Source organism: Pristis pectinata, chromosome 17, assembly GCF_009764475.1.
Source record: "Pristis pectinata isolate sPriPec2 chromosome 17, sPriPec2.1.pri, whole genome shotgun sequence".
NCBI classification, from domain to species: Eukaryota; Metazoa; Chordata; class Chondrichthyes; order Rhinopristiformes; family Pristidae; genus Pristis; species Pristis pectinata.
The window spans coordinates 6337901-6876792 of NC_067421.1; the positions used below are offsets into that span (position 1 = coordinate 6337901).

The 538892-nt window shown below is 46.2% G+C and overlaps 5 protein-coding genes across 8 annotated transcripts; 2 read left to right on the plus strand and 3 right to left on the minus strand.

Moving 5' to 3' along the window:
• The first annotated feature begins 1958 nt into the window (after positions 1-1958).
• On the plus strand, positions 1959-11052 carry gstt1a (glutathione S-transferase theta 1a). The gene is made up of 5 exons (XM_052032076.1): positions 1959-2361; positions 3342-3429; positions 5621-5771; positions 9234-9410; positions 10747-11052. Exons 1-5 carry the CDS (start codon positions 2250-2252, stop codon positions 10948-10950), a joined length of 732 nt encoding a protein of 243 aa, XP_051888036.1. The 5' UTR covers positions 1959-2249; the 3' UTR covers positions 10951-11052.
• A 2309-nt stretch (positions 11053-13361) lies between these two features.
• On the minus strand, positions 13362-44669 carry LOC127579286 (glutathione S-transferase theta-1-like). Its single transcript, XM_052031977.1, has 5 exons — positions 44501-44669; positions 40203-40290; positions 27648-27798; positions 25886-26062; positions 13362-14356 (listed from the first exon to the last, which is right to left on the minus strand). The coding sequence occupies exons 1-5, from the start codon at positions 44610-44612 to the stop codon at positions 14150-14152; spliced, it is 735 nt and encodes a 244-aa protein (XP_051887937.1). The 5' UTR covers positions 44613-44669; the 3' UTR covers positions 13362-14149.
• A 61098-nt stretch (positions 44670-105767) lies between these two features.
• On the minus strand, positions 105768-471073 carry cabin1 (calcineurin binding protein 1). Its single transcript, XM_052032487.1, is given in 44 exon segments — positions 105768-106010; positions 110386-110603; positions 113584-113760; positions 124076-124364; positions 130928-131032; positions 171567-171641; positions 227655-228296; positions 229807-229903; positions 257630-257793; positions 314088-314201; positions 333946-334709; positions 344066-344191; positions 345356-345413; positions 347039-347118; positions 375268-375437; positions 383802-383953; positions 385227-385316; positions 387821-387991; positions 393889-394150; positions 400105-400250; positions 402781-402987; positions 403665-403826; positions 406881-406993; positions 413111-413261; positions 417061-417297; positions 418047-418241; positions 419913-420062; positions 422349-422536; positions 427671-427749; positions 429996-430213; positions 435308-435444; positions 439377-439542; positions 442923-443203; positions 445245-445394; positions 448142-448271; positions 457341-457430; positions 457433-457490; positions 457493-457522; positions 457908-457948; positions 457951-458010; positions 458013-458040; positions 462587-462700; positions 463693-463782; positions 470939-471073. Coding segments are annotated over 44 exon segments (7125 nt in total). The 5' UTR covers positions 470942-471073; the 3' UTR covers positions 105768-105863.
• Positions 471074-478968: 7895 nt separating this feature from the next.
• Positions 478969-495793, minus strand: LOC127579370 (protein PML-like). The gene is made up of 6 exons (XM_052032122.1): positions 495675-495793; positions 491228-491724; positions 488930-489507; positions 487247-487317; positions 482173-482407; positions 478969-480676 (listed from the first exon to the last, which is right to left on the minus strand). The coding sequence occupies exons 2-6, from the start codon at positions 491719-491721 to the stop codon at positions 480639-480641; spliced, it is 1416 nt and encodes a 471-aa protein (XP_051888082.1). The 5' UTR covers positions 491722-491724; positions 495675-495793; the 3' UTR covers positions 478969-480638.
• Positions 495794-507761: 11968 nt separating this feature from the next.
• Positions 507762-512661, plus strand: LOC127579483 (maternal protein exuperantia-like). Of its 4 annotated transcripts, none has more exons than XM_052032323.1 (4): positions 507762-507946; positions 509925-509973; positions 510110-510242; positions 511711-512661. In XM_052032323.1, exons 2-4 carry the CDS (start codon positions 509959-509961, stop codon positions 512448-512450), a joined length of 888 nt encoding a protein of 295 aa, XP_051888283.1. In that variant the 5' UTR covers positions 507762-507946; positions 509925-509958; the 3' UTR covers positions 512451-512661. The 4 variants fall into 4 exon arrangements, with proteins under 4 accessions (XP_051888283.1, XP_051888281.1, XP_051888279.1 ...); XM_052032321.1 differs by lacking the exon at positions 507762-507946 and adding an exon at positions 508428-508636; XM_052032319.1 differs by lacking the exon at positions 507762-507946 and adding an exon at positions 508429-508619.
• The last annotated feature ends 26231 nt before the right edge of the window (positions 512662-538892 follow it).

Sequence of the window (538892 nt, forward strand, 5' to 3'; positions counted from 1 at the left end):
GGTTTGGGAAGCAGTTCACAAGATCACAAGATCACAAGACAAGGGAGCAGAAGCAGGCCATTCGGCCCATCGAGTCTGCTCCAAGGAAAGGGAAATAGAAATGGGGTGGGAAAAAAAACTAGTCTAATCCCATTTTCCAGCCTTATCCCCATATCCCTTGATACCCTGACTATTTAGATATCTGTCTATCTCCTCCTTGAACGCCCCCACTGATCTGGCTTCCACTGCTGTGCGTGGCAAGGAGTTCCACAATTTCACCACCCTCTGGCTAAAGAAATTTCTCCTCATCTCTGTCTTGAAACTGTACCCTCTAATTCTAAGATTGTGCCCTCTGGTCCTGGACTCGCCCACCAAGGGAAACAGCCTAGCCACATCTACTCTATCCTTTCCTATCAATATTTTAAATGTCGCTATGAGGTCCCCTCTCATTCTTCTGTACTCCAGTGAGTACAGTCCAAGAGCCGACAAACGCTCATCATACGTAAACCCTTTCATTCCCGGAATCATTCTCGTAAATCTCCTCTGAACCCTCTCCAACGTCAGCACATCCTTCCTAAGATGTGGGGCCCAAAACTGCGCACAGTATTCCAAATGAGGCCTCACTAGTTCAACTACAGTGTGGACTCCACCTGTTCAGTGGGGATACAGACTGCAGGGAGACCCCTCTGTAGGATGCATCTCCAGCCCATTTGCCCAGAACTAAAGAGAGTGTTGTTTTATCCTGCTCCCAAAGTGATAGTCATAACAGGCAGATTGTGGAACACTCTGACCCTGAACCATGAAACGTCCATGCTAAATAGATATCAGTACTGGAGCTGGAGTCTAGGATACAGCTAAGTACACAAGATCCCAGACGTGGCCAGTTGTGACCTGGTGGGCACCCTCTTATTCTCTGGGCAAGTGGGCTGCCCCATCCAAGCAGTCCCTCGGGAGCAGTAAGTATTGCCTTTCATTCACTCACTGAGGAGAAGCAGTACAATAAGCTAACAACACAGACAATTTTCACAGCATGTGCTGACACCATCACAGGCTTTGACCTCTCTGCAGTGAATCCACGTCCTTCCTATGATGTAGAGACCAGAACTGCGCACAGCCCTCCAGCTAACCAATGTCTACAAACAGCACACAATCTGCTGGAGGAACTCAGCGGGTCGAGCAGCATCTGTGGGTGGGGGGGGGGGGGGCGGTGGAAGGGATTGTCGACGTTTCCGGTCCTGAGGCAGGGTCTTGACCTGAAACGTTGACAATTCCTCTCCCCTCCCCACAGATGCTGCTCGACCCGCTGAGTTCCTCCGGCAGATTGTGTGTGGCTTCAGATTCCAGCCTCTAGCGTCAGCTGTGTCTCCAATGTTCTATAAAGTTGGACCAAGACCTCCCCGCATCTATTGCGTGCCCTGGCTAATGAAGGCAAGTATCCCACATGTCCTCGACACCACCTCACCTCCCTGCGCTGCCACCGTTGGGGACCTATGGACGTGAATCGAGGTCCCTCTGTCCCCCAATACCCCTCCACTTCTACCATTCATGGTGTATATCCCAACCTTGTTGGACCTTGCAGAACCCTCGCACCTAATGGAGTCTGCCGTTGCTCGCCCCATTAATGAGCGGATCCAGTATCATTCTCCAACCTAACATTTACCTTCCCCACTGTCACAAACACCGTCAGCTTCAAACTGCGGTCGGTGCGGCCAGTTACAAGCGCAAGGTGTTTCAGGTTGCAGGAGGCGGTGGGGGTGGAGGGGAGAACTTTACACATGCTCCATTTGTAACTGTCCCGGGCCGTAAGGGCAAGTTACCTCCCAGAGCTCGGGTGTACCTCTGCCCCGCCCAGCGTGGTTTCGGACACTCGCACTCACCGGGTGCCCAGTCTGTGTCTGACGGCTGCCGCCCCCGAGGAGGGCGGCCCCGACTCGGACCCCCCTCCCCGAAGGCGGAGTCCGGGCTGGGGATCAACCCACGGCGATGGGCTGCTCCCACTGGTTCAGGACTCCCTTCCTCCCCCTTCTCCGCATCGCTGAGGTCTTTGGACTCGGAGCGGAGTCAGTTCGGCAGCCCGGACCGACCCGCACCGCCCCGGACCAACCGGACCTTCCCCAGCCGACCCGCACCGCCCCGGACCATCCCCAGCAGACCGCCCCGGACCAACCGGACCATCCCCAGCCGATCCGCACCGCCCCGACCGACCGGACCGTCCCCAACCGCCCCGCACCGTCTCGGACCGACCGGACCGCCCCGCACCGTCTCGGACCATGAGTCTGCAGCTTTACCTCGACCTGTTCTCGCCGCCCTGTCGCTCCGTCTACATCTTCGCCAGGAACAACAACATCGGCTTCGAGTTCAAATTCGTCAGCCTGGCGGCAGGTAGGGGGCGCGACCCCCCTCCGCACCCCTCCGCGACCCCCCTCCGCGACCCCCCTCCACAACCCCCCTCCGCAACCCTCCTCCACACCCCTCCACAACCCCCCTGCGCAACCCCCTCCTCCACCCTCCTCCACAACCCCCCTCCACACTCTCCACACCCCCTACAACACCCCCACCAACCCCTACCCACCCCCCACCTCTTCACCCCACGTCCCCGACACCCTTCAAAGCCCCAACTACCTCTCGCTGCACACACCCTCCACCACCTCTGTCCACTGCACCCCCACCCCAACCCCACCCCTCCACCCCTCCACCCTCCATCCCTCCACCCCACCTCTCCACCCCCCCACCTCCACCTCTCCATCCCTCCACCCCTCCACCTCTCCACACCTCCACCCCCCCCACCCCCACCCCTCCACCCTCCATCCCTCCACCCCCCACCTCCACCTCTCCATCCCTCCACCCCTCCACCTCTCCACACCTCCACCCCCCCCAACCCCACCCCTCCACCCTCCATCCCTCCACCCCACCTCTCCACCCCCCCCCACCTCCACCTCTCCATCCCTCCACCCCTCCACCCTCCATCCCTCCACCCCACCTCTCCACCCCCCCCCACCTCCACCCCCTCCACCTCCTCCAGCCTCCACCTCCTCCAGCCTCCACGCCCTCCACTCCCCCTTTGCCCACCATCCCTTCTCCACCACCGTCTCCTGCCCCCTCCACCCCCCCTCCTTCCCCGCCCTGCCCTGTTTCCCTCCAGAGCCCATTCCCAGTTGTGACCCATCGAGGCATCCTGACACCTTCACCTCCCCTTCGCCTGTTCCCCTCTTTGTCCGCCTACCCGCCCACCTCATTCTCTACCCTGGTCTCTGTGCCCTTCCGTCTCCTCGCCCCTCTTCCCTCCCCTCGCCGCCGGCTCCGGGGGTGTGCCGGGCCCCTGCCACGACCGCGCTGTGCTCTCCAGCGTCTCCCGTCCACAGGCCAGCAGTACGGTGAGGAGTTTGAGAAGGTGAACATGCTGAGGCTGGTGCCTGCTCTGAAGGATGGGGACTTCGCGCTGGCCGAGAGGTGGGTGCAACCTTCCAGTCCGTGCGGGCGGAGGGACGGGGGTGCGCTGGTGATGTGGGGAGGGAAGGTTCACCTCGGAGTCCACAGGTCCCCCTCCCCAACCCCCGCCCCACCCCGGAGCACAGGGTTCACATCAGGGAGAAAGACACGTTGTGTCCTTCACATCCACAGGGCAGTCTACGGAGACGGCTCACTTACAGAGCGTCACCCCCCCCCCCCCCACCAGTGCTGCACAGCAAGATCCCACTCCGCGAGTGCTGCACAGTAGGATCCCACCCTACAAGTGCTGCACGGTAAGATCCCACTCACTGCCCTGGGAGCATTGACAGCAGAGCCCGTGTGCTCTCAGAGATGTTGGCCAGAAGATCTCTCACCTCCAGCTGAGGAAGGGCCCCCGCCCCTCCAAACCTTCACCGCGACGGCACAGTAGCTCCGGTAGCAGGGCCGCTGCCTCACAGCTCCAGAGAGCCGGGTTCGATCCTGAGCCCCGGCGCTGTCTGTGTGGAGTTTGCACGTTCTCCCAGTGGGATGGGTTTCCCCCGGGTGCTCCCATTTCCTCCCACGCCCCAGGTCGGTTGGCTGCTGTAAATTACCCCTGTGTGTGGGAGGGTGGCAGAACCGGGATTGTGAGGGGAGTAAAATGTAGGATTGGTGCAAATGAGCTGTTAATGGTCGGCACAGTCTCGGTGGGCCGAATGGCCTGTGTCCGTGCTGTACCGCTTCGTGACTCTAAGATTCTCTGAGACGTGTCACTCTGTCATGAGGGGCAAGTTCTGTGGCTAGACAGGGGTGGGGGGGGTGGAATTCTCCTTTCAGGACATTCTCGGACGTGCTCTGTGGAGACCCCGCACTTGGGCAAAGTGCAAAGTTTCTTTTTCCCAAACCAACTCCAACCCTGCCAGAGATTAGATTTTACTTAAAGCAACACAGAAGGTAGAGGGTGGAAAAAAAAATTCCCCGATGGTTCTAAAACCAGAAGCCACAGGTTTAGGGTCGGGGGTAAGTCGTTGAGAGGGGATCTGAGAAAGAATATTTTTACCCGGAGGCTGTTTGGAGGCAGAGCCTCAATCCGCTCTCAACCTTTAAGAAGTGGAGAAGTGGCAGGGGGGATGGGAACCCGAGTGATAGGTCGGAGGTTGGTGCACCTAGTGTACGAGCAGAGTGCAGAAAAACTGTGAGGAAGGATAGGCAGTTGAAAGGGCAAAATTGCAGTCAATAGATCAGTGAGTCTTACTTCAGTGGTGGGCAAATTACTGGAGAAGATTCTTATAGACAGGATATATGGGCATTTGGAGAAGCATAGGCTGATTAGGGACAGTCAGCATGGCTTTGTGAGGGGCAGGTCGTGCCTCACCAGCCTGATTGAATTCTTTGAGGATGTGACAAAGCACATTGATGAAGGTAGGGCAGTGGATGTGGTGTACCTGGATTTTATTAAGGTGTTCGATAAGGTTCCTCATGGAAGGCTCATTCAGAAAGTCAGGAGGCATAGGATCCAGGGAAACTTGGCTGCGTGGATTCAGAATTAGCTCGCTTATAGAAGACAGAGGGTGGTGGTAGATGGAGTGTATTCTGTCTGGAGGTCGGTGACCAGTGGTGTTCCACAGGGATCTGTTCTGTGACCCCTGCTCTTTGTGATTTTTATAAATGACTTTGGATGAGGATGTGGAAGGGTGGGTTAGTAAGTTTGCTGATGATATCAAGGTTGGTGGTGTTGTGGATAATGTAGAAGGTTGCTGTAGGTTACAACAGGACATTGATAGGATGCAGACCTGGGCTGAGAAGTGGCAGATGGAGTTCAACCCGGATAAGTGTGAAGTGATGCACTTTGGGAGATCTAGTTTGAAGGCAGAATACAGGGTTAATGGCAGGACTGCAGTGTTCTATGTATCTGAATGAGCACCCAGGGGAAGTTTGTGCAGTTACCAGGAGAACGTGCAAACTCCACACGGACAGCACCTGAGGTCAGGGTTGAACCCGGGTCTCTGGAGGTGTGAGACAGCGGCTGTACAAGATCCGCCACTGTTAGCACAGCTGCCTGGGAGCCGGGTCCAGCTCACTAGCCATGCCAAGCTTGGGGAGTGGTAGCCGGCTGGGCTGGGATCAGTGGTGGGCAGGGTGTTGGTGGGTAAGAGATATGTTGGCTGCGAGGTAACCTGATGTAGAGTGATGTTCCCCACCTGCCCCACAGTGTGGCCATCCTGAAGTACCTGGCTGGTAAATACCAGACCCCCGACCACTGGTACCCCTCTGACCTGCAGCAACGGGCCCGTGTGGACGAGTACCTTGCCTGGCAACACTCCAACATCAGGTTCCATGGACCCAGGGTCTTCATGTTCAAGGTAACTGTGTCCATTCTCCCCAACGCTCCCCTCGTCCCCCCAACGCTCCCCTCGTCCCCAACGCTCCCCTCCTCGCCAACACCCCCCTCGTCCCCAACGCCCCCCTCGTCCCCCCAACACTCCCCTCCTCGCCAACACTCCCCTCCTCGCCAACACTCCCCTCCTCGCCAACACCCCCCTCGTCCCCCCAACACTCCCCTCGTCCCCAACACTCCCCTCGTCCCCCCAACACCCCCCTCATCCCCAACACTCCCCTCGTCCCCCCAACACCCCCCTCGTCCCCCCAACACTCCCCTCGTCCCCCCAACGCTCCCCTCCTCGCCAACGCTCCCCTCGTCCCCAACGGTCCCCTCGTCCCCAACGCTCCCCTCCTCGCCAACACACCCCTCCTCCCAAACAGTCCCCCCTTCAACACTCGCTCCTCCGCTCTGCCTTCCCATCCTCCAACACTCCCCCCACCTCCCACCGTCCCTCTGTCCTCCAGTGTTCCCGTCACTCTCTCTCTCTCTCTCTCCACCTGCCTCCGCCCTCTCTGGCAGCCAGCCGCTCCTCTGAAACCTCCACAGTGACGGAGCGGGCTCTGCTGGCTCCGCTCTTGGTTAATGTGTTGGTTCACCGTGCTGACCTGCTGATCGGCAGTCGGTTTACACCGGTGATGAGTGCTTTATCACTGGACACCGTGGCTCTGCTGAGATGGTGTTTACTCTCCGTCTGACAGCAAGTCTTCACTTTGATTCACATTTCAATAACATTCCCCCTCCCGGTGCTGCCCTGTGTCACACACTGAGGTCATTCTCTGTCCAGTCACCACAGAGGACGCCTGTCCCGTCCCAGGCACTTCTGTTATTGCCTTTTCACTAGCTCTGTTGTATCCTTACTGTGGCACCAGGGCACAGCTGAGGGGAGGGGGATTTTGGGGAGGAGCTGTGGGGGATGGGTGAGAGAGGGCCCGAGGGGAGGGGGTGTTGGGGTCTGTAGGGAAAGGGGAGATTGGGAAGGGGCTGTGGGGGGACGGGATCTGGGGAGGGGCTGTGGGGGTGAGGGGGAGATTGGGGAGGGGCTGTGAGGGGGATTGAAGCCGACGGGAGGGGGATTGGGGAGTGTCTGTTGGGGGAGAGGGGCAGAGGGGAGGGGCTGTAGGAGGGGAGATTGAGAAGGGGCTGTGGGGGGAAGGGATCTGGGGAGGGGCTGTGGGGGTGAGGGGGAGACTGGGGAGGGGCTGTGAGGGGGAAGAGGGGCCGAGGGGAGGGGCTGTAGGGGGAGGGGAGATTGAGAAGGGGCTGTGGGGGGAGGGGAAGATTGGGGAGGGGCTGTGAGGGGGAGAGGGGCCGAGGGGAGGGGGTGTTGGGGAGGGGCTGTTGAGGGGGGAGACGGGGGGGGGAGGTTGGAGGGGACAGGGCGGGGGCGAGGTGCCCATGTGTAGGGGTCCGGGCTCAGTGGGGTTACGGGCAGGGTCGGAAGCAGGATCAAGATGACCGAGTCCGTCGGAGGCCGGGACCTGGGAAGGGGTTTGCAGAGTCGGGAGAACAGCCGGGTCCTGGGGGGGAGAGTGGAAGGGGAGGGGCGGCAGAACTCAGTGGGCCATTGAAAGGGTCGGGTGGTGGGGTGGGGGGAGGTCGGAAGATCCACAGGCCTTCTGGAGGAGACTGGAGTGATCAGGGTAGAAGGTCACATGGGGGTGAGTCCGGAGCCCTGCTGGAGTGGGCAGTGTGAGTGGTCACCGGGTGTGCTGTGTCCCAGTCGCCTTTAACCTGCCAGGTTTCCTAACACTTGGGAAACGACTTGATCCGCCAGGATTTTCAAGCAGTGGCTGCACTTCAGATGACAACACTTGCACGGCCAGACCTCTTCCTCTGGCCGGGCTGCGCGCTTGCTCCGGATTGGAGACTCCCCGGGTAGACCTGGTCCCAGATCCACCCCCCATCTCCGGCATTCCCTCCCTCCCTCCCTCCAGCCATCCTCTGTCCAACAACAGCCCCGCCCCTGGAGGACCCTCGGACCGCCAGCAAACCAGCCCTCCGTTCATGAACAACGACACCCCTCTCTCTGGCTGGCCGTCGGGGGAAGGGTGGCTCTGATCGTCAGATACATTTTCATAAAAAATACACTTATAAAGATCATAAAACGTGCACCATGCAGCGTCTGCTGCAATCCACAGTACAGACCATCTGCCTGCGTGGTCTACAGGACCAGGCAGCAGTGCCCCTCCTCGTCTATTCCATGAGGGATGCCCGACAGGTTTCTCCGCGGGTACCGACCCCTCATGCAGCCCTAAACCCCTTCCCCGCCCGGCAGCGGCAGCTCCAGCACCTCCCCCGGGCCTGGGAGGGAGCGTCCCACAGCATTCCCCTTGGGAATCCGCATTGGAATTTCCTGCCACACGGACAGAGTCCACCAGCCAGCTGACAATTTGCTGTCAGTGTTTTTCTCGGTGCTTGTCTCTGGGATGAGCCTGTGGGAAGGTAGCTGTTCTGGCCAGTCCTTGGGATATGCTCCCAGGGATTGTGGCTCCACACAGGATTTGGGAATGGGACTCCCTCCATCTGTGCAGCATCTGTGGGCTCCTGTGTAAATGTATCCTTGGCCTGGCTGCTGGCTGCTTCCTTAAGGCTAGGCTTAAGGCAAACGATAACAGGATGCTGGAGGACTGATCTCATGCAGGGCAAACGTCCAGCAGTGTTCCACCGGGAGACGGGAATGGTCCAAGAATGTGTTGGTTGAGAGGAATACCAGTTTGCTAGAAGTAATATGTAATATAGCGGGAACTCTGCCCCCCAGGGTCACTGCCCCCAGGTCACTGACCTCTGCACCCCAGGTCACTGACCACTGTCCCCCGAGTCGCTGACCTCTACTCCCCCCAGGTCACTGACCTCTGCCCCCCCCGAGTCACTACCCCCGGCTCACTGACCTTTGCCCAGGTCACTGACCTCTGCCCCCCCCGAGTCACTAACCTCTGCCCTCCCAGGTCACTGACCTCTGCACCCCGAGTCACTGACCTCTGCCCCCAGGTCACTGACTTCTGCTCCCCGGGTCACTGATTGTCCCCCCCCCCCGAATCACTGACCTCTGCCCTCCCAGGTCACTGACCTCTGCACCCCAAGTCACTGACCTCTGCCCTCAGGTCACTGACTTCTGCCCCCCGGGTCACTGGTTGCCCCCACCCCGAGTGACTGACCTCTGCCCCCAGGTCACTGACTTCTGCTCCCCGGGTCACTGATTGTCCCCCCCCCCCCACCGAGTCACTGACCTCTGCCCTCCCAGGTCACTGACCTCTGCACCCCAAGTCACTGACCTCTGCCCTCAGGTCACTGACTTCTGCCCCCCGGGTCACTGGTTGCCCCCCCCCCCCCCCCCCCCCCCCCCCACCCCCCCCCCCCCCCCCCCCCCGAGTCACTGACCTCTGCCCTCAGGTCACTGACTTCTGCTCCCTGGGTCACTGACCTCTGCACCATTTGCCCTCAGGGCCTGCTGCCTGCGTTGACAGGGCAGCCAATTCCCAAGGAGCGGATGGACGAGGCAGTGGAGGATCTGCAGGCTTCGATCCAACTGCTGGAGGACAAGTTCCTGCAGGACAGGCCATACATCGCCGGGCAGGAGGTGTCTCTGGCGGACCTTGTTGCAGTCGTCGAGCTGATGCAGGTGAGGGGAGTGAAAAGCAGCCGATCCCAGGTCTGGCCCCTGCGGACCCTCGGAGCGGTTCGTTCCCTCCACGCTGGCCAGGCCCGCAGGGAGAAGGTTGTTGCCTTCACTAAGCCTGATGTCCACACTTCCCCGCCTGGGTGCTGGGAGCGCGGGGAAGCATTCACCTGCCCGTTACCTGCTCTCGCTGCACCATCAGCAATGCTCAGCCCCTTTCCTTCCTCAGTCCCAGAGCAACACTAATGCCTCACTGTCCCTGGCGCACAGTCCCCCAGTTCCACCACAGCCTCCCTGAGGGGGGGATCCACCAGGCGTCATCGCTCTGCTGTCCTGGTATCACATTCCTCAGCTCCGGATGGTGGGCACACACACTCCTCATCTGTGGAACTGCACACCTCCTGCACACCTCAGTCACTGTCTCTCCCCGCCTGCCTCTCACCCCCTCTCCTGTGCTCACTCTCTCGCATTCTCTTTCCCCTACTACCATTTTTTCACTTTCTCTCACATTCCCATTTGCTCAATCCCTCCTGCTTCCCCCTCTCCCCCCCTCCCCATCTCCCCCCTCTACCCCCCTCTCCCCCCATCCCCCCTCTCTCCCCCCTCTCTCCCTCTCCCCCCTCCCCCCCTTTCCCCCCCTCTCCCCCCCATCTCTCTCCCCCCTCTCTCCCTCTCCCCCCTCCCCCTCTCTCCCCCTCTCTGCCCCTCTCTCCCCCTCCCCATCTCTGTCCCCCCTCTCCCCCTACCCTTCCCCCTCCCCTTCCCCCCTCCCCTTCCCCCTCCCCTCTCCCCCCCCTCTCTCTCCCCTCTCTCTCCCCTCTCTCTCCCCCCCTCTCCCCCCTCCCCCATCTCCCCCCTCCCCCCACCTCCCCCTCTCTCTTTCCCCCCTCTCTCCCCCTCTCTCCCCTCCCCCTCCCCCTCTCTCCCCCTCCCCTCCCCATCTGTCCCCCCCTCTCCGCCAGTCTCTCCCCCCTCCCCCTCCCCCTCTCTCCCCTCTCCCCCTCCCCTCCCCATGTCCCCCCTCTCTCCGCCAGTCTCTCCCCCCTCCCCTTCCCTTCCCCTCTCTCCCCCTCCCCTCTCTCTCCTCTCTCCCTCTCTCCCCCCCTCTCCCCCCTCCCCCCTCTCTCCCCCACATCTCTCCCCCCCTCCCCCCTCCCTCAGACCCCCAGTTCCATTCCGAGCCCTTCAGCCTCAGCTTCACACCCCCACCCTCACACCCTGCGCCCCTCCCCACATTTCCCCTTTCACACACCCTGGCCCTTCACTCCCTGAGTTCCCGGCGCTTGCTGCGTGGCTCGGTGCACATTCTCACTTCTTTCCCCTAATTCCTTCCCCACAGCCTCTGGGCGTGGGCTTCGATTCATTCAGCGGCCGGCCCAAGCTCACGGCCTGGCGGGAGCGGGTCAAGGTAGCCCTGGGCAAGGAGCTGTTTGATGAGGCCCATGAGCCGCTGATGAAGATTGAAGAAACTTGGAGTAATTTGGACCGTCAGTCTCCGATAATGCAACGTGTGGCGATGAGACTGCAGAAAGTGTACAAGTGACAGAGCCAGGGAGACTGTGCCCTGGGGCTCCTGCTGACGGTAACTTCACCTGATAGCTCCAAATACTTCCTGCAATCAAATAAAGTGCTTAAAGAGAGAAAAGTTTGGTTCCTGTGTCTCTGTGGCAGAGTGCCCCATTTTCCTGGTTCCTCCCTCCACCCAAGGTGGCTGCTCTTGTGGTAGCGACTGACCCCGACGGCTCAAAGACACAGCAGAGGTTGGCAATCTGAGACAGAAGCAGGAAATATTAGAAACACTCAGCAGGTTAGGCAGCGTCTGTGAAGAGGGAACCAATGAACATTTCAGGTCTGGAACGCTTCTGGGAAAGAGAGAAACTGTTAGCTTTTAGTTGCAGAGATGGTTGGGGAAGAGATAGTTCGGGCACAAGGAATATTTGTTGGGGGAGACAATTGATGACCCTGTTGGAAGCAAGCGATGTGCCTTTGTGTGAGTTGTTAATGGGGAGTCCGTGGGACACCACCACCAGACCAGGCTGCACAAGGACGTTGGTACCTTGTCCACAGCCCAATGTCAGTGTGCACCCCGAGAACCCATTGAATTGTATTGAAACACAGCTCGGACTTGGTTGGGTTAATGGTGGGCGAGCAGTTTGAGGCGTGCGGGGAGGAGGGGAGAGGGGAATGCCGGAGGGGGAACGGGTGAGATTAGGTTCTGGAGGTCCCTCTGCATCTGCCCTGGTCTGTGCACTGATGGACAGCTGGCTGCTTCTCCCCGCTCCCCCACCCCACCCCCTTTCATGGCTTCACCCCTTCTTTGCACATTGCTGTTATGCTGTGTGGCTGTGTGCTCTCTCTCTCTCTCTCTCTCTCGGTCTCTCTCTCTGGTTTCCTCTCTTTCAGCCACCTTCTCTGCCGCTCTCTCTGCCTTCAGAGGGAGCTCTGCATCTGAACCCCAGTTCTCGATGCCTCCCTGCACCATCTTGCCGCCTCACCTTAAGGCATCCTCACTGGAGCAGGGCTGGGATTCTGCCGCAGGCTCTGAGCGATCTGTGGGAACGGCACTGGGAACCATGTGCCCCGAGGGAATGTGCTCAAGTCCCAGGGAACTGAGGTCAAGTTCATTGGAACTGCAGCCAAAAGGTGGATTGATTGATTGATCCCTCACTGAGGACTTGCCGCTGAACATAACGTTGTAAATCTGCTGTCCGGCAGCCCAGGTGCTGGTACAGATGGCATTCGTGTGTTTGATGGTCAGCATGGACATAGTGAGCCGAAGGGCCTGTTCCTGTGAGAAAGGTGAACAACACCCAGGGGGACTCTCGGGTTGAGCCAGACCTGCTTTCACTCCCGTTCCAGCGACTGGTGTGGCCGATGTCGGCGGTGAATCACGGTTGCTCAACAGACAAGGGAAACCAGTGGAGATGTTTTGCAGGAGGTATTTGCAGCCTTACAGCGCATTAAGGTGGATAAATCCCCAGGGCCTGACCCAGTGCATCCTCGGACTTTGCGGGAGGCCAGAGAAGAAATTACTGAGGCCCTTGTGGAGATATTTGCTTCATGGTTAGTCACCGGTGAAGTTCCTGAATACTGGGAGGTGGCTGATGTTGTTCTGTTGTTTGAGAAAGGCAGCAAGGTCAAGCCAGGGAACTACAGGCCGGTCAGCCTGACACAGACACATATACACACACACACACACAGACCCACTGATACACATGCACAGACACACACACACTGCCTGTAGGTGTGTCTGTAACTCCCTCCATCATCCACACTGCCTGTAGGTGTGTCTGTAACTCCCTCCGTCACACACACTGCCTGTAGGTATGTCTGTAACTCCCTCTGTCACACACACACATCCTGTAGGTGTGCCTGTAACCCTCTGTCACCCACACTGCCTGTAAGTGTGTCTGTAACTCTCTCCATCACCCACACTGTCTGACATTATTGACCGCAGACAATTGTGAGCCTTTAGCTCTCCATCACTTCCCCAGGTCTGCCCTCCGACCCTCGGTTATGTCTCAGCTCCCTAACTGGGCTCTGAATTGTAACTGGATTACATGAAGCAGAATTTTATTTAACGTCTCTTCAGTCTCCATAAACACTCTGTGGCTGTCCTGCTGACACCGGCTGCATCCCTCGCTAATCCCCCAGTGAAATCTCTCCCTGTAACCCACCCCTGCAGCACAACCGTTGCCCAAATGCCCTGCCTGCACCACGTGTGGTTTGTTGGCTGACATTGTTGGCAAGTGCTGGTGTGGATCTTTGGTTCAGAGTACTTGGTGATGGGGGCTATATAAATGCAGGCAGTTGTTGCTGCCTTGGTGTAGCAACCACTTTACCTTGCAGCCCTCGGTGGTCACCAACGCACAGCCGCTGCTGCCCAGAGTAAATGACAGGCAACAAGGAAGGTGCCACCGACAACACACAAAACACGGCTGGTTCATCCATCAATGCAGATCAGTGTGAACATTTATTCAGTGTTCCCGAGAGAAGTGACCCAGAGAACCCACTGTGGCGGGCAACACAGCAGAACGTACAAGAATGTAGTCCGTACATGGTAGATCAGACTGGCGTGTGTGGGACTGTGTGTACGGACAGTGTGTGGGACTGTGTGTAGGGACGGTGTGTGTGGGACTGTGTACAGACGGTGTGTGTGGGACTGTGTGTACAGACGGTGTGTGTGGGACTGCATGTGCAGATGGTGTGTGTGGGACTGTGTACGGACGGTGTGTGTGGGACTGTGTACGGACGGTGTGTGTGGGACTGTGTGTATGGATGGTGTGTGTGGGACTGTGTGTACAGACGGTGTGTGTGGGACTGCACGTACAGACAGTGTGTGTGGGACTGTGTGTACGGACAGTGTGTGTGGGACTGTGTACAGACGGGTGTGTGTGGGACTGCACGTGCAGATGGTGTGTGTGGGACTATGTATGGACGGTGTGTGTGGGACTGCACGTGCAGACGGTGTGTGTGGGACTGTGTACGGATGGTGTGTGTGGGACTGCACGTACAGACGGTGTGTGTGGGACTGTGTACGGACGGTGTGTGTGGGACTGTGTGTACGGACGGTGTGTGTGGGACTGTGTACAGACGGTGTGTGTGGGACTGTGTACAGATGGTGTGTGGGACTGTGTACAGACGGGTGTGTGTGGGACTGTGTACAGACGGTGTGTGGGACTGTGCGCTGTCCTCTCCGGCTGCTGGCCCTGGGTGACCTGTGAGTTTGTTGGGCCCACACTTTACTTTCCCTTTTTGAGGATGATCTTTTTCAAGCCTTCGAACAGCGCCGGCTGGTTCTGTGTGATCCACTGCAGGCTCTGCTGTGTGTTTAGGACTGGTGCGTGGACCTCATCGAACAGACCTTGTCCAACGGCAGCCTTGACCCTCTCTCGCCAGGCCATGAGGGGGGTCCTTCCATCCAGTGGGTCATAGCCGGCACCCAGGGGCTGCAGGAGGGAGGGCAGAGGCCGTTCTCAGTGACCGACTGTGTTTTCAGTAGATCCCGCAGTACCACCCCCTGCCAGGACCTCCCTGTGGACCCAGTGTCCTGGTCTCCAACCCGTCTGCACCCTGTGGCTGTGAAGCTGACCCAGCACTTGCCTCAGGACCCATGACACCCTGTTATTCACCAGGGCAGGAGTATCACGGTGCTGAGTGTGTTCCTTCCCTCCTAGTGCAGACCTGAGGTCGGTCTGGGCTATTCAACTGTGGCAGCAACACAGGAAGCCAACCCTTCACAGAACATCAAACAGTACAGCACAGGAACAGGCCCTTCGGCCCACCATGTTGTGCCGAACGAATTAAACTAGTAATTGAACGCCCAACTAAATTAATCCCTTCTGCCTACACAATGTCCATATCCTTTGAATGTCCATTCTCTGCACATTCATGTGCCCATCTAAGAGCCTCTTAAATGCCTCTATCATATCTGCCTCCACCACATCCCCTGGCAGCGCATTTCAGGCACCCACCACGCTCTGTGTAAAAAAAACCTGCCCCACACATCTCCTTTGAACTACCCCCTCTCACCTTAAGTGCATGCCCTCCGGTATTAGACATTTCAACCCAGGGAGAAAGATACTGGCTGTCCACTCTATCTCTGCCTCTCATAATGTTATAAGCTGCTGTCAGGTCTCCCCTCAGCCTCTGCCACTCCAGAGAAAACAACCCAAGTTTGTCCAACCTTTCCTTATAGCTCATACCCTCTAAATCCAGGCAGCATCCTGGTGAACCTCTTCTGTTCCCTCTCCAAAGCCTCCACACCCTTCCTATAATGGGGCGACCAGAACTGAATGCAATACTCCAGATGCGGCCTGACCAGAGTTTCATAAAGCTGCAACTTAACTTCCTGACTCCTGAACTCAATTCCTTGACCAATAAAGGCAAACACGCCGTACGCCTTCTTTACCACCCTATCAACCTGTGCAACCACTTTCAGGGAGCTATGGACTTGGACCCCAGGATCCCTCTGTAGATCAACACTATCTATATGGATTTTAGTAAGGCGTTTGATAAGGTTCCCTATGGGAGGCTGATCCAGAAGGTTAAGATGCATAAGATCCACAATAACTTGGCCGTTTGGATTCAGAATTGGCTTGCCCACAGTATCTTGCCATCAACTGTGTACTGTCCCTTTACATCTGATCTTCCAAAGTACAATATTTCACATTTGGCTGGGTTAAACTCCATCTGCCATTTCTCCGCCCAAATCTGCAACTGATCTATATCCCGCTGTATCCTTTGGCAAACTTCTACACTGTCCACAACACCACCAATCTTTGTATCGTCTGCAAACTTACTAACCCAGCCATCCACGTTTTTATCCAGGTCATTTATATACATCACAAACAGCAGAGTACCCTGCAGAACACCACTGGTCATGGACCTCCAGCCAGAATAAGTCCCATTGACCACTACCCTCTGTCTTCTACGGGCAAGGCAATTCTGAATCCAAACGGCCAAGTTATAGTGGATCTCGTGCATCTTAATCTTCTGGATGAGCCTCCCATGAGGGACCTTGTCAAACACCTTACTAAAATCCATGTAGACAATGTCCACAGCTCGACCTTCATCAATCACCCTGGTCACCTCCTCAAAAAACTCAATCAAGTTAGTAAGTCATGACTTGCCCCACATATGCCATATGCTGACTGTCCCCAATTAGGCCATAGATTTCCAAATGCTCATAAATCCTATCCCTAAGAATCCTCTCCAGTAACCACTATCACTTGATGTGAGACTCCCCAGTCTATAGTTTCCCTTCTTGAATAATGGAACAACATTAACTACTCACCAGTCCTCCGGGACCTCTAGAGAGGACATGAAGATCTTGGTCAACACCCCAGCAATCTCACCTCTTGCCTCTCTCAATAACCCGGGGACTTATCCACCTTAATTCTCTTCAAGAGACCCAACACCACCTCCTTCTCCATCTCGAAATGCCCCAGCATATTAACACGCTCCACACCGATCTCACCATCCACCACATCCATCTCCTTGGTGAATACCGATGCAAAGTACTCATTTAGGGCCTCACCCATATCCTCCACCTCCAAGCTCATGTTCCCTTTACCCTTGAGTGGTCCTATCCATCCCCTAGTTATCAAATATATGTATAGAATGCCTCGGGATTCTCTTTAGTCCTACTTGCCAAGGACTTCTCATGACCCATCCTGGCTTTCCTAATTCCTTTCTGGCTTCTTTATATTCCTCAAGGCCCCTGTTTGATTTTAGCTTCCTAAACCTTACATACGCTTTCTTTTTCTTTTTGACTAAATTCACCACCTCTCTCGACATCCTTGTCCTTCCTCCTTACTGGAACGTCCCTGTCCTGTTCTCTGTGCAGTTGGTCATTAAACACCCTCCATGTGTCAGATGTGGACTTGCCCAAAAACGGCTGTTCCCAATTAACTCTCCCTCGTGCCTGCCTCATGCTCTCGTAGTTTACCCCGCTCTCCCGCAAGGTCCATACTTATCTATAGATATCTTAAAACTTAAGGAGCTGTGGTCACTGTTCCCTAACTGTTCTCCCACTGCAAGGTCAGTCACCTGGCCAGGCTGGTTACCCAACACCAGGTCCAGTACGGCCCCTCCTCTCGTTGGACTATCGACATATTGATTTAAGAAACCCTCCTGGATGCACCTAACAAATTCTGCCCCATCTAAACCTCTTGCACTAAGGAGGTCCCAGTCTATATTGGGGAAGTTGAAGTCCTCCATGACAACAACCCTGTTGTTTTTGCACCTTTGCCGAATCTGCCTGCATATCTGTTCCTCAGTGTCCCAGTGGCTATTGGGGGGCCTGTAGTATAATCCCATCAGAGTGATTGCATCTTTCTTATTTTTGAGTAGTACCCATAGACTCAATGTATGAGCCCTCCATTATGTCCCTGAGTGGTCCTACCCACTCCCTAGTTATCCTATGGAATGCCTTGGGACTCTCTTTAATCCTACTTGCCAAGGACTTTTCATGGCCCCTGCCGGCTCCCCTAGTTCTTTCCTGGCTTCTTTATATTCCTCAAGGGCCCTGATCAACTTTAGCTTCCTAAACCTTACATGTGCTTCCTTTTGACTAAATTCACCCCCTCCCCCGACGTCCCTTTCCCTGACTGAACATTCATGCTGCACCTTCTCCAAAGGTCTGTGGGAACAAGTCACCAGTGGGGAGGGGACGGGCATGATTGTCCATCCCCCACTCCCAATGGCCACCTCCCCTTCCACTCCCTTCCTATCTCCGCCTTCCCTCAATCCTCCAGTCCCTGCCCACTAACTGCCCTTCACCTCTCCTTCCCTCCCTTCCTCCCTCCCTTTCCCTCCCTCTGCCTCACTTCCCTCCCTCTCGCTCACTCCCTTTCTTCCTCCCTTCCTCTCTCTCCCTCCCTTACTCCCTCCCTCCCTTCCTCCCTCCCTCCCTCCCTCCCTTCCTCCCTCCCTCCCTCCCTCCCTTCCTCCCTCCTCCCTCTCACACTCCCTTCCTCCCTCCCTCCCTCTCTCTCGTTCCCTCTCTCTGTATTGTGGAGGGTCATGGCTGTCATGTGACAACACTGCCCCTACCTGGTCAGATGACAGCACTGCCCATGACCTGGTCAAAAGACACACCATTGTCAATCAAGGTTTGGCTTCACCCCACCCATCGGTGCACACCTGACCATTGGCCCCCTTAAGCACCTTTGTACTTGGCCTCGGGCCATTGGCCTGTTTGAACTACCTGGGCTGGACCCCCCAGCCCTTCAGCACTATAAAGAGTGCCATGTGTGCTTGGCTCAATCTCTTTTGTCTCCGAGGGATGCCTAGGAGCAAGGTGTGCCCTGTTTAATAGGGTTAGGAGCATCTGCTTCATTCCGCCGAGGAACCATAGAACGGCGCTGGAGAAATTAGTTAGTATCCCTGGTAGCAGAGAGCTGTGCCTGCACTGAGTCAAGGGGTGGCGGGCATCGTATTGTTTTTCCTTGATTGTATGTACCCAGTTCGTTGTGTGTGTGTATTTTATGCCTCTTACAATTCTCCCACACTTGCTATCAACTGTGCGTGTGTGTGTGTGTGTGTGCGTGTGTGTGCGTGTGCGTGTGTGTGCGCGTGTGTGTGCGTGTGCGCGTGCGTGCGTGTGCGTGTGTGTGTGCGCGTGTGTGTTGCCCCCGTTACCTTTTTCCTGCGTTTGTCTTTGTTAATAAATCATTTATCTCTAAGACTGTGTTCAAAGTCCTTGCCTTTCGAGACCTTGAATCTGTTTCACAACATTTGGCGCTGCGAACAGGGTCTCAAAGGTCTTGGCTGAACACAGACGTGGGGAGGGATGTTCTGGAACAGGGGCAAGAAAGCCAGTGTGGACACCGAGGATAGGATTCCCAGGTGGAAAGTAGAGAGCGAGGGATTTGGGAGCTTGGCTAGCATGCTGGCGGATCACAGTAAACCAGTGGACTGGGCTGTGCAGTTAGACAGCCGTGGTGAGAGAATGGGGCACCATGTGGTCGCCCTCCTCCCAGAGGTCGGGGTTCTCCAAGGCCAAAGGGAGTCAAAGGGGTGCCTTCTGGCTGTTTGCGTCCCCCCTGAGATGCCAGGTCAGAATTACTGGCCAGATACAGGGTATGTCTCCAGAAAGACAAGGAGATAGAGGTGCTCCAGCAGCGCTGCTGTACACTGCAGGAGGCAGTCCAGGCTGCCCAGACCCGAGCCAACGACCTCAAGGCCAGAGGTACCGAGGTCGCCTGCAGGCTGATCCAAATGCAGCAGGCGCAGACCGCCCACCGGTCTGGCTGAGAGCCAGACCCACTCAAAATTCGAGCCCCGGTCTGGCACGGCAACAAACTGGACACATGGCTGGGGGATGGGGATATATGGATGGATACTGATGAGAAGGGGTTGCCTGAGGAGCCTAGGCCCCATCACACCCGCCCTCCCCTCATGCACCCGAACCCCTGCATGCTCGACCTGTCACCACGCGATCCCAGGTCCGCCACAGAGGGGAGGGGAATGGGGATGAGGCCACCGCAGGGGGAAGTGCTGTGGTACCTCTGAAACTATGGAGACCCGGGATTTCTCGGCCAAGGAGCTGACCCAGCTGGCGGACCGGTACGGCCAGCGGCCGGGCGAGCACCTGGCCGCATGGCTGCTCCGACTGTAGGATGAGGGTGCCCCCAACGTGAGCCTCTCTCACCAGGAAGCGAGCGCCCTGGGGAGCTTGTCTGACCAACAGAGCATTAACAATGCCCTGCCGACACCACTGCGAGGGACCGGGGACAACGCTACCCTGTGGGATTGGGTAGTGACGCCTTACCCTCCTCGAATGGGATTTATACGGGTGACCGCAGTGGAGCACGGTCAGTGAGGGCACTGGGGTCATTAGGGAGTGGGCACTGGTGACCGGCATTTACGAGGGAGCCCGCAATCGCAAGTCTTTAGAAAATACCAGGGTGACCAGTGCGCTAGTGGGATACCTGGTCACCACCGCGCGCCCCGATTTGAGGCCAGTGGTCCTGCCCCTCATGAGACTGCCTAATGGGAAGATTGTGCAGTATGCCATCACCCTCCTGGAAGGGCGAGAGTTCTTGCAGCGGGGGAAGCCCACCCAGGTCCGTAGGGCGAAGACGAGGGCTGGAGACACAACCCCTCGTTTTACGCACAAACAGCTATACTTGGACCTGCTGCACACAGGGGTGGACTGCGCCAGCATAGATGGGATCCCGACCTCCGCCATTTACGCGCTCTGGAAAGAGCTTTGCGGGGGGACATCTGGCCAGGGGAAAACCCACAACCACCCTGGGATCAAGCCCGACACAGGGGGTGCCCCCAACCTCTGGACCACACGGGCTGCCCCCACCGACACTGCCTCTGCCCCTCCCCCACTCGAAACAGTCTCTCCTTCCCTCGAGGCTGAGCTCCGGGACCTGCTGAGACAGGAAATGTCCCGTCTCCGCCAGCAGGAACCTTCACCCACGGGGTGGCAGATCCCCACCCCCCTCCCACAGGATGAAGACCGGGGGTCCCGGCACATTTGTTCCACTGCCCTCTCTGGCCTGGGAGACCTGAGGCCACATATACCCATCACTGTACATTGGGGAAGGGGGAACATACAGAGGTGGGTGGCACTCATCGACACGGGTGCCCAACACACCATCATCCCGGGCGATGCTGCCGGGTGGAAAGAGACGCGGATGCAAATAGAGGGGTTGGGGGGTTCCCTTTTACCCGCGATGGAAGGTCATCGGGAACCAACCTCCTCGACCCGCAACAGTGTTGATAGCGGCTTCACCTGAGTGCATCCTAGGGATCAATGTCTTAAAGGGACAGTCCCTTCATACTAACCGGGGCAAGTCTGCGTTCGGGGTCGCGCGGGCTACAGTCGTGGTCGGGGCGGCCAAATGGGAACCAGTTGTTGTTCCCCCTCCCTCCAAGGTAGTCTGTAGCCGACAGTACAGAGTGCCAGGGGGACACCGAGATATCACTGAGGCCGTCCAAACCCTACTGCAGGAGGGCGTCACTAGACCCGCAGCCTCTCCCTTCAACAGTCCCGTCTGGCCCATCTGCAAAAAGAAAGGGACGTGGCGCATGACGGTGGACTACAGACACCTCCACAAGTCTGCCCCCCCCCTCACTGCCGCCGTGCCCGACATTGTCACCCCAGTGGAGGACATTGCAGGGCGCCCAGACAAGCCTTGGCATGCAGTGGTGGATTTAGATATTCATAGCCCCACTATCTGCCACGGCTTAGTCACCCATGAGGAAGCCACATCCTTATGGGGATCCGAACAACAGGCTGCTTTTGAAACAGCAAAGCAAACTGTGGAACAAGCACTGCCGCTTGCTCCCCGCCAGGCAGGTGTCCCTTTCGAACTGCAGGTCTCGGCCAGTGAGACGGTCACCGAATGGAGCCTCTGGCAGAAGATCACAGGGCGCAGAGTCGCTTATGAATTTGCCAGAACCACTCATAGATCTGTGCTGGATTTGTGTCCGAACACCAGCACATGCCAGTGAAGCTCTGCGACGTACGCCGATCCCCCTGGATGACTTTCAAATGAACTGTTTACATAGACTTTTCGCTCCTGTGGGTTCCCCTCACCACTACATAACATCTCTTCCAGCGATCCCCGATGGGGTGCGTGTTTCAGGAACTGGTATTTCCCTCCCTACAATTTGACCTCCACCCGAGTCCCGACTCTCCGGGTCGTTCCACAGCCGCTGAGCAAGCCTAAGGAATGCTGGTGCAGGCTCCAGAATGAGCACGGTTCCACCCTTTCAGTCGGCCACAGTGACTGTGAGCGAAACTGGTATCCAGGTGCCTCAGCGACCACTGCCGATGGTGCTGCTCAGCTGGGGGCTCCCTGGGCTTTGAATGGGACCCACTGGATTTGTGATCACCGTGCCTACCCATGGCTCCCCACGAGCTGGTACGGTTGCTGCTTCCCTATATTCACGCCCTAGATGATGTTGGGGAGCACCCGGCAGACAGCGGCCACCGGGACAAGTGGGCCATCACGGAGGTGGAGAGGTTTCGGATGATAGCCTTTGCCACGTATGGCATGGCCCAATTGTCCCGTGAGGTCATCCAGAGGGCTAGCGTGCTCAAGACGCTGGCTAACGAAACAGCCATGGCACTGCAACGCACCGAATATGCCCTGATGCAGACAGCAGCAGAGCTGACGGCTGTCCAGATGATTGCTCTGCAGAATCGAACGGCCCTGGATTACCTACTCGTTGCTGATGGTGGTACCTGTGCAGTGATTGGTAAGGAGTGCTGCATGTTTATCTCGGATGAGTCAAGGAACATCACCCACTTGGCTGCTCACATTCGGGACTCAGTGGCTAAAATTCAAAAAGCAAGGGACCAGCTCCTCCAGCACGACACCTCGTGGGGAAACTGGTGGCCATTTGGGTCTCTGGGGGGATGGTGGGCAACTGTCACCCACTGGGTGACTACTCTCGTTCTCGTTATTATTGCCGTCTGTATATCATGCTGTGCTTGCCAGGTTATTCAGAGCACGTCTGCCTTTCACTAGTACTGTATACTGACATATAGCTTTAGGCTTAGAAATAGTTATCTCCATGTAACGATTGAGAGGTGGTGTAACTTCTGAGAGGTGGATTGTACTGTGGAGGGTCATGGCTGTCATGTGACAACACTGCCTCTACCTGGTCATATGACAGCACTGCCCATTACCTGGTCAAAAGACACACCACTGTCAAGCATGGTTTGTCTCCACCCTATCCATCAGTGCACACCTAACCATTGGCCCCTTTAAGCACCTTTGTACTTGGCCTCGGACCATTGGCCTGGTTGAACTACCTGGGCTGCGCCCCCAGCCCTCCAGCACTATAAAGAGTGCCATGACTCAGCTTCTCCTTTATGGAAAATGAAGGGACTAACATGTTTCCGTGATTTATTCATTGATAACTGATTTTTTATCTTTTGAACAGTTGTCTAACAAATACAATTTGCCTAGATCACACTTTTTTCAATACTTAGAGATTAGAAATTTTTAAAAAGTTACTATGCCTTCTTTTCTGACTCCACATAAATTTGAAATTACAGAAAAAACTTTAGGTTTTAATCCTTATCAGAAGGGCTTGATAGCAATAATTTATGATCTAATTATGAAAATACGTCCAGAGACACCTGATAAAATTAAGAAGGAATGGGAAGGAGAACTCCAGATACTTTTACCCACAGAGACATGGAAGAAAATTCTTCAATTAGTTAATACATCTTCGATGTGTGCCAGACACTCTTTGATACAATTTAAGGTGGTTCACAGGACTCATATGTCTAAGAATAAACTAGCCTGCTTTTATCACCATATAAACCCTATATGTGACAGATGTAAGTCGAAGGTGGCTTCGGTCCTGTCCTCTTTTGGAAAAATATTGGAAAGACATTTTTAATATTATTTCAACTGTATTGAATATTGATTTACAACCTCAACCGATCACTGCAATTTTTGGGCTACCAAGGATGGAATCCGGCCACTAATCTGCTGCTGCTTGCTGTATGATCGCCTTTGTCACATTAATGGCCAAGCGATCCATTTTGTTTAAATGGAAGGATCCAATACCTCCCACAACTTTTCAATGGTTCTCTCAAACTAGATCATGTTTAAACTTAGAAAAAATTAGGAGTGGCTCTGCGGATTCTTCGCTTAAATTCGAGGGAGACCATTCATTCAATATTTTCATATGATGTAGATCTTAGAGGAGCAGAGTTGACGACAAAATAAATGCTCTTTGTTCATCGAGAAATATCAGCCCAGTTTTTTTTTCTTTTGAAATTTGTTTTTAGTTTGTTTCGATTTATCACTTAAAATTTCTTTCGATTTGGGGGTTCTTTTTTTTATACAATAAATCTTTTTCTTTCCCTTTTTGATTTTTTTTGTATTATATTCGCTTACTAAGAGACCGTGGGGCCTGAAATATATTTTTTATTCTTTATGATTATATATGTCATGATTCTCCTCCCGATCTCTTTGTATCACGTGTATAGCCACTGATGTTAGACGTATTAATCTGTATTAATTTGAAAATTAATAAAAAGATTGAAAAAGAAAGAAAGAGTGCCACGTGTGCTTGGCTCGGTCTCTTTTGTCTCCGAGGGATGCCTTGTTGGTGAGGTGTGCACTGTTTAATAGGTTTAGGAGCATCTGCTTCATTCCAGGCCGAGGAACTGTAGAACGGCGCTGGAGAAATTAGTTAGTATCCCTGGTAGCAGAGAGCTGTGCCTGCACTGAGTCAAGGGGTGGCAGGTAGCGTATTGTTTCCCTTGATTGCCTGTACCTAGTTAGTTGTGTGTGTATATTTTACACCTGTTGCAATTATCCCACACTCACTATCAACTCTGTGTGCGTGTGTGCGCGTGCGTGTGTGCGTGCGTGCGTGCGTGCGTGCGTGTGTGTGAGTGTGTGTGTGTGTGTTGCGCCCGTTACCTTTTCCGCTCGTTTGTCTTTGTAAATAAATCACTTATCTCTAAGACTGTGTTCAGAGTCCTTGTCCTTCGAGACCTCGAGTCTGTTTCACAACACTCTCCAGTTCCTTCCCTCACTCCTTCCCTCTCCCTCTTCCCCCCACTCCCTTCTCTCACCCCTGGACACCCAAAGGACGGACGGAGGGTGGGTGGGAGGGAGGGGGGGAGGAGGCCACCTTCAGGAGCACCGATTCCCAGTGTCCTGTTGGTCCACCTGCTCTGGACAGATGTTCCCGTGAGGATTCGCTGCAGCTCCATCGGATAAGGATTAAATGGAACCCTGACTCCGGAACAGTCTGTCCCCTTCCTCCCTCCCTCTGGAGGTTCCAGTGAGTGGTGTGGGGGTGCTGGACGTATCCACAGACCTTGTCAACCCCTCTTCTACCCCCCCTCTCCTGCCCCACTTTCCTCCTGCCCACTCCCCCTCCCCGTGTCCTGCCCCCCTCCCCTGCCCTCTCCTCTCTCTTCCCCCTCCCTCCCCCCACATCCTCCCTTCTCCTCCACATTCCCCCTCCTGCCCCGTCCCCTGCCCCCTCCTCCTCCCCTGCCTCCTCCTCCTCCCCTGCCCCCTCCTGCCCCGTCCCCTGCCCCCTCCTCCTCCCCTGCCCCCTCCTCCTCCCCTGCCTCCTCCTCCTCCCCTGCCCCCTCCTCCTCCCCTGCCTCCTCCTCCTCCCCTGCCCCCTCCTCCTCCCCTGCCTCCTCCTCCTCCCCTGCCCCCTCCTCCTCCCCTGCCTCCTCCTCCTCCCCTGCCCCCTCCTCCTCCCCTGCCTCCTCCTCCCCTGCCCCCTCCTGCCCCGTCCCCTGCCTCCTCCTCCTCCACTGCCCCCTCCTCCTCCCCTGCCTCCTCCTCCTTCCCTGCCCCCTCCTCCTCCCCTGCCCCCTCCTCCTCCCCTGCCTCCTCCTCCTCCCCTGCCCCCTCCTCCTCCCCTGCCTCCTCCTCCTCCCCTGCCCCCTCCTCCTCCCCTGCCTCCTCCTCCTCCCCTGCCCCCTCCTCCTCCCCTGCCTCCTCCTCCTCCCCTGCCTCCTCCTCCTCCCCTGCCCCCTCCTCACCCTGCGCCCCCCAGTTTGCCCGTGTCTGTGTGGGGGAGGGGGGAAGAGGATCCCGGTGCCGGAGCCTGGATACGGATACCCCTGTGCCGACTTCCTGCGGTGTTGCCCCTCCCCGGAGCCTTGTGGGCCCAGGGGTGAGGGGCCGGTGTCAGAGACCACGGTCAGTCGCCGGACACTGTCGTAACACAGAGGGTCCTGGAGGGGAGGGGGGGTGACACAGAGCGAACCCCACTTGTGGTGGGACTGGAAATCCCCCCTTATCTGGAGGTAAGGCCTTCACAGGAGCTGCTCAACCATGGAAGGCTTCGCCGCAGAGAGCAGTGTGGGGAGAGTTGTTGAGTCAAGGACAGTCAGATGGTAAGAATGTAGGAGGATGTAAAAGGAAAGGAAATGGGATTAGAACAGTTGAAGAGCTAGTACATGTGAAGGGCCGAACAGTCTCCTTCGGTGCTGTGCCCTCTGGGTTCCTGCTACCCACCTGCATCAGCTCCACGATGGCGACCAGGTCTGCCAGCGAGATCTCAGCTCCAACAACAAAGGGCTTGTCCTGCAGGAACTTCTGCTGAAACTTCTCCAGGCTCTGGTTCAGCTCGTCCACGGCTTCCTTCACGCTGGCCTCAGGCTCCGGTCTCCCAGCGACGACTGGCACCAGACCCTGCGGACACCGGACAGCGCAGTGTGAGGGGTGGGGGCAGGGGGCCAGGTTCCCAACGGCCGGGGATGTACGGCGGGGGGAGTGAAGGCTCCTCGCGTTACAGGGCCCACAATTTTATAAACCTCTATCAGGTCTCCTCTGGCGTGGCGGAGGCTGAGGGGAGACCTGATAGAGGTTTATACGATTATGAGGGGCATAGATAGAGTAGACAGCTGATATCTTTTCCCCAGGGTTGAAATGTCTAATACCGGAGGGCGTGCATTTAAGGTAAGAAGGGGGTAAGTTCAAAGGAGATGTTCCCGGGCAGGTTTTTTTACGCAGAGAGTGGTGGGTGCCTGGAATGTGCTGCCGGGGGGGTGGTGGAGGCAGATATGATAGGGCGTTTCAGAGGCTCTTAGATAGACACATGGATGTGCAGAGAATGGAGGGAGATGGACTGCGTGCAGGCAGAAGGGATTAGTTTGATTAGGTGTCGTTAGCTTAATTGGTTCGGCACAATATTGTGGGCCGAAGGGCCTGTTCCTGTGCTGTACTGCAGGATGTTCTGTGTAGCAGGGACCTAGAACCTTCTGCTATTAAAGGGATAACGGGGCTGTCGACAGAGCAGAGATGGAAGCTGAAGACAAGGAACACCACAACACGGGCTGGAGAGACTCTGGAGGGATGGGTCCAATACAGGAGGTCCTCACCATAAAGCTCACTAATCACCGCCTCCACAGGACAACCCACAGCACCGGGGGTGGGGGAGGAGTGAGGCTGGGATCCACACCTTGGCAGCCAAAGGCACCGGCAAACTGGCTTGTTTTCACACTAGTTACTGGTGAGGTGCTGTGTCAGCTGGGGAGGAGGTCTGAGAGAGGGAGGGAGGGAGGGAGGGAGAGTTTGATTGTATCTGGTTCATGGTCTCGCAGTTCCAGGCTGTGTAGTGTCTGCACACAGCGGGTGACTCTGGTCCTGTCCACAGTCACACCACACACCGGGGGCAGTGGCAGGGATGGTTGGAGGGTTCATGTTCCTCCTCACCACCACCAGGGAGTTCCTTGGGCCACGGGACAGAAGTGTGGCTACTGACAGATCACATCGCCACTTCCTGCCTGAAAACCCTGGGAAGGAAGCAGGATTCCGAGCTGAGAGAATCTCCCTGGGAGACACAACACTGGAGCAAACAAGCCAAGTGTTTGGGCTGCACCGTGGTTTCTCAGCTGTGGGCAGAGGGCAGGGGCACGATCAGCAACAGACGTGGCAGTGGGCCGGGTGATGTGGGAGGAGGGGGTTAGCGGTGGGGGCAGGGGCTCTATGAGTGGCCCAGAAGAGGGGGCGTTACAAGACAGGAACTCCTGCCCCGGTTTCAGACCCCGGGTCGTTCACAGAGAGGGGCTGAGACAAGAGTGGGTCACTCACCACCACCCCCCACAACGAGGCAGGTTCTCTCCATGGGTGGGGCGGTGACCCAAGGGATGGGAGGGTGGGAGTGTCACCGACAAACACAGCACGGGGGGGGGGGGGGGGGGGGGGGGCGCGGCGCGGGGGTCTCAGTGTGTCCCGGGTGTGGAGGTCCCTCCGGACGGTGCTCGGCGTTTCTCACCTTGATCATGAAGACTTTAGCAGCCTGTGGCCGCAGGCTGAAGTGTTGCCAGGCAAGGTACTCGTCCACACGGGCCCGCTGCTGCAGCTCGGTGGGGTACCAGTGCTCGGGGGTCCGGTATTTACCAGCCAGGTACTTCAGGATGGCCACACTGTGGGGCAGGTGGGGACAGTTACCCTGCAGCAGCCAGACAGTGCGAGCCACCTCCCCCGGCCCCTCACCCCTCCACTCCATCCCCACCCCCTACCCCACCTCCCCTCTCCCTCCCCATCACCCCTCCCCACTCACCCCTCCTCCCCCCCACCCTCCCCCCACTCCATCCCCACCCCTGTCCCTCCCCCACCCCCTCACCCTTCCTCCCCACCAACCCCTCACCCCTCCACTCCCCACCCCTCCTCCCCCTCCCCCTCACCACCTCAGCCCCTCACCCCTCCCACTCCTTCCCTCATCCCCAACCTCGCCCCCTCCCCTCTTCACCCCCACCCCTCACTCACGCCCACCATCCTCCCCTCCCCCTCCCCTACCCCCTCACCCCCTCCCCACCCCACACCCTCACCCCTTCATTCCCTCACACCCCTCCCCCTCCTCCCCTCACCCCCTCCCTCCCTCCCCACCCCACACCCTCACCCCTTCAATTCCCTCACACCCCTCCCCCTCCTCCCCTCACCCCCTCCCTCTCCCCCCTCACTCCTCCCCTCAAACAAAAGAGCTGGTCATTGACTTCAGGAAGGGGGCGGTGTACATGCACCTGTCTACATCAATGGTGCTGAGGTCGAGAGGGTTGACAGCTTCAAGTTCCTGGGAGTGAACATCACCAACAGCCTGTCCTGGTCAAATCACGTAGATGCCACGGCCAAGAAAGCTCACCAGTGCCTCTACTTCCTCAGGAGGCTAAAGAAATTTGGTTTGTCCCTTTTGGCACTGACCAACTTTTATCGATGCACCATAGAAAGCATCCTATCTGGATGTATCACGGCTTGGTACAGCAACTGGTCTGCCCAGGACCACAAGAAACTGCAGAGAGTTGTGGACACAAACCAGCGCATCACGGACACCAGCCTCCCCTCCTTGGATTCTGTCTTTACCTCCCGCTGCCTTGGCGATGCAGCCAGAACAATCAAAGACCCCACCCACCCGGGTCATTCTCTCTTCTCTCCTCTTCCATCGGGTAGAAGATACAGGAGCCTGAGGGCACGTACCACCAGACTTAAGGACAGCTTCTACCCCACTGTGATAAGACTATTGAACTGTTCCCTTATACAATGAGATGGACTCTGACCTCACGATCTACCTTGTTGTGACCTTGCACCTTATTGCACTGCACTTTCTCTGTAGCTGTGACACTTTACTCTGTACTGTTATTATTTTTACCTGTACTACATCAATGCACTCTGTACTGACTCAATGTAACTGCACTGTGTAATGAATTGACCTGTACGATCGGTTTGCAAGACAAGTTTTTCACTGTACCTCAGTACAAGTGACAATAATAAACCAATACCAATACCAATACCCCTCCCTCCCCCCACCCCTCCCCAGCCCACCCCCGACCCTTCCCACCCCCTCACCCCTCCCCTCCACACTCTCACCCCCAACCCCTCCTCCCACACCCCATCCCCCATCAGCTCCTCCTCACCCCCTCCCAAAATCCCCCCTCCGCCTCCCCCACAACCCCTCCCCTCCCCTGCTCCACACACCTTAGTGACTGGCATCTGTGACCTGCATCTCCCCGTTGCCGGACACTTCAACTGCCCCTCCCACACTATCACTGATACGTCAGTCCTCGGCGTCCCCCACTGCCGGGAGAATTCCAAGCGCAAACTGGAGGAACAAACCTCATTTTCCGTCTCGGAACCTTGCAGCCTAACGGCACGAACATCGAATTCTCCCACTTTACCCACCCTCCTTCCCCACCCCCCCACCCCCCCCCCAACCGTGCTTCTTTCTTCTACCCCCCCCCTTTCTCCCCTCTCCTTCCCTTTGACCCATCCCCCGGTGGATCTGCTCTCCCCTCCTCCCCCACACCTGCCCATCACCATCTCTTACCTGCATCTACCTATCACCACCCTGCGCCCACCCCACCTCCCCTCTTCTGTCCACCTATCACTGCTCTGCTTTTCCCTCCTATATATCGGGCTTCCCCTTTTCCTATCTTCAGTCCTGAAGAAGGGTCCTGACCCAAAACGTTGACCGCCTGCTTTTCTCCACGGATGCTGCCTGGCCTGCTGAGTTCCTCCAGCATCATCATGCTTTTTTTTGCCATGAAATATCAGTGGCTGATAGGTTAAAGACAATCCCAAGGTATTTTATATTAAGAGCATATGGGGAGCCAGGGGGAAAATGAAATCCGTTAGGGACAAAATGGGTGTGACGAATGGAGCCACAAGATACCGGATTTGATCTGCCCAGTCCTGGATCCACTTCACTTTGTCTCCCACCACAGCAGGTCAACAGCAGATGCAATTTATCTGGCTCTTCACTCTGCTCTGGACCATCTGGACAACAGGAGTTCATACGTCAGGCTGCTGTTCATCGACTGCAGCTCGGCGTCCAACACAATCATACCATCCAGACTCATCATCAAGCTACAAGACCTGAACCTCTGTACCTCCCTCTGCAACTGGATCCTTGACTTCCTCATCAGCAGACCTCAGTCAGTGAGGATCAGTAACACCATCTCTTCCTCACTGATCATCAACACAGGTGCACCTCAAGGCTCTGTGCTTAGCCCCCTGCTCTGCTCTCTGTACACACATGACTGTGTGCCTAAGCACAGCTCCAATGCCGTTTACAAATTCGCCGACGACACCACTGTTGTTGGACGAATCACAGACAATGATGAGTCAGCGTACAGGAGCGAGATAGGACACCTGGCTGAATGGTGCCACAACAACCTCTCGCTCCACATCAGTAAACCTGAAGAACTGCTTGTTGACTTCAGGAGGGTGAACATGCTTCAGACTACATTGGGGGATTGGCAGTGGAGAGAGTCAACAGCTTTAAATTCCTGGGTGTTAACACATCAGACGACCTGTCCTGGGCCCAGCACATAGGTGTAATCAGAAGGAAGGTGTGCCAGTGTCTTTATTTTCTCAGAAGGTTAAGGAGGTTCGGCTTGTCACCGAACACGCTAACAAACTTCGTCAGATGTTCTGTTGAAAGTATCCTGACTGGCTTCATCACGGTCTGGTACAGCAGCTCGAATGCGCAGGAATATAAGAAGCTGCAGAGAGTAGTGGACTCTGCCCAATACATCACGGGCACATCCCTCCCCACCATCGGGAGTGTCTACAGGAGATGCTGCCTCAAGAAGGCAACATCCGTCATCAAAGATCCCCACCATCCGGGCCGTGCCATCTTCTCGCAGCTCCCATCGGGCAGGAGGTACAGAAGCCTGAAGTCCCCACACCACCAGGTTCAGGAACAGCTACTTCCCTTCAACCATTCGGTTCCTGAACCAACCTGCACAACCCTAATCACTACCTCAGTGCAGCAACACTGGGACCACTGTGCATTGAAATAGACTTTTATTTTGTTCTAAACTGTTTTGCTTGCAAAAATTGTGTTTAAATTGTGTTTAAATTATGTTTAATTTATGTCTTTCTGTGAATGCTGCTTATCAGATGCTCTGCGCCTGTGATGCTGCTGCAAGTAAGTTTTTCATTGCTCCTGTGCACACGTGGACTTGTGCAGATGACAATAAACTCGACTTTGACTTTGAAATGGGTACTTCTCTTCCACATTCACGAAGGAGGAGGACCTTGGAGCTGGAGATTTTGAGAAGGGGGATGTTGATGATATTTTAGAGAATTATCATTAAAAAAAGGACCGTCTTAGTGGGCATGAAGATGGATAAATCCCCAGGCCTGATGATGCATCTCCCAGGCTGCTGTGGGAGGCAAGGGAGGAGATCACTGGGGCCCTGACAGAGATTGAAATCTTCACTGGCCACTGCTGAGATGCCAGATGATTGGAAGACCGCAAATGCGATTCAAGAACAGCAGCAGGGAATATCCAGGAATTTATAAAGGCTAGTGGTAGGGAATTTATCGGAGGAAATCCTGAGGGACACGATTAATATGCACTTGGAAAGGCAGGGATTGATCAGCGATAGTCAGCATGGGTTTGTGGCTGGTGGGAGATCCTGTCTGACTAAATAAATGGAGTTTTTTGATGAAATAACTAAATATATTGATGAGGGCTGTGTGGTTGATGGTGTCCACGTGAGTTCAGTAAGGCATTTGACAAGGTCCCACAGGGAAGGTTGGTCCACAAGGTTAGAACCCATGCGACCCAAGGCAAGTTGGCAAATTGGATCCAACATTTTCTAGGTAATAGGAGAGAGAGGGTGATGGTAGAGGGTTGGTTTGTGATTGGAAGCCTGTGACCAGTGGTGTACCACAGAGATCGGTGCTGAGACCCTCACTGTCTGTTACGTGACTTAGATGTGAATGTAGGAGGTGTGTTTAGTAAGTTTGAAGATGACATGATAATTGGTGGTGACAGGGTTATAGAACAATATCGTGAGGAGGGTATTCTTAGGTTATACAACGATATCGATTAGCTTCAAAAAACAAACAGCTGGAGGAACTCAGCGGGTCAGGCAGCATCTGTGGAGGGAAGTGGACAGTCAATGTTTCGGGTCAAGATCCTTCGTCTGGACTCGTGTTGGTCAGCTGGTAAATAGGGTGGAGCAATGGCGGATGGAATTTAGTCCCAATCAGTGTGGAGTGATACATTTTGGGGGTGTAATAAGGGTAGGACATACACCGTGAACGGCAGGGCCCTGGGGAGTACTGAGGAAGAGAGGGACCTTGGAGCCCGAGGATCCCTGAAGGTGGCAGCACAGGCCCATAGTGGAGTGGAGATCGATGCGGCACACTTGTCTTTATAGGGCACGTCCGAATATAAACGCTGCAACTTTACAAGACACTGGTTTGACTGCACTTGGAACACCACGTGCAGTTCTGGTCGCCGCGCCGTAGGAAGGAGCTGGCTGCAGAGGAGGTTCATTGCCTAGAATGTTTCAGATACAAAGGGAGAGTGGGTTTGTTTTCCTTGGAGCAGAGGGGGACCTGACACAATTACAAGAGGCATAGATTGGGTAGAGAGCAGGAAACTTCCCCATAGCAGAGGTGCTTAAAAGCAAAGGGCGTGGGTTTAAGTTGAAGAGTATTGGTATTCGTTTATTATTGTCACTTGTACTGAGGTTCAGTGAAAAACTTGTCTAGCAAACCGATTGTACAGGTCAATTCACTACACAGTGCATTGAGGTAGTACAGGAGTAAATACAGAGTAAAGTGTCACAGCTACAGGGAAGTGCATTGCAGGAAGACAATAAGGTGCAAGGTCATAACAAGGTAGACTGTGAGGTCAGGAATCCATCTCGTTGTACTAGGGAATTGTTCAATAGTCTTATCACTATGGGATAGAAGCTGTCTTTGAGCCTGGTGGTACGTGCCCTCAGGCTCCTGTATCTTCTGCTTGATGGGAGAGGGGAGAAGACAGAACGACCTGGGTGGGTGGGGTCTTTGATTATGCTGGCTGCTTCACCAAGGCAGCAAAAGGTATAGACAGAGTCCATGGAGGGGAGGCTGGTTTCCGTGATGTGCTGGGCTGTGTCCACAACTCTCTGCAGTTTCTTGCAGTCCTGGGCAGACCAGTTGCCATACCAAGCCGTGATGCATCCAGATAGGATGCTTTCTATGGTGCATTGATAAATGTTGGTGAGTGCCAAAGGGGACATGCCAAATTTCTTTAGCCTCCTGAGGAAATAGAGGCGCTGGTGAGCTTTCTTGGCCATGGCGTCTACATGGTTGGACTAGGACAGGCTATTGGTGGTGTTCACTCCTAGGAACTTGAAGCTCTCAACCCTCTCGACCTCAGCACCATTGATGTAGACAGGTGCATGTACACCGCCCCCTTTCCTGAAGTCAATGACCAGCTCTTTCGTTTTGCTGACATTGAGGAAAAGGTTGTTGTCATGACACCATCCCACTAAGCTCTCTATCTCTTTCATGTACTCCAACTCATCGCTGTTTGAGATACGGCCTACAACAGTAGTATCATCTGCAACCTTGTAGATGGAGTTAGGGCAGAATCTGGCTACACAGTCACGAGTGTATAGGGAGTAGAGCAGAGGGCTGAGGACGCAGCCTTGTGGGGCACCAGTGTTGAGAATAATCGTGCTGGAGATATTGCTGCCTATCCTCACTGATTGCGGTCTGTTGGTCAGGAAGTCAAAGATCCAGTTACAGAGGGAGGTGTTGAGTCCCAGGTCTCAGAGTTTGGTGATGAGTTTGCTTTGAATTATAGTATTGAAGGCAGAGCTGTGGTCAATAAACAATGGTCTAACATCAGTGTCTTTACTGTCCAGGTGGTCCAGAGGTGAGTGTAGGGCCAGGGAGATGGCATCCACCCTAAATCTCTTTCAATGGTAGGCGAATTGCAGTGGGTCAAGGTTTTCCGGGAGGCTGGAGTTAATGCATGCTGTGACCAGCCTATCAAAGCACTTCATGACGGTGGATGTCAGAGCCACTTGGTCGGTAGTCATTAAGGCAAGTTACCTTGAGTAAGAGACTTTGAGGGGATCTGAGGGGGGTTGGAGTCTGGAACACACTGCCTGAGGGGTGGTGGAGGCAGGGGGTATCTGGGTGAGCACTTGAATCACCAAGGCATGGAAGGTTATAGGCCAAGTGCTGGTCACTGGGATCAGTGTGTGTAGGTAATTGATGGTCAGCATGGACTTGATGGGCTGAAGGGCCTGATTCTGCGCTGTATAGATCTACACACACACACACACACACACACACACACACACACAAACACACACACACACACACGTACACACACACATACACACATACTCTCATGTACACACACTCTCACGTACACACACTCTCACGTACACACACACACTCACACATACACACACACGTACACACATACTCTCACGTACACACACTCTCACGTACACACACACACTCACATACACACACACGTACACACATACTCTCACGTACACACACTCTCACGTACACACACACACTCACATACACACACACGTACACACATACTCTCACGTACACACACTCTCACGCACACACACACACACACACACACACACACACATTCTCTCTTAGACATACCCCTTCTCACACACACACACTTATACAGAGACCCACACACTCTCATTCACACATACAGACTCTCACACTCACACACTGTCTCACATACACCCTCACACACAATTACAATTTCTTGCACAAAATGTCTATAATTTATGTTTAATTTATGTTTTCCTTGTGGCTGCTGCTCATCTGATGCTCTGTGCCTGTGATGCTGCTGCAGGTAAGTTTTCGTTGGACCTGTGCACACATGGACTTGTGCATGTGACAATAAACTCGACTTTGACTTCATCTCTCTCTCTCTCTCTCTCTCTCTCTCTCACACACACACACACACACACACACACACACACACACACACACACACACACACACACACACACACACACTTGCCCCCCCCATACTCCCGCACCTCCTTCCGTCCCCTCCCTTAACCGTCTCCCTCAGTGCCCTTCACACACCCTCCTCCCTCTGGAGGAAGGAGAGAGAGCTGAGCCTTCACACTCACACTGCAGCCACACTGACGGTGGAGCCACTTCACACCAGCAGTCCCTGTGGCTTCACATCCCACTCATATGAGCTGTGGGGTGCCAGGACTCTTGCCCTGTCGATGCAGCAGTGCAGCAGCTGCAGTAATGCAGCGGCCACCAGGAGGCAGTGTCTGTAAGCGGCGAGCTCTGCAGGAAAGACTGCAGCGCATTCACCTGGTTCTACACAGCCTGATCCACATCCGCCCCAGATCCAGGAGAGTTTACAGCCCAGAAGAACACCAGTGCGCACCCCCGCAATAAACAAACCTCAGACCCTCACCCCCCTCCAGCACCTCCTCCTTCAGGAACCGAGCCGGGGGCTGTGTGAATGCAGGAAGGGTTACTGCCCACCCCTCTCAGGGGGTAGTTCCACACCCTGTCTCTCGATGAGAGTAATTTACCAATGAACAAGTCCACGCCTGCTGGGAACTGAGTCCTGCCTCAGGACACAGCTCCCTCCTGATCCCTGCCGGGTCTCGCATAATACCACCCACCTCAGTGAAACCTCCCGCAGTCTCCTTGCTCCAGAAGGACCCCAATCCAGGCCCAACAAACCCCCCCCCCCACATCCAAGGAGACAGACAGCGAGTGATTCCCGTTGTGACCCCCTGGACTTGTGCCAGGCTGTCTAACCTGGCTCGGGGTGGATGGGCAGGTACCTGAGGAAGTCTCCACTGCCCCACCAGCCTGCCCAGGGCTCCCGGAGCGGTGCTGTGTGTTACCCTGCTGCAGGGAGCCTGGAGACGCCCCTGACGTTAGTTCTCTCTCCTCACACACTGCCTGACCCGCTGAGTGCCTCTGGTTTGATCTCACGTTCGAGTAGCCTTTTGACCTGCAGTTAGGTCCTGGATTTCTGTCAGATCTCAACCTCTGGGCTATTCAGAATTATGTCTTATCCCAACCAAGCAACAATATCCGGTTCTGCAAGTTTTTCCTCATTCCACTGGTCTCTCCCGACTTCTGGCACCCTGCCACACAGTCCCTCCCTGAATTGCATTGATAAAGCCAGTCAGACAATTAACATGTTGGAAACCATTGGGGCGTCCACTGTAAATATCCCTGACAGGCTGGAATTACAGCCAAACAACTTCCTGCTGCTGCAAATCAACATGTGGCATTTTAATTCCCTCAGATTTCAGTTACCACTGGGAGACTTACTGATTTACAACATTTGGAGCCCAGTCTCTCGTGTCTCCAGCAGTTTGTTTCTCCTTCCAGAACACTGTTTGGCTGCCCTAAACCACGTCCATTTCCTCACTTTTCCAGTTCTGATAAAGGGTCCTCGACCCAAAATGGCGACTTCTTTCTCTCCCCACAGATGCTGCCTGACCTGCTGAGCATTTCCAGCATTTTCTCTCTGGTCTCCAGCATCTGCAGTATTTTGCCCCAATGCTATCCAGTCCGATGCCACTTCTCTCCCTGACATGCGTGAAGTTCTCCTCCTCTCTGAAGAGGTTTCCATTCACCTCCTGGGTTGTGTTCACCCTCGATGGCCTCTGTTTCCCACTGTGTCTTTGATAAGGTGTTGACCAGATCTCACTTCTACAGCCACAGCTCCTTCCTTAACAGACGTCTCCGGCTTCAATTTATTCCTTGTGAATTCCACTGAAATTCTACCCTCACAGTTCTGGTGTGTGTGTGAGCACAGTATGTTTAGACTCTCCTGTCACATCTTGAGGCCCACAGGTAAGGCCACGTGTGGGCATGTGCAGATCCATCTCATGACCTCATGGTGTTGTTGCCTTTACTCTGTGTTAGTGTCTTTGGCCAAGAGTCCTCACCCCCCTCCCCCTCACCAACTATGGACCCTTCCCCATCTCCAGAACTCGTCCACATGGACCACTCCTTCCATCTTCACACCTCTCCAGATCTATTCACCACTAACTATTGTACCTATGTACCTACCGGATACTGAAAGGCCTGGATAGAGTGGACGTGGAGAGGACGTTTCCATCAGTGGGAGAGTCCAGGATCTGAGGGTACAGCCTCAGAATGAAGGGACGTCCCTCTAAAACTGAGATGAGGAGGAATTTCTTCAGCCAGAAGGTGGCGAATGTGTGGAATTCATTCTAGGAGGGCTGTGGAGGCCAAGTCATTGGATGTATTTAAGGCAGAGATCGATAGGTTCTCGATTGGTAAGGGGGTTAAGGGTTATGGGGAGAAGGCAGGAGAAAGGGGTTGAAAAAAAGGAATCAGCCTTGATTGAATGGTGGAGCAGACTCGATGGGCCGAATGGCCTAATTCTGCTCCTGTATCTCATGGTCTAACCGATGAAACACCAGCCACCTCAAAACTCCCACTGCCCTTCCTCACTCTAAGCTGCCTCCCTCGGAACCTGCAACACTCCGCTCACTAACGACCAGCGGGACATTGTCATCAAACTCACTGACAAGGGTGATGGAGTCGTCTTGGAGGCCGTCGTCAGTTCTCCAACACCTCCCCAATTCCTCCCCACCCCCCCCCCACCCCCAATTGGACACCGGGCCAATGGTCTCCCAGACAGTCTGGAACCCCATTTCCTCAGGAGATCTACCCGCTCCCCCCAACCTCCACCACTCCCAGCCTCACGGTCCTCCCGCACCACACAGCTCACTTCTACCTCCTCTGAAGGTCCATGGTCTGGGAAGATCCTTTGGTTTCATCCTGCTCTTGCCCCCCCAGAACTTACTTCTTCCAAGCTTGACTCTATTCTTTATCCCCTTGTCTGGTCCCTTCCCACTTACGTTGTTCTACCTCAGATACCTTCCCGGTTCCAGCCAGCTTGTCCCCACAGTGGGTGTCCAATCCTTGCATCGGGAAAGTATGGGAACCCTTCACCTCCTCCTTGAACAGGAGCCCAACCAGTCCCCCTCTGACACCACACTCCTTCACCCAGAGAACAACTTCTCCTCCAACTCCGCTCAACTCCTCCAAGTGTCGCCACCGGAACTGACACGGTGGAGTTCTGTGGGATAGATGGAACAGTCTTTGCTTTAGTTCCGCTCAGGATCACACTCCCAGCGATGAGTGTATTGCTGCTGCCTCTGACACCCTTATAGAACGCAAACGTCTCATCGCAAAGCTGGAATACTTCAGTAGGTCTGCTGCCAGTGTCCACCCTGCTCCCACCTTCACCTGGCCCACAGGTGGATAGGGTTGACAGTCAGAGTCCAAGGGTGCAAATGTCAAATACTAGAGGGCATGGGTTCAAGGTGAGAGGGGGAAAGTTCAAAGGAGATGTGCAGGGCAGGTTTTTTACACAGAGAGTGGTGGGTGCCTGGAACGTGCTGCCAGGGGTGGTGGTGGAGGCAGACACGATAGCAATGTTTATGAGGCATTTAGACAGACAGGTGAACGGGCAGGGAATGGAGTGATATGGATCACGTGCGGGCAGATGGGTTGAGTTTAATTTAGTATCGTGTTCAGCACAGACATGGTGGGCCGAAGGGCCTGTTCCTGTGCTGTACTGTTCTATGTCCCATGTTCTTGACATCTCTAGCTTCATCTCAGAGGACAGGTTAGCCACCGATATCCATCAGAAGCTCCCTGACTCCCACAGTTATCCCAACGACACCTCCTCCCACCTGTGTCCTGTAAGGAACCGAACCACTCTCCCAGTTTCCCGTTCTCTGCAGTAACTGTCCTGATGCCAATACTTTCCACAGCAGTGCCTATAAACTACCTTCCTTTTTCCTGAACCATGGCTTCTCCTCTACCACAGTTGACAGGAATCTCGACCCAGGCTGCTGTAGTCCCCTCACATCTCCACCTTGCTCCAGCCAGAGTGAGGATGATGGTCCCCTTGTCTCACACCCCACCAGACTCTACCTTCAATGGATCATCCTGCATAATCTCTGCCACTTCCAATGAGATGACACCACCACACACATCTTCCCCACCCCTCCCCTCCCTTCCCTTCCCCTCCCCTCCCAGTATTCCATAGAAGTAATCACAAGGAAGGTGTGCCAGCGTCTTTACTTTCTTAGAAGGTTAAGGAGGTTCGGCTTGTCACCGAACACGCTAACAAACTTCTACAGATGTTCTGTTGAAAGTATCCTGACTGGTTGCATCACGGTCTGGGACGGCAATTCGAATGCGCAGGAATGCAAGAAGCTGCAGAGAGTAGTGGACTCAGCCCAATACATCACGGGCACATCCCTCCCCACCATCGGGAGTGTCTACAGGAGACGCTGCCTCAAGAAGGCAACATCTATCATCAAAGATCCCCCCACCATCCAGGCCATGCCATCTTCTCACAGCTCCCATCAGGCAGGAGGTACAGAAGCCTGAAGTCCCCACACCACCAGGTTCAGGAACAGCTACTTCCCTTCAACCATTCAGTTCCTGAACCAACCTGCACAACCCTAATTACTACCTCAGTACAGCAACACCATGACCATGTTGGTCACTTTGCACTACAATTGAACTTTGTTTAATTTTTGGTTCTAATTATGTTCTTTCAAAGTCTAAAGTTGAGTTTATTGTCACGTGCACACGTACATGTGGGCAAAGGTGCAAGGAAAAACTTACTTGCGGCAGCATCACAGGCAATGAGCATCAGAGACACAACATTCACAAGAAAAACATAAATTAAACATAAATTACTCACAATTTTTACAAGAAAGCACAATTAGAACAAAAAAACAAAGTCCATTTTAGTACCTTCTTGTACAATTCTTGTATAATTTATGTTTATGTCTATGTGCCTGTGGTGCTGCTGCAAGTAAGTTTTTCACTGCACCTGTGCATAGATGGACTTGTGCACATGACAATAAACTTGACTTTGACAACTCGAGGGTTGTTCCTACTGCAGCTCCCTCACCTGCCCATCCCCCTCTGCCCCAGCCCCTCCCCTCTCCTCCCCGCAGCCCAGCCTGCTCCCAGCAGCGGGAGAAGGTTCCAGGCCGTAGTTTACCCACCTCTCGGCCAGCACAAAGTCCCCGTCCTTTATAACCGGCACCTTTCCCAGGGGGTTAATTTTCTGGTATTCCTCGGAGTACTGTTCTCCTGCATGGAAACAAATAGCATCAGGACAGCCTGTGGAGGGCCCCCTCTCTCCCCCGGCCTTTCCCTGTTCCCATATTCACTCTCCCTGGCTCCTGTGGGTGACTGCCCTGGGCCCAGAGCTCTGACTCTGACTCTGACCTGTGTGTGTGTGTGTGTGTGTGTGTGTGTGTGTGTGTGTGTGTGTGTGTGTGTGTGTGTGTGTGTGTGTGTGTGTGTGTGTGTGTGTGTGTGTGTGTGTCTCTCTCTGAACATGGTGAGGGGTTGGAGGAGTCAGGGTCTGTGGGGAGATGTCACCCATGGATTGAAGAGGTGACCCATCAACCATCTCCGGGGCTTGGGATTTCTGCAGCTCACTTCACTGCTTTTGTGTCACCCCAGGGCTCACTGACCGAGGGCATTGCATTACAGTTTAGGGTTCTTCTGCCACAGGAGAGGGAGGGGTGGGGTCAGGCGAGAAAGCCCCTTAAATATTGTAAATACAGGATTGGGGTAGCCCCCCAGGGAGCCACACGAGTGGCATCGGTGCTGTGGTTTTTATATAAGAAGGTAACACTAATGATTGATCCATACACGAATGTAAAGGTTTGCACTGTTTTATAGTTGCATTTAGTTTGTTTTTTATGATGAATAAAGTTTATTTTGGAACAAAAAAAAGACCGAGTGCATTGCACAGACACTGGTCACCCATGTGCGCAGCCTTGGTCTGGGCGTGCTCTCCCTACAGCTGCAAGAACACACGTGTACATTCCCCGCCGGTTAACGGTGGGGCTCATCCAGGGAAGAAAGCGAAGGAAATGTCCCCATGACGGGCCATCTGATTATCCAGTTTCCAGCTTTCCATCTCCTCCACCCACGAAAGCCAAGCCCATTCCCTGCTGATCAGAAGGCGGTGAGTGGTTGGCACCCAGGGAACTGACAGAGCGACTGAAGCAATGTTAACTGCACCAGTGGAGGGCTTTTCTGAAAGCTACCGCCCTGGGCTGCCCTTCCTCATGATGAAGTAGGCCTTTTACCCGTTGTAAAGCCGGCCTTTGACGTCTGGTAGGGGAGGAGGTTCGCAAGGACTGGACGGCTTGAGTTATGAGGAGGGACTGGACAAGCTGGGGCTTGTCGCCTGGAGTGAAGGAGGCTGATAGAGGTTTATAAAATCATGAACGTCATAGATAGGCTGAATAGACACAGTTTGTTTCCGAGGGTAGGGGAGTCTAAAACTAGAGGGTGTAGGTTTAAGGTGAGAGGGGAGAGATTTAAAGGGGATCTGAGGGGTCTTTCACATAGTGTGGATAAGGAACAAGGTGCAAGACGAAGTGGTAGAGGTGGGTACAATCACATTTAAAAGGTACCTGGACAGGTACATGGATAGGAAAGGTTTGGAGGGACATGGGCCAAACACAGGCAAATGGGACTAGCTCAAGATAGGCAACTTGGTTGGCATGGATGAGTTGGGCTGAAGGGCCTGCTTCCATGCTCTGTGTCTCTATGATGATGATGTAATGCAGCCTGGTATAAAGCACAGAAGCAGCCACTTGCCATACGAAGGTGACGTCTGTGTGAGAGTGGCACCGTGTGACTGCGACGGAACTCCCTGGTCTGCCACAGGACCAGAGCGGCAGTGGACAAATACCGAGTGGGGTGATTGATTGGTGCACCACGGGCCCAACATTAAACAGCAGGGTCACACCATATCATGTCTTTTCCAGAATCATCTACGTCAGTACAGAACATGGCCTGGAACCTGTGCTCTGATGGTTTTCACCAACTGGTGTTTTTGACAACATTCTCTCTTTCAGTTCCAATTAAAGAAAGTGCAAAAAGCCCATCCTCAGTGGACCCTGCAGCAGCCCAAGTGAAGCTTGTCTTCAGAAACTATTCTTGCAGTGGAGAATGACTTAACCAACAGTGTTAACACAGAAGAGGCTGCAGATACCTTTATTCAGACGGTTCAATGGTACGTGGATTTTAATTGAAGTGGTGTGTGTACCGCGGCTGTAAAGAGTAGCCGAATTTCCTGGCCTGGTTTGATGCTGCGTGTGTGTTTAATGTTCCTCTTAAAGTGGTTGGTGAGCACAGGACGGAGGGCACAGTGATGGGGTGCAGGGCTGTCCAGGAGCACGGGCACCGTCTCAGTTTGAGGGAACGTCACCGACACCACGGGCAATTTCTAGACTCTTTGGACTTCTCCCCCCAGATCTGTGGGTGGCCAGTCAGTGAGTTGTAGCCAAGCCTGGAACCAGTGGATCTCTGGGAAGTGAGGTCTGTGGGATCAGGCAGCTGGATGGAGGCACTGGAAGTGCAGCTCAGGAACAGAACGGCACCTACTGCTCCCAATGTTCGGATGTCCTCATGTTCCCTCTGTCTACATTCCTCTGTGTCTCTCCCTCTCTCTCTCCTCTCTCTCCTTCTCTCTCTCTCCCTCTCTCTCTGGTAGCGTAGCGGTTAGCGTAATGCTATTACAGCGCCAATGACCCGGGTTCAATTCCGGCCGCTGTCTGTAAGGAGTTTGTACGTTCTCCCGTGTCTGCGTGGGTTTCCTCCGGGTGCTTCGGTTTCCTCCCACATTCCAAAGACGTACGGGTTAGGAGCTGTGGGCATGCTATGTTGGCGCTGGAAGCGTGGCGACACTTGCGGGCTGCCCCCAGAACACTGTACGCAAAAGATGCATTTCACTGTGTTTCGATGTACATGTGACTAATAAATAGGAATATAAATATCTATCTCTCTCCCTCTCTCCCTCTCTCTCTCTCTGCCTCTCTCTCTCTGCCTCTCTCTTTCTCTCTCCCTCTGCATGTCTCTCTCCCTCCCTCTCCCTCTGGGCTCACTCCCTCCACCTGTTTGCCCTTCTGGAATCACTGAAAGTTCAGGTGGAGGGTAAGCTGGCCTGAACCGCAGGAGGATTTGACACTTTGCTCCAATAGTACAGGGTGCTGGAGGTTGCCCCACCTTCTGTCAGAGTGGGGGGAGTGAGGGTTCACTGGGCTGATATCCGGGAGGGTGGGGTTGTTGTGTGAGGAGAAGTTAAACAGACTGGGCCTGTGCTCCAGAGAGTCTCGAAGACTGAGAGGTGATCTCCCTGAAACACGGTGTCCTCCGTCCTCACAGCCCCACACTCCCCCCACACCCCCTTGTTCTCTCCACATTCCCTTGCTCCCTCTCTGTGCACTCCCTTGCTCTCACTGGATCTCCCCCTCTCTCTGGACTCCTCTGTATTCTGTGTCTCTTTGGTTGTCTGAGTCTGTCACTCTGCCATTCTCTCTGTCTCCCCTCCCTCACACTCTCTCTCTCTCTCTCTCAGTCTCTCTCTCTGTCCCCCTCACTCTCTCAGACTCACTCACAACTCTCTTTCAGTCTCTCTCTCACACTCTCAGTCTCTCTGTTTCTCTCTCCTTCTCTCACACACTCTCTCTGTCTCTCACTCTCTCTGTCTCTCTCACAGTCTCTCTCTCAGTTGCTCTCTCACAGTCTCTCTCTCTCTCTCATACTCTCTCACACACACACTTACTCTCACTCTCAGATTCTCCCACACTCTCTCACGTACTCTGTCTCCCTCTCTCTTACACACACACACACACACTCAGTCTCTCTCTCTCACGCACTCTCTCTCTCATTCTCACACACTCTCTCACACACACTCTCACGCACTCTCTCTCACGCACTCTCTCTCACACACTCTCTCTCACACACTCACTCTCTCACACACTCTCTCACACTCTCTTACACACACTCTCTCACACACTCTCTCACGCACTCTCTCACGCACACTCTCTCTCACACACACTCTCTCACTCTCTCACACTCTTACACTCTCACACACAATCTCTCTCACACTCTCTCTCACACTCACACACACTCTCAAACACACACTCTTACTCTCTCACATACACAATCTCTCTCACACTCTCTCTCACACTCTCACACACTCAATCTCTCTCACACTCTCACACTCACACACTCTCTCACACTCTCTCACGTACACTCTCACACACACTCTCTCACGCACTCTCTCTCACACACTCTCTCTCACACACTCACTCCCTCACACACTCTCTCTCTCTCACGCACTCTCTCTCACACACACACTCTCTCACACACACAGTCTCTCTGTCTCTGTCTCTGTCTCTCCCTCTCCCTCTCTCTCTCTCCCCCCCAACTCCACCCCTCTCTGGCTCACTGTGTTTCCTCACACACTTCCCCAGGAATGACTGATCCTTACCCATGAACAGCCGCACCTCTTTGTACTCGAAAGGAATGTTGTTCTTCTTGAGGAAGATGTAGACGGAGCGGGAGGGCTGGGAGTTCAAGTCTCCGTACAGCTGCAGAGCCATGGTATCGTCCTGAAGTGTTACCTGGTTACACTGATCCCAGACCCTCACCACACCTAACCTCAGGCCCCTCCCACACCCAACAGGCCCCTCCCACACCTGGCACTCAGCCCCTCCCACACTGGGCCTCAGGCCCCTTCCACACCCGTCTGGCCCCTCCCACACCGAGCTGGCCCCTCCCACACCTGGCCTTGTTGATTTGCCACTGAATGTTTCCAGAGAGTTACCAAAGTGTGAGGGTGCTGTGGCTGATGTGGTTCACATGGGCTTCGCTGAGGCTTAGAAGGACCCAAATGGGAAACTAGTCTTAAAAGGCTGGAACCCAGGGGATCCAGGGTAAGTTGGCAAATTGGATAAACAACTGGTTTGGTGACAGGAGGCAGAGGGTGACGGTGAAGGGTTATTTTTGTGATTAGAATCCAGTGACCAGCAGTATAGAGGGATCCTGACTGGTCTATGCCGACTAAGGTCGACGTGAGCCTGCATTTGGTCCATATCCCGCTAAAGCTTTCCCATCAGTGTACGTCCAAATGTTTTTAAACTTAGTAATTGTACCCATCTCTACCACTTCTTCTGGCAGCCCGTTCCACACACCCACCGCCCTCTGTGTGCAAAACTTGCCCCTCAGATCCCCTTTAAATCCTTCCCCTCTCACCTCAAACCTATGAAGGGAGTGAAGAAGGCACACGGGAGGCTTGCCTTCATTAGTCAGGGCATAGAGCTTAAGAGGCGGGAGGTCTTGGTACAGTTTTATAAAGTGTTGGTTGGGCTGCAGCTGGAGGACTGCGTGCAGTTCACCGCACTATAGAAAGGACATAAGTGCACTGGAGAGGGTGCAGAGGGGGTTCACCAGGGTGTTACCTGGGGTGGAGTTGTTTTAGTTAAGGTGGGAGACTGAAGAGGCTGCGTCTGTTTTCCTTGAGGTGGAGGAGGCTGAAGGGAGACCTGACAGAGGGCCACAAGACCATGAGGGGCACAAATAGGTTTTCCCCGTAGCAGTGGTATCTAATTTAAGGCAGATATCTAAGGTAATGGGTCAGAACTTCGGACGGGAACTGAGGAAGAATTTTTTCGGCCAAGGAGGGGGGTTGAAGTCTGGAACTGGCTGACTGAGGGGGTGGTGGAGGCAGAGACTCCCTCAACGTTTGAGAAGTATCTGGGTGAGCCCTTCAGTCACCAAGGCGTGGAAGGCTGCAGGCCATTTGTTGATGGTTGTCATGGAGACGGCAGGCCTGTTTCCATGTGGCTATGACTCTTTGAGGCCATCTCACTCAGAAATAGGCCCCACCCACCCCTGGTCTCAGTCCCGCCCCTCCCGGACTGACCCCGCCCACACCTGGCCACGGGCCCCACCCACCCCTGGTCTCAGTCCCGCCCCTCCCGGACTGACCCCGCCCACACCTGGCCACGTTTCCTGCCCACTCCTGGTCTCAGCCCCGCCCCTCCTGGACTGACCCCGCCCGCACCTGGCCACAGGCCCCGCCCACTCTCGGACAGGCCCTTGAGATGGTGGGGGTGAGCCGCCCCCCTTGAACCTTTGCAGTCTGCCTGGTGAAGGTTCTCCCATGGGGCTGTTCCAGGATTTCGACCCAGTGACCATGAAGGACTTGGTGACTGAAGCGATTTGGTGGGGAAGCTGCAGGCAGTGGTGTCCCCTAGTGCCCACTGCCCTTGTCCTTCTGGGAGGGAGAGGCGGTGGGTTTGGGAGGTGCTGTCAGGGTATCCTGCCCGAGTAACTGCAGTGTATTGTGTAGATGGTGCACACTGCAGTCCCTGTGTGTCAGGGCTGGAGGGAGACGTGTTTGGGGTGCTGATCGAGCGGGCTTCGTCATCCTGGAGGGTGTGGAGCTTGTCGTGAACTCTTGAGCCGCACTTAGCCAGGGAAGTGGAGAGTGTTCCGTCACATCCCCGCTGTGGAATGGCCTGGGGGTGAGTCACTCACTGCAGGATCCCCACCCTCTGACCTGCTCCTGTGGCCATGTGTTTGCTGGGCTGGTCCAGTTGTGTGTCTGTACCATGATGACCTGCAAGACATTGATAATGGGGGTTGTGGTGTTGGTAATGGCAGGGGTCCCTAGCCCTACACTCATCTCTGGAGCACCTGGACAGTAAAGACACCTACATTAGACCATTGTTTATTGACTACAGCTCTGCCTTCAATACTATAATTCCAAGCAAACTCATCACCAAACACCAAGACCTGGGACTTAACACCTCCCTCTGCAACTGGGTCTTTGACTTTCTGACCAACAGACTGCAATCAGTGAGAATGGGCAGAAACACCTCCAGCACAATTATCCTCAACATCGGTGCCACACAAGGCTGCGTCCTCAGCCCTCTACTCCCTATACACTCATGACTGCATGGCCAGAGTCTGCTCTAACTCCAAGTTTGCAGATGATACCACCGTAGTGGGCCGTATCTCAAATAACGATGAGTCGGAGTACAGGAAGGAGATAGAGAGCTTAGTGACATGGTGTCATGACAACAACCTTTCCCTCAATGTCAGCAACACAAAAGAGCTGGTCATTTCAGGAAAGGGGGTGGTGTACATGCACCCAGGAGTGAACAGCCTGTCTTGGTCCAACCACGTAGATGCCACGGCCAAGAAAGCTCACCAGTGCCTCTACTTCCTCAGGAGGCTAAAGAAATTTGGCACGTCCCCTTTGACACTCACCAACTTTTATCGATGCACCATAGAAAGTATCCTATCTGGATGTATCACAGCTCAGTACGGCAACTGCTCTGCCCAGGACCACAAGAAACCACAGAGAGTTGTGGTCACAGCCCAGCGCATCACGGAAACCAGCTATGGACTCTTTGTCTATACCTCTCGCTTGCAACGTGGAGGCAGTTCCAAACCTTTGAGGATCCCCGGGGGTCACGGGAGATGGGGGGAGATGGAGGGGAGACAGTGAGGTTGGGAGATGGGGTGGGAGATGGAGGGGTAGATGGGGAGAGATGGGTTGGGAAATGCGGTGGGAGATGGAGGGGTAGATGGAGGGGAGACAGTGGGAGATGGGTTGGGAGATGCGGTGGGAGATGGAGGGGTAGATGGGGAGAGATGGGTTGGGAAATGCGGTGGGAGATGGAGGGGTAGATGGAGGGGAGACAGTGGGAGATGGGTTGGGAGATGCGGTGGGAGATGGAGGGGTAGATGGGGAGAGATGGGTTGGGAAATGGAGGGAGATGGGTTGGGAGATGGGGGAGATGGGGGGAGATGGGGGGAGATGGGGGGAGATGGGGGAGATGGGGGGAGATGGGGGAGATGGAGGAGATGGGGGGAGATGGGGGAGATGGGGGAGATGGGGGGAGATGGGGGGAGATGGGGAGATGGGGGAGATGGGTTGGGAGATGGGGGGAGATGGGGAGATGGGGGAGATGGGGGGAGATGGAGGGGTAGATGGGGGGAGATGGGGAGATGGGGAGATGGGTTGGGAGATGGGGGGAGATAGGGGGAGATGGAGGGGTAGATGGGGGGAGATGGGGGAGATGGAGGGGTAGATGGGGGTAGATGGGGAGATGGGGGGAGATGGGGTGGGAGATGGGGGGAGATGGGGAGATGGGAGGAGATGGAGGGGGAGATGGGGGAGATGGGGAGATGGGGGAGATGGGGTGGATGGGGGAGATGGGGGGAGATGGGGGAGATGGAGGGGGAGATGGGAGAGATGGGGGAGATGGGGGGAGATGGAGGGGTAGATGGGGGGAGATGGGGGAGATGGGGGAGATGGGGTGGGAGATGGGGGGAGATGGGGAGATGGGGAGATGGGGTGGGAGATGGGGAGATGGGGGGAGATGGGTTGGGAGATGCGGTGGGAGATGGAGGGGTAGATGGGGAGAGATGGGTTGGGAAATGGAGGGAGATGGGTTGGGAGATGGGTTGGGAGATGGGGGGAGATGGGTTGGGAGATGGGGGAGATGGGGGAGATGGGGTGGGAGATGGGGGAGATGGGGTGGGAGATAGGGGGAGATGGGGGAGATGGGGTGGGAGATGGGGGAGATGGGGGAGATGGGGAGATGGGGGAGATGGGTTAGGAGATGGGGGGAGATGGGGAGATGGGGGGAGATGGAGGGGTAGATGGGGGGAGATGGGGTGGGAGATGGGGGAGATGGGGAGATGGGGGGAGATGGAGGGGGAGATGGGGGAGATGCGGAGATGGGGGAGATGGGGTAGATGGGGGGAGATGGGGGAGATGGGGGTAGATGGAGGGGTAGATGGGGGGAGATGGGGAGATGGGGTGGGAGATGGGGGAGATGGACGAGATGGGGGAGATGGGGGGAGATGGGGGGAGATGGGGGGAGATGGAGGGGTAGATGGGGGGAGGGGGAGATGGGGCAGATGGGGGAGATGGGGGGAGATGGGGGGAGATGGAGGGGGAGATGGGGGGAGATGGGGGGAGATGGAGGGGTAGATGGGGGGAGATGGGGGGAGATGGAGGGGTAGATGGGGGGAGATTGGGGAGATGGGGGAGATGGGGTGGGAGATGGGGGGAGATGGGTGGAGATGGGGGAGATGGAGGGGTAGATGGGGGTAGATGGGGAGATGGGGTGGGAGATGGGGGGAGATGGGGAGATGGGAGAGATGGGGGAGATGGGGGAGATGGGTTGGGAGATGGGGGGAGATGGAGGGGTAGATGGGGGGAGATGGGGGAGATGGAGGGGGAGATGGGGGAGATGGGGGTAGATGGGGGAGATGGGGAAATGGGGGGAGATGGGGGAGATGGGGGGAGATGGGGGGAGATGGAGGGGTAGATGGGGGGAGATGGGGGAGATGGTGGAGCTGGAGGGGTAGATGGGGGGAGATGGGGGAGATGGAGGGGGAGATGGGGTGGGAGATAGGGGAGATGGGGGGAGATTGGGGAGATGGAGGGGGAGATGGGGTGGGAGATAGGGGGAGATGGGGGGAGATGGAGGGGTAGATGGGGGAGATGGGGGGAGTTGGGGAGATGGGGGAGATGGGTTGGGTGATGGGGGGAGATGGGGGAGATGGAGGGGTAGATGGGGGGAGGGGGGAGATGGGGAGATGGGGGAGATGGGGGGAGATGGGTTGGGAGATGGGGGGAGATGGGGGGAGATGGAGGGGTAGATGGGGGATGGGGGAGATGGGGGAGATGGGGGGAGATGGGGGAGATGGGGGAGATGGGGTGGGAGATGGGGGAGATGGGGAGATGGGGGGAGATGGGTTGGGAGATGGGGGGAGATGGAGGTGTAGATGGGGGATGGGGGAGATGGGGGGAGATGGGGGAGATGGGGGAGATGGGGGGAGATGGAGGGGTAGATGGGGGGAGATGGGGGAGATGGAGGGGTAGATGTGGGGAGATGGGGGAGATGGGGGAGATGGGGTGGGAGATGGGGGGAGATGGGGGGAGATGGAGGGGGAGATGGGGTGGGAGATAGGGGGAGATGGGGGAGATGGGTGGAGATGGGCGAGATGGAGGGGTAGATGGGGGTAGATGGGGAGATGGGGGAGATGGGGTGGGAGATGGGGGGAGATGGGGAGATGGGGTGGGAGATGGGGGAGATGGGGGGAGATGGGGGAGATGGAGGGGAGATGGGGAGATGGGGGAGATGGGTTGGGAGATGGGGGGAGATGGGGGAGATGGAGGGGTAGATGGGGGGAGATGGGGGAGATGGGAGGAGATGGGTTGGGAGATGGGGGGAGATGGGGGGAGATGGAGGGGTAGATGGGGGAGATGGGGGAGATGGGGGAGATGGAGGGGTAGATGGGGGTAGATGGGGAGATGGGGGGAGATGGGGTGGGAGATGGTGGGAGATGGGGAGATGGGGGGAGATGGGGAGATGGGGGAGATGGGGTGGGAGATGGGGGGGATGGGGGGAGATGGGGGAGATGGGGGAGATGGGTTGGGAGATGGGGGTAGATGGGGGAGATGGGGCAGATGGGGGAGATGGAGGGGTAGATGGGGGGAGATGGGGGAGATGGGGGGAGATGGGTTGGGAGATGGGGGGAGATGGAGGGGTAGATTGGGGGAGATGGGGGAGATGGGGTAGATGGAGGGGTAGATGGGGGGAGATGGGGAGATGGGGTGGGAGATGGGGGGAGATGGGGGGAGATGGGGGAGATGGAGGGGGAGATGGGTTGGGAGATGCGGTGGGAGATGGAGGGGTAGATGGGGAGAGATGGGTTGGGAAATGCGGTGGGAGATGGGTTGGGAGATGGGTTGGGAGATGGGGGAGATGGATTGGGAGATGGGGGAGATGGGGGAGATGGGGTGGGAGATGGGGGAGGGGGTGGGAGATGGGGGAGATGGGGTGGGAGATAGGGGGAGATGGGGGAGATGGGGGAGATGGGCGGAGATGGGGGAGATGGGGTGGGAGATGGGGGAGATGGGGGGAGATGGGGGAGATGGGGGGAGATGGGGGAGATGGGGGAGATGGGGGAGATGGGGAGATGGGGGAGATGGGGGAGATGGGGGGAGATGGAGGGGTAGATGGGGGAGATGGGGGGAGGGGTTGGGAGATGGGGGAGATGGGGGGAGATGGAGGGGTATATAGGGGGAGATGGGGTGGGAGATTGGGGAGATGGGGGAGATGGAGGGGGAGATGGGGAGATGCGGAGATGGGGGGAGATGGAGGGGTAGATGGGGGGAGATGGGGTGGGAGATGGGGGAGATGGGGAGATGGGGGGAGATGGAGGGGGAGATGGGGGAGATGCGGAGATGGGGGAGATGGGGTGGGAGATGGAGGAGATGGGGAGATGGGGGAGATGGAGGGGGAGATGGGGGAGATGCGGAGATGGGGGAGATGGGGGGAGATGGGGGAGATGGGTTGGGAGATGGGGGTAGATGGGGGAGATGGGGGGAGATGGAGGGGTAGGGGGGGAGATGGGGGAGATGGTGGAGCTGGAGGGGTAGATGGGGGGAGATGGGGAGATGGGGTGGGAGATGGGGGAGATGGGGGAGATGTGGAGATGGGGGGGAGATGGGGGAGATGGGGGGAGATGGTGGAGCTGGAGGGGTAGATGGGGGAGATGGGGGAGATGGGGTGGGAGATGGGGTGTGAGATAGGGGGAGATGGGGGAGATGGGGGAGATGGGGAGATGGGGGAGATGGGTTGGGTGATGGGGGAGATGGGGGGAGATGGAGGGGTAGATGGGGGGAGGGGGAGATGGGGGAGATGGGGGAGATGGGGGGAGATGGGTTGGGAGATGGGGGGTTGATGGGGGGAGATGGGGAGATGGGGGGAGATGGAGGGGTAGATGGGGGGAGATGGGGGAGATGGGGGGAGATGGGGGAGATGGGGTGGGAGATGGGGGAGATGGGGGGAGATGGAGGGGTAGATGGGGAGAGATGAGGGAGATGGGGGAGATGGGTTGGGAGATGGGGGAGATGGGTTGGGAGATGGGGGGAGATGGAGGGGTAGATGGGGGGAGATGGAGGGGTAGATGGGGGGAGATGGGGAGATGGGGGAGATGGGGGAGATGGGTTGGGAGATGGGGGGAGATGGGGGAGATGGGGTGGGAGATGGGGGAGATGGGGGGAGATGGGGGAGATGGGGTGGGAGATGGGGGGAGATGGAGGGGTAGATGGGGGGAGATGGGGGAGATGGGGGAGATGGAGTGGTAGATGGGGGGAGATGGGGGAGATGGGCGGAGATCGATTGAAAGCAGAGGCACAAAGTAGCAGAATTAGAATCGGGTTTATTGTCTCTGACATATGTCATGAAATGTGTTGTTTTGTGGCTGCAGCACAGTGCAAGACAAGAATCTATAAGTTACAAAAATAACCAAATAGTGCAATAAAAAAGGAATAATGAGGTAGTGTTCATGGGTTCATGGACAGTTCAGAAATCTGATGGTGGTGGGGAAGAACCTGTTCCTGAATTGTTGAGTGTGGGTCTTCAGGCTCCTGTACCTCCTCCCCGATGGTAGTAACGAGAAGAGGGCATGTCCCGGGTGGTGAAGGTCCTTAATGATGGATGCCGCCTTCTTGAGGAACCCCATCGATGGTGGGGAGGGTTGTGCCCGTGATGGAGCTGGCTCAGTCTACAACCCTCTGTAGCCTCTTGCGATCCTGTGCATTCGAGCCTCCATACCAGGCAGTGATGCAACTAGTCATAATGCTCTCCACCGTACATCTGTAGAAATTTGGAAGAATCTTCGGCAACATACCGAATCTCCTCAAACTCCTCACAAAGATGGAGAATCGTTCAATGTATACTTGAGTTCATTGTGTCTTGTGCCAAATACAGAGCATAGTTGTAACGACTTTTTTTTATTTCAACATAAAAAAATCTGAAATATATAACTGCAGAATGTTGAAGTTAAATTAAATAATGGCATAACATTAAGTAATGTTATACTGTTACTTAACATTAACGCATCATCAGTTATCATCTATTTACAAAAGTAAATATTCATGGGCTGCTGACACAATGTATAACTAAGTGTGTGCACTGTCAGGAGGACCCTGAACCCTGGCCGCTCCCTCGGGCGCCCAGTGGCATTTTATGAAACAGTAACTGAAGGAGCTGACAATATTTGCTCTGTGGACACCGAGGCTGCAGATTTGCTGTGTTCAGTTTTCTGCCTACAGCTGCCACCAGGTGGCCAGACCTCTGCAGTGCAGCGGACTCAGGCAAGAAGCAGCCCCTCCCGCGGCCCACTACTGAATTAACACAACGAACCCTGGTTTAATGTGTGACGGCGAAAGGGAGAAGATGTGAAGTGAGGCGCTTCCCACACTGGGTGTGGGCGCGACGCTGAACCTGCTCCTTGTGAGGGTGCTGCACACAGCACCAGGCAGGGAGCCGGATGAACAGGGATGATGGACAGAGGGCGGGGGGGGGGGGGGGGGGGTGGTTGCAACAGGTGGGATTCTGCACCAGAACGGGCTTGGTGCAAATGACTTCCATCTGTGCTGCAAGAATCTGAGGATCTTGTGGTTCTGTATTTATCCTCATCCTGCAAAAGTTAAATTCAGCATCCTGGGAATCTGCCACTGTTCAAAATCTTCCGGGGTGTTGGCATCGCTGGCCATCCAGTATCTATTGCCCCAAACTAATTGCCCTTGAGAAGGTGGGATGAGCAGCCTTTGGAACCGTTGCAGTCCTGCTGGTGAGGGAGATCCGCAGTGCTCCAGGGTTTAGATCCAGTGACGGTGAAGGACCCCTGATATATTTCTCAGGCAGGGAGGAGTGTGGAGGACCACCTGCAGGGGTGGTGTTCCCCTGCTCCTGCTGGGTGCCAGGTGTGGGAGGTGCTGGCGGAGTAGCCTGGGTGAGTCCGGGGGGCGGGGGGGGGGGGGTGTCTCAGAAGGTTCTTTGAACAAGGCCATGTGTATATAATGAAGGAATTAAAAAAGGGGCGATCACTTTGTTGGGCGTGTGCAACTGGCCTTCCGACTGTCAGGAGCCGATTTTTCTTAATTTCAAAAATAGACTTTATTCATAATAAAAAATATAAACAAAGGAAGAAAGAGTGAAAGAACCTGTTACATTCATGGCCGTTACATTCAGTAGTGTAAACTTTTTAAAAGAAAATAAAACCACGGCACCAGCAGGCCCGGTAGTGTAGCGGTTAGCGTAACGCTTTACAGCGCCAGTGACCCGGGTTCAATTCCGGCCGCTGTCTGTACGTTCTCCCCGTGTCTGCGTGGGTTTCCTCCGGGTGCTCCGGTTTCCTCCCACATTCCAAAGACGTACGGGTTAGGAAGTTGTGGGCATGCTATGTTGGCGCCGGAAGCGTGGCGACACTTGTGGGCTGCCCCCAGCACATTCTACGCAAAAGGTGCATTTCACTGTGTGTTTTGATGTACCTGTGGCTAATAAAGAGATCTGATCTCATCTCATAACCATTCATGTGGCTCCCTGAGGTGATGCGCCTTTCATTGTTCGAGGGGCTTCCCCACCCAACTCAGCCCCTCCGTGTGCGGTAGCAGAAGGAGCCCAGACTGTGGTCCTTCCCCGCAGAGCCTTTGCGTCGGCCGCACCGTGCTTCAGTGCGTCCCTCAGCACGGACTCCTGCAGCCGGGACTTTGCCAGTCAGCAGCATTCCCTGACGGACATCTCGTTGTGCTGCGAGACCAACAGGTTTCGGGCAGACAAAAGGGCGTCTTTCACCGAGTTGGTGACCTTCCAGCAGCACCTGATGTCTGTCTAGGTGTGTGTGCCCGGGAACAGCCCTGGGATACAGGAGCAGATGTGCAGACAGATCACAGAGAGGTGTGAGAGTGATTACGTTACAGCTGTTGGGGATTCAACTTCCCCAGTAGTTACAGTGATCGCTTTAGAACCACAGAGAGATACAGCACAGAAACAGGCCCTTCGGCCCACCGTGCTGACCATTTATACTATGCTAACCGATTTCATTCCCATCAATTCCTCCCCAGATTCCTTCACTCATCTCCACACTAGGGGCAACTTACAGTAACCAATCAAAACATCTTTGGAATGTGGGAGGAAACCGGAGACCCCGGGGAAACCCATGTGGTCACAAGGAGAACGTGCAAACTCCACACAGACAGCGCCCAAGGTCAGGATCGAACCCAGGTCTCTGGAGCTGTGAGGCAGTGGCTCTACTGACTGAGGCACTGTGCCGCCCTTATGTAAGGACTAGATGGGGTGAACTTTTGAGGAGAGCTTCTTGTGTGAGTGTAGCACAATAGGGAAGTGCTAAAACCTAATCCCAGGGAACAAAACTGGGCAGGTGGATGATGTGTCAGTGGGAGAGTGCTTTGGAGATTGTGACCATAACTCAGTAAGCTTCTAAGTAGTTATGGAAAGGGAGAGGGACGTTCCGGGAATTGTGGAAGGCCAATTTCAATGTCATTAGACAGGACCTGACAAATATAGACAGGAAGCAGTTACGTGCTGTTAAATCTACATCGGGGAGTGGGAGACGATTAAAAGTGAAATAGTGAGAGGTCAGAGCCAATGCATTCCTGTGAAGGTGAAAGGTAAGGAAGGCCAAATGAAAAACCCGATGATGCTGGAGGGACTCATCAGGCCAGGCAGCATCCGTGGAGAAAAGCAGGCGGTCAACGTTTCGGGTCAGGACCCTTCTTCAGGACACTGCCATCTTCTGGGATCTCTGGACCTGTACTCAGGGTCCCTCAGTTCCTCGATAATCCCTAGATCCCTATCATTTGTGGTGTGTGTCTGGGCCTTTTTTGACCTTTCCGATGTATAAAATTTCGAGAGGCAGAGATAGGGAAGGCAGCCAGCGTCTGTATCTCACGGCAGGGACGTCTCAAGCTGCAGGGCATAGGTCTAAGGTGAGAGGGAGGAAGTGTAAAGGGGAATCTGAAGGGTAAATTGTTCACCGTTGGTATCCGGAATGAGCTGCCAGAGGAGGCAGTGGAGGCAGGGACAGGAACGGTGTCTGAGAGGGAAAGGAAATTAATGCAGGCAGGTGGGATTAGTTTTCTCCGTGGATGCTGCCTGGCCTTCTGAGTTCCTCCAGCATCATCGTGTTTCTCATCTAGATTCCAGCATCTGCAGCCCTTTTGTTTCTCCGGGTAAGGAAGGCAAGTCCATGGAACTCGGGATATTGAGGGTTTGAGAACGAAACAAAAGTAAATGTACGGTAGGTACAGGTCACCGAAAACGCAGGAGGCCATCAGGAGCACAGAGAGTTCAGGGGCTGCTTAAAAAAGAAATCGGGGTTGGGGGGAGGGGGACAAAAAGGGACTATGAAATATCATTGCTAGTTGAGATTAAAGGATCATCTCAAGGCATTTTCAACGTGTATTGAGACCAAGGAGGGTAACTGGGGTAAGAGTGGGCCTGTTAGGGAGCAGAGGGGCAATCTGTGCATGAAGCCACAAGGCAAGGTCGAGATCTTAAATAAATACTCCTCTTCTGCATTCACTACAGAGGTTATTGTAGCTGGAGAGTTCAGTTGGGAACGGTGAAATTCTGGAGCACATTAAGACTGAAAGGGACGTCTTAGTGGGCATAAAAGTGGATAAATCCCCAGGACCTGATGAGATGTATCCCAGGCTGGGGCCTGGTGGAGATATTTCTTTAACTGGGGCCCTGGTGGAGATATTCAAATCTGCTGAGGTGCCAGGAGACTGGAGGGCAGCAAATGTTTATTCAAGAAGGGCAGCAGGGATAAAACGTCAGTGGTAGGGAAGTTACTGCAAAAAGTCCTGAAATTCGGGATTAACCTACACTTGGAAAGGCAGGGACTGAACAGGGATGGTCAGCACGGATTTGTTGGCGGGAGATCCTGTATGAGTAGTTCAACTGAGTTTTTTGAAGAGGTAACTAAATATATTGATGAGGGCAGGTTGATGTAGTCCTAAGATCCCACATGGGAGACTGGTCCAAAAGGTCAGAGCCCATGGGATCCAAGGCACTTGGCGAATTGGATCCAAGATCTTCTTGTTAATAGGACACAGAGGATGATGGTGGGGATCAGCCTTTGTGATTGGAAGCCTGTGACCAGTGGTCTACCATAGCGATCGGTACTGGGACCCTCACTGTCTGCTATGTAATTAGCCACTTCGATGTTAATGTAGGAGATAAGAATGAGCAAGTTTGCAGATGACACAGAAGTCTCAGGCTATAGATATCGATCAGCTGGTAAACTGGGCAGACAGAGTTTAATCCCGCTAAGTGTGGAGTGATGCACTTTGGGAGGTCAAAGAGTCATGTTGTACAGCATAGAAACAGGCCCTTCGACCCACAGTGTCCACGCCAACCGTCATGCCTATCGATGCTCATCCCACCTGCCCACATTTGGTCCCCATCCCTCTCAGATATTTTTCCTGTCCCTACCTCCACTGCCTCCTCCAGCAGCTCATTCCAGATACCAGCGGTGAACAATTTACCCTTCAGATTCCCCTTTACACTTCCTCCCTCTCACCTTAGACCTATGCCCTGCAGCTTGAGACGTCCCTACCGTGAGATACAGACGCTGGCTGCCTTCCCTATCTCTGCCTCTCGAAATTTTATACATCGGAAAGGTCAAAAAAGGCCCAGACACACACCACAAATGATAGGGATCTAGGGAGTATTGAGGAACTGAGTACAGGTCCAAAGGTCCCTGAAGGTGGCATCACAAGTTGATAAGCTGGTGAAGAAGGTAGACGAGATGCCTGCCTTCATTAGCCAGGCCTTGGTACAACTTTATAACATGTTGGTTAGGCCACAGCTGGAATAATGTGCATAGTTCTGGTCACCACACTACGGGGGGAGACGTGGTTGCACTGGAGAGGCTGCAGAGAAGGTTCACCAGGATGTTAGTGGGGATGGATATGAGGAGACGGGAGATAGGCCGGGTCTGTTCTCCCTGGAATGCATGAGGCGAGGGGGACCTGACTGGGGTGTACAGAATTATGAGAAACTTGTCCCCATTGTACGGGTGTCGGGGACCAGAGGGCACAGGGCGAGGGGAAGGGGTAAGAGGTCTGGAGGGATCTGAGGAAGAATTTTCTTTCACTCAGAGGGTGGTTGCAGTCTGGACCACGCTGTCTCTGTGGAGACCCCCGATTCAGGAAGTGACAGGATGAGTTTGTTGCTGTAGTTGGTCTGCAGGCAGTGCCTGCTGCAGTGATGGTGCATTGGCCATGGAGGAGGGGTGGTGGAGGCAGACACCCTCACAGCCTTTCGTATCTGTGTGAGCACGTGAGTCACCAGGGTATGGACGGTTACAGACCAGGTGCTGGGAATGGGGTCCGTGTTGAGAGGTTCCAGCATGGACCCTGTGGGCTGAAAGGCCTGTTGCTGTGCTGTACGACCTGTGACTCCCCTGCAGTGCACTGCGCCGATGGTACCCTGCAGTCACAGACAGCTGGTGCTGGAAGCAGGGGGTGCTTCGGGTAGTGCATCGAGTGTGCTGCTCTGCCATCACCACCCACTGGAGGTGAGACCCCCACAGACTCCTACAGACCCCCAGCGACACCCACAGACACCCACCTATACCCACCAACACCCGCCGACTCCCACAGACCCCCACAGATCCCCACCGACTCCCACCAACACCCACAGTCTCCCACAGACACCCAGCGACACCCAAGGACACCCACTGACTCCCACCAACACCCACCGACACCCACAGACACCCACTGACACTCACCGACACCACAGACCCCCACCGACACCCACAGACTGCACCCACCAACACCCACCAACACCCACAGTCTCCCACAGACACCCAGCGACACCCACTGACTCCCACCAACACCCACCGACACCCACAGACCCCCACAGACTCCTACCGACACCCATCAACTCCCACCGACCCCAACAGACCCACACCGACACCCACAGACCCCCACAAACTCCCACTGGATCCCAGCCAAGGTTGTTGGGCTCGAGGCCCCCAGCAGTGGGTAAGGCGACCCGGGAACTCAGTGGAAGGCCTGTATAGGGGGACCCAGGGGCAGGGGCAGGTAACCAGGATCACCTCTCGGCTGGTGATGGGAGGGAGCGAGGGGGAGGTGAGGGAGTGAGGGGAGGGTTAGTGAGGGAGCGAAGGGACGTGAGGTGAGGGAGTTAATGAGGGGAGGGGAGGTGAGGGAGGGGAGTGAGGGCGAGGGTTGGTGGAGCCTATTGAAGGGCAGTGGTGCGGGGTTTGTTTTGTGGGATCGTCCTGTGCCTCTGGGTTGGGCGCTGGGAAGGTGTGGATCTGGCTCCTCACGTAGGTTTATGGGATCATCCTCTCCCTCACTCTCTCCTCCTGAGGCCCAGGGCTGGGTCCCCTCCCCGACCTCACCCCCACCCCTCACCCCCAACCCTCACCCCAGCCCTCACACCCACCCCTCAGACCCAGGTCACTGCCCCAGACCCACTGCCCCAAACCGCACCCCCCACGCTCCAACACCCCCACACACCAGAGCCCCCACATCCCCTCTTCCCTGACCCCTCACCCCTCGCCTTGCCCCTCATCCCTTAACCCTCACCCCAGCTCCCCCTCCCTCACCTCATCCCTCACCCCTTAACTCTCACCTCCCCTCCCTCTCCCTCAACCCACCGGGAGATCCCACCCACCAGAGTACAGAGCCGAGAGAGGTGGGTGCTGAGGATTGGGACTGGGGCATGCAGGGTGGGTCTCGGGGGAGTGGGAGTGGGGTGGTGACAGATCTGAGGAGGAGAGCTGAGCTGAGCCATCTGTGCTGTGAGCGCACCAGGCCCACTGCTGAGGGTTAGCATCCTGTCCATACATAACTTAGTAAGGAGCTGAGAAAGGTCACACACCTCTGCCAAAGAGCCCCCTCCCGAGCTGGGCCCATACGTCCCCACCAGCTGGTGGGGGTGGAGCTGCCATGTCTGCTCCTGCACCCAGCCCTGTCCCGTCCAGCCCGCCAGCTGTGTCCGTGCCCCAGAGTTTGGCCATCCCGCGTCTGCCCTTCAAGGCAAAGGTCCATATAGTTTGGTGACATCATTCATGTCTAGACCTTCTGTCGGTACCAGCCGGACTCCCCAGCCTCACCTCCCCTTCACACCAAGCTGTCAAGTGTCCCACAGCTCTGTACCTACCCACCCCCCCTTCCGAAATACCCATCAGGGAAATCCGGCTGCTCTCCAACCAGGGAATGTGGCAGCCCTGACTGGGTAACAGGCCTGGGACAGCTGATGGCCCTGGTCACTCACACCCCATCCGTGCAGACATTGTCCTCAGTGACCACTGTCCGCACTAGGGGCCGGCTGATCGTGGAGCAGAGACAGGAGGGAAGGAATTCTGAGTGAGGATATGGCCAGCAAACGACATTCGAGTTGGTTGAGGACAGAGAATTGGGAGAGTAGGGACAGGAATTAAAGTCAGAACCAGTGCCTGGCTGTGATCTGTGGGTCAGTCCCTGGGCCCAGTTTATGAGATCAGTCCCTGGGCTCAGGTTGTGGGATCCGTCCCTGGACTCAGCCTGTGGGTCGGTCCCTGGGCTCAGGTTGTGGGATCCGTCCCTGGACTCAGCCTGTGGGTCGGTCCCTGGGCTCAGTGTGTGTGGATTAGTCCCTGACCCTGGTCTGTGGGATTGGAACAGCAGCTCAGACCTGTCTCTCATCACTAAACTGCAGAAACAAATCATATGAATTACACTGGTGCAGTCTGCAGTTAAATGAGAGGCCTGTCACTTACACCAAACTACCAACTGCCGTTTTATAGGCTTCATTTGATTAGAAGCTTTTCTCTTGCCATTATCCAGGCACTTAGGGATCAATAGCCTCTTTGTAGTGTTAAAGATCCCGGCAGAAGGTGGAAATGTGTGTGAGATTGGGGCCTAATGAGTGCCTGGGGCCTATTTACTCTGAAATGTTTGAAAGTACTGCCCTTACAAGTGCTTGAGACAGTTTAGTGTCCCAATGGGGCGGGTCAGCCAGCCTAAATAGTCAGCAGCTGCTTCATCTAATCCTTAATGGACTCTGCAAACTGCAGCTTCCTCGGCCGGCCCGTGAATTCCTCGGGATTTGTTTGTCTGTGGGAAAAGGCCTGAGCTCAGCTTCCCTGCTGTTGAGTGGGAGCTGGGCCTGATGTGATCGCACACTGTGGGCCCAGCCAAGGTCTCATTCCCAGGTCTCGGAACTCAACCGCGCTGGATTCACAAGAGGGTTGTCTTCCCGGAAAACATTTAGTTATCGAAAATTCCTAAGGTGAAGAGCGCATTTTGCGAATTCTGCTGGTGTACATCCCAGGCACAGAGAGTGGCTGTTTGTTGCAGTGTAAAATGGCTTCATTATATGGGGACACACACCTCAAGGAGTGAATAACGTTATAGTGAATGTTCGTAAAGTGAACATTCATAAATCAAGGAATCCCTGCAACCAACAAAGTTAAAACTAATCCAACAGCAGTGGTGTATTTACACAGCATCTTTAACCAAATTTCACAGCAAGCCACTTAAGGGCAGATGTTATTATCGTTTGTTGCTGGGGAATTGAATACAAAAGTTATGCTCAGTTAGAGGGTATTGATCTCCTTATTTAAGGGAGGATTTTAATGCATTCGGAACAGATGAGAGACGGTTTATTAGGCCTGGAATGAGCAGGTTGTAGTGTAGAAGGGTGAGGGGGAACTTGATAGAGGGGTCCTAACAGGGTGGGTGCGGAGAGGATGTCTGGTCTAGGTGGGAATCTAGAACTAGGGGGTCACTGTTTAAGAATAACGGGTGGTCATGTAAGATCGAATCAGAATCAGGTTTATTATCACTGACATATTTCATGAGATGTGTTGTTTTGTGGCAGCAGTATAGTGCAAGACATAAAAATTACTTATGAAAATAAATAAATAGTGAAAAAGAGAATAACGAGGTAGCGTTCATGGGTTCATGGACCGTTCAGAAATCTGACGGCGGAGGGGAAGAAGCTGTTCCTGAATCGTTGAGTGTGGGTCTGCAGGCTCCTGTACCTCCTCCCAGATGGTAGTAACGAGAAGAGGGCATGTCCCGGATGGTGAGGGTCCTTAGTGATGGATGCCACCTTCATGAGGCACCGCCTCTTAAAGATGTCCTCGATGGTGGGGAGGGTTGTGCCCGTGATGGAGCTGGCTGAGTCTACAACCCTCTGCAGCCTCTTGCGATCCTGTGCACTGGAGGCTCCATACCAGGCGGTGATGCAACCAGTTTTTCCCTCGAAGGAGTGTGAGTGGAACTCTCTTCCTCACAGAGCGGTGGAAGCAGAGTCTTTGAATATCTTTAAGGCGGGGGGAGAGATTCTTGATCAGCGAGGGGGTGAAAGGTCACCGGGAAGGAACGTCAGAGGGAGATCCAGCAGGAGAACAGGCCCTTCGACCCACCGAGTCCGTGCCGACCATCAACCAACCTTTGTACACTGATCCTTATTCTCCTCACATTCCTCACAACCTCCCCCGTTTCTACCCCTCACCTTTATACTTCTTACAGTGGCCAATTAACCTGCCAACCCACAGGGTGTGGGAGGAAACCGGAGCTCCCAAAGGAAACCCACACAGTCACAGGGAGAAGGTGCAAACTCCACACGGTCACACTGGAAGTGGGGATTGAACCCGAGTCTCTGGAGCTGCGAGGCAGCGGCTTTGCCCGCTGTGCCACTGAGCCGCCTTGTTTAGGTTACAGTCAGGATCAGCCCAGATCTTATTGAATGGTGGAGCAGTCTGAAGTGAGTGGGTGAACTGCTCCTGTGATTGAAACCTAGGTCAAAGAGAAAGGACCTACAGAGGTGGGGGCAGGGAAGGGGTTCAGGGAAGGAGTTCCCATCTGGCTTCCCTGGGAACTGAAAGCTCCGTCCAGGAATGAGCTGGAGGAATTGAAGGAGGTCCAATCCTCGGAGGGTTTGGGAGCTGGAGGAGGTGGGAGAGTTGATGGGGTGGGGGGGGGGAGAGTGGGTGGGGAAGAGGAAACCATAGAGAGGTTTGGGGTGTGGGTGAGAGAGAGTGAGGCCAGGATAAGGGGAGGGACAGGGTACAGGAGCTCAGGAGGACAAAGGGCTTGGAAGGGACTCAGTCGTGGGTGTGAAATGGCTCAGCATGGGGGAGAAGAGGCCAGACACTGCCTGATAAATGAAACCTGGACTCTGGACATCAGCAAGGCCTTCGACAAGGTCCTGCATGGTGGGCTGGTCTGGAAGGTTTAGTCCCATGGAATCCAGGGAGAGCCAGTTAGGAGGATTCATAATTGGCTTGGAGGTAGGAAGCAGAGGCTGGTGGTTGAAGGTTGTTTCTCGGAATGGAGGCCAGTGACTGGTGGTCGGTGTTGGGACCCTTGTTATTTTTTATTTTTAGAAGTGATTTGTTTGCGAATGCGCAAGGCTTGATCAGTAAGTTTGCAGATGACACAAAATTAGGTGGCGTTGTTGATAGTGAAGGAGGTTATTGTAGATCACAGGGGGATTTTGATCAGTTAGGGAAGTGGGCCGAGGAGTGGCAAATGGATTTCAATACAGATAAGTGTGAGGTGATGCATTTTGGAAAGTGAAACCAATGTAGGACTTGTACTATGAATGGTAGTGCACTGGGGAGTGGAATGAAACAGAGGGACCTAGGAGTACAAGTACATAGTTTGTTGCAAGCAGCACCACAGGTAGACAGGATGGTGAAAAAGGCGCTTAGCACGCTGACCTTCATCAGTCAGTACACGAGTTGGGACATGATGTTGCAGTTGTATAAGTCATTGGTGAGGCTGCACTTGGAGCACTGTGTACAGCTTTGGTCGCCCTGTTATAGGAAAGACGTGTTTACACTGGAAAGAGTGCGGAAAAGATATACGAGGATGTTGCCAGGACCAGAGGGCCTGAGTTACAGGGAGAGGTCAGCCAGGCTGTGTCATTGTTCCTTGGAGCGCGGGAGAAGTGGGGGGGGGGGGGGGGGGGGTGGCGGGGCGACCTTATAGAAATGTTTAAAATTATGAGAGGCGTAGATAATGTGGACGGTAACAGTCTTTTCCCCAGGGTAGGGGAGTCCAAAACTAGGGGGCATAGGTTTAGGGTGAGAGGGGAAAGATTTAAAAGGAATCTGAGGGGCAACTTTTTCACGCAGAGGGTGGTGAGTACATGGAACGAGCTGCCAGAGGAGGTGGGTGAGGCAGGTACAATAGTATCATTTAAGAAGCACTTGGATAGGTACATGGAGGGGTGGGGCTTGGAGGGATATGGGCCGAATGCAGGAAATTGGGACTAGCTGGGTGGGCACCGTGGTCGGCATGGACTGGTTGGGCCAAAGGGCCTGTATCTGTGCTGGATTGCTCTGTGACTCTATGATGAGGATGAGGAGGGACACATAGTTGTAACACAGGGACGACATGTTGGGAAAAGTAGACCAAGCCTTCACACATCTCCAAGCAATTAGATCAAACACAAGGAAGCTTAGGCCAAGGCTGGGCTAGGCCTGACTAGGCTGAAACTAGGCCTGACTAGGTTTTTCAAATCTCCTCATGTCTTCCTCTCCCCCCCACCACCCCCCCCATCAACTCTCCCAATTTTCCCCTCAGCACTCAAACCCTCTGAGGATCAGCCCTCCTCCAAGTCCTCCTGCTCATTCCTGGATCGAGCCTTCAGGTCCCTGGAGCAAAAGATGGGAGCTCCTTCCCTGAGCCTCTACCCCACCCCACCTCTCCCACAACCCCTGGAGAAGGGGTAAAAATATTTACAAGAGCAACAACAAACGTGCATAAATATTCCTACCAGGAATTCCTGGACATACTGGGCTGTATACTCTGGGAAAGATGCTAATGATGGGGCCTGATAAAGCAGTGAAAGTTGTTGATGCAAGAGAGAGAAAGAGAACGGTTCTGGGTGGGGAGGGGTGGTCTGGGAGAGTCTGTGGAGGGTGGGGTGGGGTGGGCTGGGGTGGGGTGGATTGAGGGAGCCCTCACCTGAGACCCAGTGGTGCTGGAGAGTCCGTGATCATGAACCACAGTGAGTGCAGTGGGTCCATCTACAGCACATGGTGGGGAGGAGAGGGTGCAGAGAGAGGTCAGGAGGGGTGGTGCTGTGAGGCAGGGGAGGTTCTGGATGGGGGGGGTCTCCAAGTGTGAGGGTCCCCTGTGTGGGGGTCTCCCAGTGTGAGGGTCCCCAGTGTGAGGGGCCTCCCAATATGGGGGTCTCCCAGTGTGAGGGTCTCCAGTGTGGGGGTTCTCCCAATGTGGGGTTCTCCCAGTGTGAGGGATTCCCCATGTGGGGGCTCCCCAGTGTGGGGTTTCTGCCGGTGTGAGGGGCCTCCAGTGTAAGGGGTCCCCAGTGTGAGGGGTCCCCGCTGTGGGGGGGTGTCCCCAGTGTGAACAGTCCTTCTGGCCAGCTGCTGGCCGTGTGTGGGAGACGGGTGTGGGGATGAAGCTCTGTAACCCAGCCCTGGTGCTCCACCGATGGGAGGTAACACAGTGGGCAGTGAGACCCCGCAGATCACTGCAGTCACTGGGTGGAGAGGCTGTGGGGGAGACCACACTGTGCGGGTGTGGAGCCAAGGCTCAGGGCTGCAGCCTGCACCCAGGTAACCAGGTCTGGGCGAGGGTTGGTACCTGACGCCCGGTGCCCAGTGGGGCTAAATGTTGCCTGGTTCTGACCCCGCTCTGAGGGAGAAGATGTGTGTACAGGGTCCAGAGCGGACAGATGCAGACGTAGCTCAGGGTGATGGGTGAGGGTTCTCTCACCGTAATGCCATGCTGGCAGTGTGTAAAACCGAACCCCCATCACTGTGGAAGGGTTCTCGTTCCTCAGAATAAGTCTGCAGTTTGCTGACGGGGGTGCTGGAGCCCTCACACGATGTGCTGCCCCCCCCACCCCCACTGCCCAATGCTTTTACAACAGTTTCACAGGCAGTGTGTAAATCCTGTAAATGCGACCAACTCCCACCCGTTAACTGCAGCTTAAGAGCTGACAGAGAGCCCCATTAAACACTCTCGGGTTGAGTGCTCCTCCATCAATTTCAGGAACCAAAGTCCCATGTCGATAATACCCACACGGAGACTGACTGCAGAATCAGCGCCAGGGGACTGCGGAGATTAACCCCTCAGTAGCTGAGGGATTCTGTCTGAAGTGAAAATGGAAGGTCCTGCAATCTGCTGACAGACCCGAGCAGGTCTCAGCTCAGAGCTGCAAACTTTTAGAGCAGGAGGGATACTGTCAGGGCAGAGACGTAGAGGATGGAACCCCGATGTAGGGGCACTGAAGGGCAGGTGTGGGAACACGGAGGGGCAGAGTGGGGCTGGGGTAAGGAGGGTCCAAGTCTGTTTTTGCAGGACGTGTCCTATGTGGATTGACAAGGTAAATTGGTTCATTATTGTCACATGTACCAAGGTACAGTGAAAAACTTTGTTTTACATGCCATCCGTACAGATCATTTCATCATATCACTGTATTGAGGTAGTACAAGGGAAAACAATAACAGAATGCAGAATAAAGTGTTACAGTTACAGAGAAAGTGCAGTGCAGGCAGACAATAAGGTGCAAGGCCATAAGGAGGTGGATTGTTAGGTTAAGAGTCCATCTTATCGTACTTGGGGACCGTTCAATAGTCTTATAACAGCAGGATAGAAGCTGTCCTTGAGCCTGGTGGTTCGTGCTTTCAGGTCTTTGTATCTTTTGCCCGATGGGAGAGGGGAGAAGAGAGAATCACCCGGGTGGGGGGGGGGGCTTTGATTACGCTGGCTGCTTCACCAAGGCAGCGAGAGGTGTAGACAGAGTCCATGGAGGGGAGGCTGGTTTCTGTGATGTGCTGAGCTGTGTCAACAACTCTCTGTGGTTTCTTGCAATCCCGGGAAGAGCAGTTGCCGTACCAAGCCGTGATGCATCTGGATAGGATGCTTTCTGCGGTGCATCGATAAAAACTGGTGAAGGTCGACGGGGATATGCCAAAGTTTTTTAGCTTTATGAAGAAGACAAGTTAGGCACAGCTTTTGTAGCTCCACAGGACAGATGCAGGGATGATGTCTCCCTGGAGAGTCTAAACCAGGGGTCAAGAGCCCTAAAACATGGAGTTGGCCATTCAGAAACGTCTTCTCCCCAAGGGTGGAGAATCTCCAGAATTCTCTCCCCCAGGAGCTGTGGGGACTCAGTCGCTGAGTATACTTGACAGGATTTTGGATATTAGGGGGTTCCAAGGGTACGGAGTTAGTGCAGGGAAGTAATGCTGAGCCCCATCAGCTGTGATCCCATCGAAGGGCAGAGCAGGGCCTAGGGGTGTGGCTGCCACGAGGGGCTGGTTCCTGACGATGGGCGTCGTTCCCCTCTCCAGTATAATGTCCACACCGAGGGCGAATCCTCCCTCCAACAGTGAAGGGGGCCATGAACGTTCCGAGGGATCTGGGACTCATCGGGTGCCATTCCTCCTGCTGACGTACAGAGCAGATCCCAGTGCTCCGGTCCTCAACATTCCCACTGCCATGTGGCCAGGTTATCAGCCATGGACACAGGGGACGTGGTGGAGCCTAACCTGGGAGGACAGGTTAAGGGAGGGAGTGTGTGGGTGGTGATGAGCCGGCCACATTGAGAGGGTCCCACCAGCCCTGGAGGGGGGGTCACGGAGACTGTGGAAGTGTTGGGAGGTACCTGCTGAGGGCAGGCGTTCAGCTGGCACTTCTGGTGCCCACTGTGGAGGGTCCTGGAGTGGGCACATCATGGGTGGAGGATACCCGTGTAGCTGGGCCGGCAGAGGGCGAGGGACCCTGGAGATGCAGTGAACGCTGTGCTGACTGTATCCGTGGGTACGTGTGCGGTCCTTACAGCGGTGCGCTCTCAATGTGATCACACAGATACAGAAGCTGCAATTGGTCCGAGTTTGTTTACTTTGTGGGAAAGTGAGTTCAGCCAATGGGAAGTCAGCTCCCTGCACACTGTCTGCTCTTGAGTTTGATTCACTGTTATCACTCTACCTGCACCGTTCTCATTAAAGGACATACTGAGTCTGTGGAACAACACAAGCACATCTGTGTATGTAAACTCCCAGACCGGACACAGACTGACTTGATCAGCATGGATGAGTTGGGCTGAAGGGTCAGTTTCTGAGCTGTATAACACTCCCAGACCGGACACACACTCCCAGACCAGACACACACACTCCCAGTCCGGAGACAGACTCCCTGACTGGACACACACTCCCAGACGGGGCACACATTCCCAGATCGGACACACTCTCCCAGACCGGACACAGACTCCCTGACCGGACACACATTCCCAGACCGGACACACACTCCCAGATAGGACACACACTCCCAGATGGGACACATACGCCCAGACGGGACACACACTCCCAGACCAGGTTGGCGCTGACATAGGGAGACCATGTTTGGGTGGAGACTCCATACATTAGGAAAAAGGTTTTATTCTGTTGTAACACTTGCGTTATGGTAATCACATTCTCTGGAGAGAACTATTTAAAAAAAATCACCTATTGCCCATAAAATGTACAAATAAAGATTAAATAATTTCCAGTATTTACAGCCCCCGACCTGTTCCCCAGTGCTGGTCCCACTGCCCCCACCTGCCCCGTCCCTGGGCACACAACAGGCCGGCAGTGGGCGATAACCCCCAGCCCTGGTGCTGGGTTGGGATGACTGAGGGCAGGGGATGGTGATGGGCAAGGGAGGGGGGTGGGCAAGGCTGAGATGAGGACACTGTGCTCATAGCCCCTCTAGACTTCTGTGCCGAGTCCAGTCTGCAGGGTGTGTGTGGTGGGGGGGGCAGGTGTTTGGGGGGGGGGGGTGTGAGGTGGCTGCTGCCAGGGACACTCCCAGTCACTACGGATCTGTGGCACCTCCTCTCCCACACCACGCACCCTGGGGTGCCCATCCACAGCCGGCTGGACATTTGGACATGAGGGGCTTCAGCAGCCGTCACTCCTGTCAGGGTGAGCCCCTTCCCTGGGGTAACCAGGACCCGGGGGCACCAAGGCCGTCTGTAGACCCTCTGGGCTGGGTCCAAGCTGTAGAGCAGGGCAGGGTGGGAGTACCCACGGGGGCTTCACAGACCCCCCCCAGTACAATCTGCTACTCCCCCCACCCCCCACCCTGGCCTTGGACAGTGGAGGGAGGGGGGGAGGGGGTGGAGGTCAGTCAGGGAGAGGACAAGCCACATAGCCATCTGTGGTAGGTTGACCTCCAGCAGGTTGAGGAGGGGTCTGCTGTCCCTTGTGCCCTCTGGGGTGGGAGGTGGAGGGGCCGGGGGGTGGGGTGCAGGGTCAGACCGGGACCCCGCCGCCTCACCCCGTCACCCTGGTTGGTGGCAGGTGGTCGCCCCTGGGTGCTGGGTGAGGGGGCTCTGTGCTGATGGGGTAGGGCAGGGGCAGAGAATGTAACGAGGTCGCCGACAAGCCCCCCCCCCCACACCACCCCCACTTCACCAGCAGGGGTACGGGAACAGGGGGTAGGGGCTCCACTCCACCACCCCAGCCCCTGCGGGGTAAGTGGGCACCCCGTGACTGCCAACATCACTGGCCAGGTGGGAGGGGTGCCCGGCGGGGCCAAACTCATTGAACTGTTGCCGAGGAACATTCCAGGAAGCGGGATTGCTGCCGGAATGGCTGTAGATACATCCGACGGCGCCCACCTTGGGCGCACTGCTGACTGCCACGTTGAAGACCCCCGCATAGTCCTGGGCCAGCCGGCAGGTGGGCAGCGAGGTGCCAGGAGCCTCCATTGCCGGCGCCATCTTGGGGTCCAGGCTGGGTCCACGGGGAGACGCCCCCAGCAGCGGCCGGGGCTCGGAGATGGGCCGGCCTCTGAACTCCGTCCCCGACGGGGGCCAAGGGTCATTGCTGTGGAGCGAAGGGAGGCGGGAGAGGCATCAGTCCAAAGTCCGGGGACCACCGGCAGAGGAGACACTCCCCACACTACCAGAGCAGCACCCCCACCCCACTCGTCTGCTACGTGCCCTTGGGAATGGACCTCGAGAGGCCCCCCGTTGTCAGCAGCTCACCACCACCTTCCCAACGGCAAATCGGGAAGGGTACGTGCCAGCAATTCCCAGATCCCAAAATAAATACATCGAGATTTAGTGAGTTAACTTTTAAAGTTTAGTCCCTGTTGAAATGTTGGAACCTGCAAGATCCCATGAGGTAGGAGGTCAGCTGCTCTGCACAGACAGTAACGTTATGCCTGGCACAGAACAACACATTTCACATCATAGAGTCGGGATGAAAAACCTGATCCTGATGTTGAGCGTCTTCCAGCGTCTGCAGAATTTTTTGTGTCTCTGGTTCTGAGAGAGTTGGTTCAGGGACATCGTTGCAGACACCTGCCGTCCCACCCTTGGGTGCCAATCGGAGAGGAGCCTGTTGAACGGTTCCCTGGGCCGGGGTTCACAGGGCCACAGGAAATTCCCGTGGCTGTGGTCTCTGGGAATTGACCCTGCCTCCCCCGTCTCCACAGCCCTCTGCAGTGTTGGGACAGGGGCTGTCCAGACTCATCCTCAGCGGATAATTCACACCACAGCTCTCCAGGAAACACCACCGTCTCCATGGGTAGGACCTCACTCACCGGAGCCTGAGACCAGAGGGACACCCTGTGGGAAGGTGGATGATTGACTCACTGACAACCCCTGCAGGGGTCCCTGTCAATGTCCGTGCCCAGGAGTTGGGAGAATGCGTATTTAGGCTCCAGCCAACATTCAGGAGAGGACGACAGGCAGTCAAATTCAGCAGGTGTGAAGCCACAGATCCAGTCACCAACCAGCAAGCCCATAATACAGGTTCACTGAATTTGTATTACTTTGGTAACTCACAGAGTGAGAATTGGCGTGCGGCGGGTTTTATTATGGCTGCCGTTCAGTACACCCGCTCGCTGCCACTCCTGTAGATCCCGGACACAGTCCCTGTGGAGGTGTGGGGGACCTCTACCTGGGATCATCGACATGGAGCACACGGGGTTCCCACTGCTCCGACCCCTGACCCAGCAGAGCCAGTTGGGTGGGGGAGGTGGTGGGCTGGGGTGGGGGGAGCCGGGGCTGGGGTCCGTCCCTCACCTGTACAGGAGAAACGGGAGTGTGGTGGTGGGATGTTGCTGTCCAGCCGCACTGGTCCCGTCTTCCCTGGGATGAGGCGTGTTGTTGGGCACTGGGCAGTCCTGCTTCTCCTCTTCCCGCTGGAAGTACCATCGGCCAGGCTGCTCCGGGAGGGAAGGGCTCTCCTGTCCGCACATCCCCTCTTTGCTGACTTCTCCGAAGGACTTGGCAGCATCTAGTTGAGGCGTAGCGTTAGGACATTGAAAGGAAGGTAAGGTGAGAAGGAACGCACAGTGGGCTGGAGATCCCACGGGGCAAGTGACTCGCAGGGCACCAATTAGCCCCCACGGGGCAGATTCCATCCCCCACCCAACCCAACTCCCCTCCTACAACACCCCAGCTCTGACCCACCTCTGACTCCATCCATGTCCGGCCCAGTGTCGGGGACACTGGGGAGAGGTGGGATAGAGTGACCTGTGGCTGTGTATGGGGGGGGGGGGGGGGGTCCCTACACCCCAGGGCTGGTTGGCAGCAGGCACACCCCCACCCTGGGCCGAGGAACCCACTCCCACCTCCCCACCCAACACCACAACACCGCAGGTGGGTAGGACATACCCTCCTCATTACCACCCCTTCCCACAGTGACCCTCCCTGTATTACCCCTCCCTGAATGACCCTCCCTTCCTCCACCACCTCTCCCCGTGACCCCCTCTGGGACGATCTCGCCCTGCATTACCCCCTCCTTTGAGTTTCCCCACACTCTCCACTGCCCCCAGTGTTTTATCCCCCCTCTGGTATCATCCCTTCCCTCAGCACCTCCCCGTTATAACGTACCCCAGTCCTGGTTAGCCCTGCCTGAATCTACAGAACACGACCCCACAACAGTCCCTCTCTGGGATTACCCCACCACACTAACTCTCCCCACATTATCCCCCTCCCAGTATTACCCCTCCACCCTCCCAGCATCCCCACATGGTCCCAGGTTACCCACATCTCCACGTTGCCCCCTCCCTGGAATATTACACTGTCCTTATATTTCAACCTCATGACACAGGAGGCCATTCCTTCCATCGAGTCTCTGTCAACTCCCAGAACATTCCCATCATTTGGTCCCTGCACCCATCCTCACATCCCCATCAACCCCGCCTGGATTCTACCCCTCACCCACACACTCACCTCTACCCCTAACCCACCGACCCCGCACGTCGTTGGGATGTGGGAGGAACCCGGGGCGGCGGGGGGGGGGGGGAGCCCACGCGGTCTCACAGGGAGAACGTGCAAACTCCACACAGACAGCGCCCGAGGTCAGGATTGAACCGGGGTCTCTGGTGCTGTGAGGCAGTGGTTCTATTGCTCTTCACCATTACCCCTCTCTTCCCCCTCCTTACTAGCCCACCTGTGTGTCAGACCCTCCCTGTACCACCTCCTTTCCTCTACATGACCTCTATGTTGCCCCTTCACTGATCTTTCACCCCAGCGATGCTCCTGTGGACCCCAACAACCCCCGGTGTTCCCGACGCCTGTCCCAACAACCCCCAGTGTTCCCGATGCCTGTCCCAACAACCCCCGGTGTTCCCGACGCCTGTCCCAACAACCCCCAGTGTTCCCGACGCCTGTCCCAACAACCCCCGGTTTTCCTGACACCCCCATCGCAATGTCCCCGGATTGGGCAGAATCCCTTGTGATCCCCATCTTGGTCCCACACTCCCCGTGACCCACACCCTCCTGTGACCCCGCACTGCCTCTGTGACTCTGTGCCCCCGTGACCCACTCCCCTGTTGAACCCACACCCCCCGTGACCCCACACCCCCGTGACCCCCCCCACCCCCCCCCCCCCCACCCTCACCAGTGCCCTGCTCCAGCCCCACCAGTCCCGGGTCAGGACTACCCGGCTCTGTCCTCGTCCGTTTGCCAGCTGAACTCTGACACGACTGGTTCCTGGCCACGCGCTGCCTGTGGAGGGAGCAGATGTGGTGAGTGGTAGGACCTGCCTGGTACCCTTCACCCTCTCCGCGAGTCATGTCTCCCACTGACTGACCGACCCCACCCCGCCACCCCCAACATAAAACCCAGTGTCCCGGGGCCCAGGTAACACCCTTCACCCCTGGTGCCTGACACACCAACCCTCCACATCTCCTGGAACCATGTCCCCACCCAGAGGAACTTGCACTCAATCAAGAAGGCGGCATCCATCACTAAGGACCCTCACCACCCGGGACAATCCCTCTTCTCGTTACTACCATCAGGGAGGAGGTACAGGAGCCTGAAGACCCACACTCAACGATTCGGGAACAGCTTCTTCCCCTCCGCCATCAGATTTCTGAACGGTCCATGAACCCATGAACACTACCTCATTATTCCTTTGGTTTTGCACTATTTATTTATTTTGTAATTTATAGTGATTTTTATGTCTTTGCACCGTACTGCTGCCGCAAAACAACACATTTCACATCATGTAGGTCAGCGATAATAGACCTGATTCTGACGACGTCCTCCCCAGACACGCTGGCTCTCTGTGCACCTCCCTCTCCCCTCCCACACCAGCTCCTAATTATCTGACTGATAACCACATGACACATACAGTACACGTAACATGCAAAACGTCACACACGAAACACGTGGGACACGCAATTCTTAATATACACAGGCACAGAAGACAGGCAAGGCGTCGACTGTAAGGGCAGAGGGTGATGCTGGAACTGTAGGCAGCACTAGTCAGGCCACAGCTGGAGCTCAGTGTCCAGGACTGGTCACCATGTTACAGGGAGGGGCTGACCGCACTGCAGAGGGTTGCAGGGGAGGTTTATGAGGAGGTTGCAGAGTCCGGAAAACTGTGGCTCTGTGGAAAGGCTGGATTAGGCAGAATTATTTTCTTCAATTTAATTGAGGCGAATAAAATGAGTCAAGAAACAGGGGGCTTGGACTAAAGTAACAATAAACCAATACCAATAACAACGGTGGGGATTACTTGGGAGCAGGGGAAAGGTGGAGGCTCTCCCCACATTGAGACAGTGCGGGAGTGTGGACCAGAAGGTCCGTGACCCATGGGGACCCAGACCCAGTGTGGAAGGGTGTCTATCACCAGCTGAGTGACCTCCTGTGTTGTAAGTTCTCTATCATTTCTAGGATTTTTAAAATCTCATTAGAACATAGGAGGAGACCGTTCGGCCCATTGAATCTGTACAGGCTCAATCCCATTGGTCCCACTTTTGTCTCACATTCCCATCAGATTCCACACTAGGGGCAACTTGCAGCGGCCAGTTAACCCACCAACGCACAAGCCTTCGGGGCGGGGAAGGAACCCGGGGGAAACCCACACAGTCACAGGGAGAGCGTGCAAACCCCACACTGACGGCGCCCGAGCTCGGGATTGAACCGGGGTCTCTGGAGCTGCAAGGCAGCGGCACCACCCGCTGCACTGCCGTGTCACCCAAATGATTCACACGTTTTAGAGCCTCAAATTACACAACACATTGCATGCATGCGTGAAGCTTCACACAGGATTCACACAGTGCACGGCAGATACAGTATGTGGTGTGTACGGTACGGGGCATGAGTAGAATTTACCTTTTATTGTTAAATCCAACCTCCCTAAACCCTTTGGCAAATGGATTGTGGTCGATCTTCAGTTTGGTAATCTGGAACGAGAGCCAGTTTATCAGTGTCCACTCCAGACCACAGCCCCTGGACCCCCACATCTGTTCTCTCCCCAGCCCTCATTGTCATACACCCTCACTGCACAAAAGAGGCCATTCAGCCCGTCCAGTAATCAGGGCAATCCCATCAATCTTATTCCTCTACTTATCTCTTTCTATCCATCTCTCTCGCACACACCCGAGATTCTCCCAATCACCCACACACTGGGGGGGCAATTAACTCACCGACCCCGCATGTTGTTGGGATGTGGGAGGAAACCGGAGCCCCCGGGGGAGACCCACGCGGTCACAGGGAGAGCGTGCAAACTCCACACAGACAGTGCCCGAGGTCAGGATTGAACCAGGTTCTCGGGAGCTGTGAGGCCACTGTGTCACCCAACCGGGTCCAGTGCATTATGGAGTGACAAACACCCACGACAACACACAGGATTGTCCGGTCCCTGCTGGAACACAACACCCCCGGAGCAGCATGGAGCCCTACACCCTCCGGACCTCTGCTGGGGTTGGCACCTGTCCCCCCTGACAGAGAAAATTGATCCCGTCCCATGGGACCCTGCACACCGCCGCTATCTCTGCAATAAGGGGCAGAGCCCCAGTCACCGCAAGAGTGCAGTGTCCTGGGTGAACGACTAGATCAATAACCCCTGGACTGGGAACTCAGGGCCCACCAGAGGTTCAATGTTACACATCCGGTGTGTGGTGGCAACCCACTGGTTCTAGGACAGCCCCTCCCTGCCTAGACCTGTCTATCCGTGACTCTCGGACCACCCAGCGAGTCCACACTGCCTTGTTGTGGCCGTTGGGGGCGACGCAGTTACTGTGGGGTGAGGGGGGTCAGGCTGGGCACCCTCACCTTCTCATTCTGGTAGGCGGTGACTGCCATGAAGACGGTCTCCGGGAAGGTGAAGGTTTGGGACACGCTCCATCGAACCCCGAAAGGATTCTCCTCCTGTACGATGTGGAAGCGAGGCTGGTAACGGTGCATGGAGTGCAGCATAATCTGAAACACAGCACAGACACACGGTCAGGGTCTGCGTATCGGGTGCAGCCTAATCTGAAACACAGCACAGACACATGGTCAGGGTCTGCATATCGGGTGCAGCATAATCTGAAACACAGCACAGACACACGGTCAGGGTCTGCATATCGGGTGCAGTGTAATCTGAAGCACAGACCAGACATGGGATTAGGGTCTGCGTATCGGGTGCAGTGTAACGGGAGACACAGAAGACACAGGGTCAGGGTCTGCACATGTTGAGTGCAGGACAGTGGGAACACACATCAGCCAGTCGGGACCACACGGGGAGCTTAGTCCTCGCTCTGTACCGACGTCCCCACAACAACCGGCACCACTACCTGCTGCTGGGGTTCACACACGCGTGTGTGACTATCCCACACACCTGTTGGTGGGGTTCACACACGTGTGTGACTATCCCTCAGTGCTGCCTGCAGGCATGGGGCTGTGTGAGACAGCAGGGAGTGAGAGAGGGGGGCTGGGGAACCAGGGGCAGTGGGAGAGGGGGGATGGGGAACTGGAGGGTCCTGGCTATGGAGGAATCGGCTGGATTACTGGAGTGGTCTAATTTAGGGATTGGACATGGGAGGGAGGGATTGGGGACGGGAGGGAGGGTCTGGACATGGGAGGGACTGTCCCTCAGATCCCAGACAACATGAGGCCGGAGTGGGCCACAGGAGCAATGGACTGGGGGCAAGACCACACGCTGGGCTTCCCACCCCTGCCCTGGGAATGCTGGAGTGCTGGAGGGAGAGGCTCGGGAATGGAGAACACCACATACGTGTCCAGACTGATCGAGCGTGTTGTTGGTGAGTTTCAGCTTGCGGAAGTGGACGGGCTGCTTCATCCAGTGGCTGCCCAGAGCCGGGGAGTCGGGGTGGATGTAGGTGACGCAGGGGGGCTGGGGCTCTGACTTACCAGCCACCCCCCACTGATCCTTGTACCACTGCAGAGAGAGAGAGAGAGAGAGAGAGAGAGAGAGAGCGAGGTTACACCGGGCCAGGGACAGGCTCATGGCCCTTTGCCTCAGTGCCCTGGAACCCCCTCTGGGACCAGGGGCAGGGCCGCAGAGGGTGGGGTCACGGGGCCTCGTCGAAGGCAAACCATCCCCCTCCTGCTTCCAGTGACGGGACGGGCAGCAGACCCGTTAACCTGTGGGAAACAGGGCCGGGCAGCCTCGGGTGGGGGATGTGGGGTGGGGGGGGGGGGGTAGGGGGGTGTGGTGATTGGGGGTAGTGGGGGTGGGCTGGGTTGGGATGGGGTAGGTTGGGGGGTGGGGTTGGGGGTGGGGTGGGGCTCAGTGTGGGGTGGGGAAGATGGGGAGTGTGGTGGGGTGGGGTTGGTGGGGGGGTTTGGGGTTGGTTGGGGTGGGGTGGGGAGGGATGGTGGAGTTGGTGGTGGGGGTGGGGTGTGGGGTGGTGTGGGGTTTGGGGAGTAGGATGAGGTGTGGAGGGGGTTGAGGGGTGTGTGGGGGTTGGGGTGGGGAGGGGTGGTGGAGTTGGTGGTGGGGGGTGGGGTGTGGGGTGGGGAGGGGTGTGAGGGTTGTTGGGGGAGCAATATCCAAAACGCCAGCGAACTCAGCGGGTCGGGCAGCGTCTGTGGGGGGATCGAACGGTCGACGCTTCGGGTCGAAAGCCCTTCACCCAGACTGGAGGCACCTGCGGCATCAGTGCAGCCACCACAGCCCAGTGCATCCCAGTGCAGCATCAGCGCAGCCCAGTGCAGCCACCACAGCCCAGCGCAGCCACCACAGCCCAGCGCATCCCAGTGCAGCATCAGCGCAGCCCAGTGCAGCCACCACAGCCCAGTGCAGCCACCACAGCCCAGCGCAGCCACCACAGCCCAGTGCATCCCAGTGCAGCATCAGCGCAGCCCAGTGCAGCCACCACAGCCCAGCGCAGCCACCACAGCCCAGTGCATCCCAGTGCAGCATCAGCGCAGCCCAGTGCAGCCACCACAGCCCAGCGCAGCCCACTGCAGCCCAGCGCCGTCACTCACCTTGTAGCGCATGCCATCGGCTGGGACCAGGTCGACCATGATCATGTACCTGGAGAACGGTAGCAGGCCCGACACACTGATCTTGCACTGGGGGAACATCCTCCTGAGGGGACACAGGCCACCACCCAGCACATCAAACACTTCGCCCTTTTACGGTCCAACACATTTGTTCCCTCCTCAGCTCCTTCCTGCTCGGCCCTCCCAGTTTTCCCTCCTCTCCGGGCACTCCTTATGGCCGCACTTAACGACGTCTTGCCCAGTGGTGTGGGTGGGGGGGGACTCGCGGTGTGGCCAGAGGTGACTGCAGTGGGCCCCACGTCCTTCGAGGATTGCAGCCACTGTATGTTGGCGGGGAGCTGGTGGGCTTCTAGTTGCTGCTGCCCTCACTGAGATCAGCCGAGGCAGGGACTGGGGGCGGTGCCCGTGGTGTCTGGTCCTCGGGGGCAGGGAGCTCTGCTCCATCTAGGGCCCCAGCCCTGAGCTCACTCCGCACCGACTCTGGGCTTCAGTGGGGGGCAGGCCATTCGGTCTGTGAAGTGGGGAGGAAGGGTCCCGAATCCCACCCCCATCGGTGCTGCCCGTCCTCCGACTCTCTGCCTGGTAATCCCCACTACCCCAGCCTCCCCTCTGCACTCTCCCACTCCCTTCCTGCCCAGCTCCCCACCCTCCCCAGCCCCTCCCCGCGCGCCCGCGATTGCTGAGGAAACCTGCCTGCCTGCCTTGGTGATGATCATCTCGGTGCCGATCTGGTGAAACTTCTGCCACAGTGCTTGGTCCTCCAGGGTCACCCTGATGCTGCTCCAGGAGTCGGCCTGTGCGCCCAACCCCCGGGGGGGCAGCGCGGGATCCTGCCCCAGCTGTGCCTTGGGCGCTGGCGAGAGAGACGGAGGGGTCGGTGACTCGAAATGGCCGCAGCCCGAAACGCCCGGAGACACGGCGGGGCGACCTGGGGCGAGGATGAGGGACACAGCTCAAGGTCTCAGTGCTTGGGTTTACATGGGTGCACTGGAAGATCCCAGGACCTTTCCAATGAGAGGGGGCATTACCTCAGAGCCCTGGGGTCAAAGTTCAACCAGAATCAACCCCATTGAGGTGGTCGGCCTTTCCAGGGCCACACTGCTGGTGGAGGGAGCCTTGTCCATCCCGAGTGGGTGTGTCCTTTCCCAAATGGCAGCCATGGCCACACCACTCAGATTGACTGGACATTGGAGGTTCGACTGGAATCGGTGCTACTGAGATACTGGGAAAAGTCAAATCAGTGTGAGCACTGGACTCCAAACCCCTTCCCGCTGCAGACAGCTCCCACTGTGGGTCAGCCAGGCTCGGGAGGCAAGGTTTGTACCAAGCAGGGACCAGCATGGATCAGCTCAGGCACTGGCCCAGGACACCAGCTCGATGTCCACGTGAGGCCACAGTCAGCACACCAGGTAGAGTTGGTTCAGAGAACTGGTGTGAGCAGCCCCTTCAGATGGAAACAACTCGGTCTCTGCTTCTTAGCGAAGGAGGCTTGCGCAACGAGAATCCGATCCCCACAGGGCTGAACTATCACTTACGACTTCAGGTCTTTTTAAGGAACTGGACACCTCCAGAACGTATTAATCTGACATGAATAGGCTGAGCTGGAACACGGCTCTGTTGGGAACAGGCTGCCTTCCCGTTCTGTAGCAGGAGACCATTCTGCATGTCGAGACTGTGTTGGGCTCTGAGAGAGATCTCCAGTGCTCCCCTGTTCTCACTCACCCTGGTGTCAACACACATGGAGATTAACCAAAGAGGAGAGGTGATAAACTGGGAGAAGTGGGGTTGCTGCTTTTGCTCTGGAATTGTAAGCACGTTTCATCTCTTTGAAATTCAGGAAAAACTCCGGAATTGATGCAACATTTCTGTTTTCGAGAGGAGCAAGACTGAAGTTGTGGATGTGTTGTACAGATACAAGGGACTGAAACATACTGAAACTGCTGATTGTTACATCTTCAAGCACTTTCCTATTTTATTCTAAAAATATACAACAAAAGCAACAACATCTTGTATTTATACAGCACCTCCGATGTGGTAAAGCGTCCCCAGATGCCAGTTTTACAGAGCATCTACAGACAAAGCCTGACACTGAGCCACAGTGAGAGATCACAATAGGTGACTAAAGACTCTGTGTCACTGCGGGAGGTTCCAAAGGAGCACTTTAGCAAAGGAGGGAGTGCTTACGGGAGAGAATTCTGGAGCTCAGGAGTCTGGCTGCTGAAACACTCACCAAAGATGGAAACTGGGGTGAGAGAGGGTCAGAATTAGCAACGTCCAGATATCTCGGGGGGGTTGGAAGGCAGAAATGTGGATTTATCACTTAAACAATAAAAGCAAAAGTATTTTCACACCAGTGCCAGCGAGCCGGACACTGACGACCAGCCTGGAGACTGTGGATCAGCCCGGAGACTGTGAACCAGTCTGGACTCTTGTGGACCAGCCCGGAGTCTGAGGGAAATGATCCCAGTTTGCCAAGCAAACTCCGGGAGCCTTTCCTAAACAGCTGAGGGTGTGAGATTCCAGCGACCACAGCCCTGGGCAACTGCTGGAGGTGTCCGTGCACCCAACACAAAACTCCTGCACCGAATCGTGAGACCGTCTGGACCCATCCCATCATTCTGCATTTGTTACTGTTGAAGTATTTATCTAAATCCCTCCTGCAAGGTAATGCTGAACCAACCCTGCTCTTTCACGCCTCTCTGTATTATACAGCTCGCTGCATAAGGTGGTGTCTCCTCTCCCTGGCTCTTTCACGAACGACTGTGCTCTGGTTAGCGACCCTCAGTTTCTCATTCATTCTCTCATTTTACAATGTCCCATTAAGCTGCTCTGAAAAGAACTCCCAGCTTCATCCATACGAGGGAATTATCCCGGTGAATCCCTCTGCCTGCTCGACACCCTTCCTACGGTGTGAACCAGTGCCACCGGCTCTCCTTATAGAGCTAAGAATCGATGTTCGGTCCCCAGCTCCATCCCCTGCCTTCTTCAAAAACCCTGGGACCCCCTCTGCCCACAGCCCCCGTACAGCGTCCCTCTGGTTTCTAACACCTCTTATTCTTCCTGCCATATGTCTTACTTTGCACTTCACCGGATTAAATCCCAGCAGCATCCCTTCGTCCTACCCTCCCTCCCCGGCTCAGAGCTGTGAATGCACCGGGATCCTTGCAACGCACCGTGTGACGGGAAGGGGCAGTGGGTCAGGATGGACACGGTTTGGGTAACGCGGGGATCCTCTCCCAGAGACAGACACTAGGGCAGAGACAGACAGAACTCACCACAACACAGCAGAAGTTGTTCGCTGACAGTGTGAACTCACCCTGAGATACCTGCTCCATTCTCTCCAATTCCAAATCTCCGGGTTAAACAATCGGCAGGAACAGTAGCTGTGTGCCTGCAGCCCAGGGAGAGTGTCCCACAAGGAGTGAGGTGCTGGTGGTGTGTCCGAGGGGAGGGAGGTGGCAGCTGGCGTCGTTTATTGACAATATCCTGGGGAAGAGGGAGCTCCAGGAGCTCTTTCCCTAGGTGTCTGCGCTTCCCTTTGAAGTGGCCCTGCCTCCTCAGACAATGGGAGGGCACATCCTCTGAGGAGCTGGGGAGATATCAAAGAGAATTAGCATGACCAAGCTACTGCTCCACAGGAAGTGGCAGAGCACCTCGGAAGGAGTATGTCGGCTCGATGTATATTGGACACGCTGACCGCAGGCTGTCACTCCGACAGTGGACGAGGAAGGACGGTGCCCCTGGGTTACCAGCTCGGAGCTGGGGCAGGAGTCCCCACAGCCTCCCTACCCTGCCCCACTCGCTGCCGCTGCGTCCCACACTCACAGTGCCCAGCAGCGACGGGACAGGTCCAGGGTTCAAGACTCAGTACTCCCCCGAAAGCCTGCGTCTCGGGCTGAGTGCTCCCATATCAGCACCAGCCCCACTCAATGGAGCAATGGCCAGGTCTCTGACAGCTTAAACCTCACATCGCCTTGTAGAACGAAGGCACAGGTTCCCAGGAGGGCTCATGTAACCCTGGACCCTCACCCTGGGTCGTGTACCCTGGTCTCCCACACCCTGGGTCCACACCCTGGGTTCCTGTACCCTGGTCTCCCACACCTTGGCCTCCCTCACCTTGGGTCCACACCCTGGTCTCCAACACCCTGGGTCCCTGTACCCTGGTCTCCCCCACCCTGGGTCCCTGTACCCTGGTCTCCCACACCCTGGGTCCCTGTACCCTGGTCTCCCACACCCTGGGTCCCTCATCCTGAGTCCCTGTACCCAGGTCTCTCACGCCCTGGGTCCTTGTACCCTGGATCCACACCCTGGTCTCCCACATCCTGGGCCCTTGTACGCTGGTCCCCCTTACCCTGGGTCCCTGTACCCTGATCTCCGACACCCTGGGTCCTGTACCCTGGGTCCATGCCCTGGGTCCCTGTACCCTAGTCTCCCTCACCCTGGGTCCACACCCTGGTCTCCCACACCTTACGTCCCTGTACCCTGGTCACCCTCATCCTTGGTCCACACCCTGGGTCCCTGTACCCTGGTCTCCCACTCCCTGTGTCCTGTACCTTGGTCTCCCACACCCTGGGTCCACACCCTCGTCTCCCTCACCCTGGGTCCCTGTAGTCTGGTCTTCCACACCCTGGGTCCCTGTACCCTGGTCACCCTCACCCTGGGTCCACAGCCTGGTGTCCCACACCCTGGGTCCCTGCACCCTCATCTCCCACACCCTGGGTCCACACCCTGGTCTCCCACACCCTGGGTCCCTGTACCCTGGTCTCCCTTACCCTGGGTCCACACCCTGTGTCCCTGTACCCTTTTCTTCCTCACCCTGTGTCCCTGTACCCTGGTCTCCCACACCCTGGGTCCCTGTACCCTGGTCTCCCACACCCTGGGTCCCTGTACCCTGGTTTCCCACACCCTGGGTCCCTGTACCCTTGTCTTCCTCACCCTGGGTCCCTGTACCCTGGTCTCCCTCACCCTGGGTCCCTGTGCTCTGGTTCCCCATTGCTCTAGGGTGCTTAAGCCCTGATCTGAAAAGCCGCTGTTACCGGTGACCCTGACAGAGCTGCTGTCCTGTGGTCCCAGATCCCGCTGCTGTGGCGTCTCACACACCCCCGGTCTCGGAACCCCAGGTTCCCGTTGCGTTTCTGTCCTTTAGCCCTGGTCTCTCTTGGGGCTCCAGTTCTCCAGCTCCCATCTCCTTACACCCGAGGACGTTGGGTTCACAGCGTCAGGGACTGGACCAGGATGGGTGCTTTGCCCCTGGGCTGGTTCCAATGTTCATGGTGGAACTTGTCCCTCAGTCCCACCAAATGGCACTGAGTGCCTTTGCTCCTGGGAAGAGGAGAACCTACCTACCGCTGGACCTCTGAGATGCCGTAACTGTGTCCTGCTCAGGGCCATAGGGAGATACAGCACGGAAACTGGCTTTTCAGCCCATTGAGTCTGTGCTGACCATCAGGCACCCATTTTTACACTAATCCTGCCGTAACTCATTTCTCCCCACATTCCCATTGACTCCCTGCGCATTCTACCCCTCACCTACACACCAGGGGCAACCTACAGCGGCCAATTTTCCCACCAACCCGGACATCCCTGAGATGTGGGAGGAAACTGGAGCATCCAGGAGAAACCCATCCGGTCACAGGGAGAACATGCAAACTCCACACAGACAGCGTCCGAGGTCAGGATTGAACCCCGGTCTCCGGTGCTGTGAGGCAGCAGCTCTACCCGCTGCGCCACTATGCTTCCCTCCCTGAGATAAATCCAGCTGTGGTAACGACAGAGGGGTCTCCCTGTTGTCCTCAACATCCTCCTCCCAGGAACACACTGTCCCATGCACAACAAAAGGATGGACCTTACTCACCATCCCCAGAAGTCCTTGCTCTACCACTGCCCTCTGACAATAAAAGTTCCCCCTGAGACCCTGACAAATGTGGACCATCTGCCAAATCTCAGGAGGCACCTCCCAGCAATGGGGGACGTCTGTGATGAAATTGATCCCTCCCTCCTCAGCCTTTGGTTGATGAGGAAAAGGTTATTTGAAGGTCCAAGACCTCCGAGCTGGCTCACAAATCCTAGTGTCTGGGCAGCAGTGACTCCTGCCTCCTCTACACCTCTGAGACCTGGACCACCTACAGCAGGCAACAGAGAGATACCATCCAACCAACTCCATAAACTCCTCCAGATTCACCAGTAGGACGTGACCCAGTGTCATTGTCCTGTCCCAGGTCAGTACCCCAAGTACTAAGGCCCTGGTGACAGTCAGTTGTCTGTGTAGGGCAGGTATCGTCATTCACAGACCAGGCACCAGGCTCCCAGAACAGACTCTATTCTGGAAAAGATTCAACGATTTGTTCAAACCCTCCCACTGGAATCTGGCCCACAACCACTCAAAAGTGAGGAGCATTCGGGGTGGTAGTGAGAACCTCAAGTCTGTGCATGGGGAGCTCACAGAAGCCCAGAGTAAACAGGGTAAGGAGGGTGTGGCTGCATCAGGCTGTGCGTGGAAACAAGGTACGTGGGCACCAAGTGTCAGTCCGTGCCGAGGTTCTACCTGTCCCCGGTGCTGCGGAGGATGGGTCCGGCCTCGTTACCGCACAACGTCCCAGTCAGCTGGACGTTGCCGCACTACCTGTCCTGTGTGGAAAAGTTTCCGTGGACAAACACCTTTGACCACAAGTCCATCAGGCAGTGGTCAGCACGGAGCGTCCTGCAGACTCTGCGGGACAGGGACTCGATGGGGACTGTGGGGTGGCTCCCTGAGCAAACGGTCCAAACCTCCTGGCAGATCGTCTCACCAGCAAGCACCCAGACCTCACGGCTGGCGGTGAGAGGGGCCCTCCCGGTCAGATCCTTCCTGTACGGGTGGAATCTCACTCCCCACGCACGCTCCCCTCAGGACGGCCGTGGTGGGGAGGAGACGGTCACCCACCTCTTTGCAGACTGTGGGTTTGCTCAGAGGGCGTGGAGACGGATGCGAGGGTCCATGTCCTGGTTCATCCCCAGCAGCTGCGCGACAGAGGATTCTCTGATCTCCGGGCTGTTCCCAGGGACACACAGAGACAGACATCAAGTGCGGCTGGAAGGTCACCAACTCAGTGAAGGACGCCCTTTAGTCTGCCCGAAACCTGTTGGTCTCGCAGCTCGGCGAGATGTCTGTAGGGGAATGCTGCTGACTGGCACAGTCCCGGCTGCAGGAGTCTGTGCTGAGGGATGCACTGAAGCACGGTGCAGCCAATGCAAAGGCTCTGTGGGGAAGGACCACAGTCTGGGCTCCTTCTGCTGCCGCACATGGAGGGGCAGAGGTGGGTGGGGAAGCCCCTCAAACAATGAAAGGTGCATCACCTCAGGGAGCCAGGTTAGTGGTAACGGTGCTGCGGTTTTAAAAAAATAAGTTAACACAAATGAATGTAAAAACTTTGCACTGTGTTTATTCTTTGGTTTTAAAAGGTTTTGCAACCCAGACATCTTGGAAAAAAAAGTACCTCCTCACTACCTACCCACCTGCCCCATCAGTCACCTCTCGCCCCCCTTCTCCCCCACCCCACCCCATCGGCAGAGCGGGTGGGTTTCGCATCAGTTTCGTCAACCACCTCACAACCCATCGAACTAGAAAGGAGCAAATCCTCCCTGATGCCAAGGTCCTGCCCACGGAGAGGAAGGTGCGGTTGGGTAAGGGACAAGTCCAGGCCCTGGGGCCTGTCCCACCCCTGGCTCAGGACCATCTGCAGGGAAGGATGGAGCACTCCCAACCAGCAGGGAACGTGGCTGAGGTGGGGCAGGGCACAGGAGGTGTCCGACCTGTGGGGAGGTTCACTCGGACATGGAGTGGTTCTGTGGGAGGGGGTGCTCTCCCTGTCTCCCCCACCCCCAGACCCCTGTGTATTCCGGTGTCTAGACACTACTGAGCTTTGTCTCAATAGCAGAATATTCATACCAGTCACCTGAGGAGGAAGGGAACTGAGGGCTCGGCTTCATCAAACATCAAGGAAGCTCTTTTAAATTCAAAACTCTGTATTTGTGATGTCTTGGTGTCAGCCAGAGGCAACTGAGCCAGCCTCAACTCTCGGCTCCTGGGCAGGGGGAGCTATTGCTGCAGGTTCCAGTACTGCAGGAGGTAATGTCCACATCCCCACTCCGTCCCATCCCCTTCCTCGCCCTCCCCTCTTCCCCGCCCCTCCCATCCCAACCCCTCCCCTCCCTCCATCCTCTCTCCCGCTCTCCCTCCCCTCTCCTGCCCCCTCTCACCCATTCCTCCTCTCCCCCCTCCCCTCCCTCCCCCTGGGACAAGTCAGAGAGGTTGGGGGGGCCAGGTAGCCCAGTACGCGTTGCCAAGGCACCCAAGGCTACAGGCCCAGGCTGGACTAGTGGGATGGGTGTGGGTAGGCAGGGACGTGATGGGCCGTAGGGCCTGTTTCTGTGCCGTGTGGCTCTGTGACACCACCCAACACCAGCGGCCACCCACTCAGTGTTTGATCCCACACCACACCAGCTGCCACCTCCCCGAGCAAACACACTGGAAGGTTTTCATTCACCTTTCAGGACCCGGACATCACGGGCAAGGCTGGATATTGCCCACACCCTGGGAAGGCTGCAGTCCTCCCAGCGAAGGTGGCCCACTGTGCTGGGCCAGTGATCCGTACCCAGCTCAGGATGGTGTATGGCTTGTGGGGCGGTGGGGGGGGGACTCTGCTGGTGGTGGTGTTGCCTTGCTGCCTTGTCCTTGGCAGAGTTTGGGAGGTGGTGTCGGGGTATCCTGGGCTGGTATCTGCCGTGTGTCGTGTAGATGGTGCACACCGCAGTGTGCTGGTGGTAGGTGCCAGTGTTGTAACCGTACTGGGGATGCTTGATGAGAGGCACAGCCAGCTCCGGAGCACAGGCCTCCAGTTCCACAGCTGGGGATGTTGTCTGGTGCCGTGGTCTTCGCTAGACCCAGTGCCCCCAGCCGTGTCTTGGTGTCACCTGGAGGGATTGGATTGGAGAGTGGGGCTGATGGTGGGAGGCTGTGTGTGTGTGTGTGTGTGTGTGTGTGTGTGTGTGTGTGTGTGTGTGTGTGTGTGTGTGTGTGTGTGTGTGACACACTGCTGTCAGCGCTGGTCACCATGTTACAGGGGAGATGCCATCGGACTGGAGAGGGTGTGGGTGGGCTTTCACCAGGCACCTGGGTAAGTAAACACGAAGGGGCTGTTTCCCACAGCCGGCGAGTGAACTATCAGAGCGTGGATTTAAGCAAATTGGTGGAAGGATTGGAGGGGAGGTGGGGGGTAATATTTACCCCCGAGGGGGGTGGGGTCTGGAACTTGCCACGCGAGGGGCTGGTGGGCACAGAAAGTAGTGCCTGGCGTTGGACCAGAGGAGCCAGTGTGGGACGTGGCGTTAGACTCAAAGTGGAGTTTATTGTCACATGCACAAGTACATGTGTGCACAGGTGCAATGTAAAACTTTTAAACTCTGGTGATTAGAGTTTACCACTCAAGAACCGAATGGTTGAAGGGAAGTAGCTGTTCCTGAACCTGGTGGTGTGGGGACTTCAGGCTTCTGTACCTCCTGCCCGATGGGAGCTGTGAGAAGATGGCACGGCCCGGATGGTGGGGATCTTTGATGACGGATGTTGCCTTCTTGAGGCAGTGCCTCCTGTAGATACTCCCGATGGTGGGGAGGGATGTGCCCGTGATGTATTGGGCAGAGTCCACTGCTCTCTGCAGCTTCTTACGTTCCTGCGCATTCGAATTGCTGTACCAGACCGTGATGCAACCAGTCAGGACACTTTCAACAGTATCTGATGAAGTTTGTTAGAGTGTTCGGTGACAAGCCGAACCTCCTTAACCTCTGAAGAAAGTAAAGACGCTGGCACACCTTTCTTGTGATTGTTTCTATGTGCTGGGCCCAGGACAGGTCGTTGATATGTTAATGCCCAGGAATTTCTCCACCGCCGATGCCCCCACTGTAGTCTGGCGCGTGTTCACCCTCCTTCCCCTTCCTGAAGTCAACAATCAGCTCTTCAGGTTTACTGACGTTGAGTCAGAGGTCGTTGTTGTGGCACCATTCAGCCAGGTGTCCTATCTCGCTCCTGTACGCTGACTCATCACCGCCTGTGATCCGTCCAACAACAGTGGTGTTGTCGGCAGATTTGTAAATGGTGTTGAAGCTGTGCTTAGCCACACAGTCATGTGTGTACAGAGAGCAGAGCACAGAGGCGAGGGGCTGAATGGCCCCCTGTGGCAGGACATCCTCTGATCCCTGGGTTACCCTGGGACCCAGTGCCCTGCATTAGAACACGGACAGGCCACTCGGCCCCTCACACATGCTCCACCTATCATCCACTTCATTACTTCAGACCACTTCCTGCAGCAGCTCCATGCCCTTGGTTCCTTAAATATCCAAACATCTACCCATCGCTGCCTTGAACACACTTCAGCGACTGAGCCACCACGCCCCTCGGGGGCAGGGAATTCCCAAGACCCCCCAACCTCTGTGTGAAGAAATTTCTTCTCGTCTCTGCCTGGACTGGTGGACTGTGGATCGCGGGGCTGAGCCCTGGTTGTAGACAGCCCAGTCAGGGGGAGCGACAGCCCAGTGCCTAAACTGTCAAATAAGTGGGTCCTGATGCAGGGTCTCGACCCAAAACGTCGATCATTCCTCTCGCCCCCACCGCAGACGCTGCTCGACCTGCTGAGTTCCTCCAGCAGATTGTGTGTTGCTCCAGATTCCAGCATCGGCCGTCTCCCGTGTCTCTGTTGAACAAATGTTGTTTGTTTAATCAGATCATCTCTCATTCTTCTAAACTCCAGACAGTGCAGGGACCAGTCACCCTCATCTTCTTGAAGGACCAAGCCCCATCCAGGGACTTGAACCTTCACGGTACTCCCTCTGTCACAGTGCAGGCTCCCTGAGGTAAGGAGACCAGAGCTGCGCACAACAGTCCAGCTGGGTACCACCTGGACCCTGTAGCTTTGCAGTGTGACACCTTCCCCCTGTACAGTCCTCCTGTAGTGAAGGGCAACGTACCATTGCCTTCCTAATCACTGATAGCCGTGCAGTGCGTTTTTCGGTTATATCTGCGCAGTTTGCCCACCTGTGACCAGACACAAGGCAGTAGATCGTCGCGCACCAGACCCCTGCGTGAGGTACCTGACCATCTGATCCATTTATAATTATGGATTATCCTTTACAATTGTTTAAATCCAACAGATTCACAGGAACAGGCCCTTTGGCCCCATGAGTCCACACTGACAACCAACCACCCATTTACCCTCATCTCATTCAATGTCAATCCCATCTCCACACATTCTCCCACTCACACCAGGGACAATTAACCCCCCGACCTGACACGCCTTTGGGATGTGGGACTGATCCCGGGTCGCTGGGCGGGGTGAGAGGGCAGCTCTAACCCACCGTCCCACCACCTGTACCTGCCTCTAATGGGAGCCACACTCCGTCCCCTCCGGTAGATCCCCCACTTCACCACCCTGCACTGTCATCTTGCCTTTTATCCTAAACTCTCTAGACTTTCCCTCACCCACCCACTCCCCTGTAGTTAGTTTATCTACAGCCCCCAGTCACCTGATTCACTAGGCTACTGGTCCCAGCCTGATTCAGGTGGAGCCTGTCCCAGCCGAACAGCTCCCTCTTCCCCCAAGTATAGGTGCCAGTGCCTGTGAGTCGAATCCCACCCCGATCTCTGAGCTCTCGGGTCTCTGGACCCTGTGCCAGTGATCCAGAGGTCACTGACCTGTCCCTCTGCCCCCTCCGTCAGCAGAACCTCCACACCGCCAGCTCCCATGTAGATCACAGCGTGACCTCTCCAGCCTGCAGGAGAGACCACGCTCTGGCAACACCGCCCTCAGGACACGTCTTGGCTGCAGAGAGCCCCCCTCCCCACTATTTACACTGTCCCCTAATATTCCTGCAATCCTCACCCTGGTACAGTGGTCAGTTTGCTCGTTCTGCCTGCAGTGTCTGCTCCCGTGCACACGGGCTGGTAGAATTGAGCACCTGTTGGACAAATGCAGGGCTGAGGCTCCTCTTGTCCTACCTTCTGGATCTGTGTACACGCCCACACTCAGAGTCACCCCTCCTGCCCCTCATTTGACTAATTGTACAGCACTGAACCTGTGGGGTCTGCCTCCTGGGACCAGTGCCCAGATAAACCTCTTCTAACCTCTAACCCAGATAAACCTCCTCGAAGCTCAGACTCCAGATCATCAGCTCCAAACCAAAGCTCCTCAAGCTGCAAGCATCGACTGCAGACGGACGTAGTCTCTGTGGATCCTATTGACTTTCATCAAGTGATAGAGAGATACCAGCATGGAAGCAGGCCCTTCGGCCCACCAGGTCCGTGCTGACCCACTTATACCGATCCTACACTGATCTGATTTTTAATTATTCTCCCCACATTCTTATCAACTCTTTACAGCAGTCGATTAACCAATCAACCCGCATGTTCTTGGGATGTGGGAGGAAACCGGAGCGCCGGGGGAAACCCAGACGGTCACAGGGAGAGCGTGCAAACTCCACACAGACAGCGGCGGCGGTCAGGATTGAACCGGCATCTCTGGTGCTGTGAGGCTGCGGCTCTGCCCGCTGTGCAACCCTCGTCGGCACAGCTCCCACACAACCCCTGTTCTACCCTGTTCTGTCTGTCACAGTTTGACTTTGGTGTATATAAAGAATTTTTTCCCAGTCTGTCCCCTCAGCACCACTTCCCTGCACCGTCCCCACATCCCTCCCTTCCGCTGATGTCCAGGCACCCATCGATCACTGCTTTGACCGCAGTGACCGAGTCTCCACTGCCTCCGGGGCAGAGAATCCCGAAGTTGCTGCCCTCCAACTGAAGGGATTTCTCCTCCTCAAGCCTAAACGGCCCCCTCTTATTCTGAGGCTTTGACCCCAGGCTCTAGACTCTGCTCACTGACTGGGGTCTCCCAGTCCTCTCTGCTGAGCCACGGTCCCATTCCTTAATCAATGAGCACAGTCACAGAGCAATCCAGCACGGATACGGGCCCTTCGGCCCAACTAGTCCATGTTGACCACGGTGCCCACCCAGCTAGTCCCAATTTCCTGCGTTTGGCCCATATCCCTCCAAGCCCCACCCCTCCATGTACCTATCCAAGTGCTTCTTAAATGATCCGGTTGTACCTGCCTCACCCACTTCCTCTGCAGTGGTAGAAGAACCCTAAACTGTCGTCCTTCCCCACCGAGCCTTTGCGTTGGCTGCGCCCAGCTTCAGTGCGTCCCTCAGCACGTACTCCTGCAGCCTGGAATGTGCCAGCCGGCAGCATTCCCCTACGGACATCTCGCAGTGCTGGAAGACCAACAAGTTTCGGGCAGACCAAAGGGCGTCTTTCACCGAGTTGATGACCTTCCAGCAGCAGTTGATGTCCGTCTCTGTGTGTGTCCCCGGAAACAGCCCGTAGATCAGAGAATCCTCAGCTGCTGCTGATACAAGGACCCTTGCATCTTTCGCCACACCCTCCTTGGAAGCCCACAGCCCGCATAGAGGTGGGCAACCGTCTCATCCCCAGCGCAGTCCTCCCGGGGGGAGCGCGCGCTGGGAGTGAGGTTCCAACCATACAGGACGGATCTGACTGGGAGGACCCCTCTCACCGCCAGCCAAGCGAGGTCTTGGTGCTTGTTGGTGAGTTCTGGTGATGAGACATTCTACCAGATGGTCTGGACAGTCTGCTCAGGGAACCACCCCAGAGCATCCATTGAGTCCTTCTCCTGCAGTGCCTGCAGGACGTATCCTGTTGGAGATGGCAGAAGTTGCGGAGAATGACGTGTTGGATACAGAGGCTCATGGGGTGGTAGGTGAGGACAAGGGGAACCCTGTCCCTGTTATGTCGGGTGGGGGAGGGGAGGGGGGGGAGCAGACGTGCGGGAAGTAGAGGAGATACGGGTAAGGGCATCATTGATGGTGATGGAAGGGAAGCTCCGGTTACTGAAGGAGGAGGACATCTCTGATGTCCTAGAATGGAAAGCCTCATCATGGGAACAGATGCGGCCGAGGCAGAGGAACTGGGAGAAGGGGATGGCGTCCTTGCGAGTGATGGGGTGGGAAGAGGTGTAGTCAAGGTAACTGTGGGAGTCAGTGGGTTTGTAGAAGATGTCTGTGGTTAATCTGTCTCCGGAAATGGAGACAGAGGGATCCAGAAAGGGGAGAGAGGTGTCGGAGACAGACCCAGTGAACCTGAGGGCAGGGTGGAAGTTGGGGGCAAAGTTGATGAAATTGCCGAGCGTCACTTTCAATGTCCTGCTCACCAGACGCAGTCCCGCTGCCTCACATATGACCAGCGGGTGCAGTGGGTCGAGCTGCTGCCTCACTACACCAGAGACCCGGTGCTGGTGGTGTGGAGTTTGCACATTCTGCCTGTGACTTTGTGGGTTTTCCTGGCGGTCATGAATCATACAGCACAGAAACAGGCCCTTCAGCCCATCCTGTCCATGCTGACCATCAGCTACCTGTCTTGCATTGTTTATTTTGCACACCTGTAAGTTCTGTGTAATTTATGTTCAGTTAAGTTTATGTGAACTTATGTTCGTCCTTGTCTTGTAGGTGCCTGGTGCTGCTGCAGGAAGCCCATTTCCATGGCATTTGTAACTGCGTGTGTGCCTACGACAGCGATAAACTGATGATCCCATTCACCAGCACTTGGCAATTCAAATACTCACCCAGATACTGAAATGCTGTGAGAGTCTCTGCCCCCACCACCCCTTCAGGGACTGTGTTCCAGACTCCAAACCCCCTCTGGTGAAAAAAATCTTCCTTACATTCCTTTCCCTCTTATCCCTTCCCTTAAACCCATGCCCTCTGGTTACCCAATGGGGTAACTTCTCCGCAATGGGGCAGAGTTTACTACTGTCTACCCTATGACCCTCATGATGTTGTACACCTCTCTCAGGACCCCCACCTTAGCTTTCTCCACTCTAGGGAAAACAAACCCAGTTTATCCAATCTCCATCTCAAACAACATCCCGGTCGGTGACCCTCTCTGCACCCTCTCCAATGCAGTCACATCCTTCCCACAGTGTGGTGACCACACCTGCACACAGAGCTCCCACTGTGGTCTAACTGATGTTTGCAGGAGTTGTACTGTAACCCCCCTCCCGTCTGCCTTCACCACTGTCGACCTGCACTGCCACCTTTAGGGATCCCTGGACTTGCACACTGAGGACCCTCCGTCCCTCGATGCTCCCTAGCACCCTATCACTCCCGAGGGCTCTCCACTTTCAACCCACATCCAAAGATGTGCAGGTTGGTGGGTGAATTGGCTGCTGTGAGTTGCCCCATTGCAGGTGAGCGGTGAATCCGGGGGGTGTTGATGGGGAAGTGTGTCCTGTCTCCGTGCTGTCTGACTGATGGATCCATTCCCTTCCTCAGTGAAAGTCCCCTTTGCAAAATAAACACAAATCCCTCACTTGCTCAATAAACACAGCCCCTCTGCTCTGCTCTGCTGCAAGTGCCCACCCAGCTCCCCTCTGCCCTGTGTTGGATCCAATGTGCACTGAGCCTGCGCCCATTGGCCCGGACTGGCGATTCCCCCCCAGCTCTCCCAGAGCCCGCCAGCAGGCGGCGCAGCGAGCCGCGTCTCAGTGAGCTCGTCAGCAGCACCAGGTGGCCGCTGCCGGGACTGCAGCTCCCTCGCCGCAGGCAGCGGTGGAGGCAGAGGCTTGGGAGGTGGCAGCAATGCCCAGGACGCGGATGCACAGAGACAGGAGCGTGTTGATAGATGCATGAGTGTGCAACAACAACCAGTAGTGCAGTATGCACACAGATCCACCACATGTGATCACACACACGTGCCTGTGATGCTGCTGCAAGTAAGTTTTTCATTGCACCTGTGCATACATGTACTTATGCAGATAAGACCTCTTTATCAGTCACATGTACATCGAAACACACAGCGAAATGCACCTTTTTGCGTGGAATGTGCTGGGGGGCAGCCCGCAAGTGTCGCCGCGCTTCCGGCGCCAACATAGCATGCCCACAACTTCCTAACCCGTACGTCTTTGGAATGTGGGAGGGAACCGGGAGCACCCGGAGGAAACCCACGCAGACACGGGGAGAACGTACAAACTCCTTACAGGCAGCGGCCAGAATTGAACCCGGGTCGCTGGCGCTGTAAGGCGTTACGCTAACTGCTGCGCCACCGCTGGACTTTGCCTGCTGGGGCCAGTGTGGGACCTGCAGCCTCGCTCAGTTCCCAGTCCCATTCCGAATGTTCCTTCTCCACTTTGAGCCATCGTGGGCCAGTGGTGCCAACATGCAGATTAGGAACAGCCCCTAGGAGCCCCTCATGTCTGCTCCTCCATCTAATAAGATCACGACTGATTTGATTCTGCAGGAAGTCTTCACACCCCCCCCCTCCCCCAGGGGTGAAGATATTGAAGATATTCCGAGACTCTGCTTCCACTGCCCTTTGAGGAAGAGAGTTCCAAAGACTTTTGGCCCTCTGAGAAAAAATTCACTTCTCTGTCTTAAATGCCGTAGCCATGACCTCCATTTCTAGGTTCTCCCACAAGAGGAAACATGCTCTCCTCATCCGTCCTATCACAATCTCCCTCACTCTTCGAACCTCCAGTGGACACAAGACCAGCTCGTCAAACCTTCCCTCGCGAGATAACCCACCCATTCCAGGTATCAAGACGCAAGAGGCTGCAGCTGCTGGGATCTGGAACAAAAAGCAGAACGCGGGAAGAACTCAGCGGGTCAGTCAGCACCCGTGGAGGCAAAAGGTGGAACCAGATGAGGGGGAAGAGCAAAGCTTGTCGGTGTATCGCAGTCTGAGGGAGGGGTGGGGCAGAGGCTGGTCAGTGAGAGGTGGAACCAGATGAGGGGGAGGGGGTTATGGGCAGATTGGTCCAGGTGGGGGGAGAGGGAGGGGTTGGGAAAGGTGAACGAAAGGAGAAGATACCGAAATGGATGGTGGAGTGTGCGGGAGGGGTGCCCGGCGCTGTGGGCTTCCTGAAATTGGAAAATTCAGCATTCATCCCATTGGCTTCACCCTGGCGATGGAGGAGGCCGGGGACAGGCGGGTCGGTGTGGGGGAGGGGGAAGGACAGATAAAATTGTGTGCAAGCAGACGCTCAGCCTGAAACGTCGACCTCCACCTTTTGCCTCCACAGATGCTGCCTGACCCACTGAGTTCTTCCAGTGTCAGTCTAGTGAACTGATTTCCCACACATGAACATCCTCAAATAAGGAGACCAACGGTGCGCAGTCCCCCAGATGTGGTCTCACCACTGCTCTGTGTCAGTGAAGCATAACCCCCCGGTTCTGGTTTTCACTTTCCTTCCCGACAGACAATAGAGGTCTGTTGGCTTCTCCAGTTACTTGCTGTACCTGCTTAGTAACCTTATGTAAACCGCTTACCACAACACAGATTCCTCTGCACTGATAATACGCTTCTTATTCCACAGAATGGGCAATCTCACATTTCCCCACATCATACTCCAGTTGCCAATCTTTGCTCAATTTATTTAATTTTTATCCCTTCCTACTCTCTGCACGTCCCCTCCCCAATGTACTTTTCTCCCTGTCTTTGTGTCATCAGCAAATTGACCAACCGTGCCCGGGGGCCTCGCCCACGTCATTCATACCAATCGTGAAAAGCCGAGGCCCCAGCAACTGGTCCCTGTAGCCCCAGCACTGACCCCTGTAGCCGAGGCCCCAGCACCAGCCCCTGTGGCCCCAGCACTGGCCCCTGTAACCGAGGCCCCAGCACTGGCCCCTGTAGCCCAGCACTGGTCCCTGTAGCCCAGCACTGGTCTCTGTAGCCTAGCACTGGTCTCTGTAGCCCAGCACTGACCCCTGTAGCCGAGGCCCCAGCACCAGCCCCTGTGGCCCCAGCACTGGCCCCTGTAACCGAGGCCCCAGCACTGGCCCCTGTAGCCCAGCACTGGCCCCTGTAGCCCAGCACTGGTCTCTGTAGCCCAGCACTGGCCCCTGTAACCGAGGCCCCAGCACTGGCCCCTGTGGCACACCACTCACTGTACCTTGCCAAACAGAAAAAGACCAATTTCTGCTGACTCTCCGCTTCCTGTCAGCCCGACAATCTTGTCTCCACACCACGATGTTACCTCTGACAATAACCATTGATGTGCCACCTTAGCAGATGGTTTCTGGAAACCTAAGTACAGTATGTCCACCAGTTCCCCTTGATCCACAGCTGTTTTACTTCTTCAAAGAGCTCCAGTAAATCAGCCAAACATGATTTCCCTTTCACTGAGCAATGCTGACTTGGTCTGATTACCTTGATTACCATTTTCCCAATGACACATTTTGCTAACTGGTCTGCAGTTTCCTGCTTTCTGTCTCCCTTTTTGAATAAAAGAGTTACATTCACCATTTTCCAACTTCATGAAATCTTCCACAAATGTAGGAAAATTTGGGAAGTTAAAACCAACTTGCTATCTCACTTGCCATGCGTAAGAACCGAGGATGAAGTCCATCAGGACACACGGGGCTGTTAGCCCAAGGCTCTAACAAATTGCTCAGTACCACTGCCCTGGAGATAGTAACTTTCCCAAATTTCGCCTCCCTTCCAATTCCTGCTTTACAACTATTTCTGGGATGTTACTCATATTCTCTACAATGAAGACTATCCTCTATAGTTACACTTTTTCAAGTGTAACTATGAAGGTTCTCTTTCCCCTGCCTGCCCGTCAGAACGGGAGGCTGGTTTCCGCCATGGAATGATGTGGCCAACCCAATGCAACTAGGGCTGAGGACATTGTGTTAGGTCTCTTAATATCTCAATGGATTTGAAGGTTTTTGTGGGGATAGCACTGGTGGGACCTCTTCAGTACCTTGAGATGCCTATTGGAGGTAGATCAGGTCTCAGAAGCACTAAGGAGACAGGAATTACTGCCACCCAGGACACCCGGAGTTTGTGCCAGGTCTGAGGCCTGGATCTTCAAGCCCCCTTTTCTCCAATCCACCAAAGGTTGTGCTGGGGCGTTGGAGGTGGTGTTGCATTTCATCATCGATAGCTGGTGATGTGGGTTCCGGTCCATCACTGTTGGGTCTGTCCATGTGGGTCCTGGAGCTCCAGCTCCTGAACTTCACAATTGGAGTGGAAGTCCTGCTGCTTTAGCGTTGTGTGGCCGGTGTGTGGTCGACTGGACGGGTTCCAGTTCGTCAAGAGCTGCCCCTCCCTCAGGCAGCCATACCCTCCATGTCTCCCCCCTGCTCCCCTTGGGCAGCTGTTCCCTCAGGGTGACTGTTCCCCAGGCCTGGCTCCTTCACTGCGGTGTGCCGGATCACAGAACAAAGCTCTTCCTTTATATGTTAACGATTTGGATCTAAATATAGGAGGCATGACGTTTGCAGATGATCAAGCAATTGAATCAGAATCAGGTTTATTATCAGTGTCTTATGACGTGAAACTTGTTTTGTACAGTACAGTACAATGATATGAAATAACTCTAAATTACAAAATAAATAAATGGTGAAAGAGAGGAATAATGAGGCAGTGTTCATGGACCATTCAGAAATCTGATGGCGGAGGGGAAGAAGCTGTTCGTGAGTCGTTGAGTGTGGGTCTTCAGGCTCCTGTACCTCCTCCCCGATGGGAGAAACAAGAAGAGGGCATGTCCCGGATGGTGAGGGTCCTTAATGATGGATGCCGCCTTCTTGAGGCACCACCTCTTGACGATGTCCTCGATGGTGGGGGTTGACAGTGAGTGGAAAGGTTTAGGGTGCAGGAAGATAACAAGGGTCTGGTCAGTGGGGTAGAAAAATGGCCGGAATTTAATCGGGAGTGGTGTGAGGCGATGAATTTGTGCAGGTGTGGCAATGCAAAGGTAGTGACAATCAATGGGGGACACGGAGAGGTGTGCAGAGACAGAGGGGCCCTGTAGAGCGCGTCCACACTTCCTTAAACGGTAGCAGAATAGGTTAAAGTGGTGGCTTGTAAGGTACACAAGATCCTTCCTTTATTCGTCAAGGCATGGAATATAAGAATAGGGAGGTTACACCAGATGAAACTCAGTAAAACAACGGATGCTGGAAATCTGAAATAATAACAGAAAATGCTCGAAACACTCAGCAGGTCAGGCAGCATCTGTGGAGAGAGAAACAGAGTTAATGTTTCAGGTCCGAGACTCTTTGTCAGAAACTTTAACCCTCTTTCTTTTCTCGCAGATGCTGCCTGACCTGCTGAGTGTTTCCAGCATTTTCTGTTTCAGATTATGCTGGAACTGTGCGCAGCACTAGTCAGACCACAGCTCAATGCTGCATACAGCTCTGGCCGACACTACAGGAAAGGTGTGATTACACTGGAGAGGGTGCAGAGGAGATTTACAAAGAAATGTTAGAGTCAGAGAAACAGGCCTTTTGGCCCACCATGTCCATGCCCACCATCAAGTAAGCTATCTTTATTAGTCACATGTACATCAAAACACACAGTGAAATGCATCTTTTGCGTAGAGTGTTCTGGGGGCAGCCTGCAAGTGTTGCCAAGGTTCCGGCGCCAACATAGCGTGCCCACAACTTCCTAACCCGTACGTCTTTGGGATGTGGGAGGAAACTGGAGCACCCGGAGGAAACCCAAGCAGACACAGGGAGAATGTACGAACTCCTTACAGACAGTGGCGGGAATTGAACCCGGGTCGCTGGTGCTGTAATAGTGTTATGCTGACCACTACACTACCATATACTAATCCTGTTTGCCAGCACTTGGTCTGCAGACTTCCCTGTCGTTGATTACAATGTGTGTCCTTTGTGAGAGTCTCTGCCTCCACCTCTCACTCACAAACTGCAACCGCCCTCCACAGACGCTGCCTGACCTGCTGAGTGAAGAAAGCTCTTCCTCAGACGCCCAGGACTGGAAGATTGTAACTATGAGGAAAGCTTCAATAAGGTGGGGTTGTTTTCTTGGAAATGAGATTGCGAAGAGGCTTAACTGAAGTGTATAAAATGTGAGACATTTGGATGGAATAAAGAAGGATCTACATCCCTTAACCAAGGAGCCAAGACCCAGAGATGGACAGAGTCATTGGTAGAAGGATCAGAGGGAAGGAAAAGTTTCCACCCAGATGGTGAGGGCCTGGAAATAACTGCCTGAAACCGTGGTGCAGTGAGAGACCCTCCCCACATTTAAACAGCGTTTGGATGCGTGTCTGTAGGGCCGTGAGCTGCAGGGATACAGGCATGGTGCTGGAAGGTGGGATCAGGCTGGGGAGTCTGACCGGCACCAACATGTGCATCTGCCTCACCAACCTCCACTGCTCCAATCACAAATTCCATCCAGTGAGTTAAACACGATTTACTGCTAACTAAACCATGCTGACTTGTGTTAATCAATTTATGCCTCCCAAGGAGTGACAATTAATTTCACCCCAGACTCTAACATATTAATGTCTCCAAAAGCTCAGCTAAGGTCCAAGAGCTGCAAGAGATATCTCCCACCCTTCCATTTTTTGAACGGTGGTATACCATCTGCAATCTCCCCTCCTCTGGGACCATCCACGTATCCAGGCACTGTGGTCAAAACCCCTTCCTTATTCCCCTCGGGATGCATGGGCATACAGTACGGGCCGACCTTTCCTCTGGTTCAAAGAAACAAACCACTGGAGGAACTCAGCGGGCCGGGCAGCATCTGTGGAGGGAAGTGGAGAGTCGACATTTCGCGTCAAGACCCTTCAAGTGGACTGAACGATAGGGGGGGAGGTAGCCAGTGTAAAGGGGTGAGGGGAAGGGACGGAGCAAGAGCTGGCGGGTGATATGTGGGTCCGGGTGAAGAGGGGCAATAGGCAAATGGAGGAGGGGAGAGTGGAGGTAGCGACAGAGGCTGGGAGGTGATGGGTGGAGACCACAAAGGGCTGCAGAGGATGGGATCTGATAGGAGAGGAAGGTGGGGCGTGGAACCAAATAAGGGAGGTGGGGAGGGCAGAGGGGAACAGTGGGGTTTTTGCTTTTTGTCCCAGATTCCAGCTTCTACAGACTCTTGTGTCTCCATCTCGTCTGGTGAGACTGCCTTCCTGGTCATTATCTCTTCGCTAACCACAGCTTTCGTCCTCGTGTCTTAGTCATTCTCCTCAATCTGGACTGCCAGTCAGAGGGCTGGACCATTGCTTCAGGGACCCAGGTTCAAATCCCAGCACATCAGCTGGGGAATTTAGATTCAAGTAACAATTCTGGTTTCATTTTAAGTCTCAATATTGGTAACTATCAGGTTGTTGTGAAAACTCTCTGGCTCACTACCCTCTCATCAGCTCTGGGCCAGATGCATTATTGTCATTGATCCTTTACCACCTCCTCAGTTTGGGTAATTAGGGACACTAACAAACTTCATCGGATGTCCTGTTGAAAGTATCCTGACTGGTTGCATCACGGTCTGGTACGGCAATTCAAATGCGCAGGAATGTAAAATGCTGCAGAGAGTAGTGGACTCAGCCCATCACGGGCACATCCCTCCCCACCATCGGGAGTATCTACAGGAGGCGCTGCCTCAAGAAGGCAACATCCATCATCGAAGATCCCCACCATCCGGGCCGTGCCATCTTCTCACAGCTCCCATCGGGCAGGAGGTACAGAAGCCTGAAGTCCCCACACCACCAGGTTCAGGAACAGCGAATGGTTGAAGGGAAGTAGCTGTTCTTGAACCAACCGGCACAACCCTAATCACTACAGTTAGAGACACTATGACCACTTTGCACTAAAATGGACTTTTTTTTTGTTCTAATTATGTTCTTTCTTGTAAAAATTGTGTTTAATTTATGTTCTTCTTGTGATTGTTGCTTATCTGATACACTGTGCCTGTGATGCTGCTGCAAGTAAGTTTTTCATTGCACCTGTGCACACATGGACTTGTGCAGATGACAATAAACTTGACTTTGGACAGATAATAAATGCTGGCATTTTCAGCAATGTCCACACCTTCTAAATGAATAAGTAGCCACACTGGGCTCTTTGCTCAGTGCCATCTCCCCACTGTACCCACACCACGCTCAGCAAAGGAAGTTCTCCTGTGGCACTTCACAGAGCCAGAAGATACCAAGAGGGTCACACCAGGTTTGGGTTTTAAGAAGACAAAACAAGGAACATAATCTGAGAAAGGTCTTTGTGGCAAAGTGGATTGGGGTTAAGGCCTGTCCCACGTTAGAGAGACAAGAGGGTTTGAGGCCACAGAGGGAATTGAACTTGGGGGTGAGAACTTGAGAGAGGCATGCGTGGGTTGGAAGCCAGTGGAGGAGCAGGACTTGATGTGGAGTAGGGTGTGGCTGCCAGTCTCACCCGAGATGGCTTTACCGAGTGAGGAATGGAGGCTGCCCTGAGGGACATGGAGGGATGGGTCTGGAAATAACAGCCAATGGATTGCTGGGGGCCAGTATACAGGCATGGAAGCAGGTGGTCTTCCCGAGATGCCTGTACACTGGCCCCAGCAATCCACTGCAGTGCTGGATAACTGGCTGGGATTGAAATGAGTAACAAAACATTGAGCAGTACACAATGCTGGAGGAACTCAGCAGGTCAGGCAGCATCTATGGAGGGGAATAAACAGTCAACGTTTCAGGCCGATGAAGGGTCTCGACCTGAAACGTCAACTGTTTATTTCCCTCCATAGATGCTGCCTGACCTGCTGAGTTCCTCCAGCACTTTTTGTGTGTTGCTCTAGATTCCAGCATCTGCAGAATTTCTTGTGAAGCCATTGAGCAGTCTGGTTTAGCTGGAGGGCGGAAGGGTGATATGGAGTGTGACAGGGTTCACGAGGAAGACCTTGTTCTACCCAATGTTATAGCGGGTCCATTTCGACAAGCAGTGATGGAGTATCCACCTACATGTGATTCAGTGGAAAGGCCATGTCATTTATTTTAGGAAATTCAGCTGTGGTCACTCAAACTGTAAGTTGAGATGTCAGGAGTGGGAAGCAGAAGTACTGATCTGAATGTCCAGTTTAAGTGTGATCCGAAACAAGATCACACAGAATCCATTGGGATTAAAAAAGGCCTGTAATCCAAGACATTAACAGCAGGCATCAAAAGTGGGAGTGTGCAATCATGTGTGTTAGCTGCCAGCCTGGTACCAGTCCGGCAGGGCTGGCTGGCATCAAGGCATCAAAACCAGCAGGCTGCCTCTTGCGGTACATCCGACTACAGCCCAGGCGGATGCAATGCGAAGATCCTCCCCTCTGTTGGTCTTGAGGGCAGTTATCTGGCAGCCTCACCCATGTAAGAAAAGTTCCTTCCTCTGACAAGCAGGGTAGCGAATGTGAAGCACAGAGACACAAAGGGTCAGACTGCAGGTTACCCTCAGCCTGCCCGAGAGGCTGTGGTTTATTGATAGCTGCCATCAGCTCATAGCATTTCACATGCGAACACTGTAACAGGTCTTCTGGTTTTCAAAAAAACATTGTTTATACACAAAAGTCGAATTAGAATAGCTTTACAGTTAAAACATGGCATATATAAAAAAAGCAGATCATTCCTGTGACAGAACATTCAACAGTCAAGCCCTAACACTTTAATGTTGTTTGCTGCTAAGCGGTAACACGGTTTAAAAACACTCCCTGTAAAAATGTAGAAGTGCGCACTCCATAGGCAGAAGCCCTTAGAAAAAGTACAATATAAAAAGACATTCAATATGAACTGCAACCTGCAGCTGGAAACCCCCTCAGGTATTTTACATTTCTCCTTGATAATCAAATACAAATTAAGCTCCTCTCATGGACCTTGAATTGTCTCTACAAGGCAGATTCTCTAACAAGTTAATAAAAGTTAACACTGACATGCTGTCCCCTCCTCCCCTCAAGTGACCACGGGCAGGACCTGTGTTGAGAATGCACCTCTCATCGTCTCAGTGACGCCGTTGTAATGCGAGGAAACCAGGCAGTGAACCTGCACACAGCAGGTTCCCCCAGCCCACACTAATCATCCTACCTGACTGAGACTGCTGACAGGAGGTCTTCGCCTCTCACAGCAGGTAGCTCTTTAACAAGCGGCATTCTGAACAGCTCCAATCAAATGTGAAGTGATCTGATTCTCTTCCCATACAACAGCTGAGCACCTGCTTCCCTGTACTGATGGTATGTGAAGTGTACAAGACTCAATCTGTATAACCAAAGCTATAGAATTGTAAATTATATCCAATTGATGTCACTGAAACCTATTGTGTAAAATAACATTCCTATGACACTTTATAGAACAATATTTTCTTCAATTATTTGGTGAGTGCAGCTTCTTTCTCCAAAGAATGCCCCCCATGAAGCAACTACTGCTTGATCAATGCATTACTAATATTGGGTCCCTTAAGTATCTATCCAAGTTCTGAACTATTTCTCCCTTCTATCTGTACACAAATTCTGAACTCTTCCACACCCCGGAATTTGGTCACTCCACCACTTCTGACGTGGGGAGGGCCTGAAACTTCAGGACGTACACTCGGAAATTCCCACCCCTCTTGTCGTTCCAATTCTTCCTTTGTTGCTCCTTCAAAACTACCTTTCTAAAAGCATTTGCAAGAAGAATTTGGTCTCCTTATGTGGTTCTTCTTTAGATGTTGTCCAATGAAGTGGCTGAGGACATTTTGCATTGAAGGTGCTAAACAAATACAAGTTCCAATTTTTTGTACCAAAGCTCACTTGTGGGACTCATCACCATTGTAGATGGCCATTGATAAATGCAGGAGAGAGCCCCAGACAATGCACTCACTGCACTGACGGATTCAGCTTGTTGGGACACAGTGGGAAGGGGAAAGTGTGTGTGTGTGTGTGTGTGTGTGTGTGTGTGTGTACACAGTCTTGTACACTTGCTCAGATACAGAACTATATTATAGCAATTCATCAGTGCTCTCCACGTTTTGCAAGTAATTTAATAAGAATTTGAAAATGAAATGTTAATTTCAAGACCAATCTAATCACTACAAATTGTAAAATGACCAATGAGTGACAGATTCGGCAGAATCACTTCTGATTCTGTGTACAAAAAGATTCTGGGGGAATATTAATAATAAAATATTGCAAATCTTTCACTGTTCTGCATTTTTCAGTCAGATGTGGATTGACAGCTCTCACTGCAGACCTGTTTTGAGGGGCTCTGTATTGTTGCTGTGCCTGACAACATCCACCACTTCACGGGAAACACTCAGAAACGCACCAATTCAGTCCAATGTACTGTGAATAAGCCCAGAGCTATAGTCAAAAGAGTTTTACCCTCTGCAATGAAACAGCTCCAGGATTAATTGCTCTGGATATACTGCAAAATCCTTCTTGCAAAGTATACTTCTAACATTGCGCAAATGGGCCACCAGGTTCAGTGGACGCCAGGAGCTGCCAATCTCTGGAACTCAATGTGCATTTACATCAGTCTGTCACACTCCTTACACAAATGGCATCTTGCTCTTCCCCTCCTGTTATTGCTAAAAACCTGCTGGATTTGCACATTAAATGCACTGTGGTGAGGGCTTGTAATTCGTAACCGTTTCAATACCGAGATAATGCAATGCCAATGAACCAGTCTGGGCCAGAAAGGGGCAACTTTAACTGTTGAGTTTTAATCCTCAACGCAATAAATTCTGCTTTGAGAATGAAAATGTTTTTTTCTTGCTTTCTCTCTGTATCAACTTTTCTCTTAACCTAATCTTTCTTCCCCTTTATTTCTTTTTCAGCAGCTGATTTGAATTCAATTCATTCTCCTCTCAGACATCCCTGTGACTTTCTCAAATTTCTGGTTAAGGAGATGAGCTGAGATGCCAGATACCCTGTCACCCAAACGGTGCTGTTACCAGCTTCCACCAAATGATGCAGAGGTTTATAACTAGGTTAAAGAATGCAGGAAAACATTTAATTAACAGCTCCATTCCAGTAAGATCTGGCACAAAGCATTAGCAGTCAGACTGAAATGAAGGTGGAGTTGCTATTTACAGACACTGTCAGCCATTCTCAGATGTACCAGATCTCAGTAATATTATCCTGTTTGACACAATGTGACTGAGTGCGCTATCAGTTCCAGATTCCAGAAGTATTCATTGACCTGGTGGAGGCATTTGTTGTTATATATTAGTGTCCAAAGACTCACCAGCAGGTTGAATGACTGGTAGAGTTGTTTTGAGCTGGCTGTCCGCCCTCCTTTTGGGTCTTGGGTTGGGGCGGACACTGACTGCGCATTCAGAATTCTGCTCTTTATGAGAGATGCCCTGTTTCGGACTTTTCCCTTCTCATGAGGTGCCTCATCCCAAAAAACCTCCTCTGAATTTCAGACATGGACTTGCATGATCTTTCGACCATTAAATAGTGAGATATTTCAGTGAAGAATCTTCCTTTCTATTCTTGCTGTAGAGTTGGACAATTACTCCTTAAATCTCAATCTTCGCCCTCCAACATCTCCCAGTAACCTGCTCCATATTCCAGACTCCCAGATCTAGGATTGGGAGTAGGCTTGGCTCCACTGAGCTCTAAGATATACAGTCAGTTCCCTGCAACTAAGATATCGACTAATGTCATGCAAAGGAAACTAATACTTATCCATTAATGACTAAGGAGGTGCAAGGCAGAAAGAGATTTAGCATATAAATGATGGGAACCGTCTAACCCCTGTCCCCCCAATTAGATTCATGTAATGCCTGACTTCAGCGAGAGTGTACGGAGGAAAGTTAAATGCATGATCTTACAGGGAGAAGTTAGCAGAATCTACAGGAAAACTAAGTCCCAATCCATTCTAAACTGTGCTACCTGCACTTACTTAGTTCAAGGCTGCCTCTAAGGAGGGCTGAAAGCCTGGCAGAAACAATGCCGGAAAAGCTGGAAATAGAAAGGAACAGCCAGCAGGCTCTCAGTATTCCTGACCTATTGTGCGTCCACCATCCTCAATCCTTGTTTAATCACTGAAGTATTCCTTTTGCTTGGTGTCTGCCCAGCGACTGCAATGGGATGTTCTTGCTTCAGATTTTCCACCCAAAAACTGAGCTGGAAACTCAGTGAGGGACAAGCTCTCTGGGCCGGAAAGGGGACCACTTCAACTGAATGAAGTTAAATCTGCTCTTCCAAAATAAATCAATATTTCGCTTCCAGAAAGGTCACGGCCTTCCCTTGAAGTCAGAAACAAGGAACCCAGCGAGGCTCAAAAGGCTTGGCTGCTCCTGCTGCATGGTGCTTTTAATATTTACAACAGCCAACGCTGGTCAGAGAATGCTACAACCTTATCCAATGAGCTTCATATAAAGTACCACGCACTCCCGTCTCCTGTAGGAAATTGTACTGCCATTTATTTTTACAACAGTGTATGTAGATCCTCATCAGTTGGCTGCCCACAACTGCGGCTTGAGAATCCACGCGCTCATATGTCCATGTAGTCATCTTCCTCATCATCGGTGTCACTCTCCAATGAAGACTCTTGGCTCGACGTCTCCAGGATTTCCAGTGCTGGCTGCCGCAGAGCCTCTTTCTTCACATTGGCAGCAGACTGTGCAGACAGAATGGCAGTCTGAAGGGGAAAGAGCAGAGAGACTTTTAGGCTGGAGACACTGGAGACTCAATGGCAGGAAAATCTAGCAGAACCAATCCTCAAGGCCATCTACGTGGATGGGACAACTGGATCGAACATAGGACAGTACAGAATGGGAACAGGCCCTTCGGCCCAGCATGTTGCACCAAACTAATTAAACTAGTAATTAAATGTCTAACTAATCCCTTCTGCCTGCACACAGTCCATCTCCCTCCATTCTCTGCACATCCATGTGCCTATCTAAGAGCCTCTTAAATGCCTCTATCGTATCTACCTCCACCACCACCGCTGGCAGCACATTCCAGACACCCACCACTCTCTGTGTAAAAAAAAATCTACCCCACACATCTCCTTTGAACTTTCCCCCCTCAGCTTAAATGCATGCCCTTTAGTATAAGACATTTTGTCCCTGGGAAAAAGATTCTGGCTGTCTATCTATGCCTCTCATAATCTTATAAACTTCTATCAGGACTCCCCTCAGCCTCTGCCGCTCCAGAGAAACCAACATTTGTGTAGGTTCAGATTTAGGACTTGGACTTGTACTCAGATACAGGCAGGTTAACCGCTCTAATGGAGGCGAGGACAGATTCGTCCAAAGCACAGAGTTAAATGTGAACTAAGAGGATTTCTCAAATAAACCAATGAGACCTTAAAAATGTTAGCCTGGTGAACTGCAAATACTTTCAGCTGACCTGCCGGAATCCTCCAGCATGATCATTGGTTATGTCTTGTCTCACTGGTGGGGGTGGGATAGTGGGATACAGCAGAGAGGTTGTAACCCTGAGATGACAATTCCAATTTTGGACCTCCGCATCAGTTCAAGTCCGGGCAAGGAAACTTCCTGCGGTGATAACCTACTTCCTCATCTGATAAATCAGTGCTCAGTCCCTGCCTTTCCAAGTGATCATTAATCCAGTCCTTCGGAATGTTTTCCCAATAACTTCCCTACTACTGACGTTAGGCTCAAAGGTCTGTAATTACCAGGCTTTTCCCTGCTGCCTTTCTTGAAAAGGGGGACCACGTTTGCTGTCCTTCAGTCACCTGGTACCTTGCTTGTGGCTAAGAAAGATGTAAAAATCTCAGCTAGAGCCCCAGCAATCTCTTCCCTCGCCTCCTGTAGCAGCCTGGGATAAATCTCATCTGGCCCTGGGGGTTTATCCACCTTTAAGCCTACTAAGGCATCATGTAGGATGCGTACAGGAGTGAGACAGATCGGCTGGTTGAGTGGTGTCGCAACAACAACCTCGCACTCAACGTCAGCAAGACCAAGGAACTGATTGTGGACTTCAGGAAGGGGAAGTCGGGAGAGCACACACCAGTCCTCATTGATGGGTCAGTGGTGGAAAGGGTGAGTAGCTTCAAGTTCCTGGGCAGCAACATCTCAGAGGATCTATCCTGGGCCAAACATTGATCCAGTCACGAAGAAGGCACACCAGTGGTTCTACTCCGTTAGGAGTTGGAGGAGATTCGGTATGTCACTACAGACTTGCAAATTTCTACAGATGTATGGTGGAGAGCATTCTGACTGGTTGCATCACCGCAAAGAGAGGTAGTGGAGGGTTGTTTTTCTGACTGCAAGTCTGTAACCAGTGGTGTACTACAGGGATCAGTGCTGGGACCTTTGTTACTTGTCATAGATATAAGGGACTTGGATAAGAATGTAGTTGGTTTGCTTAGTAAATTTGCTGACGATACAAAAATTGATGGAATTGTAGATACTGACGGTGGTTGTCTAAGGATACAGGGGGATGTCGATGACCTCGAAAGTTGGGTGAAGTGGTGGCAGATGGAAGTGAATCCAGACAAGTGGGAGGTACTGCATTTGGGACATCAAATGCTGTAGGACACATACAGTAAATGGGAGGAGCCTTGGAAGTGTTAATGTACAGAGGGAACTTGGGGTGCAAGTTCATCGTTCATAGGACAAGTAGCCATGAGCGTTAGCTTACCTTTAATTTTTGCTTGGTTTCTTCAGACACACTGCCTTTTGGTGACAGGAGGGTAGGGGTAGGCGGTGGTGACTGTGATCTCTGGTGGAAACCTTGCCACAGACGATGGGATGAAGGGTTTTGGAATGTTTGGAGGGACATGTGACTTTATCTCACTACCATCCTCTTTGCAGGACTGGGGCACCGAGGTGACCTTATACAGGTTTATATGAAAATGAGGGGCACGGATGGGGTAGGTAGTCAGTCCTTTTCTCAGGGTCGGGGAATCTAGAACTAGACGACACAGGTTTAAGGTGAGAGGGAAGACATTTAAGAGAGATCTGAGGGGTAGGTTTTTCACACAGACGGTTGTGGTCACCTGGAATAAGCTGCGGGAGGAGGTGATGGAGGCGGATATAATTACAACGTTTAAAGGACATCTGGACAAATATTTGGATAGAAAGGTATAGTGGGATATGGGCCTAATGAAGACAAGTGGGATTAACATAGATAGGCATCACTGTCGGCAAGGACTGGTTGGGCTGAAAGGCCTGTTTCTATACTGTACAGCTCTATGACTCTCTGCCCCGGACAACTTCAGGCATGGGCTGAGGAAGTTCAATTGTGTCACTCAGGTGCCAGGCAATGACCATCTTCACAAAGAATCCAACTAAATACCTTGACATTCAACCACTACCATCACCATGGCACTACTATCAATACTCCATTACCATCACCTGGAGGTCACCACTGACCAGAAGCAACAAATATACTGTAGCTACAAGTGCAGGCCAGACTCTGCCCATTCTCTGGCAGGTGACTCATCTCCTGGCCCTTAAAAGCCTTTCCCCATGTAAAGCCACAAATCAAGAGTGTGATGGAATACTCTTCACTTGCTTGGATAAGTATAACGCCAATAGCGTTCGAAGCCCCACACCATCCAGGATGAAGAAATGAAGAAGCCCACTGGGTTGGCACTGCTCAATGGCCCTAACATTAATTTCTTACAGCTCCAATGCACAGTGTCTACAAAATACACTGCAGTGACTCACCCAGACTACTCTGACAGCACCTTCCAAACCTCCTTGACTTCTGGCACCAAGGGCAAGGACAGCAGGTACAGTGGAAAACCACCACTTGCAAATTCCTCCCAAGTGGCACACCATCGAGACTTGGAATTATATTCCAAGTACATCAGTGTCACCGGGTCTGAATCCTGGAACTCACTACCACACAGCATTGTGAGAGTATGTTCACCAGGGTGGATGCTGCAAGGACCGGCGAAAAGCAAGGCTCCTTCTATATCATCCCAAGGATTTTCAGGTCAGGTGCAGCATTAGTCAGGCACAGATAAAATCGCTTTAAACTGCTCTACTGACAAATCTCAGCAGAGTGCCTATAATGCCTGTGACATTTTCCCTTTCTGTGAGTATGCTTTGCATGAAATTGCTAATTTAGTTCCACTTAGCGGCAAATTAATGCAAGTTCCCATGACCACAAGCAACTGGAATCCAGCAGCCCTTATTGGATTGAACCTTTAAAGCCAGTGGTTATACTCTCCTAACTATCTAAATTTAATTAGGATGTTCTGGTTTTCTGCAATTCAATTCAGTCTCAGCTTCAAAGTATGCATCAGTGAATGTTAAAATGTTCCTGCAAGCTTCAATATGGTTTTCTGAACTTGGAGTTATAGGGAGAGTCAAATTTACTTTTATTTCTTAATTGAGAAATCAGCACTTTATTGTATGTAATGTCTTACATTCTATATTATGGCATAAATTGTTAATCCCACCAATTAGAAAATGGGAAACATTAAACTGAGTACCAAGTGATTGGACAGACTATAATAACTGCATTTGTGAAACCATGAAGTATTACACTCGTTAAAAGCCTATAAACAGAAATAAACAAATTTAGGTTAGGTGATCTGAATATTTATGATTTTGTCTTGTAAAACTGTGTGTATTCAACCTTCCCCGCTGAGAGGTTTGTAGCATCAAACAGGAAATTCTTAGTCCTGATGCTACTTGAACGCAGCTCTTCAGTACGAGTGTAAATAGACCAAATAAACCATCAGCCCAAAAGCCCTGGTATAATTCCACATGATCCCAAACCGTTTTCCTTCATTCTTCCAATGATGATCTTGTTTGATAATCACTCAATCAGCCCTCAGTGGAAACAATTTGCTCCGTATTTGCTTCCCCAAAACCCTGGCTAATTTCGAAAGCCTTCCAGAAGAGCCTTTTTTCCCAGAAAGTGGACACCACATTCTAAACTATGCACATCATCAAGTAGATTCGGAGACTTCTGAGTAACGGACCCCAGTCACTTGAACACAACCTGGCATGGTTGACAACGGGAGTTAAAATGCAGGTTTTTTAAAAACAAACTCAAGGTAGGACAAGTAGGAACGAGTGTTAGCTTACCTTTAATTTTTGCTTGGTTTCTTCAGACACACTGCCTTTTGGTGACAGGAGGGTAGGGGTAGGCGGTGTGACTGTGATCTCTGGTGGAAACTTTGCCACAGATGATGGGATGAAGAGTTTTGGCATGTTTGGAGGGACACGTGACTTTATCCGACTGCCATCCCCTTTGCAGGACTGGGGCGCCGAGGTGGTAGAGGGCTCACTTACAGAGCTGGAAGCTACAGAGAAATAACATAGGAACGTCAGATGAATTACAGCAGTCACACATCAGTGGTTTTTAAAATGAGTCAGGCTCAAATACCCTCCCAAATTAGGGAGCTTTGTATTTAATTCATCCATACTATAAACATATTTATGTCAATTCCAACTAAAATCCTTTAACATTCAACCTTTTCCATCCTTCAGTCTATTGAAACCTTGCACATTCCATGGCAAACATGTTGTGACTTGTGTACCACCTCTGTGATTTGCTTGTGACTAATTTTTATGTTAAAGTTGAGCTTCTGATCATGGCCAGCCAGGCAGCCTGGCCTGCTCAGTTCCTCCAGCATCATTGTATTTTTCATCTAGATTCCAGCATCTGTAGTCCTTTGTTTCTCAACTTTTGATCATTATGGTAATACCCCAGTAAGCACTAAAGGGAATATCAGCCCCTGTGTAGAGCACAGGAAATGTCAGGCCACTACCGATCATAAGAAATAAGCAATGTAGTGTACAGCTCGTGTATGCACCGTATCACATGCTGCTGTGTATACTAGTTCCATGCACGTTATATGAGATAACAAAAAAAGTGTGTGTATTGCAGGTAATTGTGTATATTGTAGGAAATATGGAGATCCTGTGTATACTTTGCAGAAATCATAGCCTCTGTGCATTACACAGAACTGCAGCCCCTGTGTACATTATAGCAAATAACATACTCTGCAAATATCATAGGGAATGCCACATTGTACGTATAAAGTACAGAATACCAGATCTTTGTCCACGTGTAAATTATAGATCAACTAGCTTCTTTATATGTTAAAGGGAATGCATGCCCTGTGTACATTACAGAAAACACCAGTCTATTAAAAACTATAATTGCAGCTATTGTATGTACATTGTGGAAAGCAGCCTTCTTGCTTCTGTTATGAGAAGAATGTTATACTTTATGGCGAAGTAATTTACAGGGACAGTTGTCATTTGCTCAATACCGGAAACAAGTGATTACATCTAATGTTATTGGAAAAAGCAGCTTTGGCTTTGATACACCTTGAAAATTTCTCTTCATAATTTCTTACTATTGGTAAACCTCTTCTGTTCTTTGTACCTCACATTCACCAGGATCTGTGCTAATGCTTTGACTATTAATATTTAGTCATGCTGGACTTGTGTTTTTGCTTCTTATCCAATACTCATATTCTCCTGTATCCTATCTTTTATCTAAGGAATGCTGTGTTGCAGGGAAACACCGGCGGTCACCTGCAGAGCTGCCACATTTGGACCAAGGCTGTGATGAGCCTTGAGCCGAGTGCTCCTGATAAAACCCAAACAGGGCATCAGTGAGGTTATTGATGCACAGTTCAGAAGGAACACGTGGCTCAAGTTCAGCAATCACCATCCTTACCCTTTGTCTGTTCAGTAATTCAGCTCTCGGGAATCTGGGGAAGGATCGGTAAGAGCTCGGAAGTGAAGTTTGGACATCCCGACTGCCTGCACTCTACTCGCTCCAGTCCTCTTCATTCTCTGGCTCTACTTGGCTTTACATTTGATCAGTTGTTTTAGTCTGTCAACTATCTGATATGGTTGGAGGTTTTTTCCTGATCATTAATAAATTTATAATGATCGCTGATTTCCACATTTATTTATTTTGCAGCAGTTAAAATGAAAATCTGTATGTTGTGAAGTCTGAGTCTGCTATAGGAAACCAACAGAAGCAACTGAGATGCAAAAACAATCCACAATTTCCGGAGGACAACAGCATCAATAACAAATTGCTGTATCAGGTAAATATTACTGCACCATGATACACCCGTGTAGTTAAATAAGCTGGAGTCTTCTTCACGGATTCCCAATTGGTGGCCTGTCATTTAAAGGCCATTTTGCAGTTTACGCGTTTGAACCTTAGCTTCGCCAGACTTGGGCTCTGAACAGAAAGCTCCAATTACATTTAACATTTACACTGTGCCCATGTTGATCTAAATATTTCAGGAGGTTTAATAGATAGTGACATCTATCAAACCCTCCTAACTTGCATTAACTAGCAATTTAAAAATACATCAGTGGAAGTGGGCAAAGTATGAACATTCAGGTGGATCAAAATGAGCTAATGAAAAACCTGTAACAAAATTCACCAACAGGTGGCTGCTCCATTCAACAACCTCTCCCACTAGTGAATGATGCTTCAACTGTCAAAAGTGATCAGCCTTAATAGCAAAGGAGTGATGTGTTTTGACATTTTAGCTTTGATTCCAGTTTTTAATAAATCAGTGTAGATTAGGGACTAATTCAGAGAGAATAAACTTCATACAGTAAAGGGATGATGAGGTTGGGACTGCACTTCAATCACCAGAAACTAGAAAATGACTAGCACGTCTAGACATTGCATTTCACCTGTTTTGTTGTGCTGAACGTGTGCTGCATTTAATGCTAATACCTAATTGGATCCACTGTAAAAAGTTATGGAATTGGCCAAAAATACAGTAGAACCAACACTATAGTGGTTTGGTAAAATGGAGACATCTTGCTTTCATGTAAGATTCACAGAACTCATTTGAACCTGTGATGCTGAAATGAACCATTTTATTACAAAACCCCTGCGTTCTCTAACACATTGATTTGTATTCACTAAACAGACCAACAGATAGCATCATTAGTGTGTCTACTAACAGAGCACAATGCCACATTATAAAGAGCCTGGAAATAGTGCAGCAACTACTTAGTAAAGATTCACTTAGTTTAACACCTTAGCATTTTGAGAGCACATCCCTGGAGCAATACATTTGACAAGATTGCAAATGTTCAGTCTTATGAAGTTACTCCATTTCCTTTCAGTTGGTGCACCATCTGGTTCCATTGCAGGAGTGGGCATTAGTAGTAATGGAGGACTGGCTGCTGATGCTGCCTCACTTTGGTAGCTTGTATCTTGCACCAGCACACAGATTCATGGTTGATACACAAGCCGCATATCTGTTGATAGTTTCTTCTGGATGTACTCACTGTGACTGGAGCAGTGTTCAGGACGAGAGCCCTCACTTTGTTGAGTGTAATTGCCCTCTTCCTGCCAGCGGGATATATCGTGGGATGAAGCGACAGTTGCCATTTTCATCTGCTGGCACAAGTGAGTCTCCTGATGCCGATAGCTTAGCTCTTCTAAAGGTTCCTCTGAGTCCTCATCTGAAAAGCACAGTGGATAGAACAGAATCACACATCACTTCTTTACGTTCAGTGCTCTCTAACCTGCTCACTCATGCCCAGAAACCGGACCGATGGATGCCTGTTTTATTGTGCCATCCACCTTGGCACACATTTCAGTTCCCCTTCATATTTCCCGCACACGATGATATCATCAATGTGCAAAGCTCATCTTAATTACTTAACGACAGAAATTGGGTTAAAGGGTTGCGACATATAACCTTAAAAAATAACTGTCAATAAAACAAAGTACACGTCACCCTTAAAGCAGTCAAAGTTTCTCCCTATACCTACGTTGAAAGGCAACACTACAGGGTTCATTAAAAACACATGTGTGCTGTCAGTCCTCTGGAAAGGTGAAGAGGTCTGTAACTTGCTGCAGTTCACACACCCCTCAATATGTGGCCTGGTGTGGCCGCTGATTGCGGGACCTTAGGACACAGTGACCAAGGGGCACTATTGTTCCACTCCCCCTCGGGGAGGAAGACATCTCCCCCAGGAGGATCACGTTATGCTCCTGCCTCCCTTAATTCTCCTCAGGATGCCATGAAGCAATTTTTGTAAAAGCACTGACCTACTTTCCCTGGTCAGCACACAAAGAGCGCAGACAGCTAGTGAGCAACAACACCTTGTGAATGCACAGTACATGTTTTAACAGTCTTAAAAGGACAGCAAAGCACAATAGTGACCTCATTGCAAGGATGTTCTATTTGCTTACCTGCACTGCACATTCTCTGTAGTTGCTACACTATATTCTGCATTCTGCTTTCTTTTTAATACCTCAATGTACTTATGTATGGCATGATCTGCAAACAAAAGCTTTTCACTGTATCTTGGTACATGTAACAATAATAAACTAATACTAATATTGCAAGGTCTGTGTGACTTCCCATTTGGTATTTGCACTATACCCAAGCTCCTACTTCGTACACTAAATGTGCCTAAACTCCAATTTCTAGACACTTGTGTTGTTACAAGGCTAAATTAGGGTCATGGCACCAAAATATATAACCTGCATCACACATTAACATTGTGCCTTCTGCTTCTTATGAGGCACTCAGTATCTCTATACAACTTCAGGACTACAGCCAGGATGTTGTCTGGTCTTCGAGCTTTTGCTGTCTCCAGTACTCTTATCTGTTTCTTGATATCCTGCATCTCATATTTCCTAATGACACAGGAGGCAGTGATTCGGTCCACAGAGAGTATGCCAGCTTTCAGGGCACATCCTTTAGTCCCAATATCCCTGCAACCTATTCTCTCTCACATGCTCATCAATTTCCCTGATTCCCCACCACCCACCTTTTCCAGGGGTGATTTACTGCAGCTAATTAACTGGCCGACCTGCACATTTTTGGGATATGGGAGGAAATTGGAGCTCATGGGGAAAACTGTGTGCAGAGTCACAGGGAGATCGTGCAGCATCCGAGGTCAGGATTGAACGTGGGTCACCGGAGCTGTGAGACGCAATGGTACCTGATGTACCACAATATCACTCTGATAATCGTGACTTAATGAGAGGACATAAATTTAAGAAAGCCACATAAAGAATTGATGAAGAACGAGTGTCTGGAATATAAAGGGTGCAGAGGAGATTCATGAGAATGTTGCCAGGGCTGGAAAATTACAGTTTTGGAAAACTGCAGACACTGGGCTGAGGCTAATTTGTTTTGAATAAGTGAGACTAAGGAAAGATTAAGTTTGGGTGTATAAAATCATGAGAGGATCCATTTCATTTGGTGGGGAGGAGCCTAAATAGGGGACATAAGATTGTTAATTTACAGGAGGATTAGAGGTAAACTGAGGACATTTTCTTACCCAAAGAAAGGTGGGGTCTGGAACTCATTACCTGTAAGGAAGGTGGAGGCAGAAACTCCACATATTTCGGACCTGAATGGGCACCTGAGCTGCTGCAATGGATAAGGCTGTGGATTGAGAAGGCTGATTGTTGGCTGGCATGGCTGACTGATCTCCTTCTCTGCTGTAGATTTCTACCATTTGACGAAACACCTTGGCACAGACTGTTGACGAAGGGACTATAAATCCCCCCTGTCCAATCATGGTGTCTAATCCCCACAGCAGAGGTGTCCCAAACTGAGGGAAAGCATCCTATCTGGAAGCATCACAGCTTGGTAGGGCAACTGCCCTGCCCAAGACTGCAAGAAATTACAGAGTTGTGAACACATCACGCAAATCAGCCTCTCCTCCATGGACTCTGTCTACACTTCCTGCTGCCTTGGGAAAGCAGCCAACATATCAAGGACCCCTCCCACCCCAGACATTCTCTCATCTCCCCTCTCCTATCACACAGAAGATACAAAAGCATGAAGGCACGTACCACCAGGCTCAAGGGCAGCTTCTATCTCGCTATTATCAGACTCTTGAATAGACCTCTCATATGTTGAAGATCATCTCTTCATTTCCCAATCTACCTTATCATGACCCTTGCGCTTTATTTGTTCTCCTGCACTGCACTTTCTCTGTAACTGCAATATTATATTTTGCATTCTGTTCTTTTTACTACCTCAACGTACTTATGATCTGTCTGGATGGCATGTAAAAGGAGTTTTCCTCTGTACACATGACAATAAACCAATACCGATAGCTTTAAGGTTTATTTTCTTCCACCTGGAGGGGGTTGGAGTCTGGAACATACTGCCTGAGTAGGTGGTGGAGGCAGACACTCTAACAACATTTAAGAAGTATCTGGATGAGCCCTTGAGTTGTCAAGGCATAGAAGGTTACAGGTTGCCACCTGGGGTACCGTGCACAATTTTGGTGTCTTTATTTAGGAAAGAATTTACTGGCATTGGAGGCTGTCCAAAAGAGATTCACTCGACTAACTTCTGAGTTGAGAGGGTTGTCCTATCACATGGCTAAAGAAATTAGATCTATGTTCTTTGGTGTTTACAAAAATGAGGGGTGATCTTATTAAAATATATAAGATCCTTAGAGGGCATGATAGGGTAGATGCTGAGATATTTCCACGAGTGGGAGAATCTCGAGTGAGGGGACACAGATAAGTCGATGGTCATTTAAAACTGAATTACATAAGAAATCCTTCTAGCAGAGGATGGTGAATCTTTGGAATTCTCTGCTCCCGAGGGCTGTGGAGGCTGATTTGTTGAGGGAGTAGGTACAGTGTTGAAAGATTGGGGAATTAAGGACTATTGGGAACTGGCCCAAGGAGATGAGGCCTGGGGCAGATCAACCACGGTCATTTTGAATAGCAGGGCAGGCTTGAGGGGCTGAATGGCCTACTCCTGCTCCTATTTTCTTGTGTTCTTATGATCCAGTGCTGGTAAATAGAATCGGTACAGATGGACATTTGACGGTTAGCATGGATGAAATGGGCTGAAAGGTCTACTTCTGTGCTCTGTATGATTTTTATAAAGGTGTTAAAGTTGTTCCTTGAAAAAGAGGAAGAATAAAAGGAATCAGCAGGAGAACGGACCGGGGAGAAGCAGAGACACAGAGCTGGTGGGCCCCCTGGTCTACAACTTTCCATTGTTCTATGACTCACTGATCAGATTGTTCCCAAGCAGGATACAAAAAAATGCATTGAATTTGACCCAGTTGATTCCCCTCTCAAACTTGTTGTTCTCTTACAATCCTTGTGCCTTTTTACTCCAGCCAACCCAATTTACTGCTGTTTTGGGAAAGATAATTTTTTGTTAAACAGAATTTCTTAAAAGAAGGAAAAGCTTTTTTTTATAAGAAGAATCCTGGTTTCTGCTAATGGAAAGCTGTTTTCAAAAAGTATTCTCAGCCCACGCTGGAACATGCAGTTAAAGCAATAGATCTCTCCAGGTCATACTGCCAGCCAACGCTGAAACTAACCCGTGCCTAACTCCAGCATAGAACCATCCCAAAACTGTTCTACCTGCTGTAGCAACATGCTGCACCATGAACCAATGCGACAAAGGTCTGGATTCTAACAAACCATATCAGACACTTAATTAATTGGGGAAAGAGGGACTGTGTTTGTGTTTTAAAGTACAAGGGAAACAGTACTGGCGAAAGAGGGAGCTGTTGCCTTGGGTCAGGCCTCACTTAAAGCAGGTTGGGACCAGTGTCCTAGAAAATTGAATTATTTGGGCCCTTAGGCAAGCTTTATATAGTTTGGGGGGGGAGGGGGAGACATGGAGGAGGGTTTAGTTAAGGGGAAATTTATAAAGTTAAGTGAAAGGACAAGTAGACCATGCAGGGTAATGAAATGGGGCGGAACATGCAACTTCAGTGAAGGCAAAATAGTAAAAGTGAAACACAACAGGCTCTTTAACTAAATGCACATGGTACAAATAGAAATATACGGATATGATTCAATAGCCATAACAGAGATGTGGTTGCAGGGCGACCAAGGCTGGGAACTCAATATTCCATGGTTCCTGACATTTAGGAAGGATGACGGAAAGGAAGAGTTTGTGGGGTAACTCTGTTAATGGAGGATGAAATCAGTGAGCCTTTCTAGAACAAATAATGGTTCTGGCTGGCCATGTTCTGATGCATCCCATTTGGTTTATGCAGGTTCCTATCCACAGAACATGGGCAAATGCTCAGGAATCATCTCTTCACTTTGATGTTCATTTCTGTTTTTGTACACCCTGGAGCATGATATCAGCAGTAATCTGGAGATTACTGCCATTGATTCTCTGCTTTCAAATGTGGAGTGTAATATAGATGTTGGGAGCAGCACTCAGCACACCTAAAAAGATGAGGTGCCAGCCAAGTGAGGCTGCAATACTGAACCACTTGTGTGCTAAACAGCATGCAATAGGCAGAGAGCTTAGTGAGCTCCCAACCAAAGGACTGAAGCAAAGTTCTGCAGTCCTGCCACATCTAGCTGCAAATGGTGGTGGACAATTGAGCAGCTAACAGGAGGAGACTCCAAGAACATCCTCATCCTTATTGATTATGTGGACTAGCATATGATTATTGAAGGGTTGAGGCATTTGTAACCTCGCTCAGCCAGAAGTGCCAATAAATGACCCAGCTCAGATCCCTCCTGAGATCCCCACTGTCACTGAAGCCAGTCTCCAGCCAAGTTGATTCACTCTGTGTGTTATCAAGAAACTGCTGAGAGCACTGGGTAAAGTAAAGGCTATGGGACCAAACAACATCCAAGCGGTCCGTCGGTTGTTGTCCGACAACTTGATGCTGTTCCATATGGTTACAAAGCTGGCAACTACCTGCCAATGCTGAAAATTGCCCAAAGCAGGGCAAACTCTATCTGGCCAATTCCTGCCTAAATCAGTTGACTGTCACTCATCAGCAAGGGATAGAAGCTGTTGTCGACAGTGCTATCAAGAGGCAATTATTGACCAATAACCTACTCAGCTATGCCCAAGTTTGGATTTCACCAGGACCATTCAGATTCAGCCTTCATCTTAACCTTGATCTAAACATTGACCAAAGAGCCAAATTCAGGGGTGAGGTGAGAATGACTGTCTTTGACACTAGGGTGGCATCAAGGCACTCTGGTAAAAGTCAATGGACACCAAGGAGAAAACACCTCCATGGTTGGCGCCATACTTGGCACAAAGGAAGAGTATTGTGATTATTGGAGGTCAATCATCTCAGCCCCAGGATATCAGTGCAGGAGTTGCTCAGGTTAGTGCCCGAGGTCCAATCACCTTCAACTGCTTCATCTTCCACAGCTTTCTTCCATTGTAAAGATGGAAGTGGAGGAGTTCAATGAAGATTGCACACTGCTCAGTTCCAATTACAACTTCTAAGCAAATGTAGCAGTATATGCCAACATGCAGCAAGACTTGAAGAGAACCCATTAGGGCATGAATTGATAAGTGGTAACTAACATTCACACACAGAACTGCCAGGCAACAGCCATCCCCAACAAAAAAAGTTTTGCCACCGACTTCTCAGATTTCTTACGACATAGCAGGCCGTCAAGCCTCTGAGGAACCCCACAAATTCCGTTCCCCCACTTATTTCCTGTTACCTATTCTTTATCACACAACCATCAAATCCACCCTGATTCTCTCAACACCCGGTTACCTTCAGGTTAATTAACCGACCAGCCAGTGCATCTTTGGGATATGAGAGGAAGCCCGAGCATCCAGGGAAAATCCACGTGGTCACAGGGAGAACACTCGTGACATTCACGGCTGAGTCCCGGCATCAATATTCTAGGGCCGTCATTGGTCAGAAAATCAATTGGACCAGCCACATAAGTACCGTGGCTACGAGGGCAGGTCAGAGACTGGGAATTCTGCTGCAAGTGACTCATGGCAGACACCTCAAGGCCTTTCCTCAATCTACAAGACACAAAGAGCAGTAGGATCTGGGGAAGCTGATGGGAATGTGGGGAAAACATGTTATAGGGAGAACTAATGTGGGTCTGGATCGCTCTGTGAGCCAGCACAGACCCAAGGGCTGAAATAGCCTCCTTCTACGTCGAAAGGAAATACAATCTCAGCAGTGTGATGGAAAACATGGTAGCGTAGCAGTTAACATAACGCTATTACAGCGCCAGCGATCAGTGTTCAATTCCCACTGCTGTCTGTAAGGAGTTTGTTTGTTCTCCCCGTGTCTGCGTGGGTTTCCTCCAGGTGCTCCGGTTTCCTCCCACATTCCAAAGATGTACGGGTTAGTAGCTTAACATGGGTGTAATTGGGTGGCACGGGCTTGTTGGGCCGGAAGGGCCTGTTACAGTGCTGAATAAATAAAGTTTAAAGTTTAAGTTTAAGCTCCCCACTTGCCTAGAAGGGTGTAGTTGCACCAATACAGGGAAGCTCAACACTGTCCCGGATAATGCAACCTGCTTGCTCCGTAACCCCATCCACAAATGTTCATTCCCTCCAGAACCAGCGCATGGTGGCTGCAGTGTTACCTTCTACACAACGCACTGCAGTTACTCACCAACCTGCTCCAATGGCACTTCCCAAATCTGTGGCCTCCACCACCAAGGGCTTGGGAACACCACCGACTTCAGATTTGCCTCCAAGTCACACACCGACCTGACCCAGAAATACATCACTGATCCTTCACTGTCACTGGGTCTAAACCCCGGACCTCCATGCCCTACAGCAGTGTGGGAACACTTTCACCAGAGAGTCTGGAGTGGTTCAATAGTGTGTCTCATCCCCATCTTCTCAAGGGCAGTTATGGATGGGCAGGAATTGCTGGTCTTGCCAGTGACCCAAGATCCTGAAAAAAAATAAGGACCAGTGCTGGGTCTTACTGGGCTGAATGGGAGTTACCCATTCCCCCTCTGCCTCCACAGGCTCCTCCCGAACTGCATTAGCCACGTGGATGCACTCTAGTGATGCCTTCTGCTGCTCGAGGTCTGAAATCCAGATGGCAAGTGGTTCCAGTTTATCTCACTTTCCACATACGTGGTCACCCAGGAGGTGAGAAGTATCCTGGATTTCATATATGCTGCAGGATGCACATCCCCTGGAACCGAGGAGTTCTGCCAAGCCACCATTTTTTTGGATAACTTCTTTGTATTCATTCAAGCAATGTGGACTTTGCAGGCTGAGCCAGCATTTAATTGCCCCATCCCTAGATGCCCTTGGTGGTGATGAGCTGCTTTCTTGAACTGCTGGAGTCCTTGAGGTGTGGGTACACCCACAAGGCTGTTAGGGAGGGAGTTCCAGGATTTTGACCCAGCAACAATTCCCAAGCTGGGCTAGTGTGTGGCTTGGAGGGCAACTTGCAGCGGGTGGTGTTCCTATGCTTTTGCTCCCCTTGTCCTTCTAGCTGGTAGAGGTGGTGAGTTTCGAAGGTGCTGTCTAGGGAGTCTTGATGAGTTGCTGCAGTGCGTCCCGTACAAACTGCTGCCACTGTGCATCGGTGATGGACTGAGTGAATGGTTGTGGATGGGGTTCCTAGCTAGTGGGCTGCTGTGTACTGTATGGTATCGAGCTTTTAAAGTGTTGTTGAAGGTGCCCTCATCCAGGCGAGTGGAGAGTGTTCCATCACATTCCTGACTTCAGCCTTGTAGATAGTGGACAGGCTTTGGGGAGTTGGGAGGTGAGTTACTTGCTGCAGGATTCCTAGCCTCTGACCTGCTCTTGTAGCCACATTGTGTATATAGCTACACCAGTTCAGTTTCTGCACAATGGTAACCCCCAGGATATTGATAGTGGGGGATTCAATGATGGTAACTAAAAGTACAACTCTTTTGGATCAATATTCAAGATCTTTTGTTGAGTTACAGATTTACTTATTTTCATCTGCATTTTAGCACATTTATTTAATGTAATTTTCTTTCTCTTTCCTCGTTCACCAAGCTCCCAAACTTCACTCTTTGTTCAAGCTGTACTGTGCAAAAACAAAATCTCTTTTGTTCTGCACAGCTTTATGCCAGCCCAAATTCCCCAAGCACTGACTCAGCCTCTGCTGTCAGTAATCACACCTCGTCAAGTAGCCAGTTGTTGCTGACCACCTAATTAACTGCTACCTGATACCGCTCGGCAGTTGCTTACCATTCACTAGCATTGTCAAAGCAATTACAAGTTCAAATAAAGTTAAATACTGAATACAAAGTCAAGACTAAATTGTAGAATGCAGTCACCCCCCTCACCAATTCTCACGCTTACTAAATTCCCAAACTTCAGTTACAAGGTCTCAGCAATTAAAGTAATGTCGAAAAATTTAGGGGTTTGTTCTCTTTTGAAAAGAGATGGCTTTGAAGTAAACGAACAGAGGCTTTCACAATTATCAAGGGAAATTGTTAAAAATTAATCCTATTCTCAGATTCAAAAATCTAGAATGTAGTTGAAAGACACTGAATGACTTCATTTAAGAATAATTAATGTGTGGAATAAATTGGAAGAAATGAGGGGATTGAGGGCGAAGATTAAATGTCAATTTAAGGGTTAGTGAGATAGTGGTCAGCCAAAGGGCAATTTGAGCCTAAAGACCACCCTGCTGTTAGTTTTGTTTGTTAATTTAAACTGCCGGCATTCACTGTTGGGTGTACTCAGGAACAACTCATTAATGGAAAAGTACTGGAAGCGCTGTCAACATCTGGGACTCAGAAACCTGCACAAGTCATTGCCTGCAGGAAAAGAAATTGGAAGAAAAACCTCTGTTCTTTTCCTGAATAAGAAGTAACTTTACTGGGTAATAAAAGACTCTTTGCAACCATCTCATTACTGCTGTTGCGTAACGTTGTCAATTCCATACATACCTTCTCCAAATGCCACCTCACTAATCCTGTTAGCCCTTTGCACTTACTGTTGGAGCTCAACATTAGCTCCTGTTTATCCAACACCTGCAATTTGAATATTATGGTCCTTTCTTATCTCCATAGTCTCCTCCAGCCCTAAAGACACCTCAAAATTCTCCAAGTTAGAACAAAGAGCATAGAACAGTACAGCACAGGAACAGGCCCTTCGGCCCACAATGGTAATAAATTAGTAATAAAATGCCCAACTAAACTAATCCCTTCTGCCTACACAATGTCCATATCCTACCATTTCCCTCACATTCAGGTGCCTATCTAAGAGCTTCTTGAAAGCCCCTGTTGTATCTGCCTCCACCACCACCCCTGGCAGCTTGTTCCAGGCACCCACCACTCTCTGCGTTAAAAAAAACTTGCCCCGCACATCACCTTTGAACTTTCCCCCTCCCTCCTTAAATACATGTCCTCTGGTATTAGACATTTCAACCCTGGGGAAAAGATACCACCTGTCTACTCTATCTATGCCTTGCATGATCTTATAAACCTCTATCAAATCTCCCCTTAGCCTCCGCTGCTCCAATTTGCCCAACCTCTCCTCATAGCACGTACCCTCTAATCCAGGCAACATCTTCTGCACCGTCTCCAAAGCTTCCACATCCTTCCTATAATGGGGCGACCAGAACTGAACACAATACTCCAGATGCAGCCCAACCACAGTTTTATAAAGCTGCAGCATGACTTCCTGACTCTTGTACTAATGAAGAGAAGCATGCCATATGCCTTCTTTACCACTCTATCAACCTGTGTAGCCACTTTCAGGGAGCTATGAACTTGGACCCCTAGATCCCTCTGCTCATCAAGACTGTTAAGCGTCTTCTCATTAACACTGTACTGTCTCTTTACATTTGATCTCCCCAAACAAATTTATTTGATTCCATTTTCTTGCATCATCCCTCCAACCTCCCTTTGCTTCTTGAGTTTCTGAACTAACTTCCCCTAATCTTCCACCTTTTTCACCTGGCAAGTGACCCTTCTCAAAGCCATCTCTTTGGCTGTGTACATTTTTTCATAAAGCTCTGTGAAACACATTGGGAAGCTTTTCTATATTATGGAGACTCTACAAATTCAAGCTGCAGTAGGGTTTACCTTGAGTGAGATATGCCGTGCTGGAATGCGTCTCTGTTGGAGCTGCAGTTTGGGGCTCAGTGTCCCGCCCTGTTGACAGTGGTGTGACCTCAGCACCTTGTGCGTCTCCTTGGACCGTGTGGCTTAACCTCATCTTAGGTTGCAAATCAGCTGGCCTGACGTTCTCAGGCACCACTGCGCTGGGCGTTGTCAAAGTGGGAGCTGATGGGGAGACGGTGCTGGATGTGGAAGGGAAGAAGCTTTCCTTACTGTCCTTGGAGTACTTTGGCGTGGTTGGCGTCTCTCCTGACTGCAAGAAAGTTGAATGAAAATTAACTTTACATATTTTGTCGCAGAATTCAAAATATACCCCACACTCAGTTGCTGGGAGATAAGGTGACAGATTCATCAGCTCATGCAACTGCGGAGAGAGAAACAGTTAACATTTCAAGAGTTTTCATCTAAACAGAGACTGAATGATACAAGAGCTGAGGCATGTTGGCAAACTGGATCCAAAACTGGTTTAGTGATAGGAGGCAGAGAGTAGTGATGAATGGCTGTTTCCCTGACACGGAAGTCTGTAACAAGTGATGTACTGCAAGGATCAGTGCTGGGTCATTTGCTGTTTGTAATATGTTTTAATAACTTGAATGAGAATGTAGACGGTCTGATTAGTAAGTCTACAGATGACACAAAAATTGGAGGAGTCGTAGACAGTGAAGAAGGTTGTCTAAGGATAAAGGGGGACATCGATCAGCTGGAAAGTTAGGCAGAGAGGTGGAATTTAAACCAGACAAGTGTGAGGTAATGCACTTTGGGAAGTCAAATTCTGGTAGGACATATGGAGTAAATGGCAGGGACCTTAGGAGTGTTGATGTACAGAGAGAGACGTTGGGATGCAAGTCCATTGCTTGCTGCAAGTGGCAACACAGGTGGATATGGTAGTGAAAAAGGCATTTGATACTTTTGCCTTCATTGGTCTATTGAGTACAAATGTTGGGATGTCATGTTGCAGTTGTACAAAACATTGGTTCGACTGCATTTGGAGTATTGTGTACAGTTCTGGTCACCACACTATAGGAAGGATGTGGTAGCAATAGAGAGAGTGCAGAAGAGATTCTCCAGGATGTTGCCTGGAATGGAAGGCAGTAGTTTTAAAGAGAGATTGGATAGGCTGGGTTTATTCTCACTGGAAAGTAGGAGGCTGAGGGGTGACCTTATAGAGGTTTATAACATAACGATGGGCATAGATAGGATAGACAGTCAGTGTCCTTCTCCCAGGGCAGGGGAGTCTAGAACTAGAGGGCACAGGTTTACGATGAGAGGGGAGAAATTTAAAGGAGATCCGAGGGCAATTTTTTTTTAACATACAGCGGGTGGTGGATATCTGGAATGTGCTGCCCAAGGAGACGGTTGAGGCAGATACAATTACAATGTTTAAAAGGCATCTGGACAGTACTTGGATAGGAAAAGCGTAGAGCGATATGGGCCTAATGTGGGCAAATGGGATTCATGTTGACAGGCATCACGGTCGGCATGGACGAGGTGGGCTTCTGTGTTGTGTGATTGTATGATTCTGTGTTCGTAAGATGCAAAATGGTGGTGGTGGTGCCGGTTGAGAGGGTGGTGAAGGTTCGCTGATCACAGATGATCCATCTGGAGGAGCTGTTCATGGGAAACGAATGAGAACGAATGAGAACAAAGGTTACAAGAAATAAAACTATGCTGGAATGGTGATGTAAAACACTGCATGAGCTGGAAAGCTCAAATTCCAACAGAGGATGCTGGAAATGGTGACCTGAGCTTGCAGTTGCTTGTTGTCACTTCACTCCTGCAATCACCTCGACCACTGTTCCAACTAAGCCCATCACAAGCTCAAGGAACAGCATCTCATCTTCCACCCGGGTACACTGCAGGCCTCAGGACCTGAAACTGCACTCCACAGTTTCAGGTAACCAGTCTGTGTCAGAACCGACCAGGTGTAATGGAAGGACACCAATCTATAAAGCTCTTTCTCTACAAGTACTGCCTGACCTGCTGAGGATTTTGACCATTCTCTATTATTTTACTTCAGATTCAGCATTTGTGGTTTCAGTGTTTCTAGTAATCTTTTTTTCTGCTTGGACCTTCAGAGGATGAAGTTCAAGATTCAGGATGGGCTTGTAGGGGAGGAAGAGCCTCTCATGGTTCATGTATATTTTACAGTAAAGATCCCCCTCTTTTTAGGATTTTGAAACACTTTGAGGCTATGATATATAAATGCATACACCTCCTTACATCCTTCTGCTATCATTTTATGCTATGAAGCTTGCATCAGGCCTTATCATGACCCCAGCATTGGCTTCAGCCAACACGGAGAATGAATGCACAGCCAAATGCTTTCAGATGTTTCAATGTTGCAATCGATCCTGGCCTGCCAAACACACACGCAGGAGGGTGTCAATGCACGGGTCAGATTAACAGAACAACGGCCCAAGTCAAAGGAAGATATAATAAATAGAATCATAGAATCGTAGAAATGTACATCACAGAAATGAGCCCTTTTGAACCACCTCCTCCATGACAAATGTGATGCCTATCTACCTTAATCCCATTTGCCTGCATTAGCCCTGTATCCCTCTACACCGTTCCTATCCAAGTACTGTCCAAATGCCTCTTAAGCATTGTAATTGTATCGGCCTCCACCACCTCCTCTGGCAACTTGTTCCAGATAATCACCACCCTGTGTGAAAAACTTATCCTTCAGATATCCTTTAAATTTCTCCCCTCTCACCTTAAACCTGTACCCTCTGGGAGGAAAGTGAGCCACATGGGGGAACAAAGGGACCTTCATCCTTAATAGGTAGTAGGACATGTCAACTAGGTGCTTGAACAGGCACACAGGATGGCCTTCGTTAGCCAAGGCCGAGGAGGTTACTGTTGGACCGTGTATGGTTCTGGTCACAGTCACAGGAGAGATGTGATTACACACGCGAGGGTGCAGAGGAGATCTATAGGCCATTTCCAGGACTGGAAAACTGTCACCATGAGAAAAGACTGAATAAGGTAGCGTTACTTTCTTTAGCACAGGGGAGGTTGAGGAAAAACTAATTGAACACAAAATTATGAAGGGCGCCTAAATAAACAGAAGAACTTCCCCCATAGCAGAGGGGTCAAAAACCGGGGGCATGGATTTAAAGTAATTGGTTGACTGATTAGGTGGAGCATGAGGAAAAGTGTTTTCACCCAGAGGTTGGTGGGGACTGGAATTCACTGCTTGCAAAGGTGGCAGAGGCAGAAACCCCCACCACATTTAAACAGTGCTTGGATGTGCACTTGAAGAGCTATGAGCTGCAGACCCAGTGCTAAAAGGTGAAATTAGGCACTGTAGCTCCTTCTCAACAGGCATAGAGACTATGGGCCGAATGGCCTCATTCTGTGCTGTAAAGCTTTTAGTTCCTATGATGTTATTGTCAGTGACCTGGACATACCTTCTGGAATTCACCTACCTGTCAACTAATATACCAATAATGGCTTGCTGTTGTTCCTACTGAGTCAGTGACTGACTGAGGGTAGACTTGTAGAACGGACAAAAGGGATTGAAGAGGGAGGCGATCCTCCCCAAAGATCTAAATGTTAACAGTGCACAGGAAGGATGATTCAAAAACATTAAATATTTGCAGCTCCAAACAAGTTTGCCCATGGCACTGAACGATGATACCCAATACACCACTGCTCAGAGTGCCGTGCTGGCTTCCTTTAAGAATTCCGACAACAACTTCTGTTCCTGTCACTTGGTCTGCCCTGCCCAGCTCAGCACCAGCAGCAGCACAGGGCAGGCTTCAGAGGTATTTGGAGAAACAGGCATCAGATCTGCCAGCCCCTCTGTCCCTCCTTTTCCCAACAAATGTTTGTTGACCCACTGCTTGGCTTAAATTGGTCTGTTCAGAACTGGCAAACACTTTAAAAAAGAGACTAAAAAGAGGATTCCCGAGGCTGTGAACGCACTTTACTCCCACACATTGTGCGGTGGCAGATGTTAAATGGATTCTAAGAAGCCCTCATCCAGTAATGTAACGGTCAGGTCAGGTTTCCATGAACAATCTAGGAAGAGGTTGCTAAGCACACTGGTCTATGGAAACAGTATTATCACTCTGATATTAAGGGTCAACACACAAGGCAGGCACCATCCGCACACCACTGAAAACCCACTTGAGGACACTTTCCTCTTCCACAGTTCCCAAACAGAGGCAACGACACTGTGTATGTGACAAGAATAAACCAATTTACCAACTGGTGGACCTCACTTCTGCTTCACCATTCAAGGGCCCTGCTCCCTTCAAGTCTCACACTCCATTCTGGGCCTTGCCTTGGGCCCCACCCTTGCTGTGGATGAAAATGATAAATTCAACTCCTCCTTTTGTACAGTTCCAATTCCATCTGTGAAGAGCAGAGAAACTTAGTACAGAAACAGTCCAGATTAATAGATCTCTACGACACTTCACTGATCGCCAAGACTCAGCACTGATGGGTGACTAATGCTTTTCACATTTTCCACCATCCCTTTTGTCCCATCAGTTCACAGAATATTGTTTTGTCAGAAATCTTACTCTGCAGAAGACATTTGTCTTGGGGGAGGGATTGTGGGGTGCTCAAACACAAGAACATGCACCATTTCAGTTACTAACAGGTTAACATGTCAACTCACAAATGCATGAAACACAGCATTAGGTTACAGTAACAAACTGGGTCCAGCTCTGCAAAGACTGCTGTGGTACATACCCTACCTATGCCATCCAAAACAAAACTAACAGCAGTCACATCCCACATATCATCCAGGACAACTCAGGTACTGGCATCAGCTGGAGGACATGAAAGCAGTTTTCCGGAGCTGGCTTTCTGCGGGCTATCTGTAGAATCCCGTTCCCACTGCCTGATGTATAGCTCACCTCCTTCCTTCAGCACAGCTCCCTAGTCTTCTGATCCATCTTCTAGTGAGATCTGAGGGCTACCTGTAAACCTATTATGTCCAGAGTACATCTCTAGGGAAGGATGACAAGGGCACCATGGCAACCATTCAATAGAACCGATTAACAAAATGCTCGAGCAGACACAGCTCAGAGGCACTTGAGATTTTCTCCCTCCCAGAATTATTAAACTCCCTCAACCATCTACATAGCAAATCTCAGAAAACTCACGTGGCAGGACATTTGTATTTTATTCATCTTTATAAAAAGAATGGGTGAATCAGAAAGTCTGTGAATGTCAGTCTGTGACTGGGGTTAAATTGCCATAATTCTGGATGTGGCCTCTATTAATATAGAACCATAGAACACTACAGCACAGGAAAAACAGGCCATTCGGCCCTTCCAATCTGTGCCGAAACATTATCCCGCTAGTCCCATTTACCTGCACCCAGTCCATAACCCTCCAGACCTCTCCCGTCCATGTATCTATCCAATTTATTCTTAAAACTGAAGAGTGAGCCCGCATTTACTACATCAGATGGCAGCCCGTTCCAAACTCCCACCACTCTTTGAGTGAAGAAGTTCCTCCTAATGTTCCCCCTAAACCTTTCCCCTTTCACCCTAAAGCCATGTCCTCTCGTACTTATCTCTTCTAATCTAGGTGGAAAGAGCCTATTCGCATTAACTCTGTCTATACCCCTCATAATTTTGTAAACCTCTATCAAATCTCCCCTCATTCTTCTGCGTTCCAAAGAATAAAGTCCTAACCTGTTCAATCTTTCCCTGTAACTCCTCCTGAAGACACGGCAACATTCTAGTAAATCTCCTCTGCACTCTTCCAATCTTACAAATATCCTTCCTATAGTTAGGTGACCAGAACTGCACACAATACTCCAAATTTGGCCTCACCAATGTCTTATACAACCTCACCATAACATCCCAACTCCCGTACTCAATACTTTGATTTATAAATGCCAGGATGCCAAAAGCCTTCTTTACAACCCTGTCTACCTGCGACGCCACTTTCAGGGAATTATGTATCTGAACTCCCAGATCCCTTTGTTCCTCCGCACTCCTCAGTGCCCTACCATTTACTGTGTATGTCCTACCTTGATTTGTCCTTCCAAAATGCAACACCTCACACTTGTCTGCATTAAATCCCATCTGCCATTTTCTGGCCCATTCTTCCAGTTGGCCCAGATCCCTCTGCAAGCTTTGAAAGCCTTCCTCGCTGTCCACTACGCCTCCAATCTTAGTGTCATCAGCAAACTTGCTGATCCAATTTACTACATTATCATCTAGATCATTGATATAGACAACAAACAACAATGGCCCCAGCACAGATCCCTGAGGCACACCACTAGTCACAGGCCTCCAGTCTGAGAAACAATCATCCACTACCACTCTCTGTCTTCTCCCACACAGCCAATTTCGAATCTAGTTTACAACCTCTCCAATGGATACCTAGTGTCTGAACCTTCTAAACTAACCTCCCATGTGGGACCTTGTCAAAGGCCTTACTAAAGTCCATGTATACAACATCCACAGCCTTTCCTTCATCTACTTTCTTGGTAACCTCCTCAAAAAACCCTACAAGATTCGTTAAACACGATCTACCACGCACAAAGCCATGCTGACTATCCTTAATCAGCCCTTGGTTGTCCAAATACTTGTATATCCGATCTCTCAGAACACCTTCCAATAATTTACCCGCTACTGGTGTCAGGCTCACTGGCCTGTAATTACCTGGTTTACTTTTAGATCCTTTTTTAAACAACAGAACAACATGAGCTACCCTCCAGTCCTCCGGCACCGCACCCATGGCTAAGGACATTTTAACTATATCTGCCAGGGCCCCTGCAATTTCTACACTAGTCTCTCTCAATGTCCGAGGAAATATCTTATCTGGCCCAGGGGATTTATCTACCTTTACTCGCTGTAAGGCAGCAAGCACCTCTTCCTCTTTAATCTTTATATGTTCCATGACTCTATTGCTTGTTTCCCTTCTTTCCATATCCATTATGCCCGTTTCCTGTGTAAATATATAAAAATAAAGGATTATAAAAATAAGGATTCCTCTTGGCACATGGAAGCACCTGGAAGGGGTCACAATATCTGTACAGTTTCACAGCTGAGGGGTAAATCTCTCTCCAAAAATACCTGGATGCTGCGTGCCCCTTCTAATGCTGAAGGAAGGGTTACACACTGGTGATAAACAATGAAAGCACAAGGTAGGGGTCGTTCAGAAACAGCACATAGTGGAACTTCCGAGGGCATCGAATACAGTGAGTGCCTGATAATGATGTATTTTTCATGGACTGCTTTTCTCATGAAGACTCTGTACACTGAATCCCACATCCTGAAAGGAACGCTTGCTGGCAGCACGTATTGCTCGTGGAAATTGGAATATGTCACGCAAACACTGAAAGTTGAAACGTTGAAATATTTCAACAGCATGCTGCCTAGCATCATGCCAAGCTCTGAAAATATACAAAGTGCTCTGCCTGGAGCGTGTAGAAGCTCTGCCAAGGTGCAGGTTTGGATAGTGATTGTGCAGCAAGGTCTGAATCAGCAATGTAAGAATACCAATGAACGTGGCAATTCCACACTCAATCTGAACATAAACAATCCAAACTACTTCGTGTGTAGGACATTGAGGATGGCCTATGGGGCCACGTAAAATCCAGAACGATGTTCTGTGTGCCTTGTAGTAACAGTGGAGAGAGCTCCATTCATGCAAAATGTAGCACTCTTGCCTGAAGAGTCACAAGGTTATGGACTCAAGACTGTTCCAGTCATGATAGATCTTGAATACAAAGATCTATTGTGACCTTTTGGAGTTTAATATGGACAAGTGTGAGGTGTTGCACTTCGGGAGGTCAAGTGTAAGAGGAAAATATACAGTGAATGGCAGGACCCTTTAGCGATCTTGAGGTGCGAGTCCATAGGTCCCTGAAAGTGGCAACACAAGAGGATAGGATGGTAAAGAATGCATACAGCATGCTTGCCTTCAGTGGTCGGTGCATTGAGTATAAAAGTTGTGAAGCCACGTTGCAGCTTTATGAAACTTTGGTTAGGCCACATTTGGAGTACTGTATGCCGTTCTGATCATCGCATTACAGGAAGGATGTGAGGGCTTTGGAGAGGGTGCAGAAGGGGTTCACCAGGATGTTTCCTGGATTAAAAAGTATTAATTATAAGGAGAGGTTGAACAAACTTGGGTTGTTTTCTCTGAAGAGTCAGAGGCTGAGGGAAGACCTGATAAAAGGATATAAAATTATGAGAGGCAGGGTAGGTAATCAGAGTCTTTTCCCCTGGGTGGAAATGTCAAATACTGGAGGGTATAGCTTTAAGATGAGAGGGGGAAAGTTTATAGGAGATTTATGAGGCAATTACACAGAGCTGTAGGTGTCTGGAACGTGCTACCGGGGAGGTAGTGGAAGTAGATATGATTGTGACGTTTAAGAGGCATTTAGACAGACACATGAACAGGCAGGGAATGGAGGGATATAGACCATGTGCAGGCAGATGGGTTGAGTTTAATTTGGCACCATGGTCGGCACAGACATCATGGATGGAAGGGCCTGTTCCTCTTCTGCACTGTTCTGTGTTCTTTAACCCAATGTCAAGGGAGCTCTGCACCACGATAGGCACAAGGCAGACCCTTCCTCAGTCTTCGTCACAGAGCATGGAGTCAGACCCTTCGGCCCACCGTGGCTATGCCAACCATCAAGCACCCATTACACCTATCCCTTTTTATTCTCCACATCTTCCCATCAACCCCCACTGGGTACTAACACTACTTCTACAGTCACCTACACACATGGGGCGATTTACAATAGCCCATTAATCTACCAACCCACACAGCTTTGGAATATGGGAAGTAACTGGAGCACCTGGAGGAAACCCATGTGGTCACACACGTGTGAACTCCACACAGACAGCACTGGAGGTCAGGATTGAACCCTGGACACTGGAACTGAGAGGCAGTAGCTATACCAGCTGTATCACTCTCTCTTTATAATAGATCCTGTAATATTATTTCAAAGAGCAAGGGAGTCATCCTTGGTGTTCTGGTTAATACTCAGCCTGCAATGAACATCTTGAAATCAGATCACCACATTGCTGTTTGTGGGAGCCTGTTGTGGACAAACTGATTGTCACACTTCCTACAGTAACTGCTTTGAAAGTGCTCCATTGACTGTCAAGTGTTTTGGGACAAGCTAAGGCCATGAAAGACACCATTTCAATGCTCTTTCTTCCAAAATGCAGCTAAACTCTGAACACATTTAATGTATTAATGACTTTAATGTATTCCTGGGGCAGTGGGCAGGTGAATGTGACTAGCATTCCATCTCTGATCTAACTCACCCTACATGTTTAACCATAAAGTCTGGGCGAAAGACACAACATATGGTCATTATTTTCAGTACAATTTGGTAGTCACAAGGAATTTAAGCTTTGTTGAGCTTGGATTACTTTGGAATATCATGAGTACAAGTGTGGTCATGAATTTCGTAAGTAAACAGGACCTCAGTAAGAATTTACACGTGGAAGCGATCTGGCAAAGCCAGGGCCAGCACATGCTCAAAAGGACTTGCTTATTACCCTGCTGTGCGCTTGTCTGGTTAACACTGTGTTCTGGAGTTGGAAGGTAGTCAGTCATTAGTACACATTACAGGGATGGAAAAGAAACTGAGCAGACTCACATTTTGTTGCTATCAGTAAAAAAAATTGAGATCTCTCTTCTATTCATTAAACCAGCATGATAATTTACTGGGTGACAATGATCCTTTAATAGGGATATGGTCAAAAGTGGCAAGTGGGATAAACATAACATCAGTTGTTTTATTATGTGGAACCTCTATGATACACAGGCTAATGAAAGCCATTCAGAAGTGCCTATGAGAAATGCTGTACACACCGAGGACAGTTTGCACAGGGAGGCTCTGAAGGTTTACGTGTCTGACATGAGAAATACACGACCTCCAGGAGAGGCATTTCCACCACTTTGTCATTCTGGTGCTGTTTTTAAATGTCAATCACCGCCCTCAGTTCCTCGACCCTTTAAAAGCAGCATGTCCAGCTTCAATCAGATTTTCCTCACTGCATCCTTTCAGCAGCTGCCTCCTCCATTCCCTTATCCTAACAGATTCAGTGACAATGATTTCTACTCCTGTAGTTGATAGAATCACTGTAAAACCAAATGCAAGTTTACTTTAAGATTTATAGAAAGCTTTCCTTCAGGAACTCTATTAAAATTTAAATGGAATAACTGATTAGCTAGCTTTAAATATTCCTTTGAGTGTTCCCTCTCCACATAGAAATGTATGGTCTGTCATGTCACTCTTAGTTTGAGAGTTTGCTCTGTATATTTATTCTGGATTTTGCTTTAATTTAATGAGGAGGGTGGGCTTCAGGGAAAAGGGTTGATGCATGACGGAAATAAACATAAATAGGTCAGAGAAAGAACAGAGGGGCAGTGGAAAGCACATCTGAGTGCCTGGCATCAATGAGAAAGACATCGTTTTCTCACTTATTCAGTGAACCTCATAATACAAAGTTCTCCATTTTTGCATGAAGTGGCAATATAATGGGAGGTTGAACATGTTCTTGAGGGAGAAAGGAATTGAAAGCTGTGATAAAGGTAACAGAAACAGTAACAAAAAGGTGGACCAGAAACTGCAGCACAGAGCAGCTGGACTGAGCGGCCTGTTTCAGTGCTATATATTTTATGTGCTTAGATATTATATATTACATTACAGCAGGACAAGGAGATGGGGTGCTCAAGATTTAATGTATGAAGCCAGCCAGGAACCTGATTTGTCTGAACAGACTACAGTTGATGTTGGTACGGTAATAATTTTCATACTTATCAACAACAAGTGTATACCAATTTACTGCAAGGTTCAACATATCCTGGCCAAAAAATATAACATGGATAGGGATTCTGCTCTGTGAGACTGCATTGAATAACGCAGGGCTCAACATTCTCTGACCAAAGCAAACAAAAGGTAGAGGTGACAATGTTGAGTATTCTGGACATACACCCGAAATGCAGTTTAGTCTCAGAGCCCAGAATAGTTATATTCAAATTTCAAACAACAGAAGGTAAATTACCATCTACCAAGAGATGAAGAAAGGTTCAGCAGTTGATCAGACAGCATGAGGCCAATTAACTCTCCATTTGTTAACTCTGTTTGTTACTGTTTTCGGACAATGACCTTCCATCAGTTCTGAAACATTAACTTCTAATCTCTTTTTGCTGATACTGTCTCACCTCCTGAGCATCTACAGTATTTTCTGTGCATCTCAGATTTGTAGCTTTTGCATTATTTTGTTTTTGGACTAACATATCATTAGCTTTAATGTAAATTTGGGCAAAATCAATTCAAACCCAGGTTGGCATCACTGGTGGCTTAGAACATAGAACAGTACAGCACAGGAACAGGCCCATTGGCCCATGATGTTGTGCCAAACCAATTACATTACTAATAAAATGCCCAACTAAACTAATCCCTTCTGCCTACACAATGTCCATATCCTACCATTTCCCTCGCATTCATGTGCCTATCTGAGAGCTTCTTCAACACCCCTATCGTATCTGCCTCCACCACCACCCCAGGCAGCGCATTCCAGGCACACACCACTCTCTGTGTAAAAAAAACTTGAACAGCAAGTTTTAAGTGCAGCATTTTGCAAATACTGTTCAGTTCAACTACAAGATATTGTCCACAATGACATTACTGACAGACTTTCAAATTCTGTTTATCTTAGTTTTGAAAAACAGAAGGATGGAAGACCTATATTCAGATCAAATCAGATGAGAACTCTACTTTTCCCCCTTTTGTGGAAAGAAAATCACAGGCATGGCAAGTAAACTGATCTTATAACTGTGAATGAGCTGAAGTTATTGAAAGATTGCTCAGGCAGCAATAAGTAAAGTAAATCAGATGTTGGTATGTACTAACTGGTCTGTCAAACCAAAATAGAGAGTTAATTGGAGAGGGAAACAACACAAGAAAGTAGGAGGAGTAAGCAAGGTCCCTCAAGCCTGCCCCACCATTCTATATGATAATAGCTGACCACAGAACAGTACAGCACAGGAACAGGCCCTTTGGCCCACAATATCTGTGCTGAGCATGATACCAAATTCAACCAATCCTTTCTACCTGTACATGATCCACACCCCTCCATTCCCTGCACATTCATGTGCCTACCTAAAAGCATCTTTAATGCCACTGTTGTATCTGCTTCTAATACCGCCCCAAGCAGCATGTTCCAGACACCCACCATTCTCTGGTAAAATAAAACATGCCCCGCACATCTCCTTTAAACCTTTCCCTTCTTACCTTAAAGCTATGCCCTCTAATATTCGATATTTCTACCCCTGCGGAAAATATTCTGGCTGTCTACCCTATCTATGCCTCTCCTAAATTTATAAACTTCTATCAGGCCACCCCTCAGCCTCTGATGTTCCAGATAAAGCAATTCAAGTTTGTCCAAGCTCTCCTTATAGTTAATACCCTCTGATCGAGGGAGCATCCCGGTAAACCTCTTCTGAACCCTCTCCAAAGCTTCCAAATCTTTTCTGTAATGGGGTGACCAGAACTGCACTCAATACACTAAAGTGCAGCCTAACTCAAACTTTTTTACAACTGCAACATGACTTTCTGACTCTTATACTCTATGCTCCTAGCAATGAAGGCAAGCATGCCATATGCCTTCTTTACCACTCTATCTACTTGCATTGCCACTTTCAAGGAGGTACGGCAATGCTGGCTTCAACTCAACAGTAACAGTTCAGCTCATCAGCTTTTCACTCCACCCCACAGACCTGTACAAGCCTTGTCAATTTATTCCCTTTCTATCCAATTTTCTTTGAATTCCTTTTGATGAGAATAATCCAACTGACTGAATTAAAGCTATCATTAAGGAAGAGATGGCGAGACATCTGGATAGAAGGGGTTCCATCAGGCAGACACAGCATGGATGCAGGAAGGGCAGATCCTGTTTGACAAACTTACTTTGAGGATATAATGAGCATAGTGGATAGAGGGGAACAGGTGGATGTTGTATACTTAGGTGTTTGATACTTAGGTGTTTGATAAGGTGCCGCATGAAAGACTTATCCATAAGATAAGGATGCATGGAGTTGGGGGGTAATGTATTAGCATGGATAGAGGATTGGTTAACCAATAGAAGGCAGAGAGTTGGGATAAATGGGTGGCAATCAGTGGTGAGCGGGTGCCGCAGGGGTTGGTGCTCGGCCCGCAACTGTTCACGATATACATTAACGATTTGGAAGAGGGGACCAAGTGTAGCATATCTAAGTTTGCTGATGACACTAAATTGAGCAGAAAAGCAAATTATGTAGAGGATGCAGAGAGTCTGCAGAGGGATATAGACAGGTTAAGTGAGTGGGCAAGGGTCTGGCAGATGGAGTACAATATTGGTAAATGCAAGGTCATCCACTTTGGAAGGAAAACTAGAAGATCAGATTATTATTTAAATGGTGAAAGATTGCAGCATTCTATTATGCAGAGAGACTTGGGAGTGCTGGTGCATGAATCACAGAAGGCTGGTTTGCAGGTGCAACAGGTTACCAAGGCAAATGGAATGTTGGCCTTCATTGTTCGAGGGATTGAATTTAAGAGCAGAGAGGTTATGCTGCAGCTGTACAGGATACTGGTGAGGCCGCACCTGGAGTACTGCGTGCAGTTCCGGTCTCCTATTTGAGGAAAGATGCACTGGCTTTGGAGGCGGTGCAGAGGAGGTTCACCAGGTTGATTCCGGAGATGAGGGGGTTAGCCTATGAGGAGAGGTTGAGTTGCCTGGGACTATACTCACTGGAGTTCAGAAGAATGAGAGGGGATCTTATAGAAAGGCATAGATAAGATAGAAGCAGGAAGGTTGTTTCCACTGGTAGGTGAGACTAGAACTAGGGGACATAGCCTCAAGATTAAGGGGAAGGAGGTTTAGGATGGAGATGAGGAGAAACTGCTTTTCCCAGAGAGTGGTGAATCTGTGGAATTCTCTGCCCAGGGAAGCAGTAGAGGCTGCCTCATTAAATATATTTAAGACACAGATAGATTTTTGCATTGTAGGGGAATTAAGGGTTATGGGAAAAAGGCAGGTAGGTGGAGCTGAGTCCACGGCCAGATCAGCCATGATGTTATTGAATGGCAGAGCAGGCTCGATGGGCCAGATGGCTGACTCCTGCTCCTATTTCTTATGTGCTTATAAAATGACGCTTCCCAATACTGCCTTCAGAGCATTTAGGAGTCACCTTATCCCCATGACAACCACTTTGGCCCTCCAGCCACATGAAATCCCTGCCTGCTGGTACCGATCCTTCAGTCACGTTATATCTGTGCCTTTGGTTACTGACCTTTCTGAACCCGAGCACGAGGAATAGAAGGAGGAGGAAACCATTCAGCACCTCATGTCTACTCCATTATTCAATGGGATCCTGGCTGACTGTTTACCTCAGTGCCACTTTTCCACATCACAGATCCCTTCATATCCAAAAATCTACCATTATCTCTATTAGTGCTCAGTGTCTGACCTCCACAGCCCTCTTGGGTAGACAATACCAAGACTCACAACCTTTTGGTTTAAGAAATCTTTCTTCATCTCTGTTCTAAACAGTCAACTCCTGATTCTTGCTCACCCACTCCTCACTCTCACCCCCAACAACACTGCCAGGGGAAATATGACACTGCCAGGAGGCATGGGATCCAAGGGGGCATTGCAGTGTGGATTCAGAACTGGCTGGCCCACAGAAGGCAAAGAGTGGTTGTTGAAGGGTCGTATTCTGCGTGGAGGTCGGTGACCAGTGGTGTACCTCAGGGATCTGTACTGGGACCCTTGCTCTTTGTGATTTTTATAAACGACCTGGATGAGGAAGTGGAGGGGTGGGTTAGTAAGTTTGCGGATGACACAAATGTTGGGGGTGTTGTGGATAGTTTGGAGGGCTGTCAGAGGTTACAGAGGGACATAGATAGGATGCAAAGTTGGGCTGAGAAGTGGCAGATGCAGTTCAACCCAGATAAGTGTGAAGTGGTTCATTTTGGTAGGTCTAATACTATGTTCTGCCATCATATTTATGGTAGGACTCTTGGCAGTGTGGAGGATCAGAGGGATCTTGGGGTCCGAGTCCATAGGACACTCAAAGCGGCTGCGCAAGTTGACTCCGTGGTTAAGAAGGCATATGGTGTATTGTCCTTCATCAATCGGGGAATTGAACTTAGGAGCCGAGAGGTAATGTTGCAGCTATATAGGACCCTGGTCAGACCCCACTTGGAGTACTGTGCTCAGTTCTGGTCGCCTCACTACAGGCAGGATGTGGAAGCCATAGAAAGGGTGCAGAGGAGATTTACTAGGATGCTGTCTGGAATGTGGAGCATGCCTTATGAAAGTAGGTTGAGGGAACTTGGCCTTTTCTCCTTGGAGCGACGGAGGATGAGGGGGGACCTGATAGAGGTATATAAGATGATGAGAGGTATTGATCGGGTGGATAGTCAAAGGCTTTTCCCCAGGGCTGAAATGGTGGCCACAAGAGGACATAGGTTTAAGGGGCTGGGGAGTAGGTACAGAGGAGATGTCAGGGGTAGGTTTTTTACTCAGAGAGTGGTGAGTGCGTGGAATGGGCTGCCGGCAATGGTGGTGGAGGCGGATACGATAGGGTCTTTTAAGAGACTGTTGGATAGGTACATGGAGCTGAGAAAAATAGAGGGCTATGGGTAAGCCTAGTAATTTCTAGGGTAGGGACATGTTCGGCACAGCTTTGTGGGCCGAAGGGCCTGTATTGTGCTGTAGGTTTTCTATGTTTCTATCAACCTTGCATCCACCTTATCAACCCCCATGAGAATTCTCCACATTTGAATGAGATCACCTCATTCTTCAAAACACAGGAGAGAATAAGACCAGTTTGCTTCCTTTCTCCTCATTTGACAAACTGACCATCTCAGGAATTAATCTGGAGAACCTTCCTTGCACTCCCACTATCCTTCAGTAGTTAGGGAGACCAGTTATGTACACAGTGTTCAGTAGAGACTCACCAGGGCTCTACATAATTGGACATCTCCAAGCTTGTTCTTAAATCCTCTTAATAAAGACCAACATACTGTTTGCCTTTGCTTGCTGGACCCACATGTTAACCTTCAGTGATTCATTTACAACAGCAACCAGGTCATCTGAATGCCTTACGATCTCTCACAATTTAGAATAGGATATGGCCTTCCTATTCTGCCTCAGTAAATGAGCTCACATTTTATTCCTTTTGCATAGACTCACCCATTCAGCTAACCTGGCCATAATCCCCCTGAAGCAGCTCTGCAACGCTCCCGTTATCCACAGTGCCACCCAATTTTGTAAATCCATATCCTTTAGTTACTGACCCCAGTGCCACATTAAATCTGTGCCCTCTGGTTACTGACCCTTCTGCCACATTCATTTAGTGCCCTCTGGTTAGAGCCTTTCCTTCATTAAATCTGTGCCCACTGGATATCCACCCTTGTCCATATTTACATCCATTGCCTTCTGGTTGCCAATCCTTCTGCCATGTTATTTATGTATCTGAGCTTCCTGACTAATTTGCCACTGGAAACAGCATTATGTTACTTACTCTGTCATACCCCATTATAATTTTGAAGATTCTGCACAAGGTTTATATGGGACTTTACACAAGTACTCCCAGCTCTCCTCTTCTATCTCTTAAAGTTGCAAAGGTTAGCCTGTACCGACTTCACTTCATTCTGCAATTAATTAATTGTTCATCCCGCTTGTCTGTGTTCCCTTGAAATCTACCTTTCCCGGTGCTAGCTCCACTTACAAGTTTATCTCATCCACAATATTTTTCTGTACCTCCAACGCTCACTAATTAATAGACAGCAAACGCAGCTGTGGTTCATGTGCCAAATCATGGGGAACGCTGCTGTAAACTTCCCAGCAATTTGAAAAATGTAGTTCACCTTTTTGATCCCTTAGCCAAATTTTCATCCATGCTACCAGTCCTGCAACTTTATGAATTACTGGGGAGATAAGTTTAGAATATGATGTCGGTTTCTGGTGGCTGCTGAGAAGGTTTATAAGAGAACGGTAGAACGACTACGGGAACAGCAGGCTTGGACAATAAAAGGCCGATATATGTGGAAAAAAGGTAAAGCTAGGCCATTTTCAAATAATGTTTTCTCAGCTGCACTGTATGAGTAACCCCAAACAATAGCATGGGGTAGGTAAATGAATGCCTACTGTGACTTTCCTGATAAATTGGGGGGCAGGGGTAGGAGGAGAAAGGAAATTAAAGGAAGAAATTCGAAGTTAATATCCTTATAAAACTTTTTTCTTTTTAAGGCCAAATCATTACAATTTCCATACACTCTAGACTGCCTGTGTGAATCTTATTTTCTTGAGAAAAGCATGAATTTGAAGCTTCTATCCTTGTTCATCTGGTACACACCCACGCATGTGGTAATAAACATTATAACTCATCCAAGACTGATTTTTGGCACTTGTACAGCTTTCACTTTGTTCATTGCACACTGCCTGCCCAGACTCATCATTGGGAATCATTAATGACATGAGGCAGTGCTTTCAGCTGGTTCTTCCCTGTGGCTATTTAACTGATTATTTCACAAGCACGGCTTTGCAGCTTCAGCTTAATCAGCTCCATCACCACTTGAAATTCACATCCTGGTTCAGTAGCACCACTGCAACCCAGAGAAAAACAGCCACAAAACAAGCCATCAGCTTCATTCATCACATTTTCTGAACAGGTTGACACCTGCGAGAATTCAATCCTCTAACAGTTGACCATACTAGTCAGTGAGATGAAACAGTGCTGGATAAATCCAGCAGAACTGTGGCAACAAGATTGCAAGGATCCAATATTTGCATATAAATATACTCAAGATTTCACCCTTTGGAGCTCACGGAGTTAGTCCTGTCCGTACCCACTCTGCAACCAGCATTAAGCAATACAAATTGTCATTAGAAATGTAATTTGAAGCATAGAAAACTATGTTCTGATAATTAGATACAAGAAGTCAATAACTTTAATAACAGGAACTAGATCACTGTTACCGTGAGCCTGCTGTCCTCTGCTTCGAGCAGCAAATTAAATGAATGACTGGGGTTTCAGTGGTGCTACCTTGAAACAGGAGATGACTCCATCCTCCCTAGCCTTGTTACTACAGATTAGATAATGACTCCTGCCATACTACAATTATGTGATTGCTTATCTAGCTGCTTCTATCTGAAATGTTACAGCTGTGGCGACACATAACCAGCCCTTCACCTGCAGCACACCAACAAATTTGCTGCAATCTGTGGGGCGCTGCACTCTGATTTACACAGGGCAAAAGTTGGATATGACAAAAATAATTATTTATACCACAAATGAAGGGAATCAAATAGAAGATGGTAATCTTTTAGTCCCTGCATACCTCTTCGAACTGAAATTAAGTAAACATTAATGGATGAAAATAAATCCAAGTGCATATAGTAGAAATAAAAGATATTTCAGGCAACAACAAAGCACCATGACTTTAGAGGCCAGCAACTTGGTGCCTGATGATCTGTGTAGGTGCCAACAGATAACTGAGGCACAGGCAGGGATTCTCTGGCCACAATGGTAATCCAGGCATCTAGGTACATCAGGTTTCACTCTGCAGATCACATCGAGGAAAGCAACAGAAGATGTAGAGGTGTGGTAGCAAAATGGTTAAATTAGCAAATTACTATCCAGAGTGGAGACAGAAGTCCATAATCCCATGCAGCTGGGAAATAGGAATCAAATAATTAAAATGGATTACAAAGTTATTATTCTTATTATTAATAGCAACAATGAATCGACTGGATTGTTGTAAAAGTCATCTCATTCAAAGCAAAGAAAATCTGCCATCCTAACCCAGTTTGACAAGTATGTAGCTTCAGACCCACCAAGATAGTTAACTTTTAACTCGTTTCTCACCAGGTCTGGGTCTGTTAGGGTTGGGCATCTTCATCCCATGAAGAAATAAATTAATAAAATATCAAGGTGTTTGATAATCTGGTAAGAGGTATGAAATACGTCTCCAAAGGAAGGTAGGGTAAAGCGGAGCAGCCATTGTGAGAGTGGGCCAGTATATGGGTGGGAATCTGAGGCTTTGGCTCAAGAGGCTTCAGCGAGGAGGCACAGGTGAGTAGCAGGCAAGAACAGGTAAGGTTTTAATAGTAGTTAAGTAAAAAGACATCAAATTATAACTAATTAAATAAAGTAGGGATGTGTTGTAGCTGCAGGATGTGGGAGCTGGTGACCACACCTGCAGCAAGTGTTGGTTGCTCGAGGAACTCAGGCTCAAGGTTGATGACCTGGAATCCGAGCTTCAAACACTGCGACGCATCAGGGAGGGGGAGAGTTACCTGGACACTGTGTTTCAGGAGACAGTCACACCCATTAGATTAACTGCTTCAAATTTGGTCTGTGGTCAGGGACAAGAGGGTGTGACTGTGAGTGAGGCAGGTAGGGGGATCCAAGAGGTAGTGCTGGAGGAGCCTCAGCCCCCAACAGGTCTGAGATTCTTGCTCCCTGTGCGGATGAGAGTGGGGGCTGTAGGAAGGATGAGCAACCGAACCATGGCACCGTGGTTCAGGGAGCCATTCAAGAGGGGGGAGAGAAGAGAAATGTGGTTGTGACTGGGGATAGTATAGTCAGGGGAATGGACACAATTCTCTGTCACAAGGATCGAGAGTCCTGAAGGCTGTGTCGCCGGCCTGGTGCCCGGGTTCGGGACATCTCATCTGACCTGCAGAGGAATTTGGAATGGGAGGGGAAAGAGCCAGTTGTCGTGGTCCCTGTGGGTACCAACGATGCAGGTAGAACAAGGAAAGAGGTTCTGCTGAGAGAATTTGAGCAGCTAGGGACTAAGTTAAAAAGCAGAACCAAAAAGGTAATAATCTTTGGATTGCTATCTGAGCCACGTGCAAATTGGCACTGGGTCATGCGATCAGAGAGATAAATGCATGGCTCAGAGACTGGCATGGGAGAAGTGGGTCTGAATTCATGGGACCTTGGCATCAGTATTGGGGGAGCTATTCTGATGGGACGGGCTCCACCTGAACTTTGCTGGGACCAGGGTCCTGGTGAATAGCATAACTAGGGCTGTGGATAGGGCTTTAAGCTAAATAATAGGGGGCTGGGTTCAACAGATTGGAAAAGTAAGGGTAAAGTACAAGGGAAGGAGAGTGCAGGAGAGATTACTGAAGTCTCCAGAATAAAGAATAAGACAGAAAGTTTAGAAAGGGATATGAATTTAACTTCAGGCAACATGGAGACAAATTTGAGAAGAAGGGTGGTGAATATATTTGAAGGTGTTATATTTGAATGCACACAGTGTACAAAATAAGGTGGATGAGCTCAAAGCGCAGTTAGAAATTGGCAGCTATGACATTGTGGGCATCACAGAGTCGTGGTTGAAAGAAGATCACAGCTGGGAGCTAAACATCCAAGGATACACATTCTATCGAAAAGACAAGCAGGTGGGCAGAGGGGGTGGGGTGTCTCTGTTGGTAAAAAATGAAACCAAATCCTTAGCAAGAAGTGACATAGGATCAGAAGATGTAGAATCCTTGTGGGCAGCGTTAGGAAACTGCAAGGGTAAAAAGACCCTGATGGGAGCTATATACAGACCTCCAAATAGTAGCCAGGATGTGGGGTACAAATTACAACAGGAGATAGAAAAGGCACGTAACAAGGGCAATGTTACGGTGGTCATGGGGGTTTGCAATATGCAGGTAGATTGGGAAAATCAGGTTGGTACTGGATTCCAACAGAAGGAATTTGTAGAATGCCTACGAGATGGCTTTTTAGAGCAGCTTGTAGTCGAGCCCATCAGGGAAAAGGCAATTCTAGATTTGGTGTTGTGCAATGAACCAGATTTGATTAGGGAGCTTAAGGTAAAGGAACCCTTAGGAGGTGGTGATCATAATGTGATAGAATTCACCTTGCAGTTTGAGAGGGAGAAGCTAAAACTGGATGTATCGGTATTACAGTTGAGTAAAGGTAACTACAGAGGCACGAGCGAGGAGCTGGCCAAAGTTGATCGGAAGGGGACCGTAGCAGGGATGACGGTAGAGCAGCAACGGCAGGAGTTTCTGGAAGTAATTTGGAAGACGCAGAATTAGTTCATCCCAAAGAAGCAGCAGCATTCTAAAGGGAGGATGAGGCAACCGTGGCTGACAAGGGAAGTCAAAGACAGCATAAAAGCAAAAGAGAGGGCATACAATATTGCAAAAATTAGTGGGAAGCCAGAGGATTGGGAAGCTTTTAAAAACCAACAGAAGGCAACTAAAAACGCAGTAAGGGGAGGAAAGGTGGAATATGAAGGCAAGCTAGCCAATAATATTAAAGAGGATACCAAACGTTTTTTCAGATATATAAAGAGTAAAAGAGAGGCAGGAGTGGACATGGGACTGCGGGAAAATGACGCTGGAGAGGAGGTAATGGGGAACAAAGAAATGGCAGACAAACTGAATAAATATTTTACATCAGTCATCACTGTGGAAGACACCAGCAGCATGCCAAAAATTCCAGAGAGTCAGGGGGCAGAAGTGAGTGTAGTCACTATTACTAAGGAGAAGGTGCTTGGGAAGCTGAAAGGTCTGAAGGTAGACAAGTCACCTGGACCAGATAGACTACACCCCAGGGTTCTGAAAGAGGCAGCCGAAGAGATTGTGGAAGCATTAGTAGTGATCTTTCAAGAATCACTAGAGTCAGGAATGGTCCCGGAGGACTGGAAAATCACAAATGTCACTCCCCTCTTTAAGAAGGGAGGGAGGCAAAAGACAGGAAATTATAGGCCAGTCAGCCTGACTCCAGCGGTTGGTAGGATGTTAGAGTCCATTATTAAGGATGAGGTTTCGGGGTGCTTGGAACCTCATGATAAAATAGGCCGAAGTCAGCAATCGTTTCCTTAAGGGGAGATCTTACCTGACAAATCTGTTGGATTTCTTTGAGGAAGTACCAGGCAGGATAGACAAAGGAGAGTCAGTGGATGTTGTTTACTTGGATTTTCAGAAGGCCTTTGACAAGGTGCCACACGAGGCTGCTAAACAAGATAGGAGCTCATGGCATTACAGGAAAGGTACCAGCATGGATAGAAGATTGGCTGACTGGCAGAAGGCAAAGAGTGGGAATAAAGGGGGCCTTTTCTGGTTGGCTGCCGGTGACTAGTGGTGTTCCGCAGGGGTCGGTGTTGGGTCCGTTACTTTTCACGTTGCATGTTAATGATCTGGATGACGGAATTGAGGGCTTTGTGGCCAAATTTGCGGATGATACAAAGACAGGTGGAGGGGCAGGGAGTGTTGAGGAAGCAGGGAGACTGCAGAAGGACTTGGACAGGTTGAAGGAATGGGCAAAGAAGTCACAGATGGAATACAGCATAGGGAAGTTATGGTCATGCACTTTGGTGGAAGGGATCAAGGCCTAGACTATTTTCTAAACAGGGAGCAAATTCAGAACTTGGAGGTGCAAGGGGACTTGGGAGTCCTAGTGCAGGATTCCCTGAAGGTTAATTTACAGATTGAGTCGGTAGTAAGGAAGGCAAATTCAATGTTAGCGTTCATTTCAAGATGACCAGAATATAAAAATAAGGATATAATGCTGAGGCTTTATAAGGCATTGGTCAGACCAGATTTGGAGTATTGAGAGCAGTTTTGGGCCCCATATCTAAGGATGTGCTGGCATTGGAGACAGTCCAGAGCAGGCTTACAAGAATGATCCTGGGAATGAAAGGATCATTTGATGGCTCTGGGCCTGTACTCGCTGGAGTTCAGAAGGATGAGGGGGGGATCTCATTGAAACCTACCAAATATTGAAAGACCTGGATAGAGTGGACGTGGAGAGGATGTTTCCAGTAGTGGGAGAGTCTAGGACCAGAGGGCATAGCTCAGAATAGAAGGACATCCTTTTAGAACAGAGATGAGGAGGAATTTCTTTAGCCAAAGGGTGGTGAATCTGTGGAATTCATTGCCACAGACGGCTGTGGAGGCCACGTCATTGGGTGTATTTAAAGCGGAGGTTGATAGGTTCTAGATTAGTAAGGGTGTCAAAGGTTACGGGTAGAAGGCAGGAGAATGGGGTTGAGAGGGAAAAATAAATCAGCCATGATCAAATGGCAGAGCAGACTCTAAGTGCCGAATGGCCTAATTCTGCTCCTATGTCTTATGGTCTTATAATATGTGCTCTCTTGCCTAATGGCCCAAGCTACAGCTCCTCTCCACACCACACTCCCAGCTACGCTGACAACAAAGAAATAATCTGCAGCAAGTTACAGACAGAAACAGTGGGGAGTAAGAACAAGGTGTAATGAAGGAGAAACTATACTACGAGTGAGGAGAATTGAGCTGAACGTGGCGAGGTTTTTATTCCCTGCATACCTCAGGAACAGAGTAGGTTGTCTCATAATGAAACATATCTCAACAATTGTCATCTAAATGGATGTCATATCATTTCCACCAGATGAGCTTAAGGTGTCCAGAACCAAGATGTTTTCACAGAGTGGAAGTGAAGGAATTACCCCATAACGTAGGGAGAGAGATTTTAGCTCACATCTATATTTCAGTCCAGCTGGAAGTCATGCCGACAAACTGCAACACTGCACATGGTCTGTGATTAACAATCAGTGCAGTAGGACTAGCATGGATTCAAGAAGTCTGGAGGTACAGTGGGACCCTGGCTGTTGCCTGATCTAGTCCAAGCTTGTATCACTCATCTCAGAGTCTTTCTTGTCTGCATGTTGCAGCACCCTTCCACCCTCCGACATCCTTCCTTCTTCACACTCTCCAGGTAAGGCTTGAAAAGAGATGCAGTCGATCCCTCACAAGCATAGTATTTGACAGAATCACACATGCCACCCACAAGGCCACTGTATAATGGAGATATTCATCATTAACTTCAAGGTGTTTAATTTTTGAAACAAGAACTCTTGACAGTTGCATTCCCTTTCACTCCCCAGTACAGAAAGTGGTTAACTTTTGGCAGAAGGACTCCAACTGCAAATGTAGTCCTGGGTTAAATTTCCATGTTCAGACCCCCTTGATTGACATTTTCTGATTTTGTTTGTGTATGAAATGGTCACATTAAGAGGTAGTGTCCATCCCTTACACCTGAGTGTTCACAGTTCTAGAGCTAATCTAGGTGTAGATAAAAGAAAAATGAAATGCTGGGTACGTGACATAGGATACAAGGTTCCAAGGGATTAATCTGACAAGAGTTTCATTAATATTTATTCTGAGTAAGCAAGTATTCTAGCCAGCATCTCAGATTCATCAAATGCAACTCAACCCACAATGAATATGCACTGACTGCTAAGGGAATTGGGGAAGGCTTCAGCTAGCAGTAGATTAAATTTCAGTTGAGTCTTCACTGAAATCTTAACCTTTTTTCTTTAGGACCCCGATTTATCAATTTCTGCTTTTATTTTCAATTTAACCGTAACTCCACCACAGGCTGTAAACTCATAGCCTGGCATAATCCTTAATGCAATCAAGGCAGGAGATCAACCATGTTCCAACGAGGAGCATCGAAGGATATGCTGGGAGCAGCACCGGGCATATCTAAAAATGAAGTGGCAATCTGTTGAAGCTGCAACAAAGGCCACGATGAGTGCCAAACAACACCCAATAGGCAGAGGTTAGCCATCTCACAATCAAGGGCTGCAATTCTGCCACATCTAGTCATGAATAGCAGTGGAAAACTAAACTAAATGGGAGGCTCTAGGAACATACTCAACATGCGAGCGCTAAAGAGAGGCCGAAACACTTGCAAGGGATGGTACAGCAAAGTGGTGCTGCAACTGCAACTGAGCAGCCTCCTTACGATAGCCTCTACTCACCCGGAATGGGGAAGGGCTAGAAAAGGTGTCTTCTCCGAGCAGAAACAGGCCTTCACTACGAAGAATGTGTGCAACCAGAATCAGGCTCCTCGGTCATTTGAAGACCCCCTAAACCCGGTGGATGTCATCCCCGAATGCAAGGTATCAGACTAATCTGGTCAGTCTCCAGTCTGTCTCCAGTGCCCAATCTGAGAGGAGAAATCTGCAACACGAGTGGAAACCATTGACCTGGAGTCTGTCATCCGGTGCTGACAATTAACATCAGACCCGAAGGAGAATAGTGAAAGAAAAAATTGTGGAAACAGAGCAGGAATGGAGAAATAAAGCAGCTAGCATGGAATTGAAGGGAGCGAAGGAAAAGGCTAACTGCTGTAGAAGGAGATTATTGGTTCTGATAAATCTAAAGCAAAAGGGCATGGCTGGCAGAGTGGTGCAGTAGGTTGTGCTGGTGCCTCACAGCTGCGGTGACCTGGGCTGCATGGATTTCCTCTGGGTGCTGTGGCTTCTTCCCACTTCCCAAAGATGTGTGGGTTGGTAGGTTAATTGGCCGTTGCAAATTGTCCCCAGTGTAGATGAGTGGCAGGAGAATGGAGGAGTTGATTGGCATGGGAGCAGGGAAATAAGTGGGGGAATGGGGTTGATGGGGCTGCCCTGAGAGCTGGCAATAAGCATGGCAGCAGAAATACTACAAGCTCGTGAGCCTCACATCAGTGGTAGGGAAATTACTGGAGAAAATGCTAAATGATAGGATTTATGTACGTTTGGAAAGACAGGGACTCAGGGATATTCAGCGTGATTTTGTATGGGGGGGAAATCCAGTTAGTCTACTAAAATGATTGAGTTCTTTGAGGAGTTTTTTGGGGCGGCACGGTAGCAGTTAGCGCAACACTATTACAGCGCCAGCGATCGGGGTTCGATTCCCGTCGCTGTCTGTAAGGAGTATGTGCGTTCTCCCGTGTCTGCGTGGGTTTCCTCCGGGTGCTCCGGTTTCCTCCCACATTCTAAAGACGTACGGGTAGGTTAATTTGGGGGTTTAAAATGGGCGGCGCGGGCTTGTTGGGCCAGAAGGGCCTGTTACCACGCTGTAAATAAAATTTTAAAAAAATTAAAAAAAAAAGATTGATTGAGGCAGTGCAGAAAACCTCTTCTGCATATGGATTTTCATAATGCATTTGATCAGGTCCCGTATGGTAGGCTGGTTCAGAAGGTTAAAGCACACGGGATCCAAGGAGAGCTAGCTAATTGGATCCAAAATTGGTTTGGTGCTAGGAGGCATAGAGTGTGGTGGAGGGATGCTTTACTGATTGGAAATCTATATCCTTTGCTGTTTGTGATATATAGCAACTTGCTTGTGAATGTAGAGATATGAATAGTGAGTTTGCAGATGATACGAAAATTGGTGGTGTTGTGGATAGTGAGAAGAGTTGTCTAAGACTACAGCAGGATACAGATCAAATGTAAATTGGGCAGAGCATTGGCAGGTGGAATTTTATCACAACAGATGGGGGCAGTTGCATTTGGTAAATCAAATAGGGGTGGGACATATACAGTAAATGGTAGGGCACTAAGGAATGTTGAACAGAGGGACCTTGGGGTTTAAGTCCATGGTTTCCTGAAAGTGACAACACAGGTCGATAGGGTGCTTGCCTTCTTAGGTTGTGGCAATGAAAATAGAAGTTAGGACATTGTGTTGTGACTTTATGAAACACTGGTTAGGTCACACTTGGAGTATTGTGTGCAGTTCTGGTCGGCAGACAATAGAAAGGACGTGATTGCACTGCAGAGAGTGCAGAGGAGATTCACCAGGGTGGACTTTGGTTGTGGGGAGAGATTGGATAGGCTGGGCTTGTTTTCCCTGCTGCGAAGTGGGCTGAACAGGGACCTGATAGAGGTACATATGTCAGTGATAATAAATCTGATTCTGATAAAAGTATAAAAGGCATTGATAGGGTAAGTAGAATCTTTTTCCAAAAACAAGAGGGCATGTTTAAGGTGAGAGGAAGGGGTTTTACAGAAGATCTGAAGGGAAGTTTTTTTTTACACAGAGAGTAGTTGATATCTGGAATGCACTGCCAGAGGAGGTGGGGGAATGAGATTCAATCACTAGGTTTAAGTGGCATTTAGACAGACACTCGAATAGGGCAAGGTATAGAAGAATCCAGATCTAATGCAGGCAAATGGGACTAGTGTAGATGGACAAAAAGGTCAGCGTGGTGGGCTGAAGGGTCTATGACTCAATGGTCCATGACTTCCTTCCATGTTAGGAGAAACATAAATATGAAACAACATTTCCACTAATCGAAGACCTTTTACAAATTCAGCAAATCCCAAAAGCACTTCTGACTTCTAATTACTGTTGTAAGATAGCAACCAATGTATACACAGCAAGGTCTCACAACTAGTGATCTAGTAATGATCAGTTAGTTTATTGCTGTGATGTTGATTGAGGCTGAGTACAGGCTGAGACAGCAGAAAAACTGCTCTGGGATATGAGAGAGCTGAAGGCTTCACTAACTCAGCCAGAATGTTGGATCTCTGGTGGCAACACTTGTCTAAATTACGTGCTCAATCCACTACCTTCTGACTCAGAGGTGAGAGAGCTATCCGAGGGTGAAAGGTTTTTTATATCAGTATTCAATAGAGGCTAATAAATGCATTCACAAAGCAAATAAAGATGCACTGTAACGAAATGTAACATGGACATGAAGACACAATGCTGAACAAATTTATAATTGGAAATAAGGAAATGGCAAGGGAATTAAACAAATATCGTATACCTTTCTTTGTGGAAGACCCAAAAACCCTCCTAGAACTACTCAGGAACCAAGGGTCCAGCACAAAAAAAAAGTATATGTGAAAATGAAATTACTGGAGAAGTTAAAGAGCCCGAAAACTGATAAGTCCCAAGGATCTACAGGTGGCTCTGGCAATAGTCTATGCCCTGGTTATCATCTTCCAAAATTTTACAGATTCTGGAATGGATTCTGCAGATTAGAGTTCAGCAAATGTGACGCTGTACTTAGGAAAGGAGAGATGGAGAAAACAGGGAACCTGACATTGGTAGCAGAGAAACTGCTGGAATCCAGAGTAAAGGATGTGATATCTAGAAACATACAATGTATATGATTGAGCAGAGTCAACATGGACTTATGAAAAGAAAGTCTTGCTTGATTAATCCATTGGAACTCTTTGCAGACTTATCCAGCAGATGAGGGGAGGATCTATGGCTGTGGTATTCAGAACTTCAGAAGGCTTTCAACATGGGCCCACACAGGAGGTTGGTCAATGGGCTTAGAGTATATGGAATTTGGGGTAATATATGATTGTGAATCGAGAGCTAGTTATTGTAGAAATAATTGGTCTTCCTTAGATTGGCAGGCTGTCACCAGTCACAGATATTTGTGCTTGGGCATCAACGATTCACAGTCTGACTGAGAGGTTCAAATAAAACATTTTCAAGTGTTCTGATGATATAAAACTATGTGAGAAGCAAAAAGGATACAAAAAGGTTTCAAGGAGATTGTAAATGAGCTAGGTGAATGGGTATATATTACAGTGTGGGAAAATGTGAGGTATCGAATTTGGTAGAAAAACCTGAATTATTTTTAAGTGGTGAGAGACTGGGAAATATTGATGTTCAAAGGGACTTGGGTGTCATTATACACAAACCACTGAAAGCCAACATGCATGTGCTCATGACAGCAAATGGTGTGATGGCTTTCATAGCAAGAGTAGCATATTTAGGGGCTTGGCGAGACCACACCTGCAGTACTGTGTACAATTTGGTCTCCTTACCCAAAGTCAGACTGACTTGTTATTGAGGGAATGAAGTAAAGATTCACCATACAGTACTGATTTCTGGTAATGAGCCTCTCATATGAAGAGAGGTTGAACAGGCCAGGTCTCTATTCTCTAACAAAAAAGAGGCCAGTGAACTGTGCAATATTCTTCGAGGACTTGACAGGGTAAAAGCAAGGAGAATATTTCCCCGCCTAAGGAGTATAGGACTAGGGGGCATAGGGTCAAAGTAAGAGGGGTGGGGCTGAAATAAGGAAAAATGTCTTCACTCAGATGGTGATAAATCTGGAATTCTCTACTTTGGGGGAATGTGGAGGCTCAGTTATTGAATTTATTCAAAACTGAGATGACAGATTTTTTTGGATATTAAAGGAGTCAAGGGATATGAGGATAGAGCAGGAGAGAGGTGTCTGAGCTGGAAGATCTTATTGAAGGACAGAAGGGCTTGAGAGCCGAGTTCTTGAGTTCAATACAAATAAAATTTACTTGTTAAAGAGGGAATGTACAGAGGAAATGTGCAAAAAATCATACAAAGCTAGTTTATTCGCTTATGATATTGCTCTTCCATAAATTTGATATTTGTTTTATTAAATTGTTCTCTGACCAATGAAACTGCTAGAAAACGGTACCGAGTATTTAAAAAAAAGTCATACAGTTACACAGCATGGAAACAGGCCCTTTGGCCAAACTTGTCCATACCCACCAACTTGCCTGCCTAGGCTAATCTCATTTACCTGCACCTGGCTGATATCCCTCTAAACCTTTCCTATCCATGTACCTGTCTATATGTCCTTTAAACACTGTATTTATACCCGCCTCTATCACTTTCTCTGGCAGCTCCTTCCATACACCCACTACACTCTGTGTGAAAAACATTGCCCCTCAGGTCCCTTTAAAACTTTTCCCTCTCACCTAAATCTCTAGTTTTAGACTCCCTTAACCTCGAAAAAAGACCACTCACCTTAACTACGCCCCTCATGATTTTATATACCTCTATAAGGTCACCCCTCAGCCTTCTACATTCCGGGAAAAAAGCTCCAGCCTATCCAGTCTCTCCTTATAACTCAAGCCCTCCAGTCCCAGTAACATCCTCGGGAATCTTTTCTGCACCTTTTCCGGTAAAGACCAACAGGACTGTTCAAAAGAAAAAGGCCTAAATTTGTAACAACAAAAATGCTAAATTGATACAGCAAATTTAGGTAGCAAAACATCATGCCTTTTACAATGACACTTGTACTATTCACTTCCTTAGCTATTAAACCTCATCAAGCAGATGCTCCTAGATCTAAGCTTGTCTTCGAAAGGCGTGGGTGCATAATAATTCTATGCAGGCTTGAAAGTGCAGTCAAACCTCAAATTCCTGTTTCAAGCCACAATGTTTTTATATATCTCATTTTAAAGCTCATGGAATCAGTTAAAGTTTATATCTTTATTGACAGATTTAAACCTCTATTCAATCAATAGAAAATAATGGAGAATGAAAATGTGTGTTTGTCACGGGGCTAAATATTACCTTTCGTCAAATCCTTATACTGTAGCTCTTGATCACTGATCTCTGGGTTCATTGGACACCAAGCATCAGCTAGAAATCTTAAAAATGTCAACACACGATTAAACAGCTTAACAGCTTCCACGTGAATATGTGGGTAAGTTCATTACCCAACAGGAAGAAAGGCATATACACCCAACCAAGTACCAGGTTCAGTCTCTAAGATGGTGGTTAGCTGATCTCTGTTGGTACTGTGGTGGGAATGCACACGTTGCCCTCAGCGTCTCTGCTAAGCAGCAGCTTATGAGACTGAACCTTACTCACAGCAATAGTTTATGAAGAACAGGAAGTAATTCTACTTTAGAACATAAGCTCCTCCCAAAACTAAGAGGTTACAATTGCAAATTTCATGTGGCTATTGGATGGGAAATGATACTCACACTTACCTATCTCTTCTGTATGTTTAGTTCTACCAGACTGCTTGAGGGAGCACTGGATAATGGCAAAGTGCTTCAAACGGATGTACGTCAGTGTGTTTAAATTGGTGGTACATTAGCAGTGCAATCCCTTTACAGGACTACATCACATTTTAGTTGTCAAAAATATATTTATTCATTTTTCGGGATGTGGATATCCCTGGCAAGGCCAGGATTTATTGCTCATTCCCAATGGTTCCTTGAGTGGGTGATGGCGAGACACCTTTAGTTATATTACAGAAGAATGATTTGCTTCACTACTGTGAAAGGCAGTTAAGAGTCAATTACCTTGTTGTAGATCTGGGTTGCATATACGCCAGACAAGGTAAAAACAGCAGATTAAAGCACAATAATGAACCCAAAAAGTTTTAATGATAATCTACTGGTGCCATGATCCAATTACTGAGTTTATGTGAAGCAATTACGTATTATTTAATTGCATTTAAATTCCACAGGTCTCTGGATCATTAGTCCAGGCCTCCGGATCGCTGATTCATTAATTTGAATCACTATGCCACTATTGTACCACAACTGCTTGCTTCAAAACACTCCATATTACTAACATGAAGCCCAAATAATTTACTGTTATAGCCAATTGGCACAATTCATATGGGTCCCTAAGGATTTCCTGCCCTTAAACAACAAATTATACATACTTAGTGCCTTTAACATAAAGAACTCCTTTTACATTTCACAGAGAAAAAAAAATTGTATTTAAATAGTGCATTTACTTCTGCAAAATATCCCAGGAGGCTCAAAGGAAGGAGATACTCTGATGATCTAAAGCTTGGACAGGGAAGTGAGATTTAAGTAGTAAGCAAGAAAAAACATCAAATTTGTGACGTAGTTTGGCAGGAATCCATCCATATTTAAGGACTAGGGAAATGAGGTGGTAATAGGGGTCAATGAGGACCAGGTTAATCACATGTTGTCATGACTTAGAAATACATCATCTTTCCTTCAACATCACTGGGTAAAATTTCTGAACCGCCATACCACACAACACTGTGGGAAGAACTGTGAAGACAACACATCATCACACTCTTAAGGATGGATGGCGATCCCTTGAATTTTCTATCGGGTTTATTAGTGACTATGTTATATTTATAGCCCAATGACTCTGGTCTACCATGCAAGTCAAAACTTTTTTTCTTCATCTATCCTTTCCAGAGACATCCAACAGGTTTTCTCGCTGTCTTCTCTTTCCTGGAGAGAATAAACTGCACTAATATCGGCTAATAAGTGCAATCTCTCTGTCCTGTATAGTCCTAATAAATTTCTTCTCATTTTCTTTCTATATTCTTTTTTGATACAGAGATCAGAATAGTTCACAGAGGTACATAGGAAAGCCCCAGAGGGATGTTGAAGTTAATCACAGCCTTTCACATTTTATCTTCAACAGCAACAATTTATAAAATCACCACCTCTTTTACACACAGCAATCAATGACTTAACACTTTAAACAATTGTCATTGACCAAAACAACCGAAAATAATCTTGTGTATTGCCAGAAGAGGCACAGACTTCAAGTACCCATAAGTGCTGCCGCTGTTCCTACACACATCACACATGCAAAACAGAAAGAAACTCAAATTAAGATTTCCTACATATTGTCAATATTAATTTCTGCATTGAAATTGCTCAATAAAAATAGAAAACTGGATATACAGAAAAGGTTAAGGAAATAAGAATTCATATAATGGACTGATCTGTTCCAAAGTGACATGAAATAAAAATAATTTTGGAAACAGGAAGATTTCAGTGCCTTAATCACTGCCATTCTCATACTGCAGTCCACCTTATCCATGCCAACCATCAATACTGATACCAGTTACCAGCACTTGGTTCACAGCCTTCTATGTCTTTACGATTCAAGTGCCCATCCACATACTTCTTAAATGTGAAAATCTGTCTCCACCACCCCCTTAGGCTGTGCGTTCCAAACTCCAATCATCCTCTGGGTAAAAAAAAACTTCCTAATATCCCCATTGAACTTCTTACTCCTTATCTTAAAGTTACGCCATCTAGTTATGGACAACCCTGCTATGGGGAAAGGTTTACCCCGTCTATGCCCCTCATAATTTTGTACACCTCTATTAGATCCTCCTTTCATCTTTCTCCACTCCAAGGAAATCAAACCCAGCCTACCCAGCCTCTCCTGACATCTGGCATCTCTTAAAATATTTGGCGATTGAAAGGTGTGATAATATTGGTAATCCTTGATGAAATCAATAAATAATGAAAACTGCACCACTCCCAAAACATGATAAGAAATCTACTGGTTTCAACACCTTATAGACTTCCATAGCCCTAACTACTTTCTTTCCAGGCTATTGAATTTGAACTAGTTAACCATGGTGAAACAAGAAGTGAATGACACTAGGAAACATTAGATCCTGAAAAGATGGACACCTCCAAAATATGTGTTATCAGCCAATTATGTGTATTGATGATGGATTGGATATTGATTAAAATGCATCAAAAGAAATTCAGGAGTAAGGAATTAATGGATTCTAAATTCTAAATCAGTCCACAGGTGACCCCATGTTATGACCGTTCGGGTTACAGAAATTCACCCTTACGGAATTCACAAATCACTACCCAAAATTCAAGATAAGGAGTAAAACTTGCTCTTATGGAATTTATGCGGGGGAGAAATAAAGAAACACAAAATGTGAAAGAAATGTCAAATTTTGGCTATTTTTATTTTTTTCAACTCACATTTTTTGACATGTGCAGATAATGTGGCAGTTTTTTTTAGTGTGGTAGGTTCATTGCACAGTCTAGCAGTTCCACCCCCACTCCCCCCACGAGTTTTCCATATTAAAGAAAGCACACAAGTGTCTCTACTTCCTCAGAAGGAAACCTGGCATGTCCTCAATGACCCTCGCCAGTTTTTAAAGATGCATCCAGTCCAGAAGCATCACAGTTTGGTATGGCAACTGCTCTGCCCAAGACTGTAAGAAATTGCAGAGAGTTGTGAACATAATGCCAGTCTATCACGAAAACCAGCCTCCCCTCCATTGACTCTGTCTATATTTCCCATTGTGTCGGGAAAGCAGCTGACATAATCAAAGACCCCTCCCACCATGTCATTATCTCTTCTCCGCCCTTCCATCTGGCAAAAGATACAAAACCTTGAGAACATATACCACCAAACTCAAGGACAACTTCTGATATGCTGTTATAAGACGCTTGTAATGATAAGGATGAACTCTTGGTCTCTCAATCTACCCCATCTTGGCCCTTGCACCTTTATTTGTCCAACTGGACTGCACTTTCTCTGTAACTGCAGCACTATATTCTGCATTCTGTTATTGCTTTCCTTTTGTACTATCTTGATGTACTTATGCATGAAATGATCTGTCTGGATGGCACGCAAACAAAGTCTTTCATTGTATTTTGGTACAAGTGACAATAATAAACCGAATACCAATCTTACTTTCCCTCAAGATGCCTGAAACAGGGTCAGCAAATTTACGTGCAACTTGTAAACCTAAATGACCACTGTTATTTGTTGTGAGGTCTATCATTAAACTATCTCACCTATATTTGATCTGCGTTTAAAAGTGTGCGTCTCCATTCAAACTGAAGGGTGGAAGGAGATAACCATCTACAGTGGCTTGTCTCCAAACGCAGCTGCTGGCTACTTAAGAGATTGGCTTTGGAAACTGACACGGCAATCTCTTCAGTGCACCCTCCCCCAACTCCCCCAGCTGTGAAACAGTAGCTGTTGTTCATCCCAAAGGGATGATTCTCCACTTATGACATGGGATTCAATGCGACTTCGGGTTTCACGTTAGAGAAAATTGTGATATGGGCAGTTTTCTAGGAATGCGACCGCTCCCTGACATGGCGGTTTCCAGTAATTGGAAATGCCTTATAGCCAATAATTGTTTTGGTGAGTAATGATTTACAACTAAAACAAAAATCTTCTACCTTCCAACACCTCCATCTCTAGAAAAGCCTACACTTCACTTCATGTTTTCTTCACGAGCACCCATAAACTCATATGTATTGAAACTGCTGCCACACTTGATAGGCTTAATAACTGTTTTTCATTCATCTCTGTTGCCTACACACCACCAGGTCTTTTCTGATTTCCTGATGCCACCACTCTTAATACAACTGCTGCATGGCCTTAACAGTAACCGAAAAGGTCAGCACGATGTGTGGGCCAAAGGGCCTGTACTGTGCTGTAATGTTCTATGTTCACACGTGGCACATTGTTTACTGCAGTTTACAGCAGCATTTGAACTTCCAGACCGATCTAAAGCATAAAATTCATACCTCAATCAATAACAAATCAAATACCACATACCATTATCTGTGACATGACCAAAAGTGATTGTGTAGCAGACAGGAACACACTAGGATATTTGTTCTATACATGCCTGCTTCTTCAAGCTCATGCACAAATACAGTGCAATTAAGCCAATGAGACATTAACATATCTGCCCACCAGTGTCTGGAGTACAGCAGTGATTAAGAGATGAAGAACTGACAGTGTATATGGGGGCAGAGAAGAGGTGGGTGTCTTGATCAGTAAACAGGAGTGACGTTGCTCAGACAGCAGGGCTGCAAGGTGGCTACAAGACAGATTTCACATGCAATTTTTCTTTTGTTATATAACGCTTGCTATGTGGGCCAACAAAGACGTGGGTTGTTTCAGTTCACTCAACCACGCGTCAAGAGTGCTCCCACGTTGAATGTCACAATTCCATTAGCCCCCAAGGTCTTCCAGCAGGTGATGGCCATGAGGGGCTCATGTGCTGACGAAGAAAGAAGTTTTGTTTTGCCACAATGGGCACCTGCAAGGTGCAGCACTTTAAGAAATGTTCACCCAATATGATTTTTGCAGTCAGTGATTGCAGAGGGTAGGATCAGACCTGTCAGTTAAGGTCAGCCTCAGCAAGCCATGCTCTCAAATTAATGACATTTCACATTATCGACATAAATAACAGGCACTAAAATGAAAATTCTTGTAATACATTTTTTTCCCCTGTGCATAGTAAAAATGCAAGCTTGAAAGGCATAGTTTGTAGCAAAAATGAAATTCAAAAAGAAAACAAAGACAGCAGTAGTGGCCATAGCTGGAAGGGTTGCTGCCTCACAGCTCCAACCCGGGCTCAGTCACGACTTCCAGTGCGTCAGTGTGGGGTTTGCATTTTCTCCCTGTCACCATGTGGGTTCCTCCAGTTTCCTCCTACACCACAATGGCACGTAGGTTGGTAGGTTAACTGGCCGCTCTAAACTGTCTCTGTGTGTTTGTGTGAGAGTGTGTGAGATGGAGCGTGTGAGAGAGAGCGCTCTGAGTGTGTGAAAGAGTGTGTGAGAGAGAGTGTATGAGAGAGAGTGCACGTGAGAGAGTGCACGTGAGAGTGCTGTGTGTGCGTGAGAGTGTGCGTGTGTGAGTGTACATGTGAATGTGTGTGAGTGTGTGTGTGAGTGAGAGAGCGAGGAGAGAGAGGGAGAGAGAGAGGGAGGGGGAGGGGGAGGGGGGTGGGGAGAGTGAGCAGTTAATGGGACTATGGGAAGAAAAGGCTGCAGGGAAAATTAATGCATTAGTGGGGCAATGGGATGGCTTTGTGAGCTGGCATTGACTCAATGGGCCAAATGGCTTCCTGCTACATCAAGAGGAAACATGGAAATACAAATCTCAGTACAGCATTTGGGAACGTGAGACAATATAGTTCTTCTGTTGAGATGAAATAAATTAACTAATGATGTACTTACGAACAGTGCCAAGGGTATTGAGAATGGGGGAACTATCACTTTCAATGCACAAAGCCTGCTACAAGTGCTCAAAGTTTACGATTTGTTGGAGAAGGAAATCCTGCAGGTGATGAAGTCCATAAAGATTCAGTTGAAAGACAGTAAAACAGATTACAAATTGTTATTTTGAAATCCAAGAAATTATCTGAGAAAATATAAGCAAAAATTAAAATGAAGATATTTTTATAAGCCTCTATCTAAAAAGATAAAATGGAATGCAATGGAAACGTAATATTTATTTGGTAAATGCATAGTACTGCTTAGAGTTTACTGGAGGATACATGTAATGCATTGGGTCAGACACCTGTCTTTGGCCTTGGCTAAAACATACCCCAGGGAGAGGGAATGCCACCATCTTCTCGAGCAATTACAACAAATCTTAATCAGCTTCAACCCAGATTCAAAGTATTTGGTTGCACACTTCAAACAGTTCACCTTCTGAACAAGAGATCCCAAGACCAAGTGATGTGGGAAACTAAAGGGAGCCCACAACTCACTGTTATGTTGAAAAAATAGAGATCCGGAGAGCAGCGGAAGTTGAATCATAGAGTTTCCTGTTCTGATCGGTATCTAAATGCTGCTAGGAAGTCAATGTCTGAGCATAAGCATTGGCACCTACTCTGGACACAAGGTCTGCATTTACCAGCTTCTCTGCACACAGACCTGTGATAATCATCCCTTGCACAAATGCAGTCCGCACCCATCAACTCTTCCAGCCATCCTGCAATCACCAACCAACTTCTTCACATACGCAGCATGAATTTCTGTGATCTCATATGGAGCCCAAAGCCAGAAATCCTCTATACATGGACTTGCGCTTAGCGACTCCTCCACACACTCCTCTTCCCTACTTTTTACTTACAGATAGAAACAGTTACGTGTCAGAACTCAGGATATGTTGATTGGCATGAAAGCCTAAATATTTAACAGAGTCTGATCCACTACTTGAATCATATGTGTACACATTATTTCATATTTAATGCACCCAGTTTCAAAGATGGAAGGTTATGCACAGATACCCAACAGTATTAACATAGGAAGGTTGCATCATTCTTAGGAACATCAACATAAAGAGAACATTTTCAAATTATTTCAGCATTTGAGAATCTTTGCCACTGTTCACAGAGTTTGCTCATATCAGCTAATTGCATCCTATTGGGATTTTCAAAACTCTGATTTTTGTGTTGATCAATGAACTTTGTATGGAAAACATTTCATTAGTGTTAGTATTCATTCAAAATTCACGGCGATAAGTTCTTAAATAAGTTCATGACTGTGTTTCATTCTTCTGTTTATCTTTCAAGATCAGACAATCACTGGCAAGGCCACCATTTATTGCCCATTCCTCATTATTCTTGCGTGGGCAGGCACAGTAGTGTAGCGGTTAGCATAACACTATTACAGCGCCAGCGACCCGGGTTCAATTCTGGCCACTGTCTGTAAGGAGTTTGTACGTTCTCCCCGTGTCTGCGTGGGTTTCCTCCGGGTGCTCTGGTTTCCTCCCATATTCCAAAGACGTAGGGGTTAGGAAGTTGTGGGCATGCTATGTTGGCGCCAGAAGCGTGGCGACACTTGCAGGCTGCCCCCAGAACACTCTACGCAAAAGATGCGTTTCACTGTGTGTTTCAATGTACATGTGACTAATAAAGATATCTTATCTTTTAGTGGTGATCTGAATGTTGTTCCTCTGATGAAGGTACTCCTGATGCTGTCAGGGTGAGAGTTTCCAGATTTAGACCCGGGGATGATGAAGAAATGGCAATTTTTTTCCCAAGTCAGAATGATGTACAACTTGCAGGGAAATTTGCAGGTAGTGGCATTCTTATGTCCTTGGTGATAGAGATCACTGGGTTGGGAGGTGCTGCCAGAGAAGTCCAGGCAAGTGAATGTAGTGCACTTTGTTATCAAGCAGCTGCTTCTCAGGTGTCGTTGGAGCTGCACACTCAGTCAAATGACGCCTTGAAGTCAAGGGAAGTCATTCTCAACTCAGCACTGGGATTCAGCTCTTTGGTCCATCGTTGGACCAAGGCTGTGATGGATCTGGATACGCGTGGACTTGGCGAAACCCAAACTGGGCAATGACCAGCTGATTATTCTTTGATCATTATTGATGGAGCAGAAAATCTGACTCTGATCAACATCTGATCAAAACTTAAGTCATCACCTGAAGAGAGTCAAACCAACACGATCAATTTATGCAATGTTTCAAACACCCACTGACGCTGAGGCTCCTAAACTGAATGAACATGCACACAGTGAAGACAGAACTTGTGAACAGCATTTTATAAATAGGCCTTCCTCAGCTGCCAACATGCAAGTAGTATGTTGTGTTGTTGACTCACTCCAAGTAATTCCGATTTAACTGATTGGGATTTATCAGAAGTCAGCAGTCAGAGAGGAGCAAAGTAGATACACAAAGAGCTTCTGCATTGGTCTGTGGAGTGCACAGGGATAGACTGAGCTGCTAGGAAGGCAAGGCGACCATCTTGACATGAGCACTTGGAGATCTGACATGTTGTTCCTTCCCTTTGCTGCCAACAGTGATACAAGGAGGAAGTTCAAATCTCCAACAAATTAATTCTAAAAACGGAAACACCATTTAATTCTATTAAACTATACTTCAGGTTTGACCTTTACACTAACATGCATGTTTAACTTTAACTTAGAAGTACTGGGTTCAACTCAGAGATTACTAGAATTTCAGGCAGATTCCTCACGGATCTTTGGATAAGAAGAATCACAAGATTTGTGACATTCCCCTCAAAAGAGAGGGAATAAAAGCAGCACAAAAGCAGCAAAAGAGTCACCAATTCCTTGGAAGCCTATTAGCTTTTCTACGATAGTGAATAGCATAGGAAGAGAACATGAGGGCTTCTGCTGCAATACTGTGCCATGCTAGTGTAGCAACAAAACCACAAATATTACAAAGAAAAATGAATTGGCCTGAATGTCGGTACAAAAGGGAAGAAGACTGTTCATACTCAAACATCATGTCTGGAGTTTACATGGGTACTAAAGTCTCTCTAGGGAGTAGAAATCTTGCAGAAACCTTCAATGCAATGCCACAGCAGCAGTGTTGGGCTACCTAGTCTACATTAAGTTATGTGATATTTTGCAAGTGTTGGGTTTCTTTCCCCTGCTTCAGAAACCTGGGAGTATGCCACGGGTATTGAAAGTATTCTAGGAGTAAGCCGATCCAAGAAACTTTAAGGCAGGAACAAAAACAGAAAATGCTGGAAACTCTCAGCAAGTCAGGCACCATCCATTGAGAGAGAAAGTCAACATTTCAGGTCAATGACCCTGGATCAGTAATGGAAAAGTGAGACAAGCTTGTTTCAAGTTGCAGAGAGGGGAGGGATGGAAGGAGCACAGGCAATGTCCATGAAAGGTTGGAGACCAAAGTTGCTAGGTAACAATTACTTTTTGTGCCAGCAGTCAGACAGAAAAGAAGCAAATGAAAATGTTGGAACAGTCTGATCAAGAGCACAATATGGAAGTACAAACAAAAACATTGGAAACACTCAGCAGATCAGGCAGCATCCGTGGAGAGAGAAGCCCAGTTAATGTTATGTGGGTGACCTTGTGCCAGAGGTGGCCAGCTGATACAGACAGCAAAGGCCAGCTACTTGAAATTGCTGAATTCAACGTCGAGTTCTGAGGACTGCCATGTGCCCAGACAGGATGAGGTGCTACTCCTTGCCCTTACATTGGGCATCACTGGAACAGCGCAGGAACCCCCAGACACAGAGGACAGAGAGGGAGTGGGGTGGAGATTTAATGTGACTGGCAGCTGGAAGCTCGGGGTCAGGTGCTCTGCAAAGTGTCACCCGATCTGCATTTAGTTTCTCCACCTGAGGAGCCCACATCATGAGCACGGAATGTGATGGACTACAAGTGAATTGTTGCTTTATCTGGAAAGACATGTTGGGTTACTGTATGTGGGAAGGGCAGAGGTCAATGGGCATTTCCCACCACCGGTGGTAGCTACAGGAGGTGCTGCCTCAAGAAGGCAACATCTATCATCAAAGGTCCCCACCATTCGGGCCATGCCATCTTCTCACAGCTACCATCGGGCAGAAGCCTGAAGTCCCACACCACCAAGTTCAAGAACAGCTACTTGCCTTCAACCATTCGGTTCTTGAGCCAACCAGCAAAATCCTAATCACTACAGTTTAGCAACACTATGACCATTTTGATCACTTGCACTAAAATGGACTTTGTTTTTTCTGTGTTCTAGTTGTGTTCTTTCTTGTAAAAATTGTGTACAATTTAGGTTTAATTTAAGTTTTTCTTGTGCATGCTGCTTATCTGATGCTATGTGCCTGTGATGCTGCTGCAAGTAAGCTTTCATTGCACCTGTGCACACATAACAATAAAGGACTTTGATGATTCTATGGTAGAGATGAGAGTGAACCAGGGAGCTGTGAATGAAATGTCCTTTGGAATGCCGAAAGGGAAGGTGGGGGGGGGGGGGGGGGTGGAATTTTGTTGGAGGTGGTGAAGATTATGGAGGATGATCTGTTGGAGTTGGAGGCTGGTGGGGTGAAAGGTGAGGATACAGGGAAATCTGTCCTCATTCTGGTTGGAGGAGAGGTGATGAGAGCAGAAGTGCCCTCTTCTCATTACTACCATCGGGGAAGAGGTACAGGAGCCTGAAGACCCAAACTCAATGATTCAGAAACAGCTTCTTCCCCTCCGCCATCAGATTTCCAAATGATCCATGAACACTACCTCATTATTCCTTTTTTATGCACTATTTATTTATTTTTGTAATTTACAGATTTTTATGTCTTTGCACTGTACTGCTGCCACAAAACAACACATTTAATGTCATATATCACTGATAATAAATCTGATTCTGAGAATCCTGCCAACCAGAGCAGAAGGAAAGCCATAGTTATGAAAAAAGGGGCCCCAAAGGCATTGGTGTGGAATGTCTCCTCATCAGAACAGATACAATGGAGATGGAGAAATTGGGAGAATGGAACGTAGAGTGGGAGAAGCTGTAGTTGACTTAGCTGTGGGAATCTGTCCGCCTTTACTGGATATTGGTTTCAACAAAAACAGAAAATGTCGAAACCATTCAGTAGGTCAGGCGGCATTGTTAAGGCCAGTGCTGGAACTTGCTGTCCATTTCCAGGCACAGGGAATGTATTTTGTTTCTGCCATTGTTTGAAAAAAATAACATCTGTGCATCTAGCAGCAGTTTTGACTCTCCTTTTGTGGTGCAGCACCTGGGGCTGAGAGTGTGCAAAAGCACTTTGTGGCCTGGTTAAACCTGACTGCTAAGTGAAGTGCAAAGGGGATGTTTCCCTTCCCTGAGCATCCCCTCTTGGCACAATCACTCACAAACAAATTTTAAAAATGCACATTTGAAAAAGATACTTTGATATTCACATCACTGGAACACTAGCCTGTGACTTAGCCTCATACTGGTGTTACACAAGGTTTAGAGCTCCAACATGCACCAGGAACTTTGGTGGATGCTATTTGAGAGTTCACAACTCACTGTGGAGGAGCATGTCTGGGTAGTTTATAAGCACAGACTGTGAAAACCACAGATCTTTCTTCTTTGAGGTGACAAGACTGTAATGAAGCTATCTCAACAGCTCAAGTGTCAATTTTGTCAGTCCAATACATTCCACACCCAGACTCTAAATAACTCATGGTCAGTAAAAACAATATTGCTCATATGTAACCACTCTTTTAAAAAATAGTTTCTTCAACCTGAGCCAGTGACTCAGTTAACTTGCATCTTCAGAGGTGGATTGCACTGATGAGGGAGGTTAAACCACGTTCTACTGATAAGATCGCAGGAAGCTGTTGCTGTTGACACGGCAGTTTTCACATACACGTCCCTTGCTGTTGCCCGTTTGCATCAGCTTTTTCAGATCACAGATCAAGTACTCCTTTCCTTTGTGATGGCACTTGTTTCCCAAGTACTATTGGGAAATCAGAGGCATGTTCAAATGCCTGCAGTAATTTCAATAAGGCTATGAACTTTGTTTACAAGTGCAGCAGCATAGTTTTATTCCACTCAGGGCTTTACTCATCATTACTACGTGGTGCCCGGTTTTGGTAGCTTGTGCCAGAGACTGAGGAACAAAGGAATACCTGATCTGTTTCAAATTTACTGATACTAAAGTGCAAAAGACCTCATTTCTGTGGTATTAACCTAAAATGTGTATGCAAAAGTGTGCGAGTTTCAATGTGCAAAATGTGAGCATGCAAGTTGTAATGTTTGTGTCCCTGTGGTTTCCTAGTCTGCAGAGTGTGCAGTGTAACACATGGGCAACACAGAGCTCTGAAAGCTCTGCCTGGTTTATTAGAAGCTCTTAGAGCACATGCAGTGACACACACACATGGTCAAATGGTTCTGTCTCACTGATCACATAAGCTGCACTGCTTTCCCCTTAGAAATGCAGTATTGATTTCCAGCTTGGAAGAAAATCTGTGAGTCAATGAGACCTGATCTGTGTCTTGTTTCATTGGTGCCTTTTGCTGTATGTACTGACCTCTCAGCTCATCCATCAATGATGCTGTATGATAAGGAGATGTGAAGCAATGTTTGATCCCATTTCATTCCACAAATTGAAATGACTGAAGTTAGGGACTACCTTCTGATACAATCTCCTCAGGAAGACCAAGGTTGGCTCTTGGGTCAGAATTAGAAGCCTACAGTGTGGTCAGTGGAGATGCATGACCCATTTGCTTTATCTCAATCCATGTTGATTGACTATCCAACGCACACCTTCCTTGCAGCAGTCTGTGTGGACATTCTGGAATTGCCTCGTGGGCCACTGCCACATTTGGAGAAGTTTTCCTGGGAGCTGATCTGCAGTCTTGGCAGACTGTGAACTTGTTAGCAAGCCCTCCCAAATCCTCGTCTTTGCCAGGCCAATTGACCAGCTGCCTCTGCACTACTCTGGCCCATCAATCTTCAGCAGTTGATGCAGTGGTGACAGACCTGTGGTTAGGGTTTGGCAGAAACCCAGCATAATACTGGACCATAGCTGAGAAAGAAAGGCGTTTAGTGACGTTGTCCATTTTCTAGCTTTGACAATGGCCTCGCCCTTTTCCCTGTATAGACCATTTGAGTCTCTCACTGGACCAAGTAAACCATTTTGTTCTGCACAGCTACATTTTCTCCTACTCGCAAATCCTCGTGAATGCCTTCTCAAGGATTCAGGGATTTTTATCAGCTGTGTCACTACAAAGTTTGACGATTTTATCTGCCGCAAATACCAACTACACCCATGGCCCTTATCCAATCAGAGTGTGACGCTTTGGCCCTCACACCGTGTCATTCAAGTTTGTTCACTTCCGCCTCTAATTAATCCTTCAGTGGTTTGGGTCTGGGTCTGGCTTGATGCTTGGCCTCACGTATATGTGGGCTTTGTGCATATGAGCACATCTGCATGTTGTTCTCAAACTTGTTTACCTATTCTTTTAATCCAGTTTTAGTTCTTTGAGCCATTCCCTTGCTAATAAATTGGTCTGTTTGCAAATTGAGCCACTATGATTGGTAACTTCACTTTTCAACCATGATCTTTGTTAGTAAAATTGCTTTCTTACATGCTCACACTGTTTCATTTTGAACAGGCTCACCTTTTTCCCTTACATTAAATTTCAAGAAACTTGTTTGTCCTGAAGAACACCTCCATTAGTTCTACACAGGAACGGAAAGGGTTTGTCATCAATGCCATGGCTCCCAATATAGGTTTGGGTCTGAACTGCCATCTTATACTGTTCTCACTAACTTAACTTAATGATCCATGAGCTCTACCCACAAAGACTTCTGTGCTCGAGCCTGATCTCCAGGTCTGTATTCAAAGTTACTGTGACTAGTCTTACATTTTCAGACTCATCCCACCACCACACGTGCAGCTGCTCAAAGCATTCATCAACTTTGTTACTTTGCACTGCTTCAATTCTTTTCTATTCCTTTTCCATTTCCCAGTATCTATCCATGTAGGTTCCTAGTCCACAGAGAGAGTAATACGTGGGAAACATGCAGAGCTATGAATGATGTGCATCATTTATTTGAGATTCCTTTCAGGTTGTGCATGCTCACAAATGATGACTACGTCATGGCATGCCATCACACTTGTTTGCACATAATGCACAATGCACGGAAGAGGGCAAATGGCTAGGAGTCGGTGCATGTGAATGAGTGGCAAAATGTGGACATAACAATAGCATAAGAGTTAATGAAAGAGTGACTGTGTGCAGATAAGTACATGGCAATGTGTAAATGATACCAGTGAGTGGAGAGCCATGCATGAGTGTGTCAGTAAGAGCACACAACTAAATGTGCAAGTGAACAACAGTAAACATCTATACACAAGAGTGACGGAGAGGGAACAAGCATGTGAACGAGAGAGTGTGCAAGCTAATGAGACAGCACAATGACAGCAAGGAAGTGCACAAGTGCATCAATGAGGAAAAGCTTTGCACTAAACACATGAACTCTGTCCACGACATGAGGCGCAGCATGTTCACAGAATCATCGGTCTGCTCTGTTGCTGGTGCAGCTGTCACTTCAAACTGCCAAAGCCTTCACTGAACTGCATCTCATTCTGTAGCCTTTGGCTCACAGAACTCCACGCAACTGTAACCATAAAAAAACCCTGCTCTTAAACTAACATATCACTTGTCTTACCTCTAACTTTGGTCAGTGTAGTCACCCTAAGTTTTACAATTTTCTGGCTACCATCTTCATTTTTTTTATCAAGCTGCACAGTCAGCAGCCACAAGCTGAGTAGTTTAAATAATGAACAGTGTTTTATACCAGAAATTGAAAGTCTCCTTTCCACAAAATCACATATAAACTAGAAGACTGCCATTTCTGTCTAATCTACCAATAGAATGAGTTGTTTTGGATCATTTATAGAAACATAGAAGACCTACAGCACAATTCAGACCCTTCGGCCCACAAAGCTGTGCCTAACATGTCCCTACCTTAGAAATTACTAGGCTCACCCATAGCCCTCTATTTTTCTCAGCTCCATGTACCTATCCAAGTCTCTGAAAAGACCCTATCGTATCCGCCTCCACCACCGTTGCCGGCAGCCCATTCCACGCACTCACCACTCTCTGAGTAAAAAACTTACCCCTGACATCTCGATATCTACTCCCCAGCATCTTAAACCTATGTCCTCTTGTGGCCACCATTTCAGCCCTGGGAAAAAGCCTCTGACTATCTACCCGATCAATGCCTCCCATCATCTTATACACCTCTATCAAGTCCCCCCTCATCCTCCGTCTCTCCAAGGAGAAAAGGCCGAGTTCACTCAACCTGCTTTCATACGGCATGCTCTGCATTCCAGGCAGCATCCTTGTAAATCTCCTCTGCACCCTCTCTATGGCTTCCACATCCTTCCTGTAGTGAGGCGACCAGAACTGAACACAGTACTCCAAGTGGGGTCTGACCAGGGTCCTATATGGCTGCAACAATACCTCTCGGCTCCTAAATTCAATTCCACGATTGATGAAGGACAATACACCAAATGCCTTCTTAACCACAGAGTCAACCTGTGCAGCTGCTTTGAGCATCCTATGGACTCAGACCTCAAGATCCCTCTGATCCTCCACATTGCCAAGAGTCCTACCATTAATACTATATTCTGCCATCATATTTGACCTACCAAAATGAACCACTTCACACTTATCTGGGTTGAACTGCATCTGCCACTTCTCAGCCCAACTTTGCATCCTATCTATGTCCCTCTGTAACCTCTGACAGCCCTCCAAACTATCCACAACACCGCCAACCTTCGTGTCGTCCGCAAACTTACTAACCCACCCCTCCACTTCCTCATCCAGGTTGTTTATAAAAATCACAAACAGTAAGGGTCCCAGAACAGATCCCTGAGGTATACCACTGGTCACTGACCTCCATGCAGAATACGAACCTTCAACAACTATTCTTTGCCTTCTGTGGGCCAGCCAGTTCTGGATCCACATTGCAATATCCCCTTGGATCCCATGCCTCCTTACTTTCTCAATAAGCCTTGCATGGGGTTCTTTATCAAATGCCTTGCTGAAATCCATATACACTACATCTACTGCTCTCCCTTCATCGATGTGCTTAGTCACATCCTCAAAAAATTCAATCAGGCTCGTAAGGCAGGACCTGCCCTTGACAAAGCCATGCTGACTATTCCTAATCATATTATACCTCTCCAAATGTTCATAAATCCTGCCTCTCAGGATCTTCTCCATCAGCTCACCAACCACTGAGGTAAGACTCACCAGTCTATAATTTCCTGGGCTATACCTACTCCCCTTCTTGAGTAGGGAAACAACATCCGCAACTCTCCAATCTTCTGGAACCTCTCCCGTCTCCATCAATGATGCAAAGATCATCGTCAGAGGCTCCGCAATCTCCTCCCTCGCCTCCCACAGCAGCCTGGGGTACATCTCATCCGGTCCCAGTGACTTATCCAACTTGATGCTTTCCAAAAGTTTCAGCACCGCCTCTTTCCTAATATCTACATGCTCAAGCTTTTCAGCCTGCTGCAAGTCCTCACTACAATCCCCCAGATCTTTTTCTGTAGTGAATACTGACATAAAGTATTCATTAAGTACCTACGCTATTTCTTCTGGATCCATACACACTTTCCCACTGCTGCATTTGATAGGCCCTATTCTCTCGCATCTTATCCCCTTGCTCTTCACATACTTGTAGAATGCCTTGGGGTTTTCCTTAATCTTGCCTGCCAAGGCCTTCTCATGTCCCCTCCTGGCTCTCCTAATGTCCTTCTTAAGCTCCTTCCTGTTAGCCTTATACTCTTCCAGATCTTTAACATTACATAGCTCTCTGTACCTTTTGTAAGCTTTTCTTTTCCTTTTGACTAGATTTATTTCCAAAATAAAGCTTACCAAAAACCTGCTAAAATTAATATCAAATAGAAATCTCCAGCTTTGACAGAGTTAGACAGCACAAGTCTTTTGAGGAATCTGGCTTGGAACGTTTCATGAAGAATAATTAAGGTGATCAACAAGAGCTCCTGAAACGTTACTAGAGTAGATAAGCTTCTGGACTTCTCTCTGATCATTGACGTGAAAAGACACAAACAGAGACATACAACATTTGCATGAACATTCAGTTCTCGTCTCCCCATTGGGCTGACAGCCTGCATTAGTTACCTGCTTCTGCGTTGATGTGGCCATTTGCAGTTGGCAGAACTTCATGGCTTGCTCCAAAGCCACATCTTCATCAACCTGGAAAAATAAGGTGAAGGAACAAATATTAGAAACTACAAAACCTTACAGGAATCCTCAACAATCAAACCATCTCCCTTGGAGTGGAGCCAATGTTATGGAGATGAGGGGGCGGGGGGGGGGCACAGTGAATGGCATTGCAGTGAAGTCACGATTAACACTGGTTTGGCTACAATTGAAATACTGTGCCTCCACTTTAGGGAAGAGAATGAAAGCTTTAGAGAGGGCACAGAAAAGATTTAGCAAAGTGATTCCAAGGATGAGGGACTTTAATTTTGCATACACACCACAGAAGCAGGGCTTGCTCTCTTGGGAACAGAGGAGGTTGTGAGGGGATCTGATAGAGACATTTAAAATCATGAAAGCAAACAGACAGACTTAGATAAAGAGAAATTGTTCTGCAGAGGGATCAAGAACTAGAGGACATACATTGAAGTGACTGGTAAAGGAACCAAAAATAGGTTAGGTACCAGGTATAATCGTGGAGGCAGTTTCAACAGTAGTGGTCAATAGAGAATTGGATAAGTAGCTGTAAGAAAAGAATCTGCAATGCTCTGGGATAGAGTGGGACTATCTAGATTGGCCTTACATTGAGCCAAAGGACTGCATAGCCTAATTGTGCACAGTGAGCTTTGTTATGCTGCAATGTAGGCAAAGTTCACAATAAGAACATAAGTGTTTTTAATCTCCTGAAAATAATAATTAGACCCAACAAACCCATCTCTTTCTGCTTCTTCATTATGTTCCTCAATCACTTCTTTCTCCGAAAACAGCATGATGGATTTGTGGAATACCCTAATAACAAAATTTCCTCTTTTTCCACATGAAGTCCAGGGAACCATTGGATTGGGGCAAATTTTTTAATTGACTTCAATCAGATTATCTGGAGATCTTAAGATTTTAAATGAAAATACTCCCACTTTGTCATCTTTATTATCCCCTCTGTTCACTCTCAGGACAAAGTGGTGACAATACTGCAGCTATCAATCTGTACATTTCTGACTCTTCACAACCATAGGACAATTTCGTACCTTTAGTGTAAAAACATAGCAGCCTCCCACAAACAGCAAAGTAATAATTTAGGTAATTCAGGTACACTTTCTTTAATGATGCTACTTTCAGCAAGAAAGAATTCTCCAGCTCTTTCTTCTACTACTGTGGATCCTTATTGTCCAACTAAGTGAGCAGAGAGAGAGAGAGAGTCTCAGAATGTCTGATCCTGTATGTGAGGTGGTGTGACCATCAGTACTGCACTGGGAATGGCAGTGTAGATGTTTGTACTCTGTCCCCTTGAGTGGAATTGAACCCAGAATTAGAGGTCTTCTCAGGTATGAATGAAAACCCAATCTCAACCCAACCTGAGCTGAGCCTGAGGATTTATAATTATCTCACATCCAACCCAGCCCTTCCCTGTAGGTATAACAATCCCAAACATGATATTAATCTGCTTAAAGATGCAACACCAAATATTAATCAGCAATAGAGGGCACATGAGTAATACTTAACAAATTATCCTGACCCGAGCAAAGGCCAGTGAAGCACATCACAACCTCACAAGCCATGCTGCCATCAGCATTTGTACTTCCCCCATGGGCATTTCAACACTTGGTCAGTGCCTTCAATAGTTCTGTATGGTCAACTTGCACAGAAGGTCTTGAGTCTACAATGCTAACTGATAATGTTGATTACTTTTAAGGATTACATGCTAATCCATGGCTTGTTCTTTTGTATGTGTTGACGAGGAGAGATGTGGCTGATGGTATAGTTGGGAATAATTACTCAATAATTACTTAAAAAGTCCAGGGTGTTTATTGACAACACTCTGAAATGTCAGAGGTGGAGTAATGACGAAGCAAACAGTCCCTTGAACAGCAAAGTCAAACTTACTGAGAAATGAGTTATTTAAAGAATGGAGGTAATAGAAACCACAGCAACTTCTCAAAAACAACAGAATTACTCCAGAAAACTGCAAGCAAATTATGTGTGCATAATATCATTCTCAGTCGCTTACAGCTATGTGGTCAGCATGCTTAATCGACTGGGGGTTCACCACATCTTCTCCACTTCGGCACTTACAGTGTCGCCACTTTACTTTTTATTGACTGTGAGAATTACCTCTGCTTTGCTGAGAAATTTTCCACTCTCCTCAGCAGGTCATCATTTCTAAATTTAAGGCTCTCTTTGGCAGTCATCTTTGGGAGGACAGGATTAGAAAAAAATCTCCAAAATACGACAGCAACGGTGGCAGGAACTGGTGGGATTAGATATTGGTGAACCATACAAATTTCCTCTGCTGGCTATTGGGACCCCATATGGAGTTTAGTTTAACCATTTTAAACAAACTAGACTAATCATTTGTTTTGCTGTAACTGGAAGCATGCAAAGTGATCTTCCACGATAGTTATCTGGAAGATATCAGCTTGATAACTATGTGGTAAGGAATACAAAATAGTATTACAGTAATACAGAAGCAAAATTTAGGTAGTCCTACTGGTTCATGGTCTTGGCTCGTTTGGTCTTGTCAGAAGGCCAATTCAACCATCTCCACAACAATGTTCATTTTTTTTATTAAATGATCTGGTGTCTGGCATCAAGCACCCTTTCTTGTACTGTTCAGATATATCTGTAAGGGAATTTCCAGGTACTGACTTTAAACTTGCCCATCAAAACCCAAATCTGTGCCCTCTTTATCCTGATACGTCTGCAAGCTTTCTGTGGTCTATCTCAAAAACATTGCCTGAGATCATCAGCTAAAGATGTACAGATTATCAAGTTGCACCCACAGGCCTAGGAATTCCTTCAGACAATTCTGAAAGAAAGCAAAGTGCTGTTAACAACTGGCTTAACACACATCAACGTTGTATTTTTGAGCTTCTTATCACTCATTGTGAAATTCAACTCAGCCTTTTGACAGGATTTTCATTTGTCCAAGCACTTTGTTTCTGCTGTAAAACCCCCCCACTGATGTCAACAATTGTTCAATGCTCAAGATTAGTTTCCCGCAAGATATTCAACCTCACTGACATGAAGAATTATAGTTCTCACTCATTGACAGAATAACCAGTTTTTTGCGAGCTATATTTCCCCTTAACATGTGCTACTTAAAGAGCCAATACTCAAACAATATTCTTTTGTAACAATGTCATCCAGTACGGTCACAGGCTCTTTAGCCCACCAACCGTAAAGCAGCCATTTACACTAATCAAATTTTATTCTCCCCATATTCCCATTAACTCTTCCCAGATTCTACCAATCACACCAAGGGCAATTTTACAGAGGCTGGTTAAACTACCAACCTGCACGTATTTGAAGAACCCAGAGCACGCCCATGTGATCACAGGCAGAACGTGCAAACTCCACACAGGCAGAACGTGCAAACTCCACACAGGCAGCACTGGAGGTCAGGATTGAACCTGGGTTGCTGGAGCTGGAAGGCAGCAGCTCTGCTCACCACTTTGGCATTGTCAGTGTTTGCCCATGTCATTAGGTTCTGGGCTGGTTTCTGAGTCCACAGCCCAGTAAGTTAGGATATCCTGTTGAATTTAACTAACTTGAATTGGGGTCACTTTTGCACACCTGGAGAAGGAGCATTTCCAGCTTGGACCATGAGGCGCTCCAAACAACAGCCCTTCTTTACCCTTGGTATTAAGTAGGACCTGAAAAAGGAGCTGCACCTGGGGATACTTTGAGCTCACACCATTTGTATAGCAGGAATTGCAAGTAGTTTCACAGCTAATCCGTCTGAAAAACCTTTGCATTTTCTTATCCTCTGTAAGAGTCAGCTTCTGTTACAAAATTATCAGCTATATGCTTGGGTCTGCTCATACACACCTCCAATAGCTAACGCTCATGTTATTGTCTCTGGGCACACTGGTCCCCTCCAGTACACTCTGGTCATTTCCAGTACACCTAGGAATTGATCCTTGGTTACTGATAGCAAACCCTGGAATCTATCCTTGGTCACCTCCAGTATATGTTGGAATTCATCCTTGATCACTTACAGTGTACCTTGGATATATTATTATTAGTACGTTCTGGAATACATTACAATCATTTCAGTTATTTATCCTTGGTCACTTCCAGTAGATGCTGGTATCTTGCTGACTCCAAGTAGATCCTGGAATCATTTCCAGTTTTCCTTGTAAGTTATTCTTGTAGACCCTGGAATCCATCCTTAGTTAGCTCCAAATTCCCCTGGAATTGAAGCTGGGTTGCTTCCAGTTTTCCACAGAATCTATCCTTGTCTTGAACAGCATACCCTGGAATCTGTTCTTGGTCACTCCCTGTATATCCTGAAATCCATCCTTGCTATTTTTAGTTTCTCCTTTCTCCAAATCGATATATCTGATACAGTGAGACGACAATCCTTGGACAGCAAATTAAAATGAGGCTATAAATAATAAATTAATCCTTCAGCATTCTCATGCATATGTACTTCCTGCACAAGATTTCAATGACAGATGCCATTACACTTGAATACAAGAAAGTCCCCAGGCAGAAAGCTTGGGATCCCCAGCCAGACTGTGTGGCTTAAACAAAGAACAGTGGGCATGCCATTAACCAGCTGTCACAGCGGCAACTTCAGGCTTCTCTCCGCACCAGTGAACTAAGCAAAAATACCTTCTGTGATAAAAACTACAGTACAGAGGGGTGAACATTATAATATTTGTCCAGATAAGTGCTTGATCATTTAAATAGCAGTCTCTCTTACTTCAAAGAACAATGAGTCATACAAAGCAGGAACAGCTTCTTCCCCTCCGCCATCAGATTTCTGAACGGTCCATGAACACTAGCTCGTTATTCCTCTTTTGCACTATTTATTTATTTTTGTAACTTATAGTCATTTTGATGCCTTGCACTGTACTGCTGCCGCAAAATAACACATTTCACGACATATGTCAGTGATAATAAACCTGACTCTGATTCTGAGCTGGATAGCTCATCGGGTTAAAGCAGAAAGCAAAACGAAGGTAGAAATGGTATTTTTTTAGTCTGAAGAAAATCACAAATTATTCACCTGAAGGTGCGATCCCAGAATATTTGTTTATGTTTAATGTGTTAATGAAGATTAAACTGCAAGTAAAGGCAAATTTACACAAGATAAATCAGATCCAGTGAAAATAAAAGAAATCCAACCAAATCCAGTACAGCTTTGGGTTAGTGGGTCAACAGGTGGCAGAAGCACTTTACCATGGGCTAGTGAAGGCAGTATTCAAGCAAGGTCACCGTACTAAGGGAAGGGTGTGATTAAACTAGGGAGGGTGCAGAAAAGATTCACAAGGATGTTGCCGGGACTGGAGGGCTTGAGTTATAGGGAGAGACTGGATAGTTTGGGAATGTTTTCCCTGAGCATATGAGGCTGAGGGGTGACCTTATGGAGGGTTATAAAATCATGAGGAACAGAGATAAGGAAGAGGGTACAGTCTTTTTCCCAGGGTAGGGGAGTCCAAACTAGAGGGCATAGGTTTGTGAGAGGGGAAAGATTTAAAGGAGAACCAAGGGGCAAGTTCTTCACCCAGGAGGTGGTGGGTATATGGAACGAGCTGCCAGAAGAAGTGGTTGAGGCAGGTACAACGACAATGTTTAAAAGAGATTTGCATGGGTACATGGATAGGAAGGTTGAGAGGGACACGGGCCAAACACAGGCAATGAGTCCAGGACCAGCTCAGGAAGGCACCTTGGTCGGCCTGGACAAGTTGAACTAACGGGCCTGTATGACAAAGAGCCAAAGGCGGCACAGCAGCGTAGCGGTTAGCGCGATGCTATTACAGCGCCAGCGATCGGGGTTCGATTCCCGTCGCTGTCTGTAAGGAGTTTGTACGTTCTCCCATGTCTGCGTGGGTTTCCTCCGGGTGCTCCGGTTTCCTCCCACATTCCAAAGACGTAGGGGTAGGTTAATATGGGTTTAAAATGGGCGGCGCAAACTCGTTGGGCCGGAAGGGCCTGTTACCACGCTGTAAATAAAATTTAAAAAAAAATTAAGTGGAACTTTTTTTTAAAGTGGAACAGTGACAAACTGCATGCAGGTGAGAAAAAAAACCTTAAAAATCAGGAGGAAATGAGTTTTATTTTGCACACTGCAGGTAGTCATAACTTTCAGTGCCAGAAAGGAGGGGGAAACAGGCTGAATGGCAACTTTCAAGAGGGAACTAAGTAAACACATAAACAAATGCAGGGCGGTGAGGTCAGATGAGCAGCTGGTTTCTCTCTGAAACTTGGAAGAGTTTCTAAGGATGTGTGAAGTAGGAGTAGGTGGTTGCCCCGTGGCCTCTCGAGCCTGCTGCACCATCCAATGTTATCATACCTGATCTGGTACTCACTGTCACTTTCCTGCCTGCTTTCCACATTGTTGATTCCTTTTTGTCCAAAAATCTGAATATATTCTAGGCTAAAATATTCAATGACTCAGCCTGCAGTTTTCTGGGATACGGAATTCCATAGATTCACATAACTCAGAGAATAAATTCCCATTCATCTCCAGTTTAAAGACTAACTCCTTATTCTGAAACTACATCTCTTAAATATAGGTCCCCTCACGAGGGAAAACATTCTCTCAGCATTTATCTCGTTAAATCTTTCTCAGAATCTCTCAGGTTTGAACAGTTTGGCACTCCCTCTTTTGCAAGCATGACCTTCCTTAGGAGGGAGACCACACCTGTTCACAATTCCAGATGCAGTCTCACCAGCACTTCATATAATTGGAGCAAACTATCTCTACTCTTACACTCAAGTCCACATGTACTAACAGCCAACATATAATTAACCTTCCTAAATGCCCACCGAACCTGCACGTTAACTTTCAGTGACTAGTGCACAAGGAAACCCAGGTTCGCTTCAATCTCTCACCATTTAAAAAAATAATATGCCCATCTTTGGTTTCATTAAATTGTATGACCTCACATTTTGTTCTATCTGCCATTTATCACCTGAAGTCTCTCCGCTTCATCCTCTCCACCCATATTGTTATCTAACTTGGCATATCTACAAATTTAAATAGATTACACTCGATTCCCTCACACAAATAATTGATATACATTGTGAACAGCTGGGCCCAGCACCAATCCTGTGGCGCTCCACTGGTCACAGACTCCCAACTCCAAAGTGGTCTATTTATTCCGGTCTGCTGTCATTTACAATCTCAGTCCACACCAATGTATTACCCATTACCATGTACTCTAATTTTATTTAATACTCTCTTGTCTGTCCTTTGAAAATCCAAATGCACATCAGCTGGTTTGTCTTTATCTATTCTGCTAGTTACATCCTCAAAAAATTCCAACAGATTTGTCAAATTGACTTCCCTTTCATAAGCCCATGATGATTCTACCCTGTTACCACTTTCTTAATAATACATTCCAGCATGTTCCCAACTATTGGTAAATTGGTTTATTATTGTCACATGTACCAAGGACTATCGACACCAATTCAAAGTCTCTGCCGGTTCCTTATTTCCTATTATTAATTTTCTAGTCTCATCTTCTAAAAGATCCACATCATAAGGAAATATGGAGCAATGGGAGCATGATCCGAGAGGCTGCAGCAGCAACAGATGGATCACAGAAGCAGCAAAGGGGAGCAGGGACCTGGAAATAGTACAAGAGGCAGTCGGCACACAGAAGCAGCTCAGCAAAATGAAGGATTCAATTGGTCTAATATATTACAGCGTATAAAGAAGAAAATAGATGGAAGAATAAAAGGTAGAAGACTGGCAAAGGATACAGCAGGATACAGATCAGTAGCAGATATGGGCGGAGAAATGGCAGATGGAGTTCAACCTGGCCAGATGTGAAATGTTGCACCTTGGGAGATCAAATGTAAAGAGACAGTAATGGCAAGACCCTTAACAGTGTTGATGAGCAGAGAGATCTTAGGGTCCAAGTTCATAGCTCCCTGAAAGTGGCTACACAGATTGATAGGGCGGTAAAGAAGGCATATGCCATACTTCCCTTCATTAGTCGAGGCAATGAGTCCAGGAGTCAGGAAGTTATGCTGCAGCTTTATAAGACTGTAGTTAAGCCTCAGCTGGAGCATTGCACTCAGTTCTGGTCTCTCCATTATAGGAAGGATGTTGAGGCTTTGGAGAGGGTGCAAAAGAGATTTACCAGGATGCTGCCTGGATTAGAGGGCGTGTGCTATGAGGAGAGGTTGGACAAACTTGGGTTGTTTTCTCTGGAGCGGCAGAAGCTGAGGGGAGATCTGAGAGGCATAGATAGAGTAGGCAGCCAGTATCTTTTCCCCAGGGTTGAGATGTCTAATATCAGAGGGCATGCATTTAAGGTGAGAGGGGGTAAGTTCAAAGGAGATGTGCAGGGCAAGTATTTTACACAGAGAGTGGTGGGTGCCTGGAATGCGCTGCCTGGGGTGGTGGTGGAGGCAGATACGATAGGGGTGTTGAAGAAGCTCTTAGATAGGCACATGAATGTGAGGGAAATGGAGGGATATGGCAGAAGGGATTAGTTTAGTTGGTCATTTGATTACTAATTTAATTGGTTCGGCACATCATTGTGGGCTGAAGGGCCTGTTCCTGTGCTTTTCTGTTCTGTGTTCTATGTCACCAGAAACCAGCTCAATACACATTCTATGCTGAGATGACTGTCATGAGAGCAAATGCTGGGAGCTACAGTGCTTACTGACCATGGTGTGGTAAGAGGTGTGGGGTGAGAAGGCAGCCAGCTAGGTCAGAAAAGAATGCTCCCGAACAGCCTCCAGCCTCTAGAATTCAGCACTAAGGTTAACTTTGGTGAGGCATGGCTGGACATATGGTGCTCACACAGTTGTATCCCAGTAACTCTCAAGACAGAGATGGAGTAAAGATTTGAATATTGCTGCGATAATATACAATAGTTCTAGAGTGGAAGAAATGACTGTCATATTCAGCGACAAGGGATTTTCCAAGGGGCAAGTGAGTGTTTAAAAATGATTAGCATGGCACTCTCTAACAATATAAAGGTTTGCTTTGGTGAGTTATATGAATTTATGCGACTCTGTGAGTCATTCAAAAAGCACCAAACATTCGGGTGAGGGGAGGCTTCTTACTCATTCAGTTACAGCTTTTCACAATACTAATCAAACTGTTTCTGATCATCCTTTACCTGATACTTTCCTCCAGAGCAGCAGCAACACGGTAGTCTCACATTGTTTTTGGGACAGATAGCAGGAAAATCTTTAACAAAAGATGGGGAGGGTCTTGCATTTGACTATTACAAGAGTCACATTTCAAGAAACAAGAGTGAGATATTTCAAAATTCCCTGAAATGTGCAAAAACTAAAAATTGATGATCCTTACTGGGGTACCCTGACCAAGAGTCAAGAGCTATAGCACATTTGGAAATACTCTGAAGAGAGGGGGAGGAGTATTCAGACAGTTTGCTTCAGAAGCCTGTCAGACTTCAGAAGGATGCACCATCAGAATGGGGTTGGTATGACTGTTCTTGTAGAATGAGGGCAATCGAAACGAGTTACAGAACGAGGATCTGTGGAATTCGATCCTATCCAATTGTTACAATGCACTCGTGTCCTGTGGGGAGAAGGACTGTCAGAGAGTTAGATGACCATGGCAGTTTGAAGCAGAAGCAGTCCAAAGGGAGATATAGAAAAGGAAAGCTGAAGGGCCTGTTCCTGTGCTATACTCTTCTATGTTGAGCCACTGGGAGAGACTCCAACAGAACTAATAATGGGAGGCTGGGTTCCAGGGAAAAGGATAGTGTTCACAAGCTAATTAAAACCAGTAAATGAAAGGGATGGAAAGTCACGTTATATGATTAACTATTATCAATAACTTCAAAATACTCAGCAACTAGAAAAAGTTCCAGGTAAATGCCACACATAATTAGTAATGGGGAAACAAAGCTTGAACACTCCAGTTATTGCCACAAGCACTGATATAATCAGCAGCAAAATATTGCTCACCAGCCTGGTATAACAGTTCACACATAAAACTCAATGCTGGAATGGGAATAATCAGTCTCATGCAGCTGCACACCACCACCATGGCTGCAATTTCTCTGCCACATCCCACCAGTGAATATGTCAAGATGCCACTATGCTCCAAATGTAGCACAAGATCCAGGTTGACTCACAACTACCCATACACCAGGACATCCAGTACATGCCACCAGAGAGCTGAAACTTCAGAAACCTTCTGGAATCGTGATAACTCAACTTCTGTTAGCTCAAGAGGATGTCAGTCATTGGTGGTAAGTAAGCTAACTACGCAGTCCCAAACAAGTATTGTATAGGAACCATCTAGCTTCAAGTTATCCAGAAGGCTATGGGATGTGTTTAAACAACACAAGGCTATCTCCTTCTGAGGCCGAAAATGAGAGTAACTACTTGGCACAAATGTGGTGAAGTGCAATCTGATTATGACATAACTGGTCACCCTACACTTACAAGAGAAGTATGAATGTTAAACATCAAGCAACTTCTGGTGCTACAGAAGGGATTATCAAACTTCATTTTCAGCTATAACATTTTGCCAGTTGTCTAGCAAAAGAGTATTGGAGGGGACTGGCAACAGTCCAGTCATTGTACTCCATGATTAGAGGAACAAAACAGGAAAGAATAAGGAGAGATCCTATTTGGAGATACTTGGAGCCTGGAACTAAATCACAGAAACAGACTTGAAGGGTTATAACCTCTGAATTATTACCTATAAATAAAAAGTAATTCTCTGAGGTGCACTCATTGGTCAGTCCGTTACATTAATTATGCAATATAACCATCCATGTAAAATAACCAATGAACAGTACATAACATGCAGTACACAATGTAAAGTACAGACAAACAGTGGATAATAGAGTTAATAGTACAGAAGCTGAACAGTGTATCATGTCCAATGATTGTGCACACACAGGCACTAATTGCTGTGTTATACAATAGACAATAAATAACGTAAAAAGTGCATATTACAAAGCAATTAAAGCAGTGACTAATCCTCACTTATCTCCACCTTACACACTGCTTGGATGAGACAAACACTTGTAGACCATTCAGAATTCCCACGCCGTATCTGACACTGAGCTGACTTTCCAATGTCTATTGTCAATCTCTGTATCAAGTCCACATACTTTCACGTGTGTAATACTGCCCATTCCACCCCCATCTGCTGCGGGGTACTTTAACACAAGTGACATTAAAGCATGCACTGCATGCTAGTTAGTCACTATGCAAATCTGGGTACCTCCATTCACACCCTACCACACGTGGAGGGCGTGGAATAAATTTAGTGATCTGAGAACCAGAGAGCCACACTACAATTATTCAATTGCCTTTCACCATCTGAATTTTGAATATGTTCCTTAATGAAGCACACAGAATTACTGCACTATTTAGAAGAATTTCTAGACCAATACCTGATTTTTAAAAGCAGAGGACTAAAAAAAGAAATATAAATCCATGTAAAGCATTTGTTTGGACCTTGTGACAAGAGAGCCACTTATAAGAATTCTTGTTGACTTGCATAAGTCCTGTCAGATGAGATGGTGTCCAGGGAACTAGGTCCAATAACCAAATTCAGTACTACCACCAAACTTGCAGGTTGTGCTCTGCCCCCATTTAAATACAGTTTTGAAGCATGTAACTTTTCTTGAAGTTGATTTAAAAGATTCTGCTGCATTATTATACAGCATCTGACGCATGAACATTCTGTCCCATCCTGACAGCTTCCACATTAATGGAAATTATTAATTTCTTTAAAATTAAAACTTATTTCTTTCATCATTATTAATCCCAATTCCTGACTGTTCTCTGCCGGTTTGGAAATTTGCAGGTGTTGGAACACATTGACTAATGCTGCTCCAGAAGACAATGGGAGCATCTCACAAAGGAAAAGTCCATCTCCATTGTTTTTTTCAGTCTCAGAACATTCAATACAAATAGATAGTTGGAAACTTCCAGTTTAAATATTTCCGATTGCACCACTTGGTAACATCTATGATGCAGAGTGCTGTAAATCACAGAGCACAAATTTACTTCTTGGACCTTCAAATTTAATGAATTGACTTCCTTCCATTTTTGATCAATGGATTCTCTATACAATAGAGTCAGATTCTATTTTCCTGCTCCAATCCTGACCATCTGCCTCATCCAAAAGTTGAAATTACATAATGAACATCTCGCCTTTAAAAATACAAACAGCCAAAAAAATTATGTGATACATATATTTTTCAGTATCTCACCAGTGAGCCACACATTTATGTGCCTTCAGGAAAAACACAAGGAAATTCAGGGTTAAAGTCATTGCCTGGGAAACTGCCCGTGATCTGGGAGTATTAAAATCCAGTTTAGAGATGAGAATACTGAAAGACTTGCTTTGTAAACCAACATCAAATGTAGCATTGATCTAAAGCCGTTGAAAACAAATGCACAAGGTAGCCCTAGTCTCAGTAAACAAAACATAGCAGTCATATACACAACAGCTGTCAATACACATTACCTTCCTCTCCAAAAGAAAACATTCAATAAAAGATCAGCACCACTTAAATTGCTTATTTAAAATTAAAGATCACTTTGCATTTCCAAATTTGTGTGAGGCATGGGCTTCCAAATCAAGACCAACCAGGGAATGTAAAAGACAGGGGTAAGGAATTAAGGAGGAATTAATTTTTGCTAGAGCTTGTAATTGTTAATCAATATCTAATTTTGAAAATGGTCTCCACCCGTCCAAGAAATGTAATGTAACCTACATTATTTTAATTTTTCTTGAATTTGTTTTGAAAATTCAAATGAAGTATAACATCTGGACTATGAGGTCTGCTGACTGCAGTGATTATTTAGCAATCTATGAAAAGTTCTTGTGCTAAATATCTTGTAAGTCACAGAATGCCACCTGTGGTTAGGGAGATCATACTCGATAAGGCGTAGCTGCCTCTACTGCCAAGGCTACAAAGTCTAATGCGATCAAACACTGGATTAACTCATAAAGATGCCATGTCATTTTTCATTCATTTTTAGGATCTGGAAACCAACATTAGGTCAATAGTTATTTCCCATCCCTAACTGCCCTTGAGAAAGTGATCTGCAAGCCTTGCTTCCACAATGCTATGGGGAGTGAGTTTCAGGTTTTAGATAGAGCAACATTGAAGAATTGCTGATACACTTTCAAGGCAGAATGGTGTGCACTTGAAGGGGGATGTTCACGTGATGGTGTCCCCAAGCACTCACTGTCCTTAGTAGGGCATGTGGATTTGGGACAGTAGTGGTGTACTTTGTCAGTGGTACACACTGCAGCCACTGTGTGCTGGTGGTGCAGGGAATGAATTTTTAGGGTGTGTGATAGGATGCCAATGAAGCAAGCTGATTGGTCCTCGATGGTGTCAAGTTTTTTCAGAGGTTTTGGTGCTGCATTCATCCAAGGTAAGAGAAAAGTTTTCCACCTTGTTTCTGATTTGTGTCATGTAGATTGTCAGGAATTTGAGCAGTGTGCCACAGGATACCCATTCTCTGATTGTACTTGCAGCGTGTAACTCATGTGGCTGGTCCAGTTAAGTTTCTAGAGTAGAGTGATTGAGTGTTAATTTGCCAGATTGGATTTGTCCTGCTTTTTGTGAGAAGGTCATGCCCGGGCAATTTTCCATATTGTCGGCGAGATGCCAGTGTTATAACTGTACTGTGTCAGTTTGACTAAAGGTGCAGCTAATTCTGGAGCAGAGGTATTCAGTACTACATCTGGGATGTTGTGCTCTCCCAGCCTTTGCTGCATCCAGTGTTTTCAGCTGTTTCTTGATCTCAAGTAGAGGGATTCAAATTTTCTGGAAAATGACTTCTGCAATAGTGGAGACTTCAGCAGGAAGTTCGAGACTGCAGACACTCTAGCTTCAGTAGGGAGGTTCCCAGAATTTATACATTTCCTGGAAGTACCACACTGAAGGATGTGTAACACATGAAACGTAATTAACAGGAGATGCACTCTGACTACATGGGTAGAAATTCACCAGGTTCTTCTTCTGGGCAAGGAGACAGTCACGTCAGCCTGATACTGACTACGGGTCTCTTCTAAATAAAGTGGTGCCTGTTCACAGTATCATTTAATTGTAGAATATTTACCGCAAGGATACCCTATTCAGCACATTGTGAATGGCATGCACCTCAAATACATCTTCCCCCAGCCTCCTCTGCCCCTAAGTAAACAACCTTAGCTTTTCCACTCTTTCCTTGCAGCTAATATTTTCTAGTCCTGGCAGCTTTGTAAATCTTTTCTGCACTCTCTCCGGTGCAATCCCATCCTTCCTGTAATGTGATGACCAGAACCGTACGCAATCCTCAAGCTGTGGCTTGACGAGTGTTGTTCTTAGCACAAACCAGTATTTCCGTAATCTCTCTGCTCTTATATTCTATGCCTCTGAAAGCATCAAAGCCTTTTTAATCATTTTATGGACCTGCCCTACTACCTTTACAGACCTGTAGTCATACATATCAAAGTCCCTCTGTTGTTCCTCCACACTTCTCAATATCCTCAGTTTCACCGTCTATTCCTTCAGTTTGTTCTACTTTCCCAAATGTATTAACTCGTAGAATTAAATTCCATTGGCTACTATTTTGCGCACCTGATCACGCCATCTGTATCTCCTGGTCTGAAACTTTCCTCTTCGCTTCAACCACAGTCTAAATCATTAATATTTACAGCTGAAAGCAAGGGACTGAGTTATGTAGAACCTCACTGGTAACAGCTTTCAAACCACAATCACATTGCCTCATACTGTGGAGGTTCAGGAAGGCAGCTCACCACCACCTTCTCGAGAGCAATCAGGGATGGGCGATTATTCCTTCAATGAATATAAACCCCCCCCCCCCCTCCCCACTAAAGCATCCATCAACTGTACCCCCTTGCCTCTTGTCACTGAGCCAATTTGATACTTCCCCTTGCATCCTTTGTAGTTTTAATTTTTTGACCAGTCCACATTATTGGGTGCCTCAAAAGCAAAGCTGAAATCCATGTATGCAACATCAAGTGTACTGCCTTCATCAATCCTCCTATTTACGTCTTCCAGATTCAATCATGACATTCCATTAACAAATCTGTGCTAGCTGTCCCTAATGAATCTGAGTCCTTTTAAATAAGGGTTTATAACATCCCTTAACATTAATTCCAATAATTTGTCCAGCACTGAAGTTAAACTAATTGGCCAGTGTCTATTTTGCTTATCCCTTCCTTAACTTTTAAATAACAATACAAAATGAGTAGCCCCTGGGCTCTGTTGAGGAATAATCAGGAATTATGGGACTATGTGGATAGCAGGCATTAAAACCATGAAAACCAGTTTTCAAAAAAAAATCTGTTCAAATGTAAACTAGAAGCAGTAATAAGTTTTTAAATTAAAAGGGCAGCTAATGTAAACAAGCAGTACTGTGTACAGAGCACAGACTACTGACCCACAGCTGGAGGCTGGCTGCTCAAGAAATCTGGTTTGTAAACTGACGTGACCACGAGACATTTTCCTATGCATCAGCTGAACATAAGACAATGGGGCTGTGTTAATTGGCCTGCATCAAATCAAGCTTCAGACACCTACAGCTAAGTTACTTTGCACCACTGTGACAGAGATCAAGGTTCCAGACCAGACTGATATTGTCACTTAGCACATCAAACATGGTCATAGGCATATTTGCTCTATCAGTAATTGGGATATTTGTGTACCCAGAGAGCCAGCCCCCACAACACTAATGTTGAGTGTCTGGGTTCTGTGTCCTTAGAAGCTTTAAGACCATCCATGTGAATTATTTTGTCCCAGTAAAGGTGTTTGAACATTCAGAGGTGCTTTGTCAGTTCCTGTTGTAAATAATGTAGTTCAATGGAACCAAACTTGGATTCAAAATATTGAAGTGAACAAAGTCATTGTAGCTATTGAAATTCTGCTGTTACCTTTGTTCTCAAGTGTATAAAAACTTGATGTACTTTTGAGTTCGGGGAGATTCTACTGAGAGGGTCTCCAAGAGAATGCCTGCTTGTTGTGATGAATAAAAACCTTTTGCATCTATCAGCTTCCATTCTCCATGACTTGGTTACAGTCACAACAAGCTCTATGACATTTCTTTTTACTTACCTATCTAGTGATGGCCATTGCTGAGTTACATGAAACCTGTGCATGGCATGCCTGACGTGTTCAGGGAAAAGGGCAACTTTTAAATCAGTTCTTTAAGAATGAGTGTGGTGTTGCAGACAATTTCCAGATGCACTGGCACCTGGCAGGCTCTCTGACTTATACTCATGGCTGATGACAAACTCCAGGGTGCCTCTGTGGCTACTGAGTGCTGAGAGGTAAATCTATACCATAAGATCAGAAGGACTAGCTCTGCTGACTCTCAGAACTTGCAAAATAAACCCAGCATTGTAATCAACTTTTGGAAGTGCAGACCCAAAGGCAAGCATGTCTAACTCTGTGCCATATTTTGAGGTTAAGGTTCACACACTCACACTCAAGCTCAATTTCATTTGAACAGTCATACACCTTCAGGAAAATACAAGGGATCTTCCTTATATTACATTCTACATGAGTTGTTCTTGCAAGAAGTCTATTTGAAGAGATATCACACCAAGAACACAAGAAAATAGGAGCAGGAGTAGGCCACTCCGCCCTTCAAGCCTGCACCACCATTTAATATGATCATGACTGATCTATGCTGGCCTCAGTTCTTCTGTGCCAGTTCCCCATAATTCTTCCACCTTTCAAATATGTCTCTACCACCACCTTAAGTATATCTAATGATCCGGCCTCCACCACCCTCTAGGGCAGAGAATTCCCGAGATTCACCACCCTCTGAGAGAAGAAATTTCAGAATCAGAATCAGGTTTATTATCACTGACATATGTCATGAAATGTGTTGTTTTGCGGCAGCAGCACAGTGCAAGACAAAAGTGATTATAAGTTACAAAAATAAATAAAATAGTGCAAAAGAGGAATAACGAGGTAGTGTTCATGGACCATTCAGAAATCTGATGGCAGAGGGGACGAAGCTATTCCAGAAATGTTGAGTGTGGGTCTTCAGGCTCCTGTACCTCCTCCCTGATGGCAGTAACGTGAAGAGGACATGTCCCGGACAGTGAAGGTCCTTAATGATGGATGCCGCCTTCTTGAGGCACTGCTTCTTGAAGATATCCTCAATAGCGGGGAGGGTTGTGCCCGTGATGGAGCTGGCTGAGTCTACAACCCTCTGCAGCCTCTTTTGATCCTGCGTATTGGAGCCTCCATACCAGGCAGTGATGCAACCAGTCAGAATGCTCTCCACTGTACATATGCAGAAATTTGTAAGAGTCTTTGGTGACATACCAAATCTCCTCAAACTCCTAATGAAGTAGAACCGCTGACGTGCCTTCTTCGTGATTGCATCAATGTGTTGGGCCCAAGATAGATCCTCTGAGATGTTGACGCCCAGGAACTCGAAGCTGCTCACCCTTTCCACTGCTGACCCCTCAATGAGGACTGGTGTGTGTTCTCCCAACTTCCCCTTCCTGAAGTCCACAATGAATTCCTTGGTCTTGCTGACGTTGAGTGCGAGGTTGTTGTGACACTACTCAACCAGCCGATCTATCTCACTCCTGTACACCTCCTCATCGCCATCTGAGATTCTGCCAACAACAGTGGTGTCGTTGGCGAATTTATAGATGGTGTTTGAGCTGTGCCTAGCCACACAGTCATGAGTGTAGAGAGAGTAGAGCAGTGGGCTAAGCACACATCCTTGAGGTGTGCCTGTGTTGACTGTCAGCGAGGAGGAGACGTTACTACCGATCCACACAGGCCGTGGTCTCCCGATAAGGAATTCAAGGATCCAGTTGCAGAGGCCCAGGTTTTGAAGCTTGTTGATTAGTACTGAGGGGATGATGGTGTTGAACGCCGAGCTGTAATCGATAAACATCAGCCTGACATATGCATTGCTGTTGTCTAGGTGCTCCAAAGCAGAGTGGAGAGCCAGTGAGATTGCATCTGCTGTAGACCTGTTGTGGCGGTAGGCAAACCGCAGCGGGTCCAGGTCCTTGCTCAGGCAGGAGTTAATTCTAGCCATGACCAACCTCTCAAAGCACTTCATCACAGTAGATGTGAGTGCTACCGGGCGATAGTCGCTGGGGCAGCTCACCCTGCTCTTCTTGGGCACTGGTATGATTGATGCTCTTTTGAAGCAGGTGGGAACCTTAGACAGCAGCAGTGAGAGGTTGAAGATGTCCTTGAACACTCCAGCGAGTTGGTTGGCACAGATTTTCAGTACCCTGCCAGATACACCATCAGGGCCTGACACCTTGCGAGGGTTCACCCTCTTGAAGGATGTTCTGACGTCAGCCTCTGAGACAGAGATCACAGGGTCACCACATGCTGTGGGGATTCACACAGGTATGGTGTTATTCTCCCTTTCAAAGCATGCATAAAAGATGTTAAGCTCATCAAGGAGTGATGCATCACTGCCATTGATTTCACCTTATAGGAAGCAATGGCATGCAAGCCCTGCCACAGCCCTGCCACAGCTGTCGTGTGTCCAATTGTGTCTCTAACCTCACACAAAATTGCCTTTACGCTCTCACAATAGCATTCCGTAGGTTGTATCTGGACTCCTTGTAGGGTTCTGGATTGCCGGTCTTGAACGTCACAGATCTAGCCCTCAGCAGACTCCAAATCTCCTGGTTCATCCAGGGCTTCTGGTTTGTGAAAACTCAGTATGTTCCACGCAGGTCTTGGTGACGGCGGACTTCATCAAATTTCTACGCAACTCAGTTTTAAATGACCTACCCCTTTAAATGTAGCGACGTCCCTTGTTCATGACCCTCCCGTTCATGGAAACATCTCAACATCTACCCTGTCAAGTCCCCTTAGGATTTTATAGGTTTGAATAAGATCACCCTACATTCTAATCTCCAAGGAATACAAACTCAAATCGTCTCGCTTCTCTTGATAGGACATTCCTCCAGTAACAGATTTTGTAAAATGAACTCTTTATAAGATAGTTCAGGTGAAAGAATTCTACTAAATGTGACCCTTGGAAAGGAAGAAAAGTATCTTTTTTCTTTGCTCTGTTTCCAGGTGCATCAAAGAGGAAAACGGGTAGTGAATTGCTCTGCCAAATCTCTGACCAGTAAGGCACAACAGATAGAGCTGCTGCCTCACAGCTGCAACGGCCCAGGTTCAATCCTGACCTCTAGTACTCTCAGTGTGAAGTTTTACAAATTCTCCCTGTGACCACATGGGTTTCCTCTGCGTGCTCCAGATTCCCCCCACATCCCAAGGTTTTAGGTCTGGGACCCTGCATTAGTTAGAACCATAGAAAACTACAGCACAGAAAACAGGCCATTCAGCCCTTCTAGTCTGTGCCAAAACATTATTCTGCTCGTCTCATTTACCTGCCCCCAGACCTCTCTCGTCCATGTATCCAATTTACTCTTTAAAAGTTAAGAGCGAGCCCGCATTTACCACATCAAATGGCAGCCCATTCCACACTCCCACCACTCTTTGAGTAAAGAAGTTCCCCCTAATGTTCCCCCTAAACCTTTCCCCTTTCACCCTAAAGCCATGTCCTCTCGTACTTATCTCTCCTAATCTAGGTGGAAAGAGCCTACTTGCATTAACTCTGTCTATGCCCCTCATCATTTTGTAAACCTCTATCATATCTCCCCTCATTCTTCTCCGCTCCAAGGAATAAAGTCCTAACATGCTCAATCTTTCCCTGTAACTCAACTCCTGAAGACCCGGCAACATTCTAGTAAATCTCCTCTGCACTCTTTCAATCTTACTGACATCCGTCCTGTAGTTCGGTGACCAGAACTGCACACAATACTCCAAATTTGGTCTCACCAGTGACTTATACAACCTCACCAAAACATTCCAACTCCTATACTCAATACTTTGCTTTCTGAATGCCAGGATGCCAAAAGGCCTTTTTACAACCCTGTCTACCTGTGACTCTACCTTCAGGGAATTATGTATCTGAACTCCCAGATCCCTTTGTTCCTCCGCACTCCTCAGTGCCCTACCATTTACTGTGTATGTCCTACCTTGATTTGTTCTTCCAAAATACAACACCTCACACTTGTCTGCATTAAATTCCATCTGCCATTTTCTGGACCATTTTTCCAGTTGGTTCAGATCCCTCTGCAAGCTTTGAAAGCCTTCCTCGCTGTCCACTACGCCTCCAATCTTAGTGTCATCCGCAAACTTACTAATCCAATTTACCACATTATCTTCTAGATCATTGATATATACAACAAGCAACAATGGCCCCAACACAGATCCCTGAGGCACACCACTAGTCACAGGCCTCCAATCTGAGAAACAACCATCCACAACCACTCTCTGTCTTCTCCCACTCAGCCAATTTCAAATCCAGTTTACAACCTTTCCATGGATACCCATTGACTGAACCTTCTGAACTAATCTCCCATGTGGAACCTTGTCAAAGGCCTTACTAAAGTCCATGTAGACAACATCCACAGCCTTACCTTCATCTACTTTCTTAGTGACCTCCTCAAAAAACTCCACAAGATTCGTTAAACACGATCTACCACGCACAAAGCCACGCTGACTATCTTTAATCAACCCTTGGCTGTCCAAATACTTATATGTCCTATCTCTCAGAACACCTTCCAATAATTTACCAACTACTGATGTCAGGCTCACTGGCCTGTAATTTACCTGGTTTACTCTTCGCGCCTTTCTTAAACAATGGAACAACATGAGCTATCCTCCAGTCCTCTGGCACCGCACCCGTGGCTAAGTTCCGATGAAGGGATGAAGACCTGAAACGTTAACTGTTTCTCTTTCACAGATACTGACTGACCTGCTGACTTTTTACAACACTTTCTGTTTTTAGTTCAGATATCCAGCATTTGCTTTTTTTTTGAAATTTTCATCTGGGAAAACAGTGCATGTTCAATTAGTTATTCAAAAACAAACAGAAGGAAAACGTCAATGGTTGTTGGAGGGGTGGAAGGTTGTTGGCTAGGGAGGGGAGGCAACATTACTGGAGTAATCCTGAGCACTTCAAAAGTGGGCAACATAACCACGTGGACATCCACTGTGAAAACCCAATTCTCTCAAGTACCAGTCTGACAGGATAACAGAGGCAGTTTTAATACCACAAAACACTATAACAATTACATTGTTAACTGTGGTCTAATCCTAAAAGATTCAAAATAAATTAGCAAAAGAAAGAGACAGTATCGCATGGGACAATAAGGCATGGTGTTTTTCATTACACTCTGATGTTGGACTATAACGAACAACAGCTCAATACATTTCACATACTATTTCCTCCCCACTAAGAATGTGAGGGAAGCAACGGCTTAGAGGAAATAAATTGACATTCTGTTTCTGTGCAGGCTAATAAATCTGACCTGAACCTACCATATTCATTTTCATCTTTGGTTTACCAGGCACGGTAGTTTAGCAGTTAGCGTGACGCTTTACAGCGCCAGAGACCCGGGTTCAATTCCCGTCGCAGTAAGGAGTTTGTACGTTCTCCCTGTGACTGCGTGGGTTTCCTCTGGGTGCTCTGGTTTCCTCCCACATTCCAAAGACGTACGGGTTAGGAAGTTGTGGGCATGCTATGTTGGCGCCGGAAGCGTGGCGACACTTGTGGGCTGCCCCAGAACACTCTACGCAAAAAGATGCGTTTCACTGTGTGTTTTGATGTACATATGACTAATAAAGAAATCTTATATCTCTTGTACAGAGGCATAGAGTCCAACACCACAGAAACAGGCCCTTCTGCCCACCGTTTATTTTACTAGACCCATTTACCTGCATTTATCCCACAGCTTTGTGTCTTGGCACTTTCCTCAGAAAACTGCCTGAAAATTTACTACACTGAGCATTTGACGAAGACAAAGTGAAATATAAGGAGCTCCAAGCACAAGGCATGCTTTATTCAAAGGATGGTGAAAGCTGGTGAATAACAAATTGTAGGTCCAGACAAGACGTAAACAGGAGAAGATGAATAAAATCTGAAGCATCAGAAGAGGAGGGAGGCTGTAGAAGTGAATTCAGAAGTTGGTGTCAATATTATTTTGGGAAGGGCTTGGAGGTAATCTTAACCTAATCGGCTCAACAAGAGACTGAAGGGATGAGCTCGAATAGTGAGTTTTACAATCATAGAGATTGAAATCCACAGAGGTGTAAAAGTGCTATTTAAACACATCCCATTTTCCAAAGTGCAACTCAGATTAAAATCACATTCCTAGTGTCTGAGTAAAGTTCATAGTTTATTTCTGGCAGCATTTATCCAACACACATGGCCAGTTTTAATTAAGAAATCAATAAAACTGCTATGGTTGGTTTCAACATCAAAGTACCCTTCTGAAGTAGCTCTCCAAAGATTAGATGAGGCTGCATCCACGTTCCCAGTACACAACTGCATCCCTAGTAACCTCAATCTTTAAACTGCAGAAAATTTCTGGTTCCCAACATATTCCCCAAAGGAAAAGAGTACCAAGTGCAGTGCCTGGTAGGAGCAACATCAGTGTGTGGGAGACAGGCTGATGTAGGTCAGGACTGAGGTAGAAGGAAGTGAACTTGATGATAGAAAGAATATTCTTGAGTAAGCAAATTCCTAAGAATATAAAGAAGTTTGGTTCAATTCAACTGAATGTCTATGAGAGTGATAGAGCTAGTGCCACATCTGTGGTCTGAGCCAAGGACAATGGCTCCTGTCCTTCAACATTCAGCCAGAAGGTGGTAAGATTCATCCACAGGGTGGTGAATCACATCAGGTACACTCCTGAAAAATGTGTGATGTAACATGAAGGCAGGAAAATGGGGCTTTGACACACTAAAATTCAGCTGTGTGTTTCCCCTGTCACTGACACTTCCCCTGGGGAGCACATTATATATGTACCACCAGGAAGGTTTCAGCAGATCTAGGATTGGTGTGATATTACAGCATGCTTCAAGAAGTTATTTCTGAGAACATATTGGTGAAAGGAATAGTGTTGAGGTCCCTTACTGATTGACTTAAAAAGAAAATAATCATCTCACTCAGTAATTCTTATCAGTTTTTCTTAACAGTTGGTCACAAAGGCACTTTAGTGCTGAATCTTTACACATTTTGCAATCAAGAATTTGTTTTTTAAATTGAAGGTCACTTTTAGCCAGAGACTAGAAGTACCCTTTCCAAGCATTAAACTACAAAACTTTATTCCTCTCTGTGGATCCACTACACTTCTTGGACAGTACAAGGCAGCATCCCACAAACAATTCATAAAGGATATCCTTAATTTACAGCACTGTGGGACATCAGCATACTAGTGTTGAAGGGTGCCAAATGTAACTCCTTTCATTCTACATTACTTACAACGATCTGTCCTTCCCAACTAGCTAGTTTTTCTCCCTTCAGGAGTGGTTTTAAATTATATATAATTAGTAGTTCTGTCAGTTGATAAATTTTATTCTACTTTTCCTCTGTTTACCATGTACTTTGTTTTAGATGTTATTTTAAAAATCAGTGCTACCATCATTAGCTGTGGAACAGCTGTCCACCAGAGAACTGTAAAAACTCGTCAGCTGCCAAAAGAGCTGCCAACTGTTGAATTCTTACAAGTTTTCAAGATGAATTATGATTAAGGAAGGGGTTATGATAAAGGTCCTAAAAAAATGTTCAAACATCAACAGGCTTCAAAGTATTATCCGTCACGTAACTCAGAAACAACAGGATTTTTGTGCCTCCAAAATAAACCACCTTCAGCTGGACGCCAGTCTCCTGGACAGGTTCCCTCCCCAGATCCCAGCCTTCATGTGCAGCAGGTAGCTTATTCTCTGCCATTTCCACTGCCTCCAAACACACATCCGTGCTTCCTGCCCTTCCCTTCAGTCACAGGCCTTCCATTTTGCTCCTTCTACATTCCCGGCCGCAGTCCTTCCCTAAAGTCTGTTGCGTGTTTAACTTCTGAGGGTGTCGATCTGAAGTACTAACTTGGTTTCTCCTCCACAGGTGCTGCTTGACCTGCTGAGAGTTTCCAGCATGATCTGCTTTACTACCGTCTTCCTTTAAGGACAATTCCACCATGTCTTTATGGACATTACGATCAGAGATCCTCACTGAATAATTGCTTCTCCAGAAGTTATGCAGGGGTGTCGAGAGGGCATACTCAGGTACTGGGGCTGTACAATCAACAGATCTTCTCTGGGAATATGGACAGGTCAGCTTGCAAACCGATATTTTTTTCAACATATTAAATACTTGCAAGCACATTTTTGCTCTTTTTATTCCCAGAGAGCTAAAAAGATCAAGCAAAAGTGGCAATGACAGTGCTATACTAGTCCTGGATGAAGTCTCTTGGCCACTCTAGCACTGAATAGTGCTTGGACACCATCATTAGATCACCAAAATGTTCCACTCTCATTTCCCTTTTGGCCTTTGAAAATTCCTGATGTATCACTTCAAATACCATTGATTCATGTAACGGAAGATTTTACAAACCAAAAATCACTTGTGGCCTACAACTGGAATGTGGTCATTGAATAGCAGATTCAGCTGATTACTGAGAGACTGGAGCATTTTCGTGGGCTATTGACGCTGATCCGGCAATGGCAGGGGAGTCTGTGCACCAATGAAATAAGCCATTTCAGTAATTGGATCAGAGATGTCCAGCACAGGTCTCTTGCAAAGGAAGGTGTGAGGGATTATTATGCATCATCTGGGCCCTCTCACACTATTACTAAGTTGTGGAGTGCGGAAGAGGTCACTTTGCCTGGATTGGACCACAATTTCCCAGCTTCATTCTGGAAAGCATCTCTCCATCAGGGAATCCCCTTTTGCCCCCAGTGCCTACCTTTTCCACTCTGCTGGGACTTGTCCTCAAGTAGCCTTCCTCGTCCTCCTGACCTTGCTGCTCTTCAGCCTGTGCCCCTTGCCCACCAGGCTCCAGGTCAGCAGGCTGCTTTCGAACCATCATCAGTGACTGTCCTCAGAGTAAAGCACACAGCATATCACAACAAGGTTCTGCACCAGTGCCTATGTGGGTCTCATTGTGTGACACTCAGTTGCTGTAGCAAGACCGTGAAATAATGAGAGCAGCCAGGGACGTAGAGGGTAGCCTTTGTCCCCCTGGATCCACCCCTTCTAGGCAGTACCAGCTGCAGAAAACAGGTGGGAATTTGGTTCAAGAAGGTTGTAGGTCACTGACAAAAGCTCCAGTTCTATGCTGGCATGGGAGGAATGCGAATTCATCAGTTCGTGATATCATTAGATGCACATTTGACCTAGAGACAATCTGCAGCCTAATTTCCTGATGGGCATGATGTCAACCAAAGTGATCACTAGTATGATCAAGGCTGGACTGTGACCAAATATTTTCCTTATGCACAATTTACACACAAAGGTCTTAATAGATGCAAATTCTGGACTTAAAGATCTTCCACTGCTATGATATTAATTGTCTGCTTGTTTCCATCCAACTTAAATTAAGCTCAGTATGTGATCATTCTGGTGTCTGGTGATCCTATCTTGAGATGTTCAGGTGCACTGTGCTCAGCGCAGATCTGACTTATGCACTTCCCACCCCAACTAGTACTGTTAATCTCAACTGATTACAGTTCTGAGTGATCTTTTAATTACTTATTGGCTGAAGTTACTACATGAAAATGAGCTCTTCCAACGGCTCTAGATTCAGTAAGAAACAATGAATGAAATCCAAGCTTACTCAAATGCCATAATGTGTAGTATTATAGATTCAGCTGAGTGCCTTTCCCAAGGTAGCCTCTCATTTTCATTTGAGCCAAAGCATTACCATACTTCCATGCAGCTAACTTCACACTGGAGCAATGCTGTCTGCATATTCATGCTTGTGATACTGCGTGACATTTTGTTGACCTCACATGATCTCTGAGAAAGTCCCATCAGGTTCTCATATCCAGTGGCTACAAAATACCGGACAAGTTTGTAACCAAATTACTTGATGGCTCAATCAATGAATCTGTACCACTGTACTGACAAAAATCCAGGGCTCATTGAACTCTATTTGCTTTTGCTCCCTTAAGCATGTTAGTACAGAAACTATGTGTTCTTCTGCCTTCTGGAGCTGTGCGCACATTTATCAAATGATATTCCTCCCTATCACTGCAACCTCCACCAACTTCACAGTTCCCCAAGCTCAATCTCAGCCCTACTCCACTTCTGGTTTCTAGTGCACTACCCCCACTTCCCTGTTGTGGATATTCCACCACAGGTGGCCGTGCCCTCGGTTCTTCAGAATTTCCTTTCTAAACCTCTCCACCTCTCTACTTCCCTCTCCTCTAAGTTGCTTGTTAAGCCCAGTTCTCTGCCAGGCTTTTGGCCACAAGTCCTAATAACCCCGTGTAGTTAGAAGTCAAAACTTGTTTGAAAGTGCTACTGTCAGGTCACCAAAACATGCAACATAAAGGTAAGCTGTTTTTATTGATCTGACTCAGCAATAGGATTTCCTATCCCTGGTTTTACTACTCAGTAATTAGTGGAAGATGCATTAAGTAGAGAAGTTACCCACTTTATTTTTAATATTCCTTCCAAGAAGCAGCCTTATCATACTGCACACCCACTCATATAACCTCAGCGTAACAAACTACAACAAACCAAAGTTACGCGGGGAGTGATGGTTGGGAGAGAGGCTGTTCTTACTAGGAGCACGGAGGTTTTAAAATCAAGATTGAGAGTATTTCCAGGTCTCATTGCACCAATCAGAAAGTTTTGTGTGATGTTTCCTGGCATCTGTCATGCTGGTGACCCTGTTGCACTGTAATTCTGACTAACAGTCATCAGGGAATCTGTAATATTTAAAGCTGATAAAAGATATGGCATACTGAAATCATTGAATGATAATCATTACCACATTTTTGGCATTTTTCTATTTATTTTTATGCATTTTTGATCATATATGGTTAACTTTGATGACCCAAAGGGAAAATCATTGCCAGGAATACAATAGTGTGAAGATGGAAGCAGCTTTTCAAGGGTGTTATAGATAGTACAGCCAGCTCCTCCCAGTCACTCCAAAGAAATGCCATGACTCCAATTGTTCTGAGTTATGTTTAGTCCAATGATAGGAATGAACCTGGTCACTGAAAGCTTATCTAGAAATGTCACCTAACAAACAAATAGATGTATAATGATCCTGCATGTTTGCTACTTAAAACAGAAAATGTAGCACCTTTAGTGTACAAATCTTGCTCATGGTGCCATTTTTTTATTCATTCAAGCGATGTGGGCTTCGCAGTCTGAGCCAGCGTTCACTTGCCCTCGAGAAGGTGAGAAGGTGGTGGTGAGCTGCCTTCTGGAACCACTGCAGCCCTTGAGGTGTGGGTGCACCCACAATGCTGCTAGGCAGGGAGTTCCAGAATTTTCACCCAGCAACAGAAGGAAGAGTGCGATGTTTCTAAGTCGGGATAGTGTATGGCTTGGAGGGCAACTTCCAGGGGGTGGTGTTCCCATCCTTTTGTTGTCCTTGTCCTTCTAGCTGGTAGAGGTCATGGGTTGGAAGGTGCTGTCTAAGGACATTTCAGGAATCTTGGCGAGTTGGTGCAGTGCATCCTGTAGATAGTACAAACTGCTGCTGCAGCCTTTTGGTGGTGGAGTGAGTGGATGGTTGTGGATGTGATGCCTATCAAGGGGGCTGCTATGTCCCAGATGGCATTGAGCTTCTTGAATGTCATTGAAGCTGTACTCATCCTTTTAGATGGTGGACAGACTTTGCAGAGTTAGGAGGCGAGTTACTTGCCGCAGGATTCCTCATCTCTGACCTGGTCTTGTAGCCACATTGCGTACATGGCTATTCCAGTTCAGTTTCTGGTTAATGATAAACCCAGGATATTGACAGTGGGGGATTCAGTGATGGTAATACCATTGAAAGTCAGGGCGTGATCGCTGGATTTTCTCTTGTTGGATATCATCAGTACTCGGCACTTGTGTGGTGCGGATGTTACTTGTCACCTATCATCCCAGGCCTGGATATTGTCCAGATCTTGCTGTATTTGGTTGTGAACTGCTTCATTATATGAAGAGTCGCGAATGGTGCTGAACGTTGCACAATCAGTGAACATCCCTACTTCTCAGCTTATGGCTGAAGGAAGGTCATTGATGAAGCAGCTGAAGGTAGTTGGGCCTAGGACATGACCCTGAGGAACTCCTGCAGAGATGTCCTGTGGCTGAGATGATTGACCTCCAACCACCACAACCATCTCCCTCTGGGCTGGGTATGATTCCAACCAGCGGAGGGTTTTCCCTGATTCCCATTGACTCCACTTTAGTCAGGGCTCCTTGGTGCCACACACGATCAAATGCTGCCTTGATGTCGAGGGCAGTTACTCTCACTTCCCCTCTAGCGTTCAGTTCCTTTGTCCATGTTTGGACCGAGGTGCTAATGAGGTCAGGAGCTGAGTGACTTTGGTGGAACCCAAACTGAGCTTCTGTGAGCAGGTTGTAGCTCAGCAAGTGCCGCTTACTAGCACTGTCGGTTATCCCTTCCATCACTTCACATATGATTGAGAGTGGTCCAATGGGGCGGTAATTAGCTGGGTTGGATTTGTCCTGCTTCTTGTAGAGGGACATACCTGAGCGACCTTCCACATTGTCAGCTAGATGCCAGTGTTGTAGCTGCAGATTGGCCGAGGGCGCAGCAGGTTCTGGAGCACAGGGCTCTAGTACTATTTCCATAATGTTGTCAGGACACATAGTCTTTGCTGTATCCAATGCCCATGAAATCACATGCAATGAATCGAATTGGCTGAAGACTGACATTTATCATACTGGGGACCACTGGACGAGGCCAAGATGGATCATCCAGTTGGCAATCCAGAGCTATTTCATATAATTTCTTTTTAAAGAACACAGGAGGCCATTTGGCCCATCAAGTCTATGCAGACTGTCAGAGCAAACCCATCAGTCTCATTCCCTGGCAACCTATTCACTCACACACGCCCATTAATACCCTACTGATTTTCCTGTCACCCACCTCCAACAGGAGCAACTTGCAGTGGCCAATTAACCTAACAACCTGCACATCCTTGGGATGGGGGAGCAAACCAGAACACCCTGGGGAAAACCCACACGGTCACAGGAAGAATGTGCAAGCTCAACATCGGAGGTCAGGACTGAATCCAGGTCGCTGAGGCTATGAGACACCTGCACTACCTGCAGTGACACTACGTCGCCCCTGTGCAAAACAGAAGTCAAGTGAAGGGAGAAAAGATTGGGTGATCATGGAACTGGATATTAAGTGTGTTGAATCGGAATCCAGGGGATGGCCAACAGCTCCAACAGCAGTGTTCTTTTTGCCCAAAAATACAGTCAAGACACAAATTTCTGAAATAGCTTTATGTACAAGGGTAGGCAATGGGATATAAAGAGTCTTCAAGCACCAAAGGAAATTGCTTTCAATAACATTATGATTTACTCTTTAGATCTGGAACTCACTGCCAGAGGAAGTGGTGGAATCAAATACAATTACTAGGTTTAAGAGGCATTTAGACAGACACTTAAACAGGCAAGGTGCAGAAAGATACGGTTGTAATATGGGCAAATTAGCTTAGTCTAGAGGGGCAAAAGTAGGCCATAAATTCTGAAGTGTACACACTTGTTGCTTTCTCTGCCCCATCCCTCTTGCTGATGTAAAAGAGCAGGGAAGTTATGGTACAATATATAAAACATGAGGTAGATCGCAGCTGGAGCATTACATGCAGACCACACTATAGGAAGGACGTGGTTGCACTGGAGGGGGTGCAGAGGAGATTCACCAGGATGTTGTCTGGGATGGAGTATCTCAGTTATGAGCAGAGTGGATAGGTTGGGTTTGTTTAAAGTGCAGAAGGCAGAAGAGGGACCTGACAGAGGTATATGAAATGATGAAAGACGTAGATGAAGGTAGTTAGTGAGAAACTTTTGCCCTGAGCAGAGATGTCTATGACCAGAAGTCATGGGTTGAAGATAAAGGCTGGGAGATTTAGAGGGTTTTGAGGGAGACTTTCTCACCTAGAGGGTGGTTGAGGTCTGGAACACATTACCTGAGAGGGTGGTGGAGACCAGTGCTCTCACAACATTTAAATATTTACTTGAACACGTGAAATGCCAAGGCATAAAAGGCTACAAGACCAGGTGCTGGAATGTGAGATCAGAACAGATGAACCCATGTTGCAACAGTTCAGGTAACAGAAACTTGCCCTTACCAAATTCACAAATCACTGCCGCAAAATCTGAGGTATGGAATAAAAATTTGCTTCCACGGAATTTATGTGAAAATGAAAACAAATAAATAAACACGATTTTTTTTCCAACTTGCATTTCTTGATGCATGCGCAGATGAAGTGGCTTAGTTTTGTGGAAAATCGTGATACGGATGGTTTTGTTGGAACACAATCCCCACCTCACTGATAATGCAGGGGTTGCCTGGATACTACTAATGGCCAGCACTGACGTGATAGGCTGAAAGACCTGTTTGCATGCTGAAAGACTCTCTGACATATGTGTTTATGTTGAAACCAGACATTCTTCACAGAAGCACACAATGATTACAGACCATTGAGCCCTTACTGTCTCTACTTAAGTTAGTCACACTCTCCTGCCCTCTCTACAAAGTCCTGCAAAGTTTCCTTTCAAATACTTATCCAGTAGCTTTTTGAACTACTATTAAACAGCATTATCTCTGCACATTCGCCTTCTGTGGTCAGGGCATTGAATACAAGAGTTGGGACTTCATGTTACAGCTGTGATAGATGTTGGTGAGACCACACCTGGAATGTTGTGCGTGGTTCTGGTTGCTGACCCATAGGAAGGATGTCATTAAGGTAGAGGGCACAGAAAAGATTCACAAGGATGTTGCCAGGACTGGAGGGCTTGAGTTATGAGGAGAGACTGGATAGGCTGGGGCTGTAGGAGGCTGAGGGGTGACCTGATAGAGGCATATAAAATCATGAGGGGCATCGATAAGGTGAATGGTCACAATCTTTTTCCCAAGGTTGGGGAGTATAAAACTAGAAGACATAGGTTTAAGGTGAGAGGGAAAAAATTTAAAGGGAATCCGAGGGACAAGTTTTTCACACAGAGGGTGGTGGGTATATGGAACGAGCTGCCAAAGAAAGTGGAAAAAGGCAGGTACAATTTACAATGTTTAAACAACATTTAGACAGGTACATGGACAGGAAAGGTTTACAGGGATATGAGCCAAATGTAGGCAAATGGGGCTAGTTCAGGAATGTACCTTGGTCAGCATGGACAAGTTGGACTGACTCCATGACTCTACTCCCTCCACAGCCCAACCCCTCACTGTGTAAGTGAGCTTTTTCTTTGCTTCATTAACCACTCACCTAATCCCCTGCTTTTGACCCTTCCACAATGGGAACAGTTTCTGTTTACCTCCTCAATCTAAACCCATCATGATTTTAAATACCTCTATCAGATATCCTCACAACCCTAAGTCTACCAAAATAACTAAAGAATCATTGTCTCTTCTGCATTGTCTCTAAAGCCTTTACAGCCTTCCCCAAGTGCGGCACCCAGAACCGGGCACCATACTCCAGTTGTGGCCAAACCAGGTTCATTATCACTTCCTCGCTCGAATGTTCTTTGCTTCAACCAAGAGTCCTGAATGCTTTTTTTTAAACCACATTCTCAACCTGCCCTGCCACTTTTAATGTACTATGCACATACATTGCAATCCTTTTGTTCTCACATTAAAATTGTGCCCTCTAGTTTATCTGGGGGGAAACCAGAGTGCCCGGAGGAAACCCACACAGGCACAGGGAGAACGTGCAAACCCTGCATAGACAACCCTCAAGGCCAAGTTTGAACCTGGGTCCCTGGAACCTTGGCAGCAGCTCTACCTGCTGTGCCACTTTTAATTTCAAAACTGAAGCACAGTTAATCTATATATAAATAAAATTAATGGAAAACAAGCCATTTATATTTGAGATGACTGCCGAGGCCATCATTACCACAACAACTACCTAAATACACACATCCTTCTCCTCCTTCACAGTGCCATTCTAACCTGAGTCAAACGCCCTTTTCTGGCTTTGATCTGACTGTATTGTGCCCAATGTGCCCTCTAGTTTATCACAATTCACTCCTGCTGCTCTACTTACCCTCCCCAGCCTCAAAACCTTGTAGTTACCCATTTGGAACATCATCAGCTTCTGGGGCAAGCCTTTGCTTCAGTGATAGAATTCCTACCTTTGAGTCAGAAGTGCAGGTTCAAAGCCTGCTACAGACAGTGCCGACGTCCAGAGCTCTGGTCCAAAGTATCCCAGTATTGGACGCTCTCATCCAATGGGTATGGGTGGCATCATCTCATGAAAGCCTCCCGCAGTATAAGACGAACCACCCCACTGGCTGATATAAAGCTTGTTACGGCCATGGAGGAAATATTCATTCGCTAGCAAACAACTCTCCAAGGGAAAAGAGTAAAGATATGAAAACAACATCTGCCGCTTGTCAACCCACCCCAATTCTATCTAGATGCTTCTATATTTAGTCTACTGGTTCTTAGATTTGCAAACTTAGCTCCTTTTCCGTCTTCTTTCAAACTATTCTTGCAGAACACCGGGATTAGCCTCAAGTTTTTGAGGAACCTCACCAATTGTCCATTTAGATGCAGCTATCAAGTCCTCTGCTTCCTCAGGGAGAGATAATTCCTGGTCCATTCCTCTCAACCCAAGTTTATCCAAAGCTTCTCCACTGAACTAGTTTCTAATCAATTTATCAATTTCAACCAGAGTCCTCTTCAAACCTTGACTGTGTAGTAAACTCGCAGAAATACAAGCTGCTGCAGTTTACACATATGAAGTATACTACAACATAATGTATCCTACTCAATGGAGAATAAGCAGATACCAAGGTCCCGACATGCTTTGAAGAAATGGTAACTATATAGACTAATAAGGCAATGCAAAGAATACAAATAAAGTCAAACTTTTCAAAGCTTTTGCACAGAAAGATGAAGGAAATCACCAAGAAGAACAAATCAAGCTCCAAAGAAATGTGAAAAAAAGAGTGAACTAAAAATTTGCTTGCCAGTGGATTCAACCATTCAATGTGGCTACTCAGTGAGCAAGCTCAACTTCCTTCAAATCCTTCAGCGTTTCTGTTTCACAAAAAATCTATCACCTACAATTAATAATTGACCAAAAGTCAACTGCTAACCACAGGGCAGTTTATAATTAAACATGATGACCTTTGTGTCACTTCTACAAGATGAGCAGCACGTTAGCACTGCTGACTCAGGGCTCCAGCTTCAATCACGATCCTGCATGTTGTCTGCACAGAATTTGCATGTTCTCCCTGAGACCACATGGATTTCCCCTGAGTGATCTGGTCTCCTTCCGCATGCAAACTACATGCAGGTTGGTAGGTGAATTGGCTGCTATAAAGTGGCTCTAGTGTTATTTGTAGCAAGAGAACCAGTGGGCAGTTGATGGGGATGCAAAAGATAAAGTGAGATTAGTAGACGGGTGCTCGGTGGATGCTGTGAATTGGGGAGCTGCATGACTCTTGAAACAGACGCATAGAAGTGCAACCAGGCAAAGCTACTGTGTGCCCAAGAGAGCAGGACAGAAAGCTGTGAAGTGTTAAGAGTCACCACCAGGCAGTTATTGAATGCAGTAAACAACAATCAAAAAACTGCAGGTGCTTGCTGGAAATCTGAAGTAGGCACAGGAGATGCTGGAGGCACTCAGTGAGTCAGACACATCTGAGGAAAGCGAAACAGTGTGAACACTTCAGGGTGGACCTTCATTAGAACCCAACAGGTTTGATACCGGCCAATATGGCACTGAGAAATGAAACACAGATAACAATCTCACATCAGCAACTGACAAAATAACAGAATCAATTAAGTAGTAAGGTTATGGAACACCTCATTGAAAATAACTTTCTAAATGACAACCAATATGGTTTAAGAAGGGGGAGATCCTGTCTGCCTCTTTAGCAACTGAGATCTTAAGTGGATTTGGAAAACTGCAAGATGCAAACGCAGTGGTTCCATATTTAATGCTGCTTCTCAAGCTTCAAGTATTAAGCAACGTGGGTAAAATCTGAGCCAATTCATTATTAACTACCAAATAAAAATCTCAGCAAGGATTGGCTAGGGGAATGATATCAGGCAGGAGTGGGAACCTTATTGAAGCTTTTAGATGAGCATGAATAAACTGGAAAAAAATGAGACCTACAAAGGACGTTGGAGCCAATGTAAAGTTTCAGGGCAGTAACTGCTATAGGAAATGTGGGGCCAATTTGAAATGATGATTATTTGTCTTAGTGATGAGGAAGGGTATATATTGACACCAAGACACTGCCATTGGATCCTTTATATCTATCTGAGAAGACTACATCAAGGTTTAAGGTCTCATCAAAAAACAGAAACACTGCCTCATTGCTATGCCAGCCTAGTTTTTTTTTAATACAGAGGCCAAAATACTACCAAGTGAGCTGTGAACTTATTGGAATAATCAAACTAAATTAAACATGAGGGGGTAGAGTTCAACTACAGGGTTACAGAAAAACCTAGACAATGTTTGCAGCTGGGCAAAATTCCACATGGAGAAGGCCACTGTAGTATGTTTAACTCAGTTGGTTCAGTATCTAGCAAGCCCAGTTGTTGTAGAGCAGCAAGTGGCAGAGCAAACAGATTGGGAACCAGACTGTTGAAGTGTAAAGCACACCGAAGGTGCATAGCACTGTGGGCAGACAACAGCATAGACATCATGTTCAGTCTGATCACCAAGTCAAAAGGTATAAAACTCAAGATGAGGTTGCAAAATTGAAGAGCCAAATCAACAGGATTATTTCCCCTTATTGTGGCTGTACATTTCTGTGTTTTCATTGCTAGAGAGAGGTTGGTGAGGCTTCTGAGCAACTCAGTGTTACTAACTATAGCTGTGTTGTATGCAAGCATCAGTCTAATTCTCTGCAATTTAAACCTTTGTTTTAAATTTGACAGAACTCAGCTCTGTATGGAATACTTTGCATCCTTCTAAACCAAGCTCAAAGCTGCTATTAATTCAGGAGCACACGTGTAATTGTTTGGCTTCAAATCTGCACAGAAGGGATAAGGATCATTCTAGAAAAGAACATGAAGCTGCAGAACCAATTTTTATTTGTTTCTTACCCTCTGCTGCATTCATTTTAAATAGTAGTACCACAAGCAAGTGATTGGATTCCTCGCATTGATGAATGATACAGGCCAGGAGGTAATGATTTGGTCCATTCTGCAAATTTGAGAAGCTCTCCAGTTAGTTCCAATCCCTCACTCTTTCCTCATAATCCTGCACAGTTTTCCCTTTCAGATATTTTTCCACTTTGAATCCGTTTCCACCAACCTTTCAGGCAGTGAATTTCAGACAGGAACTTGGTGCTTATTTTATTTATCTTGTATAGTTTCTGATTTTTTTTTTGCCAATTGTCTTAAATCTGTTTCCTCTGGTCACTCACTCATCACCTTTAGAAAACGATTTTCCTGATCTACTCTAATCAAAACCGGTAAAGATTTTGAACGTCTCTGAACAAACAGGCAGTGATCTCCTCTGCTCCACTGAGAACATTCCCAGTTTCTCCAGCCCATATACTTGAAGACTTTCATTCCAGACACCCTCCTTATAAATCTCATCTGCATCCTTTCCAACATCTTAAAATCCTGCTGAAAGCATTCAATGATGAAAATTAAACTCAATACTCCAGTTAGATCCTAACCTGTTTTCTAATGCTTTAAGCACAGCCTCTAACCTCTTGGAGGCTCTACCTCTATTTATAAAGGCAAGGCCTCTGCCTTTGCTTTTATTGACAAGTTCTCCATAAATACTAGGGCCCAAGTAGTAAGATTCACAAGTAAACATGCTCACCAATCCCACGTTTACTCAGAATGACTTTACAAAAAAAAATTCTTAGGCTATCAAAGGTTTCTTTGAAAATCTTGGGTAAATGCGTGTGAAAAGTTGGAACAGATCCATAGCCTGAGCTTATTCCAGCCATCACTCGGTGCCAGACAGCTGCAGGGTTGTTTTCCTTTCCTTTCTCTCTCTCCTTCCAAACATGCACATAGAGCAGATGTGTTTTGATTTCGTGTGCCCTGTAGACATGCTGGCATGACTTTGGGCCTGTAAAAGTACACAATGAGAAGATGCAAATACCAGTCACAGTTGAAAAGTAAAGAAACATCTGGAAGATGCTGCCCCAGTGATCACGCAGACCAGAAGTCAGTTCAAGATGCATTTTTAAAAATCTTCAATTGTGCTTTGTAACAAGCAGGAGTGGCAAACAAAAAACTATGCTATATTTTCCAGGTTCTGACCATGAAACGCCATTACTGGAGAGTGGTGCTGTACACTGTGGAAGGCGAGTTTGTTCTGCAGATGGTGTGCGTGTCCCATTCGCTCGTATGCTGCAGTGAGTAAGTCCGTGATGACTTGGAGCTCTCTCTCTGAACATGCGCATATGCTAACTCTAAAGCAACAACTCAACAGCCTGCAAGTTCTGACATGGAAGGCAAATAGTTGAGAGAGACTGAAAGAGAGAAGGCTGAAGTGGGAAAAGGGAAAGGGTTGGAAGGGAGAGACAAGAGAAAGAGAGAGAGCCATGTCTTGTCAATTGTCAGTAATTAAAAAATATTTTAGATTTCACAAATGTCTACCACTTTGAACATAAACATTAAGAGACAAAATCCATTTAAATAATTTTCCTGCCTCTTTAACCTATTGCCAGACACTGCAAACCTCCCACTAATGCTGCCGTGAACCAGCAATCGTTAAGTGCCCAAGAGCGTTCTGGAGAAGACCAGCTCTGGGGAGTGGGTCTTTTCTGGCTGGGCTAATCCGGTCATTTACTAAGCAAGAGGATTTCAATTCATTACAAGAATAAATGCCTCACATGAACAAAGTAGATTTAAAAAACAAAACCTTAGAACTCCAGCACAAGAACAATGTCACCACCTGACATTCAATGGCATCACCATCACTGAATCCCCCACTGTCAATATCCTGGGGATTACCACTGACCAGAAACTGAATTGGTGTAGCCATATACACAATGTGGCTACAAGAGCAGGTCAGAGGTTGGGAATCCTGTGGTGAATAACTCCCCTCTGAACTCCCCAAAGCCTGTCCACCATCTACAAGGCTGAAGTCAGGAGTGCGATGGAACACTCTCCACTCGCCTGGATGAATGCCACTTCAACAACACTCAAGAAGCTCAGCACCATACAAGACATAGCAGCCTGCTTGACAGGCACCCCATCCGCAACCATTCACTCACTCCACTACTGGTGCACAGTAGCAGGAGTTTGTACCATCTATGGAACGCACTGCAGCAACTCACCAAAACTCTTTAGACAGCACCTTCCAAACCCACCACCTCTACCAGCCAGAAGGACAAGGACACCTAAAGAACGGGATCACCACTACCTGGAAGTTTCATCCAAGCCACACACCATCCTGACTTGGAAATATATCGCTGTTCCTTCACTGTCACTGGGTCAAAATCCTGGAACTCCCTCCCTAACAGCATTGTGCGTCTACCCACACCTCAAGGACCGTAGAGGTTCAAAACCGCCACCTTCTCGAGGGCAACTAGGGATGAGCAATTAAATGCTGGCTCAGCCTGTGAAGCCCACCTCCCCTGAATGAATAAAACAATAACAATGTTATTGCTCTAAAGTAATCAGTCCTAAGAATATATGTACAGTTTGGCAACTTTGACATGACAACTGCTTTCCATCATTTGCCGTCCTCAAATAAAGTTTTAATCCTGGCCCACTTCTCACATTTGTGCTCCAGTTTATTCTCAGTCTTCCTCTTTTTCATGTGTCCACAGCACAGAATTGTATTCAATAGGGTCCTTGTTACTTGGCTACATCACTATACCTCTTCTCCTCTTATGACTTGGAGGATGACTTGCTTCCATCCCAGTTCTGTGGGCTCTGAGGTGACTAACGAGGTCAATTTGGAACCTACAGACTGTGCCAGAGGTGAGGTGAGAAGTGCTTGATGGGGTGGATGGATACTTTGGGAGGTGGTGCAATCCTTCATCGGTGGGCTCGTGAGTGCTTCCGATAAAGAGCTTGGAGGTTTCCATGCCATTCCAGTTGGCCCTCTCATTTTTGTGGTCATGGGCTCACAAAAGATCGCAGTCACATTTCTAGTGCCATAGTGACTGCTCAGGGTTACCATTCACAGAGAGACATTGAAATGACAACAGAATATACTGCTTTAACTTTCATTGTGATGTTGCTGCTAGTCCAGATTTTCTTCAATATCTGTCCAATAGCAATCTTGCTTTTATTTTTTCCCATGTCGCATCTTCTGTGAAGGCTGCTGTAAGATATTTATAGTGCACTACTTTTCTTGCTACTCATTGCTAATTTTTTAATAGATGCATCCTCTTGCTACTGGCTGATGATATCAGCACTCTGCTTGTTCCCGCACTAGTTTCCATTCCATTTCTCATTCTTTAGATTTATGCAGCCTTTCTGTTATTTCTTCAAGTTTGTCTGTGGTTCTAGCTGATGATCAATAAAATTTCCTTTCCCAAAGAAAGAGAAGTTACGGCAAAATACCAACTTCTTAACCTCAGTCATTAAGAAAACACAGAGCAGGCTCGAATCACAAACAGACTCCTGTAGCAAAGAAAAAAAAACTAGACTCTGATCTTGAAAGGTGCTACACAGAATCTTCAGGATTGCATGGAAAAAGTGCCACAGCCACCAAAATTCTGTCAGAGTTTCATTCACTTTAAGAAAGCTTTGGACATGATGTGGAGATAGGCACATGCTGATAATGAGAAATAATAACAACAGTTCAACAACAGGCCTTACAAGGAACAAGTAATCGAATCCTGCTTGATGATAATGCTATGCAATGGTTTGCAACATCAATTACTTTTGTTTAAATCAACTTGTTTATTTAACTTGTATCTGGAACGAATTATGTCAGATGTCTTTGAGAACTTCACCAGAACAGTGACAGACAGCCTCCTTTTGCAGATAACATTGATCATACAGCTGGATTGCTCAGAAGATCAGTAATGGTGGGGGATGTGCTTTCACTACAACAGGATTAATGCAGCAGCTTCTGTAAAGAATACAAACATGGGAATTTATAAAGGAAATCTGTGAAGAAAATAAAGAAAATATATGACTTTAACTTCAGGGCTCTCTACTATGGTTAAATTATTCTATGCATGCTAATGGCACTTCCACAGCACGCTTCCTCTGTGTGCAGTAAATTATTGATTGTTTTTTGTCTATTAGTGCCTACACATTAATTCCAGGTAGTTTGGCAGTGGGAGAGTGATTGTATTTTGGAGCTTTGATATTAGTAGCTGTACCTTCTGGACTGTCCTGCAGAGACAGGTTGGCCTAGAAATTCTTCAGGACAGAGAAAGAAGCATTTAGAGTGAGCTGCATGGCTGACCACTGCAAAATTCTATAGTGTACAGTGGCCCGACATGTGGGCGTGGTTCATGGGCTGTGGGGGAGAGAGCTGGTGGGGAGTGGGTGTAGTAGAAAGCATTGGGGCTTCAGCATCACTTAGGGTTAATCAGGACTTTAAGGATCGGGTAGAGATACCATGGCAGGGAAGGGGCCAATTGGGTGATGTCATCATTGGACAGATGGTGGGGATGGAAATTTGAGGTTAAGATTGGCTACAGTGCAGGGAAGGGCACCTGAGGAGAGCCACAGCAAAGGATAAGTCTTTAACTTAAGAGGTACCTATTGACCTTCAGACTCCCACTGGCTGGGACCTGTTTGCTTTGCAGAAATAGATCATGCCACCCATGAAAAGGATACACAAGAGACAAGGAGGTGGCAAGGACTTTAAGATAGTAAAAAATAATCCAGAGAAAACAGTTAGAAATGGGATAATTTGTAAAGAAAAGCAAAGAAATGCCAGAACAATTAAATACATACTTTGGTTCTGTCTTCACAAAGGAGGACATAAAGAACCACCCAAGAATTTTAGGGGAATGCAGGGTTGAGTGAGAAGGAGGAACTGAATAAAACCTGTATTAGTAGGGAAATGGTGTTAAGGAAAGTGATGGGATAAAAGACCAATAAATCCCTTGGGTCTAACATTCTGCATCTTTGGTCAGTTTTCAGCATTCTTTAGTCTCTTGAACAGTTCAAGCTGACTGGAGAGTAGTTAATGTGACACCATTAGTTAAGAAGGAGGGAGAGGCCAAAGAGGGAATTATAGATTGGTCAGCCTGAGGTCAGAATTGGAGAAAATGCTCAGGTCCATTATAAACGATGTGATGGTAGAGCACTTGGAGAACAGTGACAGGATCAGGCAGGTCAACATGGACTTATGAGAGGGAAATCATGCTTGAAAAATCTACTGGAATTTTTTTTGAGGGAATGGACAACTGCAATGGCAGGTGCAGAATAATGTGGATAACTCAGTTGATCCACTTCGGTGGCAACAACAGGAAGGCCGATTATTATCTGAACTGCAATAGATTAAGAAAGCAATGACCTAGGTGTGCTTTGCACCACCCAGTGAAAGTGAGAATGCAGCTGCTGCAGGTAGCGAGAAGGAACATTAGTCTTCATAACAAAAAGGTTCGAGGTTCAAATGTAGGAGCAGTAATTGGGCCTCGGTGAAACCACATCTTGAGAATTTGTGTGCAGATTTGATCTCCTTATCTGAGGACGTTCTTGCTATGCAGGAAGTACAGCGAAGGTTCACCAAAAGGCAAGACTGACAGATTAAGAGATATTGGGTTGATTAAGCTTATAGTTGTTAGAATATAGAAGAATGAGAGGGGATCTCACCGACATCTACAAAATTCCTATAGGACTGGACAAATTAGATGCAGGGAGGATATTCCTGATGGCCGGGTAACCCAGGACCAGAGATTACAGGCCAGGTTAAGGGAAATTTTTTCTCCCAAAGAGTAATGAACCTCTGAAATTTTCCATTGCAGAATGTATTTGAAGCCAAATTATTAAATATATTCAAGGAGTTAGATATTGTTCTTAGGACTAAGAGATATGAGCAGAGAGCAAGGATCTGGATGATCAACCATTATCATACTGAATGGCTTGAAGGGCTGAACAGCCTCCTCGTGGGCCTAATTTCTACATTTCTATGTGAAGAAAGGGGAGTGATCCGTGGGAAATGTAAGCAGCCTTAAAGGAGAAAAGGAGAGAAAGGAAAAAATAAAAGAAGGAAGGAATTTGAATGCAATCTAGAAAGTAGAATTAGAAAGTTGAATATCATGGAAAACTACAAAGGTCAGAGGAAATCCTATTGCACTGTGTGGCAGCGCAGTTCCTGCAATAAAACAGGAGGACAGGAGACAAGGGGAAGAACAAACTTGGAGAGGGTTACTGAGATCAAAAAGCAAAACACTGGAATAATTATAGAAAATGATGGAAATAGCCAGCAGGTTAGGTAGCATCTGTGAAGAGAGAAGCAGAGTTAACATTTCAACTCATCTAAAGACGTACGGGTAGGTTAATTTGGGGGTTTAAAACAGGCGGCGCGGACCGGAAGGGCCTGTTACCACGCTGTAAATAAAATTTAATTTAAAAGATAGAAAGCAAACATGTTTTAAGTTGCAGAGAAGGGAGGGATTGAGAGAACAAAGGGTACCTCTGTAATAGCGTGTCGATCAAGACAAACTGAATCACGTGTGGTGGTGGTGTACTGGAAAGGCTGGCTTAGTGATCACAGCTTATCTGTCTGGAAATACGGGAGATGAACGAGAACAGAAGAGAGGAAAGAAAGGGAAAACAAAAGAATGCTGGTAACGTGAGAGTCGAAACACAGCAGTTACCAGAAATCTGAAATAAAGGAGCATGCTGGAAATACCGAGCAGGTCAGGCAGCGTCTGTGGAAAAAGAGAAACTGAATTAAGTTAAAGGTTGATGATTTTTCATCAGAATGGCCAGTTCTGACGCAAACTGAAAAGACTGGCAGTCTGAATTGGTTGAATTCGATGTTCAGTCCCAAGGGCTGGACTAAGTCTGGTTGGAAGATGAGCTGCTGTTCCTTAAGCGTATAGTGGGCACCAGTGGAACAGTGTGGGAGGCCAAATACAGAGATGTTAGAGTGGGAGTGGGAATGGGAATTAAAGTGAAGGCAACTGGATGCTCAGGGTCTCCCTTGGGGACCGAACCAAGGGGCTCTATAAAGCAATCATCTCATCTGCATTCTCTAGCACAGAGGATGCCATATCATGAGCACTAAGTGAAGTGCACTAGATTGGAAAAAAGGCAAGTGAATCACTGCTTTGCCTGGAAGAAGGTTTTGAGATCTCTCGACGTTGGGAAGAGAAGGGGACAGCTGCTGCATCTCTTATCGTTGTATAGGAAAGTGCCATATGAAGGGAAGAGGTTTTTAGAACATAGAACAATTACAGCACAATTCAGGCCCTTCGGCCCACAAAGTTGTGCCGAACATGTCCCTACCCTTTGTTGTAAGTGGAAGAGTAAACTGCTGATGGCAGATATTATGGAGGATTATCCAATGACTGTTAGGCAGGCAAGATGGAAGAACAAAGATTTCAGAGTCCAAATGCAACAATCACAAGAAATGGTGCCACAGATTAGCTCTGCAGTTATCTACCTAGGCTACTCAACAGCACCTCCCAATCCTGCAAACTCCATCAGCAAGCACAAGGAAAGCAGGTGCAGGGGGTCACCACTCCTCGACAGGTTTCCCTTCAAGTCACACACCATCCTGACTTGAAAACGTTCATCGTCACTGGGTCTAAATCATGGAACTCCCTCCTCGACAGCGCCGTGGGGGAACACCTTCAGCAGAAGAACTCCAGCAGTTCAAGAAGCCAGTTCACCCACCACCTTCTCAAGGGCAGTCAGGGATGGACAATAAATGCTGGCCTTGCTGGCGATGTCCATGTCTCAAACTCTGTTGCTTGTATTCTAACAGCACTGCTGCACTGTTTCAGTTGTCCATGTTCCTCTGCTTGCTTAATAGATGATGCAAATCAAAACTCTGCAGAACTCATGCCAAGTATGTCTCAGTTTTAAAATTCCCATCAATTTTCAAATCCTTTCATGATATTAGGTATTAGATGCTTTAAACCAAAACAAACAAAGGGGCCTATTTCAAAACTGCAACAAAATGCTGGAAGTCATACATTTTATTTTTCTAGTTGAGGAGTACACATTCCCAAGTATCTATAATTCAGATATTCCAGCCAGATTCTAAACTGGAAAAAGATAAAGAGGTCTTTATTAGTCACATGTACATCGAAACACACAGTGAAATGCATCTTTTTGTGTTGACTGTTCTGGGGGCAGCCCACAAGTGTCGCCACACTTCTGGCGCCAACATAGCATGTCCACAACTTCCTAACCCGTACGTCTTTGGAGTGTGGGAGGAAACCAGAGCACCCGGAGGAAACTTACGCAGACACGGGGAGAACGCACAAACTCCTTACAGACAGTGGCCAGAACTGAACCGGGTCACTGGCGCTGTAATAGCGTTACGCTAACCGCTACACTACCGTGCCTGCCCCTCCTAAGTCTGATCTGCTTTCAATAAGATCATGACTGGTCTGTGACTTATCTCCTATAGCTGCATTGTCCAATATCTTTTAATAGAATCACTATCAACCATAGGCCTAGCACCAACTGCTACCTGCAGGTTAAGCTCCAAACTGCTTAGCCTTTTTCAGGTTTCCTGACAGTGCTGGTTCCAATATTCAGAATGTACACCTTAACTTTAGGTCCCCTCAGATTGTTCATCTCTACCTATCCCATCAAATCCCCCAATATCTTTTTTAAAAATGAAAATAAATCCTAGGGATACATTCCTTGATGTGTCACTTCTGCACATAATTTAACATTTGGAGCCAAGTACCGTTTTGGGAAATCTACACTGCAATCCTTCCAGCCAATGCTTAGCCTTCCTCAGGTGTGATGCCCAGAACTGTCCTCAGTACTGCAGACGTGGTCCAGCCAGGGTTTTGATTAGCTGCAGCATAATTTCTCCCTCTTTGTATTTGACTCTGGAGGTAACAGTGGCTTGCATGAGTATCAGAAGGAGCTAGGCTGCAGTAGGAGCTGAGACAAACAATATGTTGCAATGGAAAGGCTTTCACGTCAGCTGTAAGATGAAAGATACAAAGCTTGCAGTTGGACTGATTCAGCCCGAGGCAGCATCCAGGGTAAAAGATGCAACTGGTGGCTAAGGAGCAGAGTTTGTGGTGGGCACAAAAAGGCAATGGATTTAGTCTGTCCAATGTTTAATAAAAAAAAGTCAGCTCATCTGGAATTAAACATTCATATGCCTGACGAGTGGGCTGTCAAAATGGATGATCCATTGGGCCAACATTTATTTGTTTCCTTTTAGATGGATAGGATAAGCCAACAAACAGTAACTAGTTTGAATTGGGCTCTTATTTCCTCATTTGGCTTCCAAGTTGATCAATATGGCACTCTGGTCCTGCCCCCAGCAATTAACTCAAATATCCTGTACAGACACACGGGCACAATAGTGTTTTGGTGTTGAGTCAGAAACAAATGAAAACTTCAAAGGGCCGTCTAGACTTTTGACTTACATCATATACTATACACCCACAAGGGTTAATCTCACCAGGACAGTTTTTCCAGCCGGCATTTCTCAGGACCCAAAAGCCAGACTCTCTATATTTGTTAAAACCAGAAACCATAACCACAAGCGTAATCACTAACAGCAACAAAACTGCAGCAGAATTGGCTGTAGCTACAATAACCTTTGTTGCCAGGAGATCAAAACAAAACACAGCAATTCATTTTCAAATTTGGATTATCTTAGCCTGGGGAAGGAGCTAAAATGTCAGCCTCACAGACTCTAGCAAAATGGAATATACACATCCACTAATGTAAACAGCCTCACTTGTTAATCCATTTAAGATCACTGCGACATTTTTGCACCAATATGGTAAGAAATGCAATGATGGCAAACCTTCAGTTCAATCCAAAAACATGAGGAGTAAAGGACTTCCCCGCTGGGTTTGCTTATTTCTCCTGCACTCTTGTCTAGAGCTCAACAGCACGTTTACATATCACTGTTCTGGCACATCTTAAGACTTCACTTTAATGCATCGGATATGCCTTGCATTCAGGACCAGTACTCATCTATTTTTTACAGCAAAATTAATTTTCAAAAAGAATGTTGCTCACTTACCAAGAGCAGGCACAGCTTGGCGTCGTGAGATGAGTCATTGAATCATGTCACACGCTGCTTACTCTACTAGCTTGAAACATACATTCAGATCTCTATGCTTTTAGTTCAGTCACAGTTCTTTGTCAAGAATGCAAGATGGCCACTGGTAAAGTCAACCCTTCTGTTTGATAACTGTTTACAATAAGTGTTTATTTTAGGATATAACATTTGCTGCTAACACTGAGTTACATGGCCAGTTGACAAGTCAATGGGATCGACAGTGAACTGTACCAATTAAAGAAATGCAGCTAAGGGACAGCTGATAGTGGTTAAGGCAGAATTGCATGGTTATTATAGCGTCAAATAAATTCCACTTGGGTTTATAACGTGACTTTGTTATTTGTAAATATATCAACTCTTTTGCCGTTGTTCTTGTATTTCCAGCTCTCATGGCATCCCTTCCGCTAAGCAGAACTATAAGACAGACACCCTTTCAAACTACTAATTTGCACAACCAGAGCACACCCCCAGAGATCAGGTGTAGGAGATTGGGATCAATAAACAAATGAGATCTCTTCGTTAAAGAGATTTCAGAAATAGGAGCCCATGGACCCCAAAATTTAATCAGGTTTCAATATGGTGTTTGGTTCAATAGGAAAACATCAGCACAGATCTTACAACTATACATCAGTGGACGTTACTGCATTTCCCTGCAGATCTCCCATTTTCCAGTGCTACCATCAGCCTGACGTGCTGGAATATTGTCCACCCTCCCCAGCAGGTTAAACCTGATGCAAGACATGAGACTCAATAAAATGAATGGGAGATATTGGGTGTCAAGAGAAAGGTGGATTGAACTATAATTTATTATTTGTTTGTCAGTTATTACGTTTTTAACTGTTTTTAATAGAAACATAGAAAACCTACAGCACAATACAGGCCCTTCGGCCCACAAAGTTGTGCCAAACATGTCCCTACCTTAGAAATTACTAGGCTTACCCATAGCCCTCTATTTTTCTCAGCTCCATGTACCTATCCAAAAAGTCTCTGAAAAGACCCTATCATATCCGCCTCCACCACCGTTGCCGGCAGCCCATTCCATGCACTCACCACTCTGAGTAAAAAACTTACCCCTGACATCTCCTCTATATCCACTCCCCAGCATCTTAAACCCGTGTCCTCTTGTGGCAACCATTTCAGCCCTGGGGAAAAGCCTCTGACTATCCACACGATCAATACCTCTCATCATCTTATACACCTCGATCAGATCACCCCTCATCCTCCGTTGCTCCAAGGACAAAAGGCCGAGTTCACTCAACCTGCTTTCATAAGGCATGCTCCGCAATCCAGGCAGCATCCTTGTAAATCCCCTCTGCACCCTTTCTATGGCTTCCACATCCTTCCTGTAGTGAGGTGACCAGAACTGAGCACAGTACTCCAAGTGGGGTCTGACCAGGGTCCTATATAGCTGCAACATTACCTCTCGGCTCCTAAATTCAATTCCACAATTGATGAAGGACAATACACCATATGCCTTCTTAACCACAGAGTCAACCTGTGCAGCTGCTTTGAGCGTCCTATGGACTCGGACCCCAAGATCCCTCTGATCCTCCACACTGCCTAGAGTCCTACCATTATTACTATATTCTGCCATCATATCTGACCTACCAAAATGAACCACTTCACACTCAACTGGGTTGAACTCCATCTGCCACTTCTCAGTGCAGTTTTTCATCCTATCTAAGTCCCGCTATAACCTCTGACAGCCCCCCATACTATCCACAACACCTCCAACCTTTGTGTCATCAGCAAACTTACTAACCCATCCCTCCACTTCCTCATCCAGGTCACTTATAAAAATCACGAAGAGCAAGGGTCCCAGAACAGATCCCTGAGGCACACCACTGGTCACCAACCTCTATGCAGAATATGACCCGTCAACAACCACTCTTTGCCTTCTGTGGCAAGCCAGTTTTGGATCCACACTGCAATGTTCCCCTGAATCCCATGCCTCCTTACTTTCTCTCGTGTGTGTGTTTTTAGTCTGTTAAATGTGAAGGAAAATAAGATTTTTAACAATATTTTTATTTTTAGCAGGTTCGGAGTGTTACTAAATGTCTGTGAATTCAAACACACCCACAAACATTCAGTAACTGTGAAAGCATTGGCAGCCAGTGAGGTGGGATGGGTTGGGAAGGGGGCCTCACTGCTGTCGAAGCCATTGTGTGAGTGCAGCCAGTTGCCTGAATAGAACAGTTGGAGCTGCAGTTGGACTCGCTCTGGAGAACCTGGGATGCAGAAAATGCGGTAAACAGAGTTGGTCACACCAGAGTTACATAAAGAAAGGAAATGGGTGACCGCCAGGAAGGACAATCAGGTGGTGCAGAAATCCCCTGTGGTCATTCCCCTCTCAAATTGGTGTACTAATTTTAATTTTATTTACAGCGTGGTAACAGGCCCTTCCGGCCCAATGAGTCCGCGCCGCCCATTTTAAACCCAAATTAACCTACCCGTAAGTCTTTGCAATGTGGGAGGAAACCGGAGCACCCGGAGGAAACCCACGCAGATATGGGAGAACGTACAAACGGGAATCGAACCCCGATCGCTGGCGCTGTAATAGCGTCGTGCTAACCATTGGGGGGGGGGGGGTGGCTTCCCAGGGGAAAACAGCGGCAACTGCCTAATTCCTGGTACCACAGAGGGCTTTGCTGCACAGGAGAGGAATAAGATTGGGAGAGCGATGGTGCTGGGGGATTCTATTGCAAGGGGGGCAGAGAGGTGTTTCTGTCGCTCCAAGCGAGACTCTGGGATGACATGTTGACTTCCTGGTCAAGGATGTCTCAGAGCGGCTGCAGGACATTCTGAAGGGGGAAGGTGTACAGCCAGCAGTCGTTGTGAATATTGGCAACAACAACATAGGTAGGAGAAGGGATGAGGCTGAGGCCCTGCAATAGTTCAGGGAGCATGGTAGCTGTTTAAAGAGCAGGACCTCAAAGACTGTCATCTCTGGATTGCTTCCAGTATCACCAACTAGCGAGTGTAGGAATAGAAGGGTAGGTCAGATGAATGCGTGGCTGGCGCAGGGTGACGGAATTTAAATTCAGCATAGATCAGCCATGGTCAGATTGAATGGCAGGGCAGGTTTGAGGGGCCCGGTGGCTGTCTCCTGTTCATACTTTCTTGTGTTCGTGTGACTTCAGCTATTCACAAGTTCACTGTTGTGAGAAGTCCAGGGGCAGGTTAAAGGTCATTTCACAACTGATGTCATGAGCGGGACAGGTTCCATTGGAGGATCTTGCACACAGTATTGGGGAGTTATGTGGCACAGGTGTAGGTAACCCCAACCCTGACCCTAACCCTAACCCCTTCTTTCACATAATTGCAAGCATCTTTGGATTATCACCTCATTGCCATATTTATTCCAATTGTGCTCTTCCTTGTAAAAATTGTATACAATTTATGTTTAATTTATGTTCTTCCTGTGAATGCTGCTTATCTGATGCTATGTGCCTGTGATGCTGCTGCAAGTAAGTTTTTCATTGCACCTGTGCACACATGCAATACACAGAAAGTGCTGGAGGAACTCAGCAGGTCGGGCAGCATCCATGGAGGGAAATAAACAGTCAACATTTCAGGCCGAGACCCTTCATCAGGAATGGAAAGGAAGGGGGCAGAAGCCGGAATAAGACTGTGGGGGAGGGGGAGGGGGAGGAGCACACGCAGGCAGGGCAGAGGCGAGTCCAGGTGAGGGGGGATGGGAGGTGGGTGGGGGACAGGGAGAAGATGTAATAAGCTGAAAGGTGATGGGTAGAAGAGGCAAAGGCCTGACGAAGGAGAAATCCAGCAGGAGAGGGCAGTGGACCGTGGAATAAAGAACCTGTGCACATGACAATAAACTCGATTTTGACTTTGGTTTCTCATTTGTGCTTTGAAATTCCCAACAATGAAAAATTTGTAAATAGACAACTGGGCTAGGGAGAAGTACGCAAATATTGGCAGAGGGAAGTTTTGTAAAAGAGCATGGCTAACCCTGATTGGACAAGATCAGTACTACATTGGAGCTCTCCCAGTCCATTGAGAGCACAGATATGGCTGAATGCACAGGGACAGTAACAGAGCTGTGTCAGGTGGTACACCTTTACCTGACACTTTAAATTACAGAAATTCCAAGATAAAACATTTCCTGCAGGTTAATAATTTAGCCAAGTGAAGAATTTATTTCCTGCCATGATGCTGTTTAATTATTATTGATTAAATCACCACCTAAATGAGTAGATTGCCTACTTATGTTCTTCATTCCCTTTGCGCAACACAGGAGTCCACCTTAGCTTGGCTCTGGGTGGACCACACACCCAGCAGAGACATTAAACAAAGACATGAAAAAGTTGAAGGTATGACATGCGCCACGTAACTCCCCAACACTGTGTCCCACTCATGACATCAGTTGTGAAATAACCTTCAACCTGCCCCTGGACTTCTCACAACAGTGAACTTGTGAATAGCTGAAGTCACATGAACACAAGAAAATATGAGCAGGAGACAGCCACCGGGCCCCTCAAGCCTGCTCTGCCATTCAATCTGACCTATGCTGGCTTCAACTCCTCTTCCAGACCAGTTCCCTATAGCCCTCAATTCCCAAGTCGCCCAAATATTTATCTATACCACTCTCTGGGACAGAGATTTCCAGAGATTCCCTACCCTCTGAGAAAAGAAATGGAACACTAACTTGACTAACTTCTTAAATTAAGAGGCTGGTGCATAAACTAAGAGCCCAAACTATCAGAGGAAGTGTGTTAAGCAAGGATTCAAAATTGGCTGTCACATAGAAAACAGAGAGTTGGAACAAGTGGGTCCTTTTCAGGCTGGGGGGATGCAACTGGTGGAGTGACCCCAGGGATCACTTCTTGGCCCTCAATTGTTTCCTATTTGCATTAACAGCCTGGAGGAGAGAACAAAATGTAAGGTTTTCAGGTTTGCCAATTATATGAAAATAGGTGGAAGGGCATGTTGTGATGAGGAAATTGTGATTCTGCAATAGGATATAGATAGATTGAGTGATTGGTTCCACATGGAAACTACTCATCTAATTGGGACAATTTCCAAATGAGTCAGCAAGAGTTATTCCTCAATTATACCAATCAAAACCAGAAGTTAAAGATTCAAAGCAACCTCTGGTGAACACAATTGGAAATGAATTCCAAATTAACATTGACATACGCTGAGGCTGACTGATGGTCTATAGACATGGAGATTTTGTTTAACAAATACACCTTGGACAAAACTTATTTCTCATCTTAGGAAGTGATTGAGGTGAATGGCACAGATACATTTAAGGGAAAGTCAGATTAACATCTCTCTTCAGGTCAGTCCACTCCCATCTGCAATTGCTGCCTGGGGGAGGTTTGCTCTTCTTCTACAGGAAGAAGTATGGTTCTTATTGAATAAGAGCACTTGTAGATTGGTTAATTACTTCTTCGGAAAAATTTCATCCCTAACCACAAATCTCCATCTCCCTCTGTCCAATAAATCCCACACACAAAGCCAACTGGAACTTGACCATCATCCACAAAGCAGCTGTCCACACCTGGATTTTGTTCGGGATGTGGCAGTGAGCTTGGAAAGCAGCCCATGGAAAGGTGGTTTAGCCAGTATTCTCCACCTTAAAGAGATCTATTGGCACCTCTAAGGGACGTGCAAACAAATTTTTATCAATAATTAAATAGAAACAGTACATACATACACTGCACAGATGCAGTGTATTCCACGTCAATAATTATAATCTACTCAAGAATCCTCTCATCCTTCCTTAGCTAACTCTCACCCTATCCTTCCTTCATATGTTAATCTGACTTTCCCTCAAATGTACCTGTGTCATTCACCTCAATCACTTCCTAAGATGAGCCAGTGGGAATGGAAGCTGGGCTGGATGAGTGAGTGTGGGGTAGATATAACTTGAAAAGTGGAAAGGACGTTTCTGTAGAGTAATTCACCTTTCTTCATTAACCTCTGATAAGCAGTGCAATTCAGGAGGAAGGGCGAGTTCCCTATTTGAATTCTTGGTAACCATCTTACATTGATGGCCTCTACAGTTGTTCTTTCCCGCAAGTCAAAATGCTTTAAAATTACAGAAGACTTGTATTGGGCATCCTACTGGGCATCCTCAGCATCCTACTTCCAAGAAAAAAAACAACTTAACCCATTCATCATTAAAAGTTTTGTTAAAAAAAAACAACCTTACTGCGATGTCCTTTTTATAAGTTGACCAGAACTGTAAACAGTCCTCCAAAGGTGCTCTAGCCAAGGTTCATTACACATCTGGTATAAACTACATTCCCACGTACAATGTTTAGATGGACTACCCTGACAGTATTTAGCATGGCCATTGAGATTCATCACCTCCAATCATCATGAACCACGTTATCCTTTGCAGCACTAAGGCTGTCTCCAGCTGCCTTCAGTTCACAAGACCACCTTGGAAACCCAGCTCTTGCACTTTTGTCCTCCCTCCTAATCTGGACTTCCTTACAACTTTGAAGAACCCTAGGACATTTTGCTTCTGCACTAAAGATGAAAGATGTCATCGTAAATACATATGAATATTAACCCCTGGCTTAGCTGGTGAGCGCATAGTTTAAAGAATGGCCATTACTGTGGAGGTCTTGTTTTTGGGTGCAATCAAAATGTCTTAATTCAACAGTTTGCTTTCAGAGTGTTTGAGTCTTCCTGACCCAAAATTGCATTCTGGGTGGTTGAGAGGTGGAGGTGGGGTGCAGTGCCTCAGTGACAAGTAGTTGAGTGAGCATGCTCTTGAACAGTGACTGGACCTAGCAAGCTCAATGACATCCTTGGCATGATCAACTCAATATCAGTGACTGAAGTTCAACAAATAGAGGGCTATGGGTAAGCCTAGTAATTTCTAGGGTGGGGACATGCTCAGCACAGCTTTGCGGGCCGAAGGGCTTGAATTGTGCTGTAGTTTTTCTATGTTCTGTGTTCTAAAGACTGACTGCCTACAATCACAGTGTAGTTCCCAAGGGGAATAATACCTCTGTTGGCTCCATGTGCCCTGAATAAAAGGCATATTGTTAAGCACTCTTTAAGATTATGGTTTCAGAATCTGAGGCAGATGAGGTAAACTAGCACTTTACTCATTAATCGCACCATTAACAATTTAAATCTGTACTATTCACACAGTATTTAAAGCCTCTGACAGAAATTGTTGCAGACATACCGTCCTGGCCACAGGGGCACTTTATTTTCATGCAAACTGAATAAATAACAATTGGCAGACAAGGGAATACGTTGTACTGCATGTTAAATTCCATCAATATGACTCAGCAACTTTGTTTTTCTAGAGTGTTCCTATTACTGACTTGAGAATGTATTTGATGAACACCCCAGAGAGGACTCCACTTCCTCCTGAGTCTGTTAACAGGATGCCCCAATTCCTAGAAATGAAAGTCTTAAGGAAGTGATCAGCTTGTAACAAAAAGTGCAAGCACTAATCTACTTCTGCAGAAAGATCAAAGACTTGTTCCAATACAACAAGGAGTGACAGTAACAGACAGAGCAGATAGGACCATCAGTAGCTTAGTGGTGGAGCTGAGGTTTTCCGGTGTATGACGGTCAGAAAGCACGTGTTGAGAAGCAGTTAGATAACTTGCATCCTAGGGTGTAAGGTGCATTCCAAGGTTTGCTTACCATTGACTACAGAAGTTTTCAAGAAAATATAAGGTGTTCACGCTGGCATTGTTTGCACTCACTAACATCTTGCAACTTTGCTAATTTTGGTACAAAGTGTAAAGAATCTTTAGCCCTTACTGATCAACTTTACACCGAGAAAGCCACATAAAGTTGATCCACTGAAATTTCTAACACTTGTCTGAATTCACAACACCACAGAAATATGCACAGATCATGTGATTTTTGTCCTAGATTTCACTTAAAAACCCCCAGGCGTTTTATGCTGTGGTAGGTTCATGATCTTGCTACTGTACCATCACACCAACTGAAGATGCACAAATACTAAATGTTAATACAGTTCGAAGTACTCTTAAACCATAAACCGAGTATTCAGTCTTCTGCTTTGGCAGTCCCTTGGGATCAAGGATGATTGTTTCCACTTCAGGTCTGAGGTGTGGAAGATGCCTGCAGTTCCTTTAACCTGGGCCAGTTGTTACACAGCAGCTATGACACAGATGACAGATCGAGGTCTTGGCCCAATGGCAAGGAGATCCAAGGCAACTAGAGGCCAGACTCTCCTACACGCATCTCACACACTCCAACAAATGCACAACTACTAAAGTATTGTCATGGTGTGATGTGAACTTCTGTTGCTGAATTATTTCAAACCTCTAGATTGCTAGTATGTTACCATATGCCTAAACAAGCATTGCTCTATCCACAATGCTTACACCCACAGAACCTCATGAGAGTCTGAAATAAAATGTACAATGTTAGATTAGAGAACACAACTGCAATTGCACTTTGAGGTAATGCAGTTGAGATGCCAATTAAAATAGATGTCTAGAATTAAGCAGGTGCACAGGACTAATGGAAGGCACCAATGGAATGCACTACATCTGGATCCTTCACTGAATATTCAATATTACATTAGGGACACAGCAACTAGAACAGGTCAGTGCTTCACCAAACAGAGCATGGTTGATGCATGCCCTAACTCCATTTATCTGCCTTAGCTTCATATTGTTTAATAACCTTAATTAATAAAAATCTCACTCTTGAATATTCTAACTGTTTCCCCACATGCACTCCCCTTTCGGGAAGAGTTTCAGATTTCACTGCCTCTTGTGTGAAACAGATTTCACTTCTGAATTTTCATCTGTTCTTGATTCTTCCACTAATTTAAATAGTTCATATCTCTAAATAAAATGCATTTAACTTTTAGACAGCCAAATCAGATCAGGATTCTTCTAAATTCAAACAATTGTTAATACTAGCCACGTTTACATAACACAAGGATAGGTTTATCTCTCTGTCCTGGTATAATTTTTATGAACCTATCCCATCCCCTCAAAAGCAAGCATTTTCTTCCTGAGGTACAGTATCTAAAATGAAATCTGCTCAAAGCTATGGGCAACTGAGGCAGACACCTGCACACCTCAATATAAAGGCCGAAATTCTACTGGCCTTTGCTTTGTCTTTTGTATCAACTTTAAAGATACTTGGATCCCAAATCTCTTTGTTCCCTGTCATTAAAAAATTATCTGTTCTTGAGTTGAGTTTCATTTGAACTTGATTTCTCATAGCAGTGCTCTTTCTCTTAAGTCATCCATTACCAATTGCAATTTCTTGCTTCTACCTGTATCACTTACTGTCCCGTCCAAACTTAGATATAAAATTTTCTATTTTCCATTCGTCATTAATAAATATGGTGCACAACTGAAGCCCCAAATGGACCCCAAGCAAGTTCCTATGTCTGCACTTTCTCTGTAACTGTAACACTTTAGTCTGCATTCTGTTATTGCTTGTAGTACCTCGATGCACTGATGTGATGAAATGATCTGTATGGATGGCATGTAAAACAAAGTTTCTTACCGTATCTCAGTATATGTGACAATAATAAACCAATTTATCCATATTGTGACTACTTTTAAGACTGCATAGGAGAAGTTTTAATCCCTGAAAATAGGTATATTTGGATTAAGAGTGATGTGAAACTTGGAAAAAAAATGTCAATACTGATCCTAGCCTGTAACTTTAATAGAGGCAGAACAAAGGGTGAAGAGCCAACCACTCCCAGAAGGGATGGGTTGAAGGTGGGTGTCCATTAAATACCAGATAGTGTGTGCTCAGATTTAACCTACCTTCCAGGTTTACCCCGGAAGGTCAGATTTCCCTTGGCAGATGGAGAGAGGGTAGGACTGCTTTTTTAGCCAAAGTACCCTTAGAGCACTGTTTGTAGGTCAGGAGGTAAACAAACCCCAAACTCAGCTACTTGTCTGTTCATTGCTTGAACTGCGCAACCTCCATCAAGGATCGCTGACCTCCACCCCACCATGCCACTTACCCAGCTGCACACCCCTGACCTGCTCTTGGAAATGGCCTCCTCCAAAGTGTTCCCACCCAAAATCAGGCCGACCTGAGCAGGGAACCTGCTGGGGAAAATATCTGAGCTTAAGTTTGCAGGCATCTGGGAAATCCCAACCGAAACTTCTCCTCAAATACACAGAGTGCACCCTCATAACTATCAGGGCTAAGTAAAAAACTCAATATGTGCTCCAGTATAAACTTTTTTTTATCCAGTATGATTCATGCACACTGTACTGTCCTACGCTGGTCAAGGACAGGAGATCTGCACATTAACTTTATAGCTAGCAAAGGAAGGAAATGCATTTTATTTCTCCTGATCAGGGATAAAGAACATTTTGGAAACTACTGGCAATTTCTCTGATGCAGATGATATCAGTGACGTTAGTGGGAGTGAGGTCATGGACTATCTTCCAATATACCTCACTATTTGAGGAAGGATTGGTTCTTTACGCAAAACCATTAATATTCCACACATAAAATATACTTACTACCAGAAAAACATCTCAACTACCTGTCATCTTGGTTTTAGTGGGCAAAGTCTTCGTTACTACCCCACAGTTTATTTACACTTGCCCCCATTTGCCTTCACTAGGGACACATAGCTGGCCCCCAGATTTAGGCATTCCATTTTTCTTTTTGATGTAACATAAATGAAATTTATGATACAGACACATCCCAGTGCAGTTTCACACCAATATTAAGCAATATTGAAATGATAAAGTGCCCTCCTTTTAAATGAAGATTCACCATAGAATTCATAACCAGGTGTACCCGCACAAGATATTGGGACATTTTACCAGACAAAATGCATAGAGTAATTTTGAGATTCCTCTTGCATCCATCATAATTTCACATTTTTAAACCATGATAAATAGTTCTTTTAAAAATAAACTTTTAAAACATAATATCGATGCCTTACCTGTTTAATCAGCATGTAGGTCTCTGACATGATTTTCTCAATCTTCCCAAGATCAACAGTCATAACCTTTTGACCTTGCTGCCAGACTCTGTAAGCATCCAACAGCAGAGTTTTCCCAGATTCGGTGTCATCTATGAGCTTTCTCTTCCTGCCCGTTTTTCTGACCACTTGGCTGGCCGTGACATATGATGTCCCTGTTGATCCCTGCTGTTTTGAACTGATGCTCAGCTCCTCCAAAGAAAGTTCAGCAGGTTTGCATTCAGGGCCCTTTCCCTCAGTAAGGCCAACAGTTTTGTTGTGGTCCGTATCCAAACCACCAGGAGGCCTGAACGAAAAATCCAATTTTCCTTGTGCAGCAGAGCTGTCAAGTTCCATTGGTTCATCTGCGCCAGTGCACGGTTTGCTGAGCTCACCCATAATTGCATCATTTTTGTCCCCTTGCTCCATCTCCATAGACTTGGGGGATTGGTCCCTTGGAATATCCTTTACTCCATTTTCTGAGTTTTTTAGCGGCCCCTCAGAGATGGTGGGCTTTTTTGCCACAACACCTTTGTGCTCCTCAGCATTTGGCTTGTTTGAAACATCCGATGTCATCTCCCCCATTGGAGAAACTATTGATTTTGGAACCTGGTCTTCGGATACCTAAGCAATGAGATGGGATAATGGAGGAACACATTCATTAAAATGAACCCATTTAACAGTGCTTCACTTTCACACTTTTTTCCAAAACAAATACTCCCACGCCTCCTCCACTAATTCACATCAACTTCCTCTTTTTAACCTGTATATATCCATAGTGTTATCCCAGCGCAGGCTAGGAAAGGACTTCCTCTCATTACCTTCTTGTTTCATAGAACATAGAAAACCTACTGCACAATTCAGGCCCTTCAGCCCACAAAGCTGCGCCGAACATGTCCCTACCTTTACTAGGCTTACCCATAGCCCTCTATTTTTCTAAGCTCCATGTACCTATCCAAAAGTATCTTAAAGGACCCTATCGTTTCCGCCTCCACCACCAATGCTGGCAGCCCATTCCATGCACTCACCACTCTGAATAAAAAAATGGTGGTGGAATGGAGCATGACATCTCCTCTGTACCTACTCCCCAGCACCTTAAACCCATGTCCTCTTGTGGCAACCATTTCAGCCCTGGGGAAAAGCCTCTGACTATCCACCTGATCAATGCCTCTCATCATCTTATACACCTCTATCAGGTCACCCCTCATCCTCTGTCGCTCCAAGGAGAAAAGGCCGTGTTCACTCAACCTGTTTTCATAAGGCATGCTCCCCAATCCAGGCAACATCCTTGTAAATCTCCTCTGCACCCTTTCTAAGGCTTCCACATCCTTCCTGTAGTGAGGCGACCAGAACTGAGCACAGTACTCCAAGTGGGGTCTGATCAGGGTCCTATATAGCTGCAACATTACCTCTTGGCTCCTAAATTCAATTCCACAATTGATGAAGGACAATACACAATACAACATATGCCTTCTTAGCCACAGAGTCAACCTGTGCAGCTGCTTTGAGCGTCCTATGGACTCTGACACCAAGATCCTTCTGATCCTCCACACTGCCAAGGGTCTTACCATTAATACTATGTTCTGTTTCATTAGACAGCAGCCATCTCAAGTCTGACAGAGGCCCAGCCACCTAATTTACCCACCATCAGGAGCAATTGTATTCCTGGTGCGGCAGCCAGAAGAGTTCAGTCTCCCTCACCAGAATTGTCACTATGCTATCTTGATGAACTTGAAAAGTATCATAAAATGTAAACATAATTTACAAGTCAAAAAATAAACAGAATCAAGTCCCTGGCAGCAAGCACGTGATGTCTGTACCAAGTTCCCAACACTGGTCAACATTCCTAGAGGCGACACTTTAACCAGACACGCAAAGAAAATAAAACAAAGAGTGCAATTGCTGGAGATCTGAAATGAGAACAGAAAACACTGGAGCACTCAGCAAGTCAGGCAGTGTCTGTGGAGAGACGTTTTCAACCAATGCTGACTGACCTACTGAGAGATTCTAATATTTTCTGCTTTTACTTCAGTCATAAAGAGAGTAGGCTATCCAATTTCCAACACTGTCCAATACAGAAAAGGCACATCAAAACCTTCTTAACAATTAACTATGTAATAATTAACAGCATTACCCCAGATAATTCCTTTAAGTTGTCCTCAAGCACCTTTACTGTGAAAATTAACGCCCGCTTGGCAAGCACTTGACGATCCACATCACGCAAATATTTTCTGTGAAAAAGACCAGAGGGAAATCCATAAGAATAGATCATTATACATCGATTAATGGAAGCACACATGAGCCATTTCCTCAATGGCAGCTGAAGAGAGATCTCAATCGATTCTAGAAAAGGGAACAATCACATCTCTCATCTCAGTTTCTGCAAATACTCCAGATTTTATTTATGCAACAATATCCAGGTCTAAATGGAATGGTGGATTTCCAAGCAAGTTAAACCAGCTTAACCATACAGATTCAAAGACTAATTCTAATTCAACAGCATAGCACTGGATATTTGGTGAGTTCTGTATTTTGAGAGGAAACTGGAACCCAGCAATGAAAACTGAAGTGAAAGTCTCTGCCTTCCAATTTCCATTCATGCCTGTACTCAGTGACCTATTTTGGTACCCCACCTATTTTCACATCCTCATCCTTGCATTCAAATCTCTCCACCTCATCCCTCCTTATTTGTATAATATCCAGCCAGACAGAACTCTGGTCTCTTGCTCAGTTTCCCTTTTCTTTGTACTCCCACTGGTAATCAGGTTTTCTTCTGTTGAATCCTTAAGGTCTGAAATTCTGTCCTGAAAGCTCTGTGATTACATTACTGGGAAAGTAATCCAGTGACATGAAAGAGTAACCCAGAGAAATGCCTTCAAATCCCACAATGGCAGGTAGATAAAAGCAGCTATGTAACAATGATTACAGGTATTGCAATAACTCCATCCAGTTCAATAGCAAGCTTTAATCTGCTGGCTCTCATCAATATGACTGATCTCTAACCTCTGATCCACACGATTTTGTTTGACTCAACTGCCCCATGACTGCCCAGGAAATTAGTCAGTTCAAATGCCGTTAAGAAAAGGTAGTAAATGTAGGGCTTGTCCACATCACATGAATGAATAAAAAGAAATTCATCTCCTAAGGGACAATAGTTACTGAGATCAAGGTTCCCCTGCATAATGCCTTAAGTACTTTGGCACAGGAATCATTCCAGGAACAGATTTTAAAATATCTTCAGGCCAATTTTGTATAAAATTCTCTGCTTTCAATACCTGAAAGAAACTTCACGAGTGTAGTAATAACAGCAGGCAACAAAGAAAGGGTATTGTTTTCAAGGACAATTTGTGCTGTGTGGTATTAATTTGGGCACCTATCAATGGAAGTGACTAAGCTGGAGACAGCCAGAGGTGGTCTGATAAGGCAGCTGCCATACAAAGTTGTCTTCATATGGTTCCAATCTCTTTCAATTTATCACTTAAGATAATAATCTGTAAACATAAACTCTTTCAAACAGATTTATCCTTACTCTACATGAGACTCTTAAAAAAACTCAAACTGTTTCTTTAATGTAAGCTAATAGAATATGCCTCCTGCCTACAATGGAATAGAACATGGAAGGTCTTGTTTTAAGATCTAGCATGGACTACCAGAGAGAGGTCACAGGCAGAACACGTGCTTTTTCAAAAGGGTGAGTGTCCCAGGAAATTTCCCTACTTTAAACAAGAGCCAATTCCTATGAAATGGAGACTGGCCTGATCAGAAAGAAGCAAAAATTGTTCTAGCATTGAAAAGTAATTCTGAAATTCAAACTAATATCTGCCAGTTTTTTGTGTCTCAACTACGTAGTCCATTAATTTAAGAAAGTCAAATAATTGCAAAAGTATCAAAATCTCACAGATTGGATGCCATAAATAGACTTGTAATACTTCTATAAAATAAACAAAGGATTACCACAATAACAAAAGAAACAAGATATAGCTTATGTTTTTCAAAGAATAATAATCAATTATGGCTATTATTCTATACTTTACATTACCATATCAACCCTTTAATCCACCTTTTGTTTTACTGGTTGCCTCAAAGAATGATAACGGGCCCTGGTCGCTTATCCATTTAGTACTTGAATCTGCCCAATGAAGGATCTGACTGCACTTGAAGCACTCCTATGCTAATGTGTGGAAGACCAATCTTCCTGTACTTAAAAGCAATTGTCACTCACTTAAAGTTTAAATACTTTAATCTAACTGTCCCGGTTAATTTGAAGTTATATTCAGAGTTTATCCTATATGTGTAATATTTTATAATAACTCATGGTATCTCGCTCTAACCTCTTTACTTTCTGGCTAAAGTGTGTGGGATTTTTGGGCTTCCATGGCACCTATTGCAAAGTTTGAATTAGTCTTTATTCAATCTTCTTGATTTTCTTGGAAACTGGCAATCCTGGTAATGCCAGCATTAACTAACCACCCCCTAGTTACATTGCAATTGTAGCAGTTGCTACCGTGGAATGAATACAAGACACTAGTCGTAGAGTTTCAGAACAGAACTGGTTTATTTTCCCACCTTGTGCGGGCCTTTTAAGAGAGCCTGTTCCCGCCCACTCAAAACGGCAATGACGTATACGCCACGTCACCAAACCTTTCCCGCACGCGGGTTCTCCCTGTCGCTCGGGGAAGACGAAGGCCCACCACCATCTTGGGCCTCGCCGCTTCAACGACGCGCGACCCGACTGCCGAGCCGGTTCGCTTGCTTGGACAGTGAGTCACTACACAACCCCCCCCCCCCCCCCCCCCAGAACCAGCGATACAGTCCCCAAGGTCCGCGGGCTGTGTTAGCCGTTGCTTAGGAGGTCGGCCTCTGCGTCGCGGTGCTGGAACCTCGACCGGTTGTTGTAGATCTAAATGGGCCAGTTTGAGGTGGTCCATCGTGAAGACCTGTTCCTTGCCCCCAATGTCCAAAATAAAGGTGGACCCATTATTCCTGATGACTCGGAACGGCCCCTCATATGGTCGTTGCAACAGTGCCCGAAGTGTGCCCCTGCTAACGAAAACTAAAAGTCTCGTAGTTCTTTGGGCTCACAGGATGGGGCTTGACCATGCCGCGAAGTGGGAATCGGTGCCAAGGTGCCGAGCCTCTCGCGCAGTCTTTGCAGGACTGCCGTGGGTTGTTCCCCTTGGTCCCGAAGGCGGGTATGAAATCCCCTGGGACGACCAGGGGCGCCCCGTACAGGAGTTCAGCTGACAAAGCGTGGAGGTCTTCCTTGGGGGCAGTGCGTATGCCGAGCAGGACCCAAGGCAGTTCGTCGACCCAGTTAGGACCCTTCAGGCGGGCCATCAAGGCTGATTTTAGATGGCGGTGGAAACGTTCCACTAACCCATTTGATTGAGGGTGGTAGGCCGTGGTGGTGTGCAGCTGCATCCCCAGCATGTTTGCTAATGCAGACCAGAGGCTGGAGGTAAATTGGAGGCCCCTGTCTGAAGTGATGTGGGCCGGAACACCAAAACGTGAGATCCAAGTTGTGAGCAGTGCCCGGGCGCAGGAATCAGTCGTGATGTCAGATAGAGGGGTTGCCTCTGGCCACCTCGTGAACTGGTCCACGACGGTAAGGAGGTACTGGGCTCCTCTTGAAACTGGCAGAGGACCAACGAGGTTGATGTGGATGTGGTCGAACCTTCTATGGGTAGGCTCGAACTACTGTGGCGGGACCTTGGTGTGTCGTTGAATTTTCGATGTCTGGCAGTGCGGACAAGTCCTGGCCCACTCACTGACCTGTTTGCGCAGTCCATGCCAGATGAACTTGCTGGCGACCAGTCAGACAGTTGATCTGACGGACGGGTGCGCCAACCCATGTATCAAATCGAAAAAGCATCTCCGCCAGGCTGCGGGAACTATAGGGCGGGGTTGACCTGTTGCGATGTCGCAAAGGAGGGTCTGCTGACCTGGACTGACTAAGAAATCTTGGAGCTGCAGGCCCGAGACTGTGGTTCTGTAGCTGGGCAGTTCGTCGTCGGCTTGCTGTGCATCAGCCAGGGCTGTGCAGTCGACACCCAGGGACAGGCTGTGGATGGTCGGTCTGGAAAGTGCGTCAGCAACGATATTGTCCTTCCCAGAGACATGTTGGACATCCGTTGTGAATTCGGAAATGTAGGACAAATGTCTCTGCTGACGAGCTGACCAGGGGTCAGAGGCTTTGGAGAAGGTGAAGGACAAAGGCTTATGGTCAGTGAAGGCGGTGAAAGGCCTGCCTTCCAAAAAGTACCGGAAATGCTGGACCGCCAGGTACAGCACTAGAAGTTCCCAATCAAAAGCGCTGTATTTCAGTTCAGGTGGTCTAAGGTGCCTGCTGAAAAATGCCAAGGGTTTCCAACTGCCTTCGATTAGTTGTTCCAGTACCCCACCAAGCGCGGTGTTGGATGCATCCACCGTGAGGGCGGTTGGGACGTCTGTCCTAGGGTGTACAAGCATCGTGGCATTTGCCAGGGTGTCCTTGACCTTAACAAAGGCAGCCGCAGCCTCGTCGTTCCAGGCGATGTCCTTGCCCTTACCAGCCATCAGCGCGAACAAAGGGCGCAGGATACGGGCTGCTGCAGGGATGAACCGATGGTAAAAGTTGACCATCCCCAGGAATTCCTGTAGGCCTTTGACTGTGTTGGGGTGGGCAAAATGGCGAATAGCATCCACCTTGACGGGTAGGGGTGTTGCTCCATCGCTGGTGATTCTGTGGCCGAGGAAATCGATAAGAGTCAAGCCCGAATTGGCACTTGGCCAGGTTGACCATGAGGCCGAAATCACGGAGACGGGAATACAATTGGCGGAGGTGGGAAAGGTGTTCTTGGCGGTCACGACTGGCGATTAGTATGTCATCTAAGTAAATGAACGCGAAGTCCAGGTCTTGGCCTACCGCGTCCATCCGCCGCTGGAATGTCTGCGCGGCGTTCTTAAGGCCGAACGACATTCGAAGGAACTTGAAGAGGCCGAATGGGGTGATAATCGCAGTTTTGGGGACATCATCGGATAGTTGTTCGAGGAAGGCCTGTTCAAACATTAGGCAGGGCTTGTGTCCCTCAGCCAATGCCAGCATCTCATTCATTAGGGCGGATGGGGATCTGTCCCCCAGGCCATCGAGATGAAGCAGGCGGGTGGCACGCTCACAACGGGAGAGGCCGAAGGTCCGAATCAGAAAGTCTTTGAAAGGCGGGTACTTATCCCCCTCCGGAGGAGACTGGATGAAGTCACTAACCTGGGCGGCTGTCTCCAGTTCTGTTCTGAAACTCTACGAGTAGTGTCTTGTGTTCATTCCGCGGTAGCAACCGCTACATTGGTGACCCCGACGGTCCAAACGGATTTTGGACCTGCACAATGGATGACAACGCAGCATCCAACTCAGTGGCACTCAAGCTGCCCACCTTTCGGACGCTTCGTCCCAGCGTCTGGTTTCACCAGGCCGAAGCGCAATTCCACCTTCGGCGGATCACCTCCGACTCCACAAAGTACTACCATGTGGTCAGCTCTCTGGACCAGGAGACAGCCTTGCGCGGGCCTTTTAAGAGAGCCTGTTCCCACCCACTCAAAACGGCAACGATGTATACACCACGTCATCAAACCTTTCTCGTGCGCGGGTTCTCCCTGTCGCTCGGGGAAGACGAAGGCCCACCGCCATCTTGGGCCTCGCCGCTTCAACGACGCGCGACCCGACCACCGAGCTGGTTCGCTTGCTCGGACGGTGAGTCGCTACACGATTCATCTTTTGAAGGTGAGAATGTGCATCTTTGATGCCATTTAATACAATGAGTTTACTCAGCCAGCACAGCTATCCTGTTCATGTAGATTGGGGTCACATGAACACTAGAACAGGGAAACACAGCAAATTTCATTTCCAAATGGACATCAGTGAACCGGCTGGGTTTTTAACAATTTTTCATGAGCTTCATGATTGTTTTTTTACTTAAACCGTTTTATTGTATTTCTATAGATGTACAGTGGAGAGCATTCTGACTAGTTGCATCACAGCCTGGTATGGAGGCTCCAATGTACAGGATCGCAGAGGCTGCAGAGGGTTGTAGACTCAGCCAACTCCATCACAGGCCACCATCGAGGATATCTTCTGTATTGTGCTGTATTGTTCTATGGTTCTATGGTACATGACAGTTGCCCATAGGATACTGTGAGGTCTGGTTCTAGCAGGGGGCGTTTCCAGTAGGGTAAAACCATGATCTATATACAAGAGACATTTCCAGAATATGTAATGTGAGTTTACAACAGCTATCTGAACAACTACCCAAGTAATAACCAAAATCTGTTTAACCAGCCATCACTTTTCCCACATATAATATCTTAATCCAAACAGATTCTGAATGCAGCAACAGCGGTCTTTTCCCCCTTTTGGCCAGAAATTTGAAACTAGCACACAATTTATGCTAAAGTTACCAATCTTCCAGAATTACCTGAAGTGCATTACAGCCAATGAGATGAATATTGGATAAGAAGCTAGTGAGAACTCTCTGCCCTTCTCTGAAATAGAGCCATAGGAAAGTCTGTGTCCACCTGAGGGCAGAAGTGGCTTCCATCTGAAGGCTGGCGTTCAGACAATGTAGTAGTCCCTCATTTCTGCACTAGAACATCAGCCTAAACCTTATGAGCAGCTAAAGAAATTAATCTATATTCTTTGGAATTCAGGAGAATGAGGGGTTCTTATTGAAACCTGTGATCATGAGGAGGCCAGAACAGTGCTGATATTGAGATGTTTCCACTAGTGGGAGAATGAGGAGACATAGTTCTATGACTAAGGGGCAGCTATTTAAAAGTTAAGTGCATAAGCACTTCAGGCATTGTGGAATTTCCTACCTAAGCATTTTGGAGGCTGGATCATTGGAGGTATTTAAAGAGGAAGTAGAAATGTTTTTGAAAGATCAGGAAGTTGAGGGCTATGGGAACTGGCATAAAAGGGGATGAGATCTGGAGCAGATCAGCCATTGAATGGTAGGACAGGCTGGGGAGGCCAAGTGGCTTAGTCCTGCTCCTCTTTTCTTGTGTTCTTATGTCTGTGCTCACAAATGAATTCCCATTGATGTGGTACAAAACTCCTGGTACGTTTGGAATTGAAATGCACAGGTCAATACTTTCAGGAAAGGTAAGGACAAACAGTTGGGGTGGCCATAGAAATAGGAATGAACTTTATTATTTCAAACATCCCTGACAATGATGGAGTCATGGAGAGAAACTATATCACCATCGTTCTTAAACACCAATTAGTAAAATGTTATAAAACCAAATTTCCCCATTTAAATTTGTACTCCACCATGTAATCTGTAGGGTACATGGGGTAAAAACAACCACAGGTATCATGCCTCAAGCTGAATAGCTAAGTAGAAGTTATATAATAAAAAGATTGTTTTTTTTTTGGTGAAATAGACGAACAAGTGAATTTTGCTTAATCTGGCTCTAAAATTGAAGAGAGAAAGCAGACAGGATCCTCCACATTTGGTCTGTAGACAGCAATTTCAAAAATGCAGATATGTGATTTGTGTGCAACTGCATACACATCAAAAGAGGAAGGAAACAGTGCCAATCCAGCTTAAAATGGCAATGTCTGACTTGCACACAACTCAAAATGGCAATTTTCCTTCCATGAACAGCACTACAGCACACAGGCAGACAGCACAGGGAACGGTGAAGAGACTTCAATTATATAACGGCTACAGATATTACTTTAAGATAAGGAGGATGAGGACACAATGTCCTTTCACCTCTGCAATTTAGGTTTGAATTCAATCCTGGTCTAACTGGATGAAAATCTTTTCTCTCACCTCTAATTTATCAAGTGGCATAAATTTAAGTAATCCCAAAGCAGCAGATAGTCAGCAAGTTTTAACAACATAAACTAGCAATAAATTAACAAGTTCATTCAAGTGCTACAATGATATCTGTTGCCATATCTGTGCAACATGACTTGAGATTGAGCAGCTCGGACTTATACTTAATGGAGTTTAGAATATGATACATGACCTTTTTGAAACAAGATTCTGAGGTACTTCGGCAGATTAGGGAGGAATCTAGTTTCAAAATAAGTGGTCACTCATTTAAGACAGAGATGAGGAATATTTTATCTCACTGGGTCACAGATCTTTGGAATTCTCTAAGCATGGTGCAGGGGTCGAGGTTACAGAGGAGATGAATCCAAGATCAGATCAACCATGATCAAAGGTGGAGCAAGATTGTAGGGCCACATGACTCACTCTGCTCCTACCCTTTTGTTCATATGTAGGCTGGCATTTCTACGTACGGAACATGTACCAAGATAAACTTCTTAGTCAAACAAAACAGAGCTCCTTTGACAAGAATCGGCAAAATCAAAGAAACCTTAAAGTCAACAGAATTGGTGGAAAAAAAAATAAGGGTAACTAGAGTTTTAGCCTCCCGAGATCAGAAGAGAAATGTACAGTTTCATCTCCTCTCAGTGATATGTTAGAAAGCGAGCAGCCTAGAGATTCATTTGCTCCCACACAGGAGTGTTAAAACAGAGCTGAGTTCTGCCCTAGTGCTGTTTTAAAATGTTGCCTCAGGTCCATCCTCAGTCACCACGCAGATGCAACAACATAGGCCCCTTTAGTTTTCTCCAAAGCTTCCCTATATGGAAAGTGGCTGGCCCTAAAACGGCCTCCAACTGAACCTCACACAGCTGCCGGTTCTTAGCCAGACAACAGCAATGTTGGAGCTGTAGTCTTCCAATGATTCCACATAACTCCAACAGAGAGGCCGATGAAGGGAATGCCATATTTGTCCATTTGGATTTTCAAAAGGCGTTTGACAAACACAGCCCATCCAGTCTCTCCTCAGAGCTGAAACATTCCATCCCAGGGAACACCCTGGTGAATCTCTGCACCCTATCAAATGCAATTACATCCTTTCTATTGTATGGCCACCAGAAATGCATACTCTCCTCTAGCTGTGGCTGAACTAATGTTTTATATTATTGCACCGTAACCTCCCTGCTCTCATATGCTCTGTCCCAGCTAATAAAGTATCCTGTATGCCTTCTCAACCACCTTATGTATCTGACCTGCTGCCTTCAGGAATCCTTGGACAGGTTCACCAAGATTCCTCTGTCCTTTAATATACCTTAAGATCCTGCTATTCACTGTGAATATCTTAGCTTACTGATCCTGCCAAAATGCAACATCGTATATACGTATACAATAATTGGCAGGGACCTTAGGAGTACTGACGTACAGAGAGACGTTGGGGCGCAAGTTCATAGGACCTGGAAAACAGGTGGACAGGGTAGTGAAGGAGGCATATGCCTTCATAGGTCGAGGCATTGAGTAAAAGAGTTGGGACGTCATGTTGGAGTTGTACAAAATATTGGTTAAGCAGTTCTTGGAGCGTTGTGTGCAGTTCTGGTCACCACACTAGGAGGAGGATGTGGTAGTATTAGAAAGAGTGCAGAAGAGATTCACCAGGATGTTGCCTGGAATGGAGGGCTTTAGTTACAAGGAGAGATTGGATAGGCTGGGTTCATTCTCACTGGCACACAGAAGGCTGAGGGGTGACTTTATACAGGTTCAAAAGATTATGAGGGGCATAAATATGGTAGGTAGTCAGTCTTTTCCCCAGGAGTCTAAAACTGGAGGTTCAAAAGTGAGAAAGTAGAAATTAAGAGATCTGAAGGACAGGATTTTCACACAGAGGGTGGTGGTTATATGGAATGAGCTGACAGAGGATGTGCTAGACACAAATACAATTACAGTGTTTAATAGGTATTTGGACAGGTAGTTTGACAGGAAAGCAGTAGAAGGATACAGGCCTTCCGCAGGCAAATGGGATTAGTACAGATAGGCATCACAGTCGGCATGAATGAGGTGGGTTGAAAGGCCTGTTTCTGTGCTGCACAGCTCGATGACTGTAAAGTCCATCCGCAATGTCTGCCCATCTTATAAACACATCAATAACATTCTGTAGCATAAGACTACCCTTCTCATTTTCAAGAATATCACCAATTTTCATGTCATCTGTGAGCTTGTTGATCATATTTCCTACATTCATATCCAGATTGTTAATATAACAAACAGTAATGGTCCCAGCACTGATCCCTGTGGCAGACCACCGGTCACAGGCTTCCAATCACAAAAACAACCCTCCACCATCACCCTCCACCTCCAAGTCAATTTTGGATCCTATTTGCTAACTTGTCCTGGATCCAATGGGTTTAACATTTGGCCCAATCTTCCATCTTGTCAAAGGCCTTACTGAAGTCCATGTAGACTACATCACCCGCACCACCCTCAACTCACTCAGTTAACTCCTCGAAAAATTGAGTCAAATTAGTCAGACAAGATCTCCCTCTAACAAAGCCCTGCTGACTATCCTTGATTAATGCCTCCACTTCCAAGAGTAATCATGTCCCTCAGAATTCTTTCTGATAATTTCCCCACCACTGACGTCAGACAATGGCCTGCAACCTGGCATCCCTTCACTCCTTCTAAACAAACGGTAACAATTGGCCAAGAGGTTTCATTAAGCTGTTATTTTGATTTAAAAGGAAAAGATTTTTAAAGTTGAGACCTTTGGAAGTGTCACTACATTTCTTGATGATTAGAATCCAGAGCACCAGATTTAACCCTTTAAATATAGAAAGATCATTGTTCACTGTAACACATATGCTAATGCATTTGAACTTATCATAAAAGTCAAGGTTGTAGGTAGATCTGTGGCTTGTGTCTCCAAGTGTTCAGTGAATAAGAGTGCAGAAGGTTAACTGCTATCATAAGAAGTATGTTTGTAGATATCGTGCCTGATCCTTGGCCTATGGCTCTGATTATGAATGAAGCTCTGAGCAGGAACGAATTGCCCATTAATAGCTCCAGGTAGTCACTTTAAAGTAGTCTTAGCCCCCACTATTACAGAAGCAAAAGTTACTTAAAGCACCACATTCTACTCTGATGTCCCATTACTGGAGCCTTTTACCATTATAACAAAATGTTTATACAGAGATCAAAGCCTGACAATCACCACCATGAGTCACCACAGTGACTTCACTCCCAACCCTTAATGTTTTCTCCTCAGAAAACAGTCAGGCGTTCTGATGTCAGTGGCACCCATTGTTCGACACTTTGGGACCTCCAACAGATTGCCATTGAACATAACCTTTGTGATTATGAGATGTTGCTTCCCTTGCCCAAACTAGAGAACAATAATTCCCTGGCTCCCTCTCAGGTCCAAACAGGCAGATTGCAAGTCTGAAAATAAAGGTATACTTTTCATCAATCTTACACTTTGGCATCTAGGATCATACAGCAATTGATGATAAGTTGTTTCAAAGTAACAAGATCGGCATCAGCCTTTATGCTTCAACAGCTGGAATCCAATCCAGAGAAGTGAGTTAAAGCATTTAGGGAGGGGCATTAAGACAAAGGAATAAACAAGAAACGGGAGGATACTGACATGTGGAGGATATGTTCACAGATCCTTCAATAAAGTGGTTAAAATGAGCCCAGGTATAGATTGCTGCCGGCGCATGTTCCTCCAGGCCCCCACTCCCCCACCCAACACCACTCTCTGCTCCTCCTATCCCTTCCTGCCTGGGGTCCCCGTCTCCAGGCTTCGCCTTCTGTCGCCTCTGCCCATGTTTCTTCCCCCATCTACTTCTCATTCTGCATCTCACCTTGCACCTCCACCAGCCCACTCCCAGCTCCCCCCCATCCTCTCCCCCTACCCTGCCCTGTCCTCCTGCTCCCCTTCTTGTTCCCTCCCCGACTCTCCAGGCACGGTAGTGCAGCGGTTAGCGTAACGCTATTCCAGCGCTGGAGACCTGGGTTCAATTCCGGCCGCTGTCTGTAAGGAGTTTGTACGTTCTCCCCGTGTCTGCGTGGGTTTCCTCCGGGTGCTCCGGTTTCCTCCCACATTCCAAAGGCGTACGGGTTAGGAAGTTGTGGGCGTGCTATGTTGGTGCCGGAAGCGTGGCGACACTTGCGGGCTGCCCCCCGAACACTCTACGCAAAAGATGCATTTCACTGTGTGTTTTGATGTACGTGTGACTAATGAAGATCTGATCTTATCTATCCTACATTGCACTCTTCCCCCTTTACCACTCCCAACCCCTCTCACCAGCCCAGCCCCTCCACCCCCACCCTTCCTCCTCTAGCCCCAACTCTAACCCCTACCGTCTTTACCATCCCACCTGACCTTCCCCTGTCTGAGCGGTCTGTCCTCAGCAAAGGCCTCACCCTTCGTATCTCTACGCCCCCACCTTAATGAATTCCGAGCCCAGCACGATTCCAAGCTCTTTTTCTGCTGCCTCTGCGCTGCCTTCTTCAGTAAGAAGCCCTCTCCCTCTTCTAATGACCCATTCTCCTGCCTCCAGCCCTCTTCTTCCACCTGGACTCCCCCACCGGGCCTGTTACCTTCCTAGGACCTATTCACAGCCAACTGTCGGCGCCACATCAGCCGACTTGACTTTTCTGCTCCCCTCACCCACCCCAACCTCACCCCTTCTAAACTCTCTGCTCTCCACTCCCTCTGCACCAACCTTGACATTGACCTATTGTCTCCGCATGCTCTTGCCCCATAGAGCTCGTATGCTCGTACCTGGACACTATACTGTCCCCCCCGGTCCAATCCCATCCCACATACGTCCGTGACACAGCACGTGCTCTCCATCTCTTCCGTAGCTTTAAGTTCTCTGGCATGCACAACCTCATCTTCGCCATGAACGTCCAGTCCTGATATACCTCCATTCCCCATCATGAAAGCCTCACCACCCTCCAATTCTTTCTTGACCAGAGACAGAACCAGTTCCCTTCCACTAACACTCTCCTCCGCCTGGCTGAAGATTCCTCTCACTTTCTACAAACCAAGGGCGTAGCTATGGGCACTCGCATGGGCCCCAGCCATGCCTGTTTCTTCGCTGGCTACGTTGAACAGTCTCTGTTCCAAGCCTACTCCGGCCCCATTCCTCAACTCTTTCTCCGCTATATTGACGACTGCATTGGTGCCACCTCTTGTACCCGTGCGGAACTCGACAGTTTCATAAATTTTGCCACTAATTTTCACCCGGCTCTCCAATTCACTTGGATTATCTCTGACACCTCTTTCTCCTTCCTCGATCTTCCCATCTCCATCTCAGGAGAGACCTTATCCACCGACATCTTCTACAAACCCACTGACGTCCACAGCTACCTCGATTACAGCTCCTCCCACCCTGTCTCTTGCAAGGACGCTATCCCTTTTTCTCAATTTCTCTGCCTCTGGCACATCTGCTCCCATGATGAAGCTTTCCACTCTAGGACATCCGAGATGTCCAACTTCTTTTCTAACCGGGGCTTACCCCCGACCGTGGTCGAGAGAGCTCGTACCCGTATCTCTGCCATTTCCTGCACCTCTGCTCTCACCCCCACCCCTCCCAGACCCAACAGGGATAGGGGCCCCCTTGTCCTCACATTTCATCCCACCAGCCTACGTATCCAACACATCATTCTCCGCCACTTCCGCCATCTCCAACGGGACCCCACCACCAGGCACATCTTCCCCTCCCCATCCCTTTCTGCCTTTCGCAGGGACTGCTCTCTCCGCGACTCCTTAGTTCACTCCTCCACCCCCTGCTATCCCACTCCCACCCCCCCACCCCGGGAACGTTCCACTGCCCCCGCCATAGGTGCAACACCTGCCCCTACACCACCTCCATCCAGAGACCCAAACTGTCCTTTCAGGTGAGACAGAGATTCACCTGCACCTCCCTTAATATCATCTCCTGCATTCGGCGCTCCAAGTGTGGCCTCCTCTACATCGGTGAGACCAAATGCAGACGAGGTGCCCGTTTCGCAGAACACCTGCGCTCCGTCCGGAACCGCGATCTGCATCTCCCCGTTGCCGGTCACTTCAACTCCCCCTCCCACACTATCACTGATACGTCAGTCCTCGGCCTCCTCCACTGCCGGGAGAATTCCAAGCGCAAACTGGAGGAGCAGCACCTCATTTTCCATCTTGGAACCTTGCAGCCTAACGGCATGAACATTGAATTCTCCCACTTTAGGTAAACCCCACACCCCCCTCCAACCATGCTGCTTCTTTTATTCCCTTTCCCAGCCTCTCTCTCTTTTCTCTACCCCCGCCTTTTTTTCTCTCCTTACCTTTGACCCATCCCCTGGTGGATCTGCTCTCCCCTCCCCGCCTCCCGCACCTGCCTATCACTATCTCTTACCTGCATCTACCTATCACCACCCTGTGCCCACCCCACCTCCCCTCTTTTGTCCACCCATCACTGCTCTGCTTTTCTCTCCTATATATCGGGCTTCCCCATTTCCTATCTTCAGTCCTGAAGAAGGGTTCTGACCTGAAACGATCTTCTCCACAGATGCTGCTTGGCCTGAGTTCCTCCAGCATCATAGTGTTTTTCATCTAGATTCCAGCATCTGCAGTCCTTTGTTTTTCTACAGAATATAAGAGGAGGGATGGTGTGCCAAACTGTGTGCACTAGCTCAGCCTCGGCATGGATACTGCATACAGTTTTGGCCACTACATCACTGGGACGATGTGACTGCACTGGATAGGATGCAGAGGAGATTTAGAAGGATGTCGCCAGGACTGGAAATGCTTAATTATGTGGAAAGATTGGATATGGTGGGATTGTTTTCTTTGAAGCAGTGAAGGCAGAGGGGAGACAACTGAGGTGTATAAAACTAAGGGGTCTAGATAGAATAAATGGGAAGGACCTACTTCCCTTAGCAGGAGTGGATAGGGAGTCAAAAAGTATTTGACATAAAGTGATTGGAAGGATCATTAGAGGAAATATTTTTTCACCCGACGAGTGGTAGGGTCTATAGCTCACTGTCCGAAAGGATGGTGGAAGCAGAAATGCTCATGACATTTAAACATTACTCTTGTGTGTACTGTAGGGCTTGAGGTCTAGCGTTGGAAGCTCTCTCTTTTTTGACTGCTACAGACAAGACAGGCCTTGTGTGTTGTAAATTTACTGTCAACATAGCATTAATTGCAGCAAAGGATTGACATTATGACTATTACACATCTTACTGACCACCAGTTTATCATTGAAATTATTCCTGACCATGGATCTATTGATCCAGTTGATCTAAACCTCCAAGTATCACAACTGATGGAAAAAAATGCAAGGGTGCTTTATGGAAGGTACAGTAGTTCCAGGCTGATATAAATCTAGGCTGACTTACTTGGAACAGCTATCACAGGTAAACCCATGGGAAGAACAACAGTTGAGCCAATTAAACCTCTTGTTACGTTCTTTTTTTGGATGATCTGCCTAACTCATTGATTTTGCATTCATAAAACAAGTCTACACACAAGATGAATCTTGTTTTCAGTAAATGTGCAGTGCTGTGCTTTTAAGCATGTTTGTCAGCACTTTGTGCTTTTGTGGTACACTCTGGGGAATGGGCATGAATTGTTTGACCTTTGCTCTGGGGTCTTATATCCTTACAACTGGCTTTTGCAGCAGCTGCAAGAAATTGCACCAACACTGGTAAATGTTTATAAGTGGACTGGAAACTGGTTTTCTGTGCACACCTTGCTGTATTAAATGGTCCCCAACAGCACATCCAGATACAGCCTCTCCCTGATCTGCCGGTGGCAACTGCTGCTGATGTCGGCCCCACTCTCCACCTCTGGCTCTTGCTCTGCCTCCTCTTGTTGGAAGTCCTCAAGCAACCTTGCCTGTTTGCTAAATTGTACAGGAAGCTGTAGGTGACAATAACAAAGGCCTCCCACCTGGTGAATGCTGAAAGGTACTGTGCAGTGGTGCAGACAGTGAAATCTAAGGAGGCCAGTGATAGTCTCTTCAAAGTTCCTTGTCCCGCCAAAGTTTTGACCATTCCTTTGCTCAGCTGCAGGGGCTGGAAACTGTACAGAAGTTGGGAACCAGGTAAGGAAGGGATAGTCCTCATGTCCATCCACTTGAGCAGTCTGACCCTAAAAGGTGTCTACCTTAACATGAAGAGTCGTGCCAGCTCCCAGATACCTGGCATTGATCAGGAGAGAATTCCTCTCATGGCTACCATGACCAGGTCACTAAAACACTTCAGAAAAGTCCAAAGTACTGGTCTAAACAGCATTTTGAGATTGAATATCTAGGTCAATGTTTTGTTTTAACATATAAGCATGTACACAGAAAAACATTTTTTTGCTTTGAGAACAGATCTCGTTTTAACACCTGAGATTATATTCCTGTCAAATAATCTCCTTACACAACACTGTTCAGAAAGGTCCAGGCTGAGTTTATTTCAGCAGTGTCCGCATCAGATTTATCAGATCTATGAGACTGCAGTTTGTGGGGTAAACTTACCCACTCTGGCTTTGATTGTCCAACCCTTTCCCTCGAAACCGTCTTAAACTTCGTAAAACTGTTCCCAACCTCGTTATTATACTTGACGCCAGATTAGCTTTTGATCACATCATTAAGACAACCTTTTTTCTGTCGCCAGAGCAACCTCAGCTTGTCTACCGCAGCGAGCCATTTCTTTGCTATTATTACCTTGAGACTTGGTTACTGGAATACACCCCCAGGTGGTCTCCTTCATTCCATTCTCCATAGATCTGAGGTCATCCAAAACACCAGTGCCCATTTCCTTGCTCACGCAGCTCCAGCTCACCCATTATCCCCTGCCCGCTGACCTATGGTTAAGCAACTAATTAATTTTAAAACAGTCATCCTCACTTTTGAATTCTTTCATGGACTTTCCCTCATCATCTTTGTGATCTTCTCCAGCTCTCTAATTATCCAAGATATCCATGTTCTTCTACTTCTGGCCTCTTGAACATCACTGATTTTAATTGCTATGCTATCAATTTCTTTCTGTGAAATTCCACACTAAATTTCTCTACATCTTTCTCTAAGAAGCTACATAAAACTTTTCTATGACTAAGCTTTTAATCATCTGCACTCTCTCTCTTTATAAGGCTCACTGTCAAATTTTAATAGATAATGCTTCTGTGAAGTTTCTTCGGTGTTTTACTGCTTGGAATTAGTTAAATAATATGTGATTGACGGAGAGATGGCATGGTTGAGTGTTCCGACACAGAAGCTATTTTGTTCAGGGAGGCTGCACAGAGTGTTTCCTGCATACCTTTAATTGGGGGAAGGATAAAAATGAGCAAATTTTAGAAGGGTGTAAAAGCAAATCTTGGTGATAAAATGATACTTCAGTTATACCAATATGGACAGGAGAAAATTGTAATGAGCAAAGAAAAGAATCACTAAAATATGAACAAAACCTTTCTTTAACTGAATGTTAGTAGGGCAACAAGGAAGCAAGCAGTGCTGGATTTAGTTCCACAGAATTACGCTTCAGTGAGAGAGCTTTTGGGGAATAGTGATCACAATATCATTAGGTTTAAAATGGTTAAGAAAAGGACAATGAATTAACAAAAGCAAAATAGTCATTTAGAAGAGATTGAAGCACACTGAAATGAAAAGGGATCAGGACCATGGGTTAGAAACAAGGACCAGCAGGTAAAAAGACTAGACACATTCATATGCAAGGGGAAGGAACGGCTTTCAGAAATTGTGAGTATAGCATGTGCAGAGGAAGAATAAAGATGGAAATTAGAATAGCCTAGAGGTTATCAGACAATATGGAGAAAACATGAAAGTATTTTATAACTATAAAAACTGTAAAAGGGTAATCAAAGAAAAGCTGGCACCAATTAAAAATCAGTAAAAGAAAACAAAATCATCTTGTTGAAGAGACAATATGGCTGAGGTACTAAAAGGTACTTCACCTCACATCTGTCTTCACAAAAGAGAGAACAGCCAATGATCCAGTGAAAGAGAAGGTAATGCAGAAATAGGATAGGTTTAGGATAAATAACAAGAGGGTGTTAAAGCAGTTAGCAATACTCAAAGCAACGGGATCACCTGGTCCAGATAGGATGCATCCTAAGTTGTGAGGGAGTTCAGGGTGGAAACAGCAGAGGCTCTGACACAATATTTCAGACCTTCTTGAATTTCGTCTTAAGCAGTTACTTAGTGTCGAGGATGACCTACTTCCACTGCAACCCATGCTTTCTGAGGTCGTTAGTGAGGCTCTGCCACAAGTACAGCAGGAGGTGGCTAGTGGGTAGTAGTTTGAGACACGGAGCACTCCTTGTTCTGCTTACACTAGGCTATGTGCATGAACAGAGCTTTTCCATTTTGAGTGGTTATGGTCCAGGAATTCCCATAAGTCAGTGAGGACATCACACTTACGCTTTGAGAATATTCTTGAATCGTTTCATTTGACCTCGTGGTAATCTCTTGCCATGGCAGAGCTCAGAATGGAATCCTGTTCCAGAAGTCTTATGTTGGGCATGCAACCTGCTCACCGGAGCTGACTGAGTGTAACGAGGGCCTCAGTGCTGGGTTGTTGGCCTGGGAGAGGACGTTAACATTGATTCCCTTATCCTGCCAGAAATGTGGAACCATAGAACAGTACCACAATACAGGCCCTTTGGCCCACAGTGTTGTGCTGACCTTTAAACAATGCCTAAAGCTATCTAACCCCTTGCCCCCACATACCCCTCTATTTTAAATTCCTCCATATGCTTATCTAACAATCTCTTGAATTTGACCAATGTACCTGCCTCCACCACCACCCCAGGCAGCGCATTCCATGCACCAACCACTCTCCGGGTAAAAAACCCCCCTCTGACATCTCCCTTGAACTTCCCACCCAATACCTTAAAGCCATGCCCTTTTGTATTGAGCATTGGTGCCCTGGGAAAGAGGCGCTGGCTGTCCACTCTATCTATTCCTCAACATTTTGTACACCTCTATCATGTCTCCCCTCATCCTCCTCCTCTCCAAAGAGTAAAGCCTTAGCTCCCTTAGTCTCTCCTCATAATACATACTCTCTAAACCAAGCAGCATCCTGGTAAATCTCCTCTGCACCCTTTCCAACGCTTCCACATCCTTCCTATAATGAGGCGACCAGAACTGGACACAGTACTCTAAGTGTGGTCTAACCAGAGTTTTGTAGAGCTGCATCATTACCTCGCGGCTCTTAAACTCAATCCCACGACTTATCAATGCTAACATCCCATAAGCTTTCTTAACTACCCTATCCACCTGCGAGGCAACTTTCAGTGATCTGTGGATATGAACCTCCTGATCCATCTGCTCCTCCACACTACCCAGAATCCTGCCATTAACTTTGTACTCCACCTTGGAGTTTGTCCTTCCAAAGTGTACCACCTCACACTTCTCCAGATTGAACTCCATCTGCCACTTCTCAGCCCAGCTCTGCATCCTATCAATATCCCTCTGCAAGCTTCGACAATCCTCCACATTATCCACAACACCACCGACCTTTGTGTCACATGCAAACTTGCCAACCCACCCTTCCACCCCCTCATCTAAGTCATTAATAAAAATCACAAAAAGCAGAGGTCCCAGAACCGATCCCTGTGGGACACCACTAGTCACAGCCCTCCAATCCGAATGCACTCCCTCCACCACAACCCTCTGCTTTCTACAGGCAAGCCAATTCTGAATCCACACAGCCAAGCTTCCCTGGATCCCATGCCTTCTGACCTTCTGAAGAAGCCTACCATGTGGAACCTTGTCAAATGCCTTACTAAATTCCATGTAGACCACATCTACTGCACTACCCTCATCAATCTGCCTGGTCACCTCCTCAAAGAATATTATCAGGCTTGTGAGGCATGATCTTCCCTTCACAAAGCCATGCTGGCTGTCCCTGATCAGATCATGATTCTCTAAATGCCCATAGATCCTATCTCTAGGAATCCTTTCCAACAGCTTGCCCACCACAGACATAAGGCTCACTGGTCTGTAATTCCCTGGACTATCCCTACTACCTTTTTTGAATAAGGGGACAACATTTTCCACCCTCCAATCCTTCAGTACCATTCCCGTGGACAACGAGGACTCAAAGATCCTAGCCAACGGTTCAGCAATCTCCTCCCTCGCCTCGTGGAGCAGCCTGGGGAATATTCCATCAGGCCTCGAAGACTTATCTGTCATAATATTTTCTAACAGCTCCAACACATCCTCCCTCTTGATATCAACATGCTCTAGAACATTGACCTTACCAACACTGTCCTCCGCATCATCAAGGCCCCTCTCCTCGGTGAATACTAAAGATTTTACGCACACAATAATCCTTCAGAGAACTGCCTGTTTAGCATTTTTATTTCGAAAGGGAGAAATAAACCAGGTAACTATCAGGTAGACTGTCTTTCCTGGGCAGTGAGGAATAATCAGAAACAAAATTTGTCACTTGGGGATAAAAAAAGTTCCAAAAATAACACTGCAGAGAGATGCTAAATGCAAATTGTGTCCAATTAATTTGATTAACTTCTTCAATGAAATAATGAAGAAGCTAATGAAAGTTATGCAGTTGAAGTATACGGACTTTCAAAGGAATTTAATATAGTGTCACATTTACAATATTGAAAGCCATGGGATTAAAGGGATGAAAATTATAGAAAAACTGCAGGTGCTGGAAATCTGAAATAAAAACAGAAAATGCTGGAGATACTCAGCAAGTCAGGCACATCTGGGGAAAGAGAACCAGAATTCACGTTTCAGGTCTTCATCCTCTCTGTTTCTTTGTTCACAGATGCTGCCTGACCTGCTGAGTGTTTCCAACAGTTTCTGTTTTTATTATCATAGTGAGTCTGGAGGGAAGTATGTTGTGATGTTCCCAGCAGTCAGCTTTCAGAATATAACATTTTAATTTATACTGACCCCAGATTTGTGAAATGGGAGTATAATTTAAAAGTCTGCAGCTGACACAAAACCTGAAAATATAGTAAACAATGAGGAGGATAGTAGCAGATGTCAGGAGGATGTAGGCAGACTAGTAAAATGGGCAAACATATGGCAGATTAAATTTAATGCAGGGAAGCGTGAAGTGATCTATTTTGGAAACCAAAATGATGAAGGGGAGTATGAATTAATTACCATTTTAAAGGGAGTGCAGGACAGGGGAGATCCAGAAGTGTATATACACAAATCGTCAAAGGTGTCAGAACCAGTTAATAAAATTTAAAGCAGATGGAATGGTTGACTTAAAAAGTAGAGGTAATGGAGGTAGGAGCAATTCGGGTCACAAAACAACAAAACATGGGTTTCCCACTCAACAAGTAGTATAGTGGAGTATAGTGGTCATGGGCATGGAAGAGTTAAGACTTGGGGGGAGGGGGGTGTTGGGACGGGAAGAGCAGAGACACCACTGGAGTGGGACGTAGCAGTGAGACAGTTATTCAATGGGTCATTGAAGATAGGGGAAAGTGTTTATTGGTAAAGCCCACTAAACCTCCAGGGCCAGAAGCAAGGATGATACTGTAACGATCTGACCTATCTCAGCCTTGCTTCAACTTGCTGGGTTTCCCTGAGGTCTGGGATTCCTGCCCGACATGTTAAAGACAGGAATACTGTTAACATAAAGATATGCACCCTCCTTAAACCATTTCCCTAACTGATGCACATTGAGAGAGTGGGTTAACAGGATGTGAGCCTGTTTAGAACATAGAATTATAGGAAATTAGAGCAGACCAGTCAAGTCAGCCATGGGTGTGGTGGAATAGAAAAGTATGGGGTTAACCAAGGCATGGATGAGGTTAGAACACAATAACATTAGAAAATAGGTGCAGGAGTAGGTCAATTCAGAACCACCACCCCCTTGCCAAGCCTGTCCTGCCATTCAACATGATCCATCCCAAACCTTGTCTCCTCTTCTCCATACCCCTCATCCCTCAATTTCCCAATCTTTCAAAAACATATCTATTTTCTCTTTAAATAATCTACCTTCTACATCCCTCCAGATTCAGAGATTCAGCACTCTGTGTGGCGAACTTCCTATGCACTTCAATTTTAAATGGCCACCTCTTAATCTTGTAACTATATCCCCTTGTTTGTGATTCTGCCACTAGTGGAAACATCTTGGCATCTTTTAGACTGCCTCCAATGCCAGTACATCCTCTCTAAATCAGAGGACTAGAACTGTGCAGAGTACTCCAGGTGTGGCCTCTCCAACACCTTGTAAAATTGGAGAAATACTTCCCTATTTCTAAACTCCAATCCCATTGTTATAAAAGCCAATGTGCTATTTGCCTTCCTAACCACTTGCTGCATATGCCTGATAAATTTTTGGGCAACACCTAGATCCCTCTGTACTTCACTCATCTGGAACCTTTCACCGGTTACATGTAGTCTGGCTGCATATTCCTCTTACCGAAGTGGATAACCTCACACTTTCCCACAATGAACTCTTGTCCACTCACTCAATGTAGATATATCCCATTACAGAGTCCAGATATCCACATCACAACCTGCTCTCTCACCTATTTTCATGTCATTGGCAAACTTGGATACCTTACATTCTGCTCCCTCCTCCAGGTCATCAATATAAATTGTAAACTGATCCTTAGCTGCTCCACTAGTTGCATCTTTCCAGCCTAAAAATTCCCATTTATTCCAACTCTCTGTCTTCTATGTGGTATCCTAATTTCAATCCTTGCAAACACACTCCCCAAATACCACGAGCTCTTATCTTGTGCACCAGCCTTTTAGGTTTCCAGTAACTGATGACCTGAGGCACAGTCAGAGTCAGGCAATCTTACAGAGGTTGAAGTAGTTGGTCAGAATTCAGAGTGTAATTTGCATTGAGGAAAGCTTCAAGCTTCAAGGAAACCCAAAGATCAGCAAAGGGGACAAGTTTGTACCTTTACAAAATATGGATCAAATTAGAGATAGCAACAGTTGTACAGGAAAAAAAATGAGGAACAACTATTTGAAAGGGAAGAAGAGGAGATTTTTTAAAGGGTAATTAAGTATAAAAAATAAAAAAAAGTGACAAAATAAATGGCTAACTCACTAAGAGTCAAATAAAACAAAAAGAAGAACCTTAAATTCAGACACAAAACTATAAAAGAATTACTGAAGATGTATCGCAATTCCTGGCTTAAGACCTTCATAGGCCAGAGAAATGGAAAGCACAAACTGATTCAACTAATACCTGCCATGATTGGAGAGGCGATACTCATTCAAATGCTCCAAAGTGATGGCTGCTAATGCCAGTGAATGTTTGCTGCACATCTGAGGCCTTGTCATGCTGCTGAACTGACACCAGCTTCTGTTGAATGCCCTCTTAATGTCATTGCATATATAGAAAGTTACATACAGTATATGGGAAATGGCAGATTTGTGGGTATCCTGTTGAATTCCTGATACCTTGGCAAGTAGACAATGCTGACAGAAATGCCTCATTATTTTTTCTGTTGGCAGGACATTGTCTTAATGAATAAATTATTTCATCTAATCTTGTTAAGATATAACAACTGTCAACGTACTTCCAAAAATATGAAGAGCAGGTGTCCTGCAGAGGATCAGGAAGTTTTCTGCAGCCTTCTTAGCTGGAGGGAGCTTATACACCAATCTGCCAAGCATGCTGAAGAAGCATTTATTACACTCTCAGAATAGCTAAGTCCCACAAATATGTCTTCAGTACCCTGAGTGTTACTGAATTGTTTACAGAGGCAAATGCACAATGATCTGATACTGCACATTCGGCCATTCCAAGCAAAGCAAGAACAGCAATTACACAACAGATTTATAGACCTAAAGTAATTTACAGGATAATATATAACTCAGTGTATTGCCACCGGCTCTTTGCTAGTACCTTCGCCTGCACGATCTCTGAAACAGCAATATGATAATGACCAGATAACCTTTTATTAATTGTCATTAATCTTAGTAATTTTATTTCTTTGAAATAACACTATGGGATCCTTTATGTCTACGTGCAAGTGCAATAGGGACCTCAGTCTAACATCTTATCTGACACTGTGCAGCATTCCTTCCAGAGTGCACTGTTGTGTCACTCTAGATTTTCGTGCTTGGTCTCTGGATCGGAACTTGAACCACAACACTCTGGATCAGAACTGTGGAATTACCAACTGAGATTCAATATTTGAAAAGGACAAACGTCACACCATTACTAAAATTCCACATTTTGGTTTGGCTCACTGTAACAGGGTGAGACAAAGACTTAAGACAGCAAAATAGTCAGAGCATTATAAGGTAAAATTCTACTTGAGCAGTGGAAAATGCTCAAGAAAGAATTTAACTTAATGCAAGACTAGTACATGCTCCCAAAGGTCAGGAGCTCTACCTGCCAAACAAGGAACAAGAGGTGAGAAAGAAGGATCTACAAAACTGTAAAGAATAGTGTAGTTCTAGGGAACTGAGATGAAAATACAAAAAAAAAGCAAGTTCTGCAAAAACAGAAAATGAGAAAAAAATGGCAATGAATAACAAGACCTCAAAATCACTTCCGCAATGTTAAAACAGGTGCTGTGCAACTGTAAATAAGCTAAACCCAGAGTAATGCAAAATTACAACTTTTCACTGTACCTCCGTCATGTGACAATAATAATAAACCAATTTCTGGGTGCCTCAGCAAGAGTCGGGAAATTTGACCCGGCTTTTCCGCAGGATTTTCATTTGTGTTAGCATATTTTTACATAAAATTCTCAAATGATGTCAACAACAGTGTAGTCTCCACAATTTACCTCCAGCATGATTTTTAACATCAATAAAAAAGGACAGTTGATATTTACTCTCCGAACCACCTGCTTTAAACAAACAGCCAACATTCTAACAGTATTCACTGTTCTCACAGTGATCTGTGACTGAAGTAAATGCTCACACATTTGTCTGGACAGCTTTGTCATGGAGGTCACGGTCACAGTTGCTCTCAGCTTCCAGTTTCAGGAACATTGCAGGCTGTTGCTGTTGATTTCTATACATTTCACAAGTTGCTGTTCATTGCTGCATTAGGGAGGTCACATGCTACATACCCACAGAGAGATCACTTTAGTTACCTTTCCTTCAGGCTACAGGAGCAGGCGGAGATGTCTTAGGGATATGTCTGCATTGATTGTAGTTTTGTCCTTACTTTTCTGGTAACCTGGAGACTAACAAGGCTACAGATGCTGGAATCCGGAGCAACAAGCAATCTGCTGGAGGAACTCAGTGGGTCGAACAGCATCTGTGGGGGGGGGGGGGGGGGAGGTGGGGGGGAAGGAACTGGAGACGTTTCAGGTTGAAGCCCTGCATCAGGACCCTAATGCAGGGCTTTGACCCGAAACGTGAACAATCCCTTTCCCTCCCACAGATGCTGCTCAACCCCCTGAGTTCCCCCAGCAGATTGTTTGTTCCTCTCTGGTAACCTCCTGCCATGACTCCCTAGCTCTAGCTCTGAAGATTTTCTATGGCCCCCTTCATATGGACAGGTAATCTAGCCTGTCCATGGCCTTCCGACCACATGGCAGCACACATCAAATCCCTCCCATATCACAGCATCCATTTGTCAAGGAAAAGCACTCTCCTGTAGCTGGAGGTGTACTGCTTGTATTGTGGTATGTCCCTTTAAGGGCTGGTTGCCCATATTGCAGCTGTGAAACAAAGTGCAATAGATTAACAGAGCAGTGCAACACTGAAAGTAACACAGCACAGCTTCACACAGGGAAACCCAACAACATTAATCTGGTTTGGAGCAAAAAACTGCAGATGCTGGAAATCTAAATAAAAACAGATAGAGTTGGTCAGGCAGCATCAGTGGACAAGCATTATTCTGGCGACCTCCCAACTGAATGTCATGATCTTTATGGTATTTTATGCAGTTTTAGGGTGACAGAAGTTTGGGTTAATGCCATTATAAAATAGTAAAGCAAATCCTAGTCTTAGATTTCTTATATTTCCTTACAAAGAAAGGAAGCCTATACAGTCTATGCCATCTTTCCTAGCAGTCCCATGCCTTAACTCCCTACAGCCTATTCTCTCTCACCCACCTATCAACTCCCTGTTGATTCCCCTGCCATCAACTTGCACTGGCACCACTTTACAGTGGCCAATTATCTGATCACTCCAGATTTTAGCAATTATGTTAGAAGAAAAAGTATTATCAAGGATAATGCTGATCCTTTAAATGTAATATTGCAAATGAAATTAAAGAAATGGCCAACTTGTTCAGTAATCACTTTGTGGGCAGGCACGGTAGTGTAGCAGTTAGCGTAACGCTATTACAGCGCCAGCGACCCAGGTTCAATTCCGGCCACTGTCTCTAAGGAGTTTGTACGTTCTCCCCGTGCCTGCGTGGGTTTCCTCCGGGTGCTCTGGTTTCCTCCCACATCCCAAAGACGTATGGGTTAGGAAGTTGTGGGCATGCTATGTTGGCACCAGAAGCATGGCGACACTTGCAGGTTGCCCCCAGAACACTCGACGCAAAAGATGCATTTCACTGTGTGTTTCAATGTACATGTGACTAATAAAGATCTGATCTGATCTGTTAGTCTTCACAGCAAAAGAATCTATGCTCATTACAGGGAAGATAACAATGAGCTAAGGCTCAGAGGTCACTCGAGTTAACCAAGACATGAAAACTGTCCGATTTCCAGATTCTGGCAGTTTCCATCCCAGGGTTTCAAAGGAAGTCAATAAGGAAACTATAGATCCTGAGCCAAATCTATTTCAATTCAGGAATTCTCCCTTCAGATTTAAAAACTGCATTTCAGGAAGGCAAGAGAGAGAGAACAGGAAATTATAAATCTTTCAAATTTAGATCCATTTTGAGGAAATTATTTTCTGAGGGGTTGCAAATGGAAGTGAAAGTTATATATTCAGTGAGCTTTCCTCCTTCAGACCACATGATGGAAGCGATGTCAGTGATAAAACAACCGACAATGGGCTGGGCCCAGTCACTGCCCCAAGGAGCTCCTGCAGTGATGTCCTGGGGCTGGGATGATTGACCTCCAACACCCACAACCATCTTCTTTTGTGCAAGGCATAACTCCAGCTATTGGAATGTTTCCCTCTTGATGTCCGTTCACCTCTGTTTTACAAAGCTTCTCAATGCCACACCCAGGCAGATGCAGTCTTGATGCCACCTCACCTGTGAACCCCAGCTCTTTAGATCTAGGCTATGAGCAAATCTGGACTTTAGCACTCCTGACAAAACCCAAACTATGCATCAATGAGCAGGTTCTCGATAATACCTTGTGCCACTTTGTCGATCATGGAGAGCAGACTATTGGATGGTAATTAGTTGGACTGTATTTGTTCTGCTTTTTCTGTGGACAGGATATGCCAGGGCAATTTCCCACATTGTCAGATAGATACCAGTGTTGTAACTGGACTGGAGCACCTTGGCTAGAGGGGCAGCTAGCAGTATAGCTGGATGACATTCGTTTCTCCCCACATCATTTGGAGCGAATTAAATTGACTGAAGGTTGGCTTTCATGTCGGTAGATGTTTCAACTGGAAGCTGCAACATGTTGTGCAGTTGGCACCTCTGACTGAGGATGGTTGCAAATGCTTCAGTTTTGTCTTTGGCACTCGCATCCTCGACTTTGCTGTTGCTGAGAATGGGGATGGTGTTACGGGTCCAGGTTGCCTTAACAGCCCAATATTGTGTGGGTACAATTACCTTATACTCTCTGTCTCTTTTATCACATAGACAGTAAAAACCTATCCTATAAAATGGTTCCCTGTACCAATTCATATTACATTAATGCATTTTACACAACTTAAATAATTAAAAGATAAATATACAAAATAATGGAGAGAGATACTGCACTGAAGTGAAAGGAGAAAGAAACTAAACTGAATGGGGGAAAGAATGGATAGAATGAAACCACTGTCACTTTGGGGGAGAGTCCTGAGATACTTGCTATTTCAGAGTATAACCCTAGTGACTGTAGAGTACAATGATGGGATACAAGAGATGGATAAGTATCGGGAATGTTCATTACTTATCAGTTTTCATGGTAGCACCTGTAGAAGGTAATAAATGAAGGCAATGTCTGAATTTCTCCCATTTTCAGAAAAAGGGATATTGTATTTTATGTAAATATTCATATTTATTTAAGCTGGAAAAGAAAACTACATTTATGTATACAATTCTGAAGTTCTGAACATGCACACTTACTTTCCTTGGTCAGGTGTCCTTTGAAGCATGGAAGATACTCTCAACAGTGTATTATGGTCCTTCAGTTGTGACAGAACGTCCAGTAAGATAACAATTGAACGGTTCATATGTGAGGCAAAGCTGCCAGGACGGTCAATTTCATCCACAGGAATACGCCAGATTCCCTACAGAGGTAAAATAATAATTTGATTCCTTCAATATCCATGTTTTAAATTTGAAAATTAAAGATGACCACATAAGCATGACTTTAAAACATTACACAAAATTACCACGTTACAAATAGTTGAGGAAGATTCCAGACAATAGCTATTTGTACTTTAATCTGTAACATTTCAGAAAAGCTCTGGGCTATCCCATGATGGTTATATTTCAGCAGACTGGAAGAGTTGTAATCATACCCAATATTGTACGTTTATATATCACTATAATTTTATTACAGAGAACAAGACATTCAGCCACGGTCTGTGTTTGTCTCCCACTTGAGCAGGTAAAGCTAAGAACATTTGTTCACCTGCTTCCCATATTCTATTTGGGCAGGCACGGTAGTGTAGCGGTTAGCATAACGCTGTTACAGCGCCAGTGACCCGGGTTCAATTCCAGCCGCTGTCTGTAAGGAGTTTGTACGTTCTCCCCGTGTCTGCGTGGGTTTCCTCCGGGTGCTCTGGTTTCCTCCCACGTTCCAAAGACACACGGGATAGGAAATTGTGGGCGTGCTATGTTGGTGCCGGAAGTGTGGCGACACTTGTGGGCTGCCCCCCCAGAACACTCTACGCAAAAGTTGCATTTCACGGTGTGTTTCGATGTACATGCGACTAGTAAAGATATCTTATCTATTACCTCCTTTCCTTTCATCCACATAACCAATCTAATCTTGAATGTTGACAGTCCTGCCTACAGCTCTAACCCTGAGAGAATTCCACAGCTTCCCAACTGTGTACTTAGAGGGTTGTTATTTCTTCTTTTCTAATTCTTGTACATTTCATTTGTATCTATGGTCCTTCAACCACTTGAAAGAGTCTGGTTCTATCTACATTCTTCTTAATCCTGTCATAATTTTAAACATTTTTATAGATCACCTCATACTCCATCACCTGCACACCCTATAATCTGCATTATTCTAACAATGAGGGCTGCAGTCTCTCATAGATTTCATCCATCAAGCCAAGCAGCAATTTCATAAATCCGTGCTGCATCCTTTTGCTAGGCCCAAATTCCTTCCTATAGTGAGGAGACTTATTCGACATGGGGTGCTCAGAAATATTATTAGTGTTCTATACAAGCTATTATCTCTTGGCTTCACGCTCTACACTAAGTAAAATCTAAAACTTAATTTCTTCTAACGAATAGGCACATCAATCTGAGACATTGCTATTAATGCTTTGTGAGCCCACCTCGGAGTTTCTCTTGCCCTTTCTCCACACCAAGCCTCTCGTATTTGCAGTGTAATTGGTTCCATTTTGTTATAAATCAAAAATGCATCACTTCACACCTACTAATATTGGTTTGCATTTGCCAAATACTTGTCCATTCCTCTACTTTATTTATAAGTTAATAGTGTTCAGTAGTCTTCTGAAGAGTCAATTTTAGTATAATCTAAAACTGCAAAGCCACCGGTTGATTGTTATACACAATAAACAGAAGTGGCTTCAGGAGTAAATCATGTGGGGCACACTGCCCAGTTCGCGTCACCATGAAGAAGTGCCCTCAACTATATGGTTTGCTATTATCACATTAATTCTCTACCACTTTATCATTTCCAGCAATCTTCTGTGTAGTACTTTACTTAATCAATAAAAAGAGCATCAAATGACCATGAATATGTGGAGACATATTCAGAAAGTTGCCAGTTGTAAGCAGTGGTTTTTAACCATTGAAAGAGGTGACCATTTACTTTTGTCAAGAGATCTTCCAGAGGCCAAAATTTGAAAATAAATGGCACATTGCAATGACGAAGGAGCTTCCATCACTTTGCCAAGCCTACTTGTTAGAAGCTTGTTAAGAGCTATATTAATGTTATTAATTAAGGTCTATATCAAACTATCTGAGAGTTTTTTTATGAGGTTATTATCTGAACTGTTCTGAATCTTTAATTTAAAAGACTTTAGGTTCCTTGGTTGATCATCTCATGGACAAAATATTTCAGAAGGGTGGCGCAGAATTGCTTTCTCCCATGTGACTTGGGCCCAGATGAGAAAAGACAGCCCCTGCTTATTGACTGGAGAGTGGCGTGTGTGGAAACTAACTCAATGGGATTGACCTGAAATCTTCAGAATAATTCAGAACATGAATATTCAAGGATTATAAAATAACGTTTTTTTTACTCTAGGCAGTGTGGAGGATCAGAGGGACGTTGGGGTCCGAGTCCATAGGACGCACAAAGCAGCTGCACAGGTTGACTCTGTGGTTAAGAAGGCATACGGCGTATTGTACTTCATCAATTGTGGAATTGAATTTAGGAGCCGAGAGGTAATGTTGCAGCTATATAGGACCCTGGTCAGACCCCACTTAGAGTACTGTGCTCAGGAAGGATGTGGAAGCCATAGAAAGGGTGCAGAGGAGATTTACAAGGATGCTGCCTGGATTGGGGAGCATGCCTTATGAAAACAGGTTGAGTGAACTCGACCTTTTCTCCTTGGAGCAACGGAGGATGAGGGGTGACCTGATAGAGGTGTATAAGATGATGAGAGGCATTGATCGTGTGGATAGTCAGAGGCTTTTCCCCAGGGCTGAAATGGTTGCCACAAGAGGACATGGGTTTAAGGTGCTGGGGAGTAGGTACAGAGGAGATGTCAGGGGTAAGTTTTTTTACTCAGAGTGGTGAGTGCGTGGAATGGGCTGCCGGCAACGGTGGTGGAGGCGGATACGATAGGGTCTTTTAAGAGACTTTTGGATAGGTACATGGAGCTTGGAAAAATAGAGGGCTATGGGTAAGCCTAGTAATGTCTAAGGTAGGGACACGTTTGGCACAGCTTTGTGGCCGAAGGGCCTGAATTGTGCTGTAGGTTTTCTATGTATGTTTCTTGAGACCCCAGTTTATTAGTTTTACAAACTATAGGAGAAAAGATTCTTTGACTTGGAATTCAAGGATTATCTAGTCATAAAGACATTTGTGTTTTCAAATGACATGAGATGGTGCCTGGGATGGAGAGTTCTAGTTATGAGGAGAGACTAGAGAGGCTAGGTCTGTTTCCCCTGGAGTGGAGGAGATTAAGAGGAGACATGCCTGAGGTAAAAAAAAAAATTATGAGAGGTATAGATAGACTGCAGGAAACCTTTCCCCATATCAGAGGCAGATAAAACTAGAGGACTTAGAAAGATTTAGAGGGGATCAGAGAGGGGCCTTTCTCACCCCAGAGAGCGGTGAGTACCTGGAATACACTCCCTGAGAGGGTGGTGGAGGCAGAGTTGCTGACACCATTGAAGAGGTGGCTAGATGAGCACTTGAAATTGCCTAGGCTTAGAGGTTATGAGCCAAATGCTGGAAGATGGGATTACTGAGGATGGATGCCCAGTGGTTGGCATGGATATGGTGGGTTGAATGGCCTGTTTCCAAGCTATATGACTCTATGAGATGGCTAGTGCCATGACACTGACATACTGGATGGTCAAAGGCAGGAGTCTGAGGATGAAGTAGTTACAGACAGAAGACCAAATGATGAATCCTTCAGGAAATCTTCCACTAAAAGAACAATAAACCAGCCAATAAGGAAACATTGGTAGAAGTGACATCACACAGTCCTACCTTCACACAGAGGACACCCTGCATAATAATGTGCAGCACTACAAATGTGCTAAATGAGACAGATTCAGAACAGATCTGGCAGCACAAAATTGGGCATCCATGCAGCACTGTGAACCACCAGCAGCAGCAGAAATGCCCACCAGCACTACCTGTAACCTCACAGCCCAACATATCCTTCACTGCACTCCTTCCTATCAAGGAGATCAGCCTTGGTTCACATATGGACCAAGAAGCCAAATTTCAGATGTAAAGTAAGAGTGACTGCCCATAGCATTTGACTGAATGTCATGTCCAAGCACTTTGCAAAAACTGGTCAATGGGGTATTAAACAGAACACTCTCCAATGGTTGGAGTTATACCTTCACAAGGTAAGATGGGTGTAAATGATGTAAATAATCCCAGTCCCAGGATATCACCTCAGGACTTCCTTAGGTTAGCGTCCGAGATCCAATCATCTTAAGCTACTTCACTTATAACTTTCCACACCAGTGCATTTAAGATGTCTTACCATAGAATAATACAGCACAATACAGGTCCTTCAGCCCACCATGTTGTGCCGATCTTCAAACCACTCCTAAGACTATCTAACCCCTTCCTCCCACATATCCCTCTATCTTAAATTCCTCCAATATGCTTATCTAACAATCTCTTGAACTTGACCAACGTATCAGCCTCCATCACCACCCCAGGCAGCGCATTCCATGCACCAACCACTCTCTGGGTGAAAAACCTCCCGCTGACATTTCCCTTGAACTTCCCCCCCATTACCTTAAAGCCATGCCCTCTTGTATTGAGCACTGGTGCCCTTTCCTTATCTGTGGCTTCTCTTCTACCACAGTTGACAACACTCTTGACTACATCTCTATTTTCCGCATGTGTTCTCACTCACTTTCCTTTCAGCCTCCATATTCAATGGACAATCCGCCATAATTTCAGACACCTCCCATGGGATTGCACCAGGCATATCTTCCCCTCCCCTCCTAGATTCTGAAGGGACCAGTCCCTCTATGACTCCCTGGTCCTTTCTTCAATTTCCACCAATCTGCTTCCCATACAACCTTGGGAGATGCAATGCCTGCCTTTTTACCTCTTCCCTTCCCACCAAATGCTCCTTCCAGGTAAGGGAAAAGTTTACTCGCACTTCTTCCAATTTAGTGTTTTGCATTCGGTCTCCTGTACATTGGAGAAATGAAACATACATTGGGTGATGGCTTTGCAGAGCACCTCGATTCAGTACAGGAGGACGACCCCGAGCTTCCAGTCTCCAGTTTAATTCTCTGTCCTATTCCCACTATGACCTCTCTGTCCTTGGCCTCCTACATTGCTCCAAGCCCTCACAATATTGAATTTAACGATTTTAGATGACACCCAGCTTATCCCCCTTCTGCCTCTACAGCTGTGGCAATACCTTTCTATTTCAATTTGTTTCTTTAGTCTCTAATTGCCAGTTTTTAATGTAATTGTCACCTTGACAACTTTGATCTCCACTCTGCCACAGAATTCCCTCTTCACTCTCCACCTGTCCCCCCCATTCAACTTATAACACACTTGTCCAGTTCTGATAAAGGGTCCTTGACCCAACACACTGATTGTTTCTCTCCCCACTGATGCTGCCTAATCTGCTGATTATTTCCAGCATTTTTTTGTTTTTGCTTCAGATTTCCAGCATCTGCAGTTAAATGAAAATCCATTGCTCCAATTAAATTGCTCCAATTTAATGAAAATCTGCATATTGTTGTCCATAATGATGACGACAAAGTGATATAAACAGTAACCTCACTGGCAGTGACTGTCAAATGCTAGAAATAGTGAATAATTACTTTGCTTCAGTGTTTACCAAGGTGACCAATAGGGAGGAAAGAACATTCATAGAGCTTAAAACAATTTAAAACACAAACACGGAGGGTGATACCAGAAAGACTTTATTTATGCATGCTAAAAGAAGCAAAGAGATAGCAAGGGCAAAGGTGATAATAATTAAAAAAGAGAATATGCAGGAGAACCAGCAAATAAATAATGTTCTTCCTGTGTTTATAAAGAGAAACAAAGTCCAAGGACAACTAACCACTTACACTAACATCAGCAGCCGAAAAGATAACAGGATCTTCATTCAAAGATGTGAGAGAAAAATAAGCAGAAAACTAAAAGAGTAAAGGAATGGAAACCAAATTTGATTGACAAAACTTTCTAAAACCTTCAAGGAACTGAAAGAATAAACAAAAGGAAAGCAGATGTAACAATGCAACAACAGGTTGGATCGTCCAAGCTGACCTGCAGACCGGCAGTTTTGGGAATAATTGCTGACACATATCTTTATTTCCAGTCCAGGTAGGTCTCTGGCTGCATAATGGGGAGGTGGTGTTGGAGAAGGAATACAATGCCGAAATACAATGCCAAGTTTTGGGCTCAGAAGTGGGAGGTTGGCAGATTTTAAAAGAGGCTGCAAGAGTACATATTTCTTAAGTACACCTGTCCTCCAAAGTGAGTAACTTGAAGGCATTCCTTGGCTGTGTCCTTATTGGGATGGGATGGTTACGACACCACTGCCTATCCCAAAAAAAGGGCACAGCCAAGAAACATCTTGTTTCTTACAGGTGATTGATTCGCCATCAATCACCTGTAAGGACCAGCATAACACATCATCAGTGTCCTGGGAGGTGTTCGAGGAGCAGCACATAGTGACCACCTCCCATGCCAGAGGCCCAGCCTGTCGGACTCAGCCTGCAGCTCAGCATTACATCAGTAAACAGGAAGTGCCATATGTCAGGACCACTATATTAAGGTGAGTCACAGTCTTACAGCCAATCAGGCCCACATTTAGATCTTCTAAAAGATTCAAATATGGATCTAAAAGGGTAGTGGATCCAGATCACAGGGTCCTGTATTATGCAGCTGCTCAGGATGAAGCTCAGCAAGGACCACTGCATCCTTGCTGGCAAACACACAGTCCACGAAGAGGCGCACAATTATCTCGTTTTCACTATAGCCACCTTGAAGGCAGCGTGCAATGGGATTGAGACTCTGGCTGTACATGAAGGATCTGATGTAGAGGGCTTCTCTCAGTGCTGTGGAGCAAGAGGATTCCCTGGGCCCCTCAAGCCTTTCCATGAAACACGTGATGTTTCTTAGTTCCCTTCCCTCCCAATTAGCAGTTCAGCTCTCATCCACCAGCATTCCCTGCCACCAAGCTGCAGTTGTTCCTCATTGCCTGGCACCTTTCAGATGTCTCTGGCTGAGGTTTTCACTGTGAGCTTCCCCACCCTAAGCTGTCCACTACATCCATCTGGTCATCTGTGTGGAACATGAAATGTATCAATGTGCTGTTGATAAATGCAGCAGGATCTCATCATCACTGGCTTTGCTGGAATGAAGCCACAAACACATGTCCTCCATGAGCCTAAGAGTTGAATGGTGGTTTTGAGCTGAGACCAGGTGTTTCACTCTGGGGAACAACGCTGGCTTGGACTAATGTTCACCACAGATGAATGCCAACCCAGCTTTTAGTCAGCAGACAAAGAGCTGCAACAAACGTTAAAGGAAAGAAATACAAGCAGCGTGTGCACAGTCTCTTTCCCTCAAAAAATACGCTCAGTGCAACGAGGAATGTAGTTACCTTTGAGCAGCTGAAAAATATTAAGTGTCAAATATGAATTTCATATTAATTAGATTACCCATGCCAAACTTATTTTTTTACTTAGGAGGAAAACATCACAGTTAAACTCAAGCTTAAACCTGATTAAACCCATGCTATCTTCTCTTGTTTGAATTCCTTGCAGTCACCCATTTTAATTTACAGTAATATTGAAAGTGACTTCATCAAAGGAAGGTAATTAGAGTAGTTATCGAATAGAGAATCAGGTTTTTGTTCTTTGCTGAACACAGTAGTTAGTACAAAGCTGAAAAACAAATCAGGAGCACAGTTCCAGCTCAATATGATGGGTTTCCAACCTGGAATCACTGTACAGTGGACTTCATTTTATTTCTGCACTATTCCAGGTGTTGGTGGGCACAATACCAATAATTTTATTCCACAGATCTGCCGCTATTACAACACTAGCATGCTCACTTGAGACCTTTTCTTAAAAAATTACAGGTAGTTAATTCAGAAAGAGATGCCTTGCCTCTCATGTGAAAGATAATATTTGCTCTGCAGCATTACACTAATTTCAATCACCAGCCTGTGACATGAAGTTGACAGTTCACTGAGGGACTAGCATGCACTGTCTTTCACATGAGATGTTAAACGGAGGTCTCTCGTTCAGATCAATATAAAACATTCACTGTACTACCTGAAGAGGTGCAAGGATGCTCCCGCTCACCAAAAATCCTTCTTCAAATGACAAAAACATTTGTAGGATATATACACATTTCATCTGCTGTGAGCATCTGTTGCCACGTCTGCCCAAAAATCATGAATAACTGCTTTTCAAAAGAAAACCTTATTTATTGGTTGAAAAGCTCTGAAACCTCCAGAAATTAACAGAAAATTCACATTGGAAATCCCCTCTGATATTTTGGGGGAGAACCCAATAACCAAAATCTTGAGTTTAGAGACTTGTAAACTAAATAAGGATATATTATTCATCCAACTCAGCTTTCTTAGTAATGTTCTACTCATATGGAAATATCTGCAAAGACAGGACAGTGCAAAACTGAATAGTGCTGTGCCACATGTACAGAACACAAACAAATTTTCAGTTGTGGCTCATGACTTCCAGGAAGAAATTAACCCGTGGAAGTACTTTAGTGGAAATGCAATTATTTACCTTACAGAGTGGCAGTTATTCATTTCACCCACTGGCAGGTAGACAACAAGAAGTTATCAAGGAAGTCTACAGCAGGGCATGAATTAGATTCACACCACGTGTGGCAGTACAAATCAAGAGCAGAAAGAAGGATCTTACAGACTAAACATAGAAGATAAAAGGTAGTCTGATCAACAAACAAAATGGGTAGGTCTGTACTGATACAACCTGTAATGTTAGTTGTTCTCCTATATTGTGGAACACACCCTTTTCAGCAGAAATGGCACTGCATCTAGACCACAACAGAGCACTCCAGAGAATTCCAGCAGAGGCAGTCACCCCTTGGCAAAGATTGGTGAGAGATGTGGGAAAATTTTAAAGCTGGATTGTGCAGTGTGGGTCCTCTGAAGATTTTTACATCTGCTCATAGAGAACTGGGGAAAAAAAACTGCTGAAATTGTAGAGAAGGAAAACCATACCTCAAAATGTGAGCAGCTTTAAGAAGGTCTATGATGGACATCCATGGACATCTTTTAATATCTCTAACATTCCTAACAAACTGGAGCTACTGGGCTTCACAATCCTAGTGAGGAATTCCCATTGCCATAAGTGTAAAAAGTATTGCTTTTCACAGGCTGCAGCTACAGACCAGATACAGGCAACCCCTGCATTATGGGCTGTTCAGGTTAAAGAAATCACGAATCACTCCCCAAAAATTTGAGGTACGGAATAAAATTCACTGTTAGGGAACTTAAGTGAAAAAAGGTAAATAAACACAATTATTTTTCAACTGGCATTTCTCGATACAGATGACACGGCTTTGCATTATGGAAAATTGTGATGTGGACCGTTTTCTAAGAATGCAACAACTCCCCCCTGTAAATGTGGGGGTTGCCTGCAATGACTTATAATAGATAATGAGAAACTAAAAGACACTTTTGCAGAAAGAGAAACCAGTCTAAACTTGACCCACTTGTACCAATGATCAGTGTTGTAATGACATAATCCAGCTTGCTTGGTGACAAAACCCACCAAGTAAAAGGAATCCTAATTAGAGAGATGAGACTTCTTGGAATTAGCATCATTAAGGCTTCAAGAGGGGTCTGCAGAGACCCAGATAACAATCAGGTTTGGCTGCCAGTTTAAGAATTGCCTCCTATGCTTCCAAATAAATTAGAGATCAATTCATACAGATTGAAGGGTAGCACAGCTCTCTAATTTAAACTACGTTGACACAATGGGAGACAAGATTTGAACTCTGAACTGCTAGTCAAGGCTTTGAAACATGTTCCTCAGCTAAATATTCAAGGATGGATAGTGAGGAAACTCTGTTGGGAGGCTGTGGAAATAACAATGAATAAACAAGAACCAGGCATGATTGTCGCAGGTAGATGATAGGGCCAGGGCTTCCTTTTACAGCATGGGGAATGAGGATGCTACTTCACATCAGGACATCAAAGAGATATCAGTGATCTATTTGAGTATCCTTTGTCAAATGATATGTCAAACAAGATCTTACGACAACAAAAAATTTCTAAAGCAATTAACAGGGTACTGATGAATCTTGCAGAACATTTAGTGCAAATGCTGGCCAAAACTGCAGATTTTGTTCTGATTCTATATCTTACATGCCAAGACGACTGGATAAGACCAGCTGATGCATGATCAGTGTCATTTTCACCATGCTCTAAGTTCCATGTTGTGCTCAATGTATTTTGATGGTTCTGGTACCTTGCCTGGAGTATTTAAATCACAGAATCAGAAAATGGTTGCGTGCAAGTCCACACCAGCTCCATGAAAGAACAATCCAGTGAGTCCCACTCTCCTGCTCTCTTCCCATGTAAATTCCACATTAATTCTTTCCTTTCAGGCACGTACCTAGCTCCCCTTTGAATGACACATTGGAATCCATCTCTGCTGCTACTCCCAGTGCGTTCCAGAACTTAAACACTTGTTAGGTTTGATTCTTTTGCCAATCACCTCTTTCTATGTCTCCTGGTTGTTGGCCTCTCCACCCAATAGGAGCAGTTTCTCTCTATCTGCTCTGTTTATACCCATTATGATTTTAAATATCTCTATCTGATTCCTTCGCAACCTCTTCTATTCCAAGAATAATGATCCAGCTTCTCCATTCTATCCACAAAACTACAGACCCTCAACCTTGGAACCATTTTGGTAAATCTCTTCTGCACACCCTATTACACCTTTCCTAAAACGTGGCTCCCAGAACTGGGCACAATGTGCCAATTGTAGCAAAACCAGTGTTTCATAAAAGTTCATCTTTATTTCCTTGCTCTGTGCCTCTTGTCTATAAAGCCCAACATTGTTTTTTTTTCCAGCTCTTTCTCAACCTGCCCTGCCATTTTCAATGTACTATGCACATACATCCCCAGATCTCTCTGTCCTTGTACCCTTTGTAGGATCATGCCCTCCAGTTTATATTGCCTCTCATTCTTCTTAACAAAATGCAATACTGCACAATTCTCAGCATTACATTTCATTCCACCAGCCTTGTCTATGTCCCCTTGAACTCTACTGCTATCTTCCTCCTAGCTCATTATCCCTCTCAGTTTTGTGCGATCTACAAATTTGGAAATTGTACCTTGTACACCAATGTCCAACATATGCTAAGAAAAGCTGTGGTCCTAGTACCAATCCTCATGGAATTGCATTGTACAATTCCATCTTGTCCAGAAAGCCTTCTACCACTACGCTGTTTCCTATCTTCTATCCACACGCTACAGCACCTTTTATTCCACAGCCTTCAGTCTTGATGATAAACCCACTGTGTGGGACCCTATCCACCTTTTGGAAGTCCATTGATCAACTGCCTTTCCCTCGATGACCCTCGTAACCTCATCAAGTTAGTTAGACAAAATTTCCCCTTAACAAATTCATGCTGGCTTTCTCTAATCCATCCACACTTTCCAAGTGACTTCTAGTTCTGTCTCTGATTGCTGCTCCTAGAAGTCTCTCCAATCTCACAGTTAAACTGACTAGTCTATGGTTACTGGGTTTATCAGCACACCCTTTTTTCCCCATCTAGCATTTGTAATTTTGCAGTACCCAAGCACCACCCCTGAACCTACAGACATTTGGGAGATTATAGCAGGGGCTCTGCAATATCTTTCCTTACTTCCCCCAGTAACCTGGGATGCATCCCATTTGGACCAGGTGATTTATCCACTTGTGCAAGTGCAGTTGGCTTTAGTAGTACCTCTTAGTTCTCAATTTTTAGAGAATTTCATCTGCTGAAACTCCAACACATCATCTTCCTTGGTGAAAACTTATTGATTTCTGACCATTGTAACCTTTTCTCTTACACCCTCTTCTAATTCACATGCCTTTAGAATTACCCTGTGTTTGCTGCCAGTCTTTCCTCACGCTCTCGCAATGGCTCATTTTCTTTTTTGCTTCCCCTCTGAACTTTCTATAATCAACCTGGCTTTCACTTGTGTTAACAACCTGGCATCTATCACCTGCCCATTTTTAACTGCTCTTGTTGTCATCCAGTGGGCTCTGGCTTTAACTTTCCTGCCCTTTTACCTGAAACGTCTCTATCTTATAATCCTCCTATGTTCAATTGGAGTTCTGACTGCCAAGCTTTGATTCCAATTTACCTTGGCCAGATCTGTCCCCACCCCACTGAAAGTGGTCCTTCTCCAGTTAACTACTTTTACCTTGTAAAAACAGATCTATATCCTTTTCCTTAGATATTCTTAATCTTATGCTATTATAATCATTGTTTCTTAAATGCTATCCCACTGATACCTGCTCCACAAGTTTTGACTCCTTCCCCAGAACCAACCCCAGAAAAGCTCTCACTATACTAGAAATGTACTGATTAAGAAGGTTCTCCTAAACAGATGAATAACTTTCCCCCTCTTTGTCCCCTAACGTTATTGGTATCCAAGTCTATATTTTGATGACTGAAGTCTCCCATTATTACTACCCAACAGCTTTAGCACACCTAATAATTTCTCTGCAAATTTTCTCCTTAATATCCTTCTACCTAGTTGGCAGCCCATGGAACAGTTCCAGTGTTGTAATCATACTATTGTTTCTTAACTCTGAACAGATTCCCGATTACTCTCTCCAGGATTCCAATACTGTCACACTGTCACTCACTGTCCTTTCTTTCCTTCCCTATCCTTCATGAATATCTTGTATCTAGGAGTATTTAGAACCCATTCCTGGTCCTTTTTTAACTGCACCTGCAACTCACCATTCTTGTTTAAGATGCTTCTCACATTTACCTAAGTGCATCATAAACCTACCCTAGACATTCTTGAATTCTCTCTTAAGTCTTGATCTTTGCTTAGCTTTCTTTTTCCAGTGCTACCTTCCTGTGCCACCTTCCTGTGCCATCTCATAGCCAAATTAGTTTCAACTTCCTCCCCCACCCCCCCCCACACACACACACACAGAGCATAGGCAAACCTTTCTGCAAAGACGTTAGCCCAGCTCTGTTGAGCTGCAATCTGCTCAGCTTGTACAGGTCCCAATGCTCCAGGCATCTAAAGCACTTCCTCTTGCACCATCTCTCCAGCCAGGCATTTATCAGCACTGTCCCCCTGTTTCTGTGCTCACTGACACGTGCCACAGGAATCATACAAAAATGCCTACCTTTGAGGTCCTGTTGCTTGTTCTCTTTCCTAACCCCTGAAAATATCCCTGCAGGACATCACGCCTTTCTCTCCCCACGTTGTTGGCACCAACATGGACCATGACCTCTGGGTGTTCACTCTCCTTCACCAGAATACTCTGCTGTGATATTCTTGACCCCAGCACCAGGGACGTAACATACCATTCTGGAGCCAAACCTGTGACTGCAGATATGCCCGTTTCTCCACTAACATTTGCTCTCTTGATCTTTTTCTCTCTCTCACTGTGTAACTGAGTGACCCATGGTGCTACAGTCTCTGGTATTTTCTAATGGAAACCTCTCTCCCATCAGTATTCCAAATTGACCAAGGATTAGAGAGCAAGATGGTCTCAAGGGTCTCCAAAACTACCTGCCTGCTCTTTTCTGCCTGTATGTCAGTCATTCAGTTCCTCTCTGACTGTGTTCTCTTGAGCTGGGGGTGACAGCCTCCTGAAATATGCTATTCACAACACAATCAGCCTTGTCAACAAACAGGAATAATGTTACTCAGGATCTGCAACACAGGGATACTGGTAATGCCGCTGACAATACATCTTACGCCCATGGTTGTCCAGGACAGGGAAAACAGGTTGAAGAACAGCGACTTCCCTTCAACCATTCAATTCTTGAACCGACCAGCACAACCCTAATCACTAGATTTTAGCAACACTTTTACCACTTCAATCACTTTGCACTAACATAGACATTTTTTTTGTTCTAATTGTGTTCTCTTGTAAAAACTGTGCGCAATTTATGTTTAATTTATGTTTTTCTTGTGAATGCTGCTTATCTGATGCTATGTGCCTGTGATGCTGCTGCAAGTAAGTTTTTCATTGCACCTGTGCACACATGGACTTGTGCACATGACAATAAATTCAACTTTGATTTTGACGTTGACATCCCAAAGTAGCCTACTTCATCTTTATTTATAGACTGTCCCCGGGTAACAATTAGGATCCGTCTTTACAGATGCCCAGAAGTCAACGTTGTCCGTTAAGTCAGAAAATACACAAAAGTCACTCAATATGGTAACCGTACCTCCACAGTATTGTAATGAATGGCATCAAAAGCGCATAAACGTGATAAGGAAGAACAACTGCTCAAAGTGGAGAGAGGGAGGAAACGAGTTCTGCCGTTTATAGGAATTCACATCAGACTTTTGTAGTTACTAATATTATGGGTGCTTCTTCATATGTAGGGGGTGTCCATAAATCGGGCGTTCTTAACCCAGGGACAGATTGTGTTAGATTAACTCAATTAACAAATGAAGTCTACTGAAAATAGTAATAGTAAATTCCTTAGAATTTTACTTACTCTAAAGGAACTTTCTAATTGCAAGGCTCTTTGTTCAAACCAAATACATGGGGCTGTGAGGAGCTACCCCGAGTGCATTTTACTCAAGATAGCTGCATCAGGAATTAGTTGGCCCTGATAGTAATCAGATGCCTCTGTTGCCTGGATGGGGGTAATTAGAGGGCTCTGTTGCAGGGCTAAGGGTAATTGCATGGCTCCATTCAGGGACTGAGGATAATTAGGTGACTCTGTTACAGGCCTGGGGCAATTAGATGGCTCTGTTGCAGTTCTTGGGGTAATTAGAGTGGGTGGGTCAGGGTCAATGTCAGGATGTCACCTGATGCATAGTCTGGGGTAATTAGGTTTTTTTCTGGGCTGTGGTTTAGTTGCAGGGTTGGGGGTAACTAGATGGCTATTTTGCCAGGCTTGGGGAAATTAAATGACCCTGGGGTAATTAAATGGCTACCATTGACAGGGGGCAATTAGATGACCATGTTGCTGGGAGTGGGCTAATTAGATGGCTCTGCTGCATGACCTGGGACGGTTAGGTAACACAGGCTGCTCTGGTTGCCTGAGGTCTGCACAGCAGATAGTCTCAACTCCTGCATTCCAGAGGTCTGACAGCAGTAGGTGACTTTGGGAGCTGGTCAATACCCAAGGCATATTCACATGGCTGCCTTTGGCGCAGGGATGTTGATGCAGGCTGTCGTCCAACCTTGGTTTCGTCCGAGTGCTCTGGTTTGCTCCCACATTCCAAAGACGTACAGGTTAGGAAGTTGTGGGCATGCTATGTTGGCGCTGGAAGTGTGGTGACACTTGCAGGCTGCCCCCAGAACACTCTACACAAAAAGATGCATTTCACTGTGTGTTTCGATGTACACATGACTAATAAAGAAATCTTGTCTTATCTTATTTGTGTTTGGGAAGCTATGGTGCAATATCTTTTCCTGTTAGAGCACATGATTAAGACATTGACAAAATTAACACTCATTTGTGATTGCATCAATCCCACTAACATTAACAGTAATTAACTGACAATCATGGTGATGTTCACGTTGGATTGTTGGGGGTGCTGGGTGGGTCAGGGTCAGGCTGTGTCTGCTGCTCACTGTGCAACCCTTGTGTACGCCACTAAGCATCACACTCTGTACATTTCTACAAGAGAATATTCAGAATTAAAATTACAATGATAAACATTGCCATAGAACGTTTTCTCATTCCTGGAGAGGAACTGACCCTGAAGTCTGCCTAATTCTGTAAAGTATCCCTGCTTTTCACAGGCTTCAGTTGCTAAGAATTGTGGCCCCTTAGAAGTTCGACTCATATTAAAAAACAACTCACAGGCCAGCATAAGTCAGTGTTCTCAGGGGTGAAGATCATGACCGAAACTAATGCTAAAATAAAGGCAACCATATTTTGTTTTAACTTGCATACACTAAAGCAACCGGCGACACTAGTATTAGTTTGGGTTGATGGAAATGATGCAAAAAGGTTGTTCACATTATACAGGGTGGATCATTTCTTCATTTGGAATTTCATTTTCGTAAACTACCCAAGTTATTAGGCAAAACCATGGCAATCGTACCCAATCACCAGATTTGTTTGGCAAGCCCTGCTGCCCTATATCATTTCCTTCATTCTTGCCTGTGGGTATGTATACAAACAAAAATAATTTGCCAACATCCCATCTTCAGGAGAGGGGAGCTACTGAATTGGTCACTATTTCTGGAAAATTTGACTTCATTTGTTTTTCATGAGCTTTGCAGATCTCAGTATGGCAGGGCACATACAGCAAGATATTATAGCACCATGGGGTTTCGAAGCAAACAATCATTAAACATTTTGAACCCAGCACACCATGTATTATGAGAAACAGTTAACATACAAAGTTCAAATGCAAAAACATTCATGGCCTAGGAGTTCTTTTTAAACCTTAAACTGCTTCAACTTTAAAGGAGCCATAAGTAATTGAACTGTATGAAAAGTAGGGATACTTTATAGAATTAGGCAGACTTCAGGGTCACTTCCTCTCCAAGGATGAAATAACATTGTATATCACTGTAATTTTACTTCTGAATATTCTCCAGTAGGAATGTACAGGGTGTGATGCTCAGGGTAAAAACAAGGTGTCTGGTGATCCAAGGGTTAATCAACACACGTTACTTATTAATTTCCATTCCAACCATTAACTCCATAGATAACCAAACTTTACATATAAATAAATACTTCTTACAAAGCCATCAAATTAGCATTATTATTCTGCCTCTGCAAAGTCAAAGATATAATTTTTTAAAAAACAATACAATGAATGTGAATGTCTCCTTAGGCTGTTCTTTTCTAAGCAGTGCTGTACGATTTATACGTTCACAGGCAATAAGGATTATACTATTCACTGGAGTAGGCACACTTCGCAACCCTTCCACAAAATGAGAGAGAAAAACAGACAAGTAATTAAGGACTGGAGTAGGAGGCAAATATCACCTTTCATCAACTACAAAGAAATCAACAGTCACACTCTCTCCCCCCTCACCAATATATCTCAATTACTTTAGTAAACCTGAAAGTGTTAAACAGATTATACCAACTATTTTTGTAGGTTGGAACTTTATGACAGCCACTTCTTATAATTAAATATATTTGACTCACACACACTACAAGAAGCCACAAATATTTGACTTGCATCTACTTCACCTTTTTGATAATCCTCCACACCATTTACATAAAACATTCAGAAGGGAAACTAAGCTGTGTTTACCACAAGATGAAACCAAGTTGGAGCAGCTGTAATGCAAATACTTGCCAGAAACACTGCCCTGCCGTTCATAGAGGCATACCAGGAAAAAATACACTACAGACTTCAGTTCAAGACACTACATGAGGAGACTTCCAGCATGTTTGTGAAGGGATTCCCCTGTCCTAACCACAGGTGACAGAGAGAAAGATGATGGTGTTCACAGGCAACTTCGAGGTACTCACCATTACAACAGTCACTACAGCCTCATCCAATTATCATCGTATTTACTACTTAAAAGCCTCCCGTAAATCTCCGGCTGAAAAGAATAATGATAGACAACCATGCGGCCTGGAGAGCACAGCCCTGCCAGAGACACAAAAGCATCTGCCGGTCTGAGGCAGGCAGCATGCTGCTGTCAGACGTTTGTTCCTCTTTCAAGCGTTCCATCTCACGCCCACACAGTCCCCCCTGACCCCGGCTTCACTGCTTTTAAGGCAGCTTGAGGCTCAAGGCAGCCAATCACAAGACCCCAAAACCGCCCACCCATCCACCCACACAAACATACATACCCACCTGATTGTACAGTACATACAGTAGGGCTACAAGTAGCTACATATTCCACAGGAAAAAAAATAACAAATACTACTGCCTACGGGTTGTTTTCTGAAGCAAAAATGTGCAGTGCTTACACAGCCAAGGAGCCTATTTATCTGTGTCCCTCCGATTTCTATCTCTCACCATCTGTGGTAGCCCTGCACCTAGACATTTCCTGTACTTTCATCTGTATTTGTTTGCAACAATGTCAGTTTTAGTCTTTCAGTTAACCCCTTCCATCCTGGGATCCTTCATTCGGCAGTCAACAAGATTGGTTTGTTAAGCAGCAGTGCTGAGTAATGGCATAAGAACTGGGCAAAAACAAAATCTAAACCACGGACTCGCTTTCAGCTCTCCAAACAGGCTTTGACTCAAACCCGAATACATATTCGTCAACAGCAGCACATGCAAAGCAACATTTGCTTTGTTTCTCCTTCTCCAACCCCAGTATTACTTCCAGCTCTGGAGCCCTGCACCTTGAATCAAGCCAGCATAATTCACTCAGGATGTTATCAGGTATGCACTCACATTCACTTTTTATTAAAATCATGTTTTAAATGCCCAGCAGACACAGTATTTTATTCCTATTCCAAATACACAGGTATTTAAAAGTGCAGTGGTGTCAGGTGCTTGGAAGCTTTCAAAACGTGTATGTTAATGTCTGATGAAGCTATCCACCAGCTTATTATTCAACAGACTACAACGCCCACAGACAAAACTGGGTATTGGCATCATCAATCAGGGAAAAATCGCTGGGGGCCTAACAAGAACAGAGCAAAATTTCTGCAATCCTCCTTCCCGGTTTCCACTGCTACATTCGGGGAAGCACTGGAGAAGCATTCCCAGGGAAGTCAGTGGAGGGATCCAGAGATCCCCCCGGAATGGGGCTGAAAGTAGGGCTGGCCAAGTTGCATAGGCAGGTTGGGACGAGACCACTGTTAGTGGTAAACCAGATTTTGAATGATGACTTGGAGAGCCAAAGGGTACAACACAGGATGGAAGAGAGGAGAAAGAATCAAGCATTACACTGGAGAAGACAAGAGATAATGATGGTGTGATAGTTTTGACACTGAAAGGGAGCTCAACAATATCAGTGCAGAGAACATTAGCAGTTCTAATTTCTTTGAGATGAGAGTTATCCAAAGCACACCTCACTTCCAATTGTATCCCCGACTCTTTCAAGTCCCGTTGCCCATGTCTTTTCCTATGGACTCCCATCACCTTGGGTGATGGAAGTTCTGCTCAGACTCCAACTGATACTGAGCTTCTGTAGTCAGAGGGAGCAGCTATCAATCACCCATGTATAAAAGCTGCATACCCAAGTTCCATGGGAAGCTTGAGGCACTGCTCCACACCATGAGCAGCTATCAAGATGAGAAAACAGTAATGCCTTTTCCCCAAGTGCTCACTTCAGCAACACACATACTGCTGTATTGGAACAATACAGTGACGATGAGCATGGCCCCTTAGATAGATAGATAGATAGATTAGATAGATTAGATAGATAGATAGATATCTTTATTAGTCACATGTACATCGAAACACACAGTTAAATACATCTTTTGCGTCGAGTGTTCTGGGAGCAGCCCGCAAGTGTCGCCACGTTTCCGGCACCAACATAGCATGCCCACAACTTCCTAACCCATACATCTTTGGAATGTGGGAGGAAACCGGAGCACCCGGAGGAAACCCAGGCAGACACGGGGAGAACGTACAAACTCCTTATAAACAGCGGGCAGAATTGAACCTGGGTCTCTGGCGCTGTAATAGCGTTATGCTAACCGCTACACTACCGTGCCTGTTATGTGAATTTGTGAAGTGCTCCGTAGGGAAAAAGAGCAACCTTCAACCTTTTCCCTGAGCAATGGAAGGAAGTAGATAATGGGTTAAAATTCAAGGTTATGATTTTTAGATCCAGAAAAAAGGGGAAGTCTTATATAATGTAACACTATGCAGCCAATGTATTTTGGAAATGTAGTCATTATTCTAATGTAGAACATGCAGCCAGCACTTTACACAAAGCACACACCCACAAACAGCACTGTGAGAACAACCTGATCACCCATTTCACTGAATACCAGCCTGAACACCAAGGGTAATTCATTTCTAACAGCCCCAAGAAATCTTCGTCAGCAGACAGTGGTTCTGTTTAACACCTCTTCCAGATGGTGGCACTTCTGACAGTACAACACACTTTGTACTGCATTGGTGTGTCCGAGGTGGAACCTGAACCAACAACCTTCTAAAACAGAAGAGGGAACGCTGCAGACTGAGCCATGGCTAGTACTTAAAGAGATAAAACTCAGCAACAGCCAATCAAAAAGAACCGGTCTGACTACATGCCATTCCAAAGAAGGTGAACTTTTTAAGTCGTGCGAGTCCTATACAAATACAATGTGACAAACATAAGGCTGCAATTTTCAGGAGACTACCATAACACTGGGACACCTTTGGTTTTATCTCATTGATATCCTACCAAACATGCTACAGTACATTACTTTCAAGCATTCACAGAAAACTCAAGACAGTGCCAATGATCCACTAGCATCTAAAGATAAGGTAAAATTACTAACACATCACACCCACATGTACACAAACTACTAATTAACCTCAAACATAAATAGAAAATCTGGAAATACTCAGCAGGTCAGGTAGCATCTATAGGAAGGGAAACAAATAAAAAGACAAAACCTAAAACATTAACTCTATTTCTCTCCACACAGATTCTGCCTGACCAGCTGCATATTGGCTGCATTTTCTGTTTGGATATTAAACTACCAGTGTCTGCAGGATTTTGCCTTTTGTATTAATTAGCCATAAGCTTTCAAGGTGGAAACTTGAAAAGAAATCGCAATTCTGAAGGCACGTCTCAAGGTGTCAGTGGCTCGCTGACAATGAAGGGGCTACAGGTGAAAGCTAGGCCTTCCTCAGTCAGATGGAAAGGTATCAAGTGGGCAATGTTTCACAGGATTCACTGCAGGAAAGCACATCTCACTAGCAAGGGGAGAAGCTAACTAGCTAGCATGAACGAAGAGTTATAAAGAGGGAAAATAAACAATTTTATTTAGTAGCTTAGCTGGACATCTCCATGCTTCCCTCAGAATTAATGACTTTATTGCAACTGTTTCCATGATAGCAAAGGAGCAGCTATTTTGCACAGAGAAAGCAAGAATGAATAACCAGTTAATCTAATTTACTGAAAAATCTCCTGCTTCCCTGCCAGTAGCTTGAAGAGATGTACAACATCTACATGTGCAATAAAAACAGAGCCTGAACCTAATATCCAAACAACAGATTAACATCTCCAACAATGCAGGGCTTTGTACTGGACCAAGGTATCACCCTAGAATACTGTACGTGTTGGTATGAGGTCTGATTGCACATCCCACACATCCACATTGAAGTGTTTTCCTCTTGATGCCCATTGATATTAGTTTTACCAGGGCTGCTTGATGGTCCAGCTTTTATGGATAAGACATATAGACAATTCTGTGATTATCTGTTAGATGCCAGTGTTGTGACTGTATTGGAACAGCTTGGCTTTGAAGCACAGCATGTTCTGGAGCACAAGTTTCAATGTTATAGTTAGGATATTATCTTGTCCCATAGACTTTGCTGTATCCAATGCACTAAGCTGTTTCTTGATATCACATGAATTGAACTGAATTGGCCAAAGACCGACTTCAGAGTTGGTGAATGTCTCCTGATGAATCATCTGCTTGGCACTGCTGGCTGAACAGAGTTGTGAATGCTGCAGCCTTGTCCTCAGCACTCATGTGTTGGGCTTTGCCTTTGTTGAGGGTGGGGGATGTTCTTGGAGTCTCCTCCTCCTCATTACCCACCATGATTAGATGTGGGAAGGATGCAGAACTTTGATCATAGATCTAAGTTGTAGAATTGCTTAGCTCTGTCTATTATATCATGTTTAGTGTGCCTATGGTCCTGCGTTGCACCATCACAAGCCTGCATCCCATCATTGTTGGTTTTGCCTTATTCTACTCCCAGTATGTCTTTCCGTACTCCTCATTGAACTTAGTGAGGGATCAGCCAGGCCAAAAGGTTACAGATTGTGGTGATGTACATTTCTGCTGTGGCTGATGGTCACAGTACCTCATGAATGGCAAATTGTCATCAGACAGATCTGTTCTCGGTTTAATTGCCCATGGTGGACAATTGCATCCACAACAGGCAGATGAGTGAGGATCAGGTTCAGTGGGTTTATTCCTCATGTTAGTTTGTTCACTGCCTGCTGCAGACTCAGTCTGGCCGCCATAATCTTCAGGACAACTGCCAGTTTGGTCACTGCTGATGCTACACGATGAATATCGATGTTCCCCAACCGCAGTACATTCTGTACCCTCGTTACTTTCAGTGCTTCTTCCAAGTGTTGTTTGACGTGGAGAAGCACTGATTCATCAGCTCAGAGAGGATGGTAGGTGGTAATCAGGAGGAAGTTTCCATGTCCAAGAGACCTTGCGAAGTCGGGAGTCAATGCTGAGAGCCCCCAGGCTTCCCCTTCCTGCCTGTATACCGACCACTCCTTTTAGATGCTCCTTAAGCCTTCCTCTTCGACCAAGCTTTTGAGGGATATCTCTGTATGGGTCACGTGATCACTTTTGTTGTATGCCTAATGAGCATGCACTTGCATTCTCTCTGCCCTCACACACACCCTCTCCCTAATCATTCTTGTCCCAGTCCCCAATTCTTCTCCTTCATCTCTCCTTCTCTACTCCTGCTCCTCCACCTTCCACTTGCTCATTCTTAACTATTCACCCATTCACTATTTGTCCCCTCTCTTCCTAGTGGAGCCTTATTTAGGGCGTGCACCATACAACAATGTAAAGGTTTGGTGTCCTTACCTAAAATGGGATATGCTTGGCTAAAGCGGGTGTAAATGAAGGTTTGATGATTGATTCCTGGGATGAGAGAGGTGTCCAGTGAGAAGAGATTGAGTATCACAGGCCTATATTTTCTGTAGTTCAGAAGAATGAATGGGAGCCTCTTGTATCAATTTCTTGGAAAGAAAGACAGGCTAGAATCTGAGCTTTTGTTTCCCTGGAGTCCAGAGCTTGAGGCCACAGTCTCAAGAGTTTGGCTATTTTATGATCAAGACCGTGCCACTCTGCGGCCACATTGTAGCTAAGGTTTTATACTTTCTCTGCTACTTGCTGTCTGTTAGAGACGGCAAGTTTTTCATACAGAGTACGGTGAGTATATGGAACGAGCTGCTGGAGGAAGCTGTAGAGCAGGGTACAATTACAATGGATAGAAAAGGTCTAGAGGGATATGGGCCAAATGCAGGTAAATGCGACCAGCTCAGATGGACATCTTGGTCAGCATGGATGAGTTGGGCCGAAGGACCTGTTTCCATGCTGTATAATTCTGTGATTCTATGACAAGGAGAAATTCCTCCATTGAAAGGGTTTTGAAATGTGGGTATTCTATACCCCAGAGGGCTGTGGTGCTCTGTCAATGAGAATGTTCACAATTGAGATCAACATACTTCTGGGCACTAATCGAGGAACATGCTGATTGGGCAGGTATGAGAATTTGTCGTACTAGATCAGCCATGATCTTATTGGCACAGGCTCAGCTGGCAGTATGACCTGACCTTGCACCGCTTGCGTCCTTGTATCCTTTTGTTCCTTCCCCTTGCTGTCCTCTTCCTTATTCTCCTCTACTTCCTACTCTCTCTTGCTCATTCTTTTCCCCTTTCTTACTCTTCACCCCTTCTCTCTGACCACACTTGACCTGAATACACCACAAAGTGTTTATTATCTACAACGGCATGAAAGATCAATTAGTGCATTATAAAAATTTAATGGATTCATCTAATTAGTATAGGATATCTCAGCAGTGACTCTGTATAAAGATGAATTGATTTTTCACTTATGAGTGCTCCAGCCAGTAAGTATTGAGCAAACTACTGTAATGAAAGTCCAATGGTGAATGATAACATGAAGTAGTTCTGTGGCTACACAGTTGTCTAACTGTTGTATAAATGCCTGATCTTAGATAAGTACAGTAACATTTTACTCGCATATTCAGCCAGGTGGCCTTATTGTCATGTCATGAGAAGATTGTTCAATATAACTTTGGCAAATTTTCGAACCAGGTGCTTTAACTTTGAAGATGTTGGGGCTTAACAGTGCAAGAGCTCCTCAGGGCCCGATCATCTTCAGCCACTTCATCAATGACATCCCTTCAGGCATGCATCAAGACCTTGACAATATTCAGGCATGGGCTGATATTTGCCTAGTAATAGTCATTCCACCAAAGTGCTAGACAATGGCTGATTCCAACAAAAGAGAGTCCAATACCAACCCTTGACATTCAATGGCATTACCATCCCCACCATCAATATCAGACCAGTCTTTCTCTGGACAATGCCCAAATTTGGATGATCAGCTAATGATCATTTTGAATGGAAGAGCAGGTTCATGGGGGTGAATGGCCTTCTCCTACTCTTTTTTTTATGTCCCAGTAAATAACACGGCTACAGGAACAAGTCAAATGCTGGGTATCTTGTTGCAAGTAAATCCCCTCCTGACACCCTCAAGTCTCTCTACCATCTGCAAGAAGAGTGATGAAGTACGTTCTTCTTGCCTGCATGAGTGCAGCTCCAAAGACACTCATCACTTTGGCAAGTCTGATCACCTGGCTGTACCCCTACTCCCAGCATATAGGCAGAGACTGAGGACCACAGCACCAGTGGTGAGGACCGTGAAGGTATGGTCAAGGGAGTGTTTACAGGACTGCTTTGAATCAGTGGACTGGACCATATTCAGGGATTCATCTTCAGATCTGAATGAATATGCCATGGCTGCCACTGACTTCATCAAGACCCGTGTGGACAAGAGTGTGCCTTTGAGGACATACCAAGTGTTCCCAAACCAGAAGCCCTTGATGAATCAGGAGATTCGCAGTCTGCTGAGGGCTAGATCTGTGGCGTTCAAGACCAGCGATCCAGAATCCTACAAGAAGTCCAGGTACAATGTACAGAAGGCCATCGTGAGAACGAAAAGGCAATTTCGAGTGAAGCTAGAGACAGAATTGGATGCACGACAACTGTGGCAGGGTTTGCATGCCATTACTTCCTGTAAGGCAAAACCTAACAACATAAATGGCAGTGATGCTTCACTTCCCGATGAACTCAACACCTTTTATGCACGCTTTGAAAGGGAGAATAATACTACAACAGTGTGAATCCCCAAAACATCTGGCAAACCTGTGATCTCTGTCTCGGAGGCCGACGTCGGAACATCCTTCAAGAGGGTGAACCCTCGCAAGGCGTCAGGCCCCGACGGTGTACCTGCCCGGGTACTGAAAACCTATGCCGACTAACCGACTGGAGTTTTCAAAGACATCTTCAACCTCTCATTGCTGCATTCTGAGGCTCCCACCTGCTTCAAAAGGGCAGCAATCATTCCAGCGCCCGAGAAGAGCAGGGTGAGCTGCTTCAGCGACTATCGCCCGGTAGCACTCACATCTACCATAATGAAGGGCTTCGAGAGGTTGGTCATGGCTAGAGTTAACTCCAGCCTGAGCAAGGACTTGGACCCGCTGCAATTTGCCTACCATCACAACAGGCCTACAGCAGACGCAATCTCACTGGCTCTCCACTCGGCTTTGGAGCACCTAGGCAACAGCAAACCATACATCAGGCTACTGTTTATCAATTACAGCTTGACATGCAACACCAGCATTCCCTCAGTAGTAACAACCAAGGTTCAAAACCTGGGCCTCTGTACCACCCCACCCTGCCCCACCCCCCCCCACCCACCCCCCCCCAACACCTCCCCCACCCACCCACCCCCAACCCCTCCCCACCCACCCCCAACCCCTCCCCCCCCCCCGCAACTGCATCCAAGACTTCCTTATCGGGAGACAACAGTCAGTGCGGATCAGTAGTAACATCTCCTCCTCGCTGACAAGCAACACTGGCGCACCTCAAGGATACGTGCTTAGCTCACTGCTCTACTCTCTCTTCACTCATGACTGTGTGGCTAAGCACAGATCAAATACCATTTATAAATTCGCTGATGACACCACTGTTGTTGGTAGAATCTCAGACGTCAATGAGGAGGCGTACAGGAGTGAGATAGATCAGCTGGTTGAGTGGTGTCGCAACAACAACCTCGCACTCAATATCAGCAGGACCAAGGAACTGACTGTGGACTTCAGGAAGGGGAAGTCGGGAGAACACACACCAGTCCTCATTAAGGGGTCAGCGGCGGAAAGGGTGAGCAGCTTCAAGTTCCTGGGCACCAACATCTCAGAGGATCTATCCTGGTCCCAACACACTGATGCAATCACGAAGAAGGCATGCCAGCGACTCTACTTCGTTAGGAGTTTGAAGATTCAGTATATCACCAAAGACTCTTGCAAATTTCTACAGATGTACAGCAGAGAGTATCCTGATTGGTTGCATCACAGCCTGGTATGGAGGCTCCAACGCACACAATCACACGAGGCTGCAGAGAGTTGTAGACACAGCCAGCTCCATCATGGGCACAACCCTCCCTACCATTGAGGACATCTTCAAGAGCCGGTGTCTCAAGAAGACGGGCGGCATTCATCATTAAGGGCCCTCATCATCCAGGACATGCCCTCCTCATTATTACAATCAGGGAGGACGTACAGGAGCCTGAAGACCCACACTCAATGATTCAGGAACAGCTTCTTCCCTTCCGCCATCAGATTTCTAAATGGTCCATGAATCCATGAACATGACCTCGTTATTCCTTCTGTTTTGCATTATTTATTTATTTTTGTAAGTTATAGATCTTTAGGTCTTTGCACTCTACTGTTGCTGCAAAACAACAAATTTCATATCCTATGTCAGTGATAATAAATCTGATTCTGAAGCTCAACACTATACAAGACAAAATAGCCCACACGATTGGTAACCCATCCACCACCCTAAACATTCATTCCTCCCACCACTAGTTCATGATGCCCGCAGTGCACCATCTGCAAACGCACTGCAGTTACCTGCCCAGACTACTCCAACAGCATTTCCCAAACCTGCAACTTCTACCACCAGGTAGGAGCAGATACAGTGGAACATCCCCACCTGCAGGTTCCCCTTCAATCCACAGATATATGCCAACTTGGAAATACATTGTTGTTTCTTCACCTTCACTGGGTCTGAATCATAGAACAGCACTCAGAAGCACTGTGGAAATACCTTTACCAGGTGTTACAGCAGTTCAAAAAGGCCTTCTAGATGCCAATTCGGGGTGGGCAACAAAATGCTGGACTTGCCAGTGATGCCCAGATACCAAAAAAATAAATAAATAAGAGACGTGTTGGAGATGGTGAAGGTGAAGAGAGGTACTGATGAGATAAAGCTTAGCGTGTTCTGCATACAAGTGCAAACTGACATGATATTTTTGCAGGTTGTTGTCGAGGACAGTCCCAGTTATGGTTTGCAGGGCTAATCATGCTTAACTAAAGCTTTACCATCACATGGTGTCTGCAATCTGGTGCCACCTTCAGGTGATATTTGCACAATAGACATTATAGGCACAATCTCAATTGACTTTCCCATTAGTACTGATTACATATGCTTTAGAACAGAAATTTGCAGCATTATAGATTTCAACAAAAAACAGATATCCCCTTGTGTGCATGGCTCACTTTAGAATTTTGCACAGAATACATCACCACAGTCATGCAGTCACTTTCTTTGTTTCCTCACTATCCTCATTACCTGTGTGAAATGTGTGGGTTCTCTTGCTCTAATGAAGACCATTGCAGATACATGGAGTTCGAAGTATATGCTGTTTATTCGGAGGCTCTGTGCAGATTGTCTCTGGAACATTGATACTACCTGGAGAGCATTTGGTCACATGTCATACGGTTACACTATGGAAGGAGACTCTTTGGCTATTGAGTTTGTGCCAAGGCTGGGAGTGATCCAGACTTAAAGTAATAATCATTATTCACAAACAAAATGCCATATCTATAACCAGTGCTGTCACATTAAACTAATATCACCAAAGTAAGTGCCTGAGAAACTGTAACTTCACGATAAATAAAAAGTAATTGCACTACTTTCAAGCCTTTTCGTGCTGATGGATGGAACACAAAAAATTCTCATTGTGTTCAATTTCAGTTCAGTAATTGTAGTTTTGAAGAAAATGTCAATAGCCATTTTTAATCAGCAGACTCTGATAAAGGGCAGTAAAATGAAGAGCAGTTTGTCTGGTTCTGGTGTTTTGTTTGAGTTGGGGGACTCGTGTCAGGACACCAGCAAAATGTGTTGTAAAATAGAAGCAGAATTAACGGGCTTCTGTCTCTACAGATCCTGCTTGATTTGCTGAGCATTTCCAGTAGATTTTCATTTTTGTTTCAGATATCCAGCATTCAGAGTATTTTCTATTAGGTATATTTTGTTGTCTTATACTTCAGGATATATACTTATGCCACAGGATCTTTAACTTGCAGCTGAACACAAGGATACAATTTTAGTTTAATGTCTCTTCCAAAGGACATTGTCCCTTAACAATCAATAACACCACATTCTGCTTTAAGTGGAGCCAATACCATTGTCTCCTGACCAGATTTAAATGCTAGGCCTGGTGCCAAACACTCTTCTAGCACATGTGAGTGACCAGTAATCCTGCTTATCACCTCCTGGACTTTTGACACCTTGATCACTGGATAACCACTTCGTACTTTTAATGTACACTGATGTTCTAGCATTACTTTCCACCTTGAATAGGTTTATTTTAATTGAATAACATTCAAAGCACAAAAACTGCTTTGAACTAAATGTCTGAACGAAGTTTGCCTTCAACAACTTCAACGCTCAGCAGGTTGTCTGCATTGTTTGAGCCTCTGATCTCCATTATGTATATATGGGATTTGATTTATCATCAACAGCCCTGATACAGTGGCAACTGCTGCAGTGAAAAGTTGCTAACTGCACTGCTTGAGAAATCATTTTAAAGCAGGAAGTGATGCTAGATCATCAGTGCATTTATTACCAGGTTTAATAGAATACTTGGCTCGTCAAAAAAAGAAAAGCATAGTGCATACGACCATGCAGTCTGTTCCATCAGGCTAGATACTGCTACAGTGGATTTGCTGAACCACCTTTCTCCTCAATACATCTGAGGTTGAATACAGAGTGTCCAAACAAAATGCCACAGCGGACACCTTATCGAGACCACATTGGATGTAGAGAAACAAAACTTGTACTCTGCAGGAAGTGGGAAATGATTTCTTTGTCACAGCAGCAGAAATGGCTAATGTCCTTGAACTTGCATCATGAAATCGTAGAAAATTTACGACACAGAAGGAGGCTGTTTGGCCCACTGTGTTTGTGCCAGCCTAATCACACCTTCCAGCATGAGATTTGTCATCCTGCAAGTTACGGCTCATCAGGTCCAAGTTCAAGCAATGAGAGTTTCTATCATCCTCTCGGGCAGTAAGGTCCAAACTCCTAGCACTCCTTGGGTGGAAAAAACTTCCTTCATCTCCCCTCTATCATCTCTCTACTACCAGTTACCAGACTGTACCATGTATTTCTGACCCCTACACTGAAGGAAATAGGTCCTGCCTATTTAAATTGAATGCAACTGAATCAAGTCTCCCTTCTGCCCCATCTAAGCAAACCCAACTTAACTAACCTTTCCTCTGACCTGCAGTTTTTCAGACCTGTCAATAAATTTCTACACACTCCAGTGCAATTGCATTTTTCCTGCAATGTGGTTACAAGAACACGATGTAGTACTCAAGCTGCGGCCTAACTGGTGTTGTATACAATTCTTCCATGGCCTCCTTGCTCTTAAAGTTGATGCCTTCACTCGTAAGGGAAAACATCCTGTAGGTTCAGAGTCAGATGGCCTGCTCTCCTACTTCTATTCCAAATTCTTATTCTTATGCTTTTTTAGCCACCTTATCATCCTGTCCTGTTACCTTTAGAGATCTGTGAACTTGCACTCTGAGGTCTCTCAGTCTCTCCATACCCCTCCCATTTATTATATGTTTCCTTGACTTATTGAACTACATACATCACCTCACATTTCTCTGGATTAAATTCAGTTTTTACATTTTTCTGCCCAACTGACCAGACTGTCTATATCTTGTTGTAGTCTAAAGCTTCCCTGTCTACTGTAAGTCACATGACCAGCGTTCGTTCTAATATTGCCCCCTTTGCGCTAGACTTGTATCATGATGCTGGTTAATTTTGTTAACTGTACTAATATGTGAAACTCTAGGCAAATAATACCAGCTGAGATATTTTCACCAGCGTAAGATAATTTGCATTCATGTATATGTAATCACTAATCATATTAATTTCTCTCAGATTAAGATAACTGGCAGTGATCCTCAGCACTTTGGAGTTATTTTTCACATAGATCATATTTTATGTGTTCTTCCTAGCAGAATGAGCTGACCTGCTTCTGTTGGGAGGTGAATTAACTACGCTGGCATCCAGAAAAGGAGTTTAGCCATTTCCACATGGTGATTTGTCAGGTGTCACTGGTGAATCAGGCCTCGCATTATCAGCACTCCACTTCTGACTTAGCATAGTAAATCTTATTTATAGCACTTGCCTCTTAAAGAGTAAGCTTTCGAGTCAGCACCGATATTGATGGGTTTTTTTCTGTTTAACTGCTCAGTAGATTGTAACTCCCAACAACCTAGTGAGTAAACAAGTGTGCATTTAAAAAAACAATCAGAAAATCAGCAGAAATCAATTTTCAACCAGGCCACAATGTGTGTGAATTTTTGTTTAAAATTGTCCCAATGCAGAACAGACATCCGGGCTGAGGAACCAGGGAAGCTGATTTTCTCTGTTTCTAGGGGTGTTCAGTGCTGAGGCTGGAGTTTAATTTCTGGTATTACCTTAATTTGCACACAAAGATAATCATTATTTGTATGAAATCTGTATAAAATCTTCTATAGAAACAGATTTTGTTATTCTGCCACGACACATTGGAGCACAGGCGAAAAGTAATAGCTACAACATTTGGTTTGGATGAAGTCAAGACTCATAAATGACAAAATGGTACACAGTACAAAAGAGCAGGCCTGTCACCAGTTTCACTGGAAACCACACTAGTTATACACCAAAGAGCAGGGCTCTTCAAAACTAGAAACACACATAGTGAACTGCATGGAGGACTTCAAGGAGATATGGGCAGGCTTGTGGAATGAGCAGAAAGGGCAGACAGATGCAATTTAACACAGTGATATCCAATCCATTTTTGGGACCAAGAAGCAATATAAGCTAGAGAGCAATAAGTATACAAGAAGAGTATATGTGTAATGTATGTTGACAGTGGCAAGGCAGGTCAAGAAAGTGGTTAGTAATCTATTTGAGTTCCTGGACAGAGGCATGGAGTACAAGAGCAAGGAATTTACAATAAATTGGTTCAGCCACAGTCAGGAGTAATGTGGAAAGATGTGAAGCCTTTAGAGAGGATGCAGAAGGGATTTACCAAAGTGATTCCGCAGATGAGGGACATTAATTATGCAGATAGACAGGAAAGGTCGGGATTCTTCTCCTAACAAGAGAAGAGGATGTGAGAGGATTTTAAATCATGACAGGTATGAGTGAGAGAAATTGCTCCCATTGTGGAAGAGCCAAGAGCCAGGAGATGGAGAATTAACAATTGGAAATGGCACAAGGAAAAACTTCTTTAAAGGAATGTTTAGGGTCAGGAATGTAGTAGTGGAGTAGACACAGTTGGTTGAGGTAGTGATTTAACTATATTGTGGACAGTGCCCAAGGAGAAGCCTATTGCTTATGAGTCACACACACTAATCAAAAGCAAATAAAATGACACTTGATTCAGGATGCTGCTGCTAATTGCATTGAGAGCTGTGAGGTTCCACCAGTTCTTATTGGGGACACTATTCACACCAGTACATTTTGGGACCTGTTGTCGCTCTCAAAATGGTGTCATTAAGAATGTAGACATGAACTAACCTCCTGCTGAGTATACAAGAAGAGTATATGTGTAATGTATGTTGACAGTGGCAAGGCAGGTCAAGAAAGTGGTTAGTAATCTATTCGAGTTCCTGGACTTAGAGGCATGGAATATAACTCAGATTGACTACAGAGCATCCAAACAAAATAACAGCAAACACCTTATGGAGTCTACCCTATGGAGATGCCACAATGCATATAGAAAAACAAAATCTGTACGATGCAGAATGTGGAAAATGATTCCTTTGTCACAGCAACAGAAACAGCTACAGTTACACTACAATTTTGGATCCAAAATTGGATTGGTAATAGGAGACAGAGGGGCATGGTTGACGGCAGCTTTTCTGATTGGAAGTCTTTGACCAGTGGTGTACCACAAGGATCAGTGGTGGGATCCCTGATGTTCGTGATATACATTAACACCTTGGACATGAATGCAGGAGGTATGATTAGTAAGTCTGCAGATAATACAAAAAATTGTGTTGTTGTAAATAGTGAGGAGGATCGTCTCAGGCTACAGTATGATGTTGATCAGCTGGAAAGTTGGGTGGAGCAACAACAGATGGAATTTAATCCTAACAAGTGCAGTGATGCATTTAGAAGGTTCAGTAAGGGTTAAATGGTAGGATCCTAGGGAGAGTTGATGAACTGAGAGACCTTGGAGTACAAGTCCATTGATCCCCAGAAGTGGCAGCACAGGTACATATAGGGTGGTGAAAAAGGCATAGGAGATGCTTGTCTTCGAGGGAGAGTTGATGAACTGAGAGACCTTGGAGTACAAGTCCATTGATCCCCAGAAGTGGCAGCACAGGTACATACAGGGTGGTGAAAAAGGCATAGGAGATGCTTGTCTTCACCAGCCATGGCATTGAATATAAGAAAAGGGACTTCCTGTTACATCTGTGTAAAACATTGGTTAGGCCATACCTGGAGTACTATGTGCAGTTCTGGTCACCAGACGAGAGAAAGGATGTGATTGTGCTGGAGAGGGTATAGAGGAGATTCACCGGGAGCATTTCAGCTACACAGAGAGATTGGGTTGGCTAGATCAAAAACAGAAAATGCTGGAGAACTCTGTGGAAAGAGAAAGATTCAATGTTTTGGGTCTATGACCCTTCATCGGAACTGGGAAAGATCTGATGAAGGGTCACAGACCTGAAGCGTTAACTGTTTTTCTTTTCACAAACACTGCCTGACTTCTGAGTTTTTCCAGCATTTTCTGTTTGTTTCAGAATTCCAGCATCTGCAGTTTTATTTTATTTTAATTGGGTGGGCTGGGTTTGTTTTCCCCAGAGCAGAGGAAGCTGAGGGGGTGACCTGATGGAGATAAATAAAATTATGAGGGGGATGGATGGGATAGGCAGTAAGATTGTTTCCCCCCTTGGTGGGAGTGTCTAAAACAAGAGGGGATAAGTATCAGATGAGGAGAGGTAGGAGTTAAGAGGAGATCTGAGGGAAAATGTTTTTACACAAAGAGTAGTTGCAGTCTAGAATGCACTACTTGAGGAGATAATGGAAGCAGGTACTCTAGAAACATTTAAGAAGCTTCTAGACATGCACTTGAATTGCCAGGACAGAAAAGGCTATAGACTTAATGCTGGTAAATGAAATTAGTATAGGTAAGTGCAATGGTCAACATGGTCACAGTGGGCCAAAGGAGTGTGGTACAACTTCATGACTACACAGAATGCTCCTGTTTTGAGGCAGGTGTATCAACACACTTTCAGTGGATGGAGAACTTGAACTGTCCACCAACCGGTAATGTATGAAGTTGGAACACAGTATAGTGACACAGAAGGAATTATAAAGCAAAATTATGGAAGAACTCCATGCAGAACACTTGGGTATGGGAACTGTAAAGACAGTGGATGGAGCGTCTGTCAATTGGCCAGGTGTATGGAAGACCTAGCCAGTCGACGTATAGTATGTCAAGACTGCGGAACACAACATCCAAGTGCATCACTCTAGGTATACAAAGCAATTCCAGCAGGTCTGTATGGATTACAATGAAGGAGTAATGGACAACTACTGTGAATTAACTGAAATTCCTTTCAGGTCTCTTGAAGCTTTGGGGCATGCACTACCACAGAACACATGATAGAGAAATTCAGATCAATCACTGCCACATCCTGAATAAGTCAAATCAGATAACAGTCCACAGCTTAGATCTTTTCAGTTTGAAGGATTCATGAACAACAATGAAATAAAAGGCCCTTTTACTTCTAGTCACCCAGCTTCAAATGGGGATGTAAAAAGGTCAGTTCATGTGGTAAAAGAGGCACTGAAGAAACAGGTCACAGACGGTCAATCGAACTTCATCACAAAACACCAACTTGCAGTATTTCTCCTAAGCTATAGCATAACACCACACTGCACAACGGGATAGATGATGGCTGAAATGTCAATGAATAGAAGACTGTGAAAGTAGCTGAGCCTCAACTAACCAAATGTGGAATGGAATGTGGAGGTGAGGCAATTAAAACAGGGCAATTAGCATGGCACAAGCCGCAAGGAAAAGTGATTCAGCCTGCAGGGCAGTTTGTGTTCTAAGGCCTCCCAGCAGGTCAGAGGAGAGAAGTCTGACAACAAATGGAGAGAAAGTCTGTAGAGTTCACATTGACCACTGAATGAACAATACTTGGGAGAATAGAAACATGGACTGTAAGATTGAATATTTCCCTGAAGTGAGTCAAGAGGAGTCAATAGATGATGACTCTAAGTCAAGTGCAGGCACGGATGATACTGTTAACAATTCCTGGTGAATCTCCCACTTTGACACAAGTAACACAAGCACCATTGTGAACATTAGAATACAAGAAACAGCAGGATTGGCCATTTTGTCCCTCGCACCTACGCCATCATTCAATAAGATCATTTACCTCACCACCACCTTCCTCCACTAATCACAAGATCACAAGATCACAAGATAAGGGAGCAGAAGCAGGCCATTCGGCCCATCGAGTCTGCTCCAAGGAAAAGGGAAAAAGAAATGGGGTGGGAAAAAAAGAGAGAGAAAAAAAAACTATTCTAATCCCATTTGCCAGCCTTATCCCCATATCCCTTGATACCCTGACTATTTAGATATCTGTCTATCTCCTCCTTGAACACCCCCACTGATCTGGCCTCCACTGCTGTGCGTGGCAAGGAGTTCCACAATTTCACCACCCTCTGGGTAAAGAAACTTCTCCTCATCTCTGTCTTGAAACTGTACCCTCTTATTCTAAGATTGTGCCCTCTGGTCCTGGACACGCCCACCAAGGGAAACAGCCTAGCCACATCTACTCTATCCTTACCTGTCAACATTTTAAATGTCGCTACGAGGTCCCCTCTCATCCTTCTGTACTCCAGCGAGTACAGTCCAAGAGCCGACAAACGCTCATCGTACTTAAGCCCTTTCATTCCTGGAATCATTCTCGTAAATCTCCTCTGAACCCTCTCCAACGTCAGCACATCCTTCCTAAGATGCGGGGCCCAAAGCTGCGCACAGTATTCCAAATGAGGCCTCACTAGCGCCCCGTAGAGCCTCATCAACACTTCCTTACTTTTATACACTATACCTCTCGAGATGAATGCCAACATAGCATTCGCTTTCTTAACCACCGATCCAACCTGGTGGTTAACTTTTAAGGTATCTTGTATAAGTACCCCCAAGTCCCTTTGTACTACCGCACTATCAATCTTCTCTCCTTCTAGATAATAATCTACCCGCTTATTTCTACTTCCAAAGTGTACAACTGCACATTTCTCAACATTGAATCTCATCTGCCATTTTCTTGCCCATTCTCCTAAACTGTCTAGGTCCCTCTGCATTCTTTCTATTTCCTCTATGCTCCCTACTCCTCCACTTATCTTGGTGTCATCCGCAAACTTAGCCACACAACCATTTATTCCATCATCCAAATCATTGATGTACAAGGTAAAAAGGAGAGGCCCCAACACCGACCCTTGCGGCACACCACTAGTAACCGGTAACCAACCAGAACGAGATCCTTTTATTTCCACCCTTTGCTTCCTGCCAACCAGCCAATTCTCCACCCATTTTGCTAGACATCCCTCGATTCCCTTCACATCACAGAGACTGCAGAAACCAGCAGCTCTCGAAAATTTGTTTAAATAATTAGATCAACTTATTTTTAAGACGGGAAGCTGTGTAGTATACATAATAGTGATTGTGAACAATGATTGTTACTTCAAAGGCTGTCCCCCTTTAAGGAACGTGTCGTGTGAATAACTGTTCTCTGGGTTGCAACAATGTGTATAGAAAGCTCTGGCCAGTCTGTAAAGAAACCTTGAATAAATTAAATATATACAGTGGCATGCAAAAGTTTGGGCACCCCTGGTCAAAATTTCTGTTACTGTTAATAGCCGAGTAAAAGATGAGCTGATTTCCAAAAGGCATGAAGTTAAAGATGACACATTTCTTTAATATTTTAAGCAAGATTACTTTTTTATTTCCATCTTTTACAGTTTCAAAATAACAAAAAAGGAAAAGGACCCAATGCAAAAGTTTGAGCACCCTGCATGGTCAGTACTTAGTAACACCCCCTTTGGCAAGTATCACAGCTTGTAAACGCTTTCTGTAGCCAGCTAGAAGTCTTTCAATTCTTGTTTGGGGGATCTTTGCCTATTCTTCCTTACAAAAGGCTTCTAGTTCTGTGAGATTCTTGGGCCGTCTTGCATGCACTGCTCTTGAGGTTGATCCACAGATTTTCGATGATGTTTAGGTCAGGGGGCTGTGAGGGCCATGGCAAAACCTTCAGCTTGTGCCTCTTGAGGTAGTCTATTGTGGATTTTGAGGTGGCTTTAGGATCGTTATCCTGTTGTAGAAGCCATCCTCTTTTCATCTTCAGCTTTTTTTTTTACAGACGGTGTGATGTTTGCTTCCAGAATTTGCTGGTATTTAACTGAATTCATTCTTCCCTCTACCGGCGAAATGTTCCCCGTGCCACTGGCTGCAACACAAGCCCAAAGCATGATCGATCCACTCCTGTGCTTGGAGTGCTCGAGTTGGAGAGGTGTTCTTTTCATGAAATTCTGCACCCTTTTTGTTTCCAAACATACCTTTGCTCACTGCAGCCAGAAAGTTCTATTTTAACTTCATCAGTCCACAGGACTTGTTTCCAAAATGCATCAGGCTTGTTTAGATGTTCCTATGCAAACTTCTGACGCTGAATTCTGTGGTGAGGACGCAGGAAAGGTTTTCTTCTGATGACTCTTCCACGAAGGTCATATTTGTGCAGGTGTCGCTGCACAGTAGAACAGTTCACCACCACTCCAGAGTCTGCTAAATCTTCCTGAAGGTCTTTTGCAGTCAAACAGACGTTTTGATTTGCCTTTCTAGCAATCCTACGAGCAGTTCTCTCGGAAAGTTTTCTTGGTCTTCCAGACCTCAACTTGACCTCCGCCATTCCTGTTAACTGCCATTTCTTAATTACATTACAAACTGAGGAAACGGCTACCTGAAAATGCTTTGCTATCTTCTTATAGCCTTCTCCTGCTTTGTGGGCATCATTTATTTTAATTTTCGGAGTGCTAGGCAGCTGCTTAGAGGAGCCCATGGCTGTTGATCGTTGGGATAGGGTTTGAGGAGTTAGGGTATTTATAAAGCTTTGAAATTTACATCACCTGACCTTCCCTAACGATGACTGTGAACAAGCCATAGCCCTAACAAGCTAATGAAGGTCTGAGACCTTGGTAGCTCAAATCTCTTGGGGTGCCCAAACTTTTGCATGGTGCTCCTTTCCTTTTTTCACTCTAAAATTGTACAAAACAAAAATTATACACTAATCTTGCATAAAATGTTGAAAAGAATGTTTCATCTTTAACTTTATGACTTTTGGAGATGAGTTCATCTTCTACTCACTTAACTATTCACAGTAACAGAAATTTTGACCAGGGCAGCCCAAACTTTTGTATGCCACTGTATTATTTGAGCTCCTTGCATCCCTTGAACAGAGTGTTTGTTTTGGGAGTCTGGTGTTGGGTATGCGAAACAACATGGCCTGCCTATTGGAGCGGACTGAGAATAACTGGGGCCCAATACTGGGGATGTTGGCCTGGGAGAGGACACTGACATTGGTTTACTTATCCTTCCAGTGAATTATGAGGATTTTACAGAGACATCATTGGTCTTATCTATCTAGTGCTTTGAGATGCCTGCTGTAGCTAGTCCAAGTGCAAGAAGCATCCAGGAGCGCAAGAATCACTACAGTGGCAGTGAGTTTCGTGCCAGGTCTGATATCTTGATCTTCAGATACCCTTTTCCTCAATCGACCAAAGGCTGTGGAGGTTGAGCGAAGGCAGTGGTGAATTTCATCATCAATATCTGTCTTCACCAAACAATGGCTCCTCAGCTAATCAAAGTGGCCCACATTTTCCAGTACCTCACTGTGAATCTTTTTCTTCGTTGGAGACCAACATTGTGCAACAGGGGCAGAGGACACTTATCTTGTGGATATTGACTGTCAGGCCCATTTTCTTATATGCTTCAGTGAACAAGTCAATGGCTTGAAGCTTGGCCTCTGAATATATGCAAGCTGTATTCTGCATACTGTAGGATATCTGAGGTTGGAGTGATCCTGGTTCTGGAGATTAGTCATTGTAGGGTTGAATGATTTTACACATTCTTTTTTGCACATAGATGATGAAGGTGAACAGATATCAGGTGGAGGGATAAATGATCCTTCAAACCTACTTTATTGACCACCCTTTAATGAACACTACCTGAAAGCAGCAGTTACCCCACATAGAGAACATGCAGCTTCCTTGGAATCTACAGGACACATCACAATCCTGCAGAGGAGAGAGGCACAGCTTTGAACCCAATGTGAAAAATAACTCATATTATATAGCATTTTGCAGCCAACAAAGTAGTTTCGAAGTGCTGTCATTATTCAAGTGTAGGAACCTCCTAATGATGACATTAGGGCAGAAATTAATTGGTCCATGACATGAGGCTCTGCTGCACTTAGATGAATAATTAGTATCATTCAGACTAGTGCAAAAAACCTCTCTAAATTGGCTGCTCTCATGGCTTACCCCCGTTGGCAGCAAGTACACAGATGATAGTGATCGCAGATAGAGAACCTGTGTCTGCTCCTGGGACCAAAGGACTGTGTCCCTGTACTTCTGGCCACAAGTGCTATCTTTGTGATCTTCTCCTTCCTTGATCTGCAGGGTTTCCCAGGCCATGGGTAACACTGTGAAGCATGTTAAATCAGACTCTGGCAACCTTATTAATATAGTTCAACAGGAACAGCTTCCTGATGTACCAGCCAAAAATGGGTGGGTTGAATCCATCATTGTGACTGCAATGATTACAGAAATCCATTCTATCAGAAAAAGTTGGTTCTGCCTTTCCAGCTAAGGCTACATGGTTACCGGATCCTTCTGTGATACAATGATAGATTCCATTGAGGCTTGTCTGAATAATTTCCCCTGTTTTCGTCTTGAAACAGACAGTAGCATTGAAGTTTAATGAGATTGTCCCTTGCACAGAGAACATTATTCAAGGATTGCTCAGTTGGTGCAGGTCTAGTTTCAGGAGTTGACACAGTTCTTTGTAACTCTGTCTAGGCACATCCTTCACCCATTGTTTTTGGTTGATCCAGGTAGATGGTATTATGCTGCATCACCAGAAATCATGAAACTGCCATGGATTTTAACTGTTTCGGCACATCTGCAAAATGCCCAAGTTACTGCAAAACATATAAAATTCTAATAATGTTCAACAGGATAGATACAGAAAAGATATTTCCATTGCCTGAGGTGTCTACAACCAGGGGTCAACATCTTAAAATAAGTGTTCAGGCATTCAGAACTGAGTTGAGAAGAAGTTTCTTCCTCCAGAGGGTGGCCAATCTTTCGAATTCTCTACCCAGGAGGGCTGTGGAGACTCAGGCACTGAGTAGAGTCAAGACTGAGATTAAGAGAATTTTGGATATTAAGGGAATGGATATGCGGTTAGTTCAGGGAAGTGGCCCTGAGGTAAAAGATCAGCCATGCCACAACTGAATGGCAGAACAAGTAAGAGAGATAAATAGAAGAGTCCCTTAACTATCCCCAAGACTATCTTCTGCACACTTATCAAACTTCGCCTGCTCCGCCCTTCAACCAGCATCAACTTTCTGAGATTAACCCAAATTGGGAATTTATTGGCTTCCTTTTAACTAATGTTTAGCAACAACTTAGAAAATAAAAAGACAGTTTAAAAAAAGCTGAATACTTCAATGTGCATTGTGACAAACGGTCAAACAGAAACTTGCGGTGGCTTGGCTGAGAGAGTGAGGACGGAGGTTGTGTCGAGTGGACACTGTTGAACCAGAAACAAATGCAGAAATTATCAACTGAGGAGTGAAAGCTTTGCATAAAGAAAATGAAATAGAAAAACCTGGATTAAGCACAAATAAATTGGACTGAGGAAAAAGCTATTGGAATGAGTTATCAATCTTAGGCCAAGATATCTGAAAGTTACAAACTAATGAGGGATCATCATCATAAACAAACTGAGAAGTTTACGAAAGCGATAGGTGGATTTAGAAGAGGTTTGGTAACATTACCCAGCAGCATCTCAACATGCTCTGGGACCTATTTAAAGAGATTAAAACTGAACCTGACAGTGCGCATTCAATAACTGCAGAATTTATGTACAAGAAATTAGATTGGGCTTCAGCTACTTGGACAATGAGAGGGGTGGGATGTTTACATCATCAGATCACCAAACTAATTTGATATAAATTTGAAGCCATTTACACTATGTTCAAACTGAGATTATCCATTACTAATGAGAATAAAAGAAGCAGAGAAGCCAATTACTTGCTAGAATCACCTCTCAACAAATACTCATCCATATGCAGAGGCTTGGAAGGATTTCTGCAATATGTTGAGTGCATTGACTCAGACATTTTCTGGAAATTTAGGAGGTAGATGAGACATGAAAGTGAGTAACTCATACTGCAATTCTCTTCCTAAACATATCTCCTGAGTGTCCAATAACCATACAAAGTGACTAATCTCCTTGATGTTAACCATGGCTGGCAAATGTCCTCACAGGTGTGAGCTAACATAACAGGAAACCTAAGAACATTAGAGCAGAAGTGAGGCATTGAAAGCCTCAAACCCTTTCAGCAATTTAATAAGATCATAACTTTGACCCAGCTCACATACCTACTTCTATTCCTTAATATTTGTCCTTCACAAAAACCGACCATCCTAGACTTCAGATTAATGCTATTTTAGACAATGATCCTTAGACCCAGACATCAAACTAGTAGAAATAAAATAAAACTGCAGATACTGGAAAGCCGAAGTAAAAACAGAAAATGCTGAAAACACTCAACTGGTCAGGCAGCATCCGTGAAAAGAGAAGCAGAGTTAACATTTTAGGTTCAAGATCTGAACCAAGTTCTGACAAGAGGTCCTGGACCTGAAATGTTAACTATTTCCCTTTCCACAAATTCTGCCTGACCTGCTGAGTGTTTCCAGCATTTTCTGTGGTTATTCCAAATAATGGAAATAGTTCCTCACTCTCAACCCCATCAACTTCTGAATTTCAGAGATGGCAACTCTAAATGGTGTAAACTTCTTGCATTTTGTTATTTATTGGTAAAGAAGATATTCAACCCAGTTGGAAATGCTCAACGTACTACTCAAGTTATTGGAATGACTTTCAGAGGCAGAGTACAATGCACTGATGCAACATAGTTAGCACCATAGACTGCAAGTTCAAAGTGGGTATCCTCACATTTGCTGACACCGAAATCAAAACTTATAGCACAGATGACCGTTTAATCCATCAGGTCCATGCCAGTCAAAGTATTGAGGCTATTCCCACATCCCTGTTTCCAGTCCATAGCTCTTTAGGCTGCAGCACTTCAACTGCCCATCCAGTCAGTTTAAGTATGTTGAAAATCTCTGCCTCCAACATTATTTCAAGCAGAGTCCCAGAGGCCCACAATTCTTCGGATGAAAAGATTTCTTTTAACCAACTCCCTTTAACTAATTACTTTAAGTACATGTTATGTAGTTCTTGATCTCTTGTTCTTGATCTTAACTGTACACTCTGCCTCGGCCTCACTTAAATCTCCCCTCAGTCTCTCTTGGTCTAAAGAAAACATCCAAAGCCTAGCCACATTCTCCTCCTTACTAAATTTTTTTATCTTCCAAAATCTCCTCTAAACTCTCTCTGGTATATACCCATGCTTTATGAAGTGTTGTTACCAGAACAGTTCACAGCACTCTGGCTGTGGCTTAATTAATGTTTTACACAATCCCACCAACTTCCTTGCTCTTGTATTCTGAACCTCTTCCAATAAAGGCAGGAATCTGTTCATAACAACTTTAGCTGCTTGTGCTGCCATTCCGGAACCTGTGGACATGCACTCCAAGATCCCTCTGTTCTTCCACAATGTTCAGCATCCTCTTGCTATTTATTAGTCGTTCGTTTGCGCCTTGTTTTCCCGTTCCAAATGTACTCTCACACATGGATGGACTGGATTCCACGTGCCACTCTTCTGCCAACATGGCCAATCCATTAGCATCTTCCTGCAGCCTAGAACTATCTTCATTATCAACCACACTGTCCATTTTGGTATCAACACCAATCACTGCCCCCATAATTTAAGATTCAAGTCCAGATCACTGTTACATATTACAAAAAATCCTAAATGCTGGGAAACTACTGCAGAGTGGTACTATAATTCCTGTCCACCATCACCCTTTGCTTTTAACCGCTGGATCTTTTCCTTGGATCACAACAGTTTTTACATTTCTAATCAATCTGCCATGAGGAATTTTGTTCAATGCCTTGTTAAAAATCTACATTAACTTCACAAGCCTCATTGACCTTCCTTAAACTCACAGTGCACAGAAACAGGTCCTTCAGCCCAGGTCCACATTGATCTACAATTACTCATCTACACTAATCCTATGTCACTTCCTCAAAAAAAATCTATCAAATTCATCAGATATAACAATCCTTCACCAAGTGCTTTTTAACGATTTCGTTCTAAATCCTGATTAGTGTTATCCCTCGACATTTAATCCAATCATTTACCCACCATCAATGATAGGCTGACTGGCCTGGAATTGCATGGCCATTCTCCCTCTCTTTACTGAAGCAATGGAACTACATTAGTTATCTTCCCGCACCTCACTGTAGCCAAAGAGAATTGGAAAATGATGCTCACCGTGCCATTCTTGACGCACAAGCTGTTCAAACAATAATAGCGTTGGTCATTCATTCATAAAACTTAATGGTCTCTTCTACACTACTTATAATGCCTCATGTCTTTACATCACACTTGGCTGCTTAGCATTCTGTCGCATTATCTGATTCAGTTATGGAGAATAGTGGGCCCAAAACAGAAATTTGTGTACACATTGTAGGACAACCTGCCAATTTGAGCATCTGTTTAAGATCACCACTCTGGCTCCTGAGGCTCATCCAACCAGATCAATAATTTTCTTGAACTCCACGAGTAGGCAGGCACGGTAGTGTAACACTATTACAGCACCAGCGACTCGGGTTCAATTCCAGCTGCTGTCTGTAAGGAGTTTATACACGTTCTCCCCTTGTTTGCGTGGGTTTCCTCCAGGTGCTCCAGTTTCCTCCCACATTCCAAAGACGTATGGGTTAGCAAGTTGTGGGCATGCTATGTTGGTGCCGGAACCGTGGCGACACTTGCGGGCTGCCCCCAGAACACTCTACACAAAAGATGCATTTCACTGTGTGTTTCGATGTATGTGACTAATAAAGATATCTTATACCTTAATATTTATTCAAACTTAGCTAACAACCTTATATACACTTTTATCAAATGCTTTCTGGAACTCCAGTCAAAGAGCATACTTAGACACTCCCCTGCCCACTAATCCAGTCAGTATTTCTAAAAATGTAATTGGTTACCCAGACATGATCTTCCCTTCACAAATCCACACTGGCACCTCTGATCAAGATGTTCAGTCATTATTCCTCATTTTCCCTCCAGTAATTTTCCAACAACATAATTCCCTGGTTGCCATTTCTCAACTTTCTTTAATATCACAAGAGCATGAATAATTTTCCAATCTAAAGGAAGGGTTCCCAAATCAAGAAATTGTTGTTAGGTTAAAGTTAGGGCACGTGCACACTTCTTTTAGAATTCTGGGATAAAAGTTCTGGTCTGGGAGTTTGCCCCTACTTTTATTAGAGTTATAGAGCAATACAGCATGGATACAGGCCCTTTGGCCCAACCAGTCCACGCCGACCACAGTACCCACATAGCTAGTCCCAGTTTCCTGCGTTCAGCCCATGTCCCTCTAAGCCCCACCCCTCCATGTACCTATCCAAGTACTTCTTAAATGATACTGTTGTACCTGCCTCACCCACCTCCTCTGGCAGCTCGTTCCATATACTCAGCATCCTCTGTGTGAAAAAGTTGCCCCTCAGGTCCCTTTTAAATCTTTCTCCTCTCACCCTAAACCTATGCCCCCTAGTTTTGGACTCCCATAACATGGAGAAAAGACTGTTACCATCCACGTTACCTAAGCCTCTCATAATTTTAAACAATTCTATTAGGATGCCCCTCATCCTCCTACGTTCCAGGGAATAAAGACCGAGCCTGGCCAACCTCTCCCTGTAACTCAGGCCTTCTGGTCCTGGCGACATCCTCGTAAATCTCCTCTGCGCTCTTTCCAGTTACTCTCAATTACTACTCAGGTTACACTTACTTTCATTTGAAAGAGCTAATGCCCTTTGATTCAACTCTAGTTCCCTTGGGATGGTTGACAAGCTATTTCCTTCCTCCATTGTAAACACTGGCACAAAATAATTAATCGACATGACCACTGTTTTCTTATTTTCATTTACAACTTTACTGTTTCCGTTTTTCAAGGAGCTCATGGCCTCACCTTATCGCTAATTATAAAAAATGCTGTTAATTTTGACACCCCTTGTGAACTTTTCTCCGTACTCATTTTACAGCTCTGAATATCTGTTTAGTCATCTTATTATGCTTTAATTTTCTTTCCACTAACGAGGATGTGCTAGATGATGTTTCTTTATGTTTTTTTGCTTTAGTTTCAACATTGTCCCTTCCTTCTTCATCTGTCCTTGTGTGCATTTTTTTCACTAGTGATCTTGCCCCCTTAGAGCTATTACTTAAAGTTATTTTTTTCTTCACCTGCCAGAGATCTTCTGTTATTTTATCATTATAGAAAGAAACTAGTTTAGCTACCACATTGTCTGTGAGATCACCTCACTGTCCCATTCTGTAAAAGAGCCCAAAAATGACATTAAAGGCATTTGAAATTCTGTTTGTAAAAAATATAATTTCCATCAAAGAGGAATAATGGGAGGAGTTTTCTGAGACCTTCTGTCACCTTGTACAATGGGTTGAAAATGTTTGAATAAGCCATATTGATATGCAAATGAGTGACCAACAAGGTCGACAGAAAAAAAACATGATTATTGTGTATCCTGTAAAAACTTGAACACTCAAGTCGCTTGGCAAATAAAAAGTCTTTTTTTCTCCAGTCTTTGGCTAATACAAAATTTTCTCAACCACTGGGAAAAGTTCAAATACCAAAGAGCAACAGCTTTTTAATAAACTGTGACAGAAACTATCTCACAACCTGAATATCAGGGACTCTGCAGTGTTCAAAGAACTGGCAAGATAAAAGAATAAACTTGAATCTAAAGAGCAAGATTCATGGCTTCAGGACATCCCAAAGTACCTGCAGCCAACGAAATATCTTTGAAGTGTAATCGCTGCTGCAACATAGAGAAACAGGCCAGCCTAAATGCGTACAATGGCTCAAGAAGCCAGTGTTACCAATGAACCACAGATAACATACCATTGCATAACATTAACGCAGTATCATTTGTACAGCACAAGAATGGAAGGCCATAAGGAAAGCACCTCTAAGATAAACATATGTTGAGCAGCCAGCAACCAGACTTCTTGATGAAACAGTTTTAATTGTTGTTTAAGGAAGAAACAAAAATACAATTCATCTCTACAGAAGAAAATAGCCTATAAATGGAAGGTCAGCCCTTGAGCAAGGTAAAAATATCTGAAAGCCCAAGAAACACATAATATTGAATTAGCTGCAGAAATGTTCATTTCCTTAATATATTGATCAAAATGCTTTGCAATCTACCTTTCGAGTTACCATTATCAATGTAATTGCACATTCTTAAAGAATAGTACCCAAAGTGTATATATATATTTCTAACAGTAAATTTAATTAAGAGGTTAAGTTTGTGAGGAACACTAGGGTACTGTGCCTGTGCTCCTTGAATGGTGCACTTAGAATTGGTTGTTCCACCAGTGCAAAGGTACATACCCTGTGCAGATGAGGTATATAGTTCCCTAGATATCGACCTTGGCACTGAATTCAGGCATGACAAAGTCGCCTCACACCACCCAGGTGACATTGCAAAGTCCTCCTCAGAAGCATTGGGGATTCATGTCTAAATTCAGGGAGAGCTGCCCCCCCAGACTAGTCAGGTAACAGCTTGACATAGCTGTACTTACAGAATCAAACATTATAAATAACATGGAGACACAAGAGACTGCAGATGCTACAATCTAGAGCAAAAAGCAAACTGCTGGTGGGCCTCAGAGTGGTCAGGCAGCATCTGTGGAGGCAGAGGGATGGTTAATGTTTTGGGTCGAGAACCTCCATGGTGCTTCTTATATTTACATTGCTTTTCAGCCCACTTCCAAGCCAACTTTCAGTTAACCAACCCCACTAGCTCCCACTCCTCCTCTCCTTATTTCCCTTTGATTCTTCTTGCCATCAATTAAGAGGTAATTTACACGAATTAATCTATCAGTACGTCTTTGGGATATGGGAAAATAATGGAGCATCAGGAGGACACCCACGTAATCATGGAGAGAATGTGCAAACTCCGCACAGATAGCATCCAAGATCAGGTTTGAGCCTAGGTCCCTGGAACCGTGAGGCAGCAGCAGTAAAAGCTACACCACAGCAGAACTACATCACTGGTATCTACCCAACAATGAGAAAAATTGCCCAGTTGACGAAAAGTAGGACAATTACCACACAAGGAGCCTACTCTTGGTAATCAACATTGTTTTCAAATGGCACCTACTCAACAATAACCAGCTCACAGATGGCTAGTTTCGGTTTCACCAGGACCATCGACTGCAGACTTCATTGCAGCTTTGGTCCAAACATGAACCAAAGAGCCGACTTTCAGAAGTGAGGTAAAAGTAACTGCCCTTAACATCAAGGCAGCTTTTAACCAAGTGTGGCAACAAAGAGCCAATCTACTGACAAAGGAAAAACACTCCAGTGTTCATCTCACACAATGGAAGATGGGTGTGGTTACTGGAGGCCAATCATTCCAGCTCGAGGACACTCCTGTGGGCGTCCATCAGGGCAGTGTCCTGTTCCCAACCATTTTTCATCTGCTTCATCAACTCCTTCCCATTCACAGCTCCTTAACAAATAAAGCAGACAATGCCACAAGATCTAGAAAACATTCAAACAAGGGCTGATAATTGCTAAGTCACAGAAGTGCCAGGCAATGACCATCGACAAGAGAGAGCCCAAGTACCTACCCTTGACATGCAACGGCATTACCATCACCGAGTCCCCTGATATCAATTTCCTGGGGCTTACCATTGACCAATAACTCAGGCTGGACCTACTCTTGTACCATGCTTGCATGAGTAGGTTCAAGGAAAGCTATCACATGCCAAGCAACTCATCTTCTGACGCGCCAAGGCCTTTCCACCATCCACAAAGCACAAGTCAGAAGCATTCACTTACCTGTATGAGTGCAGGTCCAACAATCCTCAAGAAGCTCAATGCCATGCAGGACAAAGCAGCCTGCTTGATTGGCAGTCCATCTACCAACTTAAGCATTTCTTCCCTTCATCAATGGCACATGGTAGCTGCAGTGTGCACCATCTGCAAAATGCACCGCAATTGCTCGCTTAGGTGATTCCAACAGTACTCCTAAATCCACAACCTCAGTCATGAGGACAAAGGCAGCTGATGCATGGGAATACCACCACCTCAGCATTCCCTTCCAAGTTACAAACCTCCCTTATCTTGGCTTTCCTTCATTGTTGCTGGGTCTAAATCTTCAGTTTCCTGACCCAACAGCACTATGGAAGTATCTTCAGAGTGCACCACCATCTTCTTAAGAACAATTAGAGAAGGGCAATAAAATGTGCCCTCTCTTGTGGTGCCTTGATCCCAAAAAAATGAATTAAAACTAGTGCAAGTTATGAGAGAACTGCAGTAAAACCAGAAGTTAATAGATGTGTTCTCAGGGAGTTCATGCTTTCGTAAGACTCAACTATTTTCCAGAATACAATGGAATAACAGCTTTAACCATCCCCATTTGAGTAAATACAACAGTACACTTCAAGGGAACCCAAAAATTGCCAAAGTTAGTAGTCAGTGCATGTTGGGGTTCTGCAAAATATTCATGAGGTAGCACAGAGTAGCAAACACTCTGCAGTTATACAGCATGGCTCGCACTGCTGACCATGCGTGATTTTCTCACACCATGCTGGTGTACTTTCTTCGTGACTATCAGTCTTTAGTGCTGGCATCACAGATTTTGTTGCAAATTCATAATTTTATGCTGTTAATTTTTCAACTCAACAACCAACAAATTAGCAAGTGCTGCCATGCTCATTTATTGCAGATGACAGCAGAACTATCACATTCAGTAAATGTTATTCTCAGTACTCTGCTACCATCAGCTATCGGGCACGCTGTTTGGAATGTTTTCAGGGGTCATTTCATCCTGTGACTGTACAATATATGTATAGAAATGGCCACATTTACTTCAGCTGGCCGGGGACTGTTTTATATCATAGATCAGGCAGTGTCATCAGTTCTAAAATGGTTCAACTCATATGTTTGTACTGGGGAAACAAGGAAAAGAGCATCAGGGAGAAAAAGAATTAAAGATAAAAGCAATAAAAGGGGAAAGGAAAGTTGGTGGGCCAGATGAGGGGCGAGGGGAAGTGGGGTAGGAGAGTGAGGGGTGAGGGAGTGGGACAGAAAGTGAGGGAAAAGGAGGAATGGACAGTGAGGGGAACAGGAGGGGAGGAGGAAGAAACGTGAATGGAATCCTACTTGGTATTCATCATGGCAAAGACAATATCACATTGCAGAATACTGTGTTCAGTCCGCTGGAGTAATCCCGAGCTTCCTGCTGCTTGGGTATTTAATTCACTGTCCCACTTTCAGTCACACCTATTTATCTGTGGCCTCCTGTTACAATGAGGCCCAATGAAAGCTTGAAAATCAACACCTCATCTTCTTCCTGGGCAGGTTGCAGCCTTCCAGACTCAATACCACATTCTCCAACTCACTCTTTTTTTCTGTCTGCATCAGAACTGGCCATTTCTCCTGTCATCATGTTTTCCTCATTTTATTCCTGGCACATCCCAAAGTCTCAGCATTTACAAGGCAATACACAGATAAAGCAGCTTAATGTGTTGGTAACTGCCCCCATTAAACCATAACCTCACCCCTTCTTCCTACTAAAAACTATCTTGTTTTCTCTCTTTCCCAGTTCTAATGAAGAATCCTGGACCTGAATGTTCACTGTTTCTCCTTCCACAAATGCTGCCTGTTCTGCCCAATGTTTTCAGCATTTTCTGTTTTTGTCCATGATTTCAGGGAAATCGGGTTCATGAAAGCTGATGATTCTCTAAGTAAATAAGAGCAGTAATTTTTCAGAGAGATGAGGTTGATGATTTACCTGGAGACAAACTTCAGGCATTGCACTAGCATTGATGTCATTTGGTGGGAGTGTTATGCTGGAAAAATGTTTCTAGAGCTACCAAATTTCCTACTGAGGTTGACTTTCTTGCCAGATGCCAAGAAGCCAAAAAATGAATGCAATATTGCTCTACTCTATTCTGAGCCAATTTTCAACTGCACAGCACCATTTTTCAGCACAGTGAGAAGGAACGTCACCACTTCCATAGGTGGGAAATCCAAATCTCAAGACAGAGAAGTTTCCACACTGGAGGTTTAAGCAAAAAGCTGCTCACTGAAACAACTTGGTGTCAGTTTAATGTGAATGGGTGAAAACGTTGCAGACTGGATAGCACAGAAGCAGAACGCCTCAGCGAGCATCTTATCCAACAAAAGCATCACACTGATGGTCGAGCCGTATTTTTGTGAGCAAGAAGACCTGAAACGTCAACCATCCCTCTGCCTCCACAGATGCTGCTTGATCAACTGAGCTCTTCCAGCAGTTTGTTTTTTTGCTCCAGTTTCCAGCATCTGCAGTCTCATGTGTCTCCTTACCATTCTGCCTCAGTATTCTGCCACGTGGACTTCCCAGAAGTTTGATGTGAACAGACTTCTACTCCGTCGGATTTTGTCCGAACTAACAAGAAGACGGTCAATATGTCACTGAATTATAAAGCAAGCAAAGTACACTTGCTTGCTTGTGTTCAGGCAAGGCAATGGTTACAAGGTTAAAGTCTTTCAGATACCCACACATGCAGTATCAAGTACTTCTGTTAACTTTAATTCTATGAAATGCAGAAAGTGTAGAAGTAGTATACTCAGGAAACATAAGAGATTACACAATGTAATTAAGGTTTTAACTGAGAACTGTTAACAATTAATGAGATTGCTGAAAAAGTTCAAACAATGCCTGGTTTCAAACAATGCGTGGACTGCTCCTCAGTCCCCAAATGATAGGCTGGAGGTATGACCTTCACGCATACCTGGAGCTGGCCTTGGGTCCTTTCCATATTCAAATAAGGGAATAATGCCTGCAGGAAGGCCCTGCTGGAAGATTCGTGTCATTATGAGCTGCACTCGGGGAAACAAGCCATGTAGAACTTCCTGCCTGCAGTGAAAGATTTGCATTTTTTCACGCCAATACTGCAGCCCATCCTAAATTAAACCAGCCGGTTGATCTCTGTCACTCTCAGCTAATCACTTTCCACATTGGGGAAAAGAGAAGTAATTACAACCCGAGACAAACGAGATGTAATATTGGATTGAATGTATGTTCCACTGATGTCGGGTTACTGAATTCGGAATCAAAATTATGTTTGAAAATTGGATTTCAACTTTTATTAATCGCAAGGAAGGAGATGGAGAAAGAAACAAAGAGGAAGAGAGGTAAATGAGAAATCTTGCATTTATATAACCTTAAAACATTTCATTTCCATTTGTTTATTTGAAGTCTGGTGATTGGAAAACATAGTAGCCAATTTGTACATTGAAGAGCACACAAACAGTACTGAGGTAGTTGTTTCAGCGATGTTTGTTGATGGATAGGTGTTGGTCAGGGTGCCAGGGAACTCCCCTGTAATTCTGTAAACAGCACCACAGGTTTTTCTCATGATCATCTGAGAGGGCATCAGGGTTGCTGCTTCATGCCACATCTGAAAGGTTGCACCTCCAACAGTGCTCCACTCCCTCAGCAGGAAACCAACCAGAGCAGAAGATTGGCAATCTTTCATTCTGGATTATAAATTCAAGTTATACAATTATTTCAGTAGTGCTAGCAGTACCATCAGTCCTCAACATCCTAAAAGAGGCAGTGACTAAATAATACTTCAGTCGGTTACCCACTGATGTCACTTTCCCATTGATGTTCATTCCCATACTAATGCTGGCAACACCCAGCTCTCCATGACCACTGCTTCTTTTAACCCTTCCACTGCCTCCTAAAGTTACCTGTCCTACATCTACTGCTCGATGAGCAGCTGTCATCCTTTTTCTAGCTACCAATTCAACTCCTGCCTCTTGCATCCGTCTGGACCTAAACCAAATCGTTGGCAACTTGGTATCTCATTTGATGGCAATGAGAGTATCACTACGACGGCCTGATTCAGACAATGCTTGACTCTGCTCCTCCCACAGCTCCCCAACTGCTGAAAACCCTCATTCATACTTTTGTAACCTCCAGATCTGACTGTGCTAAAGGATTGCTGGCCAATTCTACTCTGCTTTACCTAAACCTCTGCTACCCTCATCGTAAATCACACTGTCCCATTGCTGATTAAACAACACCTCAATATGAAAATTCACATCCTTATTTTTCAAATCCCTCCAAGGCCTTCTTGCCCTTGCCCATCTTTGTCATTTCTTCCAGCCCCCCTTCCAACAAGCGTCCTCCTCCAACTTCGGTCTCTCGTACGCCCCCAGTTATAATCAACTATCAATGGTGGTCATGGCTGCAATTATCAAAGCCTTAGGCTCTGGAACTCCCTCCATAAATCCTCACCTTAATGTCCCCAAAAAAAACAACTCTTTGACCATCATCACTAGTTCTCATATGGCTCTTTTTCAAAGTTTGTTTCATAATGCTCACGTGAAATACCTCGGGACGTTCTGCTACATTAAAGGTGCTGCATCAACACAGTGTTCTATGCCATTCTGGACTGTAAATGAACCTTTAACAGAATTCTTTACATCAGCCTACAATAAGGTAGAAATTTCTGACTAATGTCCATAATTCGAAAAATATATCCTCACATATGAATTAGGGGCAGAAGGCTGCTCAGCCCCTTGCCTGTGCAACCACTTAATAAGATCACAACTGATCAGATTACAAGCTCAACTCTACATTCCACCTACCCAGGGTAACCTTTCAACCTCTTGCTTATCAAGAATCTACCTCCAAGTGGATGCGAAGAGGATATTTCCTCTTGTGAGTGAATCTAGAACTAGGAGTCACTATTTAAAAAAGGACATCCATTTAAGATACAGATGGGACATCTGAGGGCCTTGAGTCTTTGGAACTACCTTTCTTTAAGGGCACCACATTCACTCTGTCAAAACAGACTCTGCCTTCATCTGTTTAAGTTTAAAATCCATGGAGAGGATATCGTTGAAATCAGCATGACAAAGGCAAATCAAGTAAAGACTCTGATGACGAATGAATACAGTATGCTATCCAATAGAATGTGTCACTTTCTATTAATATCAAGTTTGACAACAAGCTGACTACTGGACATCAGAAAGCTTGGAACTACCAGTCATTATCATCTGTACTATGAAAGTGTGAACTTTCAACATTTTGTTTGCTTATTTGTTTTAAAATATACAAGATCCTTGGTTTACTAAACAGAAGCATAATGGTGAATTCTAACTCCCAAAAATGGGATCACGACAAATATTAACATTTTATTGAAACCCAACCAGCCTTCAATATGCCCACTTGTGAAGTGAACAGAAGGAGAGCAAGGAGCGAGCAGCCAGCCTGCTCCCAGGAGGCAGGATGGCAATTTAAGTACTTGGCTGAGACTGGCAACTTCTGATTTAAAACAGAAACAGAAAATGCCAGAATCACTCAGCAGGTGGAGAGAGAAACAGAGTCAACATTTCAGTTGACTCTTCAACAGAACTTCTGATTTAACCTGTGTTTCAGTTTTAAGGATGACTCGCTAGGTTTCCCTCGTCCTGGGAAATCTGGCACCCAATGAGAGAGCAGCAGCTTTGATTAAGTACCTTGTGGGTCCTCACGAGTCATTCCCCAAAGGCTTCCACCCCAATTTAAATGCACAGCAGCACCCCATCCCAGGTGTCTCCCAGACTGGATTCGAGGCAGCATCTCACCACTGTCTTCTCAAAGTCAATTAGGAATGAACAATAAAGACCGATGCCTAGATTCACAAAATGAATTCATAAAAAAAAGCACATGATTCTGAAAGAACTATCAGCTTCTTTGACCAAAATAATTCATAGAACTCTTCATGGAACATCAAAGTTTCAGGTTTTTTGACTCAATGAGAGTCCACACCTGTCTATTGAAACTGTCCGAACATTTGTAAAAGAAGTTGCATAGGAAAGTACCATGAACAATAATGTGATGATAAAATTAAATCAGACATTACAATCATCTCGTAGATATGCACAAACTAGCTTGTTTCTCCTGTGGAGCTTAACCATGCAACAAGAGGGATGCTACAAGAGGGCTCAGTATCCAAGGGTTGAAAGGACTGTGGGCTGAATCATTCACAATATTCATTCCTGATCACTAAACAAGGACAATATCTGAAAGGTAAATGGATGTAGATGTCAGCACAAAGCAGGATGAACAGAAAAAGCAGATCTTCCCAATGCACAGTACATAAAATAGGCAGAGCAATATACTTTAAAGACCAGGGGCTCCCAAACTACAGTTCCTGGGCCAGCCCATTTCCTTGCAGGTCGGGAAGTCAAGCCGATGACAGGAGACGGGGAAATGAGGAGCCAAGGCCACCATCAGCAAAATGTACGGATGGCGAGGATATTTAGTAACATTGGTGGAAGATGCACACATCCAAAGCAGGTCTCAATCCACCACTTAAGACTTGCTTCGGTGATCTTACAGGTCCCGTATGCACAGTACAATTAATGTTAAATGAGCTTTGTACGCCTTTTGATGTCACTGCACTGCCTATTGAAAAGTTACCCACAGGCAATTGCTAACAATAAGGTCAGCCTGCAGTCTTCTGCTCCAACTTTAAGTTGGCCCTTCAAAGAATGCCATCACACAAATACAGGATTATATTGTCTCAAAAATCAGAGGTTCTGCTAGAATATTAGAACGCAAGAGATAAGTTTCCTTTTGCATCACTGCCAGCTAGTTACTTGAAAACTGCTAAGAGGAAACAGACTATGCTTTGAAGATTTATAACACAGTTTACTGTACTGTTTCCCACTTAAACACATACCTGATTCCGTGACCATCATTCCAACACAGTGCTCAATAAGACTGGATCCAGATTATGTCATGTTTCAGATGAAAATTCCTTGGCAAACAAATACACTTTTGCAGCTCTGACTGGAGCAGCACAATGTTGCAGATTCTATTTTGAAAGCTATAATTTCCCTCAGACTATTCTTACTTTCATAATCAGCAGATTAATTGTTCCCAAGATGTCCATGAATGTCTTTGCTGTGGTCTCCAAGTAATTTCAGAGCTTCTAATAAATGAACGTCTGAGAATATTTGGTAATAAGGTAGGAGTGCAGTCTTTTAATGGCCTGATGAGAGGGCGAGCAAGACAGCCATCTTTAAATGCAAACTCGCAACAAATCTCATTTAGTCCATAGACACACACAAAGTTTACTGAATTGACAATCCTTTTCTGTTGCACACACTTCTCATCAGTGTTGCTATAAGTACAACCACACAGACGCAGTTAGTAGTAGTCAATCCATGTGACTTTTTATAAAACAAAACTGAATGCAGATAACTGCAAACACAAAATTTATCTGTTATGTCAAAACTATCAGCATTCACCATCATCACATTTTGAAACTGACAGCAGTTTCTGAAGAATACATGTACGCACCTAAACACAGAAATCCAGAAGCTGACGCCAGTGATTCCTTGCTCATGCACAGAGCGCACGGTTTTGCAGCAATCTCGTGTAATGAAAGGAAATCAGAAACCTGGTATTTAAGAACTATTCTTGCTGCAACATATCCTGAAAATGTTACACTTTGTTGAGGATACAGTAACTGAGTTTCTAATGGTGGACTAGGCTTACCCAAATACGTTCGCATTTTAAAAAATCTAATTCTGTGTATTTAGACTTCAATTCCCTTAGATATATTTTCAAAACATAATAGATTTTAAATTTATTTCATTAGCTTTAAAATATTATTTAAGAAAGTTCAGATTCTATTTCAAACCTACATGCATATTTTCATCTTTATTTTACACTGTATAATTGCCAATTTCAAAATAATACCTTTTACTTCTTGTTTTGTTGCCAGGGATCATTTGGTCACTATGATCGCCAGTTTGATATCACTGTTTGTGGATGTCATGGATCAGTATGAACGAATACCGTCAAAAGGCAGTACCCAATGCAAAGAATGTTAAATTTCCAAAAGGTTGCTATCGTTGAGTCAGTGGGAAGTTCCACAATTTCACGACTGAAGGCAAACCTCTTATATATGGACAAGACTCAGCAAGTATCACAGAGATTTCAGATGATAAAATGATAAAAACATAGAAAGGAAGAAAGAACAGCTGAGTTTGCAGTTGTACTGTGATAGAGTCATAGAGTTACACAACAAGGAAACCGGCCCTTCAGCCCAACTTGTCCACGCTGACCTAGGTGCATTCCTGAACTAGTCCCATTTGCCTGCATTTGGCCCATATCCCTGTAAACCTTTCCTATCCACGTACCTATTTAAGTGTTTTTTAGACATTGTAATTGTACCTGCCTTCTAACACTTTCTTTAACAGCTCATTCCATATACCCACCACCCTCTGTGTGAAAAACTGGTCCCTCAGATCCCTTTTCAATTTTTCCCCCTCACCTTAAACCTACGCTCCCTAGTTTAATACCCCCCTACTCTGGGGAGAAAGATTGTGACCATTCACCCTATTTATGCCCCTCGTGATTTTATATGCCTCTATAAGGTCACCCCTCAACTTCCTACGCTCCGGGGAAAACAGCCCCAGCCTGTCCAGTCTCTCCTCATAACTCAACCCCTCCAGTCCTGGTAAGATCCTTGGGAATCTTTTCTGCACCTTTTCCAGCTTAATGACATCCTTCCTGAGTCAGCAACCAGCGCTGCACACAATTCTCCAAGTGTGGTCTCACCAACATCTTGCACAGCTGTAACATGACGTCCCAACTCTTATACTCAATGCCCTGACCACAGAAGGCAAATGTGGACAGATAATCCTATTTAATTATTTCTTTTGGTGAGATCCATTAAGTACAACTGCTCATAACGTACAATGCATATAGTAAAACAATGGGGGTAAATTATCTGAATGAACATTTTTCCATAAAACTTACATTAAAAAAATTTGTCTTGTTCCTCTCATAGAAGAGTCCTTGTGCTGGCATATGCTTCAACTGTTGCCATGGAACAGTGATGCCTAGTAACACGTCTCGAGCCCAGTTCAGGTTCTGCAGAAAAACCAAAGTGATGGAAGTTATAACACAAGCGACTAAAGGAGTCCAGTGACTTACTTGAAAAGTGACACTTGATTAAACAAAAACTTGTCCATAGTATTAAAAACTACATCTTAGTGAATACACAAAGGGCCAAAGTATAAGAGCTATGGCTGGTGGCTTCAGTGTCCAGCCGATCCCTCACAATTCTGTTCTGGACTTAAGTGGGCTCAATGTTTGTTAGTGTTTTAATGGTGCTCTTAATTAAACTTTCATATGTGTTAAGACTGAAATTTTTTTTACTTTTTTTAAGTTATTTAAATTGCTGCTGATAGGTTTTAAATGTCCCTCAGATAAATTTTCAAATATAATGGATTTTAAGTTTCCTTCAGTAGTTTTTTTAAAAACTTATATTTCAAATACAACAAAACTCCATTAATCCAGCAGGCTCTGACTTTAATGATGCCAGACTAGCAGTTTCCAGACTGTTGATGTTCTTTCAAATTCAACACTCTTTAATTAATTTTCTTTTAGATATTACACAGATCTATGGCATAATAAATTTTCCCATGAACCCAGTGAGTTTCGAGGGAGTGCAAGAACCGGGGCCCCTGTGCGTCAGCGGGGGGGGGGGGGGGGCCGGAGGTGCAGGAACCGGGGCCCCCCGTATGTCGGGGGGAGTACAGGAACCAGGACCCCCGTGTGTCAGGGGGAGTGCAGGAACTGTCCTTAAGTCTGGTGTACATGCCCTCAGGCTCCTGTATCTCCTACCCGATGGAAGAGGAGAGAAGAGAGAATGTCCCGGGTGGGTGGGGTCTTTGATTATGCTGGCTGCTACACCAAGACAACGAGAGGTAAAGACAGAGTCCAAGGAGGGGAGGCTGGTGTCCGTGATGCGCTGGGCTGTGTCCACAACTCTCTGCAACTTCTTGCGGTCCTGGGCAGAGCAGTTGCCGTACCAAGCCGTGATACATCCAGATAGGATGCTTTCTATGGTGCATTAATAAAAAGTTGGTGAGAGTCAAAGGGGACAAACCAAATTTCTTTAGCTTCCTGAGGAAGTAGAGGTGCTGGTGAGCTTTCTTGGCAGTAGCATCTACGTGATTTGACCAGGACAGGCTATTGGTGATGTTCACTCCAAGGAACTTGAAGCTCTCAACACTCTTGACCTCAGCACCATTGATGTAGACAGGTGCATGTACACTGCCCCCTTTCCTGAAGTCCATGACCAGCTCTTTAGTTCTGTTGACATTGAGGGAAAGGTTGTTGTCATGACACCATTCCACTAAGCTATCTCCTTCCTGTACTCCGACTCATCACTGTTTAAGATATGGCCTACAACGGTAGTATCATCTGCAAACTTGTAGATGGAGTTAGAGCAGAAGCTGGCCACGCAGTCATGAGTGTATAGGGAGTAGAGTAGAGGGCTGAGAACGCAACCTTGTGGGGCACCAGTGTTGAGAATAATCGTGCCGGAGGTATTGCTGCCTATCCTCACTGATTGCGGTCTGTTGGTCAGGAAGTCAAGGATCCAGTTACAGAGGGAGGTGTTGAGTCCCAGGTCTCGGAGTTTGGTGACGAGCTTGCTTGGAATTATTGTATTGAAGGCAGAGCTGTATTCAATAAACAATAGTCTAACATATGTGTCTTTACTGTCCAGATGCTCCAGAGCTGAGTGTAGGGCCAGGGAGATGGCATCTGATGTAGACCTGTTTTCCCGATAGGCGAATTGCAATGGGTCCAGGTTGTCTGGGAGGCTGGAGTTGATGCGTGTCATGACCAACCTCTCAAAGCACTTCATGATGGTGGGTGTCAGAGCCACTGGTCGGTAGTCATTGAGGCATGTTACCTTGCTTTTCTTTGGTACCAGGATGATAGTGGTCTTCTTAAAACAGGAGGGAACCTGAGATTGAAGCAGGGAGAGGTTGAATATGTCCGCAAATTCTCCTGCCAGCTGATCAGCACAAGATCTGAGCACGCGGCCCAGGACATCATCTGGGCCAGGTGCTTTCCTCGTGGGTGGTGACAATCCACTTCCCTTCTGTTCAAAACGAGCATAGAATGCATTAAGTTCAACAGGAAGGTATGCGTTGTTGTTAGTTATGCAGTCCGGCTTCGTCTTGTAGCCTGTTATGGCATGTAAGCCAATACCGTCCAATTTGATTCACTCCACCTGATCTCATGAACCAGCTGAGAGCACTGCAAACAGCAAAGGCTACAGGTCCAGACAACACCCTGGCTGTAGCACTGAAGATCAATGCTCTACTCCAACCAAGCTGTGTCTGTGCAGTTACAACTTCGGCATCTACCCAGCAATGCCAAAAACTGAGCAGGTCTGTCCTCTTTATGAGAAGTAGGACATACACAGCACCCCCCGAACCCATGCCCGCTATGCCTGAGAAGGATAAGGGCAGAAGGTGCAAGAGAACACCACAATCTGCATTTCCCCTCAAGTTGCACACCACCCTGACTTAGAGATGTATTGCCAGTTGTACATTGTCACTAGATCTAAACCTTGGAACTCACTCCCCAGCAGTGCAGTGGGAGTACCTTAACCCAGAGGACTGCAGCGGTTCAAGGTGGCAGCTCACCCCCATCTTCTCCAGAGCGATTAAGGATGGACAATAAATACTGACCTTGCCAACAATAACGATGTCCCAAAAATGAATAAATAAAATGAGAGAGCAGAATCCAAGGGTATGCACACATCCAAGTAGAATGCTGCATCTGTGATTTACCCAGAGCAGCAGCAATATATTCATTCCAGTAAAGAACAATGCCAGCAGAAATACAATAAGCTACGACATAGAACACTACAGCACAATACAGGTCCTTAGGCCCACAATGTTGTGCCGACATTTTATCCTGCTCTAAGATCTATCTAACCCTTTCCTCCCACATAGCTCCCTATTTTCCTACAAATAGAAGTCTCTACAAATGGAGAAGATTGTGAGATTGTGATTATCTATAGGCCATCATCCATAAGTGCTCACAGATTGATTCCTGGGAGGGGCACATTGTCCCACAAGTAGAAATTAAGCAGACTTGCCTAAACCCTTTTCAGTTCAGAAGAATGAAAGACGAAACATACAAAATTCTTACAGAGCAAAAAACAAAGTAGTGGAGAAACTCAGCGGGTCGAGCAGCATCTGTTGGGGGGGTGGGGGGAGGTGGAAGGAACTTGACGTTTCGGGTCGAGACCCTGCATCAGGACTGAGAATGGGGAGGGAAGATAGCTGGTATAAAGAGAGGGGGAGGAGTGAGGTGGGGGTCAGTAGGTGATTCGTGGAACGGGGGGCAGTGGAAGATGATGGACAGAAGGAGCCAGGTGCAGGAGGGGAGGGTGAAGGTGGAGAAAGAGGCAGGTGGGAGATAGCTGGAAGAAGATGGGTGTGAGTGAGTGTAAGTGTGCGTATCTGCCGGTGTGTATCTGTGTGCATGCGTGCAGTGGAGTGTAGATGCAGGGATGATATTTCATCTGGCTGAGATACCCAGATCCAGGGGTAACATTCTCAAAATAAGGGGTTCAGCCATTCAGGACACGAGAAGAAACGTCTTCACGCAATGAGTGGTGAATTTTGAGAATTTTCTACCCAAAAGGCAATGGAGGCTCATTTGTTGAGCGTGATCAAGACAGAGGTAGATAGATATTTGAATATTAAATGAATCCAGAGAGATGGGGTTAGTTCAAGAAAATTATGTTGTAAACGATCAGCCATGGTCTTATTGAATGACTTCTGTTGATGTTTTTATTTGCAACAGTAGCGCATTCCTTCCATTACCAATTATTGTCATTTAGGGTCATGACATGGGACACTGGCTGAGCTCCCAATTAATTCAGATTCTATTGCACTCCCACCAAATGTACAATGAGCTGAGTTTGGTCAAAGTAGTCACTTAGATGAAAGTGAAAATAGTCACCTTTTGATGTGGTTTAACCACAGATATTCAGATGCTTCAAAACTACTTTATAAATAGATATTTGAGGTTGCTCCATACAAGTTATGCACAAATCTTTAATTCAGCTGAAACAAGAGTATGTCACAATCAAATTCATTTCAATATAGTAATTACAGGTACTCATCAAGAATCTATTTCTGTACATTTTAACTCTCCTGTTTTTAATGCTTCTGCTTTGAAGAGCAAATTCACATGATGCTGTCAGGAGAACTGGCTGAGAGGAGCTACACCATCCAGCTAATCATCAGAGATTGTTGTTAAACCTGAGGCTTCCACTGCTTCAGCCATATTTCCCTCACATGTCCTTCCAAGCCAGTTCTTTGGCATGGGCTTCAATGTACATTGGTCAAAAGGAAAAATAAGTGCAGTCACAATTATTATCGAGAACAACAGAGCCACTAACGTAGGCACAAAGCCCTCCCACACGGTGGGTCTAGGTCACACACACACACACACACACACACACACAGATTACACACTCTGCCAATGGTGTGCAGAGATATTTCAACAGGGTATTCAAGCTTCCAATTTGCTACCCATCCCTTAATGAATTTTTAACAAATCCCCATCCAACGCCAAGCCTGTATCAGTTATCAGCTCCAATCTGTACCACAAATTCCCCTGGTGTCAGTGTGCCTCAGTAAGCAGTATGTTGACCATACTCAGAAGACTGTGGGTTCACCTTCCACGAATGTATACTGAGGAAGTGATGCTTTCCGATATATTTAATATCTGTACTGTACTGTATATATGCACACAGACGGTTCTAGAATTGCATTTAACAATTAAACAATCAACTAGGATGGAAAGTAGCATTTAGAATACCCACTTGCTGAAAGTAACATTTCCCAACCTTGGATACACCTCAGTCACTTTCAGATGTCAAAGGAAAGTAAATTTAGATAAACTACTCAGGAATATGTGCAGCTGGGGCCAGGATTTACCATCTACCGTTTACGAGCAGAAGTGCTTGTGAAGCACTGCGCACAAGAGGAGTTCAGTTGTAAACATTTGAAAATAAGCCCTGGACCATCTGAAATGAAACTGGTTTACAATTGTAAGAACGAGTCAAAATCTGACTAAAGTCCATGGTAAATAATTTGGGATTATATATTCAGAATTGAATTTTTAAAAAAAAAATCACAGAATGTGGTGGTCTCAGATCAGAAGTCATTCTCCAACCAGTATAAATTGCCACTCTCGTGGTGGCAATTTATACTGTAATATGACATCCAACATACAATGTGTTATACTCTTCATGATTTACTTAGCTTGACTTTTCCAAAAACACATGAATCCACCTACATAGAAAATGCCTGTGTGGGTAGTTTCTACAAAATATTTTCACAAAGTGACCCACAGTTTCTATCTTCTAACAACCATGTTGACTGAAGAAACTTTCTGTGCCTTTACACTGTGAAACCCAGAGAGACACGTGTTCAAGGCTGAAAACACATTCAGGAAAAAAGAAAGCAAGGCTTGGACAAGGTCCCAGATGGCAGGCTGGTTAAAGGTGCACGTCAGATTAACCATGCCACAAAGCTGCGTGATGGGGGTGGGTTGTTATACTGAACATGTTGTGTAGAGGCAGAGAGGGGAAAAGAGTGGGTATGCTGAAAGTCATAAACATGGGATTCAAGCTCGTAGTGAATTGGATCTAAAATTGGCTCAATGGCAGAAAGCTAATGCTTTTGGGTGTTTTGTGAGTGAAAGCTGTTACTCCCAGGGTTTCAGTCACCATGCTGGGTGCTCAGCCTCCTGCATTTCGCAGTATATAAAGAGTCTGCAGCTGGCACAGAAATTGGCTGTGAGACTAAGTGACGAGCATTAGACTGCAGGAACATATCAACGGCCAGGTTAGTTGGACAGAAAAATAGAAATGCTAGGTAATGCAAGTAGGGAGGCAAAATAAGGCAAAGGGAATATACAAAAAATGGCAGGAGATTGAGAGGAACGGAAGACATTGGAGTGCTTGTCCACAAAGGTAACAAGAGAGATCTATAGTCTGCTTATAAAAGGAACATGGAATGCTTTCCTTTACTAGCCAAAGCAGAGAATATAACAGCAGGGAGGTTATACTATACAAAGACCAGTTCCTTCTGCAGAAGTGCACAGTGTTGGTCACCGCATTACAGAAAGACTTCATTACAATGGAGCGTGTGCAGAGGATTGTAGCCATGAGGGAAAAATGGATAAGCAGAGGTTGTTTGCCTTGGGACAAACTGAAAGGTAACTTAATTGAGGTGCATAAAGTGGCCTAGACAGAGTAAATAGGAAGGACCTATTTCCTTTAGCAGAGGTGTCAAAAACCAGGAGCATGGATTTGAAGTATTTAGTTAAAGGAAGTTAAATGAAGGAGGAGAAAATTCACCTTGAGGGTGGTGGCAGTTGGGAACTTGTTGCCTGAAAAAGTGGGAGGCAGAAATTGGTATTGGTTTATTATTGTCACTTGTACCGAGGTACAGTGAAAAACCTGTCTTGCAAACCGATCGTACAGGTCAGTTCATCACACAGTGCAGTTACATTGAGTCAGTACAGAGTGCATTGAGGTAGTACAGGTAAAAACAATAACAGTACAGAGTAAAGTGTCACAGCTACAGAGAAAGTGCAGTGCAATAAGGTGCAAGGTCACAACAAGATAGATCGTGAGGTCAGAGTCCATCTCATCGTATAAGGGAGCCATTCAATAGTGTCATCACAGTGGGGTAGAAGCTGTCCTTAAGTCTGGTGGTACATGCCCTCAGGCTCCTGTATCTTCTACCCGATGGAAGAGGAGAGAAGAGAGAATGACCCGGGTGGGTGGCGTCTTTGATTATGCTGGTTGCTTCACCAAGACAGCAAGAGGTAAAGACAGAGTCCAAGGAGGGGAGGCTGGTGTCCGTTATGTTCTGGGCTGTGTCCACAACTCTCTGCAAATTCTCTTCACATTTAAACAACACCTCAGTGTGGACTTGAAGACCAGGGACCTCTATGATCAAGAACTGAGTGTTGGCTAGAATTAGGTTGGATTGAGTTTTTTTTAACCAGCACAGATATAATAGGTCAAATGGCCTTGTTCTCCATCAAAAACTTACTAAGATTGTATGATGGCTGAAACCGCCATGTTCATAAAAAGATGTATATGACTTCGAACTAACCCACACCTTCATTCCATGAAATCAACTGACATGTCCTCTATAACAACCCACCCTGCAGCTTTGTGTTTACAGCGTGGTCAATCTTACCCAACCTCCCTTCCTGCTGTGTCCATAACAAGCTGAATCTATCAAGCTGCTTTTCAGAAGAGATTCCCTAGGCTAATTCCTGGGATGAGAGAATTGCCCTATCACAAGCATCTAAAGAAATTTGATCTATATTCTTGGAGTTTATGAGGATGAGGGGTGATCTTATTGAAACATACAACATTCTGAGGGGAATTGACAGGATAGATTTCAACACATTTCCACTAGTGGGAGAATCTAGAATATGGGGACATGGTTACAGAATTAGGGCAGTCATTTAAGACTGAGATGCGAAGCAACTTATCGTAGACAGTGGTGAATCTCTGGAGGAAGTGGAGGCATTTAAAGAGCAAGTAAATACATTTTTGAAAGATTAGGAAATCTTGCTCTGGGGAACTAGCACTAAAGAACTGAGGCCTGAGGTATATCAGCCATGATCATATTAAATGGCAGGACAGGCTTGAGGGGCTGAGTGGCCTACTCCTGCTATTTTCATACATTCTTAGGTTCATTTTGACAGAAAACACACACAATAAAACCTGATCAATTTATTCCCATTCTATGGGGTTTATAATTAACTCAATAGGAGGTTTACTAAGGAGCTGAGAAATGACTTTGTCACCCAAGGAACAGTGGGGGTCCTTAAATGGTGGTGGAGGTAGGAACACTTGTAGCATTTAAAAGTGCTTGGTTGCTGGCTGAGTAGTTACAAGGCTCTGGACCAAGAGCTGGAAGATGGGATTGGTCTGAATAACTTTACCACTGGGATGGGCACAACAGGCTGCAGAGCCTTCCCCTTTCCCATAAATTTCCACAAATTTGTGAAGCACTCAACACCAAACAGACATTATTCATTTCACATAGTTTTCTTCAATTTAAGCTATATTGCAATATTACGAATCACTCTGAGCTGCTGCATGTCCAACAGCAGACACCGAGCTTAAGCAGCAGATAAATTTCACCGTGAAGGAAGCAACCGTATGGTAACACCAACGATGTGTTAATCACTCCACTGTACGTTCATTTCAAGCTGTTAAAGAACATCATTCCAATTTATTTACTTCTTTTCTACCTAGCTTAAATCTCTGGAGTTATAATTTGATCCAGAAAGTACTTTATTTTTGAAATATTTAAAAAGTGTATTGATATGTTATATAAATATAAAGTAATGTAGCATTGTATTAATGCTCCATTGGTGCTTAGCTCCAGCCAATCCAATGACCAGCTTTTGCCAAAGGTAACAAGGGGCCAAAGATTGGTGCAGCCAGTAGATGCTGCCTCACAGCTCCAGCAACCCAGATCAATATTGACCAGTGCTGCTTGTGTGACTTTCTCTGGCTTCCTCACACACACACCAAAGACAATGTGGGTTGGTGGATTAATTGGTCACCAAGTTGCCCACTTGGTTGAGTGTTGAGTGGCAGAATCTGTGGGTACTGGAGAGAACAGGTTACAGTTAAAGTTAGAGAAGGAGTAAGGCTGCTCTGTGAGCTGGCATTGAGTCAATAGGCCAAATGGCCTCTGTCTGTATTGTAAAGAAATAGGAATTATGAAACCCTGGTCAGACCTGCATACTGTGTGACAACAGGGCTGACCAGAACCAACCTCAAGTAGGTGTGTGTGTGCGCAATCAAGTATCACATTATCAAAAATACAGGAAGTGGCTAACTCACAGTACCTGAAACCACCAAACCGCAAATGTCATTTATTGCTTCACCCTCCCAAGAAGGCCTACTACCTAAATAAACTACAGGTATTGTACATGGTTTACTACTGTTTGCCACTGTCCGGTGAGGACCTGATGCATAGGATCTGAAAGCTGAAAAATATTGCTCAAAGTCAGCTAATCTGTCAGCAAGCATCATAGTAGCAGTGGTAAATGGCCACAGAGCTGCTGCTGAGGATGTGATTTTCACTGGACATCACCTTCAAGAGAAGTGCAGAGAGAAGCATCAACTATAAGACATGGCTTTTTTTGACTCTTGACTCCATCAGTTGAAAGGGCTGTGGAGCATTCTTTTCAAATGTCATTATCCACCAAAATTCATCTGCATTTTAAGCCTGCTCAATGAGAGCATGCAAGCCAAGGTAGCAACCAATGGGTCCACAATATGCACAAACTCAGTACAAAATAACATCAAGCAAGGTTGCTTTATCGCCCAATACTTTTCTAAATCTTTTTCACCACAATGCTGTACCTCACTTCCTACAGTGTTCCCGCTGGAATGGAACTGTTCAACCTACGTCGTCTCCACTCCAGTACCAAGAGCAACCCAACCAGTCATCATGCTTCAGGACAGACAACACTTGCATTTGCTCACATTGAAAAATTGAGCTTCAAACTATTGTTAATTCGTTTACTGAAGCATGTGACAAAATACATCTTATACTTAACATCCATAAAACCACAGTCTTCTACCAACCTGCCTCTGCTGTACAACACTACCCTCCACAACTAGACCCTGAAAAATGCAGCCTATTTCCTGTAACTTGGGAACCGTTTTTCAATGAAAGCAGGCATCCACGGTGAAATTCACTATTGGCTTCAGAACGCCAGAACAGTCTGTGGACATAGGAAGATGAAAACATCAAACCCAGCACAAAATTTATGGTCGACCAGGCAACCATTATCCCATCCCTCCTGTAGGCTTCTAAGATATAGACTACCTACAGCAGGTAGCTTAAAGCACTCATGGGGATAGTTACACTACATCTCAATCTTGGGAGCTGACATTAAGGATGCCGGATACATGTTTAAACAAACACACACCCAACAAAATTGTTTACAATCAAGATTTAATATTTCCTTGCTTTTAAGTACATCCAGTTCCTAATGAGAGAGTAAAGAAAATTTGCAGATTATTAATTGCTCAGTCACTAGGTTGCCCTGTGTCAACTGGCGATGTGATATTGCATGTACACAGCAAACATTGCCTGTTCTAGAGAAAATAACTACACGTTGCTAGAGCAGATGGCAGTGGCAGGCTGTGGATTCACTTTGCACGGATTCCTGCTGTCCACCATGCTGTCAATATGAGCCACTTGCCCACTGAGGAAGGGAAAGGAATGGTCTCACCCCAAGGTGCCTAGCACCATGTCCAGCATGTGGCTCTTCTAATGCACCACAACCGGTGAATCATGTACTAGCTGTGAATAAAGGGACCGAAGCGAGAGAGCCACACATACCTTGGGATGGCTTAGACAAGTGCAGGAGGGTGCATCTTCCTTGGACGCAAAACCATACTCCTCCTGCTTCTCGCCACTCACCAGCCACAACCCCAACATTATGGCACAAGCTTGACAGGCCAAGTTAGTTTGTGTTAAACTTTGAGATGTAGAAAAAAACAGCTGATAAATTTCGGTTATGAGATTATAAGAAATGGTGGCAGGTGAACTGGGCCATCTGGTTTATAAAGCTTGGTTTATAAAACTTAACCAAATTTGAGCAAGATGGAATGTCTTTGAAGACATGCATATGTATAACTTAACTTCCAGCAGATCATATTCTTAAACTAACTTGAAAAACCTTGTGCCATATCATCTGACATATCTTCAGCAGATGTATTAGTAATGGTTGGCACTAACTGACTTTTCTTATCAACAGAGTGGCAATTGAATTTCCACACATCAGCATGCTTCCGTCCAACCCTGTTTAATGTTCGAGCTGAATCTCCAGAGCCTTGCTATGTCACTGGAGATCCAAACAGTGCCAACATTAGCTAGGGCTGAACTGCAGAATGGCAGGGAGGAGCCAGTGCCTCTGACATGGCAAGAGCCCAGAGGGATCAGTCCAAGACAATACAGAGGAAAAGAGCAAATAAACATCAAAACAAATTGCATGGATTTCTCTGATGACCTGGGTGTTATATTTTCTGGCCACTATCCATTAATCCCTGTTGGAAGAAGTTTCAAGGTTCTGCATTGGGAAAGGATCAAGCTCAGTCTCACAGTATCAAAAAGCCAGCCAAAAGTCACCCTTCATTCTCATAGGTGAAAGATGACTGACTGGCTGAGGTACTGAAGGGCTGTGGAAATCCATCACTGCCACATATTAAAAACAGGATTTTAAAAAATCAGCAAAAGAGGAAATCCAGATATCCTTAAGATCTGAGAATCTATAATCCAGCTGAGTACCCATCATTAAATGCATCCTTTAAGAGACCGTGTATATATATATATATATGTATATGTATATATACGCACACAGAGGTTGTGGAAGTTGTTGGGATAGGGTAAACCTCTAGGATACTTTGGGCCCAGCAGTATAATAGGCTCTAATTTCACCAGTGAAAGTACTGTGCTGACATTTTCAGTGCCTGGCACTTACCACAAAGACATGCAGGTGCTGTACTGGATTCACTTGGCAAGCTGACAGCCCACTCTATTGGGAATTTGGCAAGGACAGTAGGAGTGAAGGAAAGCTGCAAGCTGCAGCCATAAATACTTGGAAAATAGCTAGTGATTGGCATTTTGAGAGATCTGGCTCCCAGTTATTTACAAGAATCACTTACAACTAATGTTACTGTGGTATTAGTGCTAAGTTTTGTAATATAAATAGAGTTAATAAGTGGATTTGATAAAGCCTCAACAATTCTCAAGCACTATTTTGGTTTCCTCATTTGTCCTCTACTCGTTTTGCTTTATTTCTATTCTCATTTTGTATCTACAGCTTCAGTTTTTCTCTGCATCTATATCACAATGGCCATTGTTGGATGGGAAATCCAGCATAAAAATCCATCAACCAAACTGGATCACATTACTTTCACTCTGGCATAGGATACACTTTTTAAAATACTTTATGTAGGAAACAACGAAGAGGACAAGTAATTGGCAGCCCAGTTAAGATAATTAAACAAAAACAAGGTACCTTGTGGTATGCCTGCAGTACGTTATACTCAAGAATTCTACACTGACTCTGCTGAAGAATCTCATTTTATTGCTCATGTTACCAGAGGCTGCTTCAGAGTCTTATCTCTAAATCCTCAACAGTAATCCTGGCTAATGACTAATGTTAAATTCAATACTTCTTATCTATCTGCTCTTCAGCTTCGCCAGTAGCAGAAACACACAATGTCAGGACTGTCAGGTCCATAAAGTTAAGCAGAGTACAGAAGAAGTGTTCTCAGCTCACCTAAGTGTGACCTCACAAAGCTAACATACTTATAAAGCCAAGATTGGTGAGATTTATATGGTAAATCTCTTTGGAGGCACTTTCCTTTCCAGTTAAAATTTCCTACTGCTGTTTCCCACCATCACCTACCAACCACAAGAGCAATAGGTCAGTATCAACAGCTGGAAACCATTTAGGCCAGTGATTCAGCTTCAAAGGAGCACAAAAACAGCAAAAATACCCAGGGCATTTTATAATCTAATTTTAAATATTATATTAAACAACATCTACCATCAATGCAATGGCATTCAGATTTAACCTATTTGACTCAGGGTAGATTTTGGTTTGATATTATGTTATTAGCTTATTGAAAAGGTTATGAAAGGGTTAATCAGACTGTTAATGACATTAAATTCAATTTGTAAAGAATTAGCTTCTAGCAAGACAAACAATCTAGGATTGTACGTTTGGCAAATTAATTGGCCTATGAAACAGACCAGACAACTCAAAAGGTGTGCAGTCTCATTATACAACAATGTACACATACCAGAGATGATCACATCTTTGCTATTTCAGTGGCCTTCATTCAACACACCCAGCCAAACACAGCTGAATAAAAAGTCCAAAAGCAAAATACTGCAGATGCTGGAAAGTATGTTGAGTTTTGATTACAGCCTGAACAAAATCTAGTTGCTATAGTTCCCACATCAAGGTGGGGGTGGGAAAATGTTCTTTGTATATATGGTAGCTGTGATTGGCAGTTTGGCAAGTCAAGCGGAAACAGAGGCAAGTTTTCCTTCTGCACACTCTGGAACTAGCAAAAGTGAGAAAATTCTTGTTTTCTTGTGATCAAAACAGAAGCTGAGAAAGACACCAGACTGAACTATGAATTAACATAACCCAAGAGAAAAAGTTAAGAAATTGTTCATTTTTAAAGTGGATTAGGCTCATTAATATGAGTGATATAATTTGTTGTTGCCCATGATATAATTTGCAATATAAATTGCAGGACTGTATCTAGTTGAAAATTCTTGTACGATAAATCTGTTTGCTGCTTGACAAGTTGTGTTATACTACCAGAATTCTCAGTCTGCTTTTTGAAAATCAGAGGACTTCACACAATGGCATGCAAGAACTGTCGGTATCCAGAATAAAAGTAAAGGGTTTTATTGTCACAGGCTTAACTGGACGTTTGACTAGGAGCATTATTTCACTGTCCAAGGAAACAAAGGATCCTCCTACTGCAGCAGTAAGGAAGGCTGATCCAGAGAAACATTAAGTGCAGATTTTGAGACATATCCCAGGACCTTCAGTTCACTGGTAACTGCTGAGCTTTATTAGCTGTGACATATATGTCATCTCACCACTCATTTTTCATTGAACTGTATCTATAATACTTTTCCACCAAATGGACATGGCAGCACAGTGACGCAGCTAGTAGAACCGCTGCCTCAGAGCTCCAGCAACCCGGGTTTTCATCCCTACTGTTTGTATGGAGTTTGCATGTTGACCCTGTGACTGCAGGAGCTTCCTCCAGGTGCTCCATTTTCCTCCCATGTCTCAAAGACGTGAGGGTTCACAGGTTAACTTACCCCTAGTATATGGGTGAGTGGTGGAATCTGGGGGGAGTTGATGGGAATATAGGGAGAATAAGTGGGATGAGGGTAATGGATGCTTGTTGGTTGGCATGAACCCAGAGGGTCAGAGAGCCTGTTTCTGTACTTTATGACTGGATGACTCTGTGAATGAAATTTAAACAACGTCATCAACTTTCTATTTAACAAATATGAACAGAAAGGCCTAGAATACATTCTTCTCTAAAGAGATTCACTAAAACATTATTGCATATTTAACAGCACACCTGGATAAACATACTATGCTTCATTATCAACGAACACAAAGTGCTGGAGGAACTCAGCAGTTCAGGCAGCATCTATGGAGGGAAATGAACAGTCGACGATTCGGGCCGAGACCCTTCATCTTGTGTCTTGTGCCTCTGTGTTTCATTGTCCTTATTAGTGCACTACTAGCAACCATGAGTTCTGCAATACCATGTACTTTCCAACCCACTCATGAATTCAGGGACATTAAGTTCCTGCGCTAAACACTCATCTACTAAACCACTGGACTACTGGAGCGTCCATGGTGCCATTACTCAAACAGCCACATGGAAGGGACTGCAGAGGAAGCCTTGTTTTACCAACGTGGACCTTTATAACGCTCTAGGAAAGGTCAAGGGGAGGAGGAACATGTTCTGCACAGGTGTCACAAGGGCAAGGTGAGAAAAGTGGAATCATCTGAGGTAGCCCCCTGCACCTGGGAGCAGTGTGCAGAGAAATTCCACAACCTAACTCCTTCATCAAGGTAAATGCTGTGGTCCTTCCTATTAAATTTCACAAACACAGTCTTGAGTAGGACACATTCCACGGCAGCAGAAGCTCACACCTCACAGCTCAACTCACACATACAGGCACATACCCACTTCAGTCCTACTACAGGATCCATTTCCCTGGCTGTGTAAAACACTCCTCAATGTTTCCATGCTGCTTAGCAATTCACATCACCCTGAGCACACACCACACACTTAGTTACAACAACTGAACTATGGCAGTCATGTAGTTATGGGACTTTGATATGAACTTGCCTTCCTCTCTCTCTCACAGGATAAGGTCACTTGCAACTGCCCAGCAACAAGACTAACTTGACTGAAGGGCAGGTCCCCATGAGCAATATGGTCACCCAGGCCATGCTGGAGCAGAAAGATCATGGATGGATTCCTAACTAACCCTTTTACATGTGATGAACGGTCTAAGTACTGTATGTCTACACATCTGCTGGGCACTCTCCTTGCAACTCCATGTCATGTCCTGCTCTTCTTTTTATCTTTATCACTGCAGAACCACAGGGGACCCCACCTGTTCAATATCCACCATTCCACATTCTCCCCCAACCCCATTTCTGCATTAGGAGCACTTCATAAAGAGGAGGAGGTTGATCGTTCAACCTGATGCCTTGAGTGTTGATTCTGGATTAAAGGCACACAGATCATTGAGATATACAGCACGGAAACAGGCCCTTTGGCCCAACTCGTCCATGCCGACCAAGATGCCGATCTAAGCTAATCCCATTTGTCTAGATTTTGCGTATAAACCTTAAACCTTTCCGATCTGTGTACCCATGCAGATGTTTCTTAAGCATTGCAATTGTACCTGCCTCTAATACATCCTCTGGCAGCTTACTCCATACTCTGTGTGCAAAACTTGTCCCTCAGATCCCCTTAAACCTCTCACCTTAAACCTATGCTCCCTCATTTTAGACTCCCCTACCCTGGGAAAAAGACTGACTCTATCTATGCCCTTCATAATTTTATAAACCCCGATTAAATCACCCCTCAGCCTTCTTCACTCTGGGGAAAAGAGTCACAGCCTATCCAGTCTTTCCTTACAACTCAAGACCTCCATTCCAGGCAACACCCTTGTGAATCTTCCCTGCAGCCTCTCTAGCTTAGCCACATCCTTCTTCCAGTGAGGCAACCAGCATTGCACACAATACTCCATGTGTGGTCTAACCAATGGTTTGTACCACTGTAACGTGATATACCAACTCCTATACTCAAACATTACGGCTGGTGAAGGCAAGCATCCCATACGCCTTCTGCACCACCCTGTCTACCTGTGTCACCACTTTCAGGGAACTATGTCCTTGTACCCCTAGGTCTCTCTGTTCAACAACACTCCTCAGGACCCTGCCATTTACTGTGTACTGGCCCGGTTTAACTTCCCAAAATGCATCACTTCACACTTACGTAGAACAGCACTAGGAAAGGCTCTTCAGTCCACCATGTCTCGCCAGTCATGATGCCAATCTAACTAACCCTATCTGCTGTGCATGGTCTGTATCCATCCATTCCCTGCTTGTTCATGTGTCTACTTAAATGCCTCTTAAACATTGCTGCTTCTACCACCTCCCCTGGCAGTAAGTTACAGGCACCAACTGCTCTCTGTGTAAAAAAAATCTTGCCTTGTAAATCTTCTTTAAACTTTCCTCCTCTCACCTTAAACCTATGCCATTTCTACTCTATCTATGCCTCTCGTAATTTTATGTACTTCTATCAGGTCTCTGTTCACTGTCTGACGCTCCAGGGATAACAATTCAAGTATGTACAATCTCCCCTTTTAACTAATTCTCTCCGATCCAGGCAACATCCTGATGAACCCCTTCTGCACTCTCTCCAAAGCCTCCGCATCCTTCCTATAGCGTGGCGACCAGAACTGCACACAATACGCCAAAATGTGGCCTAACTAAAGTTTTATACAGCTGCAACATGACTTCCTGACTTTTATACTCAATGCCCCAATCAATGAAGGCAAGCATACCATGTGCCTTCTTCACCTCTATTCAATCTGCCATTCCTTTGCCCACTTTCCCAGTTGATCAGTGTCCTGTTATAACCTTAGATAACCTTCCACTGTACCACCAATTTGGATGTCATATGCAAACTTACCATGCCACCGACATCTCATCCAAATCATTAATATATATGACAAACAACAGGGGGCCCAGCACCTATTCATGTTTCATGTGAAGAGACACCTAGCACCGGTAGGCTGCAACTCAGCAAAAGAGATATGGACACTAATGTGTCAGCTCTCCAGATGGCAAGATTGCACACCAGTTCTGCTCCACAGTACTCCAACAGTGCAGCATATGTGTGATGGCTGCTGCAGATGCCCATTGAAACTTCTGGCACATTGTCCGTCTGACCTGACAGCTTGGGATAACCAGATGTAACTGTTTGAAGGTTGGTCGACCTGAAACATTAACTCAGTTCCTTTCTCCACAGATCCTGCCAGATATGCTGAGTATCTCAAGCACTTTGTGTTTTTGTTTTCAAATTTCCAGCATCTGAAGTTTATTGTTTTTAATTTTATTTAATTCATCCAATTTTTCAAGAAAACCAAAGTGCATAGATAAAAGGAACATGCTAAGTGTTCAGATGACCCCCTTGTGAAGATTGCAGCAGATACTCTTAAAGGTAATGCAACTCCATGAATAAAGAAATGGCTGGGCACAGAGAGCAAGAGGTGAATCAATATTTTTGTGTTGCAGTGTGATTTTGCCACAAGAGTCTGGTGAGGTTGCCAAATCTGGAATGTGAAGGGGGTCTACAGAAGAAAGCAGTCAATGGGAAGGTGGTACTGGTTCCAACCAACAAGGGAAATCTAATGGAGTAAATCTTGGTGCAACAAACATGGGCTGAACAATAGCTGTCTTAAAAGGAAAAGATCAGAGAGTTAAGGTCCTTTTTCCATAGATCTTTAAAGTGCAGAGGAGTTAGAACAGGCTATAAAAGGGCAATGGGATCCTGTGCTTTACATTCACTTCCTATGTATACATGTAACAGCATGGAAGCGATATTGAACATGCAGCCTAACGAATCGATTGTTGCAGATCTACTCATCCCCTTACAGTACAAACCTAGTTCATGGAAAGGATACAGACAAGATTTGATAGAATCATTGTGTCAAGGCTGAAAAGGGCATAGAAGGTACCATGGAAAAGCACTAGGATAAGGGGTTTTAAGGGTATAAAAAGGGGCAGGGGTATCCTCGCTTTAGGGCTGGAGTGGCAGCCATTCCTGAGGGAGTGAGAGAGCGAGTGAGCGAGAGTGAGAACAGTGGAAGTGGCCGTAGGACACCTGGGGTTCCCTCTGACACTGTATAGAGCAGTTCACTGAGTGGTTGATAAGTATTCTAGCATTCTGTAGTTTCTTTTTGAAGTGGTTAATAAGTAGTTCTTATATAATTCTAATAAAGTAGTGTTTGTAACCTTTGACGTGCATATAATTGCCTCCTTTGCAAATAGCTCTTGCTGCTGACTCAGAAGAACAAGGAAGGAATTTTAAAATATTTTCCTTACAGATCTCATAAATGGCAAAAGTTGCGAAGAATGATATGCTGGACGAGTAGGCTGGTGGAGTGGTAAGTGAGGACCAATGTAACTCTCATCCCTGTTCTGCCTGGGGTGGGAGGATGGGATAAGGGCAGAGGTGCAGAAGATAGAGGAGATGTCGGTGAGGTCTCCATCAATAGCAGTGGGGGGGGGGAGGGGGTGGAGGGAGGAGTCCAATTTTCTGAAAATTTCTCGGATGTCCTGGAGTGGAAGACCTCATTTCGATAATAGAAGTGGTGGAGACAGAGGAACTGAGAAAAAGGAATGGATTCCTTGCAAGTAGCAGGGTGGGAGCAGGTGTAGCTAAGGTAGCTGTGGGAGTCAGTGGGTTTGTAGTGGATGTCGGTGGATAGAAGTGTACAGGGACTGGATGTCCATCAGCACTCGTATGCTCTCCAACTTTCAACTCCCTGGCCCCCCACCACCTCATTTTCACTATGGACATCCATGCACTCCCTCCATAGATGCTGCCTGACCTGCTGAGTTCTCCCAGCTTCTGGTGTGTTGCTGAGGATCTTCCACAGGCTAGCTCACTTTGCACTGTTTCTACCAATGGAAATATCTATGGCATTAGTGATAGGACAGAAAAAAGGCTTGCCATTTTGCTGGCTAATACATGAATTTTAAGACCTTAAAACAGCAGCCATCCAATTGTGAATAAGCAAATGCCTGGAAATTTACCTTTTGTCAGTCGCACTAAACATGCTACAGAGTCATCCCAACACATCATTATTCTGCCTCCAAAGTTAATTTCACTGACTTCAATAGGGAGTACTGTATATAGAGCATTTAGGCTCCCAACCAGGGATGAATTTCTGAGTAATTATTCATCAGGAGAATGGAGGACAAGTTGTAATAAAGAACATCCGAGTTGCCGTGAAGGACATTGGAAGGACAGTGGAAGTTTCATCATGGCAGTAGAGGGGCAGTCACAGAGTGGGTGAAGAGCACAGCGTTCTAGTGGGAACTTACTTTCGAGAAAAATTACCCATTCTGCCAAAATCATTTTTGTTGGATTTCCCAGCAGTGGCTTAGGTGGGTTTGGATCCATTAATTAATGCAGGGTCTGCTCTCCAGCTAAGACTGCTATTGGAGTTGAGAGCTGTACTATATTCACATTGGAAAAAAACAGGGTAGTGCAATTGATCATGCTTTTGATGTCACTGCGTTTCCTCACTGTATTCTGCGCATGTGTGTGTCAAACACATGGAACACCAGGGGACTGAATTTCCCAAAGCTTGCATACATGCATGGACATGATCAGGTTTTAGATAAAATTCAATGATGCAGCGCAAAAGAACATTGTGCCACGCAACAGAATTTCTAGACTGGAACCTCAAATCAGTAATAGTTCTAGAGATGAAATTCTCACCCCTCCCCGGTATCAGCTGTCCTCAACACTTTAGCATCCCTTCCATCAATCACATCCTTTCAGTTGCACAAAGTTTATCTTTTCAAACAACAATTTATTGCTATATTCTGAATAAAGCTTTCTAAAAGAATGACATGCATTTACCTTGTGTGTTTTGCTATAGATGTATAGATATGCCAGTCTGTAGAGACTCTTGTAGTGCTGAGGGAATCGACTGAGACACAGATGCAGGGCTCTAATACACTGCTCGATCAATACTCGACGCTGCTCCTTCTCGTCTCCTGGCAGGCTCTGAGGGAGGTCCTCCAATCTGTAGGTGTCTTTCATATCCCCTGATGGTTCAGTTGTTTTCTTTTTTGAGTCACAGAGAGATGAGGTGGTGGTCCTGGTGGGAGTGACAATAGCAGTGCTAATGCTACTAATCTGACACTGTGTCTCAGTGTGTAATTTTGCCCCTGCTTGTGCTGCCAGTCTCAAAGCCAGAGCATCTATGCCTTCACTGATCTCCACATTGCTTCCTCTACAAAGCTCAGAGCAGACTCGTCCCACAGAATCCTCTTCCTCCAACTTCCTATAATTCTCCCTTGATGGTACAGTGTTCTCCATGGGTGCCCTGTTACCTGTACGTTCTGCCAACCTCAAAGTCAAAGCGTCAATGGCTTCTGTAATCTCTGCACTGCTTCCTCTGCAATCCTCTGAAGACATCCGTAACCCAAAATCTTCTTCCTCTAGTTTTCCATGGCTCTCCCTGGATAATACAGTAGCCTCCACAGTTGAGGAAGATGAAGGACTACCTTTACCAGAGTGAACTTTCTTGCTACTGTCCTGGGAACTGGCTGCATCTGTGAAGACATCCTGTGTTGAGCTAGAATCAGAGAGTACCAAAATCACGCTATCTTGACTCCTCTCTGAAAAGCAAACACAAGTAATTCAATTACTGGTTGCAGTTCTTGGAATAATAGAATCATTACGACATGGAAGTTGCCCATTTGGCCTATTCTCTGTAAGAACATTTGAGTCAGATCCATTCGTCAACTCAGAATCAGAATCAGAATCAGGTTTATTATCACCGGCTTGTATGCCGCGGAATTTGTTGTTTTGCAGCAGCAGTACAGTGCAAAGGCATAAAATTACTATAAATTACAAAATAAATAGTGCAAGCAAAAAGGAATAACAAACTAGTGTACATGGGTTCATAGACCGTTCAGAAATCTGGTGGTGGAGGGGAAGAAGCTGCTCCTAAATCATTGAGTGTGGGTCTTCAGGCTCCTGTACCTCCTCCCCGATGGTAGTAATGAGAAGAGGGCATGTCCCGGAGGCTGTTGTTGCGACAACATATTCCCCGCAACCTACAATTATTTCTTTCTCAAGTCCCAACTAATCCCCTTTGGAATACTTTGATTGAATGTGCTTACGCTAATGAACTGCACGTTCTGGAAGGAAATTTGTCCTTCAAGCTCATTGCATTGCTTCACATTCCATGCCAACCTACCAAATGAAAACCTATTGTTCAATCTCCAGTTTCAACTGATCTCCAAAATCCATGCCATTTTGGGGATATATTCCAGATTTTTACATGAAAGATGTTCCCCAATTTCCCTCCTAAATGACCCAGCTCAAATTACGGTTATATTCCCCTGTTCTTAGTTCCCTCAGAGGAAAAATTTTCACATTATCCACTCAGTCACTGAGCCAAATTTTTGGTCCTCAGCATCCAGGCACAAGAACCAGCAGTCAGAAAAGTTCATTTATAATTATTCTCAATCTTCTTAATTTTTTTTTACTTTTCTCAACATAATTTTGGTCCATGCAGTTCCAAATGCAGTTCTCAAGCTGAAAGGATCATACAACTGCTGCCATTTCCATTAAGGATAGGAAAATGAGGGAAAGTTGAATTCTAGGAGCCAGTTTGACATCAGTAACTTGGCAAAACCCTTCCATCATTTATAGACACAGTTTTTCCAAAACAGTAACATTCTAACATAGAATCAAATTCTTTAAAATGTACTGAATTGACACTATTCTACCAGTTCACAGATTACCAGAAACAAGGCAATGGAATATTAAACAAACCTCCTGACTAATGTACACAACTGTCAGTTTCATGATACAAAACACAAAGCTTAAGGTTTTACAATTATATGCACTTAACCACGTATGATAAAAAAAATTCCAATCATATGCCACATTCAGGACTCTGGTGGTACTGAACTGACAGATTTTCTGGACTATTGGATGATACTCCTATTAATACCCCCAATAGACCTTTGATTTGCTGAGCAACTGGCAACGAGTTTTGTGGAGAAAGACTGCACCCAAGGACCTGCTCCAAGTAAGTGCAGACTGGGAGGGCAGGAGGCTGGTGAGTTCAGACAGCCTATCAATCAGTCAGAGATCTAGGCCATGCAGTAACGTCTTGGTATACCAAAGTTTTGTCTTGATTGGATGTATACAGATGAGTCAGTTTAACTTTAGTGGGAGGGAAGCTTCTAGAATTGATAATAAGGGTCAAAATTAATAGTCATTTAGAAAGAATCTATTAACACAGGAAAGCAACTTGCAGGGCACTTACAGATGGTGGTGTTCCCATGAGCCTGAAGCCTTTGTCCTTCTTGCTGGACGAGGGCATGGATTTGGAAGGCACTAACAGAGTTTTAGTGAGCAACTGAAGTGCATTTTGTAAATGGTAAATAGAGTGTCAATCAAGCAAGCTGCTTTGTCCTCGATGGCATTAAACCTCTCAAGTCTTGATTAAGGTGCATTTGTTAAGCAGGCAGAGGACGATGTACCTTGCAGAGCCACAAGATGAGTCATCTCCATATTATACCCAACCTCTGACCTGCTCTTGTAACCACAGTACCTTTGTGCCTAAGCACTTGAATTTCTGGTCATTGGTAATCCCCAGGGTGTTGATGGCCAGGAACTCAATGAAGGTGATGCAATGAACATCAAGGTGGCTGGTTAGCCTCTCTCTTGTATGAGCAGATATCTGAAGAATGTATAGGTCATGTTGCCGCAGGCATGAGCAGCTTCATTTGCTAAGAATTGTGAATGGAAATGAACATTGTGGAAGCATCAATAAATATCCTCACTCTGACTTTATTAGAGAAGAAATATGATTGATGAAACAACTCAAAATAGATGAGCCACGGACACTATCTTGAGAAATCTCTGTCCAGAGATTTGGACACTTATCTTGAGAAATCTCTGTCCAGAGATTTGGACACTTATCTTGAGAAATCTCTGTCCAGAGATTTGGACACTTATCTTGAGAAATCTCTGTCCAGAGATTTGGACACTTATCTTGAGAAATCTCTGTCCAGAGATTTGGACACTTATCTTGAGAAATCTCTGTCCAGAGATTTGGACACTTATCTTGAGAAATCTCTGTCCAGAGATTTGGACACTTATCTTGAGAAATCTCTGTCCAGAGATTTGGACACTTATCTTGAGAAATCTCTGTCCAGAGATTTGGACACTTATCTTGAGAAATCTCTGTCCAGAGATTTGGACACTTATCTTGAGAAATCTCTGTCCAGAGATTTGGACACTTATCTTGAGAAATCTCTGTCCAGAGATTTGGACACTTATCTTGAGAAAATCTCTGTCCAGAGATTTGGACACTTATCTTGAGAAATCTCTGTCCAGAGATTTGGACACTTATCTTGAGAAATCTCTGTCCAGAGATTTGGACACTTATCTTGAGAAATCTCTGTCCAGAGATTTGGACACTTATCTTGAGAAATCTCTGTCCAGAGATTTGGACACTTATCTTGAGAAATCTCTGTCCATTGTCCAGAAGCTGAGGTGATTTACTTCCAAAAACTTGTTTTGTGCTAGGTATGATTCCAGCCAATGGAAGTGTTTTTCCCCCCTGGATTCACACTGACTTCAGTTTGACCAGGTCTCCGTAATGCCAAATGATGGCTCACAAAAAATGCTGGAAATAATTAGCAGATTGGGTTACATCCATGGAGATAAAAACCGGGATTAATGTTTCAGGTTGACAAACTTTCAACAGAACTTGGAAAAATTGGAGAACAAGCATGTTTGAAGTTATGGTAAAGGGGAAGGAATGGAGAGAACACAAAGGGAATGTCTTTCATAGAATGGAGACCAAAGGAGATTGAACGATGCAAACAGCCGTTGTGCTTGCTGAGAGAATGATAAAGGCTTGTTAGTCTGATGTGTCTGGAGGAGATACAATCGGAAGAAAATGAATGAGGACAGAGGAGAGAGAAACAAAAACAATGCTGGGACTCTGACACTTCCATGTTCTACATCTGTATTAAAGGTCGAAAAGTTGATAAATCTCCAGGACCTGATAGTCTACGTCCTAGAAAGATCCAACGGATGGAAGGTATAAAACAACCTAATATGCAAGTACAGAAGTAGTGGGGCAAACACTAAATAAACTCGCCTTGAAATCAGGAAAATTGCTAGAAGTTATTATTAGAAAGATGGTCCTAATGGAAGGTTATCAACCCGGGAAGCTAACTTTGTTTCTCTTTCCACATACACTACATGACCTACTGAGTTTTTACAGCACTTACTGTTTTTATTTGAGCTAAAGTTAGCCCATTACTACGTTGCCATAAAGCTGAGCATAACCATTATCTTTCAATGTTATCACTTCGGAAATAAACCTGGAGCCTCATTTGCTTTTTTATGGCCTTGCTAACCTGCGGCACAACTTTTAGTGATTGGTGTATTTGTACTCTGTGGTCTTTGCTTTCCTACCCTATCTGGGCTTCTACCTCCAAAGTTGTAAGTTATCTCCCTACTCTTCCTACCAAAATGTGCTACCCTGAAGTTCATTGGCTAATTATTTGCCCATTCTATAAGCTTATTAATGTTCCCCTATAATTTGTCAGAGCTCTCCTCAGTCATGACTAACCCCAAGTTGGCATCTTCTGCAAATTTATTGATTCCAAATCATCAACATAAATTTTGAAAAGCACTGGTCCCAGCACTGTCCTCGTGGAACACGACCTCCTACTTTCCTGCACTGTGAATCTTTCCATCTTTTACGTCTACTCCCTGCTTTTTGTCTTGAAGTCAGCTAGCAATCCATTCTGGTACTTGTACCAGCACTCCTTATTGTCTTACATTATTTCTTTGTCAATTATAGAGTACCTTTACAAAGGCCTTTTGAAAATCTAGATAAATTACATCTACAACATTACCAATCTACTCCCTTTGTTACCTTGTCAAAAAGTTCAATAAGATTAGTCAAGCTAGATTTTGGATTTTGAAATCCATGCCAACTATTCACCATTAACCCTTTTATCTCTATTTGTTCCTTTTTCCTCCCTTTTAGTAGGGATTCCATTATTTTCTCCTACTATCCATTTATGCTTACTGGTTTATAACTCATAGTCATAGTTGTACAGCACAGAAACAGACTTTGGCCCACTAAGTCCATGCTTCGAACCATAGAACACTACAGCACAGAAGACAGGCCATTTGGCCTTTCTCATCTGTGCCAAAACTTTATTCCGCTAGTCCCATTGACCTGCACCCAGTCCATAACCCTCCAGACCTCTTCCATCCATGTATCTATCCAATTTATTCTTAAAACTTAAGAGTGAGCCCGCATTTACTACATCAGATAGCAGCCTGTTCCACACTCCCACCACTCTCTGAGTGAAAAAAGTTCCACCTAATGTTACCCCTAAATCTTTCCCCTTTCACCCAAAAGCCATGTCCTCTCGTACTTATCTCTCCTAATCTCGGTGGAAAGAGCCTACTCGCATTTACTCTGTCTATACCCCTCATAACTTTGTAAACCTCTATCAAATCTCCCCTCATTCTTCTGCGCTTCAAGGAATAAAGTCCTAACCTGTTCAATCTTTCCCTGTAACTCAACTCCTGAAGACCCAGCAACATTCTAGTAAATCTTCTCTGCACTCTTTCAATCTTACTGATATCCTTCCTATAGTTAGGTGACCAGAACTGCACACAATACTCCAAATTTGGCCTCACCGACATCTTATACAACCTCACCATAACATCCCAACTCCTGTACTCAATACCTTGATTTATGAATGCCAGGATGCCAAAAGCCTTCTTTACAACCCTGTCTACCTGCGACGCCACTTTCAGGGAATTATGTATCTGAACTCCCAGATCCCTTTGTTCCTCCGCACTCCTCAGTGCCCTACCATTTACTGTGTATGTCCTCCCCTGATTTGTCCTCCCAAAATGCGACACCTCACACTCGTCTGCATTAAATTCCATCTGCCATTTTCTGGCCCATTTTTCCGGTTGGTTCAGATCCCTCTGCAAGCTTTGAAAGTCTTTCTTGCTGTCCACAACACCTCCAATCTTAGTGTCATCAGCAAACTTGCTGATCCAATTTACTAGTCTCTCCCTATTACTGAAGCACTTAACATCCTGATGAATCTCCTCTGCAGCCTCTCCAGTACAATCACATCCTTCCTATAGTGTAGCAACCAGATCTATACAAAATACTCCAGGTGTGGCCTAACCAATGTTTTATAAAGTTGTAACATGACATCAATGTCTTGTATTCTATGTCATGGGTGCTGAGGCAAGCATTCTACATACCTTCTTCACCACCCTACATACCTACACTGCTGCTTTCAGGGATCTATGCACTTGTTCACCAAGGGCTCTCTGTTCATCAACACTCCTAAGGGCCCTACCATTTACTGTGTATACCCTACCCCTATTTAACCTTCAAAATGCTTCACATTTGTCAGGGATTAAATTCCATCTGCCATTGATACATAGTGAAGTAAGTATGTATGGAAAGCAGGATGAAATGTAAAGGTAAACAGCATTAAAGATAATGCATCAGTTAATTAGAATGATGAGGTTGAACAGCCTGAAAGTACATTATGGAAAAGGTAAGCATCAGAAAAGATGCAGAACAAATAAAATAAATCCTATTAATCTTGAGATTGACCAGTTCTAGAATGGGGCCATATTTAGACGATGCAGAATAATGATAGTGCAGAATGCAATGCAACGGAAAGTGACATAGAATCATTAAGGAGAATAGGCAATTGAAGAATATTCATTTTTGGGAAGGATCAGACAATTGCCACATTTCTAAATTCAAAAAGTCACACGATTTGTTATTTCTCAAACAAATCGAGAATTCATTGTTATACTCCATACCTTCCATTGTTTCTCAAAAGAACATAAGAAATAGGAGCAGGAGGAGGCCATCTGCCCCGTCGAGCCTGCTCTGCCATTCAATAAGATTGTGGCTGATCTGGTCGTGGACTCAGCTCCACCTACCTGCCTTTTCCCCTTAACTCTTAATTCCCCTACTATGCAAAAACCTATCTCACTGTTAAGATAGGTGAGATCTTAATATACTTTAAGATATACTTAAATATATCTTGTATATTTAAGATACTTAAATATAAATTTGCCAGCGCACCAAAATGACTGTCCCACAGCTCCAGACTCAAACTAGCATGCCCCACATTTGGTGGCTGTATACCAATCATTTTTCTTCCAAAATACTACTGTATATGAATTCTTGTACCTCCACAGTTAAATTAGACCACATTCTATAATGAATGATGATAGTATTTCAAGTAGGTACTGATACCAGGCAAAAAGTGTGGTATGTGGTTATCTCAACTCCAATCACTTAAGATTTGCCTGCTCTGCACTGAAACTGATTAGATGGAAGTGTGAAAACCTGAACTTGTATAACATGTTCTGAGGAGGAGAGGGCAACGAAGAGGTGCCTGCGTTCACCTCCAAAATCAGGAATAGGGAGCTTCCAGGATTCAGGACATGAACTCAAGCTTTCATTTCTCATAAAGATTAATCCAATGATTAAACAAAGAACAGAAAAGATTGCTTGCCAGAGAATGTCAAGAAATAAAATGAGATTTAGCAGAAGTGAAGATATCCATTCTAGAAATGTTCTTGGGGCCATAGTTACAGTAATACTTCACAAAAAATGCTCTCTTTAATGTTAAATTACCTGATACGTTTTTGAAAAGGTTTTCCTGTGCTAGGGAGACCAAGATTCAGAACATGCATTTGGAAAGTGTTCCTAGATGTGGTGAATAGTGGAATCCAAATATGGTGACCTGCTTTTAATCCCCACTATGCTATCAGACAATGTTTTATTAGCACTCTTACTAAGCATTATTTGTTAAGCCTGAGTGCAACGCTCTGTTGACAAAAACTGAATAAGAAGTTCTTACTAATATCAAACCTTGCTTTGCAGGCAATCAAAGTTTTCGTTAGGAACTGATGGCTATTACAACAGCTCAGCACCCATCTTAAGAGGACAGTAGTATTACAATGAATTCAAGATTCCATGTTATCCAAGATCTCCAGTCCAGCTCCAAAATCCAAAATATTTGATTGAGAAATCATTCTTGAAAATGAAGCCAGTAAAGTTGTATAACAGATGGTACAAAATATAGTCTACAACATTTCTAAAAGTACTGCAGTTCTTCTTTAAATCAGGACTCAATTGGGGATTCACTTTCAAGTTCAATAACACATCAGTGAGGTACAGTGATAATCCTTAGGCCAGATTGGCTCCACAAGGTTCAGGAGAGAATTTGTATCTGTACCTATAATTCTGGTGCATGCCATCTACAATTCTTAGAAACTACGTGAGAAAGGCCCTTCAAATATTTCAGGTTTGTGGCTTAAGATCATTCACTGTTTTATCACCATATAGATCAAGAACAAACAAAGAGAAAGAATTGTCCCAAAACAGTTGCAGGAAAGACTGAGACACAAGAGATTCTGCAGATGCTGGAATCTGGAGCAACACACACAAAGTGCTGGAGGAACTCAGTAGGTCAGGCAGCAACTATGGAGGGAAATAAACAGTCAACGTTTCGGGCCAAGACCCTTCATCAGGATTGAAAAGGAAGAGAATAAGAAGGTTGGGGGAGGGTGGGGGGAGAAGGAGTAACGCCAACTGTTTATTCCTCTCCATTAATGCTGCCTGACCTGCTGAGTTCCTCCAGCATTTTGTGTGTGTTGCTGCAGGAAGGACTGTCTGGTTACATAAATTAATCTGTAATTCAACAAACTTGCAGGTACCGACCCTCCTCCACCTGCCTATCTCAGCCCTCCAAAATCTGCATCTGACCCACAAACCTGGACCACCCTACCTCAACTCCTCCTGTCACCAACCCAATTCAGGGCCAAACCCTTGTGAGAGTAACCGCCTCTGCCAACCTCTAAAGCAGCATGTTCCAGATTCCAAACGCCCTCTCTGTGGAAAAAGATCTGCTCTAAATTTCTTGTCTAAACCTCTGCTCTATAATTTAAGGTACCTGTGGTATGGGGAAAGGGATCACTGCTGCAAACATTTTCGCTCAGATGACCAAAGGCTGTGCTAGCACACAGGAAGCAGTGTCAAACTTCATTGCTGATGTCTGCCTCAGTTGAGAGGTGAGTTCTAAGATGTGAACCAAGTATGCCCCACCATACCAGGGTCAGAACCTTTGACCAGGTACATTCCACTTCCTGAACTCTGCCCTCGCCTACTTCTCCTCACCCAATGATAGGGTTTCCCATCCTCAGCAGCCTCCATATTCAGTGGATAATATTCGGGTATTTCTGAGATCCCCAGCATAATACATTAAATACCTTTACTCTCTCAGCTTTTCGAAGGAGTAATTCCTTCCCAATTTCCTGGCCACTTCTCAATCATCCCTAATAACAAAGGAGATGAGACATCACTGTCTTTATATATCCTCTCTTTTCACCATCTAGGACCCGAAACATTCCTTCCAGATTTCGTCGAGTCTCTGTACAGTTCCGTCCCCCATCAGGAAGGCCTTAAGGCTCTCCCGTTTCTTTCTTGATAACAGACTCAACCAGTTCCTCTCCATCACCACCCTCCTCCGTCCTCCCTCTGGCAGAACTGGTACTCGCCCTTAACTACTTTTCTTTCAGCTCCTCCCACTTCCTCCAAACTAAGGGTGTAGCCACAGGCACCCGCATGGACCCCAGCTATGCCTGCCTCTTTGTCAGCTATGTTGAACAGTCCATGTTCCAAGCTTACACCAGTAATGTCCCCCAACTCTCTCTCCGCTACATTGACAGCTGCGTTGGGGCTGCTTCCTGCACCCGCGTGGAGCTCGTCAATTTCATCAACTTTGCCCCCAACTTCCACCCTGCCCTCAGATTCACTTGGTCCGTCTCCAACACCTCTCTCCCCTTTCTGGATCCCTCTTGTCTCCATTTCCGGAGACAGGTTAAGCACAGAATCTTCTACAAACCCACTGACCCCCATAGTTACCTCTTCCCATCCAGTCACTCGCAAGGACGCCATCCCCTTCTCCCAGTTCCTCCGCCTCGGCCGCATCTGTTCCCATGATGAGGCTTTCCATTCTAGGCCATCCGAGATGTCCTCCTCCTTCAGTAACTGGGGTTTCCCTTCCATCGCCATCAATGATGCCCTTACCCGTATCTCCTCTACTTCCCGCACGTCTGCTTCTCTCCCCCCCCCCCCCCCCCCCCCCACCCGACATAACAGGGACAGGGTTCCCCTTGTCCTCATACACCACCCCATGAGCCTCTGTATCCAACACATCATTCTCCACAACCTACGCCACCTCCAACGGGAACGTACCACCAGGCACATCTTCCCCTCACCTCCTCTCTCCGCTTTCCGTTGGAACCGCTCTCTCCGCGACTCCCTTGTCCACTTGTCCCTCCCCACTGATAACCCCCCTGGCACTTACGCCTGCAACCGCACCAAGTGCTGCACCTGTCCCTACACCTCCTCCCTCACCACCATTCAGGGTCCCAGACAATCCTTCCAGGTGAGGCAGCGCTTCACCTGCGAGTCCGAGGGTGTCATTTATTGCATCCGGTGCTCCCGGTGCGGCCTCCTCCACATCAGTGAGACCTGACGCAGACTGGGTGACCATTTCGTCGAACACCTTCACTCAGTCTGCGGCAACAGCCAGGACCTCCCGGTGGCCACCTAAATCAATTCCACATCCCACTCCCATACTGACATGTCTGTCCACGGCCTCCTCTACTGCCACATTGAGGCCAGACGCAGCTTAAAGGAACAACACCTCATATTCCGCCTTGGTAGTCTCCAACCTGATGGCCTCAACATCGATTTCCCTAACTTCCTTAATCTCAAGGATAGCTTCTATCCCACTGTGATAAAACTATTGAACAGTTCCCTCATACAATGAGATGGACTATGACCTCACGATCTACCTTGTTGTGACCTTGCACCTTATTGCACTGCACTTTCTCTGTAGCTGTGACACTTTACTCTGTACGGTTATTGTTTTTACCTGTACTATATCAATGGACTCTGTACTAACCCAATGTAACTGCACTGTGTAATGAATTGACCTGTACGATCGGTATGCAAGACAAGTTTTTCCTCTGTACCTCAGTACAAGTGACAATAATAAACCAATACCAATACCCTGGTGTAATAACCTTCTATTTCAGTTTCAGCACATGCCATTCAAATCCTCTACTATAACATCAGCCAGCTGCCAGCCCTTAGCCACACAGCTGGGACCTCAAGAGCCAGCCATTAAAGATATTTAGGCATAACACAGCTGGCACTCTTCCAGCTTCTGTGGAGGGATGGAAGCTGATTTTCTGAGAAGAACCTAGAGATTAGAGAGCAACATAACCCATAGGAGGAATGTTTTGCCTATGAGCAGGACACAGAGATTCTCCAGGGCTACAGCTTGGCACTACCAACAAGAGTTGCGAGGGAGCTCTCCATGTTATTCCTCGCACTGCAGTCCAGTACTGCAAAAATAGCGCCAGCGATCGGGGTTCAATTCCCGTCACTGTCTGTAAGGAGTCTGTACGTTCTCCCGTGTCTGCGTGGGTTTCTTCTGGGTGCTCTGATTTCCTCCCACATTGCAAAGACACACGGGTAGGTTAATATGGGTTTAAAAAATGGGCAGTGTGGACTCGTTGGGCTGGAAGGGCCTGTAAATAAAACTTTTTTAAAAATCATGATTTTGCACTATATATCAAGTGAGTCCTCAGCACTGACTTCTTGACATCTGTAGCATTTGCCATCAGCAGCATTTACATTCTACTAATACCTGTTCTACAGGATGCCCATTAACTCTCACTCTCAGTCCTTCATTCCCATGTCCCACCTCCACTACCCCTTATCCCCACCGCCCTCACACACAGCCTTACTGCCCACTCTCTCTCCCACATTGAAAATGCTACTTCCACCATTATCCCCTCCCTCTCTCTCTGTGCACAGTCATAGAGTTATACAGAACTTCCGGTAACCTCTCCCCTTCTTTTTCTACCCACCCCTGCCCCCACTCCTTTGTCTTCCCTTATTCCTGTGGCTCCCTTCCCCTGCCTTGATGACCTGCACATGTCCTCTCCTCACCTTCCCCCATCCTTTATTCCACGGTCCACTGCCCTCTCCTATTGGATTCCTCCTTCTTCAGCCCTTTGTCTCTCCTACCGATCACCTCTCAGCTTCTTACATCTTCTCCCTCTCCCCACCCGCTACCTGCCCCCTCTCACCTGAACTCACCTATCCCCTGAACTCACCTGTCCCCTGCCAGCCTGTGCTCCTCCCCCTCCCCCCACCCTTTTTTTTCTGGCTTCTGCCCTCTTCCTTTCTAGCCCTGATGAAGGGTCTCGGGCCCAAACGTCGACTATTTATTTCCCTCCATAGATGCTGCCTGACCTGCTGAGTTCCTCCAGCACTTTTTGTGTATTGCTCCAGATTCCAGCATCTGCAGAATTTTTGTGCCTTCCAGATTTAGCAGAACTTCTATTTAGTACAATGTAGCTGCTGCTCATATTAGAACTTCCCTTTCTTCAGTGCTTTGGCAAATGGACACCTCTGCTCAGTCTCTAAGTATACTACCTTTCTCGTACCTGTCACTTTAATTCTCAGGCACACTTTGACCTACACACTAATTAAGCTCAATCTAAACCTTAGGAACAAAATATCAGCCTAGAAATTCCTCTCTTATTTTTTCTGGTGCTAAAACAATGTTGTGTTGCACTATAATACTGTTTTATTTTAAAAGTCCCATAAAGATCATGATATTCCATTGCAAGATTTAACAAAACAGCACCATCAGATTTCAACTACCCTATCTATGCCTCTTATGATCTTATATATTTCTATCAGATTGCCTCTCAGCCTCCGACGTTCTAGAGAAAACAATCCAAGTTTGTACAACCTCTCCTTATACCTAATGTACTCCAATCCAGGCAACATCCTGGTGAACCTCTTCTGTACCCTCTCCAAAGCCTTCATAGCCTTCCTATAGTGGGAGTCAAAAGCCTTTGTCCCCTGTATCCTTTGGGTCACGGTGGCCCCTGAAAGATGAAAGGGAGAAATATGAGGGAAACATATGAGCTGTCAGCATAACTTTAACTGACCATGCAAAGTTGCTGTGAAGATCAATCACAAACTGCACATTCAGATTGGAGCCCCTCTGACTAATCAACTGCTTAGGTTTGTGATGAGGATCCTTAATGACTGTGATTGCAGTCAGTCCACCTGTGCCTAGACTTGAGAGAAAGATACAAGGGTGTAAATCCCTGTGCCAGATCTGTCCCTGTGGCCCAAAGAAAAAGTAAGTGAAGTCTTCTCTGCTTGAGCACAGAGTATGTCACCTCCCTGTGGCAGCCTTCAGCAATAAACTGCAAGATACCACAGCAGCAGCAGCCTGGAACGATTCTGAGGCCAAGAAGTTGAGAGTGAGGCTTTGAGTATGAAAACAGTCCAGGCCTGTATCCAAGGTCACAGGAGACCACAAATCTCAGTGAGGGCTATACTGGTGAAGTGCAGCCAGTTCCTCAGGGAGGTCTAGTGAATGGTGTGGGTTCTCTAAGCTCTGAGTGGTTGGGTATGCCTGCTGCCACATAGACCCCTTGGATAGTTGTGGTGCCTCTCAACTAAAACTGAATCACAATCAGGACACAGCAAATGTGATGTAAGCAAATCTTGTACAAAGGGATGGCAAATCTTCAAGGCCAAATGTCCCCATTACAGAGTTGAAACAAAGTTGACAAAAATATTGCAATTGTCCTAACTATAACCGTGGTTGTCTTGATGTGAGAATTTTTACATGGGCAAAATCTGCATTTTACTTTTTACTTTGAGAACTGGAAACCAGAGAATTAATCAGAAATTACCAGAGTCCATATTTAAAGGTAGGGTGTCTAAATATGTTGAACATTTTCAGCTTATGAGTGCAAGTCAGCATGGATTTGGAAAAGACAAGTGATGTCTGACAAACTTGACTGAATTTTTTGGATGACTAGATTGTGGACCAACAAATATTATGAAGTTATACTTAAGGACCTGAAAAGGGAATTTTATATTACACCCAAAAGGAACCAAACAGAGTACTTCCCAAATAGTGAAAAGCCAGAAGCATTGGCGATCCAAAGAAACTTAGGGGTTCACACACACACACACACACACACACACACACACACACACACACATACTGTAGCTAATGGAAAGTCAGTTAGAGTCTGTGGATTTAGACAGTTAAGTGGCGATTTGAGTAAAGTTTTCAAGATATAATGAGCGATCGATTAGGCTGATGAGGAGAAACTATTCCTACTGGTTCGGGCATCTTGGATTAGGGATGCAGTGTCAGACCTTTCAGATGTAACGTTAGAAAGCTTTTCAATACATAAAAGGCAGTAGAATTTTGGAACTCACTTCCACAAGGGGTAAATGATGCTGGATCAATTGTAGATCTGAAAAAAACAGGTTTCTTTCCAGTTAAATAAAGGAACAGGTTTGAGGAGTTAAATGCCCTACTCTTGCTTCCTTGTTCCAAAGTAGGAGGAGGCAGTCTTGGCAAAGAAATAATTTCGATTCAGAATCTCAGTTCTGTAATATATAGGAACAATGCCGAGGTTTTGAACATGCTGAACCCCAGTAACTTAGTCATGTTAATGTTTGCCATAATGTTTCATAACATTAAAGATGAAAGAACTCTTGCAGAAAGAACTATGAAGAAATTTGAGGGGTCCTTGTGAATTCCCTGTCTTACTGCCATGAGGAACTTTGCTTATTGGAAACTATGTATGTAACTCCTCAGAACACAAACTACAGTATTTAAGAGGTCTGCTTACATCATGGTTCCCACTTCCTCTTGGTTGAAAGTTGTGTCAATCGACAAGTAAGACAGTGTCTGTCATTTACTGCCCAACTGTAGAACAGTCAGTCAGTTATATGTCAGCAACCTGAACTCTTTTTAAAATTTCTACAGAAGGATATGAATATAATCAAGAATCCAAACTAAGAGGTTTAAGCACCTTTACAAAACACAGTACAACCCACAGAAAAAAACTAAGATATCCCAGATCCACTACTTCGCCCCTTCTTCCATCAGAAAATCCCTCATTGATTCCTAGTTACACTTCATTAGCCACATTAAATCTGCCTGATCTACAATTTTATAATCTGGGTGTGTAAAACGGAAAGCTTATTCTGCATGAAGATATAGATGTAGGAAGAATAAAAACAAAGGGATTAGTGCAGGATTCGTGTAAATAGGTAGTAGATGGTGGGCACAGATTTGGTGGGCTGAAGAACCTGTCTCCGTGCTGTACCTCTCTATATCCCCATGACTCTCTCTGGTCTGGCCAACTGGGCAGAGATAGTGCAAATGAATTTAATCCAGACAAAAGTGAGAGGTAATGCATTTGGGGAGGTGCACAATAAATGGCAGAAGATTGTGTGGCATGGAGAAACACAGGAAACAAGAACAGAAGCAAAGGTCAGACATTTGGTTCCTCGGGTCTGCTCTGCCATTCAAGATTAGGGGTGATATTTTACCTCAGCACCACTATCCTGCACTAATCCCAAAATATCAAACATGTTCTCAAATACACTCAGCATCTGAGCCTCTGAAGCCTTCTTGGGTAGAAAACTCCAAAGATTCATCAGCTTTGAAGACATTTCTTTTCATCTCTGTTCTGCACGGCCAACCCCCTATTTTGAGCCTGTGCCTCCTGGTTCTTGGAACTCTGCACCTTCCCTGTCAATCTCCTTATGAATATTGTATGCTCCAATGAAATTGCATCGTATTCTTCTGAATTTTGTAGCATACAGACCCAGTCTGCGTAATCCCTCCCCGTTCGACAAACTGTCATCCAAGAAATCAATCTGGTGAACATTCGCTCCACTCCCATTACTACGGGTAGGGAGACCAGACCTGTAGACAATATTCCGGATGCTCTGTATAACCAGAGCACAATATTTTTTTATTATACTCAAACTCTCTTGCATTTAAGACCAACATACTGTTTGCCTTTCCCATTGCTTGCTGAACCTGCATGTTATCTTTAAGTAATTTGTGTACAAGAACACCCAGGTCCCTCTGAACACCAACATCTTTCAAATCTCTTATCATTTAAGAAATATATTCTCTTTCTATTTTTGACCAGGGATTGGTAGTGGAGTCCCAGCTCTTCACACTCTATACCAATGTTTTGGAAGTAGGATCAAATATAATTTGTTCACTTTGCTGATGATACAAAACTAGGTGACAGTGTGGGCTGTGAAGAGGAAGCAGAGAGGCTCCAGAGGGATATGGATCAGCAAACTGAAAGTCCAAGGATGTGGCGGATGTGGGAGAAATGTCACGTAGAAAAAAATTATACTCCACCAGTTATGCCACAGCTTGAAAACTCCATAGAGATTTGGGCAGCATATTACAGAAAGATTTGATTTGTAGGTATTAAGAATTGTAGCTGCAAAGATAGATGGGATAAGACAGAGTTTTTTCCTTTGGAACACGGAAGACTTAATTGAGATGCAGAACATTTATGAGGGGCCCAGAAGGAGTAATAAATAGGAAGGACCTACCTCCTTTGGCAAAGGGGTCAAAAACTAATGGGCATGGATTTAAAGTATTTGGTGGAAGGATGACGAGAAAAGGCTTTTTCACCCAGAGGACGGCAGGGTCTGGAACCCACTGACTCAAAGGGTGGCAGAGGCAGAAACCCTCATCACATTTCAACAGTATTTAGATGCATATTTAAAGTGTCATTATCTGTAGAAATTAGGCTTTGCCATAAATTTTCTATATCATTCTATGAAACCTTGTTACAGCAAAATCCTAATATTTTCTTTAACATGTCAGCTAAATGGCAGCTAGTTCCCTGTTTTATGATAGTTGATAAGCAGCAAACATTTAAAGAAATATCTCTTAATTATAAAATGTATATTCTGCTGCAAAATAAAAACTCTCCAGCAAAAGCAGTTCATCAGTAGATAACTAAAAGCATAGACATCGGGTCACACAGCATGGAAACAGGCCCTTCGGCCCACTCAGTCCATGCTGACCATCAAGAACCTATTTACACTATTCCTACCCTAGTCCCATTTTCTTTTTCCCACATTCCCATCAACTCCTCTCAGATCCTATCACTTTTTTTTCATCAAATGACAAATTATTAATTGCCAGATGGACTTCAGTGCCTTTGTTTACAAAATTAACACGAAGATATAGCACGCACTTCGGAACACAAATGGTATCATCGAGTCATTGAGCCATACAGCAAAAGATCAGACCCTTCAGCCCATTACGTCAACACCAACCATCCTTTTGCACTCATCCTACACTAATTGCAATATTTCCTCACGCATCCCTATCAACTCCCCCAATTCCCATGCCATCCTCCTACACTAGGGGCAAGTTGCAGTAGCCAGTTAACCTACTAACAAACGTGTCTTTGGCACATGGGAGGAAATGGTGTCCTTCAGGGAAAATTGTGCAGTGAAGGGGAAAATGTGCAAGTTCCACACAAACAGCCCACAAGGTCAGGATTGAACCCGGGTCTCTAGACCTGTGGGGAAGCAGCACTAATTGCTCGGAGTCAGAAAGTTCTAATGACAGGTCATCAACCTGAAAGGTTGATTCTATTTCTCTCTCCACAGATGCTGCCTGATCTACTGAGTATTTTCAGCACTCAGCTTTAATTTTATGTTTGCTCAGAGTGTGCCATAGGAAGGATACATTTGCCTTGCGGATTCACTAGAATGATTTCTTGAATGAGAGGGCTGGCCCACACTCACTTTACTTAGATTGGGCTATACTTTTTGGAGGTTAGAAGGTTGAAGCATGTTAGTTTATGAGAGGGACTACAAGAGTTGAAAGTGGGAGATAGTTTCCGGTGGCTAGCGAGTCCAAAAATAGAGCATACACTCACAGGATTACGAAGTCAGCCACTTACGCCCAAGATGAGGAAGAATTTCTACCCCCTGAAGGTTGTCTTTGGCATTCTCCACTCCAGGAGCCACTGATGCTCAATTATTGAATAGATTCAATGCATAGATCAATACTTTTCTGAGCTCTAAGGGTATGGGGATCAGATGGGAGAGTGTTGTTGAAGGCAAGGATTAGCCATAAGCTTTATGAACAGTGAAGCAAGCTCATATGGCTTTTTGTATTTTTTTTAATGTGAGGGGATAATCATTACCTTTCAATCCATGGATCCATTCTAAAACAGTGAACTCTGGAAGACCAGAACCAATACATCTCATTTCTCCAGCCGCCTCTCTTAAAACCACAGGATGTCCACTTTTATTCTTATCAATCTATTTATCTTTTCCAAAACTAATGTTAATAATTTTAAGCACCTCACGCTAATTAGTCCTTTAGTTTCTCATTTATTTAATAAAATATTTGTTTAAATTCTCTGCCATTTCCTTATTCCCCATTATAATCTCTCCTATCTCAACTTTCAAGGCATCCACATTTCCTGTCATAATTCTTTTTAGTTTTTACACACTCCTAAAATTTTCTTACTATTTATTTAAGCAGGTTCAAGCTGCTGGTCAAAAGTAATAGGTCAAAGAAGAAATTGCTCAAAGTAAATCGCCTGAGAGAAGTAAAGTTATAACCATTTATGAAGTAAATTATCGATTAATATGACAAGAATATTGGCTTAGTGTTTAATTACTTTCATTCATTCATGCAACGATGCTCAATCACTCATTTAAGCATATCAGGAAGATCATGTGATTTCTGCCTCATTTTTCTTTACTCTTGTCATATTATCAACACATGAGAGCAAAAGAAATTAGAGTGGGGGAGTGGTTTCTCACCTACACCAACACTGAATAAGATCATGGTTGATCTTGTGCCTTGCCCACATTACAAATCCCATATCCCCCAATCCCCTCAGTTTACCAATGCAACATTCTGAGGTAGACAATTCTCTGCAGAAAGTGATTTCTCCTCATCTTAGTCCTAAAAGGATAGTCCATTTTCCCCGGGCGATACCCCCTCGTCTTGATTCTCCATTCTCAACATCTATCCTGACAATCACTTTCAGAGTCACACTGTTCATTCTTGTCATATCATATTGCTAGTGGTTAATTTCTTCATGGTGGTTCCATTAAGTGCAATCCACTGCAATGCATTGCTCCTCTCCCTGTGTGGCCTTTCAGGACCATATCCAGATCCATCTCAACACAAATTTTCCCAACCTCTCCACTGTCACTAAATTGTCACATTAGTTATCTTACATTCATGAATAGATGAGCAAAAGTTCCCTCTCATTCATTACAGCATAGACCAAATTAGCTGTTTTTAGTTCTCAGCACAAACTACCTTTTCCACCCCTCCCCTGGAAACTGTGCAAGACCAAACCAGCCTCTTCCTAACCTTGGTGCCACATTGAAATGAGCTTCCACCCACATATTCCACCTGTCTCATCTTCTAGTGAAACCCTCACCCTTACAGTTATTACCTTGAGGGTTGCCAAATTCCAACACACACCATCGAAACCTTCCTCTTTCTACTCTCTGTAAACATGAGGTCATCCAAAACTTTGTGGCCCCATCTTGACTTGCATCAAGTCCTTACGTCACTCACCCCATGCTTGCTGATCTACGCCAATGTCCCAATTTTAAAACTGTCATCTTTGTTTTCTAGTCACTGTACAGGTTCACTCCTCCCCACCTCTACAGCCCTGTTTGCTAGCAGAGCTCCTTTATTTCTGGCCTCATAATCTTCCTAAATTAATCATAACCATAAACAGCTATGCACTCACCTACCAAGATCCTAAATTCTAGAAATCCATTCCTAAATCTCTACCTTTTTTGTTCTCCTCCAAAACTCTCCTTAAAAACCTCGCTTTGACCTGGTCTTTGGTCCTCTTTTCCCAGTACTCCCATGTAGCTTGGTGTCAGATTCTGTTTGATTTCCCTCCTGTGAAATGCCTTGCAACTCGTGCAGCACAGTGTCACAACAGTTAGTGGTGCTGCCTCACAGCTCCGGGCACCAGGTTCAATCCGCAATTCAGGTGGTGTCTATGCAGCTTGTACATTCCCTCTGTGACCGCATGGGTTTCTTCTCATGTCCCAAAGATGGTAGTTTAATCAGCTACTGTAAATTACCCTTTTGTAGGTTAATGGCACAAAGAATCAAAGGGGAGTTAATGGGCATGTGGGAGCATGAATAAGTTGCAGGGGTACAGGTAAATAAGGAGCTTGAGAATTGAGGACTGCCCACCAGGAGCCAGTGCAGTCGGTGAGCCAAGTAGCCTCCTTCTGTGTTGTTATATGTAAAAGATAATTAATTACATTAAAAATGAATAAATACCAATTATCATTGATGTAGGAATGGTTAATTAATAAACAGAACAAATTTATTTGTATATTTTTTTCTTTGAATTATTGCAAATGAAAGATTAGTGTTCTTAACTGGCTTTCAAGTCTGCTCCAATACCATGTTTCTAGAGTCATAGAAACAGCACAGAAACAGGCCCTTTGGCCCATTGAGTCCACACTGGCTATCAACCACCCATTTACACTAAACTTACATTAATCCCATTTTTTATTCTCCCCACGTTCCCATCAACTACCGCCCCCCCCCACCCCCCCCAACCCCCAAATTCTACCATCCGCTTACACACTAAGGGCAATTTACAGCGGCCAATTAACCTACCAACCCATGCATTTTTGGAATGTGGGAGGAAAACCGGGGCACATGGAGTAAACCATGAGGTCATAAGGAGAACGTACAAACTCCACACAGGCAGCACCCGAGGTCAGGATTGAACCAGGGTCTCTAATGCTGTGAGGCAGTGACTTCACTAGCTGTGCCACTGTTTTGCCCATTTCTGTTACTAGAATTCTGGAGGTAATTGTACTTTTCACATATCACAACGTACTCGTCAGCTGCCAGAGGGTGGGGAGGGCAGAGCTGTTCGATTTCCATCTCAACAGTTTCCCCAAAGTATTATAAACCATTACTCTGATTTTTACCCTATTTCAAGCTGGATGCTCACTTATCTGTTCCAAACAATTTTTCTACCTTTGGTTGATCAAAGTATTATGATTCAACTTAAGAACGTTCCCAGCACAAAATGTATGACCATCTTTCAACAGATCTCAACCAGTCTCATCAGCCTGGACTTGTTGAGAATGCTGACTACAATATTATTTTTTTAGAATTTTTGCTTCCTCTCAGGACTTTTAATGACAGCAGTCATTCAAAAATTTTAAGGAATGGTGTTACAATTTAAGTTTTCAACAGGGTAGTTTTGTTAAACCATGACCCACAATTTTTGTCAATCTGATCAGATTAAGTTCCTACTTATTCAGCACAGCACATGAATAATACATATTTTTCTCAGATAAAAGAAAGTAATTTTCCTCAATTGAAAAGGGCATATTAGGACAATTTTTTGCAAACAATTTCACTTTGAGATCAGCATGCAATGTGTTTTATCATCAAGCAAATTTTTGACAGGTGCAAAAGCAGGCAAAGATTGATAGGCATATTATCCAAGAAAGGTGATAGGCAAACTGGGCAATATGGCTGCTCTGGGAGTTCAATACACATTTAACAATACAATACAACACCGGCACACAAATATCAAACACAAGTTTCACAAACAAGAATCACAACTTACCACACTGATACCGCAAATTTCAACCTCAAAGTAAAACATATGACTTGAGAAGTAAACATTTGGTTCTTCCAAACCCTAATAGACTCAACAACTTTAGCTATGGAATGCCTGGAAACACTGTCACCTTGTGTGGCAAATCAACAGGAAACCCAGAAAACTGTAGGACATAAATAGTCATCTGAAGCCACTCTTGCAAACTCTGGCAAAACAGCAATAACCAATACAAGAAACATTGAAAGACGACATGGTTTATGTTGTATGTTCTTAGAAGGTGGACATCATTGACAAAGGCAGTGTTTATGTGGCACCACTAATTCCCTTGAAAAACTGGCAGTGAACTCCTTCTTGAGCCATTGCAGTCTACTCTATAAGGAAGTTCCAGAATTCTGATCCAGTGACAATTAAGAAAAGCAATTTACTTTCATGTTAGGATGGTGTGATGCAACTTGAAGGGACATTTTGCATGTAGTGGTGTTTCTTTACATCTGCTGTCCTTGGCCTATGTGCTAGAAGCTAGGACTTTGGTGGATATTATCAAAGAAACCTTGGCAAATTTATGTGGATTTTATGGTAGGTTCATGCTGCAAAAGTGTTGCACCAGTACTGGAGGATGGAGTGTCAATCAACTGGCCTGTGTTGTCCTAGATGATGTTGAGTTCCTCAAGTGGTGCTGGAGCTATACAGGGAAGGCGCAAATATTCCACAGACCTGGTGGTGGAAAGGTGTTGAGAGACAGGAAACAAGGGACTAACCTCTCTTGTGGATAGAGCATTTATATGACTAATTCTGGTAAGCCTTTGGTCAATGATGTACTCCATGCCCCACCACATCTCCCAGACTACTCCCTACCCTCCAAGGATGCTGATAGAGCTTGACAATATTAATTCTATTCAGTTTCAGGAAGATATGGTTAAACTTCTCCTTGATGGAGATCGTCACTGTCTGGCATTCACCTGGCACAGGTATTACTGAGCAATTTTCAGTCTATGTCTGGATGGTGTCCAGATCCACATAAAGCAGCTGAAAATAGTTGGGCCTCGGACAATGCCCAGGAAGATAAGAACAACAGGCCACCAAAAGGAGATTGACAGATTAAGTGAGGAAGCAACAATATGTAAAACGTCAGAGAATTTACTAATAATTCTGGAGCTGCATTGTTGGAGGTGTCATCCGTCGCTTAAGATGTCAAACCAGTACCAAGTCCTTCTCTAAAATGGGAGGAAAGATCCCCTAACACGATTCCAGAGAGCTGCAACGTTAACCTCAGTATTCTGGCCAATATTTATGCTCCCATCAATGCATGAAAAAGAGATCTTCTGGTCATTATCACTTCTGCCGTTTGAGGGAGTTTGCTAATTATTAATGACTACTTAGCTGCTCTACCTCCTATATTGTTTACACTTCAAAATGTCTTCATTAGCTACAAAGTGATTTTGGATGGTTCCAAAGAGGTGAATGAAAAGTATTTAATAAATGCAAGCCTTTCTTCCAGATGTTCAATGTGGGGAAAACTGTTTTGGAACAATGAAATATAGACTAAGAAATTTCTAAATTGTAAGAAGCTGAAAACGATGAAAGAGTGGAGATTTTCTCGACTGGATTGAATGTAAAATGAGTTTGGGTAGCCTTAATCCAGTTAATAATAGAAACTACATTTAATTTAGCATACAGAAATCAGTGAAAACTACGGGATGTGTACAAAATGTACTTAAACACACTTTAACAGACTGCCTGAGGGGGTGGTGGAGGCAGGTACTCTCAAAGCCTTTAACATGTATTTAGATGAGCACCTGAAATGGCATAGCATAGAAGACGACAGAGTCCTGGGAAATGGGATAGGTATTATAGGTGGGCTGAAGTGCCTGCTTCCATGCTGTATGACTACGACGCTACAATATTCAGTTCTGAGACCCTACTTCAAAAGGGGTTCATTGCCCCTGGAAGGTATCTTGTCCAAGCCAACCAAAATCATCAAGAGGTAAGAAGGACTGGATTATGAGGACAGTTGCAAAGATTAGACATATTCCCTTCAGTACAGAGGGAAAAGGGATGATTATTTGAGGTATTTAAAGTTGCGGTGCACAGTATCCAGTATGCAAATCACACCTGATTCACAAAGTGCTTGTGCCTGGCCAGGCCTGCCTCAACAGTCTTTTTCTAACTGCCGAGAATAATGTTATTTTCACTGAGGAAACCACCTTGTCCTACTGAACAACAATACAGAAGAACTAATATCATCACCCTCCCCGTCCTCCTTGTCCGGCCATCCCATCTTTGGCAATGACTGTGACCTATCACTTTAAAGCCAACACATCACACGATTGAAAGTTTAATGTTTGTAGACCGACGTGATTCTCGGATCACCCCACATTCTTTAACCGCATATGCAGTAGGGAAGATGGCCATAAAGACATAGATAAGCAGACAGTGGGATAATAAAAATAACAATATAAAACTAACAAACTGATCATACTCTTAGAAGTCCCACCTGAAATCATATTCTGGATGCTAAACCCAACAAGCCCCGTGAACCGGTTTACAGAATCACAACTCATTCCAAACACTCAGAACTTCACCAAAATAAAAGGAGCCAAAACTCAATTTTTTTATTAATCCATTCTTTGAAGATGTGTAATGCTGGTAAGTCATTATTTATCAGTTTGTGCCCTAATCACATTTGGAAGTGCAAACTAGACAGAAGTCAGGCAGGGAGATCCAGCCTGTCGCTGGAGGGTTGACTCAATTCTTGTGGGGTTAGTACACTTCCAGGCTCCTGATAAAATTGAACCTCATGTCTCATGCTCTGCTTCATGTGCTTTGATTGATTAATGTGAAATATTCTCTTGAAATACTTGAGTTTCTCCTTAATGTACAGGAGATGTACATCATTTACACCAACAGCTGAACTTGCTAGCAACACACAAAACGCTGGAAGAACTCAGCAGGTCAGGCAGCATCTATGGAGGCCTGACCTGCTGAGTTCCTCCAGCATTTTGTGTGTTGCTCGATTCCAGCACCTGCAGTCTCTTGTATCTCCAGCTTAACTTGCTAACTTACAACAAACACACATCCCACTATGCTGCATTCTACCAGTGACAATAGGCTTTGCTTTCATAGAAAGATTCCAAATATGACAGTGAAAAATATATGTTGATTTTGGAATTCCATTTAATAGATTGGAATTTCTTCCTTTTATTATCGTAGACCACCAGTGTGGCCGTAGGTTCATAAGACACATAATCTGGGTTGTTTGTGAGTTGCTCTGAGTTGGAAAGCTGGCATCAGCAATGAGCAATGGAAGAGCAGGCAAAGCAAGAAATTGGCTAAGTTAGGGCAATTGGGGTTGGGGGGGGGGGGAGGTGGCGGGTGTGTGGGTGCTGGGGGTTTGATTTTGCTCAGCAAGGCTTTGAAGTTGCAAGCAAATGGAATTGAGATAAAGATTGCAATATTCTATTAACAAGAACTTTAAGTACTGTATGTACTGTGTGGCAGTACTTTCACATTTATTGTATCAGTTATCCTGTTATCTGAGTGTTGTTCACCTTCAACAAAGATATTTGGTTAGATGTTCTATCCTTGTTAACTTGTCTTACTGAACAACAATGCAGAAGAACTACCGGAGACTAAACGGGTGACCAATGTATAACTGAACAATGGAATGGACAAGGACTGAAGGTTCACCTTCTCCTGTTCCAGTGATACAGTGGAAGAAATAGGCAAACTTTGTTCTTAAGTGTATGAATCTCAGTTCAAGGTTAAATAATATGCTATGGCTGCAAAGCATCTGGTTCAGCTTGAGACAGTGGAATTCATGAGAAGGATCCCGAGCTGGCGCCAGGAGACGTGCATGACTGCAGATCCACCAGGACTGGATGCACATCAAAAGGTCCTATCCTGTCATTCCGATAGTTTGTTACAAGAAATGTGAATAGTGTCTTTGAATACAAGAATAAATCCAATAATATTTGGTTATCTGTGGTGATAGTAATGCCATCACCACAGCTAACCCGTGACGGGTCCTCAGAACAATTGGGACTGTCAATCTTACCCTCCCCAAATAAAGTTGCACAGCACCTAGTCTAAGATGATTAGAGGATTGGATAGGTTGCTCTCTTTAACATTAGAGGGGTGTTGAAGGGTAATATCAGGACAATCTTCTTCACACAAAGTCCAATAGCAATCCAGAATTTCATTCCCTCTCTTCAAAAATGGTTGTTTAAGCAAAGGTGATTGAAAGTTCGAAAACTAAGACTAACAGATTACTTTCAGGTAGTCAAACAAAATAATAATAGGGATAAAGAAATATACTCTGGAAGTCAGTCATGACCTAGCTAAATAGTGGGACTGACTTGAGAAGCTGCACAGGCAAATCCTGTTCCAATGTTTGCAGCTGTACTCAGAGCTCAGATGTATCAGTCAAATAATCCTTCTGCTTCAAATGCTACAGCTACCACACCAGGGGGGCTAGGTGGATTTTATGCTGTTTTGAATTAAACTTAAATTCAAAACAAATCCACCAAAAGACCATGGCAGCACATAACGGGAAATCAAAGAAGTGCAGATTCCAGGAATTCTGAAGTAGAAAGAGAAGATGCTGGAAGCCCTCTGCAAGTCAGACAGCATCTGTGGCAAAGAAAGATCGGAGACCCTTCATCAGATGATGGATCTCCAACTGCTTCTCTTTCCTCAGATGCTGCTTGACCTGCTGAATGCTTCCAGCATTTTCTGTTTTTGTTTCACGGCAGCACATAACTTGTCACCCCGCTTTCTTACTTAGCAAAGTTTCAAAGCTTCATCAAAATTAAATCTTTTCAATATATTCAAGACTTAAAAACACTATGTACTTATTTCCTCCAGCTCCAAATGGGAGAGACGGGCTCATTCAGCTCTGGGGACTTATCCACCTTTAAGCCCACTAAGGTGCCTCCTCCTTTTTAATTGTAACTTGTTCCAGAGTTCCACCATCCCTTCCCTGAATTCTCCAACTAGAGTATTGTTTTCCATAGTGAATACAGATGAGCAGTATTCATTTTACACCTGATGTACATCCTCTGGCTCCATGCACAGATTGCTGCTTTTTAACTGGTTACCCTCTTGCGCTTAATATAAAATGGTTTAACATTCTGCCAGTGCTATTTCATAACCCCTCTTTACCCTCCTAGTTACTTTGTTTTTAAGCTAACCCCTTACACTTTCTATATTCCAGTAGGGCCTTTCCTGTTCTTAGTTCTCTCCACCTCCCATGAGCTCATTTTCTTTATCTACCCTTTGATATACCTTGACATATAGGATTCCTTGGATTTACACTCCTGACCTTTCACCCTTACTGCAACATATTGGCCCTGAACTGTCATCATTTCATTTCTGAATTACTCCCACTAGTCACATGTAGACATTCCTGCAAGTAGTTGCTTCCAGTCTACTTTTGTCAGCTCCTGTCTTATATCAAAATCGGGCTTTCCCCAATCCGGGACTTTTAATTTCAGTTCAACCTTGTCCTTCTCCATAATGCTGGTAAAACTAATGAACTTCTTAGTACAAAAGGAGAAAATACCCCAAAGGTCCATAGGGGATAACTGCAATGATGCCAATTAATTTTACTTAAACATTTTCAAGAATGATGAGGTCCCAACTGCAACTTCACTGTTCAGGAAAGGCAAAACAAGATGGGGCTCATTACCTTGGGGCAATCCGTTAGAGATGTTTAAAATTATGAAGCAATCTGATAACACAGATAGAGAAAATATTTCTGTCAGTGGGAGAATACAATATTAGAGTCATAAGTACAGGAAAGCACTACTAAATGCAAAAAGAATTGAAGGGAGATAAATTCCAGGGAATGAGGAACTCACTACTCCCTGGAACAGTTGAGGAGAATAACACGGATACATGCACGGAGAAGGCAGCTGAGAAGAGGTAAGAATAATAGAAGCGTATGCTGATAGAGAGAGATGAAGGGAATCCAAAGGCATTTGTAAGTTCCAGGAAATTCTATACTGATGGAGCTTTAATAGTTTCTCATGTTTATTCACTAAGCCTGAACTGCCATTTGTCATCTTAACATGAATTAAAGCTCACAAGAAACAAATTGGCTTAGAAATCCAATTGCGTTGAAATGGAAGCGCTAAATGGTGGTGCAGCTGGTAGAGCTGCTGCCTCACACCTCCAGTGTCCAGGGTTCATTCCTAACCTCCAATGCTGTTCGTGCGTGGAGTTTACACATTCTCCCTGTGACTGCAAGGGTTTCCCCCGGGTTCTCTAGTTTCCTCCCACATCTAAAGGTGTGGGGATTAGTAGGTTAATTGGCTGCTGTAAATTGCCCCTAGTGCGTAGGGACATACAACTGCCTACAGACATTCAGCTCCATCTTATGTTTGCTTCACAATGGAATACAAAGTGTGGTATTAACCAGTGGGTCTACAACAGAATCATTCTCAGTAAAGACTGCTGTCAAATAAGGCTCCATCGCTGCCCCAAAACATTTTTCATTCTTCCTCACGGCATTGTTACACTTCACGTCCAACACATTTCCCGCATAAGTGGAACTAATCTTCAAAACAAATGGGAAACTTTCAACTTACAATGACTACACTCTGGAATCAAGGTTACCTGAAGGTCAGGAGTTGAGCTGCAATATGCTGACAATGCCTGCATGTGTGCACATTCAGAGACCAAGTCCAAGCCATGGCCAATACTTTCACTGAAACATACAAGCAGATGGGCCTTACATTCAATATTTGCAAGACAAAGGTTCTCTACCCTGCTGCACCACACTGCCTTCCAACTATAATGGTTCATGATGAGACATTGGAAAATATAGACCACTTCCTGCACCTCGGGAGCCACTCTCAGTGAGGGAAGCATTGATGATGAAATTCACCACCGCTTTCAATGTGCTAGCACAGCCTTTGGTCAACTGAGGAAAAGGGTATTTGAAAATAAAGACCTCAGACCTGGCATAAAAGTCATCATCTACCAGGCTACAGTAATCCCTGCCTTCTATATGCTTCTGAGACCTAAACTATCTAAAAGCAGTGGAAAAATATCATCACATTGTCCCTGCAAAATCCTCCAAACTCACAGAAAGGACAAGCAAATCAATTCAACATCCTCTCCCACACCAGCATCTACAGTACTGAGCTCCTAGTTACACTCAGTCATCTACATTGAGCAACAATGCCCAACTCCAGACTACTGACACAGATGCCGTGGTCCTAGCTCCAACATGGGAAGGGATTATAGCAGGTGGATAGAGGAAAAGAATCAAAGATGCACTCAAAGCTTCCCTTGAAGAAATGTGACATCCCCAACCACATAAGTGGTGGAATGAGTGGACATTGCCTTATCCACCAATTTAGAACCCATAAAACCTGAGAGAAAGCAAAGTCATCTTGATCCAGAGAGGCTGCCTAAGCAGAAGGTGCCAACCTGCATTTAGCTAGCAAGTCTAAAACCATTAACAAAAGGTTTAACTGATCAGTCTAAAAGGAAAAAAATCTATTTTCACTTGCTACTTAACCTACTTCAGATCAAATTTTAATAACAGAAATGCAACAGTTTTGTAGAGGAACAAAAACTATCTTTGATCTTTAAGAGGATGAATGAATGATGAAACATAACCCCTTGACTAAATAGAAAGACCCACACAGGCTGGAGGTTTCCCTGTCCTTTCAGTCTCATGGGAAAGAAGCAACTACTGTCCACAGACAGGGTACATTCACAGCACTCAACCTTAACACAGCAGGTGTGTGTGCTAGAACATACACCAAGGAAGGCAATGTCACAACAGCTATTTCAGTCACGTAAGTATCTGTTTTAATTTTACTGTGCATTACCTTTGCTCGAACTCTGAAATATAAACAGAAAACGCTGGAAACACTCAGCAGGTCAGGCAGTATCTATGGTCAAAGTTGATGTTTCAGGTGTGCAGTACATTGGAAAAACCAAATATAGATTGGGTGATTATTTAGCCGATTCAGTCCGTGGGGGCAACCTTAGGCCTGCCGCGTATATTCTCCACCCCACTCTGACCTTTCTGTCTGTGGCCTCCTGCACTGTTATGATGAGGCCCAATGTAAGCTTAAGGAACAACACCTCATTTCCGTCTGGGCACATTGCAGCCTTCAGGGCCCAGTATCAAATTCAACAAATTCCAGTAACTTACTTTCTCTGTTTGGATTGGAACTGCTAGACCTACAGTAAGTCATCCATATGTAATATTGGCGAAGTTCTTCTCTCTTCATTAGCACATGGCCGGACCTACTGGGTATTTCCAACAGCTCTGCATTTTGTAGCTTTTATGTTCCTTTATTGTGTTTTCTGTCTCTCTCTAATTGCCCTCCTTTCAACAGCTTTTACATTCCTCAGTTCATGATTTTTCTCTCTCCTTCAACATCGCTCATTAATTTACTAACTAGTTAATGCATCACCACAGCAATCCCAGCCAGAGCCTATCAGAAATATTCCCTTTGTCCTAACCAATACTCCCCCAACCTTCCTGCAATTTACAAACAACTTACTTTGTCTCTTTCCCTAGATGCTGCCTGACCTGCAGGGTGTTTCAGCACTTTTTGTTTTTATTTTAACCTAATGTACATGTGTAACAACAGACAAAACATGGTCAATGTGTGCAAACATTGGAAGTACCTTGACAACTTACTTCAACAAAATGGAACTGGTGCAGGGTGAAACTTGTTTAATGGCAGATCGTAATAAAGTAATGGCAGAGGAAAGGAGCTTTAACATTGCCAGGAACTCACACTGCAAAGTTATGAGTCAATATATTTTTACCTATCCTTGATTATTTTAGGGTCAGACTCTTTAGAACCCCTTAGAGGAAGGACTAGATCTGGAGCCTTCTTTTGGACCTGCGACGTCAGTCAAGCAGGTCACCTGTGGATAATGGAATGGAATGGAATGGAATGGAATGGAATGGAATGGAATTCCAGATGTGAAGACTGACAGCATCAGCCATAACTAATGCTGACAGTCAAAGCAATTAGTGGATAGAGCAAGATACTTGAATTTATTATACTGAGTACACATCTTCCCAATATAGCCCCAATTAAAGGTCAAGTTTTAACTTTAGTCAGGCAGGTAAATTGGGAGTTGAGATGCGCCAATGGAACAGCCAGCCTTCTGGTTCGATCTTTAACCTGTAATCGTGCACTCAGGCGTCCTATAAACTAGTCTGTGCTCATAAAGTAAACATCAAAGGAGCCCCAAGTTTTTCCAGCGGCTTGTAGTCTTCATTATTTCCATCCCTTGCACTGGTGATGATCAAAGTTTTGGCCACCTGGTTTATATATCTTGGTCATGTTTTATTTAACAACATTGATTTTCCAAGATCAAGAATTATTTGTAAGAGGCTACTTTGCTGGTCCCTCCTACAAGTGATATCCCTGGGCTCAAAACTGCAACCCTATAGAATGGCAATGTAGCTGCTGAGCTTGTGATAGAGGTGTAAGAGTCACAGAATTAAGTACTGACAGTCTTTACCATGTAGAATGTGATTAAGTGACATGTGTACAAACTTCAATCACAACACTTCCTTCTAAGAATCCTCAATAAAACCAAGTGGTTGCACACAATCACTCCTTTGGACATCAGAGAATCATCGAAAGACGAAATTCAGCCAATCATGTCCCTACCAGTCAAAAATGGATATTGCACTTCCAGTTCTTGGTTCGTAGCCTGCAGGTTTCAGTCCATCATATGGTCTTCCAGGTACTTTAAATATGCTGGGGGCTTCTGCCTCCACCACCCTTTCAGGTAATGAGTTCCAGACCCCCATCCTGTTCAATGAAGAAGTTTTTTCTCATCATCCCTTCACCAGTTAACTTAAATGCCCCGTTACTGACTCCTATGCTAAAAAAAATAGGCCCTTTCTGCTTATTTCCATTCCGCTTTCTGTCCGTTGTGTAATCTTCCTGCACACAGTTGTTGATGATAAAGCTACCCCCAGACTGCCATTCGTAAAATCAGAACGAAAGGAAAGAATCCATCTAGTTTTGCTATTGTTGCAGCAGGGCAAAGGACACACTTATTCGTCTTCTCCTTCCAGTTCTTCTTTTTCCTGCAGCCTCTCCCATCAACGATGACTTGCTTCCACTCCAGTTGTGTGGACTCTGAGGAGACTGATGAGGCCAATATGAGAAACGCAAGTTTGGCCATGAATGGACCATGAAGTGCCTGACGGAGCAATGGGACGCGGTTTGTGAGGTAGCACACTCCATCGTTTGCACAGGTGAGGCTCTCAGTGTGTGGACTCAGGATTCTCAATACTATCCAAAATGCTCTTTTTCCACTTTGAACAATCGTGGGCTAGGGATTCCCAAGAGTTCCCAAAGGGAGGAAGCAAAGATGTGGGGACTTCCCCTGGGTTTGCACCATCCACCTGGTTAGCTGTTATCAACAGCCTGGTGTAATCTGGCTGCAACATTGACTGCGGATATTCGACGTGGCTTGCAGAACTGACTGTAGGCTACATCGACTCCAGCTGAATTGGAATCACATTATTGCCAACAGATACCAAAAGCATGCGGTGTTAAGGCAGTCCACCACTTCCCCAATTATTACCTCCCTGCTTGGACAAGGTGCCCTAACCACCTTCACCCCAATGATCTAACCAGCTGCTTGCAGTCCTCCAGTCCTCACCTCTTGAAAATTCTTGACTTTAACAGCTGCACCACTGGCAACTATCAAGAACCAATACTCCGGAGTTTCTTCCCCAAGTCTCTCCACCTCTCAAAATCACTTTCATGTGCTGGCCTTCCTTAAAACCTAGCTCCGGTTAATTACCTTCACTAATTTCCTACTATACAACAAATACACTTCAAAAGTACTTCATTAGTGGCTCGGTTAATTTCTTTTTTAATATTCCTGTGATAGAAAACTTTTAGCCACTTTCAGAGTGTATCACTTTACATTTCTCTGCATGCATTAAATTTTACCAGCGAGTGTCTGCCCGCTTCACTGGTCTGTAAGGAGAACAAAACCACAGAATAAGGAGCAGGAGTGGACTATCTGTCCCTTCAAGCCGGCTCTGCATTCATAAAGATCATGGCTGGGCTTCTACCTCAATCCTATTTTTCTGTAGTATCCTGATATCCCACGATTCCCTTACTATTCAGAAAACTATCCTTGTCTGTTTAGAATAAACTCAATGACAGTCCTCCATGATAGATAATTCCAAAGATTCCCCACCCTTATAGTAAAGAAATTTCTCATCGCCGTCCTAAATGATTTACCCCTTGTTCTGAGACTGACACCTAGTTCTGGACTCCTGAGCCAGAGGAAGCATCCTGCACCCATCCTGTCGAGCTCTGTGAGAGTTTTGTTAGTTCCAATGAAGTCACCTCTGATCCTTCTAAACTCTAGAGAAGAGGTCTATGTTCTCAAGAAGTTTATACTACCTCCTCATTGCTTATTCCAATCCTGCCAGCATACCCAAGTCCAGATCATTTTTAAATACCAAAAGCAGCAGGGGTCCTGTACTAACATGTGATAATCCTTTCTCACACCTTCAACACTCCTCTTCCTTTGGACACCCCCTTTGGGCCTTTTATCTTCTCTTGACCTTTTCTTCTCCAATTGCCGTCGTGGTATCAACCACCTCGACATCTCCACTGCCCTCACCCACTCCAACTTCATCCTGCAGCACTCCATTGACTTTGCACCAATCCAACGTAGTCATCAATCCCGGAGACCAGGGCGGCAGTGATGTAGTCTAGCAGACTGACCTCTACCTTGCGGAGGCCAGCTGGCAGCTCTTGGACCCCTCCTGGTACCTACCTCTAGGCCACAACCCCACCAATGAACACCAGGCCACCGTCTCCCACACTGTCACAGTACTTGAAACATCAGGACATCTCCCCTCCACGGCGTCCAACCTAACAGTCCCCAACCCCACACTTCCCGCTTCTATCTCTTACCCAAGATCCACAAACAGAACTGTCCTGGTAGCCCCATTGTTTCTGCCTGCTCTTGCCCCACTGAACTTTTTCCTCATACCCTGACTCTATCCTGTCTCCCTTGTCCAGTCTTTTCCCACCTACATCCAGGACACCTCGCATGCCCTCTTATTTCCTGGTCCCCACCACCTCATCTTCGCTATGGATGGCTGGTCTTTATACACCTCCATCCCTCATCAAGATGATCTTAAAGCTCTCCTTTCTGCACAAAGATCCAACCAGTTCCCCTCCACCAACACTCATGCACCTAGCTAAATTTGTTCTTACCCTGAACAACTTCTCTTTTTGACTCCTCTCACTTCCTACAAATCAAAGGTGTAACCACGGGCACCCACATGGACCCCAGCTACATCTGTCTTTTTGTTGGCGACATGGAAGAGTTCCTGTTCCAAACCTCCCGTACCACTCCCCAACTTTTTCTCTGTTACATCGACAACTGCATTGGTGCTGCTTCCTGCACCCATGCAGAACTCATCAATTTTATCATCTTTGCCACTAACTCCCACCCCGCTCTCAAATTCACGTGGACTATTTCTGACACTTCTCTCCCTTTTCTAGATCTCTCTGGCTCACCTCAGGAGACAAACTATCCACTGACATTTACTATGAACACACTCATTCCCACAGCTACCAGGACCACACCTCTTCCCACCCTATCTCTTGCAAGGACACCATCCCTTTCGCCCAGTGTCTCCATCTCCACCACATCTGCTCTCAAGATTTCAGATGTCCTGGAATGGAAACTGACATGTCCTTTTTCGGGAAAGGTGTCTTCCCTTCTATGGCTGATGGAGCCCACTTTCTCATTTCCCCCATTTCTCAGACTTCCACTCTCACCCCACTCCCCTCCAAACAGAACAGATATAGAGTTCCCCAGTCCTCACTTTTCACCCTATGAGCCTCCGCACCTAGCACGTCATCCTTCATCATTTCCACCAGCTGCAACGAGATCCCACCAGTAGACACATCTTCACCTCCTCTCCACATTCTGCAGGCACCACTGCCCTCATTACTCCCTGGTTCACTCATAATGGTAGGAACAATAGCATCTTTCCAACGTAAGGTAATCCTTACCTCTGGTGTGTTTCCGCCCGCACCCCGCCCCCCAGCTTCCGAACCTCCTCTTGGACCCCTTTCCCATACCCCCTCTCCAGCCCCATCATCTATTTGTGCCTCCCTCCCCCTCCTGGTTCCATCCACCTACTAATCACACATTTCACCCTCCAGCTGCCCCGAACTCTCCCATCTGGCTCTGGCTCCATCTGCCCCTCATTCCCCTAATGGTTCCCGCTATTGCCTTCTTTACTTATCAGATTCCAGATTTTGGTTCCTGCTTATCACCCTCCTAGGTGTCTCTCCCTACTCCACCCCTCCCCTATCAGGCTCAATCTGCCTGTCATCCTTCACCCCTCCTCAGTCCACCAATCACCTACTGGCCCCTGTCTCACACTTACTTCCCCTTCTCTTCTTTATAGTAGCAATCTCCCATCTCCACTCTCAGTCACGACCCAAAACGTCAATAATTCCTCCACTCCCCCCCCCACAGATACTGCTCGACTCGCTGACTTCCTGTTGTTTGTCCCTAATACTGATTCCTGGGGAGCACAACTTCATTATTCTTTCCAATGTATAAAAAAATCCTAAAGACACATTACAAAAACACTGACACACTGCCGTATAAAAAAGTCCAGCTTGATCATAATCAGAGGTCATTTATCAACCAGCACAGTATAACTATACACAAAACTGAGCCTTGTTTTACCTATTTGGGTAACGTGCTAACAAATAATGTAAAAATAAACAACATTTTCTCCCTTATCAGAAAAGCTACATCTGCATTGATGAAATCCAGTTTTGCAGTGGGAAGTAGACAAATAGAAAGACATATCTACATCAGTATGAAAACATCATCGTCTTCACTTTTCTCCTATATATACTTGCCAGTGTGCAGCTTATAAAATTTAGTTGAAATTAAAATATAGCAGGAAAAATATATAAGAACAAACAAAACCAGAATAATTTAGCTAGTGTAGCACAAGAGTTTAACTATATTATTATGCTTGATACCACAACATTACACATGTAACAGATACTCATATTGAATGGGGAAAACAGACCATTATTTTGTCATGTTCACTATATATGTCTCCAGAAATGAAGGCTGTGGAAAAGCAAAACAAAATACACTGGTATCAAAACCTAAATTGGCAAAGATACAGGTTAAAAACAGTAATTTTGTTTTCCCCTTTCATTGAGAAAACTGGGTGAGGGTTTTATAATCTGGGCCAATAGTACAGGAACCAACAATGTACAGAAGAGTAAGAAAACGGGTAAACAAGGACATAGCAGACTGACAACACCAAGCTCGTGTTTCATAAGCCTGCAAGAAATGTGAAAAGACAAACATCTTAAATAAAGTGCAAGAGGATGGAAAGGAGGGAGGTGGGGAAGTAGATGGCATTAAATTTAATATTGTTAAACTGATAACCCAGATGATAAACTAGAAGTAAAAATAAACAGGGAATATTAAGGGAATATTCATGGTTACCACATAATAAATGAGGCATTAACTGAATAGGAGAAGTGTGGGATTGAAGAGATACAGCCTTTGTTGATAATTCACAGTAGAAAAAGTGGAACTTACATCTGGTGGTTGGAAGAATAAGAAATGCATATAACGCAGCAGAGAAAACAAAGGGAAGTATTGTATCAAAAAGATCTTCAGGCTGCAGGGTGGGAAAAACAACATAATAAATGGAATGTGTCCAGTATCACCAATAACATTGTATGACATCCCAACGTGAGAAATGGATACAGAACACTGGAGATGTGTTAACAGGGGCTGACCTAAAGCAAGCTTATAGGAAGACTCTGCAAGTACTTTTGAAGGAGGGAAGTAAGTTAGCATTTCGAGGTGTGTAGCCACAAAGCAAAGGGATTCAGAGAAAGGAACCGAAAGGAAGCCAAAGCCAGAAACTGAAAGCACGCTGTACACAAAGCTGCAAAGTAGGAATTAGTCTGGGGCCATTCATCGAGTTCATTGATATTGAATTTAACGCACTCAGGTCAAGGGGCACAGAGGCAAGTTGTCAAATGATAAGAAATCAGAGTTAATCAGCTCGGGATCAGATCCAGTGAAAAAGCTCGAGGAACCTGGAGATGATAAAGGTGTGACTTAAAGTTTCGGCAGTAGTGGGATGCCATAAGTACAGAGGCAGTTGCAAAAGCAATAACAGGTGGATTGGCTTAATTTTTTTAACAATGAAACCTCCTATTTAATAATGGAACTAAATGAAGAACATGAGCAAGCATATTCACAGCATAATAAGCTACTACGGGAGAATAGCGATAAAATAAAAGACTGCCCTGAAAAGGAAGGCATTTCATAGCTTCCAACACAAATAGCCGAAAGCACAGGCAAAGAACACCAATTAATTACATGCAGCTCTGAAGTCACCACCATCACTGATTTATGGAAAGCAAAAGCTACCTTTGCCCAAAACAAAAAAAGCTTTCAAGGGCACCCATTTTCCTCTGAAATCACTGCTTTCCTGAGTGTTATCCTCTCATGACTTCTCCAGTAACTCAGTGTTTCCAGCATTCCACTTTTCCTGTTTCTGGTTCCTCCTTCACCTGAAAATGAACTCCATGCATCACCCAAACCATTACTGCTTCACTGCACTCTTCAGATAAATCTCAACCTCCCACACTCTGTGTAATGGCTTAATTAGTGACTCACAATTTTCAGTGGAGCAATAAAAAATAATTCTTCACAGGTCTAATGGCTGTCATATTTTGCCTTTGATGGTTTTCTGATGCAAGCACCATCAATAATCTGATCATCGCCTCTAGCCTCAGTGAACCTCTATCACAGCAAAATCTGTCCCCAGCAAACTGTTCCCTTTTTATGCCAAACCTCTTCCACATCTTAAGGCCTAAAGTTCCATAATCAGGCTAGTCAATTCTGGCATTTCCCTAAAACAAGGCAAGAACCACTGCTGCTACCATTACTTTTATTTATCCAATGCTTTCAACCGAGTAAAGCTTTTCAAAGTACTTCACAGGTGCATTGTTAAATAAATGTGACACCATGCCACATAAGGCAACGTTAGGAAATGATCAATGAGGAGGGTTGTAAGGAATGTCTTAAAAAGTGTCAAGAATGAGCAATTGGATAGCTCTCCTTAGAACTCTCCATGAGTTCAAGATCTTGGCATCTGGTGGCTAATGGTTGAGTCAAGGGTATCCAGAGTCCAGAAGTAGATGGGAATCAGAAAATGTAGATGGTTGTGTGCTAGTGCGGATAAAAGAGAAAGGGAAGAGCCATGTCATCTGACATGAGTATTTGAACACTCAAATGCAAGGTATCAAAGACACTTATCACCTCCAAGCCTCTATCGCTATCTCCACCCTTCCCTCCCCCACCTTACTCCATTTGCCAATCAACCCCTCCACACCTGGATCCACCTATCGCTTGCCAGCTCTTGCCCCACTCCTCCCCCTGCCCTCTTTATACTGGCTCTCCCCTCACTAGTCTTTCAGTCCATATGAAAGGTCTCCACCCGAAACATTGACTGTCCAGTTCCCTCCACAGATGCTGAGTTCCTCCATTTCTGGTAATAGAGTACCAATGGGCAGATATTGTGGCAAGGAAACAAAGCCAATGGCTTTGTACTACCCAGTATCTAACTGGAGTAAAGCTGATGGTCATTGGCACCTTAGACGCTCCAGGAAGTAATGTTGAGGGAGGGAATAGAAATGCCCTTGCAGATGATTCTTCAGCTATGACTGGACCATCAAGAATGGAACCAGGTGAGCACACTGTCCAACCTGGATGGACATGGAAGAAAACTCGTTGGGGGTCACAAGATCACAAGACAAGGGAGCAGAAGCAGGCCATTCGGCCCATCGAGTCTGCTCCAAGGAAAGGGAAATAGAAATGAGAAATGGGGAATGGGGGAAGAAGAAACAAAAAATAAAACTATTCTAATCCCAATTACCGGCCTTATCCCCATATCCCTTGATATCCTGACTATTTAGATATCTATCTCCTCCTTGAACGCCCCCACTGATCTGGCCTCCACTGCTGTACGTGGCAAGGAGTTCCACAAATTCACCACCCTCTGGCTAAAGAAATTTTTCCTCATCTCTGTTTTGAAACTGTACCCTCTAATTCTAAGATTGTGCCCTCTGGTCCTGGACTCACCCACCAAGGGAAACAGCCTAGCCACATCTACTCTGTCCTTTCCTATCAATATTTTAAATGTCGCTATGAGGTCCCCTCTCATTCTTCTGTACTCCAGCGAGTACAGTCCAAGAGCCGACAAACGCTCCTCATACATAAGCCCTTTCATTCCTGGAATCATCCTCGTAAATCTCCTCTGAACCCTCTCCAACGTCAACACATCCTTCCTAAGATGTGGGACCCAAAACGGCGCACAATATTCCAAATGAGGCCTCACTAGTACCCCGTAGAGCCTAAAGTTTGTCTAAAAAAGATCTGTCTGGTAAATGATTTTTCTGTTTCCAGTCTCTAACTTCTTCTTCCCAATGCTATCACCATTGCAAAGCATGGCCAGTTCACCTTAGTGTCCAATACTTACATATCCCACAACACCTGATGAAATTAACTAACTACCTTACATCTGAAAAGCAATGAAACAACAAAATTTAAAGGGAGCAATTACAACTAAATCAAAGAACGGTAGCCGAAAGCCCTTTAGTTTCCAGTTATCGCCTAACTAGGACTACCAAAATTCTGTTCAGACGTGTACACAATTATTGCAATTTCCCTCCAGCACTGCTTAAAATCATTACCTTTAGAGCACTAATAAGATTGCAAAATAAGAGTCCTTTGTATCCACTTCTGGCTTCTAATTGCTGAGGCTGATTTACCACTGTCAACACAACTTCCTCCAAATTATTCCTGTCTCTGCAAATTGGCTTGGGATGGAAATATTCACAGAAATCGGGTTTAGACAGAATAAAATCCACACACATGCAAACCAACTCCTTTAACCAACAAAACACAAAACTAACCAAAAACTCTAAACCTTTAAGATGAATAGGAATTCAATAATTGAAGACTGAAGCACCAGTGCCAAATTCTACAATAATTCTCTTTGAATGTCAATAGGGAGTCACATTTTATTGCAGTTCTAAACTTCAACTAAAAAGGTTACCTAAGGATTTAAAAAGTACTGGAGGGCAATATCTCTGCAATTCACTTTCCTCTGCTCTACTTGCACTACCAGCGGTTAATGTGTACACAAATATGTTGAATCAATGACCAAAGTACTGACCCTTTGATAATGAGCATGGAAGAAGTTTTACAGAATGTGGGCTTTGGCTGGCAAGGCCAGCATTTATTGCCCATCCCTAACTGCCCTTGAGAAGTAGATGGCGAGCCACCATCTTGAACCACTGCAGACCTTTTGGTGAAGGTGCCTTCACAGTTGTAGGGCAGAATTTTCCAGAATTTAGCCCCATCAACAATGAAGGAATGATGAAAGATTTTCAAGTCAGGATGGTGCTCAACTTAGAGCGGAACCTACAGGTTCCCATGTGCCTGCTCCCCTTGTCCCTTTTGATGGGAGGTGCTGTCAGAATAGCCTGGGTGAGTAACAGCCACACATGTTGTAGATGTGCATACTGCAGCCACTCGCACAGCCAGTGGAAGAAATAAACGTGTAGGGTGGTCAATGGGGTGCAGGCTGCTTTGTCCAGGATGGTAACAAGTTTATTTTAGTGCTGTTGAAACTGCACTCATCCACACCAACAAGTAAAGAATGCTGCATCACACTCCTGATCTTTACTTTGTAAATAGCGGAAAGGCCTTAGGGAGTCAAGAAATGAGCCACTCGCCACAGGAAGCCCAGCCTCTGACCTGACCTGTTTATGTGGCTGGTCTGATTGAGGTTTTGGTCAATGGTATCCACTCAAGATGTTGAGGGCGAAGGATTCAGCAGTGGCAGTGCCACTGAATGCCAAGAGTAGGTGCTAAGACTCTCTCTTTTTGGACATGTTCATTGCTTGGCACTTAAGGATTCTTAAATCAGCAAACATATGCAAAAGCCCAAAAATAATGATAAAAGTCACAGGACTAGAAAAATAGCAAACATAAAGCATGCACAAGTGGCTAAGACAATAACTGCAGCATATACAATCTGCATCAGTTCAAATGATGTCTGCAGGTATCACCACATAACCACTGTGGTGGCTGCCTGCTGCGTTCTATGGAAGGACAGCGTTTTGAATCCTGAGCCGGAGAACTATAAGCAATGGCTAGTTGTGACGTCATTCAGTGCAAGCTCGTTCTGCTATAACAGTTCTTGTAATACACTGAATGCAGCCAAACTGCACTTCATACGAATGCAAGCAAAGCAGCAAACACTTAAAGAAGCCATCAACGATCCAAGCAAGCTCCGAAAAAAGTTCAAAGGAACCTAATTCCCATCATTTTTAAGAAGCCAGACAGCAGCCATATTGCCCATTTTCCTACACACCATCACCCAGTGTTGAGCATTTAACAGAATTCACCACCTATGATTGCCCGATTATTAACCACCTCCCAAGTTTGTCATTATAACAAGAAAAATACCATCAATTGAAGCCTGCTGATGGGGGATTTTACGTTTGACGTAATCGTGGTCAATCGGAGTGGCTGTGTAAGGTGGGGATGTCAGACCTGGACCTGAGGTAAGGTTTCCTTGACCTTGCATGGTTCCAACAGAAGAATGGGAGTCATCATCATTTGTACAGGACTTTTCCCTAAAGAAAACATAACAGAACAAAAGAGATGCATTGATGTCGCCTTCCATAATACTCATCATCTGAATATTTTCATGTTGAAAAAGGAATCGAGATGTTTGCATGTCTGCCACTGCACAGATATCATTGTGGGACAGCAGCCAAAACCTTGCGAATAGCACAAAAGCAGCAATGTCACACCCCTACCACTAGATGACACTTAGGTGCTACACAGTACAACCACTGCCTCGGTTTTGTTGGGTTCGCTAACAGTTCCATGCAGGATTTACCAATGCAATTGTCTGATATTTTGAGCCTCCCATGCGTCTTTTGGACTGCTGACCTTACTGGCCAAGACCTGCTGGCAGGTTCTCAGTTGCCACAAAACAACAAATTTCATGACATACGTCAGTGATAATAAACACAAAGAAATCTGCTCATGGACCCTGTGGCAGGTTACACCCAGCCCTGGATCCTGCAATCCGTTTATTGGAACATTCAAAGTGTTCACAATGTGACCTCCTCAGTGTTGGAGAAACCAATCACAGATACGAAGATCACATTGCAGAACACCCATGTTCAGTCCTCAGGCATGACCCCGAGCTTCCAGTTGACTGCCACTTTAATCCTTCATCCCACTCCCACTCTCTCCGTCTGTGTCCTCCTGCACTGTTACAAAGAGGCCCAAAGGCTGATAAATAATACTTCATCATCATGTAGGCACATTGTAGCCTTCAGGACGCAGTATTGAATTCCTCAACTTTAGGTAGCTCACTCTTTTGGTCTGTATCAGATCTGGCCATTGTTGCCTGTTATCAGGGCAGCACGGTAGTGTAGCGGTTAGCGCGACGCTATTACAGCGCCAGCGATCAGGGTTCGATTCCCGTCGCTGTCTGTAAGGAGTTTGTACGTTCTCCCATGTCTGTGTGGGTTTCCTCCTGGTGCTCCGGTTTCCTCCCACACTCCAAAGACGTACGGGTAGGTTAATATGGGGGTTTAAAATGGGCGGCATGGACTCATTGGGCCAGAAGGGCCTGTTACCACGCCGTAAATAAAATTTTTTTAAAAAATTTGTATTTATCGTTTTGGCTCAGTTTTTCCCTTTTCTATTGTATAGTCTGGCCTGCTGGGCACGTCCCACTGCCTTACTATTAGTAACAACATATTACACAAAGAAGCAGAACCTGAACTGCTACTTAACTGCCACATTAAGTCATCTTGTCTCACCCTATCAGAGATATTCCATTTGTTCTGTCCATCTCAACCCAGTTTCTATGCCACTGAAGATTAACTAGTTTTCTCTCTTTCCCAGTTCTGATGAAGGATCCTGAACTAGAGACGTTAACTCTTTCTCTTTCCATCGATGCTGCCTGACCTGCTGGGTGTTTCCAACATTTGCTGTTTTTATTTCAGATTTCCAGCATCTGCAGTTTTTTTTTAATTGATCTTAGCTTTTAAGTGTTGGAGAACAAAAAAAAAAGTTCATTCTTGCATAACATTTACTTCAACCTATTAAATTTTAGGGTTTTAAGTTCAGAAATGGAGGATGAGAGGTGACCTGATCGAGTTGTATAGGATGATGAGAGGCATTGATTGTGTGGATAGTCAGAGGCTTTTTCCCAGGGCTGAAATGGTGGCCACAAGAGGACACAGGTTTAAGGTGCTGGGGAGTAGGTACAGAGGAGATGTCAGGGGTAAGTTTTTTTACTCAGAGAGTGGTGAGTGTGTGGAATGGGCTGCCGGCAACGGTGGTGGAGGCAGATACAATAGGGTCTTTTAAGAGACTTTTGGATTGGTACATGGAGCTGAGAAAGGGAGGGCTATGGGTAAGCGTAGTCATTTCTAAGGCAGGGACATGTTCGGCACAACTTTGTGGGCCGAACAGCCTGTATTGTGCTGGAGGTTTTCTATGTTTCTATATGGGATTGTTAATTAATGAGGAAGAGGTCGGTAACAGTGTTAGACTGCCCCTTGCCCTTTGGGAAGTGCTGCAGGCTCCAGTAACGGTGCAGTGGGAGGAAGGCGTAGAAATGACACGTGACAGACACTTGGACAAGTAATATTCAAAGGCAAAAGGAACTTATTCAGTATCCAGTGGACAAGACCCCTCAAGTCTCACCGTGGGTAGGTGTCAAGGTGGGAATGTCGATGGCAAAGGGAGAAAGCTATTCTGAGAATAGATAGAGGGAACTCCAAAAACAACATTGGATCAGCCTTACATTAATTTTATCTCAACTTAAATAGTAATAAATTCTAAGACAAGCTAAAAATGATACTTCCTCATGCCAGGTACAATCTTCACACAACTCACATACACCCAAAGATATTGCAAATCAAAAAAGACTAGCTAATTTGGCATAAACACCATCACACAATGAATTTAATGCACATTGCATTAAACGGCCAAAAATCATTTAAGATTTAAAAGTAATTTACAAAGGCATTTGATTCTGTCATCAGGGATACTTTATGGATTGGTTCCAGATGATAGACTGTCCAGACAAATTAACAAGACTTGTTTCACAAAAGTTCTTTATCAAATGTCATAGATGCTAGAAATACCTCTACAATAACCCTGAAAGCACCTATCACCGGGCTCAAGGACAGCTTCTATCCTGATGTTATAAGACTACAATGTACCTCTTGTACGATAAGATGGACTCTTAACCACACAATCTACCTCGTTGTGGGCCTTGCACCTTATTGTCTACCTGCGCTGCACTTTCTCCGATTGTAATACTATATTCTGCATTCTGTTATTGCTTTTTGCTTACCACGTTTTCCCATTAATCTCTTCTGCCTTCCATCCAATCACAGATCTTGCCTTTTATTTTTCTCTCCCTCTCCCCAACTGTTCCACATCTTAAAGTCTGCTTTTTCCAGTTCTGATGAAAAGTCATAAACATAGACAAACAGCTCTGAAACAGTCCCTTCAGCCAATCTGCACCGACAATCAAGCACTAATTTACACTAATTCTACAAGGGAGGATCTCAAGAGAAAAACTACCGGATACTGAAAGGCCTGGAATAGAGTGGGTGTGGAGAGGATGTTTTCATTAGTAGGAGTCTCTAGGATCCGAGGGCGCAGCCTCAGAATAAAGTCCCTTTAAAACTGAGATGGGAAGGAATTTCTTCAGCCAGAGGTTGGTGAATCTGTGGAATTCGTTGCCACAGAGGGCTGTGGAGGCCAAGTCATTGGGTGTATTCAAGGCAGAGACTGACAGGTTCTTTACTGGTAAGGGGGTTAAGGGTTACAGGGAGAAGTGGGAGAATGGGATTGAAAAAAAGCAGCTATGATTGAATGGTGGTGCAGACTCGATGGGCTGAATGGCCTAATTCCACTCCTATATCTTATGGATCCCAGTTTATTCTCCCTTTAACTCCCTCCAGATTCTACTACTCCCCTACACAATAGAGGAATTTACAGTGGGCCAATTAACCTACCAAACCACACTTCTTTGGGTCGATGGAGGAAACTAGAATACCCTGTGGTCACAGGGAATACCTCCAACTCCACGTAGGTCAAGACTAAACCCAGGTCCCTGAAGCTGTCAGGCAGCAGCTCTACTAACTGCATAGGTCATCAACCTGAAACAGTAACTCACTTTTGCACTCTACAGGAAGTCCCCGGATTACCAACGAGTTCCATTTTTGAGTCTGTTCCTAAGTCGAATTTGTATGTAAGTCGGAACAGCTACGTACAGTTCACATCTAGCGTCAATTAGTCAAATGTTTGTCTTAGTATATAGTATATATTTTACCTAAAACATCATAAATATAAAAAGGATCATTTTCTTTTTCTTCGATGCATCACCATCACTTGCATCAGATTTATGCTTTGAAGCCATGATTACGGCCGATGAACCGCTTAAAACGCGCAGGGTTTTGACCATCGTGCAAAGTAGTCCGCCAGTTCGATAGTATGAACCATTGCGTGTAACTCGATTTTTTTAAATAATAGGCTTTATGGAGGTCAGTTTGTAAGTACGGGCGTTCGTAACCTGGGGACTTCCTGTACTTATGCTGCCTGACCTACTGAGTATTTCTGATCTTTTGTTTTTAATTACCTGATCTAAAGCCTTACCATAAAGACTCCATATCATGATCTCTATTCCCATCATATCTATTTCACATTAAAATTTACATTTCATTTTCACACAAGACTCCACTCCAGCAGCTGAGCTCCAGTAAGCAGTCAATGCTCGTGATAAACACATTCAAAGGCCAAGCTCCAACGTCATCAACTCGTTCACTGAAGCATGCGAGAGCACAGGCCTCACAAACCTGCCCCACTACACAAAACAAAGTCCTCCAACAAAAAATGTTTTTGGCGAGACTAAGGAAAATCTGGTCCACTTCCTAAACCTGAGGAGCCATCCTTCAGAGAAGGCAGGTATTAGCAGTGGTATTTGCCATTGCCTTCAGAGTAGACACAAGAGACTGCAGATGCTGGAATCTGGAGCAACAACCTGTTGTAGGAACTCGGGGTCGAGCAGCATCTGTGGGGGCAAAAGATGCAGGGTTTTGACCCAAAACATTGACAATTCCTCTCCCTCCACAGATGCTGCTCGACCCAATGAGTCCCTCCAGCAGATCGTTGCTCCAGCAACTGCAGTCTCGTGTCTCCTCCATAAGACTTTATATCGAAGATTGTTTCCTTCAAATCCACTGGAACGATAATAAAACCAGCCCCAGTGACCTCTCCCAGAGCACCTTAGCACTGGCATGCCTGACACCATACCCTCAAAACAGGCACTATTCCCAGCTTTGTCACAGGAAGAGATTATTAGAAGGACTCAGGAAAACATTCCAGGACACTTTCAAAACCTTCTTGAGAAAATGTAACATCCCATTGACTGCTGGGAATCCCTGGCAAATGACCACACAAAACGGAGAAGGAGAATTTGGAACGGTATTGCGAACCTGAAGCCCACATGGCAGGAGCATGAGGAAGCCCAGGACAAAGAGCAGGAGCACGCCACATCACAAACTACCCACCGGCCCTGTCCCATCAGGTACCTCCTGCCCTATCTGTAGGTCCCACATTGGCCTCATCAGTAGTCAAAGAATCAACAGAACCAGAGTGGCAGTTGCGAGGCACTGTCTACAACCACCACAGAGGGAAGTTATTTAGTCCATCAAATATGCGTTGGGTCCTTTGCAAAGCAATCTAGTCAGTCCCACTTCCATCCTCCTTGCCACATCCCTACAATATTTCCTCATTTAGTTCTGTTTTAAAATCTACTCCAGAGTTACTTTTGGGTACCCTGACATTTCAAATCCTATTCATTTACTGTGTAAACATTTCCTCCCATCTCATCTCTGGTTCACTTTTGCTCATCAATTGCCTTTTAATTTATTGACTTTTCAACCTCTGTAAACAGTTTCTCTCTTTTTACTGTATAAACCCTGATGATTTTGTATACTTATCAAAAGTCCCTCTTAGCCTTCCCTCCTCTTAAGGAGAAGGTCATCACCTTCGCAACTCTTTGCACATAATTGTCATCCATCATCACTGGAACTATCCAGTGAATCCCTTCTGTAACCTCTCCAAAGCCTTCACATCCTTCACAAAATATGATGTCTTGAACAACTGAGCCAGGCCCAACTAGTGCTTTACAGAGACTGAGTTTCCTGACTTTTTCTCCCCCTTATGTATCTGCTTATAAAGCTCAGCATCCCATACAGTTTTTAATAACTTCTGTTACCTTGAAGTTTGGTGCACAAATACTCCCGGCCTCTATTCTTGCACCCTGTTTAAAAATGGGCCATTTAGTTTGTATTGTTATTTCTTATTCTTCCAGCTAAATGCATCACCTCCAACTTATATCATGTAGTCCTCTTGAAGTCCATACTATCTTGTTAACCATATCCCAGCTTCAGGTTTTGAATTTATGCCAGAGAGTCATAGAGCAATACAGCACAGATACAGGCCATTTGGCCCAACCAATCCATGCCGACCACGCTGCCCACCCAGCTAATCCCAATTTCCTGCATTCAGCCCATATCCCTCCAAGCCCCACCCCTCTATGTACCCAATTCTAAATCATTAATGTATTACAATCAAAGAACTGTACTTTGGGGAATGCCCCCATTTACCTCCCTGCAGTACAGAGGGCAACCATTCATCACAATTCTGTTTTCTGTCCCTAGGCCAATTTTGTATCCTGCTGACACCCGCCCTTTTATTCAATGGGGTTTAATTTTGCTTACGGCCTTAATGTGTGCCACTTTACAAAACACTTTCTGGAAGTCTACATCGTAATCAGTTCCATTTTCCCCATTTACCTTTACTGGAACTTCATCAAAAAAAAACTCAGTCAAGTTAATCAAACGCTATTTGCACTGGACACATGCAAGCTAGCTTATCCATATTTGTTCCTGCATTTCCAAATGGCTCTCAGTTTTCTCTCCGATTCCTTCCAGGAGCTTCCCAACCACAGACATTAAAGTAGCAGGCCTTCATTGCCAATGTTAACTTTTCCCCTTTTTGAAGTAAGAGTGTATTATTTCCATTTATGCTGTCCTCTAGTGCCACCAAGTCTGAGGAGAAATGGAAAAGAACCATAGAACTTGTTCTCTCAGCATAATCAAAAACTCGAGAGTTCCATATAATACGTAGAGGATTTGATATTTTATATTTCCCAAGTTCTTTGTTTCCCTATTGATGGCTGTGTCAGTCATCCAGCTCCCAAAACATTTATCCTTTTCACCCTCCTCTAACTGGTGCTAGTTCACGCCCTGTGTGATACAACTCCCCTGCGTCATAAAGCAGCTCAGCAGACAACTCCTCACTAATATTGCTGCAGGATACTCTAGCTGAGAATGACTTAAAAACATTGCTAAAACTTCCTTACTTTTGCACTGTATATCCAATTCTGGATTTTAGGAACAAAGGCTCCCAAACTCCAGGATTGGCTGGAATTGTTTTCAGTCGGAGATAATCAAAGGCAAATTTCATCTTCAATGCATATTTTACTGTATTTATAATGTTGTAAATTATTTCCAGATGCTTCACAGGAGGGTCATTCAGACAAAAATCAATACTGAGCTAGGGAGACACAAGTGGATAATCAGAAGCTTAGTCAAAGATTTAGGTTTTAAGGAAACTTTAATAAAAGGGAGACGGAAAGGGTGATTTGTTTTCGAGTGGGAGCTGGATTTCTGACAGTTATCAATAGGGATACAAAGATCTGGGATTCACAGATTCTAATACGTATTCCAATTAGATGACCACTGCAGTAAACTCTTTAACTCTAAATGTAAATATTTACAGAGCTCCAAACCAAACAGAATGTAAGGAATACTGTTGATTGTGTTGCTATCCATCAAATAACCCCAACGTGGAAGATTAACTGGCCATGGCCTTGGAAATCCAGTTCTCACATTCATTCTATTTACAGGAATCCTGTCTCTCCTCAACAGTTTCTGAAACCCTTGAATAACTCAGCTGTCCATCACGCTATCACTGATCCCCACCACATTAAAATGTCAACACCTTATTAAGTCCTTCCTCTAATTTAGATTTAAAAGGGGCCTGAGGGGCAACTTTTCCACGCAGAGGGTGGTGAGTATATGGAACGAGCTGTCAGAGGAAGTGGTTGAGACAGGTACAATAGTATCATTTTAGCAGCACTTGGATAGGTACATGAAGGGGCGAGGCTTGGAGGGATATGGGCCAAACGCAGGAAACTGGGACTAGATTGGTGGGCACCGTGGTCAGCATGGACTGGTTGACTGAAGGGCCTGCATCTGTGCTGCATTGCTCGATGACTCAATGACTCTAATAGAAGTCATTGGTGTCGATTCACTATTTTAAGGTACTCTACCTGCCTTTTGTCTTTTACCCTCAGTGGGCAGTCATTCACAGGGGTAAATCTTTGCTTCCTGCAATTTTGCCATCCTGTTTTTCCATTTAAGTTTTTAGCATCTAGGTTGCTACAATATTTTGTCAAAAGCATCCAACATCAAAGCATTTTTCCCAATCACTTCCAACTTCAGTTTTCATTACGCTGACCATTCCCGAACCCACCCCTCTTGCCCCAAACTTGCCCCTCTCTAACAAGGGGGAGCTTCCCATCTGCTCTTGCCTTTTCTCCTTTGTTAGATTGCTACCTGCATACAGCACCACCTACATATCCTGCTGACAAGAAGAAACTGTATGCAATGGTACTGTCCTTAGATACAATTACCTTCAAATTCTGGATTACAATGCTAATCAAAACTGTTTATCAGCCAACTTTTTTCCTACAAAAAGGATTCACTTCCAAATAGCATCTAAAGCAAAGAGTTTTTGTCAATTAATAAAGCCAAAAGACTAGATATCTGTCATCTTATAATGACATGCTGTTATCACTGAAGTCGCCTCTGTTTAATGACACTTACTTCTCATTGACTTTAAAAGTACTCTTCTCTTCACCTCTGGCAAAAGGTCCATGCGCTGCCTCTTTTATGTAGCTGAAGAGCATCTCACAGTCCACAGTCACTTCGTCCTTCTCCAGCAGTTTGAGGATTGAGGCATGAAGTCTGAAGTACACCTGAATATCATCATATGGTTATAGGAACAGATAATTCTCACATTTCAGACCAACACCTTCACTAAAATTCTCCCAAGTTAATGTAGCCATTCACAATAACAATAATTCAGGTTTCTCGTGGATTACAATGCATTAATCACTTCTCCATTTCTAGGGCTGTAAAAACTGGAACAGTAGGGATATTTATACAAGTTTATATAGCCATCCAAATCACTGAATAAAGGGGCAGCCATTTTACGATGGGTCTTCTGGCCAGGAGCGAGGGATGTATGCAATGACCTTCTAATTCAAGCTGGCTGCAATGCCTGCTTGTTTTCCCACTCAGAATGTTTGTCCATTTACACCAGTTTCTCACAGGGAATGATTTCGACGGAGTTTGAAAGCACATTATGTCATTCATATATATAGTAAAAAAGACAGCAAGATTCTTTTATTATATATTAGCAGATAGGCAGCGCGTTGAAAATACTCAGACTACTGCTCAACTGCTCCCTAAAGAAAAGTGGTATAACCAGGCCATTGCAGTCAGTGAATTAGAGGGTAAATGCCAATGTTGTAAAATTCGGGCTCCTGGTCATAAGGCCCACCCTGAAATTGCATCCTTTTTAAAAACTGGCTTTTAATCTTTAATAAAGGGAGATGATTACAATATGACAACTGTATAACACATTCAAAACATTTTTGCTCTAAACTTAGAATTAATTCCAGTGTGGTTTTCTTTCACAAAGTAGGATTACTGTAGCAATAGAAGTGATCAATAATAAAAAAAGGCCACTGAACGGAATTCAAAACTACCTTAATCCTGACAAAGTACAGAGTGAAGCAGACACAAGGTAATGAAACAGGACTAATAAATACTTCATTAGAAATCATCATATTTGAATTGTATTAATACAAAGAATTGCTGTCCAACTTAATGCTTTTAATGTTCAGTCATTTCTTTACTCCATAATCTTCGCTTGCTGATAATAACAACAAATGAAAAGGCAAAGGATTTCCCTGGGATCTTACCATCTAATTCTCAATTGCAACACAGATCTCTAATATCTTAAGCTATGTTGATGTAGAAGGAAATGAAAAAAAAATTGGATCCTATTATTGACAGCAAGCAAATATTCATTTGTTTAATTCTGCAGTTAAACTTTATATGGATCGTTTTACATCTCACTAAGTTTTCTGAAAGCTCAAGAATAAGTGCACATTGAAATAATAGTTATATACTCAAGCACTCCAGTCCTGGAGGTCTTGGTTTGCTTGTCATTTGATTCAGTACCTCCAGAGCCTCCATTGCTAGATCTGGTGGATTGTGGTAATGGATCTTCCGTGGGTAATGCGCTGCATCCTCATGTAGGTTATGTGCTGCCTGGATGAAAGAATGCACAACAGAGTTTAAAAAAATGATGTATTTACACAACAACTTTAATTGCATTCGTTTTTTTAAATTGGCTTTTAATCTTTGATAGCTGTGTTCCCAATTACTTAAAAGACAATGAAGCCTTTTTGAAAATGTAGCCTTGGTTATAATGTGGAAAAATTTGGCATCCGATTTGCATGCAGCAGGGCTCCATAAGCAACAATGAAGAAGTGATGAGATAATCTGTTTGAGTGATGTTAACTGAATGACAGCTTTCGCCTGGTCACCCAAGAGACGTCACCAGCACCTCCTTGTCTCACACGATGGGATTTTTATTTCCACACAAGGTCAAATTGGGCCTTGGTTTAACGCATCTCTCACAGCACAGCAAGTTTTCACTGCTATATTAAATGACGGCGTCAATTATCTGATCAAGTCTCTGGAGTGATGTCTGAGCTTGATGGGGGGGGGAGAAAAGAAAATAAATGGAAATATGGAATACGATGACAAGCACAAAGTCAGGGATAGGGAAAATCTTTCAAACCACAAAGATCATAAGGCTTTTTGCCAAGGTCTGTTCCAAAGGAAACAATTGAAAATAACACAACTATCAAAGTGGGAAAACTGTCAAATTGAGAACAGGAATGTGGAAGACCAGAAGAACATCAGTAGGCTATCAGAGAAGCACCACAAACTGCATGTTATTATAGTCAATCACTGATAATCCAGCATTTAATTGTTTGTAAATGCTGATGGGTCAGCATCTGACTCATTCATTAGAGACACAAGAGACTGCAGATGCTGGAATCTGGAGCAAGAAGCAAAATGCTCGAGGAACTCAGCAGGTCAGGCAGCATGTGGGAGAGAGCGAGAGCGAGAGATTGGTGATACAGTGGTGACACAGCTCATAGCTCCAGCAGCCCAGGTTCAATCCTGGCCTCGGATGCTGTATGTGTGAAGTTTGCACATTTTCACTGTGACCCCATGAGCTTTCCCTGGGTCTCCAACGTCCTCCCACATCCCAAATAACATGCAGATTGTTGGGTAATTGGCCACTGTAAACTGCCCCGAGCTGATGGGAATTTGGGGAGGATAGAATGGGATTAGGATAGAATGAGAGGAAATGGGTGTTGAATGGTTAGTACAGACATGTTATCTGAAGGGCCAAGGCCTGTGTCTATGCTGAACCACTCCATGAATTTTAGGGAAAGAATTCCAAAGATTAGGGCTATAGCAACTGGAAGCAGGCCACTGAGAATGAAACGTTTAAAATTAGGAGTATGCAAGAAGCCAGATTTGTAGTAGTCCAGAAGTTAAGAAAGCTCATAGATTGAAAGAAGTTGCAATGATAAGGTAGTGCAAGACCACTGAGGGATTGAAAGAGATTTAAAATTGATGCACTGGAGTGAGGGCCAGTCTAGGCCAGAAAGTGCAAGCATAATGGGCTACTGAGACATGCAGCAGGTTAGGAATCAGCCAGGGGAGCTTCTGAAGAGCTCAAATTTATATAGGTTATAATGGATACCAGGTGATCAGTGAGCAGAATCTGAAGCAGTGAAATGGTCCAGAGAGAGGTTTATGAATTAGTGCTGAGTGCACAATGCACAAATGGAATTTGGTTGCTGTGTCTTTGTGATATCAGTAATATGGAGCATGTAGATACACCCAACAGAATGAGCCATTAGCAGACTCAGTTTAATTGAAGCATTGAAGGAGTATATTCTGGGAGTGAAAACGCATCCCTATTACTAGGAAAACACAAGAGTTCAAGCTCCACCAACAGATTCCTGGAGTCCAGCGACAAAGCAGACAACAGATGTTCCAGCATCTGTCACTTAGTTTGTACATGAGAGCAGCTGAATGCCAGCAGGCTCCCCTTATGAAACATTAAACAGGAAGTTAACAGGACCTTAGATTCTCTACACGCGTACACTTTTAAAAAAGAGATGGAGAGTTCAAAAGAATTTTCTGAATAAGAGCATACTAAAATTATTACAGAGAGAGATGTTAGATTAGACAAAGGGGAGAAGAACCTTGGCAAAGATGCTCCAAATGCCCTTTTTCTGTCATGCAATACTTGCATTCTTACTATCATTTAAAAATTAACTGGTCAGGCAGACCTCACAAACGGTACAAACCTTGTTTTGGAAGTGACGGGGAGTAGTGAGGAGACAGACTTGCACCAGAATGTCACGTGGGCTGGGCAGGGAATCAGAATCAGGCCAAGGAAATCAATTTCAGGGCACTTTCATTTCTTCACTCTCACTGCACTACAACTGACACCATAGTGAGAGAGAAAACCTTCCAGATCTCGCTGAAGTATCAGACTAGCCTTTGCTCTCCAACTTTTAAATACGAAAGACACCAAGGAGAACACAGCAACAGGGTCAATCACTAGTAACAGTCATGTCTCTATTCTGATTTAATTCAATATTCTTTAACTATAAAGACAACACTCCCTCGATGTCAAGGATACTAACAAAATATGATGGGAGCTCAAGATCAATGCTGACCTGCTTGTAATGTTCCAAGTATTCCTTTGGTGGCTGTTTCTGTTTTTCTGCTATTTTACCCAACATGTAGTGTATGAGCCACTCCTCCTCATCGCCATCACCTTCACAATGTGTTGCTGATAGGAAACATTGCTTGGCTGTCTCAAGCATGCTGTCTCTTCTTTCTTCCATCTGTGGTACACAACAAAGACAGTGAATGTCACAAAAATAACACCCAAGGTTGCTTCAGTGACCACTCAGCACGCACTCAGCACTCATTGGCAGTAGACCACCCGCCTCTCCTGTCAGCCACAGAATGGAGTACAACATGAAAAACAGCAGGTAACAAGCCAAAATGAAATGAAAGGGAAGCTTAATATCCTAGTTTTAAATTAGTGTTAAAGATTATACCCCTGCGAAATGTCAAAATGAATTTAGCATTACTCCCAGAAATCAAGAAACTCCTATATTTTTACTGTCCAATGTTCCATATCACACCAGGAGCTTTCTGGGAATGTGACACATTTTGTTTTAAGAGCTACCTCCCAGCACACACTTTAGAAATGGCACAAAGTGCTTCCTATTCAATAAATTAGCTTCCTAGGAGTAGGATCAGCATCGTATCTTCCACTGTGTTCAAATGCAGAAATCACAGTCACAGTAGCGTAGTGGTTAGTGCGATGCTATTACAGCACCAGCGATCGGGGTTCAATCCCTGTCACTGTCTGTAAGGAGTTTGTATGTTCTCCCGTGTCTGTGTGGGTTTCCTCCGGGTGCTCCAGTTTCCTCCCACATTCCAAAGATGTACGAGTAGGTTAATATGGGTTTAAAATGGGCGGCATGGACTCGTTGGGTCAGAAGGGCCTGTTACCACACTGTAAATAAAATTTAATTAATATACAATATTAGATGGATATCAACTGAGATTAACTCTTTCCACAGATGCTGCCTGACCTGCTTAGCATCTTAAATGTTCTGTTTTTACCACAATGTCAGCTGTTTCCACCACAGTGTGCAGTAACACTGCAATGAGAAACTTCCCAAACCTACTTAAGAGTGACTGTTACATTCCCATGTAGATATTTATCACAAAGCAATCAACTACCTAGATAATGAAGAATGATCACCTATTAAAGATTATAATGAATAAACATTTGTGCAGGTAACAAAAATAATCCACCTACACTCAGTACTTTTCTGGTCCAAAAGGTTAGAGTCCCTGGCAAGTTGGCAGACTGGATCCAAAATTGGTTTGGTAATAGAAGACAGAGGGTGATGGTGGCAGGTTGCTATTGTAATTGGAAGCCTATGGCCAGCAGCATACCACTGGGATCAGGGCTGGGACCTTTGCTATTTGTTATACATATTGATGTGAATGTAGGGGGTATGATTAGTAAATGTGCAAGTGGTAGGAAAAATTGTGGTGTTGATAGTGAGGAGGGTAGTCTTAGAGTACAGAATGATGATGATCAGCTGGTAAACTGGGCAGAGCAATTGCAGATGGAAGTCAATCCTGTGAAGTGTGTGATGATGCTTTTTAGAACATAGAACATAGAAAAAACTACAGCATAATTCAGGCCCTTCGGCCCACAAAGCTGTGCCGAACATGTCCCTACCTTAGAAATTACTAGGCTTAACCACAGCCCTCTATTTTACTCAGCTCCATGTCCCTATCTAACAGTGTCTTGAAAGACCCTATCGTATCAGCCTCCACCACCATTTCCGGCAGCCCATTTCACGCACTCACCAAGTAAAAAACTTACCCCTGACATCTCCTCTATATCTACTCCCCAGCACCTTAAACCCATGTCCTCTTGTGGCCACCAATTCAGCCCTGGGGAAAAGTCTCTGACTATCTACCCTATCAATACCTCTCATCATCTTACTCCCCCCTCATCCTCCGTCTCTCCAAGGAGAAAAGGCCGAGTTCCCTCAACCTGCTTTCATAAGGCATGCTCTGCATTCCAGGCAGCATCCTTGTAAATCTCCTCTGCACCCTCTCTAATGGCTTCCACATCTTTCCTGTAGTGAGGCGACCAGAACTGAGCACAATACTCCAAGTGGGGTCTGACCAGAGACCTATATAGCTGCAACAATACCTCACGGCTCCTAAAGTCAATTCCCCGATTGATGAAGGACAATACACCATATGCCTTCTTAACCACAGAGTCAACCTGCGCAGCCACTTTGAGCGTCCCATGGACTCAGACCTCAAGATCCCTCTGGTCCTCCACATTGCCAAGAGTCCTACCATTAATACTATATTCTGCCAACATATTTGACCTACCAAAATGAACCACTTCACACTTATCTGGGTTGAACTACATCTGCCACTTCTCAGTCCAACTCTGCATCCTATCTCTGTCCCTCTGTAACCTCTGACAGCCCTCCAAACTATCCACAACACCCCCAACCTTCGTGTCATCCGCAAACTTACTAACCCACCCCTCCACTTCCTCATCCAGGTCGTTTATAAAAATCACAAAGAGTAAGGGTTCCAGTAGAGATCCCTGAGGTACACCACTGGTGACCGACCTCCACTCAGAATATGACCCTTCAACAACCACTCTTTGCCTTCTGTGGGCCAGCCAGTTCTGGATCCACACTGCAATATCCCCTTGGATCCCATGTCTCCTCACCTTCTCCATAAGCCTCACATGGGGTACCTTATCAAACGCCTTGCTGAAATCCATATACACTACATCTACTGCTCTCCCTTCACTGATGTGCTTAGTCACATCCTCAAAAAATTCAGATCAGGCTCATAAGGCAGGACCTGCCCTTAACAAAGCCATGCTATTCCTAATCATATTATACCTCTCCAAATGTTCATAAATCCTGCCTCTCAGGATCTTCTCCATCAGCTTACCAACCACTGAGGTAAGACTCACCGGTCTATAATTTCCTGGGCTATACCTACTCTCCTTCTTGAATGGGGGAACAACATCCGCAACCCTCCAATCTTCCGGAACCTCTCCAGTCTCAATGGACGACACAAAGATCATCGCCAGAGGCTCCGCAATCTCCTCCCTCGCCTCCCACAGCAACCTGGGGTACACCTCATCCGGTCCCGGCGACTTATCTAACGATGTTTTCCAAAAGCTTCAGCACCACCTCTTTTCTAATATCTACATGCTCAAGCTTTTCAGGCTGCTGCAAGTCCCCACTACAATCCCCCAGATCTTTTTCCATGGTGAATACTAAAATTTTAATAAGAATAGGACATATACCATAAATGGGTAGAGCCCTGGGGAGTATTGAGAGCCCTAGGGAGCTCCCAAAGAAGACGGCAGGACAGGTAGGTAGGGTAGTGAAGAAGGCATACAGGATCTTGCCTTCATAAGCAGGGGCACAACTTTATAAAACGTTGGTTCGGCCACAGCTGGATTAATGTGTGCAGTTCTTGTAGATGTGCAAAAGGAAAAAAGTGATTGGATTGGAGAGGGTGGAGAAGAAATTCACCAAGATGTTTCATGGGATATAATGCTTCAGTTGTGAGGAGAGACTGAATTGGCTGGGTTTGTTTCCCTTGAAGCAGAGGAGGCTGAAGTGTACAAAATTATGAGAGACATAGATAGGATAGATGGGTGAAGAGTAAGAGGTTTAAAAGGGATTCAAGGAAGATTTTTTTTTAACCCAGACGGTGGTTGCAATTTGGAATACACTGCCAGAGGAAGCAGTGGAGGCTGGTACCCTCACAACATTTGAAAAGCAGCCGGACAAGAACATGAATTGCCAAGGCATAGTAGGCTATGGTCCAAGTGCTGGTAATTGGAATTAGTAGAGGTAGGTGCATGATGGTTGGAATGGATGCGACGGGCCGAAGGGCCTATTTCTGTCCTGCGTGACCTAGGACTTTGAAACAAAGTTGTCTGAACCCAATAACTGTATCGCTGTCTCTTAATTCACTGATACCAGGGATCCTTTACTCACACAATAAGGAAAAGTCACCGTGTAATATGCAGCTCTTGCACCCTAATCTCTCCTAATTTCTAAAATTTGAATAAAACGTGTAAAACAGAACAGGTCCAGGTACATCACAACATTTGCAGGTGGACAGGCTGGTTATGCTTTCGGTGCTGTTTCTTCTTCAGAACTGAAACAGGCAGACAGTCACATTTATACAGTCAAATAAAAGGATCAGGGTGTTCTTATAAATTTATTCCACAACTGGGAAAACATGATGAAATGTCTCAGTCAAGAACACAAAAGCAATGAAATATTAAAGGAGTAAAATAGTATACAAGAAGCCAAAAATTAAATTCCTTGGAGAAATACATGAAGATCTAAAAGGTAGCAGATGGAAAAGAGAGAATCCATGGAGTCAGAAATGAAAGTTAAACAGAGTTGAAAATGAGGTTATTGTTGAAGTATGAAGTCACTAAACTTAATGTCAATTGCAGACCATAGAGGAGCCAAGAGAAAGACTAGATATTGGGCCAGATCATCCTCAACCCAGATACATTTGCCCAACAACACACTACCCTGCCACTCAATCCTGCAGCCGCACTAAACTTCTGTAGCCCTGTAGATCTAATCAAGCTCCAGGCCTCACTTACAGAACCATGCTGTGAGCACAGCTGTCTGCAAATGGCAAGAAGGTCTCAGGCTGCAGATCACAAGACCCTACTCCCAGACATCCCCAATGACCTGTCCACAGTTCATACTGTCAAGAGCCTTTTTAACTGTTCTGAAATCAGAGTCATTTAAAAATAATGTATACCCATATTATGGAAGTTTGGGGAACAAATGTTCGCCCTTACAGAATTCACATATCACTACCAAAAAATCTGAGGTATGGAATTTTAAAAAATTCCTCTTACAGAATTTATGAGAGAAAGAAATAGGTAAATAAATACAAAATATAAAAGCAACAAATTTTCTCAAATTTTGGTCAAGGGTTTGCATTATGAAAAATCATGATACGGATCATTTTCTAAGAACGCAACCCCTCCATACCACGGGGGTGTTGAAACAGATATAAATAATTTTAAAGACTGAACATTATTTCAAGAAAGTAAATAAATAAATGTACTTGAAAAAAATCTTTAGATTTAAAACTTAAATTAAGATTAATAAATTTTAAAATAGGGGAATGACTCCATCCATTACCTCATCAAATAATTCAATCAACATGGTAAAACATGATCTGCCTTTGACCAATCTGTGTTGGCTTGCTTTAATTAATATATTTACCACTAGATAACTATTAATCCTGTCCCAGATCAATGTTTCTGAAAGCTTTCTCACCACCACACTCAAACTAACTTGCCTATAGTTACTGGACTTATCCATACACTGTTGTTTAACAAGGAAGAACATTCACCACTCTCTAATCCTCTAGCACCACTCCCATATCCAAAGAGGACTGCAAGAGAGCTCTCACAATTTCCTCTCATATCTCACTCAAAATCCGAGAATGCATCCCATCTGGTCCTGGTGACTTAGCTACTTTAAGTTCAGCCAACTTCTTTAATATCTTCATGCTATTAATTTTAATATACTGAGTGTCTCAACTAGCTCCTCCTTCACTACTACTTTGGAAGCACTCTCTTCCCCAGTGAAGGCAGATGCAAGGTATTCACTTAGTACTTTAACCATGCCTTCAGCATCCATGTGCTAGCTCCCATTTTTGCCCTTAGTAACCCCATAAGATCATACGTCATGAGTTCACAGCAGTGAGATATACCTTCACATGGACAAAATATTGTGATGAAAACAAAGCTGGTGATTCAAAAGAACATGGACTGCTCTTCATGTATGGTTGGATGTCAATAAAGGGCATTCATTTTACTCCTACTGATGTGAACCAAAGAGGAGAGTAGGTTGAACAGTATATTGTTAACACAGACCTACAGCAGGAGTCCAGGTACTTACATACACAAAGTATCTGTCTCAAAGCTGCTGAATGGCAGTGAAATTAAGGATATAAGGCAAGAACAAAGATGGACAGATAGCAATAACTTCCTTTAAAATACTTAGAACAAAAGCAATTAAGTTATGAAACTTCCATTTCATAATCCCCACCTAGCTATTAAACTTGCTCTTGCTGATAACGTGAACTAGTGCTGTGACTTCTAGATACTCACCTGTTGTACAACTTCTGACGGCAACTCCAATTTCCACTGTTTTAGCTGGCGTGAAGCAAATGAATGCAGTGCATATGACATGGAGCCATATTCAATCCAGAGTGAGAGATTGGAGTGGTCTATCTCAAGTGCCCGCTTAAAGCAGTTCAGAACAGCAACTGAGTGTTTCCAGATAGGTCCATCACTCTTCAGCTCATTTGAATTCAGCTTGTCCTGGATACGGCTGGCTCGAGCCAGAGCCATGCCTGCCCATGAATCAAACCTACACAACAGAAGTTTGAAATATTAGAAAGATCAGTCTAAAGATAAAATGCATCTGTTGTACGCTTTACCAGTTTTCAAGTCTCTGAAGAACAATTCTCCCAATTGCATAAGGTGTACTTTCTTCCTCAACACAAGAGACTGTAGGTGCTGCAAGTTTATTTTCTGCTACATTATCATCCTTGTTGTGCAACTGCTTTCTAACAAGAAATGCACACCTCATCAAATGGGCATGACATCCACACAAATTACTACCATTAACATCACTTTCTACCAATCGCCAGTGATTTTTCTAAATAGTGAACATTTTGAAGTGTTTATACTCAAAGTAAAGGATACCAGTGCAGGGAATGAACAGTTTACCTCAATATTCAGCAGCATTCCGGGTCAGCCACAACAGTCAGCCTCTCATCATAGCCCATCTATTTATTGTTTAAATTAGCTGCACACATATAAGTTGTAGCATTCCCCAAACTTTAAGAGCTCAATGACCCAATTTAACCAAAATATGCTATTTAGGATTCCCCATTTACTTCCATTGTCGCCATGCCTTCTACACAGCAGAGATAAAGTAGCTTCTGAAAGATACTTCAATGTTGAAAAATTGCCTTTCACCTATTCTTGCTGCACTAAATGGCCTCAACACTAAACTAGTTGTCACCAAAAAAAATTGAAAAAAAGGAATTGCTATAGTAGTTTTCTCCCATTTTAAATTGTTAGAAGCTAAATTGTACAGTGACAGCAAGTGCTGTCCAAGAAGACGACTGCCATCCTAGTTTCACCCTGCTACTGTTGGGAAGTGGATCGGCACCACTGAAGAACTCTCTCCATGGGGTGAGGCAGGGTGTTGTGGAAACGGGGCAAGGAAGTGGGGAGAAGAAGAGAAAACTAATTGTGACAGTGAAATAAGAGTGGGGAACTGTTTAACTGCACAGTGTTAGGTAACATGATGCCCCATGCCATGGAGCAGAGCTTACAGGCAGTGTGCCATGATCAAACTGCTGCCACAGCAATCACCAGACCTACAGATCACAACATCTGGTGCACAGATGCTGTGATCTTTATCGGTACTGCCTGGCAGCAAAAGTAAAGCACTTATAAATCAAGGTGGAGGAGTTGGTCAAAATAATATCAATGTCCCAGTGGGAATCTTACAACATACACATGGTTCCCAAAATCCTGCATCATGTACTCCATGTTCTACCATGTCAACAAGAAGGTTGTAGGTCACAACCTTTCCAATTTTTGTTGTTGAGTCATAAACAAATGCCGTACAGGGAAATATCCCCGATGTTAAGATGAAATGTGACAGGAAATGTCCAATCCAATTGCCCAATGTCCAGGACTTTTACTGGAAATGGGCACACACTTCAAAGCCCAATAAACATCACATGCACAATTTGAGCATAAAAATTATCCGCAAATAGTTTCCATCTAATGCAGTTTCTTGAATTAACTTTCTTAGTCAGATATTGTTTTGCATGTACCAGAGCCAGTCTACATTAAAAGCAACCAAGTCATTTGACATGCACTAGAAACTTCGATCAGAGCAAGTGGTGCTGCAATGCCCTGGACCCAAGTCCTAAAAAGTTGCCAGATATCAACTTAACCATTAGTAGAAATGTCCTGTCCAGTATAATTATATATTTCAACCAGACACTATCTGGAAACAGTCAGATATGTTGACTGTGGCCAATTTTATGGGAGAGAAGGTCTATATTTTTATCAGCTAACCTGCCTGCTGTAGATTTCCCATTTCTCAGTTAGAATATATCAGTCAAAAAGGATCAATCAGGCTTCACAGTTAGTGATTGCAAAAGAACAATGCCCCTGCCTCACTCCAAACAAAAGAAATCAGGTCTTCAGCAAAGATATCAGTTTCAACCCCTTAAGTCCCCACCTCAAATAAATTCCAAGCATTCTTCCCTTCGTGTCTTCTTTGAGAACTCACCATTCCACATAACGGATCCTTCCTCATGGATTCTCTCTCTCTATACATAGAACAGCTTCCTTCAGCATCTTCCCCCTTTCAATCTATTTCTTGCAACCTGTCAGCTTCACATCAACCTTCAGTTTTTCTCCATTTTCTCATTCTAACCTACTTCCTTCCTGACTTGAAAAACAAAAACTCTGTTTACTAAAGACCAATCCGAAGGGTCATTAGACCTGCAGACAAGGGCAGTGCTGTTGTTGTCCAGCAAACCAACCTCTGTCCCAGCAGATGAATATCAACTCTTCGACACCTCAGATGCATCCATAACACTCCTGACATCATCACATTCAGAGTTTTCAATTTTCTGGCCCTAACCACTTTATTTTCATCATGCATGTCCAATCCCTCAACATCTGCATCCCTTGCTTGGACAGCTGAGGACCCTCTACTTTAAAATGGAGGGCAAGCCATACTCCTTTTGCCACTACCCTACTTCACCTGTTTGAAGGTTTTAAAAGGAACAACTTCTCCTCTAATCCTATGTATTTGCTTCAGAAATTAAACCCAAGAAATCCACGAGTGTCAGTGATTTGCCTGCCCCTTCATGCAAGTGTGGAATTTACTTTTTTTCACTCCTCCTTAGGACTCATCCCTCTTTCTGGTACATTAGAACATAGAACAATACAGCACGGGAACAGGCCCTTCGGTCCACGATGTTGCGCCAAACTAATTAAACTAGTAATTAAAAGCCTAACTAAACGAATCCCTTCTGCCCACACAATATCCATATTGCTCCAGTCTCTGCACATTCATGTGCCTATCTAATAGCCTCTTAAACACCTCTCTCCTATTTGCCTCCACTACCATCCCTGGCAATGCATTCCAGGCACCAACAACTCTGTGTAAGAAAAAAACTTGCCCCGCACATCTCCTTTGAACTTACCCCATCTTACCTTAAAAGCATGCCCTCTAGTATTAGACATTTCGGCCCTGGGGAAAAAGATACCAGCCGTCTATCTACGCTTCTCATAATCTTATAAACTTTTATCAAGTCTCCCCTTAGCCTCTGCTGCTCCAGAGAAAACAACCCAAGTTTGTCCAACCTCTCCTCATAGCACCTGCCCTCTAATCCAGGTAAACCTCTTCTGCACCCTCTCCATAGCCTCCACATCCCTCCTTTAATGGAGCAACCAGAATTGAATGCAATACTCCAGATGCGGCCTAACTAGAGTTTTATAAAGCTGCAGCATAACTTCCCAACTCTTGAACTCAATGCTCTGACTAAAAAAGGCAAGAATGCCATAGGTCTTCTTTACCGCCCTGTCAACCTGTGCAGCCACTTTCAGGGAGATATGGACTTGGACCCCAAGATCGCTCTGTTCATCAATGCTGTTAAGGATCCTGTTGGATCTTACGAGTTTCTCCAGCATTTTGTTCCCCTTCCCTTTTCCCAAGTATGTCATTATCATCCTTGTAGAGGAGTTGGAAGATATTGGGCCCTTTGAGTCAAGGGAGTATCCAGTACCACAGTTAGAAATTGGCAGGAGAGGGCCACAAAACCATCCAGTCATAGTGGCATCAACCCCCTAATGCAATGTCAAAAGAAATGCCATGACCTCACACAACAAGTCAGACTGAGAGCTCTAATGTATGAAACTGCAACCCACATGTGCTACCTTCAGCTGAAACAGTCAAGCGTTATGAGCAACAAGCAGAAAGGTAGAAATGATGCCATGATTAGATCAGCCATCATCTTACGAATGGTGCTACAGACTAGAGGCGCCATATGGCCGACTCCTGCTGAATACATTTCAAACGCTCTTAGGGAAATCTCACATTTCTCAAAAAAGAAATGCGCATGTACATATGCCCAAACGGACAGACTGGCGTAACATTGCAGCACCTTGAAATACTTTTCCTCTTTACTTTCAGGCTGAAGTTGCAAGTAACAGGTGAGTGGAGAGACCTCTAGACTCGGAGCCTAACCAGGCTGGAAAGGATGCTCCTGCTGATGGGCATTAGGGTAACCCAGGTCCGGGTCACCGGGACCACAGAGGAAGCCCCGAATTTCCCCAGTAAGCATTTCTCTTACGGCACTCTGCCAATTATTTTTTTCTCACTAGAGTGAGTGTTCTATCTGCACTTTCTCTACAACCTCTTCTTTCACTATGACAACGGCTGCATGAATCATTATTTTCTTTCTAAGATACACACCAACACTTCAGGGTAGGTCTGCCAGTATATGGACATTTGTTGGAAGTTAATGGTCATGATCTCACAGGAGAGATTTAGTCATAGAGTCATAGACTAAATGACTATGCATGGAAACAGGTCCTTCAGCCCAACTGGTCCATGCTGACCAGGATGCCCATCTAAGCCGGTCCCATTTGCCTGAGTTTGGCCCATATCCCCCTAAACCTTTCTTATCCATTTGCCTGTCCAGCTGTCTTTTAAATGTTATTAATGTACCTGCCTCAACTGGGTGAAAAAGTTTCCCCTCAGTTTCCTATTAAATCTCTCCCCTCTCACTTTAAACCTATGGGAGAAAGACTGTATGCATTCACCCTATCTATGCCCTCATGATTCTATACACCTCTATAAGATCACCCCTTATTTTCCTATGCTCCAATGATTAAAGTCCTAACCTGCTCAACCTCTCTATAACTCAGCTCCTTCAGTCCTGCCAACATCCTCATAAATGTTTTCCGCATTCTTTCCAATACATTTCCTATAACAGGGTGACCAAAACTGGACACAATATTCCAAATGCGGACTCAGCAATAACATCGTAACTTCTATTCTCAGTGCCCTGAATGATGAAGGCCAGCGTGCCAAAAGCCTTCTTTACCACAATGTCGACCTGCGACACCACTTTCAGGGAACCATGTACTTGTACTCCAACACTCCCTAGGGCTCTGCTGTTCACTGTGAAAGTCCTACCCTGATTTATCTTCCCAAAATGCAACACCTCGCACTTATCTGAATTAAACTCAATTTTGGAATGATCTGATTAGACCTGCCTGGGGCTTTTTAAGTATTTTACATTAATCACTGTGTACATAAGTACCTGAACAAATTAGAGAAGCTACAACCCCACCAGCAGTGATCCACTTTCAACTGACCTCTTTGATCCTTTTTATTTAACATTGTCAGGAATAACCCAGGGAAAACAGCTCAATCCATTGCTACAAGCTTTGGCTGGCAACTACATCAAAAAGATTATCTGACCACATTCAAAGCATTAACCATGCATTAATGGCAGTGAAAGAGCTGCTGCACTTTGCAACATTTAAAGTTCAGCGGAGACAGGGCAGACCTTTTGTCCAGCAAGTTCAATTCAGGCAGCATCAGAATTTGCAGTGCACAGAGAACTAAGCAATGTAAACAGGGAGGGAGCACTAACTGATAAGATCGGAGGACCCTGAAGCCAAGGTTTTTTTAACTTTAGAATATTCAGTTAACCCCAATTACGACTGCTGGAGATGGCACAATCTGACTGGTCATGGTGTAGAATGCCTTATTGGAATAGTCTACATGTTGCAGAGTTTTTAAGTCATGGGCAGTTATTTTTGCATGCATTCACAATCGGCAAAGTTACAACGATTTTATTAACCTGGTTTAGTTACAAATCGAAAGTGATAGGGTCTATCCCCACTCCAGGGCTTGAAGATACAATTTAGGCTGACTCTCCATTGCATTACCAAGCGATTGCTGGATGATTCTCTTATTGAGATAGCCATAAATGAACCCATTGTGCTATTACATAAATGATAGCCAACTGTGATGCTGTTTATCTCCTAACCAATTCTGACCAACAATCAGTAACAGTAAGTTGGAACTTATGAGGATGTATCATGTGGGTTCCCCGAACCGTATAAGCTCAGAACTCCTTCTACAAATGTAGAAAATGGGGTAAAGGGTATTCAATCACAAAGAATTGCAAAATATGAAACATCCCAAAATACCACCACAGCTGATTTTCTTGATTTCAAGACAGCACCACTGTAACTAGCAATTCATACCTGCCTGGGCAGACACAGATATCATGCATGTAGAATTTAATAGCTTTGGCCTGTTCTTTGTTCTTGAAATGATAATCAGCCAAGAGGTAATACAATTCATTGACAAGAGGAAGCCCAGAATCCGTTCCTTCAGGGAGCGCTGGCACCTAAAACAAAAAAAATTGCCTTCAGAGTTGTAAGATTTGTCTAAAAAAAAGATGCTCACTAGAAATCCATTTCTAATCCACCCAAGTAAAGCTAGAAATGAAAACTTTCAAGGGAACACCTTTAATATAAGCTGCCTCAATTATTACACAGTTTTACTTCACCCCTTCAAAAAAAAGGTCTCTAGTAAAAGATTTGACTTCATAGGTTTCAATACATGTAAAACCACACTATGGTTTACCTGTAATCTTTCTTCAAACAAGCTCTTCCTATCAAATATTTATCCCTCAATTTGCATAATTCATGAGATAGGAAATAGCAGAGCTTCTGATCCAGACTTTGAAGCATCATTGGGTACAAGTCACCAACTCTGATTGGACATATTCACAGGAGTTTCACAACACAGGCTCTAGCCTATAAAATTGGATGATTTTTCTCTCTAGTTTCCAGCAGCACTGTGCAGGCTTAAACCTTTGATTCACAGGAAATCCTAGTTAGCTGACCACCTTATAAAGGCACAACCTCTAACCTCCACCATATAGAAGCCACATATCTAGAGGAACGTTCTTATAACATACTTTCCAAACAAAAAGGAAGAATAAATTATACCACTAAACTAAGCATAAAATATTGAACGAAAAACATCAGCACCGACAGGAAACTGGGTAACGGATGGAAAACAGAAGTTGTAATTATCAGAAAAGCGAAGTACTTTGGATACTGGGCATCAAAAATAATGATAAATGAATGTTTTATGAAGTTTTTATAGTTATAAAGTTTAAACTGCTGGAAATATTCAGCAGTAACATCCGTAACAATGAACCATCACATGCTGTAAGTGACAATGTTGATGCCACATGCCTAACTTAAGGACAACGGGAGGCTTTAGGGATTTAACAGAACACATACGGGATAAAACGTATGCAATTTTAAGTTTAAACGTAGGGGTATAAGAATCATGAACAAGCCCACAGCCACCCCAAGTCTGCAGGAGTGATCCTGAGCTTCCTGTTTGCTTACCACTTTAATTCTCCATCCCACTCCCTCTCTGACCCGTCTGTGGCTTCCTGCACTGTTATACCAAGACCAGCGTAGGCTTGAGGAACAGCATTTCATCCTCTTTGTGGGCACACTGCAGCCTTTCAGGTTCAGTTCTGCTGCAGGTCATCTATTTTTTAATATTGGGTCAATTTTTCCCCTTGGTACTAGCTTGGCCTGACCAGTTAGCATTTCCTACAGCTGTGCATTTCACAGCTTTTCTGTTCCTTCATCTTAGTCCTCTCTCCTGCATTTCAGAGATTTTATGTCCTTGTTCATATACCCTCCACAAACTTTCCTCATTAATTTCTCAGCTGGATGAACTCATGCCCCAGCAATACCAGACTCATTCTATAACAGATAATCCCTTTGTCCTATGAATTTCTCCCCTGCCCTCTCTGCAACATAAAACTAACTTGTTTTCCCTCTTTCCCATTTCTGCCAAAGTGCCTTTGACTTGAAACGTTAACTCTGGTTTTTCTACTCACAGACGCTGCCTGACCTGCATTTTCTGGGATTATTTCAGATTTTCCTCATCTGCAACTTTTTGTTTTGTCATTTACTCTTGAGATTAATGAATGCTAGTATTTAAACAGATCTGACTTTCCTCAAACAATGAACACAAGGTTAGCGCATAGATACAATATGTGATTGGGAAGACAAATGGCTTTTATAATTAAAGGGATAGAGTACAAAAGTAGGAATGCCTTGCTACAACAATAAAGTGCAAATACAGCTGGAGTGTGACATACAGGAGACACAAGAGACTGCAGATGCTGGAACCTGGAGCAACAAACAAAATGCTGGAAGAACTCAGTGGGTCAGGCAGCATTTGTGGAGATGGACAGCTGATGTTTCAGGTCAAGACCCTTCATCTGGACACTTCCACAGATGCTGCCTGACCTGCTGAGTTCCTCCAGCATTTTATTTGTTCTACAGCTTGGAGTGCCTCATTTAAGGAGGGATATATTTGCCAAACAGAGAGTTGAGTGAAACATCGCTATGCTAATTGCCAAGGTGACAGCAGTGCCTAAAGAGGGAAGACTTAGCAGAAAAAAATCAATATTCCCCAGAGTTTAGAATAATCAAAGTAATCTTGCTAGATTTCAAGGGGCATGACAGGGCATTGATGTGAGGATGTTTCCACTTATGGGGGAATCTAAGCTGAGGAGCAGAACCTCATAATGAGACACCCATTCAAGAGTTGAGGACAAACTTCTTCTCTCAGATGATTATAAAATCTCTAGAATTATCTACCCCAGAGAGCTGAGGATGCTGAGTCATTAATTATTTACTAGGCCAAGACATCTTCAGACTCATGGAATTAAGGGTTCACCGAATCATACAGGAAAGGAGAACTGAGATAACAATCAGATCAACCGTATCTCACTGACTGGAAGAACAGTTTCTAGAGCTGTGTGGTCTACCTCTGCTCCTACTTCTTAGATTAGAAGTTTAGATTTGATAGTTCCTCCCCAGTGGTATTAACATTACCGTGTCAACAGAGCCTTCAATATATGCTGTGACACTCTCTATTGAGAGAGGTAGATTATCCTCGTCACGATCTATTGCAGCAATCTTCTTCAGGAGATTTGCCAAATCTGCGGACACAGTGCTAGTCTTGTAACTGTCGAATTCTGGGTAATTCTTGGGTTTGAAATAATCAAACATAAACTCTGCATCATTCCAACCCAGTTCAACCTATAGTTGAAACCAAGAGAAAAAGATAATCATTTACACTGAGCCACTGTTTTTAGTTCAAAAAACAACCACCAGGAAGGAAGTAAAACAAAAGGAAGCAACTTTCTGCAGAAAACTTTTAAATATCTCCTTTCAGCGTGGCAGCAAAAATTGATAGCCCAGAATTTGCAGTCAGTGCCAAAATAATAGAACTCGCTGACCTTGAAGGAAGTTCCCCACAGAGATACAGCATTGTATAAAACAAGAACATCTCCTATTCCAATAAATGATGCCATCACCCCTCTGTACAAAGCGAGTCCTAGGATTCAATGTTATCAAGGCTGGCTCAGCAGCCAATCAGAGGTCATCCAGGGTCAGCATACAAACAAGCAACTTTCAAAGTAACATTTAAATACAACATCAATAAATATCCTCTCTTCAATTAACTGTAACATACAAACAATCTGATTCCCAAAGCCCACACCAACAGCAAAAAATTACTTGTCACAATCAGAAAAGTAGACATGCACATTCATAGAGTCAAAGTTTTTAGTAGATTTTAGTAGATTTAGTAGATTGAGGTTAGTCGACACTCAGTGGACTAATTTCGCATGTCAGCATAAAGTTTATAAGCATCTATTAGTATACTACACCATAAAGTGTGCCACATTGTCCAGCTCGTAACATGGCGTGCATACCTGCTGAGCAGAGTGTTCCTCCAGATATCTGGCTTTACTTTTCTTGCTGGGATAGGCATAGAGACAGTAAAAACATTGTTCAAGTGCAGTCTCAAGTTCCTCTTTGAAAGGGTGAGCATCTTCAGCTCTTGAAGCAGACAACTCCTTCTGAAGAACTCGAACCTGTTGAGGAAGGCACGTTATTTTGTTACATAAAGTATTATGCAAAACTACATAATTGGAGAAACAGGCCATTTGACCACAGTTTATGCTCCCAGACTACTTCAGGTAATGCCTGCCCTATTCCTTTCTTCCTCATGTGCTCATCCACATTCCCCTTAGATACACCTCTAATTTCAATGCAACTACATCTTGAAGTTCCACATTCTAAACATTCTCTGGATAAAGTAATCTACTCTGAATTCTCTTTCGGATTTACCAGTAATCATACTGTTCGTATGACGTCGAGACCCTGCATCAGGACTGAGAGTGTAGCCAGTGTAAAGTGAGAGGGAGGGGTGAGGCAGACTGGGAGGTGATAGGTGGAATCAGATAAGGGAGGGATGACAGGCAGATGGAACCAGGTGAGGAGGGTTAGGGAAGGTAAACGAAGAGAGAAGAAACCCAGGTGGGTAGGTATGTGGCTGCTGGGCAGATGGAACCAGGTTTGGGGTGGGGGGGGGGGGGGGGTGGTGCGCAGGGAGGTGGGTGGTGATGAGTCTATGTAACGAGGGAGGGAGGGGTGGAAAAGGGGAGCAGAGAGAGAGAGAATCCGGGTGCACTGGTGGGGGTGAGAAAGTAACCCCGGGCTAATGCTGATACCTGAAATTGAAAATTCAGTTATCATACTATTGGGCTGTAGACTACTCAGGCAGAAAATGTGGTGCTGTTCGTCTAGCTTGCATTTAACCTCACCCTGGCAGTGGAAAAGGCAAAGGGCAGACAGGTTGGTGTGGGAATGGGACGGGGAGTTGAAATGGCATGCAACCAGAAGCTCAGGATGGCCATTGCGGGCAGAGCACAGGAGCTCTGCAAAACTGTCACCTACTCGATGTCTGGACTCAGCAATGTAAAGGAGACCACCCACATTGGGAGAAGTGAATTGACCAGGTTTGGAGGAGGTGCACATTAATATTTGCCTCACTTCGAAGGGCTGTTCAGCTCGCTGGATGGTGGTGAGGGAAGAGGTGTAGGGCCAGATGTTACACCTCCTACGGTTGCAGGGGAAAGTGGCTGGGGACAGGGAGGAGGGGTTGGTGGGAAGGGATGAGCAGACCAGGGAGTCATGGAGGGTGTGGTCCCTGCAGAAAGCAGAAAGGGGGGAGGGAGGGGAAAAGAGGGGACGATGTGACTGGTGGTGGGGATCCCACTGGGGCATGCGGAGGTAGCAAAGAATGATGTGCTGGATGTGGAAACTAGTGAGGTGAAAGGCGAGGACCAGGGGAACTCTATCTTTGTTCTGTCTGGCCCAGGGGGGAGGGCAGTGTTGAAAGCAGATGTGTGGGAAATGGATTAAATGCATGTGATGGCTCTAACAACTACAGCAGAAGGGGAAATTACATTTCCTGAAGAAGGAGAACATCTGAAAAGTCCTAGAGCAGAAAGACTCATCTTGAGAGTAGTTGCAGTGGAGATGGAGAAACTGAGAGAAGGGGATGGCGTCCATACAGGAGATGGTGGAGGAGGTGTAGTCGAGGGAGCTGTGGGAGTTCATAGTGTTATAGTAGATATCGGTGGATAGTTTGTCTCCTGAGATGGAGACAGAGAGATCCACAAAAGGAAAAGTGTCAGAACTGCTCCAGGTTAATTGGAAGGGTGCATTCTCCCTCCTTTCATTCACATTTTTCATCCCTTCCCCCCAACTTGTTACTTCGCCGTCTGCCCATCATCCCTCACTTACCTGGTTCCACCTATCACCTACTGTCTCACCCCCCCCACCCCCCACCTCACTTCTAATATATTGGCTACCTTCACTCTACACTCTCAGTCCTGATACACGGTCTCGACCCAAAACATCGACCGACCCAAAACATCGACCATCTGCTGAATTCTTCCAGCAGTTTCTTTACGTACATGTGACCTATAGCTTTGGCTGTGTCCACACTCGCAATTAAGTTCTACGTATCTAAGCTACCATTCTATCTTCTTTTCCTAAAAGTAAGACTAGCCTTTAATAGCATGATTTTTATAATTGTTTCAGAACATCACAAAATATTTTACAGCTACTTAAGTATTGCTGAGCATAATCATCGTGGTGGTGTGGGAAACCTGGCATCCAAGTGGTACACAAGCAACAGTATAATGACAATAATGGGATTTTTTAAAGAAATTTTGAAGGAACAGTGAAAATTAACTAGGGAACAAGTGATAACTCCAAAACCTTTATCAAATAATATTATGGGATTTGTTATGCTAATTTGAAAGCATAGATGGGGCCATAGCTTAACATCTCATCTGAAAAATTATATCTCCAACTTTGGTACTACAATGGGTGTCAGCCTAAAGTTTTGTGATAAAAATCATTGATTAAAAGAATCAGACAAAAGAGAATCTGACTATTCAACCTTTGTTTATAGGTATATCCTCTTGGTTCCAGTTCTATATAAAATAAGCCCAATCGATCCCTAGAGCTCAAGGATCAAGAAAGGAAATATGTAGATTGATGTGCCCCAATATCATTCCAGCTGGGTCAGTCAAACAAACAAACTGGAATCTACTCTAAACCTGACAGATATCTCTGGTCAGCCAACTTGTACTTGAGGTTGGCAGGTTTTGGTACCACAGCAAAACCATGCACTCTCAGGTCATAACATCACAAACGTGACTACACTGCACCAGCTGTAAAGTTCTGGTGTTGTGAAAAGCATTATACACAGATGTAATTCTTTCTTTAGGTCTGACAGCAGTTAGAGTTTGTCCAATGTCTCACTCCTCAATGTACTATACTACCCTCACCTTACTGCACCATTGAGGTTTTTCAAACTTGCATACGAAATGTGAAAAAGTATAATATCAGCAAAAACTGTTCTTTTAAGGTAGCTTTCCCAGCTAAAAGACTGCATTTCTCACTGAAGATCATTAAGCCTCCAGAACAATATGCTAATATCAAAAGGGGAAAAGAAAAGGCCTAGATAGCACGAGTGAGAAACAAGGGTGGGGCTAAACGGACCAACTGTTTTGTTTCCTACACAATAATATTACACATTTGCATTCCATAATCTAAACCAGGCTACTTACGTAGAATTTAAGCAACGCTCCATCAGAGTTACAGCACCAGGATCTCCGTCCCAGATATTCATGCGCTGTGTTCAGTAACATTAGAGACGAAGGCAGCATTGGAGTTTCAGGATCTACAGAAAACAGAGGCTTTGAAAGGAACATAAACAGGAGAACTGGAGAAAAGCATCCCTTGTCATGAATAGTAACAAGCACAAATGGGTTATGATGGGGTAGTGGTTGAGGTACTGAACTAGCAACCAGAGTTTTGCATTATTGGCTCATATTCAAGTATTCCAATCCTACCAGCAGCTAGGGAAATTAAATTTAATTAGACAAATAAATCTGAAATTAAAGAACTAGTATCAGCATTGTTAAGCATGAAACTACTGATCTGACATCAAAACCCACCTTGGTTCACAGGGAAGGAAGCCTGCTATCGTTACCATATGCAACTCCAGACCCACCAGTTGACTCTTAGCCATCTCTCAGTCAGAGGAAATTGGGGTTGAACAACAACTGCTGGCATTACCAGTGAGGTGCACACCCCATGAACGAATAATTTAAATAAAAACTAACTAGTCTCATTAGTAGAAAGGACACCAGTATCCCAGGGTTGAGGGGAGAAAATCAGTCAAGTTTCCAAATCTCAAACCATCCCACCAGCAACCTGAGGAGGACTGGGCTTAGCTGCACTGAGAATACAATGTGGCAAGACTACTGTCTGTACTTCTAGACGGAAAATGTCCACTTAAGATATTGGAGCACACTCACATTGCCATACAAAGTAGCTGCAGAACAGGAAAGGGTGAATAATTCTTCACAAAGAAAAACAATTCAGATATTTGTGATTATGCACCATCTCCAGAATCCTCTGGCTACCCAGTGACAAAGGTTATGACATGGCCACACAATAAATCCCTAAAGTTTCCTGCACCACCATAGTCATCTCCCTCTACTCACCCATCCAATTCAGGATCTCTCATGCCATCAGTACGCTCGCAATCTCAATGATCTAACAAACCCTGAGCTGAGTTTCCAACCCTGTATCATTTCAACCACAAAAACAACTTCTTCTGCTTAAATTTCATCCAATGAACTTCTGAAGTCCTCTGATACCTTCAAATTAAATCATTACAATACTCTACAAGCTGGCCTCCATGCACCTCTATCTGCCCCAGAATTCTGTCTCATCTTACCCAACCCACCATATCCTACTTGCTCATGAGGTCAAGCGTGATGAAGTCAGTCATCCACTTTACAGCCGCATAAAAGATATCACATGTAGAGTGAAAATAATGAGAACTGGGAAATCTGGAGATCGTGGTAAGTATAGGGGACCATGTAATCAAAAAACATGTGTGGACAGTACAAAGTGTAATGCAAAATGGTTAAAATCTTAAAATGGTTGAACTATGAAGTTATAAGTTATTGTACAGTCATATAAAGCACAAGTTCTGTCTTATCCTCTGGTACATCACCGGTAACAGGCTTTCATTCACAAAAGCAACCCTCCATCATCGCCCTCTGTCTCTTATTTCCAAGCCAATTTCAGACCCAGTGTGCTTTGGATCCCATGGGCTCTTTCCTGTGGACTATCCTGTGCCAAATCCACACATCTCTTAATACCCCTATCTTTCAAAACTTGATCTACTTCTTCTTTGAAAACCTCCAGTGATCTAATCTGAATGACCTTCTGAGGTAGGTAGGGAAGTCCAGAGTTTCACCACACCACAGCAAGAAATTCTTAGGTGTAAATGACTGTCATCAAATCTTGTAACCATGTCCCCTCACTTGTGATTCTCCCACTATTTGGGTTTCCACCAGGTGCTCCGGTTTCCTCCCACATTCCAAAGACGTACAGGTTAGGAAATCGTGGGCATGCTATGTCGGCGCCAGAAGCGTGGTGACACTTGCGTGCTGCCCCAGAACACGCTACACAAAAGATGTATTTCATTGTGTGTTTTGATGTACATGTGACTAATAAAGATATCTTATCTTACGTCACTTCTACAATACTAAGGTGTTCAATTCTGGTCACCACACCTCAGACAAATAATTTTGTTTTATTAACTTACAAAATGATGACTTTACTGCCAAGGCCAACATTTATGGCCCATTCCCAATTACCCTCAAGTTACTGATAGCGAGCCATCCTGCAGCTCAGTGTCAGAAAGGCATTTCTACAATGCTATGGAATGGGCAATAAATGCTGGCCTTGCATAGGCATGAGCCATAGGTTCCCTGGATTGAATGGGTTGTTGCAGTTTTTCCCAAAGAGCTTTTCATGATATCCTTGAATCTTTTTCTCTGTCTGTCTGATTATCTCTTTCCATGAGAGAACTTACATGCGTGGTATCAGGCACATGAGTGACACCTCTGTCCAGTGGAGCATTCAGAGTCTAATTAAGGCCTCAAAACTGGTGATGTTGGTCTGGGAGATAACTTTGATGTTGGTTCATTTATCCTTCCAATTTTGCAGAAACAACACTGGGCATACTTTTCCAGTGCCACGAAGTGAGTGACAAAGGTCGTCCAAGTCTCAGAAGTCCATAGGAGGGATCACTGCTGCTTGGTAGACCACAAGTTTTGTGCCAGGTCTGAATCCTTGATATCAAAGCACCCTTTTTCTCAACTGGCAAAACGCCATGCTGGTACATTGAATGTAATGGTGAATTTCATAATCTACATCTGCCTTTCCTGAGGGATGACTCCCAAAATATGGGAAGTGGTCAACACTTTCCAGGGTCTTGCCATGAGCCTTTATTGTTGGAGGGCATTGTATAAAGGGGGGCAGGTTGGAAGAAGGCACTTGATTACAGACATCGCGTGCAAAGTCCATCCTCTAGCATGCTCGTGTAAATGACTTGGAGCTCAGCCTCCAAACACACACACACACAAGCAAACATTACTTGCATACTGTAGCGTGACTACCAAGGTTGGAGAGCAGGCAACTCAGGTTGAAAAGTTTCCCATTAGTCCTGTAGAATAACTTCTCTCCAGCAGGAAGCTTATCTTAGGTAAGCTGCAACCCTGCTGTGAGAAAGACTGAAGATGATGTCACAGCAATGACGCAGCACTGCTTGACACTGATCTTCACTAAGATTGGCTCTGCTGCGGAGCCTTATGGACCGTGAAGCAAGTGCAAGATGGAGAAAAATTTCCATGGGCAGCTGAATTTGAGGAGGGTGTCCCACAAGTTGACAAGAGTCAAAGGTTTTAGCGAGGTCCAAGAAGGCCACGTACAGTGATTGGTGCTGCCCAGTGCATTTGAAATTGTTGAATGGTGAAGAACATATCCCCGTCCCTCGAGGTAGACAGAATCCATGATTCATGGAGTAGCTCTTCAGCCATTCAGCCACTGGGAGGAGGCAGGTGAGGAAGACCCTGACAATCACTTTTCCTATAACAGATACCAGGGAGACTCACTCTCCCACCCCCCAAACAACCCCTGTAATTACTACAGAACATTGAGCACCTGAAGTACTGTAATCTCCAGAGCCTTGGACCAAGAACTGGATGGGATTACTCTGAATAGCTTGCTACAAGCTAGAATGGATGAAAATGAACCAAGTGGCCAGCTTCTGTGCCATTAGTTTTGTGAAGATTTGTCCCATAAAGTAACATAAGTGGCAGTGAAATTTGCATTGCTTTCTGGAATCAACTGGACACTCAACATACATCTAACGATGCATTGTATGATGCCACACTTACAAGGAACTGGTTAACCATGCACAATTTCCTCCTAAGGATTAAAACCACTAAGGACTACATGTAGCTCTGCATCGCTGATTCAGGTTACAAGGCAGTTGGGCAGAAATTAATTAGGTTCACCTGGAAAGTAACAAGCTAATACCAGATACAATATAGAGGAAGTTTGACTCAGCAGTGAATAGCCTACAGATAGTAAATTTTAGGATTATATATCAACAACAACTGGTTGGGTATAGTCATATATAGCTATATAGGTCCCTGGTCAGACCCCACTTGCAGTATTGTGCTCAGTTCTGGTCGCCTCACTACAGGAAAGATGTGGAAGCCATAGAGAGGGTGCAGAGAAGATTTACAAGGATGCTGCCTGGAATGCGGAGCATGCCTTATGAAAGCAGGTTGAGGGAACTCGGCGTTTTCTCCTTGGAGAGACGGAGGATGAGGGGGGACCTGATTGAGGTGTATAAGATGATGATAGGGTAGATAGTCAGAGGCTTTTCACCAGGGCTGAATTGGTGGCCACAAGAGGACATAGGTTTCTGGGGAGTAGATATAGAGGAGATGTCAGGGATAAGTTTTTTTACTCAGAGAGTGGAGAGTGCGTGGAATGGGCTGCCAGCAACGGTGGTGGAGGCTGATACGATAGGGTCTTTCAAGAGACTGTAAGATAGGGACATGGAGCTGAGTAAAATAGAGGGCTATGGGTAAGCCTAGTAATTTCTAAGTTAGGGACATGTTCGGCACAGCTTTGTGGGTCGAAGGGCCTGAATTGTGCTGTAATTGTTCTATGTTCTATGACTAGCACTTGTCAAAAAGGACTTCAATAAGCAGTTAGCATGGAACAAGAATGTGAGAAGCTGACAGAAGGGAAAAAAAAATCAGCTGATGGAAGAAAATATCATCTCCTCCCTAAAACACGGGTGATGCAATTTATACTTAAGTGAACCTGTTCATGGCAAAGTTGTGACCCAATTACATTTGGAAAGTAGTCTAATCATGCAAGAATACCCAAAGATAATCACATCACTGCTGCAAGCAAGATAATGGAGGAAAGGACGATTCTCAGCAGTAAGGAAGCAAATTAAGACTCGCAATTAGGCTGAAACCCAGGAGCCAGAGCGTCAAGCAAAATGTGCATCAATGGATTCAGCAGAAATAGGGGAAGCCAACAGTTGATATCAAGGTGCTGTGACTGTGTGGCCAGATTCTGCCCTAACTCCACCTACAAGTTTGCAGACAACACCACCATAGTGGGCCGAATCTCAAATAATGATGAGTTGGAGTAGAGGAAGGAGAGAGAGGGTCTAGCGACATAGTGTCAAGACAACAATCTTTCCCTCAATATCATTAAAACAAAACAGCTGGTCATTGACTTCAGGAAGAGGTGTGGTGAACATGCTCCTGTTTACATCAATGATGCTGAGGTGGAAACTGTTGAGAGCTTCAAGTTCCTAGGTGTAAACATCACCAATAAGCTTGTCCTGGTCCAACCACATAGAAGCCATGGCCAAGTAAGCGCACCAGCACGTCCACTTCCTCAGAAGACTAAGGAAATTCGGCATGTCCCTGTTGACCCTCACCAATTTTTATAGATGCACTGTAAAAAGCATCCTATCTGGATGCATCACGGCTCGGTATGGCAACTGCTCTGCCTGAGACCGCAAGAAACTGCAGAGAATTGTGGACACAGCCCAGCACATCACGGAAACTAGCCTCCCCTCTGTGGATTCTGTCTACACCTCGCTGCCTTGGAAAAGCAGCCAACATAATCAAACACCTCTCCCACTCCAGACATTCTCTCTTCTTCCCACTCTCCCATCAGGCAGATGATACAAAAGCCTGAAAGCGCATACCACCAGGCTCAAGGACAGCTTCTATCCCGCTGTTACAAGTCTATTGAAAGGACCTCTTGTACAACAGGATGGACTCTTGACCTCACAATCTACCTTGTTATTGCCTTGCACCTTATTGTCTACCTGCATTGCACTTTCTCTGTAACTGCAACACTTAATTCTGCATTCTGCTATTGCTGTTCCCTTGTACTACCTCGATGTACTGATGTGGTGAAATGATCTGTATGGATGGCATGCAAAACAAAGTTTTTGACTACCTCAGTACATGTGACAATAATAAGCCAATAACCAATTGCATGATCATCACATACAGCATCTTCAAACCTGTCAGATTCCAACCAACAATGCTGAAATAGAGGTCAATATTTAGAAACTTTCCCTTAATTTATGTTTAAACAATAAAACAAGTGAAATTACTAGTACAGGAAGTCCCCGACTTACAAACGTCCGTACTTACGAACCAACCTTCGTGGTCCCCGGGCCAAGTGCGCATGTGCGGCCAGGGCCATGTGCAGCCGCGATCCCCGGGCCAAGTGCACATGCACGGACACTGTTCCAAGTTACGCACAAAATTGGGTTACAAACAGTCTCAAAAACGGAACCCGTTCGTAACCCAGGGACTTCCTGTATGCCTAAATCCTACAAGATGTACTTGATTTATACTCAAGTTCAGGCAGTAATACTAACCTGAGTCTTCACTCTTACAATGCTGACGCCGGAGCGTGTCAAACTCCTCCTCTTCATGCTTTATGATTCTGTAGAGGGTTATCCAAGGCAGCACTGATGACACATTGGGTTCTTTGGCATCTTCTGCTATCCCCATGCTGTTGTCAATTATCTATAACAGTAATCAGATACACGGAGACTCTGATAATTATTCATCATTTCCAGTGTACAGTTCTGCTACCATGCAGTATACGGTCACTTCTGCAGAGAATTCATAAGAAGCCAAAGGCATCACGCAGTTGATAAGCCAAGACCTCATGCAACAGCATCAACCTGCACTAATATGGTGCTTTTAGCATGGTACAGCAGTTGACAATTGTGGGCAAACAACTAATGCTAAAAATCCAGATCGTGTAGAAGCCAGCATAGATCAGCAATCACAATGGCTGTGGATAGATCCTATAGAAGGACAAGTAATAAGCAATTCTCTGATATCTCAAATTATCTTGGCTGATCTTTATTCTGTCACCAGAACAGATGACAAGTCATTAACCTCATTCTAGTGGAATTATGACATCAGCAACAATAACATGCATTTATGTAGTGCCTTTAATGTGACGAAATGTACCAAGACACTTCACAGAAATATTGTCAAACAACAATCAAATAAAAATGGACCTTGCAGGTGGCAATTTCAGGATGACCACTTAAACTACAAGATAATTTATAGAAAATAGGTGTGTAAAGAAGCATTCCGTGGCTAAAAGAGCCAATTGGAAAAGGATGGTTCCATTTCACGATACACAAGCACCAGTACAAGGACAGGAAAGAACCATCTCTGGGTCAAGACCCACCCAACCCAAATGAGGAAGAGCATCCAAGCAGAAGTGATAAACACGGCAGCTAAAAGGTTTTGAAATTTGTATGTCTCAGGTTTACAGATTGTTGGCAAAAATAACATTAAGCCTCAAAATGAAAAATTAAACACCTCACAAGGGTCTGATGGATTAACATTTAGGGAACAAATACAAATCTGGAGAAGAAATCTGAAATGACCATTAAAACAGATGGAACATTTAGTGGAATAGGTTTATTCTCCATTTTCTACAACAAAAAACACAGCATCTTAAATAAAATAGATGCAATAACTGTACAGAGCAACCAGATGCAGCAGTACATTCTGAAACACTTAAAGCTCAGAACTCTCAGCAACTGGAAAGAATAAAGAACAAAGATGGGGTGGACAAACTTTAATTAGGCACAACGTTGTTAAGGAAAAGGAACATAATTAGAATTTTAGAAACTTCTTTTCTTAACCACTCTCTCAGTATTGAGGATGAATTGCTTCCACTCCAATTCTGTGGGTTCTGAAGTGGTCGATGAGGCCACTGTGGGACCCACAGATGGTGTGCCTTCCTTTTGCCACTTTCACTGAGCTTCCTTGTGCTTCTGAAAAGTTCTAGAGACACAGTCTGAGAATGTACGTGTTGTGCTAAATTACCCCTTCTAATACATATTCATTACAGAGAACGACACTGTGTTGGAGAATTCAGAAAGGAAGGGGGTGGAATTCCAGAAAAAACCATCTTCAAAAAAGGGGGAGGTATGATATAAGGTGGCCCCAGGACCTGATGAGACGTATTCTAGACTGCTACAGTAGACAAGGGAGGAGACTGCTGCACTCTTACAGATTTTCTAATCTCCAATGGCCAGAAGCCAGGTGTCATGTGAAAGGAGATCAGTGAATGTGATACCTTCATTCAAAAAGGGGAACAGGGATAAGCCAGGTGATCACAGTCTGGTGAATCTAACATCAATGGCAGGGAAATTGGAAAAAATTCAGAGGGACAAAATTAATCTACACTTGGAGAGGCAGGGATTAATAAAAGATAGTCAGCAAGGCTTTGTTAAGGGGAGATCCTTTCTGAGTAATTTGACTGAATTTTTTCAAACCGAATTAACTTAGTGTGTCAGTGAGGGTAGTGAAGTTGATGTTATCTACATGGACTTTTGTAAGGCCTTTGACAAAGTCCCACATGTAACACTGGTCCAACAGATATCTGCCCCTGAGATCCAGGAAACTGGATCTGAAATAGAATCTGAACCACAAGGAAACAATTACGATTCCCATCACAAACCCTTCCTGCCCTGGCTATGTATTTGACCTCAGCATAGGGGAGTCTAAAACTGGAGGCCATTGGTTTAAAGTGAGAGGGGAAAGATTTAAAGGGGACCTGAGGGGCAAATTTTTCACACAGAGAGTGGTGGGTATTTGGAACAAGCTGCCAGAGAAAATGGCAGAGGTGAGTACAATTACAAAATTTTAAAGATATTTGGGCAGATATATGGATAGGAAAGGTTTAGAGGGATATAGGCTAAATACACCATTGATGCACCATAGAAAGCATCCTATCCGGATGCATCACGGCTTAGAATGGCAAATGCTCTGCCTGAGACTGCAAGAAACTGCAGAGAGTTGCGGACACAGCTCAGCACATCACGGAAACCAGCCTCCCCTCCACAGATTCTGTCTATACTTCTCGCTGCTTTCATAAAGCAGCCAACATAATCAAAGACCCCACCCACCCTGGACATTCTCTCTTCTCTCCCCCTCCCATCAGGTAGAAGATACAAAAGCCTGAAAGCACATACCACCAGGCTCAAGGACAGCTTCTATCCAGCTGTCATAAAACTACTGAACGAACCTCTTGTACGATAAGATGGACTCTTGACCTCATAATCTACCTCATCACGGCCTTGCACCTTATTGTCTGCCTGCATTGCACTTTCTCTGTAACTGTAACACTATAGTCTGCATTCTGTTATTGCATTTCCCATGTACAACCTCGGTGTACTGATGTGATGAAATGATCTGTATGGATGGCACGCAAAACAAAGTTTTTCACTGTACCTCGGTACATGTGACAATCATAAACCAATTTACCAATTGGATTGGTGATAGGAGGCGGAGGTGATAGGGGGTTGTTTTTGCAAGTGGAAACCTGTGACCAGTGGTGTACAGCAGTAATAAGTGCTGGGACCCTCATGGATGTGAATCTAGAATATATGATTTGGAAGTTTACAGATAACACAAAAGCTGGTGGTGATGGGGAGAAGGGTAGTCTTTGGCTACAGTTCAATATTGATCAGAACTGAGAAATGAGAAAGAGGGAAGTCAAGTTAGTTTAATAGAGGTGGTGGGGTGGGCAATGGGATGTCGGTAATAGGGTGAAATGATGGACAGCCCCATTGAATGAACAGCAGATTGGAGTTTCATTGTCTATTCAATTTTGAATCTTCGGAATTCTTCATGTTGGAGGTCTGTGGATGCTCGGTATATTCAAAATTGGGATTGACAATTTTTTGTACGTGAAGGGAATCAAGGGATAAGGGATTGGTGCAGGAAAATAAATAAATGGAAAATACATTTTAAAGAGACACACAAAGATACCATTTCTCAAGCAGAATAGTTGCTGAAAACTAAAAGCAGAAATTGCAGGAAAATCTCAAGTGAGGTGAGAAGAACAGAGAGGGTGCAAATTCTTGGAGGCACCCAAGACAGGTGCATCAGAGTATCAAAAGTTACATTTTAGACGTATCAGGTTCTTAATGTGAGCTCAGGATTTTAACAAGTGAGCCAGATAAAATGTACATGCATCGAGATACATGAACTTACCCAACCAATTCCAGACATAAAGTGCCAATTTTTCTGGTTTTCTTTTCTATTAATATTAATGCTATTAGGAAACAAATAGACAAGCCCTGCACATAATTAAGAACCCATTCTAATGGAAGCAAGAAAGAACGTATCAAATGGATACTGGAAAGAGGCAGTTGTGTGGGAAAGAGTACCTCAACTATTCAGTTGATCCAGAACTATTTTTGGATTAACATAAACAAACAAGAAAGGACCTCTAAAAGAAGTGATTGAAAGTAACTGAAATAGATACGTTGCATTAAATAATACCTACCTGGATGAGATTGTTGGCAAATCTGACAAAACAAGGGTTCATAGCCTGCTCCTCCAGGATACTGCTATCACCAGACAAAGAGTAGTCGATCCCAGTCAACAGCTGAGTCACTGTTGAAACCCACTCTTCCTTTGAGGATGAAGATGATACGTTGTTCATCTGTTGAATGGCTTCATTCAGTGCAACTTCAGAACACTCCAAGCACTGCCTGTAATCTTTCAGCTTTAGTAAGGAGTCCTAATAAAAAGCGAGAGTAAGAAGCCATTCATCAAACTATGGAAGTTTTTTGGGAAATAGTGAAATAAAAAAACAGAAAGGAAAAAGCTTTCCAAATTGACTTGTTACCCCACAGTACAAATTTAACAGTAAGTTTACATTGTAGGAATAGGGTACGCACACTATTTGGTTGAAAGACATTAGTACATCTGCACATTATTGAATGTTTTATAAATATTCCACATACTGATACACTTATGTCACCAGTATTCATCTGCTTGCAACGCAGAATGTCATTTTAATTCCTAAATAATGACACTTTGGAGGCTACATCCAGGACATTGTTAAAAAAGATCTCTGCCATAGTATCAGCCCTGAAATCAATGATGAACTTGAATCAGGACACACTGACTCTAAGTTATAACTTATTCAGGATTTTCATATCTGACCAAAATCAATGCAATTGACTCAATTCTTTGATGGAAAATGGTAAACTTTTCAGATAAGGGTGGATTCAAATCCGTTCCCAACAAGCAATCCTTATGTAACTCCTGCTAATTAAACAGACTGATGGTAATCAAATACAGGTCCAGGCTGCATATGGGATAGGAAGAGGACACTGTATACAAGCCTGCTTTAAGTTGTCAAGGAGCACTCCCACAGATTCACAAAGTAAATTGTTTTTATCGTGAAAGTATGTTTAGCTCTTCCTTTTGGATGAGCAATGCCAGCTGAAACACCAAAATGTTGAAGTGAGACATCTGGATTACCTGCAGCAGGAGGAGCTGAGCAGGTCGCTCAGGGATGGATGTAACAAATTCGAGGGGCTTTGTTCTGCCAATTGCACCAAGGGACAACGTGGGTCGCAACAGCTTCACAACCTGGTCATATTCACCCATTTCATACAGTCTCTGAACCTCCTCTAGGCTCTGGCACCTCTCAAGCGACTTGAGTTTTTTATCAATCTGGTATGAGCAGAGGAAAAGAATACACAGTACCATTAGAGACTAAACATTGGGGAACCCCAAAAACAGGTACATGGATCAAACTAAATGACATTGAAAATACTTCAACACAGCTTTAATGAGCATTGGCTACTTCAAAATGGATTCACATTAGCCGTTAAAACTTTTGCAATAACCATGTTTTTGAGTTACAAGATTAGTAGGCAATCATTTAAAACAAAGTTGCTTAGAAACTTCTCACAGAGGGTGGCGAACCTCTGGAATTCTCTACCCCAGGGGGTTGTGAGGCTAGACCACTGGGGGTATTCCTCTAAGCAGATGTATTTTTTTGTAAAAAGATCAGGGAACTGAGCACTATGGGGAACTAGAACAGAAGAGGAGAGGCGGCCTGGGGCAGATCAACCATGATCATATTGAATGGTAGGGCAGGTTTGAGGGGCCGTGTACTCTACTCTTCTTCCTATTTTCTTGTGTTCACGTGTTCTTTGATTGGTAACCATACAAACCAAAATAAGCTTCTGTACTTGCACTATGCAACAGGATTGGTTACAAACTGCAACATGGGGGAATTACTGTTACCTTAAGGCAATATTTTTCACTAAGCAACAACAAATATTTTAAAAGCCAAAATAAATGCATTTCATTTCCTGTGGTGTCTAGTACAGAAATGCACAAAGCAACTGCAATCTAGTAATGAAAGGCATCCTAGTCTAACAGGGGAATTTCCAATCTCAGCTAGGAATAGCATACTGTTGGGGATGGAAGTGCATTGTATAAAGAAGACAACAGACAGGGGTAGGGACAGGTATACGCATTAATTCAAATGTTAGTTACAGGTTTGCTTTTGGCAGCTGTAGAGAGTTTCATATAGGTTAATGCTGGGTGGTTGAATTTGCCACAGTATTGGCGGGAAATCAAAGGACAGCAAGTACACGCCTACACTTGGAATCAAAGTACTTGGAGTGCAGTCACCGACTGGCCGCTGGTCTTTCCTGACTTTACTAGAATTGATTGTTGCATCCAGAATAAGAAACGGAAACAGATGGGATTAAATGCTAAGCACCTTCACTTAAATATTTTTGAGCATCTTTTCCTCAATGTTGAACTGACATCCAATCACAAAATGATTTCAGATACAATTTCTGCCTAATATGATCTAAAAGTTGAACTCATTTAATTTGGTATGATACTCCAAATGCAAAGCTTTCCTGGGCAAAGTTGCAGCAGAGGCATTTTCCTTTTTTTGTTAAACCTCCCTAGGAGCCAACAAAGTAAGTAACGAGGGATGATGATGTACAAAGTTACACCATCAATGGAAAAGACTAATAGCTACACTCCCACTGGTTGGACTCTCGTAGAGAAAAGAAACACAGGGTTATGCATGTAATGCTCCACATAACTCTGTTGAGGGTAGTGCGGAGAACAGGGAGGGAACGTACCTAGCAGATGTCTCAAGTTTGGCAATAGCACGATGTTTACAGACTAGGGGATGGCAGCAAGTAAGCTGCACATCTGCTGCACTGCCATAGAAGTGGTGCTCAACACATGGATGCCAAATGAGTGATGGTAAATTAACACACCAATAAACATGACCAATTGCATAATAATCAACTGTCAACTCTTCTGCTATTGTTACCCAATATTTTCATTACAGAAAGAAAAACTTTGTACCTCTTCTAGCGATATGGCGGAATCCACGTGTAAATTCGGCAGTCTGATGGTGAAACCATCACCATTCCTGCTGCCCACCTTAATCCCCATTGAACTGCAAAACAAACTAGTGCAGATATCATAGCTCTCTAGAGCTTGTTCCATATCACCCTGTGAAAGAATACATTGAAACATCAAATTGGTGGGTTTGAATCCTACTCAAACTGATTAATATAAAAACACTTTCCTCCATGAACAATTTCATTATACATGCCTGCTCACAATTTGACATTATTACAACAGCTGACAGGCTCACAGTTTGCACTATTTCTGCACAACATCTGATCTAGCAAGGCAAAAGTAAAAAGGTGCAGCATCGTACAGTATTATGTGATTCAAGATTACACTCAAATGTTTTAAGTTAGCATTCAAAGAATAAAGGCAATTTGCACAGCAGATTCTCTCCAATGAACTGAAATTTGTAATCTTGTATGACACAATAGTACAGCATGCCACTGGATTGGGACGTGACTTTCACCCCCGTAAGAAGGACACTAAAAGGTAGATAGAATTTAAACCTGATAGATGCAAGATGATGCAAATTGGCAAGTCCAATAAGGGTAGGACATATACCATAAGTGGTACCACAAACAAGATGCTGATTTCAGTCCTGATTGAAGGGATTGTCTAAATATCCTTCAGAACGGAAAATCACAAGGATTCATAGTGCTGAGTGAAGAAATTTCAAATCAAATCACTCTTTAACAGCATTAGATTAAGAACTGTAATTCACTAGATCTGGACTTCAGCCAGAAAAAAAATGGCTCTGAATATCTACTATATATTAAATTTTGCAGGTTTCCATGAGACCAATTCTCCAAAGAGTATGGCCCATTCTATTTAAAATCTCTTTTATGGCCAGTCCTCTCATCATGGAATGAACCTGGTGAACTCTTGTTGCATCTCCCATATTATAAATATATCCTTCCTTATAAGTGGTCGCACCAAAAACCTACAGTTGCATGGTCCAACCCTTCAGTGATTATTATTTGCCTTCTTAATTGGTTGCTGTACCTTGATGCTAACTTTCTGTGAATCTTGTACAATGACACCAAGATACTTTTGAATGTCATTTACCAGTTTCACACATTTTCAAAAAAATATTCTGTTCTTCCCCTCAAAGAAAGTGTAATGGAACAGAGGGACCTAGGAGTACAAGTGCATTGTTCATTGAAAGCAGCATCACAGGTAGACAGGGTGGTGAAAAAGGCATGTAGCACACCGGCCTTCATCAGTCAGGGTATTGATTATAGGAATTGGGACATTATGCTGCAGTTGTACAAGTCATTGGTGAGGCTGCACTTGGGAGTACTGTGTACAGTTTTGGTCACCCTGTTGTAGGAAAAACACAGTTGGAAAGAGTGCAGAAAAGATTTACAAGGATGTTGCCAGGACTAGGGGGTCTGAGTTTTTGGGAGAGGTTGGCCAGGCTAGGTCTTTATTCCTTGGAACGTAGGAGAATGAGGAGCAACCTTATAGAAGTGTTTAAAACTATGAGAGGCACAGATAAGGTGGACAGTAACAGTCGTTTCCCCAGGGTAGGGGAGTTCAAAACTAGGGGGCATAGGTTTAGGGCGAGAGGGGAAAGATTTAAATGGGACCCGAGGGGCAACATTTTCCCACTCAGGGGGTGGTGCATATATGGAATGAGCTGCCAGAGGAAGTGGTTGAGGCAGGTATCATTTAGGAAGCACTTAGGTAGGTACATGGAGGGGAGGGGCCTGGAGGGGTTGGGCCAAACGCAGGAAATTGGGACTAGCTAGGTGGACAACATGGTTGGCATGGACTCGTTGGGCGAAGGGCCTGTATCCGTGCTGTATTGCTCTTTGACTCTGTGACTCTAAGTAGCTAATGTTTTCTTGCCACTTTCTCAGTGCTGAGGTCTCAGAGTACCATGGCCTGGAGAGCCATATTGAAACTGAATTCCCAGAGCAAAGTCTGGAAACTGGTGCAACTTTTACAGCCACAGAGTGGGCTTTTCAGGGTTCAGGCAAATCAGCAACAAAAGGAAGTTGGGAGCTGCCTGAACTCCTGAACTGCAGGGTACCTAATTTTTTTTTACAGCACTTAGTGAGCTAAGGGAAGCAGAGAGATCCCTCCAATCTAAAGAAACCTTTGGCTTTCCACCTCCTCCTTCCTGCCAAGATTGCCAACCCCACCCCACCCCATTAGAAATGTGGGCTCAGACTGCCCAGATTCATTTAAGAGGAGGAAATAGTTCTTGTAGCCATCTAGACGGTACTTCCCACTTTCCCTCAATTTAATGGAATTTTCAACGTGAACCTGGTTCAATTGCAGAAATAATTTTCCCCAATGCCTTTTCTATGAGCTGAGAATCAGAAAACTAGTACTCTTGGACTCTCTTACAAGCAACCCTGTTATCCAAAAAATACAAACCTGCAATGCCATGAATCGGGCTTTTAACCAGTACACTTGAACAACAAAAACCAGCCAGTCATTCTCGAACAGATCTCTCTGCGAGGAAGTGAAGGCCAGTTGAATCAGGTCCCCCAAATAATGGCTTCCTGGAAAGTCAGGACCCAGCTGCGCGGCTGTGTTGCTGGAGGTACATTTCCGAGGGGACACTGGAATAAAAAAAAATCGAGATTTCATGCAAGTAAGAAGTCAATTCCTCATGCTTCACATGTAAAGTAATTATTCTGCCATTCTACAAATGGAACACCATAACTTTGTTGTATTTGACTGTTTTAATTAGTGTTTTAACATGTATAGTGTTTAATACAGCTCAAGTGGCTGCACAAGGAATGGCCGCTTACTAGCTTATTGGTTCATCCATCAGGTGAATATGTGGTTTTTTCATTGGTTGGTTTGGCCACAGGTATCTAATAGGTTTCCTGATTGGACTTTTGTTAGCTAAAGATCATCTCTTATCTCAGGTATAAAAGGTGTCACTTTTTGTTAATCTCTCTCTTGCTCTTCCTCTCCCCTGGCCTGAGCTTCCTTTTGTTCCCTTTGTCACGGTTCATCAAAGCTAGTGCCATGTACTCTGTGAGACTGTTTCTTTGTTTTAAATTTTCCCAATAAAACTTTGTGAAGCACCAAGTTGTTTTCAACTCATTCCTGGACTCCTGAAAGACCTGTGGATTTGAAAATAACCGGATCCAACAAATTCAATCAGAAAATCCAGGAATTGACATCTGTGACGCCGGTAAAAACAAGCAGAACAGGAGTAAATTGCTATTTACAAGACTTTGGATCAAAAATACAATTTCTGACATTTCCAGATGATAAACTTGGGAGAAGGAGAGATGGTTTGAGGAGGATTGCAGAAACATACTGGAGAAAGTTAGTATATTTACAGAAAAAGCAAATAATTGGCAAATGAAGTTTAATGCAAATAAATGTAAGGCAGTACATTTTGGCTGGAAGAATAGGGAGTTGACTCACTTCTTTGAGAGTGCAAGTCTAGGTGAGGTAGAGGAACAGAGTATAAATGTATCATTTACTAAATGTTGCACGGCAAATTATCAAGGCCACAAAAACAAACAAGTTAAACACAAGCATTTACTTCTGGAGGGACAGGAAGAAAAGTAGGTGAGTTATGCTGAACCTGTATCAAACCTTGATTAAACTGATCCCAGGGAATACAGAACAGGAAAGGATGAACAGATTGGGTTTCTTCTCTTGAGAAAGTATGACTGAAAGGCAACCCAAGAGAGGTCTTTAAAACTATGAAAGGTTTTGATGCAGAGAGAATGTTTCCCCTTGTGCGGAAGTACATATACTAGAGGCCAACAATATAAGGTAGAAATCCAATAATTTCTTCCCCCTAAGAGTGGCGAGAATGTGGAATTCACTCCCTCAAAGAGGTGCAATTGTCAGGTACACTGGACAAGCATACAAGAGAGAAGGGAATAGAGGGTTACAGTGATAGATTTATAGATGAGGAAAGACAGGAAGGGACATGTGGAGCATAAATATGGGCATGGACTGGCTGCGCTGAATGGCCTGTTTCTGTGCCATATGTTCTCTGCAAACCTATTTAAAAATATACATCCATGCAAAGAAGCATTTTGCCCTGGGGTGCTTTGTCACTACAAAATTATATCTGTTTAGAATTGAGATGCTTCCTTTAAAAATAGCATGTAAAAGGGAGGAACTAAATCAGGACAAAAGTCTAAGCACAACAGATAGTCACAAAGGATGATATCCATGTCTGGACTAAATGTATGGAGGCAGAGGAGGCCAGCTTCGAAAGATTCAATGAGATACCTCAGATGGCAATCCATGTCCCCAGAGTCTATTCTCCAGGTTGTTGGGCCCAAAAGGAGTTTGAAAAGTTGATCCACTGACATTATTCACAGTATTGCACACTTAAGTGGTTTGTCTGTCAACCTGTGAACTTTCACCCCATAAACCCAAAACCATTGCATGCATCCCGGCAGCAAACTCAAAAGGGCCACCATACAAACAGCACAAGCAGCAGGTCAAGCACCAATTTAGAAACACTGCGATAGACAGCCCTGAACCTTCTGCCCTTTCTTGCTAGAGGAGCTGATGACTTCAGTCCCAATGGCAAAGGAAAACCGAGTCTCATAGCACAGAAACAGACCTTTCAACCCAACTCATCCATGCCAACCAACATACCCATCTAAGCTAGTCCCATTGCCCGTATTTGGCCCACATCCATCTAAACCTTTCCTATCCATGTACCTGTCCAAGTGTCTCTTAAATATCATTATTGTACCTGCCTCAACCACTTCTTCTGGCAGCTCGTTCCATAAATGCACCACCCACTGCGTGAAGAAGATGCACCTTGGGTACCTTTTAAATCTTTTCCCTCTCACTTTAAACCTGTGCCCTCTAGCTTTTGATTCCCCTTCCATGGGAAAAAGATTGTGTGCACTCACCCAATCTATGTCCCTCAAGATTTGATACACCTCTACAAGCTCACTCCTCAGCCTCCTTTGAATGAAGTCCTAGCCTGCTCAACCTCTCCCTATACCTCAGGCCCTCGAGTCCTGGCACCATTCTCATAAATCTTTACACTCTTTCTAGCTTAATGATGTCTTTCCCACAACAGGGTAATCAAAACTGAAAACAATACTTCAGGTACAAACTCACCAACATCTTGTACAACTGCAACATAACGTCCCAATTCCTAAACTCTTGACTGCCTTGATTGATGAAGGCCAGTGTGCCAAACGCCTTCTTCACCACCCTGTCTACCTGTGACGCCACTTTCAGGGAACTATGTACTTGTACTCCTTGGTGCCTCTGTTCTACAACACTCCCCGGGGCCCAACCGTTCACTGTGAAACTCCTACCCTCATTTGTCTTCCCAAAATGCAATACCTTGCATTTATCCAAATTAAACTCCATTTGCCATTCCTCAGCCCACTTACCCAACTGATCAAGATCCCTCCGTACATCCTGATAACCACTTTCACTGTCAATGACACCACCTATTCAGAGAGCTATCAGCCAACCTCATCACTCTATACAACTTCTAAATTCATAGAATGGTTCACTCTTCACAGAGACGGTCCCATTGCCATGGCTTCTCTCTTCAGCGGGCACAGGCTTTCAGCCACAACAAACCTGTGGTAACTAAGTGCTCAGGGTGACAACAAACACCAAAGCTGAACTCTACTATGGTCTCAAGGCAAGGGCTGCATTTATAGACCTTTCATCTGCCCTTGACACAGTCTAAAAGTTGCTTCACCTATTGTGGACATTAAGTATCTGAGAAATGCAGATATCCCTGGGGGATAAGATCAGCAAGGCACAAACCCTCAACAAGCACCTTCCCAAGGGATTGTCCTCATTTCTCATCACTTCAAGTACGTACATCAGTGATATGCTTGCCACAACATTGAGAAAATTGGCTTGTGTTGATGAAGAGGCACTCATGACACAGTTAAAAAGCTTCAGTGAGCTGGACAGCATTCTGACAGCAGATCCAGTTGTAAAGCTTGAATAGTTCCAGATATATTAGTTCCCTCTGTAGCAGCAACACTCACTTTCTTTTTGCATACTTACAACCTGGAAGAATCCACAGTGACTGCATTCCACCTCACAAGCCATGCATGATCCTTCTGTGGAGAGGAACTGTACCACGACCTATACCAATACACCTTGGAGCTGTCCCAACAGTCAGCCATCTGACAAGGATCACCTGATGAAGACTGTGGCCATGGCCAAAACGAGGATCAACTTTATCTGCAAACTCACAAGTTCTACCTGGGATGCCAATACAGGGGCACCATGGGCCTCTGCTCTCTCATTGGTGTACTTCAATTACTGTGCTCTGTTTTGGTCAGCATGTGGCCTACAAAACTCATTAAGACACAGCTAGACATAGTTATGGGCTGTCACCCAGTTCAGTGGCTACCAGGGCTGTGGAGCTTGGCCCACCCTGCATCTGTTCAGATTCTGTTCTGCACAAAGAGGCCAAATGAACTATTAGTAACCCACAGAAGCCAATCTTTCAGGATTCTATATACAAACGCCACTACGATCCACATGCTTTCTGGGACTCCTTCTATTCCCACTACCCTTGCTTCAACATGGACCATAAATATTGCCTGAAGCAAGGAACTTATTCAAGACACATTCCCTGCCTTGAAGAACATGGGCTGGTTCTTAATAGGATTTGAACAGGACACTTAAGGAAATCAGACCCTATTCTGCCCATGAAGGCAATAATCTGGAACAAACGACAGACCATTACATCACGTTTTGCCCTCAATATACATTTAATAAAGACATCTTTAAGATAAAATCCCTTCTCCAAAAAGGCCCTACGGTGGTTTATGAACATCAGACTTGGTTTATAAACGATGGTACATAAATTTTCTATTCAAGATTCAACCTAATAATTCCCACTGTAACAGCCACATCAATTTCCTCTTATATACTGCCATCTTTGTTAAAATGCTTACTTAACTTTGGTATTAGATCTTGATATAAGGTACAGGTCTGAGATTGCAATCACCATCTCTCCTGTTCACTGATGGAGACTGACCAGCTATCCATTTCCAGTAACTACTTTTATTTCTTTTTTTTTTGCTTTTGACAGTTGTATTTAATTGAACCGTTTAAAGTTATTAAATGGACATTCTAGTGCTCAAGAGGAATATGGAGTTAATAAACATAATCTGATATGAAATTTGAACCAACATGTTTTGTGAGATTCTTGTACCAAATTGTGGAAGATTCACATCCTTTAGAGGTCTGGCCTTCAACCAATTTCACTGAAAGGCTGCAGTAAAAATAATGCAACCCTCCTTTTCTTCCGGGGTAAGAATCAGGGTAAATTCTGTAGCTTCGTGGCTGCAAACTATGGCAGTTAGTTCTATCTTGTGTAGAATTTCTTTGTCAGGTGCAGGAATAGCTTGACAATACCGTTGCTCTCTCTGCTGAAGAGCACACATTCGCACAGCATTTTGGAACATCGCAATGTGTTTCCACAGTTAATGAATTACCATTAAAGTGCAGTTACTAAAGTAAGCAAATGTGGCCAAGAGTTTTCACATAGCAGGGTCTCAGAAGCAATCTTCATTCAATTAGCTAAAAATATAGGTTGCACTTGCTTCAGGTGAAAGGTGCCCACTTTGGACTCTAAATTGCTCATGGTGATTGACCAAATGCACAATGCAAGTGACATTGTAAATGTTAAAGCTGATCAAATGATTATAAATAACCAACTACTGTTGTGAAGAAAACAATGAATCTTTTAATTTAAATGGTTCATACCTGTGGTACTTTTCGACTTGGTCAGAAGCCACTGATCAAGCTGTAGTTCCATACATACCAGACACATCACCATCATGTCCTGAAGACAAAGGGAAAAAAATTAAGTATGCTAATGCAAAAAGAGTTAAAGCCGACAAGCAGAGAACAGTTAAAAAAATAGTAAAAGTGTAGTCTCTAAAAAGTACCTTGTCAATATCAGTTATCCATTCAATTTGACCAAATGCTAAACAGCCTCTAAACAGTCACACAAGTAATTTTTCCAAATATTGCCCTTATTTTAGCCCATTTTGGGAGCATTAACAGGTATTAGAAAGAAAGTTTTTGAACTCTGTGATGATATCCGTAATTGAAGGATGTGATTGTTATTGAGCCCTAATAATGATCAAGAATGGATAGGCTTTTCACTATGATGTAATAGACCACTGGCATTCACTCCAGGCTGATGAATGAACAATGATTGAGCACTGGAGAGTAACCAGTACATGTGAAACCAGATGCTGATTTGGATCATAATCAAGAGATAAAAACGGGCTATAAATTGCCCCCAGTTAATACTTTAAAAAGGAATTAGAATACAACTATGTAAGAAAGCACAGTGAAAATAGATGGTAGTGGGAGAATATATACAAATCACCACTGCTATGCGTACAAGCATGAATTTTGCAATTCTAGGAAATCTTATCAATCGGAATACATGTCAAACTAAACAGCAACCATTGGTATTTAGTGGCTTTCAACAAGTAAAATATCCAAACAGGCTTTACAATAAATAGCATTATTGTATAAAATGTGACACAAAGCTACTTGAGGAGCTACAAGGACTGTTCAAAGAAGTAGATTGTAAAGAAGTGTCTTAAATAAAAAGAGATAGGTACAAAAGCACAGAGGTTTAGGAAAGAATTTAGGACCCAGGTAACTGAAGGCGTGGCTACCAAATGGGCAGCAGTGTATTTCACAGAGGGTAGAATTGAAGCCTTCATAACGATGATCTTCAATTTATATAATCTACCTTTCCTTGTCTAATTTGTAGCAAGATAATATATGCACAAATACAACCGTTCAAATTACATGGCATTTCCAGTCCTGGCATTAAAGGATACTTTAGAGATTGCACAACGGGTAAGGCGTGAAATGTGCCCAAAGAAGAAACAAAGTGACATTGCATTATGGATGGACCGAGATGTATCTTGTTTGGACAGATAATGTCCCCAATGTTCAGGATGAAATTTCCTGCAAAGCTAATTGGGAAATTATACCCATTTGAAAGTTAATTTTCCCTTTATTAATTTACTCATAAACTTCCCCCAATTCAATTAGGATAAACAAAAAATTCAGCAACAAGCATTCAGAGTAAGCAATCTGGCCTCAAGGAAAACATGAGTATTTAGTTTACAATCACCATCATTCACTCCTTCCAGGCACAGTGCATTTAAGAATCACCAATCAAAGAAAGTTTTCCAGTTTTGTAATTCATACTGAAACCAATGAATTAGGAGAAACAAAAGTGAGGGCTCAGTGAAGAGAAATTGCTTTGAGTAAAACTTAGACAATGCTTCAGATAGTTTCTCATGCTCTCCAACCAGAGGAAACCCCCAACCAAAGTGTCTCAGATTAGAATAGATCTTCAGTGTTCTTTTTATTCTCTCCAGTGCTGAAATTTCAACTGATCCCAATGATGTGCCACCATTCAAAATGTGCCCAAAATGTAAAAACGAGGCAATATCCTTCAGGTGACGATCTCAAGTATCATTTAATGTCTGTAATATTAGACAATGTTCTTACTATATCTAGAAATACCTTGAGATTTAAGTTGTAACACAACCCGAGAAAAATGTTGGGGAGAAAATGTTTCAATGTGGAAAAATAAATACTTCTTTCCCTACAGCTCCCAACTTTATATCATTTCCGTTACTATGTTCTACTAGTTTTAGATGTGTACAAAATCCTTTCTTATAAAGTTATGGTAGTAACAATGAATTCCAGCACTGAACAATATATGAACATCTAGCCTTCGAGGTATGCTCCTCACATGGTTATGTTCCAAAGAATAATCTCCCTTTTTGAACACACCACAACTTTAAAGAGGGTTACCCTTTGGAAAACAAAATAAGCAAGATAATTAAAAGGCACCTCCATGCCCGTCATGAAGAACATATACCGTATTCTGAAATATACAAGTATGACTGAGGTAGCAGCAGCAGCCATCGCTAGAACTGTCCATAAACACAGTCTAAGTTTCCATAAAATGCTATGGAGGTGGTGGTTTAGTACAAACAAAATGAAAAATATCTAAGATTATAGAACAATTGAGATTGATGGCGGTACCTTGATATGCTGGTTGCTGCACTCTCTCAGGATAGGATTGGGCAGACTGCTGCAGTGTTTCCTCCAGCTGTTGTAGATTGAAAGAACAACCTCTGCCAGTCTAGGTGGCCATTTTGCCAAGAACTTCTGACCAAGTACCTTCAAATATTTTAGCATTAGATCCAGTATCCCTCCATTCTTCAGATTGTTCAGTAAGAACTTATGAACATCATGCTTTTCTGTTTGTATAAAAACAAAGTTAAAGGTTACAAAGATCTATTAATGATTGATGTATTACGCTTCATTAAGTATGACTCATCTCATTCTCTCACATTATTCACATAAACATTTACTTTAAATGTGAAATATACACAAACCAAAAGAAAAATTATCAAAACAACTGAAAACAACCCAATATTCAGATCCACTTTGGAACTTGGTGGAAAAGTTGGTACTTAGTGCAAAGTCTGAAAAATAAAGAGAGAATAAGTGCAGCAAATCTCCAGATGAGAGGTTGAAAGTGAATATGACTAAGAGTCAGAGAGCTACACAGCACAGAGACAGGACCTTCAGCCCAACTCATTCACGCTGACCAATGTTCCCTACCTGAGCGAGTCCCATTAGCCTGCATTTGGCCCATATCCCCCTAAACCTTTCCTATCCATGTAGCTGTCCAACACGTCTTTTATATGTTGTAACTGTCCCTGCCTCTACCACTTCCTCAGGCAGCTTGTTCCACCACTCTGTGTGAAAAAGTTGCCCTTCAGTTTCCCTTTAAATCATTCCCCTCTCATCTTAAATCTTTGTCCTATAGTTTTAGACTCCCCTATCCTGGGAAAAATACTGTGACCATCCACCTTATCCATGCGGCTCATGTTTTTATAAACTTCTATAAGGTCATCCAGGGAAAACAGTCCCAGCCTATCCAGTCTCTCCTCATAACTCAAGCCCTCCAGTCCTGGCAACATCCTTGTGAATCTTTTCTGCACCCTCTCTGGCTTAATCACATCCTTCAAATAGTATGATGACCAAAACTGCACACAATGTTCCAGGTGCAGTTTCACCAACATCCTACACGGTTGTAGCATCACATCCCAACTCTTGTACTCAATGCCCCAACCAATGAAGGCAAACATGCTGTAGGCCTTCTTCACCATCCTGTCTACCCGTGTTGCTGCTTTCAGGGAACTACGTACCTGTACCCCCTGGATCTCTCTGTTCCACAACACTCCCCAGAGCCCTGCCATTCACTGTGTAAACCCTGCCCCGGTTTAACTTCCCAAAATTCATCGCCTCATATTTGTCTGAGTTAACTTCCATCTGCCATACCTTTGCCCACTTTCCCAGCTGATCTAGATTCTGTAGTAACCTTCTGTTGAAACCAACTTTCTTCACTGTCCACCACACCACCAAGTTTGGTGTCATTCACAAACTTACTAATCATGCCACCTGTGTGTGTGTATATCTGTGTGTGTGTGTCTATATATATATATATAGACACACACACACACACACACACACACACACACACACACACACACAGAGTATGTATGACAAATAGCAGGGACCCTGTGGCATACCACTGATCACAGGCCAGTGGCATACCACTGATCACAGGCCTCCAATTAGAAAAACAACACTTCACTACCAACCGCTGACTCCTTATACCAAGCCAATTTTGTACTGGGGAAACAAAGAGGAAACAAAATGTTTCACAGATGCAGGAAATAAAAACAGAAAGACTGGCCTGTGGGTCTCTATATCTTTTCCTCTTCCCTTGTGGACACACAGATGTAGACCTGAATAGCAGCAGACCTGTGAGGGGTCAGACACTGGAACCAAAAATTCTAAAAGAACAAGGAAAGGCCAGGGAAAGAGTTCAAACAGTGGTGGCCTGTGAAGGGGCCAGGCACTAGCAGTGAGAAATTTCAAAGAACAAGAAAAGGCACACACACTGCACAGAGGCAGTGAGGGAGATCCACAACTGATGCCACAGGTTGAAGAACGGTGCGTTGCCTGGGGAGAAAGCTGACTGGTAAGAAACAGGTAGGTATTTCTAACTTTTTTTTTATTATTTTTATTTTCAAAAGTAAAATAAAGGTAGGGACTCCCAATTATAATAGATAGTGCTCGGAGTGGGTTAAGGTCCCTGGAATAATTAATAGTTTAAATTATAGGGAACAATTACAGTGCTTAATCTCTCCCATGGCAGGCTCCTCCAGTGGCAACTTCAGCATAATGAGGACAACTGAGTTAGTCCACTATTATCTGACTAGTGATTGATTGGGAAAGGGGGAGGTAAAATGAGACCTGGGTATACTTGTACAGCAGAGTAAGTAAACATGCAAATACAGAAAGCAGATAAGAAGGAAAATGGAACACAGGCCTTTATGGTGAAGGGATTCGAGTCCAGGAACGGGGGTCAGTGTCTAAAGATAACGCAAGGACAAAGATAAGGAGAAATTTCTTCACTTAGAGAGTAGTGAACCTGTGGAATTCTCTCCCACAGAGGACAGGTGAAGTCACATCATTGAATAAGGGGTTAGATACAGTTCTTGGGGCTAAAGAGATCATGGGATATTAGAAGCAGAATAGTGAATTTGGGTGATCAGCCATGATCACATTGACTGGTGCAGACAGCTCAATTGGCTGAGTGGCCTACTCCTGCTCCTATTTTCTATGCTGCTGCAGATCCACAGAAGATAAGCCAAACTGAACTTTGCCCTCCTAATTTCTTTTTTTTGTTAAGTACCTCCCTACACTTTCTATGCTCCTGAAAGGGCCTCCCCTATTTTCACTTGCCATACATTTTTTCTTTGTCCAGTTCTCAATATCCCTTGACAACTTGGGTTCCTTGGACTTGCTATGCTACCTTCCAGACATGGGCCCCGAGTTCTCATTATTTCACTTTTGAATGACATCAGCAGATCAGTAAACATCCACAATTTTAATCTTAAAGCTCTGCATGATAAGTTTCTGAGAACTGATAGCTTCAAATGCACAGCATCAGTTGCAAAATAAGAATTCATTATATTTCAAGGAATCTTCCAAAATTCTGTATTATTGACCAGATTAAGTAACAGCAACAAACTATTTGTCACAATGAAGGATCTAGGTCCAGCAATAACCTATTTTTACATAACAAATGTAAATTATCCAGAACAAATAAAATTTAATGCCAAGCCAGGCAGGGAGCTATTAAAGACACAAGAGACTGCAGATGCTGGAACTTGGAGCAACAAACAATCTGCTGGAGGAACTCAGCGGGTCGAGCAGCATCTGTGGGAGGAAAGGAATTGTCGATGTCTCAGGTCGAAACCTGCATCAGGACTGAGAGTGGAGAGGGGAGACAGACAGTATAAAGAGGAGAAGGGAGTGGTGAGACACGAGTCCAAGGTGACAGGTGGACTGAGGAGGGGTACAAGATGACAGGCTGGTTGCGCCTGATAGGGGAGGGGGAGGGGTGGAATAGGGAGACAGAGGCAGGTGGACGATAAGTGGAGGGAGACAAAGAGAAGACAGATGGAGTGAGATAGGGGAAGAGGTGAAAGTTGGAGAAGGCTGCTGGAAGAAGATAAGCAGGAACACGAAGGTCTACCAGTGCTGGACTCTGATAAGTAAAGGAGGTGACAATGGGAACCATTCAGGGAGAGGTGAATGGCAGGTGGAACCAAAACAGATGGGGGAAAAGGGATGGGGTTGAGGGAAAGAGAACAAAAATGAGAGGTCTGGAGGAAGATTGGAAAGGGGGTGGGGGGGGGGGGGGTAGGTGGAGGGGAAAGAACCCACCGGAAGGGAGCGTTACCTAAAATTGGAAAACTCAATATTCATCCACTATTGGGTTGTAGATTACCCAGGCAGAATAGGAAGGGGAATTGAAATGGCATGCAATCAGGAGCTGGGGATGGCCATTGCAGACTGAGCCTAGGTGTTCTACAAAACAGTCACCCAGTCTGTGCTTGGTCTCACTGATGTGGAGGAAGCCACATCGGGAGCATCAAATGCAGTACACAAGGTTGGAGGAGGTTTATGTGAATCATTGTGTCAAGGACAAGCTTGGTCAAAAAGGTAGATTTTACAAAGAGTATTACGGGAGGAAATACAAGTTGGGAGGCAAGAGGATTAGGGAGGGAATTCCGAAGTGTAGGTTCAAAGCAGCTGAAGAGGTAGATGTCAAAGTTAAGGCACAACCAAAAGGCCAACTTGGAGCAGCACGGAGTCATTGAGGGTTGAGGGACCGGAGGAAATTACAGAGGCAGAGATGGTCGAGGACATGAATTGATTTGAAATAAGGATGAAAGTTAAAAAAAAAACAAGCTGTTGCTTAGCCACGTCAACACAAATCAGCAAATACAGAGATAATTTAGGTTATTCTGACCTTCGCAAAGTAAAGAGCTCGTTTCAAAAGTTAACAGAATAACTATAACATTATCATAACTCAACAAATTGTCAAGTTGCCTCAGGAAATAAAATCATGTGAATTACATAATTGTAGGGCATAAGCAGCTGAAGGAATGCAGATGTGTAACTTTTATATATAAATTACAAAATAAACTTAAGACATAGATTTTTTTTGAAGTTTTACATCTTACACGATCACTTCAGCTTTTTGGGGCATGTTTCCTAGACAAATTGCTGGGCCAAGATGGATCAAATCAGCATTTCTAATCTGTAATCATAACATGCCTACAAATATATTATAGGTTCAATATTGCTTAATCTAGCGATCACAAAGCCAATCCACATAATGTGACAAGATCCCCAACCCTCATGTGCTAGGATTAGTTGGGAGACTATTAAGAATTGAAAAATTTGGGAAATGGGTACTCTGGTTTCCTCCTGCATTCCCAAAACATGGGAGAAGATAGGTTAACTGGCCACTGCAAGTTGCCCCATGTGCATTGGTGACTTGTAGAATCTGAGGGGAATCAATGAGAATGTGTGGAGAAAAAAAATTGGATTAACGTAGGATTAGTGTACACAGGTGGTTGATGGTCGGTGCGGGCCAAAGAGCCTGTTAGGGTGCTCTATGAATAAAAGTTTCTGATAAGAGATGATGCAGAAAACTGGAGAGTTCCACTAAGAATGGATCTAAGGGGCGTGCCTCAAGAAGACGGCATCCATCACTAAGGACCCTCACCATCCGGGACATGTGAAACCCATGAACACTAGCTAATTATTCTTTTTTTTGTACTATTTATTTATTTTGTAATTTATAGTAATTTTATGTCTTTGCACTGCACTGCTGCCACAAACCAACAAATTTCACGTTACATAAGTCAGCGATAATAAACCCGATTCTGATTCAAAGAAACCCTGACCTGGAAACCTACCAAATTCCATGAAAGATGAAGGATCAAATTGCATTCTATAAGGGCCCATTAGTTGTTGACTTTCCTTTTTCAGTTCGGTCTGTACTTCAAAGGTGCTGAAAGCATCTTCTTCATCCTCCAGTTCTACCCTTTTCAGCCTAGTAAGAGAACAGAGATTAGCATGAATTGGCTGCCTTATTATAGAATCAGAAGTGTGTGTAAAGGCTGGATGTCAAGAGATACAAGGAAATAAGGGATGAGGTTATTAGGCCCTTGAGCTGGCTCTACCATTCAATAAGATCAATCTTGGCCTCAACACAGATTTCCCGCTATCTCCACATACCCTTCAACTCCCCCTACAATTCACTTGTTGTCAATCTCCACCTTGAATACATTCAACTACCCAGCTTTTTTGAGAAGATATGACATTGATTTTCATGACAGAGGTGTTTAAAGTAAGATGATCCAGAAGTGCTGAGGATCAATTATATTAATGAAAAAGGGACACATGTATAAAATGAAGGATGTAGATCCAGCTGGAATGCAGGAAAACATTAATTCACTCATCAAATGTTTGAAAGTGTAGCTAGGTACGATTATAGGAATAAGCAGCTTAAACAGGATGAGTAACTCATGGTAACTAAGAAAATAGATGCAAGCAGCACCGCAGATGAGGTTATATAGACTTCAGTAAAGCTTTTGACAAGGTCCCACATGGTAGGCTAGTCCAGAAGGTTAAGGCACAAGGGATCTGCGGCATGGCAAACTGGATCCAGATTTGGCTTGGTGATAGGAGGCAGACGCTAGTGGTGGGTGGTTGCTTCTCTGACTGGAAGTCTGTAACAAATGGTGTGCCCCAGGAATCAATGCTGGGATCTATATATACACACATATATATCATGTATATAAATAACTTGAGTACGAATGTAGGTCATGTGATTAGTAAGATTGCAGACAACATGACAATTGGTGGAGCTGTAGATAGCATAAAGTTGGGCAGAGTGGTGACAGATGGAATTTAATCCAGACAAGTTTGCGGTGATGCACTTTAGGAAGTCAAATTATGGTAGGACACAGAGTAAATGGCAAGGATCTCAGGTGAACAGAGGTACTTTGGGGTACAAGTCTATAGCTAGCTGAAAGTGGCAATAAAGGTGGATACAGTAGTGAAGGAGGCATTTGGTATGCTTGCCTTCACAGGCCGAGGCATTGAGTATAAGAATTAGGATGTCACTTTGCAGCTGTACAAAACATTTGATAGACCGCATTTGGAGTACTGTGTTCAGTTCTGGTCGCCACAGTAGGAGGAGGACATGGCAGCAAAAGAGAGAATGCAGAAGAGATTTACAAGGCTGTTGCCCAGAAAAGAGGGTGGCAGTTACAAGGAGAGATTGGATAGGCTTGGGTTTGTTCGCACTGGAACGTAGGAGGCTGAGAGATGACATTACAGAGGTTTATAAAATTATGAAGGGCATAGATAGGGTAGATAGTCAGAATCTTTTTCCCAGGGCAGGGGAGTCCAGAGGGCACAGGTTTATGGTGAGATGTAAAGAGGATCTGAATGGTAGGTTTTTCCCCACTCAGAGGGTGGTGGTTATCTAGAACAAGCTACCAAAGGAGGTGATGGAACTTTAAAAGGCATTTGGACAGATGCTTAGATAGGAAAGGCATAGAGGGATACAGGCCTAATGCAGCAAATGGGATTAGCGCAGATAGACACCACGGTTTGTATGGATGAGGTGGGCCAAAAGGGCCAGTTTTCATGCTGTATGATTCCATGATAACTTACCATGGAGAACCGCAACACCAGTTACAATTAAGCAGAAAGGCAACCAGACAGAATGATGGCCTTCATGGCATCTTGTTTCTCTTTCTTTCTATCATCTTATGCAAGACTGACTTTACTGAACCACATTGAAGGATTACTTGTCTTGGAAGCAGAATACATTGAGGCCATGATCTGATCAGATTTTGAAAAGGATTGCCCTACATCACTGGAAAGACAAGAGTTGATCTTATTAAAACACACAAGGTTTTGAATAGGATGCAAAAGATGTGATGTGGATGCGAAGGAGCTGGTTTTACTGACTAGAGAATCTAGAAGCTGAGGGGGACTGTCTTAGGAATGCCAGGTCAGAGAAGGGGAAAGAAATTTCTCTTCAAAGTGTTTTAAATCTTTGAAATTCTGTCCCAGAATGGTGTGGGTGCTCAGTCAAATATGAGATCAATAGATTTTTGGAATTAAGGGCAATCAAGGAGATTAAGAGGATGAGGCAGGAAAGTGGACTGTACCAGATCTGCCAATGACCTCATTGAACAGCAGAGCAGATTTTAGGGCCTATATAGCCTATTCCAACTTCTATTTTGTATGTTTAAAACACAAGTGACCACAGGTGACTGAGCATCAAGAGCAAATCAGCCACTTACAATGCATTGGGCCAAAATCGTGACTTGATTAATTACCTTATCAACCATGCTTATTACTTTTACATTGGTTAAGTACACTCAAGGTAGATGTGAGACTAAGATTAATGCCTCAAGAGTCTCTGGCCTTTTCTTAGATTGGCTGATGATTTCTCTGTTAGTCAGAAACATGAAAACATTGACAATTTTTCATGACTCTTGGTTTTTCTCCATATGTCCTCTATTGCACCGACTTATTTTACAGATCTCTTTAAAATATGTTTGAAGTTGGTTTAGAATATAGAACAGTACAGCACAGGAACAGTCCCTTCGGCCCACCATGTTGTGCCGAACTAATTAAACTAGTAATTAAGTGCCTAACTAAACTAATCCCTTCTGCCTACACAAAGTTCATATCTTTCCATTCTCTGCACATTCATGTGTCTATCTAACAGCCTCTTAAACACCTCTATTGTATCTGCCTCCACTACTACCCCTGGCAGTGCATTCCAAGCACCCACCACTCTGTGTAAAAAAACATGTACCGCTCATTTCCTTTGAACTTACACCTTCTCACCTTAAATGCAGGCCCTCTAATATTAGACATTTCAACCCTGGGAGAAAGATACCGGCTGTCCACTCTATCTATGCCTCTCATAATCTTATAAACTTCTGTCAGGCCTCCCCTCAGCCTCTGCCACTCCAGAGAAAACAACCCAAGTTTGTTCAACCTCTCCTCATAGCACATGCCGTTGAATCCAGGCAGCATCCTGGTGAACCTCTTCTGCACCCTCTCCAAAGCCTCCACATCCTTCTTAGAATGGGGCGATGAGAATTTAATGTAATACTCCAGATGCAATCTAACCAGAGTTTTGTTGACAAACTAATCCATCATGACAACAGAGGAATCTAAATGCAGTTAATTGAATAAATCTCGAATAAAAGGCTAACTTTGGTAACGATGACCGTAAAATTACTGGATCGTTGTAAAAACCCATCCAGTTCTCACTTTCAAGAAATCTTTTATCCTGAAGTAAGAAAGAGGGCATGAAATTTTACTGAAGGAACAAGTAAGAACAATTTGATCAAATTATATTTTCTAACCTGTATTAATGATTGTTTAAATGGGAACATTTAATCACAACAAATACCTGCAAGAGCTTAATAATGAACATACCACATTTACAGTGAGTAAGGAAAAGGTTAACTTATGGAACTAAACCAAGTTAAAACTACTGAACTACAAGTGGAACCATGATTTGGTCTATCTTATTAGATATGCCATAAGACTCTTATCAGAATGCCATACCTAGGAACCTTGTTAAAACCGAGCTGAAAGTCATGCTTCAAGGGACTGTGGATTAAACGGTAGAAGATAAAGACTGCAACTACATGCAGATGGAGGAGGGCTGCAACAAGAATGGCACCACGAGTTGCCTTGGACCTTCCCTGCTCCGAGACTTTGGATCCCCTGCTTGCAAGACTGTATAGCAGCTGTTGACCACTAATATGGACTGTGTGTAAATTTGTAGAAAAACAGGAGGGTAAACCCAGGAGCAGATCTCTTTTATACCACTTTATGGCATACAAATTACGGGGTCAACCTCTATTGTGCTAATATAGCCTTGAGAAAACTTGATACCTTCTTAAGTAGCTGCAATATTTTTCATTAAAAGGGCCACTTTACCTTGAAGGCAGGAACTTGACCAGCAGTTCTTGAAAATCAATTTTCTCTTCTTTCTTACACTTGGTGTTTCTCACTCGGGCAGAGCGCCTCTTAGCTGGTTCACCAGCCTCGTCAGTGATCCGCTTCCTCTTGGAGCCTTTCTTAGCCTTGTCCATGATCAAAGACTCTGTTTTCAACAAGGTTATTTCAACAGAAATTACTTACAAAGGCAACACAGTTAGAATTAACTGCAAGGATTTTGCTACATCAATCATACTATTCTCTTTACGTAATTTTTCTCATAATCAACCACAAAAATAGAGCCATACTTGACCGCCAGCAATTCATTTTACAATATACTAGTAGTGATGATGAGTTTAACACAACTAGTCAAAAATCACTCGAAGTGTCTGACTGTTGGAACTTCTTAAGATATTGTCTACCCATTATATTTTCTTTATTGGGAATGTTTCTACAGGTGATAAAATAGTCCCTCCATGGTTGTATCTTTCCTATATCTATTATCTCTTCCAGCCCCACAACCCTCTCAGCATTGCTCTTGCTATCTGACTACTGATGAGGATGATGAACACAGGAAGAAATCAACAGGATGGTTAGGCGTGCAGCAAATGGAATTCAACCACAGAAGTGTGAGGCATTGTATTTGGGGATGGCAAATAAGGCTCTACAATAAGTAGAAGGATACTAAAGGTTGTGGCAGAAAGGGAGGAAGAAGTGCACACACTCAGATCCCTTAAAGTATAGGAAAGGCAGATAAAGTGGTGAAGGTGATATACGGAATATTTTTCATTACTGATCAAGGTGTGAAGTACAAGACCAGAAAGCTTATTCCAGAACAAAAGAAAACACTATTTAGTTGCAGCAAGAGTACTGTGTAGAGTCTCCGACCATCATATTGATGGAAGTATGGCAATATCAGCAGAGAATATGGGGGAGGTGTATTAGGAGTTTTCTAAGACTGCAGAATTACAAAAATGAGGGGAGATTGGCTAGATTTTCTGTGGAACAGAAAGAAGGGAGTCAAAGAAAAATTACTGCCACTACACATCTGTGGGTTCTGAGCTGACTAATGGTTCAGCTACAGATCTGCAGATTCTGCCACAGATGGAGGAGGTGAAGCCTAATGGGGCAAATGGATGGGTTTTTGATTTGTTGTAGTTTCTTTTCACTGTTTATGCTTGGCCTCCACTTACTCATCTTTCACAGTAGATTCATAGTGCCTGGTGCCATCCTGAATTGTTCTCTGACAGATTAAGCAGTCTTGTGCCAGAGATGCCCACGAGTCAGAGCCAGTGTTAGTTTCAGGAGCCCGGTGGCAGGCATAGAGACAATCTGGCTCATCTATCAAACTGATTGAGCATGATCAGAGCTGCAGTGCTGAAGGAAGGACACTGACATTGGTTCACTTGTCCCAGCACTGGTTGGATTTGGAGAATTTGGCTGAGGCAACACTGATGGTACCTCTCGAGTGCTTTGAGGTGCATACTATGTTGCCCATATTTTGTTGAATACAGGAGGGTAGAATCATTACTGCTTGATCGACCACAAACCCAATGTGAGGTACCACGTCTAGGCCTTCCAATACTTTTTAATCAGGCAGCCAAGGCTGTGCTAGTGCACCGGAGACAGTGGTGGACTTTGTCACTGGTGTCTGCCATCACTGAGATATGGCTCCAGAGATACAGGGTGTCATCCAAATTGACCAGGGTCTCATCACGGATCTTTATTGTCAGTGGAGGGGTCAGGGGCAGAGCTGTGCACTGGGGGAGGATTTTTTCTTCTAGATGCTTGGTGTGTAAGGCCAATACTTTCAGATGCTTAGTGAAGGAATCAACAACAATTTGGAGTTTAGTCTCCGAGTATACTCACACACAGCTGTCATCTTGTACAGCAACTCAAGGTGAGCGACTCAGCAACCTGAAGCCGAGGTTCAGGTGATCTAAGTTCTGAAATGGAAGTGAAGGCTTAACTGTTTCCAGCTCTCCCTGTGGATTAACTCCACCCCAGCAGGAAGCTTACTGAAGGCAGTAATGTAGCACTGAAGGTTAAGAAGAGGGGTTGGTGCAATGACCAGCTTTACGTGACCCTAGTCTGCAAGTGGATCTGTGTTGGATCCATTGATGAGAATCACAGCTTACACGTCATTGTGGAGCACACAAAGGATTGTGGCAATTTCTTTTAGGGGAAATCAAGTTTGAGAAGGATCCTCCATAATCCCTCTTTAAGGCTTTCGAAAGGTCGAAAGATGCCACGTGCGATGATTGATGCTGCTCCTTACATTTTTCTTGCATTAGTTGCGTGGTTTAGATCCTGTCCATGGACAATTAAAAAGGAAAGACTCACTTTCCAGAAGGGAACAGAGGAATTTTTTTTTTAATCACTGGGTTACGAGTCTAAATGTTCGAAACAGAAATTGCCGATTGCATTCATAGGCATAGGTTAACACCTGAGGTGGTTCAACCTGCAGGGCTACAAATTGAGCATTGGAAAGCAAGATTAGCAACAACAAAGTGGGTCAAAAGCCTCCTTTTCACCATACATTTTTCAGATGATTTGAGGTTCATCCAATTTGGCCCTTTGGACATTGTCAATTCTTTCACCCCGCCGTGGTATGCTTGCCTTCAGCAGTACTTTACTCTATTCTCCCTAAACTTTTTCACACCTCCACCTTCCGCACTTTAAGGCGCTACATCTTTGACCAAGTTTTGATCTTGATTCCTCCTCCTGGCAATTTTTGTTAGATTATACACAACGTGGCTTGGAACATTTAAACTCTTTAAAGGTATTACAAAAATGCAAGTTGTTCTTTTAGTAAAGAAAGGGAGCTAGAGGTCAGCAGAATATGGAGTAATATGTCAATTCCTGCAATAGGGTAGAAATGAAATTTATCTTTTGTGTACTCAAGTAGATGCAACAGCAAATTAAATTAATTGATTGAGTGTGGGAAGAAACGAGTTATTTTGGGAGTTGATATTACGTTCACCTCAGCAAATGATTTGACGTTACAATGATAGTACCATTAGAAAGGTACTTCATACATGGCACACATAAATTGGTCACGTTACCAAAGCACTCATATTTTTAGCAACAAGTCAAACTGACTGGAGGTTCATGACAGTCACCAGATCTCAGTGAGGACAGTACCTTCTCCAGGCATCTTTCCCCCATCCCCTTTGCTCCAAGTGCTATGCATGGGGCATCAATACAATTGGCAAAGGTGGGAGAGATGCTGACCACTCCCCAGGTATCCACCCAAGCTTCTGTGAACACACCTCTTGTATTATTCCCTCCTTGAATCTACTTCCATCCATCCCAGCTATTATAGTCTTCCCCACATCGTTCAAGAGGACATAAGCACAATAGAACACCACGGCACTCAAAAATGACAATTCAAAAATCAATCAGTACAACATAAACCTATTATAACTCAAGAACAATACTAAAAAAAAATTATTAAAAAAACTGGCTCAAAAGCCGAGTTTTCTCACTACATCCCTTCACTCTTCATAATCGCAGATATAAATGGCATTCGTGCTAACCTTGCACTACAACAGCTTCTGCCACGCTTGGAATAGGAGTTGGAGCAGCTGGTGTAACAGTGGCTGGTGCTGGCATTGTTGGTGTTGTCACCACTGGTGCAGGACTGGAGGTCGTCGGGTTGGGCTGGGATGACACTGACAGGTGTGCCTGTTGGTGATGTCAAGAGATGCTGGGAAGGATCTCTGTACATGCAAAGATCTATCATCCTACCAAGACCGGGGTGAGGTGGCTCAGATGATGTCAAGTTTATGTACGTAGCCAGTAAACTCTCACCCAGGCACGTCCACCTGCAATAAGAAAACTATATTCAGTGGCAATGTTACTTGTAGAAACTCAAGTACTTGAATCAGTATTGTACAGACGTGCTCACGCAAGTTGTATTAGAATGACAAAATACCTCAGTTCCCTTACTAACTCCAGCAATAAGAGACGGTGTTGAAGGAAAGGGGTGGAGGAAAGCAAGTGTTCACCCTGCAATTCAGCTTATACATCTCTTAGTACTGATTCATGAAGCATTTTTAAAATTTGGTTTACATTTGCTTCAGTTTGGTATATTTGTACTGGCATGCTAATTCTTGAGGCAAACAGAGCAGTGTTGAAGTTCAAATCTCAGCATTCCTCAGGAAGTAATGTCTCCATTTCTAAATCCAGTGCCCCAGCGGGGAAGATAAATAGGCCTTCAATATATTAAACCAGTAAGGAAGGGAGGTGGAGGGAGTCTGACTAAATGACCTAGCTCTAAAGACAGGATGAGAATAAAAATTTAAACAAACTGCAGACAAAATGAGAATAAATTTCAGATCAAGGTAAGGAATGATCAAGAAACAAGAAAACATGGGTAAAGGGGCCTATTAAATAAAGGAAACGAACAAAAACCAGATTAACAGCCTGTTATTGACCCGCAGTTCAACTGACACACAAGGGGAACTGATACCTGGAACACTTTCATTCATATGAATGGACACTTTAACCTTCATTAAAACGGTAATTTTATGTTAATAGCTTTGACTTACTTCCTGTTTCGCAGAATCAAAAAATGTTTACAGCACAAAATGAAGCCATTCGGCCCATCATGCCCATGTCAGCTTCTCTACCAGAGCAACTCTCTAGCCCTGCCCACTGGTTCTTTCTCCATAGTTTTGCAAATTTTCCTCCACCATACGTTTATCCAATTACTTCCTGAGGCCACAATGGAACCTGCCTCCACCATATCTGCAGGCAGGTGCATTCCAGATTCCAACCGTATGCTGCATTAAAAAGTTTTCCCTCCTGTCACTCTTAATTCTCTCCCCTCTATTTATACCTATTTTAGTGCTTGACCCCTCTACCAAGTGGAACAACCTCCCACTATCCAATCTGTCCAGACCCCTCATTGTTTTATATACTCCTATCAGATGTCTCTCAGCATTCTCTTCTCTAAAGAAATCAGTTCCAGCCTCTCTCATCTATGCTTGCAATTGTCATCCCCTTGAAGTTTTGGATTGAGACCCTTCATCTGGACCCTCTTTATTCTGGCATCTCTTTCAGTCCAGATGAAGGGTCTTGACCAGAAACGCCAACTGTCCATTTCCCTCCACAGATGCTGCCTGACCTGCCGAGTTCCTCCAGCAGTTTGTTTTTTTTTTGCTCCAGATTCCAGCATCTGCAGTCTCCTGTGCCTTCAAGCTAGTTTCCCAGAACAAACCAGCAGAATGAAGGGCAGAGAGGAAACAACTGGTGAATTTTCAACTAATCTAGAAACACACAAGAAACTATCCAGAACTGCAGAACTAAAAAGAACTATTCTAACCAATTAACCTACAGCTTTTGCCAAAAGGTCAAAGAACAACCTGTGAGTAAATACCAGCAGAGGCACTTATATTCCAAAACTTCATCATGTAAACAAGACAACTAAATACAGTGCAATATCCAATATATCATCATTCAAAGCTTATGACATTAAAACAGCATTAGAACAAATTCAGGATTGGATTAAGAGGATGTTGAGTTAAAAAAAAAGAATTTCTTGGCTTTAATGAGTTCTATTCATTTAATTCAGAACACCTGACATAGCAATGGGATATGATCTCAATTACAGAAATCTAGGACAACGTTAAGGGAGGGCATCAAAGATAAAAGTATTAAACTAGTTATGGTCATTGCATATGGCGTCAAGATATGTTCTCATTTTATCTAGCTGTACAATTGCTTAATGGCAGATTATTTATTTCTTTGATGGTTAAGGAATCTATACATAACACCCTTTCACTCAAAGCACGTGGTAGTTAAAAATTCAGCAAACAGTGTATTAAATATGCACTTCACTAACAGCCTGCATTGGTTACATACGTGAATTGAGAGATTGGTTGTGCTAGCTGAAGATCCGGCTCCTCATCTTGAACTGCCAAGGCCTGTTTATTTCTGCGTAGCTCAAGAGCTTCCTCAATCACAGCCCTAGCCTCAGCTGGATCCACATCCAATGCATGAATGGACATATCACTAAACACAGAAGATAACACAGATTAAGCAAATTTCAAAGTGAAAGCTAATAACTATAACAGCACGTTGATTTTTTTTTGTCCTATTGTGCTTTATTTCGAATTAAGATCAATGAGGAGGAGAAAAGCCAATTAAACGTCCTTACATTCTCGGATTATTTTCCACATGCAAGGTCTCAACACGTAGATTTGTCTGCTGGAGGTGCCTTTGAGTAAAATGGGTACATACTATAATTTTCCATCCAAGTGCAGAATTTACCCTTGTATTTTAATACTCTCTCTCTCTCTCTCTCTCTCTCCAGAAATGCATCCAAATTAGCTACCAAAGATCAAGTGTAAGATCATTTGATAAAGCAATGATGGAGATTCAAGGGTAGCATGGCTGATACCATCAAAAGTCATTTGACAAAAATCCCACGTAATAGACTTAATGATGGCTAACTGGATAAGAGGGGCTGTGAGTTGCAGAATAAAAATTGATTCAAGAACAGCCATTTCTCAGACTTTTTTTAAATTCATTTTTGGGATCTGGAGCAACGTCAGCATTTATTGCCCTTCCTTAATACTAGACAAGAGAAATGTACAGTGATCCCTCAGCAGTTAGTGCTCATTTTGATATAAATTAATGGTGAATATGCTGGGCAAATTTTAACATTGAAACATAGCAAACAACAACATAGAATGTAGCAGCAGATTTCAGAAGGAGGCATTCAGACTGGTGAATTGGGGACATAAGATAAATATAAAGCAAAGAATTGTGAAGGGATTCCTTATGAACAAAGAATATGGACAGGCAATGTATAATAAATGGTACCAACTTTAAAACGAGGCAGAAAATGCAGGGCCTAGGCAGCGTCCTGCACACAAATTTTTGACATTTGTTAGATATGTTGAGAAGCTTGTTTAAAAGGATTTTATTGACTTCGTAAATGGAGGCATCGAGTAAAATAACAAGCTGAACCTTTATAAAACTCTGGTAAGGTCTGATATTGACTTGTGTCTAATTCTGGGCACCATGTTTTAACAAAATTTGTCCAGGCCTTAGGGTATGTGCAGAAGCAATTGACAAGAGTGGTACCAGGGATGAAAGTTTTCAATTTCATAGTGACGAGAGAAAGTGGATAATTCTTTTAGTGCAGAGATGGTTAAGATGAGATTCACTAGAGTTTAAAATTATGAAGATTTTTGATGGAATAAACAAGAAGGAAGCATTTCCATTGTCAGAAGGATCAGTAACCAAGAGACAAATTTAAGGTAACCGATACTAGAATCAGAGGAGACATGAGATAAAAAGAAAATTATCCCGCATTGCTTAAATCTGGAAGAAGCGTCAATAAAAAAAAGTTCAGACAGGAACCGGACAAGCTCAGAAGGGAAAAGACTGCATGATGGAAAGAGCCTGGGGATTAAGACTATTTAGATAATTATCTCAAAAAGCAATTTCAAGCAAAGATACAGCACAGAAATAGCCTTGTGCTGTGCTACATCATTCTACTACTCTATAAACCAACTCCTTCATTACAAGGACAACCCCTTTCATTGCTATAGGGTGACAACTGCCAAAACAAAAACTGAAAACATTCCACTGCAGAAAAACATGCAATTACCAGGTACAACAAATGCCTGTCATATTTAGGAACAGCTGAGTTATGTGCAGAGCAAGCACTGAGAGGGACAGTCTCTTCTACAAGAGTGTCTTGCAGCGTCTGGGTTTGAAACAGAGAAAACAAGATTTTCACCAAATACTTGAAAGCTGCAAAGCAAGGACTTAAACTTGTCTTAAAGCAGGATGCTAGAGATGCAGCAATCTTGAAATGACACGTATTCATTGAAGCTATTTGAACTCCAACTGAGTGTATTACAGTAAGACACTATTTAAAAGAACCTTTAAAGTTACTGTTCTCAATTAAGCTCAGCTCTCCGTTTTATTGATATATATTTATCACTTCAATTCATGTAATTTTCCTCTCTCCGCTGCTGTCATTCTCTCTTTAGCAGGTACACATACTCTTCTCTCCTTGCCCACTGTCATTCATTTGGCCTCTCCCGTCTCCTGTCTGCTCATCTCTTCCTCAACGTGACATTCAGTTTCTACCTCATTCTTTTATCATTATTTATTTTGAAAACTATTAATTACCACCTTATCACCTACCAATTTTTGATATTATCACCTATCAATTTTATCAATTAATTATCACCTTATCAATTTTTCTTCCTATGGTCTACAGCTATTATCTCAATAACTTGCCAGTTCCACACCTTCTCCTCACTGCCCACATGCACAATGAATTCTAACCTGCTACACTCCCTTTACTATCCATTTTCCCTACCTTTTCTGCCTCTTTTTCCTTGTTATCCATTGTCCTCTCCGCTTCAATATCCCTATCAACCTCTCCCGTTGATTCTCCCCTTCCCTTTGCCATCATTCTCACTCCTGCACCCATTTCCAATTATTTAATCCCCAATTTACCTCCACTTTGCCATCTACTTCCATGCTCAGTGAATCTGTCACATCAAGCACAACCCTTGATGATTTTATTTCATGAAATTCAGCATCAGAATCTCTAGTGTGTTTATAATACAAAGGTATTTCAAGTTCTCAAAGTTATAAAAGTCATAGTTCTCAAAATTATAATTATGAAACATTGCACTTTGTACTGAAAATGGATCTACCCCGGTGCAAACCACAATCTTCTCTGCTACTATCAGCAAAATAGAAATAATTTGCTTATGCAAATGATAACCTACCATTTCAAGAACATACGAAAAGAATCCTTTCTCAAGCAAGGCTGTTCTTCAAAGATCTTCTCTTTCAAAACTAGGCCCTTGCTGTACCGGCAGTCCTTCTCCAATGCTTTGCATATGTAATATAGACAATCTGAAATGAGAAATCAATGAGGTTTCATGCATTTTGCTTTAAATAACGCATGATCCACCTCTATCATGTACGTTTCAATATCTATAATGATCCACCTAAAAAGTTTCAAAACCCATGTTAAACTTTATGCGGTAACATTGCCTTGTTGCTTTGAATCACCTACAAACCAGGCATGGTAATCTGCAAGAAGGTTATGTCTTGAAGTTGTTCTACAGCAGAAAAGTGGATTAAACTGGCAATGTGCAGGTGGCCAATGCATGTACAGTGCAACCCGTTTACATCAATGCTTCTGGGCCCACATAAAACTTAAGACGACGCAAACAAGTTGTCAACATTGCCTGTCTGAGGTGAAGGTGGACCTCGTGGCTGAGATATAATGAGTTGTATCACCGATTTATCTTCAAGGCTTATGACGTTTGCCTGTTCACCAATTTCAGATAAAAAACAAAAATGAGAATCACAAAATTCAAAAACACATTTCCATCTGTGGAACAGTCCACAATCAATGGCCCCAATATGAGGCAGACACACTCCTTCCTGTCATGGGCACGCACACCAAACATTTCAAAACTCAAGACTGTAGTAACCATACTAATAATCAATTAGTTTTGAAAAAAGTTTTCAATGACAATTTCTCCTCTATAAGACAGGAAAGCTGTTCCAGTAACTCAAATGCTTTTCCAAGGCGGCCTGTTGAAAATAGGCAAGCAATGAGTACGAATGATTTTACACCTCAGCACTGGTAATACATGGCCGTTCAGCTTCTGTTGGCATCTCATCTTTTTCGGCTGCCTTCTTCAATGCTGCCGCCTCTGTAACTGCTCCCCTAATGCTATCCCTTTTCAATGTTGCAACATAACTTCTGGCATCATTAGTGATAGGTGTAGCAGCCAAAATTTCATCTTTCTCTAATCCTAATTTTAGGAAGAGTGCAGCATCGGCATGTCCTTCTGTGACTTCACACAGTGAAAATCCAAGTTGTTATCATTACTTCAAATTTACACATGAAGCAATTCTTTATTGTTTCCTGCTTTACCATATCCCAGTCTTTAATGTGTATTTGCTTCTTCAGGAAGTACATTGATTGAAGCAAATGCACATTGAAGTTTTCATAGGATTCCAGGCAACTAAGATTGCTCATCGCCTTATCAGATTATCCCTCAACATCATCATAAAGACAATGCAAAGGCAAATAGAGAATTGGATTGGGACTTTATTATGTGGTCAACAAATGTCTAAGAGATGATGTCAAATTATGTGGGGGCTAACAGCACAGTATTGTGTGCGAGCTACCTCTTGGGCACTACAATGAGTTGGAATGTCATGTTACAACTATACAAGTCATTGGTGAGACCACACTTGGGAGTATTGTGTGTAGTTTGGTCACCCAGCTAATAGGAAGGATGGATGTCATTAAGCTGGAAAGGGTGCAAAAAAGGCTGATGAGGACGTTACCAGTAATGGAGGGCTTGAGTTATAAGAGGCTGGGGATGTTTCCCTGGAGCATAGGAGGCCAAGGGGTGACCTTAGATATAAAAAAATCATGAGGGGCTGCGATACTGTGAATTGTCGTGGTTCCCCAGGTAGGGGATTCTAAAACCAGACAGCATAGGTTTAGGGTGAGAGGGGAAAGTGGAACGATTAAGAGGAAACTTTTTCCACACAGAGAGTGGAGGATACATGGAACGAGGTGCCAGAAGAAGCTGTAGAGGCAGGTACAATTACAACATTTGAAAGATATTTAGACAGGTACATGGATGGGAACAGCTTAGAGGGATATGGGCCAAATGCAAGCAAATGGGACTAGCTCAGGTAGACAACTTGGTCACTCGGACAACTTGGACCGAAGGTGTTTCCATGCTGTATAACTTTATGACTATAATGTATTATAATGTATGTGGGCCAAGGTTTTGTGCACAATAGATCAGGGAGTGAAAGACTAAACAAGCACAAGGACCTTTCCTCACTATTCTGCCATTGTACAGCTAGCAGAGAAATGAAGGAACTCCCATCTTTTTGTTCATCCATCCATCCAGATGGATCTGCATCTACCAAAATGGCCAGTCACAGAATATCAAATTCAAGCATCCTTGCATTAGCCGCTCAACAATGCATCTGGTCCAATAATTGTAATTTCTCCAAGGCTTTTTTAAAAATTATATTCCCAGAGTCTTGCTCTATATTACTAATACATTTTTGTAACTTTAAAAATTGAAAAATCACTTCAATTGCAAGTTCTTAAAAATATTAGAAATGAAAAATACAGAAGTTACATTATATCTATATTGAACTTTGGTTAGAGTACACTTGGAGTGCTGCATATAGTTGTTATAAAACCAATATAGAGGTGCTAAGGAGAGGATTTACAAGGATGATCAGATTGGGTCTCTTTACTCTTGAGAAGAAGGCTGAACAATTACCCAACAGAGGTCTTTAAAATGACAAAAGGCAGAGTGACAGAGTAAATAGAGAAAGTTTCTACTTGGATGAAAAGCATAGAGACCATTATATGTTACCAAAAAATGCCATGTATTCCCATTTCAGGTATATAATAAGACTGGGGAGATATATTGGTATCCTCCTTAGCAATATGCCAGAGTGTCCAGGTGCCAATGAAGTGTTTGGACTTCAGGATCTTGGTCCTGAAGTCCAAACACTCACAGGTACACACCTTGGTGTGCTTTTTAAAACATATCTACTTGAGCTGTATGCTGCCATGCCAGGACCCTGGTGTGAATCCGTACCCTCCACAGGCACATCTGCAGCAATGAAAATGGTGGACGTTGTCATATGAGGGGGAGAGGGGGAGAGGGGGAGAGGGGGAGAGGGGGAGAGGGGGAGAGGGGGAGAGGGGGAGAGGGGGAGAGGGGGAGAGGGGGGAGAGGGGGAGAGGGGGAGAGGGGGAGAGGGGGAGAGGGGGAGAGGGGGAGAGGGGGAGAGGGGGAGAGGGGGAGAGGGGGAGAGGGGGAGAGGGGGAGAGGGGGGAGAGGGGGAGAGGGGGAGAGGGGGACTATAGATGCTGGAATCTGGTTCATTGCCACATATTTCAGGGTGCAGCACATGACTGCAGCAATATGCAGAAGCTGCCTGTGAGGGCTGGTGTTGGGTTGGCTAAGATGAGCAGTACAGCAGCTGAGGACTGAGATACTGGGACAATGAGTGTGGACTGTTGCTGGAGTAGTCGCTGGCCATTGAGCTTATTACCATGGAGAAATCTTTGGCCTGAGGAGAGGTGTGCACCAAACAAAGATGGGAAGTAAACAGTTTCCTTCACATCCAACAGATGATGAGAGAGACCATAAGATCCAGACTTTTTTTTAAACATTTCAAAATATACTTTATTCATAATATCCACAGTAAATACAACTGCTACTCATCTTTGTCTACATTCATTATACCATCAATTCAATACATTTTCTTACAACTTGTCAACACTACTCATGTCTTTTCAAACAATGCACCCATGAAGCATTTGAGAGGCTGTTACACAGGGTGCAGCCCCTCAATGTCCTGTGTCAGCAGGACCCTGAACCGTGGTCCTTCCCCTTTGCAGAGGCTCACCATGCTTCAGTTCGTCCATCAGCATATACACCTGCACCTCGGAACATGCCGAGTGGCAGCATTCCCTTGCAGGGATCTCCTCACACTGGACCAACCAAGTTTCAGGCAGACCACAGTGCATCTTTCACTGAATTGATGATCTTCCAGCAGCAGCTGACCTTTGTCTTGGTGTGCATCCCTGGGAACAGCCAATAGAGCAACTGCTCAGGGCAAACTTCCAAAAGGACTTTGCATCCTTTTCCGCACCTTCTAGCAAATGCACAATCCACAACGAGGTGGACAATCGTCTCATCCACACTGCAGCCATCTCAATGACACCATGCAGTGGGTGTGAGACTAACTGTGCAGGAAGTCTCTGATGGGTAGGGCCTTTCTCACTACCAGCCAAGTGAGGTCTTGGTGAGTTCTGATGAAGAGGCGTTCTGCCAAACAACTCTGACAGTCTGCTTGGGAAACCATCCCACAGGATCCATCATGTCCTTCCCTGTAGTACCTGCAGGACTTTCCGTGCTAACCACTGCCTGATGGACATGGTCAAAGGTGTTTTTTGTTACAAAGAGCAAATAGTGCAGCAAGGTCCAACTGAAAGGGAAATGGCATGCAACTAGGTCGGGCCCATCCTTCGCAACACCGAGGACAGGTAGAGCCTCAGCATGTGGTGACATTTGGTGTTGGTGCACTTTGGTTCTACACACAGCTTGATACAGCCACACACAAAAGTGGCATTAAGGGCTAGGGCAACATTGGGTACACTTTTCCCCCAGCTCTCTGGAGACTGGTGCATTGCGACCCAGCAGATGCACTCCATCTTGGATCTCCAGATGGCTTGGGCAACTGCCACAGGAACGGGGTATGGGCCACAACTACGCCACAAACAGCAACACCAAGGGCACCTCGCACCTGATGATCAAGTTCTTGCCTGCCATTGAGAGAGAATGCCGCTCCCACATTTCCAATTTCTGTTTCACCTTGGCTTTCTGCTCCAGCCAATTCTTGCCACATGCCTCGTCTCCTCTGAACCAGATTCCCAGCACCTGGTGGTTTATTAACAGATGGAGCAGTTGCTAACAGTCCACTGCAATGACTCATTGTACCGACCAGGGGCAGCCTGAGCCCCATATCTCAGCACTGGCAGCTCTGCCATTCACCACAGCCCCAACTTCAACATCAGTACACACTGAGCCACGTGGTGATGAGGTTGCTTTAACTATTTCATTGTTGCAGGAGTGCCAGCACACATCCGAGCCCTGAACCAGGTTCCCACCAAAGCAGCACACAGCAGCAGGGCAGGCAGGAATCACACCAGGCTCCTGGAACAATGTTGCTGTCAGTAATGCTCCTCTCAATATATAAAGCTATAATGACTCCTTTTAGTGTTGACCTCACCAGTGTTCTCATTCCTGGGAATACATTCTATTCAGCCCTTCAGATTGCTCTGCCATTCAATAAGATTAAGGTTGGTCTTTCGCCTCAGCGCCTGTTCCTGCAATAACCCCTTATTCCTTGATTCACTTAATATCCTAAAAATTAATTGAATATACTCAGCATCAGAGCCCACCTACATAAAGAAATCCGGAGGTTCACTACTCTCTGGGTGAAGAAATTTCTTCGCATCTGTATCTCAAACGACATATCTATTATTTTGTGACCACGACCCCCTGGTCATAGACACTCCTAGCTAAGGGAAACATCAACTCCACATCTACCCTTTCAAGCCCTGTAAGGATTTTATACAATTCAGTGAGACCACATCTCATTCTTCTAAACTCAGGAGCATTGGCTCAGTCTGCTTAATTCCTCTTCGTAAGATTCTTCACTGTGTTTCCTCAATTCAAAGTATATCCTCCTTGGGTATTTGATGCAGGCGTTGTGGGCACATTTTCAGCTATAACTTCCCATGAGCCCAAAGATGAATTTCCTGGCCATTTTGGTTTGCAATATCACTAATAGAAAATGAATAAAATCAGTGATATAATCAATTGAGAAACAAAGAAATAAAGTAACTGGGTAGCACAAATTTACAAACATTATATTATGAACATTTAAAAAGACTGAACACAAAAGGCAGTCACGTCCTCCTGGTCAAGACCTGGTTTTTGACCAAATTCTGTCTCTCTCTTTAGCACTAATACTTCATGGTATTTTCAGTTCAGAATACTGATCACAAGCTCTTCCCAGGGCACAATGCAGATATATTACCATCGAGCCCAAATATTTAAATATTCCCACTACAGATCTTCCAAGTAATAACAAGTGCTGCTGCCTAAGTTCTGGAGACCCAGGTTTGATGTGACCTTCCATGCAGTCTGTGAGGAGCTTGCATCTTCTCTCTGTGACCCTGTGGATTTCTCCCAGGTTTTCTTGTTTGCTCCCACATCCCAAAGACATGTTAGTAGATTAAATGGCTTACTGTAAGTTACTCCTTTGGTGTGGGTAGATAGGTGGGAAAAAGAATCAATAGGCATGTGCGAGAGAGAATAAGATGCTCGGATATCAGGAAACAAGGCATACATGAGACTAGTAGCATTGTTCCACTGGGAGCCAACATGGACAAAATGGACCAAATGCTGTCCTTCAGTATTGTTATAAGGATATGAAATTACCGATTTTAAAATAGTAATCCCAGGATTTCTTTCCAAATGGATTGCAGATGACATGAAAATTGGTGGTGGTGTGAATAGCGAGGAATGTTGTCTAAGACATAGGACATAAGCAGGATATAGATCAAAATTGGGCAGAAGGTTGACAGATGAAATTTAATCCCAACAAGTGCGAGATTATGCATTCTGGGAAGTCAACTAGGAATAGGACATACAAAGTAAATGGTAGGGTGTTAAGGAATGTTGATGAACGGAGGGACCTTGGGATCCAAATCCATAACTCTGATAAACTGGCAACACAGGTAGGAGGAGTGAAGAAGGCACGTGGCATGCTCGTCTTCATAGGTTGGGCCACAAAATAAAAGTGTTGGGAAGTTGTGCTGCAACTTTACAAAACGCTGGTTAGACCGCACTTGGAGTGTTGTGTGCAGTCCTGGTTGCCATACAATAGGAAGGATGTGATTGTGCTGGAGAGAGTGCAAAGGAGATTCTCCAGGATGTTGCTTGGATTGGAGGATTTTAGTTATAGGAAGAGATTGGGTAGACTAGGCTCGTTTTTCCTGGAGCAAAGGTTTCTGAAGGATGACCTGATAGAGCTATATAAAATTATAAGAGGCATAGAAAGGATAGTCAGAATACTTTTCCCGTGGTAGGGATACCAAAAACAAGAGGGCATGTTTATGGTAAGGAGGAGGAGTTTTAAAGGGGATCTGAGGAGAAAACATTTTTTTAAAAAAAGCAGAGTGATTGATATCTGGAACATGCTGCCTAAGGCAGTAATGTGATACAATTATCACATTAAAGATGCATCTAAAAAGGCACCTGAATAGAAAAGGCATAGAAGGATATAGACCTAATGCAGGCAAATAGGATTAGTATAGATGGGAAAAAAAGGTCAGCAGTGACATGGTGGGCTGAAGGGCCCATTTCTATCCTGTATGACCATCAAGAAACCGATTTTTTTTAAAAAATGAGTACACTAATTTCAAAGACAAAGCAGACATACAAAGGCTCAATAAACTAATAACTGGGGACAGTGGGCTGCATGCACAGTTCCACAATGTTCTGCAATGAGCACTGCATCACCAATGGGATGCTTGAAACAGTTAATGTTTTGCAGTCTCAGTCCTTCAAACTAAAGATTCTCATCAAATAAATTGAGTAACCCCAGTAAGATTTAAATGGATATTAAGATACACAGGTCTGTATTCACGCATTTATGAGGGTTTAGAAAAAAATTAAACCTCAGGCTTAGTCTCATTATTCTGTATGCAATATGAATTAATTTGGTTCTGTTTTAAATTACAGGAGATTCCCTCAGCCAATGTGCCAGTGCATCAGGGAGAAAGCAGTGGCTCAAGGCAGCTAGCAAGATGACAAGCATTACCAAGAATGAATGAGCAGATGGGGGGCAAAATCTGGCTGTAGCTGTTAGTGTTCTAACATTGTTCTAACATGTAGGCCAGTGGGAGTTAAAGGCCTTAAAATCATACTAACCACAAGGACAAGCCTCTAAAATCCTTATTCTATAATGATTGTGCAGAATGATTTGTGTGTGTAAAATCACTAACTGTACAAATTACAGTACAAATTACCTTCTGGTTGCAGGGGAAAAGTATACTATACACTGTTAAAACAATGTGAAGGCAACTTTATAAAGCCTGCTGGGACAAACAGTTTCAGAAAGCCAGGAACAGTGGAATCCAATGTACCCAGGGCCTCAGTGCTGGGTCATTGGCCTGTGAGAGGATGCTGACATTAGTCTGTTTATCATTTCATTATGAATTTGGATGATTTTGTATTGGTGGCACTTTTTCCAGTATCATAGTTAGTCCAGGTCTGAGAGCATTTAGTGGCAGTGATAACTGCCGCCCAGTAGACCATGAGTTTTGTGCCAGGTCAGGTCTGAGATCTTGATCTTCAAAATGTGCAGGATGTATTGAGAACTTCATGAAGAGTAAGTCATGGTAGGTTAAAATGATGACCTATCCACCAGCAATACTCATTATGATCACATCTCAGTCAGTCAATATCAATCAATGTTTCTGACTCAACTGTGTATAAAAATCTGATTTCTAACAAACTGAGGAGACAACTCCTGGAGATTTTCCTTTCAATCCAACAAAAACCTTGCTATATCTGTAGTTTCAGACTTGAGTGATGATGGATCCACAACTGAGCAGGCGACAGAATGAACGCAAACGTTAGGGCCATGGGAGAATTAGGAATGATGACGTGTAGGATTAACTTATTAAATAAAACTAAAATTTTACAAATAAATTCCAAAAAGCTTACTATATTCAAAATACATGCAGACCTTCTCTACCATGTCACAGTAAGCCACAAAAGAACTCAGAATTCAAAATTTGACTCTACAACTAGATGGTTCAGATTAAGTAAAATTAAACAAAAATACTAAACCACTGAGCACATATCCACATACACAATAAGTACTCAGGAAAAAATTGAGAAGGAACTAGATGTCAATGCAAGTGTTCTGAAATATTAAAATTCTATTAACAATAATGGATAATTACGGCAATTTTTATTTTGGTTGCTCTCTCACCACACACTCCACAGGTCTCATTGTCTGAAAATGTCCCCTTTCTGAGCCATATTTTCTTCCCCAAAAGCCCTGACAAATCATTTCATGTGGCTCAGCAGCTGACTGCCTCTTCCAAGTGGTCAATCTTCATATGCAAGCCTAGAAGTCAGTGTTGGCTGACATACAGCCCTCAGGAAGTTACTGAAATCAAAGATCAGACCTGCCCATTTTGAACACCTACTGCTTCCAGCAAAGGTTACTGCAGTCATCAGATTCTGCTCACCGTGCAGGGCCTATCAGAATCACTTTAAATATCAATCTAATCACAAAGAAATTCTGTGAACTTGAGAGATTTCAACTTACTGGTGTAATCACTAAGTGTGTATAGCACTGTGATAAGATTGTCCAGGCACGGCCAATGATCAGCATTACACTTCAGTCCTTCTTCAAAGCATGGCGAGCCAAAGGAACTCGAATCAATTTTAGTGCCACTCTTCCTATTTTATACCAGAGAGATTTACATCAGTAGAATCCAACATTACAGCCTGTGTAGGGAAATCATTAGAAATAAAGATTAGACAAGTTAGCAATGGAAATACAGAAGTATCAGCAAACAAACCTCTAAACTGTCTCATAGATCAGTCTATTTCAAAACTAGTCATAATGCCCTGAGGAAAGTGGCCTGGTCCAAACAGGGTGCCAACAAGCTGTTGTCCCCACACCAATTCGATGAAACATTCCGTATGCTTGCAGAAAGCAGACATGAGAAGCTGTTGCACATACAGCAGGAGCACGTGGGGAGGTGAAAGGGAGAATCCTTCATATAAAGTTTTACTTCTGCCAAAGTCAAGAAGTTGATGATTCAATATGAAAATTTCCTCATGTGTATGGGCAATTTCTTGCATTTTTAAGATGTATTTTGTTCCTTACCTCCAGATAAAATTCCATTGCTGTACTCGGGTCATCCTTTGGGAAGCCAGACTAGCCAAGTTTTTATAGGTAGAATACTTCAACATCAAACCTGGGTGTTTAAGCCTTCATTCTCATCTCCTGATAAAACAGCCTAAGGAAAGAAATTACTGGAGCATGTGTACTTTCCATCAACATACGCAGCTACACTAGATAGCCAAAAGCAAGTAGCCAGATGACTCTGTTATACCAAAATGTCCACTAGTTCACTACAAAAGCTGATTCATTAGAGGGTTTGAATGATAAAAATTAGACAGCAAAATTGGAGGCAATTTTGACATTTTCAACCAGCCTGGTAACATTTACCTGACATTTACCTCTGAAACTGACAAAAATCGATGTAGAGTCAATGGAAGAGATATTAGGAGAGCAATGTTCATTCTACAGGATAGTGCCCAAGTGAGAGGCTCCCCCTCCCACAGGATGAATCCACCTCCACTGGCCAGGAAATCATGTACTGGTACCCACCAACTACCCACAGGCTAGAAGAGAGTAATCTGCCAACAGCAGGTAGCAACAGGCGGGCAACCAAAGATTCTCCAAAGATTTTCTGGGCGGGAAGTGGGGACAAAAGAGACTGCAGGTGCTGGAACGTTCAACAAAAACAGAATGCTGGAAGAACTCAATGGGTCAAGCAGCATCTGCAGAGGCAAAAGTGTAAGTCAACATTTCAGGTCAAGACCTTGCATCAGGACTGAGAGGGAACAGGAAAGGTTGGCTGTATATAGTATTATGGGGTGGGGGTAGGTAATAGGTTGGAACCAGATGAGAAGGGGATGATGGGAGAGGGAACCAGGTGGGAAGGCAGGAAAGGAAGGGATGAACAAAGAAAGAAAACTAGGTGGACAGGTGAATACGTGTGGGAGATCATCAGGGGAGTGGATTACCTGAAATTGGAAAATTCGACATTCACACTATTGGGTTGTAAGCTACCCAAGAAGTATACGAGATGCTGTTCTTCCAATATGCATTTAGCCTCTCGGTAGCAGAGTACTGACAGGTCAACGTGGGAGTGGGAAGGATAGTTAAAATGACATGCAACCAGACGGCTGTTGCAGACAGAGGGTGGTTGCTCCACGAAACGGTCACCTAGTCTAAGTTTGGTTTCACCAGTGTAGAGGGGATAGCACTGCACATACTGAATGCAGTAGACCACCTGGAAGAGCTGTTTAGGTCCCTGAGTGGTGGGGAGGAGGGAGGTGAAGGGGCAGGTGTTACACCTCCGTCAGTTATAGGGGCAAGTGCCAGGGGTCAGGAAGGGGTGGGGGGTGGAAAATGTACTGGGGAGTCCCAAAGAGAATGGTCCCTGCAGAAAGCAAAAAGGTGGGTGGGGGAGGGTGGGAGGAGGGGGAAAATGTGATTGATACCAGGATCACATTGGAGCTGGTGGAAAATGATGTGCTGGATGCAGAGATCAGTGGGGTGAAAGGAGAGGACCAAGGGAACTCTATTGTGGCCCTGCCTGGCTCAGGGGTGGAGGTGTGGAGGTTGTCAGAGAAGATATGTGGGACATAGAGGAAATGCATGCAAGGGCTCCATCACTTATGGCAGAGGGGAGGCCGCACTTTCAAAGAAGCAGGACATTTCAGAAGTTCCATGGCAGAAGGCTTCATCTTGAGAACAGATGCAGCAGAAACAGAGAAATTGAGAAAAGAGTTGGCATCCTTACAAATGGTAGGGTGAGAGGAGGTACAGTCAAGGTAGCTGTGGAGTCAGTGGGTTTACAGATGGACAGTTCCTGGTTTGGGAAGGTTACCAGGGAATCATGGAATGAAGGGGGAAGGGGCTAAGAGGGGAGATGGTGAGTAAAGGGAGAGGGAATTGAGAAGGAAAAGAAAGACTAAGGCAGTTAGGAGGGAGGTGGTGGAGAGAGATAAGGAGGGGGTAGTAGAGGTGGGGGGACACGAGAGGAAGGGATGAAGTTTATGCAGGTGGATTTTACAAATTTTTGCTCCTTAATCTCTTTCTTAACTTCTTAAAATCCACCTGCATAACTTCATCCCTTCCTCTACTTACATTGTCAGTGTTGACACGGACCACATCTGGCTGTTCACCTTCCCCCCACCACTTCCAGGATGTTCCGCAGCCACTCAGTGATATCCTCAACCCCTGCATCACTAAGGCAGTATACCATCCCAGAATCATATCTACTACCACAGACACGTCTGCTTCCCTTCCAATACCAAAGAACGATGCTGGTTGCAAGACGAGGCCATTTGGTCTTACTGGCTAAATGCAAAAGCAACTGCAGTCTTCCCCCACAGCCCTGCAAATTCTTTTCTTTCAGATACTTATTCCATTCCCTTCAGAATGCTATGATTGAATTTAGATTAACTATTCACCCAGCCAACGCATTCCAGACCCTAATGACTCACTGTACAAAACAAAAAGGCCATGTAAGTTTTGGTTCTTTTGCAAATCATCTTCATTATATACCCTTCAATTCTTAATTCCTCCTCCACTCCACCTATGATTTTAAATACCTCTTTCAGATCTGCTCACAAACTCCCAAAATCATTTTAGTAAATCTTTTCCGCGCCTTTCCTAAAGCCCTAACTTTTTTCCTAAAGTATGGTGTCCAGCACCAGACAATAATCCAGCTGGGCCAAACCAGTTCTTTTCTTTTAAAATAAAAGTTCACCACAACTTCCTTTCTCTTGCATTTATACTACTATTTCTACATCCCAGAACCCCCAATACTTTTTTTAAACCATTTTCTATTAACTATTCATATGTACCTCCCAATCTCTGTTGTTGTGCTCCTTTTAAAATTGTGTCCTCAAGTTTATATTGCTTCTACTCATTCTTCCTACCAAAATGCAATGCTTCACATTTCTCAGCATTAAAAATTCATCTGACATCTTATTCATGCAATACATTGCCCTTCTCACGTTCAAATTTCATGTCATCTGCATACATGGAAATGGCACCCTGAACTTGCTGATCCAAATCAATAATATACACTGAGAAAAACTGTTGCCCTAGTACCAATCCCAGGGGACGTACACTGTATATTTTCCTCTAGTCTGGGAAAAAATAACCTTAACTAGCAAAGCCATTTCCCGATATTTAGCCAATTTTCCTATCTTTTATTCCACAGCATTCTATCAAACGCATTTTGGAAGTCCATATCTATCGCTTCCCTCATCGACTCCTTTACTTTATCAAAAATTGGACGCAATTCACCTTTAACAAATCCATGCTGGCTTCTAATCAGTCCGTTCTTGCCAAATTGACTGCTGATTTTGTTCCTTATTATTGTTTCTAGAACTTTCCCCACTAAGGTGAAACTGACAGGTGTGTAGTTACTAGTTTTCTCTCTTTTTTTGAGCAGAAGTGTAAACATTTGCAATTCTCCAGTCCTCAGCCACTACACAAAACTTCTTTAGAAGTTTAGAATAGAATCCCCAATAACTATCAATCCCTTGACCTACCTCCTATATCCCTGTATAGCTGAACCACCCAGGGTTGCTAAGATCTTGACCCTGATTGCACTCTTCAGGGGAACTGTGTCCCCCATCTGTGTTCACAATCAAATACAGAACAACGTGCCCTTGATTGTTTCTTGAACTACCAGCCTTCTCCCTTCTTTGTCTGACAGTCAATCAGTCCCACTCCACCTACACTTACAAGCTGTAGAGTGGCCACCTCCTGGAACCTGCTATTGATATTGCAGTGATTGTTGCACAAGCTCCAGCTGATACTGCTACCTGTACCCGTGGTTGTCCTGGACATGGAAACTATCCCCAAGTTTTCACATGGCACCGGAGCATTTTACATGGGTTCAAGTTTCTTTGTCATGCCTCTGTTTCTTGGATTGAACCACTAAACAAAAATAAAACAGCACCTCTTTCTCCCTGCACAAAATCGCAAGTTTTGTACACTGTTTAGTACTCCATGTTCTCCCTAAAACCTCCTGTATTTATGCTGCATAAAATTCCATGGCACTAATTCACAGAGCAACTACCTCAAGCAACAGCTTATTTACCATTGACTAATACCAGGAAAGAAAGGCCAAAGTTAAATGTTAAATGCAAATTTTAACTTAATTCTACAAAGGTATCAACTGCTTAAACCCTTAAAATTCCCCTGGTCACCGAAATCCTGAGTTTCTTCCTCTGTAGTAGTGCTCTGTAGACCTGGATTCTTTGCTGCTTGCTTGCCTACTGCTTCCTTATTAAGGATATTAAACAGTGGTTTGTAAGAATACATTTATGTTAAAATTAAACATAATGAAATTATTTTAGTTATTAAATTATTTGTACCCGATTGTTATTTCCGATTGTGACTGAGCATAACAAGGAATGGCTACGAGCAGCTTCTCAACACTCAAGAGTACATGCAAATGTCTACGCATAGCTGAATTCATAAAAAACCCTCTGCAAAAAAAAAGATCCAAAATCTATAATCCATAATAAAATCACTCCACTCAAGATCTCTAAAGAGTACAAACAACGGAAGGAATTTAATTTCCATTCACATCATTTCTATGAATATTTTAAAATGACGTGTGCTGCACCAAAGAGTGGCTTTTTTTTTTATTTACCTAATCTCACAAAATAGTTCTTAAATATTTGAAGTTATTAACTACCAATACATTGCAATGGGATCAAGCTTTCTATGGGTTTTCTGATGCTTACCTCTTTCAACAGCTGCGTATTCAGTAGCTCATGGTAAGCCTTTGCAGATTCTTCATAGCGATCATGCTTCTGTAGATCTAATGCTTTGTGGTACAGGGAAAATGCTTCAGCTTCCTTTATTAAAGAAACATGTCTGGTTAAGGGTCTGCAGATCAGCCTCCAATGATCACATCTAGTCTGCCTGCCATGTCTCCAGCAGAGAAACAAAATAAGTTGCTTAAGTCAATTATCAGACCACAAGAACACAAGAATCAGGAACAGCCACATGTCCCTCAAGCCAGCCCTGTTATTCAATACAATCAAAGCTTATCTGCCCCAGGCCTCAACTCCTCTTCAGTGTCAGCTCAACAAAGCCCTCAGTTCCCTGGTCTTTTAAAAATGGAATACCTTCAGTAATCCAGCCTCTAGGCATCGAAAATTCCAGAGACTCACGACCCTCTCCAAGAAGAGATCCTTACAAACCAGCATTTTAAATGACAGTTCCCTTAGCTCATAAATACATCCCTTATTCAGGACTCTCCCACTAGTTGAAACATCGAGATACCTATCCTTCTTGGGGTTATGTTTTAATAAGATCACCTCTCATTCTCCTAAACTCCAAATGTTATCCAAATAGGATAAATCTCCCATTCCAGGAATTAGCCATTAGAAAATCTTTCTTAAATAAGGGGACCAAAACTGTGCATCCTTACCAACACTCTGTACAAATTCTACCAATGCTTCTCTATTTCTAAACTCCATCCCCCTTGCAATAAATGCTAATATGCCTTTTGTCTTCCTATCCACGTGCTTTTTTTTTGAGTTTCATGCACAAGAACACCTACATCTCTCTGTGCTCCACTCATTTACAATGTCTCTCTATTTAGATAATAATCTGCCTTCTGATTCGTCTTAAAAAAAGTGCATGACCTCACAGATTAACCTCCACTTGCCAAGTTTTCACCCACTCACTCAACCTTTCTACTCCTGCTGATTGCAGCATGCACTCCCACCACAAAAGAGATCCCATTGACCTTGATTATCCCAGGGCTCTTTCCGGTCTGCGCTGATCTAGCTAATTTCATCTGGCATTAGCATAATATGGTACAACATTACACAGTACAAACCTGAGCTTCTTTTGTTTGAGTTTTGTGGCTCTTGAAGGATTCCTCATGGTCTTCCACCACTGTGGTGTCATTTAAAGCTGCAATACGGATCTAGTGAAACAGACACAAAGACAATTAACTAGGCTTAATACAACCTTATTCAAGTACATGGCTAGAATCTGACAGTTTCAACAGTCAAATGCTACTTCCAATTCATCTGCTTACACACAGGAGGGCATACATGGAAAAGAGAGGAGCAAGTTACCAAGCATCTCTCACATTCAGGGTATGTATTAATCTTTGCAATAATAGTGTTTATAAATTGCACCAATATACAAAGCACACCAGCCACAGAATAAAATATAACTGGTAATATTATTGCATAATATGTAGCTTTTATTCTAAGGCTATATTTTACAAAAAGTATACAGTAGGAAAGTTTCTAATTATTCACTAAAATCAAAAAAGAAAATATCACCTACATCTAGTACATATCAGTCAAAAGCAAGATAAGCCTTCATTTACTCAGGCAGTCCCTTGAGACTAAGTGTGACTTGCTTCAACTCTGGTTCTGTTGGTTCTGATGTGACTAACAAGGCCAATGTGGGATCCACAGACTCGCCAACAAGGCCGCTGGGTCATTCGCGTGGTGGTATGTTCTTCCACTGCCTACACCGCACTTCTAATGCGCTCCAATGCATGGCCTAAATGTTCATTCTTCACTGAGAAGTCATGGGCCAGAGGTTCCCAGGAGCCTGGGAAAGTCTGTGTACATCCTCGAATCTTCTTCTTTGTCGATCTGGTAATTTCTTCCCATGAGCGAGCATCTGCTTCGCGAGTTTGGTATTGGGCTGGCTAATGGCATGGTCAGACCAATGTAGCCAAATGAGAATAACAAGGGCCTCAATGCTAGGGACATCAGTCTGAGAGAAGTTACTGATGTTGATTCATTTATGGTTCCAGTGAATTGGGAGGATTTTGCAGAGAAAACACTGGTGGTATTTTTCCAGCAGCATGAGATGTAGATAGATCAGGTCCCAGAAGCACGTGGGCATTGCAGAATGCAGACAACACTTGCAGTTGTACACACTCAGAGGCCAAGCTCCAAAACATCATAGACTTGTTCATCAAAGCCTACCAGAGGATGGGCCTTGCAATTAACATGCAGTAGACAAAGATCAATTTGGCCTGCTGCATCATACTCCCAACCCACAATAAAGGTTCACAGCAAGACCCTGGAAAACATGAACCATTTCCTGTATCCAGGAGTCACTTCACAGTGAAAGCAGTGATTGATGATAAAATTCACCATCATCTTTAATATGCCAGCATTGCCGTTGGTCATTTGAGGGAAGGGACATTTGAAAATTGAGACCTCAGATCTGGCACAAAACTTATGATCTACCAAAGAGCAGAGTTCCCTGCAAGCAAGTAATTTGTGTCAGCCATCTAACAAATGCACTATAACTTACTGTCCTCTTACATACTTTCCCATGCATCAACATGGCTACAGACTCCTTTTGTCTCAGTCAATTCCAACTGACCTTGAGTTTACTTCTTCACCAATTATTTTAGTGCCTCTTAAACCATTTGTTTTAAATTATCACCTGCCTTCCAACTTTTCTGTTGAAATCGTTCTGGTTCTCCAAATATTATCAATAGGATGATACATTCTTGTGACTTTAAGCTTTAATATAAGCATTTTGAGCTTTTGATAGTTGGGTGTTACAAATGTAGAAACCTAATACTCTGCTTAAATGTCTCCACACCAAGCTACCAAAAAAATTTACATAATTTTCCTGAAATGGAGGGACACAACCACTGAAATAAGTCTATAGGATTTAGCATAAATGGCAAGAACTAAGGACTAGAGAAAGAAAAATTAGGTTTGTACATGTCTGTAATAACCAGCTAACAAAAGTTATTTATCTTTCCAGTTTGTTTTTAAACCAATTCTTGATAAGATACAAGATAGATATTTATTTATTAGGCACATGTACACCGAAACACATAGTGAAATGCATCTTTTTGTGTTACTGAGAATGTACTGGGGCGGGCAGCCCGCAAGTGTCGCCACGCTTCTGGCACCACAAAGCATGCCCACAGTTCCTAACCCGGACATCTTTGGAATGTGGGAGGAAACTGGAGCACCTGGAGGAAACCCACACAGACACGGGGAGAATGTACAAACTCCCTACAGACAGTGGCGGAATTGAAGCCGGGTCACTGGCGCTAACCGCTACACTGCTGTGCCACCCTCAACACAAATATCTACTCCAATTAGAAAGCAAGATTGTGGAAATGTTAGCTGTGATCCATCTAAACGCTAGAATGGCCCCAGCCAATTAGAAAACAGCAAATGTAGCACTACTCTTCAAACAAAAAAACAAGGAGAAACAGGGAACTACAGGCCAGTTAGAGTCAAATATTGAAAAAGTATCAACAGGGCACTAAGAAAATCAGAATGTGATTAGGAAGATTCAACCTATTTGTATGAAAAAGAACTCTTGTTTGGCAAAGTAAAGTTTCCCTGAGGATCTGTTTAGTATGGTAGATAATAGGTAACCAGTGGAGTAAGAATCTTAGATGTTCATAAGGCACATGTTCAAAGGGGCTAATGTAAAAAAAAATCAAGCCAAGGGTTTATGGATATTGTATTAGCATGGATACAGATAAAAGAAAAAAATTCTGTTAACACGATGGTCAGGCAGCATCTGTGGAAAGAAAAAACAGTTGATATTTCAGGCTCAAATCCTTCACTAGAACAGAAAAAAAGTTAGCATGGATAAAGGATAAATTGGTAAATCGGATTATTATTGTCACATGTACTGAGGTACAGTGAAAAATCTTGTTTTGCATGCCATCCATACAGATCATTTCATTGCAATGCATTGAGGGAGTACAAGGGAAAACAATAACAGAATGCAGAATAAAATGTGACAGTTACAGAGAAAGGGCAGTGCAGGCAGACAAGGTGCAAGGCAATGACAAGGTAGATTGTGAAGTCAAGAGTCCATCCTACTGTACAAGAGGTCCATTCAATAGTCTTGCAACAGCAGGATAGAAGCTGTCCTTAAACCTGGTGGTACATGCTTTCAGGCTTTTGCAAATTCTGCCCAATGGGAAAGGGGAGAAGAGAGAACATCCAGGGTAGGTGGGGTCTTTGATTATGTTGGCTGTTTTACCAAGGCAGTGAGAAGTATAGAGGGGAGGGGAGGCTGGTTTCCGTGATGTGCTGAGCTGTGTACACAACTCTCTGCCGTTTCTTGCCATCCTGGGCAGAGCAGTTGCCATACCAAGCCGTGATGCATCCAGATAGGATGCTCTCTATGGTGCATCAATAAAAAGTGATGAGGGTCAAGGGGACATGCCAAATTTCTTTAGCCTCCTCAGGAAGTAGAGGCACCTGTGAGCTTTCTTAGCTGTGGCGTCTACGAGGTTGGACCAGGACAGGTTATTGATGATGTTCACTCCTAGGAACTTGAAGCTTTCGACCCTGTCATCCACAGCACCATTGACGTAAACAGGAGCATGTGCACCACCTCCCCTTCCTGAAGTCAATGACCAGCTCTTTTGTTTTGCTGACATTGAGGGAAAGGTTGTTGTCATGACACCATGCCACTAGGCTCTCTATCTCCTTCCTGTACTCCAACATTGTTATTTGAGGTTCAGCCCACTACAGTGGTGTCATCTGCAAACTTGTAGATGGAGTTAGGGCAGAATCTGGCCACACAGTCGTGAGTGTATAGGAGTAGAGTAGGGGACTGAGGATGCAGTCTTGTGGGGCACCACTGTTGCAGATAATCGTGGCAGAAGTGTTGCTGCCTATCCTTACTGATTGCAATCCGTTAGTTAGGAAATCGAGGATCCAGCTGCCAAGGGAAGTGTTGAGTCCCAAGTCTCAGAGTTTGGAAATGAGTTTACTTGCTATTATAGTATTGTAGAGCTGTAGTCAATAATGGACAAAAAATAGTGGGTCCTTTTCATGTTGGCAGGCTGTAATGAGTGAGGTGCTTTATAGATCAATGCATGGGCTTCAGTTATTTACAAAACATATTAATGTCTCAGATGAAGGGGCTGATTATAACATTTGTCAGTTTGCTAATGACAAAGCTTAGGTGGGAAAGCAAGCAGAATGGAAGACATAGCAGTTGCTAAGAGACAAAGACGGGCTAGGTGAGTGAACAAAAAGATGGCAGATGGAGGATAACGTGGACACATTGAGATTTTTCATTTTGCTAGGAAGAATTGAAAAACAGAATCCTTTTATGTGGAGACTAATTGTTAGATGCTGGTCATGAAAATCAAAAATTCTTCCCCCATCTTCTCTCCTACTGAAAATCAACTTGTATTTTTCTCTCTCCCAGTTCTGATGAAGGGTCACAGACCTGAAATGTTGACAGTTTCTCTTTCCACAAATGCTGCCCGAGTTTTTCCAGCATTTTCTGTTTTTGTATTAAATGCTGGTGCTCAGGCTGCTTCAAATATCCTCATTTGTGAATCACAAAGTTGGTACAGCAAGCAAATAGAAAATGAAACAGCACATTGATCTACAAAGCAATGAGACTGAAGGACAAGAGTAAGGAGTTTTACTACATCTAAACAATGTGTTGCTGAAACCAAAGCTGGCGCATTACATATGGATTTGTTTTCCTTATGTCAGGTAAAATAAAAATGCCTTAGAGGCAATAGACCACATTGATTTCTGGAGTTAATTGATTGTCCTACAAGCACAGAATGGGCCTCTGTTCCCTCAAGCTTGGAAGAAAGAAGGTGATCCTCTTGAAACACAAGAAGATTATGAAGGCACTCAACAGGGTGGCTGCTGTGAGGTTGTTTCCCAGCTCAAGAATCCAGAATTAGGATGCTCTATATGTCCAATCCCTTATCCTAGTGAGGCCCTGGGGAATGTATTCACTTGGAGGTTTGTCAGTCTTTGGAATTCTCCACCTCAGAGGTGGAGTATGCTCCATTGCTGAGTACATTCAAGACTGGGATCAATGTACCTTTTGGAACCCAAGCAATTATGGAATATGGATATCATGTCAGAAAATTGATTTGAGGAAAAAGATCAGTCCTGTCAAGAATGATAGAGTCAGAGTTATACAGCATAGAACCAGGCCCTTCAGCCCACCATCAGGTACCATCTATATGAATCCCATTTTCCAGCACTTGGTCCTCAGCCTTCTGTGCCATAGCAATTCAAGTATCCCCCAAATACTCCTTAAATGTTGTGACAGTACCTGTCTCCACCATCCCATTAAACCACCCACTCACTGAAAAGACTCCTCCTCAGATCTCTTACAATCTCTTACCCATGCTCTCCAGTTTTAGACAAATCTGCTATGGGGAGAAGTTTCTTACTATTTACCTTATCAGGTCCCCTCAGCCTCTTCCACTCCAAGGAAAACAAACCCAGCCTATGCAGTTTCTCCTCATAACTGAAATGTTCCATCCCAGGCAACATCCTGGAGAATGTACCCTGCACTGTGTCAAACTGGAATTGTATACCATACTCCAATTGCGAGATAACCAAAGTTGTACCATAACCACCCTGAAGAAGATTCCATCTTCTTCAACCCTTTGTCACTTCCACCTATCACCTCCCAGCTTCTTACATCGTTCCCACTCTCCCCCTCTCTCACCTGCCAATCACCCCCCTCACCTGGATCCACCTATCACCTGCCAGCTCTTGATCCACCCCTTCCCCACCTTTTTATACTGGCAATCTCCCCTCTTTCTTTCCAATCCTGATGAAGGGTCTCAATCCGAAACATCAACTGCCCATTTCCCTCCATAGATGCTGCCTGACCTGTTGAGTTTCTCCAGCGTTGTGCGCGCTACTCCAGATTTCCTGCATCTTCAGTCTCTTGCATCTCAATACCCACCCTGCTCTTATATTCTATGCCCCAGCTAATAAAGGCATTATCCTGTATACCTTCTTCACCACTTTATCAGCCTGTACTGTCACCTTCAGCGATCCTTTTATACCGAGGTCCCTCCATTCTTCAATATCCAAGAACTTACCATTCATTCTATATATCCTAACCTAAACAGGCTTCCCAAAGTGCATTACCTCACACTTAGCAGGATTAAATTCCATCTGGCATTGCACTGCCCATCGCACCAACTCATCAATATCATTCTGTAGTGCAAGACTACACTCCTCTTAACAGCACCAACAATTTCCATATTATCTGCAACCTTACTAACCATTCCTCCTACACTCATATCCAAATCATTAAAATACATCAAAATAGTGAGGGTCGTAGCACACCACTGACCACAGATTTCCCACAAAAACCACACTCCATCGTTTCCTGCCACCTATCACCAAGCCAAATATGGATCCATCATGCTTTGGATTCTATGGGCTCCCATGTGGGACCCTGGCAAAACAAGATAATCCCCTAACAAAGGCACACTAACCATATTTGATTAATCCTTGCTTTCCCAACTATAGATTAATCCTGTTCCTCCAATATTTCCAACAACTCCCTACTACTGCCATTCACTTCACATCAGAGTCCGATAATGGCCATCACCACCAACAGAAAACATAATCACCTTCTCCTGACCTTCAACAGCTCCACCACCACCATTTTCAGCATCCCATTAATCAGAAACTTAACTGAGCAGCCAGATCACCAAATAGTCATAAAAGCAGACTATGGACAATTGACCACTAGGTTCAGGTTAGGAGTCTGAATGCTCACCTACCTGATTGGGTGTAACGGCAACACTCAAGACCTTTGACATCATCTAGGTCATTACTCTTGATACTAAATTCATCGCCACCTCCTTCGCTACTAGAGCACCACGCGGGCAATAAATGTTATCGGAGCCACAATGCAAACACTGGTCAACCTTGTTTTGTCCAACTTCCAACAATGCAACCACGGACAGCAGCAATGATGTCACGGGAGCACCATCGTCTCGCTTCCCCCCCCCCCCCCCCCAGATCAGCGTCCCCTGACGACCCTGTCAATCCCACACATGGCTTCTCTGTGGAAGCTCTGTCACCAGGCTACTGCGATGCCTCGGGGACTGAGCCACTCCATCTGCACCGCTCACCAGTTCCGATGGCGCTGATGATGCGACAGTGCACTGCGCAGCCGGGCGCCACCTCTGACCAGTGGTCGCCTCCGCCGCTCAGCACCTGTTAGTAGCCGGCAACCGTTAAACTTCGGGCTCCTCACCCTCCCGAGGGTGGCACTGGGTCAGGAGGAGCAGTCGCTGCGGCCCGGGCATCAGCTCACTCACTCACCATCCTGCGCCGCCGCTGGGCTCCGCTCCGCGACCACAGGCTCCGCACCGCAAGGCCAGCACACGGGCTGGGAGCGGGACCGCGGCCGCCGACCTCCCGAGGCCGAACCCGCCGGCCACACGGCCCCTCGTTCCAATCCGCAGCTCCGCCCCGGCGGCCGCCGGGCTCCCGGTGCCGATCCGCGGCCTCTCCCCGCCCGGTGCCCGGTGCCGATCCCGCCGGCCGCCAACCTCTCAGCGCCGCCCCCCCGTTTCCATGGGTTTACCCCACCCCACAATAACTCGATTTCCTATTGGCCCGCAGGGCAATAGCAACATCCAATCACGATTCGGCGCCCGCGGTCCAAACGGAAAATGGATCATTGGGGGTGCAGTGAGTGGGCGGGGCCAGGTCCGGTGGGGGCGGGGCCAATAGCGCCGGAGGGTGGAGCATGCGCATGGTGAGCAGGTACCGGAGGGCGGGGCTAGAGCGTCATTGAAGAGGCAAGGGCATCAGGAGGCGGAGCCAAAGGGTGAGTGGGAGGAGCGAGGCGGGGCCAGGTTAGGGCACCTGGGCAGGGCCAGGACAGACCAGGTCAGGACACCTGGGCGAGGTCAGGGCACCTGGGCGGGGTCAGAGCACCTGGACGGGGCCAGGTCAGAGCACCTGGGCAGGGCCAGAGCACCTGGGTGGGGTCAGAGCACCTGGACGGGGCCAGGTCAGAGCACCTGGGCGGGGCCAGAGCACCTGGGTGGGGTCAGAGCACCTGGACGGGGCCAGGTCAGAGCACCTGGGTGGGGCCAGAGCACCTGGGTTGGGTCAGAGCACCTGGGTGGGGCCAGATCAGGCCACCTGGGTGGGGCCAGGTCAGGGCACCTGGGCGGGACGCGCCATCACTTTACAGGGGAGGCCGGGGAGACTGCAGACGCTGGAATCTGGAGCAACAAACAAACTGCTGGAGGAGCTCAGCGGGTCGAGCAGCATCTGTGGAGGGGGGAAGATTGTCGACATGGCGGGTGGAGCCCCTGCATCAGGGCTGAGTAGTCAGAGGGACAGATTTGCCTAGGAGAACTTCAGAAATAAATGCAGGAAGAGACCAATCGCTCCTTCGTGCCTGCTCCACCATTCAGTAAGATTACAGCTGAACTGTTACCATTTGTCTGCGCAACACTCATATTCCTCGAATACCTTCATATATAAAAGTATGTCAATCACTGTCCTGAATATGGAGAGACAAGATACTACAGATGCTAGAAACTGGAGCAAAAAACAAATCAAACTGCTGGAAAAATTCATCTGTGGAGCAAAGTTTTGGTCGATGTTTTGGGTTGAGACCCTGCAATGGGACTAAGAGTAAGATAGTAGAGTGAAGAGTGAAGGTAGCCAGTGCATGGAGGGATTAGACAGGGGCTGGTGGGGGGGTGGGGGGGGAGAGGAAGGTGAAACGGGAGAAGAGAAAGTCCAAGTGGATAGGTAAGGAGGAGGTGGGCAGATGCCACCAGATGGGGGAGGGTGATGAGCCTAGGTAACAAGTGGGGGGGGGGGGGGGGGGGGGGGGGGGGGGGGGAAGGATAGAAAAGGTGAACAATGGGACAGAGAGTCCACTGTGCTCTCAAACTCACCTGGATCATTTCTGGATCTCTCTGTCTCCAACTTGGGAGACAAGCTATCTGCCGATATCTCCTATAAACCTATGGATGCCCACAGCTCCCTCGACAACAACTCCTCCTGCCCTGTCTCCTGTAAGGACGCTGTCTCCTTCTATCCGGTTCCCCATCTCTGCCACATCTGCTCTCAAGATGAGCCTTGCTACTCTAGGACTTCTGAAATGTCCTCCTTCTTCAGGAAACACGGCTTCCCTTCTGCTGTGATGATGGAGTCTGCTCCTACATCTCCTCTGTTTCTCATACTTCTGCTCTCACCCCATTCCCTCCAGACAGAACACAGAGTTCCCCTAGTCTTCACCTTCCACCCTATGAGCCTCCACATCCAGCACTTCATCCTTCGTCATTTCTGCCAACTGCAATGAAATCCCACCACCAGCCGCATCTTCCCCTCTCCTCCTCTTCTGCTTTCTGCAGGGGCCACTCCCTCGGTGGCTCCTGGTCCACTCCCACCCGCCCCTCCCTGTTCTCTAGCACTTCCCTACACCCGTCCCTACACCTCCTCCCTCACAACCATCCAGGGACCTAAAGAGCCCTTCCTGGTGAGGTAAAGATTCACGTGCGCCTCCTCATTGTCTATTGCATTCGGTGATTGTCATGTAGCCTTCTCTACATCGACAAGGCCAAGTGTTTTGCCACTTTGAGCTCCCAGTTGCATGTAATTTCAACTCCCCTCCCCAAGTAAGAGAGAAGAGGCCTTCTTGATGAAACAGGACATAACAACGGTCCTTAGAGAGGATATTCTCGGGGGATCATCCAGTGAGGCCTTATGGGTAGAACTTATAAACAAGAAGGGGATGGTCACTCTGATGGGATTGTGTTATAGGCCACCCCAATAGTCAGCGGGAATTGGAGGAGCAGGTATGTAGAAAGATTGCAGCTGGTTGTAAACATAATGGGTTAGTATTAGTGGGAGATTTTAAATTCCCTAATATTGACTGGGCCAACCGTAGTGTAAAAGGCTTGGATGGAGTGGAATTTGAGAAATGTGTCCAAGAAACCTTCCTTTATAAGTAGATAGAGGGACCTACTAGTGAGGGTGTGACACTGGACCTCCTCCTGGAGAATAAGGTATGGGCAAGTGGCAGAAGTGTCTGTTGGCGAGCACTTGGTGTCCAGTGACCATAATTCTATTAGTTTTAAAATAGTTATGGAGAAGGATACAGCTGGTTCACAAGTTAGGGTCCTGACCCGGGGCAGAGCAAATTTTGGAGCTGTTAGGCAGGTTCTTGTCTGGGTTGATAGGGCGAGATTGTTTGCAGACATCTACCAAGTGGGAGGCTTTTAAAAGTGTGATGTCAAAAGTTCAGGGCCTGCATGTTCCTGTTGGAGTGAAGGGCGAGGCCGGCAGGTTTCGGGAACCCTGGTTGATGAAAAGTATTGAGGGTTTGGTTACGAAAAAGAGGGAGGCAGACACTGCACATAAGCAATAGGGAATTAGTGAATCTCTTGATGATGACAAGGAGTGTAGGAGTGCACTTAAGAGAGAAGTTGGGAGGACAAAAAGAGGATATGAGAGGGTTCTGGCAGGCAAGGTGAGGCAAAATCCCAAGAGATTCTATAGGTATATTAAGAATAAAAGGGTGGCTAGGGAGAGATTGGGTCCCTCTAAAGATCAGCATGGCCGCCTGTGTGTGGAACCAAAGGAAATGGGAGGGATTTTTGATGAATATTTCTTTTCAGTTTTTACTGTGGAGAAAACGATGGAAGTTAAGAAAATGGGGGAAATGAGTGGTGATGTCTTGGACCACATACGAATTAGCAGGGAGGAGGTATTGGAGGCCTTAAAGTGCATTAAGGTACTTAAATCCCCAGGGCCTGACCTGCTGCATTCTCGGACCTTGTGGGAAGCTAGAGAAGAAACTGTGGAGGCCCTTGCAGAGATTTTTGCTTCATCTGTGGCCACCGGTGAAGTTCCAGAGGACAGGAGAGTGGCGAATATGGTACCATTGTTTAAAAAGCATAGCAAACACAAACCAGGAAACAACAGGCTGGTGAGCCTGATATCAGTGGTGGGTAAATTGCTGGAGGGGATTTCAGTTATATAAGACATTGATGAGGCCACACTTGGAGTATTGTGTACAGTTTTTGTCACCCTGTTATAGGAAAGATGTTATTAAACTAGACAGAGTGCAGAAAAGATTTCCCAGGAAGTTGCCTGGACTTGGGTCTGAGTTACAAGGAGAGGTTGTGTAGACTATGACTTTATTCCCTGGAAAGTAGGAGATTAAGGGGTGACCTGATAGAGGTGTATAAGTTCCTGAGGGGCATAGATAGGATAAAAGCACATAGTCTTTTTCCCAGGGAGGGGGTGCTAAAAACAGGAGAGTATAGGTTTAAGATCGGAGGCCAGAGATTTAAAAGGGACAGCTTCTTCACAGTGGTGGGTATTTGGAATGAGCTGCCAGTAATAGTGGTCAAAGCAGACACATTAACAACATTTAAAAGCCATCTAGATAAGTACAGGGATAGGAGAGGTTTAGAGGGCTGTAGGCCAAATGCGGGCAGATGGGACCAGCTCGCTGGCCAACACAGTCGGCATGGATGAGTTGAGCCAAAGGGCCTATTTCCATGCTGTATGACTCTAACTTGTCTGACCTCAACCTTCGCCACTGCCGGGGTGAGGCCAACTGCAAACTAGAAAAACATCTCATAGTCTATTGGGCAGCTCACAACCCAATGTATGAACATTGAATTTTCCAGTTTCAGGTAACCCACTCCCCGTGTTCCCCAGGTTCTCTCTCCCTTTGTTCACCTTCCATCCCATCCCTCCCCCATCCCCCCCTTCCACAACCTACATTCATTACCCACCCCCCCCCCCCCACCATCCCCAGTTCCATTAACCCATCACCCACACACCTATCCACCTGGGTTTCTTCTTCCTTGGCCTGTCTTCCCTTCCCTTCCCCTGTATGGTTCCAAATGCCCATTATCCTTCCCTTATCTGGTCCCACTTATCACCATTCCCCACCCGCACCCCCCCCCCACCCCCACCGGCTCCATATTTTTCTCCTTATTTGTTTCCACCTATCACCAACTCAAAACTTCCCCCTCCCCAACCTGGCTCCACCTGCCCACATTCCCCTACATTACCTGGTTCCACCTATCACCTACCAGCCTCTGTCTCCCCCCTCCCTTTACATTGGCTATTTTCCCTCTACATTCTCAGGCCCGATGTAGAGTATTGACCCAAAATGTTGATCATCCCTTTGCTCCACAGATGCTGCTTGGCCCGCTGTATTCTCCCAGCAGTTTGGTTTTGTCCATTGTCCTGAATGTACTCTGCGATTGACCCTTCAGGGAATTCCGAAGAGTCACTATGGTCTGGGTGGAGAAATTTCTATTCCTCTTTGTCTTGATTGCTGACCTGTTATTTTCAGACTGTGACTGCTGCTTCTTGACATTTATCCAAGGAAAGCATCCAGCCCAAATCACTCAGATCAAGACCCATGAGAATTTTAGATGTTTCATTGAAATCAAGTCTCATTCCTCCACTGTTAATCTGGTGAGGGTTTGTTGCACTCTCTCTGTTGCAAGCATATCCTTTCCTTTGGTGAGGGTGAGAGGCAAACCCACACACAATATCCCAGATGCTGCCTCACCAGGATCCTTTCAAGTATCTTTATTCTTGTATTCAAATCTTCTTGGCCAACATGTCATTTACATCCTAATTGATTGCTGTATCTGTAAGTTAATTTTGAGCATTAACAGCCTCCCAATCCAAAGGGGACTCATTTATTTCTACTCTATTTTCTGGTCATTAACCAATCCTAAGTCCACCAGTGCGTTACTCCCCAATCCTATGTGCTCCATTTGGGTTTAGTATCCTCTGTCGCAGCCAATCTACGGACTTTTAAAAGTCCAAACACAACACATTCACTGGTTTCTCCTTACCTATTCTGCTAATTACAATCTCAAAAATCTCCTACATATTACATATTTCATAAATCCATGCTGATTCAGCCCAATACTTTTATTATTTAATGAAAGATTCTAGCTTTTTCCTAACTGTAAACATCAGGCCAACTGGTCTTCAGTTTCCTATTTTCTCTGTGCTTTCTTCCTTAAATAGTGGGATTACATTAGTTACCTTCCAATCTGTAGTATCTGTTCTAGATCCAGTGAATTTTGGAAGATGACAGCCAGCGCATCCATCCAAAGCCACCTCGTTCATAACCCAGGAGAGCAGCTCATTCCGTCCTGGGAATTTACCAGCTTTCAGTCCCATTAAATTATCCGGTACCACTTGTGAACTAGTGCTAATTTCTATCCACTCCTTATTCTCTCTAGACATGTTGTTCTCCACTGTTTCTAGGAGGTTTTCTGTGCTGCCTTCTGTGAAGACAGACATAAAACATCCATTTAATTTCTCTGCCAGTTTCATATGCTCCAATGTAACTTTTCAGTATGTTAAGGACCCACATTAACTTTTGATAATCTTTTCCTTTTTATAGATCTATGGAAGATTTTACTATCTGTTTTGCACATTTTGCACAAGGTTAGTCTCATGTTCTACTCACAACTCTCTCATCAATCTCTTGGATCTCCTTTGTCCAAACATCCATCAATCTCACTTGAAGTGATTCATGACTGAGCCTCCACAGCCCTCTGACATAACTCCAAAGATTCACAGCCCTCTGCTTCAAGAAGGTTTCTGCTTATCTCAGTACTAAATGGTTATCAGGATTTACAAAGGGATCTTAATCAGCCGGGTAAGTGAGCTGAGGAATGGCAAATGGAGTTTAATTTGGATAAATGTGAGGTGTTGCATTTTGGAAAGACAAATGAGGATAGGACTTTCATAGTGAATGGCAGGGCCCTGGGGGGTGTTGTTGAACAGAGGGACCAAGGAGTTCGAGTACATGATTCCATGAAAGTGGTGTCACAGGTAGACAGGTTGATGAGGAAGGCTCTTGGCGAGCTGGCCTTCATCAGTCAGGGCATTGACTATAGAAGCTGGGATGTTATGTTGCAGTTGTATAAGACGTTGGAGAGGCTGCATTTGGAGTATTGTGTTCAGCTGGAAAGAGTGCAGAGGAGATCTATGAGGACATTGCCGGGACTTGAGGAACTGAGTTATGGAGAGAGGTTGAGCAGGTTGGGACTTTTTTCAATGGAGTGCAGAAGAATGAAGGGTGATCTTATAGACGTGTATAAAATTATGAGCGGCATAGGGACAACGTGCACAGTCTTTTTCCCAGGGTTGGGGAATCAAGGACTAGAGGCATTGGTTTAAGACGAAAAGGGAGAGATTCAATAAGAACCTAAGGGGCAACTTTTTTACCCAGAGGGTGGTCAGTATATGGAATGAGCTGCCAGAGGAAGTGGTTGAAGCAGGTATGTTAACAACATTTAAAAGGTACTTGGACAGGTACACGAATAGGAAAGGTTTAGAGGGATATCGGCCAAACACAGGCAAATCAGACTAGCTTACATGGGCACCTTGGTCGGCATGGACAAGGCTCGAAGGTGCTGTTTCCGTGCTGTATGACTCTAAATGGCTATGCCCTTATCCTGTGACCACGGCTCCCAGCTTTAGACTCTCCTAACTGGCCACCAGCTCCATCAGCTATCACCACGTGCTTACTGATCTACATTGGCTTATGGTCAACATGCCTTAATTTTAAAATTCTTATACCTTTTTTCAAATCCCTCTGCAGGCTTGCTCCCTTGTACCTTTGTATTCTCCTCCATTCCCATCCTTTCAGGGATAACTGTACATCTTTAAATGCCCCATGATAATCCCTGAATTGAATCACTCCACCAGCGGTGGCTGTGCCTTCAGCTGCCAAGGCCCTCAGTTCAGGAATCCCCTCCCTATGTCTCCCCACTTCTTTGTTCTTTTTTATATGAAGATGAAACCTTTTTTTTGATCAAATGCCTAACAATCCTCAGCAACTTTTCTTTGATGACATTCTTATTGAAATGTCCATAGTTCCCTGAAAGTGGCAACACAGATAAGGTGGTGAAGAAGGCATACTGTATGCTTGCCTCAAAGGTCGGGGCAGAATATAAAACTCGGGACATTATGTAGCGACTTTATAAAAGTTAGTATTTTGTGCCGTTCTGGTCGCCATACTATCAGAAGGATGTGGTGGCACTGGAGAGGGTGCAGATGAGATTCACCAGGGTGTTGCCTGGATTGGAGGACTTTAGTTATGGGGAGAGATCGGACAGGCTGGGCTTGTTTTCCCTGGAGTGAAGGAGGCTGAAGGGTGACCTGATAGAGGTGTATAAAATTATGTGGCATAGACAGGGGTAGACAGCCAGAATCTTTTTCCCATGGTATGGATACCAAAAACAAGAGGGCATAGGTTTAAGTTGAGAGAAAGGTGTTTTAAAGGGGATCCAAAGTTTTATTTTTACACAGTTTTATTTTTATTTTAGTTTTATTTTACACAGAGAGTAATATCTGGAACTCACTGCGAGAGGAGGTGATGGAGTCAGAAAGAGCCATTATATTTAAAAGACATTTAGACAGGCACTTAAACATGCTGGGTATAGAAGGGCACGGTTCTAATGCCGGCAAATGGGATTAGTGTAGATTGGCCAGCACCACAGTGGGCTGTTGGGCCCGCTTCTGTGCTGTACAACTCCATGGCCTTGTTCAAAGAGGTTTCGAGAAAGTATCTTTATTGTTTTTTGAAAAGAATCAAATAGAATATAAAAAGTTGTAAGTCCTTAGACCAACTCGTGCTGAATTTAGTCTATCTACTTGTTATATGAATAAACTGATTGGTTTACAGCTGAACTTTGTATTAAGACAGTGGATATTTAAAAGGAAAGAGAAGTTACATAGTACCAAGTGATACAAAGACAGCAATACAAAGCATTAGTCACGTTTCTCTCCACACCTATCTAGTTGATCCCTAGTCTTGTTACTGTTGAGAAAAAAGATGGCAGATGCTGGCATCTGGAACAAAAAAGTAGAACGTTGGAAGAAACATGTTCAAAAGACAATTGAGCAGTAGGCTGGAGTGACAGATTAAACAAGATTTTCTTCTTGCAGATGACTGAGCCATGACACCGACAAAAGCACTGGGTGGCTTAGAATGTAATCGGGGCACTGCAGACGGTCCCAATATCTCACAGGCAAGGGAAGAAATGTCAGCCAGAATCATTAACTGCACCTCTATCCAAAAACTGCCCTGAACACACTTCCATCCAAGCAGAGCAGTCCACAACAGAACACCTGCTGAGGCACTGCAGTGAAACTTAACTGGTCTAAAACATACTGCACCAGACCTTGGAATACTTACAGAATAACACAGTGAGAAACTTTAGTGTACACCCAATCTGTGATGTACCTGGCCTGGGAGTGGCTCATGAGACGCACCGAGAGGACGCTGTAATCAACATCATCCCTAATTGCCTCCTGAACAGGGTTAGTAGCTCAGCCATTTTAAAGGGCAGTTAAGATTCACTAACATTGGTGGGAGCTACAGCTGTACGCGGGCCAGACCAGGTAAAGGTGAGAGGTTTCCACCTGAAGGGTATTAGTGACCAGATGTATTTATAATGGCAGTAAATTGATAGGCTGTTAATTGCATTAGCTTTTAATCCTAAATTTATTTAATTACTTGAATTTCAATTCCTTAGTATGGTGGGATGGAATTCAAGATACCAGATCAATGGTGCAGGGATATGAATATTACTCCAGTGACCTACCCACTCTGCTATCGTACCCATCGTACGCATTTTGACCTAATTTTGGGAATCACGGGCTGTCATCCCCTTTGAAAGATTTGGTAACAACTTGCAAGCAGTGCCCCAGAAACCACAGCTTAACAGCACAGAAGGTGGCCCTGCAGCCCATTAAACATGCACCAGCTGTCTAAAAGCTATCAAATCAGTTCCACTCCTGCGAACATTGCCCATTGGGAATGATGTACACGTTCTCTTTTGAACATTATCTTTGACTTTGCTTCCACCAGCTTCTCAGGCAGAGCATTGTAGATCACAAGCACATCAAATGACATGAACCACCGTTGTCTGATTGTCAGTGCTGCTGCTGCCGCTTTCTGTTCCAGTGTCAGACCTTCACCTCCAGCCAAACCTCAGTTGGAATCTTCAGAATCTATTTGTATCAGCTCCACTGGAAAAGTTGAGAGAGAGGATCAGAATCAGATTGGGTTTATTACACAAACAAAGCAATCAATTAGCAACCTGTAATGTTTGAGAGAAGTACGCTGGAGAACACGTCATTGCTGGTTTAGTTGAGAAAGAACATTGACTGGGGTGTGTTCCCTGCCCGACATGAAATAGTGACAGTGGGATCCCTTCAAGCCAATCGATCCAATATCTGAGGCAACACTTCTCAGTAACTGTGGCAGGTTAGCGACACAAACCTCCCATTCAGAGGTAAGAGTGCTGTTCATTAGCTTCATGAACCAACTTTGCTCATTGGAGGAACTGTGTTCGAGTCAGGAAGTTGTGATTTCAAACCTCATTTCAGCACCTCAGGCCACAGTGTAGGCTGATGCTTCATTTCAACACACAACACACTGTCAGGGGTTGGATGAGAGCTCCACACTCAATAGTTTCTCCCGTGTCCTGAACCAACATCAGAGAACCTTTACGAGGATGCTGCCAGGACTCGAGGAGCTGAGTTATAGGGAGAGGTTGGCCAGGCTAGGTCTTTATTCCTTGGAAAGTAGGAGACTGAGGGGTGACCTGATAGAGGTGTATAAAATCACGAGGGGCATAGATAGGGTGAATGCACACAGTCTTTTTCCAAGGGACAAGACACTAAGGGCACAGGTTTAAGGTGAGAGGTGATAGATTTAAAAGGGACCTGAGGGGCAACTTCTTCATGCAGAGGGTGGTGTGTATATGGAATAATCTGCCAGAGAGAAAGGTTGAGGCAGGTACAATAACAACATAAGAGACATTTGGATAACTACGTGGATAGAAGGGGCTTAGAGGGATATGGGCCAACTACGGGCAAATGGGACTAGCTTGGCAGGCACCTTGGCCGGCATGGATGAATTGGGCCGAAGTGCCTGTTTCCGTGCTGCATTACTCAGTGACTCCAGCGCACCAAATAAAGCAAAGGCGTGACACAGCGCTGGAGCAGGTAGTTACCTCCGGTGCTACCCACGTGGGTCTCCCCTAGATGTTCCAGCTTCCTCCCACATCCCAAAGATACGTGCATTGGTAGGTTAGTTGGCCACTGGAAATTGCCTGCCCCTAGTTGGTGGATGGTTGAGAAATCAGAGTTGATGAACATGTGAGAGAATAGGTTACAAGGAAACAGATGGGAGAATGGGACTGACGGGATTGCATAAACTCAATAACCTCCTCTATTGTAAGGAAATATGAGCTCACTCATCATTTACTTGCTCTCGATGGAATCTTGCTTGTGGGAATTGGCTCCCACTTACACAGCAGCAGTGACTACTGCTCATTTACCAAGTTCACAATGCTTGGAACATCCTGCTGACAATAGCAGCCAGAAAAATGAATACATTTTTTGAGGAATGTAAAAATTCACCCAAAAGTAAACAAAATTGTGGAATGTTTGTAGAGAGCATGGAATGGATTTACTTACAATGTCAAATGTAGGTGAAAATGTACAGAATGTAAGTTTACCTACAGTGTCCAAAAACACGGGCATCAGTTCCTCTTTGTCAGTCTCAGCAACTGAAGTGACACTCTCTATGCAGAGCCCCGCTCCCTGCGCAGAGCCACTACAGCCAGCGGTGCAATCTCCCTCAGCGCTGTTGCTTGGCTCCTCTTGCAGGCACTGTTTTTTGGAGGATTGTGTTTCCTCAGCCGTGTGACATTTCCTTTTGTTGAAGCTACACTTCGGAGTCTCGTCCACTTCCTGGAGAAGTGAACATTTAACAAGTGAATGTTACCAACAGAACACAAAACCAATTCGTCTTGGAAAGCAGCAAACTCCCCAGAACCAGACTCATCCTCTGCACCACCTCTTTTGTTCTATCTGAAACATTCCTTCTTAAATCAATTACAATTTAAATTCTAATAAACAATGGATTCACAAGGGTGAGCCAACAATGGGGCGACCAATATCTCCACATATTTCACCAGCTTTCATCAGTCCAGCTTTGCTGGTTATGCCCTCAGCCACCTAGGGTCTAACCCTCTGGCCTCCTCTGTGGCTCTGCATCCATGTCTGGTTTACCATTGCTATGATGCACCTTGAGATGGTTTTACATTGAATGCAATTTATCATTCTTGTGATCAGCTTCTTCAGGGAGAAAATATAGCACAGACAAGGCTGGGGCTGGAAGTCTGCGAGCGGTCACAAGCGAAGAGCTCCGGCGACTAGAAATTCTGAAGTGGACTCGCGTTCCTTACACTGCCGGTGCTGGTGAAGCTGCGGAGGGAGAGGGCAGAACCTGCTGCCTCCTTACTGGGTCTCCCCCTCAGCATGGATTGAAGCTTTGCTCAATCTCTTCAGTTGAGTTAATGGTGGAAGAAGAACCAGAAGTCTTGGTACATGTACCAATGACGAGAGGAGGTCCTGAAGGAAGATTACAAGGAGCTAGGAAGAAGGTTGAGAAACTGAACCTCCAGGGTAGTAATCTCAGGATTACTACCTGTGCCACGTGCTAATGAAAGTAAGAATAGCAAGATCAGGCAGATGAATGCGTGGCTGAGTAACTGGTGCAGGGGGCAGGGCTTCAAATTCTTGGATCATTGGGACCTTTTTTTGGGAGAGGCATGACCTATTCACAAAGGATGGATTACACCTGAACTCCAAGGAGTCCAATATCCTGGCGGGAATATTTAATATAGCTGTTGGGGAGGGTTTAAACTAATTTGGCAGGGGGAAGGAAACCAGGATGTTAGGATAGAGGAAGAGGTATATAGGAACAAGTCCAAGACAGTGTGCAGTGAGGATGGTAAGAAGGACAGGCAGGTGAAAAGACAGGATAATTTGCTGAACAACAGAAATACAGCAAAATCAGTAGCAGATACTGGCCTAAATGTACTATATTTAAATGCACGTTGCATTAGGAATAAAGTGGATGACCTAGTGGCACAACTACAGGTTAATAAATACGACATTGTGGCAATCACCGAGTCATGGCTTTACGACGGATGTGATTGGGAACTGAATGTCCAGGGGTACACAGTGTATAGGAAGGATAGGCGGGTAGGCGGGGGGGTGGTGTGGCCCTGATGGTTGGTAATAATATAAAATCAACAGGAAGAATAAGTGGAATCCTTATGGGTGGAGCTTAGAAATGGAAAGGGTAAAAGCACAATAATAGCAGTTATATATAGGCCCCCTAACAGCAGTCAGGATGTGGATAAGTTACAGTTAGAAATAGAAAAAGCGTGTCAGAGAGACAACGTTAAGATAATTATGGGGGATTTTAACATGAAAGTGGACTGGGAAATCCAGCAAGGCAGCGGATCTCAGGAGAGTGAGTTTGTGGGATGTCTACGGGATGGCTTTTTGGAGCAACTTGTTGATGAGCCCACCAGGGGATCGGCTGTTTTGGATTGGGTGCTGTGTAACGAACCGGAGGTGATTAGGGAACTAAAGGTAAAGGAACCATTAGGATCTAGTGATTACAATATGATTGAGTTCACTTTCAAATTTGAGAAGGAAAAGCTGATAACTGGTGTATCGATATTTCAGTCGAACAAAGGAAATTACAGTGGCATGAGAGAGGAGTTGGCCCAAATTGATTGGAAGAGTAAGCCAGCTGGAGGGAGGGCAGAACAGAAATGGATGGAATTTCTACAAGAAATAAGGAAAGTGCGGGATAGATATATTCCAAGAAAAAAGGTTTTGAATGGAAAAATGGCACAAATGTGGATAACGAGAGAGGTTAAGGCTAAAATAAAAGCAAAAGGGAGGGCATACAAGGAAGCAAGAATTAGTGGGAAAACAGAAGACTGGGAAACTTTTAAAAACTTACAGAATGAAACTAAGAAGGTCATTAGGAAAGAAAAGATGAATTATGAAAGGAAGTTGGCAGATAACATTCAAAAGGATACTAAGAGTTTTTTAAAATATATGAATAGTGAAAGAGAGACACGGGTTGATATAGGACCAATCGATAACAGTGCGGGAGAGATTATGATGGATAACAAAGAGATGGCAGAGGAACTAAATGAGTATTTTGCATCGGTCTTCACTGTGGAGGACATCAGCAATATACCTGACCGTCAGGCGTCTCGGGATAGAACTTAGTTCAGTCAAGATCACTAGAGAGAAGGTGCTAGGGAAGCTAAATGGACTAAAGACTGATAAGTCTCCTGAACCGGATGAGGTCCACCCTTGGGTTCTGAAGGAAGTGGCTTTAGAGATAGCGGAGGCATTGGTGATAATTTTCCAGGTATCAATAGACTCCAGCATGGTACTGGAGGACTGGAGGGTTGCAAATGTAGTTCCGCTGTATAAGAAAGGTGGAAGGCAGCATAAAGGAAATTACAGACCTATTAGTCTGACATCAGTGGTGGGAAAGTTATTGGAATCAATCCTCAAGGATGAGGTTATGGAATACCTATAGGTGCAAGGCAAGAAAGGTCCAAGCCAGCATGGTTTCATGAAGGGAAGATCCTGCCTGACTAACCTATTGGAGTTTTTTGAGGAAATCTCAGGTAGGGTGAATAAGGGAGAGGCTGTGGATGTTGTGTATTTAGACTTTCAAAAGGCCTTCGACAAGGTGCCGCACAAGAGACTGATTAATAAGATGAGAGCTCATTGAATTACAAGTAGGATAACAGAATGGGTGGAGCATTGGCTGGTTGGCAGAAAGCAAAGGGTGGGAATAAAAGGATCCTGTTCTGGTTGGCTACCGGTTACTAGTGGTGTTCCGCAGGGGTCAGTGTTGGGGCCGCTTCTTTTTACATTGTACGTCAATGATTTGGATTATGGAGTAAATTGTTTTGTGGCTAAGTTTGCAGATGACACCAAGATAGGTGGAGGAGTAGGGAGTATTGAAGAAACAGGAAGGTTGCAGAGAGACCTATATAGTTTAGGAGAATGGGCAAAGAAATGGCAGATGAGATTCAATGTTGAGAAATGTGCCGTTGTATACTTTGGAAAAAGAAATAAACGGGCAGATTCTTATCTAGAAGGAGAGAAAATTCAAAGTACAGAAGTACAAAGGGACTTGGGGGTACTCGTGCAGGATACCCTAAAGGTTAACCACCAGGTCGGATCGGCGGTAAAGAAAGCAAATGCTATGTTGGCATTCATTTCAAGAGGTATAACGTATAAAAGTAAGGAAGTGTTGACGAGGCTCTACAGGGCATTAGTGAGGCCTCATTTGGAATGCTGTGTGCAGTTTTGGGCCCCTTACCTTAGGAAGGATGTGTTGATGTTAGAGAGGGTTCAGAAAAGATTTACGAAGATGATTCCTGGAATGAAAGGGCTTACATACAATGAGCATTTGTCGGCTCTTGGATGTACTCACTGGAGTACAGAAGAATGAGAGGGGACCTCATAGAAACATTTAGAATGTTGAAAGGACTGGACAGAGTAGATGTGGCTAAGCTGTTTCCCTTGGTGGGTGAGTCCAGGACTAGAGGGGCACAGTCTTAGAATTAGAGGGTACCGGCTTAAAACAGAAATGAGGAGAAATTTCTTTAGCCAGAGGGTAGTGAAATTATGGAATTCTTTGCCACATACAGCAGTGGAAGCCCAATCATTGGGGGTGTTTAAGGAGGAGATTGATAGGTATCTAATTAGTCAAGGTATCAAGGGATATGGGGATAAGGCTGGAAATTGGGGCTTGATAGGAATAGTATTAGTTTAGCTCATGGAGCAGACTCGATGGGCCAAATGGCCTACTTCTGCTCCTTTGTCCTGTGATCTTGTGAGCTTGTGAAGAGGAGAGAATGCTCGAGGAACAAGAATTACATAGCCCTGATGAGTCCTGAACACCACTCAGTCTCAGCTTTATTTGTGCTGGTTGGCTGCATTAGGCTATGCTGTACACAACAAGCATAGCGTAGTTCCCAGGATATGGCGAACAGCCTGCTGACTAACCACACAGAAAGTCAAGCATGTTGTTGCACCCGTTCCCTCCACAGAGAGGAACAAGCTAAGAAAAGCACTCACCTTGTGACCAGCTGTTGCCCATTCCAGCCAAACAATTACAAGTACCTCCCAGCTCACGGCATAGATCAGGGAACTACATGACTCTCGGTGAGAAATAGTAATGGGAGGTTAACAGTGGGGTAACGGCAAATGGAGTGTCGGCAGGGGGCGGTGGGGTGTCGGCAGGGGGCGGTGGGGGTAACGGCATGGGGCGGTGGGGTGTCGGCATGGGGCGGTGGGGTGTCGGCATGGGGCGGTGGGGTGTGGGCAGGGGCGGTGGGGTGTGGGCAGGGGGCGGTGGGATGTCGGCAGGGGGCGGTGGGATGTCGGCAGGGGGCGGTGGGGTATCGGCAGGGGGCGGTGGGGTGTCGGCAGGGGGCGGTGGGGTGTCGGCAGGGGGCGGTGGGGTAAAGCAGAAAGTGGTGGGGTAATGGATGGGAACAGTGCCAGTTTGATTTGTAGCAACTCAGGCCACCCTTGCACTGACCCTGGCCAATCACAGCTGTCTCGGACACAGCTGGAAGTCATGTGGCCATCACATTTTATCCGATTCCTCCCTCAGTTTTGTCAGAGCATTCTGAACTCAGTGCTAAAACTGCTTTAAATCCGTGTGTGGGGTTAGTTATGTACATTCACCTCCTTGCACTGAGCAGCAATACTGCATCCGGGCAACTGGAAATTCCGATCCGAACTGGACTCGGGTCTCACTGAAAAATAATGACTTTGATCAATAAATGGTATGTGTAACTAGTACTAACACATAAAGGAAAAGGACTAAATTATGTTTAATTACATCCTTCATTCAAAACAGTTCTTGGAGTTGGCCATATGACCAGGACAAAGACCATGGATAGCAACACACTCAGAGTGGGGAGGGGAGGGGAGACGGCCTCGTACTCTGCCTGCGTAGTCTGCAACCTAATGGTATGAGCATTGAGTTTTCCAATTTTAGGTGATCCTCCCCTCCGGTGGATTATTTTCCCCGTTTCTCCCTCTTCTCCTAATCCTCCTCCTGTCCTCCCGTTTTGGACCCCTTTCCCTCACTGGCGACCACCTCCCCCCCCCCCCCTCCCAATCACCCATCTTCATCCCCTCCTGGTTCCATCGACCCACCACACACACAGTTCACACACCCCCTCCCCACCCACCCTTCCCCCATGTAGTTCTGGTTCCATCCGCCATTCACCTCTCCCCTACTGGTTCCCAATAGCTCCGCTCTTAACTTGTCAGAGTCCAGCACTGGCAGCCCTTTGTGTTCCTGCTTATCTCCCTCCAGCAGCCGTCTCCAACCTTCACCCTCCCTCCCTCCCTCCCTCCCCCCCCCCTCACTCCATCTGCCTCTCTTTTCCTTCTCTCCCTTTGTCTGCCTCCATCTATCATTCAGCTGCCCCCGTCTCCAATCAGTCCACCAATCACCTTGGACTCCTGACTCACCACTCCCCTTCCCTTTATACTGGCCGCCTCCCCTCAGTCCTGGTGCAGGGTTTCAACCCAAAACACCAACAATTCCTCTCCCCCCACAGATGCTGCTCGACCCCCTGAGTTCCTCCAGCAGATTGTTCGTTGCTCCAGATTCCGGCATCTGCAGTCTGTGGTGTCTCCACAGGTACCAGTATCCATGTGTACCTGATATGGAGACATGATTATTCTCCTCCCCATTTCACAGTATGTTTTTCTTTATTTCACTGGAAGCAGCTCCCAGCACCAGCTCCGGCGATGCTCTGGCAGCATCTCTGAGCGTGAGCTCTGGGGAATCACTGGGAGTCCCAGTGAGCTCCAGCCGTGGGAACCTGCAGCCCGTCTCTCAGGGTGAACCTGTTGGGAGCACACAGGCCGTGCCCAGGTGATGTCCCTGCAAGGCACAGGCACTGCTGCTGACAGGATACTGGATGGGATCTGAGGCTGGACCCAGCCTGGGACTGGACACGGCCTGGGACTGGACACGGCCTGGGACTGGACCTTGCCTGGGGCTGGACGGTCTGGGACTGGACGGCCTGGGGCTGGACAGGGCCTGGGGCTGGACAGGGCCTGGGGCTGGACCGGGCCTGGGGCTGGACAGGGCCTGGGACTGGACCCGGCCTGGGGCTGGACCCGGCCTGGGACTGGATACGGCCTCGGGCTGGACCCGGTCTGGGAGCCCACCCACCAGCTGCTGGTGACACAGCTGTGAAGCCTCCCTCCCTGATCGGTGGTGGAACACCCAATAACTTAGGAGTCTCAACAACCATCCTTGGCCACTGCCCATTGATAGTTCAGGGCAGGTGTCATTTTCAACCAGTATCACTTGCAAGGAAGCAGGAGTTCCTGACTATTACTTACTCCTTGTGATGATTAAACTGCCCAGCATTCTCTCTGGAAACACACAGCACTCCTGAAAGTCGATAATGGTGTTCTCCACCTGTACGTCCATCGGCTTTTCTTTCTGCAGCCGGCTGAGAGCTGACTTGATGATTCCCTGCAGTTTCAGCATTTCCTGCTCGGTGGCATAGCGCAGTAACTGGGACACCATGTCTCTGCTCACCGCCATTCTCTTTAACGTGTTCTCCATGCTGGTCAGACACTCCTGCAGCTTCTGGGTTTTGGATAAGTGAAGTTCCTGCAGCTCACTGAGCAGCCTGCTCTCCTCCTCCCTCACCTTCTGCAGGGCAGCGCTGACCCGGGCTTTAATCAGATCCTCCAGCTTGTACTTGTCCCTGTTCAGCTTGTCCACAAGCTGTTCCAGTTGACTCTGTGATTCAGCAAACTTCGCCTGGTTGGTCTGTATTGCAGCCAGCGTTTCCCGCAGTTCACTCTTCTGCTGGGTGATCTGCTTTCGCACAGTAATGCAGTTGTGGTCCCTGTGTTCCACAAGCACGCACAGCACACAAAGCCACATCGAGCAGGAGCTGCAGTACAGACTGCACACAAAGGTCAGTTAGAGGTGCCATCAGGCAAAAGCATAAAACCCGCATTACTATCTAACGCTTCCCGTCCAGCCCTCTGACGGTTGGGTTAGAATCATAGGAAACAGGCCCTTCGTCCCAACTCCTCCATGCTGACCATGGTGCCCACCAAACTAGTCCCGTTTATCTGTATTTGGCCCATATCCCTCTAAACCCGTCCTATCCATGTAGTTATCCAGATGTCTTTTAAATGTTGTCATTGTACCTGCCTCAACCACTTCCTCTGGCAGCTCGTTCCATATATACACCAGCCTCAGTGAAGAAGTTGCCCTTCAAGTCCCTTTTAAACCTTTCACCTCTCACCTCAAACCTATGCCCTCTAGTTTTTAGTTCCTCTTCCCTGGAAAAAAGTCTATGTGCATTTACTCTATCTATGCCCCTCATGGTTTTATACACCTCTATCAGGTCACCCCTCAATCTCCTACATACCAAGGAATAAAGTCCTAGCCTGCCCAACCTCTCCCTATAACTCAGGCCCTCGAGTCCTGGCAGCATTCTCCTAAATTCCTCTGCACTCTTTCCAGTTTAATTACGTCTTTCCTGTAACAAGGCAACCAAAACTGCACACAATACAGCAACTGCAGTCTCACCAACAGCTTGTACAACTACTCCATAAAAACCCTACCTAACCTTATACTTATAGGACATAGTAATAAACCTGATCCCTAATTGCCCCCTACAAAGGGTTACTAGCTCAGCTGATTCAGAAGGCAGGTAAGAGTCAATAACATAGGTGGGACCTAGAACCACCTGAAAAGGTGGAAGTTTACCAGCCTGAGGAGTATTAGTGACCATGGGGATTTTTAATGACAAAGCAGTCCATTGATGGAACTGTTCATTGTAAAAAGTTTTATTTAAAATGCTGGATTTATTTAATTGGTTGCATTTCATTTCCCTACCAGTTGTAGGATTGGAATTCATGTCACCAGATGAAAGATCCAGGGCTCTGGATATTAGTCCAGTAACCACTGTGCTGTCGTATCATCATCTGCAATTCTACCTCTGGCTGTCACCCTCTTTGCCTGAAGGTGCAGCCCCAGCTGACAGCATACACACACCATGTACCACACACACTGTGTACCACACACAGACCCGAGGACAGCATACACACACTGTGTACCACACACAGACCCGAGGACGGCATACACACACTGTGTACTACACACAGACCCGAGGACGGCATACACACACTGTGTACCACACACAGACCCGAGGACGGCATACACACACTGTGTACCACACATACTATGTACCACACACACTGTATACCACACACAGACCCTAGGACAAGATAGACACACTGTGTACCACACACACCGTGTACCACACACAGCCCCTCGGACAGGATACAAACACCGTGTACCACACACAGCCCCTCGCACAGGATACACACACCTTGTACCACACACAGCCCCTCTAACTGCCACCCCCGCCCTTCCACATTAAACTGACCTTTCCCCACATGTACCACCCACTTTCACAGCCACTACATCTGTCTGGAGATCACTCCATCTGTGGACCACAACCGTTTCCTAGCCCGCGCCTGCCTGCGGGGGCCTGTCCAACTCTCTCTTGATTTTGAAATCCACAGATTGTTTGAGATGGAATGGAGAGCAAACAAAGCAAAATAACCTTGAAAGTGAAAAAGAAGCCCAGCCTGCAGGGCAACTGTTACCTAATCTGCTGATTCTCATGTGTGCTGCAGGACAGCTCTTTCGATCTTCTCAGAATCTTCAAGAATTCATCCGAATTCAACTTTCTCAAAGTGCCCAAGGTCTGCACGTACCTTGTGTGATCTGCCATGAGCACATTATGTACCTGGAGGCAGTTGCTACACATCAGCTTGTCACACTCTGGGCATATGAACTCTGCGCCATTGTTCCCCTCACAGGAGGTACAGTCCAGCTTCACATTTGCTAGGATTTGCTGCTGCACTTTCAGGCAGCTCTGTAAGTTTGACACCAATATATTGTCCTGCAGGGAAGAGACACTTGACTTGGTCACCATTTCGCAGATGGGGCATCTGACATCATTCCCACTGCACTCACGCTCCAAGCAACCTGCACAGAAGGTGTGAAGACACTGGAGGAGCTTTGGACTCGTTGCTGACCTGTTGCAGAGACAGCATTGAAAATATTCCTCAAGTCTGGTCACCGACTCATTCGCCATGACCTGCAACAAGGAAATACCCATCAGAACAAATTTAGGTGAAGTGCAAGAAACTGCAAATGCTGGACATCTGAACGCTGGAGATACTCGGCAAGTCATGCAGCATCTGTGGAGAGAGAAACAGGGTTATCATTTCAGGTCAAAATGAGAAGGCAAAGGCAAAAGAGTCAGGGAAATCCTGTCAGAGAGATGAGCAAAACTTCAAAGGTGACATTCCTGTTGCAAATTTGCAATGAATTCCATATTAATCAAAAAGCAGGAAAAAAACTGCAGATCTTTGAAATCTGAAGCCAAAACTATAAAACTGTCTGTCTCTTTTACATTTAACCTCACTTTTCCTATTTCTGATAAAGGATCTTTGACCTGAAGCATCAACTCTGGTTCTCTCTCCACAGTTGCTGACTGACCTGCTGAGTATCTCCAGCATTTTCTGTTCTGGCTTTGTTTAAGACTGCCTGAGCCTCTTGGGTGATGTGTAATTGGCTGGTGAACACCAGAACACCTGGCAATGGTGCAAGGCAGCTATGACGGGCGGTCTCCAGTTTGTCCATGCAGCAGTGCAGGGGGAACTGTCCAAGCTGCTGTCCACCTTGCAGCCAGTAGTGAGGGGGAATTCGCAGCCCTACATTTGTCACTGGGAAAAGGCTGGGATCCACGACCAAGGAAATGGTAACAGGATACAGTATTTGGAATATTGTGATAAAGCAGAATCAATGTGGCTTCATGGGCTGTGAAGGCTGAGTCACCACCATGATTCAGTTCCCCAATGTCAGCTGCACTTCCCAATTGGGCCCATAAGATGGCTCTGGGCCCACAGCAATGGAACCGAGGGCCTACAACAAAACTCAGGATAAAGCCAGACAGAGGACCCTGCAGCTACCGGACACCACATTCGGACACTGCAGAGTCGCACCCGCCCTAGTCTTGGTGGGTGACTCCTCCTGACTTACAAAGGTCTTCCACCCCCTGTAAGGAATTGTTCGATGGCATCCAGTTCTCCAACCTTACAGACTCCCCCACAGTGTGTCCCACCCATGGCTGATCGCTGCTCTCACTCTCTCAGTGGGGCACCCCTAAACCCGTGACCTCCATCACCAAGAAGGATAACAGGCAGCTGGCTCTGGGGACCACCACCACCACCAGCGGCTTCCCCTCACACACCATCACAGGTCCTCATCGTCACCAGGTGTAAATCCTGGAGCAGCATCTTCACCAGGAGGACTGCGGCGGTTCAAACAGGCAGCTCACCCTCACCTTCCCAAGGACAATCAGGAATGGGCAATAAGCAAACAGGATCAGACGTTGCCTCTTTCCTCCCTCTGGGCCATTCTCTCCAAAACAGCATTGACATCATGTTCTCAGGAGATCTTCCCACTGGGGCCTCCAGCCTGAAAGGTCCCTCCCCACACAGACCCTTCCACCTCCTGCCCAAGATCCTAGTGTACCCATTGTTTCAGCCTGTTCTTGCCCCACAGAACTTGTTCCTTCCAACCTTGGCTTTATTCTGTTTCCCCTTGTCCTGTCCAGCCCCACTTGCATCTGTTACATATCTGATAACCTCGGCCACTTCATCAGCTTCCAACCTGATCATCACAATGGGCACCCTATCTCTTTGCACCTTCTTCTCACACCAGGAACCCTTCACCTCTTCCTTGAACAGGAGCCCCACCAGTCCCCCTCTGACACCGCACTCCTTCACCCAGAGAACAACTTCTCCTCCAACTCCACTCTTGTTCTCCAAGAGTCGAGAGGGTTGACAGCTTCAAGTTCCCGGGAGTGAACATCACCAACAGCCTGTCCTGGTCAAATCACGTAGATGCCACAGCCAGGAAAGCTCACCAGCACCTCTTACTTCCTCAGGAGGCTAAAGAAATTTGGTTCGTCCCCTTTGACACTCACCAACTTTTACCAATGCACCATAGAAAGCATCCTATCTGGATGTATCACGGCTTGGTACAGCAACTGTTCTGCCCAGGACCGCAAGAAACTGCAGAGAGTTGTGGACACAGCCCAGCACATCACGGACACCAGTCTCCCCTCCTTGGACTCTGTCTTTACCTCTCGTTGTTTTGGTGTAACAGCCAGCATAATCAAAGACCCCACCCACCCGGGACATTCTCTCTTCTCTCCTCTTCCATCAGGCAGAAGATGCAGGTACCTGAGGGCACGTACCACCAAGCTTAAGGACAGTTTCTACCCCACTGTGATAAGACTACTGAACTCTTCCCTTATACAATAAGATGGACTATGACCTCACGATCTACCTTGTTGTGACCTTGCACCTTATTGCACTGCACTTTCTCTGTAGCTGTGACACTTTACTCTGTACTGTTATTGTTTTTACCTGTTCTACCTCAATGCACTCTGTACTAACTCAATGTAACTGCACTGTGTAATGAATTGACCTGTACAATCGGTTTGTAAGACAAGTTTTTCACTGTACCTCGGCACAAGTGACAATAATACACCAATACCAATACCAAAGTCAAAGGTGTATCCACAGGAACTCACATGGGCCCAAGCTACACCTGTCTTTTTGTGGGATACATGGAGCAGTTTAGGTTTCAGTCCCAGTTTATTTCTTTTTCTGTTTTCTATTTTCAGCTCACTTTCTACTACATCTATGGCCTAGTAATGTCTAAGGTAGGGACATGTTCGGCACAGCTTTGTGGGCCGAAGGGCCTGAATTGTGCTGTAGGTTTTCTATGTTTCTACATTGACGACTGTGTCGGTGCTGCTCCCTGCCCTCGGGCAGAACGCAAATATTTCAATACAATTTCCACTCTGCTCTCGCTTTCACCAGGTCCATTATCAGACTCCTCCAGCTCTTGACATCTCTATCTCCATCTCAGAGGACAGGTTAGCCACCAATATCCATTAAGTGCTCCCTGACTCCCAACTACACCTCCTCCCACCTGCTTCCTGTAAGGACACCGACCCATCCCCTGGTTGCCCTGTCTCTGCATAGAACAGTACTGCAGAGAACAGGCCCTTCGGCCCACAATGTTGTGCCGACACAGCTATTCCCTCCATTTTCCTCTCTACAGTAACTGTCCTGACGCCGACACGTTCCACACCAGCGCCTAGAAGATCCCTTACTTTTTCCTCACCCCCACAACAGGGATAGGGTTCCCACTGGCATTCCAGCCTCCACGTTCAACCAATCATCCTGCAAAGCTTCTGCCACCTTCTGTGAGATTCCACCGCTGGGCACACCTCGCCCTCCCTTCGGACCACCAAAGAGACCATTCATTCCCCGGCTACCCCTGTTCCTGCCTTCCATCTCCACCAATCACTCCCCCTCACAGCACTTTCCCCTGTGACTACAGGAGGTAAAGGTCTTTCACCACCTCCCTTCGCACCACCCAGAGGTGAAGCACTCGCACTCCTGGCAACATGGTGTACTGCAAGACTATGGTTTCATCTGAAACGTGTGGCCACGGTTGGCTTTGGCAGTTGCAGGCGAGGGTGAACATTTCCAGACCCGGGTTGGGGATCAGACGACATTGGTTGGGAGGATGATGGGGGACCTCCGCACCGTGCCGGGGTTTTACCCGGCTGATGTGCGAGAGAAATGATGCAGAGACACCCAGCAGCACAGAAGGCTCATGTGGAGGGAGCGGACGCTCTGGTCAACGGGAGTTAGTGAGCAAGGGAGCTGACATTTCATCAGAACTGGGGAAAGTTTGAAATCAAAGATGTTTAAGTTTCAGGGACGGGGAGAGGTGGGAGTAGGCAGGAACGGGAAACTAAAACCCGCAACTGTGGGAGATCAGACGGTGCCGGGAGCACCGAGCGGGTCAGGCGGCGCCTGCGGAGGTGCCCCCGCACTCCGAGCCTCTCAAACCCCGGGCACCGGCGACGGACCCCGTCACTCTCCACCCCCGGCCGCCCACCTGACTCGGGGGGCGGAAGGGCGGCCGGTCACCGTGCCTCCGGCCGCTGCTACTCACGCTGCGATCGGCGGCCTCTCCGCCGCTCCCCGGGCCCTCGCTCTCCACGTCCCGCAGAAACGAAAGTGAAAGTGGGAGGTGCGGGCGGGGACAGCCCGCTGATTGGCATGACCCGGGGCTGAGGCACCAGACCCTGGCGGTGGGACCCCTCCCCCCCCCCCCCCCCCCCCCCCCCCCCCCCCCCCCCCACCCCTCGGAGCCCCCGGGGGCCGGTCTGCCCATGGCCTCTGTCCGGGGGGCAGGGGCGCTGGTCCCGGGACGGGCACCGAGACACACATGGGGCTCAACAAACAACCTGCTGGGGGAACTCAGCGGGTCGAGCAGCGTCTGGGGTGGGGGGGTGGGGATGGGGGTAGGAATGGTTGACGTTTCGGGTGCTCCCACCTTGTCCCCTCTCCCCCTCCCACCTATGTCCCCTAGCCCACCCCTCTCCCTCCCCCCCTCAAACCTATTTACCCTTTCCAACCCCCCTCCCTCCCTCCACACACAGATCACCCCTCCTCGGTCCACCAATCACCTCAGGCCCCTGTCTCACCACTCCCCCTCTCCTTATTATATTTGCCCTCTCCCCTCTCAGCCCCCATACAGGATTTGGAACCGAAATATCGACAATTCGTCCCCCCCCCCCCCCCACAGATGCTGCTTGACCTGCTGAGTTCCTCCAGCAGACAGTTTGTTGCTCCAGATTCCAACACCCTCACAGTCTCCTGTGTCTCCACACATCGGGTTGCCCGCTGGGTGGGGGAACGGCCTCTGGCCCGCCCAACACTCACCGGTCTGCAGGCACCATCAGCGGGACGTTCCCTCCCAGGGGAAGTGCTGCAGCCTGGGGAGCTGCCACTGCCCGGTGGGGATGAGCATTTGGGCACCCGAGTGGCGCAGAGGGTCGGGCTGCTGCCTCATGGGGCTCCATCCTGTGTGCGGACATTGGTACTGGTTTGCACTGAGACACAGTGAAAAGCTTTGTTTGTGTGCCATCCAGACAGATCATTCCAGTACATCAAGGTAGTAAAAAGGAAAGCAGAATATAAGATCTCTTTATTAGTCACACATACGTCGAAACACGCAGGGAAATGCATCTTTTGCATAGAGTGTTCTGGGGACACGTGTCGTCACGCTTCCTGTTGGTACGTGTTCTCAGGGTCCTGTATCTCCTGCCTGATGGGAGAGGATGACTGGGGTGGGAGGGGTCCTTGGAGCCCATGGAGCAGAGGTTGGTTTGTGGGACGGACTGGGCCGTGTTCACAACTCGATGCAATTTCCTGCCGTCTGAGGCAGAGCAGTTGCCGTCCCATCACATTGCAATGGTGAGTGGGCTCTACAAACAGTGAGTGAAGTGCCACGGCTGGATTCCCCCTCTATAAACAGTGACCTCCCAGTGATACATCCAGTAGAGATGCTGCCTCCCCGCTCCAGCAGCTTGGGTTCACTCCTGACCTTGGGGCTGTCTACACAGAGGTTGCACATTCTCCCTGCGACCTGGGTGCTCCGGCTTCCTCCCACATTGCTATTGGAATTGGTTTATTATTGTCACTTGTACCGAGGTACAGTCTTGCATACCGATCGTGCAGGTCAATTCATTACACAGTGCAGTTACATTGAGTTAGTACAGAGTGCATTGAGGTAGTACAGGTAAAAACAATAACAGTACAGAGTAAAGTGTCACAGCTACAGAGAAAGTGCAGTGCAATAAGGTGCAAGGTCACAACAAGGTAGATCGTGAGGTCAGAGTCCATCTCACTGTATAAGGGAACCATTCAGTAGTCTTATCACAGTGGGGTAGAAGCTGTCCTTAAGTCTGGTGGTACATCCCCTCAGGCTCCTGTATCTTCTACCCGATGGAAGAGGAGAGAAGAGAGAATGTCCCGGGTGGGTGGGGTCTTTGATTATGCTGGCTGCTTCGCCCAGGCAGCGAGGCATCCCAAAGACGTGCTGGATGGTGAGTTCACTGAGGGCCATAAGCCACCCCGAGTGTGCAGTTGTGTGGTGGAACCTGGGGGGGGGGGGGTTGATGGGAATGTGGATGAGTGTAATGGCTGTTTGAAGATCAACACGGACTGGGTGGGCCGAAGGGCCAGTTTTTGCGCTGTCTGACTCTACATGGAGGAGTCAGAGCTCACGGAGAAACCTCCGGGACATCCCTCATGGAACAGGTGTGTGGGAGGACTGCTGCCATCCTGCTGTAATGTAAACCTTGCAGGCAAATTGTTTGCACTGTGAATTGCAACGTACAGTATTTGCAAATTTTAAGAAAAGTACATGTTTAGGGAACAGTGATGTGCTTCAGATGGAGAATGTAGGTGAGAAGCAGAGGGCAGTCACAGCCGGCGAGCAGAGACTTCGGTTCCAGCTCACCCTCACTGCCACTGTACAACCACAGAGCCTGACAGCCCACGTCAGGAACAGCTGAGTCAAGCACGTTGGTGTGGACCGGTGTCACATGTGGCCCAGGGCAGATGTGGACAACAGCTTCAGCACATCAGTGAACCGTTTGAATTATTGCAGATTCAAGAGCTTTCTCTGTTCAGATCTCGGTGTGGCTGGAAACATCAGCATTTATTGTCCATCTGTACCTCCTCTTGGGAAGGTGGTGGTGAGGTGCCTCCCTGAACCACTGCGGCCCTTCTGGTGTCTGTACTCACACAGTGCCGTTGGCATGCACTGCACCTCTCTCACTAGAGATGGCCATTGCCTGGCAGGTCTGTAGCACAGATGTTGTTTACCCCTTTGTTATCCACTGCCAGAATGTTATCTAGGACATGATGTATGCATGTATAGGCTGCTTCAGTTGCTGAGGAGATGGGAATAAAATTGAACATTGCACAATCACAAGTGAACATCCTCACCTTATGATGGAAGGCAGATTATTGATGAAGTAGGTGAAGATGGTTGGGCCTCGGATACTGTCCTGAGGAAACGTTGCAGTGCTGTCCTGATGCTGGGATGTTTAACAAACACATCTTCCTTTGTGCATGGCATGACTCCAATTAGTGGAGAGTTTTTCTCTTGTTGCCCATTGATACCAGTTTTACTGGGGGTCCCTGATGCCACACAATCATATGCTGCCTTAATCCCGAGGGCAGGCACTCTCACTACACCTCAGGAATTCAACTCTGTGTGGACCAAGGCTGTGACAAGGTCTGGAGCAAGTGGTTCTTGTAAAACCTGAACTGGGCATTGGAGAGTAGATTAATGGTGAAGAAATGATGCTTCATAACACCATCAAGGGCAGCTTCTATCACTTGGCTGATGATTGAGAAGAGATGGATTGGGTAGATTGTATTTGTCCTGTGCTTAATAAACTGGTCATTGGGAAGGAGTCACCTATTGGGGACGGTGTTCCCGGATTAAGACTCAGTGACCACGAAGGTCCATTGAGACATTTTCCAGCTGGTCGTTGTACACTCAGCTGATGGCTTCACAGTAGCTTAACTGCCCGCTCTTGGGGGTGGAGATCATGGGGGTTTGAAATATTTCATGGGCACTTTCATGATAACCTCGATAGTTCTTTACATTTTAAAATAAAGAGTTCAAAGTCTCAAATTGTGCTGGTGTGATATGAATTCACTAATGATTTCAGATTATCCCAGAATTTTGGATTATTACTCCAATAGACCAGTGTACCTCTCTAAGATTTGACAGTGAGGTTGCGAAAGGGATGTGCTCTCTGTAGAAGAAGGACCTTATTATCCCATTGTCTGAACGTTATCCAGGTCATGACATATGTATCGAGGGGCTGGTCATGGCACGCATTAACTCCAGCCTCCCAGAAAACCTCGACCCACTGCAATTTGCCTACCGTTGAAACAGATCTATGGCAGACGCTATTCCCCGGCCCTACACTCATCTTTGGACCATCTGGACAGTAAAGACACCTACATTACACTATTGTTTATTGACTACAGCTCCACCTTCAATACTGTACTTCCAACCAGCCTCTCCTCCATGGACTCTGTCTACACTTCTCGCTGCCTCGGTAAAGCACCAACATGATCAAAGACCCCACACACCCCGGACAGTCTCTCTTCTTCCCTCCTCCCATCGGGCAGAAGATACAAAAGCCTGAAAGCACATACCACCAGGCTCAAGGACAGCTTCTATCCCGCTGTTCTAAGACTATTGATTGAACAGTTTTCTAGTACAATGAGATGGACTCTTGATCTCACAATCTCCCTCGTTATGACCTTGCACCTTATTGTCTACCTGCACTGCACTTTCTCTGTAGCTGTGACACTTTACTCTGCATTCTGCTGTTGTTTTACCTTGTACTACCTCAATGCACTGTGTAATGAATTCATCTGTATAAAAAGGGTTTCAGATTTGTTGATCATTGGGATCTCTTGTGGGGAAGGTACGACCTGTACAAGAGGGACTGGTTACACCTGAACTGGAGGGGGACCAATATTCTTGCAGGCAGGTTTGCTAGAACTGTTGGGGAGGGTTTAAACTAGTTTGGCAGGGGGATGGGAACCAGAGTGATAGGTCAGAGCTTGGTTCATTTAGTGTACAAGTAGATGCAAAGTGTAGAAAGACTGTGAGGAAGGATCGGCAGTTGAAAGGGCAAAATTGCAGTCAGTTGGATGGGCTGAAGTGTGTCTACTTTAATGTGAGAAGTATCAGGAGCAAGGGAGATGAACTTAGAGTGTGGGTAAGTACGTGGAACTATGACGTGGTGGCCATCACAGAGACTTGGCTGTCACAAGGGCAGGAATGGCTGCTGGATATTCCGGGGTTTAGATGTTTCAAAACAGAGAGGGACGGAGGAAAAAGAGGTGGGGGAGTGGCTTTGCTGATCAGGGACAGTGTCACAGCTGTAGTAAGGGAGGACGTCCTGGAGGAATCGTCCACTGAGTCAGTGTGGGTGGAAGTCAGAAACAGGAAGGGAACAATCACTCTATTGGGAGTATTCTACAGACCCCCCCATAGCAGCAGAAACGCTGAGAAGCAGATCAGGAGGCAGATTTTGGAGAGATGCAAAAATAACAGGGATGTTGTCATGGGTGATTTCAACTTCCCTAATATCGACTGGCACCTCCTTAGTGTAAAGGGATAGATGGGGCAGAGTTTGTTAAGTGTGTACAGGAAGGATTCCTGACACAGTACGTGGACAGACCGACTAGAGGAGAGACCATACTGGACCTGGTACTAGGCAATGAGCCAGATCAGGTTTCAGATCTCTCGGTGGGAGAGCATTTTGGAGATAGTGACCATAACTCCTTGACCTTTACCATAGCCTTGGAGAGGGATAGGAACAGACAATATGGGAAAGTATTTAACTGGGGGAGAGGAAATTATGATGCTATTAGGCAGGAACTTGGGAGTGTAAATAGGGAACAGATGTTCTTGGGGAAGTTCACAGCGGAAATGTGGAGGCTGTTTAAGGAATACTTGCATGGGGCTCTGGATAGGTTTGTCCCATTGAGGCAGGGTAAGGATGGTAGAGTGAAGGAACCATGGTTGACACAAGATGTAGAATATCTTGTCAAGACGAAGAAGCTTACCTGAGGTTTAGAAAGCATGGATCAGACAGGGCTCTAGAGAGTTACAAGGTAGCCAGGAGGGAGATTAAGAATGGACTTAGGAGAGCTAGAAGGGGGCATGAGAAGTCCTTGGCAAGTAGGATCAAGGAAAACCCCAAGGCGTTCTACACATATGTGAAGAATAAGAGGATGACTAGAGTGAGGGTAGGACCGATCAGGGATAAAAGAGGAAACATGCCTGGAGTCGGAAGAGGTAGGGGAGGTCCTTAATGAATACTTTGCTTCAGTATTCACCAGTGAGAGAGACCTTGACATTTGTGAGGATGGTGTACAACAGGCTGATACGCTCGAGCATGTCGACGTGAGGAAAGAGGGTGTGCTGGAACTATTGAGAAACTTCAGGATAGATAAGTCACCGGGGCCGGACGGGATATATCCAAGGTTATTACGGGAAGCTAGGGGAGTGATTGCTGTGCCTTTGGCGATGATCTTTGTGTCCTCAATGGCCACAGGAGTAGTGCCAGATGATTGGAGGGTGACAAATGTTGTTCCTCTGTTTAAGAAATGGAGTAGGGATAACCCTGGGAATTACAGACCAGTGAGTCTTACTTCAGTGGTGGGCAAATTACTGGAAAAGATTCTTAGAGACAGGATTTATGGGCATTTGGAGAAGCATAGGCTGATTAGGGACAGTCAGCATGGCTTTGTGAGGGGCAGGTCGTGCTTCACGAGCCTGTTTGAATTCTTTGAGGATGTGACAAAGCACATTGATGAAGGTGGAGCAGTGGATGCGGTTGTACATGGATTCTAGTAAGGCATTTGATAAGGTTCCTCATGGAAGGCTCATTCAGAAAGTCAGGTGGTATGGGATGCAGGGGAACTTGGCTGTGTGGTTTCAGAATTGGCTCACCCGTAGAAGACAAGAGGGTGGTGGTAGATAGAGTGTATTCTGCCTGGAGGTCGGTGACCAGTGGTGTTCCGCTGTGATCTGTTCTGGGACCCCTGCTCTTTGTGATTTTTATTAATGACTTGGATGAGGATGTGGAAGGGTGGGTTAGTAAGTTTGCTGATGATACAAAGGCTGGTGGCATTGTGGATAGTATAGAAGGTTGCTGTAGGTTACAACAGAATATTGATAGAATGCAGAGCTGGGCTGAGGAGTGGCAGATGGAGTTCAACCCGGATAAGTGTGAAGTGATACATTTCGGGAGATTGAATTTGAAGGCAGAATACAAGGTTAATGGCAGGACTCTTAGCAGTGTGGAGGAACAGAGGGATCTTGGGGTCCATGTCCATAGATCCCTCAAGGTTGCCACACAGGTCGATAGGGTTGTTAAGAAGGCATATGGTGCGTTGGCCTTCATTAGTCAGGGTATTGAGTTCAAGAGCCGCGAGGTAATGTTGCAGCTCTATAGAACTCTGGTCAGACCACACCTGGGGTATTGTGTTCAGTTCTGGTCGCCTCATTATAGGAAGGATGTGGAAGCTTTAGAGAGGGTGCAGAGGAGATTCACCAGGATGTTGCCTGGATTAGAGAGCATGTCTTATGAGGATAGGTTAAGCGAGCTCGGGCTTTTCTCTTTGGAGAGAAGGAGGATGAGAGGTGACTTGATAGAGGTGTACAAGATGATAAGAAGCATAGATCAAGTGGACAGTCAGAGACTTTTTCTCAGGGTGACCATGGCTAACACAAGGGGGCATAATTTTAAGGTGATTGGAGGAAGGTATAAGGGGGATGTCAGGGGTAAGTTTTTTACACAGAGAGTGGTGGGTGTGTGGAACGCACTGCCGGCAGAGGTTGTGGGGGCAGATACATTAGGGACAATTAAGAGACTCTTAGATAGACACATGAATGATAGAAAAATAATGGGCTATGTGGGAGGGAAGGGTTAGATAGATCTTAGAGCAGGATAAAATGTTGGCACAACATTGTGGGCCGAAGGGCCTGTACTGTGCTATAGTGTTCTATGTTCTATGTAACAGTATGCAAGACAAGTTTTTCACCATACCTCGGAACAAGTGACAATAATAAACCCATTCCAATTCCAATGTGTAGGCTGCTTCAGTTGCTGAGGAAATGGGAATGTAATTGAACATTGCACAATCATAAGTGAACATCCCCACTTCTGACGGAAAGTTATTGATGAAGGAACTGAAGATGGTTGGGCCCAGGGGACTGTTCTGAGACTACGGGAGGGATGTGGCCTCTGTTGAAGCAGGACCTGGACACTGGGACCAAGCTCCATCCTCTCCGTTGCTTATGTTGAAAGCAGCAACAGTGCACCCAGGTCTGTGTCTGAATCCAGTGTGGGAGCTGGGAGCTGTGTTTCCTTCAGCGTCAGCAAGTCAGTGTGGAAGGTCTTCTCACTGTCTGCCTGTTTCCACGGCCTCAAGTGTTGCCTGCCTGACCCCTACCCGGCCACCATCTCAGCCTCCTCTCCCAACAAGCATGACTTCACCCACACTGTTTCACCCCTGTAATCAACCCCAACATTGACCATTATGGCCCCACCCCCACTACTGCATCTTGACCCCACCACCTCAGTCTTCAGGACCCTAAACCACCTCAGAGCACCCCCAGCCTGTCCTGATCCCATCTGCCCACCCGTGCTCAAGCACCCCCCAGAGAAGCTCCATCCATCCTTGCACTCACCCCTGACCCCTATCCTCATCCACACCCAATCCTATCCTGACCCCACCCCACCCCCAGCCCCCTTTCCTGATAACCCCCACCCCCTTCCTTACTCCCACCCACTACACAGCACCCTGTGCTGATGCCCACTCACCCTGCTGCTCCCTGATCCTCTAATTCCCCTTCAAACCCCTGACCTTTGGCGAGCTATGAAACCACCACAACCAAACACTCCCACTTCACTGGTCAGGGACTTGGTCCCAGAGGTCACCCAGATGAGACTGTCTGCACACCAGGCTGAAGAGAGGGCCAAGTCAGTCAGGGTTCCTCTCCCAGGTGTTAACTGGCGTCCTAAGGCAGAGCGAATTGTGCAGGTTGGACACCTCGCTGGTGATTTTAGGCTCCAAGTGTGAGCCCACGCCTGAAGAATAGTTGAAATTTAAAAACAGAAATTGGTGGAAACACTCACCAGATCAGACTGGGTGTGTCCCACAGTCCAGCTATCAGCAACACAAGCCACAGAGACCATAATCTGTCTCTGACTGCTACATTAACACATTTGGATTCACCGTATCAAAGATATTTAACTCAATGTTGCCACGAAAGGCATCTGGTCCAGACAGTGAACCCGGCTGATTACTAAAGTTCTGTGCAGACCAACAGGTTGGAGTATTTATGGACTTATTCAACCTCTCACATCTGTGGTCTGAGATTCCCACCTGCTTCGAAAAGGCAACTATTGTACCGGTGCCCTGCCTCAATGACTAATGAACGGTAGCACTGTAATAAAGTGCTTCAAGAGGTTGGTTTTGGCACAAATCAACTCCTGCCTCAGAGACAACCTGGATCCACTTTAATCTGCCTCTCACACAACAGGTCAACAGCAGATGCGATTTCTCTGGCCTTCACTCTGCTCTGGACTATCTGGAACTCATACGTCAGGCTGCCGTTCATCGACTGCAGCTCGGTGTTCAACACAATCATCCCATCCAAACTCATCAAGCTACAAGAGATGACCCTCTGTAACTCCCTCTGGAACTGGATCCTTTACTTCCTCATCAGCAGACCTCAGTCAGTGAGGATCGGTAACACCATCTCCTCCTCACTGATCATCAACACAGCCCCCCTGCTCTGCTCTCTGTACACACATGACTGTGTGGCTAAGCACAGCTCCAATGCCGTTTACAAATTCGCCGATGACACCACTGTTGTTGGACGAATCACAGACAACGATGAGTCAGCGTACAGGAGCGAGATAGGACACCTGGCTGAATGGTGCCACAACAACAACCTCTCGCTCCACATCAGTAAACCTGAAGAACTGCTTGTTGACTTCAGAAGGGAAAGGAGGGGTGAACATGCGCCAGACTACATTGGGGAATCGGTGATGGAGAGAGTCAGCAGCTTAAATTCCTAGGTGTTAACACATCGGACGACCTGTCCTGGGCCCAGCACAGAGATGAAATCAAAAGGAAGGTGTGCCAGCGTCTTTACTTTCTTAGAAGGTTAAGGAGGTTCGGCTTGTCACCAAACACTCTAACAAACTTCTACAGATGTACTGTTGAAAGTATCCTGACGGTTGCATCATGATCTGGTACAGCAATTCAAATGTAGCAGGAAGCTGCAGAGAGTCATGGACTCAGCTCAATACATCACAGGCACATCCCTCCCCATCATCAGTAGTTTCTACAGGAGATGCTGCCTCAAGAAGGCAACATCCATCGAGGATCCCCACCATCCAGGCCATGCCATCTTCTTGCAGCTACCGTCGGGCAGGAGGTACGAAGCCTGAAGCTCCACACCACCAGGTTTCAGGAACAGCTATTTCCCTTCAACCACTCATTTCTTGAACCAACCGGCAACATCCCTAATCACTGTCTCAGTACAGCAACACCATGACCACTCTGCACCACAATGGACTTGGTTTTTTTGTTCTAATTGTGTTTTTTCTTGTAAAAATGGCATATAATTAATGTTTTATTCATGTTTTAACTTCTGAGTACTGCATATCAGATGCTATGTGCCTGTCATGCTGCTTCAAGTAAGTTTTTCATTGCACTGTGCATACATAAGAACATAAGAAATTGGAGCAGGAGTTGGCCATCTGGCCCGTCGAGCCTGCTCCGCCATTAGTAAGATTGTGGCTGATCTGGCCGTGGACTCAGATCCACCTACCTACCTTTTCCCCTTAACTCTTAATTCCCCTACTATGCAAAAATCTATCTAACTGTGTCTCAAATATATTTAATCAGGCAGCCTCTACTGCTTCCCTGGCCAGGGAATTTCACAGATTCACCACTCTCTGGGAAAAGCAGTTTCTCCTCATCTCCGTCCTAATCTACTCCCCCAAATCTGAGGCTATGTCCCCTAGTTCCAGTCTCACCTCCCAGTGGAAACAACCTTCCTGCCTCTATCTTATTTATCCCTTTCATAATTTTATATGTTTCTATAAGATCCCCTCTCATTCTTCTGAATTCCAGCAAGTATAGTCCCAGGCGACTCAATCTCTCCCATAGGCTAACACCATCATCTCCAGAATCAACCTGAACCTCCTCTGCACCACCTCCAAAGCCAGTATATCTTTCCTCGAGTGAGGAAACCAGAACAGCACGCAGCTCTCCATGTGCGGCCTCACCAGTACACTGTACAACTGCAGCATTACAGCTGCAACACCTGCCCCTACACCACCTCCATCACGTCCATCCAGGGACCCAAACAGTCCTTTCAGGTGAGACAGAGATTCACCTGCACCTCCCTTAATATCATCTACTGCATTTGGTGCTCCAAGTGTGGCCTCCTCTGCATCGGTGAGACCAAACGCAGACTAGGTGACCGTTTCCCAGAACACCTGCGCTCATCAGTGATGTGGGAGGGGGAGATGAAGTGACTGGCAACGGGGAGATGTAGATCGCAGTTACGGACAGAGCGCAGGTGTACTCCCCGTTGCCGGACACTTCAACTGCCCCTCCCACACTATCACTGATACGTCAGTCCTCGGCCTCCTCCACTGCCGGGAGAATTCCAAGCGCAAACTGGAGGAACAAACCTCATTTTCCATCCTGGAACCTTGCAGCCTAACGGCACGAACATTGAATTCCCCCACTTTAGGTCATCCCCACCCCCTTCCCCACCCCCCCCCCCCCGACACCACGCTTCTTCTCTTCTTCCCTTTCCCGGCCTATCTCTCTTTTTTTTACACCCCCTTTTTCTCCTCTCTCTCCTTCCCTTTGACCCATCCCCCGGTGGATCTGCTCTCTCCTCTTCCCCGCACCTGCCCATCACCATCTCTTACCTGCATTCACCTATCGCCACCCTGTGCCCACCCCGCCTCCCCTCTCACGTCCACCTGTCACTGCTCTGCTTTTCCCTCCTATATATCGGGCTTCCCCTTTTCCTATCTTCAGTCCCGAAGAAGGGTCCTGACCCCAAACGTTGACCGCCTGCTTTTCTCCACGGATGCTGCCTGGCCTGCTGAGTTCCTCCGGCATCATCGTGTTTTTCATGCAGCGTAACCTCCCTGCTCTTAAATTCGATCCCTCCAGCAATGAAGGCCAACATTCCATTTACCTTCTTGATAACTTGTTGCACCTGCAAACATGTACTTGTGTACATGACAGTAAACTCGACTTCAACTTCAGGTAACCTGATTTCTCTGTCTGGGTCAATCGTCCATCTGTGGCATTGGATCAACTTGTTTCTTCCCCCCACCCCCCTCCCTCTTTCCTGTCTCTCTGGGAGTGGAGGTCCCCTCTGAAATTTGCAATCCCCACATTCTCAATTCTGTTCTTGCCTTCTCTCCAACTGCTCCCATTGACCAGATAACCTTACTTACAGCCTGTCCCCATGGTCACCCCAGCTTTACCCCACACACCCCGCCACCCTCTCAGCGGCGTCTTTTCTCCCTCTTTCCAGTTCTGACGAGGGGCCTTCGACCTCAAAAAGGTGAAGTTTGCTTCTCTTCCCACAGAGGCGACCTGAACTGCTGAGTGTTTCCAGCATTTTCTGTTGCAGAGATATCCCTTCTGTTCGACTACACACCTTCTCCACAGTGGTCAATCGCTCAGCCCGAGCCCGGGGCTAACCCCAGAGTGCGCTGTGGCAGAGGGGGGAGCGGGACGGGCTCCCGGGCTCTGTGAACTCAGCACAGTTTGAATAACAACGTGAGGTTCACCCGCGCTGCGTCTCGCAACTTTCTGTTTCAGTTTCTTGCACTCGGCGGCTCTGCTCGTCCTGTGACCTTCCCGCAGCTCCGTCCCCTCCCCACCCCACCTCTCCCCACCCCACCTCTCCCCCTCCCCACCCCCACCTCACCTCTATTCCTCCCCACCCCAACCTCCCCATCCCACCTCTCCCTACCTTGCCCCCCACCCCACTCCACCTCCCCCCTTCCCCACCCCACCACGTCTCCCCACCTCTCTCTCCCTCCCCACCCCCACCTCTCCCCTCCCCACCCCCAACATGCCCCTCCCATCCCACCTCTCCCCACCTTCCCCCCCACCCCACCACCTCTCCCCTCCCCACCCCACCTCTCCTCCCCACCCCCACCTCTCCCCTCTCCCCTCTCCCCATCCCCAACTTCCCCATTCCATCCCACCTCTCCCCTCCCCACCCCACCCCACCACCTCTCCCCTCTCCCCACCCCACCACCTCTCCCCTCTCCCCGGCCAGTTGGTAACCGGGCTGATATCTCCGCCCTCCCCTGAAAAAAAGACTCCCTGGTCCCGGGTCTCCGAGCCAATGGCAGGGTGTGCCGGTGGGCGGGTCAACCTGCAGTTAGACGACCGGCCGAACAGCCGCTCTGGGCAGAGACTCCGGGCGGCGCAGCGAGGAAGAGTTAGTACCCCGACTGGGTATGGGGTAGGAAGGAGGGGGAGAGGGAGGAGGGGAGAGGGAGGAGGGGAGGGGGGAGAGGGAGGAGGGGAGGGGGGAGAGGGAGGAGGGGAGGACGAGAGGGAGGAGGGGAGGGGGGAGGAGGAGGGGAGGGGGGAGGGGGAGAGGGAGGAGGGGAGGGGGAGGGGGAAAGGGGAGAGAGGAGAGGAGGGGGAGGGGTAGGGAGAGAGGAGAGGAGGGGGAGGGGGTAGGGAGAGAGGAGAGGAGGGGGAGGGGGTAGGGAGAGAGGGGAGGAGTGGAAGGGGAGGGAGGGGAGGGAGGGGGAGGGAGGGGAGGGGAGGAGGGGGAGAGGGAGAGGGAGGAGGGGTAGAGAGGGAGGGAGGGAGAGGAGGGGAGGGAGAGGAGGGGTAGAGAGGAGAGGAGGAGGGAGGGAGAGGGGGGAGGGAGGAGAGGGGAGGGAGGAGAGGGGAGAGGGGGGGAGCAGAGGACGGAGACGGAGGGAGGAGAGGAGGAGGGAGGGAGGAGAGGAGGAGGGAGGGAGAGAGGGGAGGGAGGGTCGCGATCCTGTGTCCCGCTCCGGCCGGCTGGGGACTGGGCTGTGACCCGCCCTGAGCCCGGGATCCCGGTGACCCGCCCTCTGGCCCCGGGCGGCACCTTCCCACGGGCGGCTCCCGGAGACGAGGAGCCCCGACCCTGGAGCCCGCGCACACTCAGCCGTCCCGGGACTTCCCTCCGCCCTGCGCTCGGGAGCCGGGACTGCGGGGGAACTCCGGCGGGAGCGGCCGGGCGGCTGACAACGCCGCCAGTTACAGCAGGACCAGAGAGATAGGAGCAGGGGGCGGCCACTCGGCCCCTCCTGCCTCTTCTGTCCGTTCACTGATATCACTCCTGGCCACTTAATAGACCAAGTGGGAATGGGGGGGGGGGGGCAAAGGGGTGTGGAACACAGACACAAACATCTCGCCAAGTTCCGCCAAAAAGCTCCATTTCACAGCCTCCTGGTGCATCCTGAAGGAAGGCAGCGTCTGTTATTGGAGGAGGAACGGTTCACGTTTCAGATGAAGGGTCCCAGACCTGAAACATGAACTGGTTCTCTGCCCACAGGTGCCGCCCTGACCTAGCTGAGGTTTATCTGTTTTTATTTCACGTTTTCTGCATCAGCGGTTTCATGACTTTTGACAAGAAACTGTCCCCACTGTCGCCGGCTGGGAAGTGCGGTTCGCACAGGAGTTTTCAGGATGAGGGGGTGGAGTGAGAAGGAAAAAATAGGATAGCAGACATCGCTGAGCCTGTGCTTTGTAATTACAGGTCTTGCAGCAAGTTCGGGCAAAGCAGCTGAGAGATGGCAGATCCTGTGGTGAGTGTTGGCCAGAGGCATCTGTACTCATGTTCCAGGCTGCCAGCCGTCTGCTGACATCCAAGCGCCATTCACAGAGAGATCATTTTATTGATGTGACTGAAGTTGGTTTGATGAGTGTGTCCTGTTTGCACAGGTTGCAGGTGATGGAGGCGGAGAGGCGGTGAAGGGGGAGGCTGGTGGTGAGATCCCCCTCGCCGGACAGAATGACCCTCCAGGGAGCACAGAGGAGACCCTGGTGTTCTTTGACCTGGAAACCACAGGACTAGGTAACGGATGTGTGATCACTTGAGACTCCCTCTGCTCCGTGAACCCCCAGAATCTGAGAGCCCTGGTATTGTTACTGCAGAGAAGAAGGCCATTCAACCCATCAGTTTCAATGCTGGCTCCTGGAAGAGCAATTCATCAATCCAGTTCTCCAGCTCTGCCCCCAAAGCCCCACAAATTACTCCCTCTCGTCCCTCTCCTCTCACCGATCAGAGGAGATTCCAAATCGTGAACACTGCATAAAGAAATTTTCACCACATCCTGTTTAGTCAGCGTCAGAATTAGTGGTGGGGGAGACGTGCTGCATTACGCGAACTGGATGTGAGGGGGAAGTGGGACAGTGCAGTGTGGAACCAGACAGGTCACTTCACAGCATCTTCACATGGTGGTTTAAAACGACGACACATTTCATGGGCCACCCCGTGTGATTCAGTCTGGGCCCTTCCATCCGTCTCTCACTCCCCAATTCTCCCTCCGTCTCTCCCTCCCAGACCCCTCTCTCCCTCTCCCTCCCAGACCCTCTCTCCGTCTCTCACTCCCAGACCCTCTCTCTGTCTCTCCCTCCCAGACCCTCTCTCCGTCTCTCCCTCCCAGACCCCTCCTCTCCCCCGTCTCTCCCTCCCAGACCCTCTCTCCGTCTCTCCCTCCCAGACCCTCTCTCCGTCTCTCCCTCCCAGACCCTCTCTCCGTCTCTCCCTCTCTCCGTCTCTCCCTCCCAGGCCCTCTCTCCGTCTCTCCCTCCCAGCCCTCTCTCCGTCTCTCCCTCCCAGACCCTCTCTCTCCTCCCAGGCCCCTCTCTCCGTCTTCTCCCTCCCAGACCCTCTCTCCATGTCTCCCTCCCAGACCATCTCTCCGTCTCTCCCTCCTGGCCCTCTCTCCGTCTCTCCCCTCCTGGCCCACCTTATCCCTGTGTCAGTCCCGGCACAGTCCTACCTCCAGTCTATATGTTCCCCACTCCTGTGCAGTCTATTCTTGTCTCTCTTGTAGGCCACTCTGTCCACGCCTCACTCCTATCCCACACTACCTATCTCACTTCCAGTGTTTTCTATCACCAGTCCATCTGTACTTCATTCCCAGACAGATCTCTCCATCTCTGGCTCCTGGCCCTTTGTTGAGTTACCAGAGATAAACTGCGGAGAGCTACTGATGTTACTGCAGTCATGTTACATCTCCATTCAGTTACAGGATGCTCCATGAGTTCAGCAGGAGCTTCGAGGAGGTCCTGTTGCACTTGGTGAGCTGAGGGATTAACAGGGGGCTGCCACCATTGCAGTGGATCGTGGGATCACCCTTCCTCCATTGTGTACGTCCAATCGCTTTCACTCTCCAGCCAGAACCAACAGGGAAGGGACCCACGTGGTCTCAGGGTTTGCTTGTGCCGGGCAGCTGAGAGTTGCTCAGTCTGCAGGTCTGCGTAAATCTGCACCCAGTCCTGAAAGGAATGTTGTGCTGTAACATTATGTCTTCCAGAAAATAACTGTGAGATTGTGCAGCTGTCGGCAGTGAGCGGCGAGAAGATCTTTAACAAGTACATCCTGCCCGGCAAGCCCATCTCGGAAGGTGCATCCAGAATTAATGGATTTCAGGTCATGGATGGGGTCCTGTACCTGCAAGGGGAACCTCAGACCACCAGCAGCGTCCAGGACACCATGGAAGCTTTCCTCCATTTCCTGCAGTCCCTGGGCACCCCTCTGTTAGTAGGTCACAACAACTGGAAGTTTGACGCCCCCATCCTTCTACGAGTCTGGGAAGAGCTCTCCATGAAAGAACAGTTTGCCAACTGTATAACCGGATTCCTGGATACTCTCTGGCTCGCCCAGACTGCTGTTCCCAGGTCAGAGGTCCAGAGTTATAGGCAAACTGAACTAGTGCAAGTATTTCTCAAGAAAGGTTATAAAGCTCACAATGCTGTAGAGGACGCAAAGACTTTGCAGGAGCTGTATTCTGTCCTAAAATTTACTGCAGAGCAAAAGAGGAGCAGTCAGTTCTCAATCGCTCAGCTTGAATGCCAAGTGTCTCTGCAGCCCCTGCTTAAAGAAAAAATCATTTTCTTTCAGTTAGTTGACAAACTTGCCTTGCAGGGAGTTAGTCTCCAGAAGCTGCAGTCAACACACCAACAAGGTGGTGACGCAGGACTGAAGAGCTTCCTCCAGTCCCTGGGATACGTGGAACCTATTTACATCAGGCTCTCAAAGTTTTTCAGTAAGTGAAGGGCAGCGTTTTATTGATCCTTTGACTGATGTAAACTCAACAATGAGGACCGCGTGCCCCGGTCAATATGCCCCATCTTCTTCCTTAAAGCTAAAACATTTTCTGCAGCTATTTTTACCTAATCACTCCAGATCTCGGCATTGTTGAAACACCTGTAATAATGATGTTATATAGATTGCAAATGTATCTTACGTAAATCCTAAATAAATGATATTTTATGATCATGACTGTTGATTACTAACTTAACTCCAACACGGGCACAGTGTGAGAGAAGTTGGTCAGTAGTAATCTGCACAAATCTATCTGAGAGACACTGTGGTGTCCTTGCTGAGGGGATGTTACTGGGTTTTACTGCAGCCGACTGTTGGAAGTGCTGCGATCAAATGGAATGTTTCGAAGGACTGACTGGTGCTGCCAGCAGTTCCATGGGTCAAGCCTGCCTCAGAAGCCAGTTTCCATTCTTTAGGAAATAAAATTTTTCTAAAAGTGGAGATTCTGGAATTATGAAAAAAGAGGGGCGGAGCAGTGATAGATTGGGGAGGGAGGGGGAGGAAGAGAGGTGGCGGTGGGATGGAGGGAGGAGAGGAGGGGGAGGGAGGAGAGGGTGGGGTGGGGTGGGGGGGGGAGAGGGAGGAGAGGAGGGGGAGGGAGATGGAGGAGAGGAGGGGGAGGGAGGAGAGTGGGGTGGGGTGGGGTGGAGAGGAGGGGGAGGGAGGAGAGGAGGGGGAGGGAGAGGGAGGAGAGGAGGGGGGAGGGAGGAGAGGTGGGGTGGGAAGAGGAGGAGAGGAGGGGGGAGGATGGGGTGGGGGTGGGAGAGGGAGGAGAGGTGGGGAGGGAGGAGAGGTGGGGAGGGAGAGGGAGGAGAGGAGGGGGAGGGAGGAGAGGAGGGGAGGGAGAGGGAGGAGAGGAGGGGGAGGGAGGAGGGAGAAGGCGGGAGGGAGAGGGAGGAGAGGAGGGGGTAGGAGGAGGTGGGGGGGTGGGGTGGGAGAGGAGGGGGAGGGAGAGGGAGGAGAGGAGGGGAGGGAGGAGAGGTGGGTGGGGTGGGGTGGGAGAGGAGGGGAGGGAGGAGAGGAGGGGGAGGGAGAGGGAGGAGAGGAGGGGGAGGGAGAGAGGGAGGGGGAGGGAGAGGGAGAGGAGGGGGAGGGAGGAGAGGAGGGGAGGGAGAGGGAGGAGAGGAGGGGGAGGGAGGAGAGGTGGGGTGGAAGAGGGAGGAGAGGAGGGGGAGGATGGGGTGGGGTGGGAGAGGGAGGAGAGGTGGGGGAGGGAGGAGAGGTGGGGAGGGAGAGGAGGAGAGGAGGGGGAGGGAGGAGAGGAGGGGGAGAGGGAGAGGGAGGAGAGGAGGAGAGGGAGGGGGAGGGAGGAGAGGAGGGGGAGGGAGAGGGAGGAGAGGAGGGGGAGGGAGGAGAGGAGGGGGAGGGGAGGGAGAGGGAGGAGAGGAGGGGGAGGGAGGAGAGGTGGGGTGGAAGAGGAGGAGAGGAGGGGGAGGGAGGAGAGGTGGGGAGGGTGGGGTGGGAGAGGGAGGAGAGGAGGGGGAGGGAGGAGAGGAGGGGGAGGGTGGGGTGGGAGAGGGAGGAGAGCAGGGGGAGGGAGGAGAGGTGGGGTGGGAAGAGAGGAAGGAAGGGGAGGGGGAGGGAGGAGAGGAGGGGGAGAGTGCGTGGGAGGGAGAAGAGTAGGGGAGGTTGGGAGAGGAGGGGAGGGAGGAGGGAGAAGGGACTCGGGCAGCACCTCCGGAAGGGGAAACAGTTAACGTTTCAGGTTGGAGACCTTACGCTGAAAAGGAGACGAAAGCTGTGGGGGGCGGGGATGGGGGAGGAGGGCGTCTCGGAACCAGGGTGACCGTGGGATAAGCTGTAAACAAGGCCACCTGGTCTGTGGGTGACCGGGGGAGTTAGTGGGCGAGAACGTGGGCAAAAAAATAAAGAATGTGGGAGTTGAAAAATGCAGAGCTGGAGGACAAGCCCAGCCGGTTAGACTGGGCAAGTCCTCCACTCCCAGAGAGAAAGGGGCAGGTGGGGGAGGAACAAGCTGAGCCAATGTCACGGATGGATACGTGATGCAGACGAGAATAAAGTTACCTGAACAATTCAACATTGAGGTAAATACCTCCGGTAGGGTGAGACCAAATGTGGCGGTCAGAGGCAGGTTATGGTCTTTCTGTCATGTGTGCTGAAAGCCCGGCCGTGGACACACCCGGTCTGACCCAGTGATCCTGCCAGCAGTTCTGTTTTAATTCCAGCTGTTCTTGGTGGCGGGGGTGGAGGCTAGGTGGGGTGGGGGGAGGTTGGGTAGAGGGGGGGTAGGTGGGTGTGGGAAGGTGGGGTGGGGAGTGGGGTGGAGGGGGGCAGGTGGCAGAGGTGGAGAGGTGGGTCCACAACCAGGGGTCACAGGTTCAGAGTGAGGCGTTGGCCCTTCAGGACAGAGATGAGGGGAACTGTCCACACCTGGAGGCGGTGGGGCTCAGTCCCTGAGTGTGTGCGGGACAGGGGTCGGGGTGCAGCGGGAATTGTTGTTGTGGTCAAAGGCCAGCAGTGATCTCAGTGAACGGGCAGAAGAGGCAGGAGGGGCCGAGTGGCCGCCCCTGCTCCTATCTCTCTGGTCCTGCTGTAACTGGCGGCGCTGTCAGCCGCCCGGCCGCTCCCGCCGGAGTTCCGCCACTTCTGTCGCAGTCCCGACTCCCGAGCGCAGGGCGGAGGGAAGTCCCGGGACGGCTGAGTGTGCGCGGGCTCCAGGGTCGGGGCTCCTCGTCTCCGGGAGCCGCCCATGGGAAGGTGCCGGTCCCGGGCCACGCACTCCGCCCGGTGCCGCCCGGGAACCCGGAGCTCCAGACCAGAGGGCGGGTCACTGGGACCCTGGGCGGGTCCCAGCCCAGTCCCCTGCCGGGCGGAGCGGGACACGGGATCGGGGGATCCCTCAGCTCAGCTCAGGCGGCACACACCCTACACCCACCTCACTCCCCCCCCTCCCTCCCCCCTCCTCTCACTCCCCCGTCCCCCTCCTCTCCATCCGTCCCCCCTTTCCCTCGCCTCTCCCTCCCCATCCCCTGTCATTCCCACCCTCTCCCCCCCTCTCTCCCCTCCCTCCTCTCCCTCCCCCAAACTGCTTTGCCTCAATCCCTCTCCACCCCCATCCCCACTCCCCTCCCTCCACCCCACACTCTCTCCCTCTCCTCTCCCTCTTTCTCCCCCTCCCCCATTTCCCTCCCTCCACCACCCCTTGCCCCCAAATCAGGGCACTTACAGCCCCGTGCTCCTCCCCCAGACCGTCTGCTCTGCCCGTCACCTTTCTGTGGGGGCAGCTTCACCTACTGCCCCATCCTGCCACCGGCTCATTATTTTTATTTCAAAAATAAACTTTATTTTTAATAAAAACTATCTTCAGAAGAATGAACACAGCACAAAGCTCCTTACTGTAGTTTGCTCCCTACATTCAACTGTGTCAGCTCAGCCTCTCTTTTCTACATTGCTCCATTGCCCCTCATGTGGCCCCCTGGGGTGATACACTCTCCTGTTGTTCGAGGGGCTTCCCCACCCGACTCAGCCCCTCCGTGTGCGGTAGCAGAAGGAGCCCAGACTGTGGTCCTTCCCCACAGAGCCCTTGCATTGGCTGCACCGAGCTTCAGCGTGTCCCTCAGCACGGACTCCTGCAGCCGGGACTGTGCCAGTCAGCAGCATTCCCCTACGGACATCTCACTGTGCTGGGAGACGAACAGGTTTTGAGCAGACTAAAGGAAACAAATGCAAGTATTTCTTAAGAAAGGTTATAAAGCTCACAATGCTGTAGAGGACGTAAAGTGTTTGCAGGAGCTGTATTCTGTCCTAAAATTTACTGCAGAGCAAAAGAGGAGCAGTCAGTTCTCAGTCTCTCAGCTTGAATGCCAAGTGTCTCTGCAGCCCCTGCTCAAAGAAAAAATCATTTCCTTTCAGTTAGCTGACAAACTTGCCTTGCAGGGAGTTAGTCTCCAGAAGCTGCAGTCAACACACCAACAAAGGGGTGACGCAGGACTGAAGAACTTCCTCCAGTCCCTGGGATATATGGAACCCATTGACATCAGGCTCTTAAAGTTTTTCAGTAAGTGAACCATAGAACCATAGAACAATACAGCACAATACAGGCCCTTCGGCCCACCATGCGCTGACCTTTAAACCACGGCTAAGACTATCTAACCCCTTCCTCCCACATATCCCTCTATTTTAAATTCCTCCATATGCTTATCTAACAATCTCTTGAAGTTGACTAACGTATCAGCCTCCACCACCACCCCAGGCAGCGCATTCCATGCACCAACCACTCTCTGGGTGAAAAACCTCCCTCTGATATCTCCCTTGAACTTCCCACCCATTACTTTAAAGTCATGCCCTCTTGTATTGAGCATTGGTGCCCTGGGAAAGAGGTGCTGGCTGTCTACTCTATTTATTCCTCTTAATATTTTGTATACCTCTATCATGTCTCCCCTCATCTCCTTCTCTCCAAAGAGTAAAACCCTAGCTCCCTTAGTCTCTCCTCATAATCCATACTCTCCAATCCAGGCAGCATCCTGGTAAATCTCCTCTGCACCCTCTCCAACGCCTCCACATCCTTCCTATAATGAGGTGACCAGAACTGGACACAGTACTCCAAGTGGTCTAACCAGAATTTTGTAGAGCTGCATCATCATTACCTCAAGGCTCTTAAACTCGATCCCATGACTCATGAAAGCTAACATCCCATAAGCTTTCTTAACTACCTCTCATCAACTTTTACTGATGCACCATAGAAAGCATCCTATCTGGATGTATCACGGCTTGGTACGGCAACCGCTCTGCCCAGGACCGCAAGAAACTGCAGAGAGTTGTGGACACAGCCCAACACATCACGGACTCCAGCCTCCCCTCCTTGGACTCTGTCTTTACCCCTCGTTGTCTTGGTGTAGCAGCCAGCATAATCAAAGACCCCACCCACTCGGGTCATTCTCTCTTCTCTCCTCTTCCATCAGGTAGAAGATACAGGTGCCTGAGGGCACGTACCACCAGACTTAAGGACAGCTTCTACCCCACTGTGATAAGACTATTGAACGGATCCTTTATACAATGAGAAGGACTATGACCTCACGATCTACCTTGTTGTGACCTTGCACCTTATTGCACTGCACTGTCTCTGTAGCTGTGACACTACTCTGTACTGTTACTGTTTTTACCTGTACTACATCAATGCACTTTGTACTAACTCAACATAACTGCACTGTGTAATGAATTGACCTGTACAATAGGTTTGCAAGACAAGCTTTTCACTGTACCTCAGTACAAGTGACAATAATAAACCAATACCAATACCACCTGTGAGGCAACTTTCAGTGATCTGTGGATATGAACCCCCAGATCCCTCTGCTCCTCCACACTGCCCAGAATCCTGCCACTAACCTTGTACTCCGCCTTGGAGTTTGTCCTTCCAAAGTGTACCACCTCACACTTCTCCGAATTCTCCGGAAGGGCAGTGTTTTATTGATCCTTTGACTGATGTAACTCAACAATTAGGACCGTGTGCCCCGCTCAATATGCACCATCCTCTTCCTTAAAGCTAAAACATTTTCTGCAGCTATTTTTACCTAATCACCCCAGATCTCAGCATTGTTGAAACACCCTTAATAATGATTTTATGTATATTGCATTTGTATCTTTTGTAAATCTTAAATAAACGATATTTTATGATCATGACTGTTGATTACTAACTTAACTCCAACACGGCACAGTGTGTGAGAGAAATTGGTCAGTAGTAATCTGCACAAATCTATCTGAGAGACACTGTGGCGTCTGTGCTGAGGGATGTTACTGGGTTTTACTGCAGCCGACTGTTGGAAGTGCTGCGATTGTTGTGGTTTACCGAGATTTGAGAATAACCAGGAGACACAGAAGGTTCTCCAAGAAGTTAAACTTTTATTTGCAAACAAAAGCTGTGACAGTCAGACAGCCAGTTACCAATCACCCTCTGATTACTGCCCTCTCTGTCTGACCCCGAGCAAAGCTCACGGGCCTTTTTTATACCTATTTCATAGCTCAATTACATCATCACAATCCATCATGTTCTCTCTTATCGTCACAGGTTCATCCTTCAACCATGTGTCTTCTGTCACAGGTATTTCATGACAATCACAGGGTGCCTTAATTATTTATGGGCATTGGGAGTACTGGTACTAGGCTACAGAACTATCAGTTATAAAACAATACTAGGCTTATTAGCTACAAGGCTAACAGTTATAAAACATCATAAAGTGCCCCTATTACTTATGAGTCCTAAGACTCACTGGCATCAGGCTTATCAGTTATGAAAACTATCAGCTACAGAACTGCTACAAAATCATTAGTCGCACTGGCCCTAATGACCATTAGCTACACAATAGATCAACGGTGTCTTCCTCGGAATGGGCTAACCATCTGTTTAATGAGCTACAATAAATCAAAAGTGTCTCCCTAGGAATGGGCTAACTATTTGTTTAATGGGCTATATGTTTCCCGCACTAAGAGTTTCCCGCGCTCGGGCTGGAGAAGAAGGAGACCCAGTGGCCATCTTAAACACAGAGCAGTCTATGAATAAGAAAATGTACAGCCTCTATTTTCTATATATTCTATACGATCAAATGAAATGTTTCAAAGGACTGACTTGTGCTGCCAGCAGTTCCATGGGTCAAGCCTGTCTCAGACGCCAGTTTCCATTCTTTAGGAAATAAAATTTTTTATATAGTGGAAATCTGAAAAGAGAAGAAGGAGCAGTGGTAGATTGGGGAGGGTAGAAGATCGGGAGAGAGGGAGAGGGAGGGAGAGTGGGAGGGAGAGGAGGGGCAGGGAGGGAGGGAGAGGAGGGGCAGGGAGTGAGGGAGGGAGGACGAGGAAGGGGAGGGAGAGGAAGGGGAGGGAGGGGGAGGAGGGAGGAAGAGGAGGGAGGGTGGTAGAGAGGGAGAGGAAGGGAGAGGAGGGGAGGGAGGGAGAGGAAGGGGAAGGAGGGAGGGAGGGAAATGGGAGGGAGTGGGAGGGAGAGGAGGGTCAGGGAGGGTGGAAAGAAGGGGAGGGAGGGAGAGAAAGGGGAGGGGGAGAACAGGGAGGGAGGGAGTGAGAGGAGAGGAGAGGAGGGGGAGGGAGGAGGGAGAAGGGACTCGGGCAGCACCTCCGGAAAGAGAAACAGTTAACGTTTCAGGTTGGAGACCTTACGCTGAAAAGGAGACGAAAGCTGTGGGGGGCGGGGGTGGGGGAGGGAGGGGCGTCTCGGAACCAGGGAGACCGTGGGATAAGCTGTAAACAAGGCCACCTAGTCAGTGGGTGACCGGGGGAGTTAGTGGGCGAGAACGTGGGCAAAAGAATAAAGAATGTGGGAGTTGAAAAATGCAGAGCTGGAGGACAAGCCCAGCCGGTTAGACTGGGCAAGTCCTCCACTCCCAGAGAGAAAGGGGCAGGTGGGGGAGGAACAAGCTGAGCCAATGTCACGGATGGATACGTGATGCAGACCGAGGAATAAAGTTACCTGAACAATTCAACATTGAGGTAAATACCTCCGGTAGGGTGAGACCAAATGTGGCGGTCAGAGGCAGGTTATGGTCTTTCTGTCATGTGTGCTGAAAGCCCGGCTGTGGACACACCCGGTCTGACCCAGTGATCCTGCCAGCAGTTCTGTTTTAATTCCAGCTGTTCTTGGTGGCGGGGGTGGAGGCTAGGTGGGGTGGGGGGAGGTTGGGGTAGAGGGGGGTAGGTGGGTGTGGGAAGGTGGGGTTGGGGAGGTGGGGTGGAGGGGAGTAGGTGGGGAGGTGGGGTGGGGGGGTCCACAACCAGGGGTCACAGGTTCAGAGTGAGGCGTCCGCCTTTCAGGACAGAACTGTCCACACCCGGAGGCGGTGGGGCTCAGTCCGAGTGTGTGCGGGACAGGGGTCGGTGGGTGTTCGGGGAATCACCCAATGTGGGTGGGGTGCAGCGGGACTTGTTGTTGTGGTCAAAGGCCAGCAGTGATCTCAGTGAACGGGCAGAAGAGGCAGGAGGGGCCGAGCGGCCGCCCCCTACTCCTATCTCTCGGGTCCTCAGGTAACTGGAGCGTTGCCAGCCGCCCGGCCGCTCCCACCGCAGGTGCGCCCCGGAAGCTGGATCTCCCAGACCAGAGGACGGCTCACCGGGACCCCGGGCGGGTCACAGCCCAGTCCACAGCCAGGCGGAGCGAGACACGGGATCGGGGGATCCCGCAGCTCAACTCACCTGACACACACCTCCCCCCTCCTCCTCCTCCTCCTCCCCCTCCCTACCCTCCACCCCTCCCTACCCCCTCCTTCATTCCCCCTCCACCACCCTCCCTCCTCGTCTTCCCCTCCCTCCTCTTCCTCCCTCCCCTCCCCTCCACCCACCATACCCTCTCCCGTCCTCCCTCCCACCCTCCTTCTCCCTCCCCCTCCCCTCCCCCTCCCCTCCCTCCTGTGCTCCTCCCCCAGACTGTCTGCTCTGCCCGTCACCTTTCTGTGGGGGCAGCTTCACCTACTGCCCCATCCTGCCACCGGCTCATTATTTTATTTCAAAAATAAACTTTATTTTTAATAAAAACTATCTTCAGAAGAATGAACACAGCACAAAGCTCCTTACACTTACTGTAGTTTGCTCCCTACATTCAACTGTGTCAGCTCAGCCTCTCTTTTCTACATTGCTCCATTGCCCCTCATGTGGCCCCCTGGGGTGATACACTCTCCTGTTGTTCGAGGGGCTTCCCCACCCGACTCAGCCCCTCCGTGTGCGGCAGCAGAAGGAGCCCAGACTGTGGTCCTTCCCCACAGAGCCCTTGCATTGGCTGCACCGAGCTTCAGCGTGTCCCTCAGCACGGACTCCTGCAGCCGGGACTGTGCCAGTCAGCAGCATTCCCCTACGGACATCTCACTGTGCTGGGAGACGAACAGGTTTTGAGCAGACTAAAGAAAACAAATGCAAGTATTTCTTAAGAAAGGTTATAAAGCTCACAATGCTGTAGAGGACGTAAAGTGTTTGCAGGAGCTGTATTCTGTCCTAAAATTTACTGCAGAGCAAAAGAGGAGCAGTCAGTTCTCAGTCTCTCAGCTTGAATGCCAAGTGTCTCTGCAGCCCCTGCTCAAAGAAAAAATCATTTCCTTTCAGTTAGCTGACAAACTTGCCTTGCAGGGAGTTAGTCTCCAGAAGCTGCAGTCAACACACCAACAAAGGGGTGACGCAGGACTGAAGAACTTCCTCCAGTCCCTGGGATATATGGAACCCATTGACATCAGGCTCTTAAAGTTTTTCAGTAAGTGAACCATAGAACCATAGAACAATACAGCACAATACAGGCCCTTCGGCCCACCATGCGCTGACCTTTAAACCACGGCTAAGACTATCTAACCCCTTCCTCCCACATATCCCTCTATTTTAAATTCCTCCATATGCTTATCTAACAATCTCTTGAAGTTGACCAACGTATCAGCCTCCACCACCACCCCAGGCAGCGCATTCCATGCACCAACCACTCTCTGGGTGAAAAACCTCCCTCTGATATCTCCCTTGAACTTCCCACCCATTACTTTAAAGTCATGCCCTCTTGTATTGAGCATTGGTGCCCTGGGAAAGAGGTGCTGGCTGTCTACTCTATTTATTCCTCTTAATATTTTGTATACCTCTATCATGTCTCCCCTCATCTCCTTCTCTCCAAAGAGTAAAACCCTAGCTTCCTTAGTCTCTCCTCATAATCCATGCTCTCCAATCCTGGCAGCATCCTGGTAAATCTCCTCCGCACCCTCTCCAACGCCTCCACATCCTTCCTATAATGAGGTGACCAGAACTGGACACAGTACTCCAAGTGGTCTAACCAGAATTTTGTAGAGCTGCATCATCATTACCTCAAGGCTCTTAAACTCGATCCCATGACTCATGAAAGCTAACATCCCATAAGCTTTCTTAACTACCTCTCATCAACTTTTACTGATGCACCATAGAAAGCATCCTATCTGGATGTATCACGGCTTGGTACGGCAACCGCTCTGCCCAGGACCGCAAGAAACTGCAGAGAGTTGTGGACACAGCCCAACACATCACGGACTCCAGCCTCCCCTCCTTGGACTCTGTCTTTACCCCTCGTTGTCTTGGTAAAGCAGCCAGCATAATCAAAGACCCCACCCACTCGGGTCATTCTCTCTTCTCTCCTCTTCCATCAGGTAGAAGATACAGGTGCCTGAGGGCACGTACCACCAGACTTAAGGACAGCTTCTACCCCACTGTGATAAGACTATTGAACGGATCCTTTATACAATGAGAAGGACTATGACCTCACGATCTACCTTGTTGTGACCTTGCACCTTATTGCACTGCACTGTCTCTGTAGCTGTGACACTACTCTGTACTGTTATTGTTTTTACCTGTACTACATCAATGCACTTTGTACTAACTCAACGTAACTGCACTGTGTAATGAATTGACCTGTACAATAGGTTTGCAAGACAAGCTTTTCACTGTACCTCGGCACAAGTGACAATAATAAACCAATACCAATACCACCTGTGAGGCAACTTTCAGTGATCTGTGGATATGAACCTCCTGATCCCTCTGCTCCTCCACACTACCCAGAATCCTGCCACTAACCTTGTACTCCGCCTTGGAGTTTGTCCTTCCAAAGTGTACCACCTCACACTTCTCCGAATTCTCCGGAAGGGCAGTGTTTTATTGATCCTTTGACTGATGTAACTCAACAATTAGGACCGTGTGCCCCGCTCAATATGCACCATCCTCTTCCTTAAAGCTAAAACATTTTCTGCAGCTATTTTTACCTAATCACCCCAGATCTCAGCATTGTTGAAACACCCTTAATAATGATTTTATGTATATTGCATTTGTATCTTTTGTAAATCTTAAATAAACGATATTTTATGATCATGACTGTTGATTACTAACTTAACTCCAACACGGCACAGTGTGTGAGAGAAATTGGTCAGTAGTAATCTGCACAAATCTATCTGAGAGACACTGTGGCGTCTGTGCTGAGGGGATGTTACTGGGTTTTACTGCAGCCGACTGTTGGAAGTGCTGCGATTGTTGTGGTTTACCGAGATTTGAGAATAACCAGGAGACACAGAAGGTTCTCCAAGAAGTTAAACTTTTATTTGCAAACAAAAGCTGTGACAGTCAGACAGCCAGTTACCAATCACCCTCTGATTACTGCCCTCTCTGTCTGACCCCGAGCAAAGCTCACGGGCCTTTTTTATACCTATTTCATAGCTCAATTACATCATCACAATCCATCATGTTCTCTCTTATCGTCACAGGTTCATCCTTCAACCATGTGTCTTCTGTCACAGGTATTTCATGACAATCACAGGGTGCCTTAATTATTTATGGGCATTGGGAGTACTGGTACTAGGCTACAGAACTATCAGTTATAAAACAATACTAGGCTTATTAGCTACAAGGCTAACAGTTATAAAACATCATAAAGTGCCCCTATTACTTATGAGTCCTAAGACTCACTGGCATCAGGCTTATCAGTTATGAAAACTATCAGCTACAGAACTGCTACAAAATCATTAGTCGCACTGGCCCTAATGACCATTAGCTACACAACAGATCAACAGTGTCTTCCTCGGAATGGGCTAACCATCTGTTTAATGAGCTACAATAAATCAAAAGTGTCTCCCTAGGAATGGGCTAACTATTTGTTTAATGGGCTATATGTTTCCCGCACTAAGAGTTTCCCGCGCTCGGGCTGGAGAAGAAGGAGACCCAGTGGCCATCTTAAACACAGAGCAGTCTATGAATAAGAAAATGTACAGCCTCTATTTTCTATATATTCTATACGATCAAATGAAATGTTTCAAAGGACTGACTTGTGCTGCCAGCAGTTCCATGGGTCAAGCCTGTCTCAGACGCCAGTTTCCATTCTTTAGGAAATAAAATTTTTTATATAGTGGAAATCTGAAAAGAGAAGAAGGAGCAGTGGTAGATTGGGGAGGGTAGAAGATCGGGAGAGAGGGAGAGGGAGGGAGAGTGGGAGGGAGAGGAGGGGCAGGGAGGGAGGGAGAGGAGGGGCAGGGAGTGAGGGAGGGAGGACGAGGAAGGGGAGGGAGAGGAAGGGGAGGGAGGGGGAGGAGGGAGGAAGAGGAGGGAGGGTGGTAGAGAGGGAGAGGAAGGGAGAGGAGGGGGAGGGAGGGAGAGGAAGGGGAAGGAGGGAGGGAGGGAAATGGGAGGGAGTGGGAGGGAGAGGAGGGTCAGGGAGGGTGGAAAGAAGGGGAGGGAGGGAGAGAAAGGGGAGGGGGAGAACAGGGAGGGAGGGAGTGAGAGGAGAGGAGAGGAGGGGGAGGGAGGAGGGAGAAGGGACTCGGGCAGCACCTCCGGAAAGAGAAACAGTTAACGTTTCAGGTTGGAGACCTTACGCTGAAAAGGAGACGAAAGCTGTGGGGGGCGGGGGTGGGGGAGGGAGGGCGTCTCGGAACCAGGGAGACCGTGGGATAAGCTGTAAACAAGGCCACCTAGTCAGTGGGTGACCGGGGGAGTTAGTGGGCGAGAACGTGGGCAAAAGAATAAAGAATGTGGGAGTTGAAAAATGCAGAGCTGGAGGACAAGCCCAGCCGGTTAGACTGGGCAAGTCCTCCACTCCCAGAGAGAAAGGGGCAGGTGGGGGAGGAACAAGCTGAGCCAATGTCACGGATGGATACGTGATGCAGACCGAGGAATAAAGTTACCTGAACAATTCAACATTGAGGTAAATACCTCCGGTAGGGTGAGACCAAATGTGGCGGTCAGAGGCAGGTTATGGTCTTTCTGTCATGTGTGCTGAAAGCCCGGCTGTGGACACACCCGGTCTGACCCAGTGATCCTGCCAGCAGTTCTGTTTTAATTCCAGCTGTTCTTGGTGGCGGGGGTGGAGGCTAGGTGGGGTGGGGGGAGGTTGGGGTAGAGGGGGGTAGGTGGGTGTGGGAAGGTGGGGTTGGGGAGGTGGGGTGGAGGGGAGTAGGTGGGGAGGTGGGGTGGGGGGGTCCACAACCAGGGGTCACAGGTTCAGAGTGAGGCGTCCGCCTTTCAGGACAGAACTGTCCACACCCGGAGGCAGTGGGGCTCAGTCCGAGTGTGTGCGGGACAGGGGTCGGTGGGTGTTCGGGGAATCACCCAATGTGGGTGGGGTGCAGCGGGACTTGTTGTTGTGGTCAAAGGCCAGCAGTGATCTCAGTGAACGGGCAGAAGAGGCAGGAGGGGCCGAGCGGCCGCCCCCTACTCCTATCTCTCGGGTCCTCAGGTAACTGGAGCGTTGCCAGCCGCCCGGCCGCTCCCACCGCAGGTGCGCCCCGGAAGCTGGATCTCCCAGACCAGAGGACGGCTCACCGGGACCCCGGGCGGGTCACAGCCCAGTCCACAGCCAGGCGGAGCGAGACACGGGATCGGGGGATCCCGCAGCTCAACTCACCTGACACACACCTCCCCCCTCCTCCTCCTCCTCCTCCCCCTCCCTACCCTCCACCCTCCCTACCCCCTCCTTCATTCCCCCTCCACCACCCTCCCTCCTCGTCTTCCCCTCCCTCCTCTTCCTCCCTCCCCTCCCCTCCACCCACCATACCCTCTCCCGTCCTCCCTCCCACCCTCCTTCTCCCTCCCCCTCCCCTCCCCCTCCCCTCCCTCCTGTGCTCCTCCCCCAGACCGTCTGCTCTGCCCGTCACCTTTCTGTGGGGGCAGCTTCACCTACTGCCCCATCCTGCCACCGGCTCATTATTTTTATTTCAAAAATAAACTTTATTTTTAATAAAAACTATCTTCAGAAGAATGAACACAGCACAAAGCTCCTTACACTTACTGTAGTTTGCTCCCTACATTCAACTGTGTCAGCTCAGCCTCTCTTTTCTACATTGCTCCATTGCCCCTCATGTGGCCCCCTGGGGTGATACACTCTCCTGTTGTTCGAGGAGCTTCCCCACCCGACTCAGCCCCTCTGTGTGCGGTAGCAGAAGGAGCCCAGACTGTGGTCCTTCCCCACCGAGCCCTTGCACTGGCTGCGCCCAGCTTCAGTGCGTCCCTCAGCACGGACTCCTGCAGCCGGGACTGTGCCAGTCAGCAGCATTCCCTGACGGACATCTCACTGTGCTGGGAGACGAACAGGTTTCGGGCAGCCCAAAGGATGTCCTTCACCGAGTTGATGACCTTCTGGCAGCACCCAGGACAAACTGAGACAAGGACCTTTGCATCCTTCTTCACACCCTCTTGGCAAATCCACAGAGGGGTGGACAATCATCTCCTTCCCATTGCCACCGTCCTGAGAGCAGCATGTGTTGGAATTGAGATTCCAACCATGCAGGAAGGATCTGATAGCGAGGGCCCCTCTCACCACCAGCCAAGCAAGGTCTTGGTGCTTGTTGGTGAGGCATTCTGCCAGATGGTTTGGACTGTTTGCTCAGGGAACCACCCCACAGTATCCATCAAGTCCCTGTCCCGTAGTGTCTGCAGGACGTTCCGTGCTGGCCACTGCCCGATGGACTTGTGGTCAAAGGTGTTTCTCTACAGAAACTTTTCCACACAGGACAGGTAGTGCGGCAACGTCTGGCTGACTGGGATGTTGTGTGGTAACGAGGCCGGACCCATCCTCCGCAGCACCGGGGACAGGTAGAACCTCGGCACGGACTGACACTTGGTGCCCACGTACCTTGGTTCCACTCACAGCCTGATGCAGCCACACATGAAGGTGCTCATCAAGGTGAGGGTGACGCTGGGTACACTTTCCCCATTGTCCACGGACATGCATCATGAGCGACTGGACCTGCTCCATCTTGGATCCCCCGGCGAATTGGAAGAGGTCCCAGGTGATTACTGAGGCAGAGGAGTGGGGGACAGTCCACACCTGTGCCAAGTACAGCAGCCCTGAGAGCATCTAAACCCTGATGAACAGGTTCTTCCCAGTTACTGAGAGAGAGCACCGTTCTTACTGTCCCAATTTTGCTTGACCTTTCCTATCTGCTCCAGCCAACTCTTGTTACACGCCTCAGCCCCTCCAAACCAGACCCCCAGCACCTTCAAGTCGTCAGACCTGACGGTGAGGGGGCCGTTGGATTGGTCAGACCAGTCGAAGAGCATGGCCTCGCTCTTCCTGAGGTTGACCCTGGCCAACTCAAACTAGTCAACAGATCCTGATCAACGTACGAACATCTGTGGATCCAAGCAGACGACAGCGACGTCATCCGCGTGCAGGGAAGTTTTGACCTGGGTACTTCCACTGCCTGGCATCATCTCCCCCTCCTATACCCCTGTCCTTCCTGATGGATTCATCAAAGTGTTCTATGCAACACACAACCCTGCCTGACTTCAGACGCGATGGGGAGGCTATTGATTTGAACTGCACTACGGATATCTGTGTAGAGCAGTTGGATTCAATTCCTGATTCCCTTCCCGAAGCCCATTTTGGAGACCATGTCCATCATGTACGTGTGTGATACCCTGTTGAAGGCCTTCTCCTGGTCCAAGCTGACCAGGAAGGCATCCACCTCTCTGTCCTGCATGTAGGCGATGGTATCCCCGAGCAGCACAAGGCTGTCAGAGATTTTCCTGCCAGGTACAGCACAGGTTTGGTCCGGGTGGATCACCTGTCCCAGAGCAGACGGATGGCCTTGGACAGGATCTTGTAATCCACATTCAACAGTGAGATGGGTCTCCAGTTCCTGATATCCTCCCTCTCCCCCTTCTGCTTGTAGATGAAGGTAATGATGGTTTCCTCATGGAGTCTGACATGCTGCCAGCCAGAGGCATAGCGTTGTACACTTCCAGCAGGTCCAGGCCCATCCAGTCCTACAGAGCCGAGTACAACCCTGCCGGTAAGCTGTTGCTTCCAAGAGTTTTATTCTAGTCAAAAGTATTGTTGTGAGACAAGTCTGAAAGGTCTCGAAGGGCAAGGACTCTAGATACAGTCATTGGAGTTAAAATGATTTATTTACAAAGACAAACACAGGGAAAAGGTAACGGGACAACACGCACACACACGCACACACGTGATATCAAGAGTGGGGGAATTGCAACAAGGGTAAGATACACACACACACACACACACACACACACACAAAACAAACTGGGTACATACAATCAAGGAACAGTCAATACAATACCTGCCACCCTCGATTCAGTGCAGGCACAGCTCTGTGCTACAGGGATATCCTAATTAATTTCTCTTAAGCAGTGCACAGCTTACCTCAGCGTCCCTCGGAGACAAAAGAGGCAGAACCAAGCATGTGGCACTCTTTATACTGCTGGAGGGCTGGGGGGTCCAATCGCCTGAGTGTGCCAGGTACAAAGGTGTTTATAGGGACCAATGGTCAGGTGTGCCCGGATGGGTGGGGGTGGAGGCAACCCTTGATTGACAGTGGTGTGTCTTCCGACCAAGTAGGGGGCAGTGCTGTCCTCCGACCAGCTGGGGTCAGTGTTGTCATGTGACGGCCACAACCCTCCACAATACAATCCACCCGTCGGGAGTCACACCAGCCGCCCATCGTTACATGGAGATAACTATTTCTAAGCTTAAAACTATATGTCAGTATACAGTACTAGTGAAAGGCAGACGTGCTCTGAATAACCTGGCAAGCACAGCATGATATACAGATAGCTACTACAATTAGAACGAGGGCAGTGGCTCAGTGGATGAGAGTTGCCCACCATCCCCCCCAGTGACCCAAGCGGCCACCAGTTTCCCCATGAGGTGTCGTGCTGGAGGAGCTGGTCCCTTGCTTTTTGAATTTTAGCCACCGAGTCCCGAATGTGAGCAGCCAAGTTGGTGATGTTACTGGACTCATCAGGGAAAAGGTGCAGCACTCCTTACCAATCACTACACAGGTACCACCATCCGCAGCAAGTAGGTAATCCAGGGCCATTCGATTCTGCAGGGCGACCATCCTGATGGCCGTCAGCTCTGCTGCTGTCTGCGTCGGGGCATCTTCAGTTCATTGCAGTGCCACTGCCGTTTCATTAGCCAGCATCTGGAGCACGCTGGTCATCTGGATGACCTCACGGGACAATCGGGCCGTGCCATACGTGGGAAAGGCTATCATCCAAAACCTCTCTGCTCCTAGATGGCCCTCTTGTCCCGGTGGCCACTGTATGCCGGGTGCTCCCCAATGTCATCTAGGGCGTGGATATAGGGCACCACAAAAGCTGGAAAGTAGCAACCGTACCAGCTCGCAGGGAGCCACGGGAAGGCATAGTGGCCACAAGTCCAGCGGGTCCCATTCAAAGTCCAGGGAGCCCCCAGCCTAGCGGCAGCATCGGCAGTGGTCACTGAGGCATCTGGATACCAGTTTTGCTTGCAGTCGCTGTGGCCGACTGTAAGGGTGGAACCGTGCTCATTCAGGAGCCTGCACCAGCATTCCTTAGGCTTGCTCAGCGGCTGTGGAATGACTCTGAGAGTCAGGACTCGGGTGGAGGTCAAATTGTAGAGGGGGAAATACCAGTTCCTGAAACACCCACCCCATCGGGGATCGCTGGAAGAGATGTTATGTAGTGGCGAGGGGAGTGGTGGGGGACGGTCATCCGCCACCCACCCACCCCCCAAACAGATATACCGAACCCGGCAGGCGTGAAAAGTCTATGTAAACAGTTCATTTGAAGATCATCCAGGGGGATCGGCGTACGTTGCAGAGCTTCACCGGTGTGTGCTGGGGTTCGGACGCAAATCCAGCTGTCTGATTTATCAGTGGTGCTGGCTAATTCATGAGCGACTCTGCACCCTTAGACCTTCTGCCAGAGGCTCCATTCAGTGACCGTCTCACTGGTCGAGACCTGCAATTCGAAAGGGACACCTGCCTGGCGGGGAGCAAGCGGCAGTGCTTGTTCCACAGCTTGCTTTGCTGTTTCAGAAGTGGCCCGTTGTTCGGATCCCCATAAGAATGCGGCTTCCTTATGAGAGATTAAGCCGTGGCAGATAGTGGGGCTATGAATATCTAAATCCATCACTGCATGCCAAGGCTTGTCCGGGCGCCCTGAAATCGCCTCAGTGATATCCCGGCATTCCCCCAGCACTCTACTGTCGGCTACAGACTACCTTGGAGAGAGGGGGAACAACAACTGGTTCCCATTTGGCTGCCCCGACCACGACTGTAGCCCGCGCGACCCCGAACGCAGACTTGCCCGGTTAGTATGAAGGGACTGTCCCTTTAAGACATTGATCACTAGGATGCACTCAGGTGAAGCCGCTATCAACACTGTTACAGGTCAAGGAGGTTGGTTCCTGATGGCCATGCGGATCGTGACTTCCCTCACAGGTAAAGCGAACCCCCCAACCCCTCTATTTGCATCCGCGTCTCTTTCCACCCGGCAGGGTCGCCCGGGATGATGGTGTGTTGGGCACCCGTGTCGATGAGAGCCACCCACCTCTGTATGTTCCCCCTTCCCTAAAGTACAGCAATGGGTATATGTTGCCTCAGGTCTCCCAGGCAGGAGAGGTCAGTGGAACAAATGCACCGGGACCCCTGGCCTTCATCCTGTGGGAGGGGGGTGGGGATCTGCCACCCCATGGGTGAAGGTTCCTGCTGGCAGAGACGGGACATTTCCTGTCTCAGCAGGTTCTGGAGCTCAGCCTTGAGGGCAGGAGAGACTGTTTCGAGTGGGGGAGGGGCAGAAATAGTGTCGTCGGGGGCAGCCGGTGTGGTCCAGAGGTTGGGGGCACCCCCTGTGTTGGGCTTGATCCCAGGGTGGTTGTGGGTTTTCCCCTGGACAGATGTCCCCCGACAACGCTCTTTCCAGAGCACGTAAATGGCGGAGGTCGGGATCCCATCTATGCTGGCGCAGTCCACCCCTGCACGCGGCAGGTCCAAGAATAGCCATTTGTGCGTAAAACGAGGGGTTGTGTCTCCAGCCCTCGTCTTCGCCCTACGGACCTGGGTGGGCTTCCCCCACTGCAAGAACTCTAGCCCTTCCAGGAGGGTGATGGTGTCCCACACGGTCTTCCCATTAGCCAGTCCCATGAGGGGCAGGACCACTGGCCTCAAATCAGGGCGAGCGGTGGTGACCAGGTATCCTGCTAGCGCACTGGTCACCCTGGTATTTTCTAAAGACTTGCAATCGCGGGCTCCCTCGTAAATGGCGGTCACCAGCGCCCACTCCCCAATGACCCCAGTGCCCTCACTGACCGTGCTCCACTGCGGTCACCCGTATAAATCCCACTCGAGAAGGGTAGGGTACCGGACCCTCACAGCAGCCACTACCTGATCCCACAGGGTAGGTCCGTCCCCGATCCCTTCCTGTGGCGCCCGTAGGGCATTGTTAACACTCTGCTGGTCGGACAGTCTCCCCAGGGCGCTCACTTCCTGGTGAGAGAGGCTCACGTTGGGGGACCCTCAGCCCACAGTCGAAGCAGCCATGCGGCCAAGTGCTTGCCCAGCTGCTGGCAGTACTGATCCACCAGCTGGGTCAGCTCCTTGGCTGAGAAATCCCGGGTCTCCATAGTCTTGGAGGGACCGCGGGCACTTCCCCCTGCGGTGGCCTCATCCTGACTCCCCTCCCCTCTGTGGCGGACCTGGGACTGCGTGGTGACGGGTTGAGTATGCAGGGTTTCGGGTGGGTAGGGGGGAGGGTGGGTGTGATGGGATCCAGGCTCCTCAGGCACCCCCTCCTCATCAGTATCCATCCATATATCACCATCCCCCAGCCATACATCCAGCTTGTCGCCGCGCCAGACCAGGGCTCGAATTTTGAGTGGGTCCGGCTGCCAGCCAGACCGGTGGGCGGTCTGCGCCTGCTTCAGTTGAATCAGCCTGCAGACGACCTTGGTACCTCTGGCCTCGAAGGTCATTGGCTCGGGTCTGGACAGCCTGGACTGCCTCCTGCAGTGTATAGCTGTGCTGCTGGAGCTCCTCTATCTCCTTGTCTTTCTGGAGACGTATCCTGTATCTGGCCAGTAATCCTGGCCTGGTGTCTCAGGAGGGACGCAAACAGCCAGAGGGCATCCCTTTGACTCCCTTTGGCCTTGGAGAACCCCGACCTCTGGAGGAGGGCAACCACGTGGTGCCCCAGTTTCTCAGCACAGGGGTCTAACTGCTCGGCCCAGTCCACTGGTTAACCGTGGTCTGCCAGCATCCTGGCCAAGCTCCCAAGTCCTTTGGTCTCATCGGTCCACCCGGGAATCCTGTCCTCGGTGCCTGCACTGGCTTTCTTGCCCCTATCCCAGAACATCCCTCCCCGCGTCTGTGTTCAGCCAAGACCCTCGAGACCCTGCTCGCAGCACCAAATGTTGTGAGGCAAGTTTGAAAGGTCTCGAAGGACAAGGACTCTGAACACAGTCTTAGAGATAAATGATTTATTTACAAAGACAAACTCAGGGAAAAGGTAACGGGGGCAACACACACACACCAGTGATAGCAAGCGTGGGGGAATCACAACAAGGGTAAGATACACACACGCACACACGTGATATCAAGCGTGGGGGAATCACAACAAGGGTAAGATACACACACACACACAAAACAAACAGGGTACATACAATCAAGGAACAGTCAATACAATACCTGCCACCCTCGATTCAGTGCAGGCATGGCTCTATGCTAAAGGGATATCCTAACTAATTTCTCTTCAGCAGTGCACAGCTTACCTCAGCATCCCTCGGAAACAAAAGAGGCAGAACCAAGCAAGTGGCGCTCTTTATACTGCTGGAGGGCTGAGGGGTCCAACCCAGGTCATTCAAACAGGCCAATCACCCGAGTGTGCCAGGTACAAAGGTGCTTAAAGGGACCAATGGTCAAGTGTGCCCAGATGGGTGGAGGTGGAGCCAATCCTTGATTGACAGTGGTGTGTCTTCCGACCAGATGGGGTCAGTGTTGTCACGTGATAGCCATGACTCTCCACAATGCAGGTATGGATGGAGCTCGTCAGCTCTTCCAGGGTCCGTTACGGGTCCAGACTCTCCCACTTGTTGTCCGAAATGGAGGACAGGAAGTTCTGAGAGACTGTACTGTCTGTGGCCTTTCTGTCATACAAATTGACATGGAAAGTTCTGCAGATCCTCAATACATCTGTCTATCAGGATGTTACTGAGCCTTCCTCTTCTGTAAGGCTGTGGATCACAGAGCTTTCCCTGTGAACCTTTTGGAAGAAGAAGCATGTGCACATCTCATCCTGTTCCATAGAGTGGCCTCTGGATTGGAAGATGACCTTGGAGGGTTCCAAGGCAAGGAGCACAGCTTGCAGCTCTTCACCTCTCGGAGATCCTCCCTCACATCCACTCCTCTCGACTGTAGAAAGAGAAAGTTCTGCAAGTCTGTCTAGAGTTGCCACAATTCCCTCTGATTCTGTAAGTAAACCAATTTACCAATTTGCTTTCTCAACACCTCTCAAGATGAAGAACCTCTCAGTCTGAGATTCTTGCTCCCTGTGCGGATGAGAGTGGGGGCTGTAGGAAGGGTGAGCAACCGAACCATGGCACCATGGTTCAGGGAGCCATTCAAGAGGGGGGAGAGAAGAGAAATGTGGTTGTGACTGGGGATAGTATAGTCAGGGGAATGGACACAATTCTCTGTCACAAGGATCGAGAGTCCTGAAGGCTGTGTTGCCGGCCTGTGCCCGGGTTCGGGATATCTCAGCTGACCTGCAGAAGCACTTGGAGTGGGAGGGGAAAGAGCCAGTTGTCGTGGTCTGTGTGGGTACCAACGACACAGGTAGACCGAGGTAAGAGGTTCTGCTGAGAGAAGGTGAGCAGCTAGGGACTAAATTAAAAAGCAGAACCAAAACGGTAATAATCTCTGGATTGCTACCTGAGCCAGGTGCAAAATGGCACTGGGTCAATAAGATCAGAGAGTTAAGTGCGTGGCTCAGAGATTGGTGTGGGAGAAGTGGGTTTGAATTCATGAGACATTGGCACCAGTATTGGGGAAGGAGGGAGCTGTTCCGATGGGATGGTCTCCAGCTGAACCACGCTGGGACCGGGGTCCTGGTGAATCGCATAACTAGGGCTGTAGATAGGGCTTTAAACTAAATAGTGGAGGGGGGGGGGTGGGTTCAACAAATTGGAAAAGTATGGATAAAGTACAAGGGAAGGAGAGTGCAGGAGAGGTTACTGAAGTCTCCAGAATAAGGAATAAGACATAAAGTTTAGAAAGGGATAAGAATTTAACTTCAGGCAACATGGAGACAAATTTGAGAAGAGGGGTGGTGAATACAGGACTGAAGGTGTTATATTTGAATGCACACAGTACACGAAATAAGGTAGATGAGCTCATCGCGCAGTTAGAAATTGGCAAATACAACATTGTGGGCATCAGAGAGTCATGGCTGAAAGAAGATCACAGCTGGGAGCTAAATATCCAAGGATAAGATAATATAAGGTCAGGTATCTTTAATAGTTACGTGTACATCAAAACACACAGTGAAATGCATCTTTTTGTGTTCTGGGGGCAGCCCACAAGTGTCACCAAGCTTCTGGCACCAGCCTATCGAAAAGACAGGCAGGTAGGCAGAGGGGGTGGGTGGCTCTGTTGGTAAAAAATCGAAATCGTGACATAGGATCAGAAGATACAGAATCCTTGTGGGCAGAGTTAGGAAACTGCAAGGGTAAAAAGATCCTGATGGGAGTTATATACAGGCCTCCGAGTAGTAGCCAGGATGTGAGGTACAAATTACAACAGGAGATAGAAAAGGCACATAACAAGGGCAATGTTACTGTGGTCATGGGGGTTTGCAATATGCAGGTAGATTGGGAAAATCAGGTTGGTACTGGATTCCAACAGAAGGAATTTGTAGAATGCCTACGAGATGGCTTTTTAGAGCAGCTTGTAGTCGAGCCCATCAGGGAAAAGGCAATTCTAGATTTGGTGTTGTGCAATGAACCAGATTTGATTAGGGAGCTTAAGGTAAAGGAACCCTTAGGAGGCGGTGATCATAATGTGATAGAATTCACCCTGCAGTTTGAGAGGGAGAAGCTAAAACTGGATGTATCGGTATTACAGTTGAGTAAAGGTAACTACAGAGGCACGAGCGAGGAGCTGGCCAAAGTTGATTGGAAGGGGACTGTAGCAGGGATGACGGTAGAGCAGCAACGGCAGGAGTTTCTGGGAGTAATTTGGAAGATGCAGGATTAGTTCATCCCAAAGAAGCAGCAGCATTCTAAAGGGAGGATGAGGCAACCGTGGCTGACAAGGGAAGTCAAAGACAGCATAAGAGCAAAAGAGAGGACAAAAATTAGCGGGAAGCTGGAGGATTGGGCAGCGTTTAAAAACCAGCAGAAGGCAACTAAAAACACAATAAGAGGAGAAAAGATGGAATATGAAGGTAAACTATTCAATAATATTAAAGAGGATACCAAACGTTTTTTCAGATATATAAAGAGAAAAAGAGAGGCAGGAGTGGACATGGGACTGCTGGAAAATGACGCTGGAGAGGAGGTAATGGGGAACAAAGAAATGGCAGACGAACTGAATAAATATTTTACATCAGTCATCACTGTGGAAGACACCAGCAGCATGCCAAAAATTCCAGAGAGTCAGGGGGCAGAAGTGAGTGTAGTCACTATTACTAAGGAGAAGGTGCTTGGGAAGCTGAAAGGTCTGAAGGTAGACAAGTCACCTGGACCAGATAGACTACACCCCAGGGTTCTGAAAGAGGCAGCCGAAGAGATTGTGGAAGCATTAGTAGTGATCTTTCAAGAATCACTAGAGTCAGGAATGGTCCCGGAGGACTGGAAAATCACAAATGTCACTCCCCTCTTTAAGAAGGGAGGGAGGCAAAAGACAGGAAATTATAGGCCAGTCAGCCTGACTCCAGCGGTTGGTAGGATGTTAGAGTCCATTATTAAGGATGAGGTTTCGGGGTGCTTGGAACCTCATGATAAAATAGGCCGAAGTCAGCAATCGTTTCCTTAAGGGGAGATCTTACCTGACAAATCTGTTGGATTTCTTTGAGGAAGTACCAGGCAGGATAGACAAAGGAGAGTCAGTGGATGTTGTTTACTTGGATTTGACAAGGTGCCGCACATGAGGCTGCTGAACAAGATAGGAGCCCGTGGCGTTACAGGAAAGGTACCAGCATGGATAGAAGATTGGCTGACTGGCAGAAGGCAGAGACTGGGAATAAAGGGGGCCTTTTCTGGTTGGCTGTCGGTGACTACTATGGTAGGCATGGCAGTGTAGCGGTTAGCGTAACGCTATTAAAGCGCCAGTGACCCAGGTTCGATTCCAGCCACTGTCTGGAAGGAGCTTGTACGTTCTCCCCGTGTCTGCGTGGGCTTCCTCCGGGTGCTCCGGTTTCCTCCCACATTTCAAAGACGTACAGTTTAGGAAGTTGTGGGCGTGCTATGTTGGCGCCAGAAGCGTGGCGACACTTGCGGGCTGCCCCCAGCACACTCTGCGCAAAAAGATGTATTTCACTGTGTGTTTTGATGTACGTGTGACTAATAAAGATATCTTACCTTATCTTAGTGTTGTTCCGCAGGGGTTGGTGTTGGGTCCGCTTCTTTTCACGTTATATGTTAATGATCTGGATGACGGAATTGAGGGCTTTGTGGCCAAGTTTGCGGATGATACAAAGACAGGTGGAGGGGCAGGGAGTGTTGTGGAAGCAGGGAGTCTGCAGAAGGACTTGGACAGGTTGGGAGAATGGGCAAAGAAGTGGCAGATGGAATATAGCGTAGGGGAGTGTACGGTAGAAGGAATAAAGGCGTAGACTATTTTCTAAATGGGGAGTGAATTCAGAACTTGGAGGTGCAAGGGGACTTGGGAGTCCTAGTGTAGGATTCCCTGAAGGTTATCTTGCAGGTTGAGTCGGTAGTAAGGAAGTGCAATGCGAGCATTCATTTTGAGAGGCCCAGAATATAAAAGCAAGGAGGGGAGAGGGGAGGGGGGAGGGGGGAGAGGGGAGGGGGGAGAGGGGAGAGGGGGGAGGGGAGAGGGGAGAGGGCAAATAAAGAAAGGCGAGGGGGAGTGGTGAGACAGGGGCCTGAGATGATTGGTGGACAGAGGAGGGGTGAGCTGTGTGTGTGGTGGGAGGGAGAGGGGGATGGGAAAGGGGACAAAGGTGGGAGCACCCGAAACATCACCCACTCCTCCTCCGCCCCCCCACAGATGCTGTTCGACCCGCTGGGTTCCTCCAGCAGGTAGTTTGTTGAGCCCGATGTGTGTCTCGGTGCCCGTCCCTGTGGCCTGGGTGCCCCGGCTTCCTCCCACATTCCAAGGGCGTGCAGGTTCGTGGGTTCACTGACGGCCATAAACTCTCCCCTGTGTTAAGTGGTGGAGCGTGGGGGGGGGTTGATGGGAATGTGGATGAGTGTAATGGCTGTTTGAAGATCAACACGGACTGGGTGGGCCGAAGGGCCAGTTTTTGCGCTGTCTGACTCTACATGGAGGAGTCAGAGCTCACGGAGAAACCACCGGGACATCCCTCATGGAACAGGTGTGTGGGAGGACTGCTGCCATCCTGCTGTAATGTAAACCTTGCAGACAAATTGTTTGCACTGTGAATTGCAACGTACAGTATTTGCAAATTTTAAGAAAAGTACATGTTTAGGGAACAGTGATGTGCTTCAGATGGAGAATGTAGGTGAGAAGCAGAGGGCAGTCACAGCCGGCGAGCAGAGACTTCGGTTCCAGCTCACCCTCACTGCCACTGTACAACCACAGAGCCTGACAGCCCACGTCAGGAACAGCTGAGTCAAGCACGTTGGTGTGGACCGGTGTCACATGTGGCCCAGGGCAGATGTGGACAACAGCTTCAGCACATCAGTGAACCGTTTGAATTATTGCACAGATTCAGGAGCTTTCTCTGTTCAGATCTCGGTGTGGCTGGAAACATCAGCATTTATTGTCCATTTGTACCTCCTCTTGGGAAGGTGGTGGTGAGGTGCCTCCCTGAACCACTGCGGCCCTTCTGGTGTCTGTACTCACACAGTGCCGTTGGCATGCACTGCACCTCTCTCACTAGAGATGGCCATTGCCTGGCAGGTCTGCAGCACAAATGTTATTTACCCCTTTATTATCCATTGCCTGAATGTTATCTAGGACATGATGTATAGGCTGCTTCAGTTGCTGAGGAGATGGGAATGAAATTGCATGTTGTGCAATCATCAGTGAACTTCTCATGGATGGTTATTGACGAAGGAGCTGAAGATGGTTGGGCCCAGGGGACTGCCCTGAGACTACGGGAGGGATGTGGCCTCTGTTGAAGCAGGACCTGGACACTGGGGCCAAGCTCCATCCTCTCCGAGTCACTTATGTTGAAAGCAGCAACAGTGCACCCAGGTCTGGGTCTGAATCCAGCGTGGGAGCTGGGAGCTGTGTTTCCTACAGCATCAGCAAGTAGGTGTGGAAAGTCTTCTCGCAGTCTGGCTGCTTCCACAGCCTCACTGTTGCCTGCCTGACCCCATACCCAGCCACCGTCTCAGCCTCCTCTCCTGACAAGCATGACTTCACCCACAGTGATCCAATCCCAACGCTGCCATCATGTGCCCCTCCCCCCCACCTCTCAGTCTTCAGGACCCTAAACGGTGTCGGGACCACCTCCCCCCACCCC

What these genes read in the sequence shown, in the direction of transcription:
- LOC127579483 (XM_052032323.1), top strand. An exon ending in CCTGGAAACCACAGGACTAG is followed by an intron (nt 510,243 to 511,710) that starts GTAACGGATGTG and finishes TATGTCTTCCAG; the next exon opens with AAAATAACTGTGAGATTGTG.
- LOC127579370 (XM_052032122.1), bottom strand. Translation starts at nt 491,721, where the DNA reads ATGGCGAATGAGTCGGTGACCAGACTTGAGGAATATTTTCAATGCTGT. An exon ending in CATGAGAATCAGCAGATTAG is followed by an intron (nt 489,508 to 491,227) that starts GTAACAGTTGCC and finishes CTTTGTGTGCAG; the next exon opens with TCTGTACTGCAGCTCCTGCT. An exon ending in TTGCTGCTCAGTGCAAGGAG is followed by an intron (nt 482,408 to 487,246) that starts GTGAATGTACAT and finishes TCACTTCTCCAG; the next exon opens with GAAGTGGACGAGACTCCGAA.
- LOC127579286 (XM_052031977.1), bottom strand. Translation starts at nt 44,612, where the DNA reads ATGGCTCTGCAGCTGTACGGAGACTTGAACTCCCAGCCCTCCCGCTCC. An exon ending in AGAGGTGCGGCTGTTCATGG is followed by an intron (nt 40,291 to 44,500) that starts GTAAGGATCAGT and finishes GTTTCCATGCAG; the next exon opens with GAGAACAGTACTCCGAGGAA. An exon ending in CTAAAGTCTTCATGATCAAG is followed by an intron (nt 26,063 to 27,647) that starts GTGAGAAACGCC and finishes CGGTGTCCGCAG; the next exon opens with GGTCTGGTGCCAGTCGTCGC.
- gstt1a (XM_052032076.1), top strand. Translation starts at nt 2,250, where the DNA reads ATGAGTCTGCAGCTTTACCTCGACCTGTTCTCGCCGCCCTGTCGCTCC. An exon ending in ATTCGTCAGCCTGGCGGCAG is followed by an intron (nt 2,362 to 3,341) that starts GTAGGGGGCGCG and finishes TCCCGTCCACAG; the next exon opens with GCCAGCAGTACGGTGAGGAG. An exon ending in CCAGGGTCTTCATGTTCAAG is followed by an intron (nt 5,772 to 9,233) that starts GTAACTGTGTCC and finishes ATTTGCCCTCAG; the next exon opens with GGCCTGCTGCCTGCGTTGAC.